At 41.8% G+C, this 576,716-nt stretch overlaps 10 protein-coding genes and 2 long non-coding RNA genes across 44 annotated transcripts; 5 read left to right on the forward strand and 7 right to left on the reverse strand.

The window, feature by feature from the left end:
• Positions 1–11,406: 11,406 nt before the first annotated feature.
• On the forward strand, positions 11,407–22,092 carry LOC102934623 (aurora kinase C-like). Of its 19 annotated transcripts, none has more exons than XM_043526966.1 (9): positions 11,407–11,459; positions 12,571–12,634; positions 13,422–13,584; positions 14,859–14,916; positions 15,655–15,846; positions 17,452–17,590; positions 18,067–18,215; positions 19,492–19,666; positions 21,645–22,092. In XM_043526966.1, the coding sequence occupies exons 2-9, from the start codon at positions 12,584–12,586 to the stop codon at positions 21,834–21,836; spliced, it is 1,119 nt and encodes a 372-aa protein (XP_043382901.1). In that variant the 5' UTR covers positions 11,407–11,459; positions 12,571–12,583; the 3' UTR covers positions 21,837–22,092. The 19 variants fall into 19 exon arrangements, with proteins under 19 accessions (XP_043382901.1, XP_043382902.1, XP_043382909.1 ...); XM_043526967.1 differs by having other exon boundaries at positions 11,408–11,619; XM_043526974.1 differs by having other exon boundaries at positions 11,408–11,459; positions 18,112–18,215.
• A 493-nt stretch (positions 22,093–22,585) lies between these two features.
• PRELID3B (PRELI domain containing 3B) lies at positions 22,586–38,092 on the forward strand. 5 transcript variants are annotated; one of them, XM_043526983.1, is made up of 7 exons: positions 22,704–22,971; positions 24,137–24,305; positions 26,021–26,110; positions 26,723–26,793; positions 27,174–27,227; positions 28,276–28,378; positions 31,149–38,092. In XM_043526983.1, exons 2-7 carry the CDS (start codon positions 24,168–24,170, stop codon positions 31,266–31,268), a joined length of 576 nt encoding a protein of 191 aa, XP_043382918.1. In that variant the 5' UTR covers positions 22,704–22,971; positions 24,137–24,167; the 3' UTR covers positions 31,269–38,092. The 5 variants fall into 5 exon arrangements, with proteins under 5 accessions (XP_037771151.1, XP_043382920.1, XP_043382918.1 ...); XM_037915222.2 differs by having other exon boundaries at positions 22,708–22,927; XM_037915223.2 differs by lacking the exon at positions 27,174–27,227 and having other exon boundaries at positions 22,586–22,927.
• On the reverse strand, positions 25,853–28,061 carry LOC119567815. Its single transcript, XR_005227804.2, has 4 exons — positions 27,092–28,061; positions 26,371–26,455; positions 26,221–26,289; positions 25,853–26,075 (listed from the first exon to the last, which is right to left on the reverse strand). It is a non-coding gene; the product is annotated as an uncharacterized LOC119567815 (long non-coding RNA).
• A 6,600-nt stretch (positions 38,093–44,692) lies between the features above and the next one.
• On the forward strand, positions 44,693–47,067 carry ATP5F1E (ATP synthase F1 subunit epsilon). Its single transcript, XM_007059786.3, has 3 exons — positions 44,693–44,852; positions 45,478–45,604; positions 46,908–47,067. The coding sequence occupies exons 1-2, from the start codon at positions 44,821–44,823 to the stop codon at positions 45,599–45,601; spliced, it is 156 nt and encodes a 51-aa protein (XP_007059848.1). The 5' UTR covers positions 44,693–44,820; the 3' UTR covers positions 45,602–45,604; positions 46,908–47,067.
• A 3,584-nt stretch (positions 47,068–50,651) lies between these two features.
• On the reverse strand, positions 50,652–59,959 carry TUBB1 (tubulin beta 1 class VI). The gene is made up of 4 exons (XM_007059784.4): positions 58,386–59,959; positions 55,785–55,893; positions 55,169–55,279; positions 50,652–53,525 (listed from the first exon to the last, which is right to left on the reverse strand). The coding sequence occupies exons 1-4, from the start codon at positions 58,440–58,442 to the stop codon at positions 52,441–52,443; spliced, it is 1,362 nt and encodes a 453-aa protein (XP_007059846.1). The 5' UTR covers positions 58,443–59,959; the 3' UTR covers positions 50,652–52,440.
• A 6,628-nt stretch (positions 59,960–66,587) lies between these two features.
• CTSZ (cathepsin Z) lies at positions 66,588–73,837 on the forward strand. The gene is made up of 6 exons (XM_037915619.2): positions 66,588–67,189; positions 68,312–68,475; positions 70,616–70,795; positions 71,839–71,989; positions 72,285–72,447; positions 73,048–73,837. Exons 1-6 carry the CDS (start codon positions 66,981–66,983, stop codon positions 73,159–73,161), a joined length of 981 nt encoding a protein of 326 aa, XP_037771547.1. The 5' UTR covers positions 66,588–66,980; the 3' UTR covers positions 73,162–73,837.
• Positions 73,838–77,200: 3,363 nt separating this feature from the next.
• Positions 77,201–91,269, reverse strand: NELFCD (negative elongation factor complex member C/D). Its single transcript, XM_037915618.2, has 15 exons — positions 90,927–91,269; positions 89,884–89,999; positions 89,598–89,707; positions 88,051–88,160; positions 87,431–87,538; positions 85,799–85,951; positions 83,381–83,511; positions 82,712–82,877; positions 81,960–82,094; positions 81,276–81,415; positions 80,039–80,153; positions 79,563–79,658; positions 79,199–79,339; positions 78,610–78,739; positions 77,201–78,181 (listed from the first exon to the last, which is right to left on the reverse strand). The coding sequence occupies exons 1-15, from the start codon at positions 90,990–90,992 to the stop codon at positions 78,147–78,149; spliced, it is 1,752 nt and encodes a 583-aa protein (XP_037771546.1). The 5' UTR covers positions 90,993–91,269; the 3' UTR covers positions 77,201–78,146.
• Positions 91,270–108,644: 17,375 nt separating this feature from the next.
• Positions 108,645–364,136, reverse strand: GNAS (GNAS complex locus). 7 transcript variants are annotated; one of them, XM_037877182.2, is made up of 13 exons: positions 363,328–363,741; positions 255,367–255,439; positions 205,273–205,327; positions 205,060–205,179; positions 184,454–184,558; positions 171,135–171,232; positions 125,538–125,592; positions 119,162–119,235; positions 116,803–116,861; positions 115,633–115,753; positions 114,989–115,119; positions 113,992–114,059; positions 108,645–112,712 (listed from the first exon to the last, which is right to left on the reverse strand). In XM_037877182.2, the coding sequence occupies exons 1-13, from the start codon at positions 363,566–363,568 to the stop codon at positions 112,566–112,568; spliced, it is 1,347 nt and encodes a 448-aa protein (XP_037733110.1). In that variant the 5' UTR covers positions 363,569–363,741; the 3' UTR covers positions 108,645–112,565. The 7 variants fall into 7 exon arrangements, with proteins under 7 accessions (XP_037733110.1, XP_037733112.1, XP_037733113.1 ...); XM_037877184.2 differs by having other exon boundaries at positions 184,502–184,558; positions 363,328–363,738; XM_037877185.2 differs by lacking the exon at positions 363,328–363,741 and adding an exon at positions 260,103–261,227.
• On the reverse strand, positions 279,101–310,136 carry LOC122462618. 2 transcript variants are annotated; one of them, XR_006285307.1, is made up of 2 exons: positions 310,103–310,136; positions 279,101–280,109 (listed from the first exon to the last, which is right to left on the reverse strand). It is a non-coding gene; the product is annotated as an uncharacterized LOC122462618 (long non-coding RNA). The 2 variants fall into 2 exon arrangements; XR_006285306.1 differs by lacking the exon at positions 310,103–310,136 and adding an exon at positions 287,627–287,712.
• A 26,317-nt stretch (positions 364,137–390,453) lies between the features above and the next one.
• Positions 390,454–453,549, forward strand: LOC102933947 (piezo-type mechanosensitive ion channel component 2). Its single transcript, XM_043527328.1, has 50 exons — positions 390,454–390,679; positions 392,216–392,258; positions 393,358–393,547; positions 394,042–394,243; positions 394,806–395,019; positions 395,736–395,898; positions 396,266–396,358; positions 399,037–399,300; positions 400,464–400,569; positions 401,254–401,435; positions 401,906–402,054; positions 404,582–404,755; positions 406,044–406,085; positions 406,695–406,727; positions 407,386–407,489; positions 407,998–408,050; positions 409,595–409,669; positions 411,126–411,269; positions 412,038–412,238; positions 413,400–413,604; positions 415,637–415,738; positions 415,881–416,046; positions 417,099–417,342; positions 418,785–418,885; positions 420,858–420,867; positions 421,570–421,715; positions 423,004–423,093; positions 427,112–427,227; positions 427,801–427,869; positions 428,814–428,926; positions 429,582–429,693; positions 430,137–430,208; positions 432,500–432,666; positions 434,395–434,582; positions 437,003–437,227; positions 438,401–438,659; positions 439,083–439,271; positions 439,854–440,052; positions 440,517–440,646; positions 440,841–440,988; positions 442,628–442,842; positions 443,599–443,757; positions 445,483–445,630; positions 447,034–447,222; positions 447,591–447,683; positions 448,783–448,952; positions 449,708–449,824; positions 450,796–450,875; positions 451,249–451,477; positions 452,767–453,549. Exons 1-50 carry the CDS (start codon positions 390,454–390,456, stop codon positions 453,020–453,022), a joined length of 7,365 nt encoding a protein of 2,454 aa, XP_043383263.1. The 3' UTR covers positions 453,023–453,549.
• Positions 453,550–454,452: 903 nt separating this feature from the next.
• Positions 454,453–475,505, reverse strand: NPEPL1 (aminopeptidase like 1). The gene is made up of 12 exons (XM_037915780.2): positions 475,293–475,505; positions 472,827–473,012; positions 470,929–471,099; positions 468,031–468,120; positions 467,107–467,188; positions 466,728–466,870; positions 465,522–465,599; positions 461,326–461,426; positions 459,630–459,753; positions 457,718–457,894; positions 456,592–456,702; positions 454,453–455,352 (listed from the first exon to the last, which is right to left on the reverse strand). The coding sequence occupies exons 1-12, from the start codon at positions 475,440–475,442 to the stop codon at positions 455,194–455,196; spliced, it is 1,572 nt and encodes a 523-aa protein (XP_037771708.1). The 5' UTR covers positions 475,443–475,505; the 3' UTR covers positions 454,453–455,193.
• Positions 475,506–479,090: 3,585 nt separating this feature from the next.
• STX16 (syntaxin 16) lies at positions 479,091–502,244 on the reverse strand. Of its 4 annotated transcripts, none has more exons than XM_037915429.2 (9): positions 501,541–502,146; positions 497,060–497,071; positions 492,556–492,663; positions 491,606–491,746; positions 490,630–490,792; positions 488,898–488,989; positions 487,024–487,167; positions 486,179–486,259; positions 479,091–483,941 (listed from the first exon to the last, which is right to left on the reverse strand). In XM_037915429.2, exons 1-9 carry the CDS (start codon positions 501,619–501,621, stop codon positions 483,837–483,839), a joined length of 927 nt encoding a protein of 308 aa, XP_037771357.1. In that variant the 5' UTR covers positions 501,622–502,146; the 3' UTR covers positions 479,091–483,836. The 4 variants fall into 4 exon arrangements, with proteins under 4 accessions (XP_037771357.1, XP_037771354.1, XP_037771358.1 ...); XM_037915426.2 differs by having other exon boundaries at positions 501,487–502,146; XM_037915430.2 differs by lacking the exon at positions 497,060–497,071 and having other exon boundaries at positions 501,541–502,244.
• Positions 502,245–576,716: the final 74,472 nt, after the last annotated feature.

The raw sequence follows: 576,716 nt of genomic DNA on the forward strand, positions 1-576,716 counted from the left end.
TGGTGGGGGGGGGTTCACTGTTACATGAGATTACTATACACGAAAGCAGAGTTTTGGCTGCTGCCTTGATATTACAAGCTCTTGGTAATAGAAAAATCATGCTACCATAGGAGGATTACAGGATGATCAGCATACAACACTTTACTGCAATCCCTACTGGAACTCTGACTGAAAAAGCTGAAAAAGTTACCTGACCCTTTATACCTTGTTAGCCATGGGGGGAAATGTATAGCTCCCCCCAGTGAGGAGGTCACAGAAACAAGAAGAAACATAGCTAGCGATACACTCCCTCTTCTTTAGTGTTTTAAAAAGGCAAGAACTGAAGAGGGAAGGGAAGGTCATATTTTATTGCTCGAGCTCCAATGCAGTCTGTTACTTTAGTAAGTTAATAATGCATAGGAAGCTATATGTAAAACAGAGCATCAAACTGTGCGAGCCATCAGTATGGTACTGTCCAATGAGCAACAGGCTTCTGTGCGCTTGGTTTCCATTCTATATTTGTACATGAAAATGAAAGGAAAATATCTGGAAAATCAATCCATAGCATCTGTCCAGAGTGTCCCCAAATCACATATTCTGAGTAATGCTTACTCGCTGGAATCCTACTGTATGTTCCCTGTCTCCACTTACCCACTGTGATCAAGGCAGATGTAGGGTTGAGGCTATAAAAATTTCAGTAGATTGTTATTTTACTTGAAGCTCTTCCGTTTCGTTGAATCTCTTCAGCAAGACATCGGTGGGATTAAACCATAGGAGATCAGGCAATGGATTTTTTTCCTTTATGTTAAGCATTCATTGCCATTACCAACATAAGGAGCCAGATTCTCAGTTACTCTGCATCCTCTGTAGTCATTTACGCCAGTGCAAGGTGAGTGCAAAGTGGATGTGAATCACTGCCGTTTGATTTGCACTCATTTTGCTCTAACGTAAAGGGTCAGGGCAATTAAGAATCAGGCCTAGGGTTTTCAGCATGAATTACTGCCTTACGGCCTTACACATTGTGTAGTCAGTCACACCTCGTCAAAGTGGGTATGTAGTGCTACCACTATGATTTGGTACTGTTTATGCCCATTTTGCATTCATGTTGCAGAGAGGTAGTTGTGCAGGGCAGTGGAGAATCAGGCATAGTTAATATATGCACTCTGTAAAAAATAATGTGTAAGTCCCATGTACGTCTATACTTTTCCTAGTAAAGTATAGTTTACTAGGAATAGTGTAGACGTATACTAGTATAACCCATAGTTAAATGGCTGAAAGACTGATTTGGCCTCAACTGGAGTATTGTGTCCAGTTTTGGGCACCACATTTCAGGAAAGATGTTGACAAATTGGAGAAAGTCCAGAGAAGAGCAACAAAAATGATTAAAGTTCTAGAAAACATGACCTGTGAGAGAAGATTGAAAAAAACTGGTTTGTTTAGTCTGAAGAAGAGAAGAGACATAACAGTTTTCAAGTATATAAAAGGTTGTTACAAGGAGGAGGGAGAAAAATTGTTCTTCTTAACCTCTGAAGCTAGGACAAGAAGCAATGGGCTTAAATTGCAGCCAGGGCGGTTTAGGTTGGACATTAGGAAAAACTTATTAACTGTCAGCGTGGTTAAGCACTGGAATAAATTGCCTAGGGATGTTGTGGAATCTCCATCATTGGGGATTTTTAAGAGCAGGTTGGACAGACACCTGTCAGGGATGGTCTAGATAATACTTAGTCCTGCCACGAGTGCAGTGGACTGGTGTAGATGACTGGACTCGAGGTCCCTTCCAGTTCTATGTTCTATGAAAGTGTTGTATGTGAAATGCTTTGTAAAATTGGGATGATCAAGTTTACCGGGTACTCAGACGCACTGAGGTGCTTTGCAAATATTAATATGAAGTAGTCAGGAATCTAAACAAGATAGAACATGCATAGCAGGGAGCTTTTCTTTTTTCAAGGGAAGTATTAAGCTCTGATGCTGCAGCCCTTCCTTGTAGGAGTAAAGATTACTTGCATGAATAGTTTTCTTGAAGTAGATGCGGCTACTGACATGTTTAAGGGTCATTCCAGGGCTGGGTCCCTTATTTTGGTGCATTCTGGTTATTTTTATCGTCTTTATTATTTTCTGTTATGAACTATTAACAAAAGGCCTAATTGTATCTCCCAGGTCCACTTACAGAGGGGACCCTCTATCTGTGGATCACTCACACACACACCGAGACAGAAGTAAGGACTCACCCACCTCTACGGGAAAACCTCCTGTGGACTCCGTGGACAGGCTACCTTGGGGCAGCTTTTGGCTGTGGGAGCCCTGCAAGGGAAGCACCAATACAGCCATGATGCCATTAGGATCACAGAGCCAGTGTGGAGAGACAGGACTGCCTTCAGATGATCCTGTGCCGACTGATTCCCTGGGATCCACAGGGTTTGGAGTGAGTCCTATAGTCTGTTTTATGAGGGAAAATCCTGTCCTTTTCCTGATGGAATGACTAGCAACAATTCTCGATGAGAAGAACTTCACAGAGATTTCCTCCTACTTGCCCCCATCCCCCGCCATGGATTTTCCACACAAGAGGCATGAATGGACTAGGAGCTATTACACATACTTTTGAATAACCATAAAACCACATTCTGAAGCATGTGTGCAGCTCTGGTTCACCTCTATGTTCAGACCACATACATGCATTCCAGCACAGAATTTGGCTCCCTGGAAAAGTTTTGACATGTATTTCATTGTAACCCGGTGCTCACTTCGAGCAAGGAAAATGAGGCAGCTTGAGTGAAATGTCACGTTAAATAAAACGTGATATGTTTTGGGGGAGAAGGAGGGTGAGAATTATAATTTGAATTGCCTGAAATGGAAAAAAAAAGAAAGAAAAGAAAACCAATCCCTTATAAACAAAAAAAATCTGAGAAATGTAATAAACAAAATTTTCGAGTGGAGAGAACAGATTACACATGTTGCTTCCCCCGCCCCCAATGTCTTTGGAGGATCCTCTGGAACAATTTAAAATTCAACCAGAGATGTTTCATAAGACATTCTGAATCATTTTTCTCCTCTTGACTTGATGGTATATAATGATTTTAATCTGTTCTACTTTTCTTTAGTCCCTCTGCCAATCTTCAAACTAAACTGATATAATTGTGAAGACTACCATTTTCTTTCACTTTCATTTAGCAACATATACAAATATGCACATGGAATTGCTAAGGATCACAAATGCTTCCAGGCAGAAGTTTTTGAAGAAGCTTTTAAAGTATAGTTTTGCTCTGAAAAACAACAATAAATAATGATAGCTCTTTACTCAACAGATCGGCCCCCTGAGTGCATTCAGCATCAGGTCTACTGGCTTCAGTGACAAAAATAAGCTTTCTCTACTTTTACTCCTCTTAGCTGTATTGGCTCTGCCAAGCTAACAGAGAAGGAACTGGGCTCTTGTGCATCATCAACAGAATTGTTTACAAAGTTCCAGTCATCCCTGTGCAACCCCATTGAAGACAATGGATTTGCACATGTGTCAGAGGGCATAATTCGAAGGCAGTAGATTTATACGGAGGTAACTGAGAGCCCGGTGTGGTCTGCAGACCCCCTTCATTATTGATGAAGAAAGAAAGAGACCAGCTTTATGCTGAGAGCCCAGGCTGAATTTGCAAAGCTGACAGTTAGGAAAAACATTATTGTCACTTGTAAACTGAGCATATGTGATCCAGAAATCATTGACATACAGGAAACAATGTCATTTTTACAGAATGATTTTTCAGACTAGAACTGCACTTTAAGAAGATACCAGGCCAGAATCTCGAAGTCTGTGGACCTATCCAGATTTACACCAGCTAGGAATCTGACCCAATCTCCAAATCAGTTTAAAACTGTTACCACGTTTCTCCCATTCAGGGTAGTATCATAGGGTTGCCAAGCCTTTAGGATTGTCCTGGAGTCTCCAGGAATTAAAGATTAATCTTCAATTAAAGATTACGTCATGTGATGAAACCTCCAGGAATATGTCCAACCCAAATTGGCAACCCTATAATAGCTCTTCTGAATTAAGAGATTAATTCTACAGCGCTTCAACACTGTTTAAAGGATGGATTGCAGCATAAGCAAGGCAATATATGTCCCTAATGACACAGGAAGAAGGGAGGAATTAGGTTAGAACTAGGGCCAGATCATCTGCTGGTATAAATCTGTCTAGCTTTATTGATTTCATTGGATCTATGCTGATTCACACCAGCTGTTGATTGGGCTCAGCGTTCTAACTTAGGGCCACGAGAGGTCAGACCAAGAGAGGTCAGACATGCAGTTAGCCTGGTAACTCTGACACTTAACACCTCACAAAATCAGGCTCTAAGAAAATATGTTTTGACAGGAAGTAGTTTTTTTGTCTGGACATAGCAAAAGTGTGTTAAATCCAATCCCTCTATCCCTACCTAGCCTTTAGCAAAAAATGAGGTCCTGTAAACTATGTAACGGTGTATTAAACTGTATAACTAGGTCCCTACTCAATTTAGAGCTCCTTTTAAAGTGAATTTAATCTAATCCATATTGAGTAGGAAAAGCATTTTTAACTGGCGTTAGCTGAGTCCATTTTTAAACATGGGTTCGGCTATAGTGGGTATTTTCTTAGGGCCAAACCAGGCAGTCCCAAAACTCCACTCACCTTGAATTCAATGGTAATTTTCTGAGTAAGGACTGCTGTATTTGACCCTTACTGTGAACGGGACCGTAACAAGTAAGAAGCCATCTTAATAACTGGATATAAGACTCCCAACAGAATGGCCAGTATCAGATGCTTCAGAAGAAGGTGCAAGAAACTTCAAGTTGGACAATTCTGGAATAACCATATTATTCCAGAATTGTCTATGCGGAATTTCCTTCCTAAACCTCTGTCAACTAGTGGTAAGTCATCAGCACTGCACAGGTTAGTAGTTATCGATCAGTTCCTAGTTCAGGGTTGTCCATGTAAAAAAAACCACCATCTCAGTTGGCACTGCTTGGCCCTTTTGGGGCAGTCTCAGCAGAGAAGCCAGTGAGACTGGGCCACTGAGTCTGAAATATCCTTTCTTCCCTGATGCAGCTTTGAGACATATTGGCTGATTGTTGTGGGGAAGCTTGGACGGCTGCTGCCCATGCTACATGTACTCTGGGGAGAAAGAACTTCACTCTCCAGAGCTCTCAGTTTGGCTCCTTTCAAGAATTGTCTTACTCTTGTCTATTAACGCCTTGCTGTATGAATAGTCCCATTGAAATGATGGATGAAGTTATTACTCAGCGTAAGTCAGGGTGGCAGAATCTGTCCCAGAACAATGAAAGATGAGATCCTCTTATTTTTTTGTTGTTTTTTATTTTTTTCATATGATTTCTATTTAAAACCCAAAGGCTGAGAAATTAAAACAGCCAGTGACATACATTTGGATCTCTTATCTCGGCCATTTAGAGTGCATTATAATAGTTGCCTGTAATATTCTTCCCTTTAACAAAAAAAATTGGATTTATTTTTGCACAAATCAAGTCACTTCCTACTTCATGTGGTACTTATAACTGTGGAGGGAAATGCTGATGAAAGAACATGTCAACAATCTTTAGGAGACCTTTTTTGTGGCTACAGCTGGATTTTTGTCTGTGTGAGTGTGTTTTATTATGCTTATAAATCACTGCTGTTTCACTCCTGAAATATATAGGAATGACAGGCCAGAACAGACAACAGAAAGCAATTATCTTCTGGAATAGGTGCTCTGTAACAAGAGGAAACTGCCAGAGTAGGTAATGAAAGAAGCTGTTTTATAACTGCAAGTTATACAGTTATAAAACAACTCCCAGCCAGCAGGGTTACAAAACAAATTGGCTAACACCAAAAAATTGCTGTGGGTAGAGTCTGGGATGATCACGAATAAACCAGTATAAACAATGTATAAACAACCTCTCCAACCGCATCATTCTAGCTCTATCTATGAGATTCACAGCATCCCTGTGCCCTCTAGTGGCTGATAGGCAAATAGATCTGTTTTCAAGTACAGTAAAAATTAAATGAAATTAACATGACATGACATGAGTTATGTTGGAGGACAGTAAATAAGCTTAGATTTCAGGTGATACTGACCTCGTAGCACTGGAGGATTTACAGAGATTTAACTTACAAGGTAGACTGGGAAAGCAGAAAATTCAGACTGAAGATCAGGGTGGCAAAGACAAAAATCTGTGGCAATAGGAAGACAAGAGGAAGAGGCATAGATAAAAGTTGGAGACAAAGAACTAGAACGAGTGGAAAAATTTGTGTCCATTGGAGGTTTAGTATTGAAAAATAGGAATTGTGAAGATGACATAAAAAGAAATGTTGGACTAGCTGCTGTTGCGTTTAGAAAACTCTGTAAGATTTGAAAATCTAAAGACATTTAGATAAAAATGAAAATCAGTGTATATGAAACAATTGTCATGGCAATACTCATGTCAGAATGTTGGAGTATGAGGAAAGCTGATGAATATAAGATGTTGACTGTAGAAATGAACTGGCTGAAGGGAATATTGAGACTTTCAAGACTGCAGAAAATAAAATGGAATGATAAGAAAATAGCCAGGGCAAGAAATTGATTTAAGAAAGATAACTGCAATGGTTTGGACACATGTCAAGATTGGACTCAGAAAGGATGCCATACATGGTGATATATTGGAGTACAAGGAACTTGAAAGAGGGAATCATAGAATCATAGTACTGAAAGGGACCTCGAGAGGTCTTCTATCAAGGCAGGACTAAATATTATCTAGACCAGTGGTTCTCAAAGCTGGTCCGCCGCTTGTTCAGTGAAAGCCCCTGGTGGGCCGGACTGCTTTGTTTACCTGCCGCGTCCGCAGGTTCGGCCGATCGCGGCTCCCACTGGCCGCAGTTCGCCGCTCTAGGCCAATGGGGGCTGCGGGAAGGGTGGCCAGCATGTCCCTTGGCCCGCCCCGCTTCCCGCAGCCCGCATTGGCGTGGAGCGGCGAACCGCGGCCAGTGGGAGCCGCGATCGGCCGAACCTGCGGACGCGGCAGGTAAACAAAGCGGTCCAGTCCACCAGGGGCTTTCCCTGAACAAGCGGCGGACCGGCTTTGAGAATCACTGGTCTAGACCATCCCTGACAGGTGTTTGTCTAACCTGCTTTTAAAAATCTTCAATGACGAGATTCCATGACCTCCCTAGGCAATTTATTCCAGTGCTTATCTACCCTGACAGCTAGGAAGTTTTTCCTAATGTCCAACCTAAACTCCCTTGCTGCAATTTAAGCCCATTCCTTCTTGTCCTATCCTCAGAGGTTAATGAGAAAAAAATGTTCTCCCTCCTACTTGTAACAACCTTTTATGTACTTGAAAACTGTTATCATGTCCCCTCTCAATCTTCACTTCTTCAGACTAAACAAACCCAGTTTTTTTTTCCAATCTTTCCTAATAGGTCATGTTTTCTAGACCCTTAATCATTTTTGTTGCTCTTCTCTGGACTTTCTTCAATTTGTCCACGTTTTTCCTGAAATGTGGCACCCAGAACTGGACACAATACTCCAGTGGAGGCCTAATAAGCACAGAGTAGAGCAGAAGAATTATTTCTCCTGTCTTGCTTACAACACTCCTGCTAATACATCCCAGAATTGTGTTTGCTTTTTTTGCAACAGCATTACACTGTTGACTCATATTTAGCTTGTGATCCACTATGACCCCCAGATCCCTTTCTGCAGTACTCCTTCCTAGGCAGTCATTTCCCATTTTGTATGTGTGCAACTGATTGTTACTTCCTAAGTGGAGTACTTAGCATTTGTACTTATTGAATTTCAACCTCTTTCCTTCAGACCATTTCTCCAGGTTGTCCAGATCATTTTGAATTTTCATTCTATCCTCCAAAGCATTTGCAACCCATTCCAGATTGGTATCGTTTGCAAACTTTATAAGTGTACTCTCTATGCCATTAGGAAGACCAAATATCCAGCTAACTGTATCATGAAACCATTTTAGATTAGGGGGGAGATTCAGAAGTTAATATCTCTACAGTACTTTGGATATGTAAAGCACTATTAAAGTGCTAAGTTATTCTTTGTTAAATATATTAATTTTTAATAAACTGAAACTATATCAATAAAACAAAGTCCTCAATGACTGAGTAATGATTGAGGTTTTGTATGTGTTCACATGTGCAAAACCAACATCAGACATTCGAACCAGTAAAGAGCAATAAACAGGAACAGCATAAGAAACAATAATGACAATATGTTCTATAGCACGTTTTAATTGTAGTGTGCTTCAGAAACTAAATTAAGCCATAACACCTGTGTATAACCTTTGTTCGGCCCTGCTATGCATATACATTATGATGCTGTCGACAATGACGTGATCATATACTGTTTTTTTTCCCTGGGACTCCTGCCTCATTCAGTGCACAGGATGGACGCAATCAAGAGGCAGAGGCAGTACTAAATCTGGCATTTTCTAACTTTTGAATTCTTGACATTGAAACCTAAATAGCATTCTTTTAGCATAGTTTTTAATGAAATGTATATCTATATATCTGTTCAGAAATCCAGCATTTGTAGCACCACAGATACCTAACATGGAAAGAATCTATCACTCAGTTGATCAGTATCAGTTTAATATATGTCTGCTACCTAAATCCTGTACTCTCTCCTGTTTCCAATACCTTTCCAATGAAGTGAGCTGTAGCTCACGAAAGCTTATGCTCAAATAAATTTGTTAGTCTCTAAGGTGCCACAAGTACTCCTTTTCTTTTTGCGAATACCTTTCTAGTAGCTCTTCCATTTGTGACCAGCAAATAACAAAACCCACTGTTGAATGCTGGAACTCTAGTGCCAGCTGCTTAATGCCAGGTAGAGACAGAAGAGAACTCTTCAGGAAACCTTCTCCTGTCATGAATGAAAAATACAATTCTGCAGTGAGACAGGCTGTTTGCTTGGTGATGCCATCCCAAAGTAGAGAACAAAGCTTTATGAATTACACGAGTGACCCTGTAGTTGACTATGTTCCTCTGAGTAAATATGGCCCATGAACCAGGAAACAGTGCATTGTTTAAGAAAACAATACTGTGCTACAAGCTGAAGAAGATCCAGCCCTCCAACATCCTCTTGTCTAGGGAGCCTCTCTCCTCCACAGAATGTTTTGACTTGGCATTCAGGCTCCCTCAACACAGAAGGCAAAGACAAAGAACATCAGTGCTCAGTGTCAGGGCCAGCACCATGGGTTTGAAGAAGTGAAGGATTTTCCATGCAAAATTACAGCTCAGCTGAACAGCTGAGAAGATTCCTTGCAACTGTAATGATTTTCACTCAGTAGTAACATTGCTGCTCATAAAGGTGATGTGCAATCAGGAGCAGGGACCCAACTACAGACTCTCTTATTAAACTTACTTTTAATGTTCTCACTTGTTAGAAGCTTATATTTGATAGGAAAGATTTAGCTTCCAACAGTCTGCAGGCTCCACAGAGGTGCTTAAATGCTATGAGGATAGGTGCTCTACCAATGCTGGAAATAGATGGCTTGATTACATAGCAATGGATTGGTATCTGTATTGATTTATATGTACCGAATACAACTACAATTGCACATCCAGTGCTTTGGGCACCTATTCCATAAATTAAAAATGAGCTCACATAAACAAAGGACTGCCAATACATATCTCCATCTCACCCCACACCCTCCTCAATGTCCTTATGAAAAGATGGTCTTTGTAGCCTACATTTAAGCCATTTCAAGTTGAAAGGAAATATTGTTTTGGTGTTTTCAGTAAATGGTAGCCTTACAAATGTTGTTCTTAGAATGCGTTTTTAAAAACTGTTTTGCCAGTATTTAGTATGTAATGTGGAGCAATTTCTGTACTGCTAACCCAGGCAGGGAAAAATCATGAATTAGGGCCACAAGAATCATGAGATAGTCTTAGAAATCAGGGGTTTTTAACAAATGATAAATGTGGTGTTCTTTTGATTTCTGAGCTTTAGAGTGCATCTGGGCCATGTTTTCTGGCTTTTCTCTGCAACTGTGAAGAACAGAAACTTGCTTAAACAAAACAAAGCCCGCCCCTGAGCTTCTCATGAAATAACGTCTCCAGAAGCTGAAGCTTTGAGAAAAAACGTTAAATATCACAAGGTTTGTGATAAAATCATAAAGATTGTTAATACTGCAATTGATTTGCCCAGGACTGAAAAATAATATTTGAAAAAAAAATATGTAAAATTACAACACTTAGATCCTGGCTCTGCAAAAACTTAAGCACATTCTTCACTTTACGCTTACGAGCAGCCTCATTGATTTCAACTGGACTATTCAAGTGTGTGCACGAGTGTTTGCAGGGCCAATGCCTTAACATGTATAGAAGGTAGTCTATAACTGGCCCCTGGAGAGGTGTCTTTCCCCAGGTAATTCCGGTTTGTCATATTTCCCAGTTGTGACAACTTGGAGAAACCACTAAATTTAATTATAATCATAACACTTATTTCACCTGTAGATCTCAAAGCACTTTGCAAAGATGGGTAAAAATCATTATCCCCATTTTGCAGGTGGAGAAACTGAGGCACAAAGAAAGTAAGTTAGTTGACAAAGGTTGCACCATGAATCAGTAGCAGAGACAGGAACATCCCCATGGTCTCCTCACTCCCAGGCAGTTGCTGTCTAACATTGACATATAAATATAATTGTGATTAGAGATGTGCCCAGGCATCAACAGATGCTGGGATTTTCAGTTTTGATGTCAGGGTTTTCAGGGTTTGCCTGTCCTAGAGTGAGGGATGAACTGTGACATTCAAATCCAGGTTTGGATTCTGATTCCTTAAAGTTTAGAATTGGGATTTGAGATTGCAGAACTCAGGACTGGCCTCAAAACTTAGAACCAGTTCTGGGTTCAGATTCCAACCCTACCCCTACCCCATAATGTTCACCGCTATGACACTATGATTTCTTTGAGATGCTGAGATTCAGGGGTTTAGGGTTTGTGTTTGTGGTTTGTGTCCATTGCTAATATAATGAGTAATACAATAGCTCTTAACCTGTCACACTGATTCCCAAAGCGCTTTGCAAAACATTAATTCATTCATCAGAAAAGGAATTTCCTTCCTTTATTTAGGTTTATATAGTGTATTAAGTTGCGCATTGATTCAAAGCATGTGTGTAAAGATCTGTAATTTATTGCTCTGTAATAAATCAAAGCAAATCTTTCCTAAAGTGCTGTTCATTCCTTGGCCCATTTCTAAATCTAACTATATTATATTAACATTAGGCACAAGCCTGGAACACGATCTGGATCCTTTTTCTGGCTCTGCGATTGACTTACTGTGTGACCCTGGGCAAGTTACTGCTTCCCTCCGTGCCTCAGTTTCACATGTTAGAAATCAGATGTGGGGAGTCTGACTTTAAGGCCTAAGAGGTGTCAGATGACCCTGGCCTTCTATATAAAGGGAGCTTTTAGAACTAATTTGTGTTTCTAATGCTAGCTGGTGGGAGTGGCCATGAAGTAGAATCTACTGAAGGTCAGAACTGAGATCCAGGCATACCTCTAGATCTGTAGCCTTATTGGAGTGCTGCCAATCTGATCTATTTATTTTACTTAGCTGATTTCATTAGAAAGTTATCAAGGCTCCTGGAACAAACAAAAACCCTTTAATTGTGGGCATCCATGTTTTAATATAGGTATATCTTGCTATTGTATTGGAAATGAAACACAGTACTCTCTTAGTCCATATGTTAATGAATCCTAAAATACTCATTTAGAGGGTTTTAATGCCTTACAAAATGTTCTTAAATGATAACTTGTCTACCTAAAACTACAGAAGTGCAGCTTAGTTTCTGGCCAAGCTTTGGTCTGTTTGATACCTATAAACTGCTTGTTAGAGCAGGTTTATGTGTGACTATTGTGCCTATTTTCTTGTTAAAGCCTTAGCTCTTGTGAAACATGTGTGTCTGATTAAATGAGATCTGGTCTAACTATCTTACCAGGTGTAAGTGATTGGATAAAATCTCTACATGCTCACAATGACTAGTGGTGGAACATAGCAGCTTACAAAGGATAGCTAAGATTTCAATGTGATTATAGGTACGCAGCTTGAGACACTTTAAAAGGGCCTGATTTTCAGAGGGAGGGTGCTGAAAAATTGGGGCTATTCTAAAATTAGGCACCCCAAATCAGTAACCACTCCTGAGAACAGTACGGAGGCCAAAGAATTCTCGTTTCATCCTCTGACCCCCTTATACCCATGCTAATAGGAAACTTCCTGAAAGTGAGATGTTAGAGTGGGAGTTGGGCTGTGGCAGGCATTTAAATCAGAGGGGCAATGGAGAACTGCCAGCTGAAGAGAGCAGTGGACAGCGGGCACATCAAGGTGTGGGGGAGGCTGGGAGTGACTATTGACTAACTCAGTTTAACAAATGTAAGTTCTTAATTTCAGTCTCTAAAGTGCCAACTTCAGGCTGCCCTAGATTTGCTCAAACTGGCCCCAGCGCTTCCTGTGTAAGTCTTGCAATGTGGAGGTTTTTATCTCTCAGCTAGCTGAGCCTCTATTCGCATAGCAAGTATCTGTTTCTGCCATAATGTTCAGTGCTATGACACTATGATTCTTTCTCCCTGGTATCCTTTTCTTTAAGCACGTAATACCCCATGGAAAGCAAAGAGACTGAAGCTACATGCCACCTCGGAGGTGGCAAAAAGGTAAGTCGTTGTGGCATATGGGCTGGGAGGCCATTCACTGGCATTAGGTTAGCATTTGTGTTAAGATCCTGCCTCTCTGTTTGACTGCTTGCAGTAGTATGCATCATGCTTGTTTTCTTGTGCAACACTAAAGAAAAAGCTACCATTTTTACTGAACTACTAATTGACTGCATTATCACATGAGACCTAAGCCATTATCAACCTTACACTGTTCCCTAGGCTAGGCTAGAGTTCTGAGTGAATTTATCATTGGTGACAAAATGCCAGTCTAAAAGCACTAGAGACTGAAGTCCTCTATTGAGGCACAAAAAAGAATCAGCCTGTCAATGAGCCTTAATGCTGATATTAGGGGACCATCAACAGTAGTTCAGACTGATGCAAGCTATGACTGCTGCTGATAATGGTGCAAATTATGATGGTGGCTTCTGAGAGGCTGGATAGTTGTCCATTTGGTACTGAGACCACTCATTCTATTGGCCACTGAACAATCATCAGATGATAACATTGCCCTGTTGTTTTCAGTACAGATCAATAGACACAACATTGAAAGCTGATACCTCAAGACTCTTGAGCGATACAGTGCACATTTATTTATGTATAGTATAGCCTAATTTTTTTTATTATTATTACTTGTATTGTGATAGGGCTGAGAAGCCCTACCCGCTAACCAGGGCCCATTGGTGATAAGGGGCTGTACAGACACAGAACAAAAAGATGGTCCCTGCCCCCAAAGAATTTATAATCTAACCTCATAGTGTTCTTGTCTCTTGGATTTTCACTGTTAAAGTTGTCTCCAAAGCCAATGACTGTAAGCAGCTCAGATGTGCCCCAGAAGAACATGAGAAAACATATGAGTAGTTCCTGCATTTCAGTGTTTTCCTGCAAGGGGCCGTCTTCTCCAACAATCAAGAATATCCTAAGCAAAACCAAAGCAGGATCAGAATCTAAGGGTATGTTACTCACTCAAACCATAGCTGGACCCATCCCACAGGTTATGTGGAGATGGGAATTTTCCATTCCTCAGACATCCTGAAAGGGTCTCCCACTTGCCAAAGAACTGCTTACAGTTTCAACCGTAACTTCAAAAAATATAAAGTCAAAGTAGTGGAGTTGAAATTGGGCAAGAAGTAATCCAGCAGTTATTTGACCAGTGACGACTTTGGTGGGGTGAGGGTGAAATAAGATTCTCTACTCCTGATTCATGCTTTCCATTAAAAATCTGGTTGAGACTTGACTGGCTCTGAAAGCTTCCAATGTAGGCACTAGTCCCATAACTTCAACTGTTAAGGAGTTTGTGTACCAAGAAGCTTGTGAAATGCTTTCATTGCTTTAAAAACAAACAAACCTGTAAGCCGGGTGATAACAGCAGAAGTAACTGAAATAGGGGTGTTTTTTCACCTGGTCAAAAGTAGCCTAGCTGAGCTCCAACAAACCAGGCAGGGACAGGCTGCATCCTGTCAATAACTCCATTTCAATGGGTTCCTGAGCAAAGAAGCGTTGCTTCCCAGTTCATGGTCTCTTACTTTATAAAGAAATGCAGAAACAATACAAATGTCAGTAATATGTAAAGGGCAGTTCAGCCTTAAAAAGAACTCTCAGTATTTAATGGTACAAAAGACACAGGACCTTCTACAAAGATAAAAATGAGACTGTGAAACTTTTTTTTTAATGGTGTGTTTATTCCTAGTCAACTGGAGCTCCATGTACCAAGGGGCAGAAATTGGCCCAGAGACAATTGATGCTTATTGTGCTCCAGACACATTTAGACTGATTGATGAAATTAGGTGCAGTTTTCCTTTAAGGACAGTCTGAGATGCCCCCTTGACTCTTCTGTTAAACATGTTGGTAGTTTCAGTGATCATCTTCCTATTCAAGGATGCAAGAGTTGCCTGGGCATGCCAGCTTCTTCAGTCCCCTTCCATCATGAGATAGCAATCACTGTTTTAACTCTGGGCTCTGGTCATCACTCACTCACCCACCCTTCCATCTTCATCCTATTGTTTTAAATTGCACTTTATTGCCACCACAATTAATAGGTGACACGATGTCTCACATTAACACTATGTCCAAACGTTCCTAGGGCTGTCTGTTTTCACGGTAGAATTCCTATTCAGTGAAGACTTCCTCCCCCATTCATCCATCCAAAAGCTCTCAGATCCACTCTACAAGCTACAGCATAAAAAGACACAATTTCTGTTCCAAAGCTGATACATTTGTTTTACAGATGAGGAAGATGGTTCAGAAATGGACACCAAACGTGCCTCTGTTTCTCAGCTGCCAAGGTAACTATTCAGAAAATATCTCAATTTGCTGCTTCTGGAGCATTAATATTGTTTGCTGTAGAAGTCTCCAGATCATCCCAAACCTCTAGATACTATGGAACTACTAGCTTTTTTACCGTGTAAGAACTGTCTTGCAGATTTCCTGAGTTGGGTTTAAAAGATATGGATATTTAAAGGGCCTTTCCCCTAAGATATTTAGAACTCTGTATATCTTACATTGTAGAGAATAGTATTTAAGGCCTAGATTTTCCAGCAATGTGCATATGCAAAAGTGCAGACGCTTACATGTGAAATCATGGCAGATGTGAGCATACATGGGCAGGCAAGCATCCAGTTCTCCATTTGCATGTGCAAATTAAGCACAACTGAACATGCAGGTGCATGTATGACCCTGATAACCTGAGCCCTATTTTTTCAAGTAACTTGGTGGTTAGAATTGAGTCTACCAAGGCTTTATTTATACACATTTACTTTGCTAAAATAGTAGGACTATTTTAGCATGGAGGGCTTACACTGGGGAAAGGCTCTGTTTTAGGCTGTGTTGACTGTCTTCAATAACTTTTTGTCTACCCATTCACTTGTATGCTATTGAATATCTAAATGTAGTAAACAGAAAACTTAAACATGTTGAAATATACTGACCCCCTTTACAGCAAGATTGAATTTGTCTGATATTTCTCCATTTACTGGGAATTACTAATGTTATAGCTTTAATACGGACTCTTATACTGCATGCAGGAAAATGTGGTGCATTGATGACTTTGAAATTGGGCGGCCACTTGGGAAAGGTCGATTTGGAACCGTTTATTTGGCTCGTGAACAAAATACCCACTTCATCCTAGCCCTAAAAGTCATCTTCAAGTCTGCCCTGGAGAAATCACAACTGGAGCACCAGCTCCGAAGAGAAATAGAAATTTTGAGTCATCTCAGGTAAGCAGCTGTGCTGAAAGTAAATAAAATAACCATGCAGTGGGATTTACAGCCTGAGGAATGCTGGTATCCCTGGCTGACTTAGTTTTTGCACCCTCCACTTCAGCATAAGCCAAACTGCCATTCATCCTAGACCACCTGAGTGGCAAGCTCGACAAACTGGATCCAGTCTTCTGGGTTGCCTTTTTGGTGATACAAAGAAGTAGAAAACATGATTACCTTACTTCAAAACAACTTAACCTGAATTGGTGAACTTGAGAGGTGGGAAAGAAGGTAGAGGGTGCCCTCATTAGTTTGTCATATGGGTGAGGAAAATAGCTCTGAGATCTATCCCTACAAACTACATTGATCATTGCTATTATCTAAGAAATATACACCAAACGAAATGGTGTGCTGCTGGTGGGCCTCCAAACCCCCTTCCAAAAAAATTGTTCCTTTGCCTTTTCCAGTTGTCTACTTCAGGCTAGACTCTGGAGAGACCTAATTCTGATCACTATTCAGTTTCGAACTAAAGAGGATCTCATTGGGAAAGCTGAGATGCTGAGCTTGCTGTCTTGATTTCTAACATGGTTCAGTTCTACCAATCTCCACATGCTTCTGACTGACCTAATTCCTGACTATCACATTTACAAGGCTAACTGCGCCTCTGAGCCGAATGCACCCCCTCAGATGTTCAGCCTTGTGCCCTTCTCCCACCAACTCTGAGGCGACAGTACCCTGTGTATTGTCTGTGCTCACCCCAAAAAGCCCAAGTAGGTTTGGATACCTGCAGTTCTTCCCCTTGGGAGCTTGTGAATAGTGGAAAGAGTTTAATCTTAACAGCATGAACAAAGCATAAGACAAAAGTTTGTTAAAGCAATAAAAGGGTTACCTACATATCTGTCTTGCCTTAAAGGCTTGCTGTCCCTTAGCAGAGACCGTACTCAGGTCTAACTCCACTTCTGGAACCTGGCTTCACCCTCCCTCTCTTTAGTGACTCTTTATCCAGCCCCAAGTCTTATTGTTCTCCTGTGTTTTCTGAGCCTAGTTAAACCAGTTCAGGTAGCTTAAAAAAAGCGTTGGTAGTAACATTAAAGTCCATATTCCTGGGTGCTTGCTGAAAGTCTGTTATCTGGTCAATTGTCCTGGCTTCTTGCATTTCCTGACAATCTTATTATCAAATAAACTCAGTGCAGTAAACATGCCAAAAGCCAGGTCACATACAGCATTCATAAATTGTCACAGCAGCTCCAAATCCATCCCACTAACCCTGGGGGGAATTCTTTAGCCTTTCTCCCCTAGACCTCTAAAATAACAAGCACCATTTCTACAACATGGCTTCTACTCCCGTTAAATCAGCAGCCAGTGCTGCTTAAGTCCAGTTGTCCTATATCCTTCTGTTAGTAATGTATTGTGCCTGGTTTGTACGTACCTGATCCATTTAATTCACCACTAAACCATGGGATTATTATTTTCCCACATGTGCAAGCTTTCATAACACTCCTGATCCAACTGAATAGGAATGTGGTGGTTGGAATCAAGAAGCTACCTTAACATTTGGCTTCAGTGTTGTGGTACTTGTTTGACTTTCAGCTACCAAACATGACCTTTTCTGGCTTTTTTTAGGCATCCAAATATTTTGAGATTTTATAACTACTTTCATGACAGAACACGGATCTACCTGATGTTGGAATATGCTCCAGGAGGGGAGCTGTACAAAGAATTGCAAAAACATGAGCGTTTTGAGGAGACAAGAACTGCCACGGTGAGTAAAGTGTTGATGCTGCTTATGTTTTGTGAAGGGGAATGGAAGCTCATCTTGGAACTATAATAATGTATGCACTGTAGACATACGCTGGGTTTGTATGCAGAACAAACCTTCTTGCCTAAGTAAAACTAGTTGGAAATAACTTGCGCACAGAGTGTCTCGTGTGACTGCCAAATGTTCCAGTCCCTGAATAGAGCCAGGAATTGCCAAGATGTGGCAAGGCTTCTTTCTAATCCTCAAAGGTTCAGTGCATCCATCCCTGGTTTTATATAATACTACCATTAGCTTTCTAAGCAACTCTTACAAGCAATATCAAAACAAACATGGTAAATATCAAACCAAATCACTCACTGCTGAGCCACAATAAGGTTTGTATTTAACTTACTAAATGGCTAAATCGTATTTCCTATAGAAAACCACTACATAAACTGTGTTTGACTGTATAATTATCTTGGGTGTGGCACATTCTGCAGTATGTAGAAGAAATATCTGATGCTCTGATATACTGCCATGCTCAGAAAGTGATCCACCGAGATATCAAGCCTGAAAACCTCCTGCTAGGACTTAAAGGGGAACTGAAGTTAGCGGACTTTGGCTGGTCCGTGCATGCTCCATCACTCAGGTGAGTCTGACTCCTTTTTTCAGTTGTAAGACCACTACTATATGGACTCAGTCTCTATTCGACTGTCTTGTATTTCCAGCTCCTCCACTGACAACATTTTGGTAAAATCTGTCTAATATCCTAATCCTCTCATCTTGATTCACTGATGCCACATAATTGTCTCCAAAGAAATGAACTGTGGACAATCATTGGATTGTGACACCACTGATGGTGAGCAAGGAGGAGCAGGATTGGTTCAAGGTTGTGTGAGCCCTTGAACACTGAAATGAATCCTCAAGCCTCCACAAAGGCATGAAAAGTATACTCCTTGTGCCCTGCTTTGCTTCCACTATGCAGTCCTTCAGACAGCATGAACAAAGAGAAGGTCTGTCAGCAGCCCCAGGACCAACAGTTGAGAGAAGCTCTCCTTCAAGGCTGGCTATCTCTACACCTTGACTGGCACTTTGAGGAAAGAAAGCAAAATATTGCATATGGCTTTCCTTAGATATTAGAATCTTTATTTTTTTCTAAGATTCTTGCGACACAGAATATAGTCTCAGATATTACTGTCATGGGCCCATACAAGTCCCTCGTCTTTCATGAAGCATTCAGAGGATGTTTTTGACTCTTCAGCCTAACCCCTCATGTAGCTTCTGTTTGACCTCATTTAGATCTCTGGGGACTAGACATAACTCCTGAAGCCAATCAAAACTACTCCTTTAGAGTGAAACTTAAGAAATTGTATGCACGGAGTCACCCAGCTTGCATACACAATTTTTAAAGTTTGGGCCTTAATTGGTCAAAGTTAATTGTTGGGTAATTAAAGCATTTCCTAGGATTGAGACAGAAGCTAATCTGCTTTCCCCACACCTAGGCCACAAAGATGACATCCTACCTATGGCAAGATTTTGAAAACAGCTCAGATTCTAGTGGGTCCAAATCTGGCCCCTAAAGTTCTAAGAAATTGGGTGTGGATGTGTGTAGTAAATCAGGTTTCAGAGTAGCAGCCGTGTTAGTCTGTATTCGCAAAAAGAAAAGGAGTACTTGTGGCACCTTAGAGACTAACAAATGTATTTGAGCATAACCTTTCGTGAGCTACAGCTCACTTCATCGGATGCATCCGATGTGCATCCAATGAAGTGAGCTGTAGCTCACGAAAGCTTATGCTCAAATAAATTTGTTAGTCTCTAAGGTGCCACAAGTACTCCTTTTCTTTTTGTAGTAAATCAGTTATTGATAAATTTACTCTACCTTATTTTAATGCAACAAAATGACTGGTGATTTGTTTTTTAAATAGGAGGACAACATTTTGTGGCACAACAGATTACCTTGCCCCAGAAATGATTGATGGGAGAACCCATGATGAAAATGTTGATGTCTGGTGTGTTGGTGTTCTATGTTTTGAGTGTCTTGTGGGGTATGCACCATTTGAAGCACCCACCCGCAATGAAACATACAAAAGAATTGCAGAGGTATGCTTTCCTAAATCCATGGAAAAGGTTACTTGGTTTTGAGAGCAAAGAAAACCTTCTCCCACAGGCAAACAAATTAGGCTCTGAAGGGCTTTCTTTAAAATCAGTGAAAGCTGATTTCATGGTACGCACAAACCAATGAAATAATAGCTTCATTGATGATGATAGGCAAAGTAAGACAAATGCTGCTTGAGAACTTTTTGTTTTAAGGATATTTACTTTGCATATTTTGACTGATGTTGACAACTTGTGTTTTAATGATTATAAAGCTTTAACTTCTTGAATCTGTCATTAAATAATTGTCTGATCCCCATAATTTTCTGCAACTGTGAAAATTTAAACTGATAAAAATGGAAAAAAGCTTAAACATTTGATTATTTATCATTGACTTACATTAAAAAACAAACATTCTGGCAAGCCTACCAATAAACTAATCATATAATAGATTAGTGTAGGAGCCCAGAACTGTCAGCATCACTGATAACCAGGCCAATAAATTCTCTTCTTTAGAATCAGACACCGCTTGGGTTTTGATTTTGTTGGCATCAAACTTGACTGGTTAAAGGACTATCAGAGTGCATTACAGAGAACTGGGCATCTTGTTTGATACCATCGCAGTATTCATTAGGAGCCCTGACATTCCCAGTTAAAATCTTGAGAACAATGTCAAAATAACGTTGTTTATTACAAGAAAATCCTGGTTACTTTTTCTTGCCCTTACCATTTCCCTCTTCAAAGGCTGTAGTTGGGCACTGTTGAATAAAGATGCCTTCAGAACACATGGACTCATTCTTAAATCAACCAGAGTCCTTGAATAGTAGTGTGAAGCACTCCCTTTTACTGAAGCACTCATCAACTGTGCTACCTCGTTGCTAAAAATAGCACATACTGTGGCACTTCAACTGGCGATACATATGGCAAAACTGTTAAATCTAAACTAGTATTGGATGTGTTTCAGACAGCTGCTCCTTTTTGTACGGAGTTTGGGGTGAAAAGTGGTGACAAGATGTAAACTACCTAATTTGAAACAGTGGGTCATCTTGAATATAGATTTGGGGCCTTGTCTTGTACCCACACAAATCTACCGGAGTTTTGCCATTGATTTGCCATTGTGATCGAGACTGAGGCTGTAATTTCGTTTCTATCTGCATCGGCAAAATTGACATGGTGGAGGAGGGGGATGAACAAATGTAGATAAATATATTTGAAGACTAGGGATACAGGTACAAAATGTACCAGTTGGTTCTAATACCTGGTTCTGGCCTTATTCAATGAAGGTTACTCTCCTTCATTAATTCTAGCTGTCTTCCATGCTGCTTAGTACAAAATGTCTCTTTAAAATTCAGCAGCCGACCAATTTATTCCAGTGAACACTATCAGCTAGTGTCCTTGACTGTGACTCTAATGTGCACACTGTATCGCAGATAATGGGGAGTGTATTATGCCAGAAACATTGATCTTATTTTGCACATTAATCAGGGTTAAAAGTATATCAGATAAAGTTCTTGTGATTAGATCTATTCTGTGGCTGCTGTGACAATGATCTGGTATAGGAGATGTTACTATATAATTCTGGAGCATACAAAGAATCTTACTTTTCACTGAAATTCAGCTGTAGTCATTATAACCAACTATACACTATCAGATTTACAGGAATTCCAAATCCTAATAACTGTCAGTAACAGTCTTGCATTCTTATAGTCTTTTTGAAGACACTAGTTTACTATCATGGAATTATCTGGCTTTGGTAATACTGTTACATCATTCATTACCTTTTTTAAGCAGTACTTCTTGTAGCTGTGAAGACTACAAAAAACTTGACAGCTAGGTGGCTGGTGTGCTGAGACCACAGTCTATCGTGTTGATGGGGGTCCTGGTCCATGACTGAGGCTCCTAGGTGATATTATACTATTCATTGTACTTGCATCATACTGCTGTTACCTTGTGGAACTAATATTGTCTCTTTTTTTATTTCAAGGTTAAATTCGCATTTCCCACATGGGTGCCTGATGGTGCCAAGGACCTTATTTCAAAAACACTTAAGCGCACTCCTTCTTTGAGGCTCTCTCTCAAAGAAATAATAAAACATCCATGGGTTAAGAAGAATTCAAGGAGGATTTTCCCACCAGTTTATAAAGCAGCTGAAGAAACTCTCACTCTGGAATATTGACTACTTGTGCTTTTTTGGAGATGGCTGGATTTTTTTTTTTTTAAATCTGATTAGGATTCAGTTTACCGGAATGAACAGGAGGGGGAAGTATTAGACACTAAAGGAGAACACTTCCAGTGACTCTAGAAAGAGAAAACAGTAGTGTAGGTCTTAAGGATGGGTGTTGAGAGGTGGTGGGAAAATAGCTTCAGCCCTAAATGTAATATTTAAACGAAGAGGGGTTTATTCACTTTTAGAAATAAAGCAGGTGCTGCCATAAACTGTAGTAGTTTGCTTTTTGTATAAACTTAATTTCCTCATTGTGCCCCCCCCCTTAAATCTGCTGCTTCTGTAACAGCCCTGAGAGCGACTTCATGCTTAATCTGAACCTTCTGCATCTTCATTACTAGCTTTGCGTGGAGTCCATTACTTTGCAGGGGCTGACCGCCTCCAGTTTGCACATAACGCTGCCTGGAGCGGACTGGACAAGTCCTACCTCCCCCGCTCCGCAGCGCAGAGTAAATAGCGAGTGCTGCACCGTGCACCGCCTCCGAGCAATGCTGAGGGTACTTGTCCTCCCCCAAGCCAGAGGATGCCCACTCGCCTCCCACCGCCCCGCCCATAGCCAGGCTCAGCGGGAGTCAGTCGCCAGGCTGCGCAGCCGCACGCGCGACGAACACCGATAGGACCCGGGGGGGCTGGAACTGCCGCGCGAGGCTCGCCGGCCTATTGGGTACGCATGCGTCCTGAGTGCATTTATGTCACGAGACAGCCGCCGGCGCGCGCGCCTGGCTGGGGAGGGGGAGCCAGCCCAGCACGTGGCCAGCTGCGTGTCCTCCCGACGAGTGGCGCTTCCCTTCTGATGTCACCCTGACGCAAGAGCGTAAGGTTGGAGACGGGAGCCTCTCCCCCTCCCTCACTAGGGCCTAACGCTCCTCCCCTCACGGCGCAGGCGCAGGGGCCGCCGCCGGCTCCGGCTTCCTTCCATTCCGTTCGCAGGGACGGCAGGGGCGCCGCGTGAGTGGGAGGCGCGCGGCCGCAGCACCGCCCGCCCGGCCCGGGCCGGTTACCGCCGGCACCATGAAGATCTGGACCTCGGAGCATGTCTTCGAGTAAGGGGCGGGGCCAGGCCACGCGCGCGCAACGGCCGCGGGGGGTGAGCGAGCGCGGTCGGGCCTGGGCCCGCGTGGAGAGGCTTGTTCCCCTGCCGGGGCGGTGTGGAGCGCGAGCCGCGGGCGTCGGGAGGGCCCGCGGCCCGCACTGTGGCGGCAAAGCCCCTGCCCTGGGGCTCCCTAGGAGCCGCGGCCCGGAGACCCTGGGCCCCGGGAAGCGCTCGCAGCCTGTGGCAGGGGAATCTCCGTGTGCCCGGGAGCGAGGGCCGGGTCCCAGGGGGGAGACGGTTCTTGCCAAGGGGCCCGTAGCTATGCGCGGGTGCGGGCTGGAGCGCCAGACCCCGATGAACGAGGCGCGGTGGCGGGACGTAGGAGGCGGGCGAGGGGATCTCGCCCATTGGCCAATCGTCTCTCGGGAGAAGGGGCGAGCCTCGAGCTCGACCCTTCCGCCAGCAGCCGTCAGTCCAATGAAAGAGATCACCGGGCCCGCTGGGTCTGCCTCAGGAAGTGTTTAGGTGCAGGAGAGCTGGGTCTGGCAAACTCTGTAGAGTATCTCTCCCCCCCGCCCCTTAGAGTTAATAAAGTCTCAATACATAAATTATTTAGGCTAAACTCCTTGAAACTTTCTCTGTAGTTCGGGACAGCAGTGAAATTATCATGGTCTTACATAGTTGTTAATTCAAGTGAGGCAGGGGTTCTCCAACTTCATTGCCCTGCAACCTCCTTCTGTTCACAAAAATTACTGCGGGACTGAAGCCTGAGGCCGTCCCAGTCCCACTGCCCCGGGTGGGGGGCAAAGCCTGAGCTTCACCACCCTGGGCAAGGAACGGGTCAAAACCTATGCGCAAGGGGTTCAGCCCCAGCCAGGGGCCTGTAACCTGAGCTCCGCTGCCCAGGGTTGTGGGGCTCGGGCTTCCCTGAGCCCTACCAAGTCTAAGCCAGCCCTGGCAACCCCATTAAAATGGGGTCACGACCCACAGTTTGATAACTGCTGTGTTACAGTAAAGTCAATAATTTAAAAAATCTACAGTACTCTGGTATTTCACAAATAATTGTTTGGTTTGTTTATATATTGTTTCAACTGAATATGTTTTGTACTTGTATTTTTAAAGCAAACTGTAAACTGCATCTTTTTCATTATGTAATAGAAAGTATGGCAAACTAATGTGTGCAATTTATAAATGTGTTAATTTTGATTTATTTTGTCAGTCACCCCTGGGAAACAGTTACAACAGCTGCTATGCAGAAATACCCAAATCCCATGAACCCTAGTGTGATTGGAGTTGACGTACTAGACAGACACATAGACCCCAGTGGAAAGTTGCATAGCCATAGACTGCTCAGTACAGAATGGGGGATGCCTTCTATTGTAAAATCAGTAAGTACGTTATTACAAGACTTGAGAGAAAAATTACATATGAGTTGTCTCATTTTTATAAACAATCAAAACAATATATAATTTACAATCCAGCTCTTCTTGGGACAACACAGGGCCTGGGGAATCATGCGTACTGCACCATTCCTTAGTGCCATCCCATGTCCCTGTCTCCTTTACAATTATTTGTGTCCTTGTGGCACAGGAGGGAGCAGTAACTTTACCCACCCTCAAGCACAGGCACTGCTTTAGTGTCTAGTTCTTGCTTTGTGCAGGCAAGTGGAGGGTAAAGCCCAATATGACCTTTCATGTATTTTCTTGCAATATGACAGGTTTCAGAGTAACAGCCGTGTTAGTCTGTATTCGCAAAAAGAAAAGGAGTACTTGTGGCACCTTAGAGACTAACTAATTTATTTGAGCATAAGCTTTCAAGTGAGCTGTAGCTCACGAAAGCTTATGCTCAAATAAATTGGTTAGTCTCTAAGGTGCCATAAGTACTCCTTTTCTTTTTTCTTGCAATAACAACTGCATAGTATCTTATTGCTTGGTTACTTGAAAGCAGAACAGTAATCTGGTTAATAGCTGTTCTCTTAAAGTGTGCTGTTCCTAAAAATGGCAAATTTGTATTGGTTTGTCAGGTACATTGACATTCTTGTATTATGGTTTGATCCTTGAAGAATCAGTTTTGTAGTATGCTTTGGTCCTGAAAGGTACATAAATCGTTCCCAATGTATTAACATGGCTTTCCTCATGGTGAGAATTCCTTTATTAGCTTGGTGGAAGAACCACATGCTTCCTTATTTATTATCAGTTTTAAATACCCCATAAATCAAGATTAGATCCCATTGTTGTAAGGCACTTTATATACACATTGTCAGAGACTGTTCCTGCCCCGAATTCAGTCTGACTAGACAAGACAGATGAAGGTTGGGAGTAAGGGAATAGTATTATTTCCTTATAATAGCTAGTGTTCCTATTTTATGTTCTGGAAGAATAAGGTTGGACTTGGGAAACCATGCCACTTATTTCTCGTCTAGTTGAGAGAATAGCATTCTTCTAATTTTTTGTGATGTTACTTTTAAATGATGAACAGAATTCTGTTTTCTAAGTAGTAGATAATATAGTTTAGACTATTGCATACTTTATGTATAAATTTTCCAAAGTTTAAAAGGATGTTAACTTAAATCACATTTCAGTATAAATTGCTTTACCTGCAGTTGTTAAGTAACACAGTTGCTATAACTGAAAAGAATTATAGAAAAATTATTTTATTGTTCCCTGCACATTTGACAACTGACTATGGACAAATTCACCCTTTCCCCCGTACAATCATTCTGCAGCTTTTTTGCAGCATAATGGGCAAGAATTTTTTTTAATAGGAGCATGTGGTTTTAAAACTGTCAGAGGGAAGAATAGTGGGACTTCTGAAGTGGGACTTCTAGCTTTTTTTTTTTAAAATAGTTAGATTTCAGACCGATGGTGTCCTTTTAAAGAAATTGAATTAAATTATACCTAATATTTTAAGCAGAAAATAAATACCAACTTTGTCATTTTAAGGCTAGTCGCATTTCTTACTCTTTATTCAGTATGGTAATGTTTACTTTGATACTCCATAGTATGTTGAAATGAAAGGAAAAAAATAAATACAAATCTTTAAACTTTTCAGAATAGTTATTGCAGTGTGTTTGCATGTATAATCTTGGGTGTCTTTCTTGTAGCTCATTGGTGCTTGCAGAACAAAAACATATGTTCAGGAACACTCTGTAGTTGACCCTGTGAAAAAAACAATGGAACTTAAGTCAAGTAACGTAAGTATTATAATTTCTTTTATCAATAATGCTAAAGTCATTCGTTGACTAACATGTTTAAATTTTATAAACAGTTTGAAAAAGAAAATTTTATCATGAAAATAGCATACCTCATATTCTCAACCTCCCATAGCCCATTGTAGTAAAGGACCTTTTTTGCCAGCTTTGTTAGGAAACACCTGCACTAGAAATGATTAGTGATTAGCAAATACAAAACATCCCACTTTGTTTCAAAAATTCTTTTGTAGTATTGCTGCTACCTTAATGTGTAGTACTTTGCTCGTTACTGTATATCATTTGTACATGGTCATTGTTAAAATCCTTTTGTGATCTTGACAGTCTATGCTGAAGGACGTAAGAAGAAAAAGTAGTTTAGCAAGCTTGAACTTTAGGATTGATTTCTTTTGTGTATGTTTATACCAGTTTCATGAAATAGTATTCAGCTGTAATTTTAGAATAATAAATTAGAATACCACATTGAAGGATGGTGTTTAAAATCAGATATTTGAGTGTTAAGATCTTAGATTGTTCTAGTTGTGTTTATTGCATCTTCTTAATGAAAATTTTTTTTATTTAAGTGATGATAATAATCTAACTCATTCTATTCCATAGATTTCATTTACAAATCTGGTGTCAGTAGATGAGAGGCTTATCTATAAACCACATCCTCAAGAGCCGGAAAAGTAAGCACATGAATATTTGTCTTCAAGATTGCACTTTAGAAGAGTAAAATAAATTTACATTATCCTTAATGGCATTGCTTCTGCAAATCCCCACTGTGAGATGGCATGCCCTTCCATATGACAGTGGAATCCATTTCAAAGCAGCTGTTCAGGGAGTGAGCATATGCCCCTCTGTTTCAGCATTTTAAAATGAAGGGTATAAAAATCCCTGGTCTCCAAACAGTCTCATTTCAAGAGTCCTGTGTTTTTTACAAATATGAAATAAAATGAAAAGCAACATATAAAGCAAAAAACTCACCCTGCAGCTATGGCTTCTGTCCCACGGGGTTGGGCCCAGCTCCTTGCTCTTGGGTATTGTGACCTGGTGCATGGTTTCTCAGTGCCATTTCAGGTTTGGCCTGGCTGTCGTTCTGTCATCATGATGCCACTGCCAGGTAAGTGCGGGGCAGGCTTGCTCTGTGACCTCTCTCGGCAAGACTCATCACCCCTCCCCTCCATTGATAGAATGGATAAAATTAAACACACGTTGCAGGAAAATAAAATGAAAAATTGTTAAAAAATAAAATTAAAAGAAATTTCATGAGTCTCTACTCTTTTTTTCTTCTCTTTCCATCAACCTGAGTGCACACAGACTATACACCTCTGTCTGCATCTGGATTTCTTTTAGAATAACTAAAGTAATTGTAGATCAGATTAGCTGCTCCTTTTGGGAGAGCTGTGTTTATTTTGTAGCTAGTAATATTCCACAGCCACCTCCTGGAGGATTTTTTGCTGCAAGTTCATCTCTCTCAGTGGGAATATGTCCTGGCAATGTCATAAGGGAGAAAAAGAGGTGACTTTTGTGCTTTGAATGTATTCCCTCTGCAGATCTATGTTGACCCTCCCTTTTACCCTTTACTATGGAGAATTAAAGGATTCAAGAATAAGTAAGGGACATTTGTGGGTGGGTGGGGATTACTGTATCTTATTTTGGAATGTTGGAACAGAGAATCGTGCACGCCCAGCCTCACAGCAGCCTAGCCCATTTCAAAACAATTAGCCATTGAGGGAGTGTGTGCATGCTTTTCTGTTCCAGAATTCCAGAAGCAAGAGAAACAGTTTTGCCTGGTGGATCTGTGGAAGCAGGGCATTTGGAGGGAGGGGCATTTTATATTTTTATAAATAACACTCTACTTGTTAAAAGAAAAAGGAGTACTTGTGGCACCTTAGAGACTAACCAATTTATTTGAGCATAAGCTTTCGTGAGCTACAGCTCACTTCATCGGCTGGAAATGGCCCACCTTGATTATCATACACAATTATGCATCCGATGAAGTGAGCTGTAGCTCACGAAAGCTTATGCTCAAATAAATTGGTTAGTCTCTAAGGTGCCACAAGTACTCCTTTTCATTTTTCCAATACAGACTAACACGGCTGTTACTCTGAAACTCTACTTGTTTTTATAATGTGAAAAAATAAAGTGAACTTGTTTTTTTGACTCAGAACCATTTTGACTCAAGAAGCAATAATCTCTGTAAAAGGTGTCAGTGTCAGCAGTTATCTTGAGGGATTAATGGAAAACACTATCTCTTCTAATGCTAATAAAGTAAGTATGACTCCTACATATATGTTCTTTATGTGGCTTCCTGATTTGTGGAGTTTAAAAAAAAAAAAAAACTAAGTTTTTTTAAGTTCATATTACATTTAGTTTACTTTTGAAAAAGATGTGGCAGGGCTTCTCAAAAGGGATCATAGTATGAATCACTTCTTAAAATACAGATCCTGTCATAGGCATCTCCATGCTCAACCTCCCAATCCTGATTCTGCACCTTCCCTAGCATAACAGTAGCACTTTGTTAATATTGTCCTAACATTTAAGATGACAAAATGAAAATAAGCACATTTTAGCAGGATAGGTATGGCTGCTTGATCACATCTCTCTGTGAACCTTTTGGGTTTTCCTCTTGTTGACTGTGTGTGTATTAGTACCAAATATCCCCATGCTGTCTGGGCTAGCATCTCCAGGTCACTTTGAACTTTGGTTCTGTTTTATATGTTTACTATTCCTCCAGTTCGAATGCCATCCAAAATTCTACATTGGGCAGATGTGAAGCAGATGCAAAAAGTTGCTTATTTTTAGTGCAACTGGTCAGCTTAGCCTATGGAAATCCAAACAGGTCGTGGATTGCGCTACAGCAGTTGGGAAGCATAGGCTTGACAGAAGCAACTTTGCAGATCACAATTTAAGCACCATTAAACTAAAGAAAATCTTCAAAAAAAATGAAAAACTGCTTGTTTCCTTGATACTTTGGTTGTTGGCTTTATTTGTTGAAACTGTGTGTGTTGAGGTCTTGTTTAATTTACATCTTCAGTTTTATAAGAACTAAATTCATCAACTTTGGTTTGCTTAAGCTTAATTTATTAGTTATATGTATGGTCTTTGCCACCCCTACCTTTTGATATTGTCATAGAAGACAAAACATGGAGACAGACAAAATGGACAGGCAGTAAATATAAACCTAATTAAAGAAAATACTACTTCACATAGTATTCACCTCGTGCAAAGATGTTCTGCACATTGTTTTATGTGACAACTTAGGTATAGTTTAGATCTTTTAAAATGGGGAATAAGAGACATGTAAGGCTTTGTGTGGGCCTCCTGCATGGGGATAAATTTCAGCCATAGAATATAATCCGTGATATTTGCTGGTGTCAGAGATCAAGAAGACAAAACTAGATAATTTTATTGCCATTTATAGCAATTTTATCTATGGCCCTTCTAATATATCTCTCTTCTGTTTTTTAGAATAGTGCCCATCATTTTAGTTATGAGTGTCTCTGAAAGAATTTGAAATCAAATCTATGAACAGCTAGAGACCTAATTTTCCTCCTTGCCTTCCCATCTGTCAGTCATATGAATTTTTTTTAAACTGTTTGTTTTTATTTGAATGTTTCGCCTCACTCTTTTCTCACTGTCGTATTATTCATTTTCTGATTTTTCTCTTCCTTTTTTCTATACCTTTTTCCTTGTGGTTTTTATTGCAGCTGTAGGAGAGAGAGAAACTGAAGTGAGTCTTCACTTAATTCTGAAGGCTGTGATATTTGTGATCATTTTAATCTCCTGTGGTGGTAAACTCTGAAGCCTTGGTCCTGTTCTTGAGAATGTGCTGTTTCCTCTTTCTTAGTAGCTTCATCCTTGATGTTGACAGTATCATAGTTTCTAAGGACTGTCATTGTACGGAGAATTTCTCTTTTTAAAACAACAAAAACAAAAACCAGGACCAGTATCATGGAACGCCTAAATTTAGGATTGCAGCTTTTGAACTCAACACATTATTCTGTTAAGAGCCAGTGTAGTGAGAAATCCATGTATATTAACATATGGAAATGCACGGGTAAGACATCCAAGCAACTTGAACTCTCCCCTGTATTTGCACTTTGCAATAACCATTCAATTATGATTAGCACATAAGTGTTTGTAAATCTCGGATTCAACTGATTTAAAGACAGTTGACTTTTTTTTCCCCTTCAGGTCCACTACAGGACTGATTTTTTTAATTTAAACTCATAATCTAACTGATTTGCTTGTAAATTTTCAGAAAATGTATTCTGTGCTGAAAGAAAATACTGTACCTTATCTTCATACTTAATGAAGTGATTCAGTCCCTCTTTCATGTAAAACTCAACTCAATCTTACCTGTGGAACTTCAGTCAACTTCAATATTGTTGGGGGTACTTGTGACTAGGAATATCATACAATGCAGTTATTCTTACCTGGAGATTCCAAAGACCTGGCTTACCTGACCAAATGGTTTTTTTTTATAAGATGGGGTGCATTCTTTTAACCAGTTTTGGCTATAATTAGTGTCAGCTGTTTGAGATTCCAGCAACAGTTAGATGTCCAAAAGGATTCCAAGGGGGTGTGAAGCTGTAGCTTGTGTATTGTAAAATTGGGTGTGTGTGTTAAACAAAAAGTCACATTGTCAACCTTGTATACATTTTGTGAAAACGTAATTACATTTATAAATGTTTTCTCCTGTCAAAGAGAATAATAGCGAAAATTAATTTTAGATTTCAGTCCAGAGTATAAATTGAAAAATGTTGACCACCACCTGGGCTCAAATACCATCAATTAGCCATGGTCTTTCATAGGTTTAGCCCTATAAAGGTTTTAAAGGGAAGTCTGGGGCTTGGGAGAAAGATCTTCCAGTTTGCATGAATAGTGGAGGTATATCTGTACTCACTCTTGGCTCCCCCGTTTCAACTGTTTTGTTCTAGCTAGTCTTCAAGAAAATACGATACTTTGGCTATTTACTTACAAACCTTTCTTTTCTTCATAAATATGTGAATAAGTGTTGTTGTTTTTTTAATTGCAGGGCCGTGAAGCATTGGAATGGGTAATCAGTAAATTGAATGCTGAAATTGAGGAGTTCACAGCTTCAGCAAGAGGAAGCATGAGGACTTCTATGGCAGCAGCAGCATTTGTAGAGAAATAATAGTGAATACAGCTATATCAATTAATAGCTCTAAGTGTCTAAAATAAGCATACTAAAACTTCTTTCCAAGTTGAAATATATTTATTCTTATATTTGTTATTTAAAAGTATATTTGTATATTAGGTAGGTTTTAAATTAAAACTTGGAGAGAAGTTGCAAATTCTTGTGACTGAAGGTTATGTGGTGGGTCTTCACTAACATGTTAGTTCCATTGGACTGAACATTCGTTTCAAATGAAATAATCTAACATTCAGAGCTTGTTCCTGTATTTAGCTGAACACTTATATAAAATAGTTTTTTATCCTAGGTAAGATTGTAGACGTTGCAGGAGATTGACATGTTAGTGAATCCTACTTGGGTGGAATTCAGTGGTTTGATTCACGGCCTCTACCTCTTTTGGGACCAAGCCCAAAATTAAGCAAAATAGCTTGTGCTAGCAAAGTTGGTGATATGTTTGTCTTGGGCAGTTGAATGATATAACTTGATTTAGATGGAAGGTATTACTTGAAGTCTGAAGTATAAATGAATGTTTGTATAAAAAATACTTGTTTTGATAAACTGCTGTTAAAGCGTTATTGGATAGCTGAGCTAAAACGGTACTTTTAAAGTTAACTATATCCATCAAACATCATCTTAAAACTCACAATAAAAGTCACTGCATAGTTTTGAATAGTGTACTTACCTGCTGAGGCCCAAGTTCTGTTCTTAAATATGAAGTTGCATGTTACATGCCAATAACTGAGGGAAGAACTTAGCCCTAGATGCTTACTCCTTTTTTTCACCATCACAAAGGAAAACCACCTCTATTTAGAAGGGTACTATAACCACATGTGCATTTTAACATGTAATTTTGTAGACCATTAAAGCTTCATAGAAAAGTAGAAACGTATTTTGAAATTCAGAAGAAAAACTTTCTTGACGTTATTAGAGGAACTTTATAGAAGTGAGACTGAGTTACTTCCTCGTACGTTTACAGGAGTTGTTACATTGCTAAACATGTTTAAAATGTTGTCTAATCATGCTTCAAAAATACTCATTAAGCATGGTATCAGACTATTTGGGTGTCCTTTAATTTAAACACAGTATTTTGCATTTAATTTTCTATGTAATACTCTGTGTGCCTCCTTTATATCTTATTGAAATAATTGTCTGCTTACAAACAAGGCTTTTAAATGAAAGACAGGAATCAGAATTTAGAGGCGGGTTCGGTAATCTTGTTTCTTGGTACTGGCCACAGATTCTTGGTGCTGTCTCATTCTTAAATTCCCACAGCTTATCACAAAGGGTCAGATTTTTGCCAACTGTACTGAAGTCAAGTACCATATTACTCTGAAGATAATTCCATTGGAATCAGTGAGGACTTCTCATAAAATAAGGGCTTGTCTACACTGATTTGTCTACATGGCTTGTGTAGCTGCAGCACAGAATTTAGAGAGCTCTCCCAGCGCTCTAAAAAAACCACCTTCATGGGTGTAGCTACCAGCGCTGGTGTACTGCCTAAACCGTCACGTTACAGTGCTGAAAGTTGCAGTGCTCAGGGGGGTGTTTTTTTCACACCCTAAGCGAGAAAAGTTGCAGCGCTGTAAAATGGCAGTATAGACAAGCCCTACGGCACCTTTCAATGTGGGTGGGAAAGTGCAAAATGTAGCATTAAAGAAACTGCACTGATGATTTACTGGTCGGAAATCCTGACTTCTTGTGCCATAAGGGGTCCATTTGGCATTTCAGACCTAATCATATGTTTTGTTTCATTTTCAGAATATAAGATGTCACCTGTTTAGTATTTTCTGTTATATGCCATTTTTCTGTGATATTGAAGTTGCATATTGAATATTGTGTGTTTAACAAAACTAGATCTTTTCTTAGTTTAACAGTGATCAATATAGTGGGAACACAAACTTCAATAAGATTTTATATAGAAGAAAGACTGTGTATGTGTGTATATAATGCAACAAAAGAAAATTTACCTATTTAAAAATTTAATATTTTTTTCTACTTAAAACCTATGAAGTTTTAATTTGAGACTTTGTGAGTACATTTGTAAAAGCAACTCAGATCCATTAGGGTTTGTGGCTTTTTTTACACATGGAGATTGTTCATAAAACTGAAATTATATTTCAACTAAAGATTAGTAAATGTTGCTACTTGATAAAATTTCTGTAGTCATACTGTATCTTGTGATAAAAGTTGCAGTGCTCTAAAAAGTTTCTAATCACTAATTTAACTTGTAAAACCTAGCTTAGTTCTGTGCATTTTAAAATTCCTAATTTGAACCAGGAAATCAGGTACCCTTAATAAAGAGCCATATTGTGCTATCTGTTTTTAAGTAGATCGCCATTATTGATTTCAATAGGAGTTCTGCTTAAAAGTTGCTGCATTATGGACTCAGAGTAAATTTTTTAATGTAGGAGTTGCCAGATCCTAGGGATGTGATGGTCAAATTTATCATCCTAGATATAGTTTTCAGTAGGAGAAAAGTGATTTGGGGCCTATCTACACTACAAGCCTACACTGTTACAAGGGAATAATAGTTCAATAACGATATTGTGTATATACAACAAGCAAAAATATACTGAGTCACTAAAAGCCTGCCAGACAATTGTACACCGGCTGTGTGAGTTTTATAGACCGGCCCTCAGAAAAGCAGCCAGAAAGGAATTAAGATAAGCCAGAGCCCATTCTGCTTGTTGGTAATGTTCCTCAGTGTTGTGTGCTCACTGTTCACTTTGCAAGTACATAACCGAGCCTAACATACTCTTATTGCCACTTTCTACTTGTCTTCTCAGTTATTTTGGATGCAGGACTGTCAGATTTTTCCTTTTCTGTTTCCATAGCATACCCTCCAGCACAGGGGTTCTCAAACTGGGGGTCGGGACCCATTGGGGTCACAAGGCTATTACATGGGGGGTCACAAGCTGTCAGCCTCCACTCCAAACCCCGCTTTGCCTCCAACATTTATAATCGTGTTAAATATATAAAAACATGTTTTTAATTTATAAGGGGGGGGTCGCACTCAGAGGCTTGCAATGTGAAGGGTGACCAGTAAAAAAGTTTGAGGACCACTGTGGACTGTACTGAGGATTCCTATTTAGAGAGACCCAATAGAGTTCTAGTGGATTCTTTAATGTGAGTGAAGCCCACTAGTGCTGACATAGTTAATCTTATTTGAAATTTACATTTTAAAGTAAATTTGGGAATATGATACGTTGGCCAGTTTAATCTCAGGTCCTACTGAGAGATGTGCTGGCTGCTGTTTCCCGCAACCCCCATTGGCCTGGAACGGCAAACCATGGCCAGTGGGAGCTGTGATGGGCCGAACCTGCAGATGCTGCAGGTAAACAAACCGTCCCGGCCCGCCAGCAGATTTCCCTGACGGGTTGCGTGCCAAAGATTGCCGATCCCTTGTCTACACTGTAATAAAAGCCCACGGCAAGAAGTCTCCGAGCCCAGGCTGACTTGAGCTCTACCTGCAGGCCTAAAAATAACAATGTAGACATTCAGGCTTAGTCTGGATTCTGAGACCACCTCCTGTTGTGGGGTTTCAAAGCCCCAGGTCCAGGCTGAGCCTGAATAACTACACTGCTATTTTTAGCCCCACGAGCCTGAGTCTGTTGACTGGGCTCTGCAACTTGGTGCCATGGGTCTTTTATTGCAGTGTAGATGTACTCTTTCACATAAAACCTAATGCTTCTAACTGACTGTAAATTTGTGATACTCTCTCTGGTAGATGCAATATACCAATATGTGATGCTGCACAGAGAAAAGGCTGGCTTGGGAACACTTAGTAGCCCATCAGAGTTCTTTATTATTATGCTACCAACTAGAGATTATAAACTCAATCATATGAGTATAGTAAATAATTTTCCTGCAAACAATGGGCCAAATCTTGTTCTCACTGAAGTAAATTGGAGCAGGATTGAGCCCAGTGTGAACTTTAAATAAATTCCTAGAACTGTATGGATTTCAAAGACAGAGCAAGAAACTTGTTTTGTTTTATGGCCCTGATCCTGCAAGCAGCTCCACTGGGGCAAGTCTCTGTCAATTTGGGTTCTATGAAGGTATAGAGGTCTGCTTCCATGGAGAGGCTTACAGGATCAGGGCCTATGTTTGTAAAGTAACATGTAAACATATGGGGCTACATATACAGTTAATAATATTTGTATAATTCCATTGAAAAGGGGAGACATCTGATTAGCTGGCAGCCTCGGGATTTTTTGGCTTTTTTTGTCTTTATTTTTAAATTAAATATGAAGTACAATCTTTACATTACAGCCTTTGTTGCTTTCCTATCAGCTGGAAGGTTTGCTTCAAGCCGAGCTGGTGCATGTTTGCTGCTTCTCCTGGTGCTGTGGTTTGAGCTGAAATTATTCTTTTAAACTAACCAAACAACATTTAGGAATCTAAAGGAAGTAGAGTTGAGTCATAGGGCAGTTGCACAATAAAATGTTCAGCTGGGATGTGAATTTTATTTGGGGCTAGACTAGAGTTTTGTGGGAAGTGAGGCGGGGAAATTTCAGCTTTGTGCAGTGGCTTCTTTTCTATGTAGCAAGTTTATGAGCTTGTTGCTGCTGTTTGTGTCTTCATTGGATTGCATTTATAATCACTTGTCAAAGGTGTCTGGACTCTGGGATTGATGTTTTTATATTCACTGCATTGAAATTAAGATGAATAAGTAACCTGCTTCTGATTTAGAATTTTTAAAACCCTTTCCTGCTTCAAAAGCAGCTATGTCCCAAACCACTAAGAGAGAGCAAAATATAGAAGCAGTAGCATGGCTTGAGGTGAAGAGCCCAGTTTACAGCAACTTGAAGAGTATCGGGTCCTAAAGCCATTTACATTCTGGAGCACCAAAAGAGGCTAGCTTGATTACCACCATATTTGAAAACAAGCACTGTTCTGCTTAACTCAGAGCTGTGTTACAAGTATGCTTGGGCATAACCATGTTTGCAGACAGTTTTAAACTTATTTACAAGTAGTAGTAGCAGCATGGTCTAATATATAGGACGTGGGATTGGGAGTTAAGGGACCTGGGTTATAATTCTGACTCTGCCACTGTCTGATTTTAGACAAGAACTTTATTTCTCAATTTCCTCATCTGTAAAATGGGTAAAATTTTCAAAAGTGTCTAAGTGGCTTAGACGCCTAAGTCTCATTGACTTTCACTGGAACTTAGGGCTTGTCTACATGGTGCCGTAGTCTGCACTAGAGGTGTGTGAATTTTAGCATGTTGTATACTAACTGGCCCAAGTGGACCCTGCTGGCATGAACTAAAAAGTTCCCTTGTGCATATTAATGTAGTCCAATTTCAAACAGTACTACATTAATATGCACTAGCGAATTTTTAATGCACACCATTGGGATCCACATGAGCCAGTTATTGCACGTAGAATTTACACCCCCCTCGAGTGGACTAATGCACTGTGTAGCAAACACTTAGTCTGCTAGGGGCATTGTGGGTCAGGATTCACAAAGGTATTTAGTGATTTCAGGGGCAGTTAGGTGCCTAAGTACCTTTGTGAATCCCACACCTGAGTGTCTTAGCTGCTTTTGACAAGGCTTTTAAGTCACTTAGGTGCTTTAGAAAATTGTACCCAGTGTTATTTACTATCTTCTGTAAAACGCTTTGACATTTACCAAAAAAACCCTATGTTATGTTACAACTGACAGGGCATAAGACCATTAAATATATTTTAAATTAAAAGAACAAGAAAAAGTCATTAAATATATCATTTGCAATAGTTATCTGTAACTAGTAAATGTGGACTGAATCCTGACCCACAATGCCCCTATTATTCCAGACCTATGTCTCTCTAGAGAATAGTCAGCTAAGCCTGCCAAATTGTGTCTAATTTGTGGAGTGGACAACTGAAAATTAGAATTTCCCTGTCAAAGTCATTTTTCCTTACATTCTAAACCCGGAGTTGAATCCGAATGTCCAAACGTTAAAAAACACCGAATGGGTTCATCCATATCACCAGCTCATCTCCAAAATCTAGCTCTGTAATAGAAAACAATACAGAACTGCAACCTTACATTAAAATTGTAGATAATTTCAGAGTACAGTATTATGTACTAGTGCTCCATGATGAGTGCTTCATCGAGGCAGTTAGGGATTTATCAGAAGATTACCTGTATTTTAATCAGCATGGCATGATTTCCAGTAGCTGTTGAACAGATTAGGGTCATCTGCAGGAAGCACAGCAGAGCTTGAACAGTCCGAGCCCAATATGGCTCACACTAGGGAAGAAAGGAGACAAATCAACAACTAGAGAAGGTATGAAGTATTATTAAAGCTCAGTGTATGTTCTGTGCAGTAATGACTATGCTTCCATGTTTCTCCAATGTGTGTCATTTCACAGGAAAAGCAGAGTAGCTTTGCCACTCTAAACAAATGCAGAAGAAACGCAGTGAAGGGACACTGAAATCTGTAATGTGTTGGAAATCATGTCAATATTTGGCTTTTCATTGTATTGTGATTAGCTTAGTTATAATGATTTGCTTTTTATTGTAATGTGCATCTGTGAAACTTTTGAATCTGAAGAGAGACAGTTACAGAATGGCGGATCCTTATTCATTAGATGGGAAAGGATTTCTCAGAGGTGGTTCATAATTTTTGTTGTTTCATCAAGTGTGCAAGGGAAGAAGGAGAGTGAGCATATTTATATGATCATCATAACCCTTACTGAAACCTGTGTGGCAAGAGATTTTCATGTATTTTGCCTTCCTGATCCATATATTTTGTACACTTGATAAGATGACAATTATATTGGATGACTTCTAAAATCACCGGTTTATTAAAAATAAATGTAAAGTTTATTTGATAATTCAGTCTTGTTTGGGACTTGTATTGGTGCATATGTGAATTTTATTTTGTAGAATGAAATATTTTTCATATGGTGCCAAATTCCTGTGGTCATCAGTCTGTACATGTTACGACCAAACTCCTGTTTGCTTCAGTTGGTGTCTAGTAGACACTTCTCTTCACTAAGAAGCAACCTGAGTGGGAGTGATGACATTAAATCAATTATGCGTGTGTCTGCACCTCAGTCAGATGATGATACAGACAAAGTTCAGCTGTGTTCCTAACCACCTGAGAAATTGCAGCCTTGCATCATGAGTGCATGCCTTACTGGTCCTGGCCCATTATACTGTGTTTGAACACAACTGTGAGTGAATATATGTTTGTAATGATTTTTTTAAAATACATCTGTTGCCATGTGTCCCATCATGACAACTGGTATCAGTAAGATTGGAACTGCTGACTATCTTGCTATGCAATCTTGAGGGGCCAGGAGCAGCTGTAGAATTCTCACCTTGTGATCTATCCCAAAGTATATTAAAGGCACCATTGTGAACTAGAAGTTGAAGTTTTCAGTTCCCTTTTTAGTTATATATTGCTTATGTTCTGTGGCTTTGCTGACCATTTGCCAAACTTTGTTCTCACTCTGGGATTAAAATGGGTGTATTGTCTTTTTATCATAATTGATCTCTTCAGTATAGTTTATTAAGGCAGCCAGAGTGCCCACAAATTAAAATCATCTTTATTTTATTAAGAATTACACCCAAATAAAAAATGACAAGGGATTAGATGGGACCACTATATAAAATAAATAAAAGAGCATAATAGAAGCTGCCAGACCTTTTCAATAGGTTTCTTAATTAGTTGTGAAGGCAATTTGGAATGACATTGGCCCCCCAAAATAAACCAACACTTATTGCTGAGAGAATTACTATTTTCTTTTCCATCTCTATTAATGTCCTCAAGGAGATGCATTTTGCTGAATTATGCCACCTCTCTCAGCATTGATTCAGATGAAAAAGAAATGATCCATTATATCTTTATAATGATAGACCGAGTAGGACTCTCACTTGCCATTTACAACTACATAGGTTTTTAATGGCTTACAGTTTAAACAAATATCTGTCTGCAATGGCATTTATTCCACTCTAATTATTATGGCACCAAATGCCCTCTGGTATCTGGAGACCAGAAGTTGAAAAGAAGGTTTAGTAATTTTCATTCTCTTATTTAATTATTATTTTATTTTAAATCATCAGGCCAGGTGATGAGCCTGTGTATGTAACAGGAGGGTATTTGGAGGGTCCTGTGCTAAGATTTTGCATAGATTATGGTCTAGAGACATAGATACACTTAAAAAGATAGATACATACTGATGCACAAATGCTTCTATGCATTTACTTGTCTGGGATTCTGGCAAATGCTAGTATTCTAAGGGATAGTGCTGTGAGCTTGTAATTTTAGAATTTAGTTGATTAAAATCCCAGAGTGAAATCTGTGTTTAGTTACTTTCAATAGTAATATTAATTGGTTTTCATGTTCTCATTGTTTTATATTTTCTTAGCATTTTCATTGTTGGAGAGTTTTAGCTGAATCTGCCTATGATTGTATAAGACACCAATCATTTTGTGGATTTACTTGGCTTTTCAGTCTCTTCAGCATCCCTGGAACTCCCTGGTCTCACCTTTTTGGCCTCCCTGGACCCCTCCATTTTTGAGTCTTCAGCCTCCTTAGAACTCTCCAAACTCATCTTTTCAGATTCGTTGGACCTCTCCAGTCTCAGCTCCTCAGATTCTTTGGACCTTTCGAGCAACACTTCTTCATCCTCCCTGGACCTCTCTGATCTCGCCTCTTCATCTTCTCTGGACCTCTCTAGTTGCAGCTCTTTGGCCTCTCTGGATGTCTCCAGCCTTACCACTTCAGTTTCCTTGGAGCTCTCCAGTCTCACGTCTTCAGATTCCTTGCAGCTCTCCAGTCTCACCTCTTCAATCTCGTTGGACCTTTCCAGTCTCACCTTTTCAGGCTCTCTGGACCTTTCTAATCCCAGCTCTTCAGTATCCTTGGACCTCTCCGGTTCCACTTCTTCTGCCTCCTTGGACCTCTCCAGTTTCTCATCTTCACCCTCCCTAGACTTCTCCAGTCACACCTCTTCAGCTTCCTTGGACCTTCCTTATGCAGTCTCTTCACCCTTTCTGGATGTATCTGATCTCACCTCTTCAACCTCTTCACCCTCACTAGACCTCACTAATTTTAGCACTTTAACATCTCAGGGTTCCTCTGATTTATCCTTATCAACCTCTCTGGATGTTTCTAATCTCGTCTCTTCACCCTTTCTGGACCTCTCTGACCTCACCTTTCAGGATGCCTCTTCTCTCACCTCTTCAGTTTCTCTGGACCTTTCCAATCTCACCTCTTTAGAATCTCAGGACCTCTCTGTTAGAGCTCTCTAAATGAGTTCCTTTTTGGGAGAGTTCTGGGTTTGGGGCGAGTTCTATAAATTGTACTCAACCCTGGGTATGAAAACAGTTTGTACAGATCTGTAGTGGTGCCTTGTTTATGGCTGCAGAAAAGTTATTCATCTATATTATAGAGTTTTTGTAAAGCTCTGCTTTTATGTTCATACACTAAGCCTCATTCTGTCTCAGCCTGCTACCTCTCTCAGAGCCCTGCCTCTTTTTAGAAACTCATATTGATTTTTCATCTTCCTACCAAAGATCAACGGATGACAAAAGGGCTAAATGGTCAAATAATTGTACTCAGTTTGCATGTCTGCAAAACTTGAGCGAAGTGTGCGCAGTTCAAGGTAGGTACTATGTCACACTGATCTATAGTGAGAGGAAAGACATGGATAAAAGTGGAAGGCAGGATGAAAAAAAGAAAGACCAAAGAGGAAGAGAGAGAGACAGAGCTAGAAAGACAGGCACGAGATGGAGTTGGGAAGACAGAGAAAAGTAGAGTAACATTTAGTGGGATAAATTTACGTAGGGCTTCTAATATCCTAATAAATTATCTTGGTGGTTTGGGCAACACATGAGGCATCAAATGACCTTGCTTGGAGCTATGGTATTTATCAAATGAAATCACCAGGTGTAATAAGTCAAAGCAACCCTAGTTTAAAAATAACCCTTCCGTCTCTCCGACCAATACTAAAATAACTTGGATTTAACAAATAGAACAGTTAGCTGTGCATCACCTAATTTGTTGGCACAGTGGAGGTGAGCGTATTCCAATGCTGCTTTCTGTCCTGCTTTTTTTTGTTTTGTTTTGTTTCGTCACTGATGCTACCTGTGCTTTCAGACTGTTGATTCAGTTTGTTGGGTTTGATATTGACTGACTGACTCTCTCTCTCTGGCTGTTGTGCCCAAAGTGTTGTGTGTGCAGTAGAAATAATTTGTATTTCTGTAGTAATAGGTTACTTTTTACATGCTGGAAAACTATTCCAACATGCCATGTATGCCTCATAAGTAAGAGAGCAAAAATGACTTGTAGAAAACCAAGCAAGAAAATAAACACATCAAAGAAGATTATCTGCTTTTATAATAATTTTTGTGAAATTATAGGAGAAATTGTGAGATGTTTTTATTTTATAAAAGCTTTTAAAAATTAAGTTTGACTTCAACTGCTGCAATTGATGTCAAGCTGTTGAGTAGCCTCTTAAAAATCAGCAAATTAGTGGCTTAGGTGAAATGAGCTGGTCAAGTTCAGTTCTGTATAGATAAGTGTCCAACTTAAAACACACACAATAATCACCAGTAGCACTAATTGGAACCCTTGCTAGCAATCTCTATGGAAAGGTCAAGTAGGGAATGTGAACCCCTCCTTCCAGACTTATAGGGTTTTCAGGCACACTGGTGTGGCAAAATGGATGCGTTTTCACTTGTACTGCCTTTGCTGTACATGCTGTGTAACAGTCTGTATCTGTGCATGAATAGATGTCTCCAGGACTGAGTCTCACATCTTTCATCAGTGCTATCCACCAAGCTCAGGTTTGGATTCTGGGGAAGCTATGTTGTCATTCTTATCATGTATGAATTTTTTATTATCATGGTTTTTAGACCAAGTGGAAGCTCTAGTGCATTGAGAAATGTCCTCTTCTTTGCCATCTAGAGACTTCTGTGTGTGAGACAGACACACTAATAAGTTGATATGTTTATTGGAGGGATTTGCCAAGTGCAGTGTCCTGCTTCTCTCTGATGGAATGAAATAGGCTTTGCTTCCATGATGACCCATTCAAATACTGCTTTTCTGGCAACAGCTCTGAAAGGATGATAGAGAGGCTGGTTTTCAGATCATGTCCAGTTTAAATCAATCTCCATAGCACCTTCTCTGCCCCTTCCCAGGACCCCTGCACCGGGAGCAGGCCAACATGCATATGTCATCTCGGAAGGCAACCGCAGTAAATCTGCTTGAGGCTTCACTTCATAGTGGAGCCACTTCACACTTGAGAAGTTTCCTTTAAAGGCATTCTAAGGAGCAGTCTCTACTGAGGAAATTTTTGCAGTGTAGCTTCTATGGAGACAGACTGCAGCATAGCCCAGAATAGCCATGGAAGAATAGTGAATCTGCATGAATGGCACAGGTCTTCAGGGATTCCCTGACACTTATGTTGATCCAAAGGGATCCATAATTTTTTGTTTTGTTTTTGGGGTGGGAGACTCACATGCACATACCTTAGTGGAAGAATTCCATGGGTCTGATCCAAAGCCCATTGATTTACATGAGCTTTGGCTCAGGCTCCATAAGGGAAGCTCAGGATTCATCCTCAAATTTCTGACCTTCAATTTGCAGGAGGGCGTGCTTGCATCCATCTTTTTTTAAATTATGGTTGTTATATATGTAAAGTAATCCACTGTTTTCAGGCCACTGTAGAAAATGATTAAATTAGGGTTTGAGGTTAGTGGTATATATTTTCCCTCCTTTCCATGTCTATGTTTAGGCAAATGATGGGTATAGTTTTCAGGAGTATACAAATATTAAAAAGACAGCTTTCTTTTGTTATATATAAAGGAGGACCCTTTTAAAGCCTCACTTTCCCAAGGATGAGGTCTGTGAGTGGGAGAATTTTAGGGTCTGCAAACACCTTTGCTAACAATTTTCAGCTCTTCAGATATGATTATCTGGGTGTGGGTTATGTGCATTTTATAAAAGCATATCTCAGATGTTTGCTTCAGCTATATTTTAGTCAGTTGTAACCTAAAACCCTACTGAAAGGTGTTATATAAATGTAAGATGCCATTATGTGATGATGAATAAGACCATCCACTGTTCTCCAGCCTTGTAGAAAATAATTAAGGTTTCCTTTCTGTTTTATTTTGTCCTAACTTTTGGTGATTTTCAAGCAAGTTATTGGCAGTGGTTTTAGAAATGAAAAACCAAGGCCCTGATCCTGAAACTGGTTCCCTTGAGACAGACCTCTGAACTCATGTAGCACCCCATTAGTGTTTGAAACATTATGCAGGTCAGCAAAAAGAAAAGGAGTACTTGTGGCACCTTAGAGACTAACATATTTATCTGAGCATAAGCTTTCGTGAGCTACAGCTTATGCTCAAATAAACTTGTTAGTCTCTAAGGTGCTACACGTACTCCTTTTCTTTTTGCAGATACAGACTAACAGAGCTGCTACTCTGAAACCTATGCAGGTCAGAGGTCTGCCAGCCCAGAGACAGTTGTCAGGACTGGGGCTGTGGTGTCTAGGGTTAACAATACCCCCAGATCGTTGAACATTAGAAAACATTTTCATAAAAATATATTCTTCAGTGAACAGTCAACTTGAAATCTAGTCAATTTCAAGAGAGTTCTGGATACCACACCTACCCTTACATCCCCTTCCCCAATTTTAGTGTGGTTTTTTCCCCCTCTCCCTCTGGTTGCTGAGTTAAAGACCCACACAAAGCAACAGGGGGAAAAGGCCCTGATCCTATAAACTGTTCCCTGCAGGTGGACCTCCTTTGGCTTTATGAAACCCTGAATCGGGTCCTAATTGGCCATTGATCAGGGAAGAGTGGCACTGACTGCCCCCAAGGCATTCTTGAATGCACCAAGAAACAGAAAGGGACGGATGTTTTCCCCTAATCTCGTTCAGTGACAGAGATCTTGGGTGTCACCTGGGGCAGCAGTAGGTGAGGCAGATTTCAGACAGAAGTGTGGGGTTTTAGGTTAACGATGCCCATGCGGGGGTTATCGTGTTCGCACAACCTAGCCAGGGCTGTGGAGGTGGCGCTCCGCCCTGGACTGAGCGGGGCTTGGGGCAGGCCCACCCGGGGCTAGCGCTGGGGGCAAACCCCGGGCTGCTTTAGCAGCCCTGCGCTGACTGGCTCAGCCTCGGTGAGATTTCGCCTGCAGGGGCTCGGGGCGCGACACGGACCCGCGGTGGCTGGGCGGTGCCGCAGGTGCTATGCCGGGGATTTCTTGCCGCCGCAGCCGCACACGCAGGCCCGTCAGGGGCCGCTGGTTGGCCACGAGCGCCCTCCTGCCAGCACCGCTTTGCGGCCAAACCCGGCAGCAAACGGGGCGGTGCCAGGTCACGCCGCACTCTGATTGGCGGCCCAGGGGAATCGTGTTGTGATTGGTGGGAAGAGCTAGTTGGCCGCGATTGGCCGAGTTCCTTGAGGCGATGTAAACTTTGATTGGTGAAATGGGACGGCTTCTGATTAGTTACCGGCGAGTTCCTCAGCCTTTCCTGTTCCGGTGCGCGCTGACCTTGGTGCTTGGGGGTCTCGGTTGCTTGCGCCCTGAGACCCCGGAACCGCAGCCATGGTGGCGTACTGGAGACAGGCCGGGCTCAGGTACCGGCTGCTCGCGGCCAGCCCGCGCCTGCCTTATACCCCCGTCTCCTGCGGGTGCGGGGGAAGCGCTGAGGCCTGGCTCGGAGGCGCCTCAGACGCTAGTGGGGCAGCGGCTCCTCAGTGTCCCCGAGCGGAGGGGTGCCCCGTGGCTGCCTGGGGTCCAGGCGCGGCGGGGAGGAGGCCCCTGGAGAGCCGAGGTTGGGAGCCCCACCTGGCCGCTGCCGAGCTAGGGAGCGGTGCCGGGTGTTGCCCTGGAACAAATTCTGTAGTGAGGGAGCTGAGAGCCATTGAAGGAAACCGCAAACCCTGTATGCGATGGAAACAATTTCGAGCCAGGAAGTGCTGCCACACCCCTAGCTTCAGCCCCCTTGGCCTCGTGGGGCCAACGGCGAGAGCCTGTTTCCTCCCCCCCCGTGTGATCACACCCACTGACCGGCGAGGTTCTGGCTCCTCACCAGGCAGAGGAGGGGGCCTCGCCAGGAAGGGCCCGCAACAGAGGGAACTGCCTAAAAACGTGGCAGTACAGTTGTTGGCAGCACCTTCGGCTGCTGTTAGAGTCCCTGGAGCTGATTATGTTAATTCTTGGGCCCCACCTGATTTTCATTCTTTTGTTTCCTCTTTTCAGCTACATCCGCTATTCCCAGATCTGTGCCAAGGCTGTCAGAGCAGCAATGAAACCACAATACAAAGCTGAGGCAGAAAAAGCTGCTGTGGCCACTATAAAAATAGTGAAACCTAAAAAGGAGTAAGATGTAAGTAAATAGTATGGGAAGGGTTTTTTGGATCCCTTATTATAGGTTCCTAACTTCTTCTCAAGGTGAGTGATATTGAGGAATCCTCTCATATTACCTTTCAGGTTAACAACAATCTAAAACCTGCAAGTAGCTTGTACACTGTGCAGAAAGTGTAGCCCAGATCTTAGTGCATAAGACTGGTTGCATAGGCTGTTGAGTAGCATGTTGGAGCTGTGTGCAGATTTCTTGGACTACCAGTTGGTTCAGGGATAGGAGGAAACTATTTAATCTCAGCTCAGTAAAATGAGATCCTCTCAGCCCTCAAACAAGAGTTTAGGTTGTGGGGACTTTGAGCTCTATTTGTGTCTGGTTGGGTCAAACTATTACAGGCGGCTTAAAAGGTTTTAGCTTGAATAGCTGTTTTGGGGGGGGGGGTTCCCCTCTTGTGTGTGTGTTTTTTTGTTTTTTTTTTTTAAAGAGTTTCTCCACTTAATTTGAACAAGACCAAGCAATTGATTTGGAATCTAAACTCTGCCCCGCCCTACCCCCCACCCAACCTAGCAAACAGAGCCAAAGTTCATTCCTAAATAACCATCTGGGGAAGAGTTAACAGGCAACTTAATCTCCCCTACATTGTTTTTCTGTTGAGCAAATGTTTTATGCTTGTGAAAGGTGGATACTACTTGTCCTTTCACTTGTAAGGGTATGTACATTGCAAGCAATTAAAGATGCGTTTTTCCAGCTATCTATGGACTGGAATGACTATTGATGAGAAATCTAGTGTGTGTGTGTCTGGTTTAGCCTGGCTAGTCAAAACAGGCCAAAGAATACATGAAGTCATGTGACTAGAACTGCAGTCTGAGATATCTATCTTTCTCAGTAAAGGTGCCATGTTTTCCTTCAGCATCATGGGCAAAACTTCCATTGTATTTATGTTGATAGTAACCATGTGTGCATAGTGTCACTATTCAAGAAGTTGGAGCAATGTTATCTAAAAATTTGCAGATAAATGTAAAAACTGAAATACAAACAACTGAACTAGGATCATCCGTTACAAAGGTTGACAAAGTAAATAACTTCAGTCTTAGTGTATTGTCCTCTGAACACAAAGGGCTAGATTTACAAATTGGGCACTTACTTGGGAGATGGGAGCTCCTAGTTTTGAATCCCCAAATTGGAGCAGGGATTGAACAGTTGAGTGCCCTAACCACTCAGTGTCGTATTCATGAGTGGGTCTCTTTATGTTGACGCTGTTCCATGTTGAATAAATCATTGTTCATTGAGCTAGTGAGATTTATTATGTTCTTTAAATCTCTCATAGGATTGGCCCTGTGATGAACTGTATGGACAAACTATCAAGTGAAGAAGAGGTTATGGGTCTGCAGATGTGCAATGTAGTCTCTCCATGTTAGCTATAAAATCTGTCTGCATGTGTAAATCAACATGCTAATAAACTGAACTTTTTGTTCACCATGACCATAGAAGCTATTGTGGTTTCTCTTTGAAAGCATGAGTTACTATCTTTGGAAGGGGCATTTACTTTTACTTTTGTGTGTGAGACAAATTATTAGACTTCTTCTTAAAGGAAATTTTAGTGGCTTTTATATTGGAAATTCATGCTCCATCTACTCTAGATGGCTTAATTACTGCAAAACGAATAAAAGGGTGAATTTGAGGAGTTTAATAAAAGCTGAGAGGGGAAGAGGGTTGTTTTTGTTTTGGTTTTTTTTAAGTTAGACTACTCAACTACTTACCTTCAGTGACTAATGAACATCTTGGAGAAAAGTATTCAATCTTTACAAAAAGGTATCTATCTCCTTTGAGGAGCTCACAATAAACATGTTCTGTGATACCCCTTCACTCCCAACAAGTCTACTACCAAAACCCAAGGATACCAGAGTTGACATTCCTGGTATTTTGAAAGTAAAAAAAACCAGGGAGGAAAATAAAGGCACAAATCCAGGTTCTTCTCAGATTATCTTTAGGACTTGATGTTCCCAATTCACTGCAAGCATTAAACAAACTTCTACATTCAAGAAATGGTAAATTTTTGGACACATTAATAGTTCTAAAATGTGTGATATCTAAAGACCAAATTTCCCTCTGAAGGTTATAATTTTCTTCAGCTTAACTCCTGTTACAGTCTTCTATTGACAAGTGTCATAGCTGTGTATGGAAAGAAATGGAAACCATTCCGTTAGCATACTTTAGTTTCCTCTGAAGGGATTTCATATGTTGAACATTACTTTCATTCCTTGGTCTGAAAGGAGCTCTCCTGTTTTTCTGGATTGTACTAAAGGGTGTTCATAAGTAACAGCAATAGCATTATTGTTTCTGAGTTTGGAACCAGCAGGGTGTCCTCTTTCCCAGAATGCCTACACAGGGAAAGGGGCCTTTTCTCTGCAAACTCCCAAGGAAGCCCCTTTCGCTGCAAAGATATCTACTTCCCAGGTTGCTCAGCAAGTGAGGTCAGGATTGAGGTTATGTATGTGCACAAAATGTGTGTGGCCCTAAGAACTATTCCTTGCGGGAAAAGTCTGTTTAAAAACCTCGGCAAGGAAGCAGAAAATTCTAGAAATGTTTAAAAAGAAAAAATTCCAGGCATGCTATTGAAGACACAAGAATTTTACCAAATTGCAATTATTTTTAAAAAGCAGTCAATGTGGAAACAATTCAAGCTCATAGACTTGAATGAGGATGAGTTTGGGGTGTAGGAGGGTGCTCTGGGCTGGGACTGAGGGGTTTGGAGGGCAGGAGGGTTATGGGGCTGTGGTGCAGGAAGGGGTGTAGGTTCCAGCTGGGGGTGAGGGCTTGGGTGGGGCTCGGGATGAGAGGTTTGGTGTGCAGGAGGGTGCTCCAGGCTGGGATTGAGGGGCTTGGAGAGCGGGAGGGGGATCAGGGCTGGGGCAGGGGGTTGGGGCATGGAGAGAGGCGCAGGATCCGAGCAGCGCTTACCTCAAGTGGCTCCCAGAAGCAGTGGCATATCCCTTCTCTGGCTCTGGTGCGGCCAGGTGGCTCTGCACGCTGCCCCATCCGCTGGCGCTGGCACTGCCCCTTCAGCTCCCATTGGAGCATGTAGGAGCTGGAGCGGGTCAATGCCGCGGCTTCCAGGAGCCATGTGGTGTGGCCCCCGACCCTGCACCCCAGCTGGAGCACCAGAGCAGGGCCAAGCTGTGTGGGGCGGCCCTCATCCTGTGGCTGGAGTGGGGCTGAGCTGTGTGATCTGACCTCCGACCCAGCACCTTGGCCAGAGCGGGGCCAAGCTGTGTGGTCCAGCCACCGACCCAGTGCCCTGGCTGGAGCGGGGCCGAGCCGCGTGGTGCAGACCGTAGTTTGCCCAGCCCTGTTCTAAGACACTTTGCTTGCTTTTTAAAATCTCACTTTTTTTTTTTCTCTTGAAATTTATGCAACAATCACAGTTAAACTCTACTCAGACACTTGAAAATTATGGGTGCCTTGTACATGGTATTTTTTGCCACACTTGCTGAATCTTTCTTCTGGCTTGCTATATTTTATGGGGCAGTTAGAAAGACACTATGGGGAGGAGGTTTCCATGGTGGTTGAGTGGCCCTACCATCGATCAGCTAACCTTTTCATTGTAGCTACAGGAAACAGTAAGAACCCACAATGTTCCAGTAGAAGGTGACAAAACATGAATTTGACTAATAAAGTGTATCTCATGTTTTTTTGTTACTGAAATCACAACTCTGACAACCCCAGTACTAAGTACAGTGCCTGAGGTTTTTTTGTACCATTCCGTTACTACCCCTTCCCCCAGTGTCTAGTTGTCTAGTCTCTAAAGGTACAAATGTTCTATATAAATTTAATAACATCTGATGCTCTGGTCCTATCTTTAATACTTGAACATTTGTCAGCACTCACACATCATTGTGTGGGCAGAATAACAGGAAGGTGGGGTATACACCACAACCAATTCTATGGGTCATTTCTTGTAAGTTGACAAGTTTCACCGACAGTAATGACAGTCATAAAAGGATAGGATACTCAAATGTGTTCACCAAAAATAGAGCAGTATGGGAGTAAAGGGGAAATAGCAAACTGCAAAGGGGTGTCTCAGCGAGAATGTGGCTCTCCCAACAGAGGTGGACTGTATGGCCCACAACTTTGCTAACCTATCCTAATTCAGATGAAGTAGATACACGCCATCTAAGATTCTGACTTCGTTCAGCTATTCCTGTTCGCATATAATGATAGGAAAATGGAAATAGCATATGCAGAATTGTCACTAAGTAGAACAGCTAGTTTTCATTAAAAGACAGCATCTTTAAAAATAATTCAGTGTCATTGAGGCTTTCATACTCCTAACTTGTTACTTATCTCTTTGCTACAGGAGTCCTTTCAAAGTTAATCATTCAGCAACAGAATGTGTGAGCTATGTAACATTGTCCAAGTTTAGGTGTACAGAATAGCTGGGTCACTGGGGTGTGTTCACTTGTATGACCAGACTAATGCAACTGAAGCGTCAAGCATTTTGTTCTGGACAGTACACAAATCTTGAACAAGGTTTTTAATGTTCTTGGTTCCTTGTATTTGAATTTTTTACAGAAGGAAAAAGTTACCTTAAAGGCATGTATAAACTTCAGAGTGCTACTTGGCTTGTAATACAGTTATCTAGACAAAGTTCAAGTTCCATTTCTCAAAACAGAAGGCCAAAGAGTAGAGCTCTAGATGTGACAGAGCAGGTCATTGCGCAAATGAACTACTGCAGGAGAACCTGTTCCTTGGAGACTTTCAGTCTAACCTAAGCTGTGGCTCAGAAGAGTAATGGTACAGATTCGGTTTCTGACTTGGGAGTGAGTATGAGTGAAAAGCTTAGTGCTCAGAGAGAGACACTTTGGCTGGGATTTTCCAAACAGCCTAAAACTTTTTCTAGATTAGGATGTAAAGTTGTGATGTTTGCTAATATGTGCTAGCTAACGTGTTTGAAAAGCCCTGTGTAGACAAAGCACAATGTAGTGAACAAACTGGATGAAAGTTGCAGTTCTTCCCAAGCCACTGGGACTTGTGCTGCTAAATCAAGCTCATTTGAAAATGTCACCTTTTGTTTAATGACCCTTTTCTGACAGAGGGAATGCTGTGGACCATGTTGTCTGCATTTGAAGCAAGAGACTCTTATAAACAGGTCAGACTTGGCTCTTCCACAGATAACTGGCTCGATTGTCTTATTTCCCAGATAAGTAGTAACCAAGTTTTGTGGTTTGGGCTGAGAAAAATAAATGTCTTTTATCCATTCATGATGGGGCTTACCCTACTCTTAGCATCGCAGTGGGGACTGAGTAATCTACATACATAGTCGTAACCCATTTGCACAGCAAGACTTAGTTAAGTCACCTTGCCATTCACCTCTCATTGCAAGAGAATGTAGTCAGTTCGTTGGTACAGACCATAAAAAGACAGATGAAATCACATTTTTAAAATACTTTCAGAACATACACAACTGAACTATGATTCTGTAGTTGATTCTAATAGCCACTGGCTGTAAGATTTTAAAGTGTTCATGTGTTAAGTGGAATTGCATATTAATGGGACTTGCATTCATCTTTTAAGGTTCTACCCTAGAAAAGTTAATTATTTCATCTCCAAGCAAGTGGCAAAGTTAGAGCTTGAAAGGATGGGAAAGAAATGACCTAACAATTTTTGTCTTTTCTTTTTATTTAAATAATGCATAACTTAAAAAAGCTCAAATTTGTCTGGAACATAAACATTTTTTTATGAGATTTAACTTTTAATGAAGCACATTTGATAGACAAGGAAAAATATTTTCAAAAAAGTCTTGTAAAGTTCTTAGAAATTATTTGAGTAAACTGTTAAATATTCGTTTAAAGTGGAGGAATGATTCAGGAAACATCAAAACACCACAGTAATAGTTGCTATATTATAAATAGCATTGAATGGATAACACCGCCACAACGGCTAGCAACAGGATCTGTCTTTGAGTGAGATGCACTGTTGTTTTTAACTTTCCTAAATTTTGTAAACTGAATTGTGACATTGGGGTTACATCTCAAACTAGCTGCAAACCATTCTATTTAGTTCACTGTATGAAACAATAAGAGGAAAAGTTATAAATACACTTTTTAAAGGGAGAGGGAAGGCACCAAAAGAAACTTCTAGATAAAGTTCACAAAACTATGAGCTAATATAAAGCACTCTAAATATGTAATTGAAGATGAAATATAAAAACATTGTGAATACAAAAAATCTTCCATAATATAAAACAAAAAGAAAGTGATGTTATTGGTTAATACTCTTTCAGTCTGTTAAGAAATGTTTTAGAAGGTACCTTAAAACTTTTTTCTACACTCCTTAACAAACACTGATTCAGCTTGCTGATTGGTGTGCAGAACAAAATAGGTACTTACTGTTATAACCTGGTGGATAAATACACATGTATGCTTCTAAAATTCCCAAATGTAAAACCTAAATCTGCATTTGCCTGAGAATAAATAAACGTTATGACAGTTTAGAGCATATTACACCAACACTCATTGTCATGACTTTTGTCACACACAACACGCTGTTACATTCAGAATCTGACTATACCATTCTAAAAGCTAGTGAATTGTGAAGATGGCTGACATAGCACAACTTGCTCTCGTGGTTGTTATTTTTGTGGGGTTTGCTGTACCAGACATTGTTTATGAGGAAAAGGCACCATGGGTGTTAATTTCAGCGTCACAATACTTTATACTCATATATACAGTGGATAAGCTTTGATTTAATATAGAGAAAAGTAGATACTTTTAAGAGTTCTCCCTTCAGATAGGTAGGTGAGTATTACTTTTTAATAGAGGATGTACATTCAGTAAGTGTTCTTGAATAGTGTTCTGATATTAAAAATCTTTTTCAAGTGTTTCTTGTTCTTGGTTAACTTCCACTTCTACCTCTTTATATTCATCTACATCTCCTGAGGCATCCTGATACTGTTGGTACTCAGACACCAAGTCATTGGTATTGCCTTCTGCTTCAGAAAACTCCATCTCATCCATACCTTCACCAGTATACCAGTGGAGAAATGCTTTCCGTCTGAACATAGCTGAGAACTGTTCAGAAACTCTAATGAAGAGCTCTTGGATGGCTGTGTTGTTGCCTATAAAGGTGGCTGCCATCTTCAGCCCTCGTGGTGGTATGTCACACACTGCCACTTTCACATTGTTAGGGATCCACTCCACAAAGTAGGCACTATCTTTGGTCTGGATAGCCAGCAACTGTTCATCCACTTCTCTGGTAGACATCTGGCCTCTGAAGATGCATGCCACAGTCAAATAGCGTCCATGACGAGGGTCACAGGCTGCCATCATGTTCCGTGCATCAAACATTTGTTGGGTAAGCTCTGGGACCGAGAGGGCTCTGTATTGCTGACTGCCTCGAGCTGTCAGTGGAGCAAAGCCAGGCATAAAGAAGTGCAGGCGAGGGAAAGGCACCATGTTGACAGCCAGCTTCCTCAGATCTGCATTGAGTTGACCAGGAAAACGGACTGAGGTGGTGACACCACTCATGGTCAGGGACACCAGATGGTTGAGGTCACCATAGGTGGGGCTGCGGAGCTTTAGGGTTCTAAAGCATATGTCGTACAGAGCTTCATTGTCAATACAAAAGGTGTCATCTGTGTTCTCTATCAGCTGGTGGATAGACAGTATGGCATTATATGGCTCTACAACTGTGTCTGATACTTTGGGTGAAGGCACTACGCTGAAAGTATTAATAATCCTATCAGGGTATTCTTCTCTGATTTTGTTGATAAGGAGTGTGCCCATACCAGATCCTGTGCCTCCTCCAAGTGAATGGATGAGCTGAAACCCCTGCAGGCAATCACAGCTCTCACACTCATTCCTGACCACATCCATTACACTGTCAATCAGCTCAGCTCCTTCTGTGTAATGGCCTTTAGCCCAGTTGTTGCCAGCACCTGAATTACCTGTGAATATAATTACAGAAAACCAGCCACAAAGTTACCAGGCCAAATGTAAAAAGTCATTAATAAGAATGCTGCCAAATACTGACAGATGTAGAAAGGCCATAGGACAAATGACATAGTGGACAGACATCATAACTGCCCACAAATACAAAAAAAGATGTTCTAAAGAGGCCAGTGTCTAATCATTCCCATTGACTAAGGAGTAATGTGCATTCACTGAATCTGGGAAAACTTGGGTTGGACAAACTCCAGATATGCAATTGCACACCTCTCTTCCACATTCAGTTCAGGAAAGAGTCAACAAACTGATATGTTTCCTCCAAAATTGTTCTGAAGAAATGGAATTTCCTTATTTTGCTATTTATCTTCTTTTGAATTTTAACACAGTTCTGGTGTTAGTTGCTAAATTTCTAAATTCATACAAAATTGCTACCATTTTCAATAGTAACACAATTCTTTATTACGTGCTGCTTACACACTCAAAGTTTCCAATAGCACTAGCACAAGTTGCTGCATTTCAAATACAGACAAAAAACAAATGGGAATTTATTAAACTTTTTCAGATACAAAATATCTATGGCTCATCCCTTTTGTGAACCCAGAACCGTTCCAGGGTAAAACTCCTGTATCTTGATTTTAAATAACCCTCTAAACCTCTCCTTAATCATAATACCCTAACTATTTCTGCGACTAAAAACATTCAGAATGTTACTTATTCCCCAGAATGTTATATTTTCACTATGGCTTTATTGGCATACTTTCCAATTTAAAAAAAATGGTTTTCTCTTCCACATTGCTGTGAGAAAAGGACCCTACACACAACAGAGGAAATATGGACACTGACTATATACAAAGGGTTTTCAAATGCAAAAAGTAAACTGAGAAAAACAGAAATTTTTATCTGCTTATCTCTTCCAATCTTTGTAATTTTAGGTGTTAATTGCAACATTTTGCACACTATTTTCTAATTATTTGACTTCTTGACATTAAAAAGACAAATTCTGCCAAGATTTTGAAAAACTTGTTTTGAATAGGATGCGTTGCTTAGCTTAGCAGCTGGGATTTTAAAGACCCACTGGCATCTGTATATGTTTCTAAAACTTAGGTTTTGTATAAACCGTTTTACAAAATCTGAAGGTACAATAAAAATGATTTCTTGAAATATTTTGTTTTAAATTCCTGTGCAAAGTGTTCTGGGTTGTTGGGTTTTGTTTTTGTTTTTTTGCATTTTAACATTCCCAGGCATTTTGGGGGACCCAGTCATTGCAATATTGCATTAGCTGACAAAGGGTGAAAAGTGAAATTGACTAGTCTGTTTTAATTGAATTAAATGCATACAGAATTAACAGTGAAGAGTGAATCAGATTTCAAAAATTCAGTTTTAACAATTTAAGTTCTTATTACTATCCCAGACATACACTTAAACAAAATTGTCCATAACTGTCTCCCTCTAACACTATTGTAGCAATTCTGTGTTAAGGGTGAATACTGTTTTGATTTATGTAGGGATGCTTTTAAAAACAAGCAAACAAACAATACCTATATATTTTAGGGAGACCCTGTGTTTGGGATTCTGGGTCTGTCAACCTTCGCAGTATCCCCATAATGTCCTATTTATCTGATTAACAACATATTGCACATACCATGAATAAAATTGTCAGGTCGAAAGAGTGGGCCTATTTTGCTGGATCGTACACTGTCCATGGTTCCAGGTTCCAAGTCCACCAAGATAGAACGGGGCACAAACTTCTTGGCTTTGCAAAAGGGAAGTAAGAATACGTTGACAAGTAGCCAGGCAAAATCTTACCCCCATCACATCACATCTCCCCAGTTTAGACATTTCAGTCAGCACATTCTACAAAAATTCTACATTCTACAACAAAGTGCAATCCATGCTATTGAAGTGATAGTCCCTTTAATAATTACAGAAGATCAACTAATGTCACAACCTGGAAAAACCCTCATTGGTCAATCAACATTGGGCCCACTCCTCTAATGCTTAGAGGGAAAACTTTTGTTGATTTCAGTGGGAGCTTTGATTTATAAGAACAAGTTAGGACTACACGACAGGGAGAGAAGATACAGGGTGGTATTTTTCTAAAGCACCAAAGTGACTTAGGAGAACGATTCCAATTGGCAATGGGACTTGTGCTCCTAAAACACTGACTTTGAAAATCCCACCCACCCACAGTGTTTTTTATTTTAACCCTCCCGTGTTGAATCTGCTCAGCCAACCCATTAAAGACCCTGAGCGCTTACAATGAGCTTCGTTGAAGTACACATTAATTCTCTCAAGCTGCAGTGGCGAATCACCGTGGTAGTTCCCAGTGACATCAATTCCATGTTCATCACTTATCACTTCCCAGAACTGAAAAGGAAACAGGCCTAAGTACAATCAAGTAAGTGCGTCTTCAGTCCCAGCATTTACCTATAAACACTGCAACAAGGGGGAAAACATCTTACCTAATACAAGCAGCCTCGTATGAAATGCATCAGAGGCATTAATAGCAAAATCATAAGCGCCACACACAAAAAGTCAACAGATATGTGTTTACAGTTCTAGGCATCAACTGCGCAAGTTGGCTAAAGAAGGTCATTATAGTCAATGGCAAGACTCCCATTGATTTTTGAGGGAAGTAGCACCAGGCCCAGCCTATATGATCATATACAGTAAGGGTCAGCCTGTGGCTTTTGAGGATTGGCCAGAACTGAAGTGAGTGCGAAGGAATTCTAACTGAGTCAGACAAGTTTACACATTACAACCAGAACTCGGTCACCCTTTCTATGGGTGTAGCTTGCATACCTCTCAATACCAAACCGATGGGACCAGTTAGCTACATAAGTGATCATTGCCACATGCAGTTGCACACACAGTCCAAGTAACTGTGCATGGGCATTAGGTCTGCAGTTGTGTTTGGGTTTCTCTGAAGATAATAGAATAAGGAGTCTGGCATAGAAATTGTCAGATTCTGGGATGCAGATGCAGAAAATACATTCAAGAGTTCAAGCTTGAATTTACATTCTGAGCCATTTCACTTTTCCTAATGAATCATATTTAATTTTAGTAGTGCAGGTTTAGTGATACACATTTGACAGTGTTTGGATCTGGAGTTTGCTTCTGGCCCATAACTATTCAAAATAAACATGGCTTTCTTTTAAGAGGCAGACTTGAAGGCAACACGCTCAGAGCATACAGGAACAGATCATCAAAAAACAAAATTAGCAAAACTCCAATCTAGACCTCCCTGCATACATCCAGCCCTGGAGTCTCTTATCTAAGCAGCTCACTACAGCAGTGTTAATGCAGTCACACCCTCTGTCATGAGCAGACTAGTTTAATTTTAAAAGTCTCTTGCCTTTAGCACATAACTTCATTTTAAATTTATAAATATAACAAATCTAGATGATGGCCCTTGTATTGTGTTTTGCACCAACATTACTAGAGACCAGCAATTTGCAGAGCAGAGTTTCTGAGTATGTGTGGATGTGTAAGAGAGAGAGTAAAGTGTATACACCTTTAAAAAGCCACATTGACTTTTTCATTCAGAAAATATTTCCTCTCGGACTAGTCCTGCATTTCCCAGGGAAAGAAGTCAGTGGGCACTGTGGATGGGTGAGAAATCCAGGCCCAGTCTTTCTGTTTTATCCATCTGCTAAAAAGCTAATTTTTCTGAATTGTCACACGTCATTTTGATAGACTCCTACTAAAGCGAAAAACTCCTGCAAAAGTCATGCAGCACAAACAGTATTTCTCCCATAGCCTGTGAACACAATATATAACCATTTCCATCACAGCCTATGATATAGGTTTACGCTTAAATAATATTTCTTTCTTCACATACAAACAAAATAAGTTACAGTCACAAGCAATGGCAGGAACCCTAACCCTAAGTGCTGACAACATCACTTAAAGCCCTGGGGCAGTAAAACTTCAGGATATACTACAACCTCTTCATTAATATCATCCCCATCTAGATTGCTGCAAAGAGGTGTTCCCTGTCTGTTCTGTCTACTTTTTATGCCATCTAGCACTGCTGCATGTGCGTTAATGCTTGTATTTAATTAGCAGGGTACTTACTGTATAGCATTTTATGTGCAGTATATGACACTCAAAGGTCATTGAAAAATTAGCCATCTTATACCCTACAACGCGCTTTAACAGCAATCTCTGTGAAGCTATTTCCAGGGTATGTATCTCTATGTATATATAGCTCTCAAAAATCGTTGAATCAGTTTATCTAAGGATTTTTTTTAATTGCTTTTGGTCTGAACTCTGGTCCTTGATGCAGTTGTTTTAGAGTTATGTGAATATAAATATACATTTATTTGTCTTTTGTAAGGGGAGTTTTAGACTGGAACCTTAACTCTGCTGTCTGTCAACCTGGGAAAATTCTACTCACTCATTTATCAAAGTCAAGTAATTTTTTTTAAGGTCAAGTAAAACACCTTTTAAAATAAATTATTATGATCAGCAACATATGGAGTGTGGGGGTAGTACATTATTTGTCTAGACAAATACATTTGCATGAGAACTTTTCAAGACTGGTATAAATAAGTTACCCACACACATTCCAATGTTTTTTGGCAGGACTGAGTTCCCTTAAATGCTGATAATCTTTACCTAACCAGATCATCACGTAACTATTGCAGATGTTTTATGCTCAGCCCTTGCACTTGCCCAATGAAGAAGCTTGTACCTATTACATTAAAACCTACACCTTCACTTCTCATGCTTCTCAAGCTGCCTATGAACAGAATTCCATGATACCCCACATCAGGCCGTATTTAATCACTCCTGTACTGCCCATATGGTCCCAAATCATTTGCCACTAATGATGGTTACTGAAAAACAATTCTCACCTTAGCTCCAACTTGGTTTCCACATTGGCCAATCTGAAGATGCACAATTTCACGCATTTTATGTAGATTGGAAAGTTCAGCCTACAGCCTATTCCAGTTCCTCTAGGCTCAGCCTCTGGCAGAAACCCTCTCTCTCCTGCAGTATCAGCTACAGCCACACTGGACTCATTTCAAAAAGGGCCTTTTTTATACGCCGTCACTCAAACAAGCTTCAGGGGAGTATCCAACTCCACACATTATGCTCATCTTCCTATTAACAAAGCCTGCGTACATATAGGCAAAACTCCCAGTCACTGGGCTTTCTTCCTGTGTATGGAATGTACGATCAGACTTACGTTGCAGAGTAAGTGGAGAGGAAGAATTTGCTTCTCCCTCAACTAATGTTAATTCTGTGCGGCATGAGGAATGTGTCTGTTCAGACACAGAGGCACTAAAAGTGTCTATATTCCATATTGAAGGAGTGCGGCTCTCTTATCTTAAGACTGCTTTAGACACAGAGGCAAACAAACTGAAGCCAAATCCTCATCTGTTTCTGAAATAAAGGTGTGATTGTTAAATGCCACATCCTCTCATCAATCTTCAAGCAAAACTCCCATGGATTTCAATGAGAGCTCCATGCATGGATTGATAGTGGGCTATTGCCCATAACTCACTAAAATATAGTCTCATCGCTACAATACAAAGCTCCAAATACTGAGCAGCAGTGAGGATGAAATCTAAACATCTGCCAACACCAGTGCTATTTACATCCCTAAAATGATGGTCTGAATAGAAGTAGTATCCATGACTTTATAGCAATATTCTGTTTAAGAGAAAGGGCTTGAGTCCAAAAGAATCAGCTGCTTTCTCCAGACATTACACATAGTCCCCATAAAAACCCTTGCTAACTTAGAGATATGTGTGTTTCCTCACCACAATTAAGTTAAGGCAACATTCACACCCAGTAGTGACCTTCAAGCATTAGGCCACTACTCTCACAACTCAGCCATATCAATATCTTCTGACATTTTTCAATTCAACAACTTTATCAGCCTCAGGGCACAACACAAAGAACTGAAAATCACTTGGTAATGCATACCCTTAACTCTGACCTTAATAATTTAATTAAATTATCTTAAAAATTACAGTTTTAGCCTCTTCACCTACTATACCCCAGGCAGGGAAACAACCAAAATCAATTACATACTCAACCTCTCTCTATTTTGCCTTCATTTCTTTTGCCTGCACCTCTCTCTCTCTCTCCCGCATCTCTGCAACTATTTTATATTTTAACGTTGTAACTGGTATTCACCCTATGAAGCACTTTGGGTTACATGCTGAGGCAAAGCATGGGGGTGTTTTGTTTTAATGCTATACATTGGCTTACTAAAATCCATGTTACACTGCCATGAAGTACTGAACATTTGTACAAGGCTGCTGTGAAATCCTCCTTATAACACAGGGACATTACTGCCTCCCACGAGGAATTTGGCTAGGAAGAAAGACTAGTACGTCCCATGGAATCTGCGATCAAAATAGAGGGGTAAAAGCCTGGCCCCATTGCAGTTACTGATAAAAAAGAGTGTTCCCACGGAACACTGGAAATGCTTCATTGCATCAAAGAAGTAACATAACGCCAACCAGTCCTATGACATAGGCATGTCCCCTGCAGATAGACACAGATCTGGTATCTCAGAGCACCAGATGTCCAAGCCAGGACACTTTTGGGAGTTTAAGATGGCTTCATTTTACATTAGGCACGTAGTACAGTTCAGTGACATGCTCCTTTCAGTGTCCAACTAGGAAGAAGAATTACAAAGATGATTCCTTTAAATGTTTATTTTGAATAAACACATAAGACCAGCCCAGTGGAAGAACGTGGCTCATTGAATGAAGTTCTAGTAATTCGTTTTATCACATTATGGCGCACTATAAATAAAAAAAGACAATCTAGAGGCCTCCTGCCACACCACCCAAAAGGAATATCTTCCTAATCCAGACTTCCCCACCACCATGTAGTGTCAATCTTGCTAGCTATTAAAGAAAGAGCCAATGTAAATAAGCCACAGAGAAAAAAATGCTCCCAGGACTACTGTTTGCAGGGAATACAGCACAACGTGTATGTGTAAGCACCAGGATAATGACCCTGTTGCACCTAGACCAACCTATCAACCTTTCACATGGCTGAGCATCATAATTCACCCAGTAATTAATAACGATAGCAATAAGAGGTAGAATGAGATCACTTCATGTTTTCTTTAGAATGGGATAAGTGCATCATCTTTCAGATGCAGAAGAGATTCTAACCATTCTGTTTTAACAGACAAGGAAGTTGTATCTAGATCAGGGATGGCCACCCTGAACCTGAGAAGGAGCCAGAATTTACCGATGTATATTGCCAAAGAGCCACAGTAATACGTCAGCAGCGCCCCATCAGCTCCCTCCTGCCCCAGCAGCCCTGCCAGTCAGCACCTGCCACAATCAGCTGTTTCTCACGTGCAGGTGGCTCGGTGTGGGAGGGGGAAAGGGGGAAGCAGTGAGCGCATGACAGTCTCGGGGGAAGGGGCATGGGCCTTGGAGGGATGGGGGGAGTAGGGGCAGGGCTTGGGGAAGAGCAGAGAGCAGGGGGTTGATTAGTGAGCACCCCCTGGCACACTGGAACTTAATATCTGTAGCTCCAGCCGCAGAGTCGGCGCCTATGCAAGGAACAGCATATTAACCTCTAAAGAGCGCATGTGGCTCTGGAGCCACAGGTTGGCCACCCCTGATCTCGACTATCATGTTCACCTACAGCATCATGGGTATTTTCTAGAGCTGGAAGAATGAGGGAACAATTATTTGTGAATTTGCCTTTGAATTGGAAAGCAAATTTGAATTTGGCCATATATATTGGGGTGAGGGATAGCTCAGTGGTTTGAGCATTGGCCTGCTAAACCTAGGGTTCTGAGTTCAATCCTTGAGGGGGCCATTTAGGGATCTGGGGCAAAAATTGGGGATTGGTCCTGCTTTGAGCAGGGGGTTGGACTAGATGACCTCCTGAGGTCCCTTCCAACCCTGATATTCTATGATATTTTGTGTTCACTGCCTGAAAACATTCAAAAACTCAAAGTCTACTGATAGGAATATTTGCACAGTCAAATTGCACATTCAGGTCTCAAGTGGAGCTTAGTTCCATCAATCATCTAGTTAGGGCAAAGAACCAACATTGCCTGACCAATGAAATTTACTTACACAGTTTGGATTGTAAATAATTACAATTAGCTAATGAGTGGCAACCAAGAATGAGTTGCTGATGAAATTGGCAGAATGGTTTTGAGTAACCCACAAATTTGAGATTGTCGCAATCTTTTTGAGAACAATTCCTGAGCAAAGAACAAAGAATGTGAAAATAAATTATTCACAGAGACTCATTCATCCATCGTTAGTATATTTTTCGCTGACGATAACCACCTGAACCCGTTTGCCTTTTTTAACAGCTTCTGAATACAGCCTAGATAAATTGTTGCCGGGGGCAAAAAGTACCTTCATATCTTCTAATATGGAATTGTTTAAAATGCACTTTTCTGTAATGCACTGTCTTTATACAAACAACTCTGGTTTTTACCCTGTCATTCCTTGGCAATTTCAGGCCTGTTTAATAACACTAAGGCATTTGCTATCTGCCAATGCTGTACATGTGTTACCATTGATAAGCTGTGTATGTTTTCAAGGGATCAGCAGCTGTAGCATGCAGGGACATGGCTGAAGGGGTGCTGCTCTATAAATATATTGACTTAGTTTAAGTGAATGTGACAAAGTGCAGGAGAGCGCTGTAGTGCACATTAATAGTATCAGCCCACTCCATGTTTCCACTGTCTTTAATGTGCGTTACATAGGGGCAAGGCATAAAGATGGGCCCCAGCCTAGTAACAAGTCAATTTCTTTGGACTCCCCCCCGCAGCATTGTCATCATTAGGACTAAGTGCACGTTTCACTTTTTTAAAACCTGTTTAGTGCTTGCTGAAGGAGATAGACTCTCAGTCCTGGAGAGACCTCCGTACCTAGCCACAAACTGGGTGCAGCAGTCAGTGCCAACATACAAGCTACACCCTCTGGTCTCATCCTTGGCATGCCTGGCTCACAACTGAGGCGAGGAGGTGGTGGGAGAGGAGTGGACTACACTCTGGAAGGCTTGATTAATCCTTGGTTTATTTGCTGAGACTGCCAACAAGACAGTCATTGAGAATTCACTGTTATGATGGTGTTCTGTTTTGTTTTGTTTTTGGGGGGAGGGGAAGGAGCTTATTTATTTATTTTAATTTTATTGTGATGAGACTGGACTGAGGCCAGCAAATAATTTGACTTACAGGGCACAGAAGGGCCACCAGCCTGTAACCAATTCTAGTCACAACCAAGCTGGGCCATAATGCCATTTCTGAGACTGTTACAAACAGTATTCCGCACAGCCAGCGCATGTGCCAGCTTCAAAGCCGTTTACAACCCCTGTTTAAAGTCAAGCCACTTGTGTTCCACTTATAAAAGTATAGAAATAGGTCATGCTTCAACACAGAAACGAAACTGCTTGTTGCAAGCATAAGATGTTTGCTTTTGAAGTTTCTCTCTCTCAATACAGTTTAGGTTAAAAGACCAGCCATTTACTTTTTCTGCAAAATTTCATCTCTTCAATCAGGCTTAATGAAGTCATCAACAGGCTAGGCGTTGTGCAGATAAGATGGGCCCTGCTGCCTCATGGACAGTTTTAATGCTATCTGACCTTGACCCACATTTTGGGATCGCAACAGACATTTTCTTTATGGTGCACAAATTACATGACTGCCGGGTAAAATTTTCAAAACCACCTAAATAACTTAGGGGGCCTAAGGCCCATTTTCAAAAGTGACATGAGCACACAGGAGCTCAGGGCCTGATATTTAAAGGGATTCAGGTTCCTCAACAGGCCTAATGTGGTTGCCACTGACACTTTCAAAGCTACAGCTCACACACCACCTACTCCCCTGCCCCGCAGGTGCCTCAGTACCCTAGATGCCTAAGTTTCTGCTAATTGGCATTTTCAAAGCAGTGCTGCAGCCACCCCAATGCTGCAGCCACCCCAAGTGCTGCAGCCACCTCAAGGAGGTGCTCATAGCTGTCGCCCAAGCCCAAGTCCCGCAGACCCTGCAGCAGAATTGCCAGGAAGAGCCAATCACAAGCGTGCGCTGAGCATGCCTACAACCTGACACCTGTCAGATCCTGCAGCAGGAGGGCCTGATGATGGCCACTGTTAGGAGGGGACAGAGGCAGCATTAGCACCTGCACAAAAGACAGCCAGGGCACAGTGAAACACAGGGCAACCATTAGCGAGGTATTGTGCATATGAGAGTGTTCTGGCTGCCAGGGCATGGGCTACTGAAGTGACTGACCTGACCTAGGTGGAGGATAGTGTTTGCAGCTGAGGATCCTGAGCAGAGGGAGGAGCCTAGCTCTGGCATGTCAGCCACATGCACCAACTCAGCCACTTAGGCACCTAAATCCCTCTTTGTCCCCCTCTCTCCCCTTCTTGGCATTTCATGCCTGGCTACATTCGCTGGTTCCCCACTCAGCTTGCTGGCTTTTGAAAAGCCCTTTCTTAGGCACTTAATTACCCCCTTGCACTCCACAGGGAGCTGCTTAAGTTGCGGCTGAAAATTCCAGTAGGCACCAGGCCACGTAGGGGCTAGGCATCGCTCCACCCAGCCAAGCAATGCCAAAAATCCCTTAAAAAAACTGGCCTTCATTGGCTTGCAATTGGATTAAGGCTCGTGACTGCCTAGCACTTTTGAAAACAGGAATTAGGCTTTTAAGTCACGTTAGGGCTTTTGAAACTTTTCCACATCGATATATTTCTATATATAAAATCTGTAAAAACCAGCACAGGAAGGCCTGAGAGGTTAAAAACTCATGGCTAACAAAAATGGCCATGCCTGTGGTCATGCAACCTCTGGCCACAGCTTACCAATGTGGTGTTGTGTAGCTCTGTGCTTCCAAGCATCTCCTGCATCTTTTCATACACGAGGGGGCCTTTCACCTGGAATGTGTCATCTTTTCAAAGCATTTGTCCTAATGCATGTGGATCACAAACCTTTGTGTTGGGAGCATCACATCGGTTGCCTCATCTCCGTATGCTAAGTGCAGAGGACGCTATTTATTTTCAAATTCAGTTTTAGTTTTAAAAAAGTGTCACTCCCAGCCTGAGCCTTCAGGTGTCAGTCTTAATCCCACAGCAACACCGGCGGAGTTGGGAAAATTCTAGCAGAGTGGACGGAATGTCCCAGCTGCCATGGCCTGAATGTGGGGAGTGGCTAGCACAGGGGTCTGAACTCGCTCACCAGTTCACTGTTGATCAAAACTGGCACAAGAGGATAATGACCAAAAATTGTTACTAGCTAATGGCTTTAGTGACTTATACGTACTGCATTTCATGTCCCCTAGCGCCTAATGGACAGGTTTCCATATCACCAAAGAACTGGGGAAAACCCACTACCACAATTCCCCCCCACCCCCATGTTTGTCAGCTCAACAGAAAGGACAATCACTGAACAACCATGGAAACCGAACCCTCAGAGATGCTCATCCCAGGTCAGCGTTAAGACATATCAGTGCAGTGGAGGGAGCTTGCACTGCCATTGCCAGCCTACATTGTACCTGTTTGATGGTTCAGCGGAGGATTTCAGTCTCCGGGGCTGGCAAGATGGCACTTTTCATACGCATGACATTCACTGAGAAGAATAACTGTCAGGGATTTGTGTTTGTACCACTGTGTGCCAGCAAAATGTGCAATTTAATTTAATTCTCCAGAAAGAAGTGTTATGAGACACAAACGTTGCACAACAGTCAGAAATGGGCATAAAAAATGCACCACAACTGGTTTTGCTTCTGCTTTCTGTTCCCAGTCAGAGCTTGGTCAGCACTCTAAAGGTATATCTACATTGCACAAAACCACACCGCCAGCTGTGAGGCTCAGAGGCTGTCTTCACAGACTGGGGCTTGTGGGTTACGCTAGGGTGTTTTTAGCTGGAATTACCGTAGCTGTTCCTGCTTGGGCTCCAGCACCTGACCAGGGGGAGGGTGTCAGAGCCTGAGTTCCAGCCTGAGCTGAACATCTACACTGCTATTTTTAGTGCCACAGTATGAACCTGAGTCTACAGACCTGGGCTCTGAGACTTGCTGCCACAGGGGTTTGGGTTGGGGTTTTTTTTTTTGCCATGTAGACATGCCATCTGTGGTTTAGAGCAGTACTGGGACGTGGAATGTCAGGCAGTGGGTCGCGGCGGCTCTGGTCAGCACCACCGATCAGACGATTGCAAGTCCTGTTGATGGCACTGCCTGGCTCATGCAGGCTAGTTCCTACCTGTTCTGACACCGTGCTGTGCCCTGGAAGCGGCCAGCAGCAGGTCCAGCTCCTAGGCGCGGGGGGATGGGGCTCCATGTGCTGCCCCCCACCCCAAGCACCAGCTCCACATTCCCATTGGCCAGGAACCATAAGATGGGCGGGGGTGCGGGAGGAAACAGTGCCTGTGGGCGAGAGCTGTGCAGAGTCGCTTGCATACCTCCGCCTAGGAGCCGGACATGCTGCTGGCCACTTCTGGGGCACAGCGTGGTCCGCGGTGCCAGGACAGGCAGGAAGCCTGCCTTAGCACCCCCACTGTGCTGCTGACCAGGAGCCACCAGAGGTAAACCTGCACCCCAATCCCCTGCCCCAGCCCTAAGCCCCTGCAACCCAGAGCCCCTTCCTGCACCCCTGAACCCCTCATCCCTGGTCCCACCCCAGAGCCTGCAGCCAGAGCCCTGACCCTTTCCTGCACCCCAACCCCCAGCCCAGGGCCCTCTCCCACACCCTGAGCCCCTCATCCTCAGCTCCCTTGGGTCACGGGCATCAACAATTTTCTTCAACTGGGTTGCCAGAAAAAAAGTTTGAAAAAAAACCAGAACCCTTGTTTGGACCACGCTCCTGCAAAGATTTCAATGGGATTACTCACAGTGCATAAAGTTAGGCACATGCACACTTCCGGCAGGATCAGGGCCTTGATGGAAATACGTCTTAAAGAACATTGTTAAGGGTTTACACAGGCAGGGGCCTCAGTGTTTCTGTACGCAGCCTGGGGGAACTGCCCTGCCCAGTGAAGTCTGTACCCTGGCCTGAAAAACACCTGACCATAGCACGAAGGCACTTTTTTTGGCAGATACCAGATGTTCCCGCACGTTTATTAAGAGAAACCATCGCAGTGTAAGGCGGGAGGGCAAGGGGGGAACGGGCTGCAAAGAGGCCGCTGAGCGCTCAGGACCCCCTTCCTCTGTCTGCAAATGCCTCTAACTCCCGCAGGAGGAAGGCGCCTGCTCGAGCAACCGAACACACCCGAGATTGCGGGGCCGCTGGGGCGGTCCACGGCTGGGATTCGCGGCGAGGCCGAGCCAGTCCCCCAGGGGAGCCGCTGACCCTGGCCCCTCTTGCGACACGCGCTCGCCGCCCATTCCCCGCGGGCGGACCCCGGGCCCGGCGCCTCCCGCGCCGCGGGTTCGTGTCCCTCCCAGCCCAGGGCGCAGCTGGGGATTGGCAGAGTCCAGCCCCTGGCTGACTCAGGCGCCGCAACCTTCCCTTATATGCTGGCGCCGACGGGGGGGAACCGGCCCGGCTGCGCAGGAAGCAGCTGCCGCTCCAGGACCATGCCCGGGCTGCCCCAGCGTCTCCCCCCGCTCCCCCTGCTGCTGCTGCTCGGGGGCTGCCTCTGCCCGGCCTCCCACGCCGGCCTCTACTTCAGGGAGGGGCAGCACTGCTACAAACCGGCCCCGCGCAAGCCCCCCGGGCTCAGGTGAGCGCTCGGCCGCGGCGGGGCGGCTGCAGGGCTGGCGGGAGGAAGGGGGAGCCACGGGCAACGCCGCCGCTACTCCCGGGCCGCTGGCCGGGCGAGGGGCGTAGAGGGAGCAGACAGCAGATGTGAAAACTCCGGAGGGGGTGCAGGGGTAATAGGAGCCTGTATAAGAAAAAGACCCACAAATCGGGACTGTCCCTATAAAATGGGGACAGCTGGTCACCCTAGGAGGGCGGCTCCTTGCTGCAGGGAGACTGGGGCCCGGGACTCGGGAGAAGCCGCGGTCAGCCTCTCAGGCGCTTCCCGAGCCAGGCAGGCAGCGCCCAGCTGCTGGCCGGAGCCTGCGGGGCCAGGGTCAAGGGGTGCAGGGAGGAATCAGCTGGGGCTGAAATCCCGGACTCTCACTGTTCACGGGATGCCGAGGCCGTCGCAGCCTCTCCTTCCTGTACCCCGGCTGCACCCTCGGGCTTTGCCCTGCCCCTGCCCGACCTGAAGTGGCCCCTCCTAACTGCACAGACCTGCACCGCCCGGACCAATTCCTTTCGATAACATCCATGCTCCTCACCATCCCCTAGGGAGGCGGGGAAACGGGGTGTTTGCAATTGGCCCCAGTTTCAGCAGCAGGGCCAAGGATTCTCTGCTTCTCTAGGCGGCAAATGGCCAGGGCCCAACTCCTCAGAGGGAATTTGGTGCCTAAATACTGTGGGCACAGGGTGATCATTGGGGGGAGACAGGGATTTGCCCTGCTGCTAAATTATTCCTTGATACAGGACTCCTGAGTGATGCAGAGGGGGAACACTAAACCCATCCTCTTAGTTTTGAGAGTAGATAGAAAACAGCGTGACGCCTGGAGTGTTTCATGTGAACTCCTGGGAAGTGCTGCAGTGGCCAGGCCTTTCATTTCTCAATCCCCACTGCCTACCTGGGAGCTGTTTCTGTGAGCTAACACTAGTCACCAGACCATATATAGAAGAGCATTAAAGGTCATGGTGGCTAGAGCTGTCATGTGATCTCAAGCTAGGCTGGAAATTCTCACACATCATATTGAGACTGGAAGATTTTTTTTTTTCCTTTTCTCTCTCTGAAAATATAAGAATCATCTCCTACTTTGTTTCCATATAGAACCTACCCTCGACCTCATGAGTACCTGGACATCGCTAAACTTCCCCCGAGCTGGGATTGGCGAAATGTAAATGGGACCAATTTTGCTAGTACCACCCGGAACCAGCACATTCCTCAGTACTGTGGGTCGTGCTGGGCTCATGGCAGCACCAGTGCCTTAGCAGGTACTTGTTACTGGGTATCTATTGTTATCGGGTATCTGTTGTTACTGGGTATTGCTTTTTTGCCAGTCAGTCCATTTCCAGGATCCCCCAACATTCTGAACCCCTGATGATGGGTATCTTCGAATTGCAGGATTATCAGCACTATTAAGGGATGTCACTGCACAAGACTAAGGGCCTAACTCCTAAGTAGCTTTGATTATCTGAGCCAAGGTACCTGTCCTACATAAGACACACAGAGGCAGGGGGAGAGGGGAAGGAAGAGTCTAAAATGAAGGTGGTTTGGGTGGTAGCAGGTGCTGTAGGAATTCCCCAAATGGCAGCTGAGGAGGGGAATTTTTTTTTTGCTGGTGGAATATACCATTGTGGTAGGGGTGTCCGCCCTCATTTAGAATTATACACAGATTAAAAAGGAAAAATTGGAGTGATTAAAACATATGTAGCAGAATGGACATTGCTTGTGGGGTGGGGATGTCGCACTCCCTTCACTGTACAGTTCTCTTCTCCCCCTTCCATTCAGTCAGCGTTAGGCCCCAGAAAGCCAGGAGAAGTAGGTAGATAAATTATTCTACCAATACAGTGAAGACCGAGATACAACTGTGACTTCCCTTTTTCTGGGCGGGGGAAGCTGCTCAGCTGGAGTTTAGCTTTGGGTGGAGGAGTTTCTCTGGGCAACAGCAGCAGAGGGACAGATGCACATGGGGCTGGGAGCACGTTATACAGGTTGAGCGGAGATACTGAAGCAGGGAAGGTCTCACAGGGATGAGATTTCACTACCCGTCACTCAGGGAAACAGAAGTACAGGTTTCATTGCCAGTGTACATGGCCCTCTGCAAAACACATGCAGATGCCTGCAGAGCGTATCTGTTAATTCGGATAGATATAATACATAAACAGTGTCTGGGGGGGAGATGCAGAATAGAGACTAGGTTGGAGGCAGTAGGGGCTGATGGGGAAACTAGTCAGGGGCAAAGATGGAGTTATGAAGAACCAGGTTTTTAATTAATCCAAAAATGCAGATAGCCAGGCAGGGCTTGGTGATCATGTATATCAGGGAGCTGGACTTCAGTGTAAACACAACTGAAGTTTCTGATTGGCTTTGTTTATAGTTTTGAGAAAAAAATAAAAGGTGCCCAGGACATTAAAACAAAATCAAACTTATCAAAATTCCTTAACTTTAGTAATAGAAGGGATGTCAAATCTCTGCTTCCTTGCTTTCACTGGAGGACCAGGGAAATAGAGTGGAAGTTTTCTCAGGCCTCAGTTGAAGCAGTAAGAGTGTCTACATTTCATAAAAAGCTCTTCTCAGCCCTCTGAGAAGAATTAATTATCATTATGATTGGGGTAGAAGCATTACCCAAGGGTTCCAGTTAGGATCATGGCCCCATCGTAGTAAGCATTGTACAAATGCTTATTATAAAGTCCCTGTCCCCAAAGAACTCAGTCTAAGTACACAAACAAGTGGGAGGGCAGAGAAAGCAAAGAGGTGGAAGAGCAAGTAAGAGTAAACCAAGCAAGTACAATTGGGCATAAACTGTCAGAAAATTTGGCCCTTGGTCTCTTTGCTGCCTAAATCTATGCAGATTTGAGATTTCAGAGCTTAGCAGAACATCTAGTGGACCTGGGATCTACAGCCAGCCATACCCCTGACCTGCTGGGTGACCTGGGGCAAGTCACTCGACCTCTCTTTTTCCTTTCTCTGTAAAAGAGGGATAGTTATGCTTCCAAGCTTTGTAAAGGGCTTTGAGATCTGTAGATGAAATATGGCATAGAAGAGCCAGGTATTATTGTTAGTTACACCTGAGTGCTTTCATAACTGGTAGATGTTAGGATTTACCTAATTAACGACTGAAATGAAACATGTTCATCCACATATATCTGCTCCTGAAGCCAAACTTAGAATGGAAAATGTTAGCTGCACCTGCAAAACACGCAGACGCCATCATTGTGCCCACTCAGATTGGGTCATGGTGTGTGCACCTAGCCATTCTGTTGGCATACTGTAGGCTTTTGTACCCACAGCTGTCTGCAGATATTTAACAGATGTAACTAAGGAGACGTAGCCGAAACATTTGGCCCAAAATGCGCTACAAACACTAAAACTAACAAGCACCAATTGCTTATTCTTTTGTTATTACCACAGATCGCATCAATATTAAGAGAAAAGGAGCTTGGCCTTCTGCCTACCTCTCTGTTCAGAATGTTATTGACTGTGCCAACGCAGGGTCCTGCGAAGGTGGAGACCACTCAGGTGTTTGGATGTATGCTCACGACCATGGCATTCCAGATGAGACCTGTAACAACTACCAAGCCAAAGACCAAAGTATGGCAACAGATTGCAAACCTTCCTAACTACTACTCACTCTTATTTGGCAGGGTTTGGTATTAGCTTTAAAGGAACATAAATATAATTTATGTAACACACCCATTTCTTTTTCTGCTTCTACCTACTGCTGGCTGCTAGTGAAGCACCTGCTATCTGCCTAGGAGCAGCAGGTTCCCTTAGAGTAGCTGTTTGGGTTATTTTTGCACCAGAATCAGACAGCATAGTGTGTTACCAGCATGTCTGAACAAGCATCCACCATCCAGGCTGCTAATTTGAACTCACTAGTCACTGATGTGCATCGGTGCTTCCATGCAGTAATATTTAGAAGTGTCATCTTAAGTTACCAGGCAGAACTTCAGTCTGTTCTACTTACTTGCAAACAAATCCCTTGAATTGTTTCTATAGCCCCACAGAAGCAGTTTAATTATTTGCATACCGAGACACTTATCAGGAAGTAAAAAGAAAAGGAGTACTTGTGGCACCTTAGAGACTAAAATTTATTTGAGCATAAGCTTTCGTGAGTTACAGCTCACTTCATCGGATGCATTCAGTGGAAAATACAGTGGGGAGATTTATATACATAGAGCTCTCCCCACTGTATTTTCCACTGAATGCATCCGATGAAGTGAGCTGTAGCTCACGAAAGCTTATGCTCAAATAAATTGGTTAGTCTCTAAGGTGCCACAAGTACTCCTTTTCTTTTTGCGAATACAGACTAACATGGCTGCTACTCTGAAATTTATCAGGAAGTAGTTTTTATAACCTACGACTGAAAAGCATGTTTGAAGGCTGTCACAGATAAAGAGCGCATATCATTGAAATATTATTGACTGTGGAGACTGCCTTAATTAGCAATATGAACTTGCAGCTTTATTTAACCTGAAGAAACAAGCAGTTTTCTCTGCTATATTTAATCTTATAATTATGGATCCCGAAATGGAATTAAAGTTTACTATTAATTATATTTCATTTGAATAATTAACTGTAAGAAGAAAAACACTAGCTTGCAATGGTAATCTAATGTCACTGCTTCTTTATAGCATGTAAGAAGTTTAACCAGTGTGGAACATGTGTTACCTTTGGGGAATGCCATGTGATAAAGAACTACACGCTCTGGAAAATTGCTGACTATGGCTCTGTCAGTGGGAGAGAGAAAATGATGGCAGAAATCTATGCCAATGGTCCAATCAGGTAAAGACAGTATTACAGGGTAAGAGTTATCCTGTTAATTTTTATTAAAGTTGTTTTCAGTTTATCACAGGAAGCTTGCAGAGCCTCCTTGTGTAGCTCATTCAGCGCTTCTTCACCAGAACAGGCCTTAGCCTCTGAAGACTGAAATGTGCTAAACTTTTGCATAGTATCTTATGATATATAGATCCACTTAAGAACTTTTCATTTGAAATGAGAGAGGGTGATGGACACTGTTCTCCTTTAGCCTGCTATAAAAATTATTTTTGAATGAAGAACCTCTTTTTGCTTGTTACAGTTGTGGCATAATGGCTACTGCACAGCTGGATGCGTACACTGGAGGACTTTATGCTGAATACAACCCCTCAGCTGTGGTGAATCACATTGTATCTGTGGCTGGCTGGGGTGTGGAAAACGGAACTGAATATTGGATTGTCCGTAACTCCTGGGGCGAACCATGGGTAAGGAAGAGAGAAAAGGGATGTCCTCAAAGAGATTGCAAAATGAAATGCACATTTTTAAAAACTCCAGAAATTTCTGTATTACAAGCTGTACAACTAGCTTGTTTATAAAAAACTAAGTCTCCCTCTTAGCCATAGGAGTTGTCTCAATCTATGATTTTTAATACAGCTGACAACTAGGAAAAAAATCTAAATGGAATGTAATGCTACCCTGCCACAAAGAACACCACATAAGGCAATAAGAGCAGGCCAGCCTCTGTGTGGTGTCAACTCCGTAAATCCTAATGCTGCCCTCATATGTGTATGCAACTCCCATTGAAACCAGTGGTAAATAGCTATTGGAACCATAAGTCACAAACTCATTTGGCTATGGAGAGTAGGATATGGAAATGTATTCCTGGCTGGAAACAAATGAGTTCACCAGAGAACCACTATTTCATATATGCTTGTTTTGTGAATCCCACTCAAACCCTTTGCAGGTATCTGCCTTCACATCTAGTCACCCTTGCTCTGCCCAAAGTACACCTCTTATCAGACAAGTTACTTTGTTACTAATTTATAAACCTTTTGACAATACTAATGAAAATTAATTTACTATAGGGTGAACTGGGCTGGCTGAGGATTGTGACAAGTGCATATAAAGGTGGAAAAGGAGCTGAGTACAATCTCGCTATTGAAGAAGATTGTGCCTACGGAGATCCTGTATTACCTTGATTGTTTCTAGAGTTTATGGGGTACTTTCTGGCTTTGAAATTTCAGTTTTTGTTTTTTTCCTCCACTCAATCTTTTTTTTAATTAAAAGGCAGTTAAGAGGAATTAGCCCAGATCACCATTATGTTTTAAAGTGGAAAAACTGCCTCTAGATTTTGAACTTACACTGCATATTGAAAAGCAGTTGTTTGCTTAAAAGACAAACTTGCTTATCCTCTGCTTTATGTGCCTGGTACTTACCAAGCAACTTATCAGAAGTTTTAGGTACAAATCCTCTCATTGGAAAAATCATTCACTTGACAAAATTTAATCTAAAGGAATATATAAGATTTATTTTGCACTTGTAACAAAGGAGGTTTTCCTTCTAGTACAAACTTTAAAGTTTGCTCAAAGCAAGAGGTACTGATTTCTTTTAAAAAATTTGGGTTTAGAGACTTGTAAATCATATACACAAAGTACAATAGCACAAAGTAAATATCACTGAGCTACATAAATGCAGAGACCATACTATGTTTTTTGTTCTCTGTTTAAAAACTGTGTCCTATAGTCACATCCTATTGTTTCACTAAGGCATGTGTTGCATTGCAGATTGTCATTTTTATCTCATTGAAAGTGATGCAACAGTAACCAAATCTCTTTAAAACTACTGGAAAATGTTTAATATAAACACTGATTGTTATTGCCTGGTGCTTTCTTTGCTCTAATTCTAGGCTTTGGTATTTGAATGGCTGTGCTATTTTTCTGCATTAGAACAATGACCAGTTTTTTTAAAGGGGGGGAAGGGAGAAAAGGGGAATAGGGTTCTAATGAGACATAAAACTTTTAACACGTGCTTTTAGCATACAAGGAAAGATGGTATGTTATCTTCCTCTTTCCTGCTTACTCAACCTGATGTGCCTAGTTATCTAATGTTGTAAATTACAACCCAGACCATATCAAACATTAACTGAATCACAGTTGTTCAACTGACATTGTTTCTTATGTTAAGTGATTAGAGGGTGTGCAAGTGGATTGTAAGAGTTTAATGGAATTTGTTTCTCAGCATTAACTTACTGGTACCTATGGCAGCATCTCCTGGCAGGGCACAGACATGGTTTAAACAGAATCTGTACTTTAGTTAAATGCCACCATGAGGTGCCAGTGAAGGATGAGTGGGGAAAATGGAGCCACGTTCAATGACAGCACGTGTATAGGAGTGAACTAAGGACACCCTACAACTGCACAGAAACCAAGTGCCCCATGTCACCAAGGGTCCTGCTCCTGGACTGAGATGCTAATCAACCACAACATACTACATGTGGCAGTATGTACTGAAGGTCACATTTACCTAGAGCAGAGATTAGGGTCTGCATTTCAGGTGTGCTATAGGGGAGCTACAGCATTCTGCGTTTCATCTTGGCAAGTTAAGGAGAAACTGATCTTCCACTGTCTTAAAACATCTCTAATTTCCAGAGCCAGAGACTGTGCCAAGCTCATACAGCTGTCTTTTTGTTTTAAATAAAAGCTTACTTGTTCACCTGTGACCTACAACTGACAGGCACATTACTCATCTACAGTTGTTTCATTGTGACGGGCTGTATTTTACAAATTATTAGCTCCATCACTGTCCCACTGATCTTTAGCACCATTGCTGCCGCTGCTTTGATAAAGCGATACCAGGTCCAATCTTTACCTTCAATCTCACAGGGAGAAAACTCTCAAACTAGTTGCCTAGCAAAATACAGAGGACAGTCCATATTAGAACATGCAGCATTGTCTCATAGATACAGTATAGGATGAGGGCCACAAGAGCTACATTTATTCCTAGTTGTGACAGATGTTCTTTGTGAACTTGACCAAATGCCTTTCCTTTAGCTGTCAAAAAAGGATACTAAAACATTAAGGTTGCAAAGTTAATAGTCTTTAGTTACATGGTTGAATGTTAGCATAATTCATATATGCAAAGTAAAGGTGCATGGGCAACCTCAGTTCTGCACTGCTGACTCTTGAAAGCTCAACTTTGCACCCTTCCTATTCTTTAAATGTTTAAGTTAATTTTAGGTTTACTAAAAATCTAAGTTCCACAAGATGGAGCTACAGTGACCCACATGGGTCATCAGCAGGGTTGTCCCTTGAGGTCCACACCACTGACCTTTCACTTGAAGGCCAAAATATGGTTGTAGGGGCAACTTGAATTTTGACATTTCCTAACTCTTGAAAGCTCAGCCTTAAGGTTCTTTTTAACAGTAATGGGGAGGAGTTAGCTATCAGCCTCTGTGAGCCCACCACTGGTAGGGGATGAGGTACGCTAGCTGACCTTGGATTTCACTGCTATTTGCTGTCAGCAGAGTAACGAGATTGAAGAATCCTGGGTACCATTCCAGTTTCTGGAAAGGAGTGTTTTCAAGTAATTATAAACCCTTTTACCATCTGCCCCATTGCAGGGGAGTTAGATTGCTTCCTCCTCACTGCCCAGGCATCAAGAGGGGGAAACACAGAAATGCAAACAAACATTCTCCCTCTGTTCAGTCCAGTTGCCAGGAGCAGCAATTCCAAGGCAAGTCCTGCTTTGCTGCTACAGGCAGGGAAGGAGCATGCTCAGTACCAACTGAACACTGCTGCCAGCCTCTCACAAACCTCAACTTACCTTGTGCAAACTGAATTTTCAGAGGCCAAATGTGTGGATTTTCAGCAAAGACCGTTTGCCTGAGAGCAGGATGATTCCTGCTTCAACACATGGAGGTAGTAGAGCTTCTCAGTGAAACCGTTGTAAGAAATTTTTCAAACATGGGCAAAACATTCAGCATGGAAAACTGCAACCTGAATGCTTATAATTTGGTAAAGTTTAAACTGTTGAAAATAATTTATAATGGAAAGTGTTAGCCACCTTGACAGCTATTTATATGGCAGTCATGTCATGGAGTGAGTTGTGCTAGGCACTGTATGAAAAGAACAAAAGCTTACAATTTAAGTAGAAGACAAGACAAGAGATGGATATAGACGGGGGAGAACAAGGAAACAATATTGGTCAGCATGGAAAGCACTAGTCTTGGCATACCAGTGGCCTAGCCATTTTTTGTAGGCATCACAGCAAAGGAGAGTTTTAAGGAGGATAATGAGGTAATTATCCTGATGTTTATAGCAAGCCCCTCCCAACCACGAGGGCCAGCAGAGGGCAAAGCATGAAAGTACTTGCTTGGAAAGTTAACAAGAGAACAATGGAGGCCAATCCAAGGCAGGAGTCAATGTCTCAATAGCAAATGCGAGACGGTAATAGGGTGAGTATTGGCCATGAAAGGCTTTTAGAGGAAAGGCAAACAGATTCTGTTTGGTGAGACAGAGAAGGGGGAGCTTATGGAAGACTGCAAAGAGTTAAAGTTGGGTGTCCCTTCTACCTATAATACTCCCAGAGGTGCCTGAAGCCTTATATTTTAAATGTTGACAAAGCACTTTGGAATGCTCTAGCACCTTCCATTCAAGAACTAGGAAGCATTATTTATGCAAAAGATTTACCACCTTTAAGCAATGGGCCAGTGTTATGGTAGTAATAACCTAGAGTTGCTGCAGCAGCACTGTCTCTGATCTCTTTTAGGAAGCACTGTCCCCTTTACTCAACTACTACAGATTACAGTCTGATAGAGAGTCCCACTTGTATTGGGAGCATGGGGGGAGAAAAGAAGGTTCTTGCAGTTCTGCAGAAGAGTCCACAAACAATGGCAAGTTATCCTGTGTATTAGTGCACCCATGCCTGCAGTATCTCATTACCAGAGACTCATGAACACCTTTATAACCCACTTAACTGGCTATTTTGAGGGTTTGGTTTCTTTTTATGACTGTCACTCTAAACAACAATTTTGTGCCCATCATTAGTTACAAGTGCAATTTATCGGGATGAAATTAGGGCATATAGATATTAACATTCCTTAAAATGGTATGGCAAGTTTGGCTTCTCTGTGCCCCCATTTTTTTCCTGCATGCGTTTGTGCGCGAAACAAAAAAAAAAAACCACACCCCAGAATTAGGTTTTAAAAAGTCAGGCTAACCATATAAAGCATAAAAGAGGTCTCTGTCAAAGTACTGTTTATAAAAATGTAGATTAGAATCTCAGTGGTTTATTTCCACTGCACTTCTCCACACTAAATTAGTAAATGCTAAAGTAATAAAAAAAGCTACATCATGAAGTGTTTATATATATTCAGATAATTTAGCTACAGTATCAATTGTGACATGGTAATGAAACTTACCAGTAACGTGTAACACATCTATTTAAACAAAAAAAAAAAACAAAAAAAAAAAAAGAGAGAGAGAGAATTCAGAACAAGGCTGCTTGCACACAGAATTTGTCTAACAGTACAGAACTAGCCTTGATTATTACAACTCAGGTTGCGTTCCACAACACACGTAGTTTTTCAGAAGGTGATTTTGTAGGATATTCAGAACATTCACCTGTGGAACACAATGACGAGAAAAATCATCGTGGGTTCTCTGGAGCACAGGACTAACTGTGTGCTCATAAAACCACAAGATCAAAGCCTGCAGCACTCAGGGTTACAGTCACTAGAAAAGTGTCGAGAGAGAGAGAGAGAGAGAGAGAGTGAGTGTGTGTGTGTGTAAAAATGTGTATATATATTACATATACACACACACACACACAGAGGATCAGTAGAAGAAATTTCTACAATCTGTGAAAGTAAAAAAAAACATTCCTTGAAATAGGACTATTTCTCATGTTGCTCTTAGGCTGGCAAACTGATTTTTGTAATAAAAATATCCTGAAGTATTAATTCACTTATGGATTGATCCTTTCCCAAAGATGCAATAGAAGACCTCTAGAATAAAGTTCACAGTTACTGTGCAATATGGATCAGCAAGCATCTCTATACTTCTTCCTTGTTGGCTGCCATTGTATTATCCAACTACAGAACCCTACTGGTGATGGGCATGGCAAAGAAGTGATTGTCCATAACCTCAGTATTCATGGTGCTCTGCATTCTTTTTTTCTCGCTTCCTCAGTTCACCATAATGAAGTTAGATTTGCAATGAGCTTAAAGAAAAAAAGATTTTAAAAAATTGTTCAGCACATTGCACGTGAAAGCAGTTATAACCAAAACAATGTCTGCATTATATAATTGGTTTGTGACAATTCAGTAAGTTAAAATCTAGGAAACAGATTGACCCCTTTTGTTCTGATGCATGAGTGCGCTATGGAGGCAATAGGAAGGGACTTGCACTGCTATACAGCAACCTCTCTAGAAGCACTGGTGAAGGACTTTCAAAGGAAGTCCCATCTAGCCATCCCTGGTTAAAGGAAAATCTCTCCACATGGGTCTTTAAGAGGAAAGGGAAACTGGAATGTACACAATAGTGCCTGTATAATATATTCTGTTAAATGTAATCCCCCTCCCACAAATATTATCTTCAGAATGTAACAGGTATGTAAGGGAGTGAGGAGTGAACACCCAAACATCTTACCTATGAATTCTGTGACAGGGTCATGTTCACCTTCAGTTTTAATAGTGCCTGCAATGCTTTCATTCTCTAAGATTGGAAGGAAAAGCTGCACAAAGTCTGAAGTATATGGAGGAGCAATCACATCCAGTACCTGAGATGTCAGACAGAGAACTGTGGGTTACTTTTCCAGTTTGGTGATTGGCAGAGACCACTGACTTGAGTTACCCTCCTTCCTTAAATCAAACTGGTGGTACATTACTAATTCACATTTCTTTCACACCACCTCTACTCTCCTGCCATGCTTTGGCCCTGTACTGCCTCTAGCTTGCTGATGTTGCAAACAAACCTGTTTAAATCACTACAGGAACTCCTGCCCCCTGAAAACAGTATGCCATGTCCTAGTGAGTGTCCAGTGTTAAGTGTATATCTCAGAATCTGATGTGTCTTGAAGTACAGGTATTTGTAAAATCATCAGTTAGTAATCTCTACCAATAGTCTAATCCAAACAGATATAAAACCTATATTAAATCTCTTCTGGTTGTGTGCTAGTTGTCCCTTCTCAAAGCAAAAGGAACAAAAAAAGCTACATGAATAAAAGTGAGCAGCTGACCTCGGTAACAAAGTATCTAATGAGTGAGATGTCTGTGTCTAGTTTCTCCAGACACTTGCGGATATAACCAACGACAGGTAGGACATATCCCCGACTGAGTAAGTGAACCATTCTGTCCAGAAGGGTTTTCTTCAATTCCAGCTGAAAAGACAAGAGGAGAAAAAAACATGCATATGAATCAGAATCACCTAAAAAAAGGTGTTATTGTTCATCCCTATCAATTCAGTCTGTTAAGTAACTTTTTATGATGACATAATATTCTTGAAGCAAGTTCCACTGGGAATGTTGGGGCAGCAAGATCAGTTGTCATGAGTCTAACTAACAGATAAAGGATTTGTTCTTTATGTTGCTCCTTAAGTATCACCTGTTCCATGACATCAAGCTGGGAGTGTTCCGTTTCAAAGAGCTTGACAAGAAGTTGCAGAACTTGGGGGTGAAGCAGCTGATGGCACGTGCTGATCTGCAAATATGAGGTAGTGTTAAGATTACCAGAATTTCTACTTTAAAAGACAGTTATTCAAGCAGGCTTACCCTTATTTTCAGTTATTGATCCACTGCTCAGTACAGAATTCTTCAGGACTGAATGTATACAACTGCCAGTCATCCCTTTGGGGGCTAGAGTTGCAAACTCAGTGGGACTTGCTCTAGGAAATCCCATCTCATTGTACTATGCAGTTAACTCGGGGTGCTGAAATGGATTTGTAACAGTAAACTGACTGATGTAATCCAGTGGTGTGACTTCAATGGACTTTGGATCAGGCCCTTAGTTCCACTCACAAACCTAAAAATTGCCATTGCCATTACCATCACCATTCAGTAACATATCCATTATGGTCTTACCTCATCTAGTAATGCCAGATGCACTGGAGTGTGATCAGTCTGAAGCTGAAAATATCGTGGTTCTGACACTGTCCAGTCCACCCACTTTAATACACCCATTGCCACCACAGGAAACCTAAACAGAATAAGCTCCATTACACAAACTGATTTAGATACTCAGTCCTAAAGTGTGTTCTTAGTCTTGCCTACAAATCAGCTGAAAGTTTCATATTTAACTTAGATTAGAATTAATTCTCAGAGAGGAAAAGAAATACTCTTCCTGCTACCAGCATGTTCAGAACAGGCTCCACTGATAAAGTAAAAGGAGATGCTCAGCCTAGAGAAATTTCTCTTCCCTTCACAAGAATGCTCCCTTAGCAGAGAATGGTATGTCCCATACACCGTGGGCAAGATGATCTCGCTCCATATAATCTACTGTAAGGCTGAGCAGGCCCAAGAATTTTCCAGTCAGTCAGATTACTCAACATCAGCTGTCTCAGACTTGGGGGAGGGTGGGGATTGGGGGGACTGTGGTGTGTGTGAAAGGAAAGATTTTTGTGCTGAGACAGATTCATTAGGTAGGAAAAAGTGACTCCGATGTGACTCATCTCCTTCCAACTGTACAAATGCACAGTCTTCTACAGTACAGAACATTTCACTTTGGGGAACGGAGTAATAAGATGGAGGTAGACCAAGCCGTCTTGATTACAGACTGATCCTGATGAGGTATATTTGGAGCCTCAATGTCGCTTATACCCTTGCAAATATGGCCATGAGAGATCTTTCACATATACGCTCAGAATGATGATACTCCTAATAGTGCCCACAAGGAAGCAACTGCTCCGGACGAGTGAGCTGTGAATAGAAATGGAAATAGCTTCCCAGTTCAACATTCCCAGAAAAGGTATTTTTGGACCTAGTTATCTATCCAGAACACAGCAATTATATCACAACTTATTACTGAGAAATACACCTCCCCATGAACAGCAATTCTGAAGACTGAAGGAGTTTCACAGAAATACTACACGTTCTCCCAAGGGCTGCAGCGCAGTTACATTACATAATACAGAAAAGAAAGAGAAGCAAGAAAAAACAGAAGTCAACATCTAAATAACAATCCTCTGAAGCCAGTGACGTGTAGCATTATGAAATACAAAACAGAGCTAGCTGCAGCTTGCACTATTTGCTTTCTTTTATTACTACGTACTTTCTTGTTAACAGAAAGGAGTTTCAGCTCAGGAATAGACTTTCTACCTACCTGATGCACTGATAGAGGGTGCTCAGCTCTGCAACCAGCTCTGAAGCTCCTTTGTTCTCGTTGCAGCACAGATTGTGAACAGTTTCAACAGCTTTCGAAGTTGATTTCAGCTCGTCTTTGTTTATGCTCACTCTCTTGTTCTGAAAATATTTCAGAATTAAGCTCTGAATGCAAGAGTTGTGAATTTACAGAAATCGTTGGCTGTTTAGGGAAAGAATTATTATATGACACGTCTCACACAGCTTTACCTTTCACAATGCTGAAATCTGTATATAAATTTGTAAAGTAACCGAAGTACAGATGAGTGTAAAGTACTATGAATGTTCATCTTGTATTATTAAAAGGACTATTTTCATAATTTTAAATTAATTCATTTGCTTCTAAAAGGAGAGTTCAGATTTTCTAGCACAGCACAGACCACTGCCATTGCTACTCTAAGATACAATGGCAAAAACCCCCAAACATCTAATTCCAAATGTTTGCTCTACTGGCCTAATCTACAGAAGACCTAGAGTTCCCATTTTTTTCAGTTGGAGCTGGGGGTCTTTAATTCCTCTGAAAAATCAGGTGCACACAGTTTTAGTCTAAGCAATGATGGACCTTAAACAACAAGCCTGGATTTTCCTTAAGTATATTTACATTACTGCATTAACTTTAACTTCTGCACAAAGAATCTGATATTACCTTTTTCCATGTCTCTACTACACTGGCCGCATATGCTAATATGTGGATATACTTGTGTTTATGGTCCTGATTGATCTTAGCACCTGGCTTAAATAGTGACTGCATGAAAAGGTCCAGAAAGGCGGGTACTCGAATCTGTGAAGGAAACACAGGGTTTCATTAGTGCAACAGATTAAAAAGCACCAAATAAATAATATCTGCATCTTATGTACACACACAGAATAGGGTACAATAATGCATTAGCTGCTGAGTGACAGACCAGATGGTTTAATGGGTCATATTTTTAAAGGGGCTCAAATCAAAGTGCTGGCATAAAGTGGAGAGTACAATGAGTAGCACAGACAATATTATTTAGAGATCTAAATTTTCCTGTTTATTACTTGAACTCCACACATAATCAGGTACTTAGAAATCTAAACAGGATCATTTGCACCTGTAATTAACTGTGGGGACACTTTTTAAAATTTGACCTAATAGATCTTTTCCATATTCAACTTCTGGGAAATGTTGTAAAAGCATTCATAATTAGATGCTACAAGTAGCATGATCACATTTCTGTATCCCTTAATGAGAGGAGTCTCCATAATGAGTAACTGAGTGCTAGCAAGCAGCAGCACTTACTACTATCTCTTATTTTGGTGTTTGTACAGCACCTTGCGCGATGGGGCCTGAAGCCCTGATTAAGGCCTTGAGATACTTATGTCACAGAAATAAAAAGAAAAACTTAACAGTATAAAGAGGTAACTACAAACCAGTTCTACTGGAGGTGGGTCCATGCTTGTAAACATTTTGAACAGGACTGTGATGTCCGCTGGATTCAGAGCTCCTTTGGATAACATGGCACCGAGTGCTTGACATGCTCGAGGGTAGGAAGCTGCAGTACCCAGGGCTAGAGTGATCTGACTAGCATCGTGGCCTCTTGGTAAAGAGCAAGACACACATGGGCATTATATTTTTCTTATAAAGAAATGGAAACATGTTAATTTTAGCCTCAGAAACATACAGATAGAATAATCAGCGTTTGTCAGCTAGTGTGCAGAAGACAGCCTTAAAGACTGAACCCTTTCCTCAGTGAGATAATACCAATGTGGCTAAAGCAGGAAATAAAAGATTTGCATAGGATATTTTCACAAGTTTTTACACAATCAGAAAATCAACATTAATTAATTCTTTCATAATTGCTACTTCAGGTATCCCAAAACTGGAAAAAGGGCTCGTTTGTTGCTCTGTAGATAGTTGTTTATTGACCACACCTGAGCAGCTCTCTTACTGTGCAGCTTTATCCTACTACAAGCAGGATGAAGAAATTTAGGAATTCTCTTTGTCAATCAAGAATGGGTAAAGCTGACATTTTGTGATTTACCATACTTTTACCAGTGAAAGTCTGCTCGTGTGAGAAAGACAAATTAACAAGGACTTACTTCTCATGAGCAAATCGCTGAACCTCCTGAGCAATCCTGTGCACAGCAGACCCACCTTGCTCTTCTTGGGCTAATATGGACATCATGGATTGAGCAAAGAGATATGTGTGTTCTCCATGGCAAACCATTTTCTGTGAACACATTCAGGAAGATGTTATTGGCCAGTCTGAAAAATCTGGGTCACCCTTCAACAAATATATTGCCTTAATAGCAGCAGCAAGGTTAGTTATGGTGCTGTCCAGTTTTGGGCCCCACACTACAAGAAGGATGTGGAAAAATTGGAAAGTGTCCAGCAGAGGGCAACAAAAATGATCAGGGGACTGGAACACATGATTTATGAGGAGAGGCTGAGGGAACTGGGATTGTTTAGTCTGCAGAAGAGAAGAATGACGGGGGATTTGATAGCTGCTTTCAACTACCTGAAAGGGGGTTCCAAAGAGGATGGATCTAGACTGTTCTCAGTGGTAGCAGATGACAGAACAAGCAGTAATGGTCTCAAGTTGCAGTAGGGAAGGTTTAGGATGGATATTAGGAAAAACTTTTTCACTAGGAGGGTGGAGAAGCACTGGAATGCATTACCTAGGGAATTGGCGGAATCTCCTTCCTCCGAGGTTTTTAAGGTCAGGCTTGACAAAGTCCTGGCTGGGATGATTTAGTTGGGGATTGGTCCTGCTTTGAGTAGGGGGCTGGACTAGATGACCTCCTGAGGTCCCTTCCAACCCTGATATTCTATGATTCTAAATAACTGAGTAAGCTATAATGTAAATGGAAAGGTGATACCAGAAAATCCAGTGCAGAATGACATCCTTGTATGTGATGCTATTCCAGAACAAGCTAGATCTAGAGATCCTGCTTCACTTTACTAACCAACATAAAAGGCTTCTTGGAATTCTCTCTTCTGCACCCAACTGTCAGATCTCATGGTTTTCCAGTATTTCTCTCACTAAATTTAGAGAATTTATTAGCATTAAGCTATCCAAACCTCACTGCAATATTTAACAGAAAAGAACACGCATTTGTCACAATTCAGGGCAACTGCACCTATATTTCCCCTCAGTGGTACACCAACGGGGTACCCACCCTCAGACATGCCGCTCCACATCTGTTGCCTTTCTTGGATGGACACACATTTCTCTATCCCTTCTGACTGGGGTATTCCCAGGCTGCACAAGGGTATTCCCTTGACTTTACTTTTAATTCCCAGCACAGAAAGGTTGCCCTAGGACACCTGCTTGCTTTCTCTTCAGGACAGAGAACAGTATAAACTGCTTGAGATATAAGTTACCGCACAGTTATTTCTAAGCAAGCCTACTTTATTCTTAAGAGGAAACCTATTAAAAACAATAAAAGACACATGCTAATAAGCTTACCAGAGTTCATCCCAACTCTCACATAGGCTTTGGCAAGTGCAGTCTTTTAATACCCCCATCCCAGGGGCATCCTTGTGGTTACAAGTTCATCAGAGCTTCAGCTCAGAACAAGCACACAGTCTTATGAGGCCCCAGTAGGCCAAGTCCTTCCATTCCTCCCCTAAGCACTGGGATCCTCCATGAACCAAGGGTCCTGTCCATTTGCTGGAACAGGAAGAAGGCCCTGAGGCAGATTAAACCCCAGGCTTTTATTCAGAAGTATTTCCTTTGTCCGTTGGTCCCTGAAGAATCCAATTTGAACTAGTATATTTATTTCTCTGTGTGAGGGTGACTTCAAAGGGTCGATAATGGAGGCAGTATATTACCCCCGCTCCTTACTAGAGAAGGTACATACAATGCCACAACACAACTGCATTTTTACTACCATGTTCCCAAAGGTGTTAACCCTAATGAATGAGGTTTAATTTAGTAACAGAGCATCAGCAGCAAATTCCCAGTCCCAGACTTTCCCCCAGAAACGTGCATCTTTTACTGCCCCGTCCTCTTCTGCGCAACACAAATTCATATAATATTAATAGAAAATGATATGCACAAATCCTGTTATCTCAAATGGAATTTCCCAAACACTTCAATCCAAGCACACTGTTGGATGCTGAGGAACTTCCAAGAGTTGCTACCTTGAGGTCCTGCATCATAACCAACATTCTTCTGGGTCTAGATTTTCTAGACCACTACAATTATGCCAGGACTGATACCCTGCTGTTAACTGATAGCATGTGTCAATCAGGACACTGGTGATACTGCTGAAAGCATAATGGGCTCTAAAATTCCTGCTAGACTTCTACACCTTCAAATTATTCAGATTAATGAACCTCAAAAAAGTTATTTTTGAGGCATAACTCTTGGTGTACAGTTTTTTCTGTGGGGCCATAAACAAGACTGCATAACCATTTCACAACATTCTAAAGATACACTGAAGTTTCTACACCTCCCTTATCACCAGGGAAGCAGTGAGATTCCTTTTGACAAAAGGTAAAATGACACTTACTGCAAACTCTGGGAGGTTCTTCTCAAGGTTTTCTTCCCCTCCATCTAAAATTGTAGCCAGAGAAGTTCGTAGCACTCGAGAAAAGACTTCTAATTGCTGACATGCTGTTGATACACTGGTTATTTCCCCTTGATAACCAGCATCAGATATAAGCTATAACAACAAACAACACTTAAAATGATTTTTGTATCTCAGCACATCTTAGCAAGATTGGATGAAACTACACTGCACAGAATGTTAAAAGAGTCTCTGCATACACTCCATGGAATCCAGGTAATACAAATAAATAATAATCAGCATCTAGACAGACTAAAAAATATGATAACAGGACAGGTGGATAAACCCAGGTCATAACATGGGGAGGAATAGCTCAGGGGTTTGAGCATTGGTTTGTGCGTTCAATCCCTGAGGGGGCCATTTAGGGATTTTGGGCAAAAATAAGGGAGGATACTTGGTCCTGCTGTGAAGGCAGGGGACTGGACTCAATGACCTTTCAAGGTCCCTTCCAGTTCTATGAGATAGGTATATCTCCATTTATTAGTGGGGATCAGTGGTTTGAGCATTGGCATTCTAAACCCAGGGTTGTGAATTCAATCCTTGAGAGGGCCATTTGGGACAAAATTGGGGATTGGTCCTGCTTTGAGCAGGGGGTTGGACTAGATGACCTCCTGAGGTCCCTTCCAAGCCTGATATTCTATGATAACACATTTCCTGTACTTTCTGGAAAAAAGAAAAAAGAAAAAACCTCTAGGACATAATATAAAACAATGCATTTCCATTCCCTCTCAGTGAAAGGTTTTGCTAATGTCATAAATTGTTAAAGCAAAGTTAAAGCAGTTCACATAAAATATAAGATTCACCCATGAACTGAATTAAGCTTCCTAATTAAGTGTTCTCATTGCTATCTGGCACCATTAAGTTACCTGCAAAACCTTACACAAAACAAGTTTACGAAGCAGTTAGTCTCCTGGATCTCTTACATGCACACAGGCAAGCCAGGAGACTATCTACTTCTTGACACACTACCAAAAAAAGGTTAACATTGGTCAGCTGTTCTATAACCTACACGAAATGGGTTGGTGGTCAGTCTCCCTTTACATCACAAAAATACACCGTAACTGTTGGCATCCTTGCAAGTGGTTTAAAGGAGGCAATCAAGAATGGGTTCCCTGACAGTGAGGTACACTGTGGTGAAGCCTGTACTGGGGACATCTGTACAAATACCTGCTCTTCACGTAACCAGAATGCTATAGATTTCAGTACATTATATTTCATAAACACCAAACTCACTTTAAAGAAGCCTTACCACATGGAAGTCATAATGAGAATGGTTTAGATTGCCTACAAATGAAATGTTAACAATTTACTATTAAAATCCACACATATAGATTACTGTCTTTGATCCTTGATTTAGCTATGTCAAACTAAAAGAAAAATATTTCTAAGATGCAGTTTGCAACATTCTTCCCATAGAAAATAAACTCTTAAAATGCACAGAGTTAACAATACGATAAATAGTATTAATATGAATGCCCAAGAGATTGGGAAAGGTTACAGTTGGCATGATTGGAGGAAGAATTAGCTTATTACTGAAACAATGATTTCTGTTTATTAGACTCCAGTATTGATTACCTTAACAGTAAAATTAAGCATCAGGCAGTCTGGATGGGCTTCAGCCAGTTTGTAAAAAAGATCTCTCCATGTAGGATGTGCTATCATTTGCTCAAGCCAGGCTGGAGTCTGCAAAAATTACAAAGACAGAAACAAACACTGCTGTACAGTGCCATAAAAAAACTGAATCTAAACATTTATATAATCCAATAGATTAGATTATAATATCTAAATCTAAACATTTATATAATCCAATAATAGATTCCACTTCTTAAGCTTATCCAGAGTAAAATTTTTACATGCGTTATTTCAAAGAGTCTTGAAAGAGAAATAGCTAACTGGAACCTTGTAACAAAATAATATGTATTCACCACTGAGCAGTTTCCACTGTCTAAGTGAACCTACAGGGCTGCTTAGATATGCAGAGTAATTTTAACAGAGGGCTAGTTTTAGAAAAGTATTAAAGAGGAATCTACAGCTTCCTTCTCCAGTATTTGAATCCAAGGGCCACATTTATCTTGGTCTAAAGAGATACAACCTCATAAAGATGAGCTCAGAGACATTATGTCCAACTATTGCAATCCTGAGTTTGGCCACTGAGCAGCTGGTCTGTACTTGGCCATGTGTATTCTATGCATTACCTCGCCTTCCTCTGTAAAGATGGAATCTGCTTTCCGAGGGTCAAAGTGTTTGATGAGTAAACTTTTCAAGTGATTTTCTACAGTTTCCTGAACCTGCACCGGCTCAACACCTGCAAGGAAGGAAATGTCACTGGGTGGAATCTAAACTGTCAGAGCAGTAGCAACTCCTTGAAGTTTCTCATTGCTATTAGAATAATAGAACAGAAGTCACCTAACAAATTAACTAAGAGGCAAAAAGGGAGACAGTATTCAAAACTCAAAATAGGAATATCAAGCAATATTAGATCAGATTTGAAGGATTTCTCTTTCCTAAACACAGACCTACCAACTGCATTGCACAGACACACACATGTGCAGGTTACACTAATCCTTTTCTCAACTTGTCTTCTCCACTCATGTGAGCAAGCTGGGCACTGACATTTACAATACACCTAAATAGGCTGATAAGTACGTTTCAATATCTTGTCTGTTCACAAGAAAACATATGGAGAATAGAGAGTGAACCTACATGGCTACAAACTAAAAGACAGCTGCTTCCCATATGATAGGTTCAAATACACGCCCACCAGCCTCCAGGTATCCTTTTGAATAACGTGTAATGAAGTAACCAGTATCTGTACTGTGATCGCAGTGATTTAAGACATTTCCAACAGTGTGCATATATGCTTTTCATACTAGTTACATTTGAATCTACCAAGATGTAGATTTCACCTCTTCATTACACCACGGCAAAGATCCAGCAAAATTTACACTGTGAACTTGCCCCTTAAGAGGCAGAGCTGCAGAGATCCCAGAAGGTTTGGCAGTAAAGAATTTCATTCTCAATCAGTACTTTTGAGAACTGCATTTACAAAACTGTATATTTAACTGATCCACAAAAAGCAGACTGCAACTAAAATGTAGTTAAATCAATATTAATTATGTTATGCTATAATAAGATGTTAGGTATTTCTAGAGTATCTATCACAACACTACCTAAACACTATTCTCTTCACATGGGATTAAAATAATAGACAAAAAGCAGAAAGTCTAATAGACAATAGCTCCTTTCATACTACAATTTTAGTATTTTTAGTGTTCATCACCACACTACCTCACTCATCTCTTGGGTACAATTGTGTTCTATTAGACAGCTGCCACATCACTACACAAAAGTGGAACTAAAAATATTCCCATCAGGTATATCGGGATTAAAGGCAAAAAAATGAATTTAGTCATATATTTCGGTATAGAATGGCAACTTTGACATCATCCACCTTTTGGGTATGATCAATGTTATCATAGAATCACAGAATATCAGGGTTGGAAGGGACTTCAGGAGGTCATCTAGTCCAACCCCCTGCTCAAAGCAGGACTAATCCCCCATAGTTTCCCCAGATCCCTAAATGGCCCCCTCAAAGATTGAACTCACAACCCTGGGTTTAGCAGGCCAATGCTCAAACCACTGAGCTATCCCTCCCCGCCCCATATCTGCCAACAGTTCAGAGGTTTCTGATGTATAAAGAAAAACTACAGCCACAGGACAATGTTAGGCCACTGTAGCATACCTGTTTGAATGAGCCACTCTGCCAGTAGATTTACAGTTTGTGCCACTGCCGTATAATTCTCTGACAGCAGTTGGATAACATTCTCTGGAGAGCCACCTGCCTGGAAATACCTGACACAGAGTTTTAAAAAAAAAAAAAAAAAGGCAGTTATTTCAAAACTAACTTAAGAAACAAAAAGCACCCCACCCCTATGTAAAGACAGAACAATGCACTCAGGTATCATTTTCACACACTTTCTCTTACATGCAACATATTATCATTACCTATCAAAATCTTTCACACTCACCTTTTCAGTGTGTTAAATATAGAGGGTTCCATTATATAATCTCGAGTGGAAAATTTATGCAAACATTCTTGCTGGACTTCAGCATCATCTTCTCCTTCTCCATACTCATCATCCTGCTGCTTACAAACACAGAGTCAGAGCAGTTATTTCTCTTTTACATTTGTTTTTTTCTACTGTGCGAGTTACATGTTAAATATCTTGCTCGTTGCCCATAAAGGTGCACATACACCATGATTTCCTACAGCAAATGCCTTCTACAGTAGAAAGCACAAGCTCTTAACAGAGTTTACTTCAACCCCTAACTGCATTTAGGGAAAAAATGTATTTTTAGGGGAGAAAATGTATTTTTAGGAAAGCGAGCACAATCAAACCTTAAATACAAATAATACTGCAACTGTAGAATCAGGGCATTAAATTATAAATCTCTTGGAGCAAGACATGTCTCTTTCCTTTATACTTTTTCGGCATCAACTGTGAAAAAATCCAGGCACCAGAAGCAGCCATAAAGAATAGGATTTTTTAAAATATACCCCACATTTACAGTATTTGCCATCTGAAGGGGGACTGGCAGGGTCTAAAGATCAACCATGATTGCCAGGAACTCATCCCAAAAAGGACAGGGGCTCAGGAGGGCACAGGTTTTGATATCACAGGGGAAACCACAGTTATTTTAAATACTGAGGAAACATTTTTTACTACTCCTGACAATCACAGAGGGGAACCCTTGTGCCCCCTCTGACCATGCCAATGGGTCAGCGAGTAGGAAGCAGGCAGGCAGACATTTGGGGCCGCCGAGGACACTACAACCCACCCTCAGCACGGCAAGAGGAGAGAGGCTGTGCTGCTATGTGCAAGAGAAGCTGCTCTGGTGATGGCGCAGCGGGGACAGGACGAGGGGAGAGTCAGCCTCTCGGAATACCCCTGGTACGAAGTGGGGGGGCGGGGGGGGAGTGGAGCCCCCTAGCCAATATTCCCGCCTCTACTCCCCCTCCAGAAGGGACCTCCAGCCACAACCCCTCCGCCAGGCCGCCCCCGCCTCTCACCGCCCCTCCATCCGCATCGTCCCCCCACTCCGCCGCGCTGCCGCCGAAGTAGTCAGTGTCCTCCATGGGCTCCTTCCGCTGCGAGCCTCCGGCCTAAACCCCCGCCCCCCAGCCCGGCTCGGCCGGCGGAACCAGGCCAGGCCCGGCCCAGGGGGAGGGATCCCTGGGGGGCGGGGAGCCGCATGTGACGCCGGGGGCGGGCCTCGACCGAGGGGGGGGCGGGCCTCGACCGAGGGGGGGGCCGGCTGGGCGGGGAAGAAGCTGAGCAGGGCCTGGCCGCGCGGGCTGAGGCGGGCGAGCCCGGGGCCGCGCGCGCGCGGGAGAGGCGGGCCCGGGGCCGCGCGCGGTGGGGGGCGGGGCCGCGCTGCGCGGCCGTGGGGAAGGCTCCTCGGCGCGGCGGGGTCACGGTGCTAGGGTCTCTCCGAGTCGCGCGTGCCCGCTGCCCCGGCGGGAAAGAAGGGGCCCCTCGCTGCCCAGGGCGGCGCCTTCCGCAGTCCCTGCTGAAAAGGGGCAGCGAGCGGGGTGCTCCCTGCGTCACGCCGGGCCGGAAAGCTGCCGCCACACGGCGGCGCGCCACCCCCGGGTGTCGCGGGCGGGGGCCCGGGCCCACCCCGATTTGGTTTTCCGTGCAGGACGGAGCCCCACGCGGCGGGGGACGGGGACTCCATCGCCGCCCGAGCCGGTTCCCCAGCCGCCCTGGAGCGCGCGACTTACCTCAGAGCCGCAGCCGCCGAGCCCGCGGGCTGGTCGGCCGGGCACGGCCCGGGTGTCCGCGGTGGGTCCTGGAGGCAGATGGTCTCGCTGCAAATTTCAGAACATTTCCCCTGTTTTATGGAGTGAAATGGTCACAGCTGAGCAAAACTCTGGGGTTTAACCGCGTCAGTGTTTGTGGATTGACACGTTCACGGTTGCAGGAGGGTAGGGGGTGGGGGACAGAAAACCAGGGGCTCTCAAACTTCATTGCAGGCGACTCCCCTTCTGACAACAAAAGCTACTACGTGACGGGGGGGGGGGGACTGAAGCCTGAGCCCCCCCCCCCCCGCCTCAGGCATGGGGGAGGTAAAAGGGGGGGGACAGAGTCCGAGCCCCCTTGCCCCATGCAGGTGGGACAAAGTCAAAGCCCAAGGGCTTCACCCTCGGGTGGGGGGGGCCTGTAACCTGAGCCCCGCCTCCACCCCCGCGTGGTGGGGCTTGGGCTTCAGCCCCAGGTCCAAGCAAATCTAATGGCAGCCCTGATGACCCCATTAAAACGGAGTCATGACCCACTTTGGGGTTCCCAGCCTACAGTTTGAGAACCGCTATAGTAGACATTGAGATTCAAAAAGTTAAAAATTTGTAACTGTTAAAACAAATGATCAACGTCACATGTCAAAATATACAAAGTAAATATCCTTACGTCAAAATCAAGTAAGTTCTCAAGCAGAGAACTTTCTTACTTTGCCTACCCGTAAATGTTGTTGATCGTCAATGGAAATATTTTCTTGTATGTTTGTGTGTGTAGTGTGAAAATGATTTTTTACCAACATTCACCCATAAAAACCAAATCCTTCCAAGCTTACATATGGGGTTTGATGGCAGAAAGCCGCAGGTTAATAAACAGCAGGTCTGTGAATATCAAGAGAGTAAGTATGAAAGATCAGCCATGAGTCCACTTCTCCAAGATGTCTAGCACCTCTCAATGCCCAGAAGGTTCCCACCACCTCACAGGCTCAGGTAACTGGTCAGAGATGGTTCAAACAAAATCTGGGACGCATTGCCAAGTGATCTTTGTCTCTCTGCCCACTATTCCATTCTCCTGTACCATGCCAGCTGTTTGTGTAGGTGGTGGTGGGGTACTTCTGTTATTCCCAAAGAGGCTATGGTCCAGGATTTACACCCAAGGAGAATAGTGGGTGGAAATTATGTGTTAATAAGGAGGGAAGAAACTAGGATGCATTCTGACCAGAGCCACAATAAAGGGGGAGAGACTCCAAATCCCAAGGGTTCTCAAGTTATCCCCATGATGCACTTTTTACACTATGCATCACTGAAGAATGGGTCCTTAACATCCCATTAGCATTAGTGGGCCTCAGAAGTCTCCTGCAGTTACAGGTGTGGCAGCTTGATGTGAACGGACTCTGAGCCTTCTTTACAACAGCACATAAAAAATTATGAGATAGGATCATTGTTTTTGAGAGGAGAGAGATGGGTCTATGGATGAAGCATATTGTACTCCTTGGGGAATTCTGCGCCACTGTGTGTGTGCAGAATTCATGTCCCCTGCACATATCTTTGCTTCCCCACAGAAAAATGACTTTCTGATAGGGAAGCAAAGGGAATCTGCAAGACTAGACAAACACAACTCCCTAGCTGGGCAGGTATATGGTTTCAGGAACCCGGAGCAGCCAGCGGAGAGGTAAATCACCGCAGGGCTAGGGACCCCCCAGCCAGTGGCTCCTACCCTGAACCGGGATCAGCTGCTAGTCCTGGCTGGTCTGGACGCAGAAGAGGGCAGGACTTCCTCTTCCCTTGCAAGAGGTGGCTGGGGCTGTGTTAGAATCACCCCCAGAAACCTCCCACCGGTAGCAGGAAGTTCAGCATCCTCCCCTGCTTCCTGCCCCCATCGCTCCTCAGCTGCGGGGGGAGGAGTCACTGTACGGGAAGCTGCTCCCCCATCCACCCTTCCCCAATGCATCTGGACCTCCCATACCCAGACACCCAGAACCCCCCTAGCCTTCCATACCCAAAATGAACCTCAACCCTTCATCTGGAGCCCCCTGCCTTCAAATCCCCACCCCTGCACCCAGCCCACCTGCCACAGAGCTCCCTGCACTCAAATCTCCACCCCGATGAGCCCCACCCCTCTGCACCACCATGAGCCCCCACATCGAGACCCCCAGGTCACTGATCCCCAATTAGTTCCACTCAGTCCCCCATTCCACCAAGCCCCGCTCCCCCACCCAGACCCCCTGCTGAGACCCCCACATGCAGACCACTCCACTGAGCCCCAACCACTTTCACCTGGAAGCCCCAGCAGAGTCCCATAGCCCCAGCACCTGGAACCCCCCCCCCCCCCCAACAAGCCTCTGTGGATCCAGATCCCCCCTCACCTAAGCCCCCCACTGAGCTGCCTGCACCTACTGTCCCACACAGAATCCTCTCACCCCACACTGAGCCCCTTCACACTTGGATCCTGCTTGGTTGAGCGTGCCTGCCCCACACCTGGTGTGCCTGGCACAGAGGGGCAGGGCCCCAGGGTGTTTCTGTGTCAGGGTTAGGTGCAGCCTCACCACTGAGTCCAGGTCCCTGGGGTGGGGAGGCTGCTCGGTGATCTCCCACCTTCGTGGAGCCAGTGGCCTGTGCTCCCCACTACCATGCTGGAGCCTCTGCATTTATTTATTGGCAAATAAAGCTTGCAGAATTTTGAAATGTTGTGTGCAAATTTTTTAATTTTTTGGCACAGAATGCCCTCAGGAGTAATACAGAGAGAGTTTATTTGTAAATATGGATTGTGTTGCATTTCTTCTGTCTTATGTATTCAGAGTTTCCTTCCTGGATACTGTGTAAACATAGGTCTGCCCCTTTTCTTGAAAATATTTAAAATATTTCTATTTAAACCCTAATTCCAGCTACCATATATTTAATAAAGGGGGAAAAGGAGCTTTGATGCATCTCTTCTACATAAGAAGTTCCTCTTGTTGCTTTCCTGAAGTTCCAGTATTCACTGCCTCTATAATTAGCATTTGTTTTGCTTAGGGAATTGTGAATGTTTTACATACTTGCTGGAAACAAATTGTTTCTCTCTTTCTTGCTCTTTTAAGCATGTTTGTAAAAGCCACTAGTTGGTAAATTATGGGTGAAACCATTTTGAGCTTGGGCAGATACAAATGAAATGTGAAAATTAAAGACTGGCGCAGTAATGGCATTTTCCAGTGTGGGGTGTGTTTGTTCTGTCTGCTCCATTTTAAGTGATTTATCCCTGGTTACAGTTGCTACCAGAAATTGAAAGCTAAAGGCACAATGATATTAGCAAAAACATTAAGCTAGATGTCAGTTAGAAGAGAGGGGGGGAAAGTAGCTACGCACTGAAGTTGTGAGTTCGTAGCAACAGCTTCCTACTTACTGTTCTTTGAAATGCTGAGGTGAAATGGGAAAGCCAGTGATAAGTTTGTTATTAAATATTTATGTTGTGGTTGCATATAAACACTACACCAGGTTAGGGCCTAATGTGTAAACATATATAAGCAATTACTGCCCCCACCCCCGTTTTTTTTCCCCTTAGGACATGCTCTATACAAAGACATCCACTTGTATGATCTTATGGACATAAACTGTACATCTTGTTTACTACATTTAAAAAAATAATTCCTGGTGTGTCCTGGTAGTAATAAATCATATTAGGACCAGAGCCCATGTATTCTACAGCCAGAGCACAGAATTGTGTTTCAGAGTCTTAGTCTCTTGTGTGTTTGCATGGGTTTTTTAAGGTTTACTTCAAGTTTTTCTGGTTGTGAATAAGACCTTCCAAATGATAATCAAGTGGTAATTATTGCCCTCCTGGGTCTACAGAGAGCCCGAAACTGTAGCTCTGAAATCTGAATTACTCTGCTCATTCATTTCATCTGATGTTAACTGTAAAGCCTATACATAACATTTTAAATGTCAAGTTTCAGAGTAGCAGTCGTGTTAGTCTGTATCCACAAAAAGAAAAGGAGTACTTGTGGCACCCTAGAGACTAACACATTTCTTTGAGCATAAGCTTTCGTGAGCTACAGCTCACTTCATCGGATGCATTCTGTGGAAAATACAGTGGGGAGATTTATATACACAGAGAACATGAAACAATGGGTGTTACCATACACACTGTAACGAGAGTGATCAGGTAAGGTGAGCTATTACCAGCGCTAGATCAACCTTTGTGTTGACTTTTGGAACCCCATATAGCCCATATCAGAATTTGGCCCTCTGATGTTTAGTCCAAATGTACAACGGTTAATCAAACTAATGTGACGTGGAGTGCTAACCTAAGGAAATAGGCCAACAGTGGTGCCAAAGTGAAGGGAAAGACTGGAACAGCTGCACCAGGAAGGGAATAAAAAAGTCAGGGGGAGGAGGAAAGGAAGAGAACTCAAAAGCTGAAATGAAAACTGATCGAACTATCTTTAAATAAGGCAAAGAGATGAGTATTATCAAAACTGAGCATGAGAGCAATATACAGAGTCCCTTTGTTTTAGTTCAGATTGACTTCCTTTCTTAAGTTGTATAAGAGCTTATATGTGAGACATAGGAGGATGAGGGTGTATTCTGCGGTTTGGAGGGCAGCCCAGACCGTAGCTGATTAGTTAAAAGATCCTTTATTCCAGTTCAGGATCCCTTTAATTGGAGGGAGGGAATTACACTCTCTTCCATGCTTGTCTCCATCTCATGAGATCATGTAGTAGAAAGGAGCAAAAGACCTGTCTATAATTAATTTCCAATAGGTCCTGCTAGAGATGCACTCCTGAAATATCCAAGTGATGATAAGCAGTGTTAGTTTATTCCACTTGCAATTTTGATTGGATGAAATAGTTGTTTGCATGCGCCCCTGAACTGGGTGTAGATTGGCTGTATTGCCCTTCGCCACAAGCACAGCTGTGTTTCATTGGTGGGCATTTGTAAGAGTTTTGGGAACAAAAATTCTAGATAAATGTAGAGTAATATCTCATGATCCTGCCAAGGAGGAAAAGAGACCTCTTCACAAACACAAGGACTGAAGCAAAGAGGAGAAAGGAGCAGGCCTGTGATACTGTTCTTCACCTGTGCTGACATTGCTTCCTGGCTGCAGGAGTGTAAGACACAAAGTAACATTTCAATTATTAAAGCAACGTTGACCACTTTTATGAGAAAAGACTGGGAGTAAAGTGACAGTGAGAGCCTGGAGGCCAATGGAAATCTCCCTTTAGAATAAAGAGCATGTTCTACTTCTGAGGGCATTCTGTGCCAAAAAAATAAAAATTCTGTGTACAATATTTTAAAATTCTACAAATTTTATTTGTCAAATAAATGTGGCGGCTCCATCATGGCATTGGGGAGCACAGGCCATTTGCTGCCCATAGGTGGAAGATCATTGTGCAGCTCCTGCCCCGAGACACGGGACTCAGTGGTGAGGCTGCATCCAACTCTGACACAGCACAGGGACTGGGTCTGCCCCAGAAACACCCCAGGACCCTGACACGCTGTGCCAGATGCACCAAGTGTGGGCAGGTAGGCTCAGCAAGGATTCAAGTGTGGAGGGATCCATGTGTGGGTTGAGAGGATTCTGTGTGGGGCAACCTGGGTGTGGGCAGCTCAGTGGGGGATCCGGGTGCAAGGGGATCTGGATGGACAGGGGCTTGTTGGAGGGTTCTGGGTGCAATGGTAATGGGACTCTGCAGGGGGGTCCAGGTGAAGGTGGTTGGGGCTCAGTAGGGTGGGAGGTCTGGGTGTGGAGGGGAGGGGATAGAGCTCGGGGGGGGGGGAGGATGTGGGGTCCAGATGCTGGGGGTGTGGGGCTCAGTGGAGTGGGGATCTGGATGCAGGTGGTTAATTGGGGTGGTCCAGGTACAGGGGGAATGGAGCTCATCAGGAGGGTTCTGAGTGTGTAAGGGGGGTGGGAAGGGGAGGCCCAGGATGCATGGGGATTGGGTGAGTGGAGGAGCAGCTCCCTGTATAGGGATTCCTCCCACTGCAGCTGAGGAGTGATGGGTGCAGGAAGCGGGGGGAGTTTGCAGAGCTTCCTGCAGCCAGGGGAGAAATCTGTGGGTGGGTCTGACCCTGCCCTGGATGCCGTGCAGGGGAAGAAGAAGTCTCATCTTCCCCAGCCCAGCTGGGACTAGCAGCTGAGCCTGCGCAGGGTAGGAGTCCCCTGCTCCTCAGTGATTTACCTCTCTGCCAGCTGCCCTGGATACCCAAAACATACTTCTGGGGAAGGTTGCATGACTGCTTTTGTGGCTTCCCTTTGCTTCCCCATCAGAAAGTCATTTTTCTGCAGGGAAGCAAAGAAATCTGCAGGGGACATAAATTCTGCATATGCGCAGTGGTGCATAATTCCCCCAGGAGTAATGCTCAAACCACAGCTTTTGGTACATTTCCCTTTAATCAGGTGGTAATCAGCACCTGACCGCAGTTAAAGGAGAAGACCATAATCCCAATGACGGGATGGGTGCTAACAACGTGGAGCAATTCAACTTATGGGAGTGGCACTAAGCAGTAGGCAAATGGTACCTCGTTTTTTGGATAATGGTATGGGTAATTCAACCCCAAGTTTTGTTTTCAGTCTATATATATTTTAGTTGGTGCAGCCCCACGTGGTTAACAGAAGCAGTATCTGTGCTAGATTTGTGTTATCGGATTCTAATGCTACCAGTATCGCTGCTGAGCAGATTGCGCTGTTGTAACCAACTCCTGAGTGCTGAAACTCTGTGGATAAAAAAGGCAAGTACTAAGCAGCAATGCAATGTGTTAGCAGTTAGAAATGCCCCATTCAAGCTCAAGGAGAAGTGAGAACTCCAATTACATCTTCAGTTCTGGTGTGAGTAGTTTTAAGTCTGTCTCAAGGTACATGGCACACCTGAGCTGTGTGGAATAGTTGACTTACAGAGATAGAAATAAGACATTTCTATACTGCACCTGAAGCTCCTCTAGCCAGAGCAAAGACAAGAGGCAGATCCTCCGAGAGTAACAAAAATGCATGTACCCCTCACGCTTCATCAGCTCACTTGTATGTTGTGTTTATAACCCAGAAAGGCTGCAAACTGTAGGACACATTTTTGGAGGATAGTTGTAGGACAGCTACTCTGCTGTCCCATCTAATGGAAGGTGGAGGAAATTCAAGACAAGTTATCCTGTATGAAAAAGGAAACCAAACACTAAGACTTCAAAGTCCAGCCTGATCAATACTCACATGGGAAACCACAAAGCAAAAACCTGGTATTGCCAAGAGTAGTGCCGGTGACTGCCCAGAGCTCCCTTCTCTCTGAGTAACACAGAACGTCCCAGCATTAGTGGGGTTGTGGCTGTTACTGCAACTTTCATAGGATCTGTAATACCAAGGTCTGAACCATTTCTGATTGTTTGAGATCTGCTGCACCTTTTGGAAAAGTAACATGTTAACCTAAGAGCTATGTACAAACTCCAAATCAAGCTGTTACGTTGGTCTTTCTGAATTCTCCTTCCTCTTTCAATTGGATTGTTAGTTTCTCCTAACAAAAAAACCAAAAACAAAAAAGAAACAAACAGAAAAAATAACCCATTTCAGTGCCTATATACCACATGCATGTGTTATACAGAAATGATTTAGATAAAGTAGCACTGGTACAGAATGGCTACAAGAAGGCTATATTTTGCTGGTGGCTGAAGTGATCCCTGGATATATATAATGAACCATAAAGCACTTTGCAGACTTGTTATCTTTAAAGTATACTCATTACTAGAAGGCTTTCACTGCCCTAGCCTTTATTGTTTGTGATGTATGTCATTAGAGAATTCTGGGTGTTTCTCTGGATTGTAACTAAGAGGTTTTTCCATACAAATGTGTAGCCGTTATGATACAAGTTATTTCTGTCATCTGTATACACTAGATTTCAGTTAAAATATTACAATCCTTTCACTATGAAGAGGAAACTTGGATCAATTATTAATTTATATAGAGACAAATTATTTGCATAGGCTCCTAACTTTGGCATTTTACTGTGCGTCATGTCATGTTCCTTGCTTCAAAAGCACCATGCAAAGTAACATGATTATTTCTGTAGCTATTTGGAAGAGGTCCAGGCTTGCATTTTATTACCACGTTACATTTTCTGCTGTAGATTAGACAAAACGATAGAAGATAAGTAGCTGCTTAACTCTTTTGGTTACTGCAGATCAATACCCAACATAATCTATGTGCTGTGAATACAAACAAAACAAGTAGACAGGGCTTGGATGGAAGCCATATAGATTTCAAAATACAATCTTTAACATTAGAATGCACTGTGCAGCAGTGACTTGCAAAATTATGCCTGTATATTTGCACCCACAAATAGTTGCAAACTATTCTATAGAACTCTAACACGTAAAACACTGCATCTTCAACACTATAAAATACACATGCAAAAATGGAAGGGATGGTTGTGGAGAAAGGGGGACACATCAAAGACCGTTTTGGAAATCAGGGCATGACAGTGAAATTCTTCCTTCACTGATGTTAAAGGGGTTCTGCGGCTTTGAAGGTAAAATTTACCCCTTACTATGCACGTAAGTTTGGTTTGTTCCCAGTCTAGGCAGACATGGAAATTGAAGAATGAGCTTAAATTTAAATGTGGCCTGTATTCTTGGTCTGTGGTATTGAATATAGAGGATAAATTCATGGCTGAGCTCAGTAATGCAAGAGTCAGGTTTCTCCTGGAACAAGTTGGCAGGTATTGGTGAAAGTTGCCTGCTGAGTCTGGAAGGAAGTGGGGGAAGGTGGAAGGACGAAGTGATTTACCTCACTGCACACCAACCCCTCTGGCTAGTTAATTAGTAGCAATGACATGCTCATAAAGAAGTTTCTAGTCCTCCCTCAGCCAGCAGGATAGCAGCAAGAAGGAAGTAGCTGAAAATTGGTGGTTATATATAAGGAAAGAATCAGGGAGAGAGACGGTCCCAGAAAACCACTGAGGGAATGGAGACAAGATTGGAGAGAGGTATTGGGAAACAAAGCAACAGCCTTGACAAACGGAACAGAAAGTTCCAGTCCAATTATCGAAAGTGGATGCATCTTAAAATGTGGCTGTACTCTGACAAGTGACACTACAATGGTAGCAGGAGGTCTGTGTGGATCTTATTGATTCCCTATATAATAAGTTCAGTATACAAGTAAAAATGTGTTTTCCTTTAATGCCAGTCCTGCAAGGTAAGCTCAGTTATTTCTTGCTTCTACTGCATCACCATAAATAGAAAAGAATTGTCCCACTAGAACAGACCAATTATCCATGTAGTGCAGTGGCCAGTAGCAGATGGCAACGTTCAAGAAACCCATAGACAGTACCTGAAAAACCCACGGCGAGGGGAAGTGGCTTCCTCACCTTTATCAGTTAGTATTGACATTTGCTTTGAAGCATGAGGGATGATTTTTTTTATCCTATCTCATTTGAAATAAGTGTCTGGATTATACCCAAGAGGTTTTTCCATGCAAATATTTAGCAGTTATGATACAAGTTATTTCTGTGGTAGTTACAGTCATCTGCAAACACTGGATTTCAGTTAAAATTTTTACAATCCTTTCACTTTGAAGAAGAAGTTCGAAGAGCCTTTATCAAATTCCACCAACCTCTTGGCCTCAATGATTTCATGTGGCAACGAAGTCCACAGGTTAATCACATGTGGTGCAAAAAGTTTTTTCCAATAAATAAGTTTTACAGGGCAAATTCTGCCCTTAGGTATACTTTTGCAATCTCTCTGTCTACAGAGGGCAGAATTAGGCTCTGCTAGTGGAACTTGTTTAACAATGCAGTTAATAATGCACAAACCAGAATAGAATCTGTTCTTTCTCCCACAGCTGTACTATTGTATTCTAATAGGTTCCTGTGCCATCTTCATCACCATGTTATTTGGATTCCATAGCACCTATGAGCCCCAGCCATGTACCAGAGCCCCATTGTGCTAGGGTGCCATGCAAACATCTAAGCACCTTCCAGTAGTGCAATAAGTGACATGACTTAACATGTCACAGGTGCTTCATTCTCTCTCATCCTCTCCTCCTGGGAAGAATTGTGTGTGCCATGCAGTTTTGTGTTCTTTATTAAATGTGCATGCTGCTCTGTGTTTGTTAGAGAGGGTAGGTTGAAGAAATGAGCCTTGCTTTTGGAAGGTAGCAAGGTCTGTGATGGCACTCAGTCTGCAGTTCTGAGGTTTATTATTTTACAGAACCTAAGAGTGTCTTGGGCATTTTGTAATAAAGACATGGCCACTGTCCCAGAGAGCTTACTGTCTAGTTGCAGACATGAGGCAATGAATGGGAGTAATAAAACAATACAGAAGGGTTTGAAGAGGAAGGAGAGGGAAGACGTCAGTGAAAGCTATATCAAAGTAAATAAATGGTCACTAAAATCTATATATGGCATTGCTGGCTCATATCGTGGAGGTATAAATAATTTATATTTCACACACACAAACTATAGGTTTAGGACCAAATCTTCGTTCCCTACGGAAAGCCCAAATAAAGGAGCTTTGCACAGCAGATCTCAGGGAGGTGTGTGCATGTGTGGGAATACCATTCCCCCCCTACCCTCCGACGTGTGCACCTCTTAAGTAGGGTGTTTGGCCAGTGGACAGATCTGTTATGTTTAGCGCTTCACAGTCAACACACTCTGTTCGTAGTCCCCATAAGCATTCCCAGTATTGAGAATTCACCCAATGACAATGATCAGGACTACTGTCCTCTGGGGGTGACAATTACAGTCTTGCTATAATACCTAAACTTATCACCTAGGCTGTGCAGGAGGATTCAATAGTCCACAGCAGCAAATGCCATCATTAGATCCAATATTAAGAATAACTGATATGAGCACTTTCAATGACTGGATCTTAACATTAAAAGAAGTTTTTAACTCTTTTTATATTTGTATTTCTTTATTTTGATTACAGTAACAGAAAATTATTTTTCACCTTTTTATATATAAGAATGAACAATACTCAAAGCATTTACTTCCAACTTTCCTGGAGAGGAAAACTAGGGACTGCACCAAAGTCAAACTTTAGCTGAATGACCCTTTGCAGAAAAAGCGTGATCTCCAGGCTTTTTCCCCGTCGGTCAATAAACAGCAGGCAAGATGAGATAAGAAAGACAGCCTCAATGTATCAGTTAAATTGTTACTAAATAGTCTGAGTTTACCCAAACTTGCAATTTGCAAACTATGCTTTTACAACTCTGAATAGAAACAATGTTGATGTCCCCTTGGAATTATTGTACTTTCCTGTATGCATTGGTGTTTTTCAAGGTTTCAATGCAACCTTTAATGTTGCATTATAATGAATGCACTTAAATTTACCTGAATGTCCTAGAGGTTTTTCATTTTCCAGTAAATAAACAAACAGGACTTCCCCTCTTAATTGCACAGTTAATTTACACTACCTTTCTTTCATATGTGAGGCTAACATGGTCCAGAGGAATAAGCTATGGGTGGACTGTCAAATGCCTGAATTTTAATTCAACCCCTGCAATCAAGTAGCTGTGTGGTCTTGAACAAGTCACTATACCTGCTAGCCTTAGACTTCCTACTGCACAGGGCTGTTGTGAGGATTAGTAAAGCACTATGCAAGTGCTAGGTATTGTATCAGAGAGCTGGATGTGAGTGTGACCAACCTGACTTATATGCAAGACTGGGAAATATTTGTTGCAAACTAAAGCTTATCAGGGAAATAAAAATAAAACAAAAAACAAACCCCAAGGAAAAGAGCTGATTTCATACCAAAGTTTGTCTTTCATTTATGTGTTTTCACACATTCCACCCTGGAATTGTTCTCCCTAACCTAATTACCCCTGCCCTCACCTCTCACTGTGTTCATTTAGTAGAAGCTAGTATTTCAGTAATCAGTAGCCCTTTAAGACCCAGTCAATACATTCAAATAGAGATAAGAAGGTTCTAATAGCTTTCAGATCCACCAAGAAAATATAGCAGCATCAAGTTAGGCTAATGAGATGTGGCTGAAGGGTTCTTACTCTTGGAAGAAAAGCTCAAGATTAAGCACTTTTTTGACCTTGAGATTCACAATTTAAGGGTAACACTGCAACATGAGGACAATTCGCTAGGTATCTGGGAAATACTTTAGAGACAAAACGAGAAAGTGGGGGAAGAGAGCATGAGTGGCCACTAATTAGAGAAGCAGCAGCACAATTATAATACCTCTTTAAAATGTTCAGCTAAACTATTTTTACATACTGTAAATTGCTAAACAGACTCTCACAATACACGCAGTTGCTTTTCAAATGGAACCTAGAGCAAAACCATGTTACCTAATACCAGAGCAAGCACCAACCAATCTCTTCGTGTTACATGTGCATAAGCATGCTTACACTTTACTTAAAAGCTTGTTGATTTCCCTTGTAACTTGGATATTTTATGTTTTTCAGTCACGTTCCTTAGTTTAGGGCCTCCTAATCTTTTTAATGAACTAGCTCCTATTGCCGTGGAAAAGTTTTATAAAGATCCAAACTTGAGAAACTTACTCTGAGGAATGAAAAATTCCTCCCAATTTTTTTTTCTACCCCTGACACAGGCATTAAATGCCTATTTAACTCATTTTCTCCAGTTCCTTTGATCCTTCATGGGGCTGTCTCCTGCTGTCTTTCAAAGCAGCTGTGGAAAAGAAAGAGGCAAAACCCAGTGGTATTCCCAAGAGCAGAGTAGAGGCTCATGGGAGGTACAGTACTGAACCAAACAACCTGGTTGCGGTGGAATTTTAGGCACAGGTCTGTTATTAACATGCTATTGTGTGTATGAGCACTGGGCTCGCAGAGCCTGGTACACATGTGGAACTTTGCAGCCCAGCATGGCTCTAACCTGCGGGAATGGAAATCAGGGCAAGGCCTTTCCAGAGGCTTTCATATAATCTATTCCTTAGACTCCCTTTTGGAGATGGTGCCTTCAAGCAAACAGCAGAACTCAGATTATGACTACTGAGAATCATCATCAACTCTTCCCAAGATACCTGCATTGTTTCATAGAGTTCTAGGTTTATAAAAGGTTTAAGGTGTCTTCGTCCATCAGTCTCTATTGGGTTTTTATCACTCCCTTCCATGGAAATTCTCCTTGACTTGGCAAATCTAGGAGTGGTAACAGAGTGAAAATGAACTTGAATGGGAATTCCTTCAAAGGGCCCTCAATACTGCATTCACAGAATTTAAGTGGTGCTTAGGATCCTGGTGAGACAAACCTGGTTCTCTGGCTGCCCCTCAACTTCACCCTGGAATATTGCTTGTACGAATTATACAAGCTAATTCTTACATGGGACCAAGAGCGGGACAATTACAAAAGGAAAAATACCATACTTCATGTTTTATAGTCAAATGAAAATAACTGTCCCACAAACATTATTTAGATTACATAACAAATCAGCAAAATCAAACAAATTCCAAACACCACTACCTCTGTCCTCAGCCTGCACTCAATTTGTCCTTACTCACGCCTTGATGAGGTATTGCAGAGGTTTGACATTAGCACAGGGTAGTTATTACATGACATTTTTAATGCAAAAAGAACCAACGTGAGTTAAGGAAGGAGAGGAGAGGAGAGGAGAGATGTTCAAGCCTTAACTTTTGAAATTCTTTGCATTTGTTCCAGCCTCAGAGTGCAGTTAGCTCTATTTGATAAGTGACTACACAAAGATGGCATCTCTTCTTACTCAACACATGGGTCTATTCTGGGTCATGTTTTCAAACTTTATTGACCTAAGTAAATTTTTGCTGCTTTTCATATTAGCAATGCAGAGCCAGTGGAATGAACTGTGGATTCTATTCTATCTTGTTCCTCATCAAGACAATTGTTTACCAACTTTCAGTCAACTACATCTCACTGCATAGGTGTCAGTGAACTGTTATTACTGTGATGATGCACAAGATGGAAAGAACCCAGCTTGACTTCCAGAGCCCTGGCCAAATCTGCAGGGCTGGCAGACAAGTAAAAGGGCATTTTCCCTAACTATCAAGCACATTTGATGCAGAAATCAGTGACAGACATGGACACAGCCCCACAACGTCACTCTTTGAAGAATCGCTTTAAATTGTGCTCGTTTTAGAATAAAAGAAATGTAGCACTGGAATGGACCTCAAGAGGTCATCTAGTTCAGCTCCCTGCGCTGAGGCAGGACCAAGCATGGGTGGCATGTAATGGAGACTGGGGAAGGCTAAGCCTCCCAACCCTTGCACTGTCCGAGGAGGTGGGGGCAATGGCAGATTACTGCATGGGCCTACAGGACTCCAGCCAATTTGGGGTTCCCAGAAAAATCTCCCCTCTCCATAGCCCCAGGCCTGGAGGAGCAAGTCATGGGGCCACAGTGTGTGTGTGTCTGTGTGGGGTGGGGGGCGGGGAGGGCTGAGAGGAGCAAGTGTGGGGCAGGGCCATGGGGGAAGGTGCGGAACGGGGGAGGAGAAGCTCCGGGCTCAGAGCTCCAGCAAGGGCTGAAAGCTTCACCATGGTTCCTGATGGGACTGAGTGCTTGACCCTGGACAAGCTCTCAGCCCTGGGCCTCCCATGGCCCTAACCGAGCTCTCAGCCATTCCCACCCCCCGCCCTGGCTGGGGCTACGTGGCGGGGCTGAGAGCAGTGAGTGGGGGCCTGGCCTCGGCCGGAAGAGGCAGGGTAGGGGGCTTCACCTGGAACCCATGGGAGCCAGTAAATCTAGACCACCCCGACAGGTGTTTGTCTAACCTATTCTTAAAAACCTACGACAGGGATTCCAAAACATCTCTCGGTAACCAATTCCAGTACTTAGCTATCCTTATAGTTAGGTTTTTCCTAATATCTAACCTAAATCTCCTTTGCGCCCATCACTTCTTTTCCTATCCTTGGTGGACATGTAGGAGAATTGATTATCGACCTCTTTGTAAAACCTTTAACATATTAGAAGACTATCAGGTCCACCCTCAGACATCTCTCTTTTCACAGTTTTTTCAACCTTTCCTCATACGTCAGGTTTTCTAAACTTATCATTTTTGCAGCTCTCCTCTGGACTCTCTCCAATTTGTCTACAACTTTCTTAAAGCGTGGTGCTCAAAGATGGACACAGTACTCCAGCTGAGTCCTCACCAGTGCTGAGTAGAGTGGGACAATTATGTCCCATGTCTTACATACACTACTCCTGTAAACAGGGCTGTCTCTAGGGGGGTGCGGGGCCCGGTACAAATCAGCCCCCGCCGACTTGGGGGCCTGCTCTGCATCGGCAGCTGGGCAGAGCCCTGGGCATGCAGGGCAGCAGCTGGGACCCCAGGGCGGCAGCTGAGAGTCTAGGGGTGCTGCATCATCCCCTATACTCATAGTTCCTGCACCTATGTCTTCCGGGACCGATCGCGCTGGCCAATCGCATCGGCCTGCGGGGCCCCCCAAAGCGCAGGGCCCAGAGCGGTTGCCCTGATTCACCCTACCCAAGGGACTGCTCTGCCTGTTAATACACCCCAGAATGATATTAGTCTTTTTCATCACTGCATGACAGTGTTGACCCATATTCACTTTGTGATTCACTATCACCCCAAAATCCTTTTCAGCTTTGCTCAGCACATTAAAAGTAGACAGGATGAAAAGCAGTTTTCACCATTAATAAAGAAATTTAACTGAAAATACAATTATGTACAACCATTATTATGAGCCCAATACTGATGGCTGCCATTTACTGACCTCTGTGTGACACTGACAGGATGATACTCAAAAGCAGTTCCCATCCTGCTTTAACACTGACCTAAGAAATGAAATACCATCTTGCATGCTTAATATTTAAACAAACCGATTAACTTCATTTTTGGATGGTTTCACCAATATTAACATAGGATGGAAACTAGTTCCGTATGTTATGCTGGAACTCCCACCTTGCCAGTCTCCAAATGAGGTCATTTTTTGGTGTCAGGAGTTTCACCAACTGAGGTTCAGAAATCCCCTTTGTAACTTATTTTATTTTCAAAAGCTTTTCTAAGTTTTTTAAAGCAGAAGAAGGTTCCTCCCCCTAACACTGAACTTTCAGAAACACCAAGCTGAAGGAGAGGGGTACAGTTTTCCTCTGTGAATGCAAAGAGATTTTGCCTATAAATACTTTTCATGGTGGTACAAACACAACATACGTTATGAAGGAACAAGCGTCCAGTTTTGTAAGTTACTGACTGCCCTCAGCCGCCACTGATGCCATTCGATGTGCCTGATTCTGCTTTTTAAAGTTAACAGGAGTTTTGTCATTGACTTCACAGGGAAAAGGATTCAGTGCTAAGATTGCCAACATGGATAAACACATGTATTGTACGAAAAGGCATAGACGGGGTTTCTCCTCCAATGTAACTTGTATTATTTGATAGCTCATAATTATTTTATCTACCTTCAGCATTTATATAGCACCAATAACCAATGGTTTCATTGTTAAGGCACTGGACTGGGACTCGGATGACCTGGGTTCTAGCCCCAAATTTGCAACCAGCTTCCTGTGTGGTTTAGGTAAATCATTTCATTTTTCTGTACCTCATTTCCCCATTCGTAAAATGGGGATTTAATACAAACATCCCACTTCACAGGAATGTTCATGGTTATAAGGTGCACAGATACTACAGTGATGAGCACCACAAAAACGTCTATAAACAAATGATAAATCTATGCATAGATTTATTGGTTAAAAATATTCTTCTGTGTGTACCAATTTTGATAGTGTGCAGTATGAGACAACAGGAATTAGCTCCCGTTCCTCATGTTAGTCCCCATTCACACACTTTCGGTGAAATCCTGGCCCAATGAAGTGAGTGGTAAGAAAACGACTCCCACTGACTTCTGTCAGGCCAGGATGTCACCCTCTATTTAAAAAAATCATTGTTGATGCTGTCTGAGCTATCTGGGTTTGTAGGGTAAATCCTCCACAGTTAATAGATTATTTCCCTCAACAGACCATAGAAAGCACCTCTGGAGACACGACTATTGACTGTATCACACTGGCTGCTGCACATATACACTAAGTCCACACTGTTCAAAATCCTTGGGTTGAAATAAGTTACTGCAAATGCACAGTAGCTGATTTTGAAACCACGACACTGCTACCATTTATTATCATCATTTTTACAAAATACCCAAAGTGATCAGATCATATGGTAGATTACTGGCTTGCCAAAGGTTATGTTTTAAATCAAAACCGTTTTTGAGTTATACAAGTGCCAAAAATATCTTGAACCAATCATTTTTTTAAAATCAACCCCTGTCCAACAAAACAGTTGTATAATTTAAAACAGAACCAAAAGTTTGTGTTGGAAATTGTTTAAAAACCAACCCTCCAAATCATGCTTGAGCGGAAGCCTCGTATGGCAAGATTTAGCCTGGGGCAATTTGGTGCCAAGGTATAGACTCCCCTATGGGTTTATAATGGAAATACTGACACAACCTTAACTATAGTGATGCAAATGTGCCCCTAAAACACTGTATTTGTTTTTATTAATAGAAGTGGTAGTGTTTACATTTGCAGGTATCTTACACTTCAGCATCAATGAATACTGAGTAGAATGAGTAAAGTCTTGGATGTAAGGGTCAGAAATTCCCAAACAGGTGAATGAGACAAAAGGTGAAAGTCCTCAATTATGAAAACAAGAAGTTCAAATAAATAAATGAGGGAAGGGGAGGGAAAATAACAAAACTAAGAAAATATAAGCAAGCATTAAGTTGGAATGGTTCAAATAACTTCAAATTATGGCTACTAAATTAAAGACAGAAGAAAACACAGTTACTAATTAAACAGCAAGCATTAAAGCTTTATGGTTTTGTATTAAAAATAAAAACAAAACAAAAAAGAAAAGCTGTTAAAAATAAGACTTGCATTTACCAGGCCACCAAACTGCATGGACTACTAAAGAAACTAACAAAGGCAATACTGAGACATTAAGACACACACACACTCCATACATGTGCAACCTGACTTTTCAATACACTGCCTTCTCTCTCTCTCTCTCAAAAAAAGCATCTCCTAAACATTTCCATTTATATAAAGCTTTATAGGAAAGTTTCTTAAAATGGTATTGTCTTATCTATTTCTTCTTTGTTACATATGCTTGTGTATCCTTGTCATTGTCAGAGGAAGGAGTTTGACATTGTTTTTTTATTTTTAAGAGGAGGTGCTTTCTTTTTCTCAGATCAGAGATTACATTCCTTACCATTAAGAAAAGGAGGACTTGTGGCACCTTAGAGACTAACCAATTTATCTGAGCATAAGCTTTCATGAGCTACAGCTCACTTCATCGGATGCATTTCCACTGAATGCATTTGATGAGTGAGCTGTAGCTCACGAAAACTTATGCTCAAATAAATTGGTTAGTCTCTAAGGTGCCACAAGTACTCCTTTTCTTTTTGCGAATACAGACTAACACAGCTGCTACTCTGAAACCATTCCTTACCATTAGATTTCCCCCACTTGTATATAAATTTGATGCTTCAACCAACTCCCTCCAGGCTTAAAAAGATAAGGGTTGGCACTAAACTTAAAAGGTTTTTGCTCCTGTAACAAAAATTAAGGCTCATGTTTTATTTCCTTTTTTTCCCCATCCCACTTTTACCTACTGAAACCCCAACCCTTAACCTCCAGATTGTGATTCCAATCAAAGAATGTGAGGGCTATTTTGGGTCAGGCTCTTCTACCGATTCACAAAGCTAAGGTGGCAGCTTTCCAAATTGTGAACTGGACAGACAGGTTTTTCAAATCTGATTAGCAATTGCAGCCAAAGTTTCAAGACAATTTAACGTCTTCTGAAAGATCACTAGTCATTTTGAACCAAATGGGGAATGAGATATTACCAACACTAAGTCCTTGCTTTCTACATGTGTTAAAAAGGACCAGGTGGTTAATTTCCTCATTAAAGGAAGCCACAAAAGCAAAAAATTCTCAATTCTGAATGGTTACAGTTTGTAACATTAAAAAGGCATCTGGTACCTGTAGCAAATCTAGCCACACACACATTGCTGACCACACCCTAGCATTAATTTAAATTGGACCTCTTCCCAAAAAGTAATTAACATCTTGTGAAAAAAAAGCTAGTGTGAAAGGCAAAGAGGTAATTTTTAAAAAATTCACTGCAGTAAGCTCCAGATTGGTTTGGGGGAGTAAGTAGGAGGGAGGGAGTGGAGAAGGGCGTGTGAGTACTATATGCTAACACTGTTCTAGATGTGTTATTACAGCTGTAATTTCTGACTTTGTACAAATTGTACACGTAGGTTTAGACACATGAAAAAGTAATACACTCACAGAGACATAAAACACCTAGGTATAAAATATAAAGCAGTGTAGTAGTTACTAAAATTACATGCTCTCTTATTGCTACAGTGATTTTTGCTCTTTTTTCTTTTTACTGTACCACATGTTGTTCTAAGCATATAATTTGCATAAATTATTCAAGTTTAAGAAAAAATCCACACATCTTCACTTTAAGCTACTTATATAGTTAATATAAAATAAAAAGATTCTAAGATATCTCTTTATTAAAAGAGAGATAAAAATGTCATTTGAAACTGGAATTCAGTGACCAAATCCAAGGGCGGTATACACCTTATCATTCTTGTAGTATTATGCCCACGCAGGATAGTGGAGTTTGGTGGGGTGTTTGGCCCAGTCTACAGATGGTCAGCAGACCTGCATGATGCCTATGTGTTTGTTTTTGTTCTGTTTTTGACTTTTGTGAAAAGGACTATGAATGACCAAAGACTAACATTTATAATTTGTAGCAAAATTTGGTTTATGTAGAAACAAGCCATGTTTTGCATTTGGATAGAGATTTAAATGAATTAAAGCTAAAAATTAAAAAGCATGATGCTGCAACATCTGGTCACTTGTTGAAGACCTCACTTTTAAAGTGGTTAAGTTTGCACAATTTGTACTTTTTTTTTGTTTTTTTGTTTTTTACTAAACAGTATTTTTCCTTCTTTTATAAACCAGAAAAACTAAACTACAGATAAATTTTCCCTACCTTGAGCTAATGCTGCAGATAGGGTTGACAAAGCTGTACAGCGCAATCAAACATACTTACATCTTAGCTCATTGTACAGGTACAGCCATAATCAAGGCACAAAGATCTTCTACAAGTTATTTTTTCAATAAAGTTGTACAAAATAATACATTTTACAGTCTGTACAAGAATAATAATCCAGCAGTAAAATAAAAAAATGAGGGCAGGGGAGAAGAAAAAGAAGGGAAAGACCGTGAGGACTAAAGTCCAGATAATGATTTTTATAGCAGACAGGATCATCAGTGGACAAACGGAAAACAGTGTGTGGTTAACTCTTTCTGCAATCACAGGCCATACGCAGTTCAATTCATAACGTCCATGGTCATCTTAAGACCACCAAGACTGGATTTAAAAATACCCTTCTGAAAGGTAGCGGTTAGTTTTTGCACTGTCTAGGTCTGTTGTAGAATTGTCAGTATTTCCGTTCAAAGCCACATTACAGTCAGAGAACCAAACTCAAGTGTCTGTCTTCAAACTTGGTCTGTGACTTGGCACCTTCTTTTGTCTGATGCAGTGAATGGATACAAAGTTGAAATCATGGGTTATATGATTATGCCCACAACAGTGCTAAATTACCTAAGGTTTTCTCTCCCCATTTTTTTGTTTACTTTTTTAATTTTATCCCCAATCCTTTCAGGTGCTCCACATTCAGGGCCTTTAATTCATTAATTAATTAATTTTGTTAACAACAGTGTTAGGGAACCCACCATGAAAATGGCCTTTAAGTTTTAGGTGCCATCTCAAACTGTCTGAGGGGGACACAAGCAAGCTTAGAAGTGCTGCTGTTGTCCAGCAAGGAGAAAAAGTTGAGGGGTGCAAATCAGAGGGAGACTGCAACAGTTCTCTTCCACCCTATGTGGGCAAGGGTTTTTTTTGTTTCTTTTTTGTTTTTCTTTTTTTTTTTTTTTTAATAAGGAATAAGGAGTCCAAAACACAGAAAAAAGTGCTCTCCATCACAACAACTCATATTGGCGAAGGTGCATCCGTTGAATAATGTCCCGACAGTCATTGAAAACCCTCCGGATGTTTTCTGTATCCACTGCACAGGTGAAGTGAGGATAGCAGTAATGTCTTCCATCTCCACTTGCTGTGCTGATTCTCTGTAGAAATAATACAGAGAAATTGTGTGTCAAAATAAAATTGTCTGGAAAAATGATGCTCTCAAGCCTCAGCTGAATGTTGGCGAGGACTTTATGTAAGTTCTAAGACAGGGGTTCTCCAACTTCATTGCGGCACGACCCCCTTCTGACAACAAAAGTTACTACACAACCACAGAAGGGGGGGGCCTGAAATCTGAGCCTGTCCTAGGCCCGTTGCATGGATGGTGGAGGCCGAAGCCCAAGGGCTTCAGCTCTGGGCAGGGGGCCTGTAACCTGAGCTCCACTGCCCAGGGCTGAAGCCCTCAGGTTTCGGCCCCGGACTGCAGCAAGTTTAAGTCAGCCCTGGCAACCCCATTAAAATGGGGTCGCACCCCACTTTGGGGTCCTGACCCACAGTTTGAGAACTGCTGTTCTAAGATGAAATCTGGAGCCCACTGAAGTCAGTGGCAAAACTCCCATTGACTTCAGTGGGATCAGGTTTTCACCCCAAGGATTTAACTTGAGGGGAACAGGGTTGCTTGCGGAAAAATTGAGTATTTGGGAACTTGGGAACTGAACTGTAGCACAGAGATAAGAGAACTTCACTGATTCACATTAATGGGGAAATTTATGTGCAGGTGGGAGGGAACTGGCCCACACAACTCCCATAGTGAACTTCCCCCTCCAGAGCGCTGAATTTTGCCTGCGTGTGAATCTTCAGCCCCTCTTCACAAACTACACACAGCCTCTCAGTATTTCTTTTGGCTCTGGTATAGATGAGTCCCAATTTTTATTGCAATGCTCAGTATCCCTAATAATTATGACACCCAATTCAGGTACTTATTGTACAAATACTTAAACAATTGTTACTACAACTAATCAGCTGGCTAATGAGATGATGGGAATGATACAGGGGAATATTAATATTCAGCAGATAATATATTGATTTGAACCACAACTTCCTTTAGAAGTGACGTAGTGGATGAAATCTTGGCTCCCATTGAAATCAATGCGAGTTTTGCTACTGAGGTCAGTGGGGTTAGGGATTCACCCATTATCTCCCATTTGAGAATTACAGATTCTCCACAATTATTCTAATCATTTAACTGTATATCTTGTTAAACAAACATATGAAAAGTAGCTAAAAAACCCAACACCTTTTAACCCTCTAGCTTGGGTACATTACCTAGCACCCAGGTTAAGTATAAGCCACTGTAAGGGCAGGCAAACAGTTCTGCAATATTAAAACACAGTTAAGTGTATGATAGAAAAACATACGTAGAAAAAAGAAAATACTTACAAGAAACTCATCTCTAATAAAATACTTGGCCCTTGTAACTCTGGGATCCTCACCAGGCTCTGGTGTTGCTAGTTAATAATAAATAATAATAATAATAATAATAATAATAATACAATAAGCATTTGTTAAAGTAGGTGTTTCACAGTAACGATTCTGAAAATCATAACTTACCCACTGACTATCAACTTTATGAACTAGTCTGTGTTTTCTGCTCAGTTGCAATAGAAACAATTTTCTTAACATAAAATATTATAGTTCTAGTCTCTAATATGGTATCTAAAACAACAAGACTCCAGGAAAGCAAGAAAACATGATGGTGCCCATAATGTCAGAATTTAAGGAAATATTAGTGCAAATACGAGCTTCGGTTAGAAACTTACAGGTAACCTGCATAACCATATGACCCCTAATGCCATTGACTGGGTTGAGCTGAACTACTCTGGTTGCAGATAAAGGAAGGCTGATGGGCATTAAAGTATATTTATTTGATAAGTAACCACATAATATGAGATGGAAACTTCCTTAGAGAGTCTTTTTTTTTTTTTTTTTAAGGCTCATTACTGACCCCACTTAGTTATTCTAACTTCTTGCTACCTACCACACCTGGGATAAGGGACAAAATGAACCTTCAGTGCTCTCACACACAGCAAGGGTGTTCCCATGGAATCTTGCACCTCAAAGGACACTGCTGCACCCCACCACTGCACTGAGGCGGCAGTGGAGTCCAGCAATAAAGTGTGTAATAAAACACTAGCATGCTGAGATGCCTCTGTGTATGTCCAACAGATAATGTCCTCTACTGGGACTGAAGAAACATTTAAATTACAATTTGTCCGAAAGGTACTGAACATTTTTTCAACGCTGGAAATTTGCTTGCTTTAAAGTTTATCTGAAACTTCCAATAAATGTTATGTACACAATTAACATATACTATAGTCCAAGGAAGTGGTACTTTGATGATACTGGTTTATTAAAAAGATGAGAACAATGCTCTTACCATCCTCTGGTGTAGTGTAGCGAGCAAATTCTGGAAAGTAGTCTTCAATTTTAGATTTCCCTGCCAAAACTTTCTCTGCTAGCAAATCCTGTTTATTCAGGAAAAGAATTACTGAAATGGTCCGTAGCCACCTAAAGAAAATTGAAGCCAAATATTGTTAGAATGTATGGCTGAGCTTAAACACCAATAACAAAAAACATAATGCACTACACTTTAGAGAAGTGGTTTTCAATCTGTGGTCTGCAGACCTCTGCAGGTCCACAGACTATGTCTAAGATTTCCAAAGGGGTCCACACCTCAATTTGAAATATTTTAGGGATCTGCGAATGAAAAAAGGTTGAAAACCACTGCTTTAGAGAATATATTCATATTCTGTACTATCACAGTTTTTCTTAAGCTTATTTTATTTTTTTCCAGTTTTATGACTTCCATTTTTCCAATACTGTGTAGTTTTCTTCCTTTAGATTTTAATACTGTATGTTAGTATTCCATATAGCAAGTTTACAGTGGAGATCAAAGATAATGATTGAATGGGCCATGTCAGAAATAGAAATGGTGCACTTTGTACCAAAGATTAACTTTATCAATATAACACAGTGTTACTAATGCATGTGAAATTAATGATAAAACTTCAATTCATGGACCTGTTGTTCCAGATACTCTTGAAGAGGTTTAGTGCTTCTTGAAGCCGATTGGTCTGATTGTCCTCTCGTATAACCATGTTGTAGCTACTGCTGGCCACCACAAATATGATAGCAGTCACATCTAAATCAAGAAACACGCAGTAGTTAACATCAAGATCCCGAAAATTTTTGACTAGATTTAGCTTTACAAAATTATGTGAATAAAAGAAATGCTTCACACGCAACTGATATACAGACACCTGGGGGAGAGGGGGAGGGAATGCAGCAGCTGTACAAAACTCACGCACATTAGGTTCAGGACACAGAGGACTATGGACAATTTAAACTACAGGGGGAATTTACGAAAGACTAGATTACTCAAAATGAATTTTGGCCAGGACACAAAAAAAGTGTTAACAGTCCAGCTCTTGAGAAAAGTGCGAAGGACTTTTAAGTGCCATTCTAGAGGAAGGAGCTTACCAAGGAGCTTTCCCCAGCAAGGTGGTTAGCGTTTTCCTTGTCAATTTAGACAGGGCCTAACACATTCTATACAATTATTTTAAAAGCTGTCCTACAGAAATACATGGGTGCCTAAGAAAGTGCAACAATTTCAAAACTCAGTGGAAAACTTTATGAGCAGTGCCACTCCAGACCTCAATTTTACAACTTATCCAAAAGACAAAACCTCCAAAGGGCTCCCTAGCGCCATACTGAGGCAATGGTTCACTGTTAACTTGGAAGAGTGGCATCTCCTGGGTCAGCAACATAGCTTCTCTTACACACAATAATGTGTGCATTCTAATTTGATCATCCGTATTTATGCTATACCTCTCCAGAAGACATGTAGCCCTTCACTTGTTAAGACAGAACAGACAGAGTTTGGAAATTCGCGGGCAAATCACAAAAAGGAGAACGAATTAAATGACAGCAGGAAGTTTGGATAAACTATTCTAATTTACCCAGCTTGCTTTCCTTCCCACCCAAATTTTCACTCAAGACATTCAGAACAGTTACAGTAGATTACATGATGATACAAATTCCAGTCAATCTGTCTGTTCAAAGAGACACCTTATGATTTCAGACAACTGAAGAGGACAGGAGTTAAATATCATGTGCTGTTATTTACATTAAAATATTGCAATGAACTTTTATTTTTTAAATTTTATAAAAAAAATAAATCCCAAATCTTACCATTGAAACATTGGATCCATTTTCGGCGTTCATCTCGCTGCCCTCCAACATCAAACATGCTAAAGAGGAAAAAATCTTAGTCACTTACTGTACAAAAACACCGCTGCTCTCCTGACTCGGACATACAGTATTTAAAGTAAGGGTAAATGCTGTATGTGAATAGAGCATGTAAACAACCTCAGGACTCCCCATTTTTTAGAACCTAATGAGACAAAGGACTGCCAGAATCTGCAGGTAGGAGTAACAGCCTATTTGTCAGTGCAAAGAGGTTTTCACCCCAGAAAGTAATGTAGTACTTTTAGGGCTACATGAAAAGTTAGTGTGCGGCAAGCTGGGGTGTAAATCTACGGAACACAAGACAACTGCACATGAACTGTTGTCCGTGTGGATGGACTCTCTACGGCGCACTAAAAGTACTACAGTTCTATTTGAAATAGCAGTATGTCACAGCACACTATCAAACTTTTAATACGTGGTAGCAGGATCACACAGTGACTTAGTGAGCTATACATTCATACCTGGCTTGCCGCCCACCAAGTTTTCATGTAGACAAGCCCATTCCTTCTTTTGCATTAAAAAGACAAGAAAAGCTAGAATTGCTGAAGCATATCATAGGGTTCTTATTTGTCCTCACTGATCAAAGAGACATTTAATAAAACTACTACAATGAGAGGTTTCCTGACACAGATACTGTAGATCTAGGTTCAACAATATCAGACTGATATTTATGAGTCAGCATTTTTGGGTCAAGGCCATCAAACAACCGTTAAGCACCAGCTCCTTATAAACTGGAAAAGGGCGGAAAGTGTGCACCTTCTGTTACTCTGATACACACACGGATTTTGGACAGCTTTGTCAGTACACTGATTTTAAACTTTTGTTATATATGGAACACGACAGACCTGGAAGAAAAGGAGGCATAGAAGCAGTTCAAAGAAAAGTTTCTCTCTGTTCTTTTATATTTAGATAAAACTGGTTGACAGACACTCTCCAAGAGATAATATGAAAGGCAACAGGAAGGAGAGGAAAAGGAAACTACAGGAAACCAGAACAGAATTAAAAAGGCAAGCAGAGTACAGACCAACTCCAGAGTTTAAATTAGAGATTAGGTCATAAAATGAAGAGATTCGGGAAAAAGAATCCAGGTAACAGCGCAGAGAGTACAACAAGGCCTGCGGCAGTGAGTCTCAGAGCCTGGGTCAGGTGACTTGCGCTTGCAGGGAGGCTTGAGCTGTGGAGCCACAAACAGCGGTGTACATGTTTGGGCTTGGGTTGGAGCCCAGGCTCTGAAACCCGGTGAGGGTCAGGGTCCCAGGGCCCGGGCTCCATTTTAAGCCCATACATCTACACTGCAATTTTATGGCCCCGCAACCTGAGCCCCACGGCCCGAGCCAACTGATACAGGCCAGCCACTGGCGTTTTATTGCAGTGTAGACAGACTCTTAGTGCTGAAGCAAATAACAAGATCCCAGAGTACAATTTTAGGTCCCAATCTTAAAAGTGAGATATGTTTAGGCAGGTGCCATAGCCTACACCAAGTGCCACTGAAATCAGGAGGGCTCCACTCAGATGCAGTGGCCCACCTGTACAGATTGGGCCTAAGTGACTACTTTCAAAAATTGTGCTCTGTGGGACAAATTATATGCGGTTTCCACTGAGAACAACGAGAGTTGCAGACTCTTACCAGAGGGCAGAATTGGTCCAATAAAATGGTTTTTGTATACATCTTCTTTTAAACGTGTGTGTGTGTACATATCTTCTTTTAACTCTACTGCTGAGCAATTAAAAAAATAACTAGACATGGCCCCATTATTTTAATATTATCTATAAAAGTGCATTTTCTGCTTCTTCTTCTGGCTTTGCATTATCAGAGAAGTTGATACAAATGCACAAAACAGATATTTTGGTAGGATAAAATGCTATATACACATTTGTTGCTAAACAAAACAGTATCCATTTTAAAGTCAGCTGCATTAAAACCGAAGAAAAGATGTTTGCCATTTAAAAAAAGCAGAAGCAGCAGGAAAGTTATTTTCAGGCTTATAGAAAGACAGAGTAAAGGAGAATCAAGTTATCAAAAAGCTTTATCAAAACTTGTGAAAAAAACCCACCAGTTCTTTGGCATTAAATCAAAAGCAGAAAGAGGTCGGCCAATTCCCATGGTGTTTTTAAAACTTAAAATGGAAAGCTCCTAGACAGAAGTATCTGAAAATAATTGCTTTCCGTTAAGTGTTAAATTCAGCAATACGAATGCTGTCTCCAGCATATAAACTGGCCTAAAATGGCATTTTCTCCTCTTTGCCTAATCACTTTTGCCAGGTGTCATTCTTTGGAATACTAAATGAAGAAGGATACTTACTGAAAGTTTACTTTGTCCACCTGAAACTTGGTTTCAAAAATTCCTGATGTCAAAACTCTGCATCTCAGCAGGTCCTAGAGAACAAGAGAAAAAGTCATTTATTCAAAGCAGTGATTTGATTATTCTTCAAACCTACAAATTTGAAAAGAAAATATAATAATTTGCTGAGTGCTGCTCTTGTACTCAGTGCTGTAGAGAAACGGAGCGTATGTGAAGTTGGGTGAAGTTGAGAATCAAAGACCCCCATCCTAAAAATTTGTACACATGCCTAACAAGCATTTGCACAATCAGGATCCGAGTGCCAAATCCTGAGAAGCAACGAACATTTGCAAAATGGCAAATGCAGGTGCTGAGCACTTCTGAGGATGTGGCCTTCAGATCTACTAAATCTTACAAGAATCCACTGAAGGTCTGACATTCAGGTGATGAGCCACAACTTCCACTGCTTTACAGAGGGGCAGTGAATGCTCAGCACCACCTTTAAAAATCAGACTATAAACTTCTGAGCATAAGACAACAAAATTAAACATGCAGGCGAATAGTGGATGGCTTTGTCACACAGGAGTGCAAAATAACCTACATTTCTGTTTCCCCACATGAGACACACCATGCCCTATAGTGAGGGATTAAGACTGAGAGGCTACATGGAACTGGCTCACCTTGAGAAAAGTAGATGCTTAACACACTGATATATGGATAATAAAATGTTAAGCTTTTCAAAATAGATAACTGAGCTCACACTGCTATTTGCTTATCCTGTAGCTTGGTGAAGCATAGTTAGGGACAACAGATGCCACACAGCAACTGTCATCCCAAACATCACATTTTTGTTCAAAAAAGGAGCAACAATCTACCAAATAACCAAAATTATTATGGCTTCATACATTCAGGAATGTATCAGGCTGACATTCTCCAATGGCTACCCCCCGCCTCCCACTGGAGTTCCTTTTAAGTCGAACATGGCTCTTCCCATAGGGTTTCTTTCTCCAGAGAACCCAGACTTGCCCCAGGGGAGCAGTATTTAAAACCAAACTGTAAAGTCTAATATTAAAGCTCAAAGCAAACACAAGAGGCTTCTTCCTCCTGAGGTTCCCGATTCTCCCCAGAGACTTGAGGGTTAAAGGAGATGTAAGCAGGCAGAGCTCTCCCAATCACTGGGAGATACTTCCAGCTCCTGCCTTCATCCGCTGTCTCTCCTGTTATCAGAGAAAAATGTGCTTATTTTCTGCTTCCCTTCCCAGTGTGTCATGCTGGGGAGGCCTAGACACCCCAACACCCCCTGACACTACACTTCCTAGAAATGCTTTTGGCTGAGGGGTTGGGAGCCATGAACTTGCCCACACTTCCAGGCCTGTTCCCAAGCCCTAAACAGACTGCAGCCTGGATTCTCTCCCAAACCCAGTGTTGCTAAGTCTTGCAAGAGGAGGGTTAGAAGGAGCTTCCAGACACTGGGCGGCAATAACCTTAATGAAGTGGCACTTTGGGAAGAAGGGGAGAAATCTTCCATAATACCTGGCTACTAGGGGAAAGCATGAGGCTCATGTTATTATTGGTAAGAACTAGGAACTCAAATGATGGAATGTTATGTGAAACAGATTTTTAAAAATGTGATCATATTAGGGTTTTCCTATAGAGACACAAAACAATCAGATCCCCAGAGCTGCCAACAAGTGAGACAGCCATAAAGTCGGAAAGTTGTGATATTGGCCTACATAATTAACAAAAGCCACCAGAGATGTTTTGTATGGATTGGAAAGCACGTAGACAGCCTAAAGCAGAGGTTCTCAAACTGTGGTCCGAGCTCCATTCAGGTGACCTGCGGATAGTTCCTTCTAAGCAATGCACCTGGGTGGCCGCCCACGAAAGAATGAAGGGCTGCCTACCTAATTAGTGGAGCCGCACAGGCGTGACTCCACTAATTAGGTGCCTGGACCCTGGAGAAGATGCACATGTAAGGTGAGGCGGTGGCCTTGGGGGGAATAGAGGGTAGGTGTGGCAGTGGGGTGAGGTGGGGGAAATAGGAGGTGGGGGGGGGGGAAGTGGGGTGAGAAGAAGGGGTAGGGGGAATTTAGGATGTGAAGGGCTGCGGCAGCCAGAGAAAGAGGAGACTTGCTCCAGTTCTAGGGCTGCGGCTGCAGGTGAGAGAACCCCCTCTTTCCCAGCCCAGCTCGGTGGCTGCCATGGTGGGGGAGAGACTACTGATATTAAAATATGAGTTGTGTGCTTTTATTTTGTAGAAAAAAATCATGTTAATTAGGTTTTTTTATATAGCACTTTTATCCAAAGAGCTTTACAATAGTTAGCTAACGGTACAAACAACATTTGGAAAGATCATTAAGTGGTCCACCAAGACCCTCAGCAATTTTCAAGTGGTCCGCGAAAAAATAAGTTTGAGAACCACTGGCCTAAAGGGTAATTAACATAGATTTATATCAAACAGATATAGATAGAACATGACCTTTCAAGATTTAATTTATTTGAAGCCTATCAGGAAACATAATTTTGAATCTGACTGAAGGTTTTTAAAATCCAGGACTTAAACTACCATGGTTACTAATCTTGGTATTACTGAGACTGTACTGGGCACTGTTACAAATGGATCTTACATTTGGACCATACAGATAAGACCACAAGAATGGAGTAGAATATTAAAGAATTGATGAGTGCATTAAAAGCCACTCCCTTATTGCACTGATCTTATATTAAAAGAATCATAAGTTAGTCACTGTTTAAGCTTAAAGAGTCACACAACTATACAAAATCCAAAGGTTAGACAATACTGTTAAATAGTTAAACAAAATGGCTGCATTTTACAGACACTTCTTTAAGAGCAAATTGTTGCAAACTTGCTAGTTTTCTTGAACACTTATTATATCTGATATATGTATGCTGAAATATTCTAACTAGATTCATTTGTTAGGAATAATTTTTTAAAAAAATTATCCGATAATTAACAAATGAAATATGAAAAAACTAGAAGCTGTCAGGCTCTAGAATCAGTGCAAGTTTCAAAACACAAGTGGCCATCTTCAAAATGTCTGAAGAGAAGCACTACTCCACATGGGCATTCTCCCGCACATATATGAAGCTCCACTGAAGTGGTCAGTGGTCCCAAACAAGCACACAATTAATAATTATACACAAAGCTCCTGCCATCACTGGCCTCCAATATAAAATTGAAACATTACATTTATGATTTAATATCTGCAGGCTAATCTCTTTGCAATTCAAAAAGAAACTTTTCAGGTAATCTGTGTTTATTTTTTAATACAGATAATTGATCCCAATTTTTTTTAAAAAAAAGAATAAATAGTTTTTAAGAAACTCAGCTTTTAGAAGGATAAATGAGTAAATTGACCCCCAAGTAATCTCAAGAGCAAAAGATGCAAATTGGTCTCTCCTCATCACTGTTGCTTGAAACAGTTCTGGGAAAACTACGCTGCAGCTGTGCTTTTGTAAGGTGCACACTGGGCTGTAGCTGCTCTTTGTCGCTGGGAGAGAGCTCTCCAGGCGACTAAAGGAAACAACCTCCAGTGAGGGGCAGTAGCTTTGTTGGCGGGAGAGCGTCCCCCCACCGACTAAACGCTGTCCACACTGGTGCTTTTCGTTGTTAAAACTTTTGTTCTTCTGGGAGGTGTTTTTTCACATGGCCTAACATTTTTGGCTACTGTTCTGCAGAAACTCATGTGCACGCTTTATGGGACTACTCATGTGCACAAAGTCAAGTGCATGTGCATTGTGTCTTGGGATTGGTGGTTTGGTCCTCAAACAAAAGCTCAAATTATTTGCAAACTAAACAAAAGCTACAATCCCTATAGTGACAGAAATAAAATGTTGTTGTTGTAGCTGTGTTGATCCCAGGATATTCGAGAGACAAGGTGGGTGAGGAAATATCTTTTACTGGACCAACTTCTGTTGGCAAAAGAGAGAAGCTTTCGAGCTACACAGAGCTCTTCAGATCTTGTATTTTTCATAAACACAACTGGTCTGATAAAAGATATTACCTCACCCACTTTGTCTTAAAAATAAAGCACACTGACAAAGCTGCTGTATACAAAGCTCTTTTCCAGTAACTCTGGAAAGACTATTAGAAGAACCCTGAAGGGACTTTAGACTATTAGAGGAAATTAGATGAAAGGGTGATTTTAGAAGGGACAAAGAAAATCAGAGTTGTAAGTGGGTAAAAGTCAGTCTGCACTTCTAATCCTTCCTGAAAACAGGGGTTAGATAACACTGAGCATGAATTAAATTTCAGATCATCATCAACTATTGGAAAACTTACAAATCAGAAATGACTACACTTATTTTATGACCATTCTATCTGGTAACTTGAGAAACGGTTCTCTCATAAAGAGGAGGGTCTCCACCTGAAGAGGAAGCAATCTGTCAGAACGCTCTTTTTTCTCTTTGTGGTAATTAAAAACTGACTTTTCTACTTCTTCAAACTTCTTGAACCCTGATCCTGCCTTAAGATCTACAATGGAAGATCCCTATGGCCCACATGGAGTCCCCTGGAACTCTGCACAGGTACAGGAAGTCTGCTTGCATGGATCCAGTCACAGGATCGCATTCTTAATTTATGATGAGCTGGCCAGTTCACATAAAGAACCATATTTTGTTCGATATGAGTTAAAGGGATTGCAACAGATTCTAAAGAAACAATCAAAGGCTATTTTGATGTAGGGAAATGTTTAGAAGTATCAAGTACTGTTAGAGAAGCCACAGTAATAGAAAGTTCTACCAAATCCTAACAAAACATGTCCTACTACAGCCTCTGGTCTACTGGAATTGGATTCTTTTCAAGGGGAGGTTTCAGAGTAACAGCCGTGTTAGTCTGTATTCGCAAAAAGAAAAGGAGTACTTGTGGCACCTTAGAGACTAACCAATTTATTTGAGCATAAGCTTTCGTGAGCTACAGCTCACTTCATCGGATGAAGTGCTCAAACAAATTGGTTAGTCTCTAAGGTGCCACCAGTACTCCTTTTCTTTTTTCAAGGGGAGGGTGTTGATTCTAATCTATCCATAGTAGCCTGACCTTTAAAATTCGTTCAGTTGTTTGACTGTTTTAGTAGAATGTGAAAGCTTTGTTGTTCTGCTGTCTAGATATCTATTCACTCGGCCACACATATGATAAGTCTTGTGAGCAATTTTTGGCCCCAATGCTGCAGTCGGATCCATGAGGGTAGATCTCTGAGTGCTTGCAGAGCACTGGAGCTGTGGACAGGACAGGCACAAGAGCTCACTTATGTGGATCAGGGCTTGGATATGGACTTGAGTGTTTTAAAATGGATGTTGTTGTTGAACAGCATGTTAATAAATAAAATCAAGGACTGCCACATATTTTGCTTATATAAAGTACAGTCCAGCTATGTACCAAAAACTGACAACAGCTGGCTTTATCCAGGCTCCTGTGCATTATGGAGTAGTAACTGGTCCACAGTTTGTTATAATTAGGTTTCCCTAGCCCAATTAGTTTTATATTTGCATACTCTACCATAATGTTAATTTAAATCTTAAAAACTGAAGTACTAGCTGTACTTTAAGCATACTTTTTTTTGGGTAACTAATGAAGTGATTCTGCATGAAAGTGGGATATTATGAAAATAGGATAACTTCACTTTGATTGGGCAGAACATGCTTGGAGTTTAGCTTCTGCTAGCTCTGGATGCACTGATCCCAAGCCAGTGTCATTTGCAAAGGAAGTTTTGCCAGTGCTATTGACACTTGCCTTTAATTACAAAACACTGAGTCAGACTACATTTTCACTACAACAATATTGTCCTGTAGAAAATGCTGTTTTAAACTGATAGACTATTGATTGGTAGGCTATTCTGCCATTCAGTTTAATAAAAGGCAGTCCTCTGATTTTACAGGTAACATGTATGAAAAGGGCTGGAAAGCTAATCTTTAATTGTCAGCAATGTGGCCCCCTGCCTTATGTAGAGAGCTAGTTTGCAGTGGGAGCCAGGAGGACTGAGAAAGCATAAACCAAATTTAAGTTAAGAAGGAATATCTATGGCAGTTATTCAGCTGGCGGAGTTGACTTTATGAAGCTCGAATTCCAATGGTTACAAGGGAAGGCTTTTACTACTGCAGAAGTTTGACCTTTACTTTAACCTGGGCAGTTTTTCTCGTTACAGTTCTTTGCTCCTGATACACTTGAGCTGAGATCAAAGCATATAAATGTAAACTTTATTTTCAATGCAATGTTAAACATCATACAACATAGGTTGGCATCTATCATGGAGACTGCAGCTGCCAATTCAACAAAAGGAAGCTAAAATATATATTGTGAAATTCAAAGCTTAGTTATTCTTGGCAATGGGAAATAGATAGTGGTTGGGTTATAGAATTACTTAATACAAATTTTACTCACCTGGTCAGATGGTGTATATTCATTTTGTTTGACTATGTCAATCTTGTCTAGAAAACTGGGAAAAAAATTCATTGTCAAATAAATTTGTGATCTGTATCTAAAGTTTAAGTACAACTTTTGAGTACGCTTCACCTAAAAGATAGGCTATCAGGCATTTGGGTCGTCCCCACCCCCGTCTTACATTTCATACATACAAAAAATGCTGAGGTGATGTAAATTATTTAACATACATATGGCACTGTGTCTGCAAGAGCAATATAAAAAGAACTGCATTGGCTACCGCTAACCAGCAGAGGGCCAGGAACACAAATTTAATCAACTGTTCTGATAATCTCATTACAGTTTTCACTAAAACAGTTTCATTGTTAAGAAACACACATGTAGTTTTATTTTTACAAACCATGTGGACAAATATCAATATCTAAACATTAACATAACTTGTGCTATGATACTCTGCTATTCCAAACATTAGAACATTAGGCAAAATATTTCTTTCATTGCATTTAGTTATTACAAAAATAAGACATGAACACTGTTTTGAAATCAAACTTTACTACTTTATTTCAAAAGAATGGGTGAAATCCCTGCACCAATTATGTCGCTAATGAAGTTCAGAGTAAGGTAGGACTGATCTGTCCTTTGATTGTTTGCAGAAGTGCTTCTAGTTTACTTACCAGGTTAGGCAATGGAAGATTAATTAGCCATAACAAGATATGTATTACTCAAATTGATTAATACAACTAAAGAAGATATCAAGGCTAACGTGGTCTTTAAAATACCTTTAGCAGTAATCATTCCCTCCTGATTTCCTTTCATTTTAACTGGAAGGAAAAATCCCAGGATGCCGCTTTATTAATTACTTGTTTCACAGCAGTTGCAAAATACTCACACATTTATCAAGAAAATGCCTTAATATATATGCTTTATACCCCACTAGTACAAAGACAAACAATGGATGAAGAGAACAGGCTCTCGTGTACATTGACACCAATGCAACTCAACTATATGAAAGTTCTTCCCTCTCAGCCCACCTTTCATAGATTCTCAATATTTCTGCCTACAGCAATATCTAGATTTTATACTACAAACTTATCCATATCACACCTGTCATACCAAGTAGGTATCCAAGCGACACAGCACTTTTAAAGTCTCCATATTCATATTACCGAGAGGCCTGAAAATACCTCTGCAGTTAGCTTTTTTGGTAATTTACTACAATCTAGAAGCACCGTATTTTTGAAAGATGCCACATTGAAATTCCTTCTGACCAAACTCCTCTGTCCATAGAACAGCAATAGCACAAGTAGTGGAAATACAAGTTTTCCCCTCCTGTTCCTACAGACTCTTTGAACAATGCATTTCAACCCTCACCTGGCTGACCTTTTCTAGGGTCAAGAAAGCATCTCAGTCTCCATGCATATTTATTCACTGGTCACTCTGCTAAGACTACAAATAGGGGCAATTAGCACCAACTCGACCACAGGCTTTGTGAAGTAGACGTTGTGCACTGGGAACTGGACAAAAATGATCAATTCCTTCCACAGGCCAGTGAAGAGTCACCAGCAATGAATTTTGGTCACTACGTACCCATATCAGACTTTTATACATTTCCAGGTTTGCAAGTTTAAAAACATTTGGCTATATCTTAGGAAGCAGTAGTAGCATTATTTAAAAAAATTTACACCTAAAAAACAGCTCCTATTGACAATGTTTTCACAGCGATACTGCTGAAGACTGAGGTAGAGCTAAAGGCATGAAAACAGAGCAGTATAGGGAAACTTGCATTGCCACTGCTCATACTGGATTTGTTCTCAAATCTTCCAGGGTATTAATCAAATAGTATGTGATGTTTAAAGTAAAAAACAAACACCATTTTGAAAAAATTAAAAATCAGGGTGTTCAGGGTAAGACTATCTATGGATTCAGACTAGACAAACGGTTCAACAGGTAATAAAGGCATTCTGCTTTTAAAACTGCAGTCTCAGGAACATGTGGTGACAATGTATATTTCATAAGCAGGAGAATATTTGATGCAGGAATTCTTGCTATGTTATGAACGCTGTTATATTAATCACCTATGCGACTCTGAAACATCCCAGTCTTTCCACACAATATATATCTCAGTGTAACATTTTACAACAGGCTTCCACAAACTCTCTTTTTCACTTTCATAAGAACGCAAGGGGTTTTGGAAACTCTGACAATTAGAAAACAACGAGAGATTTCTAAAACCTGGAACTGAAAGTACAAACCTCTTACTGTTGTTTATGCAGACTATTTTTAGACCTATGATTTCCTTGAAAAACACCAGCCACATAGGAGAAGCAGTAATGTACGGGAGATGAATTCCAACGGCTACATCCATGCCAGGTAAAATAAGTTTGAATGTAATAAATATTTCTTTCCCCACAAAAATAAATTGCAGCATTCAATGAAGTTTGATATTCAAAACAATTCTACTTTAGAGGAAAGTATGTAATTATGTGACAGTTACCAAAAAGCCTACAATCATCCTTCCAGCAGCATTTTTGGAGAAAGAGAGCAATGTAAGTGTTAAATACAGAGCTCTCCTTTCCGTGCATATTCCACTTCATGAAAAGTGTTTGAGAGACCTCAATTCCCAAAACACACACAAGAAAATCATACTGATTCATAGATGTATGATACATATTTGTAGGGACACCTCTTGAACTGACTGAAGCTGCCTATCTGCAAAATTAAGGTGATATTTGCAATGAGAAAAAGACAAAAAGAAAACCAAAACGGCAGTGGAAAAGCTATCATCTCTCCTGTTGTAACTAAAGTGAGGGTGTATTGGGGGTGGGGTGGGGGGGTGGAAGTGAAGAGACCTCAGGAAAGCTCATAGTACAATACCTGGAGAATACCCAGTTACTACAAATCAAGACTGTTTTCTTTCTGAGTATGCAATTTATCCAGTAAAATAGATTATGCCCAATGGGAGTGGAACACTTACAACTTTGGCTTCATTTTAACATGCAAAATCAGTGAGTAATTAAAAATACATACAAATTTATCGTAATCACTATTTTTCTTTCTGAAGTTCCTTTCATGATCTGTCCAAAATGTGAAGTTTTGAGTGAGGACATTTCAGTGCCAGTCTGCATTCACTACTAGGGTAGACAGGTACAATTCCACTGATTCCAGAGGAGATGTGCCCATTTATGCCAGCAGAGAATTTAGCTCTGAAAATGTATGTAAACAGATTTCATCTATGGGACTTCAGGCTGGAGACAGAAAATGAAGGGATGACACACATCTTCCAATTTACTGGAGAACATAATCTGCTGTGGAAGAGAAGTTGGAAAGTAATTTGTTATGGGCTCTGGGATGTTTAGAGGGACAGAGAAAGGTAGCTGTGATGAAATAAACAGCAAAACAGTTGCTGTGTTTCAGAAACAAAGGAGCCAAAATCCATCAAGCTAGATCTTGTATCAATAACAATTTCTGCTTCAAACTACAAAAACGAACACTGACATAAAAAACCAACCCCCCAAAACTACACTGCCTTTTTCCATGCTGCTTTCGTTGAGACTAGAGGAAGAAGTTATTTTCCAGCAAGCAACCCTGCCATTCAGTCAGCGTCATTCCCACTTCTCACTGGGGGCCCGAACCTGCCTTGGACCAAGTTGCAGGACCGGTCCTTGCTCTGCAAAATGTTATCTCTTTGGCACAAAATATTCTCTCTTTATCTACACTATTAAAAAAAGTGCTAAGAAGCAGGGTGGGAGGTGTTAAATGATTTTAGTTAATTTGCAGCTAGCAAAACAAACCAACTGATTTCAACAGAAGCAGGAGCAGAGCTCTAGTACGGCATCAGACTTCTGTCTTGGATATTGAAATTCATTGTATTAAAACTTAAAGGTAAACTAAGATGATCTGAAACAAAACCAGGATTTTTCCTCAGACCTCCTCACCTAAGGGAAGGGAAAGGACACACAAAATGTAGGCGATATAAGCCATTGTGAACCATCAAATTCCCTTCCACTTTTTAGGAACTGCATTTATTAAACAAATCAGACAGAAAGCTGGCACAAAGGTTCCTTTTTTGCCCTTCTTGCCATAGCGTAGGGGGACACAGTAAGTGACTGAATCATTCACTCCAAAGACTGTTCCAAATTTTAATAAACCTGCCATTCCCCAAGCAAGATAAGATTTCCAGATAAAAGGATCTACTTATTTCCATTCTCTCTTCAGCAGTTCTGGAGTTTAAGAATTATCTGTTCAGAAATCTTTTCTGCTACTACTGTGTGTTCACATTTGGGGGTCTAGTTTAGCAAATGAAAATGGAGAGCTATTAGCATAACATTACCAAGGCTCCAGTCCCAATGAGGGAAGTTCCCCTTATTTTCCCCTTCAGAAAGATTTGTAACTTGAAATTTTAGTCTTTGAAATCTGATGAGGTGGTTGACAGACAAGCAAAAAATCTAAATCTCAGTCTAAAAGAGGCTTTTGTTCTAATCAAGGAGAATATAGCAAAGGTCTCCTTCAACAGATCACACATCTATTTTCAGAGAGGCAAGTTTTATTCCTATCAGATACTATTTTTTGTAAAACCATCACCTGAGTTTACAAGCAAAATGAAACCAACAGTGACTTTTCTTCCTAGACCCCCTTCTCTGACACATTAACACCCCACAAGGTACCACTGCACATGATATATTTCAAAATATTTCAGGCTGAATTTTAAACAAAAACATTTATTTGAAACCTGTTTCTTAGTAGTATTAGCACTTCTGAGTTTTAAAGCTCCTTCCATCTGAGACTCTCAAAGAACTTTACAGATACCAAATCAGGCTCACAATGCCTGCCTCCCCACCCCAAGGGAAATATCAGTCACCCTGTTTTAAAGATGGGGAAATCAAGACACTAAGTAAAAGAGCTGCCCAAGGTCATACATCAAGCCAACAAGAACAGATTCCAGGTCTCCTCTCAGTCTTGTGCGTTTATTACTACATTATTATCTGAACTAATCACAGTCCTATTTGTCGTGGTTAGGGGCACCTCCGAGGGAGCAGTCACAGTTCAGTTTCTGTTTCTGAAAATGAAACCATTAGTTGTTTACTGATTTTACCAATGAAGGGCCTGATTCAGCAGACATTACCTATGCAAACTTCCATCAAAATCAATGACAGTTTTGCCTCATCAAGCACAGCAAAATTAGGTTCTATTGTCATTTAAGAGAGAGAAAATAAACTGTAAATTAAGGGCAACACTAATATTATTTGTAAGTAACCCGTGCCTTTCTTGCTCCAGAAAGATCATCACCTTTACCTTACTTTGAATTTTCTGCCTTTTGTCTCTTTACCATAATTTTAATGTTATTTAAGTGTAGCTTTTTAAAAAGCAAAAGATCTAAATATCTGAGAATTGAAATTCTTTTCTCAAAGACTTTGTCTATTCTGCAGCTATGGAGTTCCAAGTTACTGTATAATTATATAATATTTTCCTTAAAGGGACATTAAGGCTGAGAAGTCCAAAATTTTATGTACTGTATCTTGAAAGTAGATTCCCCTTCCCCTTTCCCCCTCTCCAAACACATCCAGAAGAGTTTCCCAACCCTTGAAAAACAAGGACTGCAACACTGCTAAAACCCCAGCTTCTCACCAGGTCAATATGCTGACAACAAATCCAGGGCACCAGGTTTATTTGCAGCCGCGAGCATGCACACGTCGGCTGTCCCTCCGTTTTGCCTATCCTTTCTACTCTTGGGAGCAAGCAGGATTTTGAAAAATACAAGAATTCTACTCTTTAAATTGGTGGAAGAGGTTTCCTGCATATTTCTAGTACCATACCTACTAAGAGAAACAGAGAAGGCAGGGACAGTAGAGGATTGGTGGGATATGGAGGCAAACAAAAACAAAGCTGCTGGCATAATGTTAGATCTGCTAATCTTTATGGTGTCTCTGCAATCATGCATAGTATATAAATACAAACCTGTCATGCAGTTATAATACATGATATTTCCTCAACATTTAGTAAAAATCCAAAGAGGAAATACTAACACTAGATTAAAAAAAAAAGCATAGGTTATTTAAAGTGAAATTTTCAAACGTTCACTAAGATGGGTCATGCAGACATGTTAAAATTCTTACAGATCTTTAAAAAACTTTCATATAGGCACAGTAATATTTAGAAAACTTAGAATGAAGGGTAAAGAATCCCACCAAAATCTTAGTTTATGGGTCTATTAAAATACTTGTAAAACTGCGTTTAACACCACAAACAGAATTGCTTCCAAATCAGAGGCACCCAAGAAAGCATGTAATGAATCTTGTACTTGTATAATAATGAGATGAGAATTGCAGTTAAAAAGAAAAAAAAGTGTTACTGGGATGAGATTTTACATCCAAGTTCTCAGACCCATTAAGGCACGTTTAAAAACAGAGATTTATAATGGAAAGCAGCTTTCCTACAACAGTGCAAGTAATGAAGCTGCAATAAACCAAAAGACACAACTATTAGTAAAAATATCCCCACTAAGCTAGAAATATATTTTTTTATATTTCCAGTTTTGAGTCAATTATTTATTAGGATGATCCTCATTTAAATGTACATTTTAAAGAATCATGCACAGGTCAGAACACTTTTAAGTATCCAAACTTTAGAATTTATTAGAGAGACAGAGAGAGAGACAGAGAGAGAGACAGAGAGAGAGAGTGTGTGTGTGTGTATTACATCAAAGTGGTTTTGAGAGAAGAATCAGCTTTAATTTCAGAATAACCTCAGAGCATTCCAGCCACTTGGAGGCGGAGGGGCACCACTGGTCTAATTTTGAAGCAAATAATGAGAAAGCTGAAAAGTATGACTCCATATATTTGGAATCATCTTGCGGTAATCAAGGTTACAGTTCCTTATATGGCGTGGAGAGCACAAAGCACACACGAAAAATTTAATATTAAAACTACTGGATATGAAGAACTACAAAACTACAACCACTGTAAATTAAACCATTACTTTTGTGTTGCCACCAAAAAAACCCAGAACAACCCACCCTTCCTTAAAAACAAAAATGCAGCTTGGTTACGTGTATTGCTTCCTAAACTGCATAATTAAAAGTGTAACCCACAAGAGGCCACAGGACCGAAAATGCATTTTGTTTCACTGCAGGCAATACAGAGTAGAAAATGCATGCTTTTCAAAAACTTCCAAGAAAAGAACAAACGGGGAAAAAGTAGGAGAAACGGAAAGTGTATTTAAAGAAACTGTGGATGTTTTTTTTCTCTCTGCCTGTCTAAAGTTAGTCTGGCTTAGAGGATGCACTCACTTTCCCAATCAGTTTTACATTACAGCACAAGTCCAGAAATAGCTCCCAGCCGCCTTGGCCTCTAGCACGGTTGTCATGACAATGGAACCACAGTTCTATAAATAGATCATCAGCACCAAATCTTGTGAGACACATCTGGAATGGGGCCAGCCTAGCCCCAGCTTGACAAATAAAAAGAGGCAGAGGCTGTTTGAGAAGCTGAAAAGGCACAATGCATCTCTCAACTCATACACAGAGACAACCAGAGTGAGGCAGAGAAACAACTTTGATTGCTTTTTAATGCAGGGTTGAATTTATGGTAGGTTTACAAAAAAAAGTTACATCACTAACATGAAAGCTTCAGTTTTCCATCCCCCTCCCCCTCCCCCCTGCCCCCCCATCTGTGGCAAACCATGCCACTTTAAAGACTAACAGTACAATCACTTGCCTGTGAGGCCTTTTTTAAAAAAGATTTTTGTATATTTTCTTTAAGGTTTTGGCCTGAATTCAGTAAGTTTCTGTTCTTACAATAACTAGATGAGAGACAGGCAGACATCATGGGTCTGATGGGAAAAGGGCTTAAGCAAGTATCTCCAAGTCAAGTCACCGGGAATTACAGGTGCTCAGCACCTTTCAGGATCATGTATTTTGAAAACTTACTCATACTACTTTGCCACCTCCTAAGTTGCAGCACTCTAGCTATTCTTGTTCTAGTTCTTGAAGGCAAATACTGCCACTTTGTCCCAAACGGCATGGAGATTTCTGAAGGACAAATAATATAACAGAGACTAGACTAAGATCACAAATTAGTTTTACTTGCAACTCAAGTCAATCTGAACTCTTGAATTCAGAGGTGAAAGGCAAAACCTTTAAGTCACTGCAGAACTTCGTTCACTTCCCTATGCCCCTATTCGACGATGGCTGCCTTTAAAACATCCATTTTCTTTCATTTTCATGGATGAGAGAATTTTATATTTTTAGCACACAGCCTTGATCAATCTATTCAATTATGTCCAAATTATCTATATGGGCACAGATTTGTGTCAAAAATGTTAGCTGGTTTAGCTGACAGCAAACATTTGTACAATCATGAGATTCAGCTACCAGCTGATACATCAACAGTCTAGGAATAAGCCTTATGAAGGTATATATAATAAATGATTTCACGGATATCAGAAATAGCAGCCATTGTGATGTAAAACAGGCAAGAGAGATTAGATCCGTTAATGAAGTAACCATATTTTATTCTATAATCAAGAAACGAGACAATACACAAAATATAAAGTCTTAGTAATTCATCAAAAAACAATGGGGACTGCAGACGTAATCAAAGTAGTGCAGCTGTAATAAGCATTTAAACCACGGCAAAATATCTTCCAAATGCCATAAAGACACGAATACAGGCATTCTATGCAAACTGCACCATCAGCCCACAGGATTCCTTTAGGTCCCTACATGGATATTTTCATTTCTAAAAATTGTAGAGTAAGTTCCATCCAGACTCAAATATATATAAGAGCTTCTCCCCCTCCCCCATTAACCACATATATTTTGTTCGTTTGCCATTTGAACAATGCACATTTCAGAAAAACAGCAGATTTCATAGAAATTCTTTGGAAAGATGTACTTCGTAACATGCATGTTACATATAATTCAGAATTTCCATTCATTTATTCTGAAAAGATACTCCAAAAGCTTGGGATCGGTGTAAGCAACGGAAATCAGTGCCAAGCTTCATCTAGCATGAATCACAAGACACGATAAGAATAAAGAAACATTTTTCAATGTTTTACTAATTCGGAGTGGAATCTTCTTCAGTCACAGAATGCCTAAGTTTTCTGGCTTTGTGTGGGTGAAGCACGGGAGTGAGAGTGATTGAAGACAGAGAAATTAGCTCTGCAGCAGTGCACCCATGGCTAGTACCTAGAGCTGGGCAGGACATGGTTTTCCTGTCTTGTGAATATTTAAAAATGGTTACCCTCCCAAATCAAGACGAAAAGTCACAATCTAGAAAATGTTAGTGTATCCAAAAGAACCCCCCCCCCCCCCTTTTTCAGGTCAATCAAAATGTTGCGTTTTTATTTTGACTGTACTACTTTAACATTTTTCAATCTAATTAACTTAAATTTCTGAATGAAAAATCATTTTGAACCAGAATACTGGATTTTTTTTTGGTTTCCAAAATATGAAAATGAAATAATTAGACAATTAAAAACTTTTGTCACCTTTTTTTTTTTTTTTTTTGGAGTCAGGGGATTTGTAAAAACCAGCCCTGTTTCGTGACATTTTGGTTCTGACAAACTGGCATTTTTGGATGGAAAAAGTATTAGTTAAAAAGCCCAGACTAACCCTATTGCTACCTCCAGCCTACAGTCTCCGAGCAGTCATACCACTTCCAGGCCACTTGTGCATGGTATTAAAGCAACTAGATGCTTGCTTCCCCCAAATCACTGGCCTGCCCCATTATTGCTCAGGCCATGTCTATACTGCAGCTGCTACAGTAGCACATATATGGTGCTAAAGTAATGCTGGTGTAGCACCAGAGCATACACGTTTCCTACTGTGACAGAAGGGATTTTCCAGTCACTGTAGATTATCAGCCTCCCCAAGCGGCAATAGCTAGGTCGATGGAAAAATTCTATGCTAGGGTTAGGTTGACTTAACTACAGTACTAAAGCGTGTGAATTTTGCACACTACATAGCTAGGTAGATCTAAGTCAGGGATCTCAAACTGAAATCACCCTGAGGGCCACATGAGGACAAGTATATTGGCCCGAGGGCTGCATCACTCACACCTTTTCATACGAAGATACAAAAGCCCCCCTCCCTGCCTCCGCTCCACTCCTTCCATGAGGCCCTGCCCCACCTCATCCCACCCCCTCCCTGCCCCTATTCCAGCCCCTTCCCCAAATCCCCGCCGCGGCTCCACCTCTTCTCCGCTTCCTCCCCTGAGCGCGCTGTGTCCCCGCTCCTCCCACCTGGAAAGTCCTAAGCACAGCCAAACAGCCGTTTGGCGGTAGGAAGCGCTGGTAGGTAGGCGGAGGAGTGGGGACTTGGCGCACTGGGAGGGTGGAGGTGGAGGGGGGTGAGGGGAGCTATGGCGGGCCACAGGAAATAATTCCGTGGGCTGGTCGCGTGTTTGAGACCCCTGAGTAAGTGCAGACCGTCTCTGCAACATACAGGGGGAGTGGATGCCTCCACGTGCAGCTGTTTTTCCAGTCCTCCATGCTCTCCACTAAACCAGGGCAAATTTAATTCTAGAAGTTTATGTCCATTTTCGATGTCTTGGCCCCTTGAATGTATTTGATTATCCACCTCCCAAGCCAAACATCCTCCTCATAGCCCCCCAAATAAACAACACAATTAAGGCTTCTCCAATTGCTTCTATCCATACCTTTTTAACTTGTAATGAGGCATTTTGGCATTCTCAACTATCAGAATCAACAGAGTGTTTAAAAAACTTACTACTGTATGCCTGCAAGGCTCACTCTTCACTGCAAGCCTGCATATGTCAAATAACTTCAGAACAACCCCTCACCCCACCCCAGAAAATTATTTCACCAAACCAGTAGAAAGCTTAAACCAATCCAAGCACACAGGGTGCAGAAATGAAAGGTAACGGTATGAATGAGATCATGGTGTCATGATTCAATTCCTGGGCAAGCCTGAGGCTGGAACACTGTGTGTTAGTGAGCAGTGACGAACATGCAGCAATCCCTGTTAACTCGTTTTTGTTTTTTTAACATAGCTTAATTCATCATGTTTCCTTTTTTTCTTCTTTGCAGCCTAAAGTGTTCACATATCAAACCCCACGACTTATTCAAGTCTAGAGACCCAAAACACCCCCCCACATTTTTTTTTTTTTGGCAAACCCTCTTCTCCCTGAATTTTGGGCAGTAGGATAAAAATGGAAACCAGTTCTGATTCATGATCCTTATTCTAACAAAAACAATCAAAACAGCTTTTCTGGCACAGGTGCATCCAGAATACTATTTCCTTGGACTCAGCATCCCGCATCCCAGCCAGTTATTTAGATGTAGGCCTAAGAGGAACTCAAAGTGCAGTGACCTTATGCAAGTTTTTTCTCCCTTTTTAAAAAGCAAGCTTGCTTGGATGGCTCACCTTAGTTTACCTAACTCTATTTACCATGCACTTTGGAATAAAAGGACAAAGCTGAATTAACGAGGTCAAATTAAGACTCCCATCCCTTAAACAGGCCACATGTTAATTCAAGGTGAATTGAAAGGCAATAGTATATATTATTCCTAAGTAAGGCTAACTTCAAGATGTTCACGTGGGAACTAAGATCAGCTACAGTTTGTGTAAAAGTTGATAGGAATGCTAAGTGCTAATGTTCAAAGCTGTCTCTATAAAATATCTAAGCGATTTCTGCCTTTTTTGCTATTTAATGTGATTTTAACTTTGTATAATTCTCAGACAAAAACTGTTGTCTAGAAGAATGAAATTCTATAGGGATGCCTGGAAGACTCATGACTTTTTCAGTTATTTCACTGAGAAGGCCTATACGCTAAATACTACAATTTGTACTTTTACATAAGTAATTAAAAGCAACAGACTAACAGGTCAGCTTCATGCTGTATGTTAATCAATGATACAATGAATCTTGCTTTCATGGTCTTTAGCCACCCTCAATACCATCAAGCTAGAAGAATTAGGGCATTTCTACATGGGGAGTTAAGACCAATTAACTAAAGGCGTGACGTTAATGTGTGTAAGTTAAAGAGCATTAAATTCCCATCTGAATGGTCAACGAGAGCATCTACATGGGATTTCATGCTTTTTAACTAATGTGCATTAACTTCACACCTTTAATTAATTTGTCTTAACTTTCCTGAGTGTCAGTGTGTAGACAACCCCGTAGTGATCAAGTCTGGCTGACCATACATGGGTCTGATCATAAACATATCTTTCTGTCTTTTCGCATCCATGTTTCACAAATGTTTTTGTCCTACCTGTCTGCTGGAAGATGCTTATCTGAAAGGGGATAGGTCAGTGGTTCTCAAACTTTTGTAATGGTGACCCCTTTCACATAGCAAGTCTCTGAGTGCGACCCCCCTTATAAATTAAAAACACTTTTTAATATATTTAACACCGTTATAAATGTTGGAGGCAAAGCGGGGTTTGGGGTGGAGGCTGACAGCTCACGACCCCCCATGTAATAACCTCGCGACCCCCTGAGGGGTCCCAACCCCCAGTTTGAGAACCCCTGGAATAGGTGTTTAAGAACCAAACATTTACTTGTATGATGTCAGTTAACATGCTTTCTCTCTCCTTACTTCCACAGTTTTATAATGTTGTACAGCTGCAGGATTGTTACCTTCGCTGACTGAGGAATTTGGTGAAATTTGAGACCATATCTCTCCCAGCTGCAATATGGGCTGGCCTTGACAGTATCATTCTGAGTGTAAGGCCACACAGTTATTCATGGACTGAGGATGTGTAGAAGAAAGAAGCAGGACTGTGTCACAGAGATGGGTTACTTTCGCACAAGTTGGACTGCATGGTGGCTGAGCTGATGGGGAACTATTTTATGGATCTTCAGAGCCAGCTGACAGATCAGTGTGGCTGTTGTACGCTGTAAGGGCTAGAGTCCATGTAATGCCAAAATAGATGGGGATGTGTCCTCTGGTGAAGTCTTTAGATCTTGTCTACACACAAATTTGTACCAGTAACTAAAGCAGTGTTTTAAAATTGATTTAATTAAACCAGTGAAAATCGCTGTATGGACACTCTTAAACTGGTTAAAATGACTGATATTGATGTATCTAAGGTGGTAAATTACTGATTTAAATTACATTTTAAAAAATACATTTTAAATCCAATTTAGGAGTGTCCAAACAGGAACTAAATCAAATTTAAAACACACCTTTAGTTAAACTGATAATGACCAGCAATGAGATTTGAGACATTTCATTTTTAGGAAGACCACAGTCTGGTATGCAAAATGTGTATTAGGGGCCGCTCTAAATAGTGAAGAAATAGATGAACCTGATGGGATATCCTTTAATTGTGTGTTAACTAAATATTTATACGGACTTTCTCCTCATGGTCTTTAGCTCCCACCAGTGCCATCAAATAAGTAGAATTATTTTCCTCTCAATAAAAATAATTTACCACATCAATACAATCTTTTAAAATTTAAATTAGTACATCTTCTAAAACTCCCTGGAGTAGAGAAGTCAGGTATTTCTGAAAGGCAAACATCAGATTTTTGCAATGTAATTTTTCTGATAATTTACTATGAGTAAGGTGACGATTTAATCACGGAGGTCACGGCAGTCATGGATTCCGTGACTTTGCCGGACACTCCATGCCTTCTAGGGCTTCAGGAAGAGGAGGCAGGACTGTGCGCCCTCGCCCTGCAACGAGGGCTGACTGGAACAAGGACCCTGCACCCCGAGCCCTGTGACTTCCTCCAGGGGCTGCAGCCAGGCCGGGGTTGTCGCAGCGCTGCAGCACCCAAGCCCCCTGCACCCAAGCCCCATGGCTTCCTGGGCATGGAGGGGCTGCAGCCGGGGCCACGCGCCCCAGCCCTGCAGCTGGTCCAGCTCTGGAGCAAGGGCTGTCCCCCCCCTGTAGCTGTGCCCCCCACTGTGGCCACTGGAGTTGGGGCTGTGCCTCCTACCATGGCGGGGATCTCGGCCTGTCAGTTCCTCCCTGCCCTGTCAGTCCTTTCCTCCCCCTGGTTATTTTTAGTAAAGTAACAGACGGGTCACGGGCTCTGTGAATTTTTGTTTATTGCTCGTGACCTGTTCGTGACTTTTACTAAAAATAACCATGAAAAAATCTTAGCCCTAACTATGAGATAATGTGGCTATTTTACGTAAGATAGAGTGTATTTTTCTAGTGTCCTTCATGCAGGTGGCAGAAAATGCAGAGTGCTGGGAAAGGTAACATTGCAGAATTAGATGCAAGTAGAAATGGAAAAAGATTGGGTAAAAAGTTGACATTTAACAACACTGAAGATTCAATGAAGCACCAGCAGACTAATTAAAAGAGGTGAGTGAGAAAAGAAAGGAAGATGTTGTAACAAGGGATGGGAAAGGAGAGGAGAGTTTAGGTTCCACGAAAGCTAAAATGAACAGGAACGTTTTAAGGTGAAATTTAAATAGATGAAGTGACTTCTTTCGGGTAGTTGAAGTGATGTCCTGAAAGTGTACCTAAGCATTTACTGTGGAAAGGGAGAAGGCCAAGACTGGAGGAAGAAATTCAGTAACTGAAGGGGCTAAATGAAAAATAGATCAGAGGTGGTCATAACAATGTATACTTCCATGAATTTTCCCATTCAAGGGCCATGAATTGCTCTATAGACAGTAAGCCTCACACCACCTCTTTGAAATGGGAAAGTATTACTTCCATTTCACAAATGGGTCAAACAATACAGAGATTCAATGACTCGAAGTCAGTAAGTGACAGTGCTGTGAATAGCCTTTATTTCTCCTTACTCACATGTGCCAAGTATAGCCTAAAACCTAGGTTCCCTCTAGGCAAAGTTGCACAGTACTGACAGAGAGAGTTCTGAAAAGTGGAAATGGAATTTTGAACTGTAGTTAAAGATAACGAGAGAAACAGGGTATGATTTCACTTTCTAGGGAACGAGAGAGAGTATTCTGAACACAGGATTCTGGTTTCCCTGGAAGGTTAGGAATGATTCAGGAATTCAAATAGTTGACAGGCCAGGTCAAAGTAAGGATAAATGACGGTCATGTTCTGGAGATGGTGACAGTGAGACCCTAACTGCCTACTTTTGAATATACATAAACACAAAAGTTCTTCAGATTAATATATCAAATAATTCAATATTTAAAAATACAGCATGTAAATTCAGCAGAAGGTAAATATTCATGTCTTTGCCTTGCAAGTCAACGTCAAACTTGAGATATTATGTTCTGTATTTTCAAGTAAAATTCTTTGGCAAAAAGTAAATACTTTTGACCTGTTCTCCTCATGGGAAGCTCAAATCCACATCACATCTTCATGCCAATCCTCATATCCCCAGGCAGTTGTTGGGACTGGAATGGCAGTAAGTTCCTTTACAGAAACAACCTGTCGATACCTGTTCTGGAGTTGATCGCTTAAACCGTTCACAACAACTCACATTTCAGGTTTTGTTTTCCTCTGGGGCAAGCTACCCATTTTTTCTTTTTCAAACTTAAGAAAAACAACTCGAGGCCTCTGCAAGTGGAGACACACAAATTGGCATCTACTGTTGAAGCTCCTACAAAAGGTTCAATGCTCTAGAATTGAATCAGGATATAAAATTATTATCCTTTCTTCTGACAAACATTCCATTTGGCCATGCAGGCTAATACCAGAGACAGATTAAAAGCCTGACTTCTAATCCAATTTATGGCAAGTGAGCTAGAGCTCCAAAATTGATTTTACAAAATTTGGTATATTTTAGAGCAACTCAGGCCTATTTTTCTTTTCTCGGGTGCAAATGCCCTAAGAAATTTTCACCTGCCAAATCTCTGACTTTTTCTGCCATAAAATAAAGTAAAAAGGTGCACAAATGAGAGCACTTGCCCCTCTGCCTGTTTTGTACCCATACTAATGTAGACAGAGGCACAAATATTCAGGTTTGCACCCATACTCCAAGGTGAGGACAAAGTTGAAGGTGTAAATTTTGAGGGCACAACCTGCATACACGAAAGAGAAACCACCCTTCTGAAAATTTCCAAAATGGTCTTACTTTGATATAAACTTTAACAAGTAAAATGAAAAATCCATCCAAATTTCACTCTTTGTAGCTCACTTAGTCCTGGCCTACACTACAGGGTTAGGTTGAATTTAGCTGTGTTAGGTTGATTTTAAAACGAATGCGTCTACACAACCAACCCCATTCCGTTGACCTAAAGGGCTCTTAAAATCGACTTCTGTACTCCTTCCTGGCGAGGGGAGTAGCGCTAAAATCGACCTTGCTGGGTCAAATTTGAGGTAGTGTAGACACAACTCGATGATATTGGCTTCTGGGAGCTATCCCGGAGTGCTCCAATGTGACCGCTCTGGACAGCACTTTGAACTCCGATGCACTAGCCAGGTACACAGGAAAAGCCCCAGGAAATTTTGAATTTCATTTCTTGTTTGGTCAGCGTGGCGAGCTCAGCAGCACAGGTGACCATGCAGTCCCCCCCGAATCGCAAACGAGCTCCAGTATGGAGCGAAAGGGAGACACTGGATCTGACTGCTATATGGGGAGAAGAATCTGTGCAGGCCGAACTCCAATCAAAAAGAAGAAATGCTAATATATATGCCAAAATCGCACAGGGCATGGTGGAGAGAGGCTACAACAGGGACACACAGCAGTGCAGTGTGAAAGTTAAGGAGCTCAGGCAAGCCGACCAAAAGACAAAGGAGGCAAACGGTTGCTCCGGGTCAGAGCCCCATACATGCCGCTTCTATGATCAGCTGCATGGCATTCTAAGGGGGGACCCTACTACTACTCCACCACTGTCTGTGGACACCTGCAAGGGGGGAGTCTCATGCAACAATTTTGTGGAGGAGGAGGAGGAGGAGGAGGAGAACGCGCAGCTGGCAAGTGGTGAATCCGTTCTCCCAGTCAGCCAGGACCTTTTCATCACCCTGGAGCCAATGCCCTCCCAAGGCTCTCCGACCCTGAAGCCGGAGAAGGCAGCTCTGGTGAGTGCACATTTGTAACTACAGCACAGGGTTTAAAAGCAATAGTTTTTAATGTTTGATTTGCCCTGAAGACTTGGGATGCATTCGCGGCCAATACAGCTACTGAAAAAGTCTGTTAACGTGTCTGGGGATGGAGCGGGAATCCTCCAGGGACATCTCCATGAAGCTCTCCTGGAGGTACTCTGAAAGCCTTTGCAGAAGGTTTCTGAGGAGGGCTGCCTTATTTCGTCCTCCACAGTAGGACACTTCACCACGCCAAGCCAGTAGCAAGTAGTCTGGAATCACTGCAGCACAAAGCATGGTAGCGAATGGTCCTGGGTTTTGATCGCATTCAAGCAACATTCGGCCTATATCTTTCTGTGTTAGCCTCAGGAGAGTGAGATCATTCATGGTCACCAAGTTGAAATAGGGGAATTTTTGTAAGGGAACAATAAAAGGACCCCGTTCATGCTGGGTTGTTTGCGCTTGGCTAAAAGGGATCACGTGGCTGGGGGAGGGGTGAAGGGATCATCCAGGAGAATGGTCATGTGGCGGGATGGGGGGAGGTGTGTGCTGCATATCCACCTGAAAACCGCAGGCCCTCCTTTTAAATGTGAAACCCAACCGGCATTGCTTGCTATGAAAAAGGGTGGCGCTGCAGCTTGAAACCACTCCCACATGTTATGAAGGTGTAAGAAGCCAACCACGCATACCATGGCGGCCTGGAAACTGAATTCTGTTGTCCAGCCATTTGTGATGTGTCACCATACCAGCAGGCACTCAATATAAAAGGCAAAATGCAACCTTGTACCTAAAGCACATGTGCTGTCTGCTGTGAATTGCTTGATTCACTGTGAAAGAGTCTCCCTTTTGTTCTCAGAAATGTATCATCTTAAATTTTACTCTCCCTTTTTATCCCCCTGCAGGTGCAAATGTTTCTATGCTCCCCCTAACATCTCTGTCCCTGAGGTTACTGCAGATTAAAAGGCGAAAAAAATGCACTTGCGATGACATGTTTTCCGAGCTCATGCAGTCCTCCCGCACTGATAGGGCACAGCTTAATGCATGGAGGCATTCAGTGGCAGAGGCCAAGAAAGCATTAAGTGAGAGCGAAGAGCAGAGGCAGGCGGCGATGCTGAAGCTAATGTGGGAGCAAACGGACATGATGAAGCATCTGTTGGAGCTGCAGGAAAGCCAACAAGAGCACAGACCCCCACTGCATCCATTGTATAACCGCCTGCCCTCCTCCCCAAGTTCCATATCCTCCTTACCCAGATGCCCAAGAACGCGTGGGGGGGGGGGGGCGCTCCGGGCACCCTGCCACTCCACTCCAGAGGATGGCCCAAGCAACAGAAGGCTGTCATTCAAACAGTTTTGATTTGTAGTGTGGCTACAATAAGCAATGTGGCCTTGTCCTTCCCTCCTCCCGCACCCCACCCCACCCAGGCTACCTTGTCAGTTATCTCACTTTTTTTAATTAATACAGAAAGAATGAATGGTTTCAAAACAATAGTTACTTTATTTCCTTTGCCAGCTGTGATAGAAGGGGGGAGGGTGGTTGGCTCACAGGGAATTAAAATAACAAAGGGGGCAGGTTTGCAGCAAGGAGAAACACATGCAACTGTCACACCGTAGCCTGGCCAGTCATGAAACTGGTTTTCAAAGCCTCTCTGATACGCAGCGCGCCTAGCTGTGCTCTTCTAATTGCCCTGGTCTCTGGCTGCTCAAAATCGTCCGCCAGGCGATTTACCTCAACCTCCCACCCTGCCATAAATGTCTCCCCCTTACTCTCACAGATATTATGGCGCACACAGCAAGCACCAATAACAATGGGAATGCTGGTTGTGCTGAGGTCTAACCTAGTCAGCAAACAGTGCCAGTGAGCTTTTAAACGTCCAAAGGCACATTCTACCACCATTCTTCACTTGCTCAGCCTATAGTTGAACTGCTTCTTACTACTGTCCAGGCTGCTTGTGTACGGCTTCATGAGCCATGGGAACAAGGGGTAGGCTGGGTCCCCAAAGATAACTACTGCCATTTCAACATCCCCAACGGTAATTTTCTGGTCTGGGAAATAAGTCCCTTCTTGCAACTGCTCGAACAGCCCGGAGTTCCTAAAGATGCGAGTGTCATGCACCTTTCCCAGCCATCCCACGCTGATGTCGGTGAAAAGTCCCTTGTGATCCATCAGTGCTTGCAGCACCATTGAGAAGTACCCCTTGCAGTTTACGTTCTGGTTGGCACGGTGGTCCGGTGCCAAGATAGGGATATGCATTCCGTCTATCGCCCTACCACAGTTAGGGAACCCCATTGCAGCAAAGCCATCCAGTATGACCTGCACATTTCCCAGAGTCACTACCCTTGGTAACAGAAGTCAGTGACTGCATGGGCTACTTGGCTCACAGCAGTCCCCACAGTAGACTTGCCCACTCCAAATTGAGTCCTGACTGACTGGTCGCAGTCAGGCGTTGTAAGCTTCCACAGGGCTATCGCCACTCGCTTCTCAACTGTCAGGGAAGCTCTCATCTTGGTATTCCTGCACTTCAGGGCGGAGGAAAGCAACTCACAAAGTTCAAGGAAAGTGGCCTTACGCATGCGAACGTTTTGCAGCCACTGTGAATCATCGCATACCTGCAACACTATGTGGTCCCACCAGTCTTTGCTTGTTCACCGGGCCCAGAATCGGCATTCCACTGTATCAACCATCCCTACTGCCACCATGATGTCCCAATTGCCACAGTCCGTGCTTTCAGGAACATCTGTGTCCACGTCCTCCTCACAATCATCCTCGTGCTGGCGTCTCTTAGCCCGGTTCTGCACATACCCCAAGATAATGTGCGAGGTGTTTACAATGCTCACAACAGCAGCGGTGAGCTGAGTGGGCTCCATGCTTGCCGTGGTATGGCGTCTGCACGGGTAACCCAGGAAAAAAGGCGCAAAACGATTGTCTGCCGTTGCTTTCATGGAGGGAGGGGCGACTGGCGACGTACCCAAAACCACCTGCGACAATGTTTTTGCCCCATCAGACATTGGGAGCTTAACCCAGAATTCCAATGGGCAGCGGAGACTGCAGGAACTGTGGGATAGCTAACCACAGTGCACCTCTCCGTAAGTCGATGCTAGCCACGGTATTGAGGACGCACTCTGCCGACTTAATGTGCTTAGTGGGGACATACATAATCGACTGTATAAAATCGATTTCTAAAAACCGACTTCTATAAAATCGATCTAATTTTGTAGTGTAGACATACCCTTAGATACACTTTTCATGTTCCTCGCTTCTCTTTGTAGAAGCAAAATCTAACAAACCACCAAGATCTGGATAAAACCCTCGGCCTTCACTCAGGGAAGTTATCCTCAATAACTTTTAAAGAAGGTGATAAATTTCCAGAACTGTTTACAAAGGTATTTTGATAAGTTTTTAATTTTAAAAATTGTAGTGGAAACTTCACAGAACACCGAAGTTTTACAGACAGACAGGTACTTTAGAATAAAATAGATAAACCATTTTGGTGCCACTTTTTCGCCCAGGTCTACTGGTTGTGAGAAATTTATTCTTAAACAAAATTTCCATCAATTAATTTTTCAAATATTTAAAGAAAACCCAGCAAGATGGTGTAGGTTTTTTTTTGGCAGACCATTGACATGTTATTAAGACTAAGACAACAGCAGGGTTCATACAGATATGAGCACAGGGAACGTAAAAGCCCTGACAAGGCACTACTTCAGCTTTTCCTCTACAAGCTAAGAATCATGTTCTTGATTTCAGCATACAGAGGGATTTCCATTGTGATTTCATGACTCATGCAGGAGGAGGCAGATGCCACAAATAATGGAGCAGAAACAGTGTTAGAGTTGGTGTGTATGTGTAGGGGGAGGTGTACACAAACCAGGAAGAGGGAGGGAACCGGAGGGACTGTTTAAATCCCCTGTTCTTAAAACTTTAACTTATCTACTTAAGAAAATGAAATAATGAGGGAACAGTGGAGAGTATGGCCCTTTCAGACACAAAGTGGTTTTAAATTAGCTGCATGGTACCTAGTTACTATACTGACAGGAGTTTTATAAATACCTAGCTAGATCAATAGGTAGAACAGTATCCCACTGAAAGACAGTCCCCAAAGTTTCAGTAAAAAACTATTAAAGACATTAAAAAATAAAACACCAAAATGGAGGGAATGGATGGCTCAGAATAAGAGCAGGAAACTGAGCCTTTCACTGATCAAAATATCAAGTGCAGGTTTATATCAAATATCGAAGACGGTGGTTCAGTGACTTGTATGAAATGATCTGATGCTCTCAATATGCATCACAGAAAAGCACCATCACATCTGGCATCATTGTTAGCAGACTCAGAAGGCCGAATGGTCCCTGGAAAATTAACTCTCCAAAAGGTGGTCACTCCAGTTCAAGGCTGAATCACACTGGCAGGTGGCAGAGGAGTCCTGAACGGAAACTACCTGGGCTAGGGCTCAAATTGGGCGGTTATGTGATGATATGGCATACTGGTGGCACCCCTCCCATCTGCCTTCTTGGTCTCCAAAAGCTCAGCTTTCACTTTTTTTTTTTTCTTTTTAAAGTAAGTCGCTAGCTGTTGCAAAGTAAACCTTGTAAATGTGATTCATGTGCAAAGCAATGCTGTGACATCTGCCTGAGCATGTGGAGAGTGTGAAACAGCAGTTCTGAGAGGTATGAACTGCCTTCATCTCAATGGATGTTAATTCAGAAGCTCAGTGATGACAATTTAAAAGTTAGCATCATTGACTATTTCACTGCAGGGAGGAAGAAAATATATTATTAATATTTACATAATCAACTCTGAGTAACAGCTCATTTTAACATCACAAGTGGGTGGACCTGATACATTAAAAACACTTAGTTTTTCCCCCCTCCTCAGTAAAGAAGCAGTCAGTCCCAAACTTCCCAGCAGGACCTCTGAGGCTCTTTAAAGGGAGCCAAACCCAAGGAGCCCAATAGAGTTAATGGGTGGGAGTTACACTAGCAAAAGACTGAAAGTCCAAGGAGTCAAGAGGAGCACACGTGATCAGATTTTTAACATCCACACAGCCTGAGAACAGTGTCTCATTTTTGCATTTGAAATGGGTAAAGCTTGGAAGAATACCACTACTTTTGTTTTCCTTCCTGATTTCACCTATGCTATGTTGTATATTTTCTGGGGTTCAGTATCAAGAGATGCTAATTCACCAATTTGCATAATGAATAAGTTACAAAATTCAGATTAAAAACCCTAGAATGTATTTACTGAATGGAAAATTGGGCTGATGTGCAGCAAGGTAATGCCAAAGTGGAGAAGGAGCTGGGCAGCAGGGGGTCTACTTTCACTAGTTTTATCTGTGAAACAGAGCCTCCAAATTCTCCATCTATACTCATCCAGACCCAACTTCAGATGCTAAGAGGAAGCTCTAAAAACCTGTTTAAACACTTTGACACGTCTAAGATTTCCCTCACCAGCATTGACTCTCTCAAAGCTCTCTCCATCCTCATTTCCCACCCCCTTCTTCTTCAAGTCCTAAACCTTAATTATCTCCACCGTCAACATAAAAAGGAAGAATTTAGACAATCTAATGACAAACTGAACAGAACTGGGCATTTTAAAGCAGTGTTCAAGAACACCACCACTTTAACTTCTATCTAGACAATCAAAGGTAAAATCTCTTTACAATATCTCATTGCAGGGAAACACCACTAATTGCACAGCACACTTTAATATTGCAGTGACAGCACTGAGTCTGAGCCCAAACCACAGTGGGAAGCTTGCACCCACTGCTTCCAGGCCCAGAAGTGAGAGTACTACTAATTAGTTCAAAGTTATACTAGCCACTTCACAGATCGATACCAAACCTCGTGGAATGATTCAGAATTCGTCAGACTCTTCGGGTCACCTATTACTTTTATACCTGTAACTTAGCACTTGCATGATCTACAGTGCAAAAGACAATTCCAGGATTTCCATTTGTTTTGCATTACTATAATTAGAGCTTCCGGATTACGGTTTAGATTCTAGACGAACAGCAGGAACTCTGGGGGTAGAAGAGAGTCAACTGGGATCGATACGGGAGGGAACTTATTTTTAAAGGAATAAGTGATTCTGGATGAAATGGGGTTGTGTTACACCATGCTATATCATATGATATAAAAATATGATTAAAATACTATATATTATATTGTAGCTTCACTTAAAATATCAACTTTTACCACACTGCAGTGTTTTGACTCCACTGAAGAATTTCCTATAGTTAGAATGTAAAATATATACTGCAGCAAAGTATTGAACTTTCCACAGTAAAAGAGATGACTTTGAAAGCAACAACCGTAACATTAAGTACTAGTTAGTATTAATAATGTGCAACTACTAAATATAAGAGTTTTTGGTTCCGTCTTTTCTTTGCTCTCCAAATCTTTTCCAGCACAACAAGGCTTTCAGTACCTTGAACATATTGTCTGGCCTCCAGTGATGATGACCCTGAGAGCCAGTGCCAAGAAGAGGCCTACCAGGATGTGCTGTAAGGGGCCCCTTTTTTCATCTTTCTTCTTCTTCAACACATCTAGATGCTATTTCTTATGTAACTTTACTTATCTTTGAAACAAACAAACCAACCCCATGCACAGCAAGTTCTGTGTCTGGAATACCAGCATGCAGCTAGGAAGGCTGGAAGTCAAGATGCCAGAGTAGTTGGGAACCACCAACCTCTCTAGAAATCTATATTTCAGGAAGAAGAAAATTAGATGTAAACAAAAGTTTAAACGTAGCATGGTAAAAATATTTATTGCACGGGGAAGTCCATCCTGTATTTCCATTAAGGAGAAAATACTATTCCTTCCCTTTAATTAAATAATTTTAATTTCCAAGACTTACATTTTAATAATAGGTCCCACAGCTTTTCTGTTTAGCACAGGAGACTAGCTACTCTGATTTACGTTTCTTGATAGTGACTCTAAATGCTATATTGTTGTTTTTGTTTTTTAACTTCCCTATGCGCTAATGCGACCACATGTTATTCTATAAATATCACAGGTCTTATGTAGTCAAGGTTGGAAGTACCACAGAGAAAAACCATCAACATGATGGGAAAAGTGTGATTTTTCTGTTGCTTTAGCAATTTTCCACTTTTATGCATCCGATGAAGTGAGCTGTAGCTCACGAAAGCTTATCCTCAAATAAATTGGTTAGTCTCTAAGGTGCCACAAGTACTCCTTTTCTTTTTGCGAATACAGACTAACACGGCTGCTACTCTGAAACCTGTCAATTATAGAGAGAATCTCTCAAACGTGCTGAATTAGGCAACTATTCTTCTCGTTTCAAAAATCCTGATATTAATCAAACTGAGGTAAAAACAGAAGAAATAGCTATTTAGGTTTTTAAGTACTAAGAGTACTTAAACAAACAAACAAACAAAAAAGTCAGCCATACACAAAATCTTTTTCATGATGAGATTGGAACTGTTCCAGAGTTTCCTACCTTTGGTAAAATATGTATAGAAGTCCAACCAAAACCTATAATGTCTCTGCCCCACACTTAGGGCTAGTCTACATTGGCAGCACTTTTACATACTTTGTGTGGTCGCGGTGCAGTGCTGCGAGAGCTCTTCGACTTTAAGACTCCAGAGTTTGAGCTGCTGTCTTGAGGGAAAATCAGTTTGGTATTCCTTAGCAGACATGTGTCTGTATCATAAAGCTAATGTACAGAGCTCTCCCAGTGCTCTAAAACCCCCTCCTCCACAAGGGGCGTGGCTCCCAGCACTGGTGCACTGTCTACACTGGTGCTTTACAGCGCTGAAAACTTGCTGCGCTCAGGGGAGTGTTTTTTCACACCCCTGAGCAAGAAAGCTGCAGCGCCAGACAAGCCCTGAGTATTCTTCTTAATACCCTCTCTGGGGTTGCTATTAGGAATAAATGTTAGACAGGAGACGATTTCAGAAAAACACTATTAAGACGTGAATGTTGCAATCTACCAGTTCTGTAGTCCAAACTTTTATAAAAGGGACTTTTGCTACTCCAGATTGTATATTCTTTAATAAAAAAAATTGATGGCAAGTAAACTTCAGTTTCAGACCGATAAATATCTGATGCTCTATGCAGTATCAAAATGGTGATTAAGTGTCACTCCTTCTATCTTAGACTTTACATTTTCATTTAAATTACATAGAACAAAACAGAACGGCTCATGACACCTTAACTGGGGAGCAGATACCACATCTCCATAATAATGGTAGGAAAATCATTTTATTGCTACAGTTAAGGCAAAACTAGTTTTTTGTTAAAACATTTATTACAAACATTTCTTTCACCCTGTAGTAAGGTGATTAAGCTTAATGGATGAAACACTAATCTTTCACTTTAAGACACCAGGGTTTGAGCTGCTGTCTTGAGGGAAAATCAGTTTGGTATTCCTTAGCATACATGTATCTATATCACAAAACTAATGTACACAATTTTGGCATTATTAGCAGACTTTTCTTAAATAAGGCCCAGGAGCAAGCTCTTATGGAAACAATCACCTTTCACTTCTTTATGGAAAGTCAAAGCTGAAACAGAGATACATTCTTGTCGCTGCATGCAACAGCAAAGATCCTACCTATTTTTAGGTTTCAGAGTAGCAGCCGTGTAAGTCTGTATCAGCAAAAAGAAAAGGAGTACTTGTGGCACCTTAGAGACTCCTTTTCTTTTTACCTATTTTTAGTTCACTTTTTCACTAAGAAAACAGCTGGGAGCCTGATAAAAATACTTTGGTGACAAATTTAATGGTTTGAATTTTAAAGCTATTTTTAAACAAGATTCTAGTCATCTTTCAAAATAAGAAACATGGTTAAGCATCACTTGGGTTACTGCCTGATAAGGCTCTGTGATCCAATCAGAGCAAAACTGGGAAACTTATCAACACCTCCTCTGATCCTCAAGTTGGTTGCAGGCCAGCTTTTTTCTTTGAATGAAAGCAGCTCTGCTTTGACCTGCCTTGTTTTCCTTTCTCCCCTTCCCTCGGCTCTAACCTTCCTTGTGCAATGCTCTGTATCAACTACAGAATTAGTGATCTACCTACGCTGAATATACATTGTGAAGCAAACAGATGTCGAGATCACTGCTTCTGGAGACAGCTTGTGAAAGCTGGAAATTGCATTTGGTAATAAGGTGGATGGGTCCTATGGTAGTGTGACTCCATGGAGCACGGGCAGAAAGTAAAGTGTTCTAGCAGAAATGGGGAAAGGTCAAGGATCTCCTCTATGAAAGCACTCTCTGAAAGAATGCAAAGGAATTCACAACTCACAATCTATTGATGTTTATAAAAATATTAACGACCACATAATTTACATTAAGATCAGGATATTAGCACTAATCTTGCATATATTGTTATCCTCTAATCTTCAAATCTGCATTCCAATCTACTGCTTTAAAAACAAACCTTTTAATGACATGTTCATCTGATAGAATATGCTCATGATTGTTACACATATTTTACTTTTACTAATAACTTCACTTACTGATACATCAGGTTACATACACCGTACATCTAATTTCCGCAGCCAGTGATATTACCCACAGGAATAATGATTATGTAAGACTATATTGCTACTTTGAATTCACTTGATATCTTATATCCATACATTTCAAAGCACTTTGCAAATATGAATCTCTACACCTTTGTGTGGTTGGGAAGTATTAGGCCCATTTTACAGATGAGGAAATTAAGGCACAAAGAGGTTAACTGGCTCACCCAAGTTCCCAAAGGAAGTTTGTGGCAGAGCCAGGAATAGAACTCATCTTGTGCCTTAACCACAAGTCTATCCTTCCTTCCTACTGCACATAAATATGTACAGTACTATGGCACAGCAGGAAAGAAAAATTCCAGTTCCAGTATTGTACTAGAAAACTAGGTAAAATAAAGACCAGATCATTGCTGAGACTCAACTGAGTATAAAATATCGAGAATCAAGTAAACTACTACATTCATAGTTTGTTATAAAATTACCATAGGCAGAAAGTTGCCTTGGCAGTCATGAATTTTGCAGATGCCTAGAGTACCATCTTAAAGGTGTTATTCAAAGATTTTGGAATGTCTATACAGGAATAGTTAAAGTTCAGTTGTGGCAGCTTGATAGCTAGTGAGCTGGATAGGTACTGCATTCTACATACCGTCTTCAGTAATTTCACAAATACTTACTGCCAGCATTTTACAATACATGAAGAGGAATAGTAAATTAACCTCGGTTTCCAGGATTTTAAGTGTACTTGATTATATAGTGATCACTTTTCAGTTCAGAAAATGATCTAATTTGAATAATTTTTACACAAGTTGCTATAAAAATGCTGCAGTACTGAGAGGCCACATGATCAGGGCTTGATATAGCTCACCGCAGGGATACGCCCCTCTGATATGCCCTCCTACATGACCCAAAGCCCTTACCCTCCCCCAACTGCAGCAGCCTTGGTAAAAATAGCTCTTTGCTGGCTTTTGCTTTGCCTGTAGTTTACATAAGCACTTTGGGGGAAGGGGACCCTTGCAGTGGATTTAAGTTACTCAGCAGTCTAGTAGAAAATGTCTTGGGTGGCTGGTGCATTTTGAATACAAATTGTGGAGCAAGACTGTTGGAATTGGCCTTAGATGTGCATACCTTTTTGCAATATTAGTGTAACATACACATAGGTTTTATAGTAACTGTAATTATTCATTTTCACACAATTCAGATAAAAAAATCAATTTATAATATGTTTATTGGTTTATATTACACATTGTGTTTTAAATCCCAGTAGCCATCAATTCAGATGCTGCCCACAAAACACTGAAATGGGTAACATAAATCATGCTTATTTAAAAATTAGCTATCAAATTTTTTCTTTACCAGCTAATGGTTTATCTAAGATTAATTTAGACATGTATTATAAATAGCATTTTTGAATGATTTTTTTATCCTGATGAAAATGTTTTTTCCTCATGCAGAAGAGAATACAGTATATGGCACTACAAAACAGTTTTTTATATTTCATACAATACAGGTCTGATAAACTTATCACACTTCATTTTAGTCATGTTTCTTCTTCCCTCCCCCCCTCCAGATCTGTTCTTTCTTTCCCCCCATCCCTCTGGTTTTCCCCCCGCCTGCTCCTCCAAGCATCCCACCTTTTGCACACCCCATTTTACACCCTTATTTCCAGTACCATAAAAACGTCGTATCAGCCCCTCCCACATAGCCACTAGATGCACCTCCTTCAATAGCCTGTCAGTACAGCTCCTAGATCTGCCACAGAAAGTGTTACACCACAATGGAAGTGCTCTCTCACCCTGGGAACCCTGGGTGCTGCATCTGAGGTGCTCCCAGCCCAGGGAAAGACTGGGAATCGAACCTGGCTCTATCACATGACACGACAAATCACTGCCAACTGGGCTGGCCTCGATTCATGTTTGTGTCTGAAATTTTCTATTGCATTTTACCTCTTGGAATACTTTTAGCTTTATTCTATTTTTTTAAACAGATATTTTATGAGGTTTTGCTGTCACTCTCTTTAGGTGTTGACTTGATAAATGCATTCCTTCAATTGTCTTCCTCACTCTCATAATGTTCCTTCTGTGTCGACACACCAAAAGTAACAAGAGCTCTCACAGCAGCTCTATATTTTACAAGGTGTAGTGCTCCCTGAGAGGGAGCATCAGAAATGACCGATTCCAAAGTCAGGCAAAAATTTCTTAGCGGCTATTCATAAACAATGTCAAGTAAACTGTAAAATTCTAAAAATATCACTGTCACACACCTGTTAAGCATTTGCTGCTGTCAGAACGCTTTGTAAAAACATACCACTTCAGTAAGCTATTTCCTGTCAGAGCAGCATTTGCTCTGGGCCTTTCACAAAACCACCCAGTCCTAAATGGAGAAACTCCCTTGCAGGTCCCCTGTATGAAAAGCTGATTGTTCCAGCCAATAGAATTCTGCAGTTAACATCAGCTGTCATGACACTTTAATCATAGTGGAGTCGACTAGCCTATCATAAAATCCACTCAGCAAATACGAGTCTGGCTATTACAAAGGTAATGCAAAAATGACGCAGTCAACTCTGCACTCTTTTTTGCTTCCTCAAGCATTTATTTATAACTTATAACTACATTTTATGCCCACAGATTTTCTTTCCAACAGATGTTGCCTTAGTACACAGCTGCAGAGAGACTTTCTTTTTTTAAAAATTTTCCTATTGTGCTGAAATGCCACTCTCCCTCCACGCCACTCCCCCCCATCACAACTTGAAACAACCTCACACAAGGATTTTTTTAGTTGCACAAAAAGAGTTGGTGAGAGAGAAGGCGGGGGGGGGAGTGAAAATGAATGATCAGGAAGCAATATTAAAGAATGTTAGAATACCCTCATTTTGATTTATTTTAACACTCAAACACTGTGGTTTTACACAGGAATAGCAACCAAAGTCCAATATAGTTTTTAAAAAGAAATTTCTGACAATTTACATTTCCAATTATTATTGAAAACGAAAACAAATTAAATTATGCACAGAGAGTTTTGCTGATTTTCTCAGCTTTTTTTTTACACTATTAAAAGTTAACAGAAGCAAAACAATCTATTGAAGCCTACTGGTACCTCAAAAGCAAGTAACTAAACACTGTATACGGTTTATAGAAATACAACCACTTCCCCCCACTTAACCCTCCGACATGTCATCCTAAGTAAATCCATTCCAGCACAGACTGAACACAAGTTTTCTTTTACAGAGGAAGCTAATTAAAGGAAATTTTTAGCACACAAAAATAAAAAATTCAGCACAAAAATAACCTACTTTCTTATTGGTTCACATTTTAATTTTAAATGGCTGTTTCTTTTAAACAGAATATAATTTTCGCCAAGTACCCAACGGCAGAGAAAAATTATTCCCCCCTCTCTCCCCTCCCCCCAAGTTATACAGATGCTAACGCATGTTCTTTGGAAGGCAAACTTTAGAGTATTCAGCTTATGGAAGACATACTTCACCTATAATGTTACAGTTTACTCTGTGTAAATTTGATTTATTCAGAACATTACTTTCATGTCTTTTAAATCAACATTTTAAAAAATGTATTTGGTGTCAGGAGGACATAAATTTGATGCTCATGAAAAGGAAAGATTAATAACATCTGTTAGAGCCAAGTATAGTGATAGCAAGCACTATGAAATTCCCCCACTTAGCTCTATCAACATGTCTCAAATCTCTGGGTATGGCACATGGCTGCTTTTTGACCCTTAAGCTTTTCTTGTGATGAAAATGTCAATTATGCCATTTTATTGCCAATTATAGCCTGGTACTATGATGAGGTACCTACTACAGGGCTAGAATCACAAAACTTAAAAATCTCCTGGTGACGTAAGCTAAGATTTTAAAAACTTGAAACGCTTTTACACCAGCCCAACACATGCACAGCGCACCCGGTCAACAAATTCTTTAAAAGTTAAACTGCTACTTAAAATAGTTACTAAAGATGATAAAGCCTAATTCATTGTGGGTCTAAGATTACTAACTTTTAATAAAGTTACAACAAGGATGAATTCAGCCCATTAAATCTTTATTAAGTTTTACAATCATAAAACAAAATAATTAAGTAATACAATGTTTGATATAAAAGAGTGTTGCTTTATATTGTACTACTAAAAATGCACCATGAATTTCATGAAGAATTTATTTTGAGTCAATGCTGGGGCAATACTGATTAACTATTTAGTAAGAACTTGGAATACATCCATCAAATCACACATTAATGGATTATTCTTATAAGTATTGGACATTATAGTTAAACTGAAAATAGCCAACAAAGCCTCTAACCTTCACAATTTATTGTCAACCTGTCAAGAGTTTTACACCATCTCTCACTGACCCCAAATGAACTTTATCTGCCCTGACAAGTTATGAATTTAAATTCTTCTCATATGGCCATCAAGTAAATCTGTCTTAATTGCAAGTTAAAAAATATTGGCTTTGCAAAAAAGAAAACATTGTCTAACTGAAATTTGCTTGCCTAAAAAAAGATAAATTTGTCTTTATGTTCAGCCTTCTACCCCCTCGCTCCCCTATATAATTACTAGCACTTTGGTAATATATTCCATTGGTTTATATTCTGTAGCTGAGTTTGCATTTACGTATTAAAGTGCTCTCTTCACAAAAGCAACAAAAGCCAATCTGAAATCTGCCACTCTCTGCAAAAGAGTTTAAGATATAAAAACCATAAACAGACACTGAAAACAAATTTACAAATGGTCTTCCCATCCTATTGTTCTCATGTTGATAATTTATGAAACAACAAAGCAAACTTTGGGGAAGACAAGCATTTCAACTAAAATACAAAAGCCAGCTAAAGTTAAACCACAAACTTTTGACATATTTTCTAGCTTCCTTTGTACCAAACTTCCAAAAAAAATCTCAGTAAATTTGAAAGGGCAGATTTGTACAGTCCAATTCACCAATGCCATCAAAACACATGGTTCATTGCAGATATAGGTTTGTGTGGGAAATGTATGCAGTAAAAAATTTCAAATATTAATACTGTATCAGAGCAACTTCACACACCAATAATACATACTGTATGTTTGCTTTAAAAAAGTTTAGCTCTAGATTTTTTCTCTGTCTGAAATAGAAATCGCAAGTGTTTATTCATATATTGTCAATCATCTGTACTACTCATACTCATTAGAACATTGCAAACCATGCAGTGATGTAACCATAATATCCTTTATCAAACAACAATGAAATTTGCCATTTTTACCAAGAAAATCTATCATCTTCATCAATGACTCATGGAAGTCTTTAAATATATATTTCTAATACCTGATTGTACTATTTTAGCATCATGTTAATTTTATGGACATATGGCAAGGTCATGAAGAAAAATGGGTGTATAACAATTTCACTTTAGTCTGTAGAACGTTCAAATCCAAGTGAATTACTTTCAGTATTGTATCATTTAGTTGGCTACTTTCTGCAGATTGTATCTGTTTTCAAAATTATAATTTAGTGCTTACTCATGTGATCACATTCTTTCATATTAACTTTGATTTTAAAATAGCCTATTAAAAGTAAAAAGTGTTAGAAACAGAACATATGCTGAGCAAATGATCTTCCAGATTCGCATCAATGTATATATTCTTTAGCAGCCCAGAATTTTATTGTGCTTGTCACTTCAGCATACATGTCACCAGCTGACTCCTTGTGCCTTTGCCATTCAAAACAATCTTAAATGTACTCCTTTCTTTTAGAAGGGAGAAAGTCTAACTGGTTATCTGAACAAAACCCTTATGGCTCTACCTAGCCCTAAAACAAAATGCAATTTTACTAGAGAAAATTATTTGAAAACTTTTTTTATTCCAGTAGACACTGTACAACAGATTAATTGTAGTTTTTTTAAAAATGTATACATGCAACTGCACACCTGTTCTGTTAACTCAGTTGCCATGACTTTGCATACATGTTAGAGATTTGAACATGCAAATGGATATGTAGGCATGACTATCTGCATGAGCAAATGCACTATTAGCATGTGAAATTAACGGAACCTACAGCTAAAATGAATGCTCATTTTCTGAAAATCAGCCACTAAGCATTTTGATGATAGCTCATCCTTAAATCTTAAAGGCACTGGGGATTATTCAGTGTTAACACTTTGGACAATCCAGTTTCCTAGGTTGTGAAGTGCTGTTAGGGTGTGCTATGAGCAGGAAAAGGGAGGATCTGCTTGGAAGCAGGGTCAGGTTGGGACTCTTAAGAGGAGCCAGTTCCAACCCAATCTCTTTGTTTCGTCTCTCCAAGGAGAGGGCTTCACAGTGCAGGTAGACAGACATGCTATTTCTGCTTGAGCTAGCACGCTAAAAATAGCAATGTAGTTGCAGTGACATGGACTAGCCACCCACGTACATACTCAGGGGGTCGGGCAGCCAGCCCAACCTGGCACCTTTAAGTTTGTTTGGGGATGTGGACCACTACTTTCTAAGCGATGAACAGAGGTAGGGATGGGGCTCCAGTCACCAATTATCTATCTGTGGTGGTGATCACGTGCTCTGGATGAGGTAGGATGGTCTTGTGGTTAAGGCACTGGACTATCAATCAAGAGTTTGGGCTCCATTCCCAGATTCCACACAGACTCCCTGCGTGGCCTCGGACAAGTAACAGTCTTTTTGCTTCAGTATTCCACCTGTAAAATGGCGATAATAATATTTCCCAACCACCCAGTGATGCTGTAAGGATCTATTCATTCACGTCTGAATAGGGGCCATAGAGCCTCTGTCCTGTTTGAAAGAATATTGAATGTGACACATCATAAGTAGCCCACAGAACTGTGTCAAGGGATGGGACTCAGCCACCAAATCAAAATGGTACTAAACAAAGAGATTAGAAGTACTTGTGGCACCTTAGAGACTAACAAATTTATTTGAGCATAAGCTTTCATGAGCTACAGCATCCGATGAAGTGAGCTGTAGCTCACGAAAGCTTATGCTCAAATAAATTTGTTAGTCTCTAAGGTGCCACAAGTCCTCCTTTTCTTTTTGCGAATTCCGACTAACACGGCTGCTACTCTGAAAAGAGATTGGAGCCATTTTAATAAATACTAGGAAAAGGAAGCTAGGCTAACACAAAAGTGGCCCCATTAAGCCAGGTATTACCTGTAAAGGACTGACTTTCAGCAGGAGACCCTCTTTATTGGCAAGAGTGAGAGAGAAGCTTGTAACAAAATGCAGTCAGTGTGGAGGAGGATTATCAAGTAGTAAACTTGGGGGTCTTAACTGCCTACCCTTCGCTACTGGACAGACTCACAGAAAACACACACAATAAAAACACAGATTAAAAATAAAGAGTTCCAACACCATGACAAATTAAAAATAAAATCCCCACACATCCGTGCCGGCTGGCTTTTTATCAGCTGGTGCTATTGTGCAGAATTACTATACTGCACTCTTCCTGCTAAAGTAGTTAAAAACAAATGAATTTTTAAAAATTATTATTCATAAAATTCTCCTGGAGTTGCCTGGCTCATTTTCAGGCCATCAAAGTAGCTCTGCTGGTGTTGAATTACAAGAAACGTGTCCCACTGTACCTACACTGGCAACCTCCCCTAGCTTTCTCCTTCTCTGAAATGGCAGACAGCAGCAGAAGAAAACATAGCAAGGCATTCAAGCAGGAAATAGCGTGAGAACAGGCTCTCTCACGCTACTTCCAGCCCTTCCTGATGTTGGAGGAGTGTGAAATGGCTTGCGAATAGCTTCTCTCACACTGTTTCCCTTTCCACTCCAGTCAAAGTGTCAGCTAAGAGATGTGCATAAAAAGCACAGTATTAAAATGAACCAAAAATCAAATTGTAAACAAGGTACCCTAGGCAAGCCAAAGCTAATTAAACCAGAAATTCAAATGTTGGGGGGCACAGTCCACTGCTTAGAATTGTGTAAATTCACTAGGAAAGTTCTATTCCCAAACTCTGCCTCTCACTTGCTTAGGCCTGACCCAAAGACTACTGCAGTCAGTCAGTCATTCCATGGACTTCAATGGGTTTTGGATTAGGCATCATGGGATCCTGAGCAAGTCACTTAAATCCTTTTTGCCTTAACTGACCCTGTGAAAGGGGAACACAACTTATTGTTCCTACCCACTCTATGGGTGTTTGTGAGGCTTTAAAAAAAAAAAAAAAGAGAGAGAAATCCTTGGATGAAAGATGTTGTACAAGTGCTAACTATTATATTACTATTAAAGAGCTCAGGACTGTTCTCATTTATAAAATGGTTCATCTATCTCCAGTCACAAATGAAGCTTCTCTGACTGACATCAGCTCTAAGAGTTCATTATCGGGTACAGTTTTAAGAGGCTCCCTGAGCATGATCCAAGTAGCCATTAAAATGGTCACCAGACTGGATGGAGTCTGGGACGAGAGTTTGAAGAACTTTCCCCAATTACCTCAAAGAATCAGCAGGCACGGCAGATCTATGAAGTAACCTGTGGTTCAGCTGCTGCAGAGGCTATTTCTAACATTACACATACAAAAACTAAGTTAAAAGATTATGATGAAGGTTGCAAAGTCAAGCATTCAAAAGCTAGGAAATGAAAGAATTATGGTTGCGAGTGCAACCCTAATTTGGCCCCCTTATATATATGCATTATGACACAGTCATTAATTACGTGATGGCATAATATTTTTTCACAGGATCCTGCCTCATTTGGTGCACAGGATGGACGGTGCTCACTTTATGAGCATCTATTCAAATACTTTATTTTTTCCTCATTGTTCAGTGTGTGGTTATATTTGCTGCACACTTTTCAAACCCGTCTGCATTGAAAACAGAAATAATTTCCACATGAGGTTTTCTATGGTGCTCATCACTAAGTCCTTCACAAACATTAACAAAAATATTTTCACAACACTCCTGTGACATGAGGGGACATTATTAATCCCATTTTACAGATGGGGAACTGGGGCATGGAGAGATTAAGGTCAAAACTATCCACTGATTTTGAGTGCCCAATTTGAGATGCCCAGGAAGTGATTTTTCAGAGTACTTAATGTTATATAGCACTTTATATGTTCAAAGCACAGCTCCCATTACTTCAGTAGCATCTGTGAGTGCTCAGCAAATGAGACCCCAGGGTCTCTAGTTGGGGATCTAGAAAATAGAACACAATTAGTGATCAAGTGTGAAAAGTTTAGTTTAAGTGACTTGACTAGCATCACAGAGGCTATGGTTATGTCTACACTTAAAATGCAACAGCAGTCGCACTTCCATGCGTAGAGACTCCCCACAGTGACAGGAGGGGTTCTCCCATCGCTGTAGTTAATCCACCTCCCTGACAGGTAGTAGCTAGATCAACAGTATTCTTCTGTCACCCCAAAACTGTCTATAGTCAGGTCAGCACAGCATAGCTGAGTTAGGTCAGCATAGCTACATCTCTCAAGGGTGTGGACTTTTCACATCCTTGACAGACACAGGGCTTGTCTACACTGGCACTTTACAGCGCTGCAGCTTTCTCGCTCAAGGGCGTGAAAAAACACACCCCTGAGCGCATCAAGTTTCAGTGCTGTGAAGTGCCAGTGTAGACAGTGCACCAGCACTGGGAACCGCACTCCTAGCGCTGGTAGCTACGCCCCTTGGGGAGGTGTTCTTTTTCGAGCGCTGGGAGAGCTCTCTCCCAGTGGCCTGCCACGACTACACAAGCCATGGTAAAGCGCTGCCGCGGCAGCACCTTAACATTGCCAGTGTAGATTAGCCCATAGTTATGCCCGTGTACGTTTTCAGTGAAGACCAACCCTATGTCTTCACTACAGATTTATCTTGAATTATCTACACTCAAATTAATGCCTCTTGAGTTAGCCTGGCTTGAGTTAGTGGCCACATTGCAAGTAACACTTGGCTGCACAGAGTGGACTGGATTACCGCACAGAATGATTGCATTAGTAACACAGAGTGATTGCATTAGCACCTGACAAGTTGTGCCAACTAGCTCAGCGTTCCTCAAATGCGGCCACCAGGAGCTTTTCCTGTGGCCACAATTTCCTGGGCAGTGACCGGGGGGGGGGGGGGGGGGGGCGAGTGGACCCCCTCTCCCAGGGCTCCCAGCGTGGGTTGGACCCTGACCCCTCATGGAGCCACAAACACTGGAAAAACAGGTAGCCAGAGAGTTCCCACCTTTCCGTGGCAGTGAGGCTCTGGCTTTGGGCTTCAGCCCTGGGGTGGGGGAGCAGAAGGCTTGTCAAGGGGCTTTACCCCAGTCACACGGAAGCATGTGCTTGGATCACCACCATCCCTTGGATCACCACCATCCCCGCATCACCCCTGGACCCCTCTGTCTCCCTACCCACCTCCCCATCCAGGGCTAAATTTGTCCCCTGGCTTTCCAGGGTTAAGTAACTCTGCTGTGAAAACTGATATTTGTATGTTTGTTAATATCACTTTTCACAGCCTTCCAGCTAGCTAGTAAGTCTGCTGTGAAAAGTGATATTAACAAATATTACTTTTCACAGCAACAGACTTACTAGCTAGCAAGTCTTTTTAAAAAAGCAACCAAAAAAGCAAAAGAAACAACAACAAAAAGACAAGAATGTGCAAAGCACCTTATTTGTATCTGTATTTTGTTTAGATCCAGTAAAGAATAGAGACAACTGTATGTTATGTTTATTATTGAGTCTGCAAAAAGAAACTCTACGTAAATAAATTTGGACATGTATATTTATTTGTTTTTCCTGAAGTTAATTAAGTATTTTAGCAAAAATTGTCAGAGTGACCACCACACAATTATCAGAGTGGCCACCACTCTGAGGCCACCAAAAAAACTGTTGTGAGAAGCCCTGAACTAGCTAGCTCTGGCCTATACCTCCTGATGGGCCAGCTAACACAACATTCAAGCTAAGGGTTTTTGTGCATGCACGGGACTCAAGTTAGGATGTCAGCATAGGATTGCCAGGTGTCCAGCCGAAAAGGGAACCTGGGAGTGTCCAGTCAGATGTACTGACCGAACACCAGAAGTCCAGTTACCGCATGTGGGGAGGAAGTCGCCCAGCCCTGTAGTGGTGGCTCCCGTGGCAGCATGGATGCACCAGCTTTGGCCACAGGTGACCCCTTCAAGGAGCATGGTTTGCAGTGCTGCAGTGGAGGACAGAGTGTGGGGGCCCATGATGAGCTGGGTAAGGGGCTCTCAGTGGGCATGGAATAAGGGGCTCTCAGTGGGCATGGCATGGCCCAGGAGGAAAGGAACACAAGCTGCTCTTCCAGCTGGCACTTCCTCCATCCACGCTCTCAGGCAGCTCCAGGGCAGGGAGAGCTCAAGCAGGCAGGGAAGGGGGCTGCGGGGCAGGTAGCACAGAGAGATGCAGGGGAGCAGAGAGGCAGGAGAGAGACCTCATCTGGAATACTATGTGCAGTTCTGGTCTCCTGTGTCTAAGAAGGATGAATTCAAACTGAAACAGGTACAGAGAAGGGCTACTAGGATGAGCCGAGGAATGGAAAACCTGTCTTATGAAAGGAGACTCAAGGAGCTTGGCTTGTTTAGCCTAACCAAAACAAGGTTGAGGGGAGATATAATTGCTCTCTGTAAATATATCAAAGGGATAAATACCAGAGAGGGAGAGGAATTATTTAAGCTCACTACCAATGTGGACACAAGAACAAATGGATATAAACTGGCCATCAGGAAGTTTAGACTTGAAATTAGATGAAGGTTTCTAACCATCAGAGTGAAGTTCTGGAATAGCCTTCCAAGGGAAGCAGTGGGGGCAGAAGACCTATCTGGCTTCAAGATTAAACTCGATAAGTTTATGGAGGAGATGGTATGATGGGATAACATGATTTTGGCAATTAACTGATCTTTAACTATTCATGGTAAATAGGCCCAATGGCCTGTGATGGGATGTTAGATGGGGTGGGATCTGAGTTACTACAGAGAATTCTTCCCTGGGTATCTGGCTGGTGAATCTTGACCACATGCTCAGGGTTCAGCTGATCGCTATATTTGGGGTCGGGAAGGAATTTTCCTCCACAGCAGATTGGAAGAGGCCCTGGGGGGTTTTCGCCTTCCTCTGTAGCATGGGGCACAGGTCACTTGCTGGAGGATTCTCTGCACCTTGAAGTCTTTAAACTATGATTTGAGGACTTAATAGCTCAGACATAGGTGAGAAGTTTATTGCAGGAGTGGGTTGGTGAGATTCTGTGGCCTGCATTGTGCAGAGGTCAGACTAGATGATCATAATGGTCCCTTCTGATCTTAATATCTCTGAGTCTGTGAGGAGAGCCGTGTCCTAGCTGGTCAGTGGGGCTGTCTGGTTGCTCCCATACAGCCGCAGGGCTCTTCTGATCTGCGCTCTCAGGCAGCCTGCTGGAGCTGGGGTTTGCAAGTCCCTTGGGAATGCTCGCTCTGGAACTGAGGGGGGAGAGCAGCGAGCAATGGGAGGAGGCTGGGAGAGGAGTAAGTGGGGCGTGTGGGGAAAAGACAGGGACGGGGTGGGGCCAGTTTTCAGACTTCATGTCAGCAGAGAGTAATTGAGAGCACAGGAGAGATGGTCTCCCTGCTCTCAGTTCAGGTGCCTGAATCCCACATAGCCAATAGCATCCCAAAGCTCTACACTGACGAATGCCCAGTGCAGAGGGAATCTTGAGGGAATTTAGCTGCTGAAATCTAAGAAGTGTACTGAGTGCTGTGGAACCTCAGAATTAAGAACACCAAAGTTACGAACTGACTGGTCAACCACACACCTCATTCGGAACCAGAAGTACGCAATCAGGCAGCAGCAGAAACAAGCAAACAAACGAAAAGCAAATAGAGTACCGGACTGTGTTAAATGTAGAAGACTAAACAATAAAGGGAAAGTTTAAAAAAGATCTGACAAGGTTAGGAAAGTGTTTTTGTGCTTGCTTCATTAAAATTAAGATGGTTAAAAGTAGCATTTTTCTTCTGCATAGTAAAGTTTCAAAGCTGTATTAAGTCAATGTTCAGTTGTAAACTTTTGAAAGAACAACCATAAAATTTTGTTCAGAATTACAAAGATTTCAGAGTTACGAACAACCTCTATTCCTGACGTGTTCGTAACTCGGAGGTGCTACTGTATGTGCAAACTGCGTTTTTTCAAAGGCTTATTCCTTGGCCAAGTTTGGGCAGATTTCACAGACTCCAAAAGTCATATCCCTGACATAAAAGCCACCTCAAACAAAGTTAAAGTCCCTGCTCTAAAGCATGGGGGTGGCTAGAACTTTTCAAAAAACCCCAACTTTTTAATTTGGGCAAAACAATCCATTTTCCCCTAGTCTTGCTCTTGGAAATGGCTGAACCGTATTGGATAAAATTTTCCCAAAAAATTCAGCCTGAGGCAGACACTTGGCATGCAAAATTTCATACCAAATTATTAAAGTGTGGCAAAGTTATAAGCACCTGAAAACAGGGTCCTATCATGGGAAGTATCTCACAACTTCAGTAACAGCTGGTTTTAACAGACCCGCCTACACTAGCTGAGCCCTAAAACATTAAAATAATTATTCAGATTAGTTTTAGGATTGTGTGGGATAAGATTGCACTTGACTAAAAACATTTGCTGTGTATACAGCACAATTTCTGAAGTGGGTTTAAAAAATGTTAACAATCTGTGTGGACAGCTTGATCAGGCAAAAGTCTCCTCATGAAAAAATGGTAGCAATTACTGTAGTCTGATCCTTGAGCTCCTAGACCATAAATTAAATCTTAATACATTCCTTTTTTAATATATATTTAGACTCTTAATGTTTCCTACTGTATCCAGTTTCACAAAAGTAGAATATTAACTCATTCAGAAATTACAGCAAAATTAATGGCCCTGCTGAATTAACTCGATACACTTGTGTTCTGGAATCATGTGGTTTTGGTAATATATTTAAGACAACAATCAGTGCAACTTGTATTTTCTGATAACAAGACAGCCCTCCAAATGAGATTATGTCCCTTAATGGATTTTATTCCTTATACACATTATACAAACTGCAAGGTAGATCGATGTAAAGACTGCCTTGAACATTAGTGACAGGAAGCAGTCTGATTAATCAAGAGCACAGCATCAAGACAATGCATTAGAACCTAGTTAATCCATACCTCAAGTGTCTGCATATACAAACAGTGATCTCCCCAGTTCTGAAAGATTTAACAGCAGAGGCTGTAGTGAGGACTCACATTACTAAGATTTCACTACTTTTACAAAATGCACCGCGGAACATTGACAAGTACACTAAGCATTACAACTATTTTAAAATAAATTATAAATGTCAAAATCGAAGAAGAGAGGATAAAAATTTTAAAGGTATTTTGGCATCTATCTGCATCTTTAGGCACCTAAATACTTTTACAAATCTGAACCACAACAAATTTGTTATGTGTTTGTACAGTACCAGGTAAAATGGGGCCCTCCCCCCACAGGTGCTACCTCAATACATATAACCACACCAGTGTGTATTCTGTGATGATTATTATTGTTTTGTAGCTGTGTGGCTTCACTTGCCCATTAACCATTAAAATTCAGCTGATAGTTCACAATGGCTATCCCACCCATTAATACGATGCAGTGAAGCTTTATTACAAGACAAAACCAAATTCAAGCTACAGAAATGTGCCTTTGCTGCTGCAAACAAGTACTGAGGCAGTAAAATGGAGACAATGAACCTTACGTTCTTTAATATTAAATAGTAATGTGTATCTTTGAATAAAAATGCAGTTTTGTGCTCTTCATGGACTAGACAGGAATGTTGTTAAATCATCTATCATTGCTTTGAGTTTTCTGTATTCTATAACACCAGCCAGAAATAATGATAAATACGACAGGGCAACTTCTGTAAACATTTCTGTTTTTCCCCCCAATGTGAATCTCTAGAATATTCAAGGACAATGAGTCCTATTTTCCTCCTCAATGTAGTTCCCTTCTCACACCTACAGAACATTCCCTATTGAGTGAAACTGATGAAAGCTCCCAGACAACACATTTTCTAAAAACAGAACTGAAAGTAACTAGTTACTAAGTTCAGTTAAGAGAAGGGAAACAGTCTCCTTCCTACTCCCCTGAAACTACAAGCGTTAGTAAGCAGGAAGCACAGTAAAGCTCATGATAAGTAGAGGCAGCTACTCTTTCAAAATCAACAGAGATGCCACTATGCTGACAAATTTTATTTACTCTCAGCAAACCTGGGTATAGTTTCAAGCTGCAGAACTGGAAGAGGGGTATTAAAGGCGTAAGTGAGGGACAGAAGACAGCCGAAGAGTTGTTCTTACAGTTAAAGTTACAGCCCTGCACCTCCCAAGTAATTCTATGTAAATTTCATCATAAAGCCTATTTCGGTGCGGAGGAAGGGGAAGAGAAAGAAAGAGGTATTCCGGGTGCATTAAATATTTAACCTACCATGGGAAGATGCTGAAGTTTTTAAATAGTCAGGATAAAGTAACTATAGGGCTTAGCTGCTGGACATGCATGGGAGAGAGATACTATTCCAAGATACTGATGCCTAGACAATACAGTGAAGTGTGCTCTAAAAATATGACTGATTAGATAGGGGATGGGGCTTCTTTCATGACGATGGGAGAGGCAGCTAGGATAAGCGCCTCTGCTCTACACATGGGTGCACTTTTCTTGGTCTGTGAAAGAGTGAGTCTGCACATCCCAAAATCTCTTGCTTTTCAACATGACCTAAAAGTAACATCATAATTTAAAATATCTTGGAACCCTCTGTTGGAAAATAGCTATTCTTTCTCTCAATATAGAGAATCAACTTTCCTCTTTAAACACCACCCCCCCCCCCAACTATAAAAGGAGAAACAAAGCTATGCAGAAGTAAGACCAGCCAACTCCTCAGATTTTTCCACTTAAAAAAAAAGAGACTAGAGGGGCCAAATTATTTCACTTTTTAATTTCTAAAAGAATGAAGGTCAATGTAGGCCATGGGGCAGGGCTTAGTCTTTCCATCTTGGCAAGTTACAGATAGGCAGATGGATTCAGAGAGAAGAAACAGAATGCAAGCCCCAAACCTAGGAAAAATAAAGCTCAATTCACACACCATTACACACAAATTGCTGGCTTGAGGTGTGTCTCGCCCTAATACAGAAGGCCCACCCCTCTGAATAATTTTAACTTCCGTTGTGCCGCTGTGCAAGGAGGCATGCATGTGGAAAGACCATGCAGGTCTGTCTCCATGCTCCCTTTGCACTGCCAAGAGGACTACAGCTCTGGCTCCAAATAAGCAAGTGGGAAATGAAAGGGAGGAGTCACAGAGTCTGCCCCCAAAAATGCATAAGAGGATCCATGGAGGGGGCAGTGGCTGCTGTGCTAGCTCACTGGCTGGAACAGTAGCCATGCAGGGGCTGGATCACAGCCTGCCCACTGACTGAAGGCAGATGCCATCCCTCAACCTCCATTCTTCCTGCACGCTTTGTGTGGGCTTTCTGCAGGCTCTGCACAGGGATGGGTCAAGTTCACCTTTGATAAGCAAACTTTTGGAATGCCAAATAAATACATAAATTCCAAGTTGATTTCTTCACTGTTACTTTATAGAAAGACTAAAAAGCTTGGTTTTAAACAACTTATGAAACCCAAGTGTCCTGTATCTTTCAAACCCTTTTGTACATTAATACACTACCTGCAAGAGCGCAAACATGCTTATTAGTAATATATATATATATAAACATATATAAATAAAATAATTAGACTGCTCCTGTAAAAAACAACTATGTATTACACACTAAGCAATACACACTTGGAAGCAGTCCTAGTGAACATGACTATGGTAAAAAGTAATACATATTTACAAAAAAACCCCAATCAGCCTTAGAAGTTGATAATTGTCAATCTCTAACAGCAAAATTGTATAAACTTAGAGTGTGAGTAGCTCAGAGGAGACAAAAGTCACTGAACATTTTTAAAAAGATTAACTTTGAGGAGCAAAAAAACTTCTTGGAAACTACATTTATTTTGAAAACAGAAGATGATTAATAGAATTTTTATTATTTAAATTCAGTAGTGCCCATTTCTTGTTTTACTCTGCAGTTTTAAAAAGCAAAAAGCATTTAAAAACCTTGGATATTTTCTCTGAACAAACAGTCCACTTAGAAGAGTAATTTTACTGTAGAATAGAAACCTAGCTGCCATTACTATTATTAATGGCGGTCTTCACATTGAAACCAGAATAGCCCTCAATGATGGAATCTCTGTTTTGTCTTTGGTGGATTTCTTTTATTGGTTTGTTTTAAGTGTGGCCACTGGATTACTTTCAAGATAATCAGTCTGTCATTATAATTTTACTAAAAGTACTTTTTGATACTTTTCCAGAAGATTCAGTAGCAATGAGGTATGCTGTGATTTCGAAGCAGAGTTAATTTCTGAGCAAACATTTCTCATTATCAACTTTTTCCCTTTGGTTCTATGATATGAAAATTACTGAATAGTGCAGTATCAAAAAGCACCAAAAGGAACTATGACTAACAAGGACAAAATTCTTTATAAAAAGAACTACTAAAATGTTGCAATAAATTCTAAATTAAAAAACAATCTGCACTTTGAGATTGTGGAATAAATTAAAAACAAATTGGACAATGAAAAATAATCTAGAAAAAATTCTGCAATTTATTTTTGGTTCAACAACCCATGCTGTAAAAATCAATGTTCCACTAGATGGAGCAGGATGGTAAAACCATCAAAGGCCATTCCTGCCTGCTGACCCAACACAAAATCCATGTCCAGCAATCATGAATGACTGCAAAAAATATTTTAAGTTTTCTCCTGAGTTTTCATCTTAAGCAAAACATAAAACTGGTATCCCATTCCAGTACAGATCAACGTGACAGAGGGAGCACAAGTTCCTAATATTACCTACTTCTGCTATGCTAGCAGAAACAGCAAGGTAACAAACACTGCCAGAAACATGGTTTTTACTAGTTTCGTTAGTAACGACAGGGCAACACTTCAGAGCATAGTGTTACACATCAAACTCAAAATCCCAAGGCCTTAAATATTTCCTGTTGTGTAGCAAATAAACTTACAATGAAACCACTTTAAGTGACCACATAAAGGACTAGAAAAATATCAGTAACCTAGAGGAGGGGGGTCTAAATGCAGGTCAAACAAAATCGTCCTAGAAACACTGTCATAACTTTAAAGTGGTTTCTTAAGACCCAGAACCGTGCAAGAGTCATGGTAAGCAGTCTCTTTATAGCAAAGATAATTTTAGACTTACTTTTGGTCTGAGGTAAACAGAGACATAAAATCATATTCTACTTTATCTAATGCTTTTAAACTTGTGAAAGACCCAGTCCTAAACACACAGTCTCAAGCACTCCAGACCTCTGATCGTTATATGAAATGAGATGCAACTGTTTCCCCAATCACAAAATCTTGCTTTTGACTTCTACCCTAAGCTAAAGAGAAAGACAGACTCCAATATTCATAGATGGTACCTTTTAACTATAACTCTTCCAAATAAAAAAGGTTTCATTATGCACTCGAGAACTAGATGTTCTGGTGGTCCCTTTTGGCCTTCAACTCTAAGACTATGACCAAAGTATAAAGTAATCTTTATAGAAAACATACTAACATAGTAAAACAACCAAACTTCTGAACTATGCTATGAGTAAAGAACTGCAAATCTGCCTCCAATCTCTTAACATCCCTATATTTATTACTATACATAGTAATATTAATATGGGAGTGAAGTGATTCCCATTCTGAAATGTGCATGACCTGTGCATCAAGCCCCTGCTGGTGGTTCCACCACCTTCTTTTTAGCTGCTAAATTGCATTAAAAAGCTACAAATAAAGTAGATGTTCCTCCCGGTATAACTTTTCCACGTAAACAATTGCTGATGCCGCAGGGATTTTATTTGATTGCCAGTGGAAAAGGAGGTGGGGTCCAAGTGATTGTCACTGGAAAGGAAGGGGACTGGCTTTCAGATACACTATTAAGACACAGTTTATCTCAGGAAAAATTGAGTCCCCTGTCAAGACTGCTTAAAGGGATCTCCAATGTTAAAGAAAAATTGTATTGCAAACATGTAAAGACTACCATTAGCTGACTATTTTTAGAGGTCCCACAAGTGGCTGATTAAGATAATGTTTACTATACAGTGAAACCTTATTCTTTTCATGGGACAGAATGTGTGTGTGTCAGGAAACAAAGTGAATTCTATCATTTGCAAATACTAAAATTATAGGTATTGACAATATATATCAGAACAGAAGTACTACTTACTACTGTGCACAATCAATCAATTGATATTCATTAGACCTCTCGTAGCAGGCTTTCACACCTTCATCTTGCCAAAGTGTTTTTGTGTGTTCATAAAACTCCTGAAAGCAAAACAGAGGGGGAAAAAGTCAGCAGGAAAAGGAGTATGTACATACAAAGAAAAACAATTATAAATGTTTTATGCTTAGTGCTAACTTTAGAGCACAGCTAGATTTCTGCACCATCTTGACTTTATACAAACTGATACACTGTCTCTGAACTGTTTTGTCTGTGGGCCCAGATCATGTTCTCATACATGTACAGCTTTGAGCATGCTGTTGATACTTCTCAATAAGTACCACTAACTGTTTGGCAAAGCTTGCTCCCTAATTTCTCTCTTCTGCCAACTCTTGGTATTACCTTCCCTATGTTACTTAGTTCACCATTTTCAGGGGCTAGCACGTTTACATTGCCGAGTGCCAAGTCTTTTTTATTTTATTTTTTTTCACAAGGCATACATACCTGTAATTCTTATGTAAAGGTAGAGACCACATCCCTGATTTTAGACACAAGATGCAGAGGCTCAACAACAAACTAAAATAATTTAGAACTCTTGGGGAATCCACAGGCCATGTGACCAAAGGGCATACACAGAATATCACCGCCTCTGTCAGCTTCAAACAACAACAAAACTCCAATTCACAGGAGGTGACTGAGTGCGGATTTAGGTAAAATTTTCCAAAAGCACTAAAGTAACCATTTTCAAAAGTGACTTAAGTGCCTAAGTCCCGCTAACTTTCAATGATGTGGGTTCCCAAGTGCCTACTCCACTTCTGAAAATGAGAGCTAGGCTCCTAAGTGATTTAAGTGCGTTCAAAAATGTGATTCCGCTAATATAAATCACTACCTGCAGAGAACAGGAACTTTCTTCTCCACCAATAGATCCATGCCTGAAGACTACAAAGCTCAAAGGATGTCTCTTAAAAAGAACATTTGCTTTTGTAAAAGTAAAATGTCAGGAATAAAACCTCACAGAGATAACTCAACCAAAAGCCTAGATTGGGAGGAGTAAGAGGTAGGAAAAGATGTCATAAAAAGTAAGGTAACAGAAACACACTTCTGACATCTGACCCCCAGATCCTCAATATCTACAAGTAACAGTGGTGGGACACTAGCCCTACCACCTACTACATTCCATAATGTGACAGTCTGAATTCACACACACTGCAGCAGGAACATTTCTCAAATCAAAACAGAGCATGACCAATACATTAGTAAAATGATTCCATGCGGTAAGTCAAAATCCTAATTCAGAAAATATGTATGGTAACAAATAAAACCCTCCCTCTTAATAAATGTACTAAAAATAAAAATACATATCTTCAGTTTACCTGTACACTTAGATTATCTGAGAAATATATATCTACAAATTCCAGTTCCGCACAATATGGGTATAATAAGGAACTAATGGGGAAAAGGAGACAAATAAACAATACATGCTATAGTACGTTCTAAGTAGACAGTGATGCAGCTATCTGAAAAGTATTTCCACACAGACCTACAAAAGAAACAGTGAAACATCCCATCCCAGAATGCAGACGTAATACAAATTGGAAAGCATGTGCTATGCAAAAACACTGACACTTTTTCAAAAAGACACAGAAATAAAACAGTGCAAAGGGCTCTCTCTTTGTCGTAAATTTTTTTGTTTATTTATTTATTTTTGAAGTAAAAGGAGAGTGCAGATCCAAATCGACTTTCTCCAAGAGATGATTCACAACTTGTAGATTATATTGACTGACTCTACATGCTAGTGACAACTGGTTTCCCTGCTGTGTAAGTGACCACTTGGAAGGATGGTTTGGACACAGTTCAATACCCAACTCTGAGAGTTTTCTGATATAAGCAGGAAGATCTTGTACTCTCCATATGTGCAGAGAGTAAAAATAAATAAATATTTAATTAAAAAACCAACAACAAACGCCTGAATATCTGGTTTGAACAACATAAATTCCAAGAACACCAGGCCTCCAAAAGTCTAAAATGCATAAGGGGCTGCTCTCCATCTCAGTCCATCATTGTGACAACAGGAGGCCTGAAAATTTCAAATTCCTCGAGGGAAGGAATATTTGCTGTGTAAGATATTTCAAGAGATGCATCAATGTGATTTACTTGAAGACTGGGTAAAAGTTTTAGGTAGAGCAGAATGCAGACACTTGCTGGGCAGAATAGGGCTAAAGGAAAAGGGAATACCTCTGCTTTGAGCTTTGCACTGTCTTCCTGTTTGCTTCCAAGTGCAACTCAACATATTGATTATCTCCAAAGATCACATCTCTCTATGCTATGCTACTGCTGGCTGGAATACCATTACTAAACCCAGAGATGGGCAACAGTGAGCTCTTGGCTAAGGGTTACCACCTCTGAAGCCTACTTGGCTGTTCATCTATCAAAATGACAGCCTATCAAACTGCAGTAAACTCTACACTTGATTAACACACATTCAGTTCCTCAATTTGTACATATACTATGCACAGATTAGATACTACAGGGCCACATTCATCCAGTGGAATGATTTATTTATCTAATCAGAATTTTTTTTCCAGTCTTTTCATTTATTAATAACTAATAAGCTAATTTCCACAGAAAGAGGTTCATTATAGGGGCAGCTTGCCATTTACCCGACCTGCTGAAAATAAATAATGTTTAAAAAAATTAAAAGGGAAAAATAAGAATTCTAAACTTAGTTTTGAGGCATTTAAGCTGGGCCATAACAAACATTCTGGCTCCCTTTCAAGTTCCCCAAATCCGTTATGATAAAAATATTTATTTTATTCTTTTCCTCACTTAATGGTGATATATTGCCTGAATTTAAGGTCTGTTTATAGTTTTGGACGTGTCAGCAATCCACTCAATTAAAAAAAAAATTAAAAAACACAGACTGGTTCATTTGTGTTCAAATCTACACAGAAGTGTAAAGGTATTGCTCTTCTGGGTTCCAAATAAATGGTGATTGCTGGAAGGTATCTGTATCTCAAGAATAATATAATTGGACAACATCAGACTTCTAACATCTGTATCTTACAAAATAAATTATCAAAGGATTTACAGGATTTAACTTTTTGCAGTGTAGCAACAGATGTAAGCACACTGGATTTATGGATTAAAAGCACCATACAAAAGCTAGATATTATTATTATGCCAGAGTTAAATACTACATATGTTCCTAAAATGGATTATAATCAAACACATATCCCAGGAAAGCTCTATACTTCAGTACACCTGCCACAGACATACTAAAAATACTATATGAAAAAAGGCTTTCTGCATGTGAAAAAGTAAGTTTCAGCTCCAGCAACTTTACATGTTTCATATATAATCATATTTCTGGCTTCTAGCCCAAGAAAGGATTTTTGAATAAACTTAAAAGAAACAAGCAACAACTTAGTAATTTACGTACACAAAACACTACACACACTACTGTTACAAATAACCATAGACTTTTCTGCCTATCAGAGCTTTTAAGCAGTTTGGATTTAAATCCCTTAGACCGGTTATTCACTGGCTCAAGTACCATATTCCGGTCACCTTTTCTGCGAGCAGAACTGCACATGACCTTTCAAATAATCATTGTACAGTTGTTGGGTTTTTTAAAATTACATTTCCCCTACTTCTTGTTTAAAGGAAAGGAATTTCTCTAAACAGCCCTGCAGTTTTAAGACACCATTGCTTGGATATCTCTTCAGGAGCTTGGCTATGGAAATGGCAGTTTACCAATGAGCAGAATATTCCTGTTTCATGGGCATACGTGTTTAGGTTACACCCTCCCCAGAAAAATACGTCAGAAGCGCCTCACATTCTTATACTGTCCATGTGATCATAAGACAGCAGCCATATCCAAATCCAATTCCCAAAGTTTTATTTTAGGACCTCTACAAAGAAATTCAGCTTCTTGGTTTTTGCCAGCTGAAACCCCCTTTCAGCCAATGTGTTTAGTTACAGCTCTAACTATTCTAGTATGTTAATGGTGATCACAGAATCATAGGACTGGATGGGACCTCAAGAGGTCATCTAGTCCAGTCCCCTGCACTCATGGCACAACTATTATCAAGACTATCTGCCATTTGTTAACTGGAAGTAGATTTAGCAGTCCAGATGAATCTGCAGGTCTAATATGCACACATGATCACCCTGAGTGTTTGTGCAATTGTGGCAAGCAAGCATCTAAATGAACGGTCAAGCACACATTAATCACTATTGGGTGTTCACTCTCAGTAACTGTGCACACAAATCAGACACATAAATGTGCACTCATTTTTGAATTTCCCCAATGGTGTAATCCTAATCCTCCCCCCACACATTTTTTTTTCTATTGAGGGCATGGAAAAATGTATTTAGAGAATGAGGTTAATTTTTCAGCCTTTTTTTTTTTCTTAAGTGTTTATGGAACAAAAAGCTCAATTTGACATCAACTGGTGTTACACCAAAGAAAGACTGTGGGATTCTAAATATTAACAGTATAAAAGTTAAGTCAAATTCAAAACCGCAGCTGTCTCTCTTTAGCATCAAAACAACAAGGAGTCTGGTGGCATCTTAGCCTTTAAGGTGTCACCGGACTCCTTGTTTTTGTGGATATAGACTAACACAGCTACCCCATCTCTTTAACATGAATTTTAATCGATGTTTGAAGAAAGAGAAACAACAATTTCCTTGCGAAGGAAAATGCGGGTGGGATAGGAGAAGCAGGATAAAGTTTCAATCACTATTACTTCAAAAATCTCTCTTGCCACTCTTGTTAGTTCAGCGTAGTTCTTTTCCTTCCCCCATCCCTTTTTTGTGCCCAATTAATTTTCTACTTCAGTAAATTCTTAATTCTCAGTCTTGGTTTCATTTCTCCTACCCCATGAGTTGCCCTCTGATTAAAACTTTGTATTTTCTAGGCATTTCTTGTTCTGATTGTTCCTTTCCCCTGGTCCCAAAACTTGGAGTTTATTTTTAGTTATAAAGCTATTCACAGTGCAGCGAGGGAAAGGACGTGTTGTCCAAAGTCCCTGCTGCTCTGGTTACCTGAGAAGAAAGGAGGAGAAAGAAAGATCGATTTGCATTTCCGTGGAATTTTCTCATAGCTAAACTCTTATTGCCCTAACAGATTTGGGATAGCTAGCCCAGCAGTTCGGTGTACATTTAGTATGAAAACAGACTTAAACTGAAATCATCATCTGAAAGGTGAATTATCTTCATATACGCCCTAAAATATTAAGTTTATTTTTTCAGATCAGCAATCAGCATAAAAATGAACACAAATTTACAAAAACGTCAGCAAACCATATAGCGTCCTCAGGCGCTGCAAATGTATGTTTGTATTAGGAGAAAAGAAACAGCAGCTTAATGAAAAAAAATGCATTAGAACAATGAACCTCTGTTGCATCTATCCAGGATCTTAACTTTATGTTCCAACACACTTTTGATCTTCCTCCCCCACTCTTGCCATCTCTCCCATTAACTTCTCTTGTCCCAGAGTTTTGTTACCTTGATGCATCTCTTCAAAACAAGCAACAGCAAAACAACTGAGGAAATATAAAACTACCACAATTTTACTGTACTTTTTACGTTGTATTAACTACTTAGCTGCTGAATGATTTACCAAGGCTGTTCAGCATGTTCTGTTCCAAGACTGTTCAGTGTTCTGACTTTCTATTTATTTGAAGTCCATGCCTAAGAATGCTCAGTGTAGAACTTTTATTACTGTAATCGTGGACAGAAAAGACCACAAGCTTTTTGAGATTGTGGCATAATTTACACTAATTTAATTCTCATATATCCAGCTCTCATACCTATGGGCAGGCTGACCTTGTAAGTTAACGACAGCCTCTTTTCACCCTAAACTATCATCCAGGGACACCAATGTCTCACTTTGGCTCACATGAGCAAAACACGACCAAGCAGTCAAAGGGGCAGTGACACACATTAACCTGTAAAATGCCTAAATCTCACACCGCGAGGTTGGAACCTTCCACGGTTGAACCTACTTCAGTCCCCCAATGGCTGGCGTGTTAATCAGTGAGAGAAGGAATCCCCCCACCTCCCAAATGCACCAAGAGTGATAGGTAATAGACTTCCCCTATTAATGATGATTTAAAAGTCAGTCAATTCTAATACATTGCACTTTTCCAGACCCTTTTAACCCAGAACCCTAATGTGCTTTGCAAACATTAATAAATTTAGTCTCAACCCCTGTGAGGAAGGAACCAAGGTACAGAGGTTGGATAACTTGCTCAGGATCCTAGAGGAAATCTCTGGCACAGCTAGGAACAGAACTCCTGGACTCCCAACTCCCATTCTGATGTCTTACTCACATTTTACAGTAAGGGCTTCTCAGGAGGACTATTCATCACAGCAATTAGGTCTAAGAGCAGCAAGCTTATGTGAACAGAGGAAAGTAAAAATAAACCATGAAAAAACCTCCCTGGAAACTCAACATGGAAGCAATTTAAAAATGGACATTTTCCAGAACAAGCCAATGTAACCACGCTGAAAATATAACCAAAGCATTTCATCCTACAACCAGGATAACCTAGTGCAGGACAGAAACAAGATACAATAGGTAAGCACATAACTGAATACACTACTCTTACAGGAAGATTAGGAGAAGCTCCTCTTGTCATGATGTTATAGGGGAGGAAAAATAACACCAGATTCTTGCATTACAAGCTTTTAGGGCCATGTGAGCTCTAGGCTAGTCAGCAGAAAGGCTGAGTCTGGACTTGACACCTAATCAGTGACGTGCCCAGAAAGAGTGTCCTCACAGTGATATATCCCATGTCCCCAAAATAACATTTGGGTCACAGTAGTGGGAGATGGATAAACGAGAGGCCATCTTCTTTATCCTCCTTCCTGTCATAATAGGCAGGAAGACTGGGCCAAATTAGCAATAAAATATTTTAATACTGCAGATTAGACTTTTCTGGTGTCTGTCCTGCTAATCTGAACTGCACCCACAAATATTTATGCAATCTTTTTAATATGGTTATTAACTGTTCATGTGGGATGGAAAAAGAATTCAAGTCCACATTCCTTGAACTTTATTGATGTTTCAAAATCAGGAAGTACAATAAACAGTGAGTAAGAGATTAGTGTCTTAGAAAGTAAGAATTGTTTTTTTTTGTTTTGTTTTGCCCATGTGGGGCAATCTTTTGTCTTGAGACCATCTCAAAAAATCCTCAAACCTTTTGGCCTCAATTCTGATATCGCTTACACAAGTGCAAATCAGGAGTGTAAAACTGGTGAGAGATGAGAACCAGACACAGGGAGTATAACTATGCTCTACCTTTATTAGAAAACCACTTCCATTTAAAGCAGCTGATTTGAGTAATTTAAAGCATGTTAATTGGTTTATTAAAACAGATTTCAATCTTTAAAAATTACAACAGCTGCACTCTAAGGATTCTGAAATAATCTTTAGTATCACTAAATTAGCAACATGAAGGATGCATGTAGCAATAATAAAGGGGTAAGGAAAAAAACTGGAGAAAACCTTAAGGTCACATTTAATTCACAGATGTTTGCCTGAGGGGCAAGATAAGGTTGGAAGATGTTTGCTTACGGAAAATATAAATTTTTGCTTCATATTTAGGTGAAAAGCAGAAACTAACTGAAGTCAAGCAAGGCCACTGTGGAGAAGCGAAATAAATTCTTTGCATTGGTCATCATGGCTGAAGACGTGAGGGAGATTCCCAAACCTGAACCATTCTTTTTAGGTGAGAAATCTGAGGAATTGTCCCAGATTGAGTTGTCAGTAGAGGTGGTTTTGGAACAAATTGACAGTAATAAGTTACCAGGACCAGATGGTATTCACCCAAGAGTTCTGAAGGAACTCAAATGTGAAATTGCAGAACTACTAACTGTAGTCTGTAACCTATCATTTAAATCAGCGGAGGATAGCTAATGTGACGTCAATTTTTAAAAAGGGCTCCAGAGGTGATCCCAGAAATTACAGGCCAGTAAACTTGACTTTAGTACCGGGCAAACTGGTTGAAACTACAGTAAAAAACACAATTGTTAGACACATAGATGAACATGATTTGTTGGGGAAGAGTCAACGTGGTTTTTGTAAAGGGAAATCATGCCTCACCAATCTACTAGAATTCTTTGAGGGGGTCAACAAGCATGTGGATAAGGGGGATCCAGTGGATATAATGTACTTAGATTTTCAGAAAGCCTTTGACAAGGTCCCTCACAAAAGGCTCTTAAGCAAAGTAAGCGGTCATGTGATAAGAGGGAAGTTTCTCTCATGGACTCATAACTGGTTAAAAGATAGGAAACAAAGGATAGGAATAAATAGTCAGTTTTCAGAATGGAGAGAGGTAAATAGTGGTGTCCTCCAGAGGTCTGTACTGGACCCAGTCCTATTCAACAATTCATAAATGATCTGGAAAAAGGGGTAAATAGTGAGGTGGCAAAATCTGCAGATGACAGAAAACTACTCAAGATAGTTAAGTCCCAGGCGGACTGCGAAAAGCTACAAAAGGATCTCTCAAAACGGAGTGACCAGGCAACAAAATGGCAGATGAAATTCACTGTTGATAAATGCAAAGTAATGCACATTGGAAAACATAATCCCAACTATACATCTAAAATGATGGGGTCTAAATTAGCTGTTACCACTCAAGAAAGAGATCTCAGAGTCATTGTGGAAAGTTCTCTGAAAACATCCTCTCAATGTGCAGCAGCAGTCAAAAAAGTGAACAGAATGTTGGGAATCATTAAGAAAGGGATTGATAATAAGTCAGAAAATATCACATTGCCTCTGTATAAATCCATGGTACGCCCACATCTTGAATACTGCGTGCAGATTTGGTCGCCCCATCTCAAAAAAGATCTATTGGAATTGGAAAAGATTCAGTGAAGGGCCACAAAATGATTAGGGGGTATGGAACGGCTGCCATATGAGGAGAGATTAACAAGATTGGGATTTTTCAGCTTGGAAAAGAGACGACTAAAGTGGGATATAATAGAGGTCTACAAAATCATGACTGGTGTGGAGACAGTAAATAAGGAAGTGTTATTTACTCCTTCTCAAAACACAAGAACTAGGGATCACCAAATGAAATTTAATAGGCAGCAGATTTAAAATAAACAAAAAGAAGTATTTTTTCACACAATGCACAGTCAACCTGTGGAACTCCTTGCCAGAGATGTTGTGAAGGTCAAGACTACAACAGGGTTCAAAAAAGAACTAGATAAATTCATGGAGGATAGGTCCATCAGTGGCTATTAGCCAGGATGGGCAGGGATGGTGTCCCTAACCTCTGTTTGCCAGAAGCTGGAAATGGCAACAGGGGATGGATCACTTGATGATTACCTTTTCTGTTCATTCCCTCTGGGGCACTTGGCATTGGCCACATTCGGAAGACAGGATACTGGGCTAGATGGACCTTTGGTCTGACCGAGTCTGACCTTTCTTGTGTTATGTTCTTAAGTCACAAGCTTTTGAGTTTGAATAATTCTGATTTGTATCTTCTATAAAAACAATTAAATAGGAACCAAAAGTAGCCAAAAATTACCAATCACATTTTGTAGTAGGGAAGTTTCCTGGAAAGAAATAGCCAGGAGATTAGTCCTTGCATATCTATTTCTTGTTTCCTATAACACTAATTCATCTGTTGGTACATTCAAATACAATATACCATATAGCAATGTCAATGTAGGTTTTTTCTGCACTATATAATGAAACCCTTTAATAGGACTAAAAACAAACCAGAATGACATTTTAATGAGAGACGAGACCCCATAATCTTATAAGATCTAAAACCTTAGTCCAAAAGTTATCCATATCATTGGACAACTACAGTAGAGCTACCAGTCTGCGTTAACTGATTAGAATAGTTTTCTTCATCCCAGTAATTTCCCACTAAAATGAATTAACAGTTGCACAACACACATCCAAACTGTTGTTGAACTGGTGTAAGCTACAGTAGAGTTTCAAAACCACTGCTGACAACATGGCACACCTGAGCAGGGTGAAGAGAGATTCTTCCTGAAAACCATGACCATAGTTTGGGGGAGGGAAGGACAGGGGGAACGTTGCCCCCCAAACTGCAAGCCTCAGAAGGTTTGGAATTTGCCTACCCCATGCTTAGCCCCACTGGCCTTACTGGAGCTGTCCCCGTTCCCCCCAAATATAGATGTCAAACTATGCCTATGCTGAAAACCATGTTAACGAGACTGTGCACTTGCCACCTCAGTAGTGTATAATTCAGTTTCATGACACAGTGATAACATAATTTCGAGGAGGGAAGGAAAAAAAAAATCCATGCCCAAAGCGGTCAGGAAAACCACGCTAGCATGACACTGACTACAGTGAGGACAGGGCCGGAGTTGAAACTGTGCACGTGGGATAAGGACACGGGCTATCAAGCTGCAAGTTTGAGCACACTCCTTAAGCAACAGGCCACACTCCCTTGAAACTCCAGATTATAGGACAGTACACTACCTGGGCATGCCTTCGGAGTGTTTGCTTGTGTGCTAGGAAGGTCAGGGATGGCATCCTACTCCTTACACAGAGGTAATGTGGGCTGTGGAGGAAAAAATGCCCTTTTCATTCCATCTAATGTTCATCATGCGCACAATATTCTAATCAGGGCAGGATCTAGACCAATATTTGTAGCAAATGTTAAGTGGCTCACTTTCAAAGTGAGCAATGGGAAAAGATATATTGTTACTAAACAGAAAAGAGCCAAGAATATCGATGAGAGGCTTGAGAAACAAGAAATAAAAGATGAAATCTCCAAACTGCAGGTCAGTAAAACTCAAATGTATTACAGTATGAATATACAACAGACTACTCTATTTGCCTGCTTGAAAGTGGGGATACAAATCTGACAGATTTCTTGAAGCAACAGCCCTGAAAATTCTGAGGCTAGATATGGAAGGTGACACAGTAACATGATAATATTTAAGATTCCTAATTTACATGACAAAGAAACATGCTTAGTGGGGCTTTTTCTTTTATTTACTAGGAGATGCTTTATTCCTCTGTGAATTGTGGAGAATACTCCAATACAGTGAATGAATAAGCAATAGTTTGAGTCTACATGTATTTATTTATGGTAGTTTAAGCAGACTTCTGGAAGGGAAAAAACTATTTACAAGTGAGACAAAGAAACAGCGTTCCACCCAGGAAAGAAGTTAGCGAGATAAAATACTGGATGACAGCAAGGGTATGCTCTACTCAGTAGTGCAGAATCTAATCAAGTTAAAATGCTCTTTATAATGGAGGGGTCGGCAACCTGCGGCACGCAAGCCGATTTCTACTGGCACACTGCTGCCAGACAGGGTCCCGGCCGCTGCCCCCGCTCAGCCCGCTGATGGCCTGGGTGAACGGAACCTCAGGCTGGCAGCGGGCTGAGCGGGGCTGGTGGCTGGGACCCCGGCTGGCAGGAGCCGGCGACGGAACCCCAGACTGGCCGCGGGCTGAGCCGCTCAGCCCGTGGCCGGTCTGGGGTTCTGTCGGCTGGTGTAGTGTATTAAATTTCTCCCCATAGGAATGTGCTACTTGCGGTGCGCCAGGACTGGCAGCCATAAGTAAGTAGCACATTCCTATGGGGAGAAATTTAATACACTACACCTGGGTGGGGAAGGTTCTGCCTCCCCAAACAGCCCGCCCCCTATCCGCCCCCTCCCACTTCCCACTCCCTTACTGCCCTCCTCATAACCCCTGACCCATCCAACCCCCCCCACTCCTTGCTCCCTGACCAATCCCCTCGACCCTCCACCCCTATCTGCCCCCTCCCCTGGGACCCCACCTCCCCATCCAACCCCCCTGCTTCCTGTCCGCTGACTGCCCCGACCCCTATCCACACCCCTGACGGACCCCCCCCAGGACTCCCACCCCTATCCAACCACTCCTGTTCCCTGTCCCCTTACCATGCCGCTCAGAGCATCAGGACTGGCAGCCATAAGTAGTACACCGTAAGTAGCATATTTCTATGGGGAGAAACTTAATACACGACACCTGGCCCCGCTCAGCCCGCTGACGGTCTGGAGTTCTCAAAATATGTTCTCACCCCTTATCAAAAATTACACTACAATTAGCTTAAAAACATTGTTTGTATATTACAGTAATTGTTAAAAAATATATATAATGTTAATAAATACATAGTTTTGATGAAACAAAGTAGTTGTACTTATGTGCCTGTGTTTAATTTGTGTTTTCGATGATTTACCTTCTAAAAAAAGCTCACATCTCGCACCCCCAGAAAGGGGATCTCGCACCCCCAGGGGGTGCGTGCACCCCAGGTTAAGAACCACTGCACTAAACTGATAAGATCTGCATTTTAACTTAATTTTAAATGAAACTTCTTAAACATTTTAAAAACCTTGTTTACTTTACGTACAACAATAGTTTAGTTACATAATATAGACTTGTAGAGAGAGACCCTCTAAAAACGTTAAAATGTATTACTGGCACACGAAACCTTAAATTAGAGTGAATAAATGAAGACTCGGCACACCACTTCTGAAAGGTTGCCGACCCCTGGCTTAGACAAATGTTTAGTAAATTTAAGTAATGGCACCCAGGTGAGCTAGTGTTCTATAAATGTCAGCTAGAGAAAGTGTTAAAGGCTTAAGAACACTTGAGGTTGAATGCTTCTCTCTCTCTCCCCCTTTTTTTTTTTTTTTAAATATAATCCTCAGGAGAAACTCCAGGCCTGGGAAAAAATAAGAATCCATGACCAGGCTCTTGAGAGACATTTTAAAGGATAAAGTATTAGCAGAAGAAAGAAAAAAACTGGACAAACTGTCTGAAAGGCTTTGTTCCCTCCAAATATATAAATACCCAAGAGACTTTTTAAAATGTAGTTTATGAAGCCATGTTTTATAGGCATTATGAAGTTGGCAGGGCAAGTGAAACCATGACACCACATTCACAGGAACATGGATGCATAACCTTACCTTCTCTTTGTAAAATATAACGTAGGGTGGATCTGACATTAGAACTGCTTGTTTACTGATTCCAGCTAAGTCAATGTTACTTGGGGAAAAAAAAACTGTTAAAAAGGTGTGTACAGCAGTTACACAATGTTGTGGTTAAAACTGGGATTCAATTTCGTTAGGACAAAGTTCAATGTCCCATGAAACTACATGTTTCATAATAAGAGTTTTAAATAGGTCATCCCCTAGTAAACCTAGCGATTAAAGGTCAAACAAAATCACGTCCTGAGCTGTAAAACCGTATCTCAGGAGACATTTCTCTTCCAGGTTGTTTAGTCTTTAGACATAAAAATAACCCCAAAACCTTGGTTGCAAATTCCCTTACAACCAAGATCTATAAACTGTGGACCTACAAAGTTTACTTTCGTGAGAGTCAAGCAGCATTGTTGCATTCCACTTACACCTCGGTATAAGAACATAGGAGCTCCAGCAGGAACTGCAGAGGTTGATTTTTCTTTCTAGGATAAGCAAATACAAGAGAAACAGATTTATTTTATTCTATTCTGATTTGAAATCAAATGGAGTACTACTGATGTTAAGGCTACTCAGACTAGGAACCCAAATGATTCCTCACCCTTTGGTAGTACCACTAACATTTCACAGAATACAAGGTTTAATTAGCTGCTCATTTGGATAGGAAATCATCCACATTCCTAAATGGTGTGAATAAGTGCTAATTATTGCTTGCTATTTCAGGGGAAATGTGGTACTGATGCTATCGCAAAGGAAACACACACCTACGAATAGTTTAAGATATTCTCAAGTAACTGGCATGTATCCAAAGCTGAACACAAAGCTCTATGGGAGAGGCCAGGGTACTCAGCACTTTCTGTAACAAACATTTTGAGTGAGGATTCAGTCCCATCATCAAGAGTTTTTCATGCTTAGAAACAAACAAGGAAGATGAAATATTTTGGACTACTGCCTGCAGCACCACTGTCCTCAGATTTCTGGTAGCACAAGTTATACCGGACTTGGCTGGAAAGGGAAGAGTGGATGGTGGGAGGGGAACTGTGTTCCAGAAGCGCCTGTGAAATTTAAACTTTCATTTTCTCCTTTGCTAGCATTTCAGAACCCTACTGTATTCAGCACACAGTTCTGTATCCATTATCTGCACAATGCCTTTGGTTAAAAAGCGATCACTAGCATGGTCACGTATTTCCATTTTTTCCCCCTTCCCTCCTCAACAACATACCACACAGGCTGCCTTTGCTGCAACACAAACCCTGAGAGCTTTATTTCTCTTCTGTATGTAACCACCCATTAAAAACACCAACCTCACTCTGAAGGGGAGGAAGAATGGACTCGTGGTTAAGGCATTGAGCTAGAAGTCAGGGCATTTGGGTTCTATCCTCTGGTCTGCCAGAGGCTCACTGTGTAACCCTGGGTGAGGCACTCAACTTCCCTGTAATTCTTTTCAGTAATTATTAATGCTTAGCAATACAACATCCCTTTGGAAGGGAGCAAACTCATTAACGGGTTAAATTCACACAAGGCTCTCTGTACCACTTTGGCTCTGTGGTGGGGCACAGAACACAGAGGCCAGGGATGCACTGCAAAACCTCTGACAGAGAGTGGATTTGAGAATGCTTTGAGATTTTTTTTTTTTTTTGAGTCTTTTAACCTGAGGATTGAGAGACTCCTTTAACATCAAGTCAATTAGTTGATTTTTGTATTGTGTGCACTTGCAGAGATGTGATAAGTACATGGTAAATTTTAAAATAAATACTCAAATCTAGTGGTTTTATCACCCTATGTAATTGTGGCAAACCATAATTCCAACCCATGCACTGAAGGGAGAGGCCATAAAGGGGCTGTACTGTAGCCCTGCTGCCACCTTTCAGGTTGGAGAGAGAAAAATCTATCCCCTCCCACAAATCTCCACATTGTGGCCTGCACAAAGTACAAATCTGGTTTTATGCAGGAGAGGTGAATTTAATCTAATGATTCTAAACTACTGAGCACTGTATCATCTACTCAGGATTATCCTTTACTAAAACAGATCGTTTTTAAATCAATGGCCAGTGATTGGTTGGCCTAAGTTAGCCAAAGAATTCAAAACCGTAAGTATCTTGTAAATCCAACAGTAGGATCGAAGTCTAAGTCACCTTACACATTCAGTCAAATGTGGCTTTTAGCCACTAATGAACCTGGCTTCTAGATGCAATTACTACTCCATAATGTTTTTTTTTTCCACTGGACAAAATGAAAAACGCTTTGATTCTTAGAAGATCCTGTACATTGGTTTACCTAAAAGTATAACTGGTCAGCTGAAGCAGCCAGGCAGAGATCATCAACAGAAGAGGGTAAAATGAAATAATGTACTTGATTTTTTTGCATATTAGAAAACGAGAAAAGACTGAGGATCTCTCTCAAACCATCCTACTCACTTTTTTCTGGAGAGAAATTCTATGTATGTATTACTCAGAGAATGGTTCGTATGACAAAGACAAAGCGAACACAGTTTGGAAAGGAGGAGTTAAAAAAAAAAAATCAAGCAAGGCGATATTGAGGAGGAGCAGGCTGCCTAGTTTTCCTTGCAAGCCAGTGAATGTTTTATTTTCACTTATCCAATGAACACTGAAAAGGCGGGAACAATTTCAACGTTGGCTTCCCATTTCACATCTGTGACTGAAAACAGAGGATGATGATGAATAAAAGTGAGTTTATATGAAGTTATCTACCCCTCATGTAAGCTCATAAGCAAGTGCACAATTCGTAAGTAGAGCCCTGCAAATCCACAGATATCCGTGGACCATTTTTGCAGATAGTGGATCGGATGCAGATACAACCGGGCAGGGCTCTACTCACCAGTGGCACCTGGCCTGCAGTGTCTGGCTCGGGCAGCCTGGGGTACGCAGTGCTCTCAGGGCCAGCAGCCAATGGCTTGGGCTAAGCGGCAAGTTGGAGCTAGGGCTGTCCAGCACCCTCTTGCCGCGCCGCTTCCTGTCCAGCAGCTCAGGACCCTGAGGCAGCGCCAGTGTCCCCACCACAGCCCAGCCCAGCAGCACTGGCTGTGCTTCCAGTCCCGGGCCTGGCCCTGGCCCGCCACCGCCTGGGTAGCAGGGTCCGGGCCCTGCCCTAGGGATTGGAGTGGGCAGGGCCCTGGCACCCCACCCCTCCGCCCCACTGTGATGCAATGCCCTCCTGCTGCCATGTGCCATTGCTTGCAAACACCCAGGAGCAGCACGCTATGTGCTGCCCCTTCCTCTCAGTCTCCCCTCTGGGCGGTCCCTTCCCCTCTGGGCGTCCCTTGTCCCTGCGCTGCTCCTTACCCCCAGTCCCCACCTTCGCGCTGCCTCTTCCCTGCAAGACCCTGCCGCCCTCCTCGCACCCTCCCCCTACCCCCCCTCCCAAGTCGCTAGCCCTTGTGAGACGGCTTGCTGTTGGGGTGTGGATGCAAGTAAAAGACAGCTAGTGGATTGCAGGTTGATACTGGCGGTTGCAGATCCACATTTTTGAATACACGCAGGGCTCTATTCGTAAGAATACACAGATCTGATTTTTAGAGAGACGCTCAAGTCCGTGCAACACTCTCTGTGCCTTCATCTGCATCCATGAGGACAGTATGTGTGCCCAGAAGAGGCCAGACAGGTAGGTATCTAGGCATTAGCAGGTGCAAACAGAAGTATAAACATGCACACGAAGCTCATGTTTCTAATTTTTAAAAATATCTTGCTCTGAATGTACAATTTATTACCCCCGTATGTAGTTATAGCTATCAAACTGTTTACACTCTACCCTGACTTTAGTATAAGCTGTTCAAGCTATGTGCTTTCAGGAGAGTTATAGAGGTGATATTAGCATCTGAGAGTATTACTATGATGTGGGATAACTCAGAAATTTACTATGGAGGGATTTAAATCAGAATGCTCCCTTAAATCTAATTCATGCTCATGACCCAAGTTACAAAGGAAAGCATTAGGTCCTGCTGCTTTCATCCAGCTTTTTGGAACTCAAGCACAAACACCCATTAGAAGGTAGTGTTATGTTAAATAGAACAAAACAGATTCAAATTATATGCATAGTTTTATAAAAGAAATGGAGATGCTTTTACTGATCCTATCAAGGGGAAAGGAGAGACCTAGAAGGTGTTCTGACTTAGGAACAGAACAGTTTCCTGAGTTTAGCAGAAAGCTTTGAGAACTTGCTAGTTGGTTTTCTGGAGAGCAGGAATCTATGAGAGAGATTTGGAAAGTGTACAATGTAGACAACACATATATAATCTAACAGAGAAATAAAGCTGGCTGTACTTTATCCACATGGCAACTCATGTGTATGTCCAGGGCTTATACAAAATTTTGCTTGAGAATAAAAATTCCGGGCCCTAACCAGCATGTTTTTCTGCCTGTGCAAACCTTTATTTGCACGTGAGGTCCAACCAGCTTTCATTGGGACCACAACAGGAGTGAGGTCCTACTTGTGGATTCATTTGCAAGGCTGAATACTGAGTGTTTACACATTTCTCTAGCCTCAGTTCTAACTAAAACTAATGTAACTGTTCTATTCCATGCCGTAAAGCAATTTCTCTCTTTGTGGGGATTTCTGGAGTTTACACCTATTTATTGGGGAAATATTTCAATAACTTTCTGAATTTGAGATAGTAAGCGAAACTGTGCAAAAAACCACAATAAACATTGTGTACAATACCGTAATGCTAAAGAACAACAAATCTAGCACTGAAGGACATGTACAAAAAGACAGTGATATCAGTAAAATTGATATTTACTTAACATCAAATAGCTTGCACTGACATTTAGGTTTTCCTTAAAAAAGTTTTTATAAAATCTAAGATCATTAGAAATGTTGATGACTTTAAAAAAGAAAATTCACCTTCAATAGTGAAAATAAATTTTAAATTTTTAAAATTCAAGATTTACTTAAGGTGTGATTAGCAACATCAGCTGGGAAAAGGGTTTTTTTCTTTTTCTTAATTGCATCATTTTTAACCTGACAGCACCCTTTTTAAAAGAATAGCATAACCATAAATCAGTTTGTAGGTCTTCTATAGAGCTAAAGATCTTGTGAGCCCTTGGTGTAAACTCTTAACATTTCTGTATATTTTCAACAAGATTCAGCTGACATCTGCTTTTATTTCGGTAGCAATTTAATTAATCTGTTCCTACACTTTAAAATTGCTTTGAGAAAAGCAAAGAAAATTATACCTAAATTTAAGGCACTACTTCCCCAACATGGATTCAATCCTAAATAAGAACTCATGAACCTAATATTGCAGGACTGTGGGGATTTGCTGGGTGTGCACACAAATTTATGATATTAAATATCTCATGTACTATTTAAATAAATTAATAAAGAGCAAAGTTCTAAAAATAAAGCAGTCAATAACATTGTACAGTAGAAGTTTTTCACCATCATAATTACTACAGAAGTGATATGTGCACAATGTCATATAAAAAATCGTGCTGAATTTTGGGTGGTGTAGTTTGAGAAACTCTTAAAAGGTTTCTGTTGAACCGTGTAGATGCCTTGCTGAGAACACTGCAGTAATTGAAGGGCACAATCGTACAGTTTTCTAGCTGACAATATCTTAAATTTATGCACCAGATGTTATTTTATGGCATGTGACAAATTAGAGCCTAAGGCCAGGTCTACACTACCCACCGGATCGGCGGGTAGTGATCGATCTATCGGGGATCGATTTATCGCATCTAGTGTAGACGTGATAAATCGATCCCTGATCGCTCTGCTGTCGACTCCAGAACTCCACCAGGCGGAAGCAGAGTCGACGGGGGAGCGGCGGCCATCGATCCTGCGCCGCGAGGACGCGAAGTGATTCTAATTCGATCTAAGATACGTCGACTTCAGCTACGCTATTCTCGTAGCTGAAGTTGCGTATCTTAGATCGATTCCCCCCCATAGTGTAGACCAGGTCTGAATACTAATATTGTCCCCACTTTCAGTGGGGTTTAAATTGCTGATACTGGCACAATCTTTGGATCATTATTAAAAAAGAAGGCGGGGTTACACTCTTTCCTGCAGCTGCTGACACATTTACTTAGCAGCTAAATCAGGTGGGTTTTTTTGTTGTTGTTTTTCTTTTTTCTTTTTCTTTTCTTTTTTTTTTTTTTTAAAAGAACTAGGAAGTACTGTAGCAAACAAACCAAGCAACCAACCACTGTATAAAAAACAATATTGTTAGAAAGGCTATTTTTATCTTATAATATGTCCCATTTCATATCTGTTTAAGAAACAAGACAGGACTCTTTTTTTTTTTTTTAAACAGACCCGTATTCAAAGTTTTGAGCTGACAGCAAAATGGTATTGCTCTTCCAAAAGATTGTATGAAATATTTATCCTCAATGCAGGCTTCAAGAGAATTTCGACATTGCATGAGTTGTGCATGCTGCAATGCAAACCTTCTGCCTTTTTGACTCTTTAGCAGTGGAAACCAGTCCCAGCACCTTTTGTTTCAATTGAAGCTTGTTAGGAAAAATAAATACAAATCGAAAGGCAAAGCTAGGAAACTTTAAAAAAAAAAAATAGGATCAGGCAAACTAATAAAGCTGGCTGCCAATGTTACTACAGAAAGGGAAAAGGAGATTAATTATAGAGCATATCAGCAGAGAGCTACTTTGCTAGAGATACTGTCATATCTTTTCTGACTATAAATTGGTTAAAAAAAAAAAAGAAAAAAGAAGAAGTCCTGTATGTTGTAGACTGCATTGATAATGTAGTAACAGATTAAAATGTTTCCTGTTTCATGGACCTAGTAAAACAGGACCTATTCTTTCATATCTGAAACACATCAAAATCTCACTAATTCAAACAAGTGCAGCCTACACAATTCAGTAAATTGGGCCCTGATCCTGCAAAAAGTTATCACCTGGTATAGTGCATACTCCTGAAAGTGACCAGGTGAAGTCAGCTACTACTCACTACTATGCACAGGTTTCAGAGTAGCAGCCGTGTTAGTCTGTATTCGCAAAAAGAAAAGGAGTACTTGTGGCACCTTAGATAAGACTAAAATTTATTTGAGCATAAGCTTTCGTGAGCTACAGCTCACTTCATCGGATGCATTCAGTGGAAAATACAAATGCATCCGATGAAGTGAGCTGTAGCTCACAAAAGCTTATGCTCAGATAAATTTGTTAGTCTCTAAGGTGCCACAAGTCCTCCTTTTCTTTTTACTATGCACAGTGTGCATTATCATGAATAGCAGTTACTTACAATGGGACCACTCTCAGTAATCTGCAAAATGTTAACACGGGGCTTATTGCACGATCAAGCCGTAGTCAATAAGCAAACATTATTAAAAAAAAAATCAAGGATATTGCACCACAAAGTATACTTATAGTTTATATATTTTGACAAGTGTACTTTAGTTTCAATTATTTACTGTGAAACTTCATCATATCCTAGCACATGTACTATGGTTTGTAAAAGTAATGGGGCTAATGCGAGATCTAGCTACAATCTCTGTTTTTAAAGTGGGGAGACATCAGTGGGGTTTTTGTTGAGAATTAGCCGAACTGCAGGTTAGCGAAGTGTGAATTAGTGAGATTTTACTATTTAAAAAAAATTTCCCATAGCCACGTGGCGCAAATCAGAGCCACAACAAGCAGCTATGCTGCATCTAATTAGTACAGTAGTTATATACTTTTTAATGAAAAACACAAGAATGAACCTGAGGGGCTAAGTCAGAGCCCCCTCTGTTAAAAGGCTTTATAAAACCCTTCCTTCCTAATTCATCAGTACTCAGGATTTTATTTGTATTGTTGAAGCTGGCTGTTTGTTCTTATCCTGTAGTTCTGGCTTGCCAAACTCAGTTGAGGTAACAAACCCCTGAGGCTAACTGAATTGTTTGACTATTCATTAGAAGAGCTGTTTACTGAGAAGGTGGTGGAGTGAAGAAGACATAAAAGTGTACAGAGATGACATCAGAGGCTCCAACATCCAATCAGATCAGCCTCTGCTCATATCTGGAGCATGTCTTATTGCTTTTTAATAAAGATGGTAAAAAACACTTTGCAATTCTGTAACACCGACCAGTTGAGCATCTCAAAATACTTTATAAACACTAGTAATTTAAGCCTCACAACAGACCCCCTGAGATAGACAGATACACGTATTTTATAAATGAGAAAAACATGACAGAATAGTTGACTTGGCCAAGGTCACACAGCAAGTCTGTGGCAGAACCAGGAATAGAAGCCAGAGCTGCCCACAAGTCCTGTTCTTTAACGGCTACACTATGCTCCCTGTTGTCCACAGACACCCCAGATAACAGTTTCTCTGTTTTCCAGCTCACCACTATTACCTACTAGATAATATGTTTTCCCTATCTCCACCCTCAAAATCTATGAAATTTAGAACTGTGTGAAGATGACATTCCAATTTAGAAGTGAACAGGTTTGTCACTGCACCATATGGCTACGGAAGAAGACTGGCAAATGACAGTCAAGCACTGTGTTGAACCTGGTAACCTTTTAGACTCTACCTTTGTAACTAAGATATCAATAAAAATTCTGCTAGCATGCACTAAGCTTTTTATGGCAATCATGTGCAGTATATAAGCAGATCTAACTTTTCTGTATTTTTTTTCTGCTGTACCTTAAATCATTATTTCTTTGATCTGGACTAAGTCAGACTGTTCTGTTTAGGAAAATATTTACAATTCTTCTGTAATAGAAAAATGTAACGGGGAAGAGCGGAATTTACTGTTGCTATGTTGGTCTTGCACTGCAGGATTGTGAATCAGAGAGACCAATTTACACTGTATTTTGCAGTTCCCGTGAGTAAGCAGGACTTCGAAAGGTCATAGGATTAAGAGGACAACAACGTATGACTCTTTCCACGCAGAAGGATTAATTTTCCTTTCCATACACATACAACAAATGTTATTGGGAATTATACATGTATGTCAATGTAAGTAGAAATCTCAGCATTGGCAAGTGTATTTTGCTGGATAAGAAAATCAGTTACACCATATTTGTGGTATTTGGTATAGAAATTGTAAATCAGTTACATTTGTTAACTATTTTCCTGCGCAGAGTTCAGAGAAGATCATTTCAAATCATAAGTAAGAGACAATAGCACGTACATAAAAAATCTTGTTTACATTGTCTTAAATTTCCTTTCTCCATAGATTCCCCAAACTCCTTCAATACCCCTTACTGCTCTGGTATAGAATTTAAAAGGGGATCTAGAATTTTTAATATCTAGTTAATGGAAATTATGTCAAGAGAGTTGAAATGACTTTTCATTCTAGTTAAAAAACACATCTGGTCAATTATTAAGTTAAGTACAAACTCAGAAATAGCAAGCAAGAGTGAGTATCAGTGATACTCAGACTGTGGCTCTTTAATGTGTCTCGTGAACCGCAACGGGGAAGAGCACATTTGGTAGAGATATGGCAAGAAGAGAGAATGCAACATGTTAAAAGAGATGAATGCAAATGAATGCATACTGCCATCTTCCCCAGCTAACACTGGAAAGTCTATTCAAGACTGCCACAACGTTAGAATAGTTTGTTGCAAAAAGTTCATCCAAAACTCTGAGATGTCACAAAGCGCACTTCTTCCTGTACTTAAGATTTAATTTGCTGCAAAATTGCTTAACATAATGTGACTGCTTCAACTACAGATTCTCTACACAACTCTAAGCGACCAGTCAGAAAATATTTTTGTGGGCCTGCAACCACAGGGACTATCACTCCCGAGGGAATTCTGCACCAAAAAAGGAAAAATTGTGCACCCGCCCACCAAAAAAAAGAGTATTCTGCACACAGTATTTTAAAATTCTGTAAAATTTTAGAAATTTTATTGGTCAATAAATAAATGTGGAGCTCCAGTATGGCAGTGGGGAGCATAGGCCACTGGCTGCACAGTATGAAGGTGGGAGATCACGCTGCAGCACTGCCCTCTTGCCCTCCCCAGGACATGGACTTGGCATTGATACCGCACCCGACCCTGACGCACAGCGCAAGGGCTGGGCCTGCTCGAGAAACACCCTGGGGCTCTGCCCCTCCCCACCAGGTGCACCAGTAGGCAGGCTCAGTCCTGCAGGATCCAAGTATGGGGGAGCTTGGCGGGGAGGGGCGGATCCAGGTGTGGAGTAAGAGGGTTCTGTGCGGTGCAATCTGAGTGCAGGTGGGTCAGTGAGGAGTCTGGATGCAGGGCGGATCTGGATGCACCGGAGCTCTTGGGGTGGGGATCCAGTTGAAGATGGTTGGGACTTAGCGGGGGTGTGTGAGGGGGAAGGGGCTCAACAGGGGGAGTGTGGGTGCTGGGAGAGTGGGGCTTGGTGGGTTGGGGGTCTGGGTGCAGCTGTTGGAGCTCAGTGGGTGGGGGTTCGGGTGCAGGGGGCTTGTCAGGGTGGTCTAGGTACATAGGGGGTGGGGCTTGTCAGGGTGACTGAGTGCGTGGAGCTCAGCAGACGGTGGTGTGGATGCAGGGGTGAGGGGTCAGTGGGGAAGGGCAGGTGCAGGGAGGTGGGGCTCAGAGGGGGCAGCAGGAGTCTGGGTATGGGGATGTCCAGATGCATGGGGGTTGGGCAATGGGGGAGCAGCTCCCTATACAGTGACCCCCTCCCCCCATGGCTGAAGAGTGATGAGGGCAGGAAGTGCGAGGAGGTTTCTAGGGATGGGTCTGACCCGGACGCTCCATGCAGGGGAATTGTAGTTCTCCCCCACCCCTAGCCCAGCCAGGACTAGCAGCTGAGCTCAGAGAAGGGTAGGAGCCACCGGACGGGGTGTCCCCAGCCCCCCACAGTGATTTACCCCTCCACCAGGGGTGAAAGTAACTTAATGGATTTACTGGTACGCAGGGTGGCAGGAGTCCTGGGCAAGGTTGGGCAGGGGGGCGGCTCTGGGCCCCTGGAAGGGGTGGGGCTGGGGCCAGACTCCCCCAGCCAACCCTTCTGCGCTGCCTGGCCCGTGGTGGCGATTTAAAGGGCCCGGGGCTCTGGCCACTGGTGCCCTTTAAATCACTACTGGAGCCCTATGGTAGTGGTGGCCGGGAGCCCCAGGGCTTTGGCCGCTGCCCGGAGCCCTGGGCCCTTTTAAATCCCTGGGCCCAATGGCAGCTGCCTCTTTTGCCCAGCCCACACCAGTGGCCCTGCCACTACGCTCGGCTGTGTACTGGCAGCCACTTTCTTACCAGTACATCGTACCGGACCGTAGCGGCTTACTTTCACCTCTGCTCTCCACTGGCTGCTCTGGGCACCCACCACCATAGTTGGTGATGGGGGTGGAGAAACCCCCCTACAACACTATGAAGTATGGGGACCAAGTGTAAAAACATCACTTCCACCACATTTCTAGTCCATCACCACTCTGAACTCAAACTGGACAGAAAGATAGTCAAGATTATCTGAATTTTCCCCAGGCCCATTTTCACATCTCACGGAAACTGCAGAGGGGGTATTCTATTGTGTTGCACCAAAAGTGAACCAAATGCATCAAAGAAACATACTGATGGAGATCACATTCTGTTATGACTTATCCCACCCCGCACCTTGGGAACACCATTGAAATAGCAACATGGACTGGTTTATGTTTTCCATTTTAACATATTCTACAACCTCAAACATAGAGCTGTGATGTTCTCGCAGTTTTTAAGCACCGAGTTGTCCCCTAAACAGCATTTATTATTATTCTGATTACATGAAAAATGAGAGAGTATCACCTAATCTTGGACAATTCAGTTGGCTGAGAGATGACAGTAGAGGGAATATGATGGGTGAAATAAAAGCAGTCCTTGCACAAACTCAGCAAGATCTCCCACTTATTAGGTTTTTTGCTCAAGCCATAAACCAAACATTTCTATTTGTTACATTTGCAAAGTAATCTCAGTGATCAACGTTTATCCCATACTTCAATTCCTCACATCCCAACAAAAATCAAATTTCTCCTCATTCTTTATTTTTTCTAATGACCGAACCATACATTTTCTGAAAGATTCAGGACAGAAAACCAACAACTATTTAGATTATTCTGTATTTTTACAATGTGTCCACAGGAAGAAAAATCACGTCAATTCTAAGGCTTCCTATCATTTCTGTTTATCATCAGCTCTGTTACAATTAATCTCCTCAGCTATCTTGACCTGGTTCACTTTGATTAACAGAGCATTTTTGTCAACTTATTTTCCTCCCCTAAACTAATCACACTGATTATTGTAAATTTAAAACCATAAATTCCTACTACAGAAAAATATCATCATTCCGTTTCAAAATTTAAACCCTGGTTTCAATGATGTACTTTTCTATTCACCTAAAGAAGTGAAGGACAATGATGCTGTCTTCAGGATTGTCTTTATTTTTTATTTTTTTATTTTTACACACACACAAATGTGCAGTAATCCAACATCCATTCTAAGCAATTTAGAAACCAATATGTAAAACTGGCTGCTAGTTAATAAAAAGGAAAAAGTTCACAAATGAGAATTTTTCCAAGCTTCACGCACCATCAAGAAAAGTGGTTTCTACCTCTTCCCACATTTTTCACAGAGCTAAACTGAGGTCTCAAATTACTACACAAGCCTTCATTAGCTTTACAAAATATATAACAGAACGCTTACTAGAACACTAGGAAGTACAATGGGTACAACTGACTTGATCTCAGATACTTCAAAACTGTTGAGAACTTCTGAACACTGATAAAATGCTTCTTACTGTGACTATATAGGACATGGGGTTTTGATGCCTCCAGGCAGGTGCTTTTGCTGGGAAGCACAAACTACAACAAATTCATGTGTAGCTAAGGGAAAACCCTTATAACCAGTTGTAAATGGCCATAAATTTTCTAATTATTAGGAATTATTTTGGTACTGCTGGTTTACACTATTTTTTTTAACTTTGGATTTCTCTCTTTAAAAATGTTTCTAGAGTTCATAAATAGTGCAAATTTTACAGTTCCTGAAGGATGAAATCCATTGTTCATCCACAGACATGGTACCAACATGGCCATGGCAAGTGCTGGCAAGATTCCCTCAAATCTTGTATGGAAGCAACACTTTATAAGAAGACTTTTGAATCTCTATGTCCATTCAATCTTTTTCCTTTGCTTGGACTGCCCAAAATTGTGCGTCAGTTACGATGGAGGTTCTTAGGGTGAGGACTGAAGCCTCTCATTTCTCATAGGCCACAGAACAGTCCATCAAATGGTAATGATTACTTGTGGCCACTTCTGATCCAGACTGGGTTCAGACTGGAAACTTGTCGACAGACTCCATGTTATTTTATCAATCCCCTAACTCAGCCAGTCCCCTTTTAAAATTTAGATATTTGTATATTTAGATTTCAGAAACTATCTGCAGAAAATATGCCGAAGACAAGACGTTGGATACAGTGCTATTCAAAACACATTGAAACTCTTTGGATAATTGTCAGTAAAACAGAGAAGGTTTTTTCTGAAGGTTCATAGCTTCAAGAGAGTCTCCTAGCCTCCTGCCACTGGAATACAAGGTACACTGAAACAGGAAGCAAGGATTAAAAAAATGGGGATGTTACTGTGAATTAAGCACTTAACTGCTTACTGTCAGCTGGCCAGATCGCCTGCCACTAAATGCTAATACAAAAACCAAGCACTTGTTTTCAGGAAATCTAGTTGTCCATTACCAAATGTGCTGAATTTTTAACTAAATCATGTCACCAAATACACTGTCTTCCTCTCAATTTAAGGTCATGTTTAAGGCTAAGATTATGTCATGGAAGTCACAGATTCCGTGACATTTTCTGCTTCATCCCCTGGGGGGGGGGGCCCCCAGAGATCCCTGCTGCCGCGGGTGGTGGGACGAGGGAGCCCTGGAGCTCCCAGCCACCATGGGGAGCAGCTGCTGGACTCCACCTTCTCCTTCCACAGCAGGGCTTAGGCTTTGCCCCATTTTGTCACAGTTGTTCTTAGTAAAAGTCAGGAGCAGGTCACGGGCGTTCATGAATTTCTGTTTGCTGTCCATGACTTTTACTACAAAAAACTGTGACACAATCTTAACCTTAGTCACATTTAATAAGACACTGCAGTATAACAAATTTATTCCCAACTCAGAATCTTGGGTGTTCCTATGTTATGTTTAAGACACATCTTTCAAATAGCTCAGTACATTAGTGAAGATAATTTTACTTTTTTTTATTCATTTTTCTGCTCTAGCCAGATTGCATGGTCTAAAGCAGGGGTTCTCAAACTGGGAGTCAGGACCCCTCAGGGGGTCACGAGGTTATTACATGAGGGGTTGCAAGCTTTCAGCCTCCACCCCAAACCCTGCTTTGTCTCCAGCATTCATAATGGTGTTAAATATATCAAAAAGTGTTTTTAATTTATACGGGGGGGGGGGAGGGGGTCACACTCAGAAGCTTGCTATGTGAAAGGGGTCACCAGCACAAAAGTTTGAGAACCACTGGTCTAACGAAACTTGAGTTCTAACAAAATTCTACCAGTGACAATGAAGTGTACGTAAATCACTTAGGTAGTGAAGTCTTAGGTGAATCACTTAATGTCTCATATCTCTGTTTCCTCATCTACAAAAGGGATGTTATGAAGATTAGCTAATGAATAATGTTAAATACATAAGAACGGCCATATTGGATCAGACCAATGATCCATCTAACCCAGTATCCTGTCTTCAAACAGTGGCCAATACCAGATACTTCCGTGGGAAAGAACAGAATAGACAAATCAGCAAGTGATCCATCCCCTGTGGTCCACTCCCAGCTTCTGGCAGTCAGAGGCTAGGGACACCCAGAGCATGCGGTTGCAACCCTGACCATCTTTGCAAATAGGCACTGATGGACCTATCCTCTATGCACTTATCTAATTCTTTTTCGAACCCCATTATAGTTTTGGCCTTCACAACATCTCCTGGCCACAAGTTCCACAGGTTGACTGTGCGTTGTGTGAAGAAATACTTCCTTTTGTTTTAAACCTACTGCCTATTAATTTCATTGGGTGACCCCTAGTTCTTGTGTTATGGAAAAGGGTAAATAACATTGCCTTATTCACTTTCTCCACACTATTCATGATTTTATAGACCTCTATCATATCCCCCCGCCGTTAGTTGTCTCTTTTCCAAACTGGAGAAAAAAAAAAAAAGCAACCCAAACATCAAAATGTCATGTGGGTGTTAAATTCTGTTTATCTTTGACTCAGCACTTAGAAAACATGTGTTTTCCAGACCACCTGCAAATGAGTGCTTTGAAGATGATCATGTGAGGTGAATTCAAATGGGAGAGTGCTCAGCATCTTGCATTATCTGGCCCTAAATATCTATAGCCCTCAAAGGGCAACTCCTTTATATTTTGGAGATGTAACAGCACAAGTGTTCTCTCTATTACGTTTCTCCATCTGCTTACTTTGCAGTTTCTACATATCCTCATAGAAAATCCAGTTCAAACACCACACTGAGAGCAGAGTGTCTGGATACCAGCTGGAACATGAGTTCCAAATGAGCAAATGGGAAAGAAAGTTGGTAGACCCCAAGAGGTAAAAGAGTATATCTATTATTGCATTTAAATGCAATTAAATATCATCACTACTGCTAAAAAAAAAACCCCAAATTCCACAGCATTAACACCCAATATATGAAAGGTGTGATTACTATCTTATTTAAAAAAAGGGGCGGAATGTGTTGTTTCAATGTGCTGCTGCTAGCCCCAAACACTGGTAAAGAGTCAGAGCAGGTAAAGTCCTTCTATATTTGGCTATTGGCACTGCATGTGTCTGGGGGTAAAGCAATGTACAAGAAAAGACAAAGTGTGGGAAGGGTAGAGAAGAAAACATATTGGGGGACCTTTTACATTCTCCCTTCCCTCGCCCCACAAAGACTGATACTGTAGCTTTCTCAGGTTAAAATAAAGTATTAACTCCCATATTGTGTCTCTTCTGTGAATTCAAACATGTAGGCATAAGCAGAAAGTAAAGTTACATGAATAATTTGCTTTTAGAATTCCCTTATTTTTTCTCTCAACTAATTACAGATTTCATTTTTATTTTAAGTGATAGTATTTACATTTAAAAAGTAGCAAGTGGAGGTTACTGCAGCACACACATACAGTGATACTGGCATCTTGCAGCCTCTTAAAACAGTTTAAAATGATTTTAGTGAATGATGACATTTATCATATAACCAGGATCTGCTTAGCTGTACTGCATAACTTGCAAACCAGAGGGCTGAGGCTTCTCTCTCCACCTACAGAAAATTGTGGGCTTTTTGGAGTTTTAGACTTTGTGTTTTTTTGTGCAATCTGGTGCATTTAAATCCTCCACAGCACTTAAAGTTTGCATTATTCCTACCGAGACATTCACAGACTATATATTTCAATTACTATGCCCGGGGAGTTAACATCTCGGGACATCCTCAGTCTTTAATTTATTTAATTCACATAATTAATACACAGGTTACATTTTTCAGGTGCCAGTGGAATATAATCTACACTCAAATCAGGTCAGCTGAGACTACAGTTCATATCATCACTGGGGACAGAACCTGCTAACAGTATTTGTCCAAGTTGGTAGCTAACGGAAATCCAGTTTAAAACCTCATTTTTTCAAACACTTATATACAACATGCTTAACTTTAAATATGCCAATTGGACTACTCAAAGAGCATAATGTTAAGCACATACATACGTCTTTGCATGATTGGTGCTTAAAAATTGAAACAATTTCTTTGCTCAAGAAAACATGAGAGTTCCATGAAGCATTTGTAATCACCCTAAACTGGTGATTTGTATCCCTAAACTGGTGTGTCGCCTTTTACCTTAGAAATATACACACAAAGGCTCTTGTCTGGAGATGAAGTATCTGTGGACTTGGGCAGATTCCCTCTCTTACTTCACACACAACCAACACAAGAGAAAGAGCAGATATTAAGGAAGGTGGCTAAAAGGAGTAGTAGTATAACAGGAACAAAGTGGATGATAATCCTTCCATTCCTGCAGCATCAGAGCTATTCTAACAAAAAGAGTTTTCGGAAGCTGGATGATGGAATGTTAGGGCCCAAAGCATCAGTTGTAGTTGGGAAGCCCATTTTGGAGAGCTGGCAATGGAATGTTTAGTTCTGTACATAACCTGCCACTGGGGGCACTAGACCGCTCAGTAAGGAGAAAGGAAAGGAGTACTTGTGGCACCTTAGATTTGTTAGTCTCTAAGGTGCCACAAGTACTCCTTTTCTTTATGCGAATATAGACTAACACGGCTGCTACTCTGAAACCTGTCAGAAAGGAGAGAAACCAGAAGTGGGGGAGGTGGGAAATTTAAAAGAAGCTCTCGTCCTAAGCTCTGATGGATCAAGTCCCATTCTTCTCTCTCACAAGCTGATAGAGATAACTGGGGCTTCACAGCAGTTAGTCAGCTTAGAAGAAAAACGGTCCAGCTGAGTGAGAGGCAGGAGAAGTGGGCCAGTGCCCTCAGTAAAAAATTGCTCAGAATACCAGAATTCTCGTCTCTCTTCTTTCACACTTCCCCATCAATGCGGGAATGAAGAGGTTTTCCAGCCTCACTAGTGTTTGCATTCGCATGGTAGTCTGTAGTCTCAGCCACAAGTGTGTAAGCATCCCAAAGCAGAGCTGCTCTCTCTGGGGGTTCATATCCATTATTGACAGATTAACCCTTTCTTTCTGTGGGATCATGCATGACTGACAAGTCATCACCTAACAATCAGTTTTCCTAGGATTCTGGCAGCCCACTGTATCTGTGGAGTGCCAGATGTCTTCAAGTCTTGGCAGTGGATCAGTGTCAACAGAACCCACTTGCTAGTCTGTAACCATCACAAGAATACAGACCAGATCTCACTATGAAGCTCTTAGGGCATAGTATTTAGAGATGTCTATATAACAATAAAGACACCACTGACCACGCCTCTTGCTCATGCCAAGGAAACCAAGGGTTGCAGTTGTATAAATACAAAACAACAGCCTATCAGCCAGGTGAATCAATGCCAGAAGAATCAATCATATCTTCCACTTCTTCAGTACCTTCCACTAAAAATCCCACAAACCTCTACAAACGTTAATAAATTAATCAACACAATATCCTTATGAGGTTGGATTGTATTAGTCCCTAGAATAACTCTCATAAAAAGTAGAATTTGAAATTATCACAAAACTAAAATATTGTAAAAATGGTTCATTTATTAACGGAAGCAGGGAGAAGATCGTTAAACAAGTTCAAATACATCTGAAAGAGAATAAGATTGCTTCTATGAATTCTACCTTGCTCTAACGCATGAAGACAGCTTTTATACTGGATGAATATAGCACATATATTCTATTACTAAGGACCATGGAACAAACCCCAAAAATACTTCATGGTCTGAATGTTTCTAACCTTGCTGGATTTGTAAAGAAACATTCCCTAAAAATTGTATTTCTATAACTAATTGCCTTCAATCCAGACTGTTGATTTACTTAGCTCTTAATCTGTAAATAAAATAAGGCAAACTTTTGAGGCTTCCTGATTGATTAGAAAAGGACTGATCCATTTATGTTGCTAGAGAGAATAGCAAACAAATATTCCATATTATATTGAGCATTCCCCAACTAGATCTTTGTGTCCCTCAAAATAAGCATGTCTCAAAGCCACCAAAAGGAAATCCTATATTTATGAGAAAAAGCACAGAGGATATTCCAAATATGTAAGAGGAATCTCTATTAACTGCAAGCAGGACTGAGAAAGGGTCCAGATGAAAGTTTTTCAGGTTGTGACTGGATTGAAAAAAAACAGGCTGGACCTCTTGATTTTCTTCATTGTATATTGAACACAGCTTAATTTACTGTACATGCATGTGCACATGCATTGTCGGTTTATTCAATTATTTGCTGTTCCCAGACTATAAAACTATCGCTTGCTTCAGGAAAAAAGTCACAAATATCACTAACTGGAAGAAAACTCTGAGGCCTGCAACAAGCCAAAAGAGAAGAGTCAGATTTAAAAATCAGAGGTTGATCACAGAGAATCATAGGAAAATATCACATTATTATATGTCTGAACCTGAAGCACCAAAAAATGCTGGTCTTGGTGAGACCTGCAGCCAATGCAAGAGTGAGTGGAGAGGTAATGCTTTGGCCCTCAGAAATACTTCTAACTATTGCACTCAAAACATGGAATTCTTTGTAGCACTGAAGCACAAGATTTTTCATTTAACTAAAAAAACATGAGAGGTAGTTTTAAATTAAAATCTTATGTGGATTCGCTGCTTTACAGAGATTGATTGTTTATGCTAATTACTACTACTACTTTGGTATTCTTACTATATTGGCTTTGGGTCAAACAAGACATTACCCCACCTTTCTGATTTTGTTGAACTTTGCTGGTTCTCTGGATTGTGAGATCACAGTGCCAATCTCAATACTGGAGTGCTGGTCATTAGTGACATGTCCGTTAGATACAAGGTATGTGAGGACATTCCTTGTGTAAGCTGACCGATGCAGAAAAATTATCGGCAGCAATAATAGCTATAAAATGTCTCCATCGCTGAATTTGTAGACTAGCTGGTTTAAACAATTTTTAAAGCTTAGATGGGTCAAAATCTTGCCAGGGCAAGTGATCCCACATCTTCAGGACTTCTTGCACCTTTCTATCTAGCAGATAAAATATTGGACTAGATGGACCCTAGCTTTGTTACAGTATAGTAATACACCCTTCAGTCCTCTGGAACCCATGAAATCTTTTGAAACTTGCCACCGGAATTGCTGCCATAACACTACAACTAAGTATCATATGCTATGAGGTAATTAACAAAACTGCCTTTCCAGTGGTTTTCCAAGTAACTAGAAGTAGCACCTTGTATTTTTATGGGGCTGCTGAATGTCTCCATGGTCAAGTGACAGCATTAGCAAGTCAGAGGCAGCAGATATATCCTTAAAAAAAAAGTTAACGAATGATACCTTTTGTCATTTACTCTGGGCTTGCTCTGGCTTTAAAGCCATTGGCTAGGTTTAATGAGGTTCAGGGAGTGAGGAGGGGCAGTCCACTAGTGAGAACTCTCAGTGTAGCTCTGGATAGGTTAGCTGTGGTGGCATGTAGGATGGACTCATGCCAGAACTCTGCCACCCTTCCAAAAGATATAGCATGCATCATCCCCTACACTAGCTCAACACTGCCGGCTAATAAGCTTGACCCCATCCTATCTGGACAGGCTGGCTTGCTTATAACTATTTGCTTATAAAATCAACTATTTGCTTATAAAATCAGACATAAAAATATGAAAGTATGATAGCATACTATTACTGAAAAATTGCTTACTTTCCAATGTTTCCAATTATAAAGTAAATCAACTGAAATATAAATATTGTACTTATATTTCCATGTATAGTATTTAGAGCAGTACAAACAAGTAATTGTCTGTAGGAAATTTTAGTTTGTACTGTCTTTGCTAGTGAGTTTTATGTAGCCTGTTGTAAAACTAGGCAAATATCTAAATGAGTTGATGTACCCTCTGGAAGACCTCTGTGTACCCCTGCCTTAGATTGTGGCTGGCTAAATAAGAGAAACAGGGGGGAGAGAAGTGAGCTCCTGGAGTCCCAGGCAGGACAACCCACAATCTGGTCCTGCATATTTTAGTTATGTTACTGTATATTTTATTTACTTAACCAACACAAAAAGTAACCCAAGAGGGACTTCTCATTTATATGGATAACAATAGCTATTATGGCTAGCTATCAAAAAACTTGGGAAGGGGATATAAAACCTAATGTTTCAGTGCTTAAACTATCTCTAACTATATGGGATTAGAAGGAGATCTTCATGAGGGACAAAATTATCCCACATTTGCCTGCTGGGGGGCTTCTTGCACCTCTTCCTCAGCATCAGGTACCGGCTTTTGTCAGAGAGAGTTTACTGGTCTCGATGGACAACTGGTCTCACCCAGTATGGGAGTTCCTATGTACCCAGTAAAGAAGGCTCATTGAATTGCATGATATTCTTGTAAGCATCTACTGTGACACAGGTGAAAAATAATCATCCAAACAAAAAGTATGATTATAACTGAAGAGGAAATTTACTTACTGGTGAGAAATCAAAGTCTATCTGGTTAGCTAAGTTTAAGATATAATCAATTCGAAACTGGTTCTCTGGATTGGCTAGCTCCACTGGTGGTGCCAAATTGCCCATTGCTGTCACTATTGTCTGCAAAGAAAGAGAAAAATACCCCATATTTGTTAATGAGATAGTGGTTAAAAACAGCTTTTAGAAGCAAGAAATAATGGTTTGTAGACTTACCTCTATAGCTTCTTTAATATTGTTTTTAATATCCTGAATTTTCATTTTTTTCTCCCTGTAACCAAGGAAACATACGAATTAAATTTATGCACCACAAAAACAGAGGTTTCTGAAGTAGAATGCAAATGAAAAAGTACTTCATTAGAACAAAACATACAACAAGTGAGATGCCTGCTTACTCCCATTCAGTCACTGAACACATCTGTAGTTAGACCACCAACTATCTTACCTGTTTAGGAAAACACATTTTGATTTCAGATACATGTGTTTAATCATAATAAACCCATATAAACTTATTAAAATTGCAGTCTTGGATGGAGAGGAACTCGTCTTAGTGCTACTACGGACCTTCTGTAGATCAAGCAGGTTTGGATTCATTTGAGTGCAAAGAATAGAAATACCTGGAGGCTGTTTATAGACGAGCGGAAAAGAAGAGATAAAAGAGACAAGTTACCAAAAGTCAAAACAACCAAGAAAAAACAAAGCAGACCAGGGTAACACAAAGATTTAAGGGTGAAAAGAAAATCAGAGAGGAAAACGTCTGTAACAGAGAGCTCAGACCAGAAGGAGATATACAATTTAATCACCTGAACATGCAAAGTATAGTGTGGACAGGAGGGCTAATCTATTACATAGAATTACCAACATAATACAGGGGACAAGATGGGTGAGGTAATATCTTTTATTGGTCCAGCTTCTGTTGGGGGAAGGGACAAGCTTTCGAGCTTCACAGAGCTCTTCTTCAGGTCCTGAAGACATGGACTCTAACAAAATTACTCTCAAGGTAAATCCATCAGGTATGTCATGTAATGTACGTCATATGCAAATCTGACCACAAAAGTTATTTTAATATTAAATATTTAATATTAAATCAAAGATGATGTATAATCAACATATTAAAAACACCTGATGTAACCATGAATCTTAATGCAGTAAAATGAAACTGGAAGTATAATCAGCAATCAGGAATGCAGAAGAAGAGCTGAAGGAAAAAAATTCTGCTTCAACAATAATACAGGCAGACATAGTTGGCTGGAGATGGGTGGAGAAATCTGTTTATAGAATAAAACATGAATAAAAAGCCTTTGGGGAAGAAGACAAAGTCCAAGAACACACATACAGTGCACTAGCTGCTTGCCACGTTGCATTTTGTGACTTGCTGCAGGTCTGGAGGTAATTTTTCTACAGCTGCTAGGATCCAGTTGTGGTGCAAGTGTTGCACTTATGGACTGAAAGAACACAGCAGCATTAAGGCATCTTGCACTGATGCGCCATGTACCTTGAAACAGACAGGCAGGGTAGTGGAATTCTAGAATCAAATAGATGTGAAGTCTCAGTTGTGGTTGTGTTCCTAGTCTACCTACAGACCACCTGATTCCAAATTTATTGTATTTGACGACTACCAGTTTTTGCTTCAGGGATTTGACACAGCTGATGGGAACAAAGCAATGAATCAGTAGAGGCCAAAAGCACTGAACTAAGAAAAATACGTAAATAAGGGAAGGACGGGCGCCTGCTCTCCCTCTTTTCCTTTTCATTGTCCTCCTTTCATTTCTATTCCCGCTGCGCGTGCACACACACACACACGCGCACGCACACACACACACACACACACACACTAAAGAGATGACAAGGGATTCCCTCCCTCCCACCGCCCCCCCCCCCCAACACCAAGCACACTAACATTTTACAAGACATAAAGGTGGGTGCAAAAATGCTATGCAGTTAATACAACAATTGCATTAACCGCTGTGACTTCCCACTTTTAAAGGTTAGTGCTCTTACAGAACAGGGTAAACATTAAACAAAACAATGCAATGAAACTGCTAGGGATGAGAGAAGATGGAAGGCAGGAAGCAAATGGGAACCGATTCAAACTTCTCAGTGAGAGACTTTCATTTACTCTGGTTTGATTTTGTTCCCTTTATTCAAAGGGTCCCTGAATCTGCAAACACACGCAGTTCTACTGAAGTCAACGGGACTACTCATCTCCTCAAGTTAGACGTAGGTGTCAGTGTTTCTGCAGGACTGGGATCAAACAAAGAATGGTTATACTTAATTATTTTGCCTTATTTTGGTACGGCATTTAAAAAGGCAAAACAAAAATCTAATAGGTTTTAGTGTTTGTTTGGAGACAAGGTGGATGAGGTAATATCTTCTATTGATCTGAAGAAGAGCTCTATGTAAGCTCTAATGCTTGTATTTCTCACCAACAGAAGTTGGTTCAATAAAAGACATTAGCTCACCCATCTTGTCTCTAATATCCTGGGACCAACACAGCTACAACAATGCATACAATTAATGTACGTATGTTTGTTTTAAAAAAAGTCAAACATAATCACACTCTTCTCCAAAACAAATGAGGTTTTATTTAGAAAATTTTCTCAATGTATTTGCTAAGTGTGCATTCATGAAAAATTCCCAAATCACACCACAAAAGCTATATATTTAATATTACATTCAGATTTTCAGTCAATCTTTCATATTTACATTCACAGATCCTCAAGCTATCAGTATCACAATAAAGTGATAATGGATTCTGAAGTAGTGTAAAACTCCTACAATTAACAAATTGCTAGGTAATCATCACCATCTTTACTACAGGAATACTTCGACCCCCTATTTGTGTTTTTGTTGCCATGGCCCTGTGGTATGTCCTGTAAACAAAGAATCTTATTACACAGCAATGAATGTATCATCTCATTTTGTGTTTTATAATGTTTACTAAGCATAAATTTTCCATAGCAATGAGGTGCCTCACTCTTCAGGAAACTCAACTTGCTCATCAATAGTTCAGCCAATATCTGATGTACAGTGCAATTGTTTTTAAAAAGTGCTACTTCGTACCACCTTTTATTCAGGGATTTATAAAGTATAGTGAATTCATCTCTTCACATAAAAACACTATTTTCACAAATTATACAAATATTTTTAGCCTACTGAGTTCTGAAACCACCACCACCACCCATTCACCACTGCTAGAATTATTTTTAAAGGAACATTGCCAGGTTAAAAATATTTTCTAATTTAAAACAGCTTTTCCTCTTGTATTAATAAGACAGCTCAGATTTTAAAAACTAAGAATTTTAAAAATCACCTACATCTCACCATTAATGTTGATTGTTTACTTGTACACAATATTCAGCTTTAAACTGAAAACATATTAGTTTGTGTGCTAGCCCAATCCCCAAAACTGCAAGGGAATGTTTATATCCCAACCAAATCTTTTCATGGGGACAGATTAGATATAATATCATGGAAACTTTCATGTTTAATTTACTGACAGCTCTATGTGTCTTCTCCACAGCTTGTGGTATACACAGATCCATGCGGGGATTAAAGGCACCTTTTAATACTCAGTTTATAACATGGTTTGGGCCAGTCCGCACAGCCCAGAACAAAGGGTTAAATTCTATTGCGGTTGTGCAGTTTTAACAGTAGTTATCAGACGCCATTGTTTTGGCTATTTAAAAGGATGGGAGGAAAGCTGTATCCATTTATCACGAAGGCTACTAAAATCTGTTTGAGGAACCATGGAAAATATTACCTTTAATTTCAAAAAGGGAAGAAAGTCAAAACACAAACCACCTTAAAGCTTAAGAGACTCAATCCTTCCTTGAAGTCCATGCCTAGACCCTGATTAGTAAAAGCATCCCTATTCAGTAAAGCACTTCATGTGTAAGTGTTTTTCTGAATCAGTGCCCTAATGATTTTCTATTAAAGAAGAAGACTACTATTTTTTTGTTTTGACTTTATAATGCTTTATCAAATCCTACATAGCCAGCAGGCTACCAAGCAAGTTGACTTTTTGTAGTCTGATTTAATTGCAACTTTTATTGCATTTTAGAACCCAGGAACTATATGAATATCCATCTGTAAACTGGGTATAGGGACCTTTTGAAAAAACTTACAACTTCTACATTAATATTCCAAAAGCTTTACTGGTGGCAGCAAAGACCAGGAAGTCAGTTCACTCTTTGTGAACCAATGTACGCTTTGCTAGGAGGAGGGGAAGAAATCAGACTGTTAGCCTGAAGGCATTAAATAAAATGTGCTATGGTAATTATTAAAACATGGTCATATTAATAAAACGTGTGACACGACTGTTCTACTGGTTAAAATAATTGACAGAACAAAGTATTAGTTTCAACCTCTCATTAATCACATGTTCAGTTAGAACTGCTGGCAGGTTAAAAGTCATGTACTGTACTATAAAGGAATGGGTACAGTACTGTCGGTGTTAAGAATACTAATACTACAAAGAAAAAAACAAGTTTAAAATCAGATACTAGAGTGTTTTACTCTTTCTACAAAACAATTACTATTAAATATATCCTATAAAGAGACATGATAAAGAAAAAAAAATACTTTTCTCCATATGCTATGGCAGGCCTTCAGTGAGACTGCTGGAAAAACAAAACCCAAATCCCTCAGAAATTCAGAGTAACAAAACTGTTTTAATTATTTTTTCCTTAGAAAGTTAAAAAAAATCCATTACAATGTGCCACCATCATTTCAAGGTTCACAAAGTACCTAAATTCTTTTTTAAAAGTGATAGAGAAACATTTTCCCAATAAAATGGGGACTGCACAGCAAATTTCACAGCCTGATTATAAAAACATTTTTAGTTACCAAATGTGTTATAAAAGATGCAGTGAAGAGGTGATTAGTAGCTGTTTGATGTACTATACCTTGGAGTCAAAGTAAAAGCCTTTGATCAGAGAGTACATAACAAAGAAACACTTCTAATGAAGGTGAAGTGTATTTATGAAAGTGGATTATGATGCTAGTTAATCCAGGCATGAAGACCACCTAAAGCAGGGATGTTCCCTGAAAAACATAATACATTTAGGCCTACTGTAATGTGAGTACAATAATTAAACCTCAACATTGCTTATATAAGCTATGCTGACATTCATTTTTAACGGATGTTTGCTTTCTTTATTGCTGAGCCTGCCTTAAAATCTGCAAGAAATGAATAGAAGTGTCCTAGGCATAATGCATTTCCTTTGCTTGTGAAATAGTAGTATGCCCTTCAGTTCCATTAATGTATTATTTGACCAACAGCCAACCTGTCCAGAACCCTTTAAAGGGATTGGTAGGATACCTGATTGGAAACAGGAACTCTTCCCTGTGATCATTGAGTCCAGATTATGTAACTTTTCTCAAATAGAATTAAACACACTTATTCATTATTCTCGGATGCTGCCAATTTACTGTAGCTGTCAGACTGCACTATAATTTACTAAATATTTATATGACTGCTGCAAACAAACAGCAAAATTCCCTTTAAATCTACATTGCCAAATAGAACAACCAGAGGGATACATACTTTGTTTTAATATACCGTATTAATTGACTTCGGCTTCCTCTCAAGGCTGTTAACCTGGCTTTTGCCACTTACAACGGTCAATGTCTTAGGCATTATTGCATAAATATCTCAACTTCTGAAACAATGACAAAATTAGCTCACTGTCCTGAATTGCTTACATGACCATTCCACTAACTTGTGGGGGCGAAAAAACTACCAATTTGTACCTGGCAACACTATGTTTCCAGTTAAACAAACTAGTTGCTAAACAAAAACAGTACATACAACCAGCATAATTTTTATAAAAGTACCCAAAAAAGCAACTTCACTTAGCTCTCTATCACTGAAAAAAAGATATGTACCTGTACTGAACTAACAGAATATCAATTTGTTTTCATATTTTACAAATGAATGGAAAGGCTGAGAATCACTAGCAGTGGAGCACACCCCTCTTGTGTGCTTACAAGAGCTCATCACAATTGGAAAGCAGAAGAATAGCCTCCTGCAGGTAAGGAATAATCCATATCACAGCACTCATTTAAAAATAGTATAATTTTTATATTACATATAAATAAAATATTGTATCAGCAGATGTTCTTTGCATCTGAATTTACTGTAGCTGTACATAGTCATTTTTTCAGCTATACTAATGTGCTAGTGTAAGGGAAATCATGGCTCACCAATCTACTAGAATTCTTTGAGGGGGTCAACAAGCATGTGGCAAGGGGGATCCAGTGGATATAGTGAATTTAGATTTTCAGAAAGCCTTTGACAAGGTCCTTCACAAAAGGCTCTTAAGCAAAGTAAGCAGCCAAGGGATAAGAAGGAAGTTCCTCTCATGGATTGTTAACTGTTTAAAAGATAGGAAACAAAAGGGTAGGAATAAATGGTCAGTTTTCAGAATGGAGAGAGGTAAATAGTGATGTCCCCTCAGGAGTCTGTACTGTTAAACATATTCATAAATGATCTGCAAAAGAGGGGTAAACAGTGAGGTGGCAAAATTTGCAGAAGATACAAAACTACTCAAGATAGGTAAGTCCCAGGCAGACTGTGAAGAGATGGTGTCCCTAGCCTCTGTTTGCCAGAAGCTGGGAATGGGCGATATGGAATGGATCACTTCATGATTACCTGTTCTGTTAATTCCCTCTGGGGCACTGGCCACTCTCGGAAGACAGGATACTAGACTAGATGAACCTTTGGTCTGACCCAGTATGGCCGTTCTTATGTTCTTATCAGTATTCACAAAATGTATATTAACATTTATGTAGTCCTCCTATGAAAGTTGATAAAAAGTAAAATATGCACCATTTTTGAGTTTGCCTAAAATATATCCAATATATACCAAATAATACATCCAAGATCTACAGGATTAGGACTATAGGCCATGAAATTCATCAGTGTTATGAAGATAAAGACAACAAAATTAAATTAGGGTACATATTTACAGAAATTTCCTAAATTACTTTGTGATTCAGCAGTAAGCCAAGTTTTGCAGCCTGGCTTTACCAAAATTCTTCCATTATGCACATTATGATAAGATTCTAAAGTCCAAAGAGCTTTCTGTTTTGAGTCAAAGTACTCTCTTTTATAAACACATGACTAAGACAATGCAATAGGTTAGTTTAGTTTACCAGCACCCTGTCTATTTGAAATATGTGACGGTCACCAGAGGATGAAAAGGTTGCATATACAAGTACATGAGAAGGAAAGACAATGAGATTGAGAAACAGTGTATAGGAGAGATAAAAGACACTCAATAGAGAAGGGAGAGATTTAAACAGAAGAGAGGAGATAAAAATAAAGAGTCATGGTCAGAAACAGCACTATGTTAATGCACACAAGGGAAATTTTAGTTCACGCCAGCATAGTCTACATGGGCCAGTGTGCATGCAACACATTGGTGCACTTTAGAAATAATACCCTTCCAGTGTGCACCACTGCTCTGGGGAGACAAGCCCCTAAGTATTATTTTACTAATGACACCATGCTTATGCCTCAAAAGTGTTGTAGACAGCTCACTGATCAGATCATATCCCTGCTGCTGCTGGATCAAGAAATGTTGTTCCTTTTCCTATATTATTTCCTACTTCTATTTTCTTCCCTGTCCTACAGAAATTCCCTTCCACTCAACATTCTGCTCTCAAACTAAGGATTTTGCTTTTCTGTTTTTCATTAGTGATTTTAGATACCAACTGTCTGCCCTATAGGGCTAACAAGTTCTGAATTGTTCTTTGCTGTCCCATAACAGTGTAAATCGGAACCTGTATTAGCTAGATTGTTCACTTTCTCTGCTCATTTTACTCAATTATAAATAATGTCTATTTCAAAAAGATGTTTGAATAACTTGATAAAAATATACTTAGATTTAACACATAGTTAAAATTGATCATACTACAACAATTTTCAAATGGAGCCAGCTTCAAGTGTCCTGGACTCAGTTGAACATCAAGTCTCACACTTTTTTACAGGCTACTGCTTGCCTCTCTTCCTGCCTCTTAAGGCTTGTCTCTAGGGTAGGGTAATGCACTTTACACAGGTGTGATTTCTAACGTACACTAATGTGTTGCACATTAACTGGCCCAGGTAAACCCGCGTGGTATGCTTTAACGTAATGCTGTTTGAAACACGTAGGGAACCATTAGTGCACATCAGCAGGGTCTACATGGACCACTTAATTGCCAACACATTAGTGCGCTTTAGAAATCACACCTGTGTAGAGTGCATTACCCCACCGTGTAGACAAACCCTGGCTCAATTTCCCGATTGTCTTTTCTCAGTTTCTCTGTGTTCTGTCACCCATCTCCCGTCTCTTTTCCAAACACAATACACAGCAAAAATCCCTCCACCCTCTCAGCCCAAACTCCTGAGCAGGTTCACAACCCCCTTTTGGGTTAGGTGTTGACAAGTAATGGCGTCTTAATTCATGCTGTGCATTTAAAACTCTTTGGTAAAGTATAAGCGATTCTCCAGCTAGAACTTGTCTGTATGGGGATGTCACCTCAGATTACTTTGTTCATTTTAAGTAAACTATCTCGAAATGAAGTGCAGCAAATTAACTATATCGAAATGAAGTGCATCCAACACTGATTTATTATGCCAGTTTAAAAAGGTACTTTTATTGTTAAACATTAGGTCCATACAACTCTGTGCTCATTTAAATTAACCTTGTAGCATTCTGGGAAGATATCTCATGGTGCAGCATTCCACTGTTCAGCAATTTCTCGCAGTGCACTGTATGGGGTGCCTACCGGAAGTGACAGGAATTCTGGGAGTTGGAGTCAAACTAACAAACTCCTAAGATTACTCTCCACATCCCATAAATCATCTGTAGTTTGCCAGTGCCATTTGTGAACAGCTGTCAGGTAGCATGGACACCACACTGCCAAGTGCAACAACCATGATAGTCACTAATAAGAACAGGATGATGCACGCGTATTGGCAGTCACGCAGCTGGATGGATTTGGCTTGGAGTCTTCCGATGCCGCAATGATATGGCTACAGGTGGAGGAGAAGCAATTAGATGAAACTGAGCAGTTACTTCTGCAGGGGCATTTATCTGGCGCAGCTTTAGTTGGTGGAGCACCGCTTATGGGCTCAGGCAGTCAGCGCTGACCAGTGAGACAGGACACTGCTGCAGAACAGGGACGACTAGCAATGGCACCTAATACTTACTAGCAGAGCTCCCCATCTGCAGCATTTTCAGGCTGGCTACCAGCAGAGCTGTCCTCCACGGCTGTTTCAGTCTGCTTGTCTGCATGGGATTCATGTAATCTCTGAATCTGCTGTGCCGTATATTTCTTGGCTGCCCAGGAAAAAATCTCCTGTGGTTGGACCCCATGGTATAAGTAGGGTCATGGTTGCCTTCTGTGGAGTCTTGGGTGCTTGGCACGCTGTCTTGGTACTTGTGGTGTTGTCTGGGATGCTTTCTGGATAACTATCCATCATATCATTCTTGGGTGCCGTGGTGACATTGCTTGCAAAAATGCACTCCCAAGGGCCAGCATTTAAATGGAGAAGTGACAATCAGTCATGACCCTGGAGCAGTGGAGGGCACACAAGTACAAAGACTGGCCAATCAAGCTGTGAAGCAATGCAGTATGGGATAGCAGTTGCGAGGACTACCAGCAGTGGAGTAGTTAGGAATGGGTCCACACAAACCTTAAAGTGAACAGACTCACTGCGAAGCTAAATTATTCCTGTTTGGAGGAGGATTATTTACTCTAGCCTAAAATGCCAAATAATTTGCTTTAAACAATGCATGTGTGTGGGTGCAGGGTACTGTAAAGTAAAAAACCCTAAAATTACTCCAATGTAACATCCCTCTGTCCCACATGCCACTTGTGCTAACACCACCACTATTTTCAGGGCAAGACGTTATGATTTTCAATGTCTCGATTTCTTAATGGATTATAATCTTCATTACCTTAAATACTTCCTAAATATAGCCTTACAACACGCTAGAGAGTAGATTTTGAAAGTTCTTGCCTGTCAAACTGATAGGTGACAAAATACAATTTTATCTTCTGATTTTAAAAGGAAATGTCTTAGTTGGCCCACTGAAAACATACAGATTTCAGAAGGGTAATTTTCAACGGACATTAACCTAGAAATAGGAAAAAACAGGAGGTAGATAAGTAAGTACAATTTACGACTATACCAAAACCTGGGCAAATTCTCCAAAACAAGGTTTCACAAATATTCACTTACATTTTTCCACATGAATTAGCTATGGTCACTCTCGCTCCCTTTTTGTCCCCGTCTTTATGTGCAAAAAGGGTGCTAGATGTCTAAACACTAAGATGGGTAAACTTGAGTGCCTGGTATTCAATGAAGATATTGATATAACATCACAGAAACTTGGTGGAACAATGATAATCAATGGGACAAAGTAATATCAGGATACAAAATCTACAGGAATGACAGAGTAGATCATGCTGGTGGGGAAGTGGCACTGTATGTAAAAGAAAGCAGAGTCAAATATAGAAATAGTCTTAAATGACTCAAACTGTACCACAGAATCTGTATGGATAGAAATTTCATGCTTGAATAATCAGAGTATAGCAGTAGGAATATACTACCGACCACCTGACCAGGATGGTAATGGTGACTGTGAAACGCTCAGGGAGATTAGAGAAGACAAAAACAGAAAACTCAATAATAATGGGGGACTTAAACAATTTTCATATTGATTGGGTTCGTGTCACTTCAGGATGGGATGCAGAGATAATTTCTAGACACTATTAATGACTGCTTCTTGGAGCAGCTAGTCCTGAGACCCAAAAGGGGAGAGAAAATTCTTGATTTAGTCCTAAGTGGAGCCCAGGATCTGGCCCAAGAGGTGAATATAGTTGAACTCCTCGGCAATAGCAACCATAATGTAATTAAATTTAACACCCTTGCAGGAGGAAAAATACCAAAGCCACTTACCACAGTAGCATTTCACTTCAAAAAGGGGAAGTGCACAAAAATGAGGAAGCTAGTTAACCCGAAATTTAAAGGAACCATCACAAGAGTGAAATGCCTGCAAGCTGCATGGAAATTTTTTAAACACACCATACATAATACAGGCTCAAATTAAAGGTATACCCCAAATTAAAAATAAAACAGCAAGAGCACCCAAAAAATGCCACCATGGCTAAACACAGTAAGAAAGGCAGTTAGAGGCAAAAAGGCATCCCTCAGAAATTGGAAGTAAAATCCTACTGAGGAAAACAGAAAGGAGCATAAACCCTGGCACGTCAAGTGTAAAAGTATAATTAGGCAGGCCAAAAAATAATTTGAAGAGCAACTAGCAAAAGACGCAAAAACAAACTGCAAATAAATTTTAAGTACATCAGAAACAGGATGTCTGACAAATAACCGACAGGAGCACTGGATGATTGAGGTGCTAAAGGAGCACTCAAGGAAGACAAGCCCATTGCGGAGAAGCTACGTGAATTATTTGTATTGGTCTTATTGCAGAGGATGTGAGGGAGATTCCCAAACCTGGGCCATTCTTTTTAGGTCACAAATCTGAGGAACTGTCCCAGACTGAGGTGACAATAGAGGATGTTTTGGAACAAATTGATAAATTAAACAGTAGTAAGTTATAAGGACCAAATGGTATTCAACCAAGAGTTCTGAAGGAACTCAAATATGAAACTGAAGAATTTCTAATTGTGGTATGAAACCTCTTGCTTAAATCAGCCTCTGTCCAGATGACTGGAGGATAGCTAATGTAACACCGATTTTAAAAAAGGCTCCATAGGTGATCCTGGCAATTACAAGGCAGTAAAACTAAAAGTTCAGTACCAGGAAAATTGGTTGAAACTATAGTAAAGAACAGAATTATCAGACATATAGCTGAACACAGTTCATTGGGGAAGAGTTAACATGGCTTTTGTAAAGGGAAATCATGCCTCACTAATTAACCAGAATTCTTTAATGGGGTCAACAAATGTGGACAAGATGATCCAGTGGACATAGTGTACCTGGACCTTCAGAAACCTTTTGACAAGGTCCCTCACCAAAGGCTCTTAAGCAATGTAAGCAGTCATGGAATAAGAGGAAAGATCCTCTCATGGATCAGTAACTAGTCAAAAGGTAGGAAACAAAGGGTAGGAATAAGTTATCAATTTTCCGAATGGAAAGAGGTAAATAGCAGGGTCCCTCAAGGATCTGTAATGAGACCTATGCTGTTTAACATATGTGTCAATGATTTGTAAAAAGAGGTAAACAGTGAGGTGGCAGAGTTTGAAGATGATACAAAATTACTCAAGATAGTTAAGTGCAAAGCAAACTGCTAAGATTTACAAAGGAATCTCACAAAACTGCAAAATGGCAGATGAAATTCAGTGCTGATAAATGCGGAGTAATGCACATTGGCAAACATAATCCCAACTATATATACAAAATGATGGGGTCTAAATTAGCTGTTGCTACTCAAGACAGATCTTGGCATCATTGTGGATAGCTCTCTGAAAATATCTGCTCAATGTACAGCAGCAGTCAAAAAAGCTAACAGAATGTTAGGAAACATTAGAACAGCGATAGATAAGACGACATTAAATGTCATAATGCCACTATATAAATCCATGGTATGCCCACATCTTGAATACTGTGTGCAATTCCAGTTGCCCTATCTCAAAAAAGATACATTAGAATTGCAAAAAGTACAGAGAAGGGCAACAAAAATGATTAGGAGTATGGAACCACTTCCACGGGAGAAGAGAGTTAAAAAGGCTGGGAAAAAAGATGATTAAGCGGCGAATGTGACAGAGGGAATAGTGTAGAGAAAGGGAATAAGGACGTTTTATTTACTCCTTCACATAACACAAGAACCAGGGATCACCTGATGAAATTAATAGGCAGCAGGTTTAAAACAAACAAAAGCAAGTACTTCTTCACACAACTCACAGTGTACCTGTGGATCTCATTGCCAGGGGATGTGGTGAAGGCCAAAAGTATAACTGGGTTAAAAAAAATTAGATAAATTCATGGAGGATTAGGTCCACCAGCAGCTATTAGCCAAGATGTTCAGGGACACATCATCATTCTCTGGGTGTCCCTAAGCCTCTGACTGTCAGATGCTGGGACAGGATGACAGGGGATGACTCACTTGGTAACTGCCCTGTTCTGTTCATTCCCTCTGAAGCATCTGGCCCTGACCACTGTTGGACGACAGGATACAGAGCTAGATGGACCACTGGTCTGACCAAGGACGGTCATTCTTAAGTTCTTAAGGGGTATTTTTCAATTGAGTTCACGAGATCAACTTAGTTTAAAGCGAGCAAAAAGCCCCATTGAGATGCCTACGGTGCCTAAAGGACAACACAGCCACCTCATGTAGCTTCAGACGTGTTAGCTGACATCTTAATGAAGCTTTCAATTCTTTAAGCTAACTCCACTGAGCTAAACACACCCTCTTTTTGCCCATCAAGACATACGCTTTGTGTTGCTTCCTCCAAATATTTAAGTGGTTGAGGTTTACTGACATGAATGTTTGTGGAAAATGAATTTAAAAGTTGCATGCACAAGTATTCATGGAAATTCATACATAAGAATAACTGGACAAGAAAAGTTCTTTCAAACACATCCTATCAGGGAGCAGAGAGGCCATACCATGTAATTGATCTAATTAATCACAGCTAGCCAAACCAGCTCAGTTGTTTGCAGAAAGCTATACGCTATTAATTCACTGAGGATTTTTTAAAAAGTGGAGAAATCACCATCTGTCTTTATATACTCTGTAAACAAAGAAAGATGCTAAATCCAAATAAATTCATCATGAATTATTCACTCAATTCCAGTTATGACTTCAGTCTGAAGGGCAGTTGTGTTTTCCTCAAAAGGAAGATATAACCAAGACGCTCACCCTATGGATTCTGTGGTAAGTTTCTAGAAGTCCCCTGCATTCTGCTGGAGATTCTGCAGCAGCTTCAGATCCAATTTTTAAAAACTGGAAGCTTTTATTGAGCATGAAAATTAATAGAACAATTATTATATCACCTCTGCTATTTAATTTGATCTTAAAGTCCGTTTATTTTTCATGAACCCATTTTTAAAAAAATTTCTATGTGCTATAGAATTTAGTGTTCACTTCTGTAATGCAGTTATGTTTTAGTCATCAGGGAGAAGCAGTTGCACAGGGGATGTGAACTTTTGGCACCTTGAAAGGTGTGGGAGGCAGTTTTAGAGGTGGGGGATAAGTATGTTAGCTGGAATTAAAATGATCAGCAGTGAAATAGTTCATGTCAATTAAAATTGTATAGTTATATTTCAAAGTTAACACTCCATTGAGATGAATGGAACATTTCCTATTTCTCAAAGCTGTTTTAGGCTGTCTGAACACTCAAGCAAGCATCACTGCTTTCTTTACCACCATGCACCTAGAAACTTGATTTTGGAGCACAATTCTGAATCAAGGCAGGATTCTGCAGTAAATTCCAGAGATTCATAATTGCATAGAGCAACGAACCCTAAGTACAACTCTTACAAAGATTTTTTTTTTTTAAATGCAAAAATGCCTGAATTAGAGCCCTGTGCAGGACTAAAAGCCCTGCAGTGAGACTGGGATCCTGCAAGTCCCTCAGGACCCACTGCCATAATAGTGGGAGTAGGATTAAATAGCCTGAGCCCTATTTACACAAATGCTTACAACCCCAGTAGTAATGGGGCAGTTGAAAATTAGTTCCAGTTACCTTAGTGTTTTGAAAGCCGAGATTCATAGCCATTCTTATTAACGTACTATGCCATATATGTAGCTGTCAGTATCTTAAAAATAAATTAATGTCTAGTTATGATTTACATGGACACGATTAAAAAGCTAAATATCGTTAAAAAGCTATGTTCATTAAAATTATAGATAAGGCTCTGTTATTGTTTCAGTGAAAACAAAAACAAACCAACCTGTTTACGTGGAATTACTACTCAACAGTACAAATTCATTCTGTGCAAAAACTTGGCAGGTAGGGTTATAGTTTAAAAACTGTGCATGTGCATTTGTGCACCCACTTAGTATATGCAGTTATTGTGACTGCACATGCAAATCATGTTTCCAGCATGCACAAATGAGGTAATTAACATTCAAAATAGGCATGTAAATGAGCTGTTCTGAAAATCTGGCCAATAAATTTCAAGTCCAATACATAGAATTCCAAATAATTTTATAAGAAACAAGTCCATAATGTGGGCACGATGCTGACAACTTTGGCAGATATCCAGTGAAACCCTTTAGCACACATTTAACTTTAAGCTCATGAATAATTCTACTGACTCTAATAGGACTACTCATGCTTAAACCTGGATGGTATTGGGGCCACAGCACTCTGTACCTTGCAGGATCAGCCCTTATTACATGGGCTATGTTAGATGGGAAAATAAAAGAATTATCACAAAGTTAGCTATTGAATATGAATGTTATTCTCCTCAGAAAGCAAAACTTAACTGCAAGTTAAGCACATCTCTCTTTGTGTAAACATGGAGATATGGGCTATTCTACAGACTGGGAATATAACCCAAGAATTTAGTCATAAAACTTAATATAAAAACTCTCACAAGGAGGAGGTTCTCATCTCTTTGTATACCTTTGTTTTTCTTTTACAGCCCAGTATTATTCCCACATCTACACAAAACTGGATACGTTCGCTGGAGGGAAGTAGTCTTTGACAAATTAAGCTTATTCCTCTAAATAAAATAGTAGCAAATAAAATAAAAAAAAGTTTGCTATACAATAAACTCTCAGACAGTCCTTGCTTATATAGATATCAAGGTAATATGTCAAAATGAGGCAAAAAAAAAAAAAAAAGGTGAATTTAGGAATATTTTCAACCGTTCAACTCTGATCTGCTGTTGCCTCAGGTATTTAGCACACCCATGTTATACAAACTCCTAAATATATAAACACAATATGTGAGGAAAGTCATATTTGAGTAAAGGACCAGATGTGTTTGTATTTTTAATTTAACAATTATTTTGATCAATTCAACACTCAACATGTATTACCAAGAACATACCGCATTGAGATTTTCTAGTTTGAAAATTCTATAAAACATCAAAGAATAGGCTGTTTTGTTGGTCTCTGATCAGCATTCTCTAGAATGCTATAAATTTCTGTTATCCAAAGGAAGGCGGTGAGATTTTTACCATATTATAGAAACAGACTTTCTAAAAACATAAATAAAAGAAAATGGGACATAATGTTATCCTACTTCCGTACATGACGACAAAACAATTGTTTTTGTGTCGGCCCTAGATTATATCTTCTGCAACTTCCTCAGCAATGGAATGGTACACTTTTTAAAAAGAACTTAGAATTCAGAGACAATTCCCTCAAAGTAACATTTAAAAACAGACTGTTTAGAATCTAAACTATTGATAGAGTCCCTGTAATTCTGGGCAGGATTTTCCATTCATTAAAATAGTGTAGCACTCAATTTACTCTTTATTACAATACCACCGTTTTTCCAATTTAGAGGTGTTTCTTTTTTAAACCATTCATTTATTTAGGAAGTTTTAACAAGGTTACAAGTCCTTGCCATGTAGCTATGAAAGACAATACAATAATCATTACAATGGTGAGCTTTTGTTCAAAGAAACATGATCTACCTGCTACTGAAAGTGAAGCCGCCTACCCTCTTCCTCCCTATCCCTTCCTAAACCCCAACGCTAGTTGTGTAAGCAGTGAAGAAATCTGAACTGAACAAACAGTTGCTGAGTTATCTTGTGATTAGTGTGTTTCTGTAATTAATGATCCTACCCCTACCCTATTCTCCTACATCATCTCAGGTAATCTACACTTGGAGCTAGGGCTGTGACTCCCAGTTCACACAGATATACTTACGTTAGCGCTCACCAAGCTAGCATGCTAAAAATAGTAGAGTAGCTGCAGCAGCACAGGAAGCCGTGAGCAGAGGCATGGGCTAGCCACCCTGAGTACAAACCTGCCTGGACCCTATGTGTATGTCTGCACTGCCATCAGACACCCATGGCTGGCCCGTGCCAGCTGACTTGGGCTCACAGGGCTATTTAATTGTGGTATATATGTTTGAGCTTGGGCTGGAGCTCTGGGACCCTCCGACCTTGCAGCCCAAGTTAGCGGGCACAGGCCGGCTGCGGGGTTTTTATTGCAGTGTAGACATACCCTGTGGGTACATATTTGGGGCAGTGAGCCCATGATGCCACTTGTCAGTTTCTGTGCTATTGCGGCTACGCTACTATTTTTAGCATGCTAGCTGGATGAGAGCTATTGCAAGTATCTGTCTATTCAAGCTGGGAATCACAGCAATAGCCACTTACTATAGAACCATTACCACAGTATCTGAATACCTCACAACTCGCCTGTGAGGTAGGGAAGTTCTATTATCCCCAGATGAGGAACTTAGGGACTGACAGATTAAGTAATTTGCCCAAGGTCACACGGGAAGTCTGTGGCAGAGCAAGGTTTTGACAGCAGGTCTCTCAAGTCTCAGGTTAGTGTCCGAGCCAGTGGGCCATCCCTCCTTTCTTTCTAGTGAAGGTGCAGACATCTGTTTCTTGCAACTTTCAGTTTCCACTGATTAGTCTAGATATTTTTGTTCTAGATTTAAACACCCATACAATTTGGAGGAGTTTGGAACATAATCCTAAATGGAGTTCAAACCCATCTCTTGTTTATTCAGTGGGATATGACCAAGTTCTTGTATAGTCCTGACCACTCAAAATTCCTTGCCACTCACAAATCTTTCATTACTATACAAAAGTGAGCAAGTAACCCCCTTTCCAATTTAGGGGGGAAAAAAACTTGTGTTCTAGCAATTCTGGATGGAGAATCCTGGAATTAAGTGCATCACTTGGGAAACATCTACATTATGAGCTAGAGATGTGATTCCCAATTCATATACACATACTCACACGGGCAAGATGAGAGCTAGCAGGAGTATAAACAGCAGTGTAGCCACAGTAGAATGGGCTGCGGCATCATGGCTTAGGTGTGCCAAGTACAAGCTCACCTGAGACCCATGGGTACACACTCAGGATGGCTAAACAGTTTTCAAAAAGGAGCCTAATGCATCCGATGAAGCGAGCTGTAGCTCACGAAAGCTTATGCTCAAATAAATTTGTTAGTCTCTCGGGTGCCACAAGTACTCCTTTTCTTTTTGCGAATACAGACTAACATGGCTGCTCCTGTGAAACCTATTCCCTACTGAAATTCACTGGGAATTGAGCACTTAACTTCCTCAGAGTCTTCTGACAATCCTAGCCTTATACATTAGGAGTTGCTCACACTGGTCCAAAGGGTGCTTCACAGATAAAAATTGTGGGCACATTTCCTTATTATATTCAATCTCCATATCTTTATATAGCATGGGTTTGTCGCTGTCAAGCTGATGAAATTTCTTGCTTACTTCTGTGCAATAAAGAGCAACTACATCATGACATGATCAATGATACAGGAAAATTAAAAAAAAAAAAAACACCCAACAAATAGATGGTCAGCTAGTCCCATTAAATAGCCTTTGCAATCCGAAATCAAAACTTTTGCACAGAGATGTAGGTCTAAATATGCGGATTCTACTGCTGTTAAGAAACACTCCTCTTCTTGCACAACTGGTGAAGCCATTGTTGATACTACATTTTTACTGAGGTGAGGCAGTTGGATAAGAGACCACAAAAACACGGCAGCCAGGAGCTACGCTCAGAGTGCATTTCTTGCTAGGGGAGGAGTTCTGATACTTGTGAATGGTTCCTAAATAAGCTACCATGCTGGATTACTGCTGGGGGGGAGGGATCAAGGATTGAACAAGACTCATAGAAGGTGGAACTCAAGCTGCCATGCAGGTCAGGCATGAACAGGCCACTCATTATGCTTTAGAAACTAAAATTTCCTTTAGAGAAATGATATCTGCAATGACAGTTAGATGGCACAAGTCAACTCTCTTAAGCCAGAAGCATCAAAATGTTTCTACTGTTGGGCAAAATTCATCCCCATGTACGTGGCGATCACAAGGGCTACTCAAGTTTCAATTAAGCCTTATTTTGAGTGCCTGAGTTGTGGTGGCCCTCTGTACAATGGTAAGTTTTCATCCATTAGACAATTCTTGTCCCTGTTTAAACATCTTGAAGATCTAAGTACAATAAAGTTGGTTCAGTTACAAACAATGGCCACTAGTATAGTCAAGATGAAACATGCCATATCCTCCATCAGAAAAAGGAAGAAATAATTGCACTTAAAAGTGTTTAGTAGCAAGTGCATGAGCAAGCACAGTGTTCAAATGTGTTCTAGAAGAGTCAAGGGAAATTTGTAATTATTAACATGAAACTATACAATTGAGAAGGTATATTTTTTCCTGGTACAGGATGCAGTCATCTTTAAAATCTCAATTCTGATTTTTTTTTTTAAAACCTACTACTGTTACAAGTAACACTTAAGTTTAATAAAACCCAAAGAGATTAGTGCGGAAAATTCTCTAGTTTTTTAGATTGGTTCTTTTATACATTTGACTGCACTTTTTAGAGAGTCAGTTTCATTCTTTTTTCTGAATAGTCAGTTTCTCCTGTTTTGTGTGAGAAGAGAAATTTTTTTAAAAAAAGGAAAATGTGATAGTAAAAGCATACAAAAGAGGAGGAGGATTCTGGAACTCGTATAGTAAACCCCAAACAAGGTTTAACTCTACATTTGTAACTGATTAGATTTAAAGTTGATGCTGTTCCATTGATACATCCCATGTTAAAAAAAAAATCAACTAAACTTATGCATACACAAGTCTCTGAAGAGGAATTCAGAAGGGACAGACAAGACAGCACACTGGGAAACGAATACATTTGCTAATGGATCTGCAGCCAGCTCTAAAACTTGAGCAACGAAGTGGCAGAAGAGATACGGTTAAAATAGGGCATTCTATTGGAGAAATATATATAAAAACAGAAATCTCCACTTTTGAGAAATATGTAATATGTACAAGCAATATTTTTCAATTCAAAAGCACAAATTATTTGTAAGAAATAATTAACATACTTTCTTCTGATGTTCAGTAAACCTTTATCATACTAAATAAAGATATCCTGACAGTGGAGAGGCTCTATAAGCTAATGCTACAGACTGCAGAGCTCAGGTTCTCTAATGTGTAAACTGTCTAGCTAGGATTAGGATTGCCAGGTGTCCGGTTTTCAACTGGAATGCCCGGTCGAAAAGGGACCCTGGCAACTCTGGTCAGCACTGCTGACCAGGCTGTTAAAAGTCCAGTTGGCGGTGCTGCGGGTCTAAGGCAGGCTAGTCCCTATCTGTCCTGGCACCGCACTGCACCCTGGAAGCGGCAAGCTGGTCCGGCTCTGAGGCAGGGGGACCCCAGGCTCTGTGTGCTGCCCCTGCCCCGAGCACCAACTTCACACTCCCATTGGATCACAGCCAATGGGAGCTGGGGGTGCGGTGCCTAGGGGCAAGAGCAATGCAAGGAGCCTCGTGGCCTCCCTGCCTAGGAGCTGGGCCATTTGGCCGCTTCCGGGGATCAGTGCTAAGCCAGGACAGGTAGGGAGCCTGCTTTAGCCCCGCCGCATCGATGAGCGGGAGCTGCCTGAAGTAAGCCCGTGCCCCAACCCCCCACCTCATCCCTGAACCCCCCCCCCCAACCCGGAACCCTCTCCTGCACCCCATCCCCAGACCTACCCTAGAGCCCTCACCCCCCACCGGCACCCTCCCCCACCCCAGAACCCCTCCGCCCTCCAAACCCCTCAATCCCAGCCCAGAGCATCCTCCTGCACCCCAAACGCTTCATCCCCAGACCCACTCTAGAGCCCGCACTCCCATCTGGAGCCCTCACCCCTCCACAACCCAACCTCCTGCCTCAGCCCAGAGCCACTCCGCCCCCGTACTCCGAACCCCTCAACCACAGCACGGAGCACCCGCCTGCATCCCAAATCCCTCATCCCATGCCCCATGCTGGAGTCCTTACCTCCCCCTGCATCCCAACCCTTTATCCCAGCCCGGAGACCCCTCCTTCACCCTGAACCCCTCATTTTTGACCCAACGCCATCCCAGAGCCTGTACCCTTTCCCACACCCCAACCTCCTGCCTCAGCCGAGAGCCCCCTCCCATACTCTGAACCCCTCAGCTCCACCCTCCAGGCCGGACGCCCCTCCTGAACCCCAAACCCCTCATCCCTGGCCCCACAGCAGAGCCCGCATCCCCAGCTGGAGACCTTGCCTCCTCCCGCATCCTAACCCCCTGCCTCAGCCCGGAGCCTCCTCCTGCACCCTGAACTCCTCTTTTCTGGCCCCACCCTGGAGCCTGCATCCCCAGCCTGAGCCCACACCCCCTCCCACACCACAACCCCGAGCCAGCCCAGTGAAAATGAGCTGGGTGTGGAGAGCGAGCAACAGAGAGGGGGGATGGAATGAGCAGGGGAGGGGCCTTGGGGAAGGGGTGGGGCAAGGGTGTTTGGTTTTGTGCGAGTAGAAAGTTAGCAACCCTAGCTAGGATTCACTTCTCATGCAACAAGTGAACAGATCAACCCCTTATACTGTTATTGTTTGCCCTTGTCTGGTGAGCTGGATTTTTACCGTTTTTTAGGAAGGCTGCTCAGAAACGATATCACAAGATCAGTTAATTATAATGACTTCTCTGTGTCCAGGCTTTAAACCATACATATTTACTTGGGATACTTGTTTGAATAGGTAATATAGCCTCAACATAAAAGAAAAAGACAGCCATTTTATCTATGAAGACCACAATTCAATTAAGCAGGAAGAACTCAGAAACTACAGCAATAGATACTAGTACAAGCAAACCCAGAAGACTGGTAATGTCCTCTAGCCACCTTTCGCTTTGGCTGCTCCTGTTACAGTTCCTTTTTGGCAATATTTTCAGCACTGGTCCAACTATTCCACAACAGGTGGCGGCAAGCCTGACAACGTGAACACCAGATTTCAGAGGGAAAATACACAAGTATTAGCCAGTAAGCCAGAAACCTCACAAAAATGGTTTATTGAAATGGACTTTGTCCCTGGGTGTTCTAGAACAGTAGTTCTTAAATCTCTGGGTAGCATAGCAGATTTTCAGAAATTAGCAAAGTGCACAGCCAAGAATTAGAGCCCTTGAACCAGTGGGCCACAACAAGGAGCAGAACAGTTGTCATAAGAATAGCATGCCCCCCTGAAGTAAGTTCTTTAGGGGGGCCCCAGTTGAGGGAGTCTCTTCCCCAAGCAATATGCTGATATCCAAATTAAAATGAAGAAAAAAAATGTAATCTGAGTCATTGTTCAGGCTGCTACTGAGGTATCAAATGGATGTCAGTTTTCTCTTGAATACAGTATTTCCCTCACTATTAAAACCACAGCTATCTTGCTCCACAATTACCAGTGTAAAGAGCATATACAACGGGCTACAGTGATTTTTCTATTCTGTATAGTAAAGACACATGGAAGCAGTGGAGATAAATAACATTTGTAGACTTCAATTTGCTTCAAGGACATATTGCACCTCTTCTTGTGAAGGTTCCTTATCATTTAGCAGTTCTCAAACAGAACACATCATAAGCAACATTTTTATAGTACCTGATCAAATAGGGGAGTCATGAAACCTGTAAAAGTATTGTACCATTTACATAGAAATTTTAGTTCTGATGAAAGAAAATACTTTCATTTCTGACAACTTCAAAGAAACAGTCATTGTGGGAAATCAACTAATTTTAGTTATGTTCTATTACTGTATTATCTATTTTTAGTTACTGGATACAGTTTGATTGTTTAATAATCCTGAAAGTCAAAAATATTCCCAAAGCTAAAACAGGCCCAAAAGGTTGATTTTGGAACAGTAAAAGTCCGATCGCAGCCTGGGGTTTGTGTTCCATTTTTCCTGCCCCATTGGCAAGTAATGTTGTGGGTTCTATCAAGAATCATAAAAGTAAACATATGCTATCATCAATGTTCTCAATATATGACTGAATTATTTACAAATATTCAGATTATCAGGATTTTAGAAACGGCTCAAAGTTAATAACACGGACCCTGATCCTACAAGGTAAGGTCCATTTGGTTTCTGAAGCCACCCTACTCCTTGGGCTTCAGAGCCTGAGCTCCAGCCCAAGCTGCAACTTCAAAGTGCTTTCTACACAGCTATTTTTAAGGGGCAAGTGCAAGCCCCAGTAGCCCAAGTCCAGCAAACCGAGCTGAGAGGATCACTTCCATGGACTCCAACACACTGTGTAGACATAAATAGGTCAAATTCTTCCCTGATTTCAGTAGAGTTGCAGGGATGACCTTGATTCAGTATCTTAGTTTTTCAAACACAATACAGATGTGCCTGACCTAAATACTCTAACGGGCACCGCAGTGGACATTAAATTAAACTCCACAGTAGGAGGGAAAAAATACATTCTTGATTTAGTTTTACATTTCCTTTGCTGTATCACAGCAAACTATTTTTATCTACAAAAGCTTAAGAAGGCATGACTGCAGTGGACACCAGCAAGAGTTTGCAATTATGGTTTTTAAGAGCATAACTAGTACCCACTGCTAAACTTTTAGGTTAGCCTTGACTAGATCACTGGATGTTACGAGGTCTCTTCTTTTAGAGAATTAAATTCTTGTTATAAAGGCCTATCACTGTGCCAGGCATTGGATTTGCAAAGCACTGTATTTACTAAATATTTTTTCTAAACTCCTGGCAAACATCAGTGCAGAGATTTCACATGGACAAGGTCCCCTCACAAGGGACGAGGTTATTGGCAAGCTATCATCTTAGAGGCGGTGACACTGACTTGCCTAGCCACAGTTCAAGGTGATGAGCTAGTTCAGCAATATCACAGTAAGGTCTGTCTTAAATGTAAGCCCCCCCCCTGGCAAATTACCACTCTCTTTAAAAGCCTCTCATAATCCTGTTCATAAATTGGAGGGACATTACAATGCTGTTATTTTATGTGCTGCCAGTATCCTTTCATCTCTCCATTAGAAATCTGTATTACACTCAACCTGCCTTTCTGCTTATTGCATAGTTATCTTCTCCTTCCTTAACAGAGTTTGCCATTGCTAATGGAGAGGTCTTGAACAAGGACATTCATTATTTCCTTCAGACAACTGTGATTTCTTTCGGGCATTAATCTACCTTCATCTGTATTTATAACATTGAGAGAAGAGTAGAATCAATGGGAAAAGAGGAGAAAAACGATATTGGGAAGAAAGAATTATTACACTATGCTTATACAACATATTATCTAATCATGTAATGCTTCTTTTACAAGTTATTTAAAATTTATCATAATTTTTGCTATGCTATTTAATATTCTAATTTTACAATTTTAGAAATGAGCCATTTATAAGCTCTTAACCCTTTCATTTATATGTGATGATATTTTAGGACATTTTAAGTATCACAACTAAAACAGACTTGTCTCTTCAGCACATTTATGCTCTTATAATCATATCCACATTAGGAAAGTTGTACTAGCACAGCTGAAGTGAAACAACTTGTGTTTGTAGAAAAGACCTAACATTTCTACAGGTAGATAAGAAAAATAAATAAGTTACAGTTCATAGTGAGATAGTATGTAATATAATGGGGTTTTCAGGCACTAGAGAAATCTGAGAAATAGCTTTCTTGATGTTTAACCAATATGCATTAATCAAAATACACAAATTCCATTATAAGTTGTCCCGTTACATTCACAATTTACTATTTGTATATTTAAATGCACACAGTTGTAAAAAAATTTATAACAGAAATCAGCCATTCATTAAAACAATATCTCAAGAGAATGTGTGCTCACTATGAAAAATTATTAAACAATAAATAATTTAACAGTACAGGTTGGACATATTTATTGATTCAATTCGATGCTTCACGGGTCATTATGTGAGTACAATAACAGAACTCAATTTGTCATCAGAATCTGATCCTGCTTGGTTTGACTCTCATCGGGCTCCATGTGGTCACAAGGCTTTGTCTATGCACAGAAAGCAGCTTGCAGGATCTGGGCCCTATTCATTGCACCCAAGCATTTATGCAGAGAAATAATATAAATGAAATATCTGTGGATACTTTTTAAAACTCATCTAAAAAAGTCTCTTTAGTTATTAATCCTTTCATTTTATATTAAGAAAAAAAGAATGATGAAATTAGTAAATGTGATTTTATTTTTAAATCTGTTACGAACCTTGCCTTCTACAGATATACTAGTAGTTGAGGTATTTGTTGTTGTTTTCAGAGCTCCTCCTAGTACCAAAAATTTAAGTTGACAAAAAGTTCAAAGTAATACTTGGAAATAATTAATATTGACCACACCACACCTTTAAGCGGAGGGGTGGGGTTGTCCATCTTGCCAGAAGGAGAGGGAATTGTGCTTTACCAGCAGCGGGGAAATGAGGCTCAAAAGCTGCTGCAAAAGCAGGAGAGAGTCAGCATCCCCAGGGACTGGAAGGGCTGGGGAGTTCAAAAGGAGTAAAACCGGCAGGGGAAGCCCCTTTTCCCTGAACCAGGTGGCGCAGCACGCACCTACCCTCCCGCCCCTTGAGGTGGCAAAATACACGTTTGGTCAAGACCTGCTGTGGGCATCATGCTAGCTGCTCCTTTCTAGGGGACCTGGGAAGGAATTTTTTTCCTCACCAGCAGGTTGGCCTAGGTGGAGTGGGGGGTTTTCAACTTCCCCACAGCGGGTTGTTATGGTGAGTCGGGAAGTGTCTGTTCTGTCGTAGCTCATTATGTGAGGGTGGGGTGGATGTGCAGTACAAGTATTCCATAGGGAAGGTATACAGTGACAGGATAAAGGGCATAGTAAAGGACTTAAAAAGGAAGTATTGGTTAAAGGAGCGGAACAGGGGGTGGGGGTTCAGGGCTCCTATGACTGGTATGGGAGGGAGACAACCCCCCTTTCTTATAGCCCACCATAACCCTTGTTTGTGGCAGGGAAGGGATGGTAAGGTCCAAGCAATGGGTTGGCTTGGGGGACTGGATGGAAAAAAACAGGTGGCTGGCGGAAGCCCCCCAGGTAGATATTGAACGAACATGGAGTTACCTGCCCTGTATAATTTTCTCTCCTGGGTATAGTCCCATACATCTAATAATAAAGTTGCAGCCTAATGAAAACCATATCAAGTGCCTCCTCTCCTTCTTTTAGTATAGCCGGACAATTGTCAATGTGTATTTAAAAAACAAAACAAAAAAACAAACGCTATTCGTATTCTGAGCTATCCATGAGTTCAAATAAAGCAACAGTGTACTTTAAAAAGGGAAGCTGTTTCTCAGCCAGTGGGCAAAGCACAAAATTTTGGCAATGCTTGTCTTGGAGTGAAGACTGTACAATGAAAAGATGCCTTTTTATCAATGGAAAATATAAAATTTTGTCAATTGGATTGAAGGGCTAAGAGCCGTTTTCCAAGAGGATCTTTTGGCAAGTTACTCTAGGGAACAAAAAAACTCTAAAGGGATACAAACAGTTTAAACTTAATATCCCTATCTGGAGATTTAAGTGGACCTGGGTGTGCATCCTTCTCTCAGCTTTGTTTCACCTGTGTAAAGGAGGAAATGTGAGACTTTCCTCTGAAAGGTTCAATTTCTACAATTTATAATCTTGCTTTGCTGAAGAAATTTAACAGAAAAAGAAAAAAAAAAAAACTTTATCTCTCCCCCCTCCACCAAGTACATATTCATAAACAGGTGAACTTTAACAACACCTTTTAAGATGCAGAAAGGTAATGTTGTAATACACAAAGACCCTTGTTTGATAACATTTTAAAAGCAAAAAGACAATTACGAAGTGGTCTGATAATATGTCTAACGAAAGCTGTAAAATTTAAAGAAATTCAACATACTGATCTCTGCTGCTTCCCCACTGTACCTGGGTATCATCTAATCAAGAAATCTGGACCTAGTACACATCAAGGTAATGAAAGTGATCACTTGTAGGGCCCGCATTCTTTAAAATGGAATGAAATGTTCCAAATTATATGTTTGAATGGGTTATCTGTAGTTCGTGCTAATGAAAAAATATGAGCAAAAGTCATAAAAAAATTTTAATGGAATCACTCTAAGCCTAGTAGAAAACCACATTAGGACTGAGATTTTTTCAAATGCTGTACAGTCATTAACTAGTTAAAACCTCACAACTTTCCTAGGAGAGCGGTTAAGTATTAAAGTACATCCAAGGTGTGGCATTGTATCAGTGTAACACATGCCTTCTGGCAGCTTATGCTTACATAATTATGACTGCTTCTCCTATCAACTTCATTCTTGTGAGGACAAACTGAGTATTCAAAAAATAAACAAAACACCAAACCATGACAATACTGAACTTTACAAAATGGCATGGAATTGACAGAGTAATCCTGCTGGACAACTAGCAACATAAGCTGTGTACCTGTACCTGGATACCAGGAATATGAAACCATGAACTGAAAAATTAAAATAACTATAGTCATGCTGAATGGAGATTATGATGTGATGTAGAAGTTTGTATGTTGTGCCTCAGAGCTTACTCAAAATATCTATTTGACTTTGCTGCACATTTATTATTATTTTCCCATTAACAAAGAGAGGAGAAAAAAATGTCAACTGGGTAATTTTCCCCTCAGGCCATCAACTCTTACATCCAGTCATTAATATCCATGAAACGCCCCAAGTACCGATCATCAATCATTACGTATCATCACACCGGGGAAAATCTTACTACACATCTGTATTGACATCGTAAGCACCAAATTTCTAACACAATTCCTTGCAATTTTAAAAGTTCCTCTCAGTATCAGGAGATACTACGGGTACAGCAAAGTCCACCTTTGGACCAAGTTAACATCTTCTGAAATCCAGAAGCTGCAATTTAATAACTTCCCGTTCTTCTGCAGCTTGAAGACATATTCAGGGCATTTAAAAATATTAATAACTTCTTGAAGACGGAGGAGGAAGTAAGATGTTGGCACCCAGCCAGAGGTTGTCATGTAACACCAAAGATTCTTGAAGTTAGAGTACTTAAAGAACTCAAAAAAGAGCTCCTTGCATTAAACAAGGTGCCACTATTCTATTTCTCCTAAAATTATACATCCACAATTTGGCTCTGTAAAATGTTTACAGGTTTACTCCTGGGCTCCCACAATCCAACTTCTGGGAAATATGAGGAACAGCATTCAAATGGTCTTAAGAGGTCAACCAAATGAGGTGATTTCCACTGAAGTCACTGGACACTTAGTATCTTACAAGAATGGCACTAAGGGCCAGATTTTTAAATGTATTTAGATGCTTAGATATAGAAAGATGCCAAGTGGGATTTTCAGAAATGCCTAAGTGCGTAACACTCATTGACTACAAAATTTCTGACTAGCTGTTAGTTATATCTTTAGGCACATAAATACCTTTAAAATCTGCCTTTTAGTATTTTTAAGAAAAGTACAGTTAAAATGTTTCTTTTTTTAAAAGACTTACAGAAATATTTGTATGGCAATTTGATCACTTCTTCCAGAGCCAATTTTCAGCAACAAAAGTTTGACAGCAGATGATTTAGCTAACAAAACCGGATGTATGAGTTGTAACTGGAACTGAAGTTAACACTCCAAGAAACCTGAATTCATTAGGTTTCCTCCATGGATCCAGCCATGGATCGGTTATGAAAAAGCATTTAATACCCAGACAATATCTTAGTAGCCATTTTTATATACACATTTACAAATGAATAAAAGAAAAATCTACTTTTAGAGGGGAAATTCAAAAAGGCAACAGTACTCATTAATTTCTAAGTGGCTACCAATTCTAGGGAGATAAAAAGCGATCTCAAAAAAAGAACACAATGAAAAAGCAACCATAAACAACCCAAAAAATAAACATGTCATGTATTTACATTATATTCTCCAGAACCTCCTCCATTTTTGCCACAAAGAGGATTTCCACAAACTAAATGGATGCACTTCTGTTTTGTTGAAACTAAAGCCAGACAGAAGGAAACAAAACCACAGAGTTCTGAATCTGCTACTTTAATTTTGGTGTCATGTTTACTTTGTACCCTAAAATTTAAGAGTTTGCAGTCACACTTTTTATTAGTTCCTGCATAGTTAGTTTATAAAGTGTGAAGTTATTAATAATAATAAACAGTGTATTAAATTGTATATCTAGATCCTGGAAAACTGTGTTTCAAGCATGCTCAGAAATCTTGCTTCCCAGATAATTATCAGCATTTATTTTATTTGGTTTTAAATGACTCAGAGTGCTGTACAACAGTTCTAGTGGATAACTTTGTCAACCCTGGGAGCTGTTAACCCTAGAAAATATCATATGGTATGGTTCTGGATCCACATATTAACAGAAAGAAGAGTAACATATCACCAGCTGACTCAAGTCCACCAAAATCTGCTACTGGCTGGTAATACACCATCACCCTCTTATCCTAGGGCAAACTAGATCTTCCCTCCTGATTATTAATTTTTCCCCATGGTCTCCTCAGGCCTGCACATTCATCAACATCTGGATGGTTTGCAGCTGGATTATAAAATTCAAAATATAAAGTGCACTCCTGATAATCTCAAAGTATCTTCCCATAAATTGGTCCAATAAAAGATATTACCTCACCCATCTTGTCTCTCAAAGAATATTCCTAACCTTCAAAATGTCCGATTTTTACAAGCTCACTTATGGGGGATGCAGAAGAGTAGGAAGATGTATTGTCATGAGATGCTGTGAATTTGCATTCAGTTTTTGTCTTTATTTGTGTGACTCAAAGAAAGATTCCCATATTATATGGTTTCTCTCTCACTCATATCTTATACAAAGTCAAAATGGAAGCCTCTTGCCAAAACTGCCTAACCGGTCATCCAGCATATAAATACGATCAACCATGAGACTTAACACAAAAGGTGCACAACAATAAATGAATGCCACACTGTGAAGGAAATACATGGCTGGTATGTATTTCTCCCTTCCACAGACATGATGGGTAGGGTACATCTACACCTGGGCTGCGGGGCTAAAAACTGCAGCGTAGACACTCAGGCTGGTGCCTGGGCTCAGAGACCCAGCAAGGGAGACCAGACACCAGCCCGAGCTCCTCTGTTCAGCTGTCTCCAGAGTTGCAGGGTTTTTTTTTTAATCACAGCATAGACATACCTTACGTGAACAATTTGAAATACATTGTGTATTAATGATGTGTGTACAAAATGAATCTGAATCAGGGATTTGCTACATCGCTACTTCTGACTCATGTTGAGTAAATCTCCTATTATGTTGATTCATAAAATAAGTAGGACTGTGCTTTTCAGACCACCTCCTTAGAAAGTAGACTGAAAACTAAGGCATTCAGTCATGAGAGGATGAGGTGAATATTCTCTACAGTGAAACTTCCGTGACAATTTAATTTGCTATAGGATGACTGTATGTTACCCAGAGTTCCAGATCAATGTATCAGAATTTGCTTTTGGTTTTTTAGCAGAAAGATTGTTCACTGCTGAATTTTTTTGAGTTTAACTCTGAGATTTTAAACTTATTAAGCTTTAATTATGGGCAGCGCTGGTAGCAATGGCATAAAAATGCAAATGAACAAAACAGCTGAATTAAGGTTACAGCGGCAACCTTAATTATGGCATTTCCTAATTTCTGAATGCTTGACTTTACAACTTTAATAACGTTCTTTTCATGTGGTTGTGTGTGTGTGGGATGATTGTATTCATTTTAATTCAAAATAAAGAAAACAATACAGGCCCTAAGATGATAAAACTGCTGGTTCCTGCTGAAACCAGCTCTTTCAGTATCAACTTCAGCCTTCGCCAAGCTATCCTTGCCTTTGAAGGTTTAGAACACCTGCTGCTCACACTGAAGCCATTTTCCACATAGGAGATAGAAAGAATATAAAAAATAAAATAAAAAATACTACTTCTTAAACAGTAGAGAAGTGATTCTCAACTTTTTTTCATTTGCAGACCCTAAAAAATTTCAAATGGAGGTGCGGACCCCTTTGGAAATCTACTGTCTGTATATATAGTTGAATTCTTTTCAGTCAGTTTTCAGTCAAAGTTTTTTGCAGTTTCTGAAGACAGTCTGCGGACCGCCATGGGTCCGCAAGCCACAGGCTGTGAATCACTGCACTAGAGCACTATCTAGCAGTACAGGCCCTAAATTTCACCTACATACCTCTAGTTTATGTTCTAGTTGGGAAGATCTTCTGGATTCTAAATATTTTAATGACGTGCAGTATACCATCAGTTTAGTAGTCTCAGTTAAATTTGTTCTGCAGCTGACATCAGTGATGCTAATGCATCAATGAAGAAATCAACACCACCACTCTCCATGTTAATTTAAAGCTCAATTAGAAACATAGGAAGTCAATATTTGTCAAATAAAGAAATACACAAACCAACCAACTCCCTGCCCCTTGGGACTGAATTCTGCTCTCAGCTGCATGAACCACAAAAGCAATTGACTTCATCTTTCACTGAAAGGAAAAATAGCCCTTTATTAAATATTCCTATGATTGTTTTTATAGTGCTTTGAAAATATGAAGAACTACTTAGGTGCTAAATATTAGCCATTTCAGGACACCATTTCCAAAACTTTCCATTCCCCATCCCATCCCTCATGAAACATCATTCATGCCCATCAGAAGGCATCTTATTTTCAATAACACCACTCACTTCATTTTTTAATATTTCTCCATGTGCAGAAGTACTGTTGAGGTTATCTGGTAACAAGTGAGACATATCAGAAAAAGAGAGAGGGTCCAGAATGAATGGAACAGAAAAATAGTCGCATCTAGTTTCACTAAGGGAAACTAAGACCCCCCAAATGTCACTTGCCAATTTGAATTTTGCTTAGTGAAGCAAAGATCCTGCAATCTGTTATGAATGAAGATAGACCCATATACATACAGAGTCCCACTGAAGTAATTAATAGGGCTCCACACGTGCATACACGTCCACCCACACATAACAAATTAGAGGCTCAGGGCCTAAACTTTTACTTGCCTTAACAGTAACAGCAGTTTGGAATCTTGAAGGCTAGCCCACTAGGAATCATTGTGCATATTTCTCCCAGGAGTAACATCAGTATTTAATAGATATCCTGGGGTTTTCATTCCCGGATTTAACAGAAGAGATGCTATGAAGAAGTATATAGCTTTACAAAATGAAGAGCTGCTACAGTGATTCTGTTTATGACCCGAATGATCAGGACCTTAATCTTCTTTTGGGATGGCTAGGGGAAAATAACCCATTGCTGTTTCAAGGAGATGTGTTAATGTGTCTACATACAGTACTTGATAGCAAAAAGTAATTGGTTTTAAAAATGTTAGTTTCCCACAGCAAAGGTCTAAGAATCTTTCTTCCTTTTATCTCCACCTCTTTTTCCTTCCTTCATTCCTCTTATGTTTCCAAGACACCAGATGTTGTACAAAGAAATGAAATTTCACCACAAAATTCTGCCCATGCTCTTGCAACATACTCTGAGGTGCTAGGGAGAATGCAAAATGGTCAAAAACCACTTCACTAAACTTAATCATTTTCACATTGTTTCTACCTTCTGACCTTCAACTGTGGTAAAGATAGGATCACTCATCTTTACATAGCACAATGAGATCCTCTGATGAAAGCCATTATGCAGGAATTAAGTATTACTTCCAGGGCTGTCCAACATAGGTAAAGGCAAAACACAGAAGCAATACGGAACATTCTAGATTCTCATAAACTAACTAATAAAATAAATAAAGGCAAATAAAGCTTTCTGTTTTTAAAATCAATCTTTTTTGCATCACATTTCTACAATACTTAAAAAATTTTCTAGATATATTATCGGCAAGACTGGAAGCACCACCTATTACTAAGGTTGCCTGACAACTCTTTACTGTAAGACACTGTTTTCAGTTGCTTGTAACTTTGCCAAACTCATTGTATGGGCTGAAATTTTCCATGCTGGGTGTCTGCCTCAGGCTGATTTTTTTTCTGAAAATTTCAGCCAGAATTGTTCAGCCATATTAGTCGACGCTGGAGAAAATACATTGTTTTTCCAATGTTAAAAAAATTCTGGCAATCTTTTCTTTGGAAAGTTCTAGTGCCCCCATACTTTTGAGCTAGGAATTGAAATACGGCATAATTGGGATAGTCTTTGTGTGAGGGACGTGCCTTTTGCTGGCCCCATTAAAATCCACCCAAATTGGCTATTAGCTTTTGGGGAGTGGAGAATCTCGCAGTTTGCACATGCTCAGTTGAGACTTGCTAGAGTTTAACTATTAAAAGCTTGACTATTCCTTCACTGAACATGCTTGACCCTCACACAACTCCTATTGCAGACTGCATATGTGCCATCCCTACAATGCAACTGAGCATACTCCCTCCAGCCAAGGCTAAAGGGGCAAAGCTTGACTTTCCCTGCAACAGCTGCTGAGGGCCAGGATAGGGCTGTTCACAGAACAGACCTGCTCTTGGAATGAATCAGGGTTACGTAGTGAAGGAGACTTGTCTATAGGTAGGACCCTACCAAATTCACAGCCATGAAAAACGCATCACAGACTATAAAATCTGGTCTCCCACCATGAAATCCGGTCTTTTGTGCGCTTTTACCCTACATGATACAGATTTCACAGGGGAGACAGGATTTTTCAAATTGGGGGTCCCGAGCCAAAAGGGAGTTGCAGGGGAGTCACAAGGTTTATTTTAGGGCGATCGTGGTATTTCCACCCTTACTTCTGCACTGCCTTCAGAGCTGGACAGCCAGAGAGCAGCAGCTGTTGGCCGGGTGCTCAGCTCTGAAGGCAGCGCCCTGCCAGCAGCAGTGCAGAAGTAAGCGTGACAATACCACACCATGCCAGCCTTACTTCTGCGCTGTTGCCTTCAGAGCAGGGCAGCTGGAGAATGGCAGCTGCTGACTGAGGGCCCAGCTCTGCAGGCAGCAGTGCAGAAGTAAGGGTGGCAATACCGTACCATGCCATCCTTATTTCTGTGCTGCTGCTGGCGGCAGCTCTGCCTTCAGAGCTGGGATCCCAGCCAGCTGCCGCCGTTCTCAAGCTGCCCAATTCTGAAGGCAGCAGCGCATAAGTAAGGGTAGCAATACTGCAACCCCCCTACTATAACCTTGTGACCCCCCCCTTTTTGGGTCAGGACCCCTACAATTAAAACACCATGACATTTCAGATTTAAATAGCTCAAATCATGAAAGCTATGATTTTTTAAATCCTATGACTGTGAAATTGGTAGGGCCCTAGCTATAGAAGTTGAAAGGTGTGTCATGAATGAGGCAGGATTCCTGTGGAAAAAATAGTAGATCATGTACTTAAATGACTATATAATAATGCATATGCACAATGGGGTCAAATTAAGGTAAGGTTACCTGTGCAACTTCTAGAAGTTATTAAGTTTTGACTGCTTGACTTTGCAACATTAACAATGTTCTTTTAATGTAATTTTTTTGTAATGTTTGTGGTACATATTTTTCCTTGATGGTTCTGCCTATTCCGAACCAAGTTTCTTCCTTTGAGTCAGGCATCCAAAATGGTTGTGTCCTACAACTCATCAGTTTTACTTTTAAAAACAAAAGTTATCTATTTTTCTCACAAACTATTTTGTTACGCTCAGATTTGTCTAGTGAAGCTTTAGCCTTTCCTACCCTAAATTCTGAAAATACAAACAACTCTTAGAAATAATTGAAAAACAAATTTTTGTCGATATAATTCAATCACTGACCATTCAGCCAAAATTACTAACATGAGGGTTATTCCCATAAATCAGAACCTCCACAAGATTGAGCAATATACTTAACATTTCTTGCAGCAAGTGAAGCACAAGACATAGGAAACAGTGCACCTAAACGGACACTGACCTATCGGGATGTTTTTTCAAACCTTAAAAATACTCTCCTGTTGCACAAAATAGATAAAGGGGACAGGATGTCTAGAGGACACAATGGACCCAGAGCCAAGTACTATTCTGTTACAACTCCATAAGTAACTCTGGACTTACATAGTGCAGAGCAGAACTGGCCCATGAATTCTATTCCCAGCTCTTCCACCAACCTACTGTGTGACCTTGAGTAATTCACTTATCCCCATTTTACAGGTAAGAAAACAGAAGCGCAAAGAGGTTAACACTTACTTAGCATTATAAAGTGCTTTGAGAACCTTACAGATGCTATACTACTAGTATGTATTCACTTTACAGATGCAGAAAACAAAAAGTACAAAAATTATGTAAGTATTTTTTAATTAGCTGATATTCTGAGACCGATGTCTTTACAGTTAGGGAGTTTTGCTTATATTTTAACAATATTATTACATACTAGATATATATTTGGGTCTTTCTGTAAAATGGCCGTAAAGAGTTTAGCTAGAATACAAAATATCGAAGTTGTTCTACCAATCACTTGATGCAATTAAATTAATTCATAAAATGAATTAAGTAGTTTCATTTTTCCACAGTAATGACATGGTAAATCAAATTTTTAAACTACTTAAATCAAGGTTAAAAAAATAGATATACACACAGTTTGCTGAACTTACATCATGTATGGAAGTGTCCCATTACACAGTCTATAAAAAACCGAAGGGAAAATAAAATACCAAGAGAGATAAGGGTAGACCATCGTCCCAGATGCGAACCTAGGAAAGCAGCCTAGTGCAATCAAAACCACAACGTTCTACACGAATGTTTTCTATTGAATCTAAACATTTTCTAAAAAATTCTATTTAGAATCAAAATAATCTATTAACAGCTGGAGCACAACATTAAAGTGTATGCGTGTGCATGTGGGGGTGTGGAACTTGTATCTAGGGACAGTATTTGAATCACAATAGTTAAAAAGACAGTGACAAAATCATAAGAATAAATTGTATGAAAATCCCTTAGCTAGCTATTAGGTTGCTATTCAGGGCTAAATGTGATGTCTCCTGAGAGCATCTGAAGCCTCAGAAGGAAGTATTCCACACCTCCACTGTTCCATTAGCTCAGTGCTCTTGGGAGTCTACAAAGGTGCAGCAGGGACAGATGATTATTTTCTCGTGCCTCAACTAAAAATACAAGCGAACACAGTGACTTATTTAATAATCCTTTGGAGAATACAGTAAACAAAGAGGTAACTAATCCATCCGGTCACAATCCTAATGCAAGAACATCTTACACAAAGCAGAATACCTGGTCAAGATATGCCACAATTATCTTGTTCAAAAAGTAGAGAATTTTGTCCAGTGGCTACCAAAAATGTACCTAGAAGTACTGTTGACTGTAAATAACTAGGCCAACTGAAAAGAGCACCCAATTATAATTAACTATGTTCTTAGATCTAAAAGCAAAACATGTAACTCATGATTAAAAGGGGGCTGCTATTGTGCATGTGTTAAGTTACAAGGTCTCACGTGTGCACCAGCAAGTCTAACCAGAACTATCTGAAGAGAACAGGCGATATTGTATTAATCTGGGTAAATGAGGAAATTTTCAATGCAATTAATCCTTATCAGCGGACATGCCCTTGTTCTAGTTACTGAGATTTGACTGTACAATTTATTTATTTATTCTTAGCCCTGCCCCAGCTCTTCATTAGAGATGTGGCCTGCACAACCATTGGGGTAGCTAATAAGACAGAAAATATCACAATGCCGCTATATAAAGCCATGATACACCAACACCTTGAATACTGCATGCAGTTCTGGTCGCCTGCTCTCAAAAAAGATATATTAGAACTGGAAAAGATACAAACAAGGGCAACAAAAATGATAAGGGGTATAGAACAGCTTCCACAGTATGACTGATTAAAAAGTCTGGGATTGCTGGAAAGGAGGGATATGATAGAGATCTACAAAATCACGAATGGTATGGAGAAAGAGAATAAAGAACAGCTATTTACCCCTTCACTTAATACATGAATGAGGGGTCACCCAATGAAATTGTTAATAGGCAGCAAATTTAAAACAAACATAAGCAAGTACTTCTTCACACAACACACAGTCAACCAGTAGAACTGGTGCCAGGGGATGCTGTGAAGGCCAAAAGTAGAACTGGGTTCAAAAAAGAGCTAAATAATTTCATGGACGATAGGTCCATCAATGGCTATTAGCCAGGATGGTCAGGGATGCAATACCATGATCTGGGTGTCCCTAAGCCTTTGACTGCCAGATGCTGGGACTGGATGCCAGGTAGGGTGACCAGACAGCAAATGTGAAAAATCGGGACAGGGGGTGGGAGGTAATAGGAGCCTATATAAGAAAAAGACCCAAAAATTGGGACTGTCCCTATAAAATAGGGACATCTGGTCACCCTAATGCCAGGGGATGGATCATGTGATAATTGCCCTGTTCTGTTCATTCCCTCAGAAGCACCTGCAATTGATCACTGCTGGAAGACAGAATACTGGGCTAGACGGACCACTGTTCTAACCCAGGATGGCTATTCTTATGTTATGATGTTCCCCTATCATATAAAGGCAAGACATGTCTAAAAATAAAGATGGAGATTAATCTCAGCAGGCTAAGCTGCATATTTGACTCCAAAGCATTAAATTATGCTTGCCACAATCTTCGAGAAATCCTGAAAGGATGCAAAAAATTGAAATCAACATGTTGGTGAGCCTTATAGCAATTTATTCCCCCATCATCATCAACACTGAATCCACCCTAAACACCAACAGAAATGGTATAATACAATCACATCTTCACCCTCAAGTTTGAAACTCATTGTGTACAAAACATAGCAACCAGTGCAAGAAGCCAAGTCATTCAGATATTTAGTTTGAAGGAGCATACAGTAAAGAGATTGTATTGATGAATAAAGCATCTTTGACAGGATCAGCTCACTGGAATTTGAGAAACAGATTTCCTCCTGGGAAAATTCTAGCTGAAATTCTATGCTTGATTAAGGACATAGAGAAAATGGAGTTTCTGCTGAAACATGGAGAGACGCAAAGGGTTATAAAAATCTGAACGTATGGTTTTAAAAGTAAAAATGCAACACTCCACGAGGCTGGAAAGCTCAGGAAGGCTCTGTCCATGAACAAAAGTATTCATTTTTCCCCAATAGGAAAATGTCAAGAAAACAGCAATTTTAACTGGGAAAACATTTGTGGGAGAGAGAGAGAATCAAATTACCCCATGGTCTGCCCATTTAAAAGGGTCTGGACAAATACAAAGCTAAGAACATTCATGGTAAGATGCTGATGAGACGAATTGAAACTGGGCACAGATTCTGTGCAACAGAAGGAATATAACAAGCAGCATGTTGGTCAAATTCTTGAGGGAACTACAGGAGGCTGGTAGGAGGAAGCAAGACATGCTGAAATTTCTTCAGGATAGAGTTTGGGATATGAGGAAATTACATGGAACACCTGTATGACCAGTGACTCTTTTCTTTAGCTCTGTGTTTTGTAGCAGTATTTGATGATACAGCTTTAGATTGTCGCCGTGCAAAAGATTAGGAAGATGACAATATTCTGCTCTACAGTTACATGGCAAAAATTTACTGTCGGAAATTATGGACGGGGGACAGATAATTTTGAGAAATAATGTTACATTCCCTTTAGACCCCGATATTTTTCTGAGTATTTTCGCTCCAATCATTCTCAAAGTGTTCAAAAACATGTTTTGAATTAGCAACATTTTTACTGCAGCTGTAGGTGATTTTTTGATATGAGGGAAGGAAAAGGAGAGATCCTTGGAAAGTCATGAGATACAGACCACAGACATTTGTTTTAGTTTTAACCATTGGCAATAAGTAATTAACAAAAAACAAAACACACACACAAAGTCAGTTCTGGAATAGTTTGCAATTTATTTTCAGCAGACATTAATCTTTAAAGGACTGTTTTATTTTTCCTTTTTGTTTCTCAGATGACATCAGTCATGCTTCTTCCACTATTTGTAATCATAATCATTGCCCTCAATGCCCTCTAGAACTCTAACACTAAAGCTCTGTACTAGATTGAAAACTCCCTATGCACACTTAACGAGCTTTAGTGAAATTTAAACCTCAAAACTGAAGTGACAGCAAATGCTATATTTTTGTACAGTCCTCCTAATATGCAATAAAGACTTAATAAATCAAGCTGCTTGTGACATATGTAAATGTAGTTTAAAGGAAGAGATTACCATTGCAGTTTATCAGAAAATTGCAACATTTAAATACAAGCACAAATATCGAGTTACAAGGCCAGGAACAATAATTCAAGAGACAAACAGTTCTTTACTTGTGACAATATTAACTGGCAGAGTGACTACTGTTTTACCAGAAGGACTCTCAGTTCTCCACCCCCCTCCCCCCCAATAAATAAATCTGCATAGTCTGCCATCGAAAACGCTGTTATTCTTTCATATGCAACCAAAATCTAGCAAATTTTCTGAGGGAGAATGAATCACCAAGACAATCAATTTGCAAATAAAACATTCTTTCAAGCAATATATCTTTAAAAAAACAAACAAAGTCTGAATCTTCTCTTCGATAGTGTGCTTTAAAACTAAAGCCTTTACATAGCAGCATGATTCTGACAGAAATAGATAGGACTCTCCGTTTTTAAGGAACTCTCAAATGTTTGTGTGTCAGCTGTCTGCATGTTATTGTATTTTAAGTGACTACAAACAAAAAAATTCAGTTCAGTGTATTTGACAATATATTCTTAGGGCCTGATTCAAAGCCCACAGCAGTCAATGAATAGGAGGAGTTCTTCCACTGATTTTAGTGGGCTTTGGATCCAGCCCTTAGAGACTTATGTTCATTTCCAGAGGACATTAGTGTTTGTAGACCAAATTAAGTGACGCACAAGGCAGACGCTATGAAGTATTACACTTTCAGAAGAATAGTCTTGGCATATGGATCATACACTTCTCCTACAAGGAGATTCTCCTGTCCAGCATGTGTAGTCTTTTCAAAAGAAGTCTCCCTCCAACTCAGAATTCAAGAGCCACACAGCAGCTGCTTTCAATGCTAACTTTCTAAGAATATGAAAGAGACAGTTGATTTGGAAGTCAAAGCCTAAAGGCCATGACATGAACAACTGCCCACCTCAGATTGCAGCTCAAAGGCTAAATGATCTTCAGGATCTCCACCAAGAAAGATGAAGGGTACATCTACACTGGCAGAGTTACATCGCTGGCAGTTACAGCGACACTCAGAGTGCTGAAGGGAAACCGCTGTTGTGTGTTCACACTGTCAGCTGCCTGCGCAATAGCATGTTCACACTTGTGGCATTTGCAGTGGTATTCAGAGCGGTGCACTCTGGGCAGCTATCCCACAGAGCATCTCTTCCTCTTCTGCTACCAAGAGTTGTGGGAAGGCAGAAGGGGTCGCCGGGTATCCTGTCCCAATGCTCCATGATACATTGCTTCGCATCCCAGCAACCCCTGTGCTTCAGTCTGCATTTGGCGCTCTCTTTCAACGGTTTGTGCACTGCGTGCTCGGCCTCTTCAGTCTGCAGGAATGGATCCTGCACTGTTGACCAATATGCTGCTCGCTCTCACTAACACATCACGAGTGGCAGTGGAGTTATTCCTTAAACTACAAAGGCAAGAAGAAGAGTTCAACATTGATCTCGCCACGCGTAGTAGCTACAGACATGAGATTGCCTGTGGCATTCACGGAGGTGCTGACCACAGTGGAATGCTGCTTTTGGGCTCGAGAAACAAGTACTGAGTGGTCGGATCACATCATCATGCTTGTCTGGGATGAGAAGCAGTGGCTGCAGAATTTTCGGATGAGGAACGACACATTCATGGGACTGTGTGATGAGCTCACCCAATCCCGCAGCGCAAGGACAAGAGAATGAGAGCTGCCCTGTTGTTGGAGAAGCGCATGGCAATTGCACTGGGGAAACTGGCTACTCTAGACTGCTACTGATCGGTTGCTAACCAGGTCGGTGTGGGAAAGTCGACCATTGGACTCGTGTTGACGGAAGTCTGCAGGGCCATTAATCACATAATGCTCCAAAAGACCGTGGCTCTGGGCAATGTGCGTGACATTATGGATGGCTTTGCACAAATGGGCTTCCGTAACTGCAGAGGGGCGATAGATGGTATGCATATTCCAATTCTGGCACCAGACCACCTAGCCACCAGTACATCAATCAAAAGGGGTATTTCTCTATGGGTCTCCAGGCGCTTGTGGATCACCATGGGCATTTCATGGGTACACTAACGCAGGCTGGTCCAGAAAGATGCATGATGCACATGTTTTGGAACACTGGCCTGTTCAGGAAGCTGCAAGCAGGGACTTTCTTCCCGGACCAGCAGATCAACGTAGGGGAAATTAATGCCATGGCTTATAAAGCCATACACAGGGCACCTTGACACAGCAAAGAGCGGTTCAACAACAAGCTGAGCAAGTGCAGAAAGACTGCTGAATGTGCTTTTGGCCGTTTAAAGGCCCGCTGGTGCTGCCTATATGGGAGGCTGGACATGGCCAATGACAATATTCCTATGCTAATAGCCGCATGCTGTATGATACATAATATTTGTGAAGGGAAGGGTGAAAGCTTCACTCAGGGCTGGACTGCTGAGGCTCAGTGCCTGGAGGCTGAATTTGAAAAGCCAGAGACCAGGGCTATTAGAGGGGTGCAGAGCGGAGCCACAAGGATCAGGGCTGCCTTGAGGCAGCAATTTGAAGCTGAAATCCACTAATATTTATTGCTATGCTCGGGAGTGCAGTGCTTGTAATGCTAGGAGGTATTTGTGATTGGTGCAGACAATGCACTATGAAGGTTTAAGAAAATTGTCTGTTGCTTTGCAGGGCTCTGTTTGATTTCAATTAATGGAATAGATTGCTTTCAAACCAAAACAATTATTTTATTAAAAAACAACAACCGGAGGAGAGAGACAACCAAAAAAAACACATCAGCACTATGGGGGTTTGGGAAACGGAGGGTCCCAGGACAGTTGAAGATTTGTGTATGTCCAGATATCATATGCAACCTTATCCTTTGGAGTACAGTGCAGTAGGTACTGTACTTCAGCAGGACTAAACTGCAGAGGGACGGGTGTTGAGTGTAGTGGGAGTCTGCAGTGCTGGACTATGACGGGGCAGGAGTGGAATGCAATGGATACAGACTGGAGCCAGGAGGTTGATAAGAGTGTGCTGGAGGTGTCTGGGGGGCGCATGGGAAAGAGTTTTGCGACAGCAGCTGCAGGGGAGGGCGGGGGCGGAGCAGCTCAGTTTGTAGTGCTTGTAGCACCTGGAGTGTGTCCGCTTGGCGCTCCATTACTTTTAAAAACCGCTCCATGGTTTCATTCTGGCACACTGCATTCTCCTTTCGGTCCCTCTTCTTGCTGTCCTGCAACTCCTTCACTTCTTGTTTTTCGGCCGCAGAGTGCAGAAAGTCTTCTTCAGTTCTTCGTGGCCCCTTTCTAATTCTGTGCAGCTGTTCAGCCGGTGATAACAAAGAAGGAGGCTGGGCTCCCAAGATCCTATCTGTGAAGCCAAAAACGCAACATTTTACAGAAGCAGTATTGTTTGCAACACACGGACCACTGACTCATTGATTTAAAACACAGCCACTATTCACATACCTGTCACTAACTGGCTAACCCCAGGTAAGCACACATGAGCCACAAGACTCCCAAAATGGTAAGTAACCGCAGGGGCAGGGGAAATCATTGTTCCAGGACCGTACTGTACCCAGGGTATGTGGCTCTTGGGGACAGCCAGAACTGTAGGGGGGTAGGCCTTATAATCATTACTGTCCCCACATTTTCCACAGGCTGTGATTATTATGGAAGATATCTTGCTGCTGAGGTGAGCAGGGAATCAAGGGAGGGTCTTCTCCAAGACTGCGGCTTCTGCCCTGGCCCTTATGCAGCTCGCCTATGTGCGGAAATGGTCCCCCCCCCAGTGACGGCACAGTGGCGCAGGAAAGTTACCCTTAATGGAGAAAGAAACAAAAGCAGCTCTGCCAAAGAACCTGTGGCAGTGGATTTCCCAGTATCTCCATGAGAGCTTCATGGAGATCTGAGGGAGATTCCCATGAAGTGAGCGAGTCAATCAACACCTTGTTCCGCCGTTCAGACTAGGCATGTGGTGGTATGCGCATCATACAGACAAAAGCCTGCTTTCTGCAACCCTCCTGCCCCCAACAACTTACTTCAGTGATTCCCAAAATCAAAGCTACTTACCAGGGACCTCCTCTCCTGTTTGCACCCCACCAAGCTCCAACAGCTGTGACTGGCTAGCCTCCTCCAGGGTAGAGAAGAGCTCCTGGCTGCATGCATCTCCGAGCTCCGAGTCGTCCTCTGCCTCTGGGTCCCCCTCCCCGACCAAGATTTCCTCCTCCTGGCTCAGTCCACTCTCAACTGGCACGCGAGCCACTGAAGCATCCACAGCGGCCTTCACAGTGGAGGTAGCATTGCCACCAAATATTGCATCCAGCTCTTTGTAGAACGGGCAGCTCATGGGTGCAGCACTGGAGCGGCAGTTTGCCTCCCACACCTTGTGGTAGTCTTTCCGTAGCTCCCTCACTTTGACCCTGCACTGCAACGTGTCCTGGTCATAGCCCCTTTCTGGCATGCATTGTGAAATCTGTCCATAGGTATCATAATTCCTACGGCTGGAGTGCAGCTGGAACTGGACAGCCTCCTCTCCCCAAATGCTGATGAGCAGCTCGGCATTGCTCCAAGCGGGGAATCATCTGATGCGTGGAGCAGGCATGGTCACCTGGAAAGATGCGCTGTGACCACTGCACATGTCACCAAGCAAACAGGAAGGGGACTTTCAAAATTCCCAAGGAATTTAAGGGGTGGGGCTGACAGTTGGTCACCTGAGGGCAGGGCAGGGCAGTAGAGTTCAAACCAATGACTAGAGAGGTGAGAACAGCCATTGTGGGACACCTCCTGGAGGACAATCGCAGTGTTGTAATCGACCAGGGTGTCTACACTGGCACCGCGGTGCTGCAGCTCCGACGCAGAAAGCTGTACGCCTCTCATCAGGGTGGTTCTATGCACTAAGTGGCTTGGCAGTGGGTACACCTCGGGAGTTATACTGCAGAAAGCTGCTTTACTGTGTGGAAACTTGACAGGGTAGACAAGGCTGAAGAGACAAGACTGGGTTTTGGTGTCTCTTTAAAAGGGTGATTACCCCCCCTTTCTAGAAATTAAAATGTTTTCCATAATATTTTAAAAAAAAAAATCACCTTAACACAACATTCAGGTTCCTAACAACCAAGTTTTTTATTTCATCAGATATAATTGTCTTCCATCAGACTGAAAAAATCGGAGAAGACAATGTTTAGCTTTTATAAACAGTGTTGCATCCATTGCAAGACACATGCAGGACCAAGTTTTAATCACAATATCTACTCAACTGACACACTGCCAGTTTATTATTATATAAGTAGCCTTATCAAAAGACAACCACATTTATTTTTAATAGAAGATTTATAATACAATAAACTGAAATAAATTCTTCCTCCCCTATTGATTCACCCTTTATCTCACATTCCACAACACAGACCCCCCTATCAAAATCCATGACTAGTTGTTCAGTGGGAAAGAGAGTTTTGAAGATTCAAGAAAACCCCACATGCTCAAACACAGAATTTGCAGGCTATTACACCTAAATGGCTCAAACAACTTGTGAGTTTTACCTGACCACCAGAAAAACTCGTTTCTGTTGTTAATGGGAAGGAATCTGCTAAAGTCACTTTATGTTTCCTGCTAATGCACTGACAAAAACCATTCCGAAAAAATGATTCTTGTCTGAAACAAATAGTGAAGACACAGGAACAACGTTTGTATGTGTAAAATCCTATCTATACAGAAGATTTTCCTCTTCCTTCTAAATGACTTAATTAGAATGGTTATATTCTTTCCCTTTGTCTTAACGATTGATTTTTTTAAATTGCAAAATAAACCAAGACCAACATTTAGAAAACAAAACCCAAAAGCTCAGTAATTCTTAGATATCAACTGTTCAAAAATGCATTTCAAAGGATAGGTTTGGAGAATGAGTTAAAGATTGCATGTGCTGGGGAACTGGATGGTTGAGGGGAATAGGTATTGTGGACCAATATACTTGTAAGGTCACTTGTCTTAATTTAGTCTGGATTGATAGTGACCACACAGTTTTTCACTCTGTCATTCACTAGCTTATGCAAAATAATTGAGGTCTAGTTGACCAGTGTACAAACAGGGATTACATTGTGTATCAGACAATATCTCCACATTCCTGTTAATACACCCCAGAATATTAGCCTCTTTTCCTAGTGCATCACATTGTTGACTCATATTCAATTTCTAGTCCACTATAACCCCCAGATCCTATACAGCAGTACTACTGCCTAACCAGTTATTCCCCATTTTGTATTTGTGAATTTGATTTTTCCTTCTTAAGTGTAGTACCTTGTCCTTGTCTTTACTGAATATCATCTTGTTGATTTCAGACCAATTCTCCAATTTGTCAACTTTATTTTGAATTCTGATCACAGAATCAGATTCATAGAAATGCATTGCTGGAAAGGACTTTGAAAGGTATGCTAGTTCAGCCCCCTGTACTGAGACGGGACCAAGTATACCTAGACCATCTCTGACAGGTGTTTGTCTAACGTTCTAAAAAACCTCCAATGACAGCAAATCCTCCACCTTCCTTGGAAGCTTATACGGGTAGTTAAGCTCTGGAATAGTTGGGAAGTTTTCCTAATATCTAACCTAAATCTATCTTGCTGCAGATTAAGCCCATTACTTTTGTCCTACCTCCAGTGGACACTGAGAACAACTGATCATTGTCCTTTTTCAAACACCTCCAATCCTGTCCTCCAAAGTGCTTGCAACCCCTTCCAGTTGGTGTCATCTGCAAATTTTATAAGCACACTCTCCACTCCGTTATCTCAGTTGTTAATGAAAATGTTGAATGGTACCAATACCAGAGACAAGGCAGACCCCGGTGGGACACCACTAAATACGTTCTCCCAGTTTGACAATGAACCACTAACAACTACTTCTTGAGTATGGTTTTCCAATCAGCTGTGTACCCACCTTATCATAAATTTAATTGAGACCACATTTCCCTAGTTTGCTTATGAGACTGTCATGTGGGGCTGTGTCAAAAGCTGTACTAAAAATCAAAATACATCATATCTACTGTTCCCCTGTTCACTAGGCCAGTTTCTCCCATTATCTTTAATAAATAATTTGCATTTCTATCAAGTTTTTACATAAAGTGCTTTAAAATATTAGTAAACTAAGCATGAGATATTTAAGTATTATGGGAAAACTGAGGCACAGAGAAGCTACTTGATCTATTCATGGTCTTGCAATAAGACTGAGCCAGAAATGCAATCCAAGTCTACTAACTAGAAAGCCATCTTTCCCTTATTTGTCACTTTTCCCAGTTGATTTCCTGTGTCTCTTTTTCAACACCTGATTTCCAGCATTGTTTCATTTCTGTTGAACTATTTCAACCTCTCCTCTTTTTTAATAAGGCTTTTCCAGATTACCCATTCCCTGTTTATTCCTCCCTTTCTGAAGCCACACACGATAGTGACCCTCCCTCCAGAGCCTGTCAACCTAAGCTGTCACCAAAACACCATTTTTTTAACCCCTAAATCAACCCCTCCTTGTATCTGCCCTTGTCGTCTTCTCCATTCAGTTTGCTCTCTCCTGTTTCATTGAGGCTGGTATATTGAATCCTGCACATAATACTTCCAAAGGAGGAGCAAAGTCAAAGAGAAAAGGATCATATCAGTTTCACTTTATTACCAGTTGCTGGAAAAATGCAACATGCAGCAGCACAGACCTGCTCCTTTGCAGTATTCTTATGAAAATACAGTTTCAAAATATTAAGGAGGGAGGGAAGGGAAGTCACAGGCTTCCTGCTATTACGTGCCGAATTTAAACCCTTACTACATCACAAGGGGCCCCATTGTTGGCAGTCTTGTGGAGGCACAAAGGATTTGGTTGGGATGGTGTCTGAACTATCTTTAAAGATGGCTTCTCCTAGTCAAGGATGAGGCACAGCGAAAAGGCAGCATGGGGAAGCTTGTACTCCCAGTGCCCATGCTGTAACTGCTGTGTGAATATGTCAGTCCACAGTGTTACCAATTTAATACCTTCTATAAGAATTGCAAGCACTTACGCTAATGCGAAGCACTTCTGAAAATCCCATCCTAGATATATTTCTATTATAGACCATGTCCTGCTTCCCCAATATCACAGAAGTTGTTCACCCATATCACAATGCTTTATCTCCCTCTCATAAGGAAGACAGACATTTTTTTCTGTTCACAACCAGGATATAATTTATAAGACCTATGTTTGATTTTCTGAAGCAGTCTTTGCTGTAGTTACCCAGCTAAAAAACTTTAACCACCCTCAAATTCACCTCAATGCAGATAACAATTAAACATCTTAATTACTTGGAAAACACTCGCCGTTCCTCAAATAACTAATTAGCTAAAACAATCAAGAATTTGAATCCCACAAGGACAATTTTATAGTTTGGTATGTATGTATAAATAAAAAGATTTCAGCTAGTTAAATACTACACATAGGACTCAAGGCCAAGTTTAGCTGAGTGCTCAGATACAATTGCCTTTGATATAAAATAGTGGTTTTCAACTTTTTTTCATTTGCGGACTCCTAAAACATTGCAAATGGAGGTGCAGACCCTTTTGGAAACCTTCGACAGTCTGTGGACCCTCAGGGGTCTGTGGATCGCAGATTGAAAACCACAAATATAGAATAAAGGCAGAATACAAAAATTGCTGCAGTAAACTAGCACTGGAAGTTTAATTAGCAGAATTTAAAAATATCTGACCAACAAAGAAAAAAAACTTGCACCACCAAGATACCTACTTCATTTATTTTGAAAGCACATTACGTGTCTTTTACAAGATGTACTTTCTTTCTGCTTGTAACACACATGATCACAGAGGTGACCAAATCAAGGACATCCAAGCTTTCAACAGTACAACCAACCTAGATTTCTTTTAAGCCACACAGTTAACCTGCATCTCTGGAAAAGATTTAAAACCACATCCATGGTAGACAGCTGAAGGCATTCCAAAAGATAATTTACACTAATGAATAACTCCTCACTTACAGTGTATTACAGCATTTACAAACAACCTATCATAAGAATATAAGCCAAACTGGGTGAGACCAAAGGTCCACCCAACCCAATATCCTGTCTCCAATGGTGGCCAGTACCAGAGCTTCAGGGGGAATGTATAAAACAGGGCAGTTGGAGCCATCCAGCCCATCTTCTACTCCTGGCTGCCTGAGGTTTAGGGTTGCACCAAGCATGGGATTGCATCCCTGGCCATCTTGGCTAATAGCCATTGATGGACCTGACATCCACAAACTTATCCAGTTCTTTTTTGAACCCAGTTATACTTTTGATCATCACTACATCCCAAGGCAATGAGTTCCACAAGTCATTCATCACATCCATTTATTTTGTTGTTGTATACGTGACTGAGTTTATCCTTGACTTTTTCTAATGGGATTAGTATGATAAATAAAAAAAAAAAATGTTTAATTTACCAGACCAGAAAATTAAATCCCTACTTCTTATATATTGAAAATCTGGCAGGGAATCAAGTGGGTAGGCTGCAGGGGGATGGGCAAGAAAGAAGGAAGGTGCAGGGAGCAATTAACTCACTTTAAGAAAAATACAAATAATGTAAGGAACTAGTGTAAAATCTGCAAGGTCCTCACCATTCTTAAACATACTTTTCCCCTAACATTTGAAGGGTAAGTTATGATTTATTTATTCTTCGGGGAGCAATTAAAAAACTTAGATGCCACATGACATGCTTTTCCCACATTCTGTATGCTTCTCTACTGTGGTTTCCATGTAACTAAACGTCCCAACACCTATTAGTGATAGAGGGAACGTATGAAGGCAATGTGTCACTCGTTACTCATGAGCAACATCACATTTGCAACCATTAATATCTTTACTAGATTTAATGTGTCGGTTTTATGGGCCAATTTCTGAAAGATACCCATTAACGTCAATGGGAGTTACAAATGCCGAGTATTGCAGATGCTTAGCAATTCTCAGCATCTGATCCTATGTCAGGGTCAAATCCTACAACCCTCTACCCACCTGACTAGCCAAATTAAATTAATGAAGATTACTCGCATGAGTAAGATTTTGCAGGATTGGGCCCTAGACAGAGAATGCTGTCTTGGGCAAAGAGAAAATATTCTTTACAAATAGCAGCTAAAAGGTCATAGTGTAGAATGTTATTTATTGTCAGACAGTCTAAACTTTCTTTCAGGAGAATGCGTACCTTATGCTGAACTAGTGTTTGGGGATTATGAGGAAGTATTGTCCAGGTTCTTTGGCTGGATGTTTAGCTCAGACATTCTTCCTGAACAATTATCTAGTGAAAAACTAACTAATCCTCTGAGACAGACGATTCACATACTAAATGACGATGTCTGAAAGTCAAAATATCGCACAATTGAAAAATATATTATCTTTGAAGAAAGTATAATGTGGATACAAAGCAATCTAACAAAAAGATGCTGGGCTTTGAAATTCCAATGCCCAGAAATCAAGTTGAAATTGTTGTAATTCTAAGAGCACACACCTTTCTCAAGCAGAGATTGTCTGTAAGCATAAACAAAAGCCAGGAGGAATCGTTATCTCACCTCAATAGGATTAAGTGAAAAATTAGAAAACAAAAACCTTTCGACCAAAAAATACGGTTCCAGGGGTTTTTTGTCCAGTTAATGGTACAGAAGTCTAATTAATTATTATTATTATTATTATTATTAACAACTTGCTACAGCATTGAAATAAAGCTGAAAAGTTGTTTTAACTATATGTAAAGTTAAAAACTAAACTATTGATAAGAATGACTTTTTATGCCTAACACTTTCCCCATCAATACTGCCAAACATATATAATATAAATAAGTGTAAACACAGAAAGCTTTAAGCAACATTATTTAATACACCATCACTGTAGTCAAACAGCAAACACAGGAAGAGAAAAGAAATTTCAACCCAGAATCCCAATACCTCACAAACCAGAGCATATAATAAAGATACTGAAACATAAGCTCCATGTTCGAAATAAAGAAAACTGCATTTGTTTCGTACTTTCAAATCTAACGAGAAAATGTTTACAGCAGCATGAATCAATGTGCTACAGCAGAGGTAAATCAGTGTCAGCCATGTTATGAAAGAAACTGCAGTGGAAAAAAAAATCTTAGTCTTAATCAAGTCTGGTACACAGAGCCTTGATAAAATCATTGTATAGCAATGTCACTTATTTATTACTAGTGTCCGACTTCTTCCAGATAAACTGCACATAAGAACATTGATTATTCCCATCTAAACATACACAGCTAAATTCTCAACGTCATAACATTACGAAGGAAATATACTGGATATAACACAAAAGCAACCACTATTGAATAGTACACACATCCTAAGGTATGGAGTGAAAAAGATGAATGCACTTACTCAGCATTAAATCCATTCACATGTAAGATCCTCATCTGTTTGACTATTGTGCTTTTACCAGATTCACCAGCACCTAGAAAATGAAAGTAAATCAGTTTCAGAAGGAAGCATGAGTGATGCAGGGGCACATAAGAATCTTCTCTTCAGGAGCAAAATCAAAAAAATTTGGATTACTCAGTGCAAGAGTGAAAAGTGAAAGAAAAAAGTAACTGCCATAGGAAACTGCAGACATGGCTAAAAATAAATGCCCAGTTCCAGTCATGTGTCAGAGCTCAAACTTGGAAGATTTTACCGACCATTATTTCTAGTGTCAATGTTAAAAGCAGGCTGGTGGTTTGGAGGAAGAGACAGGGGCAACTTTAAGATTTTTTATTTTTATTTTGGTGGGGGCGGGGGGGAGAAACTGACAAGTTTGAATCTTCTCATTTGGTCACCACTTTCTGGTGGAGAGAAAGGTCAAGTCAATGAAACCCATGTGATGCAAAAGCATTTTTTAGTTAGATCCTCAAAATCTTTGAGCCTTAAATGTAGTGCCTGTCATACAAACACTGAAACTTAACCACTCAATATGCAAGATACGGACATTATCATCTGAATAAGGAAAGCAGTCCCTCTGACCCCTCCACCCACACATTTGCAGAAAAGCTCCCTCCTCCTACCCCAGTCTGCATCCTGTAAGCAGCCTCCCCTATTCTCTCCACATGCTCCAAACCTCTCTCTCTCTCTCTCACACACACACACACTCTATGGGTTGCAGAGAAAGCCCTCTCCAGTCTGCATCCTGTAAGCAGCCCTTCTTGTCTTCTCCCACCCCCACACACACCCTGAACTAAAGAGAAAGCCCCTTCACTTTAGTCAGCTTCCTATAAGCAGTACCTTTCTGGTTTTCCCCCACCCTACACACTGAGCCTAGGCTGTGGAGAAAGCCCCCTTTCTCCCATTCCAGTCTGCACATTGTACCCACTCCTCCTGCATACTAAAGGGCTTCAGCAACAAAATCCAATTGAGCCATCCACACGTTCAGATCGGTGGCTCTCTGTGCAAAGCAGACAGACATTTTTTGCAGAGTAAACCCCCTTGTCCTAGTGAATTATACACATAGATGCTCTCTCTAGCATCCTTTGGCTGCTTGTTTTCTCCTGCCGTGAGCCTGGGTCTCACTAACAGAAAGCGCACACAGACCTTTGCAGGATGGGTTCATGGAAGCAGTTTGTGTTTCTAGGATGCCAGGCCTTCCCTAGCACACACTGACAGCACAAGCCTCCATTTTGAGTCTCACGTTCAAAACTGCATTTTAGTAGTTATATTTCAAAATTTGTTTTCTGACAGAGACACTCACCTCTGTCTTCCTCCATAAAAGCTGTTTTTCCCCCCCACCCAAGTCCTTAATAGCCCTGCCCTCCTTCCAAACAAGCCTCTTTAGACATTTTGCTGCCCAGACGCCAAAACCTTATGCCTCTTTTCTCCCCTTTTCACCAGTTAAGAATAGTTTCTGCCCCTACCTTTGCATGTAGGCAACCACCATATCCCCCCACCAACAAAAAGCAACCTTGGCATCTGATAAGACAGGGAGCAAAACCAATCAAAAACATGAACATTCCCAGTTAAAGCAGAAACTGGGTCATCTCCACAACTGGAAATAACCTGTGTATTGCAGTGAATGTTGCATCTGCTGAGATACTTACAGAGTAATTAATAACAGAATTTCAACTCTAATGCGGAATTTCCTAATGATTGCTTCAGACAGATTTTAACTTCCAGTTTCTTAATTTCCTTTTCTAGTTTTATTTTGTTAAGAGTAAAAACAGAGTATAAAATGTGTAATTGACATGCCATGGAATTAGAGGCTTCTCTGGACCAGACAGAACATCAGTGGACCAAGCTGAAGCTTTATATATTGCTCTGAATGAGCGCGTTCCAAAAACGTGTAGCTCCTTATGGAGCAACAGGGACATATAAAGGCCCCAGTAGTGTGAACGCTTACATACGTGCTTAACTTTACCATCATCGGTAGTCCTACTGATTTCAGGGAGACTACTCATGATAGTAAAGTTAACTATATGTATGTTTACAGGACTAGAGCCTAAGAACAGTATTACCGATCCATCAGATGGAATGTATTTAGGTACTCTTTATTATTCTTAATATTTTCTCACATACTGTTATTATAATGCTTTGCATTTAAGAGTTTCTCATTTATAGATTTCAAGTGCTCTACAGAAGTGGATAAGCATAAGACAATAATACACAGATACAGGCATTTTACCATTAAGGTATGTGTGTTATGGATTTCACATAAATGCATGACAGCTACTGTTTTAAATGTGGGTCATTCACATTAAAAAAAAAAAAAAACAGGAAGAGGCCTTATACCTATTATAAAGAGCCTACAAGTTTTCATTTATAGATATCTGAGCCATTTTCCTGTTACCAAAGACAAAAAAAGCACATCACAACCAAATGTCTTCTATTTTTTGAAATCTTGTGGCTTACTTACACAAACTAATTTGATAGGATTTTCCTGTGTGAATATTTATAAAACAGTCTTTTGAATCTCTGGCTGAAATTTCCCCCAGACTGAAAGCCAAATTGTACTAAAAAGAGGGGTCTTCTATGGGAATGCTGACAGACCCTTAAGCATAGGGGATGCTACAATAATTCTTCTGGTTATTTCTCCATTTATGCCAAATCTCTTTGCTTCTTCTAAATCGGCACTTTAAAGATTTTACTCTAAGTCTGCACCCCACCAAAAAAAAAATTAAGATGTCATTTCATAACAGAACTGACTCAGTTTTACCTAGGGCAACCTCTCCTCCACACAAAAAGAAACCCTTAATACGTTCACGAGCAATACACTCTACAGTGACTGAATTTGCTTACATCTCATTTTAAAAACATTTCAGAACAATATACCTGCCCCAATACAATAAAAATATTAATTAAAAAATGTAATTTTGGGGTCTTCACCACCCTTTAAACCTCAACCTGTATTTCTAATTGTATCTGCTCAAAAATACCACACATGCAAATAACCCAGTCATTATATATATATATATATATATATATATAAAGGACCAAGCCATAAATGCTCCCCAGAACACACAACATTTAACTAGATTTGCAACAAAAAAATAATAATAATAATGGTAACTGACATGACAGAGGAGAGAGTATATGTCCATGACCCTTTGAAAAACAGCCTGTTTCCCACCACAACCCTGACATTACACTTCACTGCCTCCCCACCACAGATATTCACACACACCCAATCCCTTTCCTTGTTCCCCTCAAGGATTAACATCCCTTCTCCAACCACTTCCCCATCCTATTTTCCAACACAGTATCCCCCTCATTAAAAATCCATTTCCCCATCTCTCTCCTCCACAGCCTGGCTTGTAAGGTGCATTTCCCTGTTCCCATCGCCGATTTCAAAGAGGGGGAGTTCCTTCAGATCTCCCTTCCCCACCCACACCCCAACAAGCCCATTTAATTCCTCCTTCCCCAACAGTAAGTGGGATCAGTGAGTTGCCCTGTAGACATGCTCATCCATGAATAACTCCTTCCCCTCCCTTAAGCACCCCACTCCCTGTGCCCCTGAACCCTGTTCCCTCCCTCACCTATTAGGAAGAGCCTGAGTAGGCCCTGAAGATTTACTAGCTCTTTCTGAACAGCTGTTTCCCCCCACATCTCCCTCTAGGCTCAAACCCCGATCTTCCCCAGTCCCCAACCCCCTTACCAGACCTATTTATCGTCCCATAGCTCTCTCTCTCAGACCCAACTCTTTTCCCGCACCTCGCACCCCTTTACACAGGGTCAGGTCCTCAGGAGCCAATGAGCATCCCTACAGACCCACTTAGACCATGTGCTTTCCTTTCCCCAAGGCCTTCTCCAGCCCCTCATTACCCAGCAAGAGCCCTCATCTGCTTCTCCCCCTTTCGGAAACCTCCACCCAGACCACCCTTCTTACGGACTCCCCCAATAGATGGTGCTTGTGACCTGTTTCTCCCAGATCCCCCAAGCCTTCCCCTTTACTCAATGAAACTGCGGGGCCCTAGAGACCTACTTCCCACCAGCCCCCCTCCTCCTGGCCTAGGGCCACCCCACCTTCCCCAGGGAGAGTAGCCTAGACCTTCCTCCCAACCACTCTCTCCCCTAACTCCGGAGAGACGAGCCAATGAGTGGGCCCTACACACCTACTTCCCCCGGGCCAGGCCCCTGTCTCCTCACCCACCCACCCACCCACCCCCAGGAAGAGCAGCTGGTGCGTGGCCCTACAGACCTGCTCCCCCAGACCCCCGTCTCCCCAGGGCCCCCCTCACCCAGCAAGAGCAGCCGGGTGCGTGGCCCTACACACCCCAGGCCCCTGTCCCCCCAGTAAGAGCAGCCGGTGCGTGGCCCTACAGACCTGCTCCCCCAGGCCCCCGTCTCCCCAGGGCCCCCCTCACCCAGCAAGAGCAGCCGGGTGCGTGGCCCTACACACGTCAGGCCCCTGTCCCCCCAAGCAAGAGCAGCCGGGTGCGTGGCCCTACAGATCTGCTCCCCCAGGCCCCCGTCTCCCCAGGGCCCCCCTCACCCAGCAAGAGCAGCCGGGTGCGTGGCCCTACACACGTCAGGCCCCTGTCCCCCCAGCAAGAGCAGCCGGGTGCGTGGCCCTACACACCCCAGGCCCCTGTCCCCCCAGCAAGAGCAGCCGGGTGCGTGGCCCTACAGACCTGCTCCCCCAGGGCCCCCCTTACCCAGTAAGAGCAGCCGGTGCGTGGCCCTATAGACCTGCTTGTCCTTCTGCAGCTGCTTCTCGATTTTCTTGTTGGCTTCTCGCTGCGCCTTCTCCTCGTTGCGCTGATCCTCGGTCTTGCTGTTCCCTAAACAGCCCATCTTGGGGAGGGGGCGGCAGGGGGGACCAGGGGAAGGGGGCAGGAGGCGGCTGGGGCTGCTGGGGGGAGGGAGGGAAGGGAGGGAGACACTCTCCCGGGCTCCCTTCTTCTTCCTCCTCCTCCTCCTCCCCCCCCTTTACTCGCTGCTGTGGCTGCCGCTGCCCAGAGACATGGAGAGAGCGGAGCCAGCCAAGGGGGGGCCGATGGCGATGACTTTGCTGCTGCTGCTCAGCCGGGCCTCCTCCCCAGCAGCTGCTGCTTCTTCTCACCCTCCCTCCCAGACCCGCTCCGATCCCCTCAATGCACCTTTCCCGAGAGAAAAAAAAAAAATAGGGGATCTCCGCACCCCTGGCTGGATCACCGGTTAGTTCGGATTAAAAAAAAAAATTCCCCCCCCGTTTCCCCTACACACACACACACAAACAAACACACAACAAATCCAGTTGCAGGTCCACCCCCCCACAAAAAATAATTCTCCTTAGATCCAAGGCACAGGCTCCAGACGGAGAAACCTCCCCAAATCCTGATCACAGAGAATCTAGAAATGTCTCTTCCTTGCCTCTCCCCCCTCTCCAAAGGGCTGAAGCACCCAAAGGGGTCAATCCAACCCCCAGCTCCCTGCTGGATAAGAAGTCCCTTTTCCTCTCTGAGCAGTGTGGGTTTTCCTCTTCTGCTGCCGCTGCTTCTTCCTCCCTAATGGTGGTTTTTCCAGTCCAAGGCCCCCCTTTTTTTTTTCCTTGCTGCTGCTGCTGCTTTTTCACATTAGGTTTCCAGGCTGCTGAATCCTTTGGCTTTTCCAGCAAACAGAGGGAGTGGGGGGCAGAAAGGGGGAGGGGTGGGGGGGAGAGAGAAGTAAAAGCCGGTTTGGTCTCCCCCCCAAGCAAAACTGGCCCCCCACTAGCGGGTTTTCCCCCTAATTTGTTTTTTCTCCTCTCTCTTTTGCATTTCTCTTAGAGAGAGAGGGAGATATTTATTGAGATCTATAGAGAAGGGAGAGAGAGATGGGGTGGGGCAAGCAAGCTCACACACTGAACCATGGGAACTGAACCATTCACATGATACCCAAACGTCAGGAGTTGCTGACTAGAGGCGCCCTCTTCAAACAAACGCCCAGGGAGGCACCAGGTCCCAGAGACGAGCTGTGGGGAGAGGCGAGCGTGCTCGCTCTTATGCGCCCTTTTAAATGCTCCCCATTTGTTCTTCGCGTTCAGAAGTTTGCTTATTTAGTGGCTTGGCTACAGCAACAGTGCAAACAAGTAGAACAGCGGAATTTCCCTTGACAGGGTATCCTTGTTTGTCTGACATGTAAAACCAAGGTCCTGAGCACTTGTGTTCAGTAAATCCCACGGCAGTTTTGGTATGTGAGCTTTGCTGTCTGGTCCTAGTAATACCTTTCTACCTCCTAAAAATGCCTCTGCCAGTTTCAGAAAAAATATTTTATTTTTCTTCCTCCATCCTGATTTCTTTATAGTGGTGCAGTGTAAACAGCTACTTCATTTCCCCACTAAACTCACCATATTAGGGGTAGGTTTCAGAGTAGCAGCCCTGTTAGTCTGTATTCACAAGAAGAAAAGGAGGACTTGTAGCACCTTAGAGATTAACAAATTTATTTGAGCATAAGCTTTCGTGAGCTACAGCTCACTTCATTGGATGCATTCAGTGCCTGTCCTGCAAACAGCACAACATAAGGCTTCCTGCACCCTACAGGCCCACTGAAGTCATTGTAGTCTGATTAGTTTATCCAATTTAGGACTAAATTATCTTAATTTTATTCATTAGTATCATGTTTTAATGTTCTAGGCCTGATGCTGCAAACAATTTGGTACATGCATAACTTGAATGACTTTAAATTTAACAATCTCATGGAAAGACGATTCATGCTTAAAGTTAAGTATGTGCCTAAGTGTTTGCAGGATTGGAGGTTTAACTATTTGATTAAAGTTTAAAAACTTTATTCCATACACATTTTAACTAAGCTGTTCATGGGGAAAGAGGTGTCACTTTATAAACAAAATACTTATGAGAGAACATCTTTGTATTTAAATGTACATGTGTACATGTCATTGGTTGATGAATTTTAAGCCTTTTCTAAACTACATAAGGCCCATCCTGAAAACACTTAAGCATATACCTTTACTTGACGTAGGTGGTTCTATGTAAGTAAAGTTACTCAACTATATGTTTGCCACAACAGTCCCATCTACTTTGATCCTGGAAGGAGCTCAGCATGGGCAGAATCATCTCCCTGCAGGCCTGGGACCAGAGGCAGATGTGTAATTTTAAGCATGCAAATAATTCCACAAAGTAAATGGGACTACTCAGACGGTTAAAGTAAGATTGCTGGATTAAAGCTTTAGACTACATTGCACTACATCCTGTCTTTTGTGTAAATGTCTTTTGCTAGCTAACCATTTCTGGGTTTATTTTTAAAAGATTTAAAAAATAAAAATACCCTACCCAAAGCAGGCAGTAACAAGCATAAACAAGTGAACTGCACTTGCAGTTGAAAAATAAAGGTTAGTGCCTCAGTGTTTCTTCTTGTAAAATACTAGTTCCCCAACATTTAGCAAAAAGGGATTTGTTTCTCTAAGGCTCTCATCCTGTAATCTGCAGGTAGAAGGAGGCTGTGCAGAGCCTCACAGACTTCAGTGGGGCTTCATGGAGGTATAGGTATGTTTATGCAGAGACACTTACAAGGTCAATGCCAAAGAGTTATTTTAAAAAAAAAACAAACCTGGCACTGTAGCCTCGATCCTGCAAACACTTGCACATCTATTAACTTTATGTTTTCATGTGGGTGAAGTTAATTCCTGAAGGGTTTGCAGGACCAGGGGCCATTTTTGTAAAAACCCTTAAATTTGTGCTCCCTCTGTTGACTTCCTATCAGCAAAAACTAGTCTCAAAGTTGTGCTAATACTGTTGGTCAGGCTGGTACAGAAGCAAAGATATTTGGCATGATATTCTGGCATTCCGTAAGCTGAAGTTGTCAAACAAAATGACTGTGCTGATATCCACTCCATTCAAAACACCAGAGGAAAAGAAAAGATCAGGGACTGCCTAATGGAAAAGAACAAGATGGGCAGGGAAAAAATATTTTAAGCTTTTAAAAATATTAAAGCACACAATGAAGATATAGATAAGATTACCTGATAGGTAAAATATCAGTTTGGGGTAGATGCTAACTAAGATTCTATATTAGTTATCACTGTATTCTCTCTGAGATTAGTGAAAATGTATGTCCCTCATTCCAAGTAAATTTATTTATCCTCCTTTGGAAAATTAAATTCTGCATAAGAAAATTCCAGTGCGCATCATCCAGTTAAAATACTGGCAACCACCTGCAGTAATATAGTTACCTGAATACAGTAAGCATCCAGGAAGTCATCTTGACCTATTAGACTGCACCTATTCTGTTGTCCTTACTTACAGGGATGTGGATCTGAAAGCAATCATAGGTCTGGAACAGAATACCAACCCAGCCTAAGGCTTTGGAGATTTTTCATGGCTTTCAGTGATTCTGTTGGTGTCAATCATGAAAGTGACAGGGAATCTGGGCCCTGATCCATAATCCTTTGAAGACAATGGGAAGACTCCTAGCGACTTTACCGGGCATTGGGTCAGGCCCAAAGAAGACCTCAAAGATTTGTCTTGAATCCCCAATGCCCAGAATCAATTGAAGCAGAAGATATATAATTTTCCTGGCTTTTATTATTATTATTATTTGAAATGTATTTGGAGTCAATTTATTTTCAAACAAATGCCAGTGATATAATAGGGTATTTGCAGTGGGGTGGGGGCCATAGGAGCCAGAGTTAATTTACATTGAAAATAAAGTAAAAACTAGGACTGTCAAGAGATTTAAAAAAATTAATTGCGATTAATCGCACTGTTAATAATATAATACCATTTATTTAAATATTTTGGATGGTTTCTACATTTTCAAATATATTGATTTCAGTTACAACACAGAATACAAAGTGTACAGTGCTCACTTTATATTTATTTTTGATTACAAATATTTGCACTGAAAAAACAAAAGAAATAGTATATTTCAATTCACCTAATACAAGTACTGTAGTGCAATCCCTTTATAATGAAAGTTGAATTTTCAAATGTATAAAAAATAACTGCGTTCAAAAATAAAACAACATAAAACTTTAGAACCTATAAGGCCTCTCAGTCTTACTTCAGCCAATCACTCAAACAAATAAGTTTGATTACAATTTGCAGGAGATAATGCTGCTCACATCTTGTTTACAATGTCACCTGAAAGTGAGAACAGGTGTTCGCATGGCACTGTTGTAGTCGGCATTGCAAGGTATTTATATGCCAGATGCACTAAAGATTCATATGTCCCTTCATGCTTCAACCACCATTCCAGGAGACATGCGTCCATGCTGATGATGGGTTCTGCTCGATAATGATCCAAAGCAGAGCGGACTGATGCATGTTCATTTTCATCATCTGAGTCAGATGCCACCAGCAGAAGGTTGATTTTCTTTTTTGGTGGTTTGGGTTCTGTAGTTTCCGCTTCCAAGTGTTGCTCTTTTAAGACATCTGAAAGCATTCTCCACACCTCATCCCTGTCAGATTTTGGAAGGCAATTCAGATTCTTAAGCCGTGGGTCGAGTGCTGTAGCTATCGAGTGCTGTATCTCACATTGGTACCTTCTTTGCGTTTAGTCAAATCTGCAATGAAAGTGTTCTTAAAACGAACATGTGTTGGGTCATCATCCGAGACTGCTATAACATGAAATATACGGCAGAATGCAGGTAAAACAAAACAGGAGACATACAATTCTCCCTCAAGGAGTTCAGTCACAAATTTAATTAAGGTTTCAGAGTAGCAGCTGTGTTAGTCTGTATCCGCAAAAAGAAAACGAGTACTTGTGGCACCTTAGAGCATTTTTTTTTTAATGACTATTATCAGCATGAAAGCATGTCCTCTGGAATGGTGGCCAAAGCATGAATGGGCATATGAATGTTTAGCGTATCTGGCATGTAAATACCTTGCAACGCCAGCTACAAAAATGCCGTGCGAACGCCTGTTCTCACTTTCAGGTGACATTGTAAATAAGAAGCAGGCAGCAGTATATCCTGTAAATGTAAACAAACTTGTTTGTCTTAGCAATTGGCTGAACAAGAAGTAGGACTGAGTGGACTTGTAGACTCTAAAGTTTTACATTGTTTTGTTTTTGAGTGCAGTTATGTAACAATAAAAAAATCTACATTTGTAAGTTACACTTTCACGATAAAGAGATTGCACTATAGTAGTTGTATGAGGTGAACTGAAAAATACTATTTCTTTTGTTTATAATTTTTACAGTGCAAAAATTTGTAATACAAATAATAATACAAAGTCAGCACTGTACACTTTGTATTCTGTGTTGTAATAGAAATCACTATATTTGAAACTGTAGAAAAACATCCAAAAATATTAGTAAATTTCAATTGGTACTCTATTGTCTAACAGTGCGATTAATCGCAATACATTTTTTTAATCACAGTTAACTCAAAAAAATTAATTGCGTGACTTAACTGTGATTAATCGACAACCCTAGTAAAAACTCATCAGTTACCCATTGTAACAGTTATGAAGAGAATGCAGAATTGTCAATATGTACCACCTTATGAAGAAGGGGAAATCTGCACTCAGCCTCAAGGCGCTTCTGTATTTTCTTTGTCATTAGTCCCTTCCAGATGCGGGGAGATCTTTAACTGGAGTCTCAAAGTACTTACAAATGTGTACACAAATATGATAGTAATTGGAGGTGGAGACAGAAGAAGGCTAAACAAGCTCTCTGGATGGGAAGTGTGGTAGAACATTCACCAGCAAGTGCATCATTGCTGTGAAATTGTTTGCAATTGTACATGATGGAACTGGCCATCAGGAAGTTTAGACTTGAAATTAGATGAAGGTTTCTAACCATCAGAGGAATGAAGTTCTGGAACAGCCTTCCAAGGGGAGCAGTGGAGGCAAAAGACATATCTGGCTTCAAGACTAAGCTTGATAAGTTTATGGAGGGGATGGTATGATGGGATTTTGGCATTTAATCGATCTTTGACTATTAGCAGTAAAGATGCCGAATGGCCTATGATGGGATATTAGATGGGGTGTGATCTGAGTTACTACAGAGAATTCTTTCCTGGGTGTCTGGCTGGTGAGTCTTGCCCACATGCTCAAGGTTCAGCTGATCGCCATATTTAGGGTCAGGAAGGAATCTTCCTCCAGGGAAGATTGGCAGAGGTCGTGGGTTTTTTTCACCTTCCTCTGTAGCATGGAGCCAAGGTGACTTGCTGGAGGATTCTTTGCACCTTGAAGTCTTTAAACCATGATTTGAGGACTTCAATAGCTCAGACATAGGTTAAGGGTTTATTACAGGAGTGGGTAGGTGAGATTCTGTGGCCTGCGTTGTGCAGGAGGTGAGACTAGACGATCATAATGGTCCCTTCTGACCTTAAAGTCTATGATCACTATTCTAAAATAAAATGTGAATTACGTGTGTGCTGAAATGACACAATGATCTGTATATCTGAAGTAGCTGCAGGACAAAGGAATTGTGAAGGTCCTCATATACTGTATACCTGCGTCCTACTGGGTGGAATAAGACCTTGGGCTATGGTGTTGGATAAGAAGGATGTATTCAACTAATTTACAAAACTCCCATTGATTTACAGTGGAATCAAGATTTGGCCCATTGTGCTAAAACTGGTGCTCTCTTTATTAAAAACGGAAAAAAAAGAAGGATCCAAAATTGTGCATTCTGTGATCACATGACACTGGTATTAGGGACTGTTCCTCATTTATCTGAAAAATGTCTTCTTCACCCACTGCAGGCCTAGACATAGGGAGACAAAACCTATTGACCAGAACCTGCACGGTTTAAGTTAATGGGAGATCAGGTTCTACATGCATTAATTTGTGAGGCTGGGCTCCTTTTAGTTTTTACTGTGTTTCACACTTCCAGCTAAATATTAAAACCTGTTGCTATTCCTCCTGGGTCTAAATACGATAGGTAAAAGCTCCAGAAGAAATGTTATACTGCAACCCAATATTATCCTGTTGCAGATTCTTTTTTACAGTCTAAAAGAAACATTTCCAAGGAGACTGATACTCTGCGTGGGCTAGATCTATGGATTTTGAGGAAAGGGGTTTGGAATTTACCCTGGTGGCAAGACAACAATATTCTGTCAAGCTGGTTTATACCTGAAGTTAAAAATTGCTCCAAAGCAGAGACAGTAGGATCTTTGGAAATTAGTAACATTAAAAGACCACCTTTGTACTTAGGTGATTGTGAGAGATTTATGTACTGGTAAGTTTCATATAATACTTTTGATTATATTTGATAGATTTGCTGAATTAATAATAATTAATTAACACAATTATACACAGTGGGTGCCCAAAAAAGTTCCACTGGTCCTGAGCATCTGGCAGGATTGGACCCTTGAGTAGAAATGAGAGTTTTCCTTGGGAGAGGTCCATGGTTACTCAGCACATTGTGCTGCTGCCCCATAGGTTGATGACCCTAATGTTCCAGTGAGTCTAAGAGAATTCCTCCTTGTAAAAATAGGGAGCATCTCTGGAACCAGTGGACTCTTTCAACCAGGTGGCACTTTTTAAGGGCACCTAGTGTATCTCCGAGTGTGTGCACGGACACTCATGTGTTGATTAGAGATGTTTTCTCTCTTCTGCAGGCTAGGTTTTTTTTTCATTTAGCATAATAAATAAACAAAAGCATAAAAGGCCTATGCTTTTGGGTTAAGACTTCAGAAATGCAGGATCAGACCTACAGTTCTCAACATGATTAATTCCCAGTAAACTTGGCCCTCCCGCCAGTCTGATGTGGTGATTAATTAAGGCTACGATTTAGACTCAGATCCACCTTTTATTTGCCTTGATTAGTTCTGTCATTGCCCAAACAATTCCTCGGAGGAGGTCTCAAAACGCCACAGAGACCCCAATGGCCTCTTGCAGTGAATCAAGTCTACTGCTTACACTTCTGCTAGATGGAGCCATCTTCCACCAGCCATCATCATGCAAAATGCTTTGGGCTCGAAATTAACAACATCTCAGTTATAAAAAAGTTTCTAAGTCTCCTGCTTGCCCTTTGATATGGTAAACAAGGGACCCTTGAGCAGTGGTTCTCAACCAGGAGTCCGGGGCCCCCTGGAGGGGCCATGAGCAGGTTTCAGGGGGGGCACCAAGCATGGCCAGCATTAGACTCACTGGGGTCCAGGATAGAAAGCTGAAGTCCTGCCACATGGGGCTGAAGCCCAGGGCCCTGAGAGCTGCCACCCGGGGCTGAAGCTGAAGCCTGAGCAATGTAGCTTTGCGGGAGCCCCTGTGGCATGGCCCCCAGGCAACTGCCCTGCTTGTTCACCCCTAATGCCAGCCCTGGATTTTATATGCAGAAAAACAATTATTGTGGCACAGGTGGGCGGGCCTTGGAGTCTTTATAGCATGTTGGGGGGGGGGAGGGCTCAGAAAGGAAAAAGGTTGAGACCCCCGCCCTAGAGTAGCTTCACGCCGGTTTAAGGGGAACAAATACCTTTGAGCCAAGCAATAATCTCATAAGGAAAAACAAAGTGAACTGGACATGGAGCAAGCAGCCTATGCAAATTTTTGTCCCCTGCAGTCACCAGCAAAAAAAACAGGTGAACGAGCAGTAACAGGCGAATCAGGTCAAAAATTAAATTATCCTCAATGAAACCCAGATAGATCAAGAAAGTATCATCAAGTAGGACGACAGTAGGTCCTATCAAATAGGAAACGATCAGGGTGTAATAAAATGTGCAATGTCACTAATAAACAAGGAGGTGTGCCATCAATAGTTTCTCAAAAGAACAAACTGAAAACACTTTATGAACACACCAAAACAAACAGAGCTAATAGGAAAGGTTTCCCTCTCCGGTAGAATAGAAGAATGTTCCATACAAAAATTCTCAGCTTAAAGTTTAAAAAAAAAAATTAAAAAAAATCCCCAAACCTACTTATCGAATCGGCCACAATGTTGTTGGTTTTTTGAAGTCCTACCTCCCTCCTTCTAAACTTCTCTTTAACTAAATGAAAACAGACTTTAAGGAATTCGGGATTATGATAATAAAGACACAAACTTAGAGCCTTTCATCTTCTACCTTCACCCATCTTCTCTTTTTCATTATTTATTTGTTTTCCAACCATTCTGGCATTCAGCATTGAACTTTGTAAAAAGTTTCTTATGAAATTGCAGCACAAGTACATCCTAGTGCTCCAGGCAGCACATGTGACATGTTGCTTTCAAAGGGTGTGATCTGAGAGGCAGATTATGAGTCTGAGTTACAATTTCATTACCAGTTTGTTCTTTAGGCAGTGCACGGTTTAGCCCTAAATAATATTATTATTAATTACTGACCGCGCATTCTCATTTTATGGAATGTAACAGGAAGGGGTATAAGAGGATTTCTAAATAGATCTTGGTACATTGTCACAGGTTCTAATGTGCTATAAACCATCTGCCACTTTTTACATTTTTAATTCAAACTGCGTTCAAACTATCACACGCAAAATAGATTTTATCATTGCACATATGTTTGAGTGTGGCAAAGCTATAGTACTCTCAATACCAACCGCCATTATTAAAGGTCACCTGCAAAGGAAACAGAATTGAGTTTTTGCTGTTTTTCTTACCACAGAAAGCCTGAAAGGGTTATCTAAAAAAATTTTTTTTTCTTGCCTTGTTATTTTTACATTAAAAACTAAGGCCCCTATCTTAAAGCTGTATTCATACAGCACACAAATGCAGTTCTAGAGCTTAAGTTCTTATCTACACTGACTTTTTTTCTGGAAGACTCTACAGATAACTGGAGATTTGACAGGACTATGATTTCAGAGGTGCCATGCAATGAAACCATTAAGTCAATGGAGAGGCATTGCAGTCTAATGGACAAAGCACGGAATTGGTATTCAAGATACCTGGAATCTAGACCTAGCTCTGCCTCTTGTCTGCTGTGCAACCTTGGGCAAATCACTTGGCCTCTCTTTCCCCTTCCATCCTTTGTCAGTTTGGCCTCCTCAGATTATAAGCACTTCAGGGCAGGGACCATTTCTTATGACTATGTACAGTACCCAGGAAAATGAAGCCTCCATCTCAGTTGAGATCTTTAGGCACTACTGTAATATAAATAAATAAAATAAATAATTATTAAAGTGGGAAGTGATCTTTAGTAGACTGTAAAACTGTTTTGTTTTTTATTAATACCTATTTAACTCAAACTGTTGGGAGAACGATGGCTTTGTTAAAGTTTTAACGCTCTTGTATTTCAGTGGCGGTCTCAGAAAACTCCCAGTTCTCATCTGAGCTCCCAACATTTCCATACATTTTATATACTTAAGGTAACAAAGAAGCAAACTTTCATTTTTGGAAATATACACACACACACTTTTCAGGCCTTCTTTATCCACCATCAAGAAGCAAACAGGGCAGAAACCCAATGGCTTGTTCTTTTACAGGTCACCTGTTTGCTTTATGCTCTTTGGTATTGTAATGCGGAATTTGTTTTTCCATTGCTCCATGCATGCTCTCTTGTCTGAGTAATAGCCTATCCACTTCTGGAGCAATCAGCTTGTTACAGCTTAGGCTACACCACATAAACATTGAGCAAGTTTCATAGCTGAGAGCCCAGTCCTGGCAGGTGCTGAGCATATTCAGCCTGCATGGCCTTCAATGGGAGTGGAAGATGCTCAGTATCTTATAGCATTCGGCCCTTAGTTACTAAGCCTCCTGCTTGCTCCACACAAATGAATGAGTAATACTGTATGTGTACATCACCCTCTCCTCTTCAGTCTGTGGGGTCACTGTATTTGTAAAGAGCTGTTGGTAGAAATTCATCCCTCCCTGCACTAATGCTGCGGAATCAGGATTTGTGTAGGGAATGCTGCAAAAGTGAGGACTCAGATGGAATTCACACCCCACCACCCCCACAGGCGGTAGGGCTGCAGAAAAGCCTTCAGTGTGTCCTCTGCATGGTTTTGGAATAACTAGATTCAAGAAAGTGCAGGTGCAGAATGGGGCTCCTGGCAAACTCCTTCTCCCAAATAACTCTTCTGCTGCAGTCTACTTGAAACAGCGTTGAGTCCCCTCTAGCACAGCGTTTTCCAAACTGTGTTCCGCGGAACACCGGTGTTCCGCACGATGTGAATAGGTGTTCCGTGAAAGAATCGTAATGAAAAAAAAAGGGTCTTACACTTTATTTTTGTACTACTTTATACGCGCTTTCCAGTTAGAAATTGTTAGTTCAAGTTATTTTACATTTGTATTTTTGCTTTGTTTTATAAAATAAAATATATTTGAGCATAAATAATGCAATTTTTTATTTGAAAACCAAACGACTACAAAATAATATAAGTCTTCCGTAAATATATACCAGGTGTTCCGTGGCCAAAAAAGTTTGGGAAACGCTGCTCTAGCATATAGGGGAGGGACAGTCCCATGCTCCATGCAGGGTTCTCTCACTTAGCTGCATTTCATTTACATAGCCACACATTTATCCTGCAATATTTTAGCTTGGGATTGGTGTGAGTATTACTGAGGAAGACACTAACTCCATGCAAATGACTGGTCAGGCAGGCGTCTCCCAAGGATGTCTTCCAGAGGAAAATTTCAGCAGCCACATTATTTGTTTTGTTTAAAATGATTTCGGTCTTGATAGTGTCTCTGTAGCAAAGCGGCACACGTGCTAAGCATGCACAGCACTGCCTATTGTGAGATACACAGAAAGGGATAGATTTAATTGATTTTGTTATTTGAAATATCTTGTAGCTGCAGGGAGAATCCTAGCCAGCAAGCTGAAATACAACCAAGCTTTTAGAGGACATTTTGGGGCCTAATGTTCCTGCATTGCCTTTTTAGGATTCAGCCTTAACTTTGTATTTCTAGGCCCCTGCCCTGTTTGGCCTAGCTCATGCATGGGCATGTGTGTTATTACTACTAGAGCTGGGCGAATGCCACACAATATTTTCCATGAATATACACTTGAATGAAAAGCGTGTTCACTTTCCCTGAATATTCTAGTGAGCGCGTTTATAGACAGTCTCCTCAAAGAGAGACTTTCTCCTTTAATATTGTCTCTGATCCTTTGGTCATGTGCCCAGGCTGAGAAAGTCCAGCCTCTTCCCCCCAGGCAGGGATTCTGTAGAGAGTTCATCATTTTTGTGAGTGGGTTGTTGGGAGATGGTCAAAACTGATGGTCCTAGATTGCTCTGTGTCAGCTCCTGAGGCAGTCATTCAGTCAAGCCTCTGCTACAAAATAGATGCTGTAATGCACAATGGAAGTTGCAATGCAAGATGAAGGTCACCCTCCAAAATGAAAGTTACAGTAAAAATGTCGTTCACAAAACAATGGTGCTCACAACATGGCACTAACATCCCCCAGTGTCACAATCACAGTGCATCCAGGAAGACAAGATTACAGAGAGAAAAGGTAGGAAGGGCTGCCTATCTGGTGGACACTGACCAAACCAGGACTCACAGGAGAGGTGAGATCAGACTATAAGGGATGTGTTGAGGACTGGGTTATTTTTCAAAGATCTGTAGCTCTCTAGTGCTGTTTAAGAGTAAAGTGACTATTATTGCTAAGCCTTGCTGTCCTGCCACGTTGTCCCTGAAGGAGTTAATTAAGACGTTCAGAGTGCCAACAACATTCATGCATTTTTTAAAGAAAAGTGTATCGCTGCAGAAGTTGAATGTGCTGATATCCACAGTTATACAGGGAGGTGTCCTATTTGCCATGGGTCAGCAGATTTTTCAATCTCTGCTCAGGTACACATGCAGCTGTCATGTATTCTATACATATGTGAACGACTGACATCTTTCTAGATGAAGTACAGCATATTGTGGTTTTAGCTCAAGGTTGTTATTTGTCTTTGTTTCTTGGAATGTTAGGTGTAGTACATTTGCTAAAGCCCCATGCACTTCCAACTTGTTTAGAGACTGTTTAATCCAGTGGTTCTCAACAAAGGGAAGGCGAAACTTCGGGGGTACACAGAGGTCTTCCAGGGGGTACATCAACTCATCTAGAGGTTGGCCTAGTTTTACAACAGGCTACATAAAAAGCAGTAGCAAAGTCAGGACAAACTAAAATTTTATATAGACAATTACTTGGTTATATGGCTCTATATACTATACACTGAAATGTAAGTACAATATTTATATTCCAATTGATTTATTTTACAATTATATGGTCAAAATGATAATGTAAGCAATTTTTCAGTAACAGTGTGCCGTGACACTTTTGTATTTTTAGGTCTGATTTTGTAAGCAAGTAGTTTTTAAGTGAGGTGAAACTTGGGGGTATGCAAGACAAATAGGACTCCTGAAAGGGGTACAGTAGTCTGGAAACATTGAGAGCCACTGATCTGGTCTAATCAACTGATCTGTTCCCTGTCTTGTATTCCTTGCCTTGATCTACACTTGCTACAGTAGATGTATTGAAGCGTGATGGCTGTAATTTAGCGTATAATTTTTTGGTTGGGGAGGGGGGGAAGGCTACACTGAGTGAATGAATATACATTCTGTCAGCACAGCTATGATCCTAAAATAGAATTAAATTATTATGCTGCTCCTACACTCTACACCCTGTACCCATTCTAAAACAAATCTTTTGCTCTAATCCTTTTTAGATTAACTACTGAACTATATGAGGAAATATGGGGCAAATGGGAAGATCTGATACAGAATCCCCCCTATAACTTTTACAAAAACAATATATACCTACTGTCATTCATAACCTATAATACCTCAACTCTTCTGTATTCCTTTACCATTGGCATTTGTTACATCTCTTAATATGTATGTAAGAAAATAAGGATCCACCTGGCTGCGGGAGCGCTGGTTTTCTAGTTAAATTCATCAGGGCCAACAGGAGAGTAAAGCAAGAACACAGACTTAGCAAAGGACTTCCTAACCACAAACATTTTACTCTTAAAAAAGCACAGTAGAATTATGGAAAACAAACTCCTGAATTCAACCTATCTCCCGCAGTCTGATCTCACCCTGTCTGCGAGTCCTGGTTCTGGCCAGCATCTTTAGGCAAGGGAGAGTCTCTCCTGTCTTCACTCTCTCCAGGAAGTTCTGCTTACAAGTGGTGACAGAATACATAGCCCCTTCCTTAGAAACCTCATCTAACCTTTCTTTTAAAGCCATCTCCCTCCCATTCTGTCCAGGAATTCTCCGCTCCAGCCCTATGTCTCCTCGCCCCTGCTTCTGTGTCTTTTGTCTCAAGGAACTGGATCAGTCATTGAGAGCCATTCCAAGTCAATGGCCCTGCTAGTAGAGAACTCATTGTTCCAGTAGGAAGAATCATTCAATGAAATGAGAGAGCTAGCAAGGGCCTTTATTAGCCCTCTTTGAGGTGACCCACACCTTATCACCAATACACAGTCTCTAGAATAGACTGACTATTAGGATTAGATTGGTGTAATTATTAGATTGGTCTAACTATTAGATTAGATCTAACCAGGATTAGACTGGTTTTCAACACAGACTGGATATCTTAGTCTAACATGGACATTGCAACACACAGTGAGGCTGCAGTAAAGGTTACAATCACAAAAAGGCGTTCACAAAGCAAAACGGAATCTGCAATTGAATACAGACATATCTCCAAAACGGTCACCAGATCAACTATTACATTGATCTTTAATAAAAACGTTTTAGTCACTAAAATACATTTTGTTCTTTTTTATACCGATTTGTACAAATATTTCTATGGATTCATCTTTGGCTACAAAAAAAAAAAATCTATTTTTTCAAACTACATTCCAATGTAGGAACATTTCACTTTACCTGCTTTACGTTAATGCTAGCATGAAAGGAACCTCTTTGAAGTTTTCTTATTAGAAAAGTTTTAAAAATTAAGCAATCTGAATTATTTTTCTATGAACCATATTATCTTCTTAAGCAGTAAAAAGTTAACTTCAACTCAAATCATTTTATTGGAAAAATTTATAAAGAGAGTAGACCAGATTCACATATTGCTACCCTATATTCTCTCTAAATGTAACATCTAAATTCTTAGAATTTTTCATGTTAAAGTTTATAGCCAATTGAGTTTGGCTTTTATATCAGAAAGTTTGTCATGTCAATGTCATTCTCTAGCTGTAACAAACCCATTAATGAATATGATCCCCAAGAAAACGTACATTTCAGCACCAAATCCAAGTTCAACCATGGTACTTCAAAACACAATCACATTTGACTCATTGTGTAAGAAAATTGTATCTTGGAGATGCTGTATGTTCAAAACCAAAAAGACCAGCATAGGTTCAATTCACACATTGTTCTCAATATATTCTGGCTTCTGAATTGTCAAGCATATCAGTTGTCAAGATTTTGTGTTATTGTCAAAGGTACATGGTCGATTACTTTCTATAATTAATTGGGTGTGGGGTTTTTTTTTGTTTATTTGTTTTTCAGTACAGTTATCAATTGTTTAGCAGAAATGGGCTAAAGAGTCAATGCTGGGGTTTCAATTCCAGGCTAGTTTAGGACCAATGTTCCCATTTGGCTTCAATGGTTATGGCACCAAAACCGCATGAAGTCTTCTATTGGGATATCACTTCCATCCAAACAGGAAAGAGAAAATAGTCCCTTTCTGGTTTTGAATCCAACCCAGACTCAAATCTGGGGAGGCAGGTTCAGATCCAGGAATTTAAATACAACTCCCTTGAAATGTGCAGAGATTCCATATTAACGGTGCCATTTTTGGCCTCTCTCAGTTGTTTAGTAATACTTAGTTTAACCCATTTTCCTCTGACAAACTGCAGTCCCCACCCCATTTCCTGTAGACCACAAATCAACATGGCTTTTACTTGTTTATTTCGTTATTTGATTTCTACTAACCTGATTTATGGTGCCATGATTGTTGACATCCCATGGCTCTCCGAATAGTGGCTGTTAGTTAACTTGTGCTCCCTCTACTGTCTGACTTGCTTTGCAAAAGCACAGCAAATATAGTGAAGAACTTTTCAAATTTCCTGGTGACAAAGAAGTCTATTTTATTTTTTTAATTTTAGAACAAAAGGTTATTTGCCTGCAGATTTTAATGATTGCAACAAGGTCCTAAATTAGAATCTTTTCAAGATGAGAGAGAGTATGTATCCCTCTTGTAAGGCCTGCATAGTGCAAAAGCAACATGCATACAACTCCGACTGAAGTCCATATTTTCAGAACATTTGTCTTCCTTTTCTGACAGCGCTGTGAGGAACAAAGGGATAATGGTCCTGCTCCAGCTGAACTCAGTGGACAGAATTGGGCAATATGTTAGCTAATAACTATGGACCAGATTTTCAGAAATGCTGAGCAGCCAGGATTCCAGTTAAAGTCAGTGTAAGCTGCAAATGCTCAGCCCATGTGAACATCACTTCCTTTTATCTTGATTATTACGAAGATTAGACCAAATCCTTCAAAAGGGAGAAAAGCCTGAGTAAAAGGGCTGCTGTGGGTTCCATGTTTCAGCATGCTGGTATGTGCTATGCTTGGACCCACTACTTCTGTTTGACAAGCCTGTGGTCCCCTCATTTCCTTTGGAAAACCCACCTGCAAACTGCCCATCAACAGTGCACATGCAAGGATGTGGAAACCCTTCTGTGATCCCTTCACCTTTGTAGCAGCAACACAGGCTTTCCCACTGCTTATGGGAAGAGATGTGCTCTCTAGTCATAAACTCTGAATCTAGCTGAACAGTTCTTGGATGCAAGATTTTGACTGGAGACTCTCTCTCTCCTTTAGAGCCTTTGGTGGCCACATTACCCAACTTGCAGAGTGACTTCTGTAATTCCTAGAAATATTTGCAAAAATTTATATCCAAGTCATTTTTATCCCTTCCACCTGAAGTAATATTTATAAACTAGAACCAAACAAATTAGAGCAATTTCAATTTTAACTCTGAGGCTAGGCAAGAGCTTAAAGATCCTACTGCACTATTTACTGTATTTCCCTCTATTTAATATTTTGCAAGCAGAATAGGTTAGAACAGGGGTTCTCAACCTTTTTCTTTCTGAGCCCCCCCATGCTATAAAATACCTATGCCACAACAACTAGTTTTCTGCGTATAAAAGCCAGGACCGGCATTAGGGGGTAGCAAGCAGAGCATTTGCCTGGGGCCCCATGCTACAGGGGACCCCAGGAAGCTAAACTGCTCAGGCATCGACTTCAGTCGCAGGTGTAAGTGCTCAGGGCCCCGGACTTCAGCCCCATGTGGTGGGACTTCACCTTTCTGCCCTGGGCCCCAGCGAGTCTAACACTAGCCCTGCTTGGTCAACCCCCTGAAACCTGAATATGTGTCCCCTCCTCCCCCCAGAGGGCCCCAGACCACTGGTTGAGAATCCACTGGGTTAGAACAGTTGCAAAGAGCAATTCCATTTAAATAATTTGTCCAATTAGAAGGTTAGATAGTATATGGACATGTATGAAATATTTTGGGCCTGTACTGCACTTGTAAATAGGTGATAAACCCATCTTTCCCGTAAGTGATTCAGCAACAATAAGTACTTACTGTTATTTAATGATGCAATGGTTTAAAGACTTGACTACTGTACAGCATGTAATCTGACTCAACAACAGACAATACATTGGGCTGAAAGGCCATTCAGAGAAAAGAATAATAGATTTAACCTCTGTGTTTAAAAAAAAAAAAGGAAATATTCTGTTACTCTTAGAAAAGGAAAACATATAAGAAGAAAATGAATAAAATAGAAGAGAGGTTTATTCTATCTTTAGAGATGACAATTTGGGTCAGTTTATTTTATAAACTACAACATTATTCCAAAAAGTAGTTAAATAGTTATTCCTCTTGGGAATTAGGGATGAATTGGAATGGTTCACAGACTATAGCTGAAATGCACATGAAAATAAATTCTAGTAAAAATAAGCCTATAAAATGTTGTTTACGCTGGCAAGTAACCAGCTGGACTATAAAAGCCAATGGTACGATTGACTACCTTACTTATTTTGCAACTGTTACACTAAATAGGTGTTTTAGAGAATCAATTTCCTCACAAGAGATACCTTAAACAGACTTGTGGGGCTTAAAACAAAGAGAATCAGACTTTTGGGATCGATTTCCTGTTTATTATTGTACTTAATTATACTTTAAGGATGAAATTCTCCCTTCCTTAAACAAAGCACAAGTAAGTGATTGCCACTTAGTGGTGAGGTGGCTATGATTTCCTCCCACCTGAAAAGCCCACTGTTTTTTGTTTTAATGCAGTGAAAATACTCACTGAAAAAATCCTCACAAAGCCTTTATGAAATGACACTCAAAACACCTCCTATGTGATTTGCTTTGTAAGCATAGTTATTCCTCAGACACACAAGAGCACACACCTATTGTCCAGAATTAAAAACTTGTAATTCTGTAAGTCAAACACAGTAACACAATAACCAAGTCCCCGCTCACTAATTAGTTAGAACAGCCATTCTTCTGTATCTGCTTATAGATACTTATGCACTTTAACCAACTTATTTGCTTTTTCAGCAACTTAACTTCTTATGAAGTTGCAATCAAATCAGTCCTAATGTGCTAAAAGCACAATGCATTGGTGCTGAGCTGGTCAGACAGGACCACATTTTGAGATGAGCATGAATCCCGTCTGTAAAATCTTGACAATATTTACATTTTACTTTAGAAGAACTATATCTGTTTACATTACTTTAGTCCATTCAGTCATTTGTTTCCTACCACCTCTTTCAACTTTATGCATGTATAATTCTCATTATAGAGAGACTTCAGTGCAAATGAGAATCAGGCCCACAGATTTAGATAAATTTTTACACTGATGTTTGGTAATTGCAAAACATTAAACTCCAGTTTGTAGCACTGATCAACAGCTTTCATGTTTATTACAGTTAGAATGAAAAATACCGAGCAAATCCAACTCTACGAAGACTTAAAAATTAAGTTGAGCAAGACAGGTTTCTATAGAACATTGTATGGGATACCCTTCTCACCTTCCAGAAATTTCTAGATTCCAGAAAACAAAGCTGCAAACACTAGTTCACAACTTCACTCCTTTCTCTTCAACATTCTCTGACAGTTCATTCCACTCATTAGCCACATGCCTCTTTAATCACAGATGTAATAGCACGTTTCCTTTCTCTATACTTCTGGGCAGCTTTATAACATTCTTATTGTTTCTAAATAATAAGGACATTAGAACCTAATGTTGTTGTGTGTGTGTGTGTGTAACACCCTTTTAAATATAGGATGCATTCATGTAAAACTTTCGCAGTGACAAACATTTTTAACAAAATTTAAAAAAGCACCTTATTTTAGGCCTCTATTTTCAAAAATTACAATACGTGCAAGTGAGACAGTCCTGAAAAGTGAGCCCTTTATGGCAGGCATTACAACTGAATTGTAGATTTCAGACTATAAGACAGGAGGTCAGATTTACAAGAGCTGAACATTTTTAATACAAGTGAAGAAAGGTATCAAATGACAAAGAGGGCACATTACCAGAAAGCAGGCAGAGGCATGAACAATAAATTCCTGTAGATTCCATACAGCTACAGGTTTCAAAGTAGCAGCGCATACAGCTACAGTGAACTACAGGGAAAGAATTCCATAACACACCCTGAGAACAGTGGCATAAATATAGAGTCACAAATATATGATTGGGCTTAAGTAAAAAGGCAAATAATTTTAAATACTTGCTAGCAAATAAATTCTGGTAATAAAATTATAGTCTTCAAAAAATTCTAAATGGGCTATTATTGATGAATCTGGACTTTTTGACGACTGACAGGTGCCCCCAGAAACTTGATGTAGGTGTGAGAGGTTTGCTGAATTCAGTGGAGCAGCCACTGCTTTGCTGTACTTGAAGAAATCTCACCTGTAAAGTATAGTAGAACCTCAGAGTTACGACCACCAGAGTTACGAACTGACCAGTAAACCACACACCTCATTTGGAACCCAGAGTACACAATCAGGCAGCAGCCAGAGACCCCGTCCCCCGGCACCCCAAAAAAAGCAAATACAGTACAGTACTGTGTTACATGTAAACTACTAAAAAAAAGGGAAAGTTAAAAAAAAGATTTCACAAGGGAAGGAAACTGTTTCTTTGCTTGTTTCATTTAAATTAAGATGGTTAAAAGCAGCATTTTTCTTCTGCATAGTAAAGTTTCAAAGCTGTATTAAGTCAATGTTCAGTTGTAAACTTTTGAAAGAACAACCATAACGTGTTGTTCAGAGTTACGAACAGTTCAGAGTTATGAACAACCTCCATTCCTGAGTGGTTCGTAACTCGGAGGTACTACAATACTGATGTTATGTCACAGAACCGATCAGCATTAAACAAGTCAATTACACTCTTCAGGAAATGGCTTCCTGAACTACCAATGTGATATATGCCATCATGTGCCAGCAATGCCCCTCTGCCACGTACACTGGCCAAACTAGACAGTCTCTACGCAAAAGAATAAATGGACACAAATCGGACATCAGGAATCATAACATTCAAAAACCGGTAGGAGAACACTTCAACCTCTCTGGCCACTCAGTAAAAGACTTAAGGGTGGAAATTCTGCAACAGAAAAGCTTCAAAAACAGACTCCAACGAGAAACTGCTGAGCTTGAATTAATATGCAAACTAGATACCATTAACTTGGGTTTGAATAGAGACTGGGAGTGGCTGCGTCATTACACATATTGAATCTATTTCCATATGTTAAGTATCCTCACACCTTCTTGTCAACTGTCTAAATGGGCCATCTTGATTATCACTACAAAAGTTTTTTTCTCCTGCTGATTATAGCTCATCTTAATTAATTAGCCTCTTACAGTTTGTATGGCAAATTCCACCTCTGTGTATGTATATATCTTCTTACTATATGTTCCATTCAATGCATCCAGTGAAGTGGGCTGTAGCCCACAAAAGCTTATGCTCCAATAAATTTGTTAGTCTCTAAGGTGCCACAAGTACTCCTGTTTTTTAACAATTCAAAATGACCCACTGTTTCGGATGATAGTCATGGATTCTACCTAGCTTCATGCGTTCAAAGGTGCTTATGGTTTGGGGAGCTAAATTCATCTATCTGCTTGAAAAAATGCACTTTTTTGGTGCACATCTTTTTTGTACGTTGTCACAGGGCTGCTAATAAGAATTAGCAGGAGTTGAACAGGTTTCTGCAATTAATTCTGATAATCTGTTCATACTGAAGCTAGCTGGGCAACTGAAACTTTCTTTTGGGGTAAAAATTTCAGAAGTGCCTGTGGGCCAGATTTCTAAATGTAATTAGGCACGAATTGGGATTTTCAAAAGCACCTAGGCAACTGTGGAAGTTAGGCACCTAGGCCTTTTTGAAAACCACACACTCTCTATCTGCATCTTTAAGCACCTAAATACCTTTAAAAATCTGGCCCACATGATTTAGGAGCCTATGTCCCATTTTCAAAAGTATCGGAGGCATGTAGGCTCCTAAATCACTTGGGTGCTTTTGAAAATATTGCCCTTGGTCCAGTCCATGGGAGTCTTTTACAGCGATCCCAAAGAGGGTGAACATTTATTACCATTTGTTTCTCTACTTGCCCACTCCAAATTAGCTATCTATCAAGCTTTCTTTTTATTTGGGAAGATGTCCTGAAAGCTCTCACACTGTACAGACACTGTTGATTCCCAATGGATTCTGACAAGTGTTGCAGCCTAATGTTGTGTGAATCTGTACACACAAATGTCTGTTTCCATGTGCAGAGACTTTACAATTATTTTGAAGAAATGCCTATTACTTTTTATTCAATGACTGTGCTTGGAGTTTGTTCCTTCACTGCTCCTCGGACGTTCCTGTTAACTGCTGGAAATGGCCGACCTTGATTATCACTACAAAAGGTTTTTTTCCCCCCCACTCTCCTGCTGGTAATAGCTCATCTTAAGTGATCACTCTCCTTACAGTGTGTATGATAACATTTTTTCATGTTCTGTGTGTATATAAATCTCCTCACTGTATTTTCCACTGAATGCATCCGATGAAGTGAGCTGTAGCTCACGAAAGCTTATCCTCAAATAAATTGGTTAGTCTCTAAGGTGCCACTAGTACTCCTTTTCTTTTTGCGAATACAGACTAACAACGGCTGCTACTCTGATTCCTTCATTCACTTTTCAATCTTTTCCTGTTCCTTCTTTGTCTCCAGAAGCAACATTTTTCCTACGGCCACAGTGACAGTTTTGCCTTTAAGCCTTCAATTAATATCCTCTCATTAGTGATGTATTTCATTCATTTAGACATGCATGTACAGTTCTGCATTTGCCACTGCAAGTTTATAATGAAAACGGTGATTATATCTGAACACCTCCTGTTTGCTTGCAAAATGTGAAACACGGATGAACACACACATATCTGTACAAAGGTCCAGTCTTGCAAACACATGTGAGCAAAGGGCCCCAGGCCCAACCCCAGGCTAGGCATGTGTATGCCATTCTACAGATGACTGTTGTACATGCAGTTATCTGTACTCTTCCTCTTTTTCTAGGTGTGCGTCTCCTTTAGAAAGTAGGGAAAATGTCAGCCTCCATGTAGCTCTTGCCATGTTCAGAATAATGAATTCAGGATTTAGCAGCTGTAAATGTATGCTTCAAAATCAACAACTATGCTGTATAAAATGAATCTGTCCCTCTATCTAAAAAAGAATGCCTCCCCTCTGCTCCCAAACTATCACAGGTTTTTTCCCTATCCGTTGCCCATTTTTCTCACAAAACTGCCATCTTCTGCTTTCTTACATATGCATGGGTTTCAGGGATTTCTGTTTCTGCTGCCTTCTCAGATTACAAATTTCTTTTGTGTTAATTAAGCTGAAAAAAATTGAAAGAATGTCACTGACTCTACAAAGAACACAAAACAGACTTGCTTGAAAAGCTAAAAATAGATTGTTCCGTCCTGAGTACGGACTGCTCAGTTTTCAAACTATTTGTACAATGCAAATTAATTGCAGCTGGCCAATTCATCTATTTAGATGTATGTGACAGAAACGAATGTACTACTGTAAGTGTGAAGCCCTTTCAGGTAGCTGGATCATGTCGAATACGGTGGTGGCATGCTTTTAACGTTCTGAAAATGCAACTTGGCAAATGGTCTATTGATTTGACGCTCTCCCTCAATAAAACAAAACCGAACCCAAACAGCTGAGATTTTAGATATGAGGCTGATGTGCACATACAGAAAGCTATAAGCAATCTTTCATGTATATTTTTAGCATTCAGAGTATATGTATGAAAGCAGTTGCATTCATCTTGCTAAAAATAAGCTTTTCCGTAAGGTATCTAAAAATGTCTCTACCCACCTCTTTAAGATAATTTCAAAAAGGATAAATAAATAATCAGATTTTTTTGTCTTTTCTATGCCTAAATATTTCCGTTAAATAATTTTATAACTTTTCTGGGTTTTCTCCCCAAAAGGAAATTAAATAACAAGCTACATTATAGCTATTAAGGAGAAAACGTCAGGAAAATCTAAAAGGAGGCTGACAGTCAATCCTGGCTGTTATTGCTGTATCGCTGGTTGGATCTTCCAAAATATTGTGAATTAGGCAAGGATTCATATATTTTAAACTGTGAAATAAAACATCAGTAAAATAAGACACATTGTTCGGGAATCAAAATGATCTGTGTCAGAGCTTCGCAGCAGATCCTGCCTCGCAGGAGTCCTGCTCTATCCTAAAAGTTAAAAATGTTGTTTGGGATTCCTCTAAATACTGCCAAGAAAGAGAAACTAAATATCACAGAGTCACTTCCTACTCCAGCGTCTCTCCTTTGCAACGTCACTACTTCACATTCCCCAAATGCTCTTTGTAGCCTTACTTTCTTGAAAAATGTTGTGCAAAGATTAATACAATACACAAAGGACCTTTGCCAACGCGGTGGTAAGAAAACCTCCCAAGAAGCTTCAGATGGCATTTTATTAGCATGCTGATAACATCACAGAAATAATATTTTTTAAGAGAACATAATGTGTTGGGAACATTTTCCAAAGCTGCTCTCTGCGTTTTGAAGCATTTATTACAATTTGAACTTTTAAAATCAAGGCTGGATATCTTTCAAAAGTTACACTCAAACACTGGGCTTGATGCAGAAATTACTGAGTTTCTGTTGTGTTATGCAGGAGATCACGCTAGATGATCATAATGGTCCCTTCTGCCCTTAAAATCCATTAATCTTTTTCCCATATTGCTGCTCCCTATGAAATGTTTCTGATGAAGCATGTGGATATTACATGGCCACGCTAGTTGCGAGAGGGGGACTGACACCCCTCTTTTCCTTTCCACCATCCCCATATTTTAAGTTATGTTGCTATTTGGGGCCCCATTCAAATTCCCATGTGAAAAAGTTGGTCTCTAAGTAATACAGTACAAATTATATATTGCACTGCAGCTGCTTTTCAAGTTAAAAAAAGGAGTTAAGGAAGGCTACTTAAACAAGAAATAAATTCTTTGTGCGGGGGCTGAAAACACTGTAGGGTGATGCCCCTTGAAAAGTGAACTCTGTCCTGTACTTTTCCAATGGTTAGCCTGTACTACCTTGAAATTCAGGAGGTCACTCTTATTGGAGAGGCAGACAATAAAGCTGCTGAATAACAGCTCTATCCATAAAGAGGGAAGAGTGGACTAGTTCCCACCAGTTCTGAACAGGTCCAAGTATTAAGCCCAAATCTTTCTGCAGGTTCAATTTCTCTTCGCAATGTTGGCAAGTCTCAGTGTTTTGTGTTTTTCTTAATGCCCCAGCTCCTGGAATCATGTGATTAAGTGAGACTCCCAGCTTTAGTTAAAACAAACAAAAAAGTAAGTTTCTAGCCCTACTGGTTGCAGTGAGAAGCTTGCAAATGTGCACCCTAAAGGTGCAAAAACCAGGATGCAAATAAAAGAGACCCAAACCACATTATTATTTGTTTTAAAAATCATGATTTTCTTGGGCCTGACATTTTTCAGCAGTTGGCGTGGGCAACATTGCACTTTGTCTAGCGTTTGCTTCTACCCTCTCTCACAATCTAAGACCTCTTCTTCCACCAACAAGTTCTTCTCCTTTACAGGAGCACAGGATACAGCTTCATGCAAAGAGCCAAACGCGTCGCCATTTGCCTGGGCAACGGTTGCTCAGAAGCTCCTATGTGACTGTTATTCCAGTCTCTGAATTGAAACGGTGAGTGGGACCTCTGTGTAAACCCTCTCCCCTGCACCCCCACAACGGTGGTTTATGGCTTTAATCCATGCTGACAGCTCTACCTGCTACCACTCTATTCCCCCACTTCTGGTAGACTATGCAGAGTTGGGTGTTACCACAGCTGGCAAAAAGGCTAAAAAACTTTCCACAACATTTTCGTTTAGAGTATTTGTTTGCTTGCTTTTCAAGTTTGAAATTTCAATTAAAAACTTTGACTTTAAAAAAAAAAAGAAATTTAAATTTGTGTTGATCAGCTGTGTGTGTATCACCAATCTCTGTGGCAGGCAGGGCTTGCTTGGGCTTCGTGCTCCCCTACTCTGCGGCGTCTATGCACAGTGGAACCACCACAGGGTTTGGGGCCCAACTCCCCTGGATGAATCCCAGCCAATATGGGTGGTGCTTTTCTAAACAGAGGACGCTAGGGCTGCTATGTGGATACAACAGTAAAATTGTTTATGCTCCAGAGCTGCTCTATGGCCTGAGGCGTCCAGTGTGTCCTGAGGCCCCTGAGACTTGGGGGAAACCAGATAATGGGTTGTACGTACAGGGAAGAGAGAGCTGGAGCCAAACTGGGCACAAGGAAAGATCTGGATGGACTGAAAGAAATGCTCCAGAGAAGAACCCAGAGTGGATCTGAACGCCGACTTTGCAGCCTACTTATCACTGGTCATAAATATGCCAATGTGACTCAGCATTCTCGGCACTGGGCCAGAAGGTCCCAGGTTCAAGTGCAGTAGCACTGGGGGAGGGGGTGCTGCCTGCTGAAAGGTGCCAACTTTCAGAGGAAACCCTTTCTACCCTCATTGCTAAATGGTTTTAAAATGCATGATTAAATTCCCTACCGGCCTTAGCAAGAGGCACATCCTTATTGCTCTTCTGTTGTTGCAAGGAAAAGGCTCAACATAAGGGCAAATCTTTCTCTTTTCCTTGACAGTAAACAGCAGCAGAGCCGGTGCCATTCCACTCCATGGGGAGTTTTGGGGGAAAGCAGGGGTGTCACTCAGTCAAGCGAGAGCCTGTGCACAGGCAGCAGAGGCTACTGTGCCTAAATTATGAGGGGAAGGAGAGGGCCCTTGAATGTCAAGTGGCATGCTTCAGTAAGGGAGCCATATGACAGAAGAGAGGTAGGCCCTAAAAATAATATAGCAGCCAGCCTCCCCGTCTCCACCCCTTACCCCCAATTCAAGCAGTAGAGGACCAGGCTCTGTGCTGTCTCTATCGTACAGAGGGTTTTGTGGGTGCAATACACAGTTGGTGCTACATTTACGCTTCGTATCTGTAGAGTATCGCACTCTGTGAGGCTTTCCCCCCAGAGGCAGGAGAGCAGGGATCACTCCAAGATTTGGAGGAAACCTTTGATCCTTTTGCTCTGTTTTATGTCTGTTTGTCAGCCAGATTAATGTGACCAATGCACCAGTTCTCTTCAAGCAAAGAGGAAATTCCAATCCACCCTAGCATCCCTGTTCAGAGTTTGTGCCTGTCAATTTGGTTCAGTTAAAATCAACCACAACAAAGTGTTACAGACTGATGGAAAATGATGATTTCTAAGAGCACTATAGTATTTCTCCTTCGTGCAAGGGCTGTGCAGTTTTTGCATTATCTGGCAGAACACATCATGTCAACACTAAAACAGCAATTTACTAGTGTCTGTCTTTTTCTTGTTTGCATTCAAAACAAACTCTTGATTTATTTGCATGGTGGGTGGTAATGAAAAATTAAATGTTGGTAGGTGTCACAAGCAGGATTGGTCAAAGCTATCTTTTTCATGGGAATGGAACCAGAGATGGCACAAAAAGTAACAAGCCAGGACATTGCTTCCACCCATGTCTGATCCAGGAGGAAACTGCAGCTTGGTGCAATTGCTTTGTAATTGTTTTCATGTTTACTATGAATCTAAAGTGTGTGTGTGGAAATCTGCACTTGAAATGGGTGTAGAAAACAAAGGGAATCTGCACAGGCACTTGAACAGGAAAAAGCAATTGCAGATTTCTTACGGTGGCATGGCAGATTCTGCAGGGATCCAGTCCTTGCACATGCACTGACAGAGAGACCTTGTTGCTTTCTCCACCTATTTTTGTTAATATTTTTGCTATTTCTAAAGAGTTATGGTTTGTAGATAAAGCAAACAACCTCTGAAAGGAGCTTCACTATCTGAAACAGTGACTGCTGTGTCAACTTTTCCGAATAATGGATTAACGCAATACCTTGTTATGTCCCAGAAAGGAGACAAATGTAGATCTGTGTTGATAGACAGAAATGGCCATTGTCAGGCAATCAAATATCTTCAAAGCATTGTCAAGGTAAAAGGAGATGTTTAAACAGACACAGTCCTAGAGCAGGCCTGTGGGAAAGATAGTTATAGAATATTCTATTATGTGCTCTTTGCATGTGTGCAGAAAGGAACTCACACTTAGGCTGACCCTTAACTCTAGGGGCGGGCTACTGAAGAATCAAGATTGAGAATATTCTGTCCTTTGAAACTCCCAGCAGTGTGTATTACACGTGGTGGTGAACACTCATACCATCAGGTCCCTTGCCTGTGTGTGGTCCCTGTGCAGGTGTGAAAGGGTGACAGCCTTGGGCTACACAGAGGTGCCAGCTACAACGGTACCAGGGCTCCACCGGACTGGTGCGACTGTCAGCATTAGTTTAATTGACAGGGCCACGTCTCCTATTCCCTGTACACCTGACACAGAGAGCACCCTCTCCAAGGCAGCACACCATGTGCGATCCTGTGCTCCAGGAAGGGAGCGTGCTTCCCCAGGCATGATTCCACATGGCGCTCCCATGGGAGCGCCTGTGCACCTATCTCATTGCAGGCCATTAGCGAGCCTATTAGGTTTATTTCACTGCTTTCACTGGGAAAACTGGCCAGCTCATATCTCACACTCTTGCTTCCCACGGAAATGCAGGACTCCTAAAGGATAGTTCAGTTCCCACAAATACTGCTTGGCGTTTGTTTTATTGTTTCCTTGGGGTTGCTGCAAACATCTCAGCGTTCTGAGGGCCATTTTCCTTCTGGAAGGATCTGGCGACATTTGCTTTGCATTTTCCCCTCTGATTGTCTGTAAAAAGCTTTACTCATGGCAGGAGAGAGAAAACTTCCTTTGCCAAAAGGAGAAAAGCCAATTAGACAATAAGGCGAAACAGAAGAGAGCCATGTTATTAACAAATAAACAGATATCAAAAAATAAGCCTTCCACTTACTGGGTAACTGAAAATCTGTAAACAGTTTCATGTAGACATTGGTCCAACTCATCCCTTCCATTTTCACTGCACTCTTGATAGCTTCAGTCCACAAGGGGCAGAGCCTAATCTTTGCACAACATGCTCTGAGAAGATGTAAATCACATCATGGTAAAAATTAGGGATGTAAAAGTTTAACCGGTTAACCGATAAGCTTGATGTTTATCGGTTTCTGTTAACGATTAAACTCCGCCCGGGGTCCCGGCTCCCTGGGTACCAGTTGCCAGCCCTGCCCCCCAGGTCCCAGCATGCACGAGATCCCGGCTGCTGCCATTCGCCCGGGGCTCTGCGCAGGGCCGGCAGCCGGAAACCCCAGGCACGAGGTCAGCAGTGGGGAATTCCTGGGCGTGAGGCTGGCAGTGGAGTCCCTCCTAAAATGTGGGGGTGGTGCAGCACCCCCCGTACCCCTAGTTCCCCAGTTAAACATTTAACTGTGTAATCAATAGAATTTTAATTGGTTACATGATTATTGTTTTTACACATTATTTACATCCTTAGTAAAAATGGTGCAGGAGCCACGGATGGAGCATCACTGGGATTAGCAATAGTGGAGAAAAAAATGCCACAGAACCCTAGCACAGACTCAGGCTAAGCTATCAACAAGTACAATCAAGTGGTTGGGGCTGAAAAACTGAGAGAATGCACAGGGAGTCCGACTGTCCAAGAGTATGGGCCTGATTTTCAGAGGGGTTGAGCACCCCCAGCTGCTATTGGCTTCAATTAGAGTGGTGACTTCTCAGGTCCGTGGGACACTGCAAGCACGACAAAGCATCTCACACACATCTGGAGAGAGGTTTCCAAGAAGACAGCGACCAAGCTTACAGAACGCAAGTTACCAAAGCATAGACCTGAAGGATGATTTCCTTTCAGGGACAGTTGACAATCTAAAATCTTAAACAGAGTGCAGCATCTTGGAATTGCAACCGCACTAGAAAAATCCAGTAACACACAAGACAAAGACCACACATTTACGTACCAAATGCCTAACTGAGGAACCACACTATTTGTTCAAATTACAACAACAACAGGGAGAAAGTAGCTTAGACGTTGAAATGATACTTCATAGCTTGAAAATTGTCAAATGAAAACATTTCTCTAGCTGCAACGTTTTCTAAGCATTTACAACAAGGAATCAAAAATGATTAGAGCAATGTGTGTTTTATTAATTTCTTTCCAAAGTCACCACAAGAAGGTGTACCAGACAGCTCAAGAAAACGCAAATCAAACACATTAACTAACTTTTCAGCACTGGGATCTTCAAAAACCCACAAAAATGAGTTTTTCCTTTATGTTTACTTAGGTAGCCTTGCACAGGGTCAGGATAAGATTCAACATTTGCACTGCCATTCTGATGCTCAGCAAAGGGGGAAAAAAAAGTACATTACTTACCACTTCAGCGTTTTTCTGAAATTGTTAAGGAGTAGGGATTTAAACTTTCACTCATCAAGCAAAATGCTGGTGAGTGAAAGTTTAAATCCCTGCTCTGGTAGCTTTCTCAATTGGAGGAAGAAAACTAGATCTTAGCCACAGAAGAACAGACTCAAGAAGTGGCTACCTGTCATTCATTTTCCATTTAGGTTTGGCTCTGAGCCAGTGTTAGACATTGGAAAGTCGAAGCATCCCAGGATTAATAGAGGGAGAAGAAAGGTTAAGGATTTATTCTGCTCCTTACACATTTATTGCTTCTGTTCTGACTGAAATGCTTGATCCTTTGGGACAGGAGCTGCTATTGAAAAGGAGGCGATGCAGCTGAACTACAGATCACAGGAGTTTTGGGGAAGGAGGGGAAAAAAACAACAAAAAACAACTCACAACAGCCTCACGGCTTTCCAGAAGGGCTGAGTGAGGACTTGGGACATCCATGTGTCCATTAGTCCCTGATTTTTTATTTTAAACACCAATTTGGTCAATGTCTAATGTAAATGAGTCCTCGTGTAAATACTAGGAACTTTTAAAAGCAGTCATGTGCTGTTGTGTTCTGAAACCATTTATATATAACCCCCCCACCACCCCATGTTAAATTTCCCCTTCTCTGTAATTCAAAAAACAACCTTGACCAATTGCTTCAGGTTTTACCCAGATCAGAAATGTCTCCTCCGGCTTGAGATTTCACATGAGAATTTTCATGCCAAATGGAATTTGTTCTTTAGACACAGCTGGAGAGGGGGGATTAAAAATAGACCTAATAATAGACAGCTGGTTCCATCTTTAACCATGGAACCATGACCATGACTCCATAATAGCATCAATAGTTTTCAAAATATGGGTATTGTGCTATACATAACACTGAAACGTCGTGGTCTCGGCTAATTCTCTGCGCCTGCATGGTTTCCATTTTATTTTTCCAAGCAACTAATTCTAAGTCTGGGATTTTAGATTGGAAGCACCAAGCAGCTGCTGCCGCCCTAAAGTGGCAGTTTTGATACTGGCTGCTGCATCTTTTTAATTTCCAGCCAGTAAGTAATGTTCTCTCTCATATTGCTGAGTAGATCCACAGTCTCACAGGTATTAAATATGGTTCATGATAAATATGTTGATGGTAACAACAATGTATAGTGAGATGGAATGTGCAAAAAAAAAAATTGACTCGAGGGAGCAAAAAGTTCCCAGATTTCAGGGGGTGGGGTTGGACGAGCCGCAAAACAACTGCATTTAGGCAAGTTTGTTATAAAAAACATGAGGTTCTCAATGTGCTTATGCGAGCGGTTCTGTTGCTGGACTAGTGAGCCAAGCTCACATCAAAGGAGTGTTTTCACTGCAACTCCACATCAACGGATGAACATCAGGATAGCCACTAACAGCGCCACAAGGTACTTCAGAACATTTGTTGGCTTAGAAGTAGCGTAGGCCATTAGCAGGCCAATGACAGCAAACCAAGGGTATTAAACATTCGAAGGAAAGCAGCTACTGTATGATTTAATTTAACTTGCTTGATACAGTTACACTCCAGCGAGAAGCAATCCCTTTGCTTCTGCATTTAAGGGTTTAGGACCAGGTATAATTTGGGCAGGGAATGGACAACTTGTCTGCACCCTACTCTGTAAGGTAAGAGTTCTTTTTTGTAAGTGGACATGCCCAAAGGAGAACCTGAATTTCCAGGCAAGTTGTCCCAGAAGGATTAAAGGTTGTCCTGTTTCTTCCCATTCCTTGCTGTAGCCATTCATAACTTGTTGTGTGTTCTCTTCCCAAAGTGCACATGGGTGAATGTAGCCAAAAGCGGAGTTTAAGCAAATCAGTAGCCCAGACTGGCATATCATCTCCCTCTTCAGCAGTCTGATGTCATGTACAGAAAAGGGAAGGGGAAGACTTCATTTTCAGCTTCTGATCAGTCATACTTGTCAATTCAATGCATCCAAGGTTAGGAGCTTGTGTGGCAGTCAGTAAGTAGTTAGATTTCATTTATCCATGGCTGCCAAACAATAACTACATCATTGGCATACTAGGGTTTCAATAATCCTTGTAATGTGTTCTGATATAGTGGTAATGAGCTTAGTACAAATCCTTACATAGGCAATTATAGATTTCCTAATCAGCACATTTACCATCGCAACCTGTTCTCTTTCAGTCCTGAAACCCTTTTGACCAGACCATCGGATGCGCCATACTGTTGGGTGGTTCTATGGTGGAAACAAATATCCACTGTGGACTACTATGTCACAATGAAGCCCCTTTCCACCCAAGCAGTACTTAAACCTGGAGAGTTAAACATTGGCTCAATATAATGCCCTACCTACACTACACTCATTCCCACAGGGGGATGGCACACTTTTGGGGATGATTACTGAAAATAAAGTGGGCCTCTTGACATCTATAGCCATGCCTGTAGGTGACATCCACTGTCAACTACTACTCCTTGACTCAGGCAGACATGGCCTCTAAATCAACACCATGGCTATCCTGTTATCTGTATATGGCATGAATGGATAAACCACACAGACCTGAGCAAAGCCAAATTCAGGCGAAATAAAACTGACTAATACTCAAGTATTCTGTTCACCAGTGTCTCACTGCAGAAAGGAGGAGGCCAGCTGGCCCAGCAAAGGCCTCCTTGGGCCTCCTCTATGGTCTGAGGGCCATAAGAAGCTGGAGTCAGTGAAAGAGGTGCTCCCTGGCACATAGTACCAGTCTCCCTATCTCTTCTGTAGGAATAAGGGACAGCTGCTGCCAAGAAGAAAGAGAACTCCAGCAGTAGGGATTGGCAAACAGGCTATTTGTTCTGGGGAGTCAAATGTTTCCTGAATATTAGTGTAACCCACACACCTTCTGGGTATGGTGTTCTGTCCCGTCTAGTGGCACTGAGACCTCTTAGAGAGAGAGAGATTAATGAGTCTGCTTTACAGCCTTAGCTAAGAGCCTTGGCAAAATAACTGGCAAAAAAAGTTGTACTATATGTTTAGCAGAATAAAGAATATTGCACGCACGTGCACGCATGCACACACACACACCCCTTCATGCCCCAGCTGTTTGGTTTGTGTCCAGAACTCAGAGATCAGCACCACTATGACACCGGGCCAGATCCTGCATGCCTACTCAGGCAAAGTTCCCAGAAAAATAACTGGGAACTTTGTCTGCACAAGGGCTTCAACTGGGCTTTACAGTTAAGGCTAGAAACTACTGTGTTCTGGGTACTGGCATGCAAAAGATCACAACAAGCGTCCAACTTTGCTTATAAAACTCCCATATTCAGCACAGCCACAACAGAGAGCTTTAAAAATCAGAGCAGGGTTTTCCCATATATGGGAAAACTGACCCGCTGTGCAGTTCCTCAAGCAAAGCATTATCACAGAATAGCAGTCTGATCCTGAGAAGTCCTGCCTGCCTGCAACTTCTGCTATCTCCAATGGGAGATGGGAAGTGCTCAGCACTGAATTACAACACATAGTTAAATGTAAGTCAACCCATAAGGATTTGCAAGAAAGCATGCAGTCAATTTATTCTCTTATGTTGGACTCACTCACCTGCATGACTGATAATGGATCAACAGGGCTGTTAACTTCAAAAGGCTAATGGTTTTAAACCTGGCTGCCTAAAGTGAGGCTCTTAAGCCGGTATCTTTGCACTTAAAGGAGGCCTGATTTTCAGAGATACTGAGCACCTGCAGCTCCAGTTGGATTTCTGGTCTTACCACACTAATGAAAATCAGGCCACTTTAAATTTAGGTGCAGAATATACAGACTTAGGAGCCTAACTTTAGGGCGTCAGGTCTAGAAATTTTGGCCAAGATGGACAAATCACAGGTGAGACTGTGTGGCCAAACTTCAAGCTGCAGCTAACTTCTGCAGCGGAGAGATGAACTCCTGAAATCAGTCCCTTATAATGGAAGTGCTAGTAAACTCTTACCTAGAGCTTCACAAAGAATATTTGAATAAATAATATTTATGCAGTTTCCGTGAATGGAATCACCCGCAAAGGCTTGAGGAACGGTGTCTGCTTTCCCAGCTGATGGGCTGATTAATCCCCCTCCTATCACCAGTCTCCCGCAGCAGAGTTCCCCTGCACAAAGCCTGGCTGTTTAGGGAAGGGGAATTGTATCTGACCCATCATCACTAATTGCATCGAAATACTGAAATCAAGAGTCTATTATTTTAAATTCATCGTAAGCCTATAGAAATCAATAGCACAGTGAGACAGGGGAAGCCAGTCACCGCAAAGACAGGAATTTTTATACTGATTTTGAAATGCTGCCTCTCAATAAAAGAGAGTGCTATGAAGACAGATCTCTTATATGGATTTGGTACAATAAACTGCAGGTCATTTTAACTGAACCAAATAGCGCATCTGCTCACAGAAACAAGAATAGAATAGAGAGAACCTAGAATAGAGAGAACATTTACAACTTCTTAAAGCAGAGCAGCATGGATATGGTGAGAAATATATTCAAGCATTTCTGGTTTTACTGAATAGAAGTGTCCTCTCAATAACATTGGGAGATTCTTCATTTGTTGGCAGGGGATCTCTTGTAATAATCCCCAGGAGTTTGTTTTCAGTAGGCATATGCTGTTTTAGGGAGAGATTTTTGAGTGGTTTGTTAAACTGTCAATGATACCTGGGTATATCTCCCTCCCTCCCCAAAATCCCAAATGACAGAGGGATTTACAGAGCACAAATGATTTGCCTGAGTAAGCACTCCTAATCACGAAATAATCATCGATACATATTTTCCCACAGTGGTTAAAGCGATGTGGACCAATCATCTATTATTTTCAAGTTTCTAAACGGACATTTTATACACTCTAGGTTTCAAAAATCTGAAATGCACATTAACATGATTGTTAGGAGTTTAGGGCCTGATCCAAAACCCACTGAAATCCATGGGAATCTTTCACTGATTTCAGGGTTTTGGATCCAGTCCTAGAGCAGTTACAGTCCATCACGCAAACTCTTACACACATCCAAGGGTTTACTGAGAAAGACTCTGACAGAACTCTCAGGAAATCAGAACTTAGAAACTGTTAGTTGCAACACAGATGAACAAAACAAATGTCACAACTGAGGCTGACTCTTCAACCTTAACTATCCTAAAGTGCTATAAGGTTTTCCTGCAAAGTTTGCTTCCATGCCCAATAGCAAAAATGAGTTAGGGATGGATTGCTTGGTTTATGTTTGAATTTTTTTCTTTTATCAGACTGCAGCGTTACATAGTTGTGTCTGTTAATAATTACACCAGTGGTTTTAATGTGAATGAACTTAATAGAGTCTTGTCTTTTCAATTTGCCAAAGCATCAAGAATATTTCAAAGACAATACTTTTAAGATGTGCAAAACAGAGCTGGGCCACTACTGAGAGTTCTGTCCAAGGCTCCTTATTCCTTCACTTAACTCAGGAGGGTACGGATTGTTATATTTTTTTAAGAGGTGCCAGGATCCAAACCTTCAGTGGGTTTGGTTCTGCAAATACTGTAAGTGACCAGTGAAGTTTTCCAAACCACCTACAATTTTCCCCTTGTCTAGTGTGAATTTATAAAAACAAGTGCAATATTAGCATAAAGTTACTTAAGGGTTTGTTCCTGCACTCCTTGCATACAAAGAGGATAGGGGAGGAAAGGGGTTGATCTGGGAACACAAGGAAAGCAGCACGAGGCCTTTAGTGATTATCTGTCAAACACAGTTCTGGGCAATTTTTCAAGATAGACATCACTCTTTTTAAATGAAGGAAGATAAGCGCATGGTGGTTTCATGGTTTGAACAATCTCAGCAAACATGAGCTGACTCCATCCTCCTCCACCAAAAAGAAAATACTATTTTCCTTGTTTGAATTTTGTCTTACCAAAAATTATAAGGGGTCAATTTAAAATCCTCCAATTAGTGTCTCACTGGTGACATTGCTTCTGTTATTTAAAAATGCAATTTTAAAAACATATCAAAGTGAAACATGCTATAACTTCCCAGAATATTGGTTTTCTTTGTGTACGTGGGATTGAGTTTGCTATTTTCATCAACTGGATGATTCTGGTATTTAATTTTAACTTTAGATTTTAAATGTTTAAATGTCTTTTTTGTAATCAACTTGTAAATTAATTGTTTTTCACATTTAAAATTCATAAATAACTTCCTATTAATAGTAGATTTGCTACTACATTTTCTTTTAAATGTAGTCATTGTTATTAAATATTTAACACTGTGGATGTAAATCACCTTTGGCACAAAGCTGATCCTTGTCTAAAGAATTTACAGTGTAAAGATTAAAAAACAAAATTTGTGAACCAATTTTATATCAATTTATAGCCTCCATGCATTTTAGCACATTTTAAAATAACATGGACTAAATTAAGTATCAGTCTGATACTCTTCTCATGTTTAATCGAAAATCTGATCAACTATAATCTCATTAGCTATAATAGGATCTTATAATTTCTGTAATCTCATTACAGAAATATCTGTATCTAAAAATAAAAGGAATGTTTCCATGATTTTTGATGAAGGAAAATTTTAGCTATTCCTAAATTGTTCTCATTTGGATCTAAAATTCAGACTGACATTTTTATTTAGTTCTTAAAAAAGACAGAGATATACTTTGAACTATTACAACAGAAAATGAAGGGACACACTCTCGAGTATTTCAAATATCCCAACTGGAAATTTGTTGCAATAATTTTGTTTTTTCATTTACAGTTCAAAAATTGAATGGAGAGGTATTTTTCCTGGTTAGGAGTCCAAATATCAAAGGAGTTATTCAAAATTTGCTGCTTCTTCTCTCTCATCTTTTACATTCTCTGTATGATATCAGGCAACCGACAAATTCCCCAGGAAAAAAATAAGTTAATTTAATTCTTTTAGGGGCATACAGAATTGTATTTATTTTCCTAGCAATTTTTTTTGAGGGTCACATCTCTAACTTTCTAGGGCTCAATTCTGAATCCCTATTCTAAAACTGCTACTGATGTCAGTGTCATTTTTGACAAACAAACAATGCAAGATCCTATATATAATAGTCTAACAATACTTTCTGTCTTCATGACTAAGAAATAGAGCATTTCACTCTTACAAAAATTGACTCATATTTTACATATCCCCCCAAGATTACCTCACTATATTTATACCAACATATTAAAATTTTAAAAATACATAGTTTATCTAGCTAATTATAACTGTTCTTCATTTCAAATTATGGTGTTACCTATCATGTGTGTTTCCATCCTTATATGTATGTATTTAGTTTTTTTATTTTTATATTTTCATTTTTACTTTAAGTTTAGAGGCTGTTTTAAAACTATATATTGGCATTTTAATCACTTTCTGTGTTTTTACTGGATGAATTGTTGAACACCGTGCCAGCTGCAGAAGGAGTTTACATATTACTGTTATTTATATTTTCACTTGAAAATAGCAGAATCACATAAAAATCACATTTACATAAAACTTGATTTATGTAAGTCTCAGAGAGGTGAAAAAATATAAATTGTGGAATTCTTTTACTCTAAAATGACATAATTCCAGTGGGTAACTCTTAGTTAGCTGTTTATTTATCAATATGAACAGAGGTGTCAACTGTGTTCTAAAAATGAGAAAAGTAAAAATCTGAGAAAACAATCTATTATTATGAGCAGGAGGTCGAATAACTCAAAGAGAGAACACTAAGAACTTTCTAGCAGAGTGACATTAAAAAAATCAGACTTATTTCATACCTTACTGAGAGGTACCTTTAGGCTACAATAGAACAACAAACAGATTACAATTTTTATTCTAATTTAACATGAGTATATTCCACAGCAATCCTATATCAATAATACAATTTATATATTTTCAACTGTATACAATTTCATAGTGCATTAATACTAAATATTAAGAAATCCTCTCCATTCATTATCTTGTATGTACCTGAATCTTTAAATTTTTCATCAACTACATCTCAAAACTCCATCAGATTTTAAAGTTCCTAATTTATTCATTTTCAGAATACATTTTACTTAATTTCCCTGTTTTTGGCACCAGAAATTGTAAACTGGAAGAAAATAAATGTGTAAAAACCCCAGCAGCTTTGGAATAATGATTTCTGGAACAGCCCACACATTGTAACCAAAAATCTATTCAAGATTAGAGGTGGTCACAATATTTTTCGGACACCTAGCAATTAGTCAATTATTGTTAATGTGAGCAAATTATTAAATAGGCAAAAAAGCATTTCTGACTTCTATAAACCATACCAATTTATTGGGTCTGGAATAAATTAACACATCCATATATTTCTTTGCTTACTGTGCCAAACAAAGTCTGTAATATCCTTGCATAATAATATTTTGATAGGAAAGTGAATGTTCAGTTTGGATTTATACACAGAAATTTCTTCATTCTGTTAGTTGTGCTGAATCTAGTATGTGATTATCAAATTTTTAAAAAATCACCAGCAATTTAATTAAAATAAAATTGACATAACCAGGTAACAGTTTTAACTGAATACAAAAACATTTTTTCTATTTACTTTATAGTAAATGAAAGTACTCTTCTGTTTTTAAAATGACACTGTTTAAAGGAATTAGTTATACGTCATATTAATTATATTTAAACATCAAAACATTTAAAATGACCTAGAGAAACAAGCTGTGGAATATCCAATCCTTTAAAAAAAAGCAATTAAATGCTAAATTCTTAGCATGCTAAATACGATTAAGGACATTCACCTTCTCATTCACTTTAGCTTGATAAAACATACACACAAAATGTGAGAGAGGTTTGCAGAAAAGCATTTGACAAACACCTTTGGTGATAATTTCAGGCTTTTAAAAAAAGTACTGTTTAAACTCAGTTCTTGAATCAGTCGTCTCCGGATGCTAGAGTAATATTTCAACCAAGTTGTGTGGTCTGAACTATCCTCTAGTTTTCTTATTAATACGTATTTGTCTGATACTGTACAAATGAGATACATGAACATCTTAACTATCCTGCATGCATAGATCTGTTTCCAAGTAAATATACCAGAAGAGAATTGTGACTGAATTTTATTCTGAAAAGGAACTGTGCTCTCTCTGGTCTGCAAAAAATGGTCGGGACATTTCATTTACTACTGACTAGAGTTACCATGTTAAATTTAAAGAGGCAATATGATTGATTAGGAAGTGAGCTGCTCCAAAGTCAAAACAATACACTTTCAGATCCACCAATGTCTTTCACCTGGGTGATTAAAAGGGGTTGAATGCTCTAGATATTTTGGTAGAAAATTAAGAAAGTTACTGTAATCTCTAAACTAAACAAACTTCACTTTTCTCCACCCTCAGTCAGCTAGGACAGCTTCAATAACAGGTCTGTCTGTCTGTGATTTCTAAATATTTCTGCCTCAGTTATCTAGTCCAGTCAAAACAAGCACCATATTTACAGCCAGGGCTGCGAGAGATTTCAAAAAAGCTGCAAATCCTTCCACACTCATCAGGCCAAGAATATCCCTAAGTCCCCTGTCCTTCCTTAACTGAATCCTGCCCATAACCTTCCTCCTGCCCCCCTCCCTGATTCATTTTCTGGAACCACCTCATTCCTTGATCTCCTAATCTCCCTAGTCCCCTCAGGAAAGAGGGAGTCAATCCCCTGCTCCAAAGAAAAGAGCTTGTCCTTTTTCTATCACACAGCTGAGTGGCTTCCCTTTTGCTATCACACAAGTCTCCTGGAGAAGAGCCTGCACCTTCTCATCTGTAGGAAACACAGTAGAACGCCACTGCACCTCAAAACCTCCCTTTGGAGGAACCACAGGGGAAGCTGCTGCCCTCAAGAGTCACAGATCTGCAAATCTGTTGAAGATTTATAATCCATCTGTCTGGCTGCTTGTGGCCAGCACAGGGGGGGTTGGAATAGGAAAAGAACATTCAAAACTGGTTTGATAAAAGCAAAAGAAGGTCTTTAAAAACAAACTCAGAAAAACTGAATAAAGAAAAAGGAAACTTTGAATTTGTCTTTCCCAATCCCTGGGCATGAGGCTCAGCAAAACAGGAATTTGCCCCCCTCACTGGCACTGAGTCTCAAAAATAAAATAAATTAAAAATAAAATAAAATTAAAATAGCCAGAACCCATTCTCTGCCGTTTACAAAGTACTGATTGAGTCTGCCATTGTACAGAGGGATCTGCCTTGGGATTTCTCTCTACAGAATAAATAGGGAACAGGGCAGGACTGGATGAGAAGGGAAATGTTCCCAAGAGAGTTTCACAAGTTACAGCACATTTATTTCACCAGATGCTATTTTTAAACCAGCTGTTGCTATTTTTATAAAATGTCAGTGTTTTCCATTTACTGAACTCTGTCCTCATCTAGGCAGCACTGTGCTCCTCCCCCCAAAACTCCCCACCCAACACACTCTTTCAGTCAAACCACCCACACACACAACCTTTCCCCCATAACTAACCACTCACCTACCCACGCTCCCTCCTCTCTCTGACACATGACCCCCCCCCCCCACTGTCCTCTCATGGCCACACTCTCCTCCCCCACACTTCCTCTCCAACTTCCCCCAAAATGGCCCCTATTCCTGGTCTTTCTCTCCCCCCACCCACTTAACCCCAGCCCCCGTCATTCCCCAAGTGCTTTCATTTCGACTGTGCATCAGATCCAGCAAAGCTGCTTTCTTAAAACAATATTTGAAAAGCCTGTCTTCACCCTCCCTCTTCCCCCCTTAAAAAACAAAACAAAACAAAACAAAAAAAACAAAAAACCCCACAACCAAAAACAGTTGTGCACAGTGCAAAGTCCAAGCTGGATCACCCAACAAATCTCCTGCTTTAGCTTCATTCCTCTCCAAGCACATTCCTGCCAAAGTGCGGGGGGGGGGGGGGGGGAGGAGGAGGGAGGGAAGAGAGAGCAAACAAACGGGACTGTTGCTAAGTTTTGCACTTTATACCCTTTTATATTTACAATCCTCTTCAGGCTAAAAATAGCAACACATGATCCATTTATAACTGGCCGGAGGTGCCCTGAAGCTGCTGGCGGGGCCCTGGCTGATGAGGGGAGCTTTTTGCGTTCTTTCTACCTGAGCTCATTCCGCATTTAAAAGGGTCAGACAACTAATCTCTTACAAAGCACACACTCAAATGTCTAGCTTCCGGGGGAGATCAGACCCTTAGGTCTGGTCTACAAGTTAGATTGACCTAGCTATGTGGTTCAGGGCTGTGAAAAAATTTTGCACCATGGTTACGTCAATTTAATCCCTGGTGAAGACATGGCAAGGTCGATGGAAGAATTCTTCTGTCGACCTAGCTATCGCCTCTTCGAGAGATGGATTAACTACATTGCTGGACAAACCCATTCCATCAATGTAGCTATGCCGCTGTAGTATAGACATCCCCTTAGGATAATGGGTGTAAAGAGACATTAAACTGTAGACCATCCCAGACCTCCCAAGTGAGTGACCAAGATCCCAAAGGAAGAGCACACAAAATTCATACAGAATACTTCAAAAGCTGTGGGATTCATTCCTTCAGTATAATGAACTTATTCCATAGCTTTACACTTCCATGATGTTTTATTTCTGATGTTAAAAGGAGGGCAAAAAAATGGCAGGGGAGAGAGTCACAAAATCTGTGTGGAATGTAAGTAACTTTGGGTCTAAAATGAGTGATGGCCCTTGAAACAAGAGGTTTGGTCAGTTCATCTGCAAGTAAAGGATATAGGATATTTCCTCAATTAGACGAATCAGATATTAGATATTGCTATTGCTTCTAACTTTAGTCCCGGCTAGTGCTTTATGCATATGAATTTAACTAAGCCTCACAGTTGGTCTGGGACGTAGGTATTCCTCTCATTTTACAAAAGCACAGAGGACCAAATTAAGAGGGAGTGTAAATTACACATCAGCAGTGGGTGTAAAGGAGCACAAATAGGTGTGAGTTACATATTAACAGGCTAGAAGACTGTTAGAAGAGGTTAGAATGGCTTATCAGTATTGCCAACCCTGTGTGTGCAAAAGTCATGAGTCAGACCCTAAACATTATGAAAGTATTTTAAGGCTGAGCTTAAAACACCAAAACAACCCAAAAGAAATCCCAACACAAAATCAATTGGGTAGTTTTTATTTGTCCTCTGGCTTTTGATCCATAGGGTGTATTTGAGTCATATTTTCCATCGTTTTCCTACAGCCATGGAAGCTAGTAACTTGCTTTTTTATTATTTTAAAAGAAAGGTGATATAATCCCATGACTCCAGGAGCTGTGACATTAAAAAAAATACTATTATTATGAGACCTATATAAAATTGCAAGAACTGGCAACACTGTAACCTGCATTTACACCTTTTAAAAAACTTTTGCATTAGTTGTGTTTCCTGCCACTCGCCTCAATTCTGGATTCTCAGCAGATAAATCACATTATCTTCGTCCTTGTCTACAGAGGAAAGTTTTTCACTCCATGTTTTTCTGCTATAAACTATATTGAAAGAGTATGTCCACACTTCTTTGTTTATGCTGGCTTAAAATATTTCCTGTGTGAATCATTGCGTCCACACAGCTCTGTGCTTTTCTGACATAATAACCCAGCCCTTTAGATAGATATCCCATGGAGCAACGTTCTGCCACTAGACTTACGCATTCTGGGATTTTTCTCCCAGCACGTTGTGGGATATCTACCAGAATTATGGGACTTTGGGTCAAACTAACAAACTCCCATGATTCCTTTCCTGTTATCCCATAATTCATCTAGTTTTAGCAAACCAGCACCATTTTCAAATTGCTGTCAGTGCTTCCTTCATGCTGCCTGCTGAATGCCATAATCGTAGAGTCATGAGTACAAACAGGGTGCTCCAGATGTATTATGCTGCTATTATGCTGCACAAATACTGCTAGAAGAGGAGGAGGAGGAAGAGGAAGAGAAGTACTGTGGTGACAGCACTGAGCAGTTCCTTCTGCGTGATATTTTCCTGGAGTGGCTTCAGTAGGCAGAGCACCACTTCTGAGCTTGGCCAAGCAGCACTGAACGGCGGGGCAGGACAGTGCTGCAGAACTGGGATGACCAGCGGCGGTATCTGAACTTCAGACTGCAGAAGCTGCTTTCTTCAAGATCTGTGCAGCACTCATCCTGGAGCTGCAGCAGCACAAACTCCAACGTGAGAATTCCCCTGAGCGTGGAGAAGCACGTGGCCATCGTTGTCGGGAATCCTGCCATCCCTGATTGCTACCAGTCAGTAGCTAACCACTTTGGTAGATCAACAGTCAGGGCTGCTGTCACGATGGCGCTGTAGCTCTGTGTCATAAAGCTGGGCAATGCACAGGAGGTTGTTGATGGATTTACTTGGTTGGGATTCCTAGCTGTATAAGGGGGCCACTGATGCAATTTAGGTGCCCATTATTTGTTCCCTAGCCCCTGATCCCCGGGCTTCACAGTTCAATCAGATCTTGTATTCCCCTTCTGTTGATGATAACCATGGTACATTCACCAGTATTAATGTGGGGTGGTCTGGAAGGGTCCGTGCTGCCAGTATCTTCAGAAACTCACTCTTCTTTTACAGACTGCTCCCTGTACTTCTCTCTCTTGTTCTTATCCTGGGGCATGAGGCCGTTCCTCCTATTTTCTGTCTTCTTGGCCCGCTCTTGGGATGCTGTCAGCAAACACGTCTTCCCTCATCCTGTTTCTCTCCCCTCATAGGTTTCTCAGGCATTCAGGAACTGATAACGCCCCTTTCTGTGAGGGCTGTAGCATGTCAGGTGCTAGGGCAACAAAGAAGCAGTCCAAAGTTATTATAATACTTACTGGTTGAGGTCCCCTCCACAGCCCTGTCAGACTGGCTCTCTGTCTGGGTCTTGGGGGCCACCTCTGTACCTGGGTTTCTAGTACAGGGTTCGGTGTGCCAAAGAGATCGTGTTTGTCCAGGGGAATCCCTTCCTCACTGCGGTCTGTGGTCGGCCTTCCAAACTGTCCATAACATAAAGGGATTCCATGATGGCCTCCCTGGCAAAGGTCTGGTCTGGCTCTGAACAGAATGCATAGGCACTGGGAGCATTGCTGGAGGGCTTGTTTTTTTCCCTAGCAGTTTTATAATTCTGCCAGAAATACTTGGCTTTGGTACAGCCCTGAGCCTTGTCCTGGGAGTGCCCCTTCTCCTGCGTTTGCTCCAATACCCGCACAGATCTTCTCATCCTGGTGATTCCTGTTAAGACAGGGCTGGATGTGCTCCTCTAGCCAGAGGGCAAGGAAATTCAGACCAGAACTATTGGATAGGGCCATGCAGAAGCACCATGCATGGCTGTTATGATGGACTCCAGGCATTATAGGTGCTGACTCTGTGGGTGCTCTGGGGCTGGAGTACCCATGGGGAAAAAATGGTGGGTGCTGAGCACCCACCGGCAGCCCCCCATCAGCTGCCCCCCCGCTTCTCAGAATTTGCCGCTGGCTGGCAGGTCCCGCTAATCAGCACCTCCCCCTCCTTCCCCATGCCTCCCGCCCACCGCAATCAGCTGTTTCATGGCACGCAGGAGGCTTTGGGTGGAGGGGGTGGGGCCTTGGAGGAAGCGGCGGAGTGGGGGTGGGGCCTGGAGCAGAGCTGGGGGTTGAGCACCCCCCAGCACATTAGAAAGTCAGCGCCTCTCAGTAGGGATCTTAACTTGCCATGAGGTGAAATCACAAGAGGGCACACCTGGGTGCATACCAGCATTTAAACAGGGAAGTGACATTGAGTCATGACAACCCCACAGCAGTGGAGGACTCAAAGGTAAACAAACAGGGTGTGAAGCAATGCAGGGTGTGAAGGAATGCAGTGTAGGACAGCCATGGAGAACTGTCTGAAGCGGTAAAGTTCATTAGAAATAGGGGTGCATCCACATGGGCCTTATACCGGTATAACTCATTCCAGAATAGAGAGTTCTGTTGCTTCCAAAGCGGATTAATTAAAGCAGGATAAGACACCAGATCAATAAATTTATAAATTTTATTTAAAATTCTGGAAAAACTGAAGTTGTACCAAAAACATCCTCCATGTAGACAAGGCCTGAGACTCCCTCATGCCCACTTCCTAACCTGAAACTTGCAACACTTTGCCCATTACCTCTATATTTCACGCAGAGAATTCAAGTGGCTTGCCTGCCTCGTGTCCCAAAATGAGTTTGTGGCAGAGCTGGGAAGAGTATCTAGATCTCATCCTCTTCAGAAAGGTGCTCCATCTACTCGATGATCTTGGCCAAAAGGTGAAACACAAACATATCTGCAGCCATTGAAGGAAACAATCAAATCCTTACAAGCAGCAATAGTTTCTGTAGCGCTGTCACAGAAAATCAGCACTTAACCCTTTGTGAGAACCCTTTCCCCCAACGTCAGGCACAACGCTAGACAGTTGTGGTTAGGACTGTGTCAGGGACCTCGACACTTTACAAGTGTGTCAAGCAGGATAACATTTTCTAGAGAAGAAAAGCTCTCATCTGCTGTGGTGTACAACCCAAGGTAATTCCACTGCAATGCACTGCAAATTTGCACAGGCAGAGTTGAGAGCAGAATTTGGCCCAAAAGGCTCTAACGTGTCCCTATTTTTTTCTTTAAAGTTTAAGTAAATGACAGTGGCCAGAAAGTGAGGTCTGTTACCACCAAGCAGACACATCTCTGCGACATGATCCCCAGACTATTTAGCCTAAGTTCAATCACTGAACTTTTAGATTTGTTTATTTTTAAAGATATTTTGGCCAATTTTATTTGCCTCTCAAGTCAAACAATTAAGCTATTTTTAGATTCTTTCCCCTCCCCTTTCTTTAACCTGTGGTCCTGTTTTTTCCTGGAAAGCTGAGGTACCTTGAATATTAGGGTACATTCAACCCTTCTTCCAGGCACAAATACTAACAGCAGAATGTGGTCTAAATGTTGCAATTCTATATCCTACAAATTGAGATCACTTAGGGGAATTTGTCTTTGCAATTCCATATAAAGCTAGGTAAACCCATGCATTAAAACTGTATACAATACAGATTAGCACAATATTACAGCCTATGTTCATTGAGGTATCTTTACACAGTGGCTCTCTAAAACTTAGGGACATTATTGTTTTACATATGTGAATGTTATTAGGAGTGATTCCCTCTGCTGTCTCCAATATCGTGCATATTCATTACCCCTTCAAATGCAGTGAAGATCCAGGCTAGCCATTAGATGCTATTCTTGCATTGCACTCTAGGGAATCACCGTCAAATGATTCACTTCTATAGGCAACTGGATACTTCTCTATATTTTTAAATAAAGACAAAATCGTAGGAGAGTTGACCTTCTTGGACCAGCACAAGCTGGGAATCATGTGGAGGAGGCACAGCCAGTGCCGAGGAGAAAGCAGATTCTACAGAACCATACAACTGGCATTCTGTCATCCAGGTAAAGCCACTTTAACCTTGGAAAGGACTGTGAGCCCTATTGGCTAAAACAGAGGTGGGCAAACTACGGCCCAGGGGCCACATCCGGCCCTCCAGACGCTTTAATCTGGCCCTTGAGCTGCTGCTGGGAAGCAGGGTCTGGGGCTTGCCCCGCTCCACCCAGGTAGCGGGGATTGGGGTCTTGCCCCACTCCACACAACTCCCGGAAGCAGCGGCATGTCCCCTCTCTGGCTCCTATGTGTAGGGGCAGCCAGGGGGCTCCGCATGCTGTCCCCACCCCAGGCGCCACCCCCACAGCTCCCATTGGCTGGGAACCTCAGCCAATGGGAGCTGCAGGGGCAGCGCCTGCGCATAGGGCAGCGTGTAGAGCCGCCTGGCAGCGCCTCCACATAGGAGTCGGAGAGGGGACATGCTGCTGTTTCTGGGAGATGCTTGAGGTAAGCACCGCCCAGAGCCTGCCCCCCTGACCCTCTCCCGTGCCCTAACCCCCTGCCCCAGCCCTGATCCCCCTCCCACCCTCCAAACCCCTCAGTCCAAGCCTGGAGCACCCTCCTGCACCCCAAACTCCTCATCCCCAGCCCCACCCCAGAGCCTGCACCCCTCGCCGGAGCTCTCACACCCTCCTGTACCCCAACCCCCAATTTTGTGAGCATTCATGGCCTGCCATACAATTTCCATACCCAGATGTGGGCGGGCCAAAAAGTTTGCCCACGCCTGGGGTAGAAAGTCAGGGACTGAGCCTGTAATTAAGGGCCCCTTAGTACAGTGGTGCAACTGCTGATGAACAGGGTGGGAGAGATGGGATTTTACCAAACAAAATGATGGTACAGTAAGCATGGCGAAGGCCTATACCATTTTAACAGTACCGGTTTAGTTAAAATGGTACATTTGGATACAGTCAAATTGGTATAAAGGTGCTGTGTGCTAGGAGAGCTGACGATGCTCACCATCTTGCAGGATCTGGCCCTTTGTCAGATTGGGTGGGTGAGGAAACTAACACGCTGCCCTTCCTACCACAATCTGTAAGAACAGAATCATATTTACCACACAGCAGTTTAAAAAACCCTGAACAAACCCTGAAACCAGTATGTTTTCTTTTGCACTACTGTTGTTATTTAAAAATAGCATTAACTGTTTGTTTTCTTCTTAAAAAAACACATTTTTAAAGCAAATTTATAGAAAAAAGAAATAATTTGTGCTCTCTTGTTGAGACTGAATGCACAGAGTCAACCTGGCATGAGATTTTATAGCAGAATCGTAAACCTCTGCAAGTTTAAAAAAAGTGGCTTATGAGAGAGACACTAGCAGACCTTTAAACTGCAGGAGCACTTGAGGGCGCTGCTGTAATAAGTTTCTCTCACCCAAAACAATCCCAGTTAGCTTTGTTAGGAGCTAAGTCTGTCTATTACGTAGTTTAGAAAAGGCTTAAATTCATCAACCAATGACATGTACAAATGTACATTTAAATATAAATATTAGGTTTGATGTTCTCTAATAAGTATTTTATTTATAAAGTGACACCTCTTTCCCCATGAACAGCTTAGTTAAAATGTGTATGGAATAAAGTTTTTAAACTTTAATCGAATAGTTAAACCTCCAATCCTGCAAACACTTAGGCACATACTTAACTTTAAGCATGAATAGTCTTTCCATGAGATTATTAAATTTAAAGTCATTCAAGTTATGCATGTACCAAATTGTTTGCAGCATCAGGCCTAGAACATTAAAACATGATACTAATGAATAAAATTAAGATAATTTAGTCCTAAATTGGATAAACCAATCAGACTATAATGACTTCAGTGGGCTTGTAGGGTGCAGGAAGCCTTATGCTGTGGTGTTTGCAGGACAGGCACTGAATGCATCCGATGAAGTGAGCTGTAGCTCACGAAAGCTTATGCTCAAATAAGTTTGTTAGTCTCTAAGGTGCCACAAGTCCTCCTTTTCTTTTTGCGGATACAGACTAACACGGCTGCTACTCTGAAACCTATTACAATATGAGTTACCCTCCTTAGTTGCTACTTACATTCTTGCTGTTACATAGTGGCCCCACTGTTATAGTAAGCAATGAACAGAGGTATGTTCTAGCATTAAACATTCAAGGTTAGCACCAGTTATTGTTTAAAATATTTACACGAGGAAGTGATACATGGTGAGAGGAAGAGAAAGCAGTTTAGTTAGCTTTGGAGTGACAGTATTTTTCTTTTTCCACATTTTACTGGCCCTTCCTTGCAAGTAGTACAAAGGAGCGGTTATTGTGCAGCGCGCTGAGATGGTGTTGGGGGAACATGGCGATGGAAATCACCCTCTAACCCTGAGGGTTGGCCTATGGAGCAGGAATAGCTGCCACGGCTCCTCTGCATCCAACTTTTGTGGGTTTGGGTTCACTGTGGCTATGTGATTATCCTCACTCTCTCCACAACTGGAACTAGTCGGGAGCCCCCCCAGCATCATGGTGAAGAGACTCCACCACCACCCATCTACACCCCTTCCCCCCCGCCCCGCCATGTCCCTTCTCCCCCTCTCTCTTCTGCAGGGCAATAGGGCCTGATCCAAATCCCACTGAAGTCAGAGAGATTTCCTTGGATCAGGTTGTTAGTGCTCCTGTGTCGCCACAAGTTTTCCTTGTGCTAGGAAGAGGTTTGTGGCTTTCCTTATTTCATTAAATCACCCCCCCCCCAAGCCTTTCTGCTCCAGTCTGAAGCAAAACTTTTCATTTTGTGTTAGAAACCGTCTTTTCATTTAAGTAAAGCTGTAACTTGCCTGCCTGACAAATTGTTCTGTTCAAAAGCTCTGCAATTACAATGCTGCATTTGATAGCATTCCTTCTTTATCACAGGACTCTCGTATTTAGTGCTGTTTCTGAATTTTTGGCTGCTCTGCTCAACAACAATTTTCACTAAAAGAAAAGGAGTACTTGTGGCACCTTAGAGACTAACCAATTTATTTGAGCATGAGCTTTCGTGAGCTACAGCTCAAAGTGAGCTGAAGCTCACGAAAGCTTATGCTCAAATAAATTGGTTAGTCTCTAAGGTGCCACAAGTCCTCCTTTTCTTTTTGCGAATACAGACTAACACGGCTGTTACTCTGAAACAATTTTCACTGTTTCACTTTAGCTACTGCAGTTTTCTTCAATACAAATACGTTTTGCTCTATAGGAAAAACAAAATTACAAGAAAGCAATTTTAGGGAAATGGGAAATCTACAGAAATCTACCAGAAAGCAGTATATATACTGTAAGAGGAGAGTTTGAGAACACGAGCTGAAGTAGGCTCATGAGCATGGACAGCGGTTCACCTCAGTTTGAAGCCAATTCAGCTTCAATCCCACAAACACACATGGAAATAAAGTTTATACATGTAAGTAATCTCATTGACTTTAATGGGACTGCTTACGTGAATGTTTGCAGGGCCAGGCCTATATGGTAAAAGTAAAAAAAAAAAAATGTAATGGAAACAGTGTGGATGAAGCTAGTGAAATGAAGGCAATGGAAGCAAACTGTCTCAGAAGCCTCAATCACTTAGGAAAAGAAAGGGAAACAAATACCACCTAGACCAAAAAGTGTTTGAGAAAAAATAACTTACCTCCATGGATAAAACATCATTATTTGCTGTTATGTTCAGTTAAATTAAAGAGAATTTAAACAGTAAAAAAAAAAAAAACCACACCCAGCAACATACGTACCCAATTCTAGCGGTTTTCTTTGCTATCATATTATTTTGATCTCTCTGGTTGTATCTGTTGGCCGCAGCCTGAATGGAATTCTTTATTTTTTCAGCTTGTTTTCTTTTTAACTAGCTCTTTGGGTTGGGAAGACTGAATAGGCCTTGATGCCATGCTGCCTTCCTGAGTCTGCAGACAGACAGAATGAAACTATGGGCCTCCTCTTAGTACTTTAGAGAGTCTTGTATAACTGATCCCCAGGGATCAGCTTTTTGGGAGGGAGGGAACCTCACAATCCCAGATTACAGTCAACAGATTCCCAGTAGCTGGAATGGTCTATGAACACAATCAGCAAAGGTATTTTAAATAACATTGACAATGAGCTTCAGAGTTAGCATTTCAAGACTCCTAGGGACAATTTCAGAGAGTGCTGGAGTGTCTCCTGCTAGGTGCTGGGCATTATCAACTCCAACTGACTGACAGAAGTTGAGGGCATTCAGCACATAGGGAAGACGTTCAACAACATGCAAGATCAGGCCTTTAGAGCTGTAGGACCAAACTGAGCCATAGTGCAAGAGAATGCAAATCAGTGGGAGCTGTGCCCCCATATCCCAGGGCTGAATTTGACCGATTGTTTCAGTCTGCAGGGCACACTTTGCAACCAGAAGGGCTAGATACTTTTTTGGGTAAATGAAAGGGCTTCTATTCTCCAGAAACTGATGGGACCAAAGAAATGCTGTTGTGGTATCTATGTCAGTACAAAGTCAATCCAGCCTCTTGACTGATCCATTTACTGCGGATGAAATAAAAAACATTTACTCCAATTAATGGTTGCATTAAATGAAAAATGGGTCAATCCTGGAAGCTCCATTACAGGCTGACTTGAAAAGAAAGAACAAGGTTCCTGCCTAGAAAGTGCAAATGGGGTTACGTGGAGTAGTCACCATCTGCACTTTCAAACCCTGCTGCAAATAAGGAGCTCTACTCAAACTTGGGCAAACAGGTCCAAATGAATAGGAGCAAAATCATATGGTAACAAAAATAAAACTGTACCAACATTTACAATGACTCAGAAAAGGCAAAAGGTCTTACAGTTCAATGGGAACTCTGATACGATCTCTGGGTCATCTGCTAAACTGAATATGCCATATTATAGTTAGCTAAACAACATTGCAAAATGTTTTGAAATATGACCATGTAATAGGCGATACCTCTCTAGTGCCCCTTTGGGGAGAGGGTGGGCACTGCTCCTGTCTCAGGGTCCAGGCAAAACCCTCTAGCTATCCAGTGGTTCTCAACCTGTGGCCCAATCAGCACAGAGCTGCAGCCCATGTGACATCCTCAGGGCCATATAGTATTGGATGCAGCCCACAATAGTAAACAGGTTGAGAACCACTGAGCTATGCTGTTCAAGATGTCAGCTCCCTTGGGGGAGGTGAGGGGGCAGATTAAAGCAGTCCAAACCAAGTGGGTATGCTTCCACAGCCCACTAAAGCAGAGTCCTAGGCCTTTGGGAAGCCAACGATGGGGAGGGGAAAAACAACCAACCCAAAGTACTGGCCTTTCTCCTTTCTGGGCGGCCAAGGCTTTCAAGCGGTTTTCCCAGTCAGCAACCCCTGCTCCCAGGGCCCAGAGAGCTCGGAGTTGCTGTTCTAGTCTTTCTGAGTGCCCCCATGCCTTGAGCAGGGATCCTCCCTGGTTGAGACTGATTGTGCCCACTGGAGCTCTTTAGCCTCCTGACTGGGGCTGAGATCTCCCCCCACCACAGACCCTTCCCTCTCAAGAGTGAGCTCAAGATCGCATCAACCGAGCCCGACTTCCCCCATTTCCCACAAAAAGAAGCCCACATTGCTATGCTTCTTTCCTGTGCGATGCTGTACTCTAAACCAATGGGGACTGGTGAGACAAGTACCATCGCATAACGCCTGGGTTCAGTTCCCTCCTCATATTTAGCCACTGGAGTGTGACCCATAATGAGAGAGAAAATATTATCCAGGAAATAGTAACTAAGAGCTTCTATGGTCCACTTGACAGCCAGTGCTTGCTTTTTGATCAAGGGAAAAGATCTTGTGCCTGGGGAACAGCTTCTCGTGTAGGACATCTAATATCCCTTGAGACTGTTGCACATGTAACAGTTTCAATACAGGACTGGACACTCCTCGCCACGCACCTCTTGCGAAAGTACTGCCCCCAGGCCTACATCAGAGACGTCCATCTGAAAAATAAACTCTTCTGAAAAATTGAGATGGAAGAGGACAGGCTCTCAGCATAGCCAGACAATACCTGCATCTTGCTGACTAACGGCCTCAGGTCACTTCCTGATTCACCAACTTGCATTTTGCTGGATTGGCTGAGGGGCCGCCTCAGCCCAGGATCGGAAGATTGCCTGGACCTGTCTCAAGTGGTCATCCCAGTTGTCACTGTATGTAACTGTGTTGTCTAACTACACATTGGCACACTGTGGGTGTGGTCTGAGTACTCTGTCCATCAATCATTGAAACGCTGCCGCTGCTCTGTGTAAGTCAAAGGGTATTGTCTTGAAGTGAAAGGGCCCGAAGGCTGTTTTTTCCCTTGTGATGTGGATGACAAGGGGACCTACCAATACTCTTTTGTAAGGTCTAAGGTACTGATATACCTGGCAGCCCCTAAACATTCCGATAGTTCATCCACCCATGGTATCAAGTACTTAAACTTCAAGATCACATTAGCTTTTCAAAAGTCTATGCAGAAGGGTATTGAACCACTGGATTTTGAAACAAGAATGATGTGACTTCGCCAGTTGCTTTGGGGTTCCTTGATTACCCCTAGATCCAGCATGACATGACATGCAACTTCTCTTGGACTGTCTCCCACATCTTCCAAAGTAAGGGCTGAAGACTCTCTCTTATCCGCTGTCCCATGGCTGTCTCGATATGGTGGTGCATCAGCCAGGTCTGGCTGGGTGCATGTGTTGATGAGATGTAAAACCTGAGCTTTGTGTTTTGGTAGGAGTTCGGGGTCCAGCAGAAATTATGCTGGCTCTTGAGGATTAGATGCTTCAGGCCCCAGCTCCAGCTGGTAAGGAGTTATTAATATCCTTTCTCTGGTTTTCTAGGGCTATAGCAGGTTCTACAGCCTAGTTTCTTTCCTCCTCCAGGGCAGGTGTGCCTCACAGTCCACAGGGCTAACGTGACAAACCTCTTCAAAAGGCCCTTGCCATCCGGTACCAACTTTGGTTCTGTGCTGGGAAGCAACAGCAGCACTCAGTCCCCAGGTTGGCAGTTCTGTAGGCATGCACCCTGGTTATATGTTTGTTTTTGTGCCTACTGGGCCCCCCCAATAGGTTTCCATTAGCAAGCTCTCTTGAGATGCTCCCCAAGTTAGATAATATACTGTGATATATTGGATGCCTTCAGGTTCCCCGCCCTCCTGTAGGATGTGTCATATCCTTTGAGGATGTTGCCCATATAACAGTTAAAAGGGAGAGAACCTGGTAAAAGCTTGTAGTACCTCTCCCTTATGATGGAGGAAGTAGCTGGTCCCAATGATTGGGATCAGAGGCCACAAATCTTAGCATCAACTTCTGGATTTTATTGAATTTCTCAACTAATCCATCCATTTGCAGATGAAAGATGGAGGTTCTTAGGGATTTGCTCTTCAATGGGGAGTATAGCCCCTTCCTTACTTGGTATGTAGAATTGATTCCCTGATCTTTATTTCTCGGGGGATCCCTACTTGAGAAAAGTTTCAGAGTAACAGCCGTGTTAGTCTGTATTTGCAAAAAGAAAAGGAGTACTTGTGGCACCTTAGAGACCAAATAAATTGGTTAGTCTCTAAGGTGCCACAAGTACTCCTTTTCTTTTTACTTGAGAAAAGAGCTTCATGAGTTCTGAGGTGACTGCTGTCACCTTTGAGGAGCACAGCAGGATGCCTTCTGGGTATCGGAAGGCACAGTCTACAGTCACAAGTATGTACTGATGTCCCATCACACTTTTCTCCAAGGGGCCCACCACATCTATCCCAATTCCCTTGAAAGCAGTTTCAGTCAGAGGGAGTGGAATCAAGGGGGCCTTTGGGATGCCCTCTGGTTAACCGGCACTCGGGGAAGGAGGCATAGTATTCTCTGATCTTTTAGTAGACCTGAGCTACCACTCCTCCCAGCCTAGTTGTCAAGTACAAGGGATGTCATGTTCTAGTCGCAGATGTTCCCAGCAGTACAATGGAGTACAAATAATTGGGTCCTTTCCCTCCCAGGTTTTTTTAAATCACATGATGTAACTTTGCCCAGAGCATAAAATGGGGGAATTGCCTCAGGCATTGGGGTCTATCATCTCATTGTTCATGGCAGCAATTTGATTGCAGACCCTACTCAGAATAGGGTCCCTGCTTTGTTCACAGACAAAATCTGTGTTGCAGCTCAGGGTTTTTGAATCTGGCAATGGCAGTTGCCCAGCTCCTGCTCTTGTCTGCAACTAGGATGGGTGTCCTGTGGATCCTGAACTGCCCTTAAGGTGGTCTTCTGGTTCTCTTAACCTGGCTAGTCCAACTGGTGCAGGACCTGCCTCAGGCAGTGGCTCTACCGCCCTAGCACCCTCTTGGAGAGAGGATGGATGCTGCTCCTGTCTCAGAGTTCAGGTCACAGACCCCCCTGCTGTGCTATTCAAGATGTTGGTCACCTTGCGGGAAGAAGCTAAAGCAGTCCAGAAAAGTCAGTATGCTTCCACAGCCCCCCAAAAGAAGAGTCCTAGGCCTTTGGGAAGCCAAAGGAAAAAAAGAAAAGTACTGGCCTTTCTCCTTTCTGAGAAGGCCTGCATTGCCACAGTGCGCTAGCCATTTATGTGGTCAGCAATCCCTACTTCCATGGGCTAGGGAGCTCGAAGTTCCACTCCTGCTCTTTCAGAATACCAGTCTGCGCTGAGCAGGGATCCTCCTCCCTTTTTAAGGCCTAGCTCCAGGCTTGACAAGCCTCAGAGGTTTGAGACTGACTGTGCTCAGAAGAGCTCTTTAACCCTTTCTTGACAGGGATGAGAACACTGACAAAGAGAACTAATTGCTCAGACACAGTGAATGCATCAGATGATACAAACAAACCTGTATCTCACTCCACCCAGCTTAGTTACTCACTGTGGGCCTGAGGCCAACTAATTAAAAAATTAAAAATAGAAGCTAAATAAAGAAATCCCAACGTGTATCATTTAGAGCCTGCAGTTCATGGATTCACAGCCATGACAGGTCAAAAGACCTGGGGCAGTTTGCGGAATATATCTGTGTCAATTTATGAATTCCTTTTCGTTTTGTGAAATATAATTTTAGGATTGTAACCTCCAGTAAGGATTAGAACGTCCACTTTGCAGCAGAGACAGACCATGTCTGGGAAGATGAAATAAGACTACCAAAGTGTCATTGAAACTGAATAGTACCACCTGGGTGGGACACTGGGGTTGCTACTGGCAGAACCATTGACTTTTAATGACTCTCTGTCCAACCTGGGGTAGGGGTTGAGTATAGAAAATCCACAACAGAAGGACAGTCAGAGAAAAGGTGTCCCAACCTTTTTGTAAATGTGACGTGCTCTCTGAGCACGGGAAGCCACCCCACTGCAAGAAACAGAAAGATACAGTTGTAAGAGGGGGAGGCACGAGGGACTTGGCTTTCCCACAATGAGGCACCCAAGGACACTCGGGAGTGGGAAGGACACTGAGAAGGGATTGCGTTCAGATATTTTGTGTCTTACATATAACTGTAATGCTTTTGTGCTGTTTAAGAGTGAAGTGATTGTTTAAGAAGGTCCTGTGCAATTTCTTGTGTGAGCTAAGCATTGTTGTTCCCCTTGACATATGGGATTGCAGATTCTGTTTTTTATCTCTGCAAGGAACTGCACTGAATAGCGAAGCCATGACCAGTGTGTTCACACAAGTAAAGTTAATGGAAAGTCATAGCTCTGGATCCTGGTTAGCCTAGCCTGAGTGTGAGCATCCCCCCTGCAATGTCCTACCTGCATTACGGAGTCCTCGCAGTTTCTGCACTTGTGTGCGTGTGTGCGTCTGGGACAATATCCCACAGTTCTTTGTGCCGAGATGCTCTAGGATTCTTTCCCAGTCAATTGTATCAATTGTGAGAGAACTTGTCAGGCGGAATTGTGGGAAGGTCACTGGAGGACTGTCAGCAGTCAGGTGATTTAGCCTGCATCCTCATTGCAAAGTGGGGGAGTTACAGCCTAAGTTAAAGCAGAACCAACCCCCACTTCCCCCATCCAACCAGGTAGGCTAGCCTGCGCTTGAAAGCACCTCCAAACTCAGACCAGAGATTTTATTTTGTGGATTGCAGGGGTGTTCAGGCTAAAACCCGGATAAGAGCCTAGGTTAGCTGTGCTGTGAAGATGTACCCTTAACAGCCGTCAGCCAAGGCTAGTATTACTCTAGCCTCATCTATGTAAAAGAGCTCAAGCGAACTGAAAAGCTCCCACATACAGAGCGAGATTCCTCCATATACTTTATGAAGACCAGTTTGTTCCCACTGGGACTTAGTAGAGATCCCTCAGTTCTCAAAAGCCACAGCTTAGCACTTCAGCTACCAATCTCGTAAAACACAGTAGCTCCGCTAGCATCTTGCAGGCCTCCAACCAGTGAACAGATGAGACATTATTTATTGCTACACTTCAAAACACAAGAAGTGTTTGACTCTGAGGGCAAAAACACAAAGGTCTGTTCTTGCTCAGAACTAGTTCTTGCCCAGAGCTTTGTCGACTCACAGATTCCAAGACCTGACCAGAAGGGATCATTGCAATTATCTAGTCTGGTCTCCCGTTCAACACAGACCACAGAACTTTCTCAAAATAATTCTCAGAGCAGATCTTTTAGAAAAACATGCAATCTTGATTTAAACATTGCCAGTGATGGAGAATGGACCACAGACCTCGGTAAATTGTTCCAGGGGTAGATTATTCTCACTATTTAAATTGTATACCTTATTTCCAGGCTGAATTTGTCTAGCTGCAACTTCTAGCTATTGGATCATGTTATACCTTTCTCTGGTAGACTGAAGAGCCTATTTTTAAATATTTGTTCCTCAGGTAGGTATTTATAGACTGTAAACAAGTCACCAGTTAAACTTCTCTTTGTTAAGCTAAATAGATTGAACTCCTGGAGTCTTTAAGGCGTGTTTTCTAATCTTTTAATCATTCTCGTTGCTCTTCTCTGAACCCTCTCCAAATTTAGCAACATCCTTCTTGAATTGCGGACATCAGAACTAGACACAATATTCCAGCAGCAATCGCACCAGTGCCAAATACAGTGGCAAAATAACCTCTCTAATCCTACTTGAGATTCCCCTGTTTATGCATCCAAGGACTGCCACAGCATTGTACTGGGAGCTCATATTCAGCTGATTAGCCATCACGACACTCAAACCTTTTTCAGAGTCACTGCTCTCCATGATAGAGTCCCCCATCCTTTAAATATGCCCTACATTCCTAGATGGATACATTTTGCCATATAAAAGTGCATATCATTTGCAAGTGTCCAGTTTACCATGTGATCCAGATCACTCTGTGTCAGTGACCTGTGCTCATTACTATGTACCATTCTCCCAATTTGTGTGTCATCAGCAAAGGTTATCAGTGTTGATTTTATGTTTTCTTCCAGGTCATTAATAAAAATGTTAAAATAGCGTAGGGCCAAGAAACAATCCCTTTGGGACCCGTCTGGAAACACACCCACTCAATGAGGATTCCCCATTTACAATTACATTTTGAGATCTACTAGTTAGTCAGCTTTCAGTCCACTGAATGTGTGCCACGTTAATTTTATATCATTTTAGCTTTTAAATCAAGATGTTGTGTGGTACCAAGTCAAATGCCTTACAGAAGTCTAAGTATATTACATGAACACTTATTTTTATTAACCAATCTTGTAATCTCATCAGAAAAGAAATAAAGTTAATTTGACAGGAATTTTTTTTCTATAAACCAATGCATAATGTCAGACTGACAGGCCTATAATTTCCTGGGTCATCCCATTTACCCTTTTTAAATATTGGCACAAGAGTAGCTTTTTTCCAGTCTTCTGTAACTTTCCCAGTGTTCCAAGACTTATTGAAAATTGACATTAATGGTCTAGTGAGCTCCTTAGCCAGCTCTTTTAAAAGGCTTGCATGCAAGTTATCTGGACCTGCTGATATAATAATGTCTAACTTTCATAGCTGCTGTTTAACATCCTCCTGATATACTAGTGGAATGAAAAGAGTGTTATCGGATATGATGTCACAGGGAGTGCTCCCTCACCCTGGATTTCTCTTAGCAAGCAGTCCTCACACACTCTAATGCAAGTTCATCATAGTATACTTTCTTTACAAAGTCTTATACAGTTTCATCTCCCATCACCATAAGGCTTCTCCCAACCTACAACATACCCTCTAAGAAGTGGTGAGGGGAGGGAGAAGAGAGGTCTTACCTCTTTGCCCTTCCTTCCAGGTTTCCCTCTCCCTACCTGTCTCCCTTTTAATTGTCCTGGCTGACGAGCTGAATCCCCTATATTAATTGGTTAATCACCCAGTCCTTGATCAATTAGCTCCTCAATTTAGCCCCTACAAGGAAGCTTACGGACTGTAAAGAATGGTGAGTCAGCCTTAGGCCACTCCTACTGTCACATATGACAGTTTTTTCCCCAATAGAGAACAGAAATGTTTTTAAACACTGCTGCCTTGATAATTCTACTATTGATAATTCTACCATTTCCATCTACTAATGGATCAGTAGTTAGGATTGTTAGGATTATTTTTGTTCCCCATACTTAAAATACTCCTTTTTATTGTCCTTATCTCTGCTGGCCATAGATTTCTCCTGGTGCTTCCCTTATCAATGTTCTGCAACTTTCCTTATCAAGTTTGTCCAGCTATTCTTCCTGTACATACTTTTCAAGCTGGTGCATACTACACTGCACTGGGCTATTCATTGAAATATAAGGTATGAACCATGAATTGGGCACCAGTTTCAGTATCAATAAGCATTTACTCTGTGTCACAACCTGACATTGTGCTGCTGCATGACAAGCCCTGAAATTAATTCAGAACTATTCATTGTCCTGCAACACACTGGAGAGAGCTGTACAAATTTTGGGTTAAGGGAAAGCATAAGTAACCCTGGCTACTTGCTACAGGGAAAGGAATTTAGAAATGCTGGTTTATGAATAGCTTAGAATAGATTGGATGGATGGGCCAGACAAAAGTGTGAGGAATATGGGATTGAACAGGGTACTATCAGAATCGAGGCGGTGGCCAGATCCCTTGAGATTTGCAAGGTCTTAAATGAAACAGCATTACTTTAAGTACTCACAGGAGGAGTGACAGATATTGCAATTGCATGCAATATATTTGGGGACCATACTGTATTAAATCTATTAATAGCTTATTTATGATTGTATTCTACTTCAGGGATAGAGTTACCACATCTCCTATAGAAATTAAGAACAACGGAAGACAATTAAGGTGAATCACTGAAATTAAACTCTAGAGAGGTATTACCCCCTGGAGAGGTTGGCATGTACTGGTTCAACCTGAGTTGTCTAGAGACTTAGAGACAAAGAAAGGGATTTTGGTATAAAAAGAGGAGTTTGTATTGACCAGGGCCTTCCTTCTGATCCAAAAAACAGACAGGACTTTCTGTCAAATAGGGGCCCCAAACCTGGTGGAAGGGATCGAAAGACTTTGGCCCCATAAGACCGATGGGTGACTCCTGGTATATTTGGTGTTTGTTGAAATCTGTTTATTGGTTTTTATTATGTTTTTGCTGGAATACGTTTACCTTAAAAATAAAGGTGCTTGCTTAGAAATAGCCATATGGTAATTTGTAGCTGTGGGCAATGCACTGGTCACAACTTGCAGAGAGAAAGCAAAGCACAGGTCCTGGCCTTTCAGCAGACTGGCTTGCAGTGGATATCACAGTGTAAGCAAAGGGAGCTGTACAGTCTTAAAACCCATTCAGAAGGGAGCAGGAGAAGGATCCCTGCCCAGAGATAGGGGATGGCTGGAGACATGAGACCGCCTGGGAGACTGGGAACCCCTGGTGGTGACAGTGGTAGGGGAGATACAGAGGCTGGAAGCTGGGACTGGATGACAGGGGATGGATCATTCAGTAAATATCCCTCTTCTGTTCACTCCCTTTGAAATATCTGGAACTGGCCCCTGTTGGAACACAGAATACTGGGCTAGATGGAGCATTGATCTGGCCCACTATGGTCATTCTTATATTCTTATGAAACTGAAGGTAGGTTGTTGATCATATCAATCACGCTAAGCAAATAATTCAAAATCTTAGAATTCTTCTCCTGGAACAAGTAGACTCTGGCTATTTTGATATGGACCGTCTCTTACTTAGGATAAACGCCATCACTGTGGCAGATAAAATCAGCTGATTAAAAACACATAAAAATCCCCCATATGTATAAAATTATCACAGATCCTGACAGTTAAGTTGCAGAGAACCAGAAATATCTGTCTGGGTCAAAAACGAACAATTCTAGACATTCTACCAGCAAGCAACTGAACTGCTCACAGATTTTCAGTGCCTGCTTAAGATGGAAAATATATCAATACTATTAATCTAGTCTTCTCAGGTCACAGGACAGAAAACTTTCTGATGATTTGTAGCTGCATCGGGTGCCAACTGCTCTACCTATTGCAATGGCCCAGATGCATATTCCTCTAATAGAAAGTTCTAATAATTTCCATCCATTGTCAATCAATCAAGCCATTTGTGGTACCTCAGCACGGTATGTTTATTCTGATTGCTGGTTTCCTATAGACTTTTAATGGTCTCTTTAAGAGGCAGCTTTCTTTAGTCTTCAACAGGAAATCTAAATCAGTGGACATATGCATGCCAGATTACTTAATGCATCCCACTCTGAGTACTTACAATGGATTCACTCCAAAATTTTCCAGGGTCACACAATATTCTGTGATGCTATTTCCCAGTCAAGGAACGGTTTGGAGCTAAATCCTTTGCAACCCTCTATCTGGAGGCAAAGTTGAAGAAAGGGCATGGTGAAAAAAATCTGGGATCCTGAGAATAAAATAAACCAAAAATGCAGAAAGATCTACCTAGATAACGTACCTATAACATAACATTTTTTTAATTGGAAAGAGCTGTAACTCCAATTTAGATGATGCCAGAATGTATAATGGATATGGTAATTATCATCAAAATCTCCCACTGCTGCATGCTAATTCCTACCCTCAAATGCACATGTTTGGCTTTTATTAACTTCAGTAGGCAAAGTTTGGTTTTATGCAATTATCTGGTCAACAGTTACCATGTAAACAGCGAGGACTTACAGGATATTTGTGCCCTGTGAAATAAGGGTTAGTCAGATTTGCATAAGCACCTGGATTAATTAGGGCTGCCTGGAGATCTCTTTTTGTTCCGAGGTTTGGCTTTTATTATTATTCATAGTTATTAACGTAGAGACAGATGGCAAATGTAGTGGTGGGTTAGCAGAAGTGGGTTTGCAAGGAGGGATTTGAAAGATGAGGGAAGGAGCCTGGGTTACAAGGATAGGGAGCTCATGCCAGCCAAAGGGGCAGAGTGAAGAAGGGATAAAGATGGGAGTGGGATAAGGAACAGATTTGGGAAGGGTGAGATGGGTGTTATAGGTGGGTGGGTGTCACGTTCCAGGGTGCAATCCAGACCAGTGAAGAATTATGTCACCTCTTGCCCCGTATCCCAGAGTGCCTTACAATGCCTGACTACTGTAGGTCTCTGCCAGGGATGCCCAGAGTCAGCAACAACCAGGCACTCTCTACCTATGTATTGGGCAGCCCTGGTCCAAGACTTTGGATCTAGGAGCCTGCCTGCAATACCATTGGTCTCTACCAGCCTTGGTTAACGATTAGTAAGGTGACTTCATACTCTCCCCAGCCCCGCATTTCCCGAAAAATGTGTGTTCTGAAATGTCCAGCCCTGTCCTGGAACAATCAGAGGAACATTAAGGTTCATTGCTCCTGTAAAGAGTCAATGTTCAACAGTTTGTTACTTTAACAGGAGTTACCAAAAAGTTCAGTTCAAATACTACACTGGATTGGTTTAGATTAGGGCTCTCAAGTGATTAAAAAAAAAATTAACAGTGATTAAATGCTCTGTTAAACAATAATAGAATACCATTTATTTAAATATTTTGGGATGTTTTCTACATTTTCAAATATATTGATTTCAGTTACAACTCAGAATACAAAGTGTACAGTGCTCACTTTATATTTATTTTTTATTACAAATATTTGTAGTGTAAAAAAACAAAAGAAAGCGTATATTTCAATTCACCTAATACAAGTACTGTAGTGCAATCTCTTTATAACGAAAGTTGAATTTACAAATGTAGAATTATGTACAAAATTAAAACAACGTAAAACTTTAGAGCCTACAAGTCCACTCAGTCCTACTTCAGCCAATCACTCAGACAAATAAGTTTGGTTACAATTTGCAGGAGATAAATGCTGCCCGCTTCTTGTTCACAATGTCATCTGAAAATGAGAATAGGTGTTCTCATGGCACTGTTGTAGCTGGCGTCAGAAGATATTTACATGCCAGATGCGCTAAAAATTCATATGTCCCTTCATGCTTCAACTACCATTCCAAAGGACATGCGGCCATGCTGATGATGGGTTCTGCTCGATAACAATCCAAAGCAGAGCGGACTGACGCATGTTCATTTTCATCATGAGTCGGATGCCACCAGCAGAAGGTTGATTTTATTTTTTGGTGGTGGCTCGGGTTCCGTAATTTCTGCATCAGAATGTTGCTCTTTTAAGACTTCTGAAAGCATGCTCCACACCTCGACCCTCTCAGATTTTGGATGGCACTTCAGATTCTTAAACCTTGGGTCGAGTGCTGTATCTATCCGTAGAAATCTCACATTGGTACCTTCTTTGCGTTTTGTCAAATCTGCTGTGAAAGTGTTTTTAAAATTAGCACGTTCTGGGTCATCATCCAAGACTGCTATAACATGAAATACATGGCAGAATGAAGGTAAAACAGAACATGAGACATACAATTCTCCCCCAAGGAGTTCAGTCACAAATTTAATGAACAGATTATTTTTTTAATGAGCATCATCATCATGGAAGCATGTCCTCTGGAATGGTGGCCGAAGTATGAAGGCGTATACGAATGTTTAGCATATCTGGCATGTAAATACCTTGCAACACTGGCTACAAATGTGCCATGCGAACGCCAGTTCTCACTTTCAGGTGACACTGTAAATAAGAAGCAGGCAGCAATATCTCCCATAAATGTAAACAAACTTGTTTGTCTTAGCGATTGGCTGAACAAGAAGCAGGACTGAGTGGACTTGTAGGCTCTAAAGTTTTACATTGTTTTGTTTTTTAGTGCAGTTATGTAACAAAAATCTACATTTGTAAGTTACACTTTCACAATAAAGAGATTGTACTACAGTACTTCTATGAGGTGAAGTGAAAAATACTATTTCTTTTATCATTTTTATAGTGCAAATATTTGTAATAAAAATAATATAAAGTGAGCACTGTACACTTTGTATTCTGAGTTGTAATAGAAATCAATATATTTGAAAATGTTGAAAAACATCCAAAATATTTAATAAATTTCAATTGGTATTCTACTGTTTAACAATGCGATTAATTGCAGTTAATTTTTTGAGTTAATCACGTGAGTTAACTGTGATTAATCAACAGGTCTAGTTTAGATTCAAAATAAAACAAGTTTATTTAATTACAAAGAGAGATTTTAAGTGAGTACAAGTACGAGGATTAAAGTCAGAAATGGTTACAAGAGAAATAAAGATAAAACACTTTCTAGTAACTAAAATTTAACAAGCTAGACTGAGCCACCCTGAGTTTAGGTGCTCGAACCCTGTAAAAATGCAGATTACTTACTGCTGATTCACGGTGGCAGAAGGATTTTGCTAGCTCTAAACAGAAAATGAACAAGTGTGGAATATCAATCTGGGCAGAGGGGACTAGGAAGTAGAGTTCCTACATAGAAACCCTAAGATCAGTCAAGTTTAGAGGAAGAAAGCTTAGGTGAGGTTTCTTTTGTTATTCTCGGAGTTACCAATAAAGCCAAACCCCAGGGAAAGGGTAAATTTGGACTACATTTGTTGTGCATGTACCCTTTGTGGATCCAGGTGGGAAATCCACCTGATTAGAGTGGCATTATTAGTAATCCAGGTCACAGAATTTTATAGGCCACTGGTAAACACACACATCTCATCCTCTTGGTTTGCCTCTCCAAGGAACCTTTTGACATCGAGCGATTTAATATTTTTATTTCCAGTTCTGAAAAACGCATTTCCTGTCTTAAACTCAAAACAGAAACATACTAGTAGTAGATTTAAATAAAATAAAAAGCACAGCTATTGAGGGATGGGGGAAGAGAGTGACAGGAATCCATTAGAAAAGGACAAATCAACATTTTCCCCCCAGGGAAGCCACTCGCCGGACACCTGGGTATCGGAGCTCCAAGATCCTGGAGAAGGGAACACTCACTGCATTATCTAAGTCTTATCTTTCAAAACAGAAATCTGAAAGAAAACCTGACACAAGAAACTCCAGCCCCTCCCTAAGCAACAAAGGCAGAAACCAGTCTCCTGGCCCCAAAAAACAGCAAAACAGACTCTCTAAAGAAATGGCCTTATTTTCGTCTTGTCGCCTCACTCTGCAACATGCCCTCAGGTATCTATGGTCTGTTTGGGTTTATTATGACTGGATATGTTCCCAATCCCAAAGGCCTATGAATACCACCGGGGGTAGTTACCTATGAAAACAGATGCTCTTTGCTGGCACAAGAAGCCACAACACCAGCTGAGGACAAGAGGAATTGGGGGTGCTCCACAACTTGCAGGATGGGGTCTACAGTGGGCCAAACTCAGCTCTGACTTCGGTGAAATCAAATGGGATGCAAGTCAGTGCTGATCAACACAGAATGCTATTTTTTCGAGGTGGCAGGTCTGGATCATTAGCAGCTTATTCCACATCTCTGTTCCATTCCATTCCACGTGCTGGAGGATAATCTCAGCAGGCGCAGGGATTTTCATCTCAAACTCTCCCAAATCTGCTTTTTAAGGGCTTCGTGGTTTCTCCTCCGCTGCTGCATCTTTGCTGCTTACACTGCTTCGATCAGTCGCTCCATAACAGATAAAGGCATTGCTGCCTCTCGCCCCACGTGTTTCATTAGCAAAAGAGTGAAGCTGGATACAACTTAAGTGGAACAAGTGGAATTTTATTAAACCCTGTGTGCTGTTCTGTCCATGTGGCTGAGTTGCTTCCACTTTAACTCCCTGTGTTCCCTGATCCACTGGTGTCTTGTCAACAACAGTCCCTCAGAGAACGTGGGCCCTCTGACTCCCGTTCCACTAATCAGGATACATCTTCCCTATTTTACAAACAAACACTAAAAAACAAACAATTGATGGCCAAACCCCCATCCTAGGTCCCTCTGGCCAGAGGTTGCTAGCATATAAGTCTCTTTCTCTTAAAGCTAGGTGGATGCCATCTTCATACTTGAATGGCCTCGAAATTACTGGAGGCAGATCATTCATAAGTAACTAGAAGAATGTTAGGGCAAGAACAAATGCTTTCTTCCAGGTCCCCAGTGTGCTCAGTTTATTTCCTGGCATTGCTTGGAATGGTTTGTTTTGAAGCAGCATTTCCGCAGCCATAACAGCCCATTGCATTAACATCTTTGACTTCTTGACCAGCAGGCTAGTGTGCCTGGTGGTATCATATACAGTACTACTGTATTGCTATGAAACACAGCCCCTATCTTTTCCTTCTTCTGAAAACCATTTCCTAAGTAGATGGTAAGAATTCCTATTAGGCCTGAAACCTGCCTGGTCTACTGTGGGCATGATTCTTTGCAGAATTAATTGCCCCAAAAGTTTGTAAGCACAACTCAGAAATTATACTGGACAGAAGGTAGCTGGAAGAGGATGGTCTTTTCTTGGGTATCGTATAGCTATCACCAGAGCTTTCCACCATATCTTAGGCATCTTGATCTCTTGGATGCAATGGGATATGAAAATTGACAACTATTTTATCCTTACCAAAGTGTAGTAGCAGTTCTGGTGAAATCTTGTCAAATGCTTTTCCTGCTTTCTTGCGGCTCAGTGTTCTCTCCACTCCCTCAGTGGAGAAACACTGGAAGATACCCTCCTCACTTCAAGGTGGGACAGTTTGTATCAGTGCCGTTCCCTCTTTACTGGGTCCCCAAACGGCTCATCCCTGTTGGCTTTTGCCATGTTAGACAGGTGTGTGGCAATGCTGTTCGGGGACACTTTACACTGAAGTATGGATAGTGGTGTCTGTGCTGCTCCAAACTTTCTTGGCCACGCTTTCCTGCTAGAGCTTGTCACGCCCGTATTTGATGCAACTTCTTCCCAATGTTCCCTGGATGTCATCAATGTGGTGGTTTGCTATCTCTGAGTCACCAGACCTTTCCCACTGCTTCAGAAGTTCTTCACATTCCTCACGTAAACAGAGTATGTAAAAATAGCTGCTATGCTACTTCTTGACTAAGGAGGGTAGTGGACAAAATTTCCCCTACACCATCATGTCAGTGTCAATTTCAGCTAGTCAGGATCTGCAGGTATTGGGGGTGGAGGGAAGAAGGGTGTGTGTGTTTAGGATTCCCCTGCTTGATTAGCATGTAATCACTGCATATAGTAGAAACATGTCACTGCGTTGGCACTGTTGCCTTATTCCTGGCTTCCCAGTTTCCAGCAATCTTTAAATTTATCTTGCAAAACTAGAAAAGACAGCACATCACTTGATTTTTAGTGGCCAAAGAAAGAACTAAATTGCCTAAGTATGATGTAAAATGATCTTTTTTAAAGTATATGTTTATTGTGTACAAAAGAAGAGGATTTAATTACAAATGATGACGTTTAACTGTCCAGATTCCCCCCCACCAAACACTTTTCTAAAACTAAAGTTTGGCAGCTGTATTAGGGTTCTGTTGTGAGTCTTCTAAGCATTTCCTTGGAAAGACTTTACACTTGGTACCAGGCAAGAAGTCAAAATCAACATTTAAAAAACACACCCTGTATAATTTCCAGGATTCTGCAGCATTAAGGTATACTTATGGGAGGAGGGAGGAGAACTGCTTTTTGTGCTGTTTGACTTCGTGTATAAAGCTAGTCTTCAGACAAGGAAGTTTATATTTCAAATAATATTTTTAACTACATGCGGTCAAGCACATAACTTATCAGGCTACCCTGCCTTTTCCCCCCAGAGCAAACCTTGAACGCTGAATCTTAAAATATATCTGTTTGCTATATTTATTTTTTGCTTAGATTTAAAGTAGAAGCAACAGACTTCCAGACCTTTACAAAATAGGATTATTTGAAGCATGCGTGTTGAAAATAAAATTCTACTAAACTCTTTAAAATTAAAAGTGACTTAAAAATATATTTCTTTATTTGGGCCAAAACTTCCAAATACTTACTCACATTAAGAATTTTATTCATAGGAGTAAATCCCATTGAAATCAACGAGACTGCTCATGAAAGTATAGTTACTCACGTATGTGTTTGCAGAATCTGAGCTTTCGGCCTGATCTGTTCCTTTCTGTTCCCCATGCAAGAGGAGAACTCTCTGAAATGAATGTCATATATCCTTTTCAGATATCTCTTACATACCTGTTTGACATGTAGGTCATGTTTTTCTCTTAATGGCAGCAGGGAGAAGAGTAAGGGCAGAAAGGGTAAAATTAACTACTCAGTGAAGTGAAAGGAAAAAGGAGATACCTTTGACCTATAATGAAGTACTGTACAAGGAGAATCTGGAATAGCAAGGAATTAACCTGGGTTTGGTAGAAGGCACTTTCCACTGCTGGGATCTTTAATCCCAGGAATCTGTTCGTTTTGCTTCTGGGGGCATCCACCAAAGCTGACACTGCTGCCTGGTGTATATAGGTATGGACAGTCTGACCTTCACATGCACAACCTAACCTGTGATAAGAGAGAACAAAAGGGGCTCCTGTAACACCACAAGTATTCTAATTTTTTTCTTTTTGGACTTCTGCTCTTTTGAGAGAGTTTCAGATGAGCGCCTGAGAAGCTTTTATGTCCTTTCAGAAATGTATCAGTCAATAGTCTGTGGAACAATTCAGCCAAAGGCAAACAAGATTCTTAAAAGAGAGGGAGATAGTTACTTGAAAGTTGAGGTGATCTGCCTATATTTGCCAATGGGGAGAAATTATACACAAACATGGTGGTTATTTTGCCTAAACTGAAGATAAAATCCCCACACTTTTCTAGGGGAAAAAAATCCATTGGAAAAAGTCATTTAAGATTTATTAAAAACATTCACTTGGTATGCATATTTATTCCTCAGACTTAAAGACACACACATTGTCCAAGATAAAAAGTTAGCAGTACTGTAAGTAAAACAAGAACACAATAAACCAGTTCCCCAGAATATAAACTAATTAGCTGCCACTTTTATATCTTCCCCTTGACATAGGCGTGCTTTTTTGCAGCTTGTTTGGTTTTTCACCTCCTAACCTGTTGCAATCTTTGGATCAAGCCAATCAAACCATACTACGGACATGTCACTGAGCTGGCTGGAGAGGAATAAAGATCTTTTTAAAAAGTCACAATTCTGAATTCAACTGTCCTGTCTTCCATGAATTTGCTTCCACAATTTCCCACCATTCTGAGGCCAGCAACCACAACACAAACTTCTTTGCAAAGAGAGGAGGTAAAAAACTGAATCCTAAATTTTAAAAAACTAGAAGAAAAAGAACAAAACTTTGGTTTATGTTCCCTCAGTCATGTTACAACCACTATTTCCTGTTCTTAGCTCAACTATTATGTTCTCCTTGGCTTAGATTCTATCACTAATTTAAATTTGTTCTTAAGCTTTGTCCTTAGGTGGATCTAGAACTTTGTTGTTAATTAAATCAAACTGGCTTTCATCCTATACTGCAACAGTAGCATCACCAGCGTATAATCTGTTAAAGCTTTATGAAACCTCCTTCAATTGCTTTCATAAATTTAGTTCCTCTGTACAGAGTTCCTAGTTATGTAAAACGTACGTCACACATGACATTTTGATCAAAGGCGTCCCCTAGTGCACAACAGGAATTTCATCACATTATCATAACGTTAGCGAGAGTGTAGACACAACCTCTTCCTGAAAATTCCACCAAATATCATTTGAAAGCTGGTACCTCCATCCTCCTTTTGAGGTCAACCATGAGCCTGCAGAATCTTTTGACATTCCACCAGGTATTACTTCTCTCTCAACAAGGCTTAAATAGCCTACTAAACACTAACTGCACCTAAGAAATTCTTATTTTCTTCATTTTATTTTCCCACTGATTAAATGGCCTCCTTGTCAGACTCTCTGAATTCCTGGATGGTATCTTCAGCAATTTGGACACAGTAGTCTTTCCAATGCATAGGCATCTTTTCAGATACAAAAATCAACAGCATGAAGAATGTAATTTTTCCCTGTTGAGATGTTTGGAATTATTATTGGGCCTTTTGCTGGAAGAGGAGAAATTCAGCCTGCCCTCTGACATTATGGGCTAGACTGCTCTATTGAATTGCTAAGGGAAGCTTGCAGAAGGTGTGGTAACATGGCATGCTCAGCTAGGCCACTTTCACAGGCATGCACTCACGCCCTGGCTCTCGCACACAGAATCCTCCGGCTATCCTAAAAGGAAGGTCAACAGATTTTGATGACTGAAAATCCAACTCATGTGAAGTTCCCAGCAGTTTCTCAGAAGAAACACACACTAAAGCTCTGTTGCGGACAGCAACGTGTTGAAAGCGGCACACTCAGATGAAGGCAAAAAAACAGATCAGAGTGGTGTTGCAGCAGCACAGCAGAGGGAGTCTGAATTTAAGAGGAATATTGTTTAAGCCTGAGTTGTCTCCATTGTGGTGGAATGAGGCGATCTATCCCAGGATGTAGTGGATGCCCATATGTGAGAACATTTTTTTGGTCCATTATCCTGTTCACAAGTGTTGGGGTTGATACATAAGAATACCATTTTTATAAAATCTGAAGTACAGGACATTTTTACCAAAAAGCACAATTTTTTTCTCCCAACAAACATGATGGGTGATATTTTTGCCTATTCTTTGTAAGGTATATCAGGAGAACAAAACTATTCTTCAAAGTTAGGATTCTCTCAAAGATGTATCTGGGATTGTTGGTTTTAATGAGAGGAAGTACTTATAACACTCTATTTTTAAAAACAAATCTAATCGCATAAACCACCAATTAAGCCCTAAAGAATTAACACATTAATTAATAAAAACCAAACTTTTTATGGAAATACCAGCCCTATCCTCAATGGAAAGTGACTTTTTTTCCTTTCAGTAAAATACAAATTTAGGCAATTTCCCATAATTCTTAATATTCTTTGTACAAATTAAAAATGAGTTTTTATATGACCAAACAGTCCCTCCTCTAGGACAACGTGAGAAAATTAAACATCAGGAAATCAAAAGAGGGTGCAATACTGCACAGAAATTAATTTATCAAAACATTTTCAAGACAAATGGTATTTTTAGAAGACAGAAATCTGGTGGAATGCCTTAAATTTTCTCTGGAGTGAAAGACAAAATAAGATTCATTTTGTTTTAAAAAGAGATCTGTACCGGAAAAAGATTCTCAAATATTTTGCTGGTGTGGTATGCAGACCTGCCAAGTGTCAAACATTCCGACGACACAGGATTTGGCAGCACTGACAGATGTGTGCGTATCTTAGGTAAAATGTCAAGCACTTCAAAATGACTGACAGACACTCTTCCCTCTCCCATGAAATACCGTTTAGTTTAAGGGAAGTCGTACGGGGCTGGAATCTAGTAGCCCATGGATTCTGGTCCCACTTTTTTGTATTGATTGCTGTTTATATTTCAAAGCAGTTCACAAACCTTATTTTACTGACCAGCTATCAATATCCCCACCTCAGGAAACAGAAGACAGCTATCATTCCTCCACATTTTAGAAATAAATAAAGGCTGCACAGGTGACTTCAAGCACAAGCTGGGAATAGGACCCAGCTCTCTAATATGACAGCACCAAGTCATCCTCTCAGCATGAATGTGTCAAATGTATATATTTGTATGTCCTGTCTACAACCAATACTTTAAGCACTAGATCATACTGTTTCCAGAGTCAGGAATACAACTCAAGAATCTTAATAGCCAGCATTCCACTACTGTCTTACAAACAGTTTATAATCCACTGGCACAGTATGTCATGTCCTCCTTGGGGGTTAGTCTATATGGAGGATAACAGCCTGCAACTGCTACAAGGTGCTACTTTCGCTCAAGAGAAAGAAGGCTGTGCTCTGTATCGGCAGGTCCTGGGTTCACACCTATACATATGGAAAATATGCTATGTAATTATGCAGTAATAAATCATAATTCATAAACACAAGGGGGAAACTAATATCAGAAAGGTAACCATAAATCTGGCATTTTTTAAGTTTTTGACTCTGCAACCTTTTTTTAAACAGTTCTTGGTGTGTGTATATTCCAAGCAGAGCATGTTATTAACTAATGTATATGTGGGACACTGAACTTCAAAGTAGCACCCAGGATCCCCGCTATGATATGATGATTCTGTGTTTTATACATTGCTATTCTGTTTGATTGTATATACCAGCAGTTCTCAAACTCTGGGTCAGGACCCCAAAGTGGCTCGGGTCCCCATTTTAATGGGGTCGCCAAGGGCTGGTATTTGCCTTGCTGGCACCCAGGACTGAAGCCCGAGCCCCACTGCCTGGGGCCAAAGCCAAAGGGCTTGAGCCCTGAGTGTGTGCTGAGGGGGGGGGCACTCAGGTAACATGCCCCCTGCCTGGGGCTGAAGCCCTTGGGATTCCCCATTGCCTTCAATGAATTTTGAAAATGGGACACGGCACGGGGTTGGCACCACTGCTTGCTCGAACCCTGCCTGCTCCCCGCACAAGGCTGACAATGGCATTGCTTGTTTGAGCCCTGCCTGAGCCCTGCCTCCCACCCGGTGTGGGGCTGGCTTCACTGCTCACCTCCCCCCCGCACCCTGCGCCTGCCGAGATTATCGTCCAGCACGTGGAATAGAATGGAACAGAGATGTGGAATAAGCTGCTAATGATCCAGACCTGCCACCTCGAAAAAATAGCATTCTGTGTTGATCAGCACTGACTTGCATCCCATTTGATTTCACCGAAGTCAGAGCTGAGTTTGGCCCACTGTAGACCCCATCCTGCAAGTTGTGGAGCACCCCCAATTCCTGTTGTCCTCAGCTGGTGTTGTGGGTTCTTGTGCCAGCAAAGAGCATCTGTTTTCATATGTAACTACCCCCGGTGGTATTCATAGACCTTTGGGATTGGGAACATATCCAGTCATAATAAACCCAAACAGACCATAGATACCTGAGGGTATGTTGCAGAGTGAAGCGACAAGACGAAAATAAGGCCATTTCTTTAAAGAGTCTGTTTTGCTGTTTTTTTGGGCCATGAGACTGTTTCTGCCTTTGTTGCTTAGGGAGGGGCTGGAGTTTCTTGTGTCAGGTTTTCTCTCAGATTTCTGTTTTGAAAGATAAGACTTAGATAATGCAGTGAGTGTTCCCTTCTCCAGGATCTTGGAGCTCCGATACCCAGGTGTCCTGCGAGTGGCTTCCCTTGGGGAAAAATGTTGATTTGTCCGTTTCTAATGGATTCCTTTCACTCTTTTCCCCCCATCCCTCAATAGCTGTGCTTTTTATTTTATTTAAATCTACTAGTATGTTTCTGTTTTGAGTTTAAGACAGGAAATGCGTTTTTCAGAACTGGAAATAAAAATATTAAATCGCTCGATGTCAAAAGGTTCCTTGGAGAGGCAAACCAAGAGGATGAGATGTGTGTGTTTACCAGTGGCCTATAAAATTCTGTGACCTGGATTACTAATAATGCCACTCTAATCAGGTGGATTTCCCACCTGGATCCACAAAGGGTACATGCACAACAAATATAGTCCAAATTTACCCTTTCCCTGGGGTTTGGCTTTATTGGTAACTCCGAGAATAACAAAAGAAACCTCACCTAAAAAAACCCCAAAAAACATAATTCTGGGATGTATTAGCAGGAGTGTTGTAAGCAAGACAAGAGAAAGTAATTCTTCCCCTCTACTCAGCACTGATAAGGCCTCAACTGGGGTACTGTGTCCAGTTGTGGGCACCATAATTCAGGGGAAAATGAGGAGAAAGTCCAGAGGAGAGCAACAACAATGATTAAAGGTCCAGAAAACCTGACCTATGAGGAAAAATTGAAAAACGTGGGTTTGTTTAGTTTGTAGAATAGAAGACTGAGGAGGGATCTGATAACAGTTCTCAAGTACATAAAAGGTTGTTATAAAGAGGAACATGATAAATTGTTCTCCATAACCACAGAGGACAGGACAACAACGAACGGGTTTAAATTTCAGCAAGGGAGATTTAGATTAAAAATTAGGAAAAACTTCCTAACTCTAAGGGTAGGTAAGTACTGGAACAAATTACCTAGGGTGGTTGTGGAATCTCTGTCATTGGTGGTTTTTAACAACAGATTAGACATACACCTGCCAGGGATGGTTTAGACCTAGGGTTGCCAACTTTGGTTGGACGAATTCCTGGAGATTTCATCACATAACAATCTTTAATTAAAAATTAATCTTTAATTCCTGGAGACTCCAGGACAATCCTGAAGGGTTGGAACCCTATGCAGATCATACTTGTCCAGTTCCCTGCACTGAGGCAGGACTTAGATGACCTACTGCAGTCCCCTCCAATCCTGCATTTTTATGGTTGTGTGGAAACAAAGCCATTCTTCTGACTAACGTAGGCTGCAGAGGCCGAGGCACCTTTCACTGGGCACTCCTCTGCTGCAGGGCCAGTCACAGGACTCAGCTCCCCTACCACAGTTCTCTTTCCAGCAGAGTTCTCTCAGTCCTGTACAGGCACCGACAGACTCCTTACCAGATGGGACTGATATCTGAACAGGGCTGGCTGTCCCCTGTGACCATAAAGGGGCAGATCACCCTATTACAACAGGTTTTTAACAAAACTAAACAAAACATCAGCATTTAAATATTCCAACATCCTCTTCTTTCCCAGCTGCTTGGTTGTCAATCTTTTGTGAGGTCCAAGTCACACAAATTCTCCAGTGCTCCAAAGAGCTCCAGCTAAAAAAGGGACAGTGAAATTTCAGATTGCTAATGTAAAAAACCAATCAGGGGAAAAAAAAACTTCAAGCTTCCCACACTCCACCCCTGTCCTTTTCAAACAAATCTCTTTTTATTCCTCACAAAGCAGCAAAAATAAGACAAATCCACACCTGTAAACAAAACTAAACTTCCCCATCTCTCATTTCAGTGCCATACTTCAGCCCACTGCAATCGCTCAAAGGGTCACAAACAGAGTTCTACTACTGCACTCTGACTATTCTCAGTTTCTACCCAGGCAGCCACACATCGGCTAGAGCAGCCTCTGGTTTACACTGGGGACCCCACTGATCTCAGGCCAGCCCCCATATCTGGAGTAGCATACAGCCACATTTCCCCGCTTCCTCCACCTCAGCTCCGTCAGAGCTCAGAATCAGAATCTTAATAGCAAGGCTCCAATAGTAGCTCAGGAAGAGATTTAGAGAAGTGGTAACTTTCACCGTAAAATTATTTTAATGATTTTCACTCTATGCCTTTGATCCACGAAGGTATGTTTACAGCCAAAAATATTATAAATCAGAGCTCGTAAGATCCATTCGGAAGCCAGCAGAATTTATAGATTCGGTGAAAGTAAAGAATGGGAATTCACATTTCGTCGCTAGTGTGAAAATTAACAGATGTAAAATTAAAGAGCTGGATGGGACAGACTGAACAGAGTGGAATGTTTACCTTGATCTAACTGTACTCCCTGGCCATCTGAGAGTGTTGGTTTATTGCAGTCCACGGCAACATGACTAGTTTAAACCCCTGAATAACAATGTCCCTTTTGTGGGATATTTATGCTCACCTTGGGTTGTTTGGTTTCTTCAAAAGGTGAAAACCACCCCTTCTGGACACAGCCCAGGCTAATCAGGGTTTGTGTACGGTATTAAGGAAGGTGGATAAATGCAGCTGCTTCTCAAGCTGCAATAACAGCTACAGTGACTCCTTGTTTCACCTGAAGGGCTTGAATCTCAGTTGTTTCATGGCACCTTTCTGTTGCTCAGCTGCATGAAGCATCAGTAGAGAGGGTGGAAGTGACTCCTGGGGAATATTTCCCATGTTAGTGGTGTCCGCTATTGACCCAAAGCTCCTAGAAGGGCAGTATATCAACATCCCTTCCATCCCCATCTTAGGGAGTGTGGCAAGAGCACTGCTGTACTCCAGCTTTTCCTAGCTTGTGAATGGCCCATAAGGGGCTGTTGCAGCCATAGTGTAAATCAGAGTAGCCCTGAAGTTGCTCTAACTTATGCTGGAGGCCCAGCAAGCTTCTGGGCAGCTTGACAGTACAGCAAGTACCACCCATCCCTTCTCTCTTCCAGACTCCCCCCGTTCTTGAACTGGTTTTAGGGCTACTGGATCAACACAGCTGGAGGCCCTCTAGCCTGCCTCACATCTCCTCTATGGACCAATCTATCGGAGACTGGACTGGAGAGCCCTTTGCAATGTGAAATAGGTACAGAGCTCCCTCTGCATTGTTATAGCTCCCTTCCACAATGCCACCGTACAGCTTCAGGGATGCTGAGGATCATCCACCTCCCAGTTGAGTCTCACTCCAAAAGCTCCCTAGAACTTATCTTGCTCACCCCCAGAACAGAAATCAGCCCCAACGTCGAAGTAACATTTTTAATTATAAAATTATTGCAAAAGTAAATTGACCCTCACTATTGCTTACATTGCAAAAACAAATTGTTGAATTACAACAGCCAAAAGAACTCTCTCCTCACTGGGTATGCTAATGTTTCCAAGTCGCTGGGCAGAAAACTAGAATTTGGGATCTCAAATTATCCAGGTCCTAACTCTGGTTTGGAGGGTTCTGTTGTTTTGAATTCAGCTTTTGTCAATAAACACCAATGTACTGATGAGAAAACAGAACCGTGCTCTCCACAAACACTGGCATGAAAAGCTTTACGGACGCTTCTCCTGGGCAGTAAAACAGTGGCCTAAACTTAAAAGTGATTATACAAAATGTAGACTTGACCCAAACGAGCTACAACCAGACACTACCACTAGCGAGTAGAACATCCCACCTTGGCAAAACTTGCCAATTGCTGTGCGAGATTGGACAGGGAGCTTGGCCAAAAACAGCCCTTCATGCACATCAGTGATACTACCATTTCTGGGGGGTTTTAAGGCATCCAGAGGAACAGAGTTTTAAATTCTATTCTCCATAGTTCAATGGAGACCTCTGTTCATGTGCAGTAGCAGTGAGAAAAGCTAACAAAAAAGGTGCATAGGGAATGGGATAGAAATTAAAAGTAAAATTACTACAATGTAATTGCATACGTCAATCAGACACCCTCTCTTCGAATACTGTGCCCAGTTCTGGTCACCCCGTCCAGGGCCATCCCTAGCTATTCTGGGGCCCTACGCAGCCCCCCTGCGGGGTGTATGTGTGGGCCCCCAGGCCTCTATGGGGGGGGCAGGGCTGGCTTGGGGGGCAAGGGAGGAACCACCCCCCAGCACTCACCAGCAGCACGTCTGGGTCCGGGTCGCTGCACTTCCCGCCGCCGATGAGTGCAGGCATGACCCTACTGCAGTCCTCGGGGAGTGGGGGCAGGGTTGGGGTGGAGAAAGGGTGAGCTGGGAGTGGAGCAGGGCGGGGGTTTTGGGGAAGGAGGGGTGGGGGCGGAGCAGGGGCAGGAAGAGGTGAGGCTGGGGCGGAGCAGTTGGGGGCCATGGAGAAGAGGCGGGGCAGGGGCTGGAGCAGCACACAGCTGCGCAGGGCACCAGGAAATTTGCCCCAAAATTTCCTGGTGCCCTAAGCAGCTGCGTACTTTGTGTGTGGGTAAGGACGGCCCTGACCCCGTCTCAAAAATGGGACAGCAGAAATAGTGAGGTTTCAGAGATAGGCCATACAAATGGTCAGAAGTGTGGATAAAAGCCTATTTTAAAAGATTGGGACTGTTTTAGTTTAGTGACAGAATGAACAAAAAAGGACATAACAGGCATACAAAGTAAAGAGTTTTCCTATTTCCCCTCTCTCACAATACAAGAACAGGGCAACGTTCCATGAAATTGAAGAACAGCAACACTTAAAAAAAAAGTGATAATTATTTTTAAACAAAGCAAAGCATAGAAAACCTGTGAAACACGCTTCCACGAGATATCTCCAAGATCAATGCAGTGCAGGTTTCAAGAAAGATTGGATACTAATATGGATAATGAGAGCAGAAAAATAACAGACGTTACCTCACCTACCTTGTCTTTCTCAATAAGAATACACACATTTTAAAAGAGCTTTGTAGAAGAGATATAAGCATACTTCAGGGCATAGGTCAGTCACTAACGGAGTTGGATAGGCGCAAACTCCTTCTATGAACAAGTTGTGCCCTTACTGTTCACCATGGGGTTTCTTTCGTGTATCTTATACTGGCCACTGTCAGCCAGTTTGTTGGACTATGGGGGCAATTAGTCTGATCTAGTGTGGCAACTCCTATGTGCCATGGTGCAAAGACAGCAAAGCACTGGAAGAAATTTAGTGCACAGAAATTAAAAAGCCCTCCTGACCTCTGAAAATAGACATCACAAAAAAAATGAACATAAAAAACAAAGTCATGGCTGGATGCACTACAGCATATTAAGGACATCTTACAAAGCTGAGAACCATGCACTTTGGTCCCTCTGCTCCTTGCATTCATAGAACTTCCAATGCGCTGGGCATGGAACTCACCCAAAGCCCAAGTAATAGTGCAGAAAATCCTGTAGGGGTGAGGCAGGAAGGTATTCACCAGCCCTTAGCCAGGCAGCCCCTTTGTGTCTACTAGTCCAGGCTGTGCCAGTGGCCACTCTGAACCCCTAATACAAAATTCCTGGGCCCCAGAATGTGCATCCAGCACTCCTAATTAAGCTCCATCTACATTAGAAGTACATTTTTAACATGTGTTATAATCCTAATGTGAACACAGTAAACTGTGTTAACTGGTCGGGTAAACCCTAGGTGGGAGACTTGGGTTTACCACGACCAGCTAATCCATGTTAAAACTACAGTTTACCTTGTCTACGCTAGGATTTTAACATGTGAAATTTTAACATGTTGGCTAACACCTTTTCTCCTTGTGAGTCTTACACCCTTTGGCGCTTCGTAGCTGATGCATCATAAGCTCATTGATCTACAGTGTGATAGTAACAATTTGTTGTTTTATTTCAGCCAGAAATAGGAAGAGGTAACAATGCGTTTCAAGAATTAATGAATGACCAAGTTCAGGTCTTATATGTTTACCCTAAATATGTTCCTAACTTCTTGCCAAGAGGATTTTGCTGTTGTATTTCATGCTGGTTTGAGAAATGCTGCTGATCTGTCCCTACATAGTTAAGAGAATCTCACAGACAGGATGCTGGCATTACCACTTCCCCAAAATAGGGTCAGGAAGGACTTTAGCAATTTCCTGTGGCTCTTCTTTAAACAGGCACCTTCATAGGGAACTGGTGGCTCATAGAGGCAGATCTTTGCCTTTAGATTTTAAGCAGCTTGGGGCAGGATGGTAATCTTCTTCTGCTGTGTCTTGTGTGGCTCAGAACTAGAGCTGGGAGAATAACGGATTTTTTGGTTTGTTGGCAATTTTGAAAAGTCAAAATAATCATTTTGGGTCAAACTAAACATTTAATTTCAATTACAAGTATTTTTAAATGATTAAAAAATAAAAGAAAAGGAAATTTCAAAATGAAAACTTGTTTCAAACCAAAACATTGAAACATTTTGAGTTTCTGAATTTTTGTAGTTTTTTTTAAATGAAAAAGTCAATGAAATTGGCATGAATTTATGAAAAGTTTAGAGTTATCAAATCTGCATTTTTAGCTGAAAAACATTTGGTGGAAGAACTTCACCCACCTCTACTCAGAACACACTGTGTACTTAAAAAATAAGCTATCATCAGCGTCTTTCAACCCAACATGCTTTACAAGCTCATATACTGCCTCTACACAGGGGTCACTCTATTTATCATGAGGCTGAGACTCAGCAGCTGTTAATGGTAGGAAGAACCATCTTACAACAGTCTGGGGCAGGAAGTGAGAAATCCCTTTTCCACATGTCATTGCTGGGGAATCTGAGGCAGGATGTAATTAGCCAATGGACATCAGGGTGAACATTTCTGTTCTTACAAGTAACAGAATCTTTTAAATGTACATTTTGGCATCTTCAGCTGCACAGCAGAACAACCCCTAACACCAAGCTGTGGGTTTTCGTTCTGAACTGACTCAGAGAGAAGAGCATCCTCTCCTGAATCATGTATCCCTTAGCTATTCCCTGAAGATTTCCCACCCAGGTACTGTCTGAGGCTGAAAGCTTCTGAATTTCTGGCAGTCTGATGGGCAAAATCAAGCAAACAGACCAAAATCACAGCACAACGCAGTATGTTTCAGAGTAACAGTGAAGAGGTGGTTGTTGGAGTGCATAGAAATATATAGTAAGGATCCTAATCACTAGATTATTGGAAATGGTGTTTTAAAATACATGCATCTTCAATGTGACTATACTGCAAAAGTGCCTTTCCGGTCATGTCTGCAGGACTCCATCTCACAAACCATCCTTAGTTCATTGTGGGGGCTTACTGGGCTGAGGGGTGGGCTGCTGCTATTTTAAACAAGTGCTCCCACAATTCTTTTCCCTCTAGATGGAGGCAAACCCCATTCTGCAGAGATGAGTGTGCTCACCAATGGGAGAGGAGCGGGGCTGGGCCATCTATTCATTTGTTTTTCCACTGACATAAGAACACTTCCTTATGACCATAGCCAAGTAGGGAGAATTTTCAGTAAACTTATATGAAGCTGCCCCTGGCTGCAAATGTTTGTACTTTGGTCCTGAAAACTATTCTGAGTATATTGACAGCACAGCACAACCTTCAACCTTTATGATTTGGGGGTGGGGTAGGTTAAGACCTCTAGCAGGTTGGGGGTTCCATTTCTGGGAAATTTGGTTCATTCTCAAGGCAAAAAAAAAAAAAATCTTTCTCGCCAGAAGCATTTTTATGAGCTACAAGAGTAAGTCCTCTCTGGTCAGAGTGATTTAGTTGCATCTGCGGATGTGGGAGGGGAGATAAGGAGGGGGAAGACTCCACCAGAGGCAGGAAAATCATGCAAACTCTTCCTGCAGTTTGGGTGCAGAATTTTAACAGGGTCCCCTCAGGGTTTTCAGTAGCTCCCCTTCCAGCACATTACTGCAAAGACTAGGAAAAAAACTAGCAGATAGGCTAACACCCCATCCAAAACCCTCCTCCCATCCAGCTGGGACTGAGCCAGGACCCACCCCTCCCATCTAGCAATTTGGGAAGCAGAAGGTGGTAGCAACCACCTTACACCTGTTCACCTCCAAATTGAAAACCCCTGAGCTAAGGTGTTCACTGTTCCTTAATGGAGGAAATATTCATCCTTTTCTTTAAGTGACAACAAGCTTGTGAGAGGCTGCTAATAAATAGATACCGTAGGTTTCCTTTGCAGTAGGAACTCATTAGAGGAAGTAAAAAACACTTCATCTGTCCTATTTATAAAATACATGCGGTCTTGTTTCTCAAATACCTCATTGAACCAAGGGTAAATTAGAGTAAGTCACACAACTAACATTCCCTTCTTGTTACACATCCTTCACCTTCAGAAGTTTATGGATCAATGTCCACTATAATCACATTTCAGAGGCTCCCTTCAGTCAACAAACATTTGGAGTTCTGTTCATTTGGGTGAATTACCAAGCCTCTTATTATATGGTTGTTGATTATACCAACTAGAAGGAAAATTAAATGAAAATACATGATTATATATACTTGGACAAGCACAGGACCAAAATTTAAGGGGGAGAAAAAACAACAGAAGTATGACCGGGTGTATATATTGAGGGTCTGATGCACAGACAGGAAAAATCAGCTCCTACATAGTGCTTTTCCTCCACAGATCTCAAAGCACATTAAGAAGCTGATTAAGTATCATTATCCTGGTTAAAGAGACAGAGAGCTGTTCTTGTTATTTTTTTGTATGGATGATTATCAATTCCTCCTCACAGACAATACCAACTTTGATCATATTGTGGTCACTGGACAATATTATTTTTTAGCTTCTTACTGGAAACCTAAGCACAAGTGGCAGGAGTTCCTCCCACTTCTAGAAGCTAAACCATTGGCCACACGGAAGCTGTTACAGGGCAGACTGCACTGGCAAGGCAGCCAGAAGCTTGTGCCAAGGTGCCCCACAGTTCCATAGAGTTGTGCATAGATGTATTTGCTATGCAAACACTTAGCAGTCCACCCTTTAAACTGAAGAGATGCAGTCAGGATTCTGCACCACAGTGAAAAGCTCCTGACTAGGGCCTAATTTTGCTAGGTAGGAAATGCCCTCAATAATCACAGACATCGACAGGCAGTAGAGGCTGTTGAGGGGGTTACTGACCCTGTGAGATCAGGATCTAGTCCAGCACTATGGGCACGATCTACCTCTTGCAGAAGTCAAACGCAAAACTCCCAGTGGCTTCCAAGACGCTCTAAAGTAGCAAACTATCCCACAAAAGGAGTGGAATGCAAACACCCAACAACACAAAAATGAACTTGAAATGGTTTTAAAATTAATATTTGGAGCTTAAATTTAAACAAACTGATGCATCAGCCATATGGAATTCAAAGGGAGGGAATTCCACTAAACCAGCACCAGATGGACAGAAGCAGAACATTGTGAAACAGCAAACAGAAAGGATAGGCTCAAGAAGCGCTAAGGTGAGAAACTGAATGTACGTTTCAAGAGGCATAAATGTGAACCAGACTCTCACTGACTCCAGCTGGAGTTGTGGGGACTCGGCACTTCTGAAAAACCAGGCCCTGCAATGACTCTTAAAAGTGAACAGAAAGACTCTGAAGCTCGTTCTCAGATGCAGTCTCCTGAATAGTGGAGCTACGTCGAAGTGACGAGGACAGCAGTGCCATAGGGGAACAAGGTCCATAATACACTAGGACATAGCCTGAAACGTGAAGCATGAGATGGAATTACCGCAAATTATGTTATGATGCATGAGCCAAATCCTAGCCCCAATGAAGTTGGCGTGCGTTTTGCCATTCATTTTAGTGGCAGTAAGCTCTGGGCTCAGTTAGATTGGGTACCATTACCAGCTTTCCAGTTGTGTGAGCAGCATTAGTTTCTAGACTTGCAGGTGATAACTTAAAATGGTCACTGCTCCATTCAGCGTTTCTAAGCCAGTTCTCTTCCTGCCCGGGAGTATTTCTTCAAAACTAAAGGGATGTTTTGATCAGAGGCAGATTACTGTTTTGTGGGGCCCTGGGCTAGAGCAAGTGGGGGTCCCTCCCTGTCCTTTCCACCTGCACTCCCCCTCCCCAGCCCCCCAGTACTCCTGCAGGGGAAATGGAGTCTGGGCATGGGGACTTGCCTTGCCCTGCCTGCTCGGCATGCCTGCCGGGGAGTGGGATTGAGACATGGGGGCTTCCCCCGCAAGAGTGCCAGATGGGCGGAGTGGGTCAGGGCATTCCCATTTTTTCAGGGCTCCCCAATTGGCTGGGGCCCCTGGGCATGGGCCCTGTTAGCCCAGTGGCTAATCCGCAACTGGTTTTGATAATGTAGCAGAATTAAGCAGCCTGACACGCAAACTCTTAAAGCATCTGCTGCATTTTCAAAGCATTCCTTTAGTTTGGGAAAAATATTTCCCCAAACTTCATCTTACTCCTTTGAAGTTCTCCAAAAGTCCAAGGAAGAGAGACAAGCCTTCTTGGGGATTCAATACTCAGAAGAATCAAAAGAACATTTTGCAAGGGACACACAGACAACGGGATGGTAAGCTGCCTTCCTGGAGCCAAGACACAAAACCTCACCTAAGTTCCTTGTAAGCTGTGTGGCCGCGCAGCAACCTATTAAGCGCCATGCAGGCGGACCTGCTGTGGCTGGGGGACAGATGCCCCTTCCCCGGCCTGAACCTAGCCCGGCCCCCGACTTGCCGTGGCTGAGGGATAGGCACCCCTTTCCCCGATCCCAGGTGCTGCTGCGGGGAGAGAGTGCTGGGGCGCTAGGGAGGAGTCCTCTCCATGCCGTAGCCCCAGATAGCCTGCATCCCAAACCCCTCATCCCCAGCCCCACCCCAGAGCCTGCACCCCCAGCCGGAGCCCTCACCCCCTACCCCAACCCTCTGCCCCAGCCCTGAGCCCCTCAGCCCCAGCCCCACCCCAGAGGCCACGCCCCCAGCCAGAGCCCTCACACCCCTGCATCCCAACCCTCTGCCCCAGCCCTGAGCCCCCTCCCACACTGCAAACCCCTCAGCCCCACCCCCACCACATGAATTTTCTGATGTGCACAAATATGAAGGTGATGTGTCACACATCACTTCCATATTGGTACACGTAACAAAATTCATTCCACACAAGTGTGGGAAAAATTAGAGGGAATACTGGACCTCACTCAAAGATTGGATAGGCTTCTGAAATCGATGGGCAAGGATCCATTGGTGATGGTTCATATGTGCATGAATGACACTACTTCTCAGGATATCTTACCACTAATAGACGATGTCAGGGAACACAGAAGCGTACTGAGCAAGAAGAATGTCCCATATGATCTTCTCTGAGGTACTTCCTGTCCACTAGTGAAGGAAGGCAGAAGATTCTGGAAGTGATCTGCTGGCTAGGTAAATGGTGCAAGGTTTGGGTTTGGGGGAACAATGGTCCATCTTCTATGGAGAGAGGAAGGGGCTGTATAGTTTGGAAGGCCTCCAGCTCAGTAGAAGGGGAACCAATCTCCTTAGGAACAGGCTAATAACAAAAGAAGGAAGATAGGAGCACTCATTCAGCACAGAATCAAGATGCTGAAAACAAAATTAATCAAGGAACCAAAGGATATGAAGAGACAAAATTGTTGCTTTACTTATTCACAAATGCTAAGAACCTTGGTTACAAACAAGAGGAATTAGAATTGCTCATTTATGAGCATAAATTTGATCCAATTGATATTTCTGAAACCTAGTGGGATGATTTGCATGTTAAAATCTATGGTTTTAACCATTTAGAAGGGATCGAGTGGACAAAACAGGGAGCGGGAGTGGCACTTTATGTCAAAAATGAGTCACTGATAACTTGGAAGAAAATGATCTTGTAATGCTTATGGATCAACGTCCTAACAGATAAAAGAAACCACAAAAAGATATTAGTTTGTGTCTGCTACACCAAATCACACCAGGGAACAGGATAACCAGCTCCTTAATCACCTACCTATAATGTGCAGGAAAAAAAGCTGTGTGATCATGTGATCACTTCAATCTGAGTGGCATATGGTGGAGATCTCATGCTGCCAATACTAAAACATCCTTGGAATTTCTAAATATTATAGATGGCAATTTCCTAACTCAAAAAAAATTCCCCTCGAATATGGGGGAATTCTATATTAGGCCTTGTCTTGACAGAAAGAGGAACTGATCACTGAACTAAAAATTAATGGCAGTTTAGGTTCAAGTGATCATGGCTGGATCACATTTACAATATGCAAACAGATTAAAGTCCAGGCCAGTAATGTATACTCTTGATGCTTTAAAATGGCCAGTGTCACAAAGCTGAGAACAATTATGCCCCAAATCAGCTGGGAGGAATTTCACTGGAAAAAAAATGTGACTGATAACTGGGAATTGTTTCAGAGCACTTTATTAGGTGCCCCAAAAGCCACAATCAAGCAAGAAGGATGTAGTGGATAAAAACACCAACCTGATTTAGAGAGGAGAAGAAGGCTGCTATAAAAAATTAAATAATAATATGTAATAAATGGAAAAAAGGAGAAGTTGATACTAATGTATGTAAATCAGAAGGTAGGAATTGTGGAGAATTGATAAACGGAGCAAAGAGTCACAAAGAGAAATGTATCACTATTAGAGTTAAGGAGAAGAAGTAGTTTTTAAAATATATTAGGAAGAAAAAGAATTTTAACAATGGTATCGGTCCATTACTAGATAGAAACAGTAGAATTATCAATAATAATGCAGAAAAGGCAGAAGTGTTTAATAAATATTTCTGTTCTGTACTTGGGGGGGGAACAATGATGTAGTCATATCATATTTCATTTCAATAATATCTCAGGAACATGTTTAACCCCAACTGCTAAAGTTAGACATTTTTAAAATCAGCAGATCCAGATAACTTGCATCTGAGAGTTTTAAAAGAGCTGGCTGAGGAGCTTGCTGGACCATTAATGTTGATTTCAATAAGTCTTGGAGCACTGGGGAAATTCCCGAAGACTGAAGACATCTACCATTGTGCCAGTATTTAAAAAGGGCAAATAGGATGATCTGGGTTATTGGCCTGCCAGTCTGATATCAATCCCAGGCAAGATAATGGAGCAGCTGATACACAACTCAATTAATAAAGAATTAAAGGAGGGCAATATAATTAATGCCAATCAACATGGATTTATGGAAAATAGATCCTGTCAAACTAACCTTATATTTTTTGGGAGATTACAAGTTTGGTTGATAAACGTCATAGTGTTTAGAAAATATATTTAGACTTCTTAGGCATGAGACTTGGTACCACACAACATCTTGATTAAAAAAACTAGAACAATAGAAAATTAGCATGGCACATATTAAATGGATTAAAAGCTGGCTAACAGATAGGTCTCAAAGTGTAACTGTAGAGAGGAAATTATCATTGAATGGGTATGTTTCTAGTGAGGACCCGCAGGGATCGGTTCTTAGCCATATACTATTTAACATTTTTATCAATGACCTGGAAGAAAACATAAAATTATCAGTGATAAAGTTTGCAGGTGGCAAAAATGGGGGGAGTGGTAAATAGAGAAGAGACCATGTCACTGATACAGAGTGATCTGGATTTGAATAAGGCTAAGTGTAAATGTATACACCTAGGAACAAAGAACTTAGGCTGTACTTACAGAATGGGGGACTTGGGAAGCAGTGACTGAAAAAGATTTGGGAATTGTGGGGGATAAGCAGCTGAACATAAGTTCCCACTGTGACACTGTGGCCAAAAGGGCTAATGCAACCCTTGGATTAATAAAACAGGGGACTCTTAAATAGGAGTAGATTATTTTAACTCTGGGTTTGGCACTCGTTCGACTGCTGTGGGAACACTGTGTCCAAAATATAAGAAGGATGTTGCTAAATTGGAGAGGGTTCAGAGAAGAGCCACAAGAACACTTAAAGGATTAGAAAACCCATCGCATAGTGAGAGACTCAAGTAACTCCATCTATTTAGCTTAACAAAGAGAAGTTAAGGGGTGACTTGATTACAGTCTAAGTACCTACATGGGGAACAAATATTTAATAACGGGCTCTTCAATCTAGCAGAGAAAGATGTAACATGATCCAATGGCTGGAAACGGAAGCTAGACACATTCAGACGGGAAATAAAGGTGTACATTTTTAGAAAGTAAAGGTAATTATTCATTCTAACCATTTGCCAACAGTTGTGGTGGATTCTCCATCACTGGCCATTTTAAAATCAAGATTGGATATTTTTTCTAAAAGATTTGCTCTAGGAATTATTTTGGGGCAGTTCTCTGGTCTGTGTTACACAGGAGGTCAGACTAGATGCTCACAATGATCTTTTCTGGCTTTGGAATCGATGAATCACTGAGGTGTTACAGGCATCCCAGCAGATTGCTGGCTGATAAGCACCTTTCCCACAGTCCAGAATGTGGACCCATCTGGTTTTATGTTTGTAAGATAACTCTGGCCAGACCTAACAATGTTTCAGAGGCCCTTACTTGTGCTCGGATCAGGCCTGTGATAACTGTGCAATTTCATAACACCCAAGGGGCCAAAAAGTCTGTGCTCACCACTGTCAGGGAACATGTGCCAGGATCATGTCAGCAACAACTGGATTTCAACAGGGTTGTAGCTCACCCAAATCTGAAACTGGTGCGGACAGGGCCTTCGGGGCATTATCAGTGATAATGGCAAGCAAGTCTGTCATGAAAATAAAATAAGAACTAGGTGGGCCTATATTGTGGGAGATTTGCACCTAGAGTGTCTCCTGCTCTCGTGCTGCTTGGAGTGGAACTCCCCTCCATTTCTCAAAAAGAAAAGGAGTACTTGTGGCACCTTAGAGACTAACAAATTTATTTGAGCATAAGCTTTCGTGAGCTACAGCTCACTTCATCGGATGCATTCAGTGGAAACAGACTAACACGGCTGCTACTCTGAAACCTCCATTTCTCAGAATCAGTTGCATGTGAACATCACACGTGGCGCATGCACGTGGGGGGAGAGAGAGGCAGTAAACCTTAAATAATCATTTAAAAAGTTTCTTCTCTCTTTGTTTTTTTCCCTTTTCATTCAGTCTTTTTCTCTCCTTTTTATTCTAGAATCCTGGTTTTTTTCCCTCCTCCCGCTTCATCTTTTTCAGCCTCTTTCCTTTCAGTCTAATCTCTCCCTCATTGTGTTTTTTCCTCTCCCATGCTCTTGTCAAACACCACCACCTTCCCTTCCATGTCTGTTTTGTTTTCTCTCAGTGCCCTTTCCCAGTCCCTCTCTCTCCCACATTCTCTTTTCTAACTATCCTCCCCCAATCTCTCCTTTCTTTCTTCGGTTTCTCCAAATTTTTGCTCCATCTGTTAATCAAACACTCTTTGAGGACTGCCTCCCATGTCAAGCACACATACATTTCCTTATTCACAGCTTCCCCATCCGTGCATTTACTCACTCATTCAGTATCGCCAATCCCACGTGTTCAAAAATCATGAGTCAGCCCTCTTCCCGAAATCATGAGACTGGCTTATCATGAGCTTTTTAAAAATAAAGTTTGGCTTCTTTTTAGTTGCCTTCAGGTTTTGAGCCTTTAGGGTTCATGTTTTCAAGCTTTTATCCATGTCCAGGAGGGCTAGAAAGTTTTTTTTTTCTTAAATGAAAGCTGAGATTCTTCCAGAATCATATGGCTCCAGAGCTGGGGATTTATTATAAATACCAAATACTGTGAGTGAGACTTGCAATGAAATCACGAGAGGTGGCAACACTGCATGTACCCATTCGACCACAGCGCCAAACACACTTAACAAAAACCTGTAGTCCCACCACTCACTATGCCTCCCCCAAACCACATGCCCAGTACTCATCAACTATCTGCCCATCACACAAAATCGGGATCTCTCATCCTGTCCCTTTATTTCTAAGGTTCCTCAGATTTTTGCCTCTCTCGTTTACCACACGGTAGATCTCTCAGGTCCTCTGCCTTTGAGTTGCTCCTTTATGGGACACCCACAGGCACTTCAGAATTATCTTTTTGCCTCTCCCATTTCCTCTTTCCCATTCTGAGTTAAAAACAAGAGCCCAGTAAGCAAAAGAAAAGGACATGGGGAGGAGTTTAATGGTTGGGTTTGGGGCAAGGGAAGAGCTGGAAAGACCAACAGGATCTGGGCAAGCAGGAGAAACAGTGTTGTGGTAACAGAAGCAGCAGGCTGGCTGCCACTCTTGGCCCACAGCCTGGATTGCAATTAGGGTTGCTAGGTGTCTTTTTTTTTTTTTTACCAGAACACCTGGTCAAAAAGGGATCTTGGTGGCACCGGTCCTGTTAAGAGTCTGGCTGGTGGGGCTGGCAGACTCCCTACCTGGTTCTGTGCGGCTCCCAGAAGCAGCAAAATGTTCCTGCAGCCCCTAGGCAGAGGGACAGCCAGGGGGGTCTCTGCGCGCTGCCTTCACCCCGAGCGCCGGCTCCACAGCTCCCATTGCCCAGGAACTGTGGCCAATGGGAGCTGCGGGGGTGGTGCGTGCGGGTGGAGGCAGTGCGCATCATGCAGAGCCGCCTGGCTGCACCTCCACTGAGGAGCCGAGGGATACGTTGCCACGCCCGAGGTAAACGCTGCCGGGAGCCCACACTCCCTCCCACGCCCCAACCGCCAGCCTGAACTCCCTCCCATGCCCAAACCCCCTCCTATAGCCCAACCCCAGAGCCCATACCCGCAGCCGGAGCCCTCACACCCCTGCACCCCTTGCCCCAGCCCACTCCCTCCTGTACTGCAATCCCCTCATCCCTAGCCCCACCCCAGAGCCTGCAGTCCCTGCACTCCAACCCCCTGCCCCAGCCCCCTCCTGCACCCTGCACCCCTCATTTCTGGCCTCACCCTCCAGCCCAGAGCCCGTACCCCCTCCCACACTCCGAACGCTTTGGCCCCAGCCTGGAGCCCCATCCTGCACTCCAAATCCCTTGGCCCCAACCCAGAGCCACCTCCTGCACCCCAAACCCCTCAAACCTGGCCCCACCCCAGAGCCCGCTCCCCCAGCTAGAACCTGCACCCCAGCCCCCTGCCTGAGCCCCAGTGAAAATGAACAAGTGAGTGAGGGTGGGGGAGAGCGAGCAACAGAGGGAGGGGGGAATGGAGTGAGCGTGGGCAGGGCCTCCGAGAAGAGGCGTGGGAAGGGTGTTCAGTTTTGTGCTATTAAAGTTGGCAACCCTAATTACAATCAGGGCAAAGGAAGTCCCCTACTCATCCACCTGAAGGAGGAAGTGTTTATGGGTCTTCCAGCTCATACGACCCCTCTTTGTACACATGTCTAGTGCCTGCCAGTCCAGCCTGCAACAGTCAGAGATCTTTTGAGCAGCCCACAAAAATGCAGCCATAACTCCAATTATTTTACCAGCAGAGAGAGAGAGAGAGAAATTACGGAGAGTTACAGCTCAATTTTGTGGATGGCTCCAAAGAGCTCATCTGTACCATATAAATCAAACACAGGGCATTTGCCTGGATTTTATTATAGCATTAAACTTTAACAATAAATAATTTTTACATGCATAGCCTCCATTGCCTTTGGCCTCACTTCTCTCTCCTTTTCCTGTATCTTCGCTTCTTTTTCAGATTTGTAATTTTTTCCTCCTCCTCAAACCCCTTTGCCTTTCAGGATATTCCTCTTTAAATTAATTTCTCCTTCTCTCCCTCACTTTCTTTTCCAGTGTTTACCCCTTTCCCTTTCCATATTTTTTCCAAAAGATTCCACCTTTCCAGTCTTTTCCCTTCCCCCTTCTGCCTCTCCTCCATCTTCTTCCCCATCCCAAACTTCCCAATTATCCTAATCTCCCCATCTCACTCTTCTTGCTTCAATTCAATGCCCTCTCTTTCTGTACTACCTCCCCTCACCATCACTCCATTTCTTTCACTAAATCATCCAGACACCCATGAGCTCACTCAACCAACTTTTCCCACACACACCACTCCCAATCCCCACCACACTCCCATATTACCTCAGCCGCAGATCCACAGATCCACGTACCCATCAGCCACCCTGATGGGATTTTCAGGGCACCCTTCTGTTGGAGCTTCAAGTGCTCACCACATTTTCTGGGATTCCTCCCCACTGGGGTTCGGAGGCCTTCCTCCATTCCCCTGCTGAGGGTCTCAGTCTCCCTTCATCTCTTACTGGAGTTCTCACTTCCCTCTCCTGGGACTCTTTCTATGTCAGATGATGGGGCACGGAAATACACTCTGAGATATTCACTGCACACACTGCGTGGAGGAAGGAGGATCAGGCCAACTCATTACTCAGGTGGGTTCAGGGGTCCTGGCTGCACTGAAAATAAACAGTGCCAACTTAGTTACAGGAAGACAACCATGTGGCAACTTAGGCCCAATCACTGCTAGAAGCCAGGGCTACTAGCCAAGAATTAGCCGTGTGATGCACTAACACCAAGCATTTAGAGCCCACCATGCCACTAATTGGTTACAGACTCAAGTCAAAAATTACAGTGTGGACAAGGCTTAAGCGTTACAATTTGATTGTTACGGTGCTTGGCTGGCAATTCCTCTCTGAACTTGTAATTGAAGACTATAAACAGGGGTTGCCAGTACAAACAAGCTGGAGTTATTGCTTTACTGAGTCAGCCTTTCAGTCAGTTTAGTTATTTGCTCTGGAGAATGAGATAATATAGCCTTATTTTTTGCTGCAGAGGAACCTGATAAGTTCCAGCCACACTCTATTCCTTACTCACTTATGATTCCAGCTAGGGGTTATGCCAAGTTATCCTTGACTTCTGAAGGCAATAACTGAAGATGTGTTATACAATCCAGTTCAGATGGTGTTATATGGTGGTCACCCACTCCATAATCTAGATTATTGCTATGCTGGAGACGGGGCAAAAACCTCATTGAAGCTGATGGGCTTAATAGACGCCTTTTAGTCAGATTAAATGTAAGAAGCAATTAAGCTCCTTTTGGAATAATATAGCTGAAACACGAGGAGCCACCACCCACAACACAGGCTGGTCAGGCATTGAGTTATAAGGGTGGGGTTAAATGCAAATGCAGAGGACAGGGTATTGTTTTAGGGGGGAGGGGAAGAGAGAGAGAGTGAGAGAGTGCGTGTGTGTGTGTGTGTGTGTGTCTGTACAACAGCAAGCCAAAGACAGCTGGAGGGCACTTGTAGCATGACCTTGAGAGAAAGCTTTTTGGGTAGAGTACTTGCTGGAAAAAGAGGCTTAGAAGATTGAGCATAAGAGAATGTCTCTTGTTTTAATCCTGCTGTGTTCAGGGAAACAGGATTGCAGCCGAGAAATACCTATCAGCAATTTATTCTCCTAAAGAAAACAGCCCACAAGACCCTGAATATTGACTAACCACTCAGGTCCAAAGGAATAACTCTGGTGTTAGTAGAGGGATCCAGTTTCCAGGGAGAAAAGTTGTGAGCTGGCATTCCTGTTGAACCAAAATAATGGAGGTGCTCACAAAACTCAAAGCTGGCCAAAAGAATTTAAAACTAGAGCTGGAGGCTTCACAAATGGAATTAATGTAGCCTCTGGAGGTCTCTGAGAGATGACCTGCAGGTGGAAATGAAATCTTTGTTGGGACAGGAACTACAAATTGTCTGGGCAGATTAGGAAGCCCAACTGCAACACTCCCAGTCTGGAATAGTAAAATGGATCAGTGAGGTGATGGCAGCCTGACTGCCGTGGACCAGAAGGACCACTTGACGATCACCTGTTCTGTTCATTCCCTCTGGGGCACCTGGCATTGGCCACTGTCAATAGACAGGATACTGGGCTAGATGGACCTTTGGTCTGACCCAGTATGGCCATTCTTATGTTCTAAGGCAGGGGTTCTCAAACTGGGGGTCAGGACCCCTCAGGGGGTCGTGAGCTTATTACATGGGGGGTCATGAGCTGTCAGCCTCCACCCCAAACCCTGCATTGCGTCCAGCAGTTATAATGGTGTTAAATATATTTAAAAGTTTTTTTAATTTATAAGGCGGGGGGTTGCACTCAGAGGCTTGCTATGTGAAAGGGGCAAAAATTTGAGAACCACGGTTCTAAGGTATTCTATGAAGGAGAGGAGACTGGGAAAGTGTTGATGAACTTGCTAACAGAGATGAGCTGCAGCAAGGACTTAAGGAGCTGAAAAATCACCTTGAGAAGAAAATCAGAGTGACAGACCATAGAGGAAGTCAGCTGCCTGGACATGGAATTGGGTTAGTCAGAGAGCTTGGGTAACAGGACTTTTTCAGCACTACCTTGTTTGTAATCCAGAGGCCCAGAGGGAAGAGGTCAGATGGTCTCAGCTCAGCTTCTATCTTCGAAGGAAAAATTCCAACTCCCTGAGCGGCTTATTTGGTTCAATTCAACATCACAGCCCAAACAAATGAGTGGGCACATGAACAGAAAGGAGAGTTCTAGCAGCCAACTTGAGAGGTCCTATTCTGAAAGTGCTGCAGAACTTCGCCCCAGAAAAAAGACTGAGTTATCCAGACCTGGTACAAACCTTTGATATGTGGTTTGGAGCCAGCCAGGCTACAGGGCAAAGCTAAGAGCTAGGAAAGGGAAAGAAGAGACGCAACCTGAACTGGCAGAGGACCTGTGGAGACTTGGGTTTCTGGCATACCCAGGTACTAACAAGGGATTCCAAGATAAATGGGTAATGGACCAATTTGTAGATGCTCAGGCTGATCTTGATCTGCAAATCAACGTCTGTGACAGGAGGCAGGGGTACTAGAACAGGCAGGGCTAGGGGGTCATGGGCCTCCCACTTTTTACCAGTCGTAAGGGTGAGCGACGAGGGAAATGGGGATGGAGAGGAGCAAGCAGGGGACAGGGTCTTGTGGGGGGAAGAGGCGAAGGGCTGGCATGGGGGCAGGGCCATAATTCAGGCACTGGCGGGCCCCCCTCCCTTTTAGGGACCTGCTGATGCTTCTGACAGGAGGCCAAAGTCATTCTGAGATGCTGTGGTATTTGTCATGGAACTCAAATATTTCCTTGCAACGGTTCACCAGAACCAGTAAGTAAGATGAAAGCTGATCAGCATAAGCCCTATAAGTCTGAGACATAGGATGGAAAAGGGGATTCTAATCAAGTTCATGATGACATTTTTGAACATTTAGGAAAAACAATAATTTGGTTTGTAACACAGAGGAAATTAGCAATGGCACAGAAAGTAAGGGAAGCAATTGAGTTAAATGCTGGTAGTGTGAAAGAAATTGGCCACATAATGAAGGACTGTTACCAATATAAGGCAGAACAGGACAGAGCACCACAAGTGTCTAGTGAAATCCCCTTACCCAGCTCAGAAAACTGGGGGACAGCAAGCTGAAGGGAAAAAGCTTGGAGATACAAGGTTCAACCCAACTGCTTTTGTTTAGATCTGGGCAGTTAAACAAGAATAATGGAAATTTGGGTATTAAGTGAGTAATCGGATCTATGAAATACACAGGAATAGTGGACACTGGCTCAAACATGACAGTTATTAGTGTAGAGATGCTAAAAAGGCTGGGGGATAGGGGATTCATAAACCTGACCTCCTACTTGGTCTCAAATTGAGAAAGTTACTGGGGAACGTGCACGTGCTCAAAAATGGGGAACGCGGGTTTGCAAACTGGACTTCGAGATAGCCAAGATAATAGATGAGCTAATAATCTGTTTGGATCTCATTGTGTGTGTAATACGTATCAGGAAAGGAGTCCTATAAATTCAACCTGTGGAAATTCTCTTTAGAAATGTGGCCCATATGAACTAAAGGATTTTTAGGCTATTGGTTTGTAGTGAACAAGTGGCCTGCCTCCGGGGCAGACGCTGTAACGACTCCATCCCGTGGTAACCTTCCAGCAAAGAGAAGATGGGAAGTGGTTGAAAAATGCTTTAAGACTCAGGGTCTCATGCCAATTTTAGCTGCTCAAGCTCTTGTGGATTTGAAAGAGGAATGGCTTCCTGTTTGTGGAATGTTTCTAACAAGCAGCAAATAGTAATAATGGGAAACACAGGCAGCAAAATGTAAAGCAGAAGATCTAGTAAATGCTGGTATAGAAGAAAACTACAAGAAGGAAGGTGGAGGTGAGCTCCTAGAGTTTCTATTGGACTTTCCAGTGCAGTGCTGTACATGTAAATGAGGAGCAGCAGAGCATTCTAAGAGACTTTCTGGTTAGGACTGAGTCAGGAGTCGTTCTCCTGATCCAACAAAGATATAGGTTGTATTGCATTGGTCTAGCACAAGATTAATGGGCTCTTTTCTGTCACTATCCAACAGCCACCACACATTTACCTGTAGCACAGAGGGAAGATGATGTACAGGTCATTAACAAATGTATCAGGAAGGCACAAATGAGCCTTCAATCACTCCTTGGACCTCATCACTAGTGCTGGTTAAGTACTAAGATGGCGCCACCAGATACTATGTGGACTACAGAAAACTAAATGAAGTCCCTTTAAAGGATTTTTCTGCAAGATTAATCACACTGTTAAACAATAACAGAATACCATTTATTTAAATATTTTTGGATGTTTTCTACATATTCAAATATATTGATTTCAATTACAACACAGAATGCAAAGTATACAGTGCTCACTTTACATTAATTTCTGATTACAAATATTTGCACTGTAAAAAATAGTATTTTTCAATTCACCTAATACAAGTACTGTAGTGCAATCTCTTTATCATGAAAATTGATATGTAGAATTATGTACAAAAAATAGCTGCATTCAAAAATAAAATAATGTAAAACTTTAGAGCCCACAAGTCCACTCAGTCCTATTTCTTGTTCAGCCAATCGCTCAGACAAACAAGTTTGTTTACATTTTCAGGAGATAATGTTGCCTGCTCCTTGTTCACAATGTCACCGGAAAGTGAAAACATGCATTAGCATCACACTGTTGTAGCCAGCATCGCAAGATATTTACATGCCAGAGGCGCTAAAGATTCAGATGTCCCTTCTTGCTTCAGCCACCATTCCAGAGGACATGCATCCATGCTGATGACAGGTTCTGCTCAATAACAATCACGATTAATTTTTTGAGTTATTCGCGTGAACTAACTGCGATTAATCAACAGTCCTAATTACCATGTATAGACGATACTGTGGATGTGGTAACAGGTTCAATCTGGTTTTTCACATTAGATCTTCCAAGTGGGTATTGGCAAGTGGAAGTGGATCCAAAGAACAGGGAAAACACTCTTTTCACAAGAGGACAAAGCCTGTGTTAAAGTGGTGGCTTTTGGCATGTGTAATGCACCCAAGAAAGGGTATTGCCTCTCTCAGCCTGTTTTTATATCTAGATGATATCCTGGTGTGTGTTAAACTGTGATAAATTTAAGGCTGCCAATCTGAAACTGAACCGAAAAGAGAGTGTTGCTTCATAAAGAGGTAATTTACTTTGATTACACAATCAGTAAAGGGGGGAATTTCCACCAATGAAAAGCAAACTGAGGCTGTGCAGATCTGGCCAACTCTCCAGACATTGATAGATGTTTTATGGACTCTGCACCTTATAGAAGATTTATTTATGGTTTTGCCAATATTGGAAAACCATTGCATAGTTTGGGTGAGAAAAGGAGTCAGTGGTCAGCAGAATAGTGACCAAAAAAATGTCTATGGTTTGATTCCTACTGTGCTCAGAGAAACAGGACTTTGCATACTTGCTGTGTAAATAAACAGAATTGCACCAAAGAAATACTTAACTATGATCAATTTCTCTATAGGAAAGAATCTGCAAGTCCCCAGATATTGGGTCAAAAGGGGCAGAGCATTATCATTACTACTACCCCTTTGCTGAACAAAAGCCGGTGTCAGGGCCTTGTGGGTCAGTTTCCAGTTCGGAGCAGATATTGTAATAGCAGTTGCCAACTTGCTATTATAACATGAGAAAAGATTCTGGAGACTTTTTAAGTAACAGTAAACACTTTACTTGTTGCTGAGAACAGTACAGATAGGTGTTTCTGGTTTGCCTGCCTGGCTCCAAGTGCCGTAGCAACCTGCTTCTGCTGATAAGGCTCATAAGGCTAACTATATAATGATGGATACATGCAAAGTAATGCACATTGGAAAACATAATCCCAATTATACATATAAAATGATGGGGTCCAAATTAGCTGTTACTACTCAAGAAAGAGATCTCGGCGTGGAATGTTCTCTGAAAACATCCACTCAATGTGCAGTGGCAGTCAAAAAAAGGGAACAGAATGTTGGGAACCCATTAAGAAAGGGATAGATAGTAAGACAGAAAATATCATATTGCCTCTGTATAAATCCATGGTACGCCCACATCTCGAATACTGCGTGCAGATGTGGTCGTCCCATCTCAAAAAAGATATATTGGAATTGGAAAAGGTTCAGAAAAGGGCAACAAAAATGATTAGGGGTATGGAATAGCTTCCATATGAGGAGAGATTAATAAGATTGGGACTTTTCATCTTGGAAAAGAGATGACCAAGGGGGGATATGATATAGGTCCATAAAATCATGACAGTTGTGAAGAAAGTAAATAAGGAAGTGTTATTTAATCCTTCTCATAACACAAGAACTAGGGGTCACCAAATGAAATTAATAGGCAGCAGGTTTAAAACAAAAAAAAGGAAGTATTTCTTCACACAACACACAGTCAACCCGTGGAACTCCTTGCCAGAGGATGTTGTGAAGGCCAAGACTATAACAGGGTTCAAAAAAGAACTAGATAAATTCATGGAAGATAGGTCCATCAATGGCTATTAGCCAGGATGGGCAGGAATGGTGCCTCTAGCTTCTGTTTGCAGAAGCTGGGAATGGGCGAGAGGGGATGGATCATTTGATGATTATTACCTGTTCTGTTCAGAGTAACAGCTGTGTTAGTCTGTATCCATAAAAAGAAAAGGATTACTTGTGGCACCTTAGAGAGTAACAATTTGTAAATAAATTTGTTAGTCTCTAAGGTGCCACACGTACTCCTTTTCTGTTCTGTTCATTCCATCTGGGGCACCTGGCATTGGCCATTTGGAAGACAGGATACTGGGCTAGATGGGCCTTTGATCTGACCCAGTATGGCCGTTCTTATGTTCTTTTGATTCCCCCCATACAACCCTAGGGGTGACTCTGGTTCCTATTGCAAAGCTCCTACTGTCATTACTGATATTGATGATATGGAGTAAGATTTTTTTTAATGTAATTTATGTTCATGTTTTAAATTTAATAGTCCCTGTTTCCTTGAACAGAGGTGGGTACAACCACAACACAGGCAGCTCACTTTTATAGAAACCTCAGGTAAGGTACCCGCTGCCCTGTCCCAGGAAGCAGCTGCCATGGGCCTGTCTCTCTCCAGAACTTTCGCTCATCTCAGACAGATCCAACTACTCAGACACACTACCTGACCCCCCTGCTTTCCCTGCACTTTACAGTTGGAAAACCCTTAGGGCATGTCTACATTACAGCCCTAAGTCAACCTATGTTAGGTTGACTTACAGCCACCGCCATAATTATTACCCTCCTTATGTTGGTGGTGCCAGTCCTCACTACCCATTGAAGAGGGGCAGTGTGGGGGCTGAGAGCCAGGGCTCTCAGCTCCATGCAGCTCCTTGTTCAGAGCCCAGCTGCCCCCTCTGGGCTTCTCTCCTCAGTGAGCCTCTGGGCAGCAGCCCAACTGGGAGCAAGGAGCCGGACTATAGCTGCCTGTCTTTCTTGTCTATTTCACAGCTCCAGCATGGAGCCGTGAAATCGACAAGACAGCCAACAGCTGATGTAAGCACACCAACATAAGCCCTGGCTTCTCCTGGAGGTGGAGTTATTATGTCGGTGTAGGAGGGCACTTACATCCACAGGAGCAAGATTGTAGTGTGTACACTGACATAGTTAGGTCAACATAAGGCAGTTTATGTTGACCTAACTGAGGGCTTGACTTCACTACAGAGCTAAATTGGTGCTGCTGCAATCGATTTAGCGGGTCTAGTGGCATCGATTTAGTGGCATCGATTTAGCGGGTCTAGTGAAGACATGCTCAATCAATGGGAGAGTGCTCTCCCATCGATTTCTGTACTCCACTTCAACGAGAGGCGGAAGCAATGTCGGCGGGAGAGCGTCTCCCGTTGACATAGCGTAGTGTGGACCCCACAGTAAGTAGATCTAAGCTGTTTTGACTTGAGTTACGCTACAAATGTAACTCAAATTGTGTAGCTTAAATCGACCACCCGCTGTAGTGCAGAATAGGCCTTAGGAAGGTAGACTGGGCTTAAGTCTAAATTTCTCCCTAGAAAGCATGGTCTGAAATAGGTGACCTGCTCATTAATCCTCCTTTTACGTGTTTGCTCTGCAACACAAAGGAAGATCAGAAAGCTCTAAGGGCTCAGACGAATGGCTGGTCTTCACTGTGGGGAGATCGACACTGCTGCAATCTATGAAGAACATGACTGGAATGCAGAGTGGGCACAAGAGGTGGCGGAGGGGTGAGAAGAGCCGGGGGAGGCGGCATAGGGACAGGCTGGAACTGATTACCAAGACTCCCTGCTCCCACTATTCCTATGATGTCTAGCAAATAGCTGTGAAAGGGACAGGAACTTGTATGTCTTATCCACCTCTGAGGCTGCTCCGCAGAGTGGGTGCCAGCCTACTATCACAATCAGTAACTAGTTCGCTCATTTGGTTGAGGTCTGCTCTCTTGATTGAAATGGCCCAGCCCTGCTGATCACCCATGGCAAGGTGTATGTCATTGTCATTCCTTCTTTTGGAATTTCTGTTTTCTTCAGTTTGCTTAAAAAAAATTAAAAAAAAAAAATATAAAAAGGACGTTAGATACAAAAGCTACATTAAGTGTCTCAAAAATTAGGACTGCCAGAGTTAAGGTTAGTTGTGCAACCTTAATTCAGCTCCTTGGTGTGTCTGTATTATGATACAGTCTTTAATTACAGATCACATACTATGTGTTTTCAAAGGATTTCAGCCTTATTCAGGGCCCAGGATATATGGTGCTCAAGGAAGGAATCAGAGTTGTGTAGTGTATGAGGCTGTTGTCTGTATGATCTCTGCCTCATATAGGCTCTGACCCTGCAAACACTTACACCCGCACTTAACTTTACTACTGTGAACAGTCCTCCCCCAAAAATCACTGGAACGGCTCATGAGGGTAAAGAGCATGCATAAGTAGTTGCAGGATTGAGACCTGTTATGTTATGTCCTGTTATGTTATAGAGCTAAAGAACAGGAGTAGCTAACAGGGAGGGAGTTTTCAGAGAGGAAGTGGGAGAGCTAGATACATCTGATTAACATTCTCTAAACTTAAGGCAATAAACCATCCCTCCCCATAGAAACAAAACAAAGAAAGAAAACCCAACATAAAAAGCTGCAAGAGTAAAAAGAGAATGCAGGCAGAAGTCCAGCAACTTGGGGATGGGGGTGGGGACTATCCAGTTTATTGCACTGAATGCCGCGTGTATGATTACTTACCTTATGGGGCTGGGGGGTGTATGTGTTCATTCAGTGCAAAGAACTCTTGGCCCTCAGAGACCAAGTACGGGCTCTGGAGACCAGAGTGGCTGAACAGGAGGAGCTAAGGGAGACAGAGAGGTATATAGAAGAGACTGGTCCCACCACCAGTCTGACAGCCTCTGAACCATTGAGGAGGATGAAAGTCTCAGTGAAGGAGATCAAAGAGGAGTGGAGGGAAACGATCTCATAGTTGGGACCCTCCCTCCAGATGATGTCATGGTATCCTCTCACACTGAAGATACCTCTCTGGGGGAGGGAACCCTAGTTATTAGGAAGAGACAGGTAATAGTAGTGGTGGAGTTGATCATTAGAAACCTAGATAGCTGGGTTTGTGATGATTAGGAGAACTGCATGGTGAATTGCCTGCTGTGTGCGGCGGTTGCAGATCTCTTGAGACGTCTAGGCAGGGTTATGTGTAGTACTGGGGAGGAGATGGTGGTCATGATACATGTAGGTACGAATGACATAGGGAAAGGCAGAAGATAGGTCCTGGAGGCCAAATTTAAGCAGCAAGGTAAGAGATTGGAGCTCAGAACCTCTGCGGTAGCATTCTCTGAAATGTTTCTAGTTCCACGCGCAGGGCTAGTTAGACAGTCAGAACTACAGGGTCTCAAGGCGTGGATGAGACAGTGGTGCAGGGAAGAGGGGTTTAGATTTATTAGGAAATGGGGAACCTTTGGGGAAAGGAGGAGCCTATACAAGAAGGATGGGCTCCACCTAAACCAAAATGGAACCAGATTGTTGGCACTTAAAATTAAAAAGGTCATAGAGGAGTTTTTAAACTAAGGGCTGGGGGAAAACTGAGAAGTGTGGAGGAGCACACAGTTCAGACAGAGTCATCCCTTAGGGGAGGCTCTATTAATCGGGATTCTCTATATCCTAGTAAGGAGAAGAGTATGGAAGATGATAAAGTACAGGTAGGATCTGACAAGAAAACAGTCAAATGAAATAAAAGTCCCATTCGATTACATCACATAATGGCAGACTGCTAAAAAGTGACATTTTATAAGTGCCTATGTACAAATGCTAGAAGTCTAAATACTAGATGGGTGGACTTGAGTGCTTGATATTAAACGAGGATATGGATATAACAGGCATCACAGAAACTTGGTGGAATGAGGATTATCAATGGGACATTATAATACCAGGGTACAAAATAGTGTGGCATTGCTGCTGATCCCTGTCATACCCGTTTGTCCGTATCCCCTGTGCAATTTGCTTGCAGGTGTTCACATTTCCATGGCTGGTCTGTAGCTCTGCCTGCAGAGGCTCTTCTCCTCAGAGGCCCAGGAGATCCAAAATCCTGCCTCCCCAAGGGAGGAACTCATCCAGGGCATGGAGTTGGCCTGGTGAGTTGCACACTACAGGGGCGAGCTGCTAGATGTGTTTGCAGAGGTGGGCAGTCAGGAAAAGACATTTCAAAAACATGCAGAGGTTTTACAGTGGTGTGTATGTGACTTCCGGTCTCTGTGACCCTGTGGCAGTGGAGTTTAAGGTACTTACCAGAGCGGCCACTGTTGCAGGGAATGGGACATTGTGGGACAGCTGTCAGGGTCAACACAGGTCCTGCAATGTCTATCCACTCACTATGTCAACCTCAGTAGGTTGACCATGGCTCTCTGCCATTCAGGGAGGTGGTTTTACTGCACAGCTGCAACAGGGTGCTTGTGTCAGCCAGAGACAAATTTGAGCGAGCAAACTGACTTATGTCAAACTAACTTTGTAGTGTAGGTCAGGCCTTAGATACTAGAACATCTATTCAGTAACAAATATGGGTAAATGAAAATATTTGTTAACAACATGATGACTTCAGGCCTAATGCAAAGCCCACTGAAGTCAATAGAAAGACAACAATTGATTTTGAGAAGCATTGGATCAAACCCACAGATAGAAGTTGTTATTATTAAGGCCTCAATCCTGCAATTTACAATGTGAAGTCAGACTGCTATACCTATGTTGAGCTCCACTTATGTCAGGCTTCTGAACTAGTGCTGCAATCTACCCTCATGTTGTAAGTTGCAGGATCAGGGCCTATATCAATAACAGAATATTAACACTTTAATAAGATTTAAACATTTTTTATCTAGACTTTAGATTTTGCTACAGTCCTGAAGTGGTTTGCTGATTTCAAAATTTGGTAATTTATTTGCTAAAAAGAAACAAAAATGAGTTAAACTCACCAAAGTATTTCTTAAAAGGATCCACTTAGCATTATTTTAATGCAGTAACAGTTTACATGGAAATTCAACCAACCAACCAACCAAATCAAACACTGTCCTCAAAGAGTAAATGCTGTAATTTAGGAAGGATACACTGTACACATTACAAAGATTTTTGATCCCTATTTTTTATGAGCCAGTCCTCCATCATGTATTATATTGTGGTATAAACTATATGTGTATATAAACACAAACACATACACACACACACAAAAGTTTTATGTCCCTTCCAGTCTTGCTATTCTTCCTGGGGAAGCCAATTATTCTCTCCACTGTGCTCCTGACTACCTCTCAAAACACACATTTTTGAAGGTAAATTCTGGGGCTAATATAATCTTGACAGCAGATAAGAATCACATGGAACATATCTCTTGCAAACAGTAAATATTTAGCACTGGAAAAATATACCAGTGGTTTAAACAGATATATACCACGTTGATTCTTTGCTTCATGGCTTGTCATCTTAAATTACAATTAAAGAACCGTTATTTTATCCTGTTTCATCTAATCTATGGTATTTATAGAGAGGAATCAAACTCTGAACACTTCACAAGAACTTCTAAACCTGCTTGGAATAACCAGAAAAACCCAGCCTCTCCATGTAATTGTTTATTCCCATTTTTAAAATCACCTCTTAACCCCTTTGATTTCCCAGCCATGCAGCTGCACGATCTACCCCTTCCTTGAATAACTTAACCTGACTGTTACAATGAGTGGGCCAATGGAAGAACGCTTCTCTGAATCAAGGCACAGCGATGCCGAATCAACGCCCTGGATACTTGCTCCATAATCAACTTTAACCTGTCAAACCACCGCTGGGTGATGTCCAGCCCTGGGAGTGCTCGTTCCTCTTCCAGCTCATTTGGACACCCTCGAAATAACGAACGCGCTACACGGCTCCCACTCCACGCCACGGAGAGAAGCGCCCTGATCGCCAAGACGCTTTCCCGTCAGTTCGGAAGTCAGTAAAGTCTGCGAGTTTCAAACCAGACACAGGCAGCCGCCAACAGGAGACAGCCAGCGCCCCGCAGCGCATCACCACCGCCAACGGTGTTTAAAGGAGGACAAGAGACGCTGCCAGGGACTTGCAAGCCCTCCTTCGCCGCTAGCCCACGGGGGGCTGCCCACACGCACGCCCTGGGCTGGCTACACAGGCAGCTTCTCAGCCCAGGGACCGGCCCCCGGCCCCCGGCGGTCTCCGGCAGCGCACGCTCGCCCCGCCAGCCCGCAGCCCCCGCCGCGCTCGCTCACCCAGCAAAAGCAGCCGGTGGGTCTGCTTGTACTCCCGCTTCTCGGCTTTCAGCGTCTTGTCAATGCTCTTGCTCCGCTTCTTCTCCGCCTTCTCCCTGGCGATCAGCTCGTCCCGGAGCCTGTGGATCAGCTGGGGGTCCGCATGCTCCAGCTGCCCGGCGTGCGGCTCCCCATCGCCGCCGTAGGCGATGGAGGGGTGGGCTCCGAGCAGCCTGGCTCGCAGGCTGTAACACAGCCCCATGGTGCAAAGCTGGGGGGGTCCCTGTCTCGTGCCCTTTAACAAGCCCCGGGCATGGTCTCCAGCAGGGCGCCTAGGGAGCAAGTCTCTGGCTGGGGGATTCTCCCGATGGCCTCTTAAGGTGGAACTGCTTCCCCTGGACTCGGGGGCACATTTTCCCCTCCCCCTTTTGGTTCATTTTTTTTTTTCTTTCCACACTCATAAGGGGAAATATACACGTGATCCAGACATGGTTACCGTATTCTCCAGAAAACCCAGGCGCGGAAGACACTGTACTTTTTTTTCTTCTTCTTTTTCTTTCTTCTTTTTTACAATGGCTTTGCCTGCTGTGGGTGGTGCTGGGTTGTGTAAGCAGCGTCTACTTCGCCGCCTCCTCCTCCTCCATTCGCTGAAGATCGGCCACTCTTCCCTTGGAGGTTGCTTGGGAATTGACTCCAAGGGCTGTTCGAAGCTGGACAATCCCGCTGAGGGAGATTTAAAATAAATACGATGGCTGAGGTTTGTAAATATCTCATGGAAACACAGGAAGCAAAATCATTTTTTAACTGAGAAGGCTTCACCCAACCCATGCACTTCAGAGCCCTTCCTACTTTAAAGGGACACTGTCAGATTAAAATGAGGTATTTTTCAATAACCACAACTCCTTTCTAGGGCTACTGTTAACATCTGAGCTATCAGAACAGACCAGTACAAGTCTGCCCAGAAGTGTGTATTATTTTATTGTGCTGGCTCAGGAAAAAAAAAAAAAATCCTACCCGAATGGACAGTTGAATCTCTGTGCCTTCTAATCAGCCTTGGCTTTTGATGAGTGATAACTTTTTGCATCTGTAGCAGTTCACTATTGGATGATAATATAAAGGCAAGAATTATTTGAGGACAAATAGATCTCTGTCTTCAGTGCATATTAGGGAGAAAGATATTTATGGGTACTATCACTTTTCAGTGGAAGCTTACATAGATTGGTAGCTTTCTGATCCTGGGTACCCCTTTTCTAGCCATCTACAGTCCCACAACCTGCAAATGGGTCAACAATAAATCCTATGCCCAGTCCTCAAGTGGTGTAAACCCATATACATTTGCAGTTCAGGACCTGGCCTGTTTTTTAGTGACAAGAATTTAAAAAATCTAATTTGTCGCATTTTTTGCTGTTTCTTTACTCTTTGGATATTATTAGTTATTTCCATTGTGGTTACATCTGGAGGGGCTTAATCTCATTGCTCTAAGCACTACACAAACATACACCAAAGGGATGGTCCCCTCCCCAGAGAGTTTTATATTATATGGCCCAATCCTATAATCCCTACTCATGTTATTCATCTCATTGAGGTCAATGGGATGGCTTTGAATGAATAAGAGTTGGGCATTAGGGAGCCATGTTTCTTCCAGTTACTCTCCTATGTCAGGGCTTGTCAACATGAGTGATTTTCCCCCCACACCCCGGATTAGATTCGCATGCACGGACAGTTTTGTAATAGTTATTCTGAAATAATTGCATCCACATGGCTTCTTCCCTCTGAATCAGTATATACACATGGTACTGCCTTTTTTCCAAAATAAGTGCTCAGAATTCTGACTAGGTCTCCACTGGCTGGTGAGCTCTATGCATGTTGGGATTTTTCTCACAGTGCATTGTGGGACAGCTACCAGAAGCCGTGTGAATTCAGGGATTTGGGGTCACAGTAGCAAATTCCTATGAATCCTCTGCTGGCATCCCATGATTTACCCACCTTTTGTGTATCAGGGCCATTTTCAAACTGCTATCAGCCAGCACAGAAGGAACATGGCTGTGTGCTACGGTCCAGACACTCATGAACGTACAGAGGTTGCTACACATGCATTAGCGATCATGCACCCGGATGGCTTTGGAAGCCAGCCACTGTGCTGCTGAGCTGATTTTGGCAGAGGAGAAAGAAACTGAGCAGCTAATTGTGGGGAAAAAATTTGTCCTAGAGAAGATTCATTCAAATGAGAGCTGTTTCTGGACCCGCGAAACCAACATTGACTGCTGGGAAAGGCTAGTGATGATGCAGCTCAGTATTTGGAGGATCAGACCTTAGACTGGAAACAGACTAGTCATTTTCACTTTCTGTTTCTCTTGATGCTACGTACATTATTTCTGGCAGCATCCATGTACTAGGCACTGTACAAAACAAAGGAAACAATAATAGCAAGAGATTGCTGCAATGTGAACAGTGCAAAGCAATTCTTAAAACAAAAATGTTCTTTTAATCAAAGGGCTGTTCTTTGCCCTGATTCTGCATCTGAGTAACTGTATGCACTCGTGTGTATAACTGGAGATCCAGGGCCTTTGGGGGGGACTTCAGGGGAGAGAAAAGCAGTTAGGGCTAGATTGAGGCTTTGGTTGTAAAAGCCATGTCATGCCATCACACCGCCGCAGAAAGAGAGGAAAAAAATTATGACTCAGAGGTACCCCTAAGAGTTATAATTCCCCAGGAGATCCTCCGCTGCACAAGTAGGGGGAACAGCATGTTCCATCAGCCCATTGCTATACACAGCACATTCCCTCTTTTGTGCTCCGTTAGCTCAGCCATTTGGCACAGGTGTGGTGGGTAAAGCCAAGAGTCAACCACATCCCTGCTCTTCCCTATGCATCTCTGGTCTCTTCCTGTCCACTTGCGTGCTGTGGGGAATTGTGACTCTATTGAACCAGCTCTTATCTCGGTATTTGGGCTTCCTGTCTGTGTAAGCCCTCCATGATCATCCAGGGTGTGCATGTGGAGGGAGGTTCAGCAGCATTGTCTTATGCTCTCTTACCTGTCTATGCAACCATACAGGGCTAGGTTACAGTTTAACGCTTAGGAAATAAGAAAATGTGATTGTAAAACACTAAAAATAGGCAGGGGGAGCCAAGGCCAGCGTAATATCTGAACTGAACTTTAACACGTTTTTGAAAAACTGAACTAGATTTCAAGTCAGTGGAGTCCCTTTAAAAAACCCCACAGAAATATTTCTACAAATATTAAGGGCATGTGATGGTTTCAGTGTTTGTTTTTAATGTTGTTCTTATTTAGGTTTATACAGGGGTGAAAGTAACTTAAGGGACTTACTGGTACTCAGGACTGGGGTCCTGAGCAACGGGGGAGGAGGGCTCAACCAGAAGGGGTGGGGCCTTTAAATCGCCGCTGCTACCCCGGGGCTCCGGGAGTGGGGCTCCTGCAGCGATTTAAAGGGCCTGGGGTTCCGGCTGCGGTAGCAGCGGCTGGGAACTCCGGGCCCTTTAAATCGCCGGCCTGGGGAGGCTGCCCCCTGCTGGTACGGTCAGCTGTGTACTGGCTCTTGCCGGTACGTCGTACCATACCGTACCAACTTACTTTCACCTCCGGGTTTATAGTTTAATGTGCTTTATGAATTCCTGAGGGAGGCATTTCTCGGCCTAAGTAATGAGAGAGCTGGTCTTCATGATAGTTTCACAATCCAGGAATGGAAATACTCTTAGAAGACACAATCTTGCAAAACATATACACAGACATACTCTCTCTCTCTCTCAGGCTTTCTTGAATCCCTGCAGAACCAGATGCATAGCCCTGTCTAAAGGTAGTTTTCATTAAAAAAAAAAACCACAACAGTAAATTTGGGGGTTATCTATACTTGCTTCCAGTGTCCCTTTATGAATTGACTTCTCTAGGAGCTGGGATTACGATGAGTAGCACAAAGGTAAATTTGCAACTAAACCACAAGAGTGGGTTTCTGGAACTCCACAGCAGACCACACTCATGTCCTGGGGATGTTGCTCATTTCAAACCAAAGTTTACCTCCATCTGACACAATATTTTCTTGCGTTTGTTACAATAGATAATTTAAGGCCAGATTATCCCACCTTCACACTCTGAGTAGTACTTTACTCCATGAGTAGTCCCATGGAAGTCAATGGGACTACTCCCAGAGTAAGGTACCACTCATCATAAGCAAGGTGGGGGGCAGAATCTAACTCTTTGCTATTTGTTTCCTCCCGTTTATTATAACGTACCTTAACAATGCTCTAGATGCCCATTCAATGCTCTGGTGCCTGGATATTACCGTATTTGGTGCCTTGTAAATAAATACCAGAGAGAGATTAGATAGCTATACAAACTACTGCACAGCAGAAAAATTCACCGCAGCTGTGCGGCCATGACGCAAAGTTGTAGAAACAATTATTTTGTGCTGCAGAAATGAATCAACCCCACGTCCTACTGAAGTGTCTTCACTAGTTTTTTGTGTCCCTCATTGTGCTGTCTTTCCCACAGGACTGAACTTCTGTCTGTCTCATTCGTGTACTCAAATGACAGAAATGTAAGACACTGAGGGAATATAAAGGCCAGGCAAGTGGATTTGAGGAGCATTATTAATAGTTCTTTCCCTCCACCCCAACTCCATCTGTGGCTTTCGGAGAGGCACTAGAACAAGAGTAAGGTTATATTTAGAGCTGAGATGATTCTTTGAGGCACACTAAGTTACAAAAGTCAGAGCGCTGCCATTGCCTGAAAAAGGAACAAGAGCCCTTGACTGGCTGTGAGGGTGGGGGAGGGGAAAGGGCAAAGTGAAAGGATAGAACAGACGACAGCATTCAGCTACAGAATCAGATCCCCCAGGGCTTCAGAAGGACAAATATTATCAGCTTTGCGTGGTGCACAACAATGAGACTTTGAAATGTTAGGATTAGTTGGTTTGGCTGCAATTAAAATTTGGAAACCTTTCCAAAGAGGAGTTCTTTCCAAGCGTTTTTAACAGCTGTCTTGATTGGCGTTTTACACGGCATGCAACACCCATTCTTACTGCAACGAGCCTTATAAAAAGTGATACCCTACCAAACTATAGGTAAAGGTGTTAGCTAAAAACTCAGACACACTAGCCAGTCCTTTGCCTTCTGCCAACAACATGTCTTTAAATTCCTAGAACAAACATGACAGCACCATACTAAAACAGCAGGTGGAGTTAGATACAGGTATCTGGTAAGAAAAGGAGATATAAGAGCAGCTTGAAATTAAAATGTGTAAATCCTGGTCTACTCCTGGCTACCATCCATGCCTGTAGTTACTGTATAACTCTGAATTCTTTCAGCTTCCTCAATCACTGTGTCTTCTCACTATACTGATCAGCATTTCTGGACTGTTTATTGGCCACTCAGATGGCAAAACTTTGATTGAATTCAGTGGCAGCATGATAGGGTCTTAGTTTTCTATTTCACAGTTAGGTGCATTACAAAGATATTGATTAATTTTGAAAGTCACACAGGTCTGAATAATACCTGATGGTCAAAGTATCTTTTATTACATATGGGCATGAGCATTGTAGGGGCATTTACACAGTGGGACAGAATTCGGCCACAAAAGCAGAGGTTTAATCATAGTTTACACAAAGTGCACTGACAGGATGTGAAGCCAGGTTTCTAAAGAGTTCTGCCTCAGTTCTCCATGTTAACGTCATGGTTGTGCACATGTACTGGCTAGCTGCCTAGGCCCTCGCAGTCGTTATGTGTTCTCAGATGTGCAACTCTGTGCTTAATTTCTTCGAAAGACTCCTTAAAGGGAGTACTAATATCTCATATTCACTTCCTATGCACATTAAAGAGAGCTGGGACAAGAGGCAAGACATTGCTAACCGCCTACTGTGATATGTTAACAGCTGTTTTTCCAGAGAGCAGTTTGACAGTGAATAAGAGTGAAATACTGTTAAAAAAACCCGAAAACAAAAATAATCACCCAGGATGTTGATTGTGTCCTGTAATAATAATAATTATACATAGCTCCTAAACAGCACTTTTCATCAGTAGATCTCAAAACACTTCACAAAGGAGGTAAGAATCATTATTTCCATTTTACAGATGGGGAAGTGGAGGCATGGGAAGGTGAAGTGACTCACACAAGGCCAACCTGTCGGAGACCAATACATGGGCAGTCAGACCTCACAGCTGGAGCAGCAGTCAGTAGCCAGGAATGGAGACAGACTCAGAGGCAAGGGTCAGAGCCAAAGTCAGAAATTGGAGCGGAGTGTCAGAGCCACGTTACCTGGAGCAAGGCAAGTCTGAGTCCAAGGCAGGGGACTATCATAGCCATGAACAAATTCCTTAAGCAGCCACTAAACAACTGCTGACTCTTCCCACCAATCAGGCAGTCTACTACAGGCCAGCTGTACTTACAGGCTGCCAAGAGACAGGCTTATAGGCTGTAGGCCCTGCTTCCTGACACAGCCAGCTAGCTAGGGGTGAGCTGGGACTAGAACCCAGTTCTCCTGAATCTCAGTCTAGTGCACTATCCACTCACCCCTGGGTTAGGAGCAGTACAGAACACTTGGAGCCACTCTGTTTCAAGAATTCCTCCCTAAGCTGCTGGGCACATAGAAGTGTCATGCCTACTGGGGGTGACAAGGGGGTACAGTTTGCTACTCCTCCATGCCCCCTCCCTACCACCCTCTGACTGATGCACAAAGCAGAGGTGAACTGAGACCCTGCCACTTTCCCATACCCAGGGAGGGGAGCAGTTCCAGCAGGGACTATGATTCTGCCTAGACTTTATATTTATGCAAGTTGCGCACAGATTCCAGTCACTGCGATATCATGGGACAACAGAAAATTTGTTTTGAGTCGTACTGGGGTTGGAATACAACTTATCGCAAAACACGTTTGAAGTAGTAAGGGTCTAAGTTTTCCTCAGACACATGCACAGGGCTCTCTTTGAAGTCAATAGAAGTTGGGTACACACACATCTTAGGACAGGATTTAGCCCTTGGGCTGGAGAAAATCAAAGAAACATTGCAAGGGAGTGGTATCTGATTCAGCTTCATTTAAAGCAGGGGTGGCCAACCTGAACCTGAGAAGGAGCCAGAATTTCCTGATGTACATTGCCAAAGAGCCACAGTAATACATCAGCAGCCCCCACCAGCTCCCCCATCCCACTCCCAGTGCCTCCCACCCACTGGCAGCTCCGCCGATCAGCACCTCCCTCTAACCTCCCTCCCCGCACCTCCCCATCAGCTGTTTTGTGGCGCGCAGGAGGCTCGGCGGGGGGGGAGGAGCGAGGGCACGGCAGGCTCGGGGAGGGGGTGGGAAGCGGTGGAGTGGGGGCAGGGCCTGTGGCAGAACTGGGGGTTGGGCAGTGAGCACCCCTCGGTACCTTGGAAAGTTGGCGCCTGTAGCTTCAGCCCTGGAGTTGGTGCTAATACAAGGAGCTGCATATTAACTTCTGAAGAGCCACACGTTAGTCACCCCTGATTTAAAGCAACAAGCGAATGTGATTTGGGTTAACATTTCATATTTTGAGCATGAGGCTAGGAGTCGGGAAGACCTGGGCTCTATTCCTGCCTGTGACCAGTGACTGTGTGACCTCATGCAAGTCACGTCCATTCTCTGTGCTTCAGCCTGCACCGTCTACAAAATGGGGTTAACGATATTCAACGTGCAGCAGTGCTCAGATGCTTAGTCAATATTTTAAAGCACTTAATGCTCTTTGCAAGGAAGGTGCTATATAAAGTGTATCATTATAGGGACCAAGTCTGGCAGGCTTACTTACGTTGAACAGTATTGTACTCCAGAAGTAATAATATTTGACTATTTTCACTTGTAGATTTCAAAGTGCTTTACAACCAAGGGTAAGTAGCATTATGCCCAGAAACCAAGGCAGAGAGTTGAGTGACCTGCTCAAGCCCACACAAGCGGGTTAGTGGAAGAGGAGGGAATAGAATGCGGATCACCTGCTTTTTAGCTTGGTGCCTTGTCCACCAGACCACATTGCCTTAATTGGCCCATTGAGTTCAGTGAGACTACTTGAGAAAGAAGTTTCCTATGTGGTGTATGGAAGAGAAGCAGAATCAGGCCCATAGTAAATAAAAGGGATTATGGATAAAATTTTCAAAAGTACCAAAAAGATTTAGGCTCTTAAATTCCCTCAATCTACAGGATTGAGGGTCCTAAGAGATTTAGGCACTTTTGAAAATGTCACTCTGTGTATTTATATTAAATATAATACCATTAATATTAGCTGGAAACCATCGTCAGCATATCAGAATTCAGTTTACTAAATCATTGGACTTTAAGGACCAGATCCTCAGTCCCTATTCTGGCTGCTTTACATTGCTAAGGCAACCTAGAGAGTAAAGAAAATGAGTGGTATAACTGGGAGAAAAATAATCTACAACTATGGACTAGACTGGACTAGACCGTGTTTCTTTCACTTTATTCAGAATAGCATCAAGGTAGGTTAGAGCTGTTTTGGCTTCAGTATGGTGCAACATTCACTTACGTCCCTACATTCTTGTAGCTCTTGGGAGCATTTCTACTTCCAACACACAGACATTTAAAACAGGGCACTCTAACCATCAAAGGATGTTGAGTTTCTGTATTCCTTCCTCCCTTAGAGTGTCTTCTGTATGAGATAACTACTCTTCATAGGACTCAACATTTCTGACAAACCATTAAGTTCATCTCTGTTTTCCATGGACAGTGATTCTTAGGAATGCCGTAAATAATTAGAGTAATGTGAGATTAATTAATACCAGCTGCCCTCTTGGAAGGTAGGTGGACCACCATCTGCAGCATAAAGAGGTGGTGGGGTTATGGAGCGCACAAATAGAGTGCAAGAACTTTACTCCTGGATGAACACCAGGAAATATGCCAGCAGAAGAAACAGAAATGAGTAAAATTCATATTATTTGTGCCATGGGTTGGAAAGAAAATGATTCAGGTAAAAGCATCCTCTGAACAAAAACCAAACCCACTACACCTGAATAATTCATACTTGAGATTTTCATTTGTCAGCAAAATATTAACATGGCAGAGTCGCTTGCAACCTCCAAGGTGCTCCTCTCCCAAACTCAGGCCTTGGCAAGCCAACTTAGTTGGGCTCAGATTAAGGGGGCCATACATAGGCATCTAGCAAAGTAGCCAGATTTGTAGAGGTGTGAGCACCTAGAATTTCCAGTGACGTTAATGGGAACTGAGCAGGCTCAGCATTTTGAAAAATCAGGTCACACCAGTGCAAAAATATGGATTTAGGTGCTTAAAGTTAGACACCTACATTTGAAAATTTGGGTCTGAGTATTTACAAAGTTATGCCCATTGAAGACTGAGGTTGATTTTATCGGGAGCAAGTTCCAACTCTTCTTCTGCATCTTTTTGCTATGCTTCAGTCCATCAGCAGTTTGCTGTCCAGCGACCTACTCTAGGTACTTTACTCCTTTGCTTGGCCTTCTGGATAGACGCTGATCTACAGGGATGAAAAGGGGATTGTAAATCAGAAACTCCTAATCTCTAATCCTACCTTTACTGGCAGGGGATTTTGTTATCTCACTTAACTTCCTTGTGACCCAGCTCATCTGTAAAGGGAAGATAATGATGCTTACTCATTTCACACGGAGTGGGAAAAAGAGGATGTGGAAAGAATTAGTGAACATGAACAGTACTTCCAAAATATAAAATGAAAAGAATTATAACAAATGCTTCCAGTCAAGGGAGCAGGGCTTCCTACTGGATTGTCAACATATGCTGTATTACTTCAAGATATTCTCAACAGTTCATCCTGGCATCACAAATAGGAGGAGGACCTAGAGCAACAGATTCAGGTTATCAGAAGTATAAAATGAATGAAGTTTTTCTGCTGATGATATGAGAATGTAGCCTATGAATACAGTAGGAGGAGATAGCTCACTGTCTAAGCTTCAAGTTTTATACCCTCAGGCTCCCTGAAAGCAGTGGGCACAGTGCTATGCAGTTTACTGTGTGTAGTTCCCTTATCAGAGACCTTAAAAATTAAGTTAGTTTAGGTGATGATCTGCTTTTGTGGTCTTTGATCTTTGTTTCGTGGTAGCTGAAACAACAGAAGCCAAGGCATGGATCAGTATAGGAAGGCCTCAGTAGAAGCTGAACCATGCAGCCCAAGGAGTTTCCCTGGAGACTGTTTGCAAGTGCAGGGGCTGGGGTGCATGAGAACAACAGAGACTGTGGCTATGTCTACACTATAGCCTATGTGGGCAAAACTTATGTTGCTCAGGGGTGTGAATATTCCCCCCCCTCCGAGTGACATAAGTTACGCCAACAGAAGTGATTGTATGCACAGCTTATGCCGCTCGTGGAGGTGGGTTTTTTATGCCAATGGGAGAGCTCTCTCCCATCAGCATAGAGCGTCTTCACCACCCACGCTACAGCGGTGCATCTGTACCGGTACAGCTCTGTGTGTGTGTGTGTATGTGTGTGTGTGTGTGTGTAGAGAGAGTGAGAGAGAGTTGTGTGTGTGTGTGTGTGTGTGTGTGTGTGTACAGAGAGAGAGAGAGAGAGAGTTGGGCTTCTGAATAGGGACACTGCCGGCTGTTTGTTCCTGTTGTGTTCAGGGAAACTTCATGAACATTCTTTGTAAATAAACAGGATTGCACAAAAGGAATACTTGGCTCTCAGCCATTTCTCCTTCTAATGGAAACAACCTGGCAAGGCCCCAACTATTGGCTACCTGCTTGGGTCAAGGGGCAACAATATCTTAGCCTGCGCCTTCCAACAAAATTCCCTGAACAAAAAAACCCACAAAAAACCCAAGAAAGAATCAACTAAGAATTGACTTTAAAGGCAGTTTGTCCTGTTTAGTCTTTGGAATAATTTAATAGAGAATTAGCTTATCTTCCAATGTTTTAAAAATAGCCGCCAGTTTACTCAAGAGTGATTAGGTAGTTAAAGTTCTACCAATAAAGATTTCCTCATTTCTCTGAGCCGCTGGAAAGTTAACAGTTCATGTTGAAGTGTGAGGCCAGCCTAACTTTGCCTCTTAGTCTCTGTTCATAGAGTCATAGAATCATAGAATATCAGGGTTGGAAGGGACCTCAGGAGGTCATCTAGTCCAACCCCCTGCTCAAAGCAGGGCCAATCCCCAACTAAATCATCCCAGCCAGGCCTTTGTCAAGCCTGACCTTAAAAATATCTAAGGAAGGAGATTCCACCACCTCCCTAGGTAACGCATTCCAGTGTTTCACCACCCTCCTAAAAAAAGTTTTTCCTAATATCCAACCTAAACCTCCCCCACTGCAACTTGAGACCATTACTGCTTGTTCTGTCATCGGTTACCACCAAGAACAGTCTAGATCCATCCTCTTTGCAACCCGCTTTCAGGTAGTTGAAAGCAGCTATCAAATCCCCCGTCATTCTTCTCTTCTGCAGACTAAACAATCCCAGTTCCCTCAGCCTCTCCTCATAAGTCATGTGTTCCAGTCCCCTAATGATTTTGGTTGCCCTCCGCTGGACTCTTTCCAATTTTTCCACATCCTTCTTGTAGTGTGAGGCCCAAAACTGGACACAGTACTCCAGATGAGGCCTCACCAATGTCGAATAGAGGGGAACGATCACGTCCCTCGATCTGCTGGCAATGCCCCTACTTATACATCCCAAAATGCCATTGGCCTTCTTGGCAACAAGTGCGCACTGTTGATTCATATCCAGCTTCTCGTCCACTGTAATCCCTAGGTCCTTTTCTGCAGAACTGCTGTTGTTCTTATGCACACATAAGAAGTTAAATGAAAAAAAAATAGCAGGAACGTACTTTCATAATGAAAGATGATCATGAAATAGGGTGATCATATTTCCCAAGGGGAAAATAGGACACCTGCCGGGCTTGCCTGAGCATTCCCCACAAGCTGCTGGCCCAAGCTCCCCCCCGCACTGTGGAGCTGGCCCTCTCCCCCGAGCGCCCTGGGGCTCAACCGAGCCCCCTCCCACATGCAGGGCTGGTTTGAGCGGCCTAGCATCACTGCTCGCCCAAGCCCCACAGGGCTAACATTACTGCTCACCCCCTGGAATGTTCCTCTGCACCTCCATAGGGGGGCATACCCCACTTTTTTTGCAAAACTGTGCATTTGTCCTGTTTGCTCTTGCCAACTGATCATCAGAGGGCAAGACCAAACGGGACAAATGCACAGTTTTACCAAAAAAACCAGGATGCCCAGAACAGGGTTTAAAAAGGGGACTGTCCTGGCCAATACAGAATGGATAGTCGCTCTATAATGAAAAAATGAGGTCCTCCAGAGAAGGAACCTTGCATTCTCCCTGGCATCATAAGACCAAATCCATGCAGCTCTGGGACTAGAGACGAAGAGTGCACCCATTGTTTGTGGGCACTGGGGCAATCCTGCCGGCCCTCCTATTGTAGGACTCTTTGCCATAATAAAATAAAACAATAACAATACTTAGCTCTTCTATAGCATTTTTAATCAGTAGCTCGCCAAGTGCCTTGTAAGGGAGGTCAGTTTCATTATCCCCATGTGACAGATGGGGAAACTGAGGCACAGGGTGCTGAAATGACTTGTCCAGTAGGCGAGTAGCAGAGCCAGGAATAGTTGCCAGGTCTCTTGAGTCCCAGTCCCGTGCTCAATCCATTAGGGCATGAATGGGACCTAAAAGCCAAGATCAAAAGCTGCAGCTGCCAGGAATAGGGGACTTGGGGTGCCCTGGGGGCTCTTTGTAAGATAATGCAGTATTCTATACTGTAGATTTCAAAGGATTCAGAAGACAAGGATGTCAGAGAAGTCCAGCCCTACAGCTGCACCTCCATCTTCGTTACACAGTCATGCCCCCGAAGAGCCCGCAGAGCCCTAAAAACCCATGGATTTTATATGGAGGAGCTGCTGTGGGTTGCATGAGGGGATTGAATGTTGTTGCTGAAATGGTGTCAAACAGCTGGAATGGGGACACAGGGCAAGTCTGCCACTGAGGATTGTTTGAGCTCTCCGCTCAGGCACAAGAGAGATTGATTCACATTAGTAGTATTTAATTTCATTAAAAATTGTAAGTACAAACAGGAATTTTATTGACCTGCCCACATTATGTAATGCTGACCGTATGGCCCAAGTGGTTAGCTAGCATTCACGCCTTGCAGGGGTGTTCCGCTAGGAACAGAAATCAACGATATGAGTCAGTTAAATCCTTTGATGTAACCTTGTTTATTTACACAAAGCGCTGTTTCCCTGAACACATTAGAAACAAGCAGCAGCAGATAGTTTCCCTGCTCAGATAATTTCAGGTGTGTCACTCCAGCTGGCTCTATGCCCACAAGCTTGGTCTCTGCTTCTCCTCAGGGTCACACGCATAATTGCTTCTCTGGGATTTTTGTGCCTCTAACACAAGCCAGTTAGAAAGCCAATATCCTAGCCCCTGTGTTGGCAATCCAGGGACCTCCTCATCCCACACAGTTCAGCTCTGACCTGACATGTGCCTTAGGCAGTCCCTCTCTTGTTTGTTATCCTAAAGAACTTCCCACCAGGGAGTACTATGGTATGATTATGTCTCGAAATTTAGAGAACTCTACTGCCAGGAAGTGCTGGATGAAAGAGTATATGAGCAGGAAGGAACAAAGCCTGAATGTTGCCCTCTCTCGGTTCTTTCCTTTTTTATGCTCAGATACTGAATAGTTTGTAGTTTTCTCTATTACATAAAGGCACTTAATTGTTCCTTCCTTTGAATCTGATAGAGTGCTGGGTATGCTCACTGACTTTAACGCCCTCTGTGATTGTCTTCGGATCAAAGACTCACCTGATGGCAGCCACTGGCACCTTTTAACATTACAGTAATGTTACTTCAGAAGGCTCTTGTCATCAGTCCTCTTATTAACCCAGCCCTGCTTATACTTATTACCAGAGCCCCCCATGTTTCACAAATATGAAATGACATGAAATAATAAAAACCAAACCTATCAAACGAGATAAAATGAAAACCTTACCCTGCAGCGGCAGCTCCTGTCCTGCAGGGCTGGACCAGCTCCCTGCTCTGGGCGTTGTGACCTGGCGCACAAGGTCACAGACCTGCTCAGGTTTGGTCTATCCATCCCTCTGTCATGACAGGGGGTGTGGGAGAGCCAAATTTGAGTGAGTGGGTTGTGACCTGGCACACAGGGTTGCAGTGCCACTCACTCGAATTTGACACAGGTGTCCTTACAAGTCATTGCAATTATGCCCTAAGGGCAGCAAGATACATTGATACGCATTGGAGTTATGCATGCATTGTCTATGGAAGGAAGAATGGTGGTTTTGTTCTTTTATTGTTTGCAGAAGCAGCGCTAACTTGATTGTTAATTAAATATGGAACTGTGATGAATTGAGAAGCATAAAGTCAAAGTGTTTTCTCTGTGGATTATTATACTTACATGGAGCAAAATTTTGTTTTCACTTATTTACACCAGAGTCAACTCAGATTAACTGGCAGCAGAATTTGGCCCAGGGTTTGGAAGGAATATCATCGATCTCCCTGTATACAAAAAGAAAAGGAGTACTTGTGGCACCTTAGAGACTAACCAGTTTATTTGAGCATGAGCTTTCGTGAGCTACAGCTCACTTCATCGGATGCATCCGATGAAGTGAGCTGTAGCTCACGAAAGCTCATGCTCAAATAAACTGGTTAGTCTCTAAGGTGCCACAAGTACTCCTTTTCTTTTTACGAATACAGACTAACACGGCTGTTACTCTGAAACCTGTATACAAAGATGTAGACAATGCAGGCAATTCTCATCCTCTAGATGTCACTACTGTAATAGAGAGACAAGGTGGGTGAGGTAGTATTTTCTGTTGGTGAGAGAGACAAGCTTTCAAGTTTACACAGAGCTTTTCTTCATTATTACTACTGTCATGGCTTGCGTGTTCCTCTGGGCAATACTACAACTCAGTGTCGTACTATAGCGAGCGGAGGAAGAGTTAAAGGAACATGGATCCGTTTAAAAACACTTTATGTATGTATTTATTTTTTCAAATTGCTAATGACGCTTCCTGTATTAAAACTGGAAATATTTAAAAAAACCTAATTTACTTCTCGTTATTTGTGTGGTTTCTTTACTAGTTGCGTTTCTCCCTGCTCTTTCACAGCCAGTTTCTAATTGATTCAGATACCTGGCGGGTTCTCAGACATTAGCCAGTGTTGCAATATTTGGGCTTCAAATATGGCTGCAGAATGTTCATTGGTTTATATGATTTTTTCCACTGGAATTAAAAGAAAAAAAGGTTTAGGGAAACATTTCATGCTGCTTCTCATCCCCCGATCAAGGTTGCATTTTGCTGTTATCACCGTACTTTCTTATAGCTTCCATCTTCCTGATGATTTCTACCAAACAAGAATTCAATAACTGCTAGTCCTGATCTCTTTCTCTGCGATTAGAGAAGAAGGAGGAGCATTGTCCAAGGGGCATGTTTAAGTTTGGGAGGAGGGAGTGCCTTGCTCACGAATGTCCCCTCTGTGGGTCTAAAAAACTATGCTAGTAAGGTTGGTCTTAGCTGGACTGCATGGAGGAGCCTCAAGGGAAGGATTAGCAAGTCAGTGGAGAAAATGGGGTTCCTCAAGCCTCTTATTTGTAATGCTCTTTGGAGAATGTGAAGTGCTATGTGACATCCTCATCACTACTGAGCCCTGCAGCCCAAGCCCCATGAGCCCGAGGCAGCTGACCTGGGCCAGCAGCAGCTTTGCCATGGGTCTTTTATTGGAGTGTAGACACACCCACAGAGAACTTTTCTCTTACTTTCTATGCTGTAAGCAAGACATTTTATTGTCCCACACTGAAAGAAGTTGTTGCCAAAAGATGTATCCATAATGGGAATAAAGCCATCTGTTCTAGAACTGGTTGGAAAATATAATCGATTTGAGAAAATGTTTACAAAACTGAAAAAAACAACCCACCACAATTACCCTTTCCCCTAAAAATAAAAAAAGATTTTTTGGGAAAAAAATTACAGAAATTTTCATAATTTTTAACTAGCATTATTCCAAACATTACCCAATTTCATAGGCAGGTGAGTATTATTATTCCTATATTACAGAGGGGAACCAGATGCTGAGATGTTATATGATTCCAAAATACACAAAGTGTGTCTGTCAGTATCAGGACAGGTTTAAAACTGAGGAGTTTCTGGTTCCTTATCCTAACTGTGCCTTACTTATGACATAATATTTACTCCGGTCTGCAGTGCCCTCCCTCTCTAGCAAGCCATGAATTTTACAAATAAATCACTGCAGAATTTTCTTTTAAACTGTGTGAGAACCTTAAGCTATGACTTCACTGCAAAATAATGTGTTTCTACAACAAGATAGCTAACTTGATGTAAACTTCTCTAGGAGACAAATCACTGGTAGTTTTACCTTCACTAGCTACATCAGAGTGAGAACTACAGTGTTTTGTATCCACTAAGATTTTGAATCAAGATAGCTATTCTGATGTAAAAAGCCCCCGTGTCTATTTTTTGCAGTGAAGACATAGCCACAGAACCTACACATGGCACCGCAGGGATGGTAAAATAAGGTTTCAAAAACAAGCCTCTCTCATTAGCACATCATTCTAGATGCTTTGCAAAAGGACACTGAAAACCATAATGTTATTTCAGTTTTTAGTGGGAATGATTAGTTGGTCTTCTCATACACTATATACAGACTCCACACATTTGTCTGGCTGAAAGTCTGTCTTCATTTCATATGCCTACAGAGGCTTTAAAAAAAGAAGCTTACCTTCCCCTTTCAAAGTCTACAAACCCAGGGGACAAAACAAGCGAATATCATGGTGGACAGAATTAAAGATCTAATGACAATACCTAAAAGTGAATGTTACTATTTGTGTAGAGAGCCCAGCCAAGATCAGGACCCATTGTGCTAAGCACTGCACATACACATAGTAAGGGACAGTCCTTGCCCCAGAGATCTTACAATCTAAGTAGACAAGACAGATGAAGGAAGGATTATTATCCCTATTTTAAGGGGAACTGGTGCAGAGAGATTAAGTGACTTGCCAAAGGTCACCCAGAAAAGACCCAGGACCTGAACTCAGGTCTCTTGAGTGCCTTAACCACAAAACAAAACTTCCTCTCTAACATTACTCTTAGAAATCCCTTACCCTCATATTGAGTTTTTTGTAATTAATTATAACATAATCAATAGCATGATTCTCTTCAAGGGGCCAAATTCTGCTTCCATTGGGGTCTGTCTGGCAAAGTGCTGTTGACTTCACTAGATCATACCACATCTCTTGAAGGCCTGTATTTGTTATTCATTCACTGCTAGAACTGAAAAGCCTTTGTAAAGAACTTAATCATAATATGTTTTCTGTTGATGATATAGACTGGATGTGTCATTCTTGATGCATTGCCATGGGGAAAAGACTGAGTAAGTATTTTCCAAGTCTAACTTCTATAGTTCTATAATTCTTTTGCAAGAGAAGAGAATTAAAAACAAAAAACAACCCACCCACCAAAGTACTTTACACTTATGCTACACAAGCCTTCAGGTTTCTATACACAGACATAAGAGACAAATCGTTTAAGAGAATGTAACATATAGATTTATCCTATATTTGGGCATCCAAAGCTTACTATGGGCCAGTGTTCCAGCACTGCACACACTTATCTAGCCATTTGCCACAAACTTGTATAAATTAGGCACTCAAATGTGCACACAATTCTGTAACTCTGGGCCTTTAGGTTTTGCTTTATTCTACAGAAGGTCACTTCAACCATCAACCCCACTGGCCTGATTTGAAGGTTAGGCTGAGGTCAATGGGATTGCATAGATAAAAAATGAAGGCAAAATAGGCCAATAGTTTCTAGAAACTGCAGTGCACGTAAGGGCTGACATCTATATTTTAGACTATATTATCTGGTCATCAGTTTAGCTGTCTCTTTATCTCTACATAATATGAGATCCTTTATTTTCCATGCCATTTTAAAATGTGCTTTCCTTCTATGATGTCAATTACATCTTAAGTGCTAAGTTTCCTGTGCTGGCAAAGGAGGACTTGATGAGCTTTACTGTTTTGCTGATAGTCATTTACCTCCACTGCCATTATCAAAATGTTTCTTTCGACAGCTGGTGCCAGAGGAGCTATCCTCATGTAATGATCTTTCCAAAAAGATTTTAGAGGTAGAACACTGTTAAATACTAGACAGTCTCCATGTGAAACAGATAGGTTTATAGGACTGAATATAGTCTTTAGAGTAGAGCAACTCTGGAGTTAAAGTACATAAACAGATACGTGCATTTAGTTTGGAAATAGTCTCCTAATTGACACATTCATGCAAACAGAACTTCAGTAATACCTGAAAGGGATTGATGCTCGGCAGAGACACTGACAAACCCCCCGGACCAGATTATGCAATTAAGGCACCAGTCCCTTACCTAAAGCCATTAGAGTGTGGGGATAATGTGCATCTGCAGAGCACTGGAAGGAACTCCGGGCAGCATTGTGACTCAGGGTACAATTCCACCACCTGTATTATTTGCTCACTCGTACAAACATGTCACAGCCTTCTGGATGGTCTCTGTAAAGGGAGTTCTGTTTTACCATATGATGAATTCTCTTTTTAAAGTTTCAGAGTAGCAGCCGTGTTAGTCTGTATTCGCAAAAAGAAAAGGAGTACTTGTGGCCCTTTAGGGACTAACCAGTTTATTTGAGCATAAGCTTTTGTGAGCTACAGCTCACTTCATCGGATGCAGTGAAGTGAGCTGTAGCTCATGAAAGCTTATGCTCAAATAAATTGGTTAGTCTCTAAAGTGCCACAAGTCCTCCTTTTCTCTTTTTAAGCTAAATATAATGTTAATGTCCTATAAAGGGGCCATGCACACCCAATGCCGATCTCAAAATGGCTTATAATTGCTTTTTTGGCAGAAGTGTGAATTATCTTTAGCAGCTTTGAGGCTACAGAAAAATTCTTCAGTTGACTTAGCTGCCACCTCCTGCGGAAGTGGATTACCTACGTTGAAGGGAGAACCCCTCTGGTCACTGACATGTCACAGTGGTGCAGTGGCAGCATTGCAGCTGAACTGCTGTGGTGTTTTAAGTGTAGACAAGTCTTCAGAGTCTAAGCCAGGGGTAGTCAATTATTTTTTGTCAAGGTCCAAATTTCTGGGTCAAGGTCTAATCAAGGTTCAGACTCCAGAGAAAATAATTAAAAAAAACCCCCAATAATGATAATAATAAGTAAATAAAAAGATTTCAGGGTCTGTTCAAAAGCATCTGGTGGTCTGGATTTGGCCCATAGTCTGCCTATTGACTACCGGTCTAAGAGATGTAAACTGGCATAGCTCCACTGAAGTCATTTGAGTAATGCCAAATGCCAGTAAGTGAGGATCTGGATCATTGCATTTTGCACCTATTTCTCACAAGGGGGTGTGTTATTTTTAGAGCTGTCGATTAATCACAGTTAACTCATGCAATTAACTCGATTAACGTGATTAAAAATTAGTCGCGATTAATTGCAGTTTTAATCGCACTGTTAAACAATAGAATACCAATTGAAATGTATTAAATATTTTGGATGTTCTTCTACATTTTCATATATATTGTATTCTGTGTTGTAATTGAAATCAAAGAGTATATTATTTTTATTACAAATATTTGCACTATAAGAATGATAAAAGAAATAGTATTTTTCAATTCATACAAGTACTGTAGTGCAATCTATTCGTTGCGAAAGTGCAACTTACAAATGTAGATTTTTTTCTTACATAACTGCACTCAAAAACAAAATAATAAAACTTCAGAGCCTACAAATCTACTCAGTCCTACTTCTTGTTCACCCAACCGCTAAGACAAACAAGTTTGTTTACATTTACAGGAGATAATGCTGCCCTCTTCTTTTTTACAATGTCGCCAGAAGGGTTGAACAGGCATTTGATTGGCACTTTTGTAGCTGGCATTGCAAGGTATTTACATGCCAGATATGCTAAACATTCGTATGCCCCTTTATGCTTCGGCCACCATTCGAGAGGACGTGCTTCCATGCTGATGACGCTCCTTAAAAAAATAATGCGTTAATGAAATTTGTGACTGAACTCCTTGGGGGAGAATTGTATGTCCCCTGCTCTGTTTCACCCACATTCTGCCACAGATTTAATGTTCTAGTCGTCTTGGATGATGACCCAGCACATGGTTTTCACTTTCACTGCAGATTTGACAAAATGCAAAGAAGGTACCAACGTGAGATTTCTAAAGACAGCTACAGCACTCGACCCAGGGTTTAAGAATCTGAAGTGCCTTCCGAAATCTGAGAGGGGGATGAGGAGTGGAGCATGCTTTCAGAAGTCTTAAAAGAGCAACATTCTGATGTGGAAATTACGGAACCCGAACCACCAAAAAAGAAAAATCAACCTTCTGCTGGTGGCACCTGACTCAGATGATGCAAACGAACGCGTGTCAGTCCACACTGCTTTGGATTGTTATCCAGCAGAATCTGTCATCAGCATGGACACATGTCCTCTGGAATTGTGGTTGAAGCATGAAGGGACATATGAATCTTCAGCGCGTTTGGCATGTAAATACCTTGTGGTGCTGGCTACACCAGTACCATGAGAATGCCTGTTCTCACTTTCAGGTGACATTGTAAACAAGAAGCAGGCAGCATTATCTCCTGCAAATGTAAACAAACTTGTTTTCTGAGCAATTGGCTGAATAAGAAGTAGGACTGAGTGGACTTGCAGGCTCTAAAATGTTACATTGTTTTATTTTTGAATGCAGGATTTTTGTACATAATTCTACCTTTGTAAGTTCCGCTTTCATGATAAAGAGATTGCACTACAGTACTTGTATTCGGTGAACTGAAAAATACTATTTCTTTTGTTTTTTTACAGTGCAAATACTTGTAATCAAAAATAAATATGAAGTTAGAGAATAATCTAGTGTTAAATCAACTGAACAACAGCAAAGCTGGAGAAGAGAGGAGAAATACTGACTGAAAATTGCTATCAATCATTTTTACTAAACTACTGTGATTTTCAAAGAAAACGATGGCCAAAACTTGTCCCAATGCAGATCACACACAAACCTAAGACATATGTTAGCTCAGATACACTGACTGCTTTGTATAAATATTGCTAATGATTCACTTATGTTGTCTTCTTTCTTGGATATTCTTCAACATTTGAGGAAGATGTAGAGATTGACATCAAGGTTCAGACAATGTCAGCACCATATTCATAGAAATGTATGGCTAGAAGGCACCCTGAGAGGTAATCAAGTCCAGCCCCCTGCACTTATGTTGTCTTCTTTCCTGAATATTCTTCAACATTTGAGGAAGATGTAGAGATTGACATCAAGGTTAAGACAATGTCAGCACCATATTCATAGAAATGTAGGGCTAGAAGGCACCTTGAGAGGTCATCAAGTCCAGCCCCCTCCAATGATGGTGATTCCTCCCTTGCAGGGCCGGCTCTAGGATTTTTGCTGCCCCAAGGAAAAAAATTTTGGGCCGGCCCCGTTTTTTTTCCGTGCCCCCTGCCTCCGGCTCTGCCCCTTCCCAACCCCTTCCCCAAATCCCTGGCCCTGCCTCCTCCCCCGGGTGTGCCGCATTCCCCTTCCCATTGCTTCCTGCGGCTCCCCCCCGGCAACCTCCTCCCTAGCTCACCTATGCTCCGCCTGCTTCCCTGAACATGCCGCTGCGCCGCTTCCCCCCCCTCAGGTGAGGGAGAGGCAGTGCATTCAGGGGAGCAGGCGGAGCGGAGGTGAGCGAGGGTGGGGGGGAAGCGTAGGAAGTAAAGGGGGGGGTAGAGGAACCGCTCCCCGCCCCTGCTTGCCTCTGCTCCACCGCCGCCACCGCCCGGCTTCTCCTCCCTCCCTCCCTGGCTTGCCGCGCGAACCAGCAAGCCTGGCAGGGAGGGGAGAGAAGCGGAGCGGGCGGAGGTGGAGCGGAGGCGAGCTGGGGCACATTTCTAGGGGCAGCATGGCTGGCGCCGGAACGCCACCCCTGGAAATGTGCCGCCCCAAGTACCTGCTTGTTTTGCTGGTGCCTAGAGCCGGCCCTGCTCACTGGGAAGCCTATTCCAGAGCTTAACTACACTTACAGTTAAAAAGTTTTTCCGAATATCTAAACTAAACCTCCTTTGCGGCAGATTAAGCCCCTATTGTAACCACAGACATGGATGGCTCGTGAACCTGTGGCTGGGGGAGGCTCGTCCCAGCCCCGCCGCTTCTGCCCGCTCTGGAACCCAGAGTCCCCCCACCGCAGCCGCTGGGCTCCATCCCAGGCTGGCTGGTGCCCACAGCCCCGCCCAGCCCCGGAGCACCAGGAGGGAGAGCGGGTGGTGGCGCTGCTGCAGGCTCCCCAGCACTGGGAAGGCGGATGGCGTGGCCCCAGGCCCTGGAGCCCAGCGGCACTGCCGAAGCAGGGTCCTGGAGATGGAATGTAGGCGGGGTCATGCCTGATTGTTTGGGGAGGTACCACCTCCCCCAGCCTCCCCCACCTGCTGCCCGTGACCACAGAGCATGAGAATGAGAGAGGCTCAGTCCTATACAACCATACAGGAGGAGACGATCCTTACCTTGAAGAGCTTCTAATCTAAATAGACAAGACAAACAGTAACAGAGAAGCAATGTATAAGGAGAACATCAGAGACATTTCTCTTCTCCACTGACCGGGTGCTACAGCTGATCACACCATCATTCTGCTCACCTCACAGAAATAGATTCTGGTTCAGCAGGAGTGCCTGCTTTAAAAAAGCCTGATAGAGAAAGTATTGAAAGGTTGTTGCCAGTGGCTTCAGTTCCTGCCCTGTGGAAGCTCCTGACACAGCTCTGGGCTGTTTCCATGGGTTAGGATCAGGGGTCAGCAGTTTCTCCTGCACCCCTGCAGTGCTTGCTGGCAGCTTCGTTGCTCACCCGGTGAGAAGTATGGTTTCCACTGTGGATTTTTCTGGAGATGACAAGCTGGAATAGGGAGGTCAAACAAGCATGAGACAGAGGCCTTTCCAAGGAATACTGTGCTTTCTGCAACAGACGCATTATGTGGCTGTTGTGAGACAGACAGTGTGTCACACCAAGCTCCAGTAAGGGAGTTCATATATTGTTAGTGAACATGACAAGAGCATTTTGGACAGCCCAGTGGCAGCTTCTTCATTGCCATGTGGAGGCTTGGATTGCATTTCCATCTACTTGTCTCACTTCCCCAGAACCCCATGCAGGCAGCAAACTCAGTCCCTGGGGAGAAGCAGGTGTTGTTCAGTAGCAATTCCTCTGCATGATTAAAGAAGCCACATTGACAGAGATGGTTGGAAGACCGGGGCGCAGCGGAAAAGAGAAAGAAGGCTGGGGAGAGGGATGCTAAGGGCTGCAAAGGGCTCTTGGGAGGGAAGAGTTCTAATTTAAGGAGAAAAAGTCCTGGGAAATCACCTACAATGTAATTACTCCAAAGCCTTTTATTTCTAGAGCAACTATGAGAGCCCAAAGCACTTTACCCAGAGCTCACCAAGTAACCCATCATTGAAATACAGTCACTTCTTGCAGCCATCTTGGGCCAGCAACACTCTACTTCAATCTTTAGGCTTGGAAGTGACAAATAAATGCCGCAAGTGAAACTGCAGGGGAATTTAGATCTCGGGAACAAATGAGCATTAGCTGAGTGTTTGTGAGATAATTAGCCCCTTAGTCACTGTGCATGTATGCCCATGACCTAAGTTAGGATCCAGGGACCAAATACTATCCTGCTGAAAACTCAAACTGAAATCACTAGAGCTTAATTTCCACCCAAAGACCTGATCCAATGGTCATTGAAATCAGTGGAAAGACTCCCACTGACTTTAATGGGGATTGGATCAGGCTCCAAGTGAATTGCTGCATTCTCAATGTCTAGAGATGAACAGCCTCAGTGAAAAGTGTTACAATGTTGCAAGTAATATTGTAGTTTATACTTGTTTTTAAACAAACTGGAGATACAGCTGTGTAAAAAAGATATATGGGGGATTGTAAGACATTTGGATTGTTGCTTAGACCTCTCCGTCCCTTTGAAATCTCTTTCCTTAATTAACTACGCTTTTTGCTAAGCATATACAAGGAGGTACTTTATTCTTCAATATACAATTGGTTGTATTTGACGAGTAATCCAGGTTAAACTTTCAATGGCCACTGGCAATTCATTAGGAAAGAGAAACAAACAAACAAACAATCAAACTATCTATAATACTTGGGGTTTGGGGAAAAATTCCTATTTGCAGTTTAGAGCGTAGTTCTAGTCTGACTACTTATTAGGACCTGGAAAGCAACAAGCAAGGAGACTTTGGAAAGAAAGATCAATGTAGCTCTGACAGCCAAGTTTAAGAATACTTGTTCAGCACTAAAGAGAAAAAGGCTGGATTAAAGTGGGAAAGAAAGAAGGGATCAATAGTTCCCATCTCAGAGAAAATGAGGATTACTGGACGAGTCCCTGATCTTAGCCTTCTGATTGTTGTAACAATTTCTTACTCAGAAATCGATTGCCTCTCTGATCACATTTTTAATGCAGTTTTGTAAGGGTTTGGGTTTACGTTTAAAAAGGACAAACAGAAAGGGATAGAAGTCAGAAAAGGCCACCAGTGCTGAACCAGGGTTTGTGGATGCCTCCCAGTTCCCGGCAACACCCTGAGGAGAGAAGAGCATGGCGAATAATTTATCCTGTGGGCTGCTTTTCAGATTAGTTTTGCCATTTTCCTTGATAGCAGGTAAGAAATTTTCCATTCATGTTTAAAGAGTAATGTATCACGATGGTACAAAAAGTGGGCAAAATTTACCTTTGATGTAATTCCATGGAGGACAGTAGATGTAGACCAGGGATGCAATTGGCCAAATTCATTTAAAATTCAACCAAAACCAGTATGAGAGCTAAAAGAAAGAAGTTTTAACAAGTTGGTTTTAGAGAACTGCATTTGGCTACAATTTGAACGAGAAATAGTATATAAAATACAACATTGCATTGGATAGAACATCACATACTTCAGATGGGAAGAATACTAGGCAGCCACCCATTTATAGTGTGGTATTATTCATTTACAGAAGATGGAAAACACATTACATTTTCCTGAACCTTGTATTCAAGTGCTATGGTGGTAAGTAATACACAAGGATGTATGTTTTGGGACATCTTGGAAGATGTTCTCCCTATTTTCCAAAATATCTTCCTGATGGATAATACTTTTAGAGAAAATTGTTTTGCAATGAAGGATCCCTACCAAAATATCATGGCCCCCCTTTGAGGGCCCTCAGATTAAATCCTATTTTGCTCAGTTGATAGGTCTTCTTTTTTAGTGAAGGTCTGTTTAGTGTATTCTTCTAATGAAGGCCCTGATTATAAAATGTGAATTGATAAAATTGCACTATATTATTATAATTTAATTTATCCATTTATAATTTAATTTATCCTGCTGAGATCTTACTGTTTTTGTACAGCTACTATATCTCTTAAGTTTTAATCATATAACTCTATCCTGGCAAAAACGCATGGACAAAATATTTTCTTTCATTGTTCTACTCTACTAGTCAATTTCATACGCAGGTTTCAATTCAGATAGCTTTGTCTTTACGGCACCAGGCAAACCTGCTCTCCTAAGTTCATATTTTCTTATTGTGGCTTGATTTCTTATTGTTGTACACTTTTGTTTTGAAAAACACTTTGTATTTAATGTACTCAGTAATACTTTGCACTTACAGAGCGAGAGGCTACATTTAGGAAATTTAGCATATAATAGTACAAGTTTATATTAGGGTTAAGTGATCATAAAAATATATCAGCTAAAGATTAATTGCAGCTTTGTCCTACATCCTGTATAAGTAAACAATCCTTGAAAGTAGAAACCTGCAACTTCATTACTGTTTTCATAATATTTATTACATTTATTACATAAAATTGGTCTGGATTATACATTTCTTTGTATGGTTTATAATCTAGGTTTCTTTTCCAAATACAATGCTTGAAAGGTGAATTTCCACAGCAAAAATACTTTGCCTTGCAAAGCTGGCCAATTTTTTGTTGTTGTTTTTTAACTTGGTAATATTAGTTTTATAGCTGATTAAATGAAATGCATATTTTCAATGGTTTGCATGTGTTATTGAAAATTTACTTGAAATGGAGGATTGAGGTCAATATACATTTTAAAGTTTAGTGGTCCATTTCCCAACTCTTTCATAAGACCAGGATCCCTTTGATTTCAGTGCAAGCTGTTATAAGAAGTGCAGGATTATACTGTGTGTTTATAGACAGAGGGGTACGTGGGAATAGTTATATCTCCTCCCCTGAAAAAAACCCTTCATTAAAATCAAGCATGCTTCAAGCGCATTTCTCATCTATATAATCACCACACAAAAATCTTAAAAATCCCTGGCAAAGGAAAAGTCCAAACTACCCCAACTCTAGATTCACAACCACATACTCATCCATATTCCCTTCCTACATACCACCACAACATAGTCCCTGCCAATACAAACCTATACCTATCCTCAGTTCATACATCTGATTACTTATGATTAAATCTTTATCCTAAGAGTGACTGCTGTAAGTGTGGTAAGGATAATCTTTTTCATACATTATAAATACATTAATCTGCACTATGACAACAGGCCACAACAGAGCCTTAATTACGGAATGGTACTGATTCATGTGATAATTCAAGTGATCATCACTTTGATTGTAGAGCATGTTTTATCACTTTCCAGAACTCTTCATAGTTACCATCGATACTTATATGGCTTCCATTAGCAAGCTATCTGAGCAACAAACAGTCTTTAATGTATTTATCCTCACAATACCCCTGTTAGGTAGGGCAGTGTTGTTATGCCCATTTTACAGATGAGGAATTAAAGCAGAGACTGAGTGAGTTGCTCCAGGTTACACAGGAAGTCTGTGGCAGAGTAAGGAACTTCTGAGTCCAAGGCTAGTGTCCTAGCCACTTTTCCCCCCGTGTTTGTCTCTTTACACTGTAAGCACTTTAGGAATGGGAGTGTATCTTGCTATATGTCCGCAGATATCCGCACCTAGGATATTATGGGTCCATTAAAATAGTAATAAAGAAGAAAAATGAATCTGAGAATGATTAACTGAAGAGATAACAAGGGGCAAAAAATAAAATCAAAGAAGCAAGAGGCAGAGCAAAATAACAGAATACATAATCATGGCTCTTGTACCAAAGAGTGGGGTAGTCTTATGGTTAGAAGTTAGAGGGAATGAGCGATATCTTTGAAGTAAAATATCTAAATTCCTCTACTGATCCAGTGTTAATGACACATACATTCATAGGCTTCGTTTTTATTCCAGTTTATGTCTCAGTTAAAGTCACATTTGATTATTTCACAGCAATATCGTTCAGATACAACGGGTTGTCTCTGGCCTATCTCATCTTTCTACTGCTTATTCCACTATTCCCAAAGCCTACAGCTGTCACAATGAAAGGTAGGTGACCGCCTTCAAGTTCTAGATTATCAATATTGTGTTAAAACAAATTAAATTAATTGAATAAGTAGATTCCACCTTGTAGAATTCTATAGAGGCACATTGTGCTAAGTTCTTATTTACTTCCTTTATTTGATGTTTAAAGAGCATAGCTGCAGTTGTATATCTTTCTATTTATTAGTCCTGGTGGATGGCCCCACTCATGGGCCTTGGGCTGGTGGATGTTTGGCCTTTCTGTGGGTGGAATTGTTTTTGTTCACAGTGCAGTTGGGAAGGGCAGGGAGCTGTTGCCCCATGCATTGTATCCATCTGATTTAGTCAGTTAGTTCTTAGGGCAGGGACCTTGGCTCGTCATGTTTTGTAGGATTCTTGGTGCGCTATCGTAACAAAGCCAGCATTTTATTTTTCAGGAGGCACACAGCAGTTGATTAGAGCGATAAATTACACCAGCTTCACTTTCCTTATGATCCAAGTGGCGTTTCAGATTGCATTCTACTATCTGCCACCTAATGGTAAATTTCATTTCCACTGCAATAATTTATCCTATGGTAAAGAGCCCAAGGAATTCCTCTATGGGAGCAGAATGCCATCATTAGAGATGGGCCTGGATCCAATTACCCCTGAGCTATAAAGGATTTTGATTGATCTCAACTTCTCCTCTGATTGCATTTCTACTCTGGGCTGAAACAAACCCTGGGTCCAAATGTTGCAGTTCAGATACAGATCTCATTGCTCCTAAAGCTGCCCTTAATGCATTTAAACGTGCTTCAATCCCACTGAAATCCCACAATTGCTAGTCCCCTTCGGAAATCTTGACCCACATGCTTTACACGTGCAGACGAAGCATTTTGCTTGTGCAAATAATGCAAGCATGTTCTTTGGAAGTCTTTTGAAACTCCTTAAAAGTAAAATAGATTATATTCCTGTCACCCCAGTTTTGTTGCCGTATAAAGTGATCCATATCAATGAATCTTGTTTTGGGGTGTTATACTGCACTCACTGAAGACAATAGCAAAAGCCCTCCCTATTTTACTGTTCTGCATGTTATGCAGTATTTCCACCATCTATAGATTTACTTTCCAGAAGGATGCAGGCAGGAAAGCGAGACGCAAGCCTATTGATGAGAATGAATGTTTGGGTTGGAAAACATTAGGGCAGTGGTTCCCAAGCTTGTTCTGCCACTTGTGCAGGGAAAGCCCCTGGTGCGCCAGGCCGGTTTGTTTACCTGCCGCATCCTCAGGTTTGGCCGATCACGGCTCCCAGTGGCCACGGTTCGCTGCTCCGGGCCAATGGGAGCTGCTGGAAGCAGCGCGGGCCGAGGGACGTACTGGCCGCCGCTTCCAGCAGCCCCCATTGACCTGGAGCAGTGAACTGCAGCCACAGGGAGCCGTGATTGGCCAAACCTGCGGATGCGGCAGGTAAACAAACTGGCCCGGCCCACCAGGGGCTTTCCCTGAACAAGCAGCAGAACAAGTTTGGGAATCACTGCATTAGGGAATCAGTTTATAAACAGGTCTCTTTGTTCTTTTCCATTAGGCTATGGTTGGGAGGATGTGCTTGGTCATTTTGGAATTCTAAGGTAGGATATCAGTTGCATGTCTCTTCTTTTAAGATGTAGACACTGAAAATTGAATGCTTAATCATAATATCACAGATTTGTTTACGTCCGTAAGAAAGCACCAAATTATACATGAGAACCCTAGTATTGCAGGGAATTACAATCCTTCTGCAGGCTATGTGAGCACATTCTGAAGGGGAGAATTAGTTCTTTAGGGTAGGGACCATCTCCTTATCACGTGTTTGTACAGTGCCTAGCACGCAGAGGGCCTGACTCTGACTGGGGCCTTTAGGTCCTATTGTATTATACTTAAAAATAAGAGCAATATTATTTTAGTGGTTGATTTAGCAAGTATGGTCAATTAAATATACACTTAGATGTTGCAGATGGGATTGTCTGTTAATATTGGAGATCTCTCTTTTTTTGCTGATCTGAATGAGCTGTAAAAACCTTTCTATCCTATTGGTGTGGGGAAAAAAATCCATTGAATTTTCTTTACTGAGGTCTCCACTTTGCCAGGCTTGACGGTTTGCTCTGAAAAAAATACACTACAAATTCTAACGCCATTTGAACCAGAGATGCAGACTAAATGAACTTGAAACATACACCACTGGAGCTGGTAATTTTGACCAAGTGTTCTATGGCTGACTTTTATAACAAAAAACAATTAAAAAAATGTAAATACAGAGTATCAACAACTCTTTTCTTAATGTTGCAAACGTTATAAGCTGTGTTTATAATAAAACCCTTAGTTTGCTCATGTTCTGCTAATAAAAGATCAAGAGATTTGAAGATTATATTTCTTCATTTCAGCAGATGTTCAATGCCAATTGTGGAAAAAAAAAAGACATCTTAAAAAATTCTGCTCAGTATCTAAGTGTAATATTACCTGCTATTTAATAATGTGGTATTGTACTCTGCTGTGGAATACTGAAACTACAATAAAGCAAATTGCAATAGGATAACCAAGCGCACTTCATTCTTAGGTCCTTTTTTTAATGCACAGATGCATTTCTGGGATTAGTTTTCAGATTAATTATTACAGGAACATTTGGAAAAATTAGACTGTCATTTCTGAGCACTAGCCTCATGTTTCACTCGTGTGCTTTCCACTCTTCAGGCTCAGCAAAGTTGATGCTGGAAATGTCATCCGCCTGCTGGTTCCTGACATTGGAATGTTTTTCACTGGCTTCATGGTTATAAGGCTTTGTAAAAAACAGGTGAAACCTCTTATTCCCAAAATGCGGCTTCATTCTGAAGACCAGGAGCAGGATGAGGAGGAGCAGGATGAGGAGGAGGAGGAGGTGGTGGTATGTTCAGCTTCCTCTTACATGAATTAAGAGACTTCAACGGGCTAAATCACTGGACATTGGGGCAAAATGAATTGGGCTGTGTGTGTGGGAGCCACATGGGCACTGGATTACATTCACTTACAGAAACAAAACCCGATGACTGCTCCTTAGTGGGCCCGCTATGCAGGGAACTAAAGAAACAATTCCACTCCCTAAGCCAGTGGAGTGAGTCCTGCCTTATGTACACAGACATGAGAGTTGCTTTCTCCCTATTCATGACTGTCTGTCTAGCCTGATGAGATCACAGGAACAAGCGCTCACACCTCAGACTGTATGGTTTCAGTGAAGTATTTAGGGACTCAAATGTGCCATGGCCATTATGTTTTTCAGTAACCTTTTGTGCCTAATGCTGCACTGCAGCATATCCATGCTGTAAACCATAGTCCTGGAATCTGTCTGGCAACACTTGGTTTTCATGCTTGGATCTTGCTTAGACATTCTTGTTTCCACAGGACTATGAAACGGAAGAAAGAGACAGTGATGAGGAAGAGACCAACTGTTTATCTGAAGAGGATTTGGGAAAAGAGGCAGGTGACCGAAAACCAGGTTTCATTCAGAAAGTCACTACGTTCCTAGCAGGCTTGAAAATCATATTTGAAGCCATCCTGACAAGTGCTGGAAAGGTGGTAGCAACTCTTCTATTAGGCTTAACAGGTAAGAATGTTAAAGCGGGAGGTTAAAAGGAAGTAAGAGTCTTCATCCCGTAAACAAAGCATGAAAAACAAGACAAGCAGCTAAAAGCAATCCTTTTCATCTCCATTGCTTGTTATTTGCTGTTGCCCAGTTATTTTTTTGTTTGATCTATGCATTGTTGTGTTGTTGTCAACCTTTATTGTCATAGGTTATTGTTGCAAAATTGCAATCACTTATAGGGCAGAATTTCCTTTTCAGAGCTGCAGGGAGACCTTTACACAGCTATTCATTGGGGGTTGGAGAGGGGAATTTGTCTGCAATGGGCAAGTCCCTTGGCCCACTGAAAACTGTGAGGGTCTCATTTTCTTTTCTAGTTAGTTAAGATGGTTGAAGGTATAACCTGAGACTGTGTTCTGCTTGCTTAATATTTATTCGTATGGAAATTAATAAATGGCACTTTCACAGTGGCTTCTCTTACTAGTTGGGGTCACTGTCCATCAATTGAGGAGCCACTTTGGCCTGATCTGTGTATCCTGTTTGCTGTGGAACAGAAGCCCTTTCATGGCCTGTTTTTCCCCCCTAGGTATAATTTTGCCTTCTGTGACTTCTGCAGTCTACTTTTTCACCTTTCTCGGCTTGTGCTCCTGGTGGGCTTGTCATCGTCCCATTACTGTGGTCACCTTCAGCAGTTTGTGTGTGATGATGGCTATATTCAGTGCAGGTCACCTTGCTGCCCTTTACCTGTACCAGTTGCCATATTTTCAGGACCTGGTTCCTCCTGATGACATTTATGCCAGGTAAAGATGTCAGCTTCCATACAGAAAAGGATAGGGTTAATACTTTAAAATAAACTGCTCTAAAGGCAGAATTGAAATATATACGAAAGATCCTAAGTTGACCCACTGAGGCAGTATAAAAACAAGTAATATCAACATTTCCCAAGGAGAGAGATCTGTAGGGAACATTTTTTCTTTTAAGCTTTTAGGACTTCCGTTACTTTGCTGTTGCCTAGTACCTTTTATCGCAGGAGTTCATAGCAATTTATAAACATTAACTAAGCCACAAGTCTTCTGTGTTTTATCATCATCAACTCCATTTTATAAATGGAGGAGTTGAGGCTAAATAACTTCCCCAAAGTCACACAGGAAGACTGTTGCAGGAGAATAGAATGTAATCCAGAAAAATCCTGGCCCAACTGAAGTCAATGGGAGTTTTGCTGTTGACCTCAGTGGGCCAGGAGGTCACTTGAGGACTCATGCCCAGTCGCCTTCTCTAACCACTAGGGTGCATCAGGAATTTGTCATTGTCTCTTTAATAATTACTCTGAGTTGCAAATAAAGGCAGTTTGACAGAACAATAAAAATGAGGATGATCAGTGAGATCTTATTTTTAGTAGTAAAGTATGTAGTATTATTTGACACTATTCTTAAAAATTCTAAATAATAAAACAGCGATAGTAAAAATTATAGAACACAACCGGTGCTAGCACTGTCTCCAACTTTTGTTTCTCCAGGCTCCTGGGGATGGTGGCGCTTATCAAGACAAACAGCACAGAAATCTGGAAGCTGCAGATTCATTCTGGATTAAGCTGGCCTGTGTTTTTAAATCCTCTTTTGCTGTTTGTATTGTATTATTCACTGGTCATGTTGCTACAGCAGTGGGCTCTGAGTCCTAAGGTAATACATGGGTCAAAGTGCAGAATGGACAGGACAGATCACAAATGGCACCATAATTAAATACAGCCACATTCAAGAGAGAAATCAAGAAAAAAATCTGTCTTTCCATATGATTTCTCCATTCCCCCCCTGGAATTTATGAGGGAGGCCTGGCAAGAAGTTCTTTAAATATTCATCCCTCTTGTCCTGTGCACTGCACAAATGTGAAAATAGGCCATATCTGCTGTTCCAGTTCCCACCTGGATCATGTCCATGGAATATAATAAGGATGATGGCCAGTAACAGTGCAGTAACAATTGCATTGGATGGTATGTAGCTGTGTCCAGAGGTGGTGTGACATCTGTGTGTTATATTTCCTTTAATACAGGAATGTGAAGAGGGCATCCAGTCACCACCAGAAGAGCAGAGTAAGTTGGATGTGGACACCATGCTCTGGATGGCAAAGAATGAGAAGAAAAAGGTAATGGCTATCTTAAGAAGGTTTCTGCAACTGTTACAGGGGATATTAATGGTTCAGAATAGGCCCATCATTTAGGTTTTGTACGAAGGGCCAACATTTTCACCAGTGAATGCCTAAAGGTAGGCCCTTAAATCCATAATTAGACACCTCAGTAAGTGGCTGGATTGCCGAGACTGCTGAGCATCCAAGAACTCCCATAGACACCACATTGGGTGCAGTCACTTCGCTTCACTGTTTTCTTGGTGCACTCTGGAAACCAGCTGTGACATTTACAGGGCTAGCTGCACACTCCTTCAGGTGTCAGGCCTTGTGCCTTTTCCTGCCCCAGCGTGGACTATTGCAATTCTTCCACTCTTAGGCTGGGCCCTGGGATACAGTACCCTATGTATCAACTGGTCTTACATAGTTACATGAAATCTTACTGAATTTGGGCCCCTGCAGTTCTTCCCTTTGGGAGTCTGACTAGTGGTGAACACTGTGCTCAGACAGCCTTCTGAAAACTACATATTGTTTATTCTAACAGCAGGAACAAGGGATTTTACCCAACCAAACAGTCCACATTCATCTCTTACTTAAAAATGTATCATCTCCCAATATGGTAATCTATGCAGGTGTAACTTCTTCAGATACCTCACTGTGCCTCCATCTTAGTCTGGTTCTCCCAAACCGCCTCCCACTTTTGACCTCCTATGTTTGCGGGACTTTTCCTGTCCTGGCTTTTTCTCTTAAAAACTCTCAAGTGTTTGCTGCGAAGTGGCTTATCTTGAGCCATTCTTTCCCTTCTTGCTTGTTTACCCACTGCCAGTCTCCTGTTAGTCCCCAGTATAGTCATACAATAAACATCCCAATAGCCAGGTCAACAGACAGTATTCATCAATTACAGAGTAGCTCCAAATCTGTCACACCAGCATCCTAGACTAATGCATGGCACAGTGTCTGTAGAAAAGCAAGGCAGGAGAGACACTATTCTATTTCCTTTTCTAGGTGGCATATTTTTCAAATGGAAGCTGGCAGGACACGCCCCTTTTACAGTGTGAACATGGCAGGAGCCTCACAGCCAGTGCGGACACCAGTGAAGGACACAGCGCTCCTCTCTCAGGTACTGTACATCTCAAAGTGATGTTTGAATCATTGCATGAAAAAGCATGACACACAAACCATGAAGTGTAGTAGGCATCTATCACCTTGGAAAGCAGGCAGCACCAAGAAGACTAGGAAAGAAAGAATTTGATTTCATTCTGCATTTGTCATACTCACAGCATCTCCCAGTACATTTTTCTGATTGAGGTTATACAGGTAGACCAGGCTCCTCCTTCTACAGCTGGCTCTGTCACTGCCATCTTGGAAAACAAGCTAATTTTTGAATGAGGTGTGGAATGCAGCATCCTCGGTGGGTGAGGCCAAGGAGTCTTGTGCATTAGATGATACCTGCAGCAAGGCAAAAGCTGCAGGTAAATGAGTTTGCATTACGGGGCATTATATTTGCACATGTAAAGCAAGAATTTATCTCCATGCATTTAATATTGATTATTTCGGAGGTATATTTTCTACACAGTATCTGTGGAGGTATGGTCAACTCCTTCCAGAGTTCAGGGGAGTTGCACGCATACCTCCTTAAGTGCAGTCACAAAACACACACCCCTAAGACAAGACTTCTAAAGGATACAGAATACCATCAATTCTCAAAATAAGGGCTCAGCTGTGTACTAGAGACCCTTCAATCACCTTATCTATACACTTTACATTTCTTACAGAGGATAGCACCTGCCCTGAAAATGCAGACGCTGATGGGGATGGGACTAGCAGTATGGCAGTACTGGGGCAGTTCATTATGAATCAAAGTTATGTCAGTGCACTGATTGCCATGATGGTAAGATATGGAGTTGATGGAACTCTTTTTTGTACCTTCGTGTCATTTTCTGTTTTCCATTTGCCTTCCTAAATAGCTTGTTATAGCGTGGAATATATTCATTGGTGCGGGGAGGAAAACATTGTAGAGCGTCTCAAAACCTTGTAGAAATGGATTCACTGCTTTCTTCTAGGGCAAGGCTTCGTATTCTGCACTACTTTCATGAAGCCCAACAAAATTCTGCATATATTGTGCATGTGGAATGTGTTGTAGAATCAGGAATGGTGAATAGATCAGCACTGCCCATTGCAGAGTAAAATGTTAGTAAGGAGTAATACAGCAATGACTGGATTCTGATCTGCTATATAGTAAATCCACAGCAAATTCACTTTCAGAGCAAGCTCTGAGAATATTCTCCCCTTGCCATTGCAATGAAGATCACGAATAGAAAATGCATATCTGGTCATAAGAAATCCTGTCTACTCTGATTTTGTAATGGGCAGTGCACTTTGGGCTAAATTTTCAGCTAATCTCAAACTGGCCTATTGTTTTGTGTCCACCTTTGCACAGATGAGCGCATGTACCTGTGTTACACGCAGAGAACCTGCTCCTGGGTTTAAATCAGGCTGCTGGTTGTCCAGTTGCATGATAGCGGGACATGAAATAGAAATATGTTCACTTTTGTGGCCACAGGTGCATGTGCCAAAGTGGAGTGCAAAATTAAAGACTAAAGCTGGTAATACGCCTCTTGCTTTTCAGCTGTCCCTGATTTTGTCTTCATTAAGATTTAAACAGCAGCATTCTTTCACTTAGATGTATCTGTTTGCAGGTTTGGAGCATCACCCACAACAGCTGGCTGACTTTTGTTCTGCTGATTTGGTCTTGTATCATTTGGATGGTTCGTGACCGGCGTCGTTATGCCATGCGTAGCTCTCCTTTCCTTGCCATCTATGGGAATATCCTGGTGATCCTCAATTTCTTTGTAGGGTTCAATATTTCACAAGAAGAACTGTTTCCTGAAATTCCAACCTCCGTGCTCATTGACTTTGATTTAAAACCATATTCTTTCCCATGTGTGCATCTTGGTGTTAAGGTACAGACTTGGTGTTTTCTCATTTAATTGCAACGCTAGTAATGCAGACACAGGAAAGAACCAAGAAAATACATATTTATAAGTTGCGCCTCCATTTTGGGAGAAAAAAATTGAGCTCGTGATCAGGGACCAAATGAGAAAGACTCACAGACTCGATAGAGATAGTCACAAGAGATTTACACAGTGTGGTCATCATGTACTTATCAAACCCAATTCATTTCTTTGAAAGAATGGTAGTGAAAGCAGAAAGGGCCTGATGAAGTTGGCTTAATTTGCTTGGACTTTTATGAGGCTTTGATTCAGCACAGTGTGCCTGGTTACCAAGAGATGGGTCTGAGCCACAAAATTTGGAACCAGATATATATCTGAAGTTGCTGAAAGGTTCAGGGTGTTCAGATTTGGGTTTCGGTCTCAGTGCATTATACAGATTGAGGCCAGCTGCAAAATTCAGATCTGGGTCCAAACTCTCCCAGAGTTCAGGGGTTTGATCCAGGCTCATCTCTAGCCTGTGGAGATTGGTTAATACTCAGTTGGTTAAAAATGGACTTTGTAAGAGAGGCCAAGAAGTGGAGGCAAGAAGTGGTGGCAAATAGTTAAGATCAAGTATGTGTAAGAGAAAATGAAGGTGAACCAGAATCCCTATGAATTAATAAATCCTCACAGGGAGGTTTTATTTTCTCTTTATATACTTCACCTCAGGACTTGTGTAGTTTTTATACCAGAGTTGGGGAGGAAGAACATTTGGGATGGTGTCACAGAAGCCACATTTTGCCTTATGCCTAAGCCAAACTCATTAAGTTGGCAACAAATAAAGCAACAATGTTATCACTAAAAAAGTTGGTTTGCAAATGATTGTTCTCAGTTTGTCCTGCAGTGGTGCCTGGGATCAACCCCACTGTGCTAGGTGCTATACAAACACATAATAAAAGATAGGTGCGACCCCTAAGACCTTGCAACCTAGACTCTGCTCCTTAGTTATAATTTAAACATATGTAAAATCTAAGCACTAGACCAGCTTTTTCTTTTTCTCACTGTGCTACTAATTTTTCCACTTCATTGGGACAGAGAATTAGGAATCTATATTCCTAGGGAGAGGAGTTATTTGCATTTCTATGTGGGTTCTTTCCATTAAAAAGTAAGGCAAAAATGTGGTTTCATTGCAGATCTTTTATGCATTCATGTTCTGGCTATTGCTAAGGCAGCATATGATCAAAAGACATATGGAGGAGAAGGAAGAAACTCTCACAGAAGTGACAGTGGATGCGAATGGTAAGAAAATGTAACACTATATCATCGGACCACCCTGATACTCCATCTGACTGTTGTGATTCTAGCTCCCCATCACCGTTGTTCCTATGAGTCACCATTGCGGGGGGGGGATAGCTCAGTGGTTTGAGCATTGGCCTGCTAAACCCAGGGTTATGAGTTCAATCCTTGAGGAGGCCATTTAGGGATCTAGGGCAAAAATTGGGGATTGGTCCTGCTTTGAGCAGGGGGTTGGACTAGATGACCTCCTGAGGTCTCTTCCAACCCTGATAGTCTATGATTCCATATAGAAGATGCCAAATCTCTTGATGTATTAGGTCATTTAACAAGCCCAGGAAGCCATTGCAATATTATTACTATATTAGCAATACATTATATTGCTATATTATTTATTTGTCTTACTTTAGCATCTTTGCTTACTTTAGCCCCAGTCCTGGGCCAGAACCCCACTGTGTGAGGTGCTGTACAAACACAGAACAAAAAAGTTGGTCCCTGCCCCAAAAATCTAAGTATATGACACAGTTGCAATCTAAGTCTGTGACATAGTTTAACGTGGGACATTAAACACATTAGGATCGATATTTGCTAGCCTAGGAATGTAGAATGTTAATAAAGGTATTAGAATGTTACAGTAACCAAGCACATCCTAGTGTCACACCTGACAGATTTGCATTGCTCTTTTTACAGAAAGGGAAATCCCGCACAATCCTCTGCTGGAAATATTTGGCTCTCTGATTAAAGGAATGCTGGTTAAATACTGGATCTATTTCTGCGCTGCCATGTTTTTCATTGTCAGTTTCAATGGCAAAGTAGTGGTCTACAAAATTCTGTACATTATGCTCTTTCTGTTCTGTGTAGCTTTATATCAGGTAAGCAAACTGGAATTTAAAGTTCTCACACTCTCCACTTTGTTTCCTGCAGGGCAGATCCACAGCTGGTGTAAATTGTCATAGCTCAATTGACTTCAATGCAGCTATGACAATTTGCACCAGCTATGGATTTGCCCTTTTGTATCCTGCTTTGCCTACAGTATGATTATCTTGATATAGCTACTGGCCTATATTTTGTCCTTAGTCTATGAAGCTTCTCATTTGCTATGGCTACCATTCAATTTGAATTGAAATGACTGTCTCAAATAGAATAGATATCCAAGCTGCTCATTTTGTTGGGAAACCTTTGAGACACACACACACTTTGTCAAATGTTCCAGACTCATCAATAGGAGTTCTCAGTTTAGCATTTTGGATAGGAGAGGGGATTTGACCTAGATGCTGTCAGCGGGCTGTCTTCAGTTTACTTAAACTGAGGTTCATCTAACCTGAAATGCATTTGGTTTCAGGTTCACTATGAGTGGTGGAGACGAATTCTGAAGTATTTTTGGCTCACTGTTGTCTCTTATTCAATGGTGGTCCTCATTGTTGTGTACGCCTACCAATTCAAAACCATTTCTGGGTTCTTGCTCCTGACTTTGGGACTGTCAGAGGAGGGGTAAGGACTCAAATTATATTTTAAAGAAATGAAACAAAATTATCCTCCTGGAAATCCTATTTCACTCATTTTATCTAGGAATCTATATTATTTATATGTATTATGGTAGCACTTTGAGGCATCAACCCTAGATTAGGGCCTACTGTGCTAGATAGTATACAAACATATCAAGCAACAGTCCCTACCCCAAAGACCTTACAGTCTAATAGACAACACAGAGATTATAGACCAGACTGTGATATGCTCACTCACCCTGAATAGTGCCCTATACCACAAATAGTGCTATTGACATTAATGAAACTTTGCCAGTGAGGATCTGCCTCAGAATCTGCTCACCTGCATTAAGCATGACGATGACCATGATGGGGAATAAATGAACATTTATTGGCCCATCCAAAAATTATTCACCCCAGGTAAGATGAGAGGAGGAATTTTTCAAGGCTGAAGGAATCATTTTCACAGTGTAGACTGGTTATTCAGGTACCCTTACTCCAAATGCCCCCGACTCCATAAGGATAGCTACTGATTTCAGTGGAACTCAAAGTAAGTGTGAGTCACACAGCATGAGTAAAGATATCAGTATCTGGCTCTTGGATCACCCGACACACTATGTGTCCCCCACCCCAACAGTTACATGAAGCCACTAAAATCCATTGCTAATAGTAGCTGGTTCTTATCTCTCCATCATCAGGTATAGCTGCTGCCTTAGATTCCCTTCAGGATCAGTACCCGATGGGTGTGGACATTTTAGCCCTTTAGCCAAACTTACAAGGCCACCCCTTGCAGGATATCCAAAGTCCCAAGTAAACAACTGGGCAGCCTGACCACAAGAATTCACTATACACACTGCCTCCTCATTGGGTTTCTTCACCCAAGCATTTCCACCCTAGAGGCTGATGTAAAAAACCCATAAACAAAGAAAAGAAGGCCCAAAATACACAGTCCCTGGGTGGATCCTTGGCTACTTGATCACAGGCTCCCTCTGCTGAAGTGGGGAATGTGGGGCTTCCTTCCTTCCCCTCCCCCCTCCTCAGCAGGAAGACACAACTCTGGTCACTTCACCCAGGAGAAGAAAACTCTAGGCAAAGCCCTAAAAAACTCCTTTGCCAAAGGTTTTCATCTTTACCCAGCCCCAAGACCTTTCTCAGATACCTTTGCTCAGTTCCTAGGTCTGTCCTGGAGAAATCCACCAGCAGCTACCACTCTTCTCAAAACCTCTCTGGGATGAGGGACAAAAGGGTTTATAAACCAGGTCCTCTTTTCCAGCATGCCCTGCAGACCAGTAGACCTGTTTTTAAAGAGCTCATACACACTGTTACACTGATCACCATTCAATCATAATTCCCACCCCATCACTCCTTTATAGCGCAATTAAATTACAACCTCCCTTATCACATCCTGTGAGCCCAGCCCATCCCCAACAGCCTGATTCCAAAGCCTATGGAAAGACTCCCTTTGACTTCAGCAAGCTTTGGATCAGTGCCTAAAAGCCTGTTAAGGTTAGTAAGTATGTGCCTGGAATGTCAGTAAATTTGAGCTACGTTGTATTAGTTAATGATTGTCGCCACACTGAGGTGCATGGATGAAAGGACTAGTATGGGTCCAGTCCTACAAGGTGCTAAGTGCCTCCTCTGATTTCAGTGTGAGCTGGGTACCTCAGCACTTCCCTTGATAAAGCTCAATAAATTCACAGCATTATTATGAGATTAATAGTGCAGTGAGGGTGTGTTACCCTATTTCCTTTATGGGAACGTACAACAGCTCCCGGTGGTTTCTGTATTTTCAATGATGTGGCTAAGGCAGGAGGATGTAGGGTATAACCCAAACAAACCACAGTGGGTGACTTGCTGAAATACAAACCCCAGGCTTGCTTGAGGGACTCATCTTTTTTTCTTTTGGGAACTATTGCTGATGTTAGCTTGAAAATATTGTAGCCAGCTTTTCTGGAAAGACTCTGTACTTTGTTTAGTTAAATAGTTTGAGGGTTTTCACAGTAATTGTAGCCACATAGTGGAAGATTTTCTAAGATCAATGGAGTTTATTCCCCCACACAAAGTTGGACTTGGATCTTTCCTGAGGTTAGAGAAAGAGAGAGACAGCAGGAAGGAAATTTGGGAATAACATTCTGTGCTCGAAAAAGACAACAGGGTTCTTTATGTGAACTCAAGATAACATTGAAAATAAAAGGGTGTATCTCTGTAGATGAAGTGTAGTGAATAGCCCCTGCCATGACTTCAGAATCCAGGACAGGATTTAGAGAGACCATGACTGGTAGCACAAGGCTCCATCAGTCTTCTGGAATCTTGAGATCTAGAGAGAACTATATGGTCTCTCTGCATCCAGAAAGCCTCAATGAAGAATCTCCTTGATGCTCATTAAAACTGAGATCAGTCTATTATATAGTAGCTCCATATAACTAGCTACCTCACTATATTCTAGAGTAACCTTTTTCTGTATCCTTACTAGAAATTTGTCCCTTAGTTGATAAGGCTGACTTGTGAAAGGCTTTTTCCTTTTTACCTGACAGGTTAAAAGACCTGGGTCTTGAACAGTATGACACGGTAGAACTGTTTGCTAAGATTCTGCTTCCTTCCACTTTTCTCCTGGCCTGCATCCTTCAGCTTCATTACTTTAGTGAGGATTTTCTGAAGATCACTGACCTGAGTAACATTCCCATCAAGCATGAATATACTTTTGGCAGGTATGTGACCAGATCTGCACATTGGTAAACTGCCAAGCATGTGAGCATGTCCTTACCGAAGCGTTATCAGCTGGAAAATGAGACTTGAAAGTGCTTTACAGTTTATATATTTACAAGAATTTATATTGGTTTTCTGATGCACATGGAGGAACAAAGGCACTTTACAGATAAGTTAGGCTGGCAATTACAGCAAGTCTAATCGGTGCATGCATTTATTACAGCTGCACATACAAAATGGTACCTCCAGAAACAAATACTTAGTTGTGATAATTTGTCCTGCACTTACTCAGCTGTGGGATTTCACATACACACTGGTCACATATATGCATGTGCAATTACTATGCCTCGCTTATTTGAAATTTGGTCTTTTAAACATAATAGGCCAAATTTTCAAAGTCATGCACAGTGGTTGTGCCCATAAAGAGGCGTGAACTGTAACCCCACTTTTGCATTCAAAAATTCCTCTTTCCATGCAAAATTCTGGGGCTTTCTGGGTGCATTGGTATGGAAACCTTGTTTGAAAATTTGCCTCAAAATAAGAGTCAGACAAGAACAGAACAACATAAGCTTTCCTTACTTTCCAAAATATTGGCAGGAATTTTCATGGAAATCTTATTATTTGTGGAAATACATTAATATGTTACTTTCCCTTAATGAATTGTAATGACTCCTATTATACCTAAAATATTCCATGTTGATTTTCTTTGGATAATAAATATTGTGTGGTTTTTTCCCCCTGAATGGAGGGGATGGGGATAATAGAAATATGCCAATATATATGATACATTTATAAAGAGCCTGTTCCCACTGAAATTCCGGTTAGTTTTGTTATTGATTTCAATGGGAGCAACACTGAGCACATTACTCTACTGAAGATGAGTTTCACACTGAACCATTGCCACACGTAGCTTGCAACATAGGTAAATGTTCCTAACAGAGAAAGGGCCCAATTTTCAAATTTGGGTGCCAGCATGGAGCCCCATGCCTATGAGGATTCCCATAAATGCAAAAAAGATCCTTGAAACATGTGTTAGGTGCCTAGGTGTTAGTTTGAGCACCCAGAAGCACAAATGCATTCCCTGATTTAGTAACCCAGCTTTGACAATTGAACTCTGTATAATGCCAGAAATATTGGTCTCATCTTATTTTTGGAGGGATTTTTGGAAAGGAAGGCACTAGCGCTGAACCTCATTATGATGCAGAAGATAATGTGGGAGGATGAGGCACATCCTGTCAGCCATGTGCTAAAGAGAACATATGTTGACTTTATGCTATATTTTCTCTCTAGTAAAAAGAAAACTGAAACTCAGGTGTATCTCTTGGCTGACATGTGAGTTCATTTAATTTCTTCACCCTTTTCCAAACATTTTCTTTTTAACTATATCCAACACCGTTATTTTGATTGTCGTTCATTCTGCCGTAGGACAACACGCAATGGAGCTCAGCAAGGATAGTAAAATATGTCACTGATGGAGAGGGGAAGGAGGAACAGGGAGTAGGCCATCAATAACCTTCCCATACATGTCCTGGCCAACATCTTCTTTCCTGTGTTGTAGGGCAGTATTCTGTGTGCAAGTTCGCTGCTTTCCTCACTCAAGGTGGATGCACTGTACTTGGTGAAGTGTAGGTTCAAAACACTTGTTTAGTGTGTTGAATTCTCTCTCTAATGGTTCTCCCCTGCAAGGATAATCACTGGCTGCTTTCTGTTAGCTGCTTACTGATAGCTCGAGTGGTAGGTGCTGAAGGTTTTGGGTTTGATTCCTATTAATAACCAGGGATACTGTATGAATGTGGCCATATATAAATTTGTGAATTGCTGTGGGCCTGTTGGGATGAAAGGCTCCATAAATCTGTAAGGGATTCATATTAGTACTTGTAGAAAACTAGACAGATAAAATCCAATATCTGATGTTATATTTTTCCTGCTTTTAATTTTCAGGCTTAAAGAAAGTATTTGGAAACTGCAAAACAGGTGAGAATGAAATGACACTGAGGAATGCATTTCTCTGTATGCTTCATTGGAGTCTACTTTGCTCTTGATGCCTGGATGACACATAGGTGTAGCTCTGATTAAGAGTAAATGGATTTACTCGTGTTACTTCTCCATGAATTTATAGTAGAACCAACTAGTATAGTTTGTACTTAGAAATCTGACATTGGGAACACTTGTTCCCGATATGCAGCGCTGTCATAGCATGTCTAAGAAAATAGTGGAGACAGATTTTTTAAAAAATGGATTAACATGAGATTTGTTTGCTTTAGTTTAGACCCCAGGCTCACAACACAGTAGTATTATTTACAAACATAATAGGGTGGGATTTTCAAACTTGACAGCTTTGGTTCAGTTCTGCTCCTGTTAAATTCAGTGGGAGTTCTACCACTGATTTTAATCAGAGCAGAGCGAGGCAAACCATGAGCTCATTTGAAAATCCCACCCATAAATTATACATCTATCACAGGTGTATACCTCAACTTTGTATTCTGTTCCCTTTCAGTTTAGTTGCAGGCAATTAAAAATGGATCACAATTTGTGTAATATCAGCATATGTCTAACTCTCTTTAACACCACAAGGTAAAGGGATCAATGTCTAAGTTGTCTGGCATTAGCAACTTTCTTGTGTTCCCAACAGGCTGGCAGCCAATGAACTGCATGGTGAAAATCAAACCACCTTGGACAAGATAGAGAAGACAACAATGGATGAACCCCTGGGAGAGGCTCAGCAGGAGAAATCAGGTGATGATATGATATTGCAGCATTGGTTGAATGATTTTTTTTTTTTACATGAAGCAAAGCCAATACTATATAGTTTATAGGCAAGTACTTGAGTATTCTTATTCTAGGGGTTGACTTCAGGCATTGTAGTTGTATGGCAGTGGGACTCCTGCCCAAGGGCTAACCATACTTGCAGTCCTTGTCCTCCCTAAACACAAAGGTGATAGGAAGCAATAATGATTAGTGAGTATGGAGATATAAAGCATGGTGGATACACAGTTTTTTTGGATCTAGGCCCCAAATACAATTTTGCTTTGTTCTTTATTCCTAACCTGACTTTGCTCTAGCAGGAACTGTGGTACAGTGGAATTCACAGCTTATTTCTTAAAGCTTAATTGCGCCAATACAAAATAGTCACCAAATCCAGAGGAAGGAATAGCTCTCCATGTATGAGCTATTGTTGACCTGTTTAATCCCATATTTCTCCACCACAATACTGCCGCCCCTGAATTCTTCCTTCCTTACTCAGATGTGGAGTATGAAGATATAGCTGACAAATCATTTGACCAAGCAGTAAAAATAGTAAAGGATTTCTATTGCTCTGTCTCCAAAATCATCTTTAAAAGTTATTTTAAAGCACTAACCCAGCACTTTTCTTTTCTTAGTGGGAGGGCCTAATAAATGGAGCCTGGTGATCGACAAGTTGGCTTCTGTTCTCCTGCAGCTTTTGGAAAAGTTTCATAAAACTCAGGTGTTAGCCTGGAGAGTCCTAGAGCTGCACATCCTTAAAATTGTCTCCACTTGGGTCATCTGGATCACGATCCAGGAGGTCGGTGAATAGTATGAAGATCCTGAAAATATAATTTGTTTTCTGCAAACACCTTTCCTGGTGCTACAAGAGACTCAGATCTCCTCCAAATCAGCAGCCATGGCCAGTTATGTTTGTGTTTTAGGCCAGTAACTGTAATCCTCTAAGTACATAGAAATGTATATTAGTGGGGGTTTGTTCCCGCTTCTAATGAGGTCTACACATGCTGCATGTTGTCCAACCTGAGCAGCTTCCTGGAGTTTGGCTTTATTGTTAAGTCAAGCAACCAAACAAACCGCAATCTAAATGATCTCTGCAAGCTGGCTGTTTAGGGTTTTCCATCCAACACCTCTCCCCCATTCCCTAGTTTCCTCTGCTTCTTGAAAGGCTCTAAACACTTTTATATATTCTAGTTGGACCTGACTGAATCGACGTGCTGGTACTTCTCTGCTATAAATTCCAATGCACCTTCATAAAGGGTTCATTTATATGTAGAGTTCTAGAGTCTGCCAACCTGCTACAAGGCTTCACTGTGCCTTTAATGCGCCAGCTTACACACTGCCTCCAAGGTCTCCTGGGGAGTGCAGCCAGCATGCCACCCTTAAAGAAGGTGTAGCACGAACTCTCATCTGATGATGAACAGCTCTGCTAACTTCTGTGGTGGATGACAGAGCCATGGCCTCACTTCGACCCTATTCTTCCCTGCCCCTTCAGTTAAGTTTATTTGAATTCAGGAGAGCACAGGGACTGCTATTTTGCCTAGATGTGGGGCACCATCTGACTTGTTTTAGAATTTTTATCATGATGTGATATGCCATAATAGAGCCTACTTGGTTTTCTTCTCGGTTTGCTAAGCAAACTTTCCTTTCCTCCCTGCAGCCATCAGAATAAACCTTAGTTGAGACTCAGGTGGCTTATGTAAGTCAGACCCAAGATTTCATAATTAAATGCATGTGCAAATACCTAGTTAGACAGGGCTTCACCAGAACCCAAAATTGTTCCTGTTTGTTTCTGTTAAGATCCAGGTTTTCATAAATGTTTTTCATGAATCTGTGCAAACTGTAGACATCAAATTTTACAGAGCTAGGAAACTACATAACAGTGACCTAAATGTCACTTAGTCCCTTGCAAGATCAAAAGTCATCCTTAAATATCAGTAAGAGAAAAATGTAAATGAAAACATATCACTTACTACATTTACATAAGACAAGATTTTCTAAACATCAGGAAAGGACCTTTCTGCCCAGCAGTATTACTTGCCATCCCAAACCATCAGGGCATATTTTTTCCTCAAATAGTCTTTTGCTTTATCTAATAGTATATCTGTTATTCCGTGTTGTGTTGCAAATACCACAAGCTGAATGCCTCAACCCACAAACACACCAGCAAAGAGGTAAGTTACAGTGAAACAGCTCTGATTTTTTTCCTGCAATGATTTTAGGTATCTTTGATGAATTACCCTTTCTTCATCCTTTGGGTGTTTGCTCTTCCCTATCCCAAGCTCCGCCCTCATGCATCAAAGATCTGCACAGTTTGGTCCTGTGTGATGGTTATCTGTAAAATGATGTACCAGTTGAAATTCGTCAGGCCGCATGACTACTCCTCAAACTGTATGCAGGTGAGCATTCTAAAGAACTCGGGTCCTGATTCTGCAACCACTCGGGATATATCTAGCGTAGCATTTTGAGTGAGCTAAAGCGAACCTCCCAGCCTGGATCGACAGACTCTGACCAGCGAGGCTCACTCTGGCCCTCTAAAATTAGCTGTATAGACGGTGCTTTGATGTTGCATCTCAGACTAGAGTTCAGGTTCTGAAGCCTTGGTAGGGGATGGGGTTCTTAGTACATCGCACTCAGCAAAGATCTGTGACCAGCCAGCAAGCAGTGTCCTTCAAGTTCAAGAATATCTTTGAATAATGTGCAACTTCCATGCCACTACAAGACAAGATTTAACATAGACCTGGGAATGCAGTTCTCTCAGCCAAAGCTTTCCTGAGATGTTTTTGTAGGTTTGCATTTGATAAACACCTGTGCAATGTGAAAGGGAATGGAAAGTTTTGAAACTTGCTTGTTGAAAGATAGTAAAGAACCGGGGCTATTGAAGATAAATGGAGACCTTCCTTTTGTGGGCACAATTCATACCTACAGTTTTCACATCTGCAAAATTGGTGGGTTAAATTTTTGTGTTGGCAAAAGAATTAGAGTCTCAAATATTAAGCAGGATGGATAGCTACCTGATTTGTATCTGAGCTTCAAAGTGATGTCAAATTGAGACAAAAAGAAGTTACTTGCTCATGGTCACACAGCAAGCAGCAGACCCAGGATTCATGAGTCCTGACTGAGGGCATGTCTACACAAATATTTCATGTGTAACAAGCTGGGATGTAAATTTACTGTGCTGCAATGTGCCATGCACAGATGGTGCATGTGGAACCTGCTGCATACTAAACATACCCTGTTTCAGTAGTAGGTCAAAGTACACTAAGGAACTTAATTTCCTTTACTCAATCACTTCTCTCTCATGTTACTTACTGGGCACAAAGAAGTGAATTGTCAGTAGGCTTATAAAATTAAAAGATGTATAAATGATAGCTATGCACATAGAAGTGTTGCCAAGCAAGAAATAAACCAAGCACTCTTAGGTGAAGTGTTTGGAATAGAAAGTTATCCATGCCTACCACAAAAGCTAAATTAGAAGGCATCTGTTCCATTTGTGTGCATTACATACTGGATATAAATTAAAAAAACTTTAAACACAGTAGGGGAGCTATTAGAACTTGCGCTTACCCCTATTATTGAAGGAGTTAGTTTCTGAGAGTGTATTTCAGACAAACATGCTTCATTCCATAGGGACTGTACCAGAACAGAACCTACTATCATGACAGCCTGGACGAGCTGTTGCAGAAATCAGCGTTGTACGTTGCTCCTGTTGATCCTGCCGATTGGTGTGGAGGGTTACGGAAGTGCGGTGACAATGTTTTACCCTGCCTGAAGGTAGGATTCTTATTGGGCTGTCTGATGTCACTGTTACTAAATAGAGTAACTGGGGTAATCAGCAGCTTCACTCAGCACAAACCCCCTGCTGATATGTCAGACTTTGACATGCACAAGCAGAAAGAGGAGCTTGAAATAGGAAGAGGGAGCAACATGGGAATCTGACAATTTCTTTAAAATAAATTCTGGTTAGATCTTAATGAGAAGATGTGATAAAAAAAGGTGATAGGATAAATGGAAGAGAGAGGAGATCTACCAAAGAAAAGGAGGTGGTTTTCTCAGCCATTCTTCTGTACTTGGTTGTCTTCTCATTCTGCTTCAGCAGCTGATGAGACACCAGTAAATGTTCTTCATACCTTCAAGAGTCATTATTGTTTGTCTCAAGGAACAGCTTATCCCTTGAAATTGCCACTGGTCTGTATCCAGCTTAGCTACTACTCCAGTATTATGGGAGAGAAGTCCATCGGAGACTCTTTCCGAAGACAGCATGTTGCAATGTTCCAGGAGAGAAGAAGCATTTATCATTCATTTCTCATAGCACTTATTCTCATGAGACATTTTTATAGTGCTGTAAATGTACCTGGCACTTCACAGAACAGAGCAAAAGCAGAGCCCCTGGCATCCAATGTAATGGACAAGACACAGCTCAGAACAGCAGCTTAGTTGTAAGCTCCATTTGTCCTGCCGTTTGCCTTTCTCAGTGTGGGTTGCTCAATATCGCATTTAGGATGCCATTAACATCTGGGCCATTTCATTCTGCCCTTGCAGAACCATCTCACCATCTTGGCATTAATGGTATTAGAAGTGACTGTGCATCACCACCAGCTGTTCTACCGGACTCAAAACCAGCTGACACCACCCGTTACGGGGATCATTTTTGATACCATCACCCGAGAGCACCTGGATGATGGGTTACTCAGCTGCATCAAATACTTTATCAACTATAGTTTCTACAAGTTTGGACTAGAGGTGAGCAAATATCAGGGGAGAACAATCCTCTTTGGACTTGGTCCCCAGCAATAGCTCACTGAGGCATTAAGAAGCCTGTGGAAAACACACAGAGAATCTAAATTCCCTTCTGGTTTAAACAAGCACAACTCCATTGACTCCCCCTAGAAAATTTGTTCCCATGCAGATATGGGCAGCAATTACCAGTGAGATCAGATTTGCACAGATGCAGAGCTCTTAGGGCTTGATTCACCTCCCTGGTTGGAGCTGGTTGCAGTTTGAAGCCTCCCCTGCCCAGGTTGCCACACCAGAGAGCAGATTACAGTGTCAGGGATTCAGTCTAGGGAGGGCAGCTTTAAAATCCAGGCTGCCTGCAATTTATGGCCTGCTCTTCTTGGGCTTATCATGCTCCATTTCAGGGTGGCAGCAGTGGGCTCCTGTGCCCCGATGGAGTGCTGCGCTCCCTCTCCCAGAGGATAAGGAGGGGGAAGTTCAGCAGAAAGTTTTTATTGCTGCTATAAACAATTTAACATGTCAGCAGGTCCTTTTTTTTTTTGCCTTCTGGTGATGGTTTTCACTGTAGCGTGAGGTAAATGCATTGTTTTGTGGGTACATCCTCTTTGAAAACCTGGCCCTTGTCATTCCCTTCACTACATGAGCTTCTCTCAGTGTTTCTCTTCATAGCATTGGTTCAGGGGAAGTCACCCTTGTGGAAGGAAAGGCAGAATTTTCCTCTTCGTATCTTATTCCCTAGTGACCAACTCTCCTTTCTTGAATCTACCAACTTTGACTACGGCCTTGTCTACATGGGAAAGTCTTACCAATACCGTTAAACCACTATAGTTACATGGGTATAACACTCATGTGGAGACTCTTATTCTGGAATGAGCGCCTTGTTCAGATTAGGTTAAACTCCTTTTCAAGTGATGTAAGATAAACTGAAAAAAGCCTCTCATGCCAGAGTAAGAGCGTCCACATGGCAGGGCTATACTGCTAAAATTATATTGGTTTAAATTCACATCTTAGCTGATACCAGTACGACTTTCCCACACAGCCGAGTGCTAACACTCCCTGCAGTGGTGACCTTTGAAAAAGTAAGCAGTCAGGAGGGCTTTCTGAGTGACCGTGGGCTTTAACCGATGCTGATGCCGCCTGGTTCACTGGAACATTCCATTCTTTCAGATGTGTCTCATCGTGGTTGTGAATGTCATTAAGCAGCGTATGGATTTTTATGCCCTTCTCCACGGCTGCTGGCTTGTCTACCTGCTGCACCGCCGCCGAAGGAAAGCAGTGGCTGAGGTCTGGCCGAGATACTGTTCTTTCCTTGCCAGTGTCATGACCCTTCAGTATTTGCTGTGCATTGGCCTCCCTCCGACTTTCTGCAAAGGTAAATGCAACATGGTGCATTGTCTGAGTGGGGGCAGTTCAGTGAACACATAGAAAAGCCCCCAGCAGTCACTGATAACCTGAAAGAGGACTGGCCAAGTCATGACTGGTGAGGGTGGTTGAGCCATATCCCATCCAGCTCTGCAAGGAGAAGAGGGCATACAGGGACACCGAAAGGGGAAAGTCCCTGGTGATGGTGTGTAAGCTAGTGGGGGGGTACGGGGTGTTCTACCAACCAGGGAATGGAAATAACACTCCAAGCCTCAATCATCTAACACCCTTTCCTCAGGGCTTGTTTGTTATCTGCCCCTCAAAACACCACCAAATCAACTGAAAACCACTGGGCAATAATCCCCAGAGGCTACCGCCTGCTCGGAGAGGAGACCCATCCTTTCCTCTTAGTTCTCTTGTGTTCCAGCCTACCTTTTCTTTTAGACTCCACCACGAGCATCCAGTGACCAGACTTGTTAAACCCGTTTAAGCTGAAGCACCTTTATCTGGTCAGGTGACCCCCAAAACATACCCAAACATTATATTAGTATTACGATGATTATTATTACATCCCTGTAAAATTGTGTCTTTTGTCTGTAGCTTCTCTCTCCCTCTCTTTTCCTCTCTATGGTTTTTCCCTTCAAAAGGTTACAGTCATATTAGGCTGACTGGCTTGGTTTCACCTCCTAGCATAGGTGACACCCCATGTGCTCTCCCTGCACTATGAGAATCAGAAGAGCCAAGCTATTCCATGATTCCAGAGACACCAGGTACAGCCAAGGGATGGGAGGGGAGGGGGCAGCGAGGCTACGGCAGAGAAACAGATGAGGTGAGGTATTTCAGGGGGACCAAATAGCTTGTAACTCACTGGCTGAGATCAGCTGGCTCTGAGCTACAACAAGCAGAGGTCAGAGAACACACTGGAACAGACCGGGACAATTCCGTCTCTATTCAATCCCAAGCCCATGTGGTAAACTGCATGCCAGGAATAACACTACAAAGATTTTAAGTTCTGGTCCAGCTCCCATTAAAGTCAGTTGAAAGATTCTCTCACGGGGTGCATTACTCACGGCCAGGCTGGCGCCTCCTCGTGATCACTTTGGGGATTAGCTCGAGGCTGACGCACCCTGTCCACAGCTTGCACACCATCACTCCGTCCCTGATTCCACCTACAGCCCCTCCCTCAGCTGCCGGAACTGCAGCATCCTCTTCATGGCTCAGCCCTTTGACCATGTCACTATCCATGTTCCCCCTCCCGGGGGTTAGTGTCTCAGTCCAATAATCATGCCACTTCCCTAGTGGCAACTGGGATGGGGGGGCAGAGGGGACCTGGGCCCACCCACTACTCCAGGTCCCAGCTCAGGGACCTTGTATCTTGCAGCCTCCTGCACCTCTAGTTCCTCTAATCACTGCTACAATCCCCTGGACCACTTCTCCATGGCCCCAGCATCTTCTTTGCCCTTAGTGCAGGGCACTCAGCTGTTCAGTCCCTGTAGCCAATCAGGAGCTGTCTCTTGCTCCCTCAGTCCCTGCCAGCAACTGACCTGTCCGTGGTGCTGGCTTTCTTTCAGTCTGTTAGCAACACAGTCCTCATCCTTTGGGCTCCCAGCAGCTACTGACCTTTATTCTGCCCTGCAGCTCCTTTTATGTGAGCCTGCTGGGCCCCGATTGGCTGTTCCTTGCAGCCTCTCTCCTATTGACTGCGCCCCATGCAGTCTCTCTAGGCCTCTTTTAACTCTTTACATGCCAGTGAGGGGTGGACGCCCTGTCACAGACTCCCACTGAATTCTTCAGAGACTTAATCCAACTCACACTGGAGAACTCACGTCCTCAACACTAGTTGTTTCAGCACTGATGAGCACTCACTTTTATTGGTAGCGATCGTGCCAACCCTATGCTATCAGGAGGATGTGCTGTTATCCTGACGTGTGCCATTTCCCTTGAGAAATGCCGGTGCGCTTCAACTCGAACGTTTCTAGGCTGTAAGCTCAGAAATTAGCTTAAAATGTTTTGTGTGATAAAAAGAACCCCTTTGCCAACAGATTATCCATGGAGAACCTCTCGCTGGACAATCCATTCCAATCTGATTAAGTGGCTCTATCTGCCTGATTTTGCCAAGAGACCTGATGCCAGTTTTCTCCTGTGTAAGTATCAATCATGCAGTGCAGCATTTTACTGTCTGAAATTCCTGCTGCTATCTACTAATCATTGTCACCATAATATTAAACATAACCAGAGCAGTCTTGCCTGAAGCTGCTAAGAAGCTGTTTTCCTGTCTCCTCCCAGATGACTTCCTGCTTCTGCTTTTTGCCTCCCTGCAATGGCAGGTATTCGAAGATGAGAATAAGGCTTGTGTGCGAATAAAGGCAGGAGATAATGTGGAGATCAGCCGTGAATTAGACCCAGCTGCTCTCAGCCAGTACAGCCCTGTGCCAAACTTTATCCACTGCAGGTAGGAACCAACAAGTTTTGCTTTGGACAAGTATAACAGGTGGAAACATGGAATCTGGATTTTGAAAGGTGTTTGGATATAAGATTTTATCAGGCCTTTAAGAGAAGTAGAGGGCAGCTGTGCAGTTTGGATCTGGAGCCAGGTTTGTGCTCAGAGTCCCCATCCAATCCATAGTTTGTGGGTGTTTGTAGGTGGGGCTCATCTTTAGTTACAAACCCTTTAATAATTAATAGATTTCAAAGCCAGAAGGGACCACTAGATCACCCAGTCTGGCTTTCTGTGCAACACAGGGCAGAGAATTTCACCCACTTACCCCTGTTTTGAGCCCAGTAACTTGTGTTTGACTAAATCATAGTTTCAGGATGGGCATCCAGTCTTTATCTGAAGACATCAAGAGATGGGGAATCCACCGCTTCTTTAGGTAGTTTGTCCCAACAGTTCATCACCATCACCCTTAAAAATTATAAGCTGACCCACTGCTGCCATGCTGCTAAACTCTAGCACTCTGTTGGAATTCCCTATGTCTTATAAGTACAGTAGCTGGCTTTTAATGTACTCAATGCATCCAGATAAAATGTCATTTCATTACAAGGAGGCATGATATCAGAGAATGGACTGTTATAATATCCTAGGATAAAGATCAAAATAGATTTAGTTAACTTTATCAGCACATTAGCAAAAGATCTTGAGTGGGTCTATGCAAAGTTCATACTGCGTGGAAATTTTTTGCACATAGCATCTTTTCTCTTCTCTGTCTGAACCAGCAATGTATTTATGAACCACTTTAATTTTTAGTGTAATAGATAAAATAACTGTTTGCAAAAGGAGTGGGCAAGCCTATTATCTCAGTTCACCTGGTAGAGCTTCTACCTAGGGAACACAAAGTTCACTGATCTAGTCTCGACTGAGCTGGTGTATAATGTGTAGATGCAATGGGGTGCTGCCATAAGTCAAGGGGCACTGATGGTTTACATATTTAAGTGCACGGCCACCAATTGGCAGACACGAGAGTCTCCCGATACTGCTCTGACACTTCATTTCCCCTCCCACAGGTCCTATTTGGATATGGCTAAAGTGGTTGTGTTCGGCTATCACTTCTGGTTTGTGCTCTGCCTGATTTTTATCACTGGGACAACTCGAATCAACATATTCTGTCTGGGCTACCTGACAGCCTGTTTCTACTTTATGCTCTTTGGAAGCGGTCTCCTTCTAAAGCCGGTCAAGAATGTTCTCAGATTGTGGGACTATTTGACGGCGTACACTGCCTTAGTTATAGTGATGAAGAATCTTCTGGCTGTATGTATTGTCTTTCACAGAATTAGGGAAATATCTGCCCTCTGGCTATTTTTAATATTACAGTAGGACCTAGAGTCACCATCCGAAATCTGGGACCCAGTGGGCTAAGGAATTTACATGTGTATGATGAAAAATGTCCCTGCCCCAAGAGTTTACTATCTAAGGCCCTGATCCTATAATGACCTCCTCATGGGCAGATCCTTGAAGTCAGTGAGGTTCTTGACAGACAAAAGGTAGAAGAAAGGGAAGTATTAGTATCCCCACTTTTCAGATGGAGGGGACTGAAGGACACAGAGTTCATGTGACTTTCCCAAGGTCACACAGGTAGTGTGTGGCAGAGTGGAGAACATCACCCAGAACTCATGAGTCCCAGTCCAGTGCTTGAACTGCAAGACCATCCATCCTCTCTATTTCCACAGCCAAGTAATAGCCAGCTGGCAGTGGAATCAGTGGGCTTCTGCTGTGTGTGGGGAAAGCAGGATGTGGAGAGCATGGGAAAGGGGGCCCCACACTTTCTGCAAATACAGAGCTGTGGGTGAGGTTGGTTTCAGGAGCTGTGGTGTGCAGGGGAGGTGAGTTTCAGGACAAGACTGGGGAGTTACAAGGGCATGACCAGGGCTTCCGCAATGAAGTGGCTTAACTGCCTCAAGCCTTTCTCTCCATGCACGAAGGGGTGGGGACACAGCCGCTTTGAAGGCTAATAAGTCCTGAGGCCAAGTAGTGGCTCTGTTACTGGCCTATGGCCTCTGGGGCAGGATTCTGCCACCCATTTGTGGAACTCCCCTGGGCACAGCCCACTTACGCTCTCTGTGACAGTGACTGGAATATGGCCCTGTTTGACTTTTCCAGTTCAGTTGATTTAAGCCCTTCTGTATGATGATAAATGTTACATAATAAAATTATGCACATTTCAAAAAAATAATCTGGCCCTATATCTCTTTCCCCTAGAGGGTAGGGAAGCATTCACAGCTCTGGTCTGTGCTGGAGCTCTTCTGTGGATGAAAGGAAGATGTCTTTCCCCAGGCTACTCATGCAGCACCTTTAATGAAAACTAAATTCACTTTAAAAGTAAAAAAGAGTTTTCAGAAATAGCTTCCTGCTCATGAAAATCTATCAGTCCATCCATTAGGGACATGTGGCATGGCTTGGCCCCAGCTTTCCACGTGCGGGCCCTCCCAACAGCAAACAGAGAGCAAAGCACTTTTCTCTAATTACAGGCCATTCCTCCATGCTGCCTATCTTCTCTGTTCCTTTGGCAGGAAAGTGGGATACCTGAGAATCCTCTTCTCTAGCTAATTCAGGAACAGCAGCTAGAAAAGCTCATTAAACTGACCCATCACACTACTTTAGATAAAAACAGCAAGTGCAATTAGAGCTTAGATAAATGAATACAAGGAACAAAATGCTGCTGAGCCTTTTCACTGTCTCCTTTTTGATTGTAGATTGGAGCGTGTGCCTATCTTGATAAGTTACTGAGAAACCATTGCTGGCTAATACAGACCTTTGGCATGTTCTGTACTATACCGGGGTATGACTTGGGTAAGTAGCAAATAATGAACAGGCAGAGAGGAGGTACCATTTGACTGTAATTTCAGGAAAACATTTTCTTACTGAAGGGTAAGCAAAAGTCTAGTCCACTTTTTCTACAAAGCCAATAAAACACTGTATCAGTAGCTGTGCAAGCAGAGACCTGTTTATTGAAGTGGAGGTCACAAATTTGTATGGCATGTAACAATTCCATGTGGAAACATACCATGGCCCAGCTAGTCTGGGAAACAGATAGGAGCTAGATGCTCCAGAGAAATGTAGAAAGCCACCATAATACACCCTAGTCATTCCAATGTGTTATTCCATGTGGGGTGTGTGTATGTGAGAGAGACGGTGACCACAAAAGAGCCCAGAAGCCTCTAGAGGAATTGTATAATGGCTTACACAGGGTCTGATCCAAAGGCCATTGAAGCCAATGAGAGTCTTTTCATTGAATTCACTGGGCTTTGGATCAGATCATAGAGAATGAAAATAGGAGCTGAACCGGTAGTCCTGACTTGCTGCCTTCCTATTCACGGTTGCACTGTTTCATGATGTCTATAGCAGAACCTGAGGGTTCTTTATCGGCTGCAAATTGCTGCAGGTTAAGTATATGTGTCTGTCAGTTTTTTCCTGCTGTGTTGTAGCATGAAGACTGGATAGTGCCTGTCTCAGAGGGACAACATGCAGTGAAGCGTTTGAACAGCTGGTGTGACGCTTTAGATCTTCAGTGATCTAAAAATTAAAAAGGAGTCCTACAAAAAGTGGAAACTAGTGGAAATAACACAAGTATGTAGGGACAAAATTAGAAAGTCCAAGGCACAAAACGAGATCAAACTATCTGGAGACATAAAGGGTAACAAGAAAACATTCTACAAATACATTAGAAGTAAGAGGAAGCCCAAGGAAAGGGTAGGCCTGCTGCTCAATGGGGGAGGGGGAGAATAATAACAGAAAATGTGGAAATGGCAGAGGTGCTTAATGACTTACTTGTTTCGGTTTTCACCAAGAAGGTTGGTGCTGATTGGACATCTAATGTAGTGAATACCAGTGAAAATGAGGTAGGATCAGAAGAGGCTAAAATGGGGAAAGAACAAGTTAAAAATTACTTGGACAAATTAGATGTCTTCAAGTAACCTGGGCCTGATGAAATGCATTCTAGACTACTCAAGGAGCTGACTGAGGAGACATCTGAGCCATTAGCAATTATCTTTGAGAAGTCATGGTAGACGGGAAAGATTCCAGAAGACTGGAAAAGGGCAAATATAGTGCCAATCTATAAAAAAGGAAAATAAGGACAACCCAGGGAATTACAGACCACTCAGCTTAACTTCTGTACCTGGAAAGATAATCGAGCAAATAATTAAGCAATCAATTTGCAAACATCTAGAAGATAATAAGGTGATAAGTAACAGACCGCATGGTTTTGTCAAGAACAGATCGTGTCAAACTGACCTGATAGCTTTTTTTGACAGGATAACAAGCCTTGTGAAGGGGGAAGCGGTAGATGTGGTATATCTTGACTTTAGTAAAGCTTTTGATACTGTCTTGCATGACCTTCTCATACACAAACTAGGAGAATGCAACCTAGATGGAGCTACTAAGGTGGGTGCAAAACTGGTTGCAAACTGTTCCGAGAGAGTAGTTATTAGTGGTTCACAGTCATACTGGAAGGGCATAATGAGTAGGGTCCGGCAGGCATCAGTTCTGGGTCCGGTTCTGTTCAATATCTTCATCAATGAGTTAGATAATGGCATAGAGTGTACACTTATAAAGTTTGCAGACGATACCAAACGGGGAGGGGATGCAAATGCTTTGGAGGATAGGATTATAATTCAAAATGATCTGGATAAACTGGAGAAATCGTCTGAAGTAAATAGGATGAAATTAAATAAGGACAAATGCAAAATACTCCATTTAGGAAAGAACTATCAGTTGTACACATACAAAATGGGAAATGACTGCCTAAGAAGTAATACTGTGGAAAGAGATCTGGGGGTCATGGTGGACCACAAGCTAAATATGAGTCAACAGTGTAACGCTGTTGCAAAAAAAAGGAAACATCATTCTGGCATGTATTAGCAGCAGTGTTTTAAGCAAGACACGAGAAGTAATTCTTCTGCTCTACTCTGTGCTGATTAGGTCTGAACTGGAGTACTGTGTCCAGTTCTGGGCGCCACATTTCAGGAAGGATGTGAACAAATTGGAGAGAGTCCAGAGAAGAGCGACAAAAATGATTAAAGGTCTAGAAAACATGACCTATAAGGGAAGATTGAAAAAATTGGGTTTGTTTAGTCTGGAGAAGAGAAGACTGAGAGGGGACATGATAACAGTTTTCAAGTATGTAAAAGATTGTCACAAGGAGGAGGGAGAAAAATTGTTCTTCTTAACCTCCGAGGATAGGACAAGAAGCAGTGGGCTTAAATTGCAGGAAGGGAGGTTTACACTGGACATTAGGAAAACTTCCTAACTGTCAGGGTGGTTAAGTGCTGGAATAAATTGCCTAGGGAGGTTGTGGAATCTCCATCATTAGAGATTTTTAAGAGCAGGTTAGACAAACACCTACCAGGGATGGTCTAGATAATACTTAGTCCTGCCACGAGTGCAGAGGACTGGACTAGATGACCTCTCGAGGTCCCTTCCAGTTCTATGATTCTATGATTCTATGATTTCTCCTGTGTAGCTCTTCCTGAGGACGAGAAATGCGAGCTGCCTGAAAATGAAGCAGGGGTTGTTTGGGACGCGATAAGTTTCACTTTCTTGCTGGTCCAACGGAGAGTCTTTGTGAGCTACTACTTCCTCTACGTAGTGGCAGATCTGAAGGCTGCCAAGATCTTAGCTTCCAGGTACATGCACTGGGTGTAACAAGTTTAAACCAACAGTCCTCAATGGTGCAGAGAAGTTGGAGGCTCCCGCTTCTCTGTAAAGAAATCTGGTCTCTCTGGGATTTGGATTTCTGGAGATAGTAATGGGGAGCCTCCCAAGGTGTGTGTTCCAAAAACAAGGGATCCAGTCAGACAATTATTAATACTTGCTGAGCACTGATAATGTGCTCAGTGCTGTAAAAGTAAACAAGATATGGCGCCTGCCCCAAGACGCTTACAACCTGACTCAAGCCTCTATAATGCCCTGGGTGATGATGCAAACTCAAGGTGGGGAAGAAATCTTGCAAAGGTTTCATGTAAGGAGTGTGACTTAAGAAGGCAGATGTTTTAAGTGCTTGAGGCTCCATTGCAATGATCATGCCTTAGCCAATTTGTCAGTGAGGCAAGAGATGAGGATGGGTCTATGGTAAACCTGGCTTTACATCCTAACTTTCGGGACCACATACTTCACACAATGGGCAGGGTGGGGAATATAGACCTTTTGTGACTGTTATAACATTCATCTGTAGTTCTGAGGATTTCAGTGGAAATCCTGAAGGGTTTGACAAGCAGATCGCCATGTGTTTAGGAGCTATGTTTGGGCAGTACCAGAAAGTGGCAGAGACAGAAAATATAGCATGTGCCATAAAAAAAATGTCACCTAGAATAAATAATGTGCAACTCTGAACTGTGGGATTATAATTCTATTGGGACGTTCATGGGACACCGTAGTCCATGAAAGAGAAGCTTCTTGAGGTGGAGAGGATTCCCTTTACCCTTTCTACATTCCTCTCCCACTTCAAGTTTCTGTTTCTCGTTGTCCCTTATCCATTATCTATATCTGCTTGTCTGTTTCTGCACTTACAATACACCCCTTAATATGGTGTTTAATATCTATCAAGCCCTCTCTCTGTTCAAATTTCTGCTGGAGTGATTTACTCTGAATCATCCGTCTCACTGCCAGAGTGACTCTTCACTGAAATCTTCAGAAACTGCTGTTTTTATTGGTGGAATCAGAGGTCTGATGTCAATCTCTTTTTGACCAGAACTCACCAATCAGAGCCCGGAGAATGATGTAATTGCTGTCAATTACCTTAATCCACCAATGAGAACGGAGACAGAAGTGTCACTCCAGTGTGATTTACCAGCTTGATAATGCTCTGGTTAGCGGGGTATGTTTAACACGGTCTACCCCTTTGTGGTGTGAAGATAGTTGCATGCTGCACAGCGAAGTGTTTATCGAACGATCTGGTTTGTTTCACACACGCAGAGGAGCTGAACTGTTTGAAGTGAAGCTGAAAAAAGTTGTGGCGCTCAGATTGGAGGAAGAGAAAAAATCATTACAAGCCATGAGGAGACAGTAAGTTTGCTGTTCATTTAAAATCACACACTACTTATACACCACATATCTAACCGGTGACTTCGGGGATGTGTAATCTCTTCACTTCTCTCTCTGTTCTATATGACAGTATAGGATACTATATTTTCCATCCTCTTTGATTCCCTCTCCCCCAACCTTCTTAGTGACTCATAACTCAAATCCTTTCCCGCCACTATGAGGAAGAGTGAGGGATAATGCTACAAACAACAACAATGGCAATCAAATGAAAATAGTTACTGACGAGCTTCCAATGGAGGGGGTCAAAATATGTACTCAGTGCCCAACACACAGTAAGAACTCCCTGCCCTTATTCTTCTGTGGGACTTTAGGATCCTGATAGAGGTAGTTCTAGGAGAGTTTTGGACTCTCGACGGCAAGACCAGAAAGCTATTGACTCCGCTCCATGGTTGATACTACAGAGGAATTGTAACAGAGGCCAGCTGTTTGGCTGGTACAAGATCCCTTATGCTGGACGAAAATCAGCTGTTCTGTGCCATGGAATTTTAGGCTTTTCACTGTTTGAGAACAAATTGCCAATAGGATCAATGATGGTATCCAATCAGAAGGATTGTCTACATTAGGGCTTTAGCCAGTAGTGTAGCTACACTGGTACAAACCATACCATATTGCACTGGGGTAAACTGAGGCTGGCACTGGTACAATATATCCCAGTTTGAAACCAGGGTAGGTGGCATTGGTGCAAGTCCCCATTAACACATCACATCTACAAAAGGGACTGGCACCGGTACAACTACACCAGTGCGCTATAACACAAGGCTTTATTAAAGAGTCCCTCACTGGAGATGCCCCCATTCAGACAAAGAAAAATCAACCTAGAGACGTATTAAACTTCCTTCGAAGACTGAAAGGGTGTGTGAAATGGGGACCTGCACTGTGCCTATAATCATTGGCTCCACAGGGGTGATAAATCTGATTGTACTTGGCAGTGTCAAGTCCCTGGTGCTACCTGATTACTGATGTGGTATAGGCGACAGCCCTGTAAGAAACAATACAATCTGCCTGGTGCTGTCAGACTGGAATAATGAGACCCACATTCCGTCTTGCAGTGGGGACTGGATGAAACCTCGATTACTCGTTAGATAAGCAAAGCTTGATCAAACATTTCATGTCATTTGCTGCAGAATTTCACAGATGTTTCCTTGCAAAACTCCTAAGTTAAATGCCAAACATTTCCTCACCACATGCAAAGTTGGCCAAAAGCCAAACATTGGCGGAGTTTATTTTGGTTTGGCCTATAGTATTACATGCATATATCAAACTGCTTCCTGTTTTGAATATCAGATCTTGGAATCGATAGCTTCCAAATCTTAGCCAGGTCCAAAGTAAGCTATGCTCAGTAAAAAAAATAATAATAATACTCGCAACAGTATACATAGTCAAATGAATAATTATGCTTTTATTATTTCCTGGCTGGCTAGCTTGCATGTGTTCTTATGGAGGTGACCAGCCTTCTCAGACACATATGCTGAGCCCATTCTGGCCTAAGGGTATGTTATTATCACAACCTTTTTTCTTAGCTGTCAAAGGAGTGCTCCTCAACGTCTGTATTCAGAGCTGAAGCCAATTCCTACTGAAGTCCGTGCAAAGATTCCCCTTGACTTCAGTGGGGTTTGGATTAGCCCTGTTACAATGTTAATATTCTCAAGTTAATTTAAGTCCAGTGAAGACACAGGTCTCCTGTTTTAGTATCAGTTATAATATTTTAGATAGATATGCCCTGGGGCTAGTGTTAGTGCTTGTGATAAAAGCTTCAGAATGAAGCGTATTGGTGACACTTCAGGTGTTAGGAGGAGATGGTGGGGAACGAGATTGAAAGAGAAAGAGAGAAAAAGAAGTGTCTAGTTTGGGTACAGGACTGGGAGCCGAAAACTCCTGAGATCAAGATCCAGCTCTGACAAGGCCTCTGCTCCATCTGTGTCGTCGGACAAACTGTTTCCACATTTACCAGCTGGTGCTAGTTACCAGGGCTGTTCCAAATTTTTCTGTCAAAACTTTTTTTCGATGAAAAAATTGGGTTTTTGACAGAACACAGTGTGTAGAATGCGTGTAGTTCCTTGAAAATTTTTTACTTTCTTCAAAAAACCCAAACCCCAAACATTTTTAGCCAAAATGTTTTTAGCCATTTTTAGCCATTTTAGCCATTTTTGGATTTTGGTAGTTTTTGGCCAAAAATGTTTATTTTGCGGTTTGTTTTGTTGTTGGTTTTTTTTGACAAAAAGTCAACATTTAACATGAGGAAAAACACCCATTTTCTGATGACCTCTATTATTAATACTATGTTGGAGATAACAATGACCAAGTTGGGGCTCATATGTCATGGGGATTTTTTGAGGATCACTATGTAAAGTTTGCAAAAAGAAAAGGAGTACTTGTGGCCCCTTAGAGATGAACCAATTTATTTGAGCATAAGCTTTCGTGAGCTACAGCTCACTTCATCGGATGCATTCAGTGGAAAATACAGTGAGGAGATTTATATATACACAGAACATGAAAAAATGGGTGTTTATCATGCACACTGTAAGGAGAGTGATCACTTAAGATGAGCTATTACCAACAGGAGAGTGGGGGAGCCGGGGGAGAAAACCTTTTGTAGCGATAATCAAGGTGGGCCATTTCCAGCAGTTAACAAGAACGTCTGAAGAACAGTTGGGGGGGAGGGAGCGGAATAAACAAGAGGAAATAGTTTTACTTTGTGTAATGACTCAGCCACTCCCAGTCTCTATTCAAGCCTAAATTAATTGTATCCAATTTGCAAATTAATTCCAATTCAGCAGTCTCTCATTGGAGTCTGTTTTTGAAGTTTTTTTGTTGAAGAATAGCCATTTTTAGGTCAGAAATCGAGTGACCAGAGAGATTGAAGTGTTCTCCGACTGGTTTATGAATGTTAAAATTCTTGACATCTGATTTGTGTCAATTTATTCTTTTACGTAGAGACTGTCCAGTTTGACCAATGTACATGGCAGAGGGGCATTGCTGACACATGATGGCATATTTCACATTGGTAGATGTGCAGGTGAATGAGCTTCTGATAGTGTGGCTGATGTGATCAGGCCCTATGATGGTGTCCCCTGAATAGATATGTGGACACAGTTGGCAACGGGCTTTGTTGCAAGGATAGGTTCCTGGGTTAGTGGTTCTGTTGTGTGGTGTGTGGTTGCTGGTGAGTATTTGCTTCAGGTTGGGGGGCTGTCTGTAAGCAAGGACTGGCCTGTCTCCCAAGATTTGTGAGAGCAATGGGTCGTCCTTCAGGATAGGTTGTAAATCCTTGATGATGCGCTGGAGAGGTTTTAGTTGGGGGCTGAAGGTGACGGCTAGTGGCGTTCTGTTATTTTCTTTGTTGGGTCTGTCCTGTAGTAGGTGACTTCTGGGTACTCTTCTGGCTCTTTCAATCTGTTTCTTCACTTCAGCAGGTGGGTATTGTAGTTGTAAGAATGTTTGATAGAGATCTTGTAGGCGTTTGTCTCTGTCTGAGGGGTTGGAGCAAATGCAGTTGTATCGTAGAGCTTGGCTGTAGACAATGGATCATGTGGTGTGGTCTGGGTGAAAGCTGGAGGCATGTAGGTAGGAATAGCGGTCAGTAGGTTTCTGGTATAGGGTGGTGTTTATGTGACCATTGCTTATTAGCACCGTAGTGTCCAGGAAGTGGATCTCTTGTGTGGACTGGTCCAGGCTGAGGTTGATAATGGGATGGAAATTGTTGAAATCATGGTGGAATTCCTCAAGGGCTTCTTTTCCATGGGTCCAGATGATGAAGATGTCATCAATATAGCGCAAGTAGAGTAGGGGCATTAGGGGACGAGAACTGAGGAAGCGTTGTTCTAAGTCAGCCATAAAAATGTTGGCATACTGTGGGACCATGCGGGTACCCATAGCAGTGCCTCTGATTTGAAGGTATACATTGAAGACAGAAAGCACTTACTTATCTAAATGCTAATGATTTTGATACTCCTGTCTGTGTTCTGTCTTAAACCTATAGAATGGAACTAATCAAATTGAAGCAGAAGAAACTTGACGATTTGAAGCAAATGACACCAAGCCCAGAAGAAACAGCTGTGGATCAATCCGCCAAAGAGCAGCAGCTGCTAGATCTAGGTGAAATGATGTCACGTTAAATAGCCTGTGTAGTGAGAACAACATGGAGAGAGATCACTGTGCCTTCCCTTCCCCTGCTTTCCGTTTTTGCACTGCTGTGTTCCACAGTCCACAGTAAATTGTCTTTTCACAACCCCAGTGCTGCTGAAGCTGAAATTCACATTCAGCCTTCGCATCCAAAGCCAAAGTAACTGGGCTCTGTCCAGGCCTTGTCTGTAGGTCTGTGGGATGAATTTAATCCCTGAAACCCACAGTTAGGCCACTGGTCTTTGATATAAACTCCCTCTGCTGCTCTTCACGATGGGGTGTCTAGGCAACGGGATTCTGGGGTATGAGATCCAGGGAATGGATCCTGCCTGCAATTCAGAGCTGCTGTGGAGAACCCCCCCAGGGCTCACAAAGAATGAAGAGATCTGCCTGTACATAGAGCCAACCCACAGGCTCCAATGCAGTCCCACAGTGGGCCCTGCACAGCTTTGTGCATTGAGAAATGTAATTCTTTTAAGTTGTAGAGAGGGGAAAAAAGACCTGTCCATCTGTTTCACGACGTACATTTTACAACCACCTTTACAGAGGAGGGCGGCAACAAGGAAAACAAGGACAAGAAGATATGGTGGCAACCCTGGGTGACCCACACCTCCAGTAAGTTTTCTGTGTGTGCTAAAGGTTTGTGAGCCACAACTAACTGGAAAAATGACATGTATAAGTTAGGGCAATGTAGCCTGTTAGAAACAGTGTCTTTGCACACAGTTGCTGGGATTGTATACAACAAGAACCTGCAGAAACTTTTTGTTTGGTTGGATGGTTGCGTTTTAGCCCCACACTCAAAAAAACAACAACAAACCACCCCAAAAAACAAAACAAAACAAAAATACAAGCATAGGGCTTCATGTAGAAGTCAATGGGAGTTTTGCCATTAACTCTAGTGGGAGCAGGCTTATGATTCTGCTGTAAACCTAAGGCCAGATTCTGCTCTCGGCAGGAATACCTCCCCTGCTGCACACACAGCAGGCTGGCAGGAAAAAGGAAACATCATGGGTTGGGGGGGGACCCATAGAGGACAATTGTCTTTATTTAATTCGGGGTCAGCTGACAATTACATGATTTATAAAACACATTTATAATGCAACCAATCTGTTCTTCAATAGCTGTCCTAACAGTCAGCCCTATTTAGGAAGGATGCTTGCTATGTGTATCTTAGCAAAAACCATACAATTTGTCTGCTCTGTCCCTTCCAAGCCCTCTCCTAGCCCTACATATTTCACTGCTGTTGAAATGTGGTTTTCTTTCCCAATGTCCCTATTCATAGCCTAAGGGCTGCTCTAAAGTATATTAAGCATAAAGATACTAATCAAGCGAATAAAAAATAGTAACAGCAAAAATACTCGCACGCTCCACTATGCTAATTAATATTTACTAAAACGTGTTCTGTTAAAATGGCTAGACTAGGATTTTCAAAGCCACATAGATAGGCAGCTCCTATTTAGATGTGCAACTCCTATTGATTTCAAGGGGACTTGTGCATCTAAATCCCCTGGGCAGCTTTGCAAAATCTCAGCCACATCTCTTTCTGGAACTGATTTTAGTGATTCGAGCTGGGAGCTACTACCTCTTTGAGACAGACAGTGAGGAAGAAGAGGAACAAGGGCAGACAGAAAAGAGGGAGGAAGAATCACCAAAGAAGAAAACAGCATTCCAGGTGCAGGACTTACTTATGATAATATTGAGCAGTGTTGCCTAGTGGATTGAGCACTGGACTGGGACTCAGGAGACTTGGGTTCTATTTCCAACTCTGCCTCTGGATTCCTGTGTGACCTTGAGCAAGTCACCTGATTTCCCGGTGTCTCAGTTTTGCCTTCTGTAAAATGGCAATGATGATGCTTATGTCTTTTGTAAAATGCTTTGAGACTTACGGGTGAAAAGAGTGAGGTATTATTATTAATTTATTATTAATAATTAATTATGATTATTTTACATGGTTACCTTTTTTCAAAAAAATCCCAAGAGATTTACTGCAAACTACCAAAATATTTTCCTAACATTGCTCTTCCATGGAAGCAATTGCTGTTGTTACTAGGGGGGTGTTAGGTGTCTGTAAAGGAAAGCGGAAGGCGTCAATGAATTCCCAGTGAGAGGGAAAGTGGTCTGTAGACCCATGAATGGGAGAGGAGCAAAGGGATCCATCTGAATGGAAGTGGGAACGGGGGACACACAACATATTTGATCCAGTCTATTAAAAAGTTTGTGAAGCCCCGGCATACTGGAGTACGTCAAACGAAACACAACTTAGGCTTAATCAGCCGGATGGAAGCACCAGGCTTCTCACCAAAGACTAATGGGGTTTCTCCATGCAGCTTGCATATGAAGCCTGGATGTCCAGCTCTAAATCAGCTCTAAGAACAAGAAAACAAGATGAAGCCAGAGAGCAGAGGAAGAAAGAGGAGGAGGAGCAACTGCGACTGGCAGGTAATGGGAAGAATGCACAGACACCTGCACACAGGGGCTGCTTGGCCAAATTAGACAAAAAAAGAACTGTTTGAATGAGAGAGGCTGTAATTCCTAGAGCAAGAATCACTAATAGAACATTAAGGGTAGTCATTTACATGTGGCCAGGTCAGGAAACGCTGACACCAGCTTTAATTACCATCCATATCGCCTGCCCGCAGCACATCCCACATGCTGGATGAAGACTTCCCTTTTCCATACCATAATGCCCTTAACTCTGCCCCACATACACGTGCATTTCAATACAGTGTCTTGTTATCTGATTACGTAACCTGCAGCTGGAGTCATAACCCCATTGATTTCACTGGGCATTGGGCTGGGCTCATAATTCCTGAATAGCTGGAAAGATGTCAAGGCAAAGTTTCTCTCCTCTATAGCTCTGTTTATGTTCCTATATGTTACAGGAGAGGTGAAGTTGGAATTCCATGAAGAGAAAGGGGAGATATCAGTCACTGACGAGAACCTAGATGAGCCAGGTGAGTAGCTCCATATTGTAGCAGCAAACCAGAAGCCCTTGCTCAGATGACTTCATAGACTCATAGACTTTAAGACCATAAGGGACCGTCATGATCTAGTCTGATCTCCTGCATTCCAGGCCACAGAACCTCACCCACCTACTCCTGTAATAGATCCAAAGCCTCTGGCTGAGTTACTGACGTCTCAAGATTTGAAGACTTCAGGTTACAGTGAATCTACCATTTACTCTAGTTCAAACCAGCAAGTGACCTGAACCCACATTGCAGAGGAAGGCAAAAAACAACCCAGGGTCTCTACCAGTCTGACCTGTGGGAAAATTCCTTCCCATCCCCACAAATGGCAATCAGTTAGACCCTGAACATGTGGGCGAGACCCACCAGCCAGAAACCTGTGAAAGAATTCTCTGTAGTAACTCAGAGCCCTCTCCGTCCAGTGTCCCATCTCCAACTGTTGGAGATATTTACTACTAGCAGATGTAGATGGGCCATATGCCATTGTAGGCAATCTCATCATATCATCTCCTCCATACATTTATCATGCTCAGTTTATTTCCCCCATTACTCCCCTTGGAAGGCTGATCCAGAACTTCATTCCTCTGATGGTTAGAAACCTTTATTTAATTTCAAGTCTAAACTTATGGATGGCCAGTTTATATCCATTTGTTCTTGTGCCAACATTGGCCCTTAACTTAAATAACTCCTCTCCGTCCCTGGTGTTTATCCCTCTGCTGTATTCATAGAGAATAATCATGTCTCCTGTCAGCCTTCATTTTGTTAGTCTAATCAAGCCAAGCTCCTTAAGGAGGGGTTGCAAGTGCTTTGGAGGATAGGATTATAATTCAAAATTATGTGGACAAACTAGAGAAATGGTCTGAAGTAAATAGGATGAAATTAAATAAGGACAAATGCAAAGTACTCCATTTACGAAGGAACAATCAGTTGCACACATACAAAATGGGAAATGGCTGCCTAGGAAGGAGTACTGCGGAAAGAGATCTGGGGGGTCCTAGTGGACCGCAAGCTATGAGTCAACAGTGTAACACTGTTGCAAAAAAAGGAAACATCATTCTGGGATGTATTAGTAGGAGTCTTGTAAGCAAGACACAAGAAGTAATTCTTCCGCTCTACTCTGCGCTGATTAGGCCTCAACTGGAGTATTGTGTCCAGTTCTGGGCACCACATTTCAGGAAAGATGTGGACAAATTGGAGAGAGTCCAGAAAAGAGCAACAAAAATGATTAAAGGTCTAGAAAACATGACCTATGAGGGAAGATTGGAAAAATTGGGTTTGTTTAGTCTGGAGAAGAGAAGACTGAGAGGGGACATGATAACAGTTTTCAAGTACATAAATGTTGTTACAAGGAGGGAGAAAAATTGTTCTTCTCAACCTCTGAGGATAGGACAAGAAGTAATAGGCGTAAATTGCAGGAAGGGAGGTTTAGGTTGGACATTAGGAAAAACTTCCTAACTGTCAGGGTGGTTAAGCACTGGAATAAATTGCTTAGGGAGGTTATGGAATTTCCATCATTGGATATTTTTAAGAGCAGGTTAGAAAAACACCTGCCGGGGTGGTCTAGATAATACTTAGTCCTGCCATGAGTGCAGGGGACAGGACTAGATGACCTCTCGAGGTCCCTTCCAGGCCTATGATTCTAAGTCCTTTCCTGTAAAGTAGGTTCTCCGCTCCTCTGATCATCCTAGTAGCCCTTCTCCGTACCTGTTCCAGTTTGAATTCATCTTTCTTAAACATAGGAAACCAGAATGCCACACAGTATTTCAGATGAGGTCTCATCAGTGCCTTGTATCACGTAACTAACACTTCCCTATCTCTAGTGGAAATACCTTGCCTGATGCATCCTACGATTGCATTAGCGTTTTCATGGCCACATCATATTGATGGCTCATAGTCATCCTGTGATCAACCAATAGACCCCGGTCTTTCTCCGCCTCTGTCACTTACAGCTGATATGTCCCCATTTTATAGGGATTAACAAGAATTTTTCTTAAATGCATGACCTGGCACTTTACACTATTAAATTTCATCCCATTTCTATTACTCCTGTTTTCAAGGTCATTCAAATCTTAATGTATGATATTCTGGTCCACCTCCGTATGGGCAATACCCACTTCAGTAAGATGGATCAGGATTGGATGGGAATAAAGATAACCTAAACTGACCTTTGAAATCCTTTATCACTGTCTCAGCCAATGCTGAGTAACTGGTTGAAATAGAATAGTGCATAGAACCATTTCCTGTTTGTAACTGTATATGTTTTTTTCCCCTTTTGACAGAAAGTATAATTGAAAGAATAATCAGTACAGTCAAGTTTACTTGGGTCTTTGTTCAGGCATTGCTAGATGATACTACAGAGGCACTGAACTCTCTATGTAAAAATAACCTGGACATAGCAAATGTGCTGAGAATTGAAAGGTGCATGCTATGGCGAGAAATTAATAAGGTAAGATCACTGTCATTTTACACAATGTCCTGGTTTTTTTTGTTTATGTAACAGGATGTCTGACTATATTCAACTGTAACAAGCCGGAAATTCTGGGCTCTGTCCTGAAATCTTTATATACACAAAATTCTCATTGAGCTAGATATGCATAAAAATGCCCCATTGAGCACGAGCTCATTGATAGAGGTGTCTTGAAAAGAGAAAAGTCACATAAAATTTTCATTGGTCACTTCAATTCCAGTCCAAGACTCCATTTCAAGTCACTTTTAATTTTCTTTTTCATTTTCAAGATATGATGTCCAGGTTTTTTATTGAAGTTTTCCAACCAGTTTCTCTGATTATTTATGCATTACAATAGCAACTAGGAATATGGTTTATTCATGTTCATTTGTGGACCAATCTTTCTGCATTAGGTCATGTTCTGAAACCCATTGTTACTCCCCTTAAAGAGACTTGATGTCAATATAAATTCTGAGCGCTGCTTACATCACTGAACAAAAGTATTCCAGGTGCCTGAAAGACTGACTTGCAAGGAAAGATTAAAAGAGCTAATATTTAGAGCTGGTTGAACAATTTTCATTGAAACTATTTTCTAATGAAAAATGACTTTTTGATTAAATGGGAACTTTCACGAAAAAAAATCCTGTTATTGTAAAAAAAAAAAATTGGGGTTTTCTTTTGAAAAATAAAACGGGGTGTTTTTTAGTTTTCAACAACAACAAATTGAAAAAAATTGTTTACATTTTTTGTTTTTTCAACAAGAACCAGGAAAATTTTAAGAAAAGTTTTGGTGAAACTGAAAATCATTTGTCTTCATTTAAATTTTTCATGGAGAAAATCCCCAATAATTTAATAAGAACATAGGAACTGGTGTATTGCAGCGGTTCTCTAACTGTGGGTTGGGACCCCAAAGTGGGTTGCAACCCCGTTTTAATGGGGTCACCAGAGTTGAAGCCCGAGCCCAACCACTTGGGGTCAAAGCCTGAGGGCTTCTGCCCTGAGTGGTGGGGCTCAGGTTACAGCCCCCCCCAGCCTGGGGCTGAAGCCCTTGGGCTTCGGCCCCCCCCACACACCCAGGGCCGTGGGGCTTAGGCTTTGGCCCGCCCTGCCCAGGGCAGTGGGGCTTGGGCAGGTTCAGGCTTCGGTCCACTCTTCTGGGGTCATGTAGTAATTTTTGTTGTCAGAAGGGGGTCGCGGTGAAAAGAAGTTCGAGAACCCCTGGTGTACTGGATCAGAACCAAGTTCAGTTAGTCCAGTGTCCATGACAGTTAGTCCAGTGAAAGTGGCCAGCACCAGATTCTTCAGAAGAAGATGTAAGAAACTCCACAGTAGGGAGAAAGGGATCTCCTCTTGGTCTCTAATAGAGATTGGCTTAAATCACAAAACATGAGGTTTAATATTCCTTTCAAAATTTGTGCTATTATTAATTTATGATAACACTGGATATTCTTGAGATCCAAATAAATGTCCATTCCCACAGGTTTCTACTAACTATGTTTAGAGCTGTCATGCTTATATTCTGAAGGGCATTAACAGCAAGGAAGGGAACATCTTATTTAGTGTGGGACACAAGGATATAAAATGAGCACCAGCCATCGGTTTTAAAGATGGGAAATCCCCATGGGAAGTAGCGGTCTCAAAGGGTAATATGGGATTACAATCGCTTCCATTGACAGAAACGAGGACAGCATTTTTCCCATCTGACTGATTTTGTATTAATTTTTTAAGGGAAAAGAGGCCTCGCCAGACACGATTCTCCAATATTACAACATGAAGAAGACTCAGCAAGTGCAAGCAAATCCTTATGGAGGAAATAAAATGAAAGGCACATGGGAGGATCAGCGTGAAGACACATTAGAGTGCCAGCAGATACCCAGGGGGGGAACCCAGCTACCTCATGAGAGCAGTGCATCCAGGTGAATAGACCGTGGAACATTATCCTTGTCAGAACTTCTCATAAGAGCTGGTCAAACCTATAGTGAGGTAATGTGCAGCTAGGCAATATTTGCTGGATTTGTTACAAATCTAAGGTGTTTATCTGCTCCCCCAACCCCAGCCATAGTATCTGAGCAGCTAACAATATTTTAATGTATGTATCGTCACAACTCCCTGGAAGGTGCTGTTATCCGCATTCTACAGCTGGGAACTGAGGCACAGGGAGGCTACATGATGTGCCAAAGGTCACACAGGAAGTCTATGGTGGAGCAGGGACTTGAAGCCAGGTTTCCTAAACCCTAGGCTAGTGCTCTGATCACTGAGCCATCCTTCCTCTCAAGCCTCCAAGCCTGGGTTGTGGAGTGAACCTGGTCCCAGTTCAGAGTGAGTCTGGGATAACTGATGGTTTGAATGGAAGCTGGGTGAAGCTCGGCAGCTCTGCTGTGCTTCACTTTGAGATTTTTAAATTCATTTGAGCTCAAAGCAAAAACTGTGGCATGAAGCAGGAGTAATCCCAAGGGAGGGGTATCAGTGTCATCAGTTAGCCACACCTGGAGTCAGCCAATGAATGGTTACAGTGAGATGAGGTGGCATCCAGCAAAACTCAGAACTGATAGGTAAGGTCCCAGGAAGAAAATCTAAGGGAAAAAAGGAGTTCAGGAGAACTGGTGATTTCTCAAGGAGACAATATGAAAGGCACAACTGCAAGCTATCCTGATGCAAAGGAAAGACAGGAAGAATAGTAAGAGGCCAATATGGCTCCATCAGGAGCTCTTTAATGACTGGAAAATCAAAAAGAAATCCTAAAAAAAAGTGGAATCATGGACAAATTTCTAAGGAGGAGTACAAATGAATAGCACAAGCATGTAAGGGCAAAATCAGAACAGGTAAGGCACACAATGAGTTACACCTAGCAAGAGACATAAAAGGCAGTAAGTAGAGGTTCTTCAAATACATTAGGAGCAAGAGAAAGATGAAGGAAAGTCTGCTTAGCAGGAAAGGAGGGCTAATAACTGATGACATAAAAAGAAAGCTGACATGTTTAATGCCTAGTGGGTCACCCATTGAATATAAATTAACAATATGATGCAGCTGCGAAAAAGACGAATATCATTGAGGGGTGTTTTAGCAGGAGTATCATATGTAAGACACGGTAGGTATTTGTCCTGCTCTACTCAGCACTGGTAAAGTCTCAGCTGGAAAGCTGTGTCCAATTCTGGGTGCCACACTTTAGGAAAGATGGGAACAAATTGGAGAGAATCTAGAGGAGACAAAAATGATGAAACGTTTAGAAAACCTGACTTATGAGGGATGCTTAAAAAAAACTGGGCATGTTTAGTCTTGAGAAAAGACGACCAAGTAAGGACCTGATAACAGTCTTCAAATGTGTTAAGGGCGGTTATAAAAAGAATGGTGATCAATTGTTCTCCATGTCCACTGAAAGTGGGACAAGAAGTAATGGGCTTAATCTGCAGCAAAGGAAATTTAGGTTAGATGTTAGGAAAAATTTTCGAACTATAAAGGTAGGTAAGCTCTGAAATAGGCTTCCAGGGGAGGTTGCGGAATACATATTAGTGGAGGTTTTTCAGAACACGCTGGACAAACACCTGTCAGGGATAGTCTAGGTTTACGCGGTCCTGCTACAGAGCAGGGGGCTGGATGTGGTGACTTCTTGAATCCCTTCCAGCCTTACATTTCTATGGTTTATGATTCTATGAAAAATAGCCCCTAGGGCAGTGGTTCTCAAACTTTTGTACTGGTGATCCCTTTCACACAGCAAGCCTGTGAGTGCGACCCTCCTAATAAATTAAAAACACTTTTTTATATATGTAACACCATTATAAATACTGGAGGCAAAGCGGGGTTTGGGGTGGAGGCTGACAGCTCGTGACCCCCCAGGTAATAACCTCGTGACCCCCTAAGGGGTCCTGACCCCCAGTTTGAGAACCCCTGCTCCAGGGAGTGGCTACAGGGAGGTCAGTTAGCAACAGCTAAACTCGGGGGAATGATTACAGCGGAATTAGCTGGCATGCAGCTGGAGTAACCCATGTGTAATATTGCAGAGAGATCAATTAGCATGCAGCTCATACAATGACTGCCATGAGGCCAGTTAGCCTGCAACTAGTGTGATGCAACATGAAATACTTTGAGTACTTTAAAAGAACAAGCTTGTATGGAAATAACGTTAAATTCTGTGTGAATCCTTTCTAATCACTGTCACCATGACCTTAGATGTTAAAATTCTTAGCTGGATTCTGAATTTATGGTGAGTGAGCCCCTTCTCCCTTTGGCATGAGACAGGAGGTTTCATATTAGTACAATTATTTCAATGTCAATTAAGAAACTTAACTTATGATTTTCAGTGATTTTTTTTAAATAAAGAAACTCATTCTGGATCTAGGACACCTGATGAAGTTGCTGAGGAAATTAATGGAGATGAGGCAGGACAGAAGGTGGAAGATGAAGACAGCGTCAAAGAAGCTGCCCCAGAAATGACCACTCCTCTTCCTTCCTGTGAAACAAAAGATTATGCTGTTTCCCCATCAGCTGAGAGGAGCAAAGAAGCAGGCAGGCCATTAAATGAAGTTCCTGTTATCATGACTGCCAGTGAGCTGCTTCTGAACAGGCAAGAAAGACCTAAAGTCAAACCCAGCTGCACAGATACCCACAATGTGTTCATGGAATGATGATGTGCCTTAAACAGCATGGTGCCACTTAATTGTTTCTAGTTTTTTCACTTGCACAAGCTGACATGGGACATTGTGTTTGATGTCAGACTAAAAAGAGACTTTATGGGGCAGATGCTCAGCTGGCGTAAGTCAGTGTAGCTCCATCCATAGTAAAGCTATGTCAGTTTTCACCAGCTGGGGGATATGGAATTATGGATTATATTCTCCACCCATGAGACTAAAATTACTACATGGTCGAACTGGTCAAAAATTTTCACATTAAAAGTCCCCCCCCCCCACTTTTTTTTTCCAAAATGAAACTTTTCATAACAAGTTGTTGAAATTCTCATTTTTTGCAAATTTTTCCATATGATTTTTACTGAAATTTTTACCAAAATAGATTTTGTTGCTTACCACAAACAGTTACTGATTGAAAATGGTGGTTGTGGTAAATGAAAAAATATTTAAAAAACAAATTAAAATTTCAGTAAAAAAAAAAACAAAACAAAAACCCACCCCCACAGAACATTTTAGGCCCAGTTTGAACCCTGTGAGATGGAAACAAGTCAGAAATTTCAAAAATGTCACCTAAGGTGTTTTTTTGTTGTTGTTTTGTGTCCCCCCCGCCCCCCGACCAGCTCTACTATTAGGGATAGATTTAAAGAACTGTGCCCATGCAGCAGAGGCATTTGTGCTCATAGGAGCACTATGGTCATTATGCACTAATGCTACTGAATTGGTGAATTAAGGGCTAAGGTCAACAAAAATGGAGGGTGCTCAGCAGCACCTCCAAGAGTTGCTTTGTACTTGGAGGTTTAAATGTGCAAACACACCCATGTTTTGTGGGGGCCACTGAGCAGGTGCTGTTCAGAATGAGGGGCGGGGGACTATGAGTGTACGTGAGTTAGGTCAGTGACAGCTTTCACAGAAGATTTGGTTGACAAAGTATCACAGCTTTAGTCATGCAGTTCTGAAGAGATGATATTATGCCATACATCTGGTCTCATATATATATATATATATATATATAATCTTCTGTATTCAAAATACTAGCTTGTAGCCTTGCACCAATTTTGTGAGGAAATATAATTAATCTATTTTTATATACATTTTTTTGTTCTGTGGTTCAGGATGTTTCATGACAATGAACTGGAGCAGTCAGACAAGTTTTATCAGAGTCTGCCTCGATCCCTGAAGTTGGGCTTTGCTTTGTACAATGCGATGGTGTCCAAGTCAGAAATGCTCTGTTATTTTGTCATCATTCTCAACCACATGGTCTCTGCTTCTGTCCTCACTTTGGTTCTGCCCATCCTTATATTCCTGTGGGCCATGTTATCCATTCCAAGGCCTACTAAATTCTTCTGGATGATGGCTATCGTTTATACAGAGGTATGCAACAGCCAGAAAATTGCCTTGCTGCAGACATAAGTGTCTCTCTGCAAACAAGTACTATTCTTTTTCTTTACATTAAAGCGCAATAAACTTCTGTTAGAATGGATGTTAATGGGGTAGACTAGATGGCAGACCTGACTAAAGGATTCTGGTAGGTCTGAAGGTAGTTCATGAACCGCAGGTAATTTGCTGAACATAAAACCAGAAATAAAGAAAATTAGAGAACATCTATATGGGATGAAACACCACTGGATCCCGAAGCAAGGCTGGCTCTTCAGGATCGCAAGCCAGCAAAAATGCTGGCTGGAGTCTTTCCCTGTATTTGGAAGATCTACAAACTCTTCTGAAAATGTTTAAGGCTAGCTGTTGCCCTGCCAGGCCATGTCTTCCAACTAACTTTGTCTTTTTTTCCCTCTCTAGGTAACAGTAGTAGTCAAATATTTTGCTCAGTTTGGATTCTTTCCCTGGACCACTAAGTTATACTGCGGCATCAATGCAGAAGAGCCATTTGTTCTGCCAAACATTGTTGGGATTGAGAAGAAGGATGGCTATGTGCATTTTGATCTTGTGCAGCTGCTGGCTTTGTTCTTTCACAGGTCTATCTTGAAGGTAACTTGTTCTTGAAGAGAAGGAGAAGAAATGGCTAATTTCTTAGAGCTCTGCTGAATGTTGGCAGAGAAAAACTGAAACTCTGCTAACCTTGCCTGGTCTTCATTTCTGTTATAAATTCAAAACTCATCCCATCCTTTGGGGGCAGGGACTCAGACTCCAAACCCAGGTTTGACCCTCAACTCCAATGGTCTGAACAAAATCCCAGATTTCAACACTTATGGGCCTAATTCTTTACAAATAAATGCCATTTGCTTTAATGTGAGATACTCACATGCTGTGATGGGAGATTAGAGTCCTTGGGGTGAAATCCTAGCCCTGCTGAAGTCAATAAGAGGTTTGCCCCTGGATTTTAAAGGCTTTGAAGTGTGGATCCAAATCTGGGGACTTGTACCCATTCCCTACCCACCGTGAAACCAACCGTTCATCTCAAGTGTTGCCTCCCCCTGTTTCTCTCTCCCCCATTCTGTGTCTTTCTGTCTCCGCCTGCAGAGGGATTCATGGTTACTGTGAATTAAAGATGGTGTGCTGAGGACACAGTGTATCAAACTGTATTAATCATTCTTTAAATGTTCCCATTAGCACCATGGACTCTGGGATTCCAACGGTGTCAATGTGTCTGATTCCAAGAAAAGGAGATTTTCTAGGAGTCAAAAGAACCAGGAGTCCAGAGGTGGCCTGCAGGAAGAGGAGCCTGGATTGGGGGCATGGCACCTTTTCAGACATCACAATCCCTCAGGGAGTGTCTTCAGAGGAAGGAAGACAGCCTCCATTAACAGAGGTAGTGGGGGCCACACTGAGCTATTTTTAGACACTAAGGGGGCTTTCATTTTAAAATTCAGGTGGAGAAAATACTATAAGAGCCAAATTTTCAGTTGTTCAGCTTCCTTTCTCTGGATGCACCTGAAAATAGGGAGATTGTGCCTTAGGTGGTTGTAATCTCTACCCCCCCATACTAGAGTATTACTGTGATTTTTTTTTCCCTAATGTGCCCAGTAGCATGGTATATAGGTGCCAAATAATTCCTTCTGAGTAACTTAGTGTATTTGCTAGCCCAAGAAACTATATTCATAGGACATTCTCAAACACTGATTTCTTGAGAGATAACCCTACTGGCTGAATTACTGCCTTATTGGAACATCTAAGGTTAAACAGAATTGTAAACCTTTGTGACAAAATTAGGACCTGGCTGTTAAGAAAAGAACGGCCCTTAGACAAACCTGTGATTTGTCTTCCCTTTGGTAGGCAAGACTCAGAAGAATGAAGCCAGGAAGAAATGGAGGCTTTTTAGAAAGAGTCCCATCAGCAAGAAGAAACTTCTTAAGGAAAAGATGAAACAACTGATATTGAAAGCAAAGAAGCTGGTGATTAAAATGTAATTGGGGTATTATTTAGAACATCTCTTACGAAAATGAGACATTGTTGCACTTCAGTTCAGTAGAGTAATTATAATTCCAGTTTTTATGGGTCTTCTATGGAAGATGTGCACTGGATACATTCATCTGATCATTCTGAGGATGCATTGTTACAATTTCCATTGAACTAGATTATACCTGTTTTTACCCCTAGTGTCCTTCAAATCTATCGACCTATCAGGCAGTTCTTCTACGACATTATTCATCCGGAGTACAGCCCCGTCTGTGATGTCTATGCACTGATGTTCCTGGTTGACGTGATCAATTTTATAATTGTTATCTTTGGATACTGGGCTTTTGGCGTAAGCACAAATGCACTTTCTTTATATAGACTGCAAAGCAAATAGCTTGATTATTAACTTGGGGACTGTGGTATATAGTCAGCAGTCTCTACCATGACTGCATACTCCAGGATTTAGGGAGACACAAGGAGACACAGGCTAAGTTAATCAGTCTGGGAGCCAGGAGGAACCACAGTGTCCTGTGTGTGTGTGAATAAAGAACACACTTTGTATTCATGACAGTTGATTCCTCTCTCTTCTCTACCACCAGGGACATGATGGAAATTTCCCCTGAATTACAGCCACTCTTTTTGTTTGTTTTTGATTCAACCTTAAATTCTCTTGAGCAAGGAGTCTCCATAGACTAGAGAAGAGACTATCTACAAAAGACAGGCTAACTGATACAGATAACACAGTGACTAATGATGAGGGAGAGGCTCAACAGCAGACACTGGGCAGGGAGTACCATTGTTTCCCAAAGAAAGCAAATGTTTCACTTTGTTCGATCATGAATTCTGTTTGTTCCGTTCCCCGCCCCCGCTTCTCTAGACTTTGTTTTATTTATTTTATAGAGAGTAGATCACCTCAGTGCAGATATTTTAGATGGAAATCTAGTCAAAAGAAAGGAGAAAGGGAGGGTTACCTAGGGCCTTGATCCTGTGAGGTACTGAAACCCTTCTGCAAGGTGAAGAACACCATAGACATTAATGGGAGCCGAGCTGTCCTCCTGCACAGAGAGCCTGTTTCATTTCCAGAAGGGCTATAACACCAAACTGATGGCAAAGTGACAATGCAGTGTAGGCTTCTGGAACAGAAGCACAACCCAGTCAGTGAGTGCTATGCTTATACCCTCAGCATTGCTGCTTGCACATTGTGCTTGGCTGTCGTAGCACTTGCTTGTGCTTTCCACATCTGGATGTTGTTGTTATGTCTCAAAGGAATCTGATTCTGCTTCCAAGTGGGGGAATGATCTGTGATTACAACAGATGAGTCTATTAAGATCCTTAAAGGCTTGATTTCATGCAAAATAGTCCTAGTTATAAAAACTTAGGGAGGAGAAAGAGAAAGCCAGGGATGGAGATGGATCCAAACCACAGCTCTGAAGCCCTGATATTTTTATAATGGGTCTAGTTAAAACTCCATATCTGAACCCTCCCAAGCATGAGTGGGGATTTGAAATCTGGATCTGAATATTTCCAAAACACAGGGTGTTTGATTTTGGCAGGTTCAAGCTACAAACATGGACCTGGCTCTGGATGCAGGGTAGATGCCCATTGCTCTATAACACAAAGGAATAGAATTATTTAAAAACCAGTTGTTCTTCAGACTCCTCCATGGGGCATCAGCAGCGGCTCACTGTCATTTTATCTGTGTCTTTATTTAAGATGCTTCTACTTAGTGCGTGCAGAGTAGAGATTTGCTTGTAGAGAGGAGGGATTAGAGCTTTGCCTTTCCAACCCTTACAGAAAATGCAGCACTTACTTACAGCTGTAAGCCCCCTTACACTCAGGGGAAATACTTGCCTGAATAAGGACTACTCACATAAGTAAAGGTCTGGAGTTTCCCACTATCTGATGGGTTATATAAAATCATTGGATAAATCCTGAGTGGTATTGCTTTGTAACTAGATTTTCCCCTTATTTGTTATGATTAATTTCAGAAACACTCAGCAGCTGCTGACATAACTGAATCCCTGTCGGAAGACCAGGTCCCTGAAGCCTTCCTGGTGATGCTTCTGATTCAGTTTGGCACCATGATAGTGGACCGGGCCATTTACTTGAGGAAGACTATGTTTGGGAAGTGTGTATTCCAGGTTGTCCTTGTCTTTGGCATTCACTTCTGGATGTTCTTCATCTTGCCAGGTGTTACCGAAAGGTACAACTGTGGCCAGTGTCACATGAAAATCTCTCTCTCTCTCTCGTGAGCAGGACTTGCTTTCAATGGGAAAACAGACAGTAGCCGTGGTGGCTTTGAAGTCTGACATTTCTGCATGCTTTCAGCCGTGATTTAATTTGTGCTGTTGGCACTTATGCTGGGATGGGTGGGTTTGGAAATGGATAGATGGACAACTTAATTTCCTGCCACAGTCTTCACGTTGAAAGTGCGGCATGCTTTGGGTAAAGAGAACAAAAGAGAGTGCAATTATGTGTGCAAAATGCTACTGCGTTGCACACCTAATTTATTTGAGCAAATAGCCAGGTATGTGGTTCGTATGCAAGCTCAGTTATGTCTGTGCATCTGACTCTTTGAAAATGAGATCTCAGGAGAAAGGAGACATCTGCAGACTTATGAAGTATGGCAAGGGGAAAAAACCCTGGAAGAAATAGTCTCCCAACTTTAGACATATCCTACTTTGAAACTGCTCACTATTGGTCAACACCCTCCTTTCATGGATGGACATTTATTATTCAAGGGAAAAGAAGCTCCATTTAACAAGACCCATAGCCTCAAGTGATGACATATGGCCACTCACTTTACATCTCATTTTCACTAGGTTCCAATCCAGTCTGAGGAGGTTATATTAACATGAAGGTCAAACTAGTGATTGAGGAACTGTCACATTAAAAAAAAATGTAAGGACTTTCGGTGACCAAAATAGTGTAATGAAATCTCTGTTTTATTCACTTACAGGAGATTTAACAGAAATCATGTGGCTCAGCTTTGGTACTTGGTCAAATGTGTTTATTTTGGCCTGTCCGCGTATCAGATCAAATGTGGTTATCCGAATCGGGTCCTAGGCAACTTTCTGACAAAGAGTTACAATTTCGTAAACCTTTTCCTATTCCAAGGGTAAGCAGAGAGGCGATGTTCAGCTTTTATAATAGAGGCTAAAAACCTGTGGGCCAAGTCCTAGTCTCATTAAAGCCAATGGTACAATCCTCACTCAATTCAGTGGGACCAGCATTTAGCTCTATGAATGTTCTTTCTAGGGGTATGTGTGATTTATGGCAAGTATATCAGAAATCAAGCTCAAGCCCTAAGTTTGCACTTTAGAGGAAAGGAGAGCAGGGTCTAAATGCCATAATTTGACTCTTGAATCCAACCCACATTTCTTGTTGCTGTAGCCGAGCTTTTCCCCTAACCTGATTGCTACTTTTCTACATAATCGCTCAATAAACTTCTCGGACAAATCCTCTCACTTCCTGGCAGTCTCCCCTTAGCTAGATCGTTTCTGATTGCCTAGAATAGCTGCTTATTCCTCCAGCATGGGTCTCTGGAATGTATATGCTGTGATCCAGTGTCAAGAGGCAAGGAAATATTAGCAGAATTCAATGTAAATATTGTGTAAATCATCCTGAAATAGCATGGTTGTGAGATGAACCTAACTGAAAGTTAAATAGACTAAGTAAATATAGACTAAATATATTCCATGCCTGGAATTGCCACTGGAATGGATCCAGACAGGAAATATGTTGATACACAGTCTTGTGGCAGAGATATTAAAAAGCCATTGGCCAGTTTGGTCATATTTGGGATGAATTTTATGTACTCAATGCATTTTTAAATACATGCTGAGTTACATATTATTAACCTAAAAAACCCTATGGAAAAAATATCCATTTCCCATATGGGCTAACATTGCATGGAGCAATCTGTGGGTTTTGTATAAAGGAAGAGGCTCTGAAAGGAACTTTAAGGGAGGAATCTCTCTCTTGCATATTTGTGGCCTAGTTTTCAAGCATTGGCCTCCAGTGGGCCATGCGGAAACACTGCACTGCAGTTTTGAGTGGTATTGCCTGCCAACTCAGGGGATAGCAACAATGATTTGTGCACAAAGGGGATAGGCTTTGCAGACACACATCCATCAGGATCAGTGGATGTTCCATGAACAAACTCCATCTCTTACATCCACAGGTGAGCGAATCTATCAGTTTGGGTTAGAGACTATACTACTCTGTACAGCACCTAGTACAATTAGACACCATTCTTGGGTGGTCTTTTGTACACAGGCGCTGACACCTGAAAAGGACGCGCACAGGTATTTGCACAGGAACAAGAGGAGGCCAAGTCAAGACCCCACTGGAAATTTGGCTTTTAAAGAAGATCTTCCAAATTTGAATCATTCCCTGGTGGGTGAATAGGTTTATAGGAACTGCCAGATGGGATCAGATGAGTGATCCATCCAGTCCAGTACCCTGCCTCTGATAGTGGCCAGTACCAGATGCTTCAGACTTCCCATAATGGAAAATTGTGGGATAATTTGCCCATAGGGGAAGTTTCTTCTTACCCCCGGGCAGTTAGCATTCGGCTTCTGCCCCGAAGCATGAAGGTTTCTGTGATTTCTGAAATCCCTGGGCACTCTGTACAGTCTCAGTACTATACAACTACACACTGGAAACTGTTTTTCAGGAGCTGATAAAGGAAAAGTCCCCCAAAATCAAGGAGGATTGTGCCAGGGAAAAAGATTTCAATAAATGCCTGAAAATTATCTGCTAGCACTCTGCTAGGCTCTGATATTTAACACAGATGTCACTCTAAAAGGTTAATAACATTCTTTCTTTCTTCAACTGGTAGGTTTCGTATGGTGCCTTTCCTTACTGAGCTGAGAGCTGTCATGGACTGGGTTTGGACGGACACCACACTGAGTCTTTCCAGCTGGATCTGTGTGGAGGATTTATATGCAAATGTTTTCATTATGAAATGCCTGAGAGAGTCTGAGAAAGTGAGTGATTCCAGTTGTACAATCCCGTCTCATCAAATTTTCTGACAGATGTTTCTGAGGCCAGTTGAGGCTGTGGAGGGAGAATAATGCACCCTTCAGAAAAAAATGGACTTGGGAAGATTGTATGTTTGAGCAGAACCTTCCCTTGCTCACTATGCACCGCAATGCTGCAGATAAATGGAGATGCCTGTAGCATTCTGACTGTATAGTTAAACAAGGCAGCCGTAATTACGCAGTCAGCAATGTCTCGGGCATAGACCTGTTTTACTCAGAGTGAAGATTTTGGCGGGGACTCCAAGATTATGGGATCTTTTGCCTTTAGTCAGACAGACACTAGAGACGGGAGTTTGGTTTTGCCTAGCAGTACATCCCCATTCCAGTACCACTTCAGCGTCAGCATTGGTTTGAGCCCATCTGCGGGATCTTTTATGTTGTCAAAAGCTACTCTTGCACTTACAGAATAGTCACTGTGGGTGGCATTCTGGCCCCACTGAAGTCAGTGTCAAAGCTCCTGTTGACTTCAATGGAGCCAGGATTTCACCCTCTCTCTGTAAAGTGAGGAGGAGAATTCCTTGCCCATATCTAAAAAAACCTCTTCCTTACAGGGGTTTCCAGCTAGACAGTTCTTCCTTATTTATAAGTACAACTCATATCTCCTGGTGGGGATGAGGGAATATATTAAATATAGCTTCCACTAGTTGTTTTGGAATCAAACCTGGGAGCCAGCTCCATCTCAGATTTGTCCTCAATATCTGAATGCCATGCTCTGCCACCAGCTGCTGCTGCTTTCTGTGGAGAGCAGTGCCCTTTCACTGGAAGGAGCTGGGGGACATCGCGTTTCTACCAAGACCTTAGGCTCCCAGCCCTTCTCCCTTTAGATGCTGCTTCCTAGCCCTGTAGCCTTTTTACAGCCTTGCCCCGGTCTATTTCGCTAGTGCTGTTTCCTCAAAGAGCTGTTCCATGGCAGTGGCTACTCAGTCCTGAGAGGGAGCAATGGGCTACTCTAAGAACATCATATATACATTATACTGATAATTTCTACTGAATTATAAGTGTGTACAGTTCATTACAACCCCAACCCCTCACAAATAAAATAGTGAGCATTTACAGCTTATGCATGTCTTAAAAACTTTATAATTTTTAAATAGTTTATTAGAAGTGAATAGATAAGTTACAAGTGGAATAACTAATTTGAGGTTGTGTGTTTTCCAGTTGGTCTACACATGGGGTGTGTGTGTGCGTGTGTATTGAGTAATCTGCCACTCAGTGTGCATGCAAAACAGTTAGGTTGTTTTCCAAATGCTCTATCTCATAGCCTCAAAATGGTCACCAAGTTCCTTCCTGCCTGGTTTCCCTGCCATGCTACAATTGCATCATACTCAATTATATCTTTTTATTTGCAGAAATATCCTCAGCCTTCTGGCCAGAAGAAGAAAATGATCGTGAAGTATGGAATAGGGGGCTGCATTGTCTTTATATTGGTCTGCATCGTGTGGTTCCCACTGCTTCTTATGTCACTGGTTAAATCTGTGGCAGGAGTAACCAATCAGCCCCTGGATGTCTCAGTCCAAATTACCATTAGCGGTTACGAGGTAAGGGGAGTATTCTTACAGGACTGTGACTGACACTGACACACACACGGGCTAAGTGGATTTACACTAGGGTCAGAATCTTTTCATCTTATTGTTCACTGGTGTGCACATGGCCTATGCTAGGGGCGATTGAAGGCTGCTGTCACGGGAAGGCTGTTCAGTGCCCTGTGTGAAATGGCAGTGGAAGCAATAGAAAAGGGAAAGGTATTAAGAAGAAAGAAAAGGGGAGGTGGCAAATTCTATTTGGTTTCATGCTTCATACCAGTGGTATGGATTTTCTCTGTATTGCGACAGTGCCTGGAGGCACAGGGGTCCCAGGCTGCACTGAGAATGCCAGATCTGTGATTCGCCTTCTCTTTCTTGCCTAGTCATTATTCACCATGAGTGCTCAGCAGAGGAATCTGATCCCTTTCTCTCCAGCAGCTTATAACGAGCTGGCTAATCAATATGCCCTTCACCCGGTAAGTGTCAGGGCTCATTTAATCAGAGAGCCCAGATTCCCTCCACTCATCCCTCAATGTTAGTGCTGCTCAGTGAGAGTTCTCCAGCAGGTGTCAGGTGCTTTGGTGGACATATCTTCCCTTTCCTGGAGTGAGCCCCTCACAAAACTGCAGTGATTTTTTTAGCCCAAGTTATGTCTACAGAGGGATTTCAGCAGTGCTTAGAAGTCATGGCACATGCTGGCAGGGTGACTCAGCAGAAACAAAACACAGGGGCAGTCAGCCCGGGTCTTTCCTTAAGAGGGAATGTTTGCAACTTAAAGTCAAAGCAAAAAACAAAAGTCACCAAATATTTCCCCCAGTCTAGAGCCTGACAATCCCTAAAGTAACTCTTCTCCTCACTGCCCTAAGCAGCCAATTTATAGCCCTTCCCCACAACACCTGTGCAAGGGGGGAGGGAATGCTGAGCTGGTGTTAACCCCTTGTTCACCAAGAACCAGGTAGTGCCACTGCACCCTGTCACACCTGGTTTAAATCTGGCTGCAGGTTAAACTGGTTTCTAACCCTACTCTAGGGTACATCCCTGCTTCTATTAGGGTTAGTGAGCCCTCAGTCCAGTTATGGCCCCTTTGTTACACTCAGGAAGTGCAAAGGAACCATAATTCAGCTCCAAATGCCCAGCAGAGAATTCCCTTTCTGGAGGAGAGGCCCTATCAGCACATCAGTGCTGCTGCCAGGTCCTGTTCTCCCAGCCAAGGGCAGAAGGAGGGCATGGGGGGGGGGAGGGTGAGGCTCTACTCCACTATGCCAATCTTTCCTGGCAGCAGCTCTGTGAGGGCTGTTCCTTGGTGACCCCATTCCTGTCCCTCCTGGAGCTCTGGGAGCTTGGCCGTGAGGGAGGATTGGGCCCAGCACTAGGTTTTTGAGTAGTGCCTCCGACAGCCTGGCCCTGCTCTCAGCATTCGAGCTACCTGAGGTAAACGCCACAGTTTGGCTGCTGTTGAGTTTGAGCCATTTTAAATGGATTGGTTCCCTGTTGCAAAACCTGTGTAGATGAGGCCCTAACGAGAAGCCAACAGGTTCCTGTTTTGATGTTTTACCCCTTCTATCCCTTCCCAAGTCTGCCATGCAGTTTATAGTGAACTACGGCCCAGAGGACATCGTCACTGCTAAAATAAAGAGCAATGCCAGCTTGCTGTGGAGCATCAGTCCTGCCAGCCGAGAGGCCATGATGGACGAGCTCTCCAGCTCCGCTGCTGTCTACATCGACTTTCACTGGACCATTCTCAGGTAAATGCAGCATCGTGGTTAACACTGCAATCGGTTAATGCAGCTCAAGTTCTATATTTTAAAAGTACTTTTCAGAGGAGTGACAAGTCAGTTTTAACAACATCAATTAATGAATTATATAGCGGTTATACTCATTCATTCAAACTTCACTACGGTTAACCTGCTGGTGTGCTGAGGTCCCTGCCACTCATGCTGTCGCATTGTGTCCTGTGCTTCCTCTGCCTGTCTTATATAGAGTGGGAGCTCTTTGGGGCAGGGACCGTCTTTGTGTTCTGTGTTAGTACAGCACCCAGCACAAAGGGGGCCTAGTCCATGTCAGGGGCTCCTAAGAGCTACCACAATACAAATACACAATAATAATAATTAGTTAATTAATGGCTTCCATTCAGGGATCTCAAAGCCCTTTACAAACATTCATTCATGACTTGAGCCTTACACCTACCTCCGCTGAGAGGCTGGTGTAATTATCCTCTGAAATCTCTGTCGCACTCTGTGTGGCAGCTTCACCTCCAACATGTCCCCTTCCATAGGGCTTGCAAGGGACCCTCATAAGAAAGCCCGTAGCTGTCGTATACAGTGCCTGCACCAGAGGAATTCTTTCCCTACCAGTTAAATGACTTTTACAGCCCCTGTACACCTCCACAGCAGCACACATGGCCCACAGCAGGAAGAAGAATCCCTCCCAGTAAGTCTTATCTTGGAACCACATTTGTGTACGACACCTGAATATACCTCACTTGATTTTCTCTGGGCAGGAATGCTTCTCTGGTGAAGAATGTGGAAGCATCTGGCAAGCACACCGTGCGGTACAAAGAGAAGGAGATAAGAGAACAAATTGTTCAAATGCTAAATGGGACCAGGAAAGAGCCAATGTCAGTATTTTTCTTCTGTTTGAGCAGCATTTTCAAAATGCGCCATGGCAAAGAATTGTTGTTGGTGAACACAGTAGAGGGGATTGTTCACACGTTAAATGGGAGGGTCATTCCTTTTACAAACATTATAACCACGCTATGTTAGGACTTCCCCCTGTTTGATGACAAGGAGGGGCAGGGGTGTTGTAGTCACTCCTAGAAGTATTTTAGCTCCCATTTACGGTCATCCTTTTCTAAAATACATTGCATATGAACAATGGTGTCTGTACAGCCCTAGAGACTAAAGCCCTGGATTCCACAAAGCAGCTACAACTCAGGCAGCAGCTGCCCTGCACACGTGCCTGGAGGGATCATCTCCGTGGTTTCGGGGTGGTTGGTTTCCAGAATCCAGTCGACCCCAGGATTCTTTCCTGAGGCTGCCAAAAATGGGCAACTAATGAGGAAGACTGGAAGGATGATCTGGTTGTTAGGGTGCTAGCCTAGAACTTCACAGACCTGGGTTCAATTCCTGACTTTGCCACAGACTTCCTGCAGGACCTTGGGCAGGTCACTCAGATGTAGATCCACAAAGTTATTTAGAGACCTAACTCCTGTTGATTTTAATAGGGGGGTTAGGCATCTAATTACCTTTGAGGGTCAAGTCCTCATTTTCCCATCTGTATAATGGGGATAATGTCACTGCCCTACCTCACAAGGGTCTTGGGAGGTTAAATATGTTAATAATTTGAGGCACTCACATACTGCAGCAATGGGGGGGCAATATAGGTACCTTAGCTAGTTTCTCTGTTATGCTCCTTGAGAGCTAGACAGAGCCATTCTGTTAACAGATATGGGTGGGAGTTGCAAAGTTCAGATTCACTCTGGGGGGTTGATCCAAGCGCACTTCTAAGTGGTAATGATCCAGAAGATTAATGCATAGCACTGAAGTATTTGATAACTCCAAGGCAATGTTGGCTTCCACTTGTTTCTAGACTGCTTCCCAGCGTGGTACCAAGATACCTCAGGGCTACTGCTGGAGCAGAAGCTAAAACTGCACATCGCTTGCAAGTTGGTAAGCAGTTGCAATAAAGTAATTATGTTTTGGTCTCAGAGTTCCTTAGTGGAAACCGAAGTGGTACCCACTGTGGGCTAAGAGGGGAAATATTGTGAGCCTCACACACATTTCCAAGTATCACAAAGATTCTGCACCAAAGTGGCTGAAATGGAAATATTTCCCCAGTAACAAATTCCCATAAATTTGTGAGCACATCAGTTTTTACATGTGCAAGAAAGCAGATCCACTGCATTGCTCTACAGAACAGATTCTCTTCTCTGAAGAGGAGTACTTGAAGAAAATAGCATGCAGGGAAGGGAAGCATAGAACTGAAAGGTATTAGGCATGTAGGGAAAAAGCTCCTAATTTTATCTTTGCATTTGGGAACCAGCTCATTCTCATAAACCACAAGATGTAGACAAAATGGCTTTCTTCCGAAACATAACCATAAAACTACAGCAGCTGGCCATCAACTCGTCTTCCAGCCAAGTTACTGAGTGGTGGGTTATTCAAGAGTGGAATCCTACCTGCTCTGGTAATGCTTGCAGCAAAAATATGGAGCTTATCATCTACAATGACAAAGTCAGCCCTTCCAGTCTGGGATTCCTGGCAGGCTACGGGTAAGGATGGCATGCTACGCTACAAAAATACTCCCCATTGCTCTTCCTAGGTGGTGGAATACTTTATTTGGGTTTATTAGGTAGTTATTCAGTCTTGGCATTTCCCTACACAACCAGGCAGAATATATATCTATTCTGTCTGATTGTGTTTGACAGGTTCGTTCTTTCATAATTTTTCAACATTTTGTATATGGCTCAAAAGCTGAGCCTGTCAGGCACTGCTCTGAAAGATAAGCCCCCAGCTGGGTTATTAGCAACTGAAATGGAGGTGTAGGGTTATCACCAACCAGATCTAACATTTGATTACTCCTCTTTGACCCTGCTGTAGTCAATGAAGTTGCACAAGTGTAACTGAGAGCAGAATTTAACCCGCTATGCACAAAACTGCATGCAAGCTAACGTTTGATCTACGTCAGTCAAATTGTTGCAAAGTGCTACAGCTTTCAAAATTAGCAGTGATTCTGAGGGAAAATAGTCACATAAAGCAATTCCATTTCCGTGTGTCCCACAGTAGGTTTTATGCACCACCTGGCAATTTACTGAAGTCCTAGGTCTGTGTTCCGAAAGGGCTTGAAGGCACAGGTGCTTTATTCTCCTTCAAAACTGAGAACAAATTCCTTGGGTTTTGCCAGCGAGCAGTCCTTATATCCCTAAAAATCACACGTCTTTCACTAAAAGCAAATGTGAAAACAAAGAGGAAAAAAGTCCCCTTCCCAGAGCACTAGGCTGGGAGCTACTTTGGACCCAGTTTCCAATCCCTGGGTTAGGAGATTTTATTTCAGACTAGAAATAAAGCAGAAATTTAATAGTGAAGGGTAATTAGCCATCGGCACACCTTAGCTAAGGAGGTGGTGATTTAAAGAATTCATGTGATGGAAAATCCAAGATTGGATTTCTTTCTAAAAAGACATGCGGTAGCTCAACCACAAGTTATGGGTTTAATGCAGGCAGCACCGGGGGAGGTAATTCTATGGCCTGTGTTATGCAAGAGGTCATAGCTGATCACAATGGTCTCTCCTTCTGGCCTATTAATCTACCTTAATCTGCACTGGTAGTCTCACTGAAATGAGTGGAACTTTGTATAACTATTCAAGTTAAGGATGGTAAAGTTGCGCCCTTTAGGAAAAGCTAAATTGCACATTAATGGATACCTAAATAGCTTGCTTATTATAGACATTTATGCGCAACTCCCATAGAGTGGGCAGATAGCATGACCATATTAGGGAAGAGATGGTTCCTTATTTCTTCTCCCAGTTCTGATCAACCCTATACTCCCCTCTTCTCCTCAGCATCGTTGGCCTCTATATGTCTGTTGTCCTCGTCATTGGGAAGTTTATCCGAGAGTTCTTCAATGGCATCTCCCGTTCAATAATGTTTGAAGAGCTGCCCAACGTGGACCGCATCCTGAAACTCTGCACAGACATCTTCCTGGTGAGGGAGATTGGGGAGCTGGAGCTGGAGGAACAACTGTTTGCCAAACTCATCTTTTTGTACAGATCTCCTGAAACTATGATCAAGTGGACTAGAGAGTCAAAGGAACAATGACAAGACAAATATTTGTTTAGTGAAGATCAGGCTTAGGAAGCAAGCTATTGTTATGGGCTGCTTCAGAAGCAAATATAACATTCAGGAACGGGAGATGCTGTGAGCATCTCCTCTCCATTGGCGTATTTCCACCTTAAGCTTTTCCAAAAGTTCCTCACCAAAACGTATCATGTTTAGGCAGCAAGCGTACTTTTCAGGCCAGTGACTTCCCTTTGCTCAACCAGAAAAGACCTAGTATTGATCCCCTACAGACTGCATCCCACAATCATGGGTGCAGAGAGCTCGGCCCAAGTCCACCTGATTTTATCTGCAAAGCAGCTAAAAACTTCCTCACAGAAATTTCTAATCAGCCTCTGAGCAACTGCAGCTTGGGCTAACCAAGCTGAGCACCACTAATGGCTGAAGATAAATTATATGGAGGAAATTTTAATCGGGCTAATTTACAAGAGTCTAGGTTCAAATGCAAGATTTAAAAAAAAAAAACACTTAAAGGGGTACTAGGACATGGGTGATGAGGCTTCCAGTGCTCATTGGACAAAATGCACAGACTCGAGATGTGCAAACATTCCAGTTTAGAACATAAAAACAAGCCATTCCAAGACAAAATAAAAGAACAGAATGGGGCAGGGCATGATCTCTCTAGCTAGGCCTAAGGTCCCTTCAATTCTTAAGAGGTCTCTACCACAGTCTTTACCCAACTAATATTCTACTTCATAGTTTGGAGAGGTTTTTTATCTTGCTCTGCTTTTAAGTGGATACTCACTCCTTCCAGGTGAGAGTTCATCCACTTTTTCCTCGCTGCAGAATCACTGAAAAATGGGTTGGCAGAAGAGAACAAGGGTATTGGGCAATGTTTTGTTAGGTTAAAATGGAGGGGTTACCTGAATGGCATCCAGGATGGTACCCCAGCATAGGGACAAGGGGATGGAGTAGGGCAGTTCTTTTACAAATAAAAATGTCTGAGGAGGCAGCATGCCTCCAGCGGACAGGGCACTGGACTGAGCATCAGGAGCCCCAGGGTTTCTATTTCCAGTTCTGCCAAGCTGTGAAACTCTGGGAAAGTCACTTCCCTCCTCTGTGCCTGGTTCCCCTCCCAAGATCCTGTCTGTCTTGTTTATTTAGACTAGAAGCTCCTCCGGACAGGGTCTGTCTCTCACTATGTGTGTGCACAGTACCTAGCACAACAGGCCCTTCATCTCTGTTCAGTGAATCGAGTGAGAGAATTTGGAGTTCTCATTCCAGTCATTAGCGGAAGCTCCTCTGCACCTAGTCATTCAGCACAAGTGGCAGCAGCTCCTGGGAGGAAAAGATCTGATGTGAAGTGCAGCAGTAGAGCTGGGCGTGAGAACTTGCACAGCGCAGTCCATTCAGACTCTCGTTTGAGGAACACCCAGTACTTTCGGAAATACAAAGAATGCCATGAAGTTCCATGTTGGGATACACAAATGGCTTTAATAAACTCAGACCATGCATGTGCGAAGCAGACAGAAGCAAGCAGCCACTTTGCTTTGTAAACCAAGTTTATTCATAGTCCCACTATTTCTTTTTTTCTTTCAAAGTGAGTATGTTCTGTTATCTGAAAGAGTAAGAGTGACATGGAATTGCGTTTTGGCCCACTCTTTTGTTGATTGTAATGGTCAGCAAAAGCTTAATATGCAGGTTCTGCCCCTTACTAAAATAAAAAGCCTTTTCCCATTAGACCGTCTTTGCTGCTAAGCTGAATTGCCATGGAATAAGCCGAGCCTACAGTGGTTTTTTCTTCCTCAAATAACTCTGTTGTGAGAAGCAGTGGGGCCTGTAAGAATCAATAAAATCTCATGGAAAGTAACAAAGGAAATCAGAAGGCCTGGTAAGCAAGAGTTGCAGTGGCTTATTCATGCATTAATGCACTGAGCAAGTTTTGAGAGGTGCTTTAAGGAGGACATTTCCCTCCCTCCACTAAAGCTAGCAGAGCTCAGAGATTGCAAGGTCAAGGTTGTTCAGCAACTGTGTGCACACATAGTTTAAAAAACAAAAGAATAGGCCATTTCATCAGAAATAAGTAATCGATCTCATCATGACAGTTAAAAAAAAAAATGGCAGTTTCCCAAATGTGGTATTTTCTTTGCTGCAGAACGGATCGGTGCAAGGTGAGGTAATACAGGCGCCCCATCGGTAAGTGCTGGGGAACATTAAACAAGGCGTCGCCTTTTAGAATCTCTCTCCATCTCCTCATCTGGAGAGTCTCCATTGCATCCCAGAGGGGACACCATGTTCAGCAGAGGATCTTCGGATGCACGGCCAAACAGGGACAGCAACAAAGCCACTCCATAACCAGTAGCTCGTTCGCCCTAGAAAAAAATGGGTACACTTCAGATTTTAATATCACTTGGGTATTGCACTCATCCTCACTCTTTTCCAAGGAGAATCCAGGCACATCCAGACAGAGAGCTGATCCATGAGTCTGCTCACATTCTTGGGGTGGCATTTTCCAGAGTGCCTAGGGAGTGGGATGTCCAACTCCCTTAGCTGCTTTGGAAAATCCCACCTTTTATGCCGCACTTGGCAGAACTCTGAAGAAGCTGGCAGCGTGCTCACAGGCAGGCATTTCCGAGGGATCCTGCTGAAATGAAAGTGCTAAATAAGTGGGCACCACACATAAAGGAGAAAAACGGAGAATCCCACTAATACTTTAAGATATGCAGATGTCTAGAAACATACACACTACTAATGCAGAAATCCCAGTCTGCTCTGTAATAATACAAATGAACACAGCACAACATCCTTTACAATGATCTTTAACATCAAAGCAAGAACGTATTCTATGAAACTGATCTACAGATGAGTTGGAAGTAGTACATGGTTGCTCTATAAGAGAAGCCTCCTCTGTTTCTCTGGAACTGTACTCTGTGGGTTAAGTTACGGCTGATATTGGTGAGTGGGTGAAGTTTGCACTCTACTGTAGTTTAGTAGGAGGCAGAGTACAGTTGATTTGCGTCAGAGAGAGACTGACAATTACTGTGATGTGTTTATCCTAACCCCTCTCACAGCAGAGAATCCACAATTCAATACCAGAGAGGAAAATCCAGCTGCACAATTTTGTTTTGTTTTTTAAAAACAGCAAAGCAGCTAGTTGGTTAGCAAGAGAAGAATGAGGGTGCAAATATCTGCTGAGGCATTGGGGGAGCAGATAGAGCCCCACAGAAATTTGACAGGCAACCCGGACAAGACAATCGGGAACAGACACAACAAAGCAAACCACCATGAGAGGATATTGGGCTAAATCACTTAGCACATGTAATGTACTCATTTCTTAAATCTGTAGAAGGCATTTAGTTGGGTTAAGAAAGCACATGCTGTTGAAATCAGAAATTAGACTAAGTAACATTTAGAGATTTTTTTTAAAATAAAAAACCCAAATAAGTTGCCAGAATAAAGCAGTTATCTTTCTAAAATCTAGATCTCTTTGTACAGTCATTACTTCCTACAAGAAAGCTTTCCTGTCTAATTCCCCCACCCCACAGCAGAGAGCTCTGCAAAAGCAGCAGGCAGGAAAGGTGATATTTCACACGACAAATGAACATACTCACCGCATGGACAGGTGCTGCAATGTCTATATGGACCCAGACACCAGACCAATCGAAACCAATGTGAGACGCAATAAAGAGCCCAGCACAGGAGCTGGGAGTATTGTCTCTGTCCTGGAGAAACAATAAAAAGTTTGTTTTTGTGAGATAATTTGTCTTTAAAAATATTATTTGTCTAAAAATAACTCCTAACAATTTCTTTACATTACCCACCATTTTAGAAGAGGGGTTCTCAACCTTTTTCTTTCTGAGGCCCCCACAACATGCTATAAAAATTCCACAACCTGTCTGCGTCACCACTGTTTTTCTGCATATAAAAACCAGGACCAGCATAGGGGGCAGCAAGCAGGGCAATTGCCTGGGGCCCGTCGCCACAGGAGGCCCTGTGAAGCTAAGTTGCTCAGGTTTCGACTTCAGCCCCGGTGGGGCTTTGGCTTTCTGCCCTGGGTCCCAGCAAGTCTAATGCCGGTCCTGCTTGGCGGCCTCCCTGAAACCTGCTTGTGGCCCCCGGACCCTTGGCTGAGAACCACTGTTTTAGAAGACAATGTACAAATCCATCTCTCATAAGGAACTCTTAAAAGCCGTAACTTAAGGCTGGCCTTAGTATATGCCAGCAAGTTCTCAGGTATGCAAGAATGAATTAACGCCTGCTGCTCCTTTCTGGAGTTATCGGCTCTCCCCACTCTGCTGTGTTTTCTCCTTACCTCCTTTCCCCTTACTAAACAGAACCATTGTACTTTTACTGGGGCAGAAGGGGTGGGTTACACAGCCATGATGCATGTGGTAGTTAAGACGGCAATGCAGAATCCTCCATCACACCAATTCCAACCCCCAAAACATTTTGGCACTTGTTTAGCTTAGATGTACCAAGGTCAACAGCTGGAGTCACCCCAGCCAGACCTGAGGCCCAGCCTTGCTCCCTTTGTCAAAAACGGAGTTGTTTGCAAGTGTCAGTGGCAGGTAGGTAGGTTTCTAAAAGCTTTTATTAACTTCCCATACATCATCTTTGTATCTTCTAGCCTATAACTCCTACAACTGGTGCATTATGCAGAACATGCACCGGGAGTCTGGCCTGAACAATTCTGATTGAATAAGGGAATAAAAAATAATAAAAAAAAAAACAACCTACTGCCACAGAGTTCTTCATATCAGCTACAGCAGAGGTAAATTCACTAAAATGGAGCTCAGGACAATACACAAGAGGATGGACCAGGTCTCCGCAGTTCCTGCCAGCTATAACACAGGCCTTCTCCCAGTCTTCATTGTTGGTGAGGACAGCAGCATGGTATTTCCCTGTGGCAATTCCCTAGTGAGGGATAAGACACAACCGGGTAGGATTAATATGGGTTTAGTCCCAAACTCTTTAGCGGATGTGCTGGATAGAACAATTTTCTGCTCCCTACTTGGCGCTAGCAGTTGCCTGCCACGGAACATGGCTATCAATAAAATTCCCACTTAGAAAACATATCTGAAAACTAAAGAAAAAGACTGAGGTGTTATAAATAAACAGAGGGGTTCTGGGCATCATCAAAACATTTTACATTTCTGATAAGAAATCCATTTCACAGTGAAATATTCCACACTCATCTGGGCTAACACAACAGCAGACACACAAACATCTCCCTGGGGTTTCATAGCCAACAAACGATACGGCCGTATGACTACACTCCCCATGTTTGTTGGTCCAGCAATGAATAATAAATAAGATGGCTCACATGCACACAGAACCAACCTAGGTCAACCACAGATAACATGGACCCTGTGAATGCAGGACCCTTCATAGGAAAAGTCATTTCACCCTAGATCTGCATTTAGGTCTTGGATTCGACCTGAAACCTAGAAGCCATATGTTGTTAGTGTTTTCCACACTGGTACCATAGGGCAGACATAAGGCAAGTTTTCAAAAGGGCACTGTTACATTGGCATGCACAACCCCTGATGAATGCAAACAGCATGCTTCCAGGAACTACCCAATTTTTTTTCAATGAAGACTAATTCTACCCCCAGACATCCAGGCTAGATCTCATCACAGGAACTACTGCCTGTCCACACCATCTTCTATAAAAATGTTACAGTGGTTTACAAAAGTGATATTTCAATGTCAGTTTTTACCCTTTTACTAATATATACTGTGTGTAACATATGCCCTACATTATATAACATACTTTGTAAATCAAGACTTTGCCAAATGATTAACTGCAGATGCCGGGCCAGATACTCAGCTGGTGGAAATCTACATAGCTCCACTAACTTCTAAGGAACTAGTGTGATTTACATCAGCTGAAGGTCTGGCCCACTAATCTCAATCTCGTATAGAACTTCCAGCTCTTGCAACTGTTAAACAATATCCAGCTATAGTTACAACATCAGCTAAAAATGTGCTAGGCCAAGCACAAAGTTCTCTTACCCGTCCCTGTGATGATTATAAAGCCTAACAACATTTCACTCCTTCATACAACACATGTCTTGTGCCTAAGCCAAAGGGATGAGCCAAATTTGCTAGGCTGAATTTAGAAACACCCATGTGTTCACCATTATTGATGGTTATTACCTCCAGCTCAGTAAACCCCCCAGGGACTTCAATGGGAACAGGATCAGACCATGAAAACTGACAACAGCATCTTAAACACTGGTTCAAGTTCTCTCAAGGAGAAATTGATAAAACTGTCAACTTTTGAATAATACTGGAGCATTTACATGAGTTTCATTTGTGTCTGAATAAACTTCATTTTTTTACTCAATTATGTATGAGATATAAAAGCCCACAAGGTACACAAACCATGTCTGACTAATGTAGTTATAAATGTAACATGCTGGCAAAGTGTGTCGTATTCCCCTCTGGTGGCTGGTTCATGTAGAGGATAACAGCCTTTTACTGCTGCTAGCTAACAGAATTACTTCTCCAGATTAAGTTGTAGAGACCTGTGGTTTGTAGCTAAAAGTGCAGCTTGATGTCTCCACAGACAAACTACAGTGGTGGCATGGGGCCGTTACAATAAAAAGCTGTCCTCCAGCAACCCAGAGGCTTTGCAAACAAGTACCTGAGCTCCGGTGAGAGTGGCCATGTCAAGAATGATATCAGCTCCGAGATCCTTGCACGCATATGCGACTCCATCAGCCAACACCAGCCTGCCCTCTGCATCAGTATTGTTGATTTCCACAGTTCTAGGAAGAAGACATGTTATTTAATGCAACAACGCTTCAGGTTGGGAATGACGTCTGCAAAGAGATCCTGCTCAGCAGCTCTAAGAGCCAACACTGCTGCAAAGCGAAAAATATAAAGAAAATGCATTTACTTCTTATTTGAAGCAAGGGACCCTTTCCTTTAAAGTTCCACAACAGGGCGTACCTGAGCGACTAATGCTGGCTTTATCATAGATCCTACAGTCTACAGAGCAGGGACCATCTTTCTATTGGGTTTGTAGTGTCTCTCGCACAATGGGGCTGGGATTTCTAGGCACTACTGCAACATAAATAAGAATATACACGAACAGCAACAGCTACCTATCTTCAGCTTAAAGAGCCCTAAACACTCAGGCAATCCTAACCTATTACTGGAACTGGGACTCTACAAAGCCAGGGTGAAAATGGACAAAATCTGATGCTGTTCTGCTCAGAGGGGAATCAGATTATAACGATATCTTACAACGGGCTAGCCAGAAGAAAGCATCCACTTCTAAACACACAGGAAACTCACAACTACGGCTATGTGAAATAGTGGCATCAGGATTTGACGGGGGGGGGGGGGGGGGGAATGAAATTAGAGGTTTTTGCATTTTCGTTTGCACTCAGAAAAACTGTCATTTTCCAGGGAACCTGTAAAACTTTGAGGGTCTCCCCCGCAGCTGCATCTCAGGGAAAAAAAGTTAACTCTTGTGTGAAAATGTTCTTGTGAAATGGTGAGATTTCATGCAAACAGCTCCAAACTTTCAGCCAAGGACACAGGTTGTGATGTTCTATTTCATACTTTTAGGGTAGTCGCTTTCCCAATGTCATTTCCATGACTGCTCTTCAAAGAAAAGGGTGATATTTGCTCTCCCATTCAATGCTAAAAGTAAGCAGTGAATAAGAGTAGCTTTAATGACAGAACAGTTGTCTGGGAATCAGGTAAGAATCCTTTATTATCGAAGCCCATTTCAGGACTTAATGAGCAGATTTTCAAGATACTGATGAAGATTTCATTGCAAAGATTTGTCAAAAAACCTGGTTTAATTTTTTCAGATTTTGAAATTTCAAAATGGAAAACGAGGATGAAAATTGTCATTTTCCATCCCCATCCCATTTTTCAACCGGCTTTAGCTGACAGAGATGTAACATGAGATTTTTACAGCATAATATTGCGTACAATAAACACCTCATAACCATCTTTTGTTTCTTTATATTCTCCAATTTAAAACTTGCTGCAGATGTTAATATTGTTTGATTTATTCTCAGTTACTTAGGTAAGGTAGCGTGGATTTCATTTGGCATGTGGCTATAGCAGGGAAATGTATCAATGATACGAGCATTTATTATTTGTATTGTGGTAGCATCTACAACCCTCGTGCTGGATCAGCACCCCATTATGCTAGCTGCTGTACAAACACAGAATGACAACAATAAAAGGTCCTTGCCCCTCTAAGAGCTTACGATATAAGAAAATAGATTCTACAGCTATACCTGTTGTTCACTTGAACAAATAAAGTGGAGAGACAAAGCACTACTAAACAGGTCTATGAAAGGGACGGACAATCTTACTTTCCCGAGTAAAGAACATGGATGTCATCAGGTCTTGTTGAATTAGGCCCAACAGAATTTTCAGCCAAGCAAAAAACAGCATGAAGATTGTCTTTAAAGCCCTGTAACAATAAGAGGAGAGATGCAATTCAACATAATGTACATAGTAGTTTACTGGGACTGAAATTAATGAGGGATTATGGCTTTTAGATAGAACTATTACCATGAAATGCATTTATCACATGCAAAATCTGGGACAAGTGGCTTCTAGCCTGCAGCGGATATCAAGATATGTAAACTCACTGGAGCAGGGACTATCTTTTTGTTCTGTGTTTGTACAATGCCTAGCACAATGGAATCCCGATCCATGACTGGGGCTCCCAGGTGCTTTGGTAATACAAATAATTAAAAAAACGACAGCGTACAAGTACATTGATTTGTAGCTTCTGAGTTTTCAGTGGAGAGATAACAAGTAACCTAACAGAAGGAAAGCAGCACATGCTGAGAAGAGAGATCTTGTGTATGTGTGTGTTAGGGAGGGGAACTAAAGCTTTTGCCAGCTGCATAAATCACTGAATTCAGCCTCTTTCACTCTCTGGCACATAAAAGTTTAGTCTGTGTGGGTGTCGTTTATTTTGGACTGTTGTTGGGTTGAGTGTGCGGCGCTGGTGGGCTGTGATATACAGGAGGTCAGATTAGATGACATAGTGGTCTCTTCTGGCCTTAAACTCTGTGACATCAGAATTAAAGTGTCTTCTGTTCAAGATGTCTGCATCAACAAAGCTGGTTGAAACTTTGTGAAATTTGATTCTTTGATAAAAATAATCTAGAAGTTTTTGCAAATTAGTTTTGCTCTTTTTGACCAGCAACTTCCAAAGCCTATTGAAGTTGATGGGTGTCTTCTAACTGACTTCAATGGGCTTTGGATCAGGCCCCTGCTAACACAAGCTCCTTATACATAAAACCAGAGTATTATTATGTGAACAACAGTGGTGCAGATTTTCAAAGATGTGCTACTGCACATGTTCAACCTCAATACAGCCATAAAGGCATCCTCAGAACACAGAGACTAGGGACATCTGGGCCAATATTTCTAGCTACTTAATCATCTCTAGCCACAAATAAAAGATTCAGATAATAAATCCTTTGAACATGACAATCATAAAGACTTGTGACAGCATGTTAAAAAGTAGTTCATGATGAATGGGCTTTTATTTTCCAATGCTTGTGTTTTCTATTACTTCTGTTTTACTCTTGAGTGATGCCAAAGACTATAACTTGGGGGCCTTTGATAAATTGCTCCCATCCCTATCACTTACGGAAATCTCAGGGAAAAGCCTGTAGTAGTTATGAAGAAGGACAGATACAACAACAGTTGGTCTACAACCATTTGTGAACTGTAAGCCTTCTAAAGAGGAACCCTAAAAGAACAACTGCCTGACTACGTGGACCCCAACCGGATTGAACCAGATGCCAGAAGAGATCTGCTGGAAGGTCGATTCTCCAGACAAGCTGAGTGACCTTACTGCCCATTATCTGTTCATTGCCCTGCAGGGCCTAGTTATAATTAACAATCTCCCTGTAGAGGACATGCCAATGCCTCCTGACTTTAAGAAATTCCACTATGGAGAGTTCATTTGGAAGACGACTGGGAGTCCTAGAGTATGGAATTCACGTGTGTCAATGCACCACTTCCCATCCCATACCACTCTACTGCAGGGTTTCCTCACACCTCAACGTCCATAAGAGACAAGATACTTGTCCATCCAGTCCACAGGTCCGATCCAATACAGCAATTCCTATGGTTCCCCCACTTCTAAATGGTACCATAAGGTGTCTCACAGCAAAAAAGAATTATCACGGTGTGGTCTCCTATTTTGCTGTGAGCTACACGGCATACTCTTAGGAGCTGGCAAATAATTTGTATTTTCCATTCCCTCTTTTTCTCTCTTTCTCATTAAGTCCCACTCTGTTTTTTTCTGGTTTATAACCACTTTATATTTGTATTTTGTTTGATGACATTTTAGAATATATCACTGTTTTCATGTGTACAACATGCCGAGTACCCTGGGATGGGGGGCCTCTTTTTAGTGGGGGAGAAGGAGGAAAGCGTGGCAGCTGTGTCTTAATAAATAAATAAATCTGCTTTGATCTCCTTTCACAATTTTCAACAGCACCAGCTGCTTTTAAAAGAAGCAAACTCTCGGTTGTGTCAGAGGTCAGTTTCACTAGGGATCTTTTGATAAGCTTCACCTGCTAGAGACGCCAGGACTTGCTGAGCCAGCTCATGGTCTTAAGTCCAAAGGGCTAATCCAAGAGTTAGATTGGCTCTTTGTACGTTGTAAAATAAAGCCAACAACCATTCCTACAAATGGACGGCAGCCGGGAACCATCAAATAACCTCACACACAAGAGCTGGGGTACTTTGCAAACAAAGGGATACAAGAGACACTGTGCTAACCAGAACCCCCTGCTGGGCAAAGTTGGTCTGCATGACAAAAAGCTGTTCTATTCATGTTCCATAAAAGGAATTCCACCAAGCGGGTGTATATTTACTCCTCTAAATAGGAAATGCAGCTAAACTAATGCTGAGAAAGGGGGACATTCCATCCCATTATCAAATGTCCCCTGACAGATGACTGAATCCTGTTGGTTACTTTTGCAGGTTCTACACGTTGCTTTTAAAATACCTTAAATGAGTAACAAAAATGAATACTCCTCTACTTTCCAAATTACAACTTTGAAGATAGCTTCTATTTGGGCTTATTTACCTTACATTTATTCTAGACATTTTAAAACTATGCAATAGGATCTCGGAGTTTAAAAATATGCAGGCCTGGATTTTCTGAGCAATACAACAGCCTTTGCAGGCTTAATTTGCCCAGACTAATTTTACTGCCATATTGCACAGTCATAGTAATTGTGTGTGAAAATGACCAGCCATTTCCATGCACATTTATCACGACTGCGAGCAATAACTGCACAAAATTAGGTAGCACATGCACTTGTAAATCTTTGGTGCACAATCACTGAGGGATAATTAGTATAAAACTAAGTCAAGTTGTCAGGTTGACGGCAGACATGGCTTTTGTAGTCCCATCGGAGTGCTGTGAAAATTCTGCCTTGTCTTTGGAATTGTGTGTGTGAGAGATTTAAACTATTTGAGGCATGAGAGTTACGTGAAGCTGCTAGCTCTGTAAGTTGCTCCTTGCAAATTTGCTTCCAACTGCAAGTCTCTGCAGATAACTATGAGGTTTATAGTCCCTCAACATCAAACGCTCCTGTTATGGCCAAACACACAGCTAAAGTCATAGTAAACTGCTGCGAAATGGAAGTTTGGCACCTGACCACCTCCTGGACAGATCTTCTCTTAGACCTATATGTTAATCCACAGCAGCAAATGTTCTTTGAACCCTAGATATTTCTTGGAAGCAAGGGTGGCTCCATCAGCAAGACTTACAGTGACTGGATTTGTGGTGAAAGCTGAATCCCTCTGGCAGCATCCACACTAGGTTTATTATTATTATTATTACTCAGAAGGGTTCCCAATATTTCAAGGTTTGGCTTTATGTTGGTCTCCTTCTACCTTCTGGCCACAACAGCAAACCAAAAGCCAGCTCCTTGTAAGACCATAAACTGGGGAAAGATAAGCCTGTTTTCCCAGTGTTCATACCTTATCTACCTGTTTGCTGACAATAAGGAAAACACCCAATGCCCTCACCTGAGGCAGATGATTAACAGCGTATGACAACACTACATAACAATAGTGCAGGAAGAGAAGAGCAACACTCTTGCATTGTTATGTAGTGCTAACACAAAGATATTATTCTTCTCAGCAACAGCAGCTACCAACAATTCTGCAGAATGGATGTGACCTAAGAACTAGCATCAATGAAATCCTCAGGATAGGAGCATATTTAACAACTTACATATATAGGTTCCGGTTTGGGAAAGTGGTTTCCCGAATCGGGGCCCTAGTGCTTTACAACATTAATTCCCAAGACCCGAGTGATGTATGTAAAACAGCAACCTCCCCATTTTACAGAGACAGGCACTGATCTGTAGCAAGTTGTCCAAGGCAACTAACAGTTAGAATTCTGGCGCTCCTAGGCCCCAGTCCAGGGAACGCACCACTAGACAAGACGGCATCTTCTTGGGAATACGTAAATTTAGGCAAGAATTCTGATCTAAGTTATGTTGACTAAGATTTCACTTACTTGCTTTACCGTGGCTTTGAAGGCACCCAAAACAGCAGCCGCTCCGCCACAGTCACGTTTCATGCCAGGCATAGTGGTCTATTTAAAACAGAAATATATATATTTTTGTGTGTGTGTGTGTGTTTGCGTGAGCACGAGAAGTCAAAAACATAAGGAAGAGTCACAGTTTTAATCCCTGTTAAAACTAGAATCTCTGATGCAACCTTACCTCTCGTCTTGTGAGGGCTTGTCTACAATACACAGATCAGGAGGGTCTCTCACCCTGTGTGAAATTACAATCACTTTCCAAAGTGTTAACTCTTGCTCTGCACCTTAAACTTTTAAGACACAAAACGTATAAATGCTATTGCTAACCCAGTGAAAATGAACCGCTTGCACTTTTTTGCTACACAAGCGAAGCTTTCACAACATGATCTGCATCCTCGACAAGCCAATTTTATGTTAAATACAGTCAATTCTCCAGACGTTGTTTCTGTCTGGCTCTTACTGGATCCTGTTTTAAAACTGAAAATACTAAACTTCTGTTGCTATTTCAGTATATAAAGTTAACAGGCTGCAATGTTCTCTATGCGCCTGACATGAGTTAAAGTTGATGAGTGTCTTTCCATTGACTTGGAAGGGCTTAGGATCAGACTTTGTGTTCAGGAACGAAGGCCCTTCAATTCTGGCTTTTTTCTAATGCAGCAAACTACTGCAGGAGGAAAATACCAGCAATTTAACTGCTTTGCCACATGTTCCCAGAATCTTATTTGCCACTTTCACCCTTATAACTTGTTTACAGATATGCAACCGTGCACATGGGAAGGATCGCAAGTACAAGTGTTTAACCCAAAAGAAAAACAGCTCATTTTCCATGGACATTTCTGACATAAATTATCCACTTCAACTTTATCACAAGCAAAGATGGAAGCAGGACACTGGGTACGTCTACGCTGCAATCAGAGCTGTGAATGCAGCACATGTAGACAGACCTGAGCTAGCTTTGACCCAGCGAGCACAAAAACAGTAGTTAAACCATGGGCTATATGTTCCTGTCCTGGGTATGTAGTGGAGAGACGTGCTGCGGAACGTGCTGCTGTAGCTTAACTGCTCTGGTCATTTGACATAGCTAGAAGGAAGCTAGTTCGAATACATCTGCATGTGCTGACTGAAGTGTAGACATTCCCCCAGCCACCTATTCTATCTACAGATACAGCATTTACATACCTTTCCCTTAATGCTGAGGCCTCCGGTGTCATACACAATCCCTTTCCCAACCCACGCAATGGTTTGTGTAGCACCATCCGGGGTGTGACTGAGTACTGCTAGGGCAGGTGGATGCACAGCTGCTTTGCCAACTCCATAGATACCTGGAAAAGAAAGATTGAAAAACCCGAGTTGTTGCTAGGGAACTCTGTGTGTGTGTGTGGGGTAGGGGGTGGGAATGCATGGCACTGTGTTCTGTTTGAACCAGCCTGGGGTTATACAGGGAATTTCAGGGCTATAAAATTGTGCCCACTTTGTATAAACAACAAAAGTCATAATGAAGTGGACACTATCCTGAAGTAAACTGAAGATGAAAGACTGAGCTTTCAGCAAGACATACCTCCAAATCCCTTCTCATTCAGCTCCTCATCACGAATAATGGTTGGAACAATCCCAAGATCCTTGCCAACTTTTTTGATTTCCTTTAAGGTTATCATAAAAAAATAATATATAAAATTAAAGAATAATAATTAGCCAATGTTGATTAGAATGTACATGTGTCTTTCCAAAGCTAAAGATGCCCACCCACACATCCACTGTGTGCAAAGCCACAAAACGTACAAGATCTTGGGCCTGATGCTGAGCTCTTGATAGTGTAATTCTTTTTACTTCAGTGGAGATACCACTGATTTATGACAGCGTGAGGGCTGACTCTGGCCTTTAAGTTCTGATCGAGAGAGGAGCTTTTAAATAGGAAGGTCAGCCAGCCTCCACAGAAGGCACTTGCCTATAATCAGACCACGATGAAACAGAGAAGGAAAGTTAATGCTCTCAAAAACTTTGCATAATAGTAAAATAATTTTCACATATGGCTCCTTTCACCCCATGGTGTCAGAAACACTTTACAGTGATAACTGAATAGCATTCCCTTTTCGCGGATGGGAAACAAGTGGCTAAGGGCCTCATTTCCAAAAGAGGGCAGCACCCTAGAATCAGTGGGAACTATGAGCATCCAGTGCCTCTGAAATATCAGCCTTAAGTGACCTGTCCAAAAATCACGGAACAAGCCAGTGGCACAGTCAGAAAGAGAATCCAGCTTTCCGGACTCGTGATCTAACTGTTTAACTGGGCTTCCCTCAAACTCACCAGTGCTCCTGAGCTGCGAAAGGGTCCATTAATGACAAGCCTCTAGCAGCTTCTTGGGGATGCCTGCCATCATTCACACTGCACAAGACTTCACTAAGAGATGCCAGCATTATTTCTAGACTCTGACATTCAAGACAGACTTCCAATAAGCAACCCTGTTGTAACGTGTATCACCAACCTCCAGGAAGCTGTTAGTGTTCATCTCATTGCATGGAGTGTCCACAATGCGAGCAGCCAGCCTTACCCCTTCTGTAGCACTTGCCAAACACTGGAAATAAAAGAAATGGAAGGCACAGACAAACGAGAGTTGGCTGACTAATTGCACAACGCTGCACAGAAATTGGGTTCAGTGTAAAGACAATGATGTGCAGTTCCCCGATTCCCAACTGCAACAGATCCTTGTTCAAGTCCAACACTCTTGCACTGCCTGTTCTTAAACTCCAATTAATTCTGCTGTGCCTTAAGGAAACTGAATTCCGTTTCAGCATGAATTGACAGCACAACGTAACAGTCTTTTTCACTGTCCTACTGAACAATCACAGTGCAATGTGAAGTTACGAATGCAATGGAGAGGGCATGAAACCGATTCATATAACCAAGGGCTCACATAAACGGTGGGCTGCTTATGCTGGAAGCCTGTGGAAATGATATAGTCCAGGGATTGGCAACCTTTGGCACGTGACCCGTCAGGGAAAGCCCCTGGCGGGCTGGGCCAGTTTGTTTACCTACCACGTCCGCAGTTTCGGCTGATCACAGCTCCCACTGGCTGCGGTTCACTGCTCCAGACCAATGGGGGCTGCGGGAAGGGCGGCCAGCTCATCCTTCGGCCTGTGGCGCTTCCCTCAGCCCCAATGGCCTGGGACGGCAAACCGCGGCCAGCGAGAGCCACGATCAGCTGAACCCGTGGACGTGGCAGGTAAACAAACTGTCCCGGCCTGCCAGGGGCTTTCCCTGATGGGCCGCGTGCCAAAGGTTGCCGATCCCTGATCTAGTTCTTTGGAGGGGAGGCTGTAGAGTTGATTAACTCTGGAGGCTTCAACGCTGAAGTTTACTATAGCAATACATTCTACATGGGCCTCCACCTTAAACCGGCCCAGACAAGGGAGATGGTGCAGAACAGAGCGGCCTGCCTGGTGAGTGGTGTATCCCAAAGGAAGCACGTGACATCAGTGCTCTGGGGTCTGCACGAGCCATCTCATATTTTCTGGGTTGAATTTACAGAGTGAAATCCTAGCCTCACTGAAGTCAACGAGAGTTTTTTCACTGAACTCAGTTGGGGAAAAGGTGTCAGGATTTCACTCTAGGGCAGTGGTTCTCAAACGTATTTGATCGCGCCGCCCTTCTGCGTGTCTGTAGTAGTTTATGACCGCTTGCCACCCAAGTACATATACTGATAAAAAAAAATCCACATGCAACTCACTAAATATCAAAGACAGAGAAGGTGCTGATTCAAACAGAGCCATTTACGTATACAGCAATACCATACCATGCCAGCCTTACTTCTGCACTGCTACTGGCAGAGAGCAGCAACTGCTGGCCGGATGCCCAAGTGTGAAGGCAGTGGTGCTACCAGCAGCTTCTCATATCCCCCGCCCCCCACCCGCAGAATGTATTCAGCGCCTCCGGGGGGGCCTAACCCAGTTTGAGAACTTCTGCTCTAGGGGTTGGTTTTGAGCCATAAAGCCTTAAGTGGCTTGGGCCCTGCCTCCTTGACGGGGTCCGTTTTCATTACTCATATGATAACACTTAGTCCTGCCATGAGTGCAGGGGACTATACCTCTCGACGTCCCTTTCAGTCTTATGATTCTATGGTTTTCTCGTTTGGGGTGAGGAGCAGCTGCTGTTACCCGACTGCCCTATATTGTACTATACTGTCATAGCAAAGATGCTCAGAGCTTGGGAAAGCCACTTTAAAAAAGAAATAAACACCACTATATCCTGCCCTTAGCCAGTCTATGAATACTTCCCTGCCATCCTCGCGAAAACTGATTAGCTGGGGTGGCATGACTTTGTGTTGTGTAGCTAATCCAGCTCGCAGGTCAGGGCAGAAGCAAAGGCAGAAGCTAGAAAAAATTTTAACTGATCTTCTGACAGGGACAAGCGTCAGCTCAGAGACACTAGTCAACCTAGGCCTCTTCTGCTCCATCACAGCCAAAAACATGGTTGAGAGGTTCCTACAACTAATCAAGTGATATGCTAAGTTCATGCTGTATAATACAGACTTGCAACTCAACTCTATTTCCCTAGTGCAGAGGTTCTCAAACTGTGGGTCGTGACCTCTCAGGGGGTCACAAGATTATTATATGGGGGGTCACAAGCAGTCAGCCTCCACACCCAAACCCCACTTTGCCTCCAGCATTTATAATAGTGTTAAATACAAAAAAAGTGTTTTTAATTTATAAAGGGGGGTCGCACGCATAGGTTTGCTGTGTGAAAGAGATCACCAGTACAAAAGTTTGAGAAACATTGCCCTAGTGTCACATTTCTGGCTACAAACTTTCACTGGGAGAATAAAACCATGAGGTGATGTAATGTCACATATAAATACCATAGGCCACATTCTGGCCCCAAAACATTCAGCTTCTGGTGACTTCAACGAGAGATGCACTTATGTAACCAATGGTAGAATTCAGCGTCATAAAAGCAGGATAAACTTACTATAACTTCCTTTGCCTGGAAACACATGCACATGCCTGATTCAATGCAATATTAGGCCATAGGTTAAAATCTATTACTTGCAACTAAGACAAATATTATAGAAGTGAAGTCTCTTTGTGTGATGTGTTTGTACAGTTCTCCGAGGACACAGCAGTCTGACCCCTAATTGAGATCTTTAAGTACCTCTGCAAAAATATCTTCAATATTACCAATTCTGAATGCTATAAAGTTATATTCACACAAGTGATAATAAAACTGAATTGATCTGTGACCATTTCTTATCTTGGGTGCTGCAGATATTCTACATTCATTAGATACTGAATGGCAATTCATATCAGTGTAACAGTTCTGAAAGAAAACTGGGCTGGATATACAAGGAGCAACGTGACAGCTAACTGAGGGAAAATCTGTAACTTACTTTAAGTGTTGCCACTTCTATGGGCCCATTGTTCTGTCCAACCAGGAAAAACTCCACAGTTACAGTTTTCTTCTCTGTGCGCCTAGAGGCACTGGACCGGTGCGTAAACAGTGGGAAAGCCCTGGCTAGCGCACAAGCCGAGGCAAAGACTTCAGAGCGCTCACAGACCATCTGAAATACCAGCAAGAAGACAAATGGGTCACAAAGTGTTAGAAGGGGATGAAACCGGATTATGGGGTCTACTATCCTTGATAAGAGTGCCAGTGACAGAAAAGAGAAGGAGCTCAGGCCCGGCCTATATGCAGACTTTAAACTAGTTGAACTATTTCAGTTAGGGACTGATTTTTTTCCTGAAATAGTTATACTGGTATAACCCCTCGTGTGGACACAGTTATACTGGAACAAAGGGGCCTTAGACCAGTCTAGCTTCTTCCGCTTCCCATACGGGGATAAGCTGTACTGCAGGACCCTGTAGCACTTTTATCCAGGTGTAAGTTATGTCACACTGGGGTGTGTGTACTAATTTAATTACATTGCTGTAGTCAAAGCGTTTCAACTTTAGTGCATAGTCAAAGCCTAAGAAGCGTGGGAACTGCCCTTCTATTTTCCAAGCACATTGACAGGAAATTACTACTATGACTAAGGCTAAATATTAACTTCAGGCTCTTGATACATGCAGTAGATTCTTGAAGTTTACACTAGGAATGGGAAATGGAAAACTGTTTTAGAGAAACGTTAAAAATGTTAACTCAGACAGAACAGACTTAGACCAACTGGCCTCCCAACTAATTTTTCATGTGACGAGTGCTGTAGATAGCCTAACAGTTTATCTAGAGAAAGTTTCATTACTGACAGTAACCTGAAAGTCACCTTCAAACTGGTCTACAGGAGATTCCTATCAAATTAAAAAGTCTCTCCAGTTGCAGCAGTTTAACTAAATCCTTATCTAGACTAGGATTTAAGGTCTGACAATAGCAGGTGTTAGCTAACACGTTTTAAGAGTCTAGTGTAGACAAGACACATTGCCTCTAATATGTCCTAACCTGGTTGTGTAGCATGTATTAAAGGCAGGAGGCTGCTTCTACATTATACTTTTAAAACACACTCGCTACTATGTGTTAACGTCACACCTTAGATCTCGTCTAGACAAGGCATCTATTGCTGCACACACTTTGTTTGGACTCTTATTCTAGATGAAGAGTGCATTCAAAAACAGAGTAAAAACCATTCTTAAAGTGATTTAGTTAAACTGGTGCTCACCTTGTGCACAGACTAGCTCTTCCACTTAGTCCTTGGCTAAGCTAGAAAGTTGTACCTCATTATGGGTATGTCTACACTGCAGCTGGGAGCATGCCAACAGCGGAGCAGCATGCCAACAACAGGTCCAGGGGGTCCAAGCGGGTTTGTACTCAGGTGGCTAGCCTGAGCCACTGCCCATGCTACCCCCCAGATACGCTGCTTTTTAGCGCATTAGCTAGAGCAGAGCTACCGTGTCTGTCTACATGCACTGAGAAACACCTTCCCAGCTGCAGTGTAGAAAAACCCTGTAACTATACCAGTAGAATTATACCTACGCAACCAACCCCTCCTAGCACAGATGCAGTCATATTGCTATGAAGTGCTATATATTAGTACAGCTAGCCCACCATAGAAAAGGGAATAAACTATGCCAGTATAAATCTTCTTTACGGTGGTATAATTGTGTCCACACTAGGGCTTTTATTGCTTTAACTGTTTTGGTAAAAAAACAAACAAATAAAAAACCCCACCCCTCCCTGAATGAAATAATTTTATAACTTTCAAGTACAGACCAGGCCTTCTACAGATCAGACTTCCTCGAATACAGGAAAATGCTTAACTTGGCTTTTTACCAAAGGTACTTTCTAACTGTCACTTACAACAATACATCTGTTGATGCCTCCTGGAAGACAGTTTCGAACAAGGCGGGTGATGAAGTGAGCCGCAGAAGGGCTATTGTGTCTGCTAACTCTGGAAGGTAAAGCAGCTACGGTGGCATAGTTCAGGTAGAGGGGACAGTTGTCGGTAGGATTTGGATTCAGAGTGCTTAATGCAGCCTGCCATATCTGAGAGGAAGAGAAAGGGAAACAGATTAAAAACAAAGAACTGCAGGACAACACTTTTCTATCAGTCTCACTCTTGGTATTTCTGATGGATTGCCCAACTGTAATATTCAGGTGTGGAAAGTGTAGAACGATGCACCTGAGTTTAAATACAGTATCCACTAGTATCCACATGCAGCTTTTTAAATGACGTTTTTATACACACAATTTAAATATGGGAAACCAATTTGTTAATCAGGAAGATACATACTTCCATAGACAGTGCAAGTTATGTTTGATACTACATTAAACATGGAAACAGGCCATTTTATATAATAGCTATTCAAAGCCTTTTTAATTAAAACTGTTTTAATAGTGATAAAAAGCTGGTTTGATTTATTAGCATAGAATATACAGCTATTTCACATGGCCATTTAATTAAAAAAGGAGATGAGAGCCAATTGTTCTTCACAAGAGACACACAGTCCAATCAAGAACTGCCACACATCTAGCAAGCTAAAAACCATAATGCAAAAATATTTGTGGTTGTCCCATAATTTTAAAAAAGTCATTAGGAGCATGAAAATAAAAGCAGATCTACACACTCCATCCAAACAGCTGGGAGAGGGGGGAAAAAACCACAGGATATGTTTCACCCTTTTCTGAAAATGCGATTTAGGTCTCAAACTTGCCTTTTGGCATGCAAGAATATATATTTCAATAATTACATTAGTTACAATATCCTCACCTGGCACTTCTAGAACACCTGTGACCTCAAAGGAACATAAAGCACTTTACACCCATCAAAGCAGAGGGAAGGTAAGATCGGTTCTACATTTTAAGTTGCAACGGTCCCCTCTGTGGGAACATGGCTAATCCCACAGATCTTCCAGCACAACAACAGACTCCTGCCAGAAGTTGCTGTCTTAACTGTTGTGCCTGGAAGCCCTACAAACCCCTATACTGGGAAAATGACCTGCCACGTGTCTCTCAGCCGGGAGGGGGGATTCCTCTGAGGAGGAGCTATTTTAAGGTTCATTTAAAGCATCATTCATTGAGAGGCAAAGGATTTTGCTTTGTGGGTTTCAAGGAGACACTTAAAATCTCATTTCACTTGAGAGGGGCCCTGCTAAGCCCTCCTTCCCCACAACACTCTGCCCCCAGCCCCAATCCCCTGAACGGGGCTGCAAGAAGCAAGGAAACCACACCACGGTCTTAGGCAGGGCTCTGAGGCCCCCTTCACCAGAAACTGCTCTCCTAGGACAGGCAATCATAGCTAGTCGCTTCCAGTCACAGCAACTGTATTTCTGCTCAGAAAACACATGAAGGTGCAGGGTCAAACACCCTGTGATTTCCTTCCCAGTCCCCACCCTGCAGTGGCAGGCTCAACCAGCTGCAAAGCCAGGAGATTAGAGGGAATGCAACTCACCCTGGAAGAAGAACGATGCTCTGAAGGAGCCCAGGCACAGAGGGATTGGGTAGAGACTACTCCCAGAAGGATGCTCATTCAAATGACAAGCCCCCCAGGGATTTTAGCCCAGGGGGCTTAAACACCCCGCCCCCAAAGGGGCACTATGCACCTTCCAGAACACCCAAGCCAAACCCCACTCCAGGAGGGAATCATGCACCTTAAGCCCTCCAGAGTCTCCCTCCACACACACACAAGGGCCCAATCATGCACTTGGCAGTCCGGTGGAATGAGTAACCCAGGGTAAAGCGCCGGGGAAAATAATCAGCCTTGACTCTAAAGAAACCCAGCCCTGGGCAGGGGCGCTGGAACCATTTGTAGAGTGGGGGTGCTGAGGGGCATTGAATCAAATTGCAAACCCTGTATGTGACGGAATCCATTTGAAGCCAGGGGTTGGGGCAGCAGTTCCTGCACCTTTGCCCCCGTGGAGTTGGGGAAGATCATACGCCCTGCGGCCCTGGAGAAAAGGGGCCCTAGAGAGGAGCGGGAACGTGCGTCCTGGCGCCCAGGGAGACAGCATGCACCCCGCAGCCCACAGCCCCGGGGGGGAGTAGGGGGGGATCGCGCATCCCGCAAGGGGGGGCACCGTGCACCCCGCAGCCCCGGGGGGGGGAAGTCGGGGGGGGCGCGAATGGAGCATCCCGCAGCCCCGGGGGGACACCGTGCACCCCGCAGCTCCGGGGGGGGAAGTCGGGGGGGGCGCGAATGGAGCACCCCGCAGCACCGGGGGGACACCGTGCACCCCGCAGCTCTGGGGGAGTCGGGGGGGGGGCGCGAGGGACACGGAGCAGCAGTCAGCGAGCTGCGGGGGAATCGTGCCCCCGGCCCGGCCTCACCTCCTCGCTGACTCGTGGCTGCAGCTTGCCCCGCAGCTGGGCCCAGGGCAGGCGATGCAGGTTGTGCAGCTGGCCCAGCACGAGCAGCGGGCGGCTCTGCGGATCCGCCTCCCCGGCGCTGGCCTGGAACTCCAGCTGCACGTTCGCCATCTTCCCGCCCGCTCGCCGCCCCGGCCCGGCCGCCTCCCCGCGCAGCGCCGCCGCGGGCGCCCCCCGCGGCCGCACCGGGCACAGCCGCGCTCCGCGGGGCGGCGCGGGGGCACGTCCCTCCCGTGCTTCTGGCTTGCAGCGCCCTCGCCTTGCCCCGGGGGAGGCGGCTGGTTAGGAACAAATAAAATCACCCCTCCCGGACCCCCCCCCCCCTTTTTTTGGCTGAAAAATTCTGAAATTCAAAATGACAAAGGCCTGGCTGGGATGATGTAGTGGGGTTGGTCCTGCCTTGAGCGGTGGATTGGACTCGATGATCTCCTGAGGTCTCTTCCAACCCTGCTCTTCTGCGATTCTATGAAACGTTTCCAGCTGCCCCTAGGCCAAGCGACAGGCAGCCGCTCAGGCTTCCTGCTGCCCGTGTGTAAGAGACTGGAAGAGGGGCGAGGGAGAGCGTCGCGCTGGGATGGGTTTGGAGAGCAAGAGAAATGTGTGACCTGCATCTGGCTGGGGAGCGGTTGAGCTTTTGCAGCCTTTGATCCCGGGGGGTTAAAGAGAGGCCTTTCTCTGGGGAGAGAGGATCACAGGTCAAGAAGGGGAAACGCCTTGGATGGTTTGACCACAAGGACAAACATCTGTGACAGCCTAAGACCACAACCAGTGATCAGTCAGCACACTTGGGCTAAGGGCAGCTGGTGGCTCCAAGAACACCCAGCCCAGAGGGTAGCTTGGGGGGGGTCTGTGAGTGGATAGGTCACTGCCCCAGGAACTCATAGAATCATAGAATATCAGGGTTGGAAGGGACCTCAGGAGGTCATCTAGTCCAGCCCCCTGCTCAAAGCAGGACCAATCCCCAATCAAATCATCCCAGCCAAGGCTTTGTCAAGCCTGACCTTAAAAACTTCCAAGGAAGGAGATTCCACCACCTCCCTAGGTAACACATTCCAGGGTTTCACCACCCTCCGAGTGAAAAAGTTTTTCCTAATATCCAACCTAAACCTCCCCCACTGCAACTTGAGACCATTACTCCTTGTCCTGTCCTCTTCTACCACTGAGAATAGTCTAGAAACATCCTCTCTGGAACCACCTGTCAGGTAGTTGAAAGCAGCTATCAAATCCCCCCTCATTCTTCTCTTCTGCAGACTAAACAATCCCAGTTCCCTCAGCTTCTCCTCATAAGTCATAACTGTGGGGCTTTGCTAGCAGGACCTACGCCAGTCTAGTAAGTGAAGACAGAGTGATGGGGGAAGAAGAGAAACATATCTGTGGTGTACCTTCAAGGAAGAGAGGAATCATTTAGAGAGGAAGAAGGGTAACAAGATGGAAGCTAATATAAAAGAACATTTGGGGTAAATACACATTCAAACATTTCAGAGTAAAAACAGATTGTGGACTAGTTTCCTAAAGGAAGTGGGAAAACTTCCTTGCTTGGGATATTTAAATACAGGCTTGATAAAGCAACATGGCCTAGCAGAGGATGGCATACATCTAGGGGGCTTCAGCTTTTCTATAGTGGGAGGGGATCTCCCTCCTATTGAGCTGGGACACCCTTCCAACACTATCTTAAGGGCAGAGTGGTCCTAGCTGTGGCCCCAGGCTGAGAAATCCTGAGCGAGATAATCTAACATGTTTTTGCATTTAATGTAACTTTCAATAAATATACTAAGATTTTTTTTTAAATGGTTTACTTATACATTACAAACAGTTCACAGGGTGAAATGGAAGAAAATGTACTGTACATAGTTGTTCAAAACATGAGATCCCTTGTGTTACACTCCACAGATTAAGGTAGTCATTCATATTTTGGGGAAATGAATGGAAGTTATTAGCACTGATTCCAGCTACCATCCACCTACAATGAAAAATATGCACCCTTTATAAAAGGAAGCACTCAAGTTACACATTCTTTGGGTTTTTTGATACCTTCTAACTGATGGAAATTGTAAACAGACTAAAAGTGTTAATTTCATAGGTGACTAATTATTAAATATAAATGGAAAGCTGAATTTTCCTCTTTGCATTCACAAAACCATAACTAAGTATCAAACCTAAATTATGTTTATAAAGGAACATGCCAAAAACCAGAAGAAATGGCCAAACTGTGCTCTAAGTTACAGCATGTGGATTCACTAACAGGAAACAATGTTCTCCATGCTCCACTTTTAGTAGTAAACTATGTTTAAACCAAACATATTGGGGTATATTTTCATCTCTGCATATTTGGTCAGCTGGAGATAGACACAAATGGGTGGAGGGTCTACATATCAAAGAGGGAGTGGATTTATTTATGGTGGCAAAGCGGAATGTAAGTGCAAGTAAAGAGAAGACATTTAAAAAGGAAAAATTTAGGCTGAATACCAGGAAAAACTTCCTTATGGTCAGATCTTATTAGGCTGTGGGACAGCCTCCCAAAAGGAAGTGGTGAATGCCTCACTGCCTGAATCCTTTAAAACTAGCCTGGATACAGAAAGTATATTGTAGAGAACAATCCTGCATTGCTTGGGAACGGACAGGATGACCTACTACATAGGTTTAGCGATATTACTGAGCCAGAGAACATACTCCACTAGGGATTCAATTCTATCCCAATACACATGGACAAATTATGGTGGGAGATAGGAGAAATAGGAATAAACAGGAGTATTTTGGATTTAGACATTAAAACAATCTACAATTGGAAAAGAACATTAGGTCATCTAAGCCAAATCCCAGGATGTTAACATGCTCAATAGGTAAGATTTGGAATGGGTGAAAAGCACTGATACTTAAGGCTCGATCCTACCTTCATTGAAATCAATGGTAAAGCTTGCCTTGAGTTTAATGGTGCAAGATCAGGGTCTTAATCAAGGCTCTGGACTGGCTGCAAGTCTAATCTCTTTCTAAAGCCTTGTCTATGCCGTGAAAATTTCCTAAAATTTCTGCCCAGCCCCCCCGCCATTGGTTTCTAATAGCATTTGCACTGGTGTTAACAACGGTGAGAGCCCTAGCACAGACAACTAAAATCCATGGCCACTGCAATTTTTAACCTTGTGCCCGTTCAATGGTGTTTATGGAATCAAGCAACTACTAAAGACTTAAATGACAGGTTTCAGAGTAGCAGCCGTGTTAGTCTGTATCCGCAAAAAGAAAAGGAGTACTTGTGGCACCTTAGAGACTAACAAATTTCAGCATAAGCTTTCGTGAGCTACAGCTCGCTTCATCACTAGCATCCGATGAAGTGAGCTGTAGCTCACGAAAGCTTATGCTCAAATAAATTTGTTAGTCTCTAAGGTGCCACAAGTACTCCTTTTTTAAAGACTTAAATGATTACTTACAATTCAACACCCGGGGGGGGTGGGAGGTTGGACTAGATAACCTACTGAGGTCCCTTCCAACCCTGATATTCTATGATTCTATGAACACTGTACTGGGTTCCTTATTTTAAGTGTTTATTTTATAAATCCAAGTTTTGATCCATTTTATCTGGGTACAGGCACTATTTGGGGATCTAAATCAAGAAAATATTTTGATGAATGTGGAAAACACTCTTGGAGTTCAGGAAAATTACTATGCAAAGTAAGAAAAGTTATGTCCCTATGTTTATCCATCTGTTTGGAAAAAGGGGTGCTGAGCAGAAAAAGCCCTGACAATGCCTTAAGCAAGCACTGCTACTTGTCCCAATCTTTTACCAAAGTTTTCTTACAATGAAACCGTTAGGGATAAACAGAAGAGATCTCAAGTTTGCAAACCCCTTTGGAATGTACATATTTTACATTTAGTCTAGCTCAAAAACTAGGCTGTTAAACCCAAATTATGTTGTCAGATAATTTGCTTTTTCTTCCTCTCCCCCCAAAACAATGTAATTTCTTCTAATTACAAGTGGATAAATTACAATATACACAAAATCCCAGAAGCTTTCCTCAACCAACTCATAAAGCTCTATTTTGACAAATAGAGTGTAACTTTTCATTCTGATGCCTCATGCACTAACAAAGATATACTCTAAGGACCGGTTTGCATTAATACCTCTTTGCAGATTACACAGGACATGAGAGGGTTTTTTGGTAGATAAAATTATTTTACTATGTTTTCTTTAGCAAAATCAAAATGCTAACTGTTTGTCACCTCTTGTTTCCTTATGTACGGTGCATGGCTGTACTGAAAGCCAGAAGATTTGTAAAAGTTAAGCAAAACAGATAAAATTAAAGTTTCATAACAGAGCGCATACAGCAAATATCAAACACTTCAGTTTGTTATATCCTACATTAAAAAGCCCCAGTGAACACTAAACCATTAGTCATCATTCCACTGCCAATTAGGCCCTGAGGCCTAGAAGTGGTGTTAATGCTTACATTGTGTGTTTTAAGGAGAACCAGTACACATTTTCAGTTTTTAGAGAGGGGTCAAAGTGGCACCTAATATTCTATTGACAGTAGCTTACAAGACTTTGCAGTTTTCAAACATTTAATGAAGTTTGATTCTAATAAGTTTGATTTACACTTAAATGTAGATTTGGTCATTTTTGTAAGCTTGTTTGTGTTTAAGTGGAGAATTTTAATACAAGTCAATAGGCTGGCCAAGGAGACCTGTAGGCCAGGGATGTATTCAGGACAGGTAAAGAGAGCCTTGCATTCTTGGAGAACACATTCTTGCAATGTTTATTCTGCTGGCTCTTGCAGGTGTCTGCCTTCTCAGCTAAATAGCTTTCCACATCAAGGACTGAATCCTAACACGTTCTCCCACTCTGCCCTTTGTGCCCACAGCAGATTCTGAACATATCCTGGGGCTCCACTACAGATAGGGAGGTGTCTGGAGACCAGGAAGAGGTGGACACCCCACCTGCCATAGAATACATTGCATTGGCTTTCTCCACAGCATGCAAGGGAGGTTAGAGGCATGGCCAATAGGTTGATGAGATTATGCTGATCCAATGGCCCAAATCCTCTGTGTAGGTGTAACAACTTCTGATACAGCTCACGGGCTGTTGTGGCTGTACAGCTGCTCCACAGCCTAGGTTAGAAGGGTAATACCATCCGTTTTTAACCTCCAGGAGATTAAAGACAGATTATTCCAGCCTTGCATAAACGACTATGCTTTGGCCCTGAATAAGTATCTAGGAGGGATTATAATGAAATTCAGACATTTGGAATGATATAGGAAATAAAATCCTATCAAAGATCCACTCTCTCAGATAAACACAGTATCACTATACATCAGCTTCAACAATTTCTAGCTCATCATAAATTATGCTTGACAGTGTATCTGAGCTTAAACATGTCATTTGCACTGTGTATAAAATGTGCACCTCTATTTAAAATGTTCACATTTGTTAAATATTTTCTATCATTTTAGCATGATTAGGCCATTACTTCCATTTCAGCAATACTTATAGATGAATGCTGTTCCTTTCCTAATTTTGGCTACGTATAGTAAAGTGTTTATGCTACATGAGATTTAACATTAGTTAAAAAGAGCACTAATTTTCCAGGATCTTCTATGTCATTACTGCTTCCATTAAATTTGACAGACTACAAACACAAAATTATTTTTGTTTAAGAAACAACAAAGTAAGTGCTTAACTATTTTATTTTAGTATAAATATGTAAGAAAAATGAATAACAATTAACCAGTTAATTTGGAAATGTTGTTGTTTTATTATGTCTAAATTAATCAGCTAGAATAAAACAACAAAAGCACTGGTCAAGGCAGAAATAAATAACATCTTTGAGTGAAAGTTGCAATACAGTAAATTAAATTAAAGCAGTGTTTACTGCTTCGCACCAAGTGATTCAGGTAGCAGTATCACACTTAGGAGACAGTAGTTGTAGGCACTATCATCAAAAAGATCAATGCCAACACTGGGGAGCTGCACACCAGCTACAAAAATAAAGAATTTTATTCTACCTTTTACAAATTGTGTGTGTGAATTTAGTGCTGGTGAAAAGTCTAGATTGGCAGTTTCTGGAGACCAAACTCATTTTTACCCAGAAAACAAATAGTGGGAGTAGAAGCAGTGCATGGATTCCCACACTGTCCCACATTTCAAGGCCAGAGGATAGTCCAGTCTCATTGGCCTATCAGTTAAGATTTGCAAAGTGTGCCAATTAGTGCCAGTTTGTGAAATGGGCCTGAAACTATCATCTTATTCCACATAGGCGATGAATTATCCATCAGGTGGAGGTAACTAAAGGTTGTTACCAAACTTGGAACGGATTTCAACCAGTAACCTACAGGTGAATGGCTCCACATATTCCATCACCGATCCAAAGAACCATCCAGCCCCTCAGTAAATTTATTTTGCCCTATTCCCCATATCAAATAAGCATTTTCCAAGTATGAGCTCTCACTTTAATCAGCAAGAACTCCATTAGTCCGCAGTTATCCTGAAAATGTCTGTAGTGTGTAACCCTGTGGGTCATGGTGCTGCATGCAGGCAAACTATTTGCTCGGAATTCTATCCCATTTCATAAGATACTGTGTATTAGGTAGGGTTCTGCCCTCATAAAGTCAGTCACAATACTCTAATGAACCTCCTCCCCATTAGTCTCCTATCATCTGCATGATTCATAAAGGACAAATGCTTCTCCCAACCAAGGGAGACTATTAATAAAAAGTGAAAATTAATCCAGTTCCAAGGAAGTTCCCTGGCACACTCATCTTGCAAAAGGCAGCAACTTAAGCACATGCTAGGGATTTCTCTCTTTAGCCTGCAATATCTTCTCCATTTTTAATAGAGAAAACACCCATTATCCATTATGAAGGACATCCATGTGTCTCCTCTGCCTTGCGGCTACTAATACCAATTCTTCAGTGGCATGGGGGAAGGCAGAGGAGAAAGGGGTTGGCAGGAGAGGGGAGGCGAGAATATCCACTTCATGAGTGGATCTCTTTCCATCAGAGTAAATCGGTCTGGTTTAATTTGCCATACATAACACCTAGAGATTTGGAACTGACACTGAAGTATCCCAGCAAGTAAACAGATACCCTAAACACCTTAATGACTGAAGAGCTTGTCCAATTTTAGAATCATTATATTGTGTACCTGAGCTTCAGTGGCTTTGGGCACAACATCACTGCAAGCACAAATCGGAACAGAAAGTGCCTTTAGTACAAGCTATACCCTCTTAGAGAAACCAAATATTCAATACAGAAAAGCCTTGTTAAAAATATTAAAGCAATGCCCCTAAAATTGTGCAACACTTTGGACCATATTAAACCATTAATATCCCACTGCTCAAGATTTCTCTTCTCTCTCTCCCCTGACCTACAGCAAATTGTACTGCTGCAGAATCACAGCAAGCCAGAAATCCTGCACCAGAGGTCTGATGAATGCTCATACCAGTACATCATTTTAATCATGGTCAACACTGCATCTTAAACTTGTCCCCTTACAAAGTCTGGCCTGGGGCAATGACTGCACTACATATTGTACCCATACTGAAATACTTATTTAGGTTGAGTGTATGGATAGATGCACTGTAAATGTTTGGGACCACTTGTACGTGAAGACAGCCTACCATCCACTGTTGTGGGACACCTGATGGAGGGAAATAGATGAAGGATACAGGTGGCTAAATGGAGAATTTTCTTTCTATTGCACGTTTAGCTCAAACCATTAAAACTATTTTAATGTAGCTGGCTGTACTTAATATATAACCAAGAAATTTGCAATAGTAAATATCATGCATGATCTTTTTGATGAGGAAAAATTATCCCTATGATTACTTAGGCTTAGGAAGCTATTTTAATTAACTATAAATTAACTGTGTTAAATTATACCAGTGATTAAGTCTTGTTATTTACACTTTTAAGTACTATCTTGATAATTACTAACGATGCAAAATCTAAATTAAGATCACAGGGGTTTAATTATGCTCTGTTTTAAGAGGTTTCTTTTTTAATAGTCAATCCAAATATATTTTTTTAAAGTTTGGAGAAAAGTAGGTGAAATCAAACAGTTAGAATTTTGTGCATCTTTTAAGGCATTTAACCTCCAAATCATAGTCCCATAAAAACCTTTATAGTTTACAAAATTGCAACATAAGACTACAAAGAACAGTACACTTTTTTGCACACAGTGAAATACTAATTATTGTACTTTCTTGTAAACTTCTACTCTTATTTTCCATAATTTTTTTAAAATACTGCACAGTATTCCAAATATGTTTGGATAAAGAACTGGATGACCAATTTGGTAGCATTATCAAGTGACCTGGCATTTTCTGTACAAGTTTTACGAACACCTCTGGTATCACCGAAGCATGTATTATGAAAAGAGTTCTACTGAAACATTGCACAGACTTTGTACCACTAGGGCTTATACATTCAAAGGCAACTTTCAGGAGTGCAGGTCCATCCATTCAGATTAGGAAAAATAATTACATACACACAAAAATAAGAAAATCATAGAGCTGTTACCTAGTGTGACTTTACACCAACAAGAACAACAATAAGTACAATTACTATTACAAATAAAATTAAAATGACAAACATCTTCCGATTCTTCTTCTGATATTGTTCAGCCTATAGAAACAAAAGACAGGTAGTTAATATGTTGATTTCAGCACTGTGCAAAAGCAGACCCTGGCATGATCCAGCTTTAGTATCTAGACACCTACTAGACACGTACACTGTTTTTACGGTTATAACTTGACATTTCACATTATACTGCAAGGCGGCCATTTTGGGTACATCTATGCTGCAATTAAACACCTGTGTCTGGCCCGTGTCAGCTGAGTCAGGCTTGGGCTGTGGGGTTGCATAACCGTGGTGTAGATGTTTGGGTTTGGGCTGGAGCTTGCGCTCTGGGAACCTTCCCGCTCATGGGCTGCGGCCCGAGTCCAAATGTCTACACAAGTTCACAGCCCCACAACCTGAGTCCCACAAACCTGACTTAGCGGACATGAGCCAACCAAGGGTGTTTAATTGCAATGTAGACATAGCCTTATAACTCAATAACTCATGTCATCATTGTACAGATTTCTTTGACTTGGTATAGAGGTGCTGAAGACAAGTATGTCCTGAAACCCCATTTATCCACATTAGATTAATTCAGAGAAGAGGGAAACTTCATGTCACAGAATTTGATCTCTTGTCAATTAAACAAAGTTGGGCTGTGCTTATCTTTAGTTCTTGGAAAAGCTGTATACCCCATAGGGTGCTGTGTAAAATATTACTTTACAAAGAATAGAGGTGGCACATCTGAAAGTGTAAATGATAACTAAAATCAGAATTTTAGACTGTTTAGGTGCGGAAATTACCTAAATTGTGGACACAAATCAGGTAGTTGTGTGTACAAATGTCTCTAACTTTTTTTTGGTGTTATGTTAACAAAAGTGGTTTTTGAAGGAAATGAAATTTTCAAAAAAAGCTTAATTTCCTTTCAAATGTATTTTTTGATATAGCAAATCAAAATGAAAATTTTCTTTTTGTTTCAATAATAATATTAATGGCATCACGTTTCCAAAGTGAATTAATGCAAATCAGCTGGTGTACAGAGTTTGAAATAGCTTGACAGTTTGAAATAACTGTGCACATTAAAGCAGAAAAGAAAACTGACAACATACGCCTTAAAGAAAAAAAGAGATCCCAATCATATTGAAAATAGCAGGCACTCTCTGTTTTACAGTATCATGATGACTTGCATATATATATTTTCTGTGACTGATTAGATTTCTATCAAGTGCTTAGCTACACCTCACATCTACAGAAAACAGTCAGTATAAAATGTATATTGCACTAAGGATCCAAGCTCTAATCAGTATGTCACAAAGGACCTGTGGCAGGGTCACTAACGACTATCTTTCCAGTTCTGATCATTTATTTATTTCTAGCCCATTTTGTGTAAACTGCTGGTCATTAATTTAATAATTACAGCCAGGGGATCACTGCCCTGTTTTCAGTAGTCACCAATTCATCTTTATACACAAGCAGAAAAAAGAACTAGGTAGTAATATCTTATGCTCTTCTCCAATGGCACTTTTCTGCTGACAGTATATCAGTAATCTGCAATGATATGAGAAGACTGAGTTGGCAGTATATAGACTTGCAAGTTTCCAAAATATAATGGGCCACTGAGATTCTGAGGTTGAATATAAACCTCTCATTCCATGTTGTTGCTAGCCATGGAAGGAGTCAATTGAACTAACAGAACAAAATCCTACATTTTTTAAAAAAAAAGAGAAAAAAAGCCTTTTTGTATCATTTTGCTGGAGTCCAAGCTTTTCAACTACCTCAAAGCTAAGATGTCCAGAGCAGAAGCATAAAGTTGGACTAAAATCCTAGCTGATGGCATAGAAAAAAGGAAAATACCTACTGTTAGCTCCACAAAAAGCAATGCCTGCATATTAAACCCAGGCCTCAAGGGACAACATTTGCAAACTTGGGCACCTAAAATGAGGGATTTAAGTCCACAATAAGGGACCTAAGTAACTAGCCTGATTTTCTGTGTAAGCTATATGTGGCTCAGCAATTGGAAGTCAGGCCACATGTATTTAGGTGCTCAACTATGGATTGGGTGCCTAATGCCAGGAATCACACTTGCGAATATTACCCAGTAAAGTTCCTGGTAGAGTCAGATCATAGATTTCACTTGCTGTTGCATCCACAATTGCCACAGAGCAATTGTACGTGACAGAAGAGGCACCAGTTTTGGTTTTTTTTTTTTTTAATTTGGCCATGGTGTTTGATGGATCTTCTTAAAAATGTTTCAAGAGTATCATGTAACAAAGTATATAGCATCTTAAACATCCTCTGTTTACCTTATGTAATTGTTTCAATCCCTCTTCAGTTTTTACACACGACTGCTCAACATTGTAGTCAATTCTGTCCAGAACTGTACCCTGAATAACAAACAACAGTTATAACGAGCATGAACCTGAACCTAAATAAATACTACAGAACAAATCAGTTACAGTTAATAAGAGGGTGATAAATAGGGTTCACAGAAGATAACTGATGAACTATGCAGGCTAAGCACATCTTCAAAAGAAAGAACTGGTCAAGAAAATAAAATGTTGTCTTTAAAGGAGTTCCTAGTTTGGTTGCCTAAATAATGGGACTGTTACACACCTCAAATTGTGCATGCTTTAACAGTGATCATTTCAGTTTTTAAAGTATAAATGCAGATCCAGTTACTTGTAATGACCAAGAGTTTCTTGCAACTTTAACACATTTTCATGGTCCTGGGAAATAATGTTGTACTCTTGGTTGGTTTTCTTCACCCCTGAATTCCTTGCACCATGGAAATGAACAGAAACAATGGGCATCCAAACCCTTTGGGTATATCTACATAGCAACTGGGAGGGTGCTTCTGATACAGACACGCACTAGAAAAGGTTGCAGAATTTCTTTTAACATGGGCAAACATTCTTCCCTAGCCTGGAAACCATGGCGGGGGGGGAGGGGAAGGAAGGGGGGAATATGCAAACTAGGTTGAGGCAGACACCAAGCATGGAATAGCACGGAACCAGCCCAAATGGTTGAAATTTGGAAAAAGCTGCAAGAAATTGAAAAGGGGGTCTTACAGTGAGCAGTGTCAGGCAACCTTAATAACAGGCAGTGTTATCAGCTCTGTCTGTAGTGCTGATACCATGGGTCCACACACCTGTTCCACTATCATTGCTCCAAGGTCCCTAAATATTTCATTGAGATCAGAGATTGATTGTACAATCTGGCGGATTTCTCTTTCCCGCTCTTCCACCATTAATGTGTTTTGTTCCACCAATACTAACTGGTCATCTGTAAAACCCTGTAGAAATAGAAGATTTAAATGATGAGCTAAGAGTAATAACATGGAACACAAGTAGTAATAAATATAAAGCACTGTCATCCTAATGCCAGGGCCTCTTTGGAACTCCCATAGCAGCCACAGACATCGTTAAGAAAAAAAATCTTAGCATGCAACTGTGCATTAAATATGTAACAGGTTCAGGGCTGCCACAAAAATTATTTGGATTGTCACCTGAATTTCTGGTAGAGATGATTTAAATCCAGCTATGCATAATTTAAAAAGAAGAAACTTGCACACCCAAAATAGACTAGCAGTTTAAATGTCAGCAGGGCATAAAAATCTGTCTGAAAGCAAGTTTGTCTGCATGTATAAAACCAAGGAAGTGGCAAAACATACATGTCAATGGTAGTAGGTATGGCCTATCTACTTAATGCTCAGTGTACAGAACATCTCATAAGGTCAACTGCTGCTAAAGTGTGTATATTACTGCAAGAATTGTGTTTGCAGAATCCTTTTGTATTACACAGACATTACTATTTTTATCTCCTAAGGCCATTCACTACAAAGCACTGTGCTCATTTTCAGGCTCTCTTGTTTAGAGGTCAAGTGGAACACTACTTTTATTATCTTGCATGGTGTCATGTATCAGGGGGTAGCCATGTTAGTCTGTATCCACAAAAACAACAAGGAGTCCGCTGGCACCTTAAAGACTAACAGATTTATTTGAGCATAAGCTTTCGTGGGTAAAAACCTCACTTCTTGATCTGAAGAAGTGAGGTTTTTACCCACGAAAGCTTATGCTCAAATAAATCTGTTAGTCTTTAAGGTGCCACCGGATTCCTTGTTACTTTTATTATGCTAGTTGAAATACAGTCCGTCACCTTTTCCACGAGTTTGCTGCTTAATCCTTTAGCATTGGAGGTAACAGTGTTTTGCAGTACAAACAGAGGCATACTGAGAAACACTGACATAGCAGTGATACGCAGTTCTCTGAAACACTGATGTGGGCACTTATAAGGGATGCATCTGGCATGCGTGGTAATGCTGGACATGTGTATTGTGTCATATACCAAGTAGGTGAGGTAGAGGTGAAGCATTAAATTGGACCCATTCTTCGTATCTATGCTCCATAAGGTCTGTGCAGAAAACTTCAACTTCTTTGTCAACATGAAATAGAGCCATAGGCATTCACTCCTAATGATTGCACATTGCCACCATCCAATTGAAGCTACTATCCTGACAACTGATGACAGTTCTCTTCAGAACCCCTGCATGTGCCCTGGGAAGATGGAGTGAGGGGTGACAATGCTGCCTCTGCAGAGCTCTAGTCCCTAGCAGGAGAATGAGAGTTTGACTCCTGAACTCATGTCTCCCACACTTCAAAAATCAAAGCTAATACCAACTTCCTAACGTTAAGGATGACAATCTGTGTTCTTCCTTTTTACCAAAAATGCATGGCATGGTACGTATTACTAAACACATCTTAGCGATGATATATCAGAGCAGGAAAAAAACCTTTTTTTAAATTAAAGACTTTAACCACCCCCCACCCCCCCCCCCCATTTACAACAGTGTTTATTAGGAAAACACTAAGACAACTGGCTAGATGGAACTCCCGTATGATTTGATGCATACATCAGACACAATCTGATTTTTGATTCATTCTCATGATTCTCATATTTAAGACCACAGTAAAAAACAACAAACCTCACTCTCCAATAAACTTCACTTAAAACCTATTAACTTACCCGATCATAAAGAGTACTGTCCTCTCCATCATCCATAAGCGGGACTGACGTATCAAAGAAATGCTTGGCTCTTTCTTCTCGATTTTTCATTCCTGTAAAAAGAGAAAAGCTGTGGTTGAGTATAATATTTAGATACACAAAACAGAAAGTCACTCAGATCCACTATTACCATTTTGAAATGCAACATTCTGAATGTTAATGTACTTCAGGTGAAATAATATTTTTCCAGAAGCTTCAGGAGGACACAAGAGATGTGCAGAAGAGGTCAAGTTATTTATGCAGAGTGATATCACGCCATTAGCCAGATTTTCCTAAGTGACATGCACTGAATTTTAATCAGCATATATCGATTGCTATTTACAAAGCATGACCAACTTTGACTACACAAGATTCTGGCTAGATCAGCAACTCTTAATCATTATGTTCCATGAACTTCAAGTAATTTAGCATGCTCTAACATTCAGCATATCTAATTTAAAGTAATTTAAAAGGAGCTTTTTTTGTTGTTGCCCCATCTTTAAAAAATTATTTTATTTCTTTTTGCAGAGAAACACATTATTAGGATTGAGCAAAACTAGAGGTGATGCGTAAATACAGATACTAAAGTGATGTGGGCCCAAAAGTACTTAGGTAGATACATGCACTATGTCTCTCACAGGGCAGCAGTTTTCTGTATGTCACCCCGCAAGTTATTTTCTAACAAAGAAATCCAGGTGCATGTCTCTTCCTAGTCATGATCCCAAACTTTACCTGTGGCAACTATAGTGCTGGGCTACAGGATGAAGAGATATTAGGCCAATATTAAGTGGAAAAGATAAAAATAAGTTGGTGCATTTGCCTAGTTACAGAATTTTGGATACTGCACATTGTATATATGATATATTGCACGTAGCATTTTGCATCTGTGTTTTCTCTCCTCTATGGCTGTTGGACATTAAAATTTATTAGCAATCAATCTCCACTTGTTGCCTAGAGCTCCCACTGCTCTAATCTCTGTAGGTCACTTTGCAGTTTGGTTTTTAATTCTTGTTTTTTTGATACTCTCTTTAATTTTGGCGTCAGCCACAAATGTAATCAATTTTATTTACGCCAAAGAAACACAACTGAATTTAAACCAAAGAGAGAGATGAAGCAGCCTTGTAGCATCCTTTTACTTTTTGACTTTAGTTTGACAAAACACACCTTTGGAAGTCCTAAAGGTCCTGAATCTGGATTCAACTAGCAGCAGGCATCACTGATTGAAGACTAACAACTGCTTCACCAATGTAACAGAAGTTCTGCAGATGACTTGCAGGCAATTCGCACACCACAAAAGTGTTTCACAAAACATAACTTGAGAAAGAATTACGTAGTCGAAACTTTGATAGCAGACTAAGTTAGTCTGTACATAAGACTTCACTCATATATTTACACCTCATATATGTACTTGTATCAAGACCAAGCTAAGCATATTAACTTATTGTATAAATAAGAACAAAAGAGGCACAGTTAAGTGGTTTTGAGCACAGGATTTAGAGCCAGGAACTCCTGAATTCTACTACTAGAATTGGACAAGAATCTTAGAATTAGAATCTTGGACAAGTCACTGAACCTCTCTGTGCTTCTGTTTCCCCAACCCAGAAAATGGGGATACCACCTTCACAGCACAAATGGAATAGGGCGAAGATGAGTATTTGTTCAATACTTTGCAGACAGAAGGCACTTAGTACTGTATGTCTTTGCAGATGCTTACGTTTGAGATAGTCAGACTGTGCATGCCTAAAGTTGGTGGATAGGTCCTGAAGGGACTGTGCTAAGGAAGACACTATGTTTCTGAGAACACGTTCTTCTTGTTCTGTACAATTACGTGACCTGCTCTGCAAGGCCTGGACTGCTCTCTGGCATCTGTGAAATAGCTGAAAAAATAATTCCCATTAGTCAAGAACAGTAAGACATTTTAATTATCACATGGTTCAAATGTTGAATGAATTACTGTAATACTTTAACATAAGGATTTTTAAAGAAAAGAAAAGTACACTGAAGTCCATCCAGGCTGTCATTTAAATGGATATAAAAACACAGCACTCAGATGAGGACTAAAATGCAAACAACTTTGCAGCTAAATGTAAATGAAAGTTTTCTGTAAACTAGATTTTGTAACTGATTAAAGGATTTGTGATTAAGCAAATTATGATATTTACTTTGTGAATAAAAAGGCATTCAAGAGAGCATGCAGGTTGTTCTGCCCAAGAACAATATTTACTCCATTCGAAAGTAATTACTTCTGTTCAGAATGGAGGTTGCATATTTAGTAATACTATTTTATAACTCCTTTACAAACATGAATTACTTGAGCCTCACAATCCTATGGCAAGGGGGTTAACATCTATATTACAGATGGGTAAACTGAGGCACAGAGCAAGTAAGTGACTTGTCATCATAGAGTCAGTCATAGAGTATAAGGCCAGAAGAGACCACCAGATCATCCAGTCTGACCTCCGGTATATCACAGGCCACCCCCCCGCCCCAGGATCTCAGTGACATAGTGGAAGAACTAGGCACAGAACCCCAAAGTTCTGGCTCAATTACCTGTTCTAATCACAAGAGCGCACTGATTATCAAATGTGAACTTTATTTCAAACAAGTCAGTGCCACACCAGGATAGAGCTAAGTAAAACTGTGGCTTCGGAACTGAATTAACATCTTCTCTGAAAATATTTTATCTGCACCTGTGTGATCTCTTGGGTAGTAATTTCTATTGCATGTTCTTCTTCGCTGCTATCATCCAAAGTAGGTCTGTTTAAATATTTGTCGTGAAGACTGGCTAATTCTTTCATCTTCTGTTTAATCCTGCTGATATCATCCTGAACCTAAAAGAAAGGGAGAAAGGACAGTAATGCCACAGAGGAAAAGGTTCCGACAAATATCTGATAGACTTAATTTATGTAAAGACATAATTAACAGAAGCGTGTACTGTAGAAAAACAGGCCAAATATTTTAAGCCAAAATGTACAAAGTTGGCCTCTGAGTGTGTGGTTTGTGACCTTGTTGCTCTTTTGACATTTTAACTTAGCATAAACCCTCCACCAGTACACACTGGATGGGACTATGGTGCTTTCAAAGATATAACTCCACTGGACTGGACCATAATACAGTCAAAGAATCACTCAAATTATATTAAAAACGAGTAGTAAAATCAAAAATGTAAATTTAGAAGGGAACATGAAAAATCCAGATTGCATCTTCACCCATATCACATGGTGTTGTAATACAAACCAAGCATAATGGTATAAATTAAAGGGCATAATTTCAAATTGGCTTCTACCAATACAACTGTAAAGTCATAAGCCAGATGTCTGCAAGCAGCGTATTGTGCTTGTAAAGGCTGAATACCCATTTTTGTGCACATATGATGGTTTCTGTATACAGAAAAGGACGTTACTGTAAATTTTGTGAGCACATTTTCAGAGGCCTTTTTGAAATCTGTACTAGTAGGTTCAGCCTCACTTTTTACACCGTATTTCTTGCATTAGAATTTACAAAAAGACCTCACTTCAATTAACTCCTTTGTAAATTACTATTACAATAAACGTTATTGCATTAGTGTTGTCACAGCTATTTTCCCATTAAAATCCTTGAACAAGAAACTACACCCAACAATAACATTTAAGTAACTTACTTCTCCCACTCCATCAACCCATTTGGGGGGTAGCCGCTTTGTTACACAAACTGCTGCTTCGGGATCTAAACTGATCCCTGATACTAGTGCCATGCGATCATCAGCAAGCTACAAAACGGAAAAGCAACAAATTTAAAGACAGAAAACTATGTCTATTCAGATTATATTCATCCAATTCAGGTATTTGTAATCACTGTAACTGCAACCTCCCCTAAAAAAAGCCAGCTTAACAGAGTAGTTAATGCACTCCATGTACAGTTTACTCATTTGTGATGGATGCTCCTCATTTCCTGGCTTGTTTCTCACACATTAATTAGCAATGTCCTTGTGTCCTACCAGGACTCGGGAGATAGAATCCACTCTGCAACTAGCGGGCAGCCACAGTTTCCTTTCTGCTTCAAAGTTGGGACTCAGGAAGCCCTTGAGCTGGAGTAAGGGAAGTGGCCTCACTCTATGTGAGAGCTTGTTGCCACTGGATCCTTGTATTAGCCACATTTCTCTGCAGATCAGGGCCAGCCAAAAGTTTCACACTTTAAATCTTTGAAATGAAATTAATTTTTTTAAAAAATATATATTGTTTTGTAGTCTCAAACAATAGTATGAAATTTCCAAATAACGAAAGATAGTGTTTATTAGCTCCCTGTGAAGCTACAAAAAGAAAGTTTTCCATATTCTCAGTCTCCAGGGAGTTCTTTCAGATAAATACTGTATTTGATTCATTCAGAATCTCAGATACTAGGTGGACACGGGCTAGATAAGTACCTAGATCAATATATTTAATAAATGATCACATGTAGGGTCTTCTAGAATTGATATGAAGAAAAACTGGAGGATCCAAATCATGACCACCAGCAAGTTGGGGCAGCAAACAGAGGGCACAGGGTATAGAAATACTTTTCCAAGAAGCCCTACAGATTCTCAGGAGGTAGAGAGTAGGGAAGAGCCCAGATGTGACTTCCCCTTGGTCCAGAGCAGTGCTGGAGGTGGCAGAGGGAGGGAAGAAACCCACTCTTACTTCCACAGCCTAAGAACCCAAGTATGTTCCCCCACTATGTGTTCTCAAGGGAGGAGAAGCAACACCTGTGGGCAGGCTACCCACTCCGGGAGCCCAGATGACTCTTATTGCCACCTTCTGAGCCTTGGAAACCAGTGACATCAAGACATCTACGCCATACTTGAACACAAATCTTCTGAGGGGAGGAAACTTTGAAGCTTTGATGGCCCCCCAGCCTCAGATGGGGAGGGGACCCCCTCATCTCAGGGTATTGGGGGGATAGTTTATATTAAAAAATACTAATAATGGTAGGTAGAGAAGCAGTCTGGAAGAGGCAGGGGAGAAAGCAAAAATAAAGAAAATGGTATACAACCAGGCAGTGTGCCCAGAGTCACCTTATTTGGGGCAGGAGAATTTTAATAAAACCTGAGGGGCTATGTTTTTAGGAGGCATGTTTACAATAACAAAACTAGTATAAATGATCTATACCTGTGCAATAATAAGCCAACATAAATCCATGTTATCCCTATCCTCCCTTCCCTACTCCCTTCTGCATGTTGCACTCACTTGTTGCATCTTGTCTACTTAGGCCCCAATCCTGCAGAGATCCATGCAGGGCCCCACTGACATCAACAAGGGTCTGCCTGCATGGAGCTCACTGCAACATCAGGGGCTTAGATTGTATGTATACTTGTATTTGTACAGTGCCTAGCACAACTGGGTCTTGATCCTAATTAAGGCCTCTGGGAGTAATTATAAAATAAGTAATAATAGTAGCAACCCTGGCAAGGAAATAAATAACCACATAGACGAAGTTGCTAACAGAAATGCTGTTAGAAGAAAACAACCTCAAAACCATTTTGTATGTACCGGTAATTACATTAACTCTCATAGTGAAAGTAAGCCTTGAAAAAGTGGCCCGCTAACATCATAGCATGTTCTCTAGAACAGCACAAATACAAAGAGGAAAAACAGCCTGTATATATCACAATTCATAGGAGTCAAATAATTTGAATGATAGAAGAAGATGTTTTAATAGGTGTCATGAAATAGAGTTCAATGTTATTGGGAGCTGAAGTATATTAATTTATTTATATTAGTGTTGTAAACGTTTTAAAATGAGGGGGTAGTACACTGAGGAGAATTAGATAGTATACTCGAAAACAGAGTGTGGATTTCATTAAAACATACCATGACTGCAACCAGATTTGAAAAGTTGAAAAGTTTTAAGGGAAAGAGAGAGAGAATTAATAATAAAGATTATCTGCAGAGTTGCAAATGCTTACAGTAAGTGTGCAGGAGCCTTATTTTCCAAATCTTACTGTTAGGCGTAGGTCAAAAAAATTTCACTTTACCCTCAAGAGGCATCTAATAAAGCCTTAATATACAACAAAGAAGCTAAAAAGAGCATAACATCTTTGCTCAGTCTGGCAAAGACTAAAGGCCCAGTTTTGATGTCAGATATGCTGATGCATTATATGCTGTTATAGGATTTGACATCATTAATGATGAAATACACTTGTTTATCCTGAAGCAGAATTGTGTCCTTAAGGTGTGGAATGGGTGGAAGGAAGATGGAACATTTATTTCCTTACCCTAGCAATCTCTTAGTGCCCTTCCTGACACTCCTTTTTATTGCCCAAAAGCTAGTAACAACAGAAGAATCTTAAACTGATTTAGACACATAGAACAAGGTACTGTATATACTTGTTCATAAGCCGAATATTTTTGGTAAAAAAGTGACGCATCAAAGAGCGGGGGTTGGCTTATAAACGGGTCTACACCAAAATTTGATGATTTAAAATTCTATGAAAATCATTGAATTGAATATCTAATAAGTTGTCGTTTTGTTTACCTAGAGTGTCTGCAGGCATGGAGCCCCTCAGTTCTCTGTGGCCGTGGTTTGCTGTTCCCAGCCAATGGGAGCTGTGGGAAGTGGCACCACCATTGGCTGGGAATGGCAAACCACGGCCACCGGGAGCTGAGGGGCTCCATGCCTCCAACACTCCAGGTAAACAAAACGTCCCGACCCGCCAGAGGCTTACCCTGATGGGCCAGGAGCCGAAGTTTGCCAACCCCTGAAATATAGAGTCGGCTTATGAAAGGGTCATACAGTTTTTACCATTTTTCCTTATCCATCTTGTGGGGGGGGTCATCTTCTAAACGAACCGGCTTATGATCGAGTATATACGGTAGTTTACCTGGATCCGTTCTTTTTGCCGAGTTAGCTGCTGTAACCTCAGTATTTTTTATATGCAATTGAAATAACTTGTAATTAAAAAGGGAAATGATCACAGGATGTAGTTACACCAGTAAGGCTCATTACAGCTCTGTATAAACAAGAAAACTCTGAGGTAAGGCTGATAGTACAATAAATAACATAAACCACTTAATACTTCTATAGCACTTTCATTTTGAGTACCTTAGAAGGAAAACTTTAACTCACAAATCCCTTGAAGTAGTAGCCTAATATAACTGATGGGGAAACAGGGACACTGAGAGGTTAAATGACTTGTCCACAGAAAATTTATAGAAGAGCTGGAAATGAGACCTAGGTCTCTTGACTCCCAGTCCTGTGATCTAGCTACTAGGCCATGCTTTCTAACTTAATTCACTCAGCCTCCTCTCATTCCCACTGAAGTACTGCTGCAACGCTCTGCTCCAGCTACAAACAGAAACACTCCGCTTTTTTATAGGACATTGAACAAATAACAGAATGGATTTATTTTATAATTAAATAAAGAAGCACGAATGGTATCTGATAATTTACTTTACATTAAGAAAAAGCTAACTGAAGTACATTTTCTTCAGTTCATTTTGTGTGGGTTGCATTTTGAAGTAGGTTGCTGTGCCTATACAAATGGATTATACGTGATTGCAAAGGCAAGATTTTTCAAAATGTCAAGTAAACCGGAGATGTCACATTAGAGAAATCCCACCAATACTACTTTGTGTGAGCAGATGGCAACATGTATATTTTGTAGCTGTGCAGACAATCAAAAACTGTGCAAATTAATTGTTTCTAGTGTATAATGCTTTTCTCATTTAAAAGTTTAAGCTCTGAAGATCTTTCGATAATAGGGATACTCCCAAAGGCCCTATTGCTGCAAACATTACTCAGCACACTGCTTAGTCCATTGAAACCTAAGGGACTACTCACAGTAATAAGCCCTATGCCTGCTATAGTTTACAAAAGCAGGAACAACATTTAATGGTTTCACTGTATAAAGTTTTTATATGTAGTGTGTAACAGTGTAACAGCAAATCTGGACAGTTTTATGTAAGTATATAGTAATACTGTAATGTGACTACCCTGAACATCAAAATGTCTCATGAAAGCTCTCCTTCACGCTAATGAAAACACTGCCTCATCCCTGTATTGTGAAAAAACCATCAGTGATCTCACACTGTTAAATCTAAAAAATTAACAGTAAAAAGAAATGAGTATTCTAACTAATCATCATCTATATTGGATGCACCATGGTGGAACAAAACATAAAAAAACAATACCTCATCCAGCTCCTGATATGATTGGTTGATTCCATCAGCCCCATCCATTTAGGGACAGCAAAAGGTAAAAGAGAGAGAGAGAGACACACACAGGACAGAAATAGGGTACAGTCAGTTGAGAAAATACTGAAACTTAATTTTTTTAAAATTGACAGTTTACCAAGAAAAAACCAAAGAGGCTCTTAAAACAATAACGACTAATAAAATACAGCATTCTCAATGTATCTACATAAGCATTTAGTCTGGTGCACAAAAGCACATTTTTCTTTAAAAGTTATTTCAGTAGTTTTCTGGTAAACAGGAACACAATTTTTGTTTAAAAAAATCAAGAAAGTCAATAAATTGACTTAAATACAATATATGATTTCAAATACCAACTATCAGATAGAAGAATTGCTATGTAAAACATGTTTAATATGAATTGAATGTAGCAAGGATCATGTGCTCATGCTATTCAAAATCCAGGATAAATTTTGACACATTCAATTCAAGAAAGAGATTGGAGGACCTGTATGCATTTTGGTTTGATATTTTTATTAGGCAAAGCTTGAAAAATTGACTCAAGACACACATTTATTGATAAGCATCCCAGTCACCTTAAGAGGACATAGGGAAGAGCAAAAAAAAAGCCACACCAAAAGATGAAAGATTTAGTTTAGTATACTCTAGTTATCAAATAATGTTATTGTCCTTATAGTTGAAAACCATACAAAAGACTAGCAACTACAATATATTTGCAACTTTACCAGTGAAACCACTGCGTTATCTTTGTATAGTGTATGAAAAGGGGACCAGAAGGATCATTGAAAAATTAATAAAGCAAACATTACTTTTAAAACAAGGACAAAATGCTTAGAGGTAAAAAGGTGTCTCATGTTACACTTAAATACTTCTTATATTTACATACTCAGCTTTAGAAATAAAAAGTAATTTAAGAATGCTAAGGACTTAAACTTTGCCCGAGTATTTAAAATTTCAGTTGCATTGATTCAATGACTGTCAGTATCAGAAGGCTGAACTATTCTAATGCAGGATAAAAAAAGTGAACTTTTTACAGCAATTTCTAGTACTCATGAAGGGTGGTAGACCAACAACCCTGGAACCTGTTTATCCAAAAACAAGATAAGGCAAGGTAGTGACAATTAGGCTTTGTCAACCTGCCAGTGGGCTTCATCCCTGCTCTGGAGGCACTATGTTAGGGGAGGAAAAGGCAATTTGCATAGATGTTATACTGATAGGTGTAGTTATAGGCACCCCAGACAAATATATGACAGATAGCTCGGTCTATACAGTTTTTGGCTTTCTTGCTGAGACTAACCTGGATTTAACTAAGTAGCAATTATGGAACAGACACCTGTCCACTAGGAACTAGGTCCAACTATTAATTCATTTCACACAGGGCAACAAAGGCCTGGTCTACACTGGGGGTGGGGGTTGGGGGGAATCGATCTACACTAGACGTGATAAATCGATCCCTGATAGATCGATCACTACCCGCCGATCTGGCGGGTAGTGTAGACATGGCCAAAGAGACATGAAGCTTTTCAATCTCTGCCAATGCTGATTGCATTTACATGAGCACTTGACAAAACAGCTTTTTATTCCATCAATGCTAGTAAAGGCTTTGAAAATGTAAAGCTGTAAACAAGTGCTAAGTATTACTAACCCATTACCCTTTCAATGGATACTGAATTTGATTGGTCAGTTGCTTCTATGCCTGTTTTCATGATCAGTAACATTTCTAGGTAAATATCAAAATTTTAGAATGTCTAAAAAAATCCTGGTGATTTAACAACCTCTAATTATAATCTGCACAAATACAATTTTAGAAAAGCCAAATAGAGTGCCAGAATAAAGTACATTTAAAATATATTACTAGGTGTGACCTTTACTGTTCTATAAATGTAATTTCAGAAGTAGCTTGTACAAAGATAGGTGGAAAAAAGCTAACCATGAACAAAGATTAGTCAATGGTAGCTCGCAGGTTGAAATGGAATTTATAACATTAAGTACCGTTTCTCTTTACAGAAAATGCACTAATGAAAAGCAACAAAGAAAGAAAGGAGGACCCATATGTTTACTGGAGGCTTTTCTAAATAAATGAGAAGATTGACCTTAAGTGGAAACAGACAGAGACAATTCTATACTAACGTAGTTTCAGTTACCAACCAGAAAACTACTTGGCTGGGCGGTCAAATGGGGTGCTTCGTTACTTACTGAAATCCAATTTTTAAAACTCAATTCAAATTGGCACTATTTATGTGCATTTACAAAATCTTCTCTCTCTCGATAATTATTTCGTAAGTGATTTCAAAGCAACACTGGAATCTGAAGTTTTCCGTCATAGTCTGACCAGACCAAAATTTACAAACAGCCAAAGGTATAGAGTTTGTCCTCTTGCACTTGAGGATTATGCTTGGTGGTATCTGCACTATGTATTATAACCACTTTGCAATAGAATACAAACAACAAAAGATATAAAAACCGTTAGAGAAGAAAGAGAAAACAAACAGTAAGATATTAAGGAGAAAAATGTAAGGGCTTCTCCTTTCATATTTAAAACATCCAAACTGGAACTACAGCAATATATCTATATAAAATATAAATAAAATAACTTGCTGTATGTAAAAATTACCAATGGAAAGAATACACTCCAAGCCCCAATCTGGCAAACTGATGAACAAGGGTGGACTCCTGTGCCTGCACAGTCCAATTAGCTTCTACATTTGCTATTATACTATGAAGTATTTTCAAGTAGCTGAAATAATGGTTAGCTGAAAAAATGTACAGAGTTTTGTGTGCTGGACTTTTTGCATACTTAGCTGTATATATAGCAGTGGAATGTGGCTTTATTAAAACAAGTGATTAAATTTCAGAATGGAAAAATAGCAAAGCTTATTCCTACTAGGGAAAGAAAAATTGAATGACTGATACATAATTAAACATGTCAAATCACTTATGGCCCTGATCTCACCTGCAGATGTGCTAATGAGCACATCTGTGCCTGCATGGTGGCCCGCTCTAATTACATCTTCTTGCAGGAATGGTAGCTATAACACAGACTTCATATAATGAGTCCAATTTTGCGATCCTTCCTAAAGGATTCTACAGGGGCTTTGTCTGTGTGAGTCAGTATTGGACCCTGTATGCATATGTACATGTTCTTTAAAACAAGGAAGAATCAAACTATAAACTAAAAGTGCACCTGGATTCAGACTGACTTGAAGATATAAAAAGCTGAGTGGCCGCAAATGGTTTTAAAACTAGAAAAATGTTATTTGATTATTGCTTTTGCTTAAATTGTTTCCTTGCTTTTTTCATCACTCTATGTACAACTGGAAAATAGATGTTTGCACTCGCTAAGATAACAGAGCTAGTTACTTTGGAAGTTCAAAGTCCTAATAAAATTCAGCTTTTAGATTGCTTCTGGATGACAAAATCCCTAAAGGGAATGGTAATTTTTTGGGGTAGGGTAAAACAGAGGCAAACAAGCACTGGCTGTGTGGACAATTATAAGCCATCTTACTTCCTTTTTCTTACACTTTCACTAAGTGTAATTATGTGATGGTATTTTCAGAATTTGGAGATTGAATCATGGTAAATTTGGAATGCACCGATTGATTGAACAACTTCTACAACAAGAAACAACAAAAAGATCTGTCAGTTCTAGGATGCCATGTTACATCAATTTCAAAAGGCATTCATGCATTTCATTTTAACAAATTTATGACACCATGATACATATGCCTCTTTGTTCCTTAATTAAAATATCAGATACACATTGAAGAGAGCACAGTCATTCATTTTACTTTGGAAAAGGGAAAAAAAGAGATACCAGCAACTTGTCTCAAAGTAAGAAAAGGTTAAAACAATGGTGGTAAACTGCATTATAGGTTTTAACAGTGCCCACAACAAAGTGAGAAAAAGAGATCAGAATGAAAAGATAGCTTTGTTCCTTTCACCTGGGAAGGGAGATGGGGTTGGGAGAAAAAGGAGCGACAACAACTTAATGTCTAATAATAATGTGAAGATATTTAAATAATAAAGTTTATTATTTATGGAGCAAATAGACAAGATCAGTATAAGAGGAAAGATCTATTCTATTCATTTTAGATGGGGAGAGGACAGTGGGAGGGAGAGGTGGTGTTAGAAGTGAGGGACAAATGGAAGGTGGGAGATGGGGAGAAAGGGGGAAAGAGGTAGTAAGAGGAAAGGAGATGGGAGGAAGGAAAATATAGGGTGAGGAGAGGAATGGGGAGCAGGGGGAGTTTAGGGGGGGAAGTTGAGGCAAAGGAGTGTACGGGGGGAGAGGAGATGGGGTGAAGAGAGGACGGAAGAGACAAGAACACTTGCTGTCTGACAGTCCTAAGCAGATGGCATTAGAGCAGCAAGTGTGGGATACAGTAGGATGAAGGGAGGAGACTCACCGCAGCAGCCATGCTACGTGAATTCAGAGGGCTGGAGGAGCTGTAACTACTCACTTGCTCGGCCAGCAGCTGCCGGTTTTGGATCGCGTTGTTCCGCAACAACAAGAACGCGTCTGTTAAACGCCGGGTGGCCATGGCTCTACTTCTAGGGCCCCCCTGGACTCCCCGCAGAGCTGTCACGGGACCCCTCAGCACCCCCAGGGGTCCCAGCCCCGAGCCTTCAAGGGCCCTCCCTGCACTCCCAGGGGCCCCAGCCCCGAGTCTTCAGCTCCCCCCCGCACTGCCAGGGGTCCCCGGATTCCTGGACTCCCCTTCGGCCTGCACGGGACACCCCGAGCCCCCCAGTGGCTTCTCTACCTAAGGACTCCCAGCTCAGGCTTGTGCCCTGAGCATCCCTCACCCCCTCGCAGGGAGCCCCGGAGCCTCCCCCGCTGTCCCAAGGCGCCCCCCCCGGGGGGGGGTGGCTCTCCTAGGCCTGGGGTCCCGCCCTAGCTCAGCCCAGACACCCCGGGGCAGATACAGCGCGAGTCCCCGGCGGCTCCTTCCCGCCGTTCACAGGGACCAAGGAGCGGGGACGAGCCCCGACTCCCGGCGGCAGCCCCCGACTTCATCCATCCTTCCTCCCCGGATCTGACTGCGGCCCGGCTCACTTCCGCGTTGTGCATCCCTAGCCCTCCTCCCCCCCAGACCCGCGCGCCGCGGCACCAACGTTCCGGGCCCCGGGGCGACCTGGGCACCTGCCCAGAATGGGCGGGGATGAGCGGGGTGGGGGAAGAAGCCTGTTGTACCTTTCACCCTGAGACTGAGATCCTGAGGGATTCCTCAGGGCTGCCCCATTGTCCCCATCATCTCTGGGCAGTGCCATGGGGGTTGCCCTCGTGCCAAGCCGGTGGGTGCTGCAAGTGTCATGGGGGCCTTTGCTCGGGTTGCCAGCATTGTATTTCAGAAACAAGGGAGGTTTCAGAGTAGCAGCCGTGTTAGTCTGTATCCGCAAAAAGAAAAGGAGGACTTGTGGCACCTTCGAGACTAACACATTTATTTGAGCATAAGCTTTCGTGAGCTACAGCTCACTTCACCGGATGCATTCAGTGGAAAACAAGGGACTGTTTTCTTAGCACCTCTGCCCCACCCCTCCTGGTATTATTAATAATATAATTAATAAGCAGTACTCGCCTATATTCGCCTGCGGTATTTTTTGCTGCTTTTTGCAGCACTCAGCAATTCCCGAGCTTATTGTACAGAGATGAAACAATAAGGGATGGATGTCCCATGTAATAAGGGACTATTGCCAGGGCTGTCCCAAGTTTGTAACAATGTCCTCGAGGGGTCACTGTCTGCAGGGACCAAACTCCGTGAAAGCATAAGCCTGTACTGATTGGGGAAAGGGACAAGTCTAGTGCCGTAGCTGGAGGGCAGCCACTGACTCATTAACCTCTCTACAGGACTAATCTCTAAAAGGGGTACAAAGAACCAAATTGTTAGTAGGATCACCAATCCCAAGCATTCAGAAACCATTAGTCAGGTCCCAAAATCACGAGGTTGGCATAAAAATCATGAGCTATTAAAACTAATAAATGTTGGGTTCCGCTGATTTGCCTTCTGGTTTCCCAGCATTTACTGTTTACATGTTCCGGCTTTTCTCTGCAACCAGGAAGGCTGAAAATGAGCTTCTCACATAATCACAAGACTCCAGAAGGTGGGGCTTTAAGAAAAGCACTGGCCATTGCAAGATTCTGGGTAAAATCACGACAGCTGGCAACACAGTGCATAAGCATCAGAGTAACACGGAATAGAGGAACAGAAAAGTGACCTCTCCAGGAGGGCTGCAGCCAGTACAGTTCTGGAATTCTTGTCTGCATTCATTTAAAGAGTGGGAGATGTTATGTACTAATTAAAACAAAAATACATATTTAAACATTAATTTATTTGAATTTTTCAAGTGGCAGAAAAAAAAACAGAACTGGGGTTGATTTAGAGAAGAATCTCAGGCTTTTCCGGTTTCCTTTGTTGCTGGATTGTTCTGTTGCACTGGACATTCTGTATGCTGTGCTGCTTCCTGGAACTGCCTGGGATCCTCCTTTTGGTATGGAGAGGGATCTATGCTTCTGCTGTCTGCCCAATGATCCAATGCGAGGGTCTACACATTCTTTCTTGTACTACAGCCCTGTCTCACCAGGTCCCCAAAGCTTACTTTTGAAACAGCAAGAATCTGAAGCCAATGTACTGTGGCAGGCAGCAGAGCAACTGTCCCACAGTGCACCTCTCTTGTCCTCCAGGAGATTCAGTGGCCTAAATTCTCAGAAAAAGATGTGTCATTTGTACATATGGTTCAGGCAGTTACCATAATCACAGATACCTTTTCCAGAAAAATCATTCCATTGTGTCTAACCACCTGGGTCAGCATCTATAGTGAGCAGTGGCCTTTGCCATTATAAGACCTTTTAGGACCTGTTCTTGCACAGCTCTTCTGACTCAATGGAAGAGACTAGAAATTTGGAAGTTGAGAGGGATATAGGCCTCAGTCCTGCAAAAACTTAGCCATGTGCTTCGTTTTCAGTGGTCTGGTGAAAATCTGTTTTGTTTTTGGCTGAATCATAAAGGTTTAAAATATATACTTCACTCCTCTCTGTGATTTTTTTAATATACTATAGCCATTTTTTATTCTGTGAGAACAGGTTTTTGCTAATGATCTTCCAACACTTTCTTGGCACTGCACGTGCATGTGTATGTAAGTGAGTTGAATTCTTCATTCAATAGGCAATCTCTCAACGTTCCTTTAGTTCTGGACATGTGTATATAAGAAAGCTGGTTGGAATTTCTCTGAATCTGATGAGGGTGCATATGAAACAAGCCCTTGTTCTGTACCATTTTGCAAGGGGCAGATGGTACCTTAACTTTGGCATTTCATGACTTCATTTTTACAAACTTTGATGTTCTTTTAGTATAGTTTTTCTTCCTTTCTTGTCTCCATTTAAAGATGTTTTTGGATTCCCAGGTCTCTGGTCACCTTTTGTATTATAACTCACTTGTTATTTTGTTGTTGTTGTTTTTTAAGTGCTATTTCTTCCCCACTATTTCTTAGCATCTTTTTCTTGCTGCCCTACTTAGTGAACAATGGTACAGTACATGCTCTATGGACTCTCACAATCCTCCATTCATGTTCTTTCCCACAACCAGGACCGAATCCAAAGCTCGTTGAACTTGGTGGTAGTCTTTCCATTTACTACAGTGGGCTTTAGATCAGGCTCCCAAAGAAAGACAAAACTACGCCTTATTTCATCTAATAATTCCATTTTGAGGCAAACAGCTAAGCAAAATTTTTCAAAAATGGTTGGATAACTAGAGCTACATTTTCAAAAGATGACTTTAAAATTGTGCCCACACGTTTTGGCATCTCAGTCTAGTTCCTAATGCAGCGCTATCCACATCATACTAGCAGGGGTGAAAGTAAGGCAGTAAGGGCCGGTACAGCGTCCTGGTAAAAAGTAGCTGCCAGTGCTGGCCTGTACTGCTGACTTTAAAGCATTGGCGGCCCCAGGGACGACGGGGGGCGCAGAGCCGGCCCCATACCAGTAAGAGCTCAATTTTACTTTCACCCCTGCATACTAGTCACCAGCTTTGCGTAACTATTCGGACTATTTAGGCAAGGGAGATCAGATCTCATGCTTCAGGGCTCAAAACAAGGGTCAGGAAGGAATGTCTTCTCCCTCCCCCATTGGTACATTTCATATGGGGGTAGCAGAGGGCACATTGCAATCCTCAGATGCTACGGGCCTGTGCTAGTGGCAGGATATTGGGCTAATAAGTCCAACTCAGCATGGCAAACCCTACAGTCCTTTCATAACTGGGACCTTTGTTGGCAATCTCAGCAGAGATGCTAAAGAATAAATAGGCCATGGTGACTGCATGACTCTGTCACTGCTAGATGTGATTCCTCCGGATGAGAGTTCAGGCATTTTGGAGGAAACCTGCACTTCCCTTGCAGCTGTTCAATGGATAAATAGATGGTTTCAGACACCAGGGGTGTTGGTGTGCCAGCTTTCATAGGTATTTCATTCATTTTAAAATTAAAACAGTGCACTGCTTTGACAGTGAATTGGGGTCCTGCCTTTTGCAGGTCGATGTGATTCTTGCAGGCTTTCTATAGGTGGTGCTATAGGGTAGCAAAATGAGAGTGGAAACATTCTAGACTTTTTTTTTTGGTAAATGAAATCTCCTTTGTTTCTACAAGTCCTTGGTATTTCAACTTTCTTAAAGAAAACTGGAGGTAATTGCCTATAATTTCTTTATTTTGCTGAACCATAATTAAAATGCACCCATTGGAAAGTTGTATAAACAGAAGAGAACTATTATTGCCTCTGTGTTACAAATGTGTGCCTATAACTTTTCTTTTCCTGGAAACCCACTGATTGAACAAGCTGTCTTTTCATATGATCTAAGTTAACTCAAATTTTAACAGAAGATTTTTTGGAGTTAGAGATTAAGAATATCACTAGGGAGAGACCCTGAATAGTAGGCATTTAAAATGCAGTAATGCTAGGAATTCATTTTCCAAAGTGGGGCTGGTTGTGTCTCGATCCACACTCAGAAGTCCTGTTGATTTCAACAGCACTCCTGCACACAGAACAATTGCAGAATTAGGCCATAGGAGTATACAGGTATCACTTACTATACCATTGAAACGCAGTCACATTCGGGGTGGAATGTAGCATCTGTTTAACAGCATGTAGGAAATGAACAAGAATTATGTATCCAGGTGGAAATGCATGGGGAGTTTAATGGATCAGAATTTAATAGCCAGAGTTGGTGTATACATCTAGAAGTGACATTAAAGTACCTTTGGTTCACATAGCTGAGTAGAAGGGGTATCCTGCCCAAAAGCAGATGTGAGATTTATAGTATATGATCTCCAGAAATCTCTTACATTCATATGCCAACCTAATGATGCATATGGTACTGTACCTAAACAAACACCCTCATTATCTTATTTGGGGCATCCCCCTTTCCTTCCCCTTTGTAGGATGTTAAGTCTCCAGTGTGATGTCATGTGTCTATAACACAGATTGTCAATTACACAGCATTAATCTGGAGTAACTCTGCTGAAGTCATTTGGAGATACTCTGGATTTAAACTGGTGTAGCAGATGTCATAATTTGTTGCTGCGGCTTTATTCTTGTTGTAAAGAGCCATGAACACTTGTGCCACTATATACAGATGAATAAGAATAATGGATAATAACTAATGTAACACAAACCCAGTACTGCTCACACTGAAGTCAACGGCAAAGCTCTCATTGACTTCATTCGGAACTGGACCATATGGGACTGTGATGAACAGAAAGGGTCAAGTTATAGTATTATTATTTATGTAATAACGTGGATAGACCTGGTGCTAGACAAAATAAAAACATGGATGGACGGTACTAGACAAAATAAAATATAGAGAGATCCCAATTCCCATCTCATACCATTGAAAACCAGGAACAATGTCACTGAAGTAAAAGGTTTCAGAGTAGCAGCCGTGTTAGTCTGTATTCGCAAAAAGAAAAGGAGAACTTGTGGCACCTTAGAGACTAACCAATTTATTTGAGCATAAGCTTTCGTGAGCTACAGCTCACTAAAAGGAGTTAAACTGCTGTGAAAACTGTACAAATGAGATCAGACTCAAGCCAGATTATCTGCAATAACGAGCCCACCTCCTCCCTGATGTGACTCAGACTCATACAACTGAGATGATTTTGTAAAGCTCCAGGATGAGACACAGGGAAAGTGAGGAGAGAGCATTATTCATTATTTGGATTGCAGTAGCACATAGAGGCCCCAACTGTGATCAGAGCCCCATAGTGCTAGGCGTGGTACAAACCCATAATAGAAGACAGTCCCTGCCCTTAAGAGCTTATCATCTAAATGCCCAAAACATAAAAGGAAGTACCACTATCTGTACTTTACAAATGGGGAATCAAAGCATAAAGAGATTCATTAAGTGATTTGGTCATGGTCACATAGGATGTGAGAGCTAGGAACTGAATCCAGAAAGCAGACGTGTCTCCATTGTACAGATGAGGAAACAGGCACAGAATGATTAAGTGACTTTTCCAAGGGTACACACAGGTTGTCTGGGGCAGAGTCAGGAGCTGACCTAGATTTTTTGAGTTCCAATCTGGTATCTTAATCTAAGTTCCCTCTGAGGTGCACGGCAGCAGCCTATTAAGTGCCATGCAGGCGCTCAGGGCTGCGGCAGGGAGAGATGCCTCTCCCCTAGCCCTGGACCTGCTGCGGTGGGGAGAGACACCTCTCCCCACAGGCCCCAGCCCAGCTCCGGACCTGTTGCAGCCTGGGGAGAGGCCCCCTCCCCTGGCCTCAACCCAGCCCCCAGCCTGGACCTGCCGCAGCTGAAGGAGAGGAGCCTATCCTATGGCCCCAGTTCTGGAGCTGCCGTGGTGGGGAGAGGTCCCTCTCCCCCTCCGCAGCCCAGGTGCTGCTGCGGGGAGAGAGAGCTGTGGGGAGTCCTCTCTCCCCGCTGTAGCCCTGGGGCAGCCTGCACCCCAAACCCCTCATCCCAGCCCTACCCTAGAGCCCGCACCCCCAGCTGAAGTCCTCACCCCCTCCACCCAAACCCTCTGCCCCAGCCCTGAGTCCCCTCCTTCATGCCAAATCCCTCGGCCCACCCCCGCCACCTGAATTTTGTTATGTGCACCAATATGGAGATGATGTGTCACACATCACCTCCATATTGGTGCATATAACAAAATTAATTCCGCACATGCATGGGAAAAATTAGAGGGAACACTGATTAACCCCTAGACAATCTTTCTTCCCTGATTTCCCTGAGAAATCACTGATGAAGAGACCAATGTGAGCAATTTTCCCAGGAGCTATGGGATTTAAGGAGGAAGAGGAAGATTGTTCCAGATGAACAAGAAGCCTGCCCTTGTTCAGAAAGGGAACCACAGACTGCCGTGTCCCCAGTCCCCAGCTTCTGCTTGTGTTCACCCTCTGAAAGACTTTATCTCTTCAAATTAGAAGGGTTTTTAACTGCTAATAAAATTTAGTAGAGTGATTAAGAAAGCAGCAACACAGATCATGGCCTGACATTCATTCCAGCAATAACAATTCTTATCAAAGAAGGATCTCTTTCATACACTTAGGAAACAGTCAGGCCAAAATGTCTTTCCAAAGAAATTAATAGCTTTTGCACATTGAAATATACATTTGCAAACAGCAGAGGGCAAGCAGGAGCAGGCATCTACTTAGCAAATCTAAACTCTCCTGGTCTAGATTTTCCTACAGAATTAGGAACTCTGAATAAAAAGGAGTACTTGTGGCACCTTAGAGACTAACCAGTTTATCTGAGCATGAGCTTTCGTGAGCTACAGCTCACTTCATCGGATGCATAGTGACTTTCTTAACGAATTGGTGCCCAGTGGCTAGAAAATTTCTTAAATGGGTATCCTCAAAACAGGGCTTCTTGGATTTCCAAAATGGCAAGATGCGGCTTTGCATGGTGTTTATTGCTATTCTCAGAGGTCCTTAGAAGTGGGAAATGCAAGAATCTGAGACAAATACAGGGATGATGTAAGAAATCAGACCATACCAAAAAAAAAAAAAAAGCTTATTAGACCAAGTGAAGTGAGGGGGTAGAGGTGCAGCTCTGAGTAGCTGAGGAGAGAAGATGAAAATCCTTTTCTGCCTGAAATAGCCTCATACAACTATATATTAAAAAAAGCAAACCACACTTCCTAAAACAATACTGGGGGCTTGTAAGAATCAGCAGCAGGTCCAGGAGAGGACCTGCTGTCTCACTAGCTTTTCCTCTTTTCTTTATGTTCAGAAAACACAATTACAGTGTTTCTATGAACACATATGGACACTTCTATAGGGCCTGTCAAAGAACTTTTATTACCATGAATCAAAGCCTCCCAAATTCCTTGTGAAGTAGGTGATTCTTATTGTCACCATTTTACAGATGAGGAAACTAATGTGCAGAGAGCTTGAGACTCTTTTAGGGCCAAGGTTTGCACTTCATTATCCCTGTGCAATCCCACTGAAGGAACAGACTTCCTGTGTGACCTTGGACAAATCACTTAGTCTCTCTGGGCCTCAGTTTCCTATCTGTACAATGGGAGTGATAGCACTGCCTTACCTCATACGGGTGTTGTGAGGATAAACACATTAAGGAGCCTGCAATGATGGAGGCCATATAAGCAATATAGATAGATAGCGATTCAAATTCTGCCCGGATTTTATCTTATAAGACAAGGACACTGAAGGGGGTAACTGGGACAGAATTTGGCCAGGTGTGGGCTTTTTGAGGCATTCTGTCCAAGTGAGACTCAGCCTTTGCCCAACTCCAGCTAGGATTCCTGACCAAAGGCGAGATACTAGGAACTGATCTACAGTTCCTGAGAGGAGCCTTTGGAGTCTCCGCTGCTTTTCTTTCTCCTCCTCCAGTGCTTCAAAGCAAAACAGCTACCAACTCCTTGAGACTGAGGATGTGCTGACTGGTCTGGCAGAAATTCAGGGGGAGGCAAACAAGCCCCACCCACCAATAGCAAGGGCTCTGTACCACCTGCTGTCCATGTGTCCCCTACACATTGACTCCCCATTAATTGCATCTCCATAAACCTCAGTCTGGAGAAATGGCTGATCATTGCACCATCTTGTGTCATATGAAATACGAGGTGATGCACCACACTCTGGCCTTAGGCAAAGGGCTTGTCCACTGATGGGGAGATACTCTCGAGGCAAGGCTGGAAAATGTGCACTTTTCCAATTCATGGTCTCATGGGCACTGGGGTAGCACATGCTTGACTCAGTTTGCTTGTGGGTATTTAGGGAAATGGGGAAAGGAAGGAGGCAGGTCAGAGACGTCTTCGGTTCATGAGCTCAAATGTGTCAGATTGGCAGGTGGCCCCAAGGCTTTTGATGGAAGGCCAGTTAGTTTCTAAAGATCAGTTCCTATTGCAGCTGGATTTTTGGGGATAAACACAGCAGACCAAATTTACCTGTGGGGTAAGATGAAGAGTGCTGAGCTGATTTCAGTGAAGCTACATCAGGATGAACCGGACCAATTGTAAGTCTGGCTCCAAATCCAGTTAAAAATTTCTTCTTGCTGCACTAGATGTGACTTACTGTCTCCTCCTGTGTAACTGGAAGTAATTTTTCTATGTCTGGCTGAGGCAAGGAATGACTTGGTCCTGCTTGTGTTTGTTTCTATTTGCCATTAGATCAAGGAGCTAGAGAGATCTAGGAATACCTTTCTGTGCTCTCCTGCATCCATTTGGTTCTCCAGACATGATGACAGCCACAAACTCTGCACATTTTCTGTTTCCAGCTAACTTTTCACTCTTTTGAGCAAGCCATCAGTCACTATAACCAACCTGTAGACCACTGTAAAGAACACTATGATCCTAATATCTACACAGCAAAGAAAAACCTGCAGCTGGCCCATCCCAGCTGGCTAGGGCTGTGGGGATTCATTGCTGTGTAGATTTCTTTTGAAAATCTGGCCATAAGTCGTGGGTGTAGTTTGGGGTGGGGGTGGGGGGCAGAAGGGGCATTGCATCCCCAAACTGTAAGCCTTGGGCAGGCGCAGAATTTGCCCCTCACAGGTGTGGCCCCATTGGCCTGACTGGAGCTGCTCCCCCTCCCCAATATGTAGAAGTCAAACTATGCCTATGCCATAAGTGTCACAATAGGAGCTGCTGGGTACTGAGCACCACTGAAAATCTGGCCCCATATGTCTCCCTTAGTCACTTTCCATCTCTTTTCAGCCTGCTGTTCTTTATGTCTAACTCTGAAGCTTTATTATTTACCTCTGCAAAGCATTCTGAGCTATAGTTTTTATCCATGTTTAGGATATGGTTTGCATGAAAGACTGTACAAAATAAAGTCGTACTGTCTTGTAATTTCCAATATATTTATGCATACCAATACGGCATTTGAGTTGTATTCACTTGGCCACCCATTTGTGTGATCTATTTTTTTTTTTTTAGGGGAAAGCTGAAGAGTGAGAAAAGTACCCGGGGAGAAAACGATAAAGAAGGAGCCCCGAGGAAGCCAGTATGTTCACGACTAGACCAGGGAATGGCAAATTCCACATGGGAAAAGAGATTTCTGAGCCACAGCTTTCATGGCCTGGGTCTGATAATGATCTTAGGGCCTGATCCAACTCCCACTGATACAGGAAATCTTCCCTTTGACTTTCGGGGGTGCTGGATTGGGCTCTGAATAAGTGAAATTAATGCTGTTTATGAGAGGAAAATGAAGAACACTGGGCTGCATTGAAAGTAGTAGCTTTAAATAACAAGTACGATGGATAAAGCAGTGTGAATGCCTTCATCTATCTGTCAATCAAACAATCTATCTATCCCTCTAGCATTTGATTACGAGAATTGTTTTCCTGCTGTTCAGGAATATTTTGAATGGGAAAGAAAGGAAAGACAATTCTTTGCTAGGATGCCTTCTGCCAACCATCTCATCACTGTGGTGCACAAAACGTATCTTTCCTGTGATTTTCTCATTTAGCTAAATGTGAAAACTGCCCAACGGGCACAGTGCGCGTGGCAGGCGCGTGCTACAGGCAGCCCTGCGGATGGGAGGGGACAGCCACATGGCAGTATCTTAGGGAATGGCTGCTTGTGCCGCTAGCAGTTTGCAGGCATGCCATGTCGCTATTGCCCCTTTATCATGCTTTCCTGCAGGTGGTGCTGCTCACGCTGTCGAGGTAGGTTAACCGTCAGCCACCAAACCTCCCCGCACCAAGCAGGTCAGTTCTGGAACACAGAGTCACCCAACTTCACATAGAAATATGGCTACTGAACCTCTAGCAACCTTGGCATTAGAGATTGTAGCTATTCCTCTCTGAATTTTCTGGTGCCGGCTCTTTCATAGTCTTGCTCTTTCAGCCTTGTTCTACATATTTGACATGCCTCCCATTTACACATCAGATTTTTGAACAAGTGTGTGTCACTTGGACACACAATTGCCCGGTGTGGTCCCATTGTATAGCTGCACCGACGACTGAGACATCTTTGCCGTTTCACTTCTACAACTGCCCACCTAATTTGCAGACACAATTCCTTGCAACAGAAGACACAGTTGGGAGTAACGGCGCTCACAAATAACCATTTATGGTCCTTTTGTGTGTGCTGCTGCATTCCTCATTCCTTGAACAGCCAGGACCCAGGTGGCTCAGTTTGGTTTCCATGTGGACTTGGTGGAGCTAATCTGAAAAAATCCCTAATGCAGTGATAACTCCTTGTTTTTTTAATGCAGGAGCTGAACAGCAAAACCAGAGTGTGAGTACAACATTCCTCTGTGTGTGTATGTGTATGTGTGAGTGCGTGCATGCACATGCCTCTAGAAAGGTTTCTGGTTGTTTATATAACAGAAGTGTCATGTAACAGAGCTGTTTGCTTTGAAGAGCAAAGACTTAATGAGTAATGTTCAATTAAAGTCTGCAGAGGAGAAAAGGCAAGTGAGAACAATCTACTCTGTTCCTTCTATCTGGTTTGTTTTACATGCATTTTTTGGAGTGTTTCTTTTTAAACACATATGTTTCATTTCTGCTTTGAGGCCAGATTTTCTAATGGCCCCCTGAAAAAGCGACTTCAAAATGTGCTTGCACATCCATTTGCCATCTGCAAAATGGGGTGACATGTATGGACATACAAGACAGTAGCAGTTTCCCACAAGGGGTTCTGATCTGGTTTTTACAGTCAGAGGTTGCTTAGAGAGGAAGGTTAGTCTAGTGGTTAGAGAGGTTGCCTTGGACTCATAAGATCCAAGTTTAATTCCCGCCAGTGGCAGAGTTTCTGTGTGAGCTTGCGCAAGTAACTAAGTCTCTTTGGGAATAACATGGGGCTCACCGTTCTTCCCTATCTCACAGGGTCTTATGAGGATAAATACATTAAAACTCAGATCCTACAAGGACAGGAGTCATATAAGTACCTGAGGGGTGTGTGTATATGTATATATAGGTTGAGAGAGGGTGCTGAAGTGCTCTGGACCCAACAGGGGCATTTTGGTGGCCTCTGAGTCCAGGACTGTTGAGCTGGTGCAGGCCAAAGCTAGAGCTGTATAGTTCCTCTCACCCCCATACTAGTCCTAGGAAGAGAGGGGCCAGTGCCATATTGTTCCTGTGCAGTAACCACTGCTGGGAGCGCTTGGAAAATGTTGAACTTTCAAGCTATGAAAATAAACTGTTACTGAATTTTCTAATGTTACCACAATGCAAAAAATAGACGGGCTGTAAATGGTAGAGGAGACAAAGAATAGGCTGGATTTTAATGAATAGAGGAGAGAGACTTTCCTACAGCTGGTTAAAAGTTTCCATTCTATGAGCACTGATAGTATATTCAGTCCCGTGTATGCTGCAACACACTTTTATCACTGGGGAATGTTGCAGCCTGGGTGTGGAGTTAGTAATTCCTCTACATTCCCCTTAATGCGGAAAGTCTGGAGGCAGATGTTTTGCTTGGGAGGGGCACAGCAGAAAGAGCTCCTTTGGTGAAGCCAGTATTGCCTCTTTTCAAAGTGACTCAGACATCAAAGGTGCATGAGTTTGAGAATGTTTTTCTCAGAGTGAAAAAAAGAGCAAGGATAATTCTATGGAAGACTAAATCCAGGCACCTACCATGTACAGGGAGAGGTGCATAGCACACCTCAAATATGAACCAGCTCAGAGGAGTCCAGATCCAAGGCCTTGATTCAGCCTGTTATGCAGGTGGTGACCCTACCAAGCGGGGTAGGTAGAATAAGTATTATTCCCATTTTGTAGAAGGGAAAACTGAGGCACAGAGAAAGTAAGTGACTCAGCCAGGGTCATGCAGCAAGTCAGAGGCAGAGCCAGGAATAGAATCCATGTCTTCTACTTCCAGGCTATATCCAGTGGCCCAAATTGCCTCAGTCTCCCCAGCTCTAAAGTCGATAATAAAATGTACAACGGGCTATCTCACAGGGCTTTTGTGAGGATTAACTAATGGCTGTGAAGCGCTTTATAAACTTATAGGTCCGTAGCATGAGTAGGTACCCTATTATCCCCATTTCTCTAGCGAATGCTAGGGTAGGGGTACCAGCTCCTTCCCTAGATGGCACACTAGACCTCACATGAGGGCAAGTTCTGCCCGGTCCCCAGCTGGCTAGAGCATAGGTTGCAGTGTTCAGTGAACACTATCTGAGGGCACATGCTGCTCTTTCCTAAAGGAGCATCAGTGCGCTCCTCACCAAGTACAGCTGCTGCCCAGCTGAGCCATTTTGCCCTGCTCCAGCAAAATGGCTCTGGTGCTGAATGTGTGGCCAGCACTCTTCTCCCACCTCCAGCTTTCTGTATCTAAGGGCAGGATTTTGCCCCGTAAATATAGGTATCACTTCACCACCCACTGAAATGCAGCCACTTCTGGGCTAGAATGTGGCGCAGGATTTACCCGCACTATACAAAGCAAGTAAAGAGAGGCATTTGCTTAGACATCATGGGTCAAATTTATCCCTGGTGTAAGTCTAGTGACTTCAGTGGACTTATTCCAGAGATGAATTAGGTCCCATGAGTCAGGTCCCATACTTTCTGGAGCAGGGACTGACAGTTTTGTTTTGTGTTTGTATGCAACCTAGCACAATAGGGTCCTGGGCCATGACTGGGCATTACCCCAACAGAAATAATAAATGGAGAAAAACCCTTGCCTAGATTTGCAAATAAATGTCTTAGTTGTTTCTCTGATATTGTCTATGTCTGAGCAGCCTACTCAGAGGAAATCTTGTTCTTTTCATCCCAGCATGCCTGCTGCTTTCTATCTATCTATCTTCTTGCATTGCACCCATCACCAGGGTATCAGAGCACGTGAAGCCTGATGGGCTTACGTCTCACCCGGAAAAATCAGCCTTCCTAAGGTTGAGGAATTTCGTTCTGGGCCTCTGATAAAACCATTACATGGAGATGAATAACTCGTGTGGTTTTATGTTTCCTGTCCCTGAAATGCCATTAGGAACATCAAACACTTCTGTGTTTATTCAAGAAAATTTCCTACCCAGGTTGTGCATGCGGGGGGGGGGGGGGGGGCAGGGGAGGAGGTGGGAGAGATGGAAGGGAGGGGCGGAAAAGGGAGCTGGGCCCAAATTATGCTGCTCATTTGCAGTGTCTGAGTGAGAGCTGCAGAGTCCGGCTTTTTGCCTCATTTAAATCCATTGGTGGTACCATGAGGTGCACCCAGGATAAATTACATTGTTGGAGGAGGGGGGTTGAAAGACCACATCAAAGCTTCATACAGATCAAAGGTGAAGTGACAGGCATCCCTCTGCCCCCCACCTCCCAGGGTCGTCTGTCAGACCTTCCCTTCCCTTTAGTTTTCACTTTGAATTTGATGCTGCAACCTGAACTCAGCCTTTTATGCTGCGGCGTTCCACAGGGTGCTGGGGGTGTGCAGCCAGTATCTCATCGTCATGCCACATGGGGCATAGGGTTTCCAGAGCTTAGCTCTCAGGGTCAGGAGATATTGAAAAGGTCTATAGTTCTGAATGAGTCAATGCAGGATCGATTGAATCAATGCAATAAAGCAGCTGCCCTCAGAACTGGGGTGCGGAAAGGTGGCGAAAAGCCCCCAGGGATCCGATCCATAGTGAATTGTTAAATATTATTATTATTTGTATTACAGTAAAACCTAAGGGGCCAGTCAGGATCATGGCCCCATTGTGCTAGGTGCTATACAAACAGTAGATTTTTCTGGAGAGACTTCAGCATGTGAAGGAGTGGATTTCTGGGAAGGATAGAAGAGACATGATTGCGGTGAGGTTGGACTCGTAATCTCGTGGAATGACTCCACAAAAAGTACAAATGCTGCCAACGAGGGCCTTTCCCCCGGGAGACAACTTTTACATCAAGATGTGAATGTAAGTGGAAAAGAGAAACAGCAAACTCCAGCCTCTGGGTCTACCCGGGTGCTATGAGCCTGGATGTGGAGCCCAAATCATTCTGAAGGAAATATTCTCTCCCCTAGCTCTCAAGCTACAAGCTGAGCTCCTATGAGCACCTTTTGCTGGGACTTAGGCAGGGCCCATGAACCCACTCCCAAAATATTACTGAACCCAGGCCATAACCCCTCTTCAATATTTTTCTTCTGATAAATATGAGCAAAGTTCTCTAGGAATACAGGCGAGGTCCTCATTATGTCTGTGCAGCTCCCTCCCAGACATGGCAGTGGGTGAACAGTTGCCCATTATCAAGGGGAGAAAAGAGCTTGTGATTGTTTCACGTGCAGTTCAGGAAGCTCAGCCTTACAATTTAAAAACACTTTTAAACAATCAAGGCCAATACATAAGCATTTGCAGGCAGTATAAACATTTTCATAGTTGCGATGTGACTGCCAGCAGTAAGCAGACCCATGTGTATGAAACTGCTTTTCACAGCTCCCTCTTCTCCTCATGAAATGAGAAGCACATGTAGGTGACCCTGTCTCTGAAACTCCAGCAGGATGGCCATACAGTCAGCATAAGCCTCATTTCTGTTCCTAACTGCAGCATATTGTAAACTCGATCTACCTATCTATTGAGCTATCTATCTATCTATGTACAGTTCTTATATGACCCAAAATGGCAACAAATGGCAGATGAAATTTAATGTTGATAAATGCAAGGTAATGCACATTGGAAAGCATAATCCCAACTATACATATAAAATGATGGGGTCTAAATTAACTGTTAACACTCAAGAAAGAGATCTTGGAGTCATGGATAGTTCTCTGAAATCATCCACTCAATGTGCAGTGGCAGTCAAAAAAGCGAACAGAATGCTGGGAATAATTAAGAAAGGGATAGATAATAGGACAGAAAATACCATGTTGCCTTTATATCAGGGATTGGCAACCCCTGGCACGTGGCCCATCAGGGAAATCTGCTGGCGGGCCAGGGCGGTTTGTTTACCTGCAGTGTCTGCAGGTTTGGCCGATCGCAGCTCCCACTAGCTGTGGTTCGCTGTGCGAGGCCAATGGGGGCTGGGGAAGCAGCAGCCAGCACATCCCTCGGCCCACGCCACATTCCCGCAGCCCCCATTGGCCTGGAATAGTGAACCGCAGCCAGTGGGAGCTGCAATCGGCCGAACCAGCGGATGTTGCAAGTAAACAAACCGTTGCGGCCCGCCAGTGGATTTCCCTAATGGGCCGCATACCAAAGGTTGCCAATCCCTGCTCTATATAAATCCATGGAATGCCCACATCTTGAATACTGCATGCAGATGTGGTTGCCCCATCTCAAAAAAGATATATTGGAATTGGAAAAGGTTCAGAAAAGGGCAACAAAAATGATTAGGGGTATGGAACAGCTTCTGTATGAGGAGAGATTAATAAAACTGGGACTTTTCAGCTTGGAAAAGAGATGACTAAGAGGGGATATGATTGAGGTCTACAAAATCATGACTGGTGCAGAGAAAGTAGATAAGGAAGTGTTATTTACTCCTTCTCATAACACAAGAACTAGTGGCCACCAAATGAAATTAATAGGCAGCAGGTTTCAAACAAATAAAAGGAAGTATTTCTTCACTCAACGCACAGTCAACCTGTGGAACTCCTTGCCAGAGGATGTTGTGAAGGCCAAGACCATAACAGGGTTCAAAAAAGAACTAGATAAATTCATGGAGGATAGGTCCATCAATGGCTATTAGCCAGGATGGGCAGGAATGGTGTCCCTAGGCTCTCTTTGTCAGAAGCTGGGAATGAGTAACAGGGGATGGATCTCTTGATGATTACCTGTTCTGTTCATTCCCTCTGTGGCACCTGGCACTGGCCACTGTCGGAAGACAGGATCCTGGGCTAGATGGACTTTTGGTCTGACCCAGTAGGGCCATTCTTATGTTCTTATGTTTTTAATACATAGTAATAAGAAGAAGATCAGCATTCATGGTGCTTTGGCAGAGTGGAGTGTGGTGGCTCACACAATGACTTCCTGTACTAGGCCCCAGTTTAAGTCACTGTAATTAGCTCCTAATTTAATGAGCGTAGAATTAACTCACATATCAGGAAGGAAGGAGGGACGTGTATAGTAGGTGTTTAGCAAAGAAGTTTCACAGGAATGCCTTTTTCCTTTGCAGAAGTTCTTGGAATCCAAATGATGGCGGCTGAGATACCCCATGGGGCATGATTCACTGCAGGATCTGTACGGGGAAAAGCTAGTGCAGGTTCTCTGGTTAGAAAGTCTGCCCTGAGGCAGTTGCTACAGCACAGGAAATCTGCAACCTTCTCTTCACCAGGGAGCCTGCACATGGCTTACACATCTCCAAAGGTGAGGTCAGGATGCCCTGATTCAGCCCTCTCTTAGCTGGCCGGCATGTGATGGAGATTAAAACTGCCACCCCCATTGAAAGCCCAGAGGAGAGCTGCACTGGCGAAGGGAGCTGTGCTCAGGATGTCCAAAAACCAGGCTATTCGCCTCACTGCACCTCAGCTTCTCTCTCTGCAAAGTGGGGTTAATCACTGTTACCTGCCAAAAAGGGTGCTGTGGTGGTAAAGGTGGCAAAGCACTTTGACAGGGAAGGTACTGTAGGTGTGTGGTTATTACATGAAACAAACCTGTGCTGATCTGGATATAAACACTGCAGTTGTTTAGCTCCACAAAGAGCATTTGGGATCTACGTGAACCCAGCTTTCTCTGGTGAGGCTACAATAGTGCAAGTGGTGCAGTCGTGCCGGGGTCCACAAGGTTATGGGGGCCCAGCCAGCAGATGCTGCTCTACCTTAGGCACCACTGTAGTTTTGCCACAATCTACCTGAAGGCAGACTTGACAGCTGCCTGCCAGCCAGGACTCCAAGGAGCAGGAAGCAGCCCTGTGCCGGACTTCTGGGGAAGTGCTCCTGCCCCCTGCTCAGCTAGAATGTGTTTCTCCTAACTAGGCTAGATTCACTGGTGCACTCTAGCTCTTACGTCACATTTTGGCAATGGGAAACCACTGTCAACCTAGTTTGATCAGCCAGTTAAACTGAGTTTTTGGGGTGGCCCCAAAGAAGCTGGAGCATACCAGTGAATCTTGCCCTATATGGAGTAGGATCAAACTCTATCTGAATAGTGCGTGCACCTTAGAGGTACTTTGAAGATATTACAGATGTTGGGGAGGGCTGTCTTTTTATCTCGGTCAGATAACATTTCTGTGATATGAAAGCAGACATACCATAAGTGCCTGACTTATATAGTAATAGAAAATGGACTAGGTGTGATTTTGAGAAGTGCTGAGGATGTAGCTTTTTAATAGTGGATTTTTTAAAAAAAATTTCATGGCAGAATGGATCTTTCTGTTTGGTTTCTCTGACAAAGACACCACATTTTCGAGAGTGGTCTGTATATCTGTGACAACACTTATTTGGATATTGTGCCCAGGCACATGTTTCTGTGCTCAAATTGCAAGCTTTTCCATGGGCAAAACTGTGGGTTCACGTACTGACTTGGGCTTGATTCCCCATTGCATTACTCCTCTTTTACAGTGGTGTAACTCTATTAAGATAGTTCCAATAGAGTTGCCCCAGTTTGAAACTGGAATAACACAATGATGACTCAAGCCCTTGGGCCTTGGACTAACTACTTGTGTGCTGTGGATGTGCCTTGCTACTTAGTTTTAAGTTTTAGTTTTAAGTATGGCATGTAAAAGGTGAGTTATGTGTGTTTTATGTTGATATGATATGTGTATTTAAGATGAATTATGTAGAAAACTCATAATTGCTGTTACCCAGACTTTTAATGAGAAAAAATAACAGATAAAATGTTAGTAAGGTTTGGAACATGGGTGCTTTACCTCATGATGAGGTCACACATAAGATAGCTTTTGGAGACTCTCTCGTATGTGACAGACTCATTGAGGTAATTTCCGCAGGGCTCCTGCACTAAAAAAGTAGTACTGCATCACGGCCAGTGGTTTCAGCTCTACAGCATGTAACAAGACTCCTAACTGAGTCTAAATGAGCTATTTGTATCCAGGTGTAAAGAGCCTGCAAAAATACATAGGCATAACCTGCAGACATTTGTGTACTTGTGGATAAGACGGATATGTTCTGATTTTCCAAGATGGTAAAGGCAAGTAACACTTTAGATTTCAGAATCGGGAAGGGGGCCTTTAACCTATTCCTCCACCAGGGCCTCTAGGACCTTGCCCCATCTCTCCCCATGTAATGTTGCCATGGCATGCTCAGACTAGCAGGACCATGGTTTAATAGGGGAAGCTACCATTTATGCTGGATTACTCAAATGGGTGATTTATATTTGGGGGAGATGAGGTTGGCTTTGAGGTAGGGTGACCAGATGTCCCGAATTTTATAGGGACAGTCCTGATTTTGGGGTCTTTTTCTTATATAGGCTCCTATTACCCCCCACCCCCGTCCTAATTTTTCACTATTGCTGTCTGGTCACCCTACTTTGAGGAGGGCAGGCAGTGGTTCTTCCCCATCTCTAATGCCTGAGTGAATCTGCAAAGAAAAACACTATGCCTGTCACCCAAAGAAGTTTTGTTTTCTCCAGCAGAAAGCTTTGCAAACCATTTGCTCCCAGTTCTCATGGTCTCCCCAACCACTCTAGCATTCTGTAACAGCCTCCAACAGAAAGACAGTGGAATGTTTCAAGCTAGAAATGGTCCTTATTTACATTAGCAACAGCTGCTTTCTTCTTAATTTAATTCTACATTCTGGAGTCTCTTTATGAAAGCTGCCATTAATTATGTTTTTCATCAGTCAATGTTCAGAGATGGCTAATGGCCCAGCACACCTAATTAGTCCTTCATGTATGATAAAGTTTCAGCAAATCTATAGTTAGCCATGCGGGGCTGATATCTCCTGCGTGGTGGAGTTGTGACTGGGGCTGTACAAACTCTCCTGGTGTGTGTCAGAGAGTGTTACAGATCTGTTCCACTGCTCTTTCCAACATCTGGGCAGCTGTGGGCTGCAATTACTGGGATGTGATGATAATAGCGAGTGCCAAAAACGGCTTCTAATGTCACTCATAACATGCTAATGAAAGGGTGAAACATTCAAGATGCCTTTTGAAACCTCTTTGAAGACCATTAGTGCATAGACTAGACTTAGAGCTACACTTTTTTTTTAAGTGATGCACTTGGGATATATAGTAGAGCACTAGCTGTGGCTTCCAGCTCTACACAATTGCCCATAGAAGCATTAACATATGTTTAAAAGGATTTATCTGGATCCAGACAGCAGCTCTGGAGTAACAAGTAGTCTCCTCTTTGTTCAAACATATTTAAAACTATACTGACTGAAATACTAGCCAATACTAGAGATGGGCATAAGCTATCGAGTTTGAATGTCAGTCAGAATCCGAAGGTTGAAGGTGTCTGTGTCTGGGGATTTGGTTTGGTGGTCTGTAGCTGGGTAGATACCCGCTCCTGCCCTGAGGGGCTTAGAACAGCCCTGGAGAGGGCTCTGGCTGGGGACAATAAGCCTGGGCTGATTGGGGAAGGCAGCAACAGCCGGGCCATGCCCCAGTCAGGCCCAGCTGGCCCCTACAAGAGGCTGTGAGCCAGGCGTCCAAACATACTCTCTCTGCCTGTAGAGAGAGAAGGGCCTGGCTGCTGGGGAGCCTAACCAAGTGCCTAGACTGGAGCAGGGCTGGGGAAAGGCCAAGGGAGCTGGAGATCTCCGGCCTGGAAACCCCCAAGGCTGCGGCCTAGTCAAAGGGCAGTTGGGTACTGGTGTTGCAGGGGACAGCCTGCGGATAGGCAGAGGCAGCAGGTCCAAACCCCCACTGCCGGTGATGAGTGGCTTATATACTGCAGTCAGCCCCAGTGAACGGGGGCTAGCTAGTGACTGGGCAGTAGCCAAAGACTGAGGAGAGGTGGGGATAGAGGGTGGGGGTTCCCCTGGGTGGGGAACCCCGGAAATGAGCGGTTACTGCCAGGGGGCAGCACCCTGGCATACAAGGGGTACTGGGTCCGGGAGGGACACGGGGGCCTAGCGTTCCAAGGCTGGAAGTAGAGCTAATTCCCAGGACACCAGCAGGAGGCGCCACAGGGGTGAGTCCCACACACTTACTTGGTCCTTGCCTTGAAAATGTACTGTAGAGAATGCTCTTGCATTGGGTACGTAATGGAGCTTATGGGCTGAATGACCGAATGCAAGGGATGTTTAAAATGGTTGAGTGCACGGGGAAGAGAAAAATGTTAAATATTTACCATAACTGATAACTGCACTTGAAAATCCAGTAAGTGTGCATGCATGTAGTTGGCTCTGGTCATTTGCCCATGCTTTTATCTGATCTGCTCATGCCACCACGGAAATTGCATGCAAATATTAGGAGCACGTGGTGTTCACCGTTGTTGAAAACTGGCAGAAGCCCCAATCGCAAGTTGCAGTGTATTGTATAAGGCATGTTCAAACATTCCTGCTTTAGGAAAGAGGCCAAGACTTGCACAAGCTACACGTATGATGTGCGTGACAGTAGGATCTACTGTGATTATTGCAGAGTAGGACTCACTGTGCTCTGATCCCTCTCCCTTCCCCGAAAAGAGCACACCACACAATCCTGATCCCTCTAGAGCAGACTCACTGCCTTGTGCTTTATTCACATGACTTTTGTTCGCCATAGGTCACGCTTGGAAAGGGAAACAAGTGAAATAAAACTAACCACATTTGCTTATAATAAGAAAAAATCCTCTATTGACTATTTTAGCATGTTTGGGTTTGAATAATGTTAGAAAGCTCTGGTACGTTCTTTAACATTGGAAATTTTATTTTCTTTAGGCATTGGAAGTAGATCAGCACAGGGAGGTGTCCTTAGGCCATTATCCCAATGGGCCAAATTCTACCTATGCTTCCTCAGTGAAGTCAAAACCAGTTGATTTCTGCTGAACTTGCCAGTTACCTCCAGGTAGAATGAACCTGCCATGTTGCTAAATGGATCAGGCATTGTCCAGAACACATCTGTACTGCAGAATTTATCAGATACACCCTAACATTGCTTTGACTTCACTGCTCTTAATGGATGAGAGCAACAGCAGGTGCAGTGCAGGACTGGTACTGAAAGAGTTAAATAGGAACAGAAGTAAGAGCATCCCAAGGTTGTTTTTAAAGAAGACCAGAAAATAAAAGTGTCCCATCAAAGCACATATGTACTTAAGCCTCACGTCTCAAACTGCAGTGAACTTCTAGTGAACTGTAGTGTTATTTTAGTATAACACAGTTTTAAGTGGCTAGCAGGACAAGTGTCGTCATATTATTACTGTTATCCCGAGTTTGGTTTCTTTCCATGTCAGTTCTTTAATTACCTTAGCTATGAGCCGCTTGTCTGAAATTTCTCACTTGGAAAATACCAGATTCACAGCACCTTTGGAATGATAGTATAAAAATAATGTATTAGTGGTATCAAGATCTGGCTGTTCCTTAAATCAGTGTAAATCCAGAGTAACTCCAGTAGAGTTGATGGAGTTACTCTGATGTAACTGAGGGTGGAATTCATCTCTCTGTGCTTACATTTTGGGCTCTTCTGTTGGCATCTGAACCTGATGTAATATTGCAAAAACACATCATTTGAGTGAAAGTGATAAGAAAGACAAATGTTTGGCTTTTTCCAGAGAATTTAAAGAGGCTACAAACTCGGTGTCCTTTGAAGACTGCCGAGTTCTGCGCTGTGTTAGTTGTACATGTCTATCTTAAGAAAACACTCATTTCATCACAGCCGATGCCATAAATTCAAACTTGCAAGCAAATGGCTAGATTGAGTTAAATCACCTTTCTATCTGCTAATGGCATTTATGCCTTTACTTGATGATGAAGGTTATCTTGCTGTTTGGAAGTTATAACCTACAACTGTTAGACGACATTATCTTCAGACTTGGGCGAGATAAGTTGTATGAAAAATTCAGGCAATCTGAAACTTACTGGCTTCCATTCAGATGGGGCTGAAATGATTCAAGATTCCAGCTGCCTTCACATACTGCTTTACCAAAGCGCCTCCTGTTATACAGTAGAGAAAAAATAGCAGATGGCAGATGATTGATAACAATGCAGCAGTCCAGTAAAGGGTTCCTGTTGACATCATAAACAGGAATGGGAGCAGCTTGAGCTGTTTAAAAAACTCAAGAGGGGAATTTTGCCTCCAAATGAATTAACTACCATTTTCTGCCTTTCCTCCTTCACCCCCACTCAAATTCCAAACTCCTTCAAGAGAAACAAACATCTGTAAAGACACAGCGTTAATTGTTGTACTTAGCACTGTTTACATTTTTGATGCAGGCAAGTCAAAGCACGTCAAGGGTATCTCCAAGCGGTCAAAACAAGCCAGCAGTCATGTTCCAACCGAAATAAAACAGGGTTGGGTTCAGATCTATTAGGCAAAGTTGCTCTGGGTTGATGCTGGCATAAATGAGATCTGAATGTGGACCCCTCAAATGAGCAAAAAGCAGCAGAAGGGATCATCAGAGAGTAAACATGGCTGAGTCACTGGGGAATCCTTACAAGGATATTCCAGTTTTCCATTATCTTAAATATAGTTGGGGATTTCACTGCATTTATAAGGTTGGTAGGATGGGATTCCCTAAGCCCCTCTCCCATCAAAATCCAATATCATTGTTCTCTATCGGAAATGAGGAACTACTGCCATGCCCACATTCTGCTTCACGATTTCCACTATGCTTGCATCCACTTAGAGTTCATTTTAATTTTAACACTTACAATGATCTATGAGCCAAGTGTGACCATGGGGTTCACAATCATTTGGTAATTAGTGTGTTAAGCAGGTCTCTTTAGGATGCCATTTCAATGGGCTCTGACCCACACAATATTTTTTCTTGTTGTTGTCTGAGCCACTCCAGGCAGGAGATATTATACATGAGTCTCACAGGATCCATCACAACTGAGGATGGAATGTAATGTAATGTAATGAAAGAGGGTCTAGCTGAGTAGGCTATGAGATTGTCTTAGTTATATGGCTGACAAAACTTTGGCTGTGATTCAAAAAGGTGCTTGGCTTTCATCTGTCTTCCTTCCTCCACCCTTCTAAATATTAATGGCTGGGCTCATACCTCCCATACCCCTGACCTACTATAATTGTTCACAGGTTGTTGTGAATAATGGGATTGACCTTTTTGTCCTTACAGATGTAGAACTCTCTACCTGGGCCTGTGATGAGTGGCCCCTTCCACCCAGACTGCTGGGCCCAACCCTGCCTTGCTTGGTTCATTCCCAGGCAGCAGGAGCAGACTAGGCCATGTCTGCCAAACTGGTGTATTAGGGGAATCGGGATGGAGCTTTCCTGGTAAAGAAGAGGAAAGGAGGCACTGCAGGGCAGTGAGCCTGACTCAATGGAGACATCCTGGGGACATTATCTGTCGGTGTTGCTGGCATTTCTCACCCATAGGAGCCCAGGGCAGCCTAGTTGTTGTAATGGATATTTAGACTATGGGTGTTTTTAGTGCTCAGACTTTGCTGTTCAGTTTTCCACTTGCTCTGTGATTCTCCTTTATGGGCTCAGGCAAACGTTAAAAGCTGGTGAGGGAGGTGAGTGGGTCCTAAGTGCTGAGGCCTGCATCCCCAGGGGGGTTGGGCCTGGAATGACTTTAAAAACTAAAATGGAAAAAAATTGGTGTAAAAAAGCTGCAGTCTCCAAATGAATCTGGCTGCGTGTAGGCAAGGAGCTAAACACTGAGGGTCAAGTCCTGGCTTCACTGAAGACAATGGCAAAACTCAAGAGAGCCAAGATTTAACTCTGAGAGACTTGAAGGTCTGGATACTATGTCCAGGGATGGAGTAAGGCAAGAGCCTTGGCATTCAGGCTCACAGTCAGACTCTTAGGTTCAGGGCAGCAGGTGGTAATACAACACATAGCTGCCTGCAAGGTTGCCTCACTTGTGGGCAAAATCAAGGATTCAGAACTGAGTGGAAGAAGTCAGTTCATCCAGTGGGATTGGGCCAGGAAGAATTGTTTGTCTGGAGGTCCCAAAGTTTTGATGAATCTAGACCCCATTAAAAGCCAGGCTATAGCTTTAAGCCACTAGCCACATTGGCAGGACTGATGGGGGGTGGGGAGTCAGTTGAGATCAGTGTCCCATTGTGCTAGGCACTGTCCCAATATAATCCCTGCCCCAAAGACCTTACAACCTAAAGGAACAAGCCAGAGACCAGAAGCATTATTATCTCCCTTTTAAAGACAGGCAACCATGGTGCAGAGAGATGACATGACTTCCCCAAGGTCACACAAGAAGCCAATGGTGAATCTGTGAGCTGAAGCCAATCCAGATCTCCTGAGTTCTGGTCTGATGCATTAAATGCAAGACCATCCTTTCTCTCTAATGGAGTACAAAGTGAACAGCCTCTCATGATTCTTAAGTTTCGGACAAGCAGAGGCAGCTGTGAAAAAGAAACATACTGAAGAAAAGTTAACAGATTTTTTTCAAAGTCTAAAGAGTTTCAGGTTGAGTTTGAATCAGGATGAAGATTCTGCGGGGAAAGGGTGCTCTGATTTTACCCAAATCATCTCTAATTGTAACTCTGTAACTGAGCAATTGCCATATATCCCATCCTTTGCACCATAAGCAAACAGAGGGAGTGTAACTGTATAGCGTATAGAGCCGTAAGCATGTCATACAGCCAGGACGTATGTATTTACAGAGAATGAATATACTACACCACTCCCCTTTCATGCTGGATTCTTCTCACTAGCACCACAAACACTTCTGCTGTATTACCACTTTCATTGGATGGCCTTTGCCTGATTTACAACGGCGGGGAGAACGGGAGAGAAAATTGCATTATTTTCCTTTAGAGAAATTGTGAGGCAACTATGTTGGCCAGTTCTGATCCTTATTAGCAATATTTGGCTATGTTTGCTGTGAGAATCTCTAGTGCTTTCTAGTGCAAAGAGCTCAACAGATTATGCTCTTTCAAAGTTTGTAGTAGACATAAAGAAGGATTTTTTTTCCTTTTCAGATGTTAACATTAATTAAATCAATATTTTAATACTGTGGCAATTAGTCAAACCAGATGTGATAGTAAATAAGACCACAGACACATGGATGCACAATTAAGATCTGCTCCAAAGGCCACTGAAGGAAATGAAAGACTCCCATTGATTTCAATGGGATTTGGATCAGGTCCTTAAAAACATTGTTTCTGTTCCATATAGATATTAAATAGCTTTTTTTCATTAAAGTGGGAACTTGGCCCAGTGTCCTTGGCCAGCATGTCCTCTCCCTGTGATGGGAGTTTGGTTCTTCTCTGTCAAGAGATGACTGCATGCCAATGGTGTGTGCGTGTGTGTATATACTGTAGCTTAGAAATGCTTTGAGTGGAAAGATGTTATGTAAATGTAACTTATTATTAGTGGTTACTGCAGAGGACTGGAAGCTATTAGGGATATATTTTAATCATTTTTCCTTTAACTTAACATGATTATGGGCAATTTGTAGGGGGATGGACAGGATGATCTAATCAGTCTTTTCCATCGCTAACCTCTGTGATTCTGCAAGAGGCAAGGGGGGAAGTGGGTGTTAATACATAAGCAACCTGCAGATCTATGTTCATTCAGAAGTGAACGGATTTTGATGGTGTCATCCTAGCCCTTTGTGCAAATTTGTCCCTCTGACCAAAGCACCACACAATTCAGTACAGTGTAGAGTTGGCGAAAGAGTTCTAAGTGTAGGATAGCAGGCGTGCTATGAATTAGCATGGAAGTGCAGTGACATAGTTGAGTGGGAAGGAGTCCTGGACGAGTAGGTGTGGCAGCTCCCAGATGAAGCACATTGGCAAGCGCTGTGTGTGTGGGGGGGAGGGCTCAGGAATGGAATGGCAGTGGGTGTTGCAGGTCAAGACTGAGGTGCATTGGCAGAGCGGTGGGTGTGTGGGCAGCACCTGGCAGCACTATAGCTGGCTCTATTCAGAGTATTAGTCCTCGAACACTAGTGCTGCCCACAAAATGTTTAGAAAAACAGAAGGAAACCATGCCTGCATGCAGGTTATAATAGCCAACTTTTAGCATCCTACCCTTCTTTTTCTTGGTCTCGAATCCTGTCAGCCTGTTGCAGTCCAGATCTGACTTCTTAAAACTGGAAGGCATTTTGCATAGCACACCGCCTCTAAATCTTATAATAAGTCAAGTGTCAATGCATCAATGAAGCTCATTTTCCAGGCCAGTAACTCTGGTTTACCAGTTAACGAAAGGTATAGCATGAAGAACAAGGGCAGTGAGTGAGAGAAGGGAATAGGAAAGAAAAACGAAGGGAGTGGACATATACTGGTAGAAACATCCCGTTTCTTGAAAAGCTGATTTTGAGGTGTCTTGTCAAAGCAAACCCAATGTTTATTATGATTATTATATCACATGACCTTGGAGTGGTTTGCTGGTATTTCTCAAGGACCACCCAGAAGTGGGGCAGGTTTGGTTATTGGATTTACAAAACAGAACAAGAAACACGTAGCTCCTGCATGCTATTCAAAAATAATATTGCCAGGCAAGCAAACCACAGCGAGACCGCAGGCAGTTGAAGCCCATTTTCCACTTGCTTTGGGAACTGCCCTAGCTTGCCGCAGAACGAAGCCTCCATATGCTGGGAATGGTTCCCAAATGTGCTCCGTCCTGGCCGACTCACTCGCTGCTCAGCTTCCTTTCAGAAGCTACATCCAGTAGAGACCCAGGGTAAGGAAGTGGCCCTGAACAGGATACTCATGGGTGTTGCCTGTGTGCAGCGAGGTGGAGAGAACAGGCTGTAATTGAAAACACAAAAACGGTGTTGGACTAGAACAGAGAGAGAGTGTCTGTTTCTCCTTTCCAAGGCTTCCAGAATTATGGCCTGTGGACCACCAGTTCCGCAGAGGGCTTGTTGATGCTCCGCCACTTAGCCTGTGAGGAGGACGTGTGTCTGAGAAAGAGAAAGCATTGCTCCCATGTAATCAAGTCAAGCCCCTCTGATAAACTGTCTGTTCACTCTGCCACTAGGGGCCCTGTAGGAGGGAGTACAGCTCTTCTCCAGGCCGCTAGGCGTGAGAACGAGAGAGAGCATATTTTGGTGGAAAGAGAGAATAGAATTCACCCCTCTCTAAGAAGCCATGGAGCTGGTGGCCAGAAAGAGAGAAAGAAGGGGTCTCTCTCCATCACTGGGGTATGTGTGGGGTTTTAGGAGGGCAGGTGGGGGCCAAGAGGCTTCCTTACAAAATGGTTTGCAGAAAGAAAGACTATGAGAGCCACATGCAGCTGTGAGAGTGAATATAACAAAATAAGGATAGAGCTAACTTACACCAATCCTTTGAAAATCAAGAGCCTGATTCTGCCATGCCTTGCCCCTGTGGCTGTCACAGCTGTGGAAAGGGGGTGTAAAATGCTACCAAATCAGAATTCTCCACTTCCTTATATTAGCGTTAACACATCGCACCCACTTGATGTAAGGAGGGGAGAATCAGCCCCCTAACTCTCCATGCATTTTTGACCAAGTCACTTCTGTTTTCAGCCTACCAGCTCTTAAGAGGTTAATGGGAAAAGTTTCTTCATCTGACCTTTCACCTCCTAATGTGTTCCTTGATTTTTTTATTTTTTTTTAATTTTTTTCCCCCTCCTCGGCATGATTTTTGTTTGGGAATGGACCACGCTTACTTACTCATATGCATTTGTTACACAGACACCATATTTAGGTACATCATCAATCAGAGGAAATGTCACTCTGTGTAAAAGCCCCATACTCAGTGACAACTGAGTTAGTGCTTGTGGTATGTGGCAGCCTTCTTGCCAAGTCTCTGCAGCTGGACATTTTAAACAAAACTAATTTATGAATAGATCCACAAACACAGAAATCTGCAATGGCCTAATGTAGTTCTTAGGATAGTGAGAGTTTATGCAATCCCTAGACAGCTTATTAAAGGCATAGAGAAGAAGAGGAACTGTATGGATGATGGTCCTGTTGCTTGCTGGGTCAAATACACCTCTGGTCAGTAATGATCAAAAATTGTTCTCATCTGATGAGTCTTTAGTTGCTTGTGCAAAATGAGTTGTTGGTCTCAGTTCAATTCTTGTTGAATGGATTCAATGTCTCAAAAATTACCATCACCGTTGCTACTGATTGACACTCTAGTCTCAGCAGAAATGTCAAGTTCTGAATGGGCCATGAAGCCTGAACTTCCATCTGGCCTAGACTGGGTCAGGATTTTAGGCACATTGGTGGTGGTGATAGTCTTGCTTTTAGAAACCTTGACCAGCTTTTAGCTGATATTCACATATGAGAGAACCTGTTTCTTTCCGGGGAAAGTATCACAGTTTTTGGGCTAGTGATGGGTGCCTCCTGCTATCTGGGCGCTGCAAAACCCACAGGGCACCCTGTCTCCATAAACAGGAGTCTCCCTGGTACAAAACTGAGCCAAGTAGTCTGACTGTGTTTGAAGTGGGGAAAAAATTTAATTCTGAAAAACTCAAATGTTTAGTTTTGACATTTCTTACATGAAATATTGCGACTTTCATTTCAAAATGACATTTTGTTTTGAAATTTAGCTAGATGTATTTAAAAAACAAAACAAAGTTTAAAAAACATCTGGGGGAAAAAAGAGAAAAATTGTTTCAAGTTGAATGAAACATTTTATTTCACCCAAAACAATTTTTCCCCCCAGTTTTTTCATTTTGGCAATAAAAATTGAAAAATTTCCATTTTTGGCCAATCCAGTACTATTTTTTTTTTCCCCAGTTTTTCAGTTTAGTCACTGAACCAAAACCTTAGTTATTTGCTCGGCTCTGTTTATTACCATAGCTCAATCTCAGATGCTTCAAATTTTGAAAAAATGGCCTCTAAATTTATCCTGGTAAGTTTGCTTAGAGAATCATTTGCTGGCCCAAATAAGAGGATTTGGATGTCCAGCTACATGATTTACAGGAATGAAATGGTTGCAACAGCAACTGTTTGTTGAACTCAAGTATTTAGACATCTAGAATGAAATCTTGGCCCCATTAAGGCCAATGGGTGTTTTGCCATTGACTTCAATGGTCCAGGATTTTTACTCCTACATCCTACTGATTAATTTGTCCCTGCAAGTGAGTGTCATGCAGGTGCCAATAATTTGGGCTTGCATATTTAGACTCTGAGTTGTTGCCTATTTATAAACCAAGTCCTAAGGTTTACATTACTTATATTTTTATAGAGACAAGGTGGCTGAGATTATATCTTTTTATTGGACCAAATTCTGTTGGTGAAAGTGACAAGGTTTTGAGCTACACAACTCTTCTCCAGGTCTGGGAAAGGTACTCAGGGGTTGTCTACACTTAAAATGTTATAGCACCGCAGCTGTGCTGCTGTAGCAGTTCAGTGTAGATCAGGGATCGGCAACCTTTGGCACACGTCCCATCAGGAAAAGCCACTGGCGGGCAGGGATGGTTTGTTTACCTGCAATGTTCACTGGTTCAGCTGATCGCAGCTCCCACTGGCCACGGTTTGCTACCCCAGGACAATGGGGGCTGTGGGAAGCAGCGCGGGCCAAGGGATGTGCTGGCCGCCGCTTCCCGCAGCTCCCATTGGTTTGGAATCGCAAACCATGGCCAGTGGGAGCCGTGATCAGCCGAACCTGTGGACACTGCAGGTAAACAAACTGCCCCGTCCCGCCAGTGGCTTTCCCTGATGGGATGCGTCCCAAAGGTTGCCGATCCTTGGTGTAGACAGTACCTACACCAACAGGAGGGATTCTCCCTTCAGTGTCGGTAGTCTACCTCTCCAAGAGGCAGTAGCTAAGTCAATGGAAGTTTTTTTTTCTGTTAGCCTAGCACTATCTACATGGGGTTTTATATTGGCTTAACTGTGCTGCTCAGGGTTAGGGATTTTTCACATCCCTGAGCAATGTAGTTATGATCTAATTTTCCAGTGTAGGCCAGGCCTCAGAGTGTCACAACTAAATACAAGGTGTAACAGATTGTTTAGCATAAGTAGCTCACCTATTCTGAGACCATTCAAGGTGAAGTGGCTATTTAACACCTCTCCAGTCATAGGACAAAAAAGGGGGGTTAGTGGGTTACAGATTGTTGTAATCAGCCATAAATCCAGTGTTCTTTATTAAGCCCACGATTTTTAGTGTCTAGCAAAGTTATAAATTTAAGCTGACAGGCTTGTCTTTGAAAGTGTTGGGCCGGTTTCCTTTGAGGATGAGGACTGAGAGGTCAGATACGGAGTGATCGCTTTGTGAAAAGTATTCGCCCACGGGTAAGAGGGTGTTTTTTTATCTTTTCTAGTTTTTCTGTGTGAGTTCATTTGAGAGTTTCACCCTCATAGCTGTTTTGGGGGCATTTAGTGTACTGGATGAGGCACATGTTGTGATAGGGATATGTAGGACCCCTTGGTCTTGAGAAGCGTGGTGTGGGGAATATTGATCATTGTAGCAATGGAGATTTATTTGCAGGTTTTGCGTCTGTTCTGGCAGGGTCTGGTGCTGCTTTGAGTTGTTGTGCCCTGGTCTGGGGGGAGCTTGCTTCTGTTAACAAGGTTGGTGAGGTTGTCGGGTTGTCTGAAGGCCAGAACAGGGGGTTTAGGAAAGATTTCTTTCGGGGATGTGGTCTCCATTGAGTATGGGTTGTAACTGCCTAATGATACCCTGTGTGGGTTCCAGTTTGGGGTGAGAGGTGACAACTAGGAGTGCGTGGCAGGAGGGTTTTTCAGTATTGAAGCAGGTTCTCCCAGTATGTTTGGGTGGCCAGTTCCATGCTGAAATATTTTTTTATAGATGGGTGTAAATACCCTGAACTTTGAAGAGGAGGCTCAATCCAAATTCGGCTTCAGATTTACATTTTGTACCTGGCCCTTATTTGTATAAATAAAGCTGGTGGAGAAATTTTTTTTTCCTTTGTGAAAGTTTTCAGAAGAAACATTTTTATACACATTTCTCATTTGAATTTCTTGTTGGGAAATTTCTAAATGAAATAAAATGAAAAATTTTGAATTTCAAAGACAAGCTTGACAGCTTAAATTCATAAACTTTTTTCAATTTGAATTTGAAAACCAAACTGAAACGAAAAGTGCAATTCAAAACAGAACAAATTTCATTTTGTTCAGAAATTTCCCATAGAAATTTTCTTTAAAAATAATTGAAAATAACATTTTCTCTCTCTAAACAAAAAAATAAGTTTTTGATGAAAGCCCATTTTTCCATAGGAAAATATTTTGCTGACAAATTTCAACCATCTTTATTTATTATTGGCTTTGGGTGAAATTATTATTTTAAAACAGGGACTGATCTCCACAATGGGGTACCCAGATCTCCAGGGTGCTCAAATCTAAATCTGAATTGGGAATGGGATCTGATTTTTGAGGTGTGGGCTACAATTTTTTTGTGTTGTGGTGAAAGAATATCCTTTTTATTTTTTAAAGCAGAAAAAGAAAATGTGGCACCATGATTTCTCCTTAATATGTGGGAGTACAGAGCTCTTTCAAAAATAGATTGTGATTGCCCTTAGCTATACAAAGAGATTAATCTTGTGAAGGAAGAAAATTCCATGTGTTCCCATTCTGAAAGGCTGGTATTCTGAAATGGCGGAAATGGTGTCAGGTGAGTATCACATATGAGATTAATGACTACATAGAGAAATCTTATGTGCTATGGGAGCAATTTATTTCTTGCATAAAGAATAATACAGATGTGTAACTGAGAAGTATGTGAGATCACAAAGGATGGGTGGTGTTACTGCAGTGTGGCAGTCAGTGATTTTATTCTTGGTTAAGTGTTAGTTCAATATTTGCTTGTAGTAGTTGGGTTATATTGGGAAACAATTAAAAAAAGGTACATGTGCAAATGTGTATATGATTGCATGTCTAATTTGAACTTGCAGTTACTGCGATTGCATGTGCAAATTAGCTATTTGCACAAGCAAATGACTAGCTGTGCAACTTGCACATGCCAATATCCAATTTGCTCATGAACTTGCAGTAACTATCTAGGGATCTCAAAATGGCATGCACTCTTTTGAAAATCTAGCCCATATTTTATTAGCTTCTACTTTTGTAACTCTCTTATGTATAGTTTTGTATCTTTGTTTTAAAACTACTAAAGGTACATTATTGGAGAAATATTGGTTCTTAATTTCAAGGTCAGCTCTCCCAGGAGAGGTAGATAAGCCCCATTTCTAGGACAGGTTTCAGAGTAACAGCCGTGTTAGTCTGTATTCGCAAAAAGAAAAGGAGTACTTGTGGCACCTTAGAGACTAACCAATTTATTTGAGCATGAGCGTTCGTGAGCTACATCCGATGAAGTGAGCTGTAGCTCACGAAAGCTCATGCTCAAATAAATTGGTTAGTCTCTAAGGTGCCACAAGTACTCCTTTTCTTTTATTTCTAGGACAGCTATTATTTCAGGCTACATTTTTACATGATTTTGTGGCCCGATTACAGAGACTGAAAATAACCCTCACCATCCTCTGCCTGGCAAAATGATATCATTTTTGCAGCATACATTTCTTAAATCATTTTGGTCCATAGCCATATATAAAAGGGTCAGATGATAGCAGTAGGTAAAGGCAATGCTGCCGGGTGCTGTGAGGTCTGGCTTAGAGGACACAATAAACCTTTTCCTAGTAGAACAGTATTATTCTGCTTCTTCCAATATGTTATAGCCTGACAGGTTAGGGAAGAAGCATTGGTGGCAAAAACACAACATATTTCCCGTTTGAGTGAAACAGACTTGTGTCTCAAACACATATTACAAATGTCTTTCATATTCTTGTCAATTTCTCAAATACCGTACTGGACATGTACTCCTTATCTAATCTTGGCTGTTGCGTTAAACTGGTACACACTATTCTAATTGATGCATTGCGTAACTTTAGACGTGGTTTCTATTTTTTTTGCAGCTAACCAAGGTAGCATATAACTGCTTAGGAAATGTTAACATCTGCTAAGAAAAAAAAAAGTAAAGGAATTAATCAAAGCCCTGAAATTTATGAGCTCAATCCTTGGCCCCTGGTCCAGCTGTTCTGTGCTGCTTAGCACATAGCAGCCAGAATGCTGCCTTAATGGAGTAACTGAGGATTCCCTCTAACACGGAGAAAGAGTTGTGCAAAACTGCCACAGCTGGCTCTGTGCAGTCTGTCCACCACCCCCTCTCCACATATGGGGAAGAGCACACAGCATTCAGTCCCATCCTTTGCTAGCTCAGCACCTGGCTGCGCTGGTGTAATTTACTACAGCCCTGAGGCTGTTCTAAGTTGTTCTGGAGACCATTTCAGCCCAAGATTGGCTCTGGTTCAGGGGAGTAGAAAGATGCTTTAGAGCTACTTTTCCCCACAATTCTCCGCAGCTCCCCTGAGCATAAACTCAATGCCGCTGAGGACTGAGCCCCATCTTGCAGTCTATACGTTCTGGATTTTTTTTTTTACTCTGAGTTTTGATTCACTGAATCTGACACACTGACTGCGTAAGGGATTCTCTGGTTTGCTCAGTTTATCTGGAATACTTTTTTTTGTGTTGAAACTGTGTAGACGTGGCCCACAAGGAAAGTGTTACTGATGATACCGACATTTACAAGTTTTGCAAAGTTACAATGGTGAAAGTAGGCTAGACTTGCTTGCATGGGCTGGAATGCAGGGGTGCTAAAGCTCACCTAGCCTCAAGGGTAACTTGTAACGGACACATTATCTACCCTAGCAAACTTCATAGCCATGATTCACCACTGGTGTAGCTCCACTAGTGATATAAAGAGAACCAGGTGCCTTTACCACTGTGCCATCCAACCTGATATATTTGAAGTAGTAAATAAAAGCTTAATATTAAATTAATACTAAATGATGCAGCATCTCAAGGTGATGTGTTCTTGACTCTAACATGGTGTGTGTGTCCCTGTATCTCTTTCCCCTTTTGTCTTGCAGTGTCTGGTGAGAATCATCAGAAAAAATTACATATGCTGCCATCAAGGGTAACAATTTCCTTGAAACCCATGGGAGTCCCCCCATTACATCCTCTGCATGGAAGAGTGAGAGCATGTAGCCTTAGGTACAAACCCTATTGTAGGAACTCTAGACCTTTCTAATGGTGAGTGAGGCCTGAAACAAAACCCTGGATCTGAACAGCTCCAAGTTTGGGGAAAGTTCGGATCTGGCTCTCAACTTTGTGGGTTGGGCCCATCTTTCTTTCTAAGCTTTAAGGGTCAAATTTTCAAACACTGTTCTTAATATCTTTTGCACCTGTCATCTGCAGGCATTAATAACTAGGGGCATAATTTTACAAGCAGCTATCTGTGAGAGCAGCAATGCAGATCATTTAGATGTTTAAATACCAGCCTGAGCTGCAATTATTTGCCATTTGTGGTGATCCAAAAATGGAGGCCCGGTTAAGGCAGATCTGAAAATGTGAGCATGAGGACTCAATACCCCTGTCACTTCCACTGTAGGAAGGACTCCGCTGACATAAATGGATCTACAATGGGGTATAAAAGTGCTGGCAGTGAGAGGAGAATTAGATCCTGTGGATTCTCTGGGAGAAAAAAGTCACTACTTAATGCTATTTATTGTTTAGTCATCATTTTTTTGGGTCTTTAGAGGTATTGTTGGCCCTTTGCAGTTTTTCTGCCATGTATAGTAAATCAATTATGTGGTGGTGTAACCATGCAGAGGCTTTCAGTAACACTACTACTGCTGGTTTCTTGCTTTGTGTTTTTTTTTCTTTTTAAAGAAGCACTAAGGAATTAAGACTCGAAGTGGAGAAGCCAAAGTCCATGGGAATGTTTTACTGTTCACAGAAGATTACCTGCATTTTAGAGGTTTCACAAGTACCACTGATACTTTAGGTGTCAAGCTGTTATGGTCTGCTAGAAACAGACACTTAGATTGGATACCCATTACTGAAACTGATAGTGGGCATTTGGAATGAAAATTATGGGCTCTTTTTAAAGTTTTGGTTGTCACTTGCAGCATTAATACCATGAACTGGAATACAATGTAGAAGCGTAAAGAGATTTGCTGTTATGGAAATGGCTATGTTGCATGACGTAGTGCTGTGCTATTAGACAATGAGACATTTCATGAATAAAACAATAGATCTTAAAACACAGTTTATACAGGAAAAACTGATGGCTCCTGAATCTGATCTCATTTACTCTCTTGCTTTGCATCAAGGTGACTCTGTTAACTGGACTTATTCCCACTGTTCTGTGCAGTGTTGTAGCCATATTGGTCCCAGGATGTTAAAGAGACAAGGTGGGTGAGGTAATATCTTTAATTGGACCAACTTTTATTGGTGAGACGCTTTCAAGCTTACTTCAAGCTCCTCTTCAGGCCCCCTACCTAAAGCTCTGTAAGCTTGAAAGCTTGTCTCTCTCACCAGCAGAAGTTGGTCCAATAAAAGATATTACTTCACCCACCTTGTCTCTCTGTGGAATTACTTCAAGCGAGGGGGAATATTAAGCCCTAATAGTTAGTTAATGTTTGAAAGGTGCTTAGAAGAGGAAAAACGTATAATGCTGCAAGTAGAAAAGGAGTACTTGTGGCACCTTAGAGATTAACCAATTTATTTGAGCATAAGCTTTCGTGAGCTACAGCTCACTAAGCTGTAGCTCACGAAAGCTTATGCTTAAATAAATTGGCTAGTCTCTAAGGTGCCACAAGTCCTCCTTTTCTTTTTGCGAATACAGACTAACACGGCTGCTACTCTGAAACCTGTCAATGCTGATTCTGCTCCCTGTGATAATGCTTAACACTTGCAGCAGAGTTGTGCAGTTGATCTTCCCACCCATTTCAAGAGCATTGGGCCAAGGAGGTTGTGTTTTGTGATTTTGCAAGTGCAAATAGTAGTGCACATAGAATTGCAAGTGCAATAATTAGAGGCTGTGTAGAGGCCCCTTTGCAAATATGATCCTTATTATGTATTTATATTTCTTTGTTTATTTTGTCCCCCTTTCCCCACTTTTAATTTCTGCTACAAACATGGGGCCAGGTCCTTGATCTGCTGCATGCAAGGCTCTTACTGCTGATTATATAAACTAAGGGCCTGATGTGCAAATACTTTCTACTGAGTGAGTTGCTTATTATGAGTAGTCCACTGAGGCTAATATCAATGGGAGAACACTCAGTTAAGCACTACACTGAGTAGTAACTGTTTGCACAATTAGGCCCTAAGCATATGCTCTCTGAATGGGTTTTTCCAGGCTCTTACTTCTCTAATAATAAGTTGCATGGATGGAACATATTAAAATGAATACACCAGTGTTAACTAAGCTGGAAAATTCTGTATTGCCTCAAGTTACACATTAGATGCTTTAAAGCCACAATACACTTGAAATATAATTAGTGAGGGATCCAGTAATTTTTGATCTTGAAGTTTATTTTAGCTGTGCTAAGCATCTCAAAAAAAAAAAAAAAAGATGATAAGCACTTGACGTTCTAGAGTGGCTCTAGAAAAGAAGCGTTTCAGTCGTTTCCCCTCTTGATTTGTTTTGACGGCTAGCTCATTTTAAAGAGCTGCAATTGTGGCAATAAAATACAAATTTGCCACAAAACAAACACACACAAAAAGCCTCCCCCAAAATGACTTTTTTGGGGGGGGAGGGGCTTGACTGCTGGAAAGTTGTAAAGAAGTTAGAGCCCAATGAATTTCCTCAGGAGGCAGAAGCCATTAGCGAATGCATGAAAGACAGCAAGCAGATTATTGTGAAAAAGATATTTGTACAGTTATTTCAGTAACACTTTAAATAAAGTTTTGGGTTGCTGGCACTTAGACAGTATGTGTGACTGGGTTAGGGAATGGTTATTGCCAAAAAACAGACTCACTAAGAACCTTTACCAGTCTGCTAGAAAACTGCAGGAAAAGAAGCAGTTCCAAGTAAAGAAGTTTATACACACACACACACATCTCTGTTTAATTTTTTTAAAAAAATTCTATTAAGATACAGGGAGAAGGAAAGGACAAAAATACTGATGGAGGATTTATGCATGGGGAGTTATACTTTTAAAGGGCCAACACCTTTATTCACATTGATTCTAATGGGAGTTAGGTGCCTAAACACATTTGAGGATCTGGGCCCATGTCCTTGACTGGTGCAACGTCTAAATGGGGCTTCTTGTAGATGTTGGTAGAACAGAATCATCCCTACACAGCATCAGGGAATCACTGATGTCCGAACCACTAACAGGGCTCTTCCTTCAAGGGTTCCAAACCAATGTGGGCCAGGTCCTTAGGGTATGTCTACACTGCAATTAAAACCCACAGCTGGCCCGTGCCAGCTGACTTGGGCTTGAGGGGCTCGGGCTAAGGGGCAGTTCAGTTGTGGTGTAATCTTCGGGCTCAGGCTGCAGCCTGATCTTTGGGACCTTCCCACCTAGCAGGATCCTAGAGCCCGGGTCAACCCTGGCTATCTAATTGCAGTGTAGTCCTACCCTTAGGAACAAGCAGAAATAGGTATCATGTTACTTGCAGCCAGTGGGAGTTACACCTGCTTATGGCAGGGCTCAGTTTAGTCCCATGAACCCAATGGGCAACACAAAATACATACATACCCAAGTTTGCTGAGGCAGTCAGGAATATGCAAATTCAGAGGCCATCTTGGGGCAAGCTGAAAATGCGGCCCTTGAATTATCTGTGACAGAGTTTGTGAATGGGGACTTCTTGGGTTTCTTTTTTGCATGCCATTATTTACTCACTCTTTCCAACCAATTCATTGTAAACCTAAAATCTGGGCAAATGAACTTTAAGAAAATTTGATTTTTCCATAGCTTTTCATATTAATGGATTCCAGCAGAGGAAGGTGGGTTGTTATGTTTTTTTTCATTTAAACAAAAAACCAAAAAATCCACAAAAAATTTAGAATGATATGAAAATGTTTCATTCTTTCAAAAACTTTAGTGGAAAATATAAAGCATTTTTTCCTCAAGTCAGCACTAAATATTATTCGTATATTAATATATATTTTTTCATTTTTAATGATTTGTGTGGTGCTCACACCAAGATGCTGCATTATACAGTGATGGCCAGATTCTCATTTTGCCGTCATGAATCAGAAGTAAATCTATTGAAATAAATGGCCTGGCTTATACCAGTGTAACTGAGAGCAGATTCTGGTCCCATTGCTCAAATTCTGGTTTTAGTTATATAGGTATAAATCTGGAACAAGTCCACTGAAGTCAAAGGAGTACCTCATGTTTTACTCCAATGTAACTGAGAAGGGATTCTGGCCCTAAGTCTTTAAATATTACATATTTTCATTGATTATGGAATGAAAAATACATTTGTGTTATGTTGGTTACTTAAAGACTGTGTTAGCTACATACCCAAGGAGCACACAAGAGCTTTCTGTTCTTTAAGAAAATACATTAACTCGAGGAAGAGAGTTCTTACTATAACCCTGATTACTATTTCCCTTAATTCCATCAAAATGACTTCTCCGTAACCCACTCTCCCAGCCAGATGATCGACTCTGCCTGTGGAGTGTACAAACTCCCTTCATCTTTTCTGCAGTTAATGTTTTGCAGATTTCAGCAAGGCTCCCGGGCTGTGTCTAAAAGTACAGTTTAAGCAGTGACAAATAGAAAGCACATGCTTATTACAGCTAGATTACACAACTCCTGAGCTGTTTTAATGTCCTCTGCTCCTAAAACAACAAACCTGTGGGGACTTGTGCCTGTGTGTGTATGTGTCTTGGAAAGGGAAGGTTGGTTTGGGATTATGATGACTCACGAGTGCTCATGGGGAGAGATCTGGGGACTTGTGGGCATGCCAGGAACAGAATTAACTAGAAGACACCACACAGAACAAAGTGGCCGTCTGATTAATAGATAGACAGGTATAGTTTATACAAGCTCTATCAAGTCCTAAACCAGGCAGCATCTAGCTTGCATAGTGTGGCTGGCCGAAGCCCCTTTTCCCCCAGAGCAATGTCCTCACCATAACAATAAGAGACATATGGGATGCTGTGGTAGATTGACAGCTGGTGTTACTTGATTAACCCTATGAAAACCCCAGATGTGAACACTCTTCAATTCAAGGCAAATTTAGATTCAGATTTAGACCCAAATTTTGCAATTCAGGTTTATCCCTAATTAATACTCCTCATTATGCAGCGAGAGATCACTCCGGCTGATGGTGGTGTGTACTGCCAATATGTATGAATAGTTATTTTTCCTTTGGGGGAAGGTCTTTGTTTGCTGCTGTCATTCCTGCTACGAGGGGCTATTAAGGAGTGGGAATGGCTCTGTGAAAGTAGGAAACCTTTAAGAATTTGGGTGCCTTCCCCCTGCACTTCTATCCCCCACAAATTTGTTGGTGTTTAACGGCCCTTGAATGTTTTCAGCTGTCTGGCTTTGTTTTACATAGAATCTGAGACAGGCTTTGCAAGCCAAACTTCTAATCTTTTTTTATTTTGGTTCCTAGAGCTCGGAAACATACGGTACATAATTGGTATGCAGCAGTAGTAGCATCTGATTTAGACAAATGTTCTCTGTGTGAACTTAAAGGCCACGTTTTATTTAATTTTGTCATTTCCAATTAAACACTGCCCGTTCTGTTTAGTACTAATATTTAATGTATGACTCACTTCAAGGTGTTTTTCTTATTTCTGGTGCACATTTCAAACATTCATTCAAAGAAAAAAATAGTGTTTGATTTTAGATTATTTCTTTCTTCTGTAATATCTGGGGTTGGTGGAATACAATGTAGACAGAGTCAATTCATATTATATCATTATTTTCTATATTTGAAAGTGGCAAAGTCCCCCACCCCACAACCCAGCAAAGGCTCCCAAGCCCTGTAACATGTAAAACTAAAAGAAGAAAAGTGAAATAACATTGAGTATTATCACAATTTTTTCAAAAATGCTTTCTGAAGTAATCTGTATATTTTAAGTTTCCCACAGTGATATACTTTAAGTTTTTAAAACAACACAAACATTTACTTTGGCTAATGGCCTAGTATGAAGAATAAAAATTATCAACACAACTAAATGGCTTAAAAAGACAAGGTATTCTCCCCCAGGAAAAGCGGAGAATGTTAAAGTAATCTGTGCGAGCGTGATCCTATTCAGATGCAGCCAGCAAAAACAAACCAGTCCAGTCAGCTATCTCTTTTAAATGGACAGATTTCTTTCTTTACTGTCCATCATCTCTCTAGGATGCTCACGTACACGGTCTGACTAGGCTATTTTAAGTACAATTAATATTTGTTCTGTATCTTGCTGGTGCCTTTTCAGTAATAACATGACATTTATTTATTGGTATTCTGCAGGAATTAAATCTTAAAAAAAAAAAAAAAAAAAGATTTGGAGACCAATGATCTGAAGGATGCTTGCGGGCAGGTTATCTCACTGTGTAAACCTGTGGGGTTCATCTGTCAATGAACTAAGGCCTGTTGCATTGGTGCCTGTCATTTAAATACGTTTTCTCTGTTTGTTTTTTGTTCTTTGTTCTTCAGCCTTGCTGTGAAAATGAGCAATGAAGTTCAAAACTGTCACGCTGAATTCCTTGGCAGCTTCCTAAAGGCGCCCGGAAACCATTGTGAAAGCTTCCATAATCAGATAATGACTGATATACAGTGTGTGTGTCGATAGAAATGTTGGAAAATAAAATACAGGGTTGCTATAAAATGGGTTTGTGAGACAGTAAATAACATTTCAAATATGCATCAGAATCGCATTCCAGTTGTGTTTGTTCTCTGCCCCCTTCCTTTCCTAGAGGGCTTGGTCTATTTCTGGGAAGAACAGAACAAGACCAAGCAAATTGGATTACTATGGTGACTACTTGTCATGCTGGGCTCTACTGAAGTGAAGTCCACTGTTCCTCCATTCAGATTCTTCTTTGTGCCTCCCTCTTTGCAGGTCAGCGTTTTTAGCAGAGGAGGAAGGGAGTTGAATTTATAGTCGGTGCCACCAAGTTTGATGTCTGATGGAATTCAAGAGTGACTGGCTACCAGTAGTCCTGTCTGTCTGTCTCCACCTGTTGCCTCTCGTCTTATACTTTGATTGTGGTATGCAACGTTGTTGTAGCCATGTCTGTCCCAGGATATTAGAGAGACAAGGTGGGTGAGGTAATATCTGTTATTGGACCAACTTCTGTTGGTGAGAGAGACAAGCTTTCAGGCTACACAGAGCTAACTATTGGTTCGACCTTGTATTTAGCTGTGACACCAAGTACCTTTCCCAGACCCGAGGAAGAGCTCTGTGTAGCTCAAATGCTTGTCTCTCTCACCAACAGAAGTTGGTCCAATAAAAAAAATATTACCTCACCCACCTTGTCTCTCACTTAGACTGTGAGCTCGTTGGGGCAGGAGCCGTCTTTTTGTTTTGTGTTTGTACAGCGCCTAGCACAATGGGGTTCTGGTCCATGACTGGGATTCCTAGGCACTAAGATAATACAAGTAATGAATTGCCTCTCCTCCTATTCAGCTGTCTTTCCTCGTTGCCAGAGGCTGCTCAGCAGAGAGGCCTGCTCAACAGCAAGTAGCTGGTTGGGAGGGAAGGTGCAGGGACTCGAGGATTATCACTGGGAGCTCTGGTTAATGCCACACCTTTCCACTGTGATTTGGTCTGGGGAGCTGCCCAAAACTGCGGTCATGGTGATTGTGTGTTCCTCTGATTTCTAAGAACAGTCTTGAGCAGATATGTGGGTTGGGGGAAGAAAGAAATGTAATTACCTGTAAATCAATGACTCAAAAATCAGACTCACGGCCCAAAGGTTCGGTCTGCGTGCATTACCTCAACTAGCATTTTCAAATGCCTTTCTCCTAGCTTCACAAGGAGAAAGGCAAAGAACCTACTTGTGCTTGTTTAAAGGAAAGCCAAGGTCAGTTTGCACATTTCTCGGTCTCGTCACGTGAAGAAGTGAAAAAGAGAAAGATAAAAAAACTTTTAGTGCAACCCCATGGTGTCCTCGCTAAACTCTTGTTGGGTGCCTCCCTGAAATTCCCCCGGTACATTCAGCTTTGTTTCCACACAATAGTTTATTTTTCTGTCCTTCTGGAAGAGTCCTATGGAATTTAATATGGCTGAAACCAAGAGAAATTTAACATGGTCACTTTCTGAAAGAATAGAATGTAATAGGGAATAATATCTCTTCTACAACTATCCTATACAATTCTTTAAAGGAGATATATTTTAATATCTACCAAATGCCATAGGATGGTTCACAAGACCTATAGAAATGTTAGCATTGTCTATTAAATTCCACAGGACTTTGGCATAGGAATGTCCCAAACTATCATGCAAGTGCTGATGTGGACCTTAATCAAGGTCTAACTTTAAGCACATGAATAGCTTCACTGATGACAACAGGACTAATTATGTGCTTAAAAACAGGACTGTGCTCAAGTACCTTGATGAACTGTGTTCTTAAATGATTGCTGATGTCTGCCCCAAAGGAGGCTACATTTCACTAATGGTAAAGTAAGCCCAGTTTACATAGGCCCAAATATTGTCCTCTGGTATGGGTATGTAATTCCTAGAACCTTTAATTTTAAAGGGAGTTTTGTGAGCACCTCTGAAGGCAGAATGCCCATCTGTTGATCTGTGGATGAAAGGTCTTGTATAAATGTCAGCCTTGATTATTGTTAAGAATTTCTGGCTTCTGTTAAGACATTTTATATGGATCTTTCTGTGTATCTCTGTCTGATAGTTTGGATTTAATGTTTGTCACAGATTTCACTGACATTCCATGGAGGGCCAGTGCTTTAACTTTGTGTTCTTTTAACGTTTCCTTCTTTTCAGGGAAGACATCTCTTTAAAAAAAGGTGGCAGCAGCAACAACAACAAAAAATGACCTCATAAAAATGGAGTAGCCCATTCCCACTCTGAGCTCTTTATTCTTCTCCTGGCCTGACCTCCAGGAAGACTATAAATTCATTTGGTCTACAAAACAGAGATAAATCTTCACTGCAATGTGTGGGGATATAGCCACTTAACTCCCATTAACTTTAATGGGAATTTAATATTTATTTACCTCACAGCATATAAATCTTAGCCTACGGTTTCTTTCTAAAATGTTTTCATTGTTTTAAGGATCCTGGTTATCCACCTAGAAAGTTTACCAGGGTGTCGGCATAAAAGACATATATGGAGACTTACCTCCCTTCTCCTCACCTAAGCTGTAAAATGCATGTGAGATATGTAATGTGAACTTTCTGACCTCTGTGTGTGATTCACCCAATTGATTCAGACCCCAAGTTGACACAAATCTGTACTGCTTGGTGCTGGCACCCTCATTGTTTCTAGGATCCAGAATTATGTGATGCTGAGAAACCTTTTGGAGCAAAAATCCTGAGCAATAATTGAATTGTGGTTGGAAATAGGTTGAGAACCACAGTTAAATCAACTATGAAATTGGTGGGGAGAAGGGAGCAAGACTGCATGGAAAATCAAAGCCTGAGCAGAAGTTTCCCAGGTAAATAATTTACCAGTGAAAGCTGCTCTCCCCTCCGCTTCCTAATGTACCGGATGATCATTGTTTTTGAAAAGACCCTTTTGAAATCAAAATAACCTAAACATTTTTAAAATGGGCCTGATTCATGATCTCACGCTGTTATGAATCAGGAGTAACTCTACTGGTGGCCAGGTCTGACGAGCCCAGTTCTGATCTCACTTACAGGGGTTTTATATCATCATAACTTCATGGACATCAGTGGGGTTACCCCTGATTTACATCAGAGGACTTGCATTTGTCTTGCACTCTGCAGTCTTGTCGTTTTCACCAGGAGTTGAGGGCACACAAGTTTTGCAAGGCATGGACTTTCATGGCCGTCTCACAGACAAAGCCACATCCCTGAACTACGGGCCTGAGGCGAGTGTGCATTTCTGAAAATATTTTTTCTTTCGTGTATTGAAACTGTGGCTTTTATCAGCCTTGACCTCATCACTAACTGCACCTGTCAGGTTCCAACTGAGAGAGGAATGAGAGCAGTCTCTGGGTTTGTTTTCATAGCTCAAAAACACAGACAGGGATTCATTAGGAGGCCGTTATGCAGTACGCCACCATTGGTTGTGGATTCATTTTCCCTTGTGAACAAAGGTTGTTTTTTTTTTAAGGAACAGATTGTGGGCTGAGTTACATGGGTATAAATGCATAGTAACGCTCTTGACTTCAATGGAGTTACTCCAGACTTAAACAGGTATAAACGAGAGCAAAATATGGCTTCCTGCATTCAGATTGCACATACTAAAAAGCTGTCACTATACTTAAGAATACAGGATACCAGAGTCTATGAACTATTAAAACATAAGGGGATAGTTATTATTCTTATTGTAAAATGTATTAAAAACACGTGGACCATAAACAATAGGCATACATGCAGTATTTTTTTCAATCACATTTACCATGTATTTATTGCTTCTTAAATGCAGGTTGAAGGAAATTTGCAGAAAGTCCTGTTCTGAATTTTGATTCCTTCAAATCAGTTTACTCAAGAAATCTCCATTCAGATATTCTTTCTTATTTACTAGCTAGCTGAACTATGGCAGCTTTCATCAAAGTTTTTTTTCCTCCAGCTGCTGTAAAATAAATATCAATATAATATGCAATATAAACACCATAGCAGCTCATATTTAGCAAGCACATTTCTTTCTGAATGATCCAGAAGGGCCTTAAGAACTATATACGATTCAAATGCATTCATTAGGGAAATGTAACTATCTGTGGGGTGGGATGCCCAGTTGTTCAACAGTGTACAGTAGCACTGCACAACACAGGGAAGGTAGACATAGCAGGTTGTAATTACCCCAGTTTAAACTTGGCAAGGACATCAGGGGCTAAACTCATAGCTCCTGTGAAAAACACCATTGCACCTTTAATGATCACAAAGGGCCAGGACCTCAAGTTTTACCCTTCGTCTGAAAGATAGCATGCCACTCTTAAACACTATCCTGGGCGTTAGGACTTCAGTCCAGCAGAGCACTTAAGCATGTGCATAACTTTAAGCATGTGTGTGGTCCCAGTGCACTAGTTCCATACTCGGGTGGAAGAGTGCTACCCACTGCACTGAATCACCAGAGGACTTCCTGCCCCATTCTCAATTTCCCTTGAAGATCTGCCATCCAAGTACTGATTCAGCCTGGCCCTCCTAGTTTATTCAAGCTTATGAGATCATAGTTGCTGGCAGTATGGCAATATCACGTGTGACTAAATATACAGTTATGCCATCGGGCAATATCACATAACTAATTGTGTGGATATACCTTCAACCACATGTTGTCTGGAGCTTGTTAGATCCTGAAATGTGTGGGAGCTGTTGAGGAAAATGGCAGTCTCAGCTCCTAGCCAGCAGCAAAATTGTTAGAACTCTTGTAAATTTCATCCTCTTTAGAACCACTCCTTGTGCCATATTCCCAACAGCAGGTACAGACATCTTCAGGATCCAACAGGCTCTCAAGAATAGATAGTGTGTTTTAACTAAAAATAAATATAATTAAACTGTAGCAGGGAAAATATGTTGAAGATCATCACATACAGCTATTTGGAATATGTGTCCCGGGGAAATATGTTTGAACTTATTGGCAGGTATAATATGTTTTCCTCAAAGAGAAAATTGCCAGAAAAATCACAGAGTATATTTAATTAATTAAAAATGAAAGGGGGGAGGGGTGGTAAATCACTTTTGTCATGTTGGTAGGCAAATTGTTTAATGATATATCCTATTTCTGTTGGAACCAGCTAATTGTTGCCTGCTCTATCACATTTCTTAGGCGCTGTGCTATATGCAAGGAGCTGTGAAAGTTGATAGCAAGCATGCTATTTCCATTTCTCTGAATTACGCAGGTCAACTTGGCCCAAAGCACTGAGTTTCCTTGAAGCGTAGATCATGTTATCTGAAAAAGGCCAGTAACTGAAACTCCCAAATAAATCTGGTCAGATTATTGGTTACAGATTAATGATCCAATGAATTTAGCCCTGTTTTATGTTTGTGACTCCTTCATTCCTCTGATGTTTTACGTGTTCATGAGCTTTCTTGTAATCCTTTCCAAAACAAATTTCAGCTGTTGAGCTGTTCACAAATTTGTTTGGTTTAACTCGCTGATATTTGGGATGTATTTGCTCCCCAAAGTCACAGAATGCCATTTCTGATCCCTGCATGCTGAGAAATTTTTCAAAGAGGAGACTAGTGAGTGACAAACAGGGAATGCCATGTTTTCCAGCCTTTTCTTAAAGAATAATCATGACAAATTATTTGTGTTAAAATTCATGACACTTTTGGAATCTGAAAACATATTCACAAATACACCAGCAAGAATCATGTGAATACTCACAAACTAGTAATACTATGATCCCGCAAATAACTTCCAAAGAAAACAAATATCAGCAATGAGTATTTTTCTTTGTCTGTTATGTAGGGTAGAAATGGAGTTTTCAACTTTTACTAAATTTTAAGCTCTGTGAATGGGATCTTTTCTGGTGATAATATGAGTATGATGTTCATTCATACTCCTAATAATGGAATAACAATCCCTGACATACCCATAAGGGTTTAAGGACTTCAGTACTTGTGTCTGCATGCATTTGTTAGGGTTGTGTCCAAATGTGTTCCATCGGCTTCAACAGGAGTTGCGGGTACTCGGTACCTCACAAGCCGCATCGAACACCTTGCAGGATCTGGCTGTTATTGCTATGGGAGTTTTATTTTCTGAATAAAGGTGGAAGGATCCCTTCCTCTATATTTACTCAAAACACTTCCAGATATTAATGCTCAGTAGCCATATTTAGTGGTTAGTACACATTATGCTACCGCCCCACCTTCATTACAACGTGGGCATGTGAGAACATTGAGACACTACCACTATGGAACACATAACAAACGAAAACAAACGGAAAGCCTAACAAATTGTCAGGTTAGGTGGCAACTTTCCGTTTAGCTGCCAGGGAGTTCATTAACGGTTCATGTCACATATGCTCATAGAAAAGTAACGATTGGCAGTTGGCTCTTTTGGAGCCAAAGGCTGAAGAAAAACTTTGCTGGAAAAGTCCCTAAGGCCATTTCTTTTAAAAAAATTGCCTAAGCTTTCGAAAGCATATAATTATGCTTCATCCCTGCTGTCTTATCTCACATTAAATCTAATTGCTCTTGAAACTTGGCAACATTCTTGTACTCATTTAAAGAAATTAAGTGGTTCTGTCATTTTTATGAAAGCGCCTCAGCTCAGACTATTTCTGACTAATTCACTCTATTCAGATAATTTCTACCTTTTTCTCTCTCCTTCCACCCCAAATGCCTGGGCTTCTTAAAAGAACTGAACATAGAAGGAACCGATGAAGAGTTGTTTTTGACCCAAACTGACAAAAGTGATTAACGATTTCCAGTGTCTTCATTTTTAGAGTGGGTGCTGAGCACGTTCTGAAAGTAACACTCACCCAAAATATTGGTCTCTGTGTTTCCAGGAAAGTAGATTTAACAACCTTTGCCAAATATGCTGAGAGTAGCACTTGAAACAGGATATTTCAGCGCAAGCATCTGCTATCTCAGCTAAGGGAGTAATTCCTTTAAGTAGTAGCGATAGTAGATTCAGCCTAGGATGAGTCTCATTTCACATAATAGCCCCTCCAACCTTAACCAACAGCTGCTACTACCTTTCAGTCACTACCAACCCAGAGTCAAACCAGCGACATGGAAATGAAGGACTCCCTAACCTATTCCCATCTCTTTGAGCACCCTGTTCCCCTATCTTTGCTGTTAATATCCCATAGTGTGGTTTGTTACAGCTCTTTTCCGTGGTTAGAGTGATATAGATGTACAGCTGCTCATTTATATAAAGTTATGGGTGTTTTTTTTCTTTTGGAGAAATCAGGCTCTGAAACCATTTCAACGGGTTTCAAGAGATGACAGATCCATGCATGCAGTAAAGTAGGAAAGCATAAACGCTGACAGCAAGTGTATGTCTACACTACAAAATTTGGTTGATTTTATAGAAGTTGATTTTTAGAAACTGATTTTATACAGTTGATTGTGTATGTCCCCACTAAGCGCATTAAGTCGGTGGAGTGCATCCTCACTACCGTGGCTAGCATTGACTCACAGAGCGGTGCACTGTGGGAAGCTATCCCACAGTTCCCACAGTCTCCGCTGCCCGTTGGAATTCTGGGTTAAGCTCCCAGTGCCTGATGGGGCAAAACATTGTTGCGGGTGGTTTTGGGTACATGTCGTCAGTCTCCCCTCCCTCCCTCCCTCCCTCCATGAAAGCAACTGCAGACAATCATTTTGCGCCTTTTTTCCTGTGCAAACGCCATAGCACGGTAGTGTAGACCAGGGCCAAGATTAGAGATAGGGTGCAAACTGAGTTCGCTGAGTGAATACTGTTAACATTTGTTATTTATCTGAAGGCTTGTTTTTCAAGCATACAGTACACTTAATCCAACATGAAGTCTTGTATATTACATGTGCTTTGTGAGTATATGTTTTGTGGCACTTCATAGTAAAAAAAAAGAAAAAAGAAAAAAAAAAGGACTTTGGCTTTTGGGGAGGGCTGTGTGTACGGGGGAAATTCCTTATGGTAAAAAAAATGTGCATTTGTGACATGCAACAGACACTACATTTAAAAGCCCCCTAAAACAACAGGGCTGATTTGAGAGGTACTGAGCACTCACAACTCGCACTGTCCCCAATGTGTAGCTGCTTACAGGATCGGGCCCAAACATAGCTCTGTAAATTAAACACATCCTGCGTTCTATGCACAGTGCAAAACAACAGCATCCATAGAGTGACTGATGCTGCCAATCTGTGTGTTACATTTACTGGTTATGAATATCCCAAGAGTGAACATGAGCATCTACAAAAGAGCAAGTTATAAAGTTAATATAACCCCTTAGTCTTGGACAAATGATATGGTATCCTGGGTGGATCAAAATGACTGTTCACAAACAGATTAGCTGAAGACGACACAGAATGGGCTACCATGGTTGCAAACTTTCAGTAATGGAGATGCTACACAAGAAGAAGATAGCCCCTTCTAAATGTTCTGTATCCTGACATGGAAAGTGAAATGGAGAGATTTAACCCTAGATGCACTTGTGACTGGGAAACGTTGTAATATAAATGAAAGCAGAAGGGCAGGTCTGGCCTAGTGTTCTGAGCACAGGAATGGAACTGGGAGCCTGGAACCTGTTTCTGCTTTACAAATGATTCTCTTTGGAGTCTGAAGGGGAATCTTTCCATTGGCTTCACTGGGTTTCACAGTGCCCTTTGGGGCCTTGGATAAATTGTTGAACCTCTCTGCCTGAATCCTGGCTATAAAATGGAGTTAATATAATATTCATCTACCACACCTGGGGATTGTAAGGGTTAATTAATGTTAGTAAAGAGATGTAATAAGTACTGTGTATTATTATTACAATGCCCTCAGAGAACAAAAGAAACTTAGTGTAGACATTTAAAACCTGACATTTGGAAGATAAAATAATGGGATAAAACAATTTAATAAAATATTATATTAAAATAAAACCTGCTCCTCCCTTAACTCTGCAGGTGACTGTGGGTTTGTCTACAAGGATCAGTTGGTGTGCAATACATCGGTGGCTTTATTAGAAATCACACCCCTCCAGTGCACATTGTGGCTCCATGTAAACAAGCCAGGGGCTCTGAGTTGTCGTTTGTAGATAAAGCCCTATACTGGGAGTCAGGAGGTCGGGCTCAAGCCCTGGCTCTGCCTCGAGGCACTACTGTAATACAAATAACTAATAATAGTTGCACAGTCTGGATAGTTAAAATGGAGCAGGGATTTACTCTGAGGGGACTTTGGTTAGCAGGAAAACCAGTGGAACGCAAGTTCTCATCTGGATTGATCTACTGATTTTTGTACCAGTCCTTGCAAATGCCTGTGATTTTCTTTTCCCTTGTGATTCCCTGTCAGGATTGGAGGAATATTCCAGGACATGGTAGGCATCTGATCAATTTCAATACGTGCCTTTTGACTGTTCCTCACTCCCTTGTCTTCTCCCATTGAAATAGTTACCTCCTCTCAGGGAGGTGGAGTACCTGCACTGACGGGAGAAGCTCTCCCACAGGCATCGGTCACATCTTCACTAAGCAGCGCAGCTGCAGCTCGTAAGTGTAGACAAGCCCTTAGCTCCCCACAATGACTTACCATGCAAATGACAGAGGCCAAGACAAGTCAGCTGTTACAAGGATCTTTATGGTAGGACATCCCTAAGGGTTTTAATAATATGACTTATATATAGAAGAAATATTAACATAAAGAGATGTTGGTTGTTTTACAGCAGGGATCGGCAACCTTTGGCACGCGGCCTGACAGGGAAAGCCGCTGGCAGGCCGGGATGGTTTGTTTACCTGCAGCATCCATAGGTTCGGCCAATCGCAGCTCCCACTGGCCACGGTTCGCTGTTCCAGGCCAATGGGGGCTGCGGGAAGCGACAGACAGCACATCCCTTGGCCCGCACCGCTTCCCGCAGCCCCCATTGGCCTGGAGCGGTGAACTGTGGCCAGTGGGAGCTGCGATCGGCCGAACCTGCGGATGCTACAGGTAAACAAGCTGTCCCGGCCCACCAGTGGCTTTCCCTGATGTGCCGTGTGCCAAAGGTTGCCGTTCCCTGTTTTACAGTATACTGCACATTGCATTGCTATCCCATGGATGGCAGTATTGTCAATTGAGGTCTCCCCCTGCTGTGGCGGCTCCACACCACCCAGTCCCCCCACACTGTAAGGGGCGGGGAGAGGTGTGCTGGAGCAAAAGTAGGTGGGGCTAGAGAACTTTTGCTCTTTAGCTGGCCTGACGTGACTTAGAGCAGGCCCAGCTGGTCCAGAATTGAGAGAGTGGAAAGGTGGCTTAGTGCCACATTTCCTTCCTACTCTCCTTAGCTATACTTAGTATTAATTCAGCAGCAGCAGGGATCTGGCCCCGTCTGAGTAAGAATGGCAGAATCTGGCCCCGACTGCTCTGAGCCTCCCAGCTGGACAGCGCTACAGAAATAGTGCATGTTGTTATTTAGTCAAGGACAGTAGCACCCCAGCTGTAGTGCAGTCCTTTGTGTCCTTCTTTTCTCTGGTGCTTTTTACTCTCATTCAAGGTTTCCTATGACTTCATCCTTCTTTCCCCAAGATTTCCACAGTGTCATGGTTGTTGAAGTTAAAATCAAAACACACACATGTATGCTGCTTGAACTATTCTTTCCTTTTACAAATCACTCAGACCTCACACCTCTGCAGCAAAACAAATGTAATCCAAGGATCAGGTCATAAAATCTTGGAACATTTTTATTTGAACTGCTGGCATAGCTTCTAGTAGTGTGCTGAGGGCAGCTCTCCTTTCACGTTTCCCCGGAGCCATATAAAGAATTTCACTCCTAGTGACTGAGCTATAAATGCAGGCCTCATACCGTGCAGGCTCCAGGATACCAGGTGAGAAACCAGAGAGCTTTAGATATTTTTTTTTGCAGAAGATCATCAAGGCACCTTTAAAAAGACACCGATTTCCGGTGTCACCTTGTCTCTCTCACCTTTCTTCCACCCGTTCTCTAAGGAACTGAAAGGTGTTGAACATTCTTTGACTCATGCAAACTAAACAAACTGCCCAGTAGATGGGAAGAATCTTGTCTCTAACTAGCTTTCACTGTCTGCCTTGGAGGCAGGTAACAGCTGTGGTATATTCTTTGGCAGTGGGATTCTGTAACAGCATTGTTGATTGCCAGTCGTTTGATTACATGGTCATATAGAGGCTGTCAGTAAGGTGAAAACAACTGGCGAACATGTTTATTTTCTTATCTGGTTTATATTCCATTGCCACAGAACTCAATGTGCTCTAGTGAAGACATTCCTCCTGTTATCTGGGGAAAGAAAGTGCCTTTGCAATTCCGTACTCTCTTTTTCCTTCTAGTAGCCGGCAGTGCACGCTTGACCTTTGAGGGATATGAACTGAGAGGAGTCAGGTTAAAATATGTGGTCTTGATCCTTTAGTCTTCACTCAGTCAGTACTCCTGTTGACTCACTCTACCATTCATTATCTGATGCACTTTTATCATGTCCCCAGGCAGTGATGGAGCAACCGCACAGCCACTGCTATAGTCTCAGGGCTGCAGTAGTGTCCACAGACCTTGTGCTCCTTTCCATCTGGTGTTTCACTGGCCGTGCCCCACACATCACCCCCGGGTTGTTCCAGCCCGTGTCGGGGGAATGAGAGATCTGCAGTGGAGCTGCACTCGGTAGCACAGTGTAGGGGGAATAGAAGAACTGCAGCTCTCGAGATGTATTTGAAGCCTTCAGCAGCCTTTCCTTGACTCCTAAACTTGATTGGACTCTAAGTTATTCAAACACCATGCTCGGACCCAGAGGAGGCCACGCCCCTGGAGAGATCCTTATTAGAGAATAAACATTTCAAAGAGCTGAACATAATTATTTTGTTCTAAAGGCAGAACTAATCTGTGTCTCGAGCACAGCTCCTGCCTGACTGGATCTGGTTAGTGATTGGTGGCTGAAAGTTCTTCCATCCCAGTATTTTAACTGGTATCAAGCCTTCTATTGTAATATATTTCTGTAAAGAAAAATGGTAACATTTGAATTCTAAAAGCCACAAAAGAGGAAATATTCTTCCCTGTGGATTAGTGGCTCCCCCTTTTAGAAATTATCTTTTTACCAAAGGTGAATAGCAGCAACAGGCTATATTTTTAAAGGCTTGATTTTGCAACTGCCTGTGTAGCCTCGGGTGCTCTATCCCCAATTCCTCTGCATCAGGAGCTGGGTGCATGCAACCTGAAAGAGCATAAAATATCCCTAGTAAATCCAGTGGCATGAATGCTGTTGCAAATAGAGTTCAGCTCATCTGCTTCTGAAGAATAGATTTTGTGTACTGAAAACAAATAGGAGACCAATTAGAAAAGGTGAGAAGAAGCATTAGGAAGAAAGGGAGTCATTAAATGAAACGGGGAAGGGAAAAGGAACACGAAAACGAAAATCCAAGGTGTTAGAAAGAGAGTTTAAAGGAAGGGATACAAAAAGGAGACTAAAGCAAAATTACAAATATTAAAACCCTGTGCCTTTGCAAGTTCTTTCTTGAAATTTTAGCAGAAGGACTAACTTGGAGAAGGACATTGTGCAAAGAAATAAATGCTGAGGTGAAAAAAGGTAACTCAAGGTTAAGATAATGTAAATAGCTTTCTGAGATACGAGGCTTTTCTTAAAAGAACTCACACACCTGGTGTCATTTATACCATCTGAGTGAAGTATTACATGTTAAAGTCAATAGCCATATTTTTCCATGTCCTTTCCTAGCTCACTTCATAAAATGAGGTGGATTTTTTTGGTTTCAGATAAAGTCATTTTTCTTCGTCTTCTTTTTCTTTTTAAAAACTGCAATACATTTTTCATATTAAGAAAACAAGAGATTGAAAGGTTGCTTTTGGCACTTCCCTCCTATGACCCCATTTGTTGCTGATGTGAGAATAAAGCAAAAGACAGTTCTTTACTGAAACTGCCGTCCCTAGAAATGCCAGATGGGAGCCATGTGACTGTCTTGCTGAGTGCAGGATGGAGAATTGTTAGCCTGTGTAAATTCACACTCACCCAGACTATGCTAAATGCCAACACGCACCTGCAGGAATATTAATGGATGAGCTACACTTAGGGCCATGTCCTGCGGTCCCTGCACAGTCCCCTGTGACTCATCACTAAACTTCCTCACCTTATGTGAAGGGCTGTTGACAGAATGAAAACTGCCATGGAGATGTAATGAACTACTCTGCAAGTAGATTCCTGAATGCACAGCCAGTCTCATCCCTTAGCAAATGAAATCTGCAGCTTGCTAGATGTGAACCAAATATGTGATTTTTTTTGGTCTTTCCTTTGCTGTAAACTTTAACACCTCCCAGCCCTTTCATTTCCTTTGACAGTGTGTGAGACATTCCACCCCTGGTCTTCATGAGCAGTCTAGCAATGCCATCTAGCCTGAAGTCAGAACATGTCTTTCCTTAGCACAGGATAAAAGTGCCTGAGAGATTCATACAAGTGGCTATGATTTGTTTGCCTTTTACTGTGCTGAAAGCCATACTTAGTTGGACAAGCCTGTCCTAAAAATACTGTCTTTCCAATCCCCAAATCCACCTTCTTTCTCGGTCTTCTGAACCTTTGCCATAAAGCCATTTGTAAAACTAACTGCTCAGACTAGGGGAACCCGTATCTCTTTTGACTTCTAACTGACTCCCTGGCCAGTGTATTCTAGGGCCCTGTTTGCCTTTTGTGCGAGTTCTGCTGTTGTCAACTGGTCTGTTTCCTTTTTAGTTTCCTCAAGAAGAAGTCCATCCAAAGTACATTTTGTCTTTTTATTGGTCCTCCACAGATGTGTAGCCTTTCATTTACTGACATTGAATCCATATGCTAATCTCATCAGAGTGTGCAAACTTCAGAAAAGTTACCTGTAGCACTCCCTTGATGAGTCAACTTCTGTTTTCCAGGACATCTCCTCATATTCCCATTTCCCACAAGCATCACACCTTCTCCCATGCAACCTCTGTACCTGGAATGGCCTGCCTATCTATCCTATGGAACAGGGAGCTGCCTCCTCCTCCTTCAAAACCCATCTCAACACACACCTTCCCCCTGCACCAATGATCCTCTAATTAATTTCCTTTAAAACATTACATTAAATATAGACTGTGAAAAGGAACTACCATGATGAACATAGCAGTACCCACCCAGACAGCTCCATCACCGGGCACTTGCCCCCTTTCTGGGAGTTCAGAAGTAACAAAGAATAACCTTGTTCTGTGTATTCCCTATGGTGTCCACACTTGGACTCAGTTTAGATTTTAAATTCTTTGGAGCTTTATTCCGGGGGTGGGGGCGGGGGGGCTGATCCAAAGTCCATTTAACTCAATGGAAATCTTTCTGTTGACTTAAATGGGCTTTGGATCAGGCTCTATACCAGTTGAGTGGAGTGTGGAGGGGCTAGGGAGGTAAAATCCACCTCTGCAACTCAAGCCCAGAGAGCAGGTCTGCTGACCCTGCAGGGTGGAAGAGCAGCCATAGCCAGTTCCTACTTTGTAAATACAGATCCTGTGCCCCCCGCCCCTCCAGCTCATCTCAGTCTGCTGTCTGTGTGGGATAGCACAGAGACACTTTCTTTGTTGGCTAAGGGGTGCACAGCTACTCCTGCATGCTCACTTAGCCTGCAGTCCCTCTCCCCCTCTTGTGGCAAGGAGTGTCTTGTGCTGGCCCTCTGCACTATGGGCGAATTTCACCCTAATGTTTGCTGGCAATGCTCAGAGGAAAGGAGGATGGATTCAGAGGTCTATTATTAAACGGAATAGTTAACCAAACAAAGGCAGAACGCTCCATCCGCTTTCGCTGTCGGCCTCCTATGATGTGGATGGAATCTTCAAGGTTTCTCCGCTGGGGTCAGAACAGATGTGACCCCATTTTTCCAGGCTTTTGCTTAAAAAGACAAATAAAATTAGCAGTGCTGGCGAGATGTCTGGGCCATGGGAAGTACTCAGCTTCTGGCCTTGTGCCTCATGTCACACCTGAAGCATAATGATATCTGGGAACATATGCACCGTGTCAAGTGTTAGTCTTTCCTTATGGATCAGTCCTTAATTATGGGTCTATTCTTCCACTGTGGCATGTGTGTAACTCCTCTTGACATTAATAGGATTTACATGTGCATACAGACAAAAGAAATATGGACCTCCTTGAAATAGGGTCTCCAGTTAAAGCCTGAAAGATGCTTTCCATTCGAAGTTCTATTTCTGCCTTGATCGCAACAAAGCAAAGCAAGAAAATCTCCCTTTGTTGTGATATTTTTTATTAATCCCTGCACAGTAAAACTTGCCTTAGGCAACCATCCAATGGACCAGTGAAATATTGGTTGCCTGTTAGAGAGGATCTTTAACTACTTGTCAACAAAAATTATACTGGGATCCTAGAGGATGCAATCAAGTTGTCCCCTAGGTTAGGAGTTTGCCAATTGGAGGTGATGCTTAGTGTAAGTGTCACTCAGCATATATATCACATCTGCTAATTTTCCACAAATGATTCCTGATTTTCAGTGGACCTTAAGTCAGTCTTTAGCTGCTTAAAACTTTATTTCACACTGAGGTCTTTTGGCAACATAGAGTTCCTTGGAACAAATTAGCAGAGAGTTATTTTCAGGGATTCACTTAAGGAGCTTGTGAATGGAAAGTGACATTTTTAGCAAATGATACAGTGTCTTCTTCTTTTATTGAATAGAAGGATGGTCGGGTGGTTAAGGCACGAGACTCAATTTCAGGAAATCTCAGTTGGATTCCTAGCTCTACTGCAGATTTGCTGTGTGACACTAGGTAAATCATTTAATTCCTCTGTGCCTTAATTTCCCATCTATAAAACAGGGACTTCCTTTTTCCGTCTTGTCTATTTAGGTGTGAATTTTCAAAGGTGACCAAATCCCATAGCTTTTTAATGGGATTTGAGCATCTAAGTTTAGGTTCTTTTGGAAATATCAGGTTTAGCTTGCAAATTCTTCAGAGCAAGGACTATTTATATGGGCAGCACCTAGTCCAGCTGGGCCCTGAAGGTACTACCTTACAAATGATAATGTTTCAATCCTAGTGCTCAATACAATGGAATTAGTTTGTGTATTTGTGTGCACGCGACAAATTCATCCATGTACTAGCTGCATATTTTTAAGAAGGTGCTTTACATACATAAAATGTTTGCAAACTTCTAGCCACTTTTCCTGGCCCTTTATTTGGTAGATTCAATTATTCACACTGCTTTATTATGTGTGGTTCTAGCTTGGTTTAGAAAACCTGATGGACTGGTTGATTGAGCCATTTTTCTCTTTACACATATAATATGGACTGTTTCCTCCCTCTGGGCACTTGACTGTTTTAAATCAAGACATCTTTGTTCACGGAGACTAGGAAATATTCTTATAAAATGTCTTATTTCTTCCTTAAACTTATATAAATGTACTTTATTGGACAAGAGGAAAACATAACACGTAGCTTGTGTGGATAACCCACTGTGTGATTAAGAATATAATATGCAGAACTTCCCCATAATAGGTCCCTTTATAAAAGACCATTGTTCTCTGGCTCCCAGCTCCATGCTAAACCCCCTTACACACTCTTCATTATACTTGTTCCCAAGATCAGACTCATAGGCAAGAAGCACTGCATATTACCAGACTGATATTGAAGGGGCTATGTTGATAAATGGAAGGGAAAACATGCTATATTGGTTTGGTTTCCTGTAAAATCAAGGCTAATACTGTAAGTCTGTCTATAGGTTCAGGACCAGTGCTCTAAGGGCATGATCCAAAGGCTCCCATTGATTTCAATGGGCTTTTGATTGGTCCCTAAATGCAGAGCTCACAGCTGCATCGGATCCTTTATGGCACCCCAAAATAGAAGTTTACTCTTCACTCCTTGAGACATCTCTGCTGGCCCCCGGCATGGTGCCTCTGTGAATTCTTTCCTGATCCCTTGTGCAGCAGAGTCTGAGGCATAGGGTTTGCTGTGCACATAAAAAATTCAAAGGGGAAGCACTGGGGTGGGCCTCAGCGTGGGTGTAGTTGGGCTGCAAGCTAGGGAGGACATGAAGGCAGCAGGGGAGTGGGTCTGGTTAAGGCTGGAGAAATAATCTAGCCACTGATAATGAAAGGAGGTTACACCCGCAATGAGAAGAGCCCCAACCCCAGCACTTCTCACAAGTTGTCTGAACCTCTTGAACTCCTGCATGGCCCTAGTTGAAATCTTCAGGGGCCCACAGATTTCATAGTGCTGGCTCTGTTCAGAGTCACAGTGCATCATACAATATAACTGTTATGCTCTGCCACAGTACACATTAACTGCCCAACTGCTCAATAAATAAGGTAAGACAACATTGCCAGCACCTTATAACTGAGCAAAAGTTTATGGGGCATTGGCTAATGCCTTAGGTTGATATCTTATCTTTTGTGCTAAGAAAAAAAAATCTCTAACTGAAGTACAGAATCATTTTTATAGTCAGCAAATATGTTGCACGTGGATCCATTGTGAAAAATGGTTTTAGCTTGAAATATATTACTCCAACAAAGGATATGAAAGAAAAACAAGGGCTTATTGTTGAAGGACACAGTGTAATTAATAGTTTTATTTTACTGTGTTAAAGGTGCTAAAATAAGATCAATATAATCAAGTCAAAGTACAAATGTTTGGGGTTGGCAATAACGTTACAAAATCATGAGCCAGGAGCCAAAAACCATGAGATTGGCCGAAAAATCATGTTTTGTTTTGCTCTGAAATACATTTTGGGTTCCTTTTATTTTTTGAGCCTTTAGGGTGCATATGGGTCCCATTTCTCAGCTTTTCTATGCCACCATGAAAGCTAGAAATGGACTTTTTTGGAAGGCGAAAGCTGAGACTCTCAACTAATTGTCTGTCTCTAAGAGCTGGTGCTTTAAGTTAAACATCAAATATCGTGAGACTCGTGATAGAATCCCAAGAGCTATCAAAACTATATAAAATTAATAGGCTGTGAATCTGCTACATCTATCTCTCCGTGCTGTTGGTTTATAGAAAATTCTGTTTTGGATAATCTTTAGAAGGGCAGAGAGGTTAATGTGATATGCAAAATCCCAAGGGGCACCAAACTTTCAGTGAATTCCATGGAGTTACACCCTGGATAAATTTGGTCCAATCTATGAACTAAAAAAAGAGGTAAAATTTTAAAATAATAATTGTAATGACGAGCAGGGTTTTCTATGTTCTTAGGGTTCTTTTCAGAAGATAGTCTTTAACCTTTACGCCTGTGCGGTATGTGTTCAAAGGTAAATCTGCCCACAGCCTATGCTGTACATACACAAGCCATATTTTTAAGCACAGTATGAAAGGTGGGGGCTGACATTCCCACTATCAGTGTTTCATGCATGAGTTATGAGCCACCGTAAAACATTTTCATATTGCAACAATGAAAACTGAAGCTGCTCTGTGGTCGTCTTGCTCGAGCTGATAGCTAACCGAGCATTCTTTGTTATGTTTAGTTGTGGAAAAAAAGGGAATTAAATTATTAATATTTTTGAATTCTGACATTACTTCTTGTAAATTTCTGGCAAAGAAAGAACATTTTCTACAGTTGTGTATGGAGTTCCTGGATAAAGATATTAAATATTAGCTTATGGGGAGTTGCAAAGGTTTTAAATGTTCAGAGCGGTTCAAAGAGTTCTGGATGGGCTGAGCTGAGTTGTCCACAGAGCAGCTAAACAAGTAGCTTCACTCAAACTGAGAAGTTTTCAGGAAATATGGTACTATGTATTTTAGTTAGTCTCCACTATAATGTTTTCCATACAGTCTGTTCTCATGAGGGTTTTTTCCGTTTCTTTAACTAGTTTGTTCAGGAAAATGCTGGGTGTTGAATGTGTTAGGATAAAGTCAGAGGTCTACCAGGCATTCTTTCCAATTCAAAACATATGAGATTAAACAAAGACACACAGCATGAGAAATACAAATAAAGCCAAGACAGAGGTCAGTTTAAAGTATTGTTTATTAAACAATAAATTTGATATATTTTGTTTAGAGGACAAGTATGCCTTATGGGTTCTTTGATACAGCATAGCTGGGTGGAGACACCATACATATTAGCTCTGTCTCTGTCAGGAGGCAGCTCTCTCATGGTTTTTGATAAATATTTCAGATTTAGGCCCTGATCCTGAAAGGTGCTGTACTCCCTGAACTTACATGGGTTTTGCTGGAATCACCTAATAGAACTTTAGTCCATTATCTGTAGCAAATGTGCAATACATTGAGGATGGATAAAAAGGGACTGGTTTGGGCTATGCATTGGTTATGTTTTGAAAAATTGAAACTGGAGAGGTTCTGATCTGGTTTCACTTTACTGCTTTCTCAAAGCTTGGTGTTTGGATAAATGGTTCTGACTGTGGTTCACTTGTGTTTTAACCAGAGGTGAGGCAAAATCAGCAGTGGCTTTGGTTTTGAAAAACCTTATCAGCCCAGTTTTTATTTTAAAAAAGCAAAACCAAGGTTGGTTTGGATCCAGATCTGACTGATCATAAATAGTTCCAGTTCCAGCCCCTCTCTACCATAAGCTGCCGAGATGCATTTTGAAGTGGGTTGGCAGATGCACATGTAATTGCCGTTCAGAAGATCTGGGTTCAGAAAATAGTAGCAGGTCACTGCCATCAAAACACGTGCTTAGCTGGGGGAGGGGCAGGGGGAAGAGTAACAACATCAGTCCTCGAGCCATTTGAAATGAATCTATTGAATAGCATCATAGGGAGCTGTCATTTGAGTTTAGCCCTACTGGCATTTCTTATAATTGTGTATTTAGAGCCTGGGAATGGAAATCCAGCGTTCTGGATTCTAGTCCTGACAGTATCACTGATTCTGTATTTGACCTTGGGCAAGACATTGAACTTCTCTGTTTCTCAGATTCCCTGCCTGTGGAATGGGACTAATAATGCTTTCCTGCGGGAGTATTGTGCAGCTTAACGAATTACAATTTAAAAGGCACTTTGAGAGGACAGACATCCGCACGTGAACAGTGGATTCAACGCATATGAGTGAGAGCTTGTTATTTATGCTGTGACTTTTAATGATGTCCACAGGAAATGTCACAGATAGAAAATATCAGTTCAGAGTTTCTGCACTTCTGCTTTAAATTGTTCCATAAAGCATGAAGATCACACACAGCTGGGATTTTCAAAGAGGCCTAACTCCTTTAGGCTCCTTTGAAACTTCCAGATGAGGTTATCCCTGTATACCTAGCAAATTTAAACATTTTCAAATGGGTGGTCGGGGGATGGAGGTGATGGATCCTTTAATTGTCACAATAAACAACAAGATATGAAATACCCTGATGAAACAACAACACAAGCATCAAGGCAAATTGCACAGTCAAGGGGGCTGATTCTGTTGCTCTCAGTACCTTGTAGTTCCCATGCTGATTTCAAAGTCAGTGGCACAGGGGTATCGAGGGAAGAATTGGGCCCTGTGGACTGCATGGGTGTAACCAAGAACACCGTTTGGCTCTCTGTCATTTGTAGAGGATTTGATGTTTTTCCCCCCTCTCTGTGTTTTTCCATGAACATGAGAAAAATGCATATAACTGCTCAGAGAAACAACAACCTTTGCAAAGGCTCAATAGAGGGGGTCAGTCTATTTTCTGTTCTCTGCTCCACAATATTGTTATGAGCTAGGTGAAACATTGCTTTTGGCTGAGATGAAACCCAGTTGAGATTGGTAGTTGTGAACTCACTCTTCTACTAACATAACTGTAAGCATAAGCCCCATCAAAAACAAAAGGTGTGGGTGAACCCACCCAAGACTTTTGACTGAGGATTGTTTTGAGTAGTGGCGTGTGTGCATGTGAAAGAAGAGAGATCACACAGAAACTGAGGTCAGAACAGCCTGAAGGAGCCGCTGAAAGCATAGTAGCTGACTCTGGAAGAAACCCGGAAAGAGGTTTTTGGATCTGAGGTGCAGGCTGGAATGAGTGCTCTTGGTGCTGTGAGCAAAAGAAGCTGTTGCCTGCAATTTGGTTTCTTCTGTGTTCAGAGACACAGGACTTTGTATATTCTTTGTAAATAAACAAAACTGCATCAAAGAAATACCTGACTATCCCCAATTTCTACTCCCAGCTGGAACATACCGAAGGCCCCAAACTTTGACTAGCTGCTCAGGTCAAAAAGAGGCAACAATATTTTACTTTTTGGGGGGGTGTGCACCTTAGAACCCATATATGCATCTTTGGTGCTTTTACAATGAGTTGATTCTGTTCAGCCTCACCAGGTACCAGGGGGAGGAGGAGAGGAACTGAATTTTCAAACTGATGACACATTTATACCAGAATTCTAACTTTATAATATTATTGTATCATTTGACTTACATGTATACTTTGGAATGTTTATAACAACTGTAAATCATAGGCAAGACTAGCCAAAAGAATTCCATGCAACATTCCAAGCACAACTTGTAAAATAAACACAACAATCACAGAGGAACAACAGGGAAACGTAACAGCTCCAGAGCAGATGGGAACACAGGACAAAGCCTTCAGTAAAATCTGTATGAAGACTAGATACATGCGAGAAGATTTTTTTTTCTGCGTTGCCAGCTGTATTGTACCTTTGCTCTGTGCTAAAGACTTCAAAGAACAACGTATTATCAAGCCAGTATAAATCAAGTATTGTACCTTTGGGAGAAATGACATAGCTGACAATATCTTGTTGGTAATATAAGTTAGCAGCACTGTTCCCTTCTTTTATGTGACATCCCAAGCTTCTTGGAAATATCTTTCTTCCTCTGTGTTATGTGACTGTTGAAAAGCCATCTCAGTACAGTAACATGACCATGACCCCTAACCAACTTGCCTTCCAAAGCACCTAAAGGAGAATAAAAATTTACTAATTCCTGAACCATAAAATTGTGTGGCTGATTTCTAACCCATTAACCTTCATTTTTCCTTTTGAGGTTTATGGTCCTTTTATGATTTGCCCAGTGAATTGTAAAATAAACATTTAAATGCGTTCTAGCCAGATAACAATCTCATCATTAAAACATCTAGGTTACCTTGTTTGAAGTTAGTCACTATAAAACTCTTTTGGATTCATCAGCACACTTAATAATACCTGTCTTGTTCTCCATGAAATGGCAATGTAATATGATACACCCAATGACTTTATTCCTTAGGCTCCAGTAAAAATGATTGCAAAACTTTTGTCACTTCCCTTCTCCTTCAGGGCGAAAGGCTGAAGGAGAGTCAACTCAAAAGCTAAATCAATTATACCATCAAAAGTTAAAAATTAAGCAGGTTCTGAGACCAGAAGCAAGTTGAGATCGAAGTAATAGAACGTCATGTTTGTTTTGTCTTCCTATGATAAAAACATGTACTTAAAAAGCAAGTACAATACAGTAACATGGTGAAGGCAGAAATATATCAAAACTCCAAGGACAGGAATCTGTCTGAATGTTTGTCAATGGAAAGACGCCCACTGACTTCAACAGATTTTGAATCAGTTCCCAGTAAGCCATTAACACATTGCAGTGGAGCCGTGTGGACGGCTTAAGGACCTGATTCAAAGTCTGTTGAAGTCAGTGGGAGTCTTTCCATTGACTCCAGTTCAGGCCCTTAGGGGATGTCTACACAATAGCTGGGAGTGAGCTTCCCAGCCCAAGTAGACAGACTCGTGATGTGGACATTGAGACGTGGGTTGCAGCTCAGGCTATCAAGCCACAGTGACCCCTTTCAAGCGTGAGAACCTGAGCCGCAACGTCCAGGCGGCTATTTTTAGTGTGCTAACTCTAGCGCAGCTTGCGCAAGTCTGTCTCCCTGGGCTGGGAGGTTCGCTCCCAGCTGCAGTACAGACATACGCAGATTGATCAGAGCAGCCAGCAAGTGTTGCTTCTCAGCGTAGTCATGGTTCCCAAACACAGTGGAAAGGTCAGTGCCAAAGGATCACTCAGCTGGGCCTCCCTTCTCTGGTGCCAATCCTGCAAGCGCTTCTGCATGTGCTTAATTTTATGGGAGTAGCCCCGCTGTGGTCAATGGGACTGCCCACGTGCTTGAATTTAAGCATGTAAGTAAACATTTGAAGGATCAGGGGCCAATGCTGGAACTCCCACTGAAGGCTGTTTTGATGGTAAATGGCTGGAACTGGCCAAATTGCACACATCACTGGTAGGCAGGACTAGACCCAGAGGGCTATCTTGCGCCGCAGGAGCCAGGCATGTTACGTAGAATACAAAGCCAGTTTAAGACGCTGGGGAGGCAGAGAGTATAATCAGCGGGAGTCCGACGTTGCTTTTTGCACAGTGAAGGTGGGGAAAAGCTGCTTGTGCAGCAGAATTGATCCCTTTAAACCCAACATTCTTAGGTGCTATTGCAAAGCTTCTCCCTCTGTCAGGTTCATAACCCACCAAGAAGATTTCCCTGGATCTTCTATAATGTCTCCTTTGCTGTTACACTCAGCAATAAAAAGATCTAATTTTAATAAATTCCTTCTTGTCTATTTAACCAAAAATCTAATGGATTTAGTCAATTTGCACATGCAAATGCTCATTTTGTGAGTACAATATAAGAGCAGCCTTTGGCCTTTCCATTTGAAAAACACATCCCTAGAAGGGTGTTTATAGAAGCCTAAATGCAGGTTTACCTGTTCTAATCACTCCAGGACATTTTGTTTTTCAACACAAAGAGAATATATACAAGCAGCAACATTAACATTAAAGTTATGACACACTCCTAGAAAAGCCCGGAAATCCCATTTTAAAGCAGACATTTCATCCTTAACTACTGTTGCTTTTATGTTTCTTCTCTCTTAATGGCATGAGTTGAGGCTAGACTCAGAGTGTTATTTTAAGCAGAGGGACTCAACTTCAAACAGGCATCTGGATAGACATCTTAAGTTAATGTGTATAAGTACACACCAAGGGCCCAGCTGTGCTGCCATTGAAGGCAATAGCAAAACTCGCATTATCTTTCATGGTGAAGGAGCATTTGAAAGTAATATCTGGGATTCCATTGTATTAAGTAGGAATTAAAGACCATTAAATAATAATAATAATAATAATTAATAAATTAATAATAAAGGCCATCTTGAGGGAGTTTGCCTCAGAGCAGCCTCTTGTGTTTATTTTCTGTAATCCTTAACTCTCACTTTTCTGGCTTTCCTGTTAGTATTTACAATAAAATTATTGCAACATAGTTCTTGTGTTTAATATTCCCTGTTTCAAAATGTGAAATTGCAGCTAACTCCCTGGATCCTTCTGGGATAAACACAGAAAAGGTTTTACTTAACAGCTGCTATATATTATATTAATTATTATTATATATTACATCATATCTAATTACAGCTCGATTACAAGTTTCCCTAAAACCTAATATCATACTCTGAAATTGTTTACAGCAAAACTAGAAATAGGCCAAAAAAGAAAAATCAAAATGTTCAGATCCCAACATGAGGCCAAACTTACTCAATGCTCAGGTTTGTTCAGACCCAGCAGTTAGATTCATTCCTTCTAAAGAAATGGACCAGCTGCAAAGTTTTGATGAGGTACCACAGTGATTTGTGTAGCATTATACATAGAGTCATAATCTTTTCAGGCCAGTTTTCAGCTGGTATAAATCCCAATGAGGATATGCTTTTCCTTATGGCCCCCATCCTCTCTCTATGAAATTGTAAAATAGAGAGATTAGAGCAGAGCAAATGATTTGCAGTGAATAATTAAATCAGTTAAGCAAAGCCAAGCAAATGAATTTTGATGTGTGTGAACACTAGCTGAAGTTTTATTGCAGTAATCTTCCTGCTCTGTTTATGACATATAGCAAAAAACCTGGAGCACACGACAGAGAACTTTTGGAATTGCTTGCAGTCCCTGAACACAGATGAAAGTTGAGCTCCTTTGAAACCTTGAAGACACAGGGCTAGAGTCTGCTCTCATGCCTCTCCATTGAAGTGGATTGCACAGGTGGATGTAAAAGCCATGGTTGACCCTCAAAGAAGCTGATAGAGTTTCTTTGGCATCATTTTATGAAAACATTAACTACAAATCTCAAACCCACCTTTGCTTCTTTTTATTCCTCTCAAGTTTTCTCAGAACCCCATACAGGCTCTCAAACAGCCACTTGGCTAGGCAGAAATATCAAACTATGGCCCTGTGGCTACAAAGCCTTCTGCACAGGAGGAATGCTTCTTATTAGGGTAAATCTTCTTTGTGTATAAGTCTTTGCGGGATCAGTCCCTTAGTCAGTAAAGATGTTTTACAGAATAAAATAAAGACAATCAAGGTAACTATCCCTGTCCACGTATTAATATTTCTAAATGTCTTTGCTTTACAGCTATGGTTTTAGGTAGCTTGGCCAACTTTTTTAAAATGTTACTATTTCTTGACAAAATGTCAAGTAAGTTTTCAGGGGGGAATACTTCATAACTAAGGTATGTTTTCCTAAGGGCAATAAACCATGAATAAATGTACTTTTTTCCCCATCCGGTCTTTGAGCCAAAACCTTCACAAGTTTTTCAGAGAAATAAAATTATAGGTGTTTTTCAGCAGTAGGGTGAACCTGGGTGGCAGTGAACTAAAGCTGGGCAAATTTTATACATCCAAAGGGGGAAGATTTTTTCTGGCATCCATGGGGATAAAGCCTTAGTTTCTTAAGACATCAGGAAATTTTTGTCCATCCAGTGTATTGCTTCTAGCTCTTCAGACCCATGGAAGGCTTCTCCAGCTGGAAAGAAAACTTTTTTCAGTGACATGGTAAGAGGAATAAAAAGCCAGACTTTCAATTATTTCTCTATCTGATAAACACTTGGCTTGCATATATGCTGCTTTGTGATACCAGAAGAACATGAAGTGAACTAAAAATAATGAATTGGTCAACACAGTTTTAATTTGATCTTAATCTGTGTAGAATCGTAGAATATCAGGGTTGGATGGGACCTCAGGAGGTCATCTAGTCCAACCCGCTGCTCAAAGCAGGACCAATCCCCAATTTTTGCACCAGATCCCTAAATGACCCCCTCAAGGATTGAACTCACAATCCTGGGTTTAGCAGGCCAATGCTCAAACCACTGAGCTCTCCCTTGGGTCTGCAGTGGTCTCATGTAGTTTTCATTTGCTGAACATGAGCAGTATGGTCCAGTGGATAGGGTAGTGGATTGGGATTCAGAAGACTCTGCTAGGCCAATGTAAGAGGCAGTTGGTATTTCGTTGTGATTGATAGAAGTGGTGAGCTGATGGAACTGCACATTTGGTTTGGTAACTTTAAATCCTTAACAGGGTGTTCAGGGTGTGGACACTTTTCGCTATTCTAAAATAAAAGACTGACTTGCTATGTGACTGGTGAACAAGTCACTTCCCTCCTCAGAGCCTCTGTTTCCCCTTGCACTCTTTGTCTATCTTGTACATTTAGACTAAATTCTTCAGGGCAGGGACTGTCTCTTGCTATGTGTTTGTACAACTCCTAGCACAATGGTGCCTCACTCTTGTGTGGGCCTCTAGGCACTGCTGTCTCTTGACTACCAGAGGGGTGTAATTAAATGACTTTAGTTCCCCAGGACCCTGCCTGCTTCCACAGCCATATCCACTGTACATTTGTGGAAGGAAACAAGGCAAAGGGGCATGTGGCAAAGTGAATCCTGCAGAATGTGTGGTAAAGTGAAATCCAGTTCAAAGAAACAACAGTGATTGCAAGTTGTAAAAGAAAGGACTAGTTCTAATCACGGATGAGTCTTCACAAATAAAGTGCACAAGGGAAATAAAAGCAAAGCTTAAAGTGAAGCCGATCAGCTTCTTGTCTGATTGGAATAAACTACACTAACCAGGGCTTGTCGACATGGCATGTTCCTGCACACTAGTTGGCGTGTAACTTCTAGTGTGCACTAGTGCATCGGGCACTCACTGTCTGTGTGGCCCCTGCTGGCTCACAATGAAAGTTCCCTAGTGCAAGTTGACATAGTCCCAACCGCACCATGTCACTGCACACTGGGGAACTTTTAGTATGTGCCAGTAGGGGTCACACGGACAGTTAGCACGTGACATGCTGGAGTGCACTTGAATTTACATCCCAGCTGCTGTGCACTAATGCACCATACAGACAACTTGCAGACATCCAGAAGTGCTAACATGCCCAGTGTACGTACGTGTATTATTTGTCAAGGAGCTATCAAAATAACATAACCTTTTTATCATAGCTTGTGGGCTTTGTAGGGAAAAAATAATTATTCTGATATCAGAAGTTCTTTTTATGGATTAGAAAGTCCCCTCCCCCCGATCAAAGAGAAAGCTGTTTCTTGGACGATGTGACATAAGGAAATTTGTCATATGCTTCACAGTATAGTTTTGGGTCAGTGGTGGTTATCACTGTTCTAGGCATTTATATGGCCCCCATCACTGAACCATCTGAGCACCCATATTTAATGGGTTCATCCTCAGCTCTGTGAGTTAAGGCAGTGCTATAACCTACATTTAACAGATAGGGAATTGAGAGGTTATGTAACACATCCAAGGTCACACAAGAAGGCTGTGGCACAGCAGGGAAGTGAACCCAGGTCTCCAAAGCTCCAGGCAAGGACCCTGCTCCTCCTCCTTATCATTTGACCCTCCTTCCTTTCCTAGAGCTAAATTACTTTGTGATGTGATGTTGAGCCAAAATGTATCCATTTTGAAGCCATGTTACAGTACAGGGGAAGTCTACAACATATGGCTTTGATCCTCCTCACACGGAAATCCATGACAAGACTCCCATTCATTCAAATGGGAGAAGAATTGCTCCTTATGTTACCGCTCTTAAGAATTTGCCTCTTCTCAAACCTGATTCAAGTATTCTTAAATGTAAGTGGCATAGCTCTGCCTCTTGAGCTAGGAGAGATTCTTAATTCGCTCCTTAGTTATCAGTAGTGCTAAAAAAATCTCTAGCAACCTTCTGCCCTCATAAAGGTGAATGCATCTTGCATTTTCAACATTGTAGCACACCTCAGGGCTCTGAGCACACAATGACTCAGAAGTGCTTCATTTCAGTGTGTGTGTGACTTGTATACCTGTCCAGCAGTCACTACACAGTATTAGCAAGTAGATTCTGCACTCCTTGCACTGAGTGTCACTTACTCACCCAAGTAGTCCTATTAACCTCAGTGGGACTTTCTGCACAAGTAAGCACTACTCAATGTGAGTAAGGGCTGCAGAATCTGTCATTAAGAAAGGAAAGACTCTGGGGAAAAGTTAGAAAAATAACAACTAAGTTTATTAACCGTAAGAAATTAGTACAACTAAACTCAGGTGAAACTGCAGAAGAGAAGAGTTCCAGTGTCCTCCAATTGCACAAAACACCCACCTCCACCTGAGGTTCTCTAATGGGGTATCAAGTTACAAACATTGCACCAACTATTGTTGTAGGCTTTCATTGTCTTATTAACACACCCTGCAGGCATGTCACTGCTTCTGGATATTTCGGACTCTTTTTCCTTTCATGGGGTGTCACATATGTGAGAAGGCAATGGCGCTAAATCCCAAGTTGGACCCAATATGAAGGGCCTATCCCTAGTGGGGGTGGAAACCAGGGTCCAAAAGCTCTCCTATTTGGGAATTGAAAGAGATTCTCCTGTGAAAGATTTCAGTGCATGCTGCCATTGAAGTCAGTGGCAAAACTCCAGCTGACTTCAGTGGGATAAGGGTCAGATGCACAGCTTATAATAGTAGCCAGCTCCTCCAGGCATTTAACCAGAGCACCTAGAAGACAGTACCTCAGGGCAACATGCACTGATTATGTATAAAGAAAGACTGACTTAAAAAAATAAAAATGCAAGCAGCATGCCAAGGAGTTTGGGGGACTAGATCCTGATCAAACACTGTGTAGTTTAAGGAGGAGATTTCAGTAAGATGGCCAAGTAGGGACTGGGGAGTAGATCATTTAGTGTTTTACAAGCTGTAGATCCCAGTGTTAACACATTATTTCAACAAGCTGCATGGATGAATGGGGTACTAGCTGATGTTAGGCACGATGAAAAGAAAACTGTTTGGCTTTATGTAACAGATATTGGCAGATACATATATCTGAATCTTCTAAACCCACAGCAGAATTTTCAGCACTAATTGGGTGGTTCAATATCAGGTTATGGCTTGTGTGGGTTGTATGGGGTGTCTTACTGTTCTAGCAAATAACTGACCTACTGCTCTGCAAACATTTAGAGTACGCAGTGACCTATTTGGATGATGTCTTGATTTATAGTAATGCATGGGAAGAACCCCTACAGCACCTGAAACCAATCTTTCAGCAACTCAAGGAAGCTGAGTTAACTTTTAACTCCCCAAAGTGCTCAATAAGAAAGCAGGAAACCAGATACGTATTTGGGGACATGTACTAGGAGTAAGGGAGTTATGAAACCAGAGATATGTAAGAGTAGAGGCTATTAAAATGCACCCATTACTAACTACTAAGTGACAGGTGTGATCTTTTCTGGGTATTGTGGAATATTATTGAAAATTTATTCCACATTTTGAAACTCTGGCTGCTCCATTAACTGATCTCACCAGGAAAAAATCATCTAATAAAATAAGTATGACCCCAAGATGTGAACTGGTCTTTCAAGAATTAAAATTGGTTCTTAGAGATCAAATGGTTTTGATGAGACTGGATTTTTTATTTATCTTATTTTAACATTTAATGGTGAATATCAATGTCACTGATATTGGGCTCAGGGCAAAATTAGCCCAAGCCTTTACGAGTGGCCAAAAAAAAAAAAAAAAAAAAAGCACCTTATGCTCAAATCATAAACTGTGCAGTACCTGAAAGAAATTAGATACCTTGTGATAGGTACGTGGAGACAAGTAATAAAGTAGGCCTTGAAAATACTGAAATAGCATCTCTTTGGAAGGAAAAATGTACCACACTAAATCACAGCATTTTAAGATGGTTAAACAACAGAGAAGACAGAAACTGAATTAAAACTTAGTGGTACTTGGCCTTTCAACTTTATATAGTAGGCTTTTTGTGGTACTGTGGACAAGGTCTAAATGTGCCTGGTTCTATTTTTAGTCCAGAGTAATTAAGAATAAGAATGGATCAATTTAAGGGAATGCAATTTCACATTAATGGGGTGGATGCAGTACAGATCTTTCCAAATAGATATATTAAAAACATAAGAAAAACGTTTCACAGCAGAAAACAAATACTGTCATTGGTACATTGGTTTGCTTGATGTTTTGCATCAGAAAACAGTATTGCAAAGAGGCATTACTGCACAGGCTGGACTTGGTCTTGTTCACATTCACCTCTCAGACCTGCCAAGGCCCAAATGAGGGGCAAAAAAAAGTTATTCATGCAGGACACTTGAAAAGTTGTGTGATTAATTCTTTTACTAGCAGGCACAACTGTTTTCATAGCCTTAGTTTCATGATCCTTTACTTCTGACACAAATCGTTTTGAACAGTTAGCGTGAGGAAACACCCAGTTTGTGTGGAGCATAGGTAATTTTTGTCTCTTGACATGAGGTGTAGTCTAGGCCAAAAGGAAAAAGAATTTAAACATGTGCTAAATACAGGAGAGAAGTGTGTGGGGCAAGTGATATAACCAGTCTCTTGTCTGCTCCGTGGCAGTTATGCTCCCAGGTGGCAGAGAGAAGAATTGCACAGGTGAGTGGTGAAGCAAGGTTATTACAATCCTAGAGACTGCCACTGGTGTATTCAAAATAAGCTGTGTCCTCAGTCCGGGAAATGATTGCTAGTTCAATCATAGTGATCCTGTAATTAGCGCCTCTCTCTATGTAACGTCTTAAGTATCTTTTGTGGAGAGTTTTGTTGATACGGTGTCTTAAGAATACAGTGTTCAGTGTACTAAGGAAGAGATACTTTCAGCAGCACAGGGCACTGTGAGAACGGATCGTCCAAGCCTCAACATAAATTCTTAGGATGGAATCCACAAAGGGGCTTCAGCATTGCAATGCTGAGCCTTACTTTTAGAAACCTAGAAAATCACAAGAACAACACTGTGACCCACCAAGGTAAGTTAGCCCCCAAGACCCCTAAACAACAAATGTGGAGAGATGGGGCATAAGAATGCAATTCACCAAAGCCAGCATGCTAGGAGCCAATGGGAGCCAATGCTGACTGGAGGGGTGTGTGCTAAATCCTGCTTCTCTCTGGGAGATAAGTGTCTAAGCTGGGGAGGCACCTATCTCTGCTAGCAATTAATGAACTGGGGTGGGGAGGGGTGAGGTGGGGAATTAGGCATTTGGCTGCCTACATTGTGTGCAGGGCCCAAAACAAAACAGCAGAAGGTGGCCTCCTCCCTTGTAACCCTTAGCTTCATGGCTAGGGTACTCACCCAGAAGATGGGAGACCCCTGGTTCATGTCCCCCTGCTTCTGTGGGGAAGAATGGATGCTACAACCACTAGGTTTTAGAGTCACTCTAACTCGTTTCTTGGCCCAATTAATATTTAGTCAGTTAAAGTAGAACAACTTCAACAGGAGCGATTGGGGGAGCTCCACAGCAGGATATTCTATCGCCCAGTGGTTAAGGCCCTCACCTCAGCAGTAGCAAATCCCTGTTCAAATACCTTCTCGCCTTCAGGAACAGTGGGGAGGTGAAGCACAGGCCTCCTACCTCCTGGGTGTGACTAGGCTAAAGGGAGGACTTCACTAGTGTGGTGTGAACTTGCTTTAGGGACCCAATCTTGTAGGCAGCCCCAGCATGCCTATCAGATCAGGGACCCTCCATGTCATGTAAGTGGCCCAACCCTTCTCTCTCCTAAGTTGCTTGGGAGCTTAGGTGGGAGGTAGGCATCTGGGCTCCTGTCAGGGGCAGCAGTGTGCATGCTTAGGGAAGAGACAGGCACCTAAAGCGAGGCTGCAGTGTGCATGCTCCACAGACAAAAGGTAGGTGCAGAGTGCATTTTGGCACTTACAGGGATTAGATGACAGCCAAGAGGGAGTTGTGTGGATTGTACTGGTGCCTATAACAAGATTTAGGTTCCTAAGTACCTTTGTGGATTGGACCCTTACAGTGGGAAAGCTGATACCCTCTTGGAGGCAGCAGTTTGCCACATTGTTACAGGTGCTTCTGTTCATCCCTTTAGGAAGATTGGTAACATGTCCACTGACCCCTTTGCGTTTAGGGACTAATTCTGCCATATTTTAAAGACTGATATTGCACTGGAGCAACTGGGATTTTGGCAGTATTGGATCTCCAGTGCTTGAACCAATTGCATAAAAGTGCTGTACACAGCTGGGCATATTAAAACATTGTAAACTGCTAGAATAGCTCAGCAGAGTAATTCAAAATCGCCACAGGCCTGGCGTTCTACCCTTCCTCACAGGCAGTCTCTCCCTTCTCTGGCCTCAGAAGCCAATTTATAGTTCTTCCCCACAATGCCTGTGCAAGGAGACTAGGAAAGCTGAGCTGAGGTTAACACCATGTTCACCTGGGACTGGCATCCTGATACACCAGTCTGAAGACCTCCTCCGGTACTTACATTAGCTCAGGTAAGACACTGGTTAAAGAAGGGGACTAATTGCTTTTATCTTGGGAGTATTTCTCTTGGAAAGGTTTGATTGGCTAATTAACTCATCTAATGGTTACTTGGCCCCCAAACTGCCTCCTCCCCTAGTGACACATGAAATGTTGCTTTGTCACATGGTTTTTCAGTAAACAGGGGACCTGAGTTGTATTTTTTTTTTAGCAGATACCAATTTGATTAATAGAAAAACATCAGAAGTAAAAATACCCCACTCCAATAACCTTGTATACCCACCTGAAGCCAGCAACCAAGATCTATTGATGCCTTTCTCATACTAAACTTTCTTAAGAACTTCTTCCTAAACTAAGCCAGAGTGTGATGCAATACCCCGTGCAGCACAGAAGATCTGGGAACGCTGGCTTGGCAAGTGAAATTAATTGTTGCATTCCATTAATTTTGAGTTATGTGCCTAGCTAGGAGAAGCTGTGAAAAACAAACTCACCACATTGTACTGTAATATTATTATTGGCTGTAACCTCAGCCAGCCTGCTGGGGACCTCCTCAGTAGCCTAGCTCCAGAGTGGTTTCCTCCACTAGCATCAGTAGGACAGCTGCTGTCTTCAGAGAGAAAGAGAGGCTGACCCTCCATCTGGGGCTGCAAGAAGGCTACTGAGGCCCTCCTCAGAATGTTTAAACTCCAGCACAGCTTGAGATGGCAGTTGTATTTACTTCTCACACTCCATTTAAGTATTATTTGCAATTGCCAAGTGACTGTTGGTAGTCTTTCCTGTTCATTTCATATCTTAAGCATGGGACCATGCCCTGGGAATTGAGATGTTCATGGGGAAGTGACTTTAAAGATCACTAGGACAAAGAAGACCCACAGAGTCCCAGTGGAGTTCATGTAAAATCGTTTGCCTCACCGAGCTTGTCCGCTGCAAACTTTTTTATTTTAGCCTGAGAGCAGAGTGGGTTAATGTGACTCAGTGTGGAGCTGCTGCCCATCCTAAATGCTGTATTCAAATATTGTTACCTGTGAGTCATCCCAGTTCCCGCCGGGTGATGCACTTACAGTAAAGCACAGCCGACTCAGCTGACAGTAAATGAAGTCCCTATCCAGTGATAACGTGGATAGCGTTCTTTTATGGGAAAACTTGGTGCAGATACTTTCATTTGGCCCTGGCCTTGCAGCATCTAGGCATGTCTCTATGCCTCAAGAGGATGTTGTCGTATGTGTTGAGTCTGTCAGCTACATCTGCTGATGCATCTTCTAAACAGTAGGAGCAAGGGACAAGCCAAGGGTTCCCAGCCTTTTCCACACCATGGCTCCACGTTACAACAGACAAAAGGTAGGGGTGGGACCCCCACACTGGGGACTCATAAAATAAGCCCTTCACTTCATATACAGCAGTTAGCAGGCACATGATAGTTGCAACCCCCTCCAGCCCTGTTTGTGACCCCGTGGGCTTCAAACCCCCAGGTTGTGGACTC

The sequence above is a fragment of the Chelonia mydas genome, chromosome 13 (genome assembly GCF_015237465.2).
Source record: "Chelonia mydas isolate rCheMyd1 chromosome 13, rCheMyd1.pri.v2, whole genome shotgun sequence".
In the NCBI taxonomy this organism is placed as follows: Eukaryota; Metazoa; Chordata; order Testudines; family Cheloniidae; genus Chelonia; species Chelonia mydas.

Bases quoted from the DNA above. Each gene is read 5' to 3' on its own strand.
- LOC102934623 (XM_043526966.1), top strand. From the start codon at position 12,584: ATGGAAAGCAAAGAGACTGAAGCTACATGCCACCTCGGAGGTGGCAAA. The intron at 15,847-17,451 runs GTAAGCAGCTGT...GGCTTTTTTTAG, and splicing joins GAAATTTTGAGTCATCTCAG to GCATCCAAATATTTTGAGAT. The intron at 17,591-18,066 runs GTGAGTAAAGTG...CACATTCTGCAG, and splicing joins AGGAGACAAGAACTGCCACG to TATGTAGAAGAAATATCTGA.
- PRELID3B (XM_037915222.2), top strand. From the start codon at position 22,896: ATGAAGATCTGGACCTCGGAGCATGTCTTCGA. The intron at 26,794-27,173 runs GTAAGCACATGA...ATGGTTTCTCAG, and splicing joins CATCCTCAAGAGCCGGAAAA to TGCCATTTCAGGTTTGGCCT. The intron at 27,228-28,275 runs GTAAGTGCGGGG...TTTTTGACTCAG, and splicing joins CATCATGATGCCACTGCCAG to AACCATTTTGACTCAAGAAG.
- ATP5F1E (XM_007059786.3), top strand. From the start codon at position 44,821: ATGGTGGCGTACTGGAGACAGGCCGGGCTCAG. The intron at 44,853-45,477 runs GTACCGGCTGCT...TCCTCTTTTCAG, and splicing joins TGGAGACAGGCCGGGCTCAG to CTACATCCGCTATTCCCAGA.
- TUBB1 (XM_007059784.4), bottom strand. From the start codon at position 58,442: ATGCGTGAAATTGTGCATCTTCAGATTGGCCAATGTGGAAACCAAGTT. The intron at 55,894-58,385 runs GTGAGAATTGTT...TTTCCTTTTCAG, and splicing joins GAAACCAAGTTGGAGCTAAG to TTCTGGGAAGTGATAAGTGA. The intron at 53,526-55,168 runs GTATGTGCAATA...TTATATTCACAG, and splicing joins ACCTGACAATTTTATTCATG to GTAATTCAGGTGCTGGCAAC.
- CTSZ (XM_037915619.2), top strand. From the start codon at position 66,981: ATGCTGGCGCCGACGGGGGGGAACCGGCCCGGCTGCGCAGGAAGCAGC. The intron at 68,476-70,615 runs GTACTTGTTACT...TTATTACCACAG, and splicing joins CAGCACCAGTGCCTTAGCAG to ATCGCATCAATATTAAGAGA. The intron at 70,796-71,838 runs GTATGGCAACAG...GCTTCTTTATAG, and splicing joins CTACCAAGCCAAAGACCAAA to CATGTAAGAAGTTTAACCAG.
- NELFCD (XM_037915618.2), bottom strand. From the start codon at position 90,992: ATGGAGGACACTGACTACTTCGGCGGCAGCGCGGCGGAGTGGGGGGAC. The intron at 79,659-80,038 runs GTAAGACCATAA...TCATATTTGCAG, and splicing joins ATCTGGCATTACTAGATGAG to ATCAGCACGTGCCATCAGCT. The intron at 79,340-79,562 runs GTGATACTTAAG...TTGTCTTTTCAG, and splicing joins AGCTTGATGTCATGGAACAG to CTGGAATTGAAGAAAACCCT.
- GNAS (XM_037877182.2), bottom strand. From the start codon at position 363,568: ATGGGGCTGTGTTACAGCCTGCGAGCCAGGCTGCTCGGAGCCCACCCC. The intron at 205,328-255,366 runs GTAAGTGCATTC...CCTTGGTTACAG, and splicing joins GTGAATGGATTTAATGCTGA to GGAGAAAAAAATGAAAATTC. The intron at 125,593-171,134 runs GTAAGTAGTACT...TTTTTTTCCCAG, and splicing joins TTGATTGATTGTGCACAGTA to TTTTCTAGACAAGATTGACA.
- LOC102933947 (XM_043527328.1), top strand. From the start codon at position 390,454: ATGAGCGATATCTTTGAAGTAAAATATCTAAATTCCTCTACTGATCCA. The intron at 395,899-396,265 runs GTAATACATGGG...CCTTTAATACAG, and splicing joins AGTGGGCTCTGAGTCCTAAG to GAATGTGAAGAGGGCATCCA. The intron at 447,684-448,782 runs GTAAGTGTCAGG...TCCCTTCCCAAG, and splicing joins ATCAATATGCCCTTCACCCG to TCTGCCATGCAGTTTATAGT.
- NPEPL1 (XM_037915780.2), bottom strand. From the start codon at position 475,442: ATGGCGAACGTGCAGCTGGAGTTCCAGGCCAGCGCCGGGGAGGCGGAT. The intron at 467,189-468,030 runs GTTGGTGATACA...ATAACCTTAAAG, and splicing joins ACACTAACAGCTTCCTGGAG to GAAATCAAAAAAGTTGGCAA. The intron at 455,353-456,591 runs GTGAGTATGTTC...ATTTTTTTCTAG, and splicing joins TTGCAGCACCTGTCCATGCG to GGCGAACGAGCTACTGGTTA.
- STX16 (XM_037915426.2), bottom strand. From the start codon at position 501,621: ATGGCCACCCGGCGTTTAACAGACGCGTTCTTGTTGTTGCGGAACAAC. The intron at 490,793-491,605 runs GTGCAGATAAAA...TTATTTTTTCAG, and splicing joins CTACCCAAGAGATCACACAG to CTATTTCACAGATGCCAGAG. The intron at 486,260-487,023 runs GTGTGTGGACCC...TTTGTTATTCAG, and splicing joins GAGCAATGATAGTGGAACAG to GGTACAGTTCTGGACAGAAT.